The sequence below is a fragment of the Bombina bombina genome, chromosome 1, assembly GCF_027579735.1.
Source record: "Bombina bombina isolate aBomBom1 chromosome 1, aBomBom1.pri, whole genome shotgun sequence".
NCBI classification, from domain to species: Eukaryota; Metazoa; Chordata; class Amphibia; order Anura; family Bombinatoridae; genus Bombina; species Bombina bombina.
In genome coordinates, this window is record NC_069499.1 from 424,154,959 (window position 1) to 424,648,312 (window position 493,354).

General features: G+C 37.9%; 1 protein-coding gene and 1 long non-coding RNA gene across 2 annotated transcripts; one reads left to right on the forward strand and one right to left on the reverse strand.

Annotated features, from left to right (window-relative positions):
* Window positions 1-26,688: 26,688 nt before the first annotated feature.
* LOC128645390 (uncharacterized) lies at window positions 26,689-30,202 on the reverse strand. The gene is made up of 2 exons (XR_008400109.1): window positions 30,071-30,202; window positions 26,689-27,455 (listed from the first exon to the last, which is right to left on the reverse strand). It is a non-coding gene; the product is annotated as an uncharacterized LOC128645390 (long non-coding RNA).
* Window positions 27,361-459,842, forward strand: SLC4A10 (solute carrier family 4 member 10). Its single transcript, XM_053698366.1, has 26 exons — window positions 27,361-27,550; window positions 113,551-113,632; window positions 197,724-197,873; window positions 203,231-203,369; window positions 203,506-203,666; window positions 269,518-269,706; window positions 293,133-293,224; window positions 301,144-301,301; window positions 305,443-305,530; window positions 313,143-313,289; window positions 324,193-324,293; window positions 326,743-326,917; window positions 327,045-327,178; window positions 352,622-352,867; window positions 370,175-370,280; window positions 391,392-391,553; window positions 391,760-391,873; window positions 395,579-395,740; window positions 396,561-396,812; window positions 431,172-431,240; window positions 432,565-432,738; window positions 437,091-437,213; window positions 439,316-439,383; window positions 441,150-441,266; window positions 454,126-454,163; window positions 459,136-459,842. The coding sequence occupies exons 1-25, from the start codon at window positions 27,506-27,508 to the stop codon at window positions 454,136-454,138; spliced, it is 3,267 nt and encodes a 1,088-aa protein (XP_053554341.1). The 5' UTR covers window positions 27,361-27,505; the 3' UTR covers window positions 454,139-454,163; window positions 459,136-459,842.
* Window positions 459,843-493,354: the final 33,512 nt, after the last annotated feature.

Genomic DNA, 493,354 nt, shown 5'->3' on the forward strand with positions numbered 1-493,354 from the left:
GCTCACTTTTCATCCGCGACTTTTCCATACCGCAGATCCCCTTACGTAAATTGCGTATCCTATCTTTTCAATGGGATCTTTCTAACTCCGGTATTTAGAGTCGTTTCTGAAGTGAGCGTTAGACATCTAACGACAAAACTCCAGCCGCAGGAAAAAAGTCAGTAGTTAAGAGCTTTCTGGGCTAACGCCGGTTTATAAAGCTCTTAACTACTGTGCTCTAAAGTACACTAACACCCATAAACTACCTATGTACCCCTAAACCGAGGTCCCCCCACATCGCCGACACTCGAATAAAATTTTTTAAACCCCTAATCTGCCGACCGCCACCTACGTTATCCTTATGTACCCCTAATCTGCTGCCCCTAACACCGCCGACCCCTATATTATATTTATTAACCCCTAATCTGCCGCCCACAACGTCGCCCCCACCTGCCTACACTTATTAACCCCTAATCTGCCGAGCGGACCGCACCGCTACTATAATAAAATTATTAACCCCTAATCCGCCTCACTAACCCTATAATAAATAGTATTAACCCCTAATCTGCCCTCCCTAACATCGCCAACACCTAACTTCAATTATTAACCCCTAATCTGACGACCGGAGCTCACCGCTATTCTAATAAATGTATTAACCCCTAAAGCTAAGTCTAACCCTAACACTAACACCCCCTAAGTTAAATATAATTTTAATCTAACAAAATAAATTAACTCTTATTAAATAAATTATTCCTATTTAAAGCTAAATACTTACCTGTAAAATAAATCCTAATATAGCTACAATATAAATTATAATTATATTATAGCTATTTTAGGATTAATATTTATTTTACAGGTAACTTTGTATTTATTTTAACCAGGTACAATAGCTATTAAATAGTTAAGAATTATTTAATAGCTAAAATAGTTAAAATAAATACAAATTTACCTGTAAAAGAAATCCTATCCTAAATTACAATTAAACCTAACACTACACTATCAATACATTAATTAAATAAACTACCTACAATTACCTACAATTAACCTAACACTACACTATCAATAAATTAATTAAATACAATTCCTACAAATAACAACAATTAAATAAACTAGCTAAAGTACAAAAAATAAAAAAGAACTAAGTTACAAAAAATAAAAAAATATTTACAAACATAAGAAAAATATTACAACAATTTTAAACTAATTACACCTACTCTAAGCCCCCTAATAAAATAACAAAGCCCCCCAAAATAAAAAAATGCCCTACCCTATTCTAAAATAACTAAAGTTCAAAGCTCTTTTACCTTACCAGCCCTGAACAGGGCCCTTTGCGGGGCATGCCCCAAGAAGTTCAGCTCTTTTGCCTGTAAAAAAAAAAACATACAATACCCAAGCCCCCCAACATTACAACCCACCACCCACATACCCCTAATCTAACCCAAACCCCCCTTAAATAAAGCTAACACTAAGCCCCTGAAGATCTTCCTACCTTGTCTTCACCTCACCGGGTTCAACGATCTGTCCAGAAGAGCTCCTCCGATGTCCTGATCCAAGCCCAAGCGGGGGGCTGAAGAGGTCCATGATCCGGCTGAAGTCTTCATCCAAGCGGGAGCTGAAGAGGTCCATGATCCGGCTGAAGTCTTCATCCAAGCGGGAGCTGAAGAGGTCCATGATCCGGATGAAGTCTTCTATCAACGGCATCTTCAATCTTCTTTCTTCCGGATCCATCTTGCAGACCTCCAACGCGGAACATCCTCTTCTCCCGACGCCTACTAGCCGAATGACGGTTCCTTTAAGGGACGTCATCCAGGATGGCGTCCCGCGAATTCCGATTGGCTGATAGGATTCTATCAGCCAATCGGAATTAAGGTAGGAATATTCTGATTGGCTGATGGAATCAGCCAATCAGAATCAAGTTCAATCCGATTGGCTGATCCAATCAGCCAATCAGATTGAGCTTGCATTCTATTGGCTGTTCCGATCAGCCAATAGAATGCGAGCTCAATCTGATTGGCTGATTGGATCAGCCAATCGGATTCAACTTGATTCTGATTGGCTGATTCCATCAGCCAATCAGAATATTCCTACCTTAATTCCGATTGGCTGATAGAATCCTATCAGCCAATCGGAATTCGAGGGATGCCATCTTGGATGACGTCCCTTAAAGGACCCGTCATTCGGCTAGTAGGCATCGGGAGAAGAGGATGTTCCGCGTCGGAGGTCTGCAAGATGGATCCGGAAGAAAGAAGATTGAAGATGCCGTTGATAGAAGACTTCATCCGGATCATGGACCTCTTCAGCTCCCGCTTGGATGAAGACTTCAGCCGGATCATGGACCTCTTCAGCTCCCGCTTGGATGAAGACTTCAGCCGGATCATGGACCTCTTCAGCCCCCCGCTTGGGCTTGGATCAGGACATCAGAGGAGCTCTTCAGGACGGATCGGTGAACCTGGCAGGGTGAAGATAAGGTAGGAAGATCTTCAGGGGCTTAGTGTTAGGTTTATTTAAGGGGGGTTTGGGTTAGATTAGGGGTATGTGGGTGGTGGGTTGTAATGTTGGGGGGGGGTATTGTATGTTTTTTTTTTACAGGCAAAAGAGCTGAACTTCTTTGGGGCATGCCCCGCAAAGGGCCCTGTTCAGGGCTGGTAAGGTAAAAGAGCGTTGAACTTTTGTAATTTAGAATAGGGTAGGGCATTTTTTTATTTGTGGGGGGCTTTGTTATTTTATTAGGGGGCTTAGAGTAGGTGTAATTAGTTTAAAATTGTTGTAATATTTTTCTTATGTTTGTAAATATTTTTTTATTTTTTGTAACTTAGTTCTTTTTTATTTTTTGTACTTTAGCTAGTTTATTTAATTGTATTTATTTGTAGGAATTGTATTTAATTAATTTATTGATAGTGTAGTGTTAGGTTAATTGTAGGTAATTGTAGGTAGTTTATTTAATTAATTTATTGATAGTGTAGTGTTAGGTTTAATTTTAACTTAGGTTAGGATTTATTTTACAGGTAAATTTGTAATTATTTTAACTATTTTAGCTATTAAATAGTTCTTAACTGTTTAATAGCTATTGTACCTGGTTAAAATAAATACAAAGTTACCTGTAAAATAAATATAAATCCTAAAATAGCTATAATATAATTATAATTTATATTGTAGCTATATTAGGATTTATTTTACAGGTAAGTATTTAGCTTTAAATAGGAATAATTTATTTAATAAGAGTTAATTAATTTCGTTAGATGTAAATTATATTTAAGTTAGGGGGGTGTTAGTGTTAGGGTTAGACTTAACTTTAGGGGTTAATACATTTATTAGAATAGCGGTGAGCTCCAGTCGGCAGATTAGGGGTTAATAATTGAAGTTAGGTGTCGGCGATGTTAGGGAGGGCAGATTAGGGGTTAATACTATTTATTATAGGGTTAGTGAGGCGGATTAGGGGTTAATAACTTTATTATAGTAGCGCTCAGGTCCGGTCGGCAGATTAGGGGTTAATAAGTGTAGGCAGGTGGAGGCGACGTTGTGGGGGGGCAGATTAGGGGTTAATAAATATAATATAGGGGTCGGCGATGTTAGGGCAGCAGATTAGGGGTACATAGGGATAATGTAAGTAGCGGCGGTTTACGGAGCGGCAGATAAGGGGTTAATAATAATATGCAGGGGTCAGCGATAGCGGGGGCGGCAGATCAGGGGTTAATAAGTGTAAGGTTAGGGGTGTTTAGACTCGGGGTACATGTTAGAGTGTTAGGTGCAGACTTAGGAAGTGTTACCGCATAGCAAACAATGGGGCTGCGTTAGGAGCTGAACGCGGCTTTTTTGCAGGTGTTAGGTTTTTTTTCAGCTCAAACAGCTCCATTGTTTCCTATGGGGGAATCGTGCACGAGCACATTTTTGAGGCTGGCTGCTTGCGTAAGCAACTCTGGTATCGAGAGTTGAAGCTGCGTTAAAAATGCTCTACGCTCCTTTTTTGGAGCCTAACGCAGCCTTTATGTGGACTCTCAATACCAAAGTTATTTTTATGGTGCGGCCAGAAAAAAGCCGGCGTTAGTTTTTCGGGTCGTTACCGACAAAACTCCAAATCTAGCCGATAGGTTTTCCCATATTGTATAAGCAGAGATGTGTGTTAATTTGGAACACATGATTCATTTACCAGTATATGAAAGAAACTGCTGAGATGATACATTTCCTTTTAATACAACATACAATGGTTTTAATTAAAAACTACTGCCCCCATCTTTAAACATGAAAAGGAACATATTACATAAGTCTTGTTGTCTTGGTAACCTTTCAAGTAGCAATAGCTTAAAATGGATTACATATTCTAAAGTTAGCATAGCTCATTTAATCACATTTGTCACATTTCTATCTCTTTCCTTCCTCAATTTCATGCATCTACAGTGTCTAATTCAGAATTGTTTTAGATAATTAGCACATGTTTTTTTTTTTTAACACATTAAAATATTTATTTATTTTTGCCTTTAGATGTTCAATTAAATAACCTTTAGACGTTCAATTAACCCCTTAATGACCACAATGTACCCTGTATGTCACTGGTCGTTAAGGGTTTTTTCAGGACATAATAGCACAAGTCTAGCAAGAACACGCTATTAATGCCCTCCCTCCAGCAGGCTTTGTGGAATAGAGCAGTCTCAACGCTGGTGGCAAGACTGCGCTATAAAAAAGCCACGTCCCAAAAAAAGGCCAGCGACATACAGGGTACGTCGCTGTTCCTTAAGGGGTTAAATAATGGTCTGAAATGGTAAATGTATGTTTTAGTCAAGCAACTAATAATGGCTTCTTGGTAAATATGGTTAAGTGGACATTGTGATGTAGAAATAAAATAGAGTATTTTAGTTTTAAAGAAAATCCTTCTTTTACTGCATATTTTATCACACAAAAAAGGTTAAATACATTACCCTAGTTGTGCACGTGTGCCCTTGTACTAGTCCAAAAAAGGTTCTAACACTATGGAGTATTAACGTATACTATGCATCCCTGTAATCTATGTTACCATAGTGATAACATGCAGATTTTAGCAGTATGTGACACTTCATTCAATGGAGGGGGGTTCCTTCTTTCTATGAGGGCCTCATTCCCCTTTATCTAAATGAGAGGAGGGATATGGGCTCTGTAATAGCCCCGCTATTCCTCCAAAAAAAATATCTTGAGGCCATTAGGGCAGGAAATCAACTGGAATCTAGGTGGACACATCTTCTTATTTGAAAGAGGAGCTTCATTAATAAATACACAAAACTAAATATACATTTAGCAGTCATACAAACTGGTGGTGCATTTTTTTGCAATGTGATTCATGCACCCTAGTCCTTTTTTTAAATGTTGTTACACATATTATTCTTTAAAGCTTCTTTTTTGAGGAAAGTGGTTTAACATTTTGTGCTCTATCTGAATTCTGAAAGTTTAATTTTGACTTTTAGTCTCCCTTTAAAAATATATTCATGCTTTTTTTCAATGCATTCCATGCACTGGAGATGGCTGCTGGCAGTTGCATAATGATTTACTGTTTTTACAGATTGCAATATATCAAGTTGGTTGCAAAGAAAAAAAAAAGAAAAAACTGCTTAAGTTAGAGTCCATTGCCACATTTAGGGGCCAAATTTTCAAGCTCCGAACGAATTTATTAATGTGTCTGCTCGCACATTAATAAATTGGCCCCTTAGACTCATGTTGACTCCATTGGGCTATGAGTGAGTTTATATAGATAATGGAATGGCAATGTGCTTGTGTATTGGCTACCATATAGATTAGGATTCCTTTTCCACAGAGAATGGTTAAGGAAATTGTATTATTGAGTGAGTATGTGTGCTGTTCAAAAAGTATTAATTTATCAACAAATTGACGTCAGTCCTTTTGCCTTATTTGACATGTCTTTAAAGTGAAGGTCCATTTTGATGAATTAGTGCCCGGTTTTTAATAAACCTATTAAAAACAAGGGCACTTTAATTCATCAAAATTGACATTTAACTGTTTTCTTCAAAAACGTACCTTTTAATCCTGAATGCCGCTCCAGCGATTCCCCTGGCCGTCGGAAGCCTCTGCAGACATCAGAAATGATGAATCAGGCTTCCTCCAATCACAGCTCCCCCCCCCCCCCCGGGGGATTCTTGGCCTGATGCAATGCTGTGATTGGAGGAAGCCGGATTCGTCATTTTGGACCAGGGAAGACGGCTTGCGATGGGCGGAGGAAGTGCTGGAGCGGCTACCAGGATTAAAAGATAAGTTTTTGAAGAAAACAGTGAAATGTCAATTTTGATGAATTAAAGTGCCCTTGTTTTTAATTGGTTTATTAAAAAACGGGCACTAATTTATCAAAATGGACCTTCACTTTAAAAGAGCACTGTTTCTTGGGTACTGACAAAGGGTTAGTTGGAATGCCAACTGCTACAAGACACCAGGGTACTTTTTTCTAACTTCCCCAAGAGCGTGTTGTTGTAATGATAAACTGTATTGACATCAAAATGTTGTGTGTGCTCTGACATTCTGACAGGAATGTGTGAAGTAAGCATATACTATACCATATTTATCAATATATTTACATCAATCCCTGTTTCTTATGTGAGATGTATTTAAAGGATGAACATGGGAGTATGTTGGAATGCCAACTACTACGAGAGGGGCTCAAGGTACTTTTTGCTAACTTCCCCAAGAGTGTGTTGTTGTAATGATCATTCTTGTGTTGTTCTTCTGACAGGAATGTGTGGAGTGAGCATATACAATACTACACCTTGACATTAATTGGTTTCCTGTACATATTGTGGTTTATTGAGATATTTTCAAAATATTATCATTATATTTTATTTGTAGAGTACCAACAGATTCTGCAGCACTATAAACATGGATCTAATATGCAAGGTGACAATCATGGGAGACAAAGGTATAGAGGGCCCTGTCAAGAGTTGCACTGTTGTAGATCAGCTCTCATGAAGGTGATCTACAAAGCAGCTGGGCTTATAGGATAACATGCTAAAGGGTTCAATGGGATGACAAAAAGAGGAAAGGAACTAAGATAATAAATGTTAGTGTATATAGTATGTATACCTGAACAGTCTTTGAAAACTAGAGGAGAGTCTTGTGGAGCGAGGCAGAGAGTTCCACAAGATAGGGGCCTATCTGGAGAAGTTTTGTAGATGGGAATGTGAGGAGGTAACAGAGGAGGAGAGAAGGAGGTCATGAGCAGAGCGAAGGAGACGAGAGGGAGAGTATCTGGAGATGAGGTCGGACATATGGGGGAGCAGTGTTTCTAAGAGCCTTGAATTTCAGTGTCAGGATTTTGTGTTTTATTCTTGAGGTTAGAAAAAGCCAATGATGGGATTGGCAGAGAGGTACAGCAAATGAGGTGCGACGTGTAAGGAAGATCGGCCTGGCAGAGGCATTTATTATGGATTGTAAGGGAAATAGTTAGCAGCTTGGGAGGCCAGAGAGGATGGAGTTGCAATAATCAAGGTGTGAAATGATTATAGAGTGGATTAAAGTCTTAGTTGTATCTTATGTAAGGATGTGGCAAATTTCGGAGATGATTTTAAGGTGGCGGCAGCAAGAATTGGCCTGTTTTTAGGATTTCTATTCACCTTTCATTTGTACTTGAGCAAATAACAAAAGACATTCACTATTGAATCTATTTAAAATAAGCAATTTTTTCATACATGAGCAGTAATGGCATTGATTTTATTGTCTTTACGTCAGTCAGTATTTGAAGGTTGCCTTGTAGTATTGCAGCGTCTATGAATTTCTTGGAATGTCTTATTCGTTAAATAAGAAACCAAGACTTTTTAACTACATACAAGATGAGTAAAACCTTGAGCCAAGGAAAATAACCAAGACTGCTGACAATGAGATTACTATTTTGTGAATAATAATTGCCTCTTTAAGTCATGTTTAAAATTAAGTGTTTAAAAAAGATATTGTCTGAGTTAAAGGGTCATTTAATACCAGTGCAATTAGGTTCTTTTAAACCGTACTAAAATGTATTTTTGCATAAAAGATTATGCATCTATAATAATCTTTTTATACTACAGCTCAAGTCTATGATTGCAATGTGATGTGTGTTGCTATATTTCCTGAGTAAATGAACAAAATGTATCAATGTTAAAGGAAAAGTGATGTTAAATGTAAGCAGATTTGATAGATTTTTTTAAAAACATGTTTATTCATAAACATAGACTAGTTTGCAGTTTTATACCAATACGCATGCCCTGTTAAATAATTTTTTCCATGTCCACTTAGATTTAAATATAAGTATACACTTATATGAGGTGTTTTTAAATCATACTGATTAAAAAAAAAAAAAAAAAGTGCAACTTAAAGGGACACTGAACCCAAATTTTTTCTTTTGTGTATCAGATAGAGTATACCATTTTAAGCAGCTTTCTTATTTACTCATATCATCAATTTTTATTTGTTCTCTTGCTATCTTTATTTTAAAAAGAAGGCATCTAAGCTATTTTTTTTGGGTTTAGTACTCTGGACAGCACTTTTTTTATTGGTAGATGAATTTATCCACCAGTCAGCAAGAACAACCCAGGTTGTTCACCAAAAATGGGCCGGCATCTAAACTTACATTCTAGCATTCCAAATAAAGATACCAAGAGAATAAAGAACATTTGATAATAGGAGTAAATTAGAAAGTTTCTTAAAAGTTCATGCTCTATCTGAATCACAAAAGAAAAAAATTGGGTTCAGTGTCCCTTTAACAAATTTCTTACTTGAAGTTTCACAAGATTTCTACTCAGTGCTCTAGATTCTATATAACCTGTATTAATATTTAATGGAAAAACATGCCCCAACATTGTAACTTGAATTTTGCAGAATTTATAGCATTTAATCACAGCTATGAGTTGTTAGTTAAGCTCCATTAAAATCAATGGAGAGCCATATATTTTGTATCTAGGATGGCAACCCCTAATTGTAACCTGGTTCACTAGAAGTTAGGCTGACCATATGCCGCTTAAAAAGGGACACATATGAAAAATACTATGTCAGGCTGTTTTCAGGGCTGTTTAAAGAAATGTTTTGTATAAGAACCTGACATATGTATTTTTCATATGTGTTCTTTCTTAAAACCGGCAATATGGTCAGCCTAACTAGAAGGTGCATAGAAAGAGTTCTACTATAAAGCACACCGGCATCACAAAGACAAATTCAAAACACTACAGAACAATCTAATTTAAAAATAAAAAAAACCAGTCGGACCTAAAAAACAGTTTAAAGAGAAATAATACAGGGAGTGCAGAATTATTAGGCAAATGAGTAATTTGACCACATCAATCCTCTTTATGCATGTTGTCTTACTCCAAGCTGTATAGGCTCGAAAGCCTACTACCTAATTAAAACATATTAGGTGATGGGCATCTCTGTAATGAGAAGGGGTGTGGTCTAATGACATCAACACCCTATATCAGGTGTGCATAATTATTAGGCAACTTCCTTTCCTTTGGCAAAATGGGTCAAAAGAAGGACTTGACAGGCTCAGAAAAGTCAAAAAATAGTGAGATATCTTGCAGAGGGATGCAGCACTCTTAAAATTGCAAAGCTTCTGAAGCATGATCATCGAACAATCAAGCGTTTCATTTCAAAATAGTCAACAGGGTCGCAAGAAGCGTGTGGAAAAACCAAGGCGCAAAATAACTGCCCATGAACTGAGAAAAGTCAAGCGTGCAGCTACCAAGATGCCACTTGCCACCAGTTTGGCCATACTTCAGAGCTGCAACATCACTGGAGTGCCCAAAGCACAAGGTGTGCAATAATCAGAGACTGGCCAAGGTAAGAAAGGCTGAAAGACGACCACCACTGAACAAGACACACAAGCTGAAATGTCAAGACTGGGCCAAGAAATATCTCAAGACTGATTTTTCTAAGGTTTTATGGACTGATGAAATGAGAGTGAGTCTTGATGGGCCAGATGGATGGGCCCGTGGCTGGATTGGTAAAGGGCAGAGAGCTCCAGTCCGACTCAGACGCCAGCAAGGTGGAGGTGGAGTACTGGTTTGGGCTGGTATCATCAAAGGCCTTTTCGGGTTGAGGATGGAGTCAAGCTCAACTCCCAGTCCTACTGCCAGTTTCTGGAAGGACACCTTCTTCAAGCAGTGGTACAGGAAGAAGTCTGCATCCTTCAAGAAAAACATGATTTTATAGCAGGACAATGCTCCATCACACGCGTCCAAGTACTCCACAGCGGTGGCTGGCAAGAAAGGGTATAAAAGAAGAAAATCTAATGACATGGCCTCCCTTGTTCACCTGATCTGAACCCCATTGAGAACCTGTGGTCCATCATCAAATGTGAGATTTACAAGGAGTGGAAACAGTACACCTCTCTGAACAGTGTCCCTGGGAGGCTGTGGTTGCTGCTGCACCGCAATGTTGATGGTGAACAGATCAAAACACTGACAGAATCCATGGATGGCAGGCTTTTGAGTGTCCCTTGCAAAGAAAGGTGGCTATATTGGTCACTGATTTGTTTTTGTTTTGTTTTTGAATGTCAGAAAATGTATATTTGTGAATGTTGAGATGTTATATTGGTTTCACTGGTAAAAATAAATAATTGAAATGGGTATATATTTGTTTTTTGTTAAGTTGCCTAATAATTATGCACAGTAATAGTCACCTGCACACACAGATATCCCCCTAAAATAGCTATAACTAAAAACAAACTAAAAACTACTTCCAAAACTATTCAGCTTTGATATTAATGAGTTTTTTGGGTTCATTGAGAATATGGTTGTTGTTCAATAATACAATTAATCCTCAAAAATACAACTTGCCTAATAATTCTGCACTCCCTGTACAATCGAGACAACTTCATCAGCTTTGAAATAGACGCCCTCGAGACTGGATACTTTACAGGTGCAATTAAGGTTGTCAGGTGTCCAGTACCAGTATTTAACTGGACAGTCCAGTATTTAAGCAGGTTGTTGAGTAAAATCTTCACAAAAAATACTGGACAAGAGTGGGGGCAACGGTATATATTTTGTTTTTTTGCAGGGGCATTGTGACCCCACCTCCAATCATGCCCTGTGACCTAAAGGTTGTCCAATATTTGTGTGGAGGACAGAAGTGATTTCATTATGCATGGCCAGTTATTCTCTATATGAAGAGATAAAAGCTAATTAGGCATGGTGTTTATTATTTTATAATTAAAGGGGCAGTGTACTGTAAAATTGGTGTTCCCTTAATGTGTTTCCAATAAACTGTTATACCAGTTGTAGAATATAAAATAGCTATATATGAACAATTTAATACAGTCCAGCAGGTAAAATAGATCATAAAGCATACCCTTAACGAGGATACATTTTTAAAGTGCACTATATCTTTAAATAATAGAATGATTTTAGAGGCATTGCTGGGTTAAAAAGAGAATGGGGTTTCAGGTCATGTTTGAAATTAATGGTCCGAACCCCAAATTCTCCACAGGCCCCACAATTTTTTTTTCTCTCACAAATTAACAATTAACACTATATAACTAGGGTTGCAACCTGTCCGGTAATTTACTGGACAGCTCGGGTTTCCATTTGTGTGTCCGGGTTAGAAGCTGAATCAGGGTTTGGAGGGAAACAGCCACAGTCAAAAAGGTGACAATTTGCATTTGCAACATATTGCCCATGCCTACAGTTATTTCTCTTGTGAGTGTGGGAGTGTTTTTGTGTGTGAGTCTGTGTGCGTGAGAGTGTTTCTGTGTGCGGGAGAGAATGTGTGGGAGAGTGTGTTTGTTAATGTGTTAGAGAGTGTTAGTGTCTGAGTGTGTTAGTGTGTGAGAGTGTGGTGGGTAAGAGAGTGTGTCTGTGAGATAGAAAGTATGTGAGAGTGGGAATATCTGTGTGCGAGTTTGTGTTTATGTGCTATTATATATAGCGTGTATTCTGTAATTTTTTTGTTTATTTTCTGTGCACAGCACAAGGGTGTTTGTGTTTGCCTGAACTAAATGTGGTAAACCTTACTATAACATAGAGTGCTTAGTAAGGTCTATCTATCTATCTATCTATCTATCTATCTATAATCTATCTGTCCGTTCAACCACCCAACTATTAGTAGTAACAAACCAAGAAAAATGATCTAACCCTTTTGTTTGTTTGTAGCACACTGCAATAATTTAACCTCTTAGCTGCTAGCAACACAATTGCAGCAGTTAGACACTTTGGTTACTACTAACAGAAAATTAAATAATCTTTTATTTTCCAAACACAAACTCAAAACAGTAATGTAAACCCTCTATTGCCTAATACACATACGCCTAGATTATGAGTTTTGCGCTAAACAGGGTGCGAAACTAACACCAAAAAAAGTTGCGTTATTTAACTCTCCATAGCGCTGCCATTACGAGTTACTGAAAAGACTCATTGTGCGTGTGATATGGTGGCGCTAAGCTCCATACCACACAAAATCCAAGGACTGATTTGACGTGCTCGTGCACTCTTTCCCCTATAGACATCAATGGGGAGAGAGTGAGAGAAAAAAAACTAACACCTGAAGTGCGGAATGAAAAATCTCCATAATGCAACCCCATTGATGTTTATGAGGGGAAAAAAGTTACCTTTAAGCCTAACACCCTAACATAAACCCCTAGTCTAAACACCCCCGTCATCACCGACACCTAAGTAAAGTTATTAGCCCCTAATCTGCCGTTCCTGACATCGCCGACACAAATCAAAGCTTTTAACCCCTAATCTGCCGCTCCCCAACATCGCCATCACTAAATAAAATGATTAACCCCTAAACCTCCGTCCTCCCATATTGCCGCTACTAAATGTTCAAATCCTATTGACTGATTTGAATTTTAAGAATAAAATCAGCCAATAGGAATGCAAGGTACGCCATTTTGAAACAGCTACCTTGCATTCAACTTCAGTGTACGGCAGTGACCGTATGAAGAGGATACTCTGCGCAGGATGGGATCCACTTCCAAGATAGCTCCGCTCCGCCGGAAAGATAGAAGACGTCCCCGAGATGGATGAAGGTGTCGCCGCCTGGATGAGGACTTCTCGCCACCTGGATGGAGTTGGATGTCCGGACTTCAGGAACTGTGAGTAGATATTCTGGGGGTAGTGTTAGTTTTTTTTTTCCATTTTTTTGGGTGTGTTTTTTTTTTTTTAGATTAGGGACCAGCAATTGTATAAGAGCTGAATGCTCTTTTAAGGGCAGTGAAAAAGAGCTGAACGCTCTTTTAAGGGCAATGTCCATGCAAATGCCCCTTTAGATGCAATGGGTAGATTTTTTTAGGGTTAGGTTTTTTTTTATTTTGGGGAGTTGGTTGGGTGGTGGATTTTACTGTTGGGAGACTTGGTATTTTTTTTTACAGGTAAAAGAGTTGTTTAACTTAGGGCAATTCCCTACAAAAGGCCATTTTAAGGCCTATTGGTAGTTTATTGTAGGTTAGGGGGTGTTTTTATTTTGGGCGGCTTTTTTTTTTATAGGACTATTAGATTAGGAGTAATTGTTGTTTTGTTTTTTTTGATAATTTCATTTATTAGGGTTTTTTATTTTTTTAATTTAGGTTTTTAATTGGTAGTATTTTTTTTATTTTATTAGAATAGTTATGTTAGGCTAATTTATAGTTTAATGTTAGGTTTATTTTTATTTCACACGTAAGTTTTTATTTATTTAAAGATAGTTATATTGTAATTTTAATTTAAAGTTAGGGGGTGTTAGGTTTAGGGGTTAAAAGTTTAATTTAGTGTTTTGCGATGTGGGGGGGCGGTGGTCTAGGGGTTAATAGGTTTAGTTTAGTAGTTATGATGTTGGGGCTGGAGGTTTAGGGGTTAATACTTTATTATAGTTTTGGCAATGTGGGGGGGCAGGCGGTTTATGGGTTAATAGGTTTACTTAGGTGTCGGCGATGTCGGGGAGTGGCGGATTAGGGGTTAATAACTTTATTATAGTGGTGGCGATGTCGTGGAGCGGCGTTTTAGGGGTTAATATATTTAAATAGTGTTGGCTATGTGGGTGGCAGATTAGGGGTTAATACATTTATTTAATAGTCGCTATGTGGGTGGGTGGCAGATTAGTGGTTTACAGGTTTAATATAGTGTATGCAATGTGGGAGGGCGATGGTTTAGGGGTTAATAGGTAGTTTATGGGTGTTAGTGTACCTTGTAACACTTTAGTTATAAGTTTTGTGAAAATTTTTTGTTACACAAAGTCCATAACTACTGGTCTCAGATACGAACAACTTGCAATACCGGCGCTATGAAAATCCCACACAACAACGTCATTTTTTGAATGCGGAATGGACGTTGCATTACATGCTTAAATGCTTGTATTACAGCTATACCGACACGACTCGTAATATGCGTTCCTGGCCATTCCAGCATAATGGCCAATTTCTTGCGTTAAAAGCCGTAACGCACCGTAACGCAAAACTCGTAATCTAGGTGATAGTTATTTAACCCTTTTATTATAAGTTTTACAAATGCAGTATTTGCCTGTTACAGCTGGGCAGCAGTAAATCACCCCATTCATTTGTAGAACATTTATGGGGATGAATAGATTAACAAAAAGTGAAATGATACCCACATTTTTTTTATTTCATGATTGAGAGAGTGCATGGGATTTTAAAGTAATTTGTTTTGTTGTCTTGGCATCCTTTGTTGAAAAGGATACCAAGATAGACTCAGAGCTGCTGATTGGTGGCTACACATCTATGCTTCATGTTATTGGCTCACCTGATGTGTTTAGTAATCTCCCAGTAGTGCATTGCTGCTTTTTCAACAAATGATACCAAGAGAGTAAAAAATATATAATAGAAGTACATTGGTAAGTTGTTAAAAATTGTATTCTCTATCTGAATCATAAAAGAAAATGTTTGGGTTTCATGTCCCTTTAATACCTATATAACATAGGCAAAATTAAATAAACAACTTTTATTATCAAGAGCATAGGCAATCAGGGGGTTAAAATGCTTACAACAGTGAATTTTCCTATGATTGTCCAGAATGGATACAGCAGTGCCCCCTTGCCTGCATGGTATGCTGCATGTAATGGGGAGTTGAAGGGTGGGGGATCTTGCATGCATTTTGTTTGTGTAACAGCCAGCAGAAGTGGTCTATGCTTCCATTCCTATTGTATAACTTAATAGTCATTCTACAAGGGCACATTAAAAAGTGGTTGCCCCACATAGTTGATGAACTATTTTGGCTGCATCACACATATCAGTAAGTAACACCCTTGGTTGCCAAACTTAAACAATTGGCTACCAAACACACCTTATATTGATTATTTCTTGTGCTGCTAGCTACCTTTGGAAGGCAGTAACTAACAGTAATTAACCCACTTACTATCAATTACTTATACATAAGTGATTAATCCCTTTACTGTTAGTTATACACAAAATAATGATGAGCCTTTTGGCTACTTGTAAAACACAGAACAGTGATTAACCCCTTGTAACTCATATATCAGTCCCATAGTGTCAGTAGCATAGTGCAGTGATTATCCCCTTGAAAGTAAATCACTATTTATTAGCAGAGGAATAATTACTCTTGTTTGGAACCATAATACTACGGATTTGGACCCTTGGGAAAGGGTCAGGCATTGCATTTTGAAAAGAAAATTGCTTTACTCCAATATTTGGGAAGTGCATATTGACTGCATTATATTAAGTAACTTGCGGTCAGATGCAAACCCCTTCACTCCCTTATCTTTTTGCTGACCAGCAAATGAGTTAAACACATAGATAAGGTTATGATTGCTTGGGAGCTGCAGAGCAAAGTTGGTCTCATGCAAAAAAAAACACTAATCACCAGCGGTGTTCTGCTTTGGACCAGCAGTGCTCTACAGCTTTCAAGCAGGACTTTATCTATGTGTTTAATACCACACATGATACCACAACAACCCTTACATGAGCAAACCTCAAAGAATGATCTAAGAAAAGTGTCTGAAACCTTAATAGAAAGTAATGAAGAGTGCTAGAATCCATATTCTTACAGGGGACAGCAAAGGTGACAGGTTCACCCAGCACTGATAGCGCATACAAATCGAATTATAGACTATTTTCAGAGTCATTTTCCTTATGTTCATTTCTAGGTTTACAGACATATTCACTTCACTTTAATAAGCAAGATGTATATTTTAAAGCAAGCTCAGCAGCCTACAGTATGCAAAATGCAACTGCAAAAGCCAAACACAATATGCATAGCAGTCCCACACCAGTTGCAAAGAAACTTGATATACTTCCAAGGAAAGCCCCTGTTCAGCCCACTCACCCATGCTGTAAGACCCGTTTCATAGAAATATTATAGAATCCTTTGTATCTTGACTTGCATTGTACTTTAAATATGAGTTTATATGGAATACTGTACATTTGCATTTTGTCTGCTTTTAACACCTATTTGGATCTGTACTGTGCATACGATTTATATGTGATGTGTAATACAAGTCTGATTTTTGCATTTTAGATTCAGTTCCCATTTGCTGATTTTATTGAGCACTACATGTATCTGTTCATCACTTAGACAAAAGTAGGTTACGCCCCTTAGCGAGATACAAAGCTAACAGTATAAAATGTGCCTGTAGATCACCATTCATCGCTGATTAAGTAGCACTGACAGATAGTTTCAGATTATTTTGTTTGAGCCAAAGCTTTAGCTCATCAGGCCCATAGAGTTCTACATGAGTAATGAAAAAATGACAGGCTCTGACAAATGTCATTCGGCAAGATTACAAGTTATACGCTAAACCGAGAGTGTAAATAATGCAAAAAAAAATTTGCAGTATCGCACTCTCCATAGCGCTGCCATTAAAAATTACTGAAAAACCTCCTTGTGCTGTGCGTTATGGTGCATTAAGCTCCATACCGCACAAAACCCAAGGCCTGATTTGATGTGCTCGTGCAAGTTTTCTGCCATTGACATCAATGGAGAGAAAGTGTTAGAAAAAAAACTAACACCTGCTATCGCGGAATGGCGATCGCAATAATGCAATCCCCATTGATGTCTATTTGTAAAAGAAAGTTATGTAAAAACCTAACACCCTAACATAAACCCCTAGTCTAAGTACCCTTAATCCGCCACCCCTAAATAAAGTGATTAACCCCTAAACCACTACCCCCGCATTACCGACACTAAATAAAGTTATTAACCCCTAAATCGCTGCCTCCGACATTGCCAACACTAAATAAACCTATTAATCCCTAAACTGCCGACCCCCCACATCGCCAACACTAAATAAACATATTAACCCCTAAAACCGCCGGCCCCCCACATCACAAATCACTAAATTAAACAATTAAAACCTAAACCTAACTATCCCCTGTACTTTAAATTAAAATTACAATATAACTATCTTAAAATAATTAAAACCTTACCTGTGAAATATAAAAAACCTAAGATTAAACTATAAATAAACCTAACATAATTATTTTAAGAAAATAAAATTTAAGCAGCTCTCATTCTATTGGCTGATTTCAAATTTTCAGCCAATAGGAATGCAACCGTACCCCAATAGAAAAGGGGTACCTTGCATTCAATCCTCAGTGAGCGGCGACGATCATACGAAGAGGATCTTAGACGCTGGATGGCTCGGTCGCCGGTCCTGTTGCGCGGTCACCTCCGCTCTGCACCGCCTTTGCCCTGGATGAAGATAGAAGAGGTCCCCGCGCTGGATGAAGATGTCGCCGCCTGGAAGAAGACCTTCATTGCGTGGAAGAAGACCTTCTCCGCCGGACTTCAGGAATTGTGAGTACCTATTTGGGGGTTAGACTTTTTTTTGTTTTTTTTGGGTGGGTTTTTTTTTTAGATTAGGGCTTTTTTATTTTTATGAGTGAAATAGAGCTGAATGCCCTTTTAAGGGCAATGCCCATACAAATGCAATGGGTAGCTTAGGTTTTTTTTAGACTTAGGTTTTTATTTTGGGGCGTTGGTTGGGTGGGGGGTGTACTTTTACTTTGTAATTATTTTAGGTAAAAGAGCTGTTTAACTTAGGGCAATGCCCTACAAAATGCCCTTTTAAGGGCTATTAGTAGTTTATTGATAGGTTAGGGGGTGTTTTTATTTTGGGGGAGCTTTTCTGTTTTTATAGGGCTATTAGATTAGGTTTTATTTTTTTGATAATTTTGTTTATTATTTTTTGTAATTATAGTGTTTTTTTATTTTTTGTCATTTTAGTGTTTGTTTTTTGGTAATGTTGATTTTTTTTAATTTTTTCGTAGTGTTAGGTTTTTTAATTTTGTAATTTAGTTTTTTTTTATTTTTAGTTTTTCTTATCTTAAAATAGTAATGTTAGGTTTATTTATATTTTAATCTTAGTTTTATTTTATTTCACAGGTAAGTTTTTATTTATTTTAAGATAGTTATATTGTAATTTTAATTTAAAGTACAGGGGATAGTTAGTTTTAGGGGTTAATAGTTTAATTTAGTTATTTGCGATGTGGGGGGCCGATGTTTTGGGGTAATTAGTTTATTTTAGTGTTGGCAATGTGGGGGGCAGGCGATTTAAGGGTTAATAGTTTTATTTAGTGTCGGCGTGTGGGGGGCGACGGTTTAGGGGTTAATAAGTTTATTATAGTTTGTAGCGATGTGGGGGGCTGGGGTTATTAGGTTTATTATAGTAGTAGCAATGTGGGGGGGGGCGGTGGTTTAGGGGTTAATAGTTTTATTTAGTGTTGGCGATGTGGGGGGCAGTGGTTTAGGGGTTAATAGTTTTATTTTGTGTTGGCGATGTGGGGTGCTGGTGGTTTAAGGGTTAATAGGTTTATTATAGTAGTAGCGATGTAGGGGCAGTGGTTTAGGGGTTAATAGTTTTATTTAGTGTTGGCGATGTGGAGGGGTCCGGCAGTTTAGGTGGTTAATAGGTTTATTTAGTGTTGGTGATGTGGGTGGGTGACGGATTAGGGGTTAATAGATAAATATAGTATTTGCCATGTGGGGGGATGGCGGTTTAGGGGTTAATAGGTAGGTTATGGGTGTTAGTGTACTTTGTAACATTTTAGTTATTAGTTTTGTGAAACACTTTTGTGTCACAAAATCCATAACTACTGGTCTCAGATAGCGAAATGGATGGCGTCAGTATAGACAATAATGCAAGCATTTTAGCCGGACCGCACAACCTGTTATACGGGCGCTATGAAAATCCTGCACGTAAAAGTAATTTTTTGAGTGTGGAATGGGGAGTTGCGTAAAGGCTAAAACGCTTGCGGTATAGCTGCACCGCAGCGATTTGTAATTCGGGAGACCTGCAAATTCTGCGCGCAAAGGTCAATTTTTCAGCGGTATAGCCGTACCGCACCATACTGCAAAATTTGTAATCTAGGTCATTGTCTCTTTAACTTCTGTATAACTAGTTATACATTGGTTTGTCTTGTTACTTAAGGCTATTTATGTTAGACAGTCACATTATTCATTTATTTGTCTTTTAGTTTCTGATGACATTTTGCAATGTATTTCTGTGTGTAAACTAACCTTGCATATGGATTTGTTTTGTAGATTTAGCATAACCACAATCAAAAATCAAAATCAGAAATGGAAAACAATATCATGGTTCAAGGCTACACTTCACCAGCCTTCATCACATTCAGTTTAAGATTATGACATGAAATTGGATTAACTTTGAAATCTGCCAGAATTCTTTTACTGCACATTTTGAATTAAAAGTGCTATTGCATCTATTTCATTGTCTTTATTTAATTCTACTGTTTTAAGTGGTGATTTAAGACACAAATCTAGTCTCTTAAATATATAGGAGTAAAAAGATTACATATTTAACTTGCAGGTCCTGTAAATTAATAGAAAGTAGTAACATTGAATTAACTATTTTGTAAAAGTAGACCATACAATTTTAAACAACTTTACAATTGACTTCTATTATCTAATGTTTTTCATTCACTTGGTATCCTAGGTTAAAAAGCATATCTAGGTAGGGACAGGAACAGCACTGTACAAGGGGGATTTAGCTGCTGATTGGTGACTGCACATATATGCCTCTTGTCATTGGCTCAGCTAGCTCCCAACAGTGCATCGCTGCTCCTTCAACAAAGGGCACAAAGAGGATGAAGGAAATAGATGTAAAGTGGAAATTTGTTTCAATTGTATGTTATATCTGAAAGGGACATTAAACCCAACATTTTTTTTTCATGATTCAGATAGAGAATACAATTTTAAACAACATTCCAATTTACTTATATTATCTAATTTGATTAATTCTATTGGTAACCTTTGTTGAAGAAATAGCAATGTACATGGGTGAGCCAATAACACAAGGCATCTATGTGCAGCCACCAATCAGCAGCTCCAAGCCTATTTAGATCAACAAAGGATATCAAGAGAATAAAGCAAATTAGATATTAAAGGGACACGAAACCCCAATTTTTTTTTTTCATGGTTTAGAAAAAGCATGCAATTTTAAACAACTTTATAATTTATTTCTATTAACTAATTGCTTAAAGGGACACTGAACACAATTTTTTTTCTTTTGTGATTCAGATAAAGCATGCAATTTTAAGCAACTGTCTAATTTACTCCTATTATCAATTTTCCTTCGTTCTCTTGGTATCTGTATTTGAAAAAGAAAGCATCTAAAGCTTTTTTTGGGGGTTCAGACTCTGGACAGCACTTTTTTATTGGTGGATGAATTTATCCACCAATCAGCAAGAACAACCCAGTTTGTTCACCCAAAATGGGCCGGCATCTATACTTACATTCTTGCATTTCAAATAAAGATACAAGAGAATGAAAAAAAAAATTGATAATAGGAGTAAATTACAAAGTTGCTTAAAATGCCATGCTCTATCTGAATCACGGAAGAAAAAAAATTGGGTTCAGTGTCCCTTTAATTCTCTTGATATCCTTTGCTAAAAAACATATCTAGATAGGCTCAGTAGCTGCTGATTGGTGGCTGCACATAGATGCCTTGTGTGATTGGCTCACCATGTGTATTGCTATTTCTTTACCAAAGAATATCGAAAGAATTAAGCAAATTATATAATAGAAGTAAATTGGGATGTTGTTTAAAATTGTATTCTCTATCTGAATCATGAAATAAATATTTTGGTTTTATTGTCCCTTTTAAAAGTAAATAGGAAAGTTATTATATTAGTTGTTATAAAAAGTTTGTTCTTTCTAAATCATGAAAGAAAAAAATTGGGTTTCTGTCCCTTTAAAAGAAATGTTTTGGCCTTTAAAGCTACAGTGTACACCTTGGGATTTGTATATAAAATGTTTAACTATGCATAATGAAGCTACTTTGCAAAATATTTTCACTTTTTTATTTTGCACCTTTTTCATGTAATTTAGCTCTGAAATGGAACAATTTCTAATTCTCAGACCTTGAAATACAATGTGTTGACTTCTCAAATCTATATCTGCTAGATATCTGTCCCTAGTTGGTTTTAACTGATAACAACTGCAAATAGATACATTTTATACTAACATTATGACCGTGGCTAGCATGGTAGTCGGCTGACTAAAGCCCAGATTGACTCCTCCAAATAAGGCAAATGGTGGGTGGATTTTGGCTATTTAAAAATAATTGCAGAAAAGAGGATGTTAATTTGTTTTAAAAATATTAAAAGGACACTCCAGTCAAAATAAACTTTCATGATTCAGAAAGCGCATGCGGTTTTAAGACACTTTCCAATTTACTTCCCTTATCTTTTTATATACACACATTCTGGGGTACAAGATCCTACTGAGCATGTGCACAAGCTCACAGGGTATACGTATACTACTCTGTAATTGGCTGATGTCTGTCACATGATACAGGGGGCTGACAAATGGGGAAAAAATAAATTTGCCAAAAATATTTTTTACTGCTTATTTGAAATTCAGAGTTGGGGGCCTATGTATCAAAGGTCTTGCGGACCTGATCTGACAGTGTGGATCAGGTCCGCAAGACCTCACTGAATGCGGAGAGCAATACGCTCTCCATATTCAGCATTGCACCAGCAGCTCCCAAGAGCTGCTGGTGCAACGCTGCCCCCTGCAGACTCGCAGCCAATGGGTCACCAGCAGGGAGGTGTCAATCAACCCGATCGTACTCGATTGGGTTGAATTGAGGCGATTCCTGTCCACCTTCATAACTGCTGTTTCTAGCGAGTCTTCAGACTCGCCAGAAACACGGGCCCTCAAGCTACATACGGAGCTTGATAAATGGGCCTGTAAGTGTTAAAGCTTTGTCTAATTATACAATTCTACTGCATTTAGCGATCCTTTAAGACTTGGCTGATATGTGTTAAGCAACACAACAGAAATGTATTGCAGTTATCTGGTATTTACTGTCCCTTTAAGTTTCAACAAAACATACAAAGAGAAAGGGGTAATATGATAACAGAAGTCAGTTATAAACTTTTATTAATTAAATTGTATAATCTGAATCAAAGTTGAATTTTTAAATTTACCTGCTAGTGTCTCTTTAATAAGACATTATTTCAAATGTTCTCAATCTAAAAAATATCCTATTAGACCTTAACATGACTTTTCAATTTCAACCTTTTACTTGCCTTACCCTTTTCCATTTACCTTAAAGGGATAGTCTACTCCAGAATTTGTATTGTTTAAAAAGATAATCCCTTTATTACCCATTCCTCAGTTTTGCATAACCAACATTGTTATATTAATAAAATTTTTACCTCAGTGCCTTTACAGACTGCCCCCTTATCTCAGTTCTTTTTTTTTTTTACAAACTTTAGCCAGTTAGTGCTGGTTCCTGCATAACTCCACAGGAGTGAGCACAATGTTATCTATGTGGCGCACATAAACCAGCACTGTCTGGCTGTAAAAAGCTAATAAAATGCACTGACATAAGAGGCAGCCTGCAGGGGATTAGAAGCAGAAATGTAGAGGTTTAGAGGTTATAAGTATAACAATGTTGGTTGTGCAAAGCTGAGGAATAAGTATGAACATTTTGACAAGTGGCCCTTTAAAGCAGTGAAGAAGCAGATATATATTAGATATTTTTGTCTTTAACAAAAACATTTTAAAGGGATAGTCTAACTTGAAAATGTTTATTGTTTAAAAAAATAGATAATCCCTTTATAACTCATTACCCAGTTCTGCAACACTGTTATATTAATACACTTTTTACCTCTGTAACTATTACCCTTGTATCTAACCCTCTTCAGACTCCCCCTCTTATAGCAATTCTTTTAACAGACTTGCATTTTAGCCAATCAGTGCTGACTTTTATGTAATTCCAAGGGAGTAAGCACAATATTATCTATATGGCACACTTGAATAGCACTATCTAGCTGTGGAAAAACTGTCAAAATGCACTGAAATAAGAGTTGGGTATTAAGGGGCTTAGAAATTGGCATTTGAGCCTACTACATAGGTTTAGCTTTCAACAAAAGAATACCAAGAGAAAAAAAAACAAATTTGATAATAAAAAATAAATTGGAAAGTTGTTGAAAATTGCATGTCCTATCTTGCTTTTAGAGTAATGTCCCTTTATGTTTAATAGAAACTAGAATGTTATTTTAATGACCAAATTCTAATCGTTGTTTTGAAGTTTCATGGCAATTCCAGTTCAGTTGTTTTGTGGTTTTCAGTGACTTGATTTCCCCAGTAATTAAAGGGTTATTGTACTGGAAACATTTTAGTTTTTGTTATTTACTTAATTTTTTTCTTTTGCCTGAAAAATATAAAGTTAAAACAGTTTAAATCTAACTGGAACTAATACAGCAGTATCAGTTCTGTACATCCCATTAATGTGTATTGCCTTCCATAGGCTCTAATGGGAGCCTCGTTCTCATGTTGTGAGCCAAAAGCAACAAACCTAGCACAGAGCAGCGGGGTAAGTAACGTTGCATTGGGCAGCAAATTAAAAATATATATGTATACGGAAGGGAAGGAGCCCTGAACGTTTGCCTCAAATAAAAGGTATAGCCTTTATACCGTGTGCCACTTTGTGTTTGTATTCCTATGTATACAAATATATACATGTATATGTATGTGTTTAAATGTCTATATACACCATATTAACACATAAATTATATATGTATATAAGCATATACATATATATTTCAAGTAAAAACACAATCCCCATTGACCTTCAATGTAAAGGCACTTTTTTTTTTTTTCAAAGACCCGACATCCCATTTCTTTAACCTTCTTATAACTGCTTTGTGCATTTTTTTTCTAAAAAATAAAGATGCTAATTTTTTTTTTAATAAAAGGAACTGTACACTTTATTTTGGCAGCAATTGGGGCACATTTTTTTAATTAACCAGAGGTACTGATGAGCTGCGAGACGCGCAACTCGCTACGCTATTTGCGCAACAGAAACAGTTTCTGTTGCGCAAATAGCATAGCAAAAACTGCGTGCGCAGTTTGTCTTGCAGACTGAGTTACAAGTACGGGAGCGTGCTGTGATTAATTTGCATGGGGCGCATGGTGAGGCTCTGATTGGCTGAAAGACCTGCCAGGCAAATAAGCCTAAGAGAAAATCGTTAAGAGGGGGGTGCTTTTAAATCAGGTAATGGAGCCTGACAAAAATGTTCATTATTTAAAAGTAGATTTGACTTTGGAATGTAAAAAACATATCGATATGCTAGTTAGGACAAGAGCTTTCAGAATATGTGATCTGCTGGTGAATTAACTATCACTTTAAATCACTATTGATTACATTTTAATACTCATGTTCCATGTTTTCTTTCACTGTGTTTGCTTAAACCTCCCTAAATTTAACTAGATTCTCCTGATATGTCACATATGACAATTAACTAATTGGAATGGGCGACAAAAAGAAGCAAGAAATAGCTGTTTGCATGCAATGGAGATTGGAATGGAGGCCTATGTACTATATACTCTAAAAAGCCTTCCATTAAAAGGGCATTGAAGATGGAAAATTATTTGCTGCAATTCATTAGAACATGTCATTTTTTTCAGTACTCACCCTGAAACTGTATGGAAATCTTTAAAAAGGGTTAAACACATAGATAAAGTACTGCTCAGGGGTCATAGAGAAATGCTTGCCCCAAGCAGGAAATAACTGCAAAGCCAATCAGCAGGCTTTGGTCGTATAACCCCACCAATCACCTGCTATGTTACTCTCAAGAGCTGCAATGTTTGAATGTATTAGAGCATGTCATTTCCCCACTACAATGTGCTTTTATATATTCCTAAGTGGTTATATATGAAGGATAGCACCTGCAGGCTTATCTGGTAAATATTGTATATGTAAGCATTCTTGTTCCAAGTGGAATGCTACATTTAGCTTATTAGTCTGTTTTGACATAGATTTGTGCCCTATTCTTGCAGCATCTAACATTTACTGTGCACGAGCGGTTACACATTATGGGTGGGGGCCTATCTATCAAGCTCAGAATGGAGCTTGATTCCCCGTGTTTCTGCAGACTCGCCAGAAACAGCAGTTAAGCAGGCGGACAGACATCGCCGGAATTCAACCCGATCGAGTACGACATTGTTAGAATGGAATATGTGTATATGGTTGTGTGAATATGCCCTTTTTAGGTAGGACAAAGTTGATATACTGCAGGGAAGTTCTTTTCTGTGAAAGAGGCTGCTCCTGGGGTGGTGACTTGCAATAGAACAAGCCATGATGCTGTTGTTTTTTCCTGGTTCAGTACTTTTCTCTCTATTTTTCTCTCTCAATATATCTCTATCTTGCTCTCTCATTCAATCCCTTTCTCTCAAGACATTAAACTGTTGTTGTTACTACTTTGACAGCAGCTCACTTCAAAGGCGTTCTCTTGTTTTAACCCATTAAAGGTCTAGTTGATGAAGCCCCACCTCTTCATAATGAGTTCCACCATTTCGGAGCATATTGTTCTTTCCTTTGACAGAAATGGCGCCCATTTATAGAACAGGGGCATTGTTGGCTTTTTGACAGTTATAACTTGCACTTCAGTTTAGCTTACAATAGAGAGTGGAAGTTTTATATTTTTGCATTTTTTCTTTTATGCATTTTAAAAATGACTAAACAAATATAAAAAGCTCTCAGTAATAACTGAGCAATATAGCCACTGAAGAAAATGTACAGATACTACTACTCTGTATTTTGAACTAAAATGCATGATATAGCTTGTCAAAAACTGGTCTATGACTATGCAACACTTCTGTCACAGGATGTGAGAATACTAAAGATCATGGCTGTGTCCAGTGTGAAGATGCAGAGTTTCACTAACCAGCACTTGTAAGGAGTTAAAATAAGAGAACTGCCTTTAAATAGAACTGTATGCATAGGCTAAAAATCAATGTAGTAACCATTCTATTGTAGTGGTTTATATATCTTTAAATAAATAAACAAACACAAGTGCATGTATATGTATATACATTTGGTGGCATTATGAAGTAGTTGTGTTGGACAGTGTAATACTTTTGTGCTATCCAAAGCACAAATTATTTGCGTAATTTAACATAAATGTATTTAATTAATTGTAATACAGTATTAGCTAATTTTAGCTTAAAGGGCCACTGTAAGTAAATATTTTCTATGCCTGTTACTAACTAACTACCCCAAATACGCTTTTTATCAATAGCATTTCATTAACATATCTCTACCGTATATCAGAAATCTTGTCTGCAAATTTAATTGTTTTCCAAACCCACTCCGTGGGTATCCTTTGCTCTGTACCAATCCGTTTACAATACCTAGGTTTCAAAATGGCGCTTTAAACACAAAGTTATTGGTTTAAGTATTTTGAACATGCAGTGCTGAAAATAGTGGGCAGGATAACATGACATCATCGGCGAATAAAAGATATAACTTTTAGAACGTTATGAAACTTCGTTTTGGAGAAAATATAGGTCAGTAGGCTTTAATTAATTTTTATTAACTTTAATATGTTAATTGTTTCGCTTAAAAATTATAACAGAAAGTAATCCTTTAATATTGGCTTAAATGTTAGCCGGGTGGTCAGTAAAATCAGCTGGGTAATGACCTTATTATTAGCTAGGTCCTTGGGAGAACACTGTATATACATACACCTACATTCTGTTCTTGCTCATAATCATAGTAGTGACACATGCTGTAGTCATTGGAGTGACAGCACAGAGAGCAAAGCACACAGGGGGAGGGGCCATGTTATACAGATAGCATCTGCCACACATATAAAATATAAATATTCACCAATCAGCACAGTGAGTGGTTTCAGCACACACATGGATGTAGGGCATTTGGCACTGTGAGCTTTAAATTTATCATATTTTCCTAGACAGACTGTTCCTTCCCATAATTTAAGCTACAAATCCTCTATGCAATGATACTTGCTTTGTAGATTTGATCAGCTGACCAGTGAATCTTGCCTTCTCTTGGTTGGTTTGCGAAATGAAGCAAATCCATGACAGCAGGATAGATTTTCCTGTGACAGTGATGAGTTGAAGGATGCGACATGCTTTTTTTTTTCTTTTGATGATGCAGAATAGCTTTGGGCAGTAAGCCTTGCTTGTTCAGAAAGCATTAGTGCTGAAGAAACGCAGATCTGTGGGATTCCACAATGTAGGTCTTCTAAAGCTGTTCACTAGAAATAACCTGTTTTAATTGGTGTGTAGTGAATGAAAGAGATAGATGGGTATCCGGACATTCTGTCAGGAAAATAAATACAGTCTGAGTTATTTCTGTGAATAGTGGAGTCATGCTGTCTGGAAGCAGTGAAATATTCCAATCTCTTTGTCACCAGGTAAGGCCTGATGGCTTTTTTAATACTTTATCATAAACATTGTAAAAACAGCATTAATGGCCTGCAGTAATTGTTCTGTGAAATGCCCAGTTCCAATGAAAAATAAATAAATATTAATATTAACAAGTATAGAAAACATCGCATAGTCATAATCTTAGTCTTAAACTCTAGTATTATGGCTATGTAGGTTGTGACTGTGATTTAGAAAAAATATATCATTGTGAAAACCCAATGGGGAAATTCTATGTTTGCCATTTTTCACATGTAGCCTTGTAGTGTATATTCATCAAATACATATATGTAAGTTAGTGATGTTTGCCTATGTTTAGCATGATATTTTTTTTAACTTGAGTTCTCAGCTTACCTATATTTCAGATGCTAGCCACTGAGCCAAATTGGGCACCATACCTAGCAATATGTATTCTAAATGACTGACAGACTTAGAAAGCAGTAATGGATAGTATGTGCGTAGCTATGATGTATTTGAAGCAGGGGTCATATATATATAGATCAAGTCCTTTCCTAAAAGGGCTTCAAGGCTTGTTTTATAGATTCTATTTGAAATGTAGGATTTAAAAAAAAGACAAATGTGTTATATTTTGCTAAGCAAAGTAAATTAGGAAAGCTGAATGACTGGCGTAAATACACTTGGAGTAAAATAACCTTCTTGTTTTATTTATATTTTTGCTTTCATACGTGATACAGATATTTGATCAAAAATAACCACACTTTTCAGTCAAAGGATAAACCCTCTGGCTGCCTATGGATGAATGCATTGTTATTGGATTTATGTCTACCCCTTTAAAGAACATAATTAATTTGGTGAAGCATCAAACAGGAATACCCTATATGTGTTCAGAAAAAAAACGTACAAACATCTATGTACATGTGCCATGGATTTTATATATTGCATTTCTTTACTCATAAATTCCTTTGAATTGCATATAAATCTATCATTTCAATTATGATAAAGAAAAATATTTAACTAATACGTCTTTCAATATATATAATAATATATATATATATATAAATATATATATATAATATATATATATATATACTATGTTCAACAGTACTGTATATGTTTACAACTGATTCTCTACAATGTAGCTAATCCTATTTTATTTAAGTAACTATTGTCCTATATTACTTAAAATATTGTTAATGTGTGTTTTAAATGTATACTGTATTTCTTTTATTTACACAGTACATGTGTTCATAGAAGATTAGTCTAAAATAAATATGTTTATCATTTCTAAAAGGTAGGCATGTAAGTGGTAAAAATGTGTTGAAAGCTATTGATACTTGTTGCATATTGTTCAGCAGGAAAGGAATTATAGTTATTAAGACACTACATATATCCTTAACACACTTGTCTTTTGGGTTCCTAGGAGGGCCGGACTGGGAATTAAAAGCAGCCCTGGAAAAATCTGAAGACCAGCTCTATTTTCTGTTGAGTCTGTAGAATGCACATGTCCCATTTTTCTCAAAGGGGATTACTGGGATACTCATTCCCCCAATATTTTTTTAAGAATTAAATGATATTACTTTTTATTAAATGAAAGTGCCAGATTGTTAAATAAGCACCCTACAACCAAACTGCATTTATTAATCACCCCTTTAAATTGTAGCTTTCCAGCCCCAGCTGCTGTAGCCCAACAGGAAAACTCCTGGTAGGCTAATGCGGCCTTGGTTCCTAGTGTCCAACTTTTAGAGTTCTCAGTCCATATAAACCTCTACAGTTATTGGATCATCCAGATGCCCATTCCAGTTGACACTTTCATTGCCATTCTCTCTTAGTGACATTAGAACCAACCAGAAAATTAAAGGCACAATTAAGTCAAAATGAAACTTCCATAATTCAGATAGAGCATGCAATTTTAAACAACTTTCTAATTTATTTCTATTTAAAGGGACAGTCTACCATAGAATTGTTATTGTTTTAAAAGATAGGTAATCCCTTTATTACCCATTGCCCAGTTTTGCATAACCAACACAGTTATTTTAATATACTTTTTACCTCTGTGATTACCTTGTATCTAGGAACCTTCTTCCAGCCCCCTGATCACATGACTGTGACTGTTTATTATCTATTGTCTTAAATTTAGCATTGTATTGTGCTAAATCTTAAATAACCCCCTGTGCCTGAACACAGTGTTATCTATATAGCCCACGTGTACTTTCTGTCTCTTTGTGTTGAAAAGAGATTTAAAAAGCATGTGATAAGAGGCAGCCCTCAAAGGCTTAGAAATTAGCATATGAGCCTACTTATGTTTAGTTTAAACTAAGAATACCAAGAGAAAAAAGCAAATTTGATGATAAAAGTAAATTGGAAAGTTGATTAAAATTAAAAATCCTATCTGAATAATGAAAGTTTAATTTATACTAGACTGTCCCTTTAATATTCTTCTTTCTCTTGGTTTTCATTGTTAACAAGCATACCTAGGTAGTGTCAAATATTTTTCTCTGCCCCTTTAACGTCCACTATTCCTCTGCCCCTTTAACCTGGATTCAACTTACCTTTTTGTACACCACCTCTCAATCAATAAATAGCAGCTGCACCATTCCTCATTGCTTGGTTATTGAATAGCTCTCTGACATTCCTTTAGGATCTCTCTGATCAAGCGTCAGATGCCACTTCCATGCTGGAAGTATCACTGTGCAAGAACTAAATGTTCTCTAAAGTGTTTGTGCAAACTCTCAAAGATTTATCATGACTTGTTTACTCCGGATTGTGTCTCTCTCTTTTGCCTGTGCTCACATCGTATCAGCTGTTCATCTCCTGTATGCACTCAGTGTGTACTCCTACTTAATCCGCTGGTAACTTTTTACAGAATATATACTAAGGCATTACTTATTGACTGTTTGTATCATATCCTGCAATTGCTATGTTGTCATACAAGCTTTGCAAACCTCTGTGCTGTGCAGCTGTTAAAACAAATAGTAATCATGTCTCCTAGTAAACTCTAACTAAATCCTGCAATATTACTGTTTACAACTAGGGACATTAATCCTACTCTGTGAATACCTAACCTTACCTCTTTGGTGTATATATGTAAACTATTTTGTTTTGGAAATAACATGTTAAGAAGTTTTTGCTTCATTTCACCTTTGATGTATATTAACTCAGCTAAGTTTTATATAGAAGGTATTTACAACTATGGGCGCGATCAAATATACGGCGCAGGTTTCGGCGCAAGCGTGGGAACCTGCGCCATCCATAACTTCACCTCACACATCGGGGTATTACATAAACCCAGCCGGCAGTTGCCGTAAGTCTGATAAACTAGCGATGTCCAGAAATGAGCGTAACTACAAATTTCTGGAGTCGCTAGTGACTTACGGCACTTTAGAAACTGCCGGCGCCTAAAAAAAGTAAATAAAATAACAAATCTCCCGTAAAAGTCTAACACTCATAAAAAGTAAGCCCGACATGTAAAACCCCTATATCCACAATCTCCCCCTCTCATTACTAATATTAACTGTATTAACCCTAGACCGACAACCCCCCACAACGCAATATGCCTATTTAAACTATTAACCCCTAATATTACCTCAATTTTACATGGCGAAAATGGAGAAATCTTACTCCATTTTTACCTCGCCATAAAAGGCAGCCGTAGCAGGCCTTGCGCTGAGTATGGGAGCACCGTAACTCCAGAAAATGCATGCAAAAATAAACTAACACCTAACGCATGCGCAATATCAATCTACCTGTCAACCGCAATCTCCCACCGCAATAACTAATAAAGTCTATTAACCCCTATATCCGCCATCAAACCCACACCGCAAGTAATAACTAGCGCCTAGATTTAGAGTTCTGCGGCCAAAGAGGTGCGTTAGCTATGCGTGCTATTTTCCCCCCGCACCTTTTAAACAAGGCTGGTATTGAGAGTACTCAGAAGGGCTGCGTTCAGCTCCAAAAAGGGAGCGTACAGGCATATTTACCGCCACTGCAACTCTCAATACCAGCGGCGCTTACGGACGCGGCCAGCTTAAAAAACGTGCTCGTGCACGATTCCCCCATAGGAAACAATAGGGCAGTTTGATCTGAAAAAAACCTAACACCTGCAAAAAAGCAGCGTTCAGCTCCTAACGCAGCCCCATTGTTTCCTATGGGGAAACACTTCCTAAGTCTGCACCTAACACCCTAACATGTACCCCGAGTCTAAACACCCCTAGCCTTACACTTATTAACCCCTAATCTGCCAACCCCGCTATCGCTGACCCCTGCATATTTTTTTAACCCCTAATCTGCCGCTCCGTACACCGCCGCAACCTACGTTATCCCTATGTACCCCTAATTTGCTGCCCCTAATACCGCCGACCCCTAAATTATATTTATTAACCCCTAATCTGCCGCCCCCAACGTCGTCGCTACCTACCTACACTTATTAACCCCTAATCTGCCGACCGGACCTCACCGCTACTATAATAAATGTATTAACCCCTAATCCGCATCACTCCCGCCTCGCAAACCCTATAATAAATAGTATTAACCCCTAATCTGCCCTCCCTAACATCTTAGACACCTAACTTCAAGTATTAACCCCTAATCTGCCGACCGGACCGCTACTCTAATAAATGTATTAACCCCTAAAGCTAAGTCTAACCATAACACCCCCCTAAGTTAAATATAATTTAATTCTAACAAAATAAAATAATTCTTATTAAATAAATTATTCCTATTTAAATCTAAATACTTACCTGTAAAATAAACCCTAATATAGCTACAATATAATTATTAATTATATTGTAGCTATTTTAGGATTAATATTTATTTTACAGGCAACTTTGTATTTATTTTAACCAGGTACAATAGCTATTAAATAGTTATTTACTATTTAATAGCTACCTAGTTAAAATAATTACAAAATTACCTGTAAAATAAATCCTAACCTAAGTTAAAATTAAACCTAACACTACACTATCAATAAATTAATTAAATAAACTATCTACAATTATCTACAATTAAATCAACTAAACTAAATTACAAAACAAAAACAAAAAAAAATAAATTATAAAAAATAAAAAAAGATTGCAAGAATTTTAAACTAATTACACCTACTCTAAGCCCCCTAAAAAAATAACAAAGCCCCCAAAATAAAAAAATGCCCTACCCTATTCTAAAATAAAAATTGTAAAGCTCTTTTACCTTACCAGCCCTTAAAAGGGCCTTTTGCGGGGCATGCCCCAAAGAAAACAGCTCTTTTGCATTTAAATAAACATACAATCCCCCCCAAAAAATTACAACCCACCACCCACATACCCCTAATCTAACCCAAACCCCCCTTAAAAAACCTAACACTAAGCCCCTGAAGATCTTCCTACCTTGTCTTCACCACGCCGGTATCACCGATCCGTCCAGAAGAGGGTCCAAAGTCTTCCTCCTATCCAGCAAAAAGAGGTTCAGAAGAGGCTCCGAAGTCTTCATCCTATCCGACAAGAAGAGGAGATCCGGACCGGCAAACACCTTCATCCAAGCGGCATCTTCTATCTTCTTCCATCTTGAAGCAGCCGACGCGGATCCATCCTCTTCCAATGACGTCCTAAGTCCGAATGAAGGTTCCTTTAAGGGACGTCATCCAAGATGGCGTCCCTCGAATTCCGATTGGCTGATAGGATTCTATCAGCCAATCGGAATTAAGGTAGGAAAAATCTGATTGGCTGATTGAATCAGCCAATCAGATTCAAGTTCAATCGGATTGGCTGATCCAATCAGCCAATCAGATTGAGCTCGCATTCTATTGGCTGTTCCGATAAGCCAATAGAATGCGAGCTCAATCTGATTGACTGATTGGATCAGCCAATCGGATTGAACTTGAATCTGATTGGCTGATTCAATCGGCCAATCAGATTTTTCCTACCTTAATTCCGATTGGCTGATAGAATCCTATCAGACAATCGGAATTCGAGGGACGCCATCTTGGATGACGTCATTTAAAGGAACCTTCATTCGGACTTAGGACGTCGTTGGAAGAGGATGGATCCGCGTTGGCTGCTTCAAGATGGTCCCGCTCCGCGCCGGATGGAAGAAGATAGAAGATGCCGCTTGGATGAAGATGTTTGCTGGTCCGGATCTCCTCTTCTTGCCGGATAGGATGAAGACTTTGGAGCCTCTTCTGGACCTCTTCTTGCCGGATAGGAGGAAGACTTCGACCCTCTTCTGGACGGATCGGTGATACCCGGTGTGGTGAAGACAAGGTAGGAAGATCTTCAGGGGCTTAGTGTTAGGTTTTTTAAGGGGGTTTGGGTTAGATTAGGGGTATGTGGGTGGTGGGTTGTAATGTTGGGGGGGTATTGTATGTTTAATTAAATGCAAAAGAGCTGTTTTCTTTGGGGCATGCCCCGCAAAAGGCCCTTTTATGGGCTGGTAAGGTAAAAGAGCTTTACAATTTTTATTTTAGACTAGGGTAGGGCATTTTTTTATTTTGGGGGGCTTTTTTATTTTTTTAGGGGGCTTAGAGTAGGTGTTATTAGTTTAAAATTCTTGTAATCTTTTTTTATTTTTTGTAATTTAGTGTTTTGGTTTTTTTTGTAATTTTATGTTTGTTTTTTAATTTAGTTTAGTTGATTTAATTGTAGATAATTGTAGATAGTTTATTTATTAATTAATTTATTGATAGTGTAGTGTTAGGTTTAATTTTAACTTAGGTTAGGATTTATTTTACAGGCAATTTTTTAATTATTTTAACTAGGTAGCTATTAAATAGTAAATAACTATTTAATAGCTATTGTACCTGGTTAAAATAAATACAAAGTTGCCTGTAAAATAAATATTAATCCTAAAATAGCTACAATATAATTATTAGTTATATTGTAGCTATATTAGGGTTTATTTTACAGGTAAGTATTTAGATTTAAATAGGAATAATTTATTTAATAAGAATTATTTTATTTCGTTAGAATAAAATTATATTTAACTTAGGGGGGTGTTAGGATTAGACTTAGCTTTAGGGGTTAATACATTTATTAGAGTAGCGGCAAGGTCCGGTCGGCAGATTAGGGGTTAATACTTGAAGTTAAGTGTCGGCGATGTTAGGGGGAGGGCAGATTAGGGGTTAATAATATTTATTATAGGGTTTGCGAGGCGGGAGTGAGGCGGATTAGGGGTTAATAAATTTATTATAGTAGCAGTGAGGTCCAGTCGGCAGATTAGGGGTTAATAAGTGTAGGTAGGTAGCGGCGACGTTGGGGGGGGGCAGATTAGGGGGTAATAAATATTATGTAGGGGTCGGCGATGTTAGGGGCAGCAGATTAGGGGTACATAGGGATAATGTAGGCTGCAGCGGTGTGCTGTCGGCAGATTAGGGGTTAAAAAAATTAAATAGAGTGGTGGCGATGTGGGGGGGCCTCGGTTTAGGGGTACATAGGTAGTTTATGGGTGTTAGTGTACTTTAGAGCACAGTAGTTAAGAGCTTTATGAACCGGCGTTAGCCCAGAAAGCTCTTAACTCCTGGCTTTTTTCTGCAGCTGGAGTCTTGTCGTTAGATTTCTAACGCTCACTTCAGCCAAGACTCTAAATACCAGCGTTAGAAAGATCCCATTGAAAATATAGGATACACAAATGGCGTAAGGGGATCTGCGGTATGGAAAAGTCGCGGCTGGAAAGTGAGTGTTAGACCCTTTCCTGACTGACTCTAAATACCAGCGTGCGGCCAAAACCAGCGTTAGGACCCCCTAACGCTGGTTTTGACAGCTAACGCAGAACTCTAAATCTAGGCGTAAATTATTAACCCCTAAATCCGCCAACCCCAACATCGCAAACTACCTTTTAAAACTATTAACCCTTAATCCGCCATTAACCCACAACGCAATAAACCTATTCAAGTATTAACCCCTACACCGCCATAGCCCACATAGCCTATTAAATGTATTAACCCCTAATCTGCCGCCGCCAACATCGCCGCCACTATCATAAAGTTATTAACCCCTAAACCTAAGTCTAACCCTAACACCCCCCTAACTTAAATATTATTTAAATAAATCTAAATATAATTACTATTATTAACTAAATTATTCCTATTTAAAACTAAATACTTACCTATAAAATAAACCCTAAGATAGCTACAATATAATTAATAATTACATTGTAGCTATTTTAGGATTTATTTTTATTTTACAATAGTTATTAAATAGTTATTAACTATTTAATAGCTACCTAGTTAAAATAAATACAAATATACTAGACATGTGCGGTTCGATTCGGAACAAATTGAATTCGGATGAATTTGTTAAATTCAGAGATTCTGATCGATTTGAATTTCCGAATTACGGTAGTACCGAATCTACCGAATAAATCCGAATTAGTTCGGATTTATTTGTTACATACGGATGGCCATGGATTACAATAGTATTGTACAGTATATTAGGTTATATCACTCTGCTATGGGTTACACCTAATATACAGTACATAATATTAGTCTTATACACAGCACATCCCACCTAACACATACCGAAATTCCAAATTTCCGAATCGAATCGAATCCAGCCGAATTTATTCGAATCCGAATGAATCCAAAACGAATACGAAATGAATTCATTAGAATTTTGCCGAATTCGAAACGATCCGAACTGAAATTCGAAAACATCTGAATCGATCCAAACCGAACCGAAACAAATGTTTCGGCCGTGCACAAGTCTAAAATATACCTGAAAAATAAATCCTAACCTAAGTTACAATTACACCTAACGCTACACTATCATTAAATAAATTAAATTAATTAACTACAATTACCTAAAATTAAATACAATTAAATAAAATAATCTAAAGTACAAAAAAAAACAAACACTAAATTACAGAAAATAAAAAAAAAAAAAAATTACAAGAAGTTTAAACTAATTACACCTAATCTAAGCCCCCTAATAAAATTAAAAAGCTCACCAAAATAATAAAATTCCCTACCCTATACTAAATTACAAATAGCCCTTAAAAGCCTGTAAAAAAAACACTAACCCCTTGAAGATCACCGTACCTTGAGCCGTCTTCACCCAGCCGGGCAGAAGTCTTCATCTGATCCGGGCAGAAGAGGTCCTCCAGCCGGGCAGAAGTCTTCATCCAAGCAACATCTTCTATCTTCTTCCATCCGATGAGCTACAATGTAATTATTAATTATATTGTAGCTATCTTAGGGTTTATTTTATAGGTAAGTATTTAGTTTTAAATAAGAATAATTTAGTTAATAATAGTAATTATATTTAGATTTATTTAAATAATATTTAAGTTATATTAAATAATATTTAAGTTATATTAAATAATATTTAAGTTAGGGGGGTTTTAGGGTTAGGGTTAGACTTAGGTTTAAGGGTTAATAGCTTTATTATAGTGGCGGCGACGTTGGCGGCGGCAGATTAGGGGTTAATACATTTAATAGGCTATGTGGGCTATGGCGGTGTAGGGTTTAATACTTGAATAGGTTTATTGCGTTGTGGGTTAATGGCGGATTAAGGGTTAATAGTTTTAAGAGGTAGTTTGCGATGTTGGGGTTGGCGGATTTAGGGGTTAATAATTTAGTTATTACTTGCGGTGTGGGTTTGATGGCGGATATAGGGGTTAATAGACTTTATTAGTTATTGCGGTGGGAGATTGAGGTTGACAGGTAGATTGACATTGCGCATGCGTTAGGTGTTAGTTTATTTTTGCAGGCATTTTCTGGAGTTACGGTGCTCCCATACTCAGCGCAAGACCTGCTACGGCTGCCTTTTATGACGAGGTAAAAATGGAGTAAGATTTCTCCATTTTCACATGTAAGGCCTTGCACTGGATATTGGATACTGATTTACGACGCGGTCCCATGTTAGCCTATGGGAGTAATAATTGCGAGCGACGGGTGAAATATACGCGCGTAACTTGTATGCTACGCCGTTTATGTAATACCAAAATCGCATAAAATCTGGCGTTGCCGGCTCTTGCGGGCGACGCTGCATATGTAATGGAGGCCTATATGTTCCTTTCTCTAAATCTCTGCTTACAAAAACCACATTATATACATAAATATTTGTTATTTAAACAAACAATCTCAGCAGTTGTGTTCCACAACCTTAATTAAAAGCTAGAGAGTGACAGGATAACCAAGCCCAAAAATGGAACCGGATAAGATGGTTTCCAATATAATGAATATGTCTCAAATAATTGATTTTCTCTCTCAGGGTTTTCAGGACTTACATAATGAAAACCAAAATTTAAAGGGACAGTCTACCATAGAATTGTTATTGTTTTAAAAGATAGATAATCCCTTTATTACTCATTCCCCAGTTTTGCATAACCAACACAGTTAGATTAATTTACTTTTAGCTCTGTGATTACCTTGTATCTAAGAACCTTCTGACAGCCCCCTGATCACATGACTGTGACTATTTACTATCTATTGACTAGAATTTAGCATTGTGTTGTGCTAAATCTTAAATAACTTTCTGTGCCTGAACACAGTGTTATCTATATGGCTCACGTGAACTATCAAGTGTTTTGTTGTGAAAAACAATTTAAAAAGCATGTGGTTAGAGGCAGCCCTCAAGGGCTTATAAATTAGCATATGAGCCTACCTAGGTTTAGTTTAAACTAAGAATACCAAGCTAAAAAAGGAAATTTGATGATAAAAGTAAATTTGAATGTTGATTAAAATGACATGTCCTATATGAATAATGAAAGTTTTATTTTGACTAGACTGTCCCTTTAAAGGCTGTAATAGCAAAACAAACTACTAGTACACTGGTGTCACATGACACTCCTGAGCCAATTTTTAGTCCTCCTGAAAAAAAAAATTGATTTGGTGATCTATCACCGTGATAGATATCTTTACAGGGAATTTAAAAATGCATGTTATTTAATGTTTACTTTGAAACCAAAGACTTATAATTGTGACAGAATTAAAGTATGTACTGTTATTTCCTATCTCTGCGGAGAACCTAGAATTTGGGCTAATACTTTTCTAGTGTACTGAATTATCTTGATGAATTTTGTTTTCACTATGTCATCTCTTTATGCTGACACTAACACCCAGCTGACTGCAGAAAATGCATTAAGGAGTATCAGACAAGGGAAAATACCTGTTGAAGACTTTATAGTAGAGTTTAAAAGGTGGTCATTAGACTCTCAGTGGAATGATATCAGTCTCAGAAACCAATTTCGCCTAGGATTATCTGAAGCTCTAAAAGATGAGTCATCGCATATAGAGTTACCTGCTACATTGGAACTATTAATGAAGCTTAGTATCTCTATAGACAGAAGGTTAAGGGAAAGAAGAGCAGAGAATGCTCACCCTGAAATTCCTTTCAAGAAATAAAAGAAGAACTTTAAACTGATGTTTATAATGCGCTGGTAAAGTTCATGCTAGGAAAAATTGCCCTTCCTTAAAGAAACCTGCTTCTGGTAAGGTTTATCCTTCAACAGATTGTTTATCTCTTCAAATTAAATCTTCTTCTTATTGCATCTTATCTCTAACTCTACAGTGGGATCAAGTTCACCTACAAGCTGATGCCATTATAGACTCTGGTGCTTGCGGTAACTTCATTGACTCCTCTTTGGTCCTAGTCATAGATGGAACCCTTATTACTTCAGAACCTATTACTCACCAAACTATACCTATACAAATCTCTACACATGAAGGACATACTGAATTTGTTTCTTTTGAGGTTATACCCTCACCATTATTCCCAATTGTTTTGGGTATTTCGTGGTTACAATTACATTCACCTACTATTTCTTGGAGTGATATGCATCTGGAATTTAAATCCAACTACTGTTCTAACACGTGTTTTCAACACAATATAGTATTACAGCTCAGTACTCCTGCAATTCCACCCCAGTATAATGAATTCCAAGTTGTCTTTAGCAAAAAAGAAGCAGAGACTTTACCTCCGCACAGACCCTATGATTGTCCTATTGATCTTCTACCTGGAGCCACAGTACCATTTGGACATATTTAACCACTTTTTGAACCAGAACTACTCCATCTTAAGAACTACATTGAAGAGAATCTTACAATATGCTTCATCAGACCCTCTACATCTCCAGCTGCTGCTGGAATGTTTTTTTGTACAGAATAAAAACAACTCACTGCGTCCTATAATTGATTACTGCCAACTGAATAAAATTACTATAAAAAATTGCTATCCTCTTCCACTAATACCTGAATTAGTGGAAAGGTTACAAAAAGCTACTATATTCACAAAACTGGATCTCAGAGGTGCATATAACCTTGTGCATATAAAGCATGGTGATGAATGGAAGACTGCTTTCCGTACTAAGTATGATTTATACGAATATTTGGTTATGCATTTCAGCCTGTCTAATGCGACAGCTACTTTTCAGTTTTTTATCAATGATATTTTTGAGATTTATGCAATATATTCTGGAAGTTGATGCCTCAGACTTTGCCCTTGGAGCAGTTCTTTCCCAAAGAAAATATTTGAATGATCCTATACATCATGTCGCTTACCATTCCAGGGTACTTACTTTAGCAGAGACTCACTAACCAGTTGGTGAAAAGAAACTTTTAGCAATAAAAGTAGCTTTTGAAACTTGGAGACATTTATTGGAATCAACGTCACTACTTATTATTATTATTATTATTATTATTATTATTATTTATTCTGATCATCGAAATTTTGTAATATCTGAAAACCAATAAAACTCTATCTGCCAGACAAGTATGTTGGAGTCTATATTTTGAAAGATTTAATTACACTATTGTCTACCGAGCAGGTTAAAGGAATGGAAAAGCCGATTCTCTTTCCAGGATGTTCCCATCACCTGCACCACAAGCTCCCAGTACCATTATACCTTCTGAGCGTTTAATTAGTATTCTTGACAACTTCAGCTCTACTAAATGACGTTTCAATTTCTCATAATTTGTTACATACAGAGAGCAATGGACTACTATACAAATAAGAAAAATTATATATTCCCACTTCTTTACGAACCTTTGTTTTAAAACATGTTCATGGCACTCTCCTGACAGGGCACCTGGGTATACCGAAGACCCCAGAACTACTACAACAACATTTTTGGTGGCATAAGATGCAACAGTCTACCATATCTTTTGTCACCACTTGTACCACTTGTGCTCGCTGCAAATCAGAAGACCTTCCTATGGATTACTCACATCATTACACATTCATGAGAAACCTTGGCAATTCCTTTCTATAGATTTTATAGTTGAACTCCCTTCTTCACAGCAACATGATACCATCTTGGTGGTTGTCGATCAACTAACCAAGATGGCACACTTTATCCCTACAAAAGGGACTCCATCTGCCCCTAAGACAGCTGAGTTGTTTATAAAGAACATTGTCAGACTACATGGCCTACATACCAGTCTCACAACTGATAGAGGAGTACAGTTTACTTCCAACTTCTGGAGAGAATTGTGCAAAACCCTTTCTGTTGAAATGAAGTTTAGCAGTGCTTGTCACCCACAAACCAATGGATTATCAGAAAGAACATCATCTACAGGATAACTGATTAAACCTTTTACCACTCGCAGAATTTGCCTTCAACAACACCATCAGTTTGACAACTAAAAGAACCCCATTTTATGCCAACTATGGATTTCATCCAACTTTCCAATTTCTTTCTCCCTCCTTCTCCAACTGTCAAGCTGTTACCGATACATTGGCTACTATTCAAGATAGTTCTAATATCAAAGCAGCTCAGCAACAGCAAAAACATTACTATGATTTACGCAAACGTGCTCCACCTAACTACATGGTTGGGGATCAATTATGGCTTTCCACAAATAACTTAACATTGAATACACCCTCAAAGAAATTAAGTTCTGTATACATTGGACCTTTCAAGAATGTAAAGATTATTAATGCTAATGCCATTAAACTCCAGCTGCCGCCAACTTATTGTATACATGCTACCTTTCATGTCTCGTTGCTTAAGTCATTCAAAGAAAATCCTTTCCCGGATTGTGTATCTCCACCTCCTCCGGTACTTATTGATGGACAGGAACAATTTGAAGTAGCACAGATTCTCTATTCCAGAATTCGCTGTTGTCAACTCCAATACCTTGTCAGATGGAAGGGTTATGAGGAAGACAATGACTCTTGGATTGCTTTTACAGATCTCAATGCTCCTCGTTTGTTAAAGAAGTTTTATTTGACTCATCCTAGTAAGCCCGGAGGACCCGGGGGTGGGGGGGGGGGTAATGTCATATATTTTCCTCTGCCCCTTTAACATCCACGATTCATCTGCCCCTTTAACCTGTATTCAGTTTACCTTTTGCAAACCACCTCTCAATAAATAAATAAGCAGCTGCACCATTCCTCATTGATTGGTTATGGAATAGCTCTCTGACACTCCTTCAGGATCTCTCTGACTGTGATTTCTCTGATCAAGCTTCAGATGCCACTTCCATGTTGGAAGTATCCCTGTGCAAGTACTAAATGTTCTCTAAAGTGTTTGTGCAAACTCTCAAGGTATTATAATTACTTGTTTACTCCGGATTGTGTCTCTCTCTTTTGCCTGTGCTCACATCTTATCTGTTGTTCATCTCCTGTATGCACTCAATGTGTACTCCTACTTAATCCACTGGTAACTTTTTACAGAAGATATACTAAGGCATTACTTACTGACTGTTTGTATCATATCCTGCAATGTGCAGCTGCTAAAACAATTAGTAATCATGTCTCCTAGCAAACTCTCACCTAGATAACGAGTTTTGAGCGCTATAGGAAAAGTAAAGAACGCCACAAAGTGGCGTTATTTAATTCCCTATAGCACTGCTATTACAAGTTTAAAAAAACACTGCTTGTGCAGGCGATATGGAGATTTTAAGCTCCATACTGCTCCCAAAACAAGCGCTGTGTTTGACATGCTCGTGCATGCTTTCCCCATAGACATCAATGGGGAGAGCCTGCAAAAAACACCTGTGATTGCGGAAAGAAAAGCTCCGTAATGCAGCCTCATTGATGTCTGTGAGGAAAATAAAATAAAGTTTAAACCTAACACCCTAACACAAACCCCGAGTCTAAACACCCCTAATCTGCTACCCCTGACATCGCCATCGCCTGCCTACAGTTATTAACCCCTAATCTGCTGCTCCCGATATCGCTGCCACCTAAATAAAGCTATTAACCCCTAAACCTCTGGCTTCCCACATCACTGCCACTAAATGAAACCATTAACCCCTAAACTGCATCGCCGTCACCTGTCTACAGTTATTAACCCCTAAACCGCCAGCCCCCCACATCACAACTACCTAAATCAAACTATTAACCCCTAACCCTAACGTAACCCTAACACCCCCTAACTTTAACATAATTAAAATAGATCTAAATTAAACTTACAATTATTAACTAAATAATACCTATTAACCCCTAAACTGAAAGCCCCCACATCTCAACAACCTAAATTAAACTATTAACCCCTAATGTAACCCTAAACCTAACCCTAACCCTTAACACCCCCTAACATTAACCTAATGAAATTAGATCAAAATTAAAGGTTCTATTATTAACTAAACTAAATACTTACCTGTGAAATAAATCCTAAACTACCCTACACTAAAACCTAACATTACAAAAAATAAAAAAACACTATAATCACAAAAAAAAAAAAAACCTACCATTACAAAAAATAAAAAAACCTACCATTACAAAAAATAAAAAAATGAAATTGTCCAAAAAATAAAGATTCTTTCTATTCTAATACCTTTTTTTTTTAAAAAAAAAAAAAACACCCCAAAATAAAAAAGCCTAATCTAGAATAAACTACCAAGGGCCTTTTGGGGGGCCCTTCAAAAGGGCCTTTTGTAGGGCATTGCCCTGAGATAAACAGCTCTTTTGCTCCAAAAAAAAAAGACAAACACCCCCTAACACTATACAAACCCCCACCCCCCAAACTACCAAGGGCCCTTAAAAGGTCCTTTTGGGGGGCATTGCCCTGAGATAAACAGCTCTTTTGCTAAAAAAAAACACCCCCTAAAAATATACATTACACAAAATAACAAACAAATTATCAAAAATAAAAAAAATATTCCTATTCTAATACCCATAAAAAAAAACATCCCAAAATAAAAAACCTAAGCTACCCATTGCCCATAAAAGGGTATTTGTATGGGCATTGCCCTTAAAAGGACATTTAGCTCTTTTACTGCCCAGACCCTAAACTACAAAAGAAAGCCCAACCAATAAGCCCTTAAAAAAAACCCTGACGATCCACTTACAGTTTTTGAAGTCCCGCTTGAACGATCTTCATTCCAGACGGCCTCTTCAATCTTCATCCCGGCAGCGATGTCCTGATCCAGGTGGCGAGAAGTCTTCATCCAGGCAGCCTCTTCAATCTTCATCCAGGCGGTATCTTCTATCTTGATCCTGGAGGAGCGGATCCATCCTGAAGACATCCAGAGCATCCTCTTCATACGCTCACCGTCATACACTGGATCTTTAATGCAAGGGACGTGATTCAAGATGGCTTCCCTTGCATTCCTATTGGCTTAAAAATTTGAATCAGCCAATAGGAATTAGGGCTGCTAAAATCCTATTAGCTATTCAAAGCAGCCAATAGGATTTAAGCATCTCATTCTATTGGCTAATTCGAATTTGCTAATAGAATGAGAGCTTCTTAAATCCTATTGGCTGCTTTGAATAGCCAATAGGATTTTAGCAGCCCTAATTCCTATTGGCTGAGTAAAATTTTTCAGCCAGTAAGAATGCAAGGGACGGCATCTTGAATCGCGTCCCTTGCATTGAAGATTCAGTGTACGGCGGCGACTGTATGAAGAGGATGCTCCATGCCGGAAGTCTTCAGGATGGACCCACTCTACGCGCCGGCTGGATGAAGATCGAAGAGGCCGCCTGGATGAAGACTTCTTGCTGCCAGGATGAGGACTTCGCCGGCTGGATGAAGATAGAAGAGGCTGCCTAGATGAAGACTTCTTGCCGCATGGATGATGACTTCGCTAGCTGGATGAAGATCCTTCAAGCAGGACTTCAACAACTGTAGGTGGATTGTCGGGGTTAGTGTTAGGTTTTTTGGGTGTTTTTTTTTTTTTAGTTTAGGGTCTGGCAGTGGGCAGAAAAAGAGCTAAATGCCCTTAGCTTAGGTTAGGTTATTTTAGATAGATATTTTTTTAATTGTTTTTATAATTTGGGGGGGGGGGTTGGTTGGGTGGTGGGTTTTACTGTTGGGGGGGGGGTGTTTGTATTTTTTTTACAGGTAAAAGAGCTGATATCTTTGGGGCAATGCCCCACAAAGGCCCTTTTACTTTTTGTAATTTTTAGAGTAGTGTTAGGATTTTTTATTGGTAGTTTAGTTTTATTTAATTGGTAGTTAGTTTAATTTTAGTTTAATAATTATAATAGTTTAATTATTTAAAATTATTTTTTTTAATTTGACAGGTAAGTTTTAATTTAAGCTAGGGAAATTGTAATTTTAATATAAAGTTAGGGGGTCGTTAGGTTTAGGGGTTATGAGATTAAATTAGTTTATTTCATTGTGGGGGCTTTTGGTTTAGGGGTTAATAGTTTATTTTAGTATATTTCGATGTGGGGGGCTTGCGGTTTAGGGGTTAATAGGTTTATTATAGTGGCGGTGCGGGCGGACGGCAGACTAGGGTTAATAATATTCAAATAGTGTAAGCGATGTGGGAGGGCGGCGGTTTAGTTAATAAGTTTATTATAGTGGCGGAATAGGGGTTAATAAATATTTTTAGTGGTGGCGATGTCGGGAGCGGCAGATTAGGGGTTAATAAATTTATTATAATGTTTGCGATAGGGGTTAATAGGTAGTTTTTTGGGTGTTTAGTGTACTTTGTAGCAGTTAAGTTATGAGTTTTATGTTACAGATTTGTAGCATAAAACTCATAACTACTGACTTTAGATGGCGGAACGGATCTTGTCGTTTTAGGCTGTATCGCTCAATTTTTAGCCAGAACGCAAAACTCGTAATACAAGCACTATGGGAATCCCATTGAAAAACATAATTGTTATGTGTGCGGGACTGACGTTGCGTTACAGGCTAAAAGGTGTGCGGTACACCTACTTGTAATCACTGCGGTACACCACACTTGTAATCGTTGCGGTGCTGTTTTAATGCTAAAAATGCCATATTTTCAGCGTTACAAGCCGCAACGCAAAACTTGTAATCTAGGTGTCTGTCTAACTAAATCCTGCAATATTACTGTTCACCACTTGGGGCATTAATCCTACTCTGTGAATACTTAACCTAACCTCTTTGGTGTATATATGTAAACTATTTTGTTTTGTGCATAGCATGTTAAGGTATTTTTGCTTTATTTCATCTTTGATGTATATTAACTGAGCGGAGGTTTATATAAAAGGTATTTACAACTATATATTCCTTTCTCTAAACCACATTATATACATAAATATATTTGTTATTTAAACAAACAATCTCAGCAGTTGTGTTCCACAACTTTAATTGAAAGCTAGAGAGTGACAGGTAGGCTCAAAAGCAGCAATGCACTACTGGGAGCTATTTGTTGATTGGTGGTTGCACATATATGTCTCTTGTCATTGGCATGCCTGAGGTGTTCATCTCGCAAACAGTTGTTTATTGATGCCCCTTCAACGAAATGTTGTCTAAAATTTTATATGCTCTTTTTAAATTGTGAAAGAAAAAAATGTGGGTTTCATTTTTTTGAACGGTAGATATGCTCATGAAATATCTAGTGATCTGTGAATATAGGCTTTGAACTGGCAATGCTTTCAACATCCTTGTTTCAAATAAAGGGTCTTACATATTTTTAAGTGAAAGCTTTTAAAATACAAATTTAAATTAAAATTGTTAGACACAACATGTATTGATACAAACTTGTTGATCTCATATAACACAGCATTGTGTTAGGGAGATGTAGAATGTTTTTTCTTAAAATTCATGGGCCTACATGTTCAAGCTTAAAGGGACAGTCAACACCAGAATTTTTGTTGTTTTAAAAGATAGATAATTCCTTTATTACCCATTTCCCAGTTTTGCATAACCAACACAATTATAATAATACACTTTTTACCTCTGTGATTAACTTGTATCTAAACATCTTCTGACAGCCCCTGGTCACATGACATTTTATTTATTATCTTTTGACTTTCATTTTAGCCAATTAGTGCAGTGTCTGCCACAATCCACGGGCGTGCTCACAATGTTATCTATAGGGTTTACCTGAACTAGCTCCCCCCCGCTGTGAAAAGCAAATACAGAAGCATGTGATTAGAGGCGGCCTTCAAGGGCTTAGAAATTATCATATGAGCCTTTCTAGGTCTAGCTTTCAACTAAGAATACCAAAAGAACAAAGCAAAATTGGTGATAAAAGTAAATTGGAAAGTTGTTTAAAATTGCATGCCCTATTTGAAACATGAAAGTTTTTTTTGGACTTGACTGTCCCTTTAAGATATAACTAGAATACTAATACTATAGCTGCTGGTAACACACAGACATTAAAGGGACACTAAATAATAAAACATTTTATGCACCCCCCTATAGTCATGGATGCTACCATTTTAGAACCTAGATTACACTGCAAGTATCTGAAGGAGAGTTGCTGCACATGTCCAAACTGGTAAGCACTGGAATGTAGTGAAAGAGATTTCAACATGGTGGCACACATGACCAGAGAGAGGTGGGGAATAACCTCAATAGTATGCTTATAAAATGTATGTCCCATTAAATACTACATTTAGAACAGTGCATGTTTTTGAAAATAGTAATGTCCTCTGGACTGGATTGATTTACAGTTTTTTTTTCACAAAGGACATTTTTAAAAATGATTGTACTTTTTATTTTAAGTCCATAGCATGTTCAATTCATAGAGAGATGGATGGATAACTGTGCTTGAATTTATTAACCTCAACAAAAAATAGGAAGATCACATTGTTCGTAGTGCTGTTAATTTTTTTTTCTGCTATGCTTGGACTTCTATGCTTGGACTTTAAGCTTAATAGTGGTCACCCAGTCCAAAGCTGTTACATAAAAGTATACATTATGCTTGATCTATGCTTACTAACTTAATAGGTCACCCAGTCCAAAGCTGTTACATAAAAGTATACATTTATCAAAACTAGACAATCCAGGTTATATACCTAAAGGCATTTTGACAACTCTAATTTAACACTTATTTTCACCACTAGCAGAAAATAAAACTGAAGGATAAAAAAAATACGCTTTAATTAAATAAATAAAATTACTTTAATAAAATGAATTCACAAACAGTGGCTTCTCATTTATGACATGTAATCAATGTGACTGGCTGTCACAACAATCACGACCATGGTGGCATTTTATTGGGCATCACTGGACTGATCACTCCTGGGGCATCACTGGATAGCTCACTGAACCTAATACTAACATGCATTGCAGCACACCAGTATCTAGGCTCCATTAGAGATTGGGTATCAGTGTGATTTTATTCACAATAGCAGTCATACTTGACTGTTACTGTACTGCAGTGTGTGATTTCAGTATGAAATAGAGGCACCCCACTGACATGCATGCGATTACTGGGACCCCTGTCTTTATGATCGCCTGTCTTGGGCAGCACTATTTATTATTTGCATCACTGATGAGACATCAAGAAATATAATGGTCAGGAAGACCTCTGCTATTAGAGCTGCGGTTGTCATTAAAAGAGTATAGTTTTGGAGGTGTTTTATCGGCCAATAGCTATACATTGTCAATAAACATGTACTACCTGTTAGTATATCTAGATTATCTAAAGTTTAGCAAAGTATTTGCTACTGTCCCATAATATGTCATCAACTGCATTGACTGGTACTGGACTCAATAATAGTTGAGTGGGTAGATTTTTGGCTATAGGATAGGCAGCAGATTGCATTAATTAATGTAGCACATGTAAAGGAGGGGAAGGAGGCGAGTGCATCAGGGTTCAGTTGAGGGATCTGTTTTTCTTAATATATTCATTTGTTATATTAATGAAAGGCTTCGAGGAAATGTTGGACTTTGATTATGATGTTAATTTATGTAAGAGAATTGACTGGAATACTGGAACTGGAATAGCCAGCAATGAATAAGCTAGTGAGTGAAATCTAAGAAAAGCCCCAAAAAGTTGGATAATATATTTAATAGGACTAACCAAAACACTATATAGACCTCTTTTTACCATTACATAATTTTCTGAAGACCAGAAGATTTACTTCAGTTAAATGTAAATAAGCATGAAACAGCTAAAAAGGATTAGTAGTGTGATGTGGATTTATAAAACTCATAAGGAAAAACATTATGGACCAGATTACAAGTAAAGCGCTAATTAATGCTCCCACTTGAGCATTAACTGTGCTAGAAGTTCAGCATTTTGCGTTTATCGGGTTGCGCTCGTATGAGTAAACAGTTTTCACTTGCACGCCAGCCCAACGAGCGCAAAAAGCCGAACTTAGAATATTGTGTTCAAGTTTTTCCCCAATAGAAATCAATGGAGCAAAGAAAGTGGGGGAAAAAACACCCTACTTGCGAGCAAACCCAATTGCATATTCTCAAGTGTGCTAACCCGACATGAAAATATGAATATTTCACATTCCAATGTTCTTTTGGATATTTCACCTTCTACAGTGGACAATATAATTAAAAGATTCAAGGAATCTCATCAAATCTCGTTTCGTAAAGGGCAAGGCCTAAAACCACTTCTGAATGCGTATTATCTCTAATCCCTCAGACGTCACTGTCTCAAAAACCGTCATGAGTCTGTAATGGATATCCTGACATGGGTTCTGGAATACTTTGGTAAACCTTTGTCAGTCAACACCATTTGCCACTGCATTCACAGATGCAAGTTAAGGCTTTACTATGCAAAGCAGAAGCCATACATCAACAATGTCCAGAAGCCCCACCAACTTCTCTGGGCTCAGTCTCATCTCAAATGGACAGTAGCACAGTGGAATCGTGTTTTGTGGACCAATGAGTCAATATTTTAAATAGTGTTTTTTACAAAACAGCCGTCGTGTTCTCCACGCCAAAAAGGAAATAGACCATCCAAGCTGTTATCATCATTAGGTCCAAAAGCCAGCATCTGTCATGGTATGGGGGTGTGTCAGTGCCCATGGCATGGGTAACTTGCACATCTGTGAGGCCACCATTAATGCAGAAAGACATGTATACATTTTGGAGCAACATATGCTGCCATCTAGATGTTTTCTTTTTTCCAGGGACATCCCTACATTTTCCAGCAGGACAACGCCAAACTACATTCTGTCCGGATTACAAGCCCATAGTTGCATAAACAGAGAGTGTGGGTGCTAGCATGGCCTGCCTGCAGTCCTGACTTGTCTCCTATTGAGAATGTGTGACTCATTATGAAGCACAAAATAAGGCAACAAATGTCCTGTACAGTTGAGCTGCTGAATACATACATAATGGATGAATGGGGGGGCTTGATAAACTGAAACAACTAGTGGTTGTCTAGTGCCCAAACGTTTAATAAGTGTTATTAAAAGAAAAGGTGATGTAACACAGTTGTAAACAGTCAACAGTCCCAACTTTTTTGGAGTGTTTTGTAGTCATCAGATTTGAAATGAGTGTATATTTTTAAAAATACATTAAAATCACAAAGTAAAACATCAAATAATGTGTTTTCAATATAGGGCAGGGTGAATTGAATTTTCAAATTACTCTTTTTGTTTGTTTTTTTGCATTTTCCATACTATCCAAACTTTTTCGGAATTGGGGTTGTACATGATTATATATAGATATAGATATATACAGATATATATATATAAGAATATCTATTTAGAAATACTTAGAACATATTCTGCAATGTGCAGAACATTGAAATTTGAAATATTTACAGTAAATACACAGTATAACACTTTATTAAATATGAATATTGCATAAATATGCTTTTACATGTTTTTATCTACTTGACAGCAAGGGGCTCCAATGCACATATATATATAAATACATATATACAAATATAAATATATAAATACATATGTACACACATATAAGTGTGTGTATATGTGTATGTGTGTGTGTATATGTATGTATGTATGTGTATATATATATATATATATATATATATATATATATGTGTGTGTGTGTGTGTGTATTTATCTCTATGTTAAAGTCCTTTGCCTGCCTTTTTTTTCTAACACCTGAGACCTCATATCTTTGCACCCTTTTCATTTTTTCTGCAATATTTTTTTTTAATCATTTTTTATTAGATAGTGTTATTATGAGTGTAACTGTACTTTTCAATGTATTTTTGATGTGTTTTCTGACACTTTTGTTTCGCGAAACAGTTAAACAGAGCTCCTGGGACATGCTATAATGATGAGCGGTAATTTAAATTGCGCTCAAGTGATCACATTTACTTTCAACTTGTAATAAGAGCGCTAAGCCTGACCCACGCAAACAGCCGCGATAAACCCCTTTTTGTTTGCACGGAACTATTAGCCTGCCACTTGTAATCTGGCCCTCAAAGTTTTATCCAAATCATGAATTCAATATTTGGGGTTTCCTGTCCCTTTAAGTTAATACATTATGACTTTAATTTAAAGAGGGGTACTTTTACAGAATATATATCATCTATCTATCTATTTATCTATTATATCTCTTAGTAGCATCACTGGCATCCCTGGATTCCCTAGTCGATGTAAGCCCACTTGGCCACCTCGTATGTGGGGTTATGTATGTGAGGGTGTATGATTAGCTTTGAAAGTGCCCCTCTCCCCTAAAGAAATAGTGTGGATGATGACTATGTGTTGTCAACCACCCTTAAAGGGTTAAAGACTATTTTGATTTTTGTAGATAATGCTCATTTAAAGGATTGTGGTCAACCCCCAAATGTTGAATGTTTGCTATTTTTTGTAAATGGATGTTACATTTCATTGTATCTCATTTATATTTTGATTAACAAATATTCATGCATTTGGAATATTTAAATTGGAATTCATTATTTTTAAATTGTTACATTGAATATTCAGATATCATGTTCTATAAACGCAATGTTTATTTTTGAAGAAATTTAACATTTGTTGTAATCCTGATATTAAGGTGGTAGAATTTTAGTCAATACACATCTTTGTTCTTCCATTCAAATGTGCATCCTATATATAAAGTGTATATTATCGAGGCATACATATATAAATCGACTAGGCTTAGTTTCCCTGGACCCAGGAAAAATGGTACAGTTCCTTTTTTATGATTTGGACAATGTGATAGTATAATTAAGGTAGATACAATTTGTTATATGTATACAGGTAAGAAAATTAGTGGTTACCTGTGACATCACTAATATAGTGTATGTCTTCAAGTGGCCATGTAGGCTCTTATACATTGGCAAATGACTCAACTGGTTAAGGACAGGATGGATCGACATAAGTATAATATAAGAAATTCATTGTTACAAAACCTTGCCATGCCATTACATTTTGCATAAATTGGCTAATCATCTGAGGTTTATGAAGGTCCTTTAAAAATAAGGGATCACCCATGATGGTATTAAATATTAACAGTTATTATACAGGGCAGATGGATCAGAAAAAGACATTAAATCATATTCTTCATTAAGTCCATTGAGATATAAAGTGTGAGACACTTTATATCTCAATGGACTTAATAAAGAATATGATTTATTGTCTTTTTCTGATATTGATATTTTAATGGGATATGAAACCCAAAAACAATATTTTGTGATTCAGACAGAGATACCATTTGAAAAAGTTTCCAATTTACTTCTGTTTTCAAATTAGCTTTGTGCTCATGATATTCTGTGTTGAAGAGATACCTAAGTAGGCATCTGGAGCACTACATGGCAGGAAATAGTGCGGCTCTTGCAAATAGATAACTTGCAAAACTGTTGTCATATAGTGCTCCAGAAAATGGCTGGTTCCTAAGCATATGTCCCTGCTTTGCAACAAAATATACAAGGTAACACAGAAAATTGATAATAAAGTGCATTTAACAGTTGTTTAAAACCACATGCTCTATACGAATCGTAAAAGAAAAAAAATTGGGTTTCATATCCCTTTAATTACTTACCCAAATTTAATTTGGTTAATTTTTATTTATTTTTTTTTGCTGTTTTTTTTGTGGCTTGGCAATGCCCATTTACTGTCCAAAACAGAGTTGTCTTTCTGTTTACATTTTTGAAAGAAACCATCACTACTACCTGATGCTGACATCTGCAGCCAGGTATTTAGGGAGTTACAACATTTCAGTGCACCTGTAAACTATCTTTCTTTTTTTCTCTTTCTTTGTAGTTATAAATTTACAAAGCTTTGTCCGCAGAAAATAAATTAGCGTTATCTAATTGATGAAACTCTTATGGGCATGCATATACTAATGTATTTATATCTTATAACTGTGCCAGTTGATAGTACAGGGTCCAGCAGAATTACCTGACTGTCTTCTGTCAGTAAACACACAGACACAGTTTTCATGTTTTAAAATGTTTATTTAACATCATGAAAGAGCAGTAACTACCATTTTAGTGGTATCTTAGTTTTATAGCTGAACTGCAGCTAAACTAAACCAGAAGCAAAAGAAAAAAAGTTATGTTTTAAAAATTACATTGTCCAGTAGATTCCCGTAATTTCGAACACATTCATGCAGAAGTGCTCTGAAGCTTCTCATTGCTCGGTGGATAATTTCAGGTATCCCCAGAGGAAGAAATCACACACCGCGAGGTCAGGTGAGCTCGCTGGCCAGGCAACATCCCCACGGAGAGAAATAAGGTGCCCGGGGAACATCTGATATTCCTAATGTAAGGGCATGCTTCCGAGCTGACCGACATGGAGACTGCACAAATGCTTGTCTGTGTCCTGACCCCACGCACTCTGCCTGAGTTTTTTTTTTTTAATGTAGACCCTGTTTGGCGGAAATTTTTTACCCACAGCATAATTGTGTTCCTGCTTGGAACACTTCCATTTCGATCGATCTTAAAAAATGGGTTTGGAAAAGACTCTGTGGTTTTGTTTACAGAGTCATTATGCTGGAAAAAGCTTTCTATCACAAAAGCATGGTGCTCTCCAGTCCACAACACGCTTGCAACGCAAATCCTATAGACAGTATAACATATTAAAATTACCAGCACCCGCCCTACACCAATAGTGTGGGATTATCTGACGCCACAAAATCATCAGGTTATTCTGCTGGACCTTGTATATTTATTTAGTTAATTGTAACGTTGACCCAATAAATGAATAATTAAATCATTAATGGATTTATACAGAGTATATTAATGTGTGCATTGCTTGGTCAAGTTGTTGAAGAGCTGCTCTAAACCAGTTTTCTCAACTCCAGTTCTCAAGTTCCACCAACAGGCTGGATTTCAATGATAGCTGAACTAGTGCACAGGTGAAATAATCAACTGATCAGTACCCATGGTTAGCCTCGCTCTTCAGCTGATTATTTCACCTGTGTTCTAGTTAAGATATCATGAAAATCTGGCCTGTTAAGGGTACTTGAGGACTGGAGTTAAACACTGCTCTAAACCATTCAAAACTACTTCATACATTTTTTTCCAATTAAAACCCTATTTTAAAACAATATCTACTTACAAAACATTTTTGTAATTTAGACTCTCTCCCATATGCTTATCTAGATTACGTTTTTTTTGTTTTTTGTTTTTCATGGGAAACTGAGATATTCTTAAGCTTGATTAGTTTTGAAACCTTTTATTTGCCACAGAAACCTGCCTAATCTGCTGGAATGTATTTCCAGTATTTTGGTGTATTAGTCTCCATGAGTACATTCTGTTTCTTGGCTTTCTTGTAGCATTCCTGCGTGTATTGGTTTCATTGTGACACTCTCTGATACATGGTATATTAGACATTACAATATTGTTTTAAGGCAGATAATGTTATATACATTCTTAGATCTCACAGAAATAAGAAATGAATAACTAGACGTTTGCGTGAGTGGAATTAAAAAGAATATAGCAGAGAAAAATCTTCTTTGCAGTGTCGTCACTAGGGGGGTGCGGGCCGAAACCGGGGGACACCCTCCAGGAGGTGACACCACCAGAATTTTTTCTTTTTAATTTTATTGAAATTCAAAGAAATACAATGTAGAGATGCATAGATTTTTTTTTATTAAAGGAACCAGCATTTGTGAACATTAGTGGGACTGGGGAAGTTGTAGACACTTAATTTATTTGCCCCTTGAGCCAACACTGCAATTTCCACAGTTTTCCTGGCTGTTTTTGCTTGTTTGTACTTTGCTCCTCCATTGTCCAATTTCACTATGAATGTTGTGGGCGTGCCGTTGGGCTTGCAAAAGTTGCGCTGTTAGCCTAAACCTGCCTGCCTATGTGTGCTCACTGCTCAGTGACTTGTGGAGCAGTGTAGTCACTCACTGCTGTGCTGTCTCTCTAAACGGGAACCTGGAAATCATGAGGGGGGTGCCTGGCACCTGACCGTATGACTGTCTGACACTGTCTCTAAAGTGAAGGAGCCACGTATGATGCCCACTAGACCGGTACGGTTACAGTACACTAAGTGCACACTGAAGAGGTTGGAGGGGAGGGTGGGCGGGGGTCTAGGGGTGGGCAGAGTTAAGAGGTGATTGGCCATAAGAAGCGGTAGGCACGCGGCCTGGGTCTGTGCACTGACAGACTTAGAACAGAGTAAGAAAGTAGTCTCCAGCTGTGATGAAAAATTGACCTTTATTTTACATACAAGAACCAGTGAAGCAACGTTTCGGGCTAACAATAAGCCCTTTCTCAAGCCTGACATTTAGTGATTGAAACAGTGTTTAAATAGCCATAATGGCGCCAAGTGATTGTGTTAATTGGATTAGTATCGCCATCTAGTGGTTAAAAATACAAATTGCTTGTAAAAAATCTTTCTCCAACAATTTGTTACAATTTATGTGCTACAAAATTAACAATGTATATACTAAAAAATACAATACCTTGCAATTACATTAAAATGTGACATCATAAGACTTTAAACATAATGTGAGTACAATTTCTAACAAAAAATAATTCATATTCTACCAAAATTTGTGCCATTCATAAATATTCATTATGTTACAAATTTAATCTATAAAGATCCCATCCATAAAAACACAATCAATACATTTATTAAAAATTAGTATGTGTAAAAAAATCCTAAAAGAAAATTCCCACATACTCTAATATGTCAAAATAAAAAACAACTCATTAAACATTCAGCTTATTCATGGGTTGATTTCCAATGCATACATCATGCAAATGCATTAATAGATGTATTATATATGACCTATAGAGGAATAAAAAAAGAAAAACACAAAAAAAAAAAAAAAAAAAAAAAAAAAAAAAAAGCTTAAACACATAGGTAAAATGGATCAAAGGAGCCATATGTAAATTTTGAGATTCCAAGTTTGTCTACAATCAACTAAATTTGAAACTTTAAAAGTTGTCCAATTGCATTCTCTTTTAAGTCCTTTAGGCCATAAAGTATTCAATTCGTTAATCCAAAAGGCCTCTCTTTTATTTAAAAGAGCCTCTCTATCACCACCTCTTCTGGGCATACGAATTTGCTCAATAATTTGAAAACGAAGCTGGCTAATATTGTGCCCAGCCTGCAAGAAATGTGAGGAAACCGGAGCATCCTTTCCACACCTAATATTTGACTTGTGTTCAGAGATTCTTTCTCTTGACTCTCTGGTCGATTGTCCAATGTATAATAAAGAACATGGACACTTAATGGCATAAATAATAAACTCCGATCTGCAAGTCAAATATTCCTTAATTGTGTATTTTTTACCCGTATAGGGGTGAGAAACTCTATCTCCCTTAATCATTGAATTGCAATTGATACATGAAAGACAGGGGAAACATCCTGTGCGTCGCTTCCCAGTAATAGTTCTCTGAGTACATTTATTACTACCAACATCTGCTCTTACTAACTGATCTTTTATGTTAGGACTTCTTTTGTAAGCTGGCATAGGTACCTCAGAAAATGCTTTAATATCTGGGTGGCATTTTTGTAAAATATGCCAATATTTGCATATGATTTTATTTATTTTACTACTCCTAGTGTTGTACTGTGATACAAAAATTAACCTATCCTTTTTGTTTCTTTCTCCTTTTACTGTGTTAGGCATGGTACTTTCAGATCTTAAAATAATGTTTTGTTTCTCCTTGTATACCAGATCAACAAGATAACCCCTCCGTATAAATTTCTGTGACATTTGTTCTAATCGTGTCATTTTTAAATCAGAATCAGATACAATACGGTCTACTCGCAACAACTGACTTTTCGGTATAGCTTTAAAGGTAGACGGTGGATGGAAGCTGTTAAATAACAAAGTGTTATTTTTATCTGTAGGTTTATAATAAATATCAGCCTTCAAACCATGTTCACCTTTATAGATACATGTGTCCAAAAATTGAATAGATTGTTCATTCCATGTTAAATTAAATTTGATGCCATTTACCGATCTATTAAGATCATCAATGAACAAAAATAGGGATCCAATGTCGCCATACAATATGCCAAACACATCGTCAATGAACCACCACCATGTGGCTCCAAATTTTTTAAACAATAAATGTTCATATACAAACAGCTCTTCAAAATTGTTCATGAAGATGTTGGCATAGGTAGGGGCGACATTGGATCCCATTGCAGTACCCTTTCTTTGGAAAAAAAATTCATCCCTAAAAAGGAAATAATTCATATAAAGTATGATCTACAGTAGTCTAAGGAAAAATTGTATTTGAGCCAAATTTTACCTTTTGTCACACTTCAAAACTTTAGCTACTGACTCAATCCCACTTGTATGCTTAATAGAAGTGTATAAACTTGATACATCAAGTGTGAATAAAATTACTTTGTTGCTTTGTAAATTAAGCTGCTCAAGTTTTTTCAAAAAATCATAAGTATCCTGTATATAAGACGAAGATTTGACCACATACGGTTGCAGAATTTTATCTAAGAAAACCGAAATATTCGTAAAAATAGACCCTGAACCTACCACTATCGGTCTACCCGGTGGTTTAAATTAATTCTTATGAATTTTCGGCAAACAGTATATTACCTGTCTTACAGGATGTTTAATATTCAAAAATTCATTCAAATCATTTGAAAGGGCTTATTGTTAGCCCGAAACGTTGCTTCACTGGTTCTTAATGTAAAATAAAGGTCAATTTTTCATCACAGCTGGAGACTACTTTCTTACTTGGATCTATACAGGCTTGGTAAGCCTCCTCCGTGCTCCTGTGAATAGTGGGTGCTGTATTCAATTTGTTTGTTCTAGACTTAGAACAGAGTCAGAGAGCAGAATTTTCATAGTTTGCGCCTAAACCTTTTCTTTAGTGAATTATTTTTAGAGTGCTCTGTTTATCTTTCATTTGATGCTCTGCTGAGCCAGGGAGCAGCTCTAGGCATGAGCTTTATAATTAATGCAGTGCAGTTTACATATTTTGTATGTGTGTGTGTCTGAGTTTTTGTGTGTGTGTCTGTGTTTTTGTGTGTATGTCTGAGTGTTTTTGTATGTCTGAGTGTTTTTGTGTGTGTGTGTCTGAGTGTTTTTGTGTGTGTGCCTGAGTGTTTTTGTGTGTGTGTCTGAGTGTTTTTGTGTGTGTGCCTGAGTGTTTTTGTGTGTGTGCCTGAGTGTTTTTGTGTGTGTGTCTGAGTGTTTTTGTGTGTGTGCCTGAGTGTTTTTGTGTGTGTGTCTGAGTATTTTTTTTGTGTGTGTGCCTGAGTGTTTTTGTGTGTGTGTCTGAGTGTGTTTCCACATGTTTGTGTGTTTTTAAGTGTGTCTGAGTGTTTGTATGTGTGTGTGCCTGTGTTTGTGTGTGTCTGCTTTCTGGGGGGGTGACACCATAACTTACCGCACAGGGTGACACCAACCCTAGTGACGCCACTGCTTCTTTGTGCACTAAAAACGTTGAAAAGGTCTATAATCTGTCTGGTTAGCTGTCTATCTATCTATCTTCTATCTATAATCTATCTATTTATCATTTTTCTTTCATTCTATGTATCATCTATCATCTACCTCTGTCTGTTTATAAATATTTTTTTTTTATGTAAAATTCTACAAACTATAGGTTCATTTCAACTTAGTTGTTAAAAAATGAAGCCGTAAGCTATAAAAGTTCCCAACATCTAAAAGTAGTTTATGGCTCCAATTTAGTATTAGGTTTCCATTGAAATAATTTGTGCAGTGCATGCAGTTGCTCTTTTTGTGTAAGCTAATGTAAGTTAATGTTGTGTTAACTATTCCATCCAACATTATATTTTTTCGAAAATTGCGCCATAACAAGTTTGTTGCTATGGAAACCTGACCTTACACTATAAAATTTACATTTAACATCTGCACTCCTTACCTGTAATTGTCTCTAGACTTTAACAAAACAAAGATAAATTGAATTAATTAAAAAATAAAATGAAAAATGTTTTATTTATTGAAAAAAAAACGTTTTGGGGGTTTTATTAAATTTTTAAATTTATTGATATATGTAATATTTAGTGCTGGACTAGGCATAGGCATAGTTGGAATTTTAGAGATAATTGCTTGATTATGTTTTCTGTAAATACATATTGATAATTTAAATATGACCATAACTCCAACTAGTCCTATACCTGGGCCATCAATGAACATTACATAATGATACATTTATAAAGTGAAACACCTGTATTGTTTGAAAAAAAAATGATATTTTAATGGAATAGAAGCTTCAAAAAGCTTATTTTTCCTCTTTGTTTTAAATTTAATCTTTTAATGAGGTTTGTAAAGATTACAACAAAAAGAAATATATATCTGATCACAGTTACAGCAGGATTATGTACAAAAAAATCAACTCAAAAAGGTACACTGTAGAGCAAGTGTTGGACACACATCTAGATATCTATTAACAGGTAATAGGGCAGCTATTTGGGCTCTAAAAAATTAGGAATACTTCTAATTTGGAAAGGAAATCCAATTTGTAATAATATAAGATGGGTTATGTACTGTAAGAGAGGTTAACGCAATGGATTTCAATGAATAAAATCGGATACAATGAAAAAAATTATAATATTGGGGGGGCGGAGCCAGCGCTCGATGGAGGTAGCTGCACTGTAAGTGAGCTCCTGCTCCTACGCCATGCAAAAGCGGTAAAATAATGATAATAGCCGACAGTGTTCAACATTAAAGAACAGCAGAGCACTCCCTGCATAATCTGGCAGCAGAATCTGACAGTCAACGAGTTCCCAAAAGCGGAAGAAGGTCTGAACTAAAAACACTGCTGAGACAGACCGGAGCCCAGCGCCATCTTGGGCCATAAGGCAGTGCAAAGATCACTAGGGAAGTGAAAGGCAGCTCACCTCAGCCCATAGTGGAAAGGAGATCACAGCACCGCTAAATACTCATGACCCAACACCAGTAAGCAGAGACACACTGACAAGTTAACGAAACAGTGAGGATATACAGCAAGGGTGAGACAGGCCAGACTCATGCATCAGCTTGCCTCGAGGTGATCCATAGGCACTTCATAATGCAGCAACGGTTATGTAACGGAGCAAGAAGAAGCCATCCAGAGGGCTCATCAGTAATTTAAGGTATAAAAACACACACATAGCCCACGTTGGCCCATATATTCCTGAAAAGGCAAGGCCTATAGCACAATAGTAGGCCTACATGGCAGGGGTTTTGCTGCCATATCACTAACGAAATAGCCGGATCTGCAGTTGCCACCCAGAGGTGGCTCTTTCAGGACTGATATTGCTCAACGATTGCTTATCACTGTAACAACTACTTACCACTGTGACTTTTGTAATTTTGGGAAGATAAATCCTACTGTCTACAAATAGCACCATTAGGAGCTGAAACTGTAGGATTGTCTTTACATTTTTGTATCTATTTAACCCCTAGCCACACGCACTCTTTGCAGCATTCTGAGTTTGGGAAGCTCCAGTCTGCAAAAGGGATTCTTATTGATCCTATACTCTTAATATAGCTCACACTCAACCCAATCACACCTAAGGGATATAGGCAAAATGTCTCCCCAAAAAGCACATAAGAAGGGAGGCCCAGGTGAAGGAAACACTTTCCTCTACACCTTCAGTGAACAGTTACTTCAAAACCCTGGACCCCTCTAAGGAGCCCAACACAACATTACAAAGCAATATACCCTCCTTAGACTCAGAGGAAGATTCGGCAGCAGAGAGGATTACAGTTCCTAAAGCTTTGTTCAATTCTTTTCCCTAAAAAAAGACTTCTCAACCTTAATCTCACAGGTAAAGCAGTGTATAAGAGAAGAAATATCTGAAATATTAACTGATTTGGGTCCACAGAAAGTGGAAAATGAAGATGAATCACACTCAACTGCAAAGTATATAACCGAATACATCAGCAAGATGAAACAATTCAGGAAATGGAGGATAAGCTTGATGATGTCTAGAACAGGAGTAGAAAACATAACATCCAGATAAGGGGCATCCAGGAAAAAATAGAGGCTCTGGATTTGGACCAATATCTACAGGGACTGTTTAAATATCTCAAAGGAGAGGATGATATGGAGCATATCTAAATAGACAGAGTGCACAGGGCTCTATGCCCTAAGCCCCTGGAATCTCAACCCTCTAGAGATGTCATAGCCAAGATAACTAATTATACTGAAAAAGAGGAAATTATGAACAAGGTGAGACAAAAAAGATCCATAGCCCTTGACAATGTGGAGCTACAAATTTACTCTGATCTCTCTATCAGAACTCTCAAAAAAAGAAAAGAATTGGGTCCCCTTACTACACTCTTAAGAAACATAAACATCCTATACAGGTGGGCTTCCCTTTCCTTCTCCTTATCACCTGGAAAAGTAGGAGAATAATCTGCAGATCTCCAGAAGACATCCCAGATACCTGCAAAAAATTAAATATCCCAGAACCAGAGCCTGAGGACTCTCAACCCAGACTAAAAAATTCCTTGGTGCAAGACAAGCTCCCTCCACTTCCTCAGAGATCGGATTGGCAGAAAGCTCAAACCAGAAGATCCAGGAAACAAGTGGACTAATTTGCCTTCCCAAAGGAGGCAACCTGATAGGTGCATGGTCACCATAATTTTTTCTAAATCTTTATATCCGATGTCCAACACAGTTGGAGGACACTGTTAGATCTAATGGGACTTTAGGCTTTCCAACACCTGTACACAATAATAGCACATGGTCTTTGGAAAGCTACCATTTAATCTCCCAAATTAGGTAATGTCTGAGGTTTATAAAGTTAGTTGAGTTATGCTGTTCTAAATTCTATAATGTTTAGTCCTTTCTTACACTGAAATATTTACTTGTTTCGGTATAATACATTTGTTCACTATCATGGTGAGGATCTTGAGTATCCTCGGTTAATATTACTAATGTTTCAAACTTTAATTGTTTCATTCTTTCTTTTTATAGTTATGTTTTTTCTTGTAAGGTTCCCTAACCTTCCTAGGTCGCAGCTGGGTATCTGAGGTGTCTGGAACATGAGGTGCCTGTCATACAATCACTACTCCCCTAACTCAGCGATACACTTCTCCCATAAAATTAAATGATATCTAACAAGTGTTACACTCTTAATATCATCTCACAAAATGTGAAAGGGATGAACTGCCCCTCAAAACAAAGAATGGCATTACACAACATCAAACAAAGGAGTAGAGATATAATACTATTACAAGAAACACATTTTAGATACAGGAACATACCTAAATACTTCTCTTCCATGTACACACAACATTTCCACAGTACCAATCCAGTAAAAAAAAACAACGGGGTTAGCATCCTTATCAACAAAGCTATTCCTTTCTCACTCATCCATCTTGACAGAGACAAAGAAGGGAGATACTTGAGTATTACTGGCCTTATACATGGAAAGCCAATAACAATAGTAAATTTATATGCACCAAACAAAAAACAAGATGTTTTTATCAAAAAAATAACAAACACACTTATCTCCCTAATTAAAGGTCCGCTGCTGGTAGCGGGAGATTTAAACGTCACATTAAACGTATTAGTAGATTGCTCGACATCTTCTTCAAGGGTCCCTTTTGAGTGCTTTGCAGTCAATATGGGAGAACTTGAAACTACTCACCCTACATGACTCCTGGAGATTTTTGCATCCATATAAGAGAGATTACACTTTCTTCTCCAATCCTCAAAAAATATACTCTATTCTAGATTACATTTTAGTGGATCACCTGGCCTTAGCTTATGTTGCCAAAGTTAATATCTCACACACAACTTGGACAGACCATTCAATGGTTAACTGCCAACTAAACTGGCCTTCAATCCCTGTAAGACCTTACCACTGGAAAAAAGATGAATCCATCCTCCTAGATTCTGATTTAAAAACCCAACTGGAGAAGCACTTAGAGGTATTTTTCAACATTAACTCCACACATGACATAAACCCGGGGACGGTCTGGGAAACACATAAGTATTATCTCAGAGGAGAACTCATTAAAATAAAAGCTCAAATAAATAGGATAAATAGAGAGGAATACACTAACCTTGCTAAAAAAAATTGCTGAATTAGACTTCCTCCACAAAAAATCCCCTTCAGATACTAATATCGCGGAAAAATTGAATAGTTACAGGTCAGATATGAATAAGCTCCTCCAAATTAAAACCCAAAAACAACAACTTTCGTTGCAACAATGTTTTTACTGCGAAGGTAATAAAGCAGGAAAACTTTTAGCAAGAGCCCTTAAAAAGCGCCAACACAAATCTTATGTTCACTCTCTCAACAATAACAAAGGACACACTATAGAGGACACAATTAAAATAGCAGAAGAATTTAAAAACTTCTATCACAGACTATACAATCTGACACCAGACAGGCAGGAAGAAACCCATAAAAGCAAATGCGCAATATCTATGAGATATCCCAGTCCCTACCATCCCCCAGGCTCTAAGAGATAACCTAGTTACACTAATTCAAGAGGAGGAGGTACGGGCAGTCATAAAAAATCTCAAATCTAGTAAGGCACCGGGCCCAGATGGGTTTTCTGGGCTTTACTATAAATCTTTCCAATCTCTCCTGGTCCCACATCTCACCAATTTATTTAACCAAATTCCAGAGCAACTACAATTCCCAGATACTATGCTTCAGGTACACGCATCGGTTCTGTCCAAACCTGGCAAACCCCTGATTCTCCAGCCAACTTTAGACCGATATCTCTTCTCAATGTCAATCTGAAGATATACGCCAAAATTATTGCCAACAGACTGAGTCCGATTTTGCCGCATATAATTCATCATGATCAGGTAGGTTTTGTCCCACAAAGGAGGCAAAAGATAATACTATTAAAGTCCTAGATCTCTTAGACTCACTCAAAGTGAACAAAACCCCAGCAATATTCCTTTCCATAGACACAGAGAAAGCTTTGATCGTTTAGATTGGACCTTTCTACTTGCTACCTTGTTTCATTTTGGCTTTCCCTCTGCTTTTATAAAAAAAAAAATTGCCGGCTTATGTTAAGGTCTGTCCCCTCTTGCCTCTTCTATTTATCCTTGCTCTGGAACCCCTTGCAATTAAACTTAGATTAAACCCTAAGATTTATGGAATACAAATCAATCAATAGACATATAAATTGGCAATATTTGCCGATGACATTTTGTTAACGCTCACAAACCCATGTGTATCCCTTCCTTCAAATCAGGAGGAACTCACAACATATGGTTCAGTATCCAACTTTATGGTGAACTTTTCTAAGTCAGAAATCCTGCCAATTAACATCCCCACTACACTCATTAAAATATCTCAGCCTTCATATTTCCCCTGACCCTAAGATATTATGAAAATATAATTATGGAAAATGAATAGAGGAATTCCATCACATAGTAAATACGTGGCTACCAAAAAATGTTTCTTGGTTGGGAGGATACATGCGGTGAAAATTATGTTTTTGCCTAAAGCACTTTACCTTTTTCAAACACTCCCAAATTTGGATGTGTCCAGGGACATTTTGTCATTACAGAGGATAACGACTATATTTGGAGGCATAGGCCCCCTAGACAATCGAAACAGACATTGACACAATTGGTTGAGGAGGGAGGTCTGGGTGTCCCCAACTTATGGACCTATAAGCAAGCAATATTCTTGCAGAGAATAGTGGAATGGTCCAGACATAATGAAGAGACAGGCAAACGATGGGTACAATTAGAAACTCATATATCAGGCACACCACACCTAGGGATAACAATCTGGATTCCAAACCCAGATTCCAATCTAATAATGTCCAACCCTTCCTCAGTTATTCGCTGATTGGGTTAAGATAAGTTACAAATACCCACACATCACAACCAAATACTCCCCATTATGTCCATTGATAAATAACAATGAATTTCCGGCAGGTGAAAAATTCCTCTCGGGAAACATAACTGATTTTCAACAAGCTCTCCCAATCTACCAATTAACCCGCAATTGGGAAAATGCTACCTAAGAGCCAACTGGACACAGTCGGTGGTGGTACCCTAAAACCATGGCTGCATTGTCACCAAACAACACACTATATTTATACACATAAGTTCAAAAACTACCTTATTAGGTCACAAACGACCTATGAATCTCTGTGCACAAACACTGAACCACCCAAAAAATTGATCTCGGTTCTTTACAAATTGATTTTAAAACGCCAAATGCCACCTCTTCCTTGGCTTATGTTGGAAGCTGGGAGAAGGAATTAGGAAGAACAGCAACAACAAAAGTTTGGATTCCTAGATTCAAAGCCTTAGCCAAATCAGCACATTCAGCCAGGGCCCTAGAAACCAACATAAAAGTGATGACTAGATGGTACTTAACACCAACCGGAGTAAAACACTTTTTTCCATCGGCCAACGATAGATGTTGGAGAGGATGCGGACACAGAGGAGACATGCTACATATCTGGTGGGATTGTGAAGGCATTAGGTCATTCTGGAGCCAAATGTCCTTAGAAATTGAAGCAATCCTAAAAGCCCAGATAACACTGACTCCGGAATTGGTACTTCTACACAATAACCCCAAAATCGCATGTAAAATTAAAAAAACCCTTTTCCTCCTCATCCTCAATGCAGCAAAACAATTAATACAGAGGAAATGGAAAACTCCAATAATCCCAAACTTGAAAGAATGAAAATCTGAGGTTGAGACTAATATTATCTTAGAGAGGTTTCACTATTGGAGACTGGGGAAGCTAGATCTATATAGGGACATGGTATTGTATTGGGGAACATACATACAAACAATAGTGATGTGACTTAGTGATTAGGGTGCCTCTTGATGCCTTGGATGTTCTAGTTCTTACTCCTTAGATGATGCTCTCAGTATAGTGACTAGGGAACAACTATTCTTTATGTTTATTTTTAATTTTGTTTAAGTTTAACCAGGTTTGTTTTGATGTGTTTAGTAACATATTACAGCTAATGTGAAACTAATATGCAAAGCTGTTAGAACTCATAGCATAATTGAGACAATACTATCCAGATAATTAATTTTTACCCACCAGTTCATCCCTGATATAAAGACTTTTATCTATTGAAAACTGAATATATAAATCTGTAACAATGATATGACATAAGAGTATAAATTCACTTTATGTATCAGTGTTGTTTCAATGTATAATGGAACATTTCAATAAAGAATAATAAATATAAAAAAATATATAATATTGGATCTGGATCCCCAGTTTAGGGGTATATTTAAACAGGTTTACTAGGGTCTTTAATGAAGAAAGTAATAGATAGCAATGAGAACTAAACTAAGATCAAGGGGGACACTAGAACTCTCGTAAATTGCAGGAGTAAATGTTGTTAAATAGCACATGGTCCTATGATACCCTGTGTGAGGTATATGTTTAATAGGAACATGCTAGGGGTAGCAGGGAACACAGATGGACAAGAGTAAATAAGCAGTGCATACAATCAACTAGAAAAAGTGTATTAAACAGGCACACTATAGTACGCAGCATAAATGAGCAGATATTAGAGAACTGTGCTTACAAGCATACTATAGAACTGCCTGGAGTAGACATAATGAAGTGCAAAACACAAATGGGACTATGCTAGGGACCATTGCTCATATGCATAGAATAGTACTTCCCTAAGAAGGGCAAAAACAGACAAATTGGTTTAAAGCATATTCGGCTAGATTTATTAGAGTTTTGCTGTAAGAGGGGTGCGGTGCTAACTTCCCTACAGCGCTGGTATTACAGGTTTACATATACCTGGCATTAAAAGGAAAGAAGTGAGCGTAGCGCAAAATTGTGCTCCATACCGCACTCCAATACCAGCACTGCTTAAGTCAGCGGTGAGCTGGTTGTACATGCTCATGCACGATTTCCCCATAGACATAAATGGGGAGAGCCAGCTGAAAAAAAGCCGGCTGAAAAAAAAGCCTAACACCTGCAAAAAACCAGCGTAAAGCTCCGTTACGCAGCCCCATTAATTCCTATAGGGAAGCGAAATTTATACTTATACCTAACACCCTAACATGAACCCTGAGTCTAAACACCCCTAATCTTACACTTATTAACCCCTAATCTGCCACCCTCGAAATCGCAGACACCTACATTATACTTATTAACCCCTAATCTGCCACTCCGGACATCACCGCCACCTACATTATACTTATTAACCCCTAATCTGCTGCCCCCAACATCGCCGACACCTACATTATATTTATTAACCCCTAATCTCCCACCCCCAATTTCGCCACAACCTTACCTACACTTATTAACCCCTAATCTGCCGCCCCCAACGTCACCGCCACTATTATAAACATATTAACCCCTAAACCGCCGCACTCCCGCCTCGCAAACACTAGTTAAATATTATTAACCCCTAATCTGACGCCCCTAACATCACCGCAACCTACATTACAGATATTAACCCTTAATCTGCTGCCCCCAACGTCACCGCCACTATACTAAATTTATTAACCCCTAAACCTAAGTCTAACCCTAACCCTAACACCCCCTAACTTAAATATAATTAAAATAAATCTAAAGAAAACCTACTATTAATAACTAAATAATTCCTATTTAAAACTAAATACCTGTAAAATAAACCCTAAGCTAGCTGCAATATAACTAATAGTTACTAATAGTTACATTATATCTATCAGGCAAGTTTGTATTTATTTTAACTAGGTAGAATAGTTACTAAATAGTTATTAACTATTTACTAACTACCTAGCTAAAATAAATACAAATTTACCTGTAAAATAAAACCTAACCTGAGTTACACTAACACCTAACCTTACACTACAATTAAATAAATTACCTAAATTAAATAAATTACCTAAATTAAATACTATTACCTAAATTAAATACAATTAACTAAATTAAATACAAATACCTAAATCACAAAAAACAAACAAACAAACACTAAATTACACAAAATAAAACAAATTACAAGATATTTAAACTAATTAAACCTATTCTAATAGCCTAACAAAATAAAAAAGCCCCTCCAAAATAAAAAAAAACCCTAGCCTAAACTGAACTGCCAATAGCCCTTAAAAGGGCCTTTTGCGGGGCATTGCCCCAAAGAAATCAGCTCTTTTACCTGTAAAAAAAATACAAACAACCCCCCAACAGTAAAACCCACCACCCAAACAACCAACCCCCCAAATAAAACCCTAACTAAAAAAAAAATAAGCTCCTCATTGCCCTGAAAAGGGCATTTGGATGGGCATTTCCCTTAAAAGGGCATTTTGCTCTATTGCTGCCCAAACCCTAATCTAAAAACCACCCAATAAACCCTTAAAAAAACCTAACACTAAACCCCGAAGATCCACTTACAGTTTTGAAGACCCGACATCCATCATCAATGAAGCCGGGAGAAGTCCTCAATGAAGCGGCAAGAAGTCATCAATGAATCCGGGAGAAGTCTTCATCCAAGTTGGGAGAAGTGGTCCTCCAGACGGGCAGAAGTCTTCAACCAGACGGCATCTTCTATCTTCATCCATCCGGGGAGGAGCGGGTCCATCTTCAAGACATCCGGCGCGGAGCATCCTCTTCTTCCGATGACTCCCGACGATTGAAGGTTCCTTTAAGTGACATCATCCAAGATGGTGTCCCTTAGATTCCGATGCAATCAGCCAATAGGATTGAACTTCAATCCTATTGGCTGATCCAATCAGCCAATAGGATTGAGCTCACATTCTATTGGCTGATTGGAACAGCCAATAGAATGCAAGCTCAATCCTATTGGCTGATTGGATCAGACAATAGGATTTTTTCAACCTTAATAGTGACACAGACTCTTCCCATCTGTGTACCGCATCCATGGTAAAGTTGGAGCTTTTACCACGCTTAGTTTATCTCCACCACTTCAGAAATTGCTATAAATCTAGGATATGGCGAGGGTCCAGATTAATCCTAATGAACTAGGTAGTTTAGGGAGACAGCGTAGAAAGCTGTTATAGCCAGATCACCGGGGGGGGGGGTAGATGACGGTCCAGCCTTATTTTAGGCCGCCATTGTGTACCTCGCCGTTCCAGTACTACAGGGTTGAAGTTGACTCCACTATTTAGGTTGTGTAGTTAAAATAAATAGCACTCTCGACCCTGGATGGTGCCGCAGTCAGGTGATATGCAGTAGATAAATTGGTCTGACTCTTCAGCCTCTGAAGTAAGCGACCATAATGGCCGCCCCCAGAAAGCATCCCCAATATTTTTCCTCTTTTATACATAGTTGTGCATGCTCTAATGTTTGAGACCTTATCGACAACTTCTGACAAAGTTTTAATTGTTTTCACGTTGAGTAGGTGTAAATTTGCACTTTACAGCTTCTCTTATTTTCTATGGGAGACCATTTCAATCCATTTTTGAGCTGGCAATGTTTTATTAGAATCCCCTTTTTCCCCCAGTAATAAAGTGTTTCACGTAGGCATACTCATCATTTATCTATTTTTTAGCCTCAGCAGAGGAAGAACATGAAGCTCTCTCAATTTCTTTCCATGAAGCCGTTTTGTTTAAGGTTACCCAGCTTTAGAATTCTTGGCTCTGAAAACTTTTTTCAGTACATTTATTAAAGTAACTCAGTGCAGTTTCATAGAATAAGAGCACAGTGGCACAAAATCTTTCATAGAATAAGAGCACAGTGGCTCGAAACCTCCTTTTAACCTCTACTTGTGCTAATCCTTACTCTTTTTCCAGTTTCTCAATGATTGTCATAACAGCTAAGGGAAGGAAACAGTTTTAAATTTTTGACATCAAGGTTGTTTTCAAACTATTAATACTGTCACTTCAAATACAGTGACTGTCTGTCCCTCTACTTTTTTGACTGCTTTATTGAAAAATGAAGCCTGACTATGAAAAAAGAACAGCCATACTTCACTCAAAGGGTTATTAAAAAAATTCTACAGAAAAAATGGACATTTGTCCTATGACTGGAAATATGATTTAGGGTCATGAGCATTTTAAATATATAGAAAAATGGAGTCCTGAGCACTCAGAGGGGAAAATAAAATAACTATCTTCATTAATTAAAGATTAAAATGCATACTACATGCCATATACATGCAGGGGTCAAGGGAATGGACTGTCCTGATGCGTTTCATGCCCCTAGTGGTGCTTAGTTATAGGATACACAGTAAACAAGCCAACTTACATTTAAGGGGGAACCAGCCAATCAGGTACCGGAATCCGGACCAATATTGGATACGCCCATCCAAAAGCATAAGGTGGTATTGCATAATAAAAGATAAAAACATTGATTATTGATAAAACCAATAGTACAAGATAATTGAAAGTTGATTATAGGTTTTAAGGAAAATACAGTGATCTTTTTATCGTTTTTTTTTTTTTTAAACTTAATTTTTTATTTTAGTTCAAGAAAAAATAGTTATATTCCTAAAAATAGGAGAGGAAACAGAAAAGTGTTTATAAAGATCAAGAATTCACCTATAATTTCTAAAGCTTCTGAAAAATTTGATAAAGGAGGGACCAAACAGAAGAGCTAGGATTAGAAAATGCAAGATAAAAGTTTATAATAAATGCAAAATTTAGAAAATAAGGAAAATTAATTTGTAAAATACGAGACATCCCAATCTAGGTTCATACCTTTAGGGTGTCTTGTATCTAATTTAAAGATCCAAAATAGCTTTCTTTTGGTTAGGAAATTATGTCTGTCGCCCCCCCCCCCAGGGTGTTTTTTTTTACTATTTCTATGATCTGCACCCCAAAATCTGGAATACTGGTGAGGTGCAGGCCATTGAAATGTTTGGTTATGGCAGAGTCTTTGTTGAAGTTTTTTTACATCCCTGATGTGTGCCAAGCCATTATCATTATTAGCCCTATTAAGGAGCCTGCTCTTTAGTACCTCAGATTGCTGATTATAAATTTGGTCACAATTAGTGTTCCTTCTTAGTCTGAGGAATTGACTCTTAGGTATAGAGTTCAGTAAGTGAGGTGGATGTGCAGATTGAGCATGCAGGATGGTGTTGCCTGCTGTGGGTTACTGGACACGTCACCAGAATCCATCATACTCTCAAGTGTGAGATCTAAAAAATTAATTTTGATAGGATTTGTTTCACCGGTGAATCGTAATTTAACATCATTATCATTAAGATCATTTAGAAATTCTGTGATGGTGAAATCTCCATCATCTTTGGTGTCTATTATGAATATCATATCATCGATGAACCAGTTATAAAAAACAATATCATCAATATACAAATTACTGTCAAAAAAAATGTGATGGAGTTCCCACAAATAAATTAGCAAAGTTGAACATAGAAAGTCTGATCATACAAAAAATAATTGTGGGTTAGCAGGAAATCCAAACATTCACACCGGAATACTTTTTCTTCCTCCTGATAGAAAATAGAATCCATATCCAAAAAACAACTTAACTGCTCTTATCACTAAGTTGTGAGAGATACAGGAATATAGAGACTCTATGTCAATAACCTCCAACAAAAGGTGTCTTTCCATTTAATTTTCTTTAGATTATCCAGTAAATAGCTGGAGTCCCTCAAGTAACTGTATACGCTAGTAACTAGAGGCTGAAGAATGGAGTCCATCCACTCAGACACATGCTCCAAAAGGGAGCCTATGCCCAAGACGATGGGCCTACCCGGGGGGGAACTTAAATCCTTGTGGATCTTGGGTACATGATGGAAGATGGCGGTTACTGGTGATTTGGGAACTAAAAGTTCTGCCTCTCTTTTTTGTAAGATACCCAAAGCTATTCCATCATCCAGCAAAGTAGCAAGATCCTTTTTAAATTTTTTAGTAGGGTCAATAGGAAGGATTCGATAGATTACATTTTCTGTCTGTCTATTAGCTTCTGCAACATAACTTGTTTTATTTAAAGGACCAGTCAACACAGTAGATTTGCATTATCAACAAATGCAAGATAACAAGACAATGCAATAGCACTTAGTCTGAACTTCAAATGAGTAGTAGATTTTTTTTCTGACAATTTTAAAAGTTATGTCTTTTTCCACCCCCCTTTACCATGTGACAGCCATCAGCCAATCACAAATGCATACACGTACCATGTAACAGCCTTCAGCCATTCACAAATGCATACACACTTATTCTTGCACATGCTCAGTGGGAGCTGGTGACTCAAAAAGTTTAAATATAAAACGACTGTGAACATTTTGATAACGGAAGTAAATTGGAAAGTTGTTTAAAATAGCATGCTCTATCTGAATAATGAAAGTTAAATTTTGATTGAGTGTCCCTTTAAAAGTACAATTGAACCTCCCTTATCAGCATTTCTGATGACAAGAATGTTATTACCTTTTAGTTTAGTTAGGGCAGTTAATTCCCTATGTGATAAGTTTCCTTTAGTGTAAGAATATGGGTATTTAACAATATCTGAAGCTAGTTTAATTAAATCTTTTTCAACACTACTCTGAAAGGCATTGATATATGGCCCTCTGATTTGTATGGGATAAAAATCCCTATTTTTTATTATAGGAGGAATGACAAACTGCATTCTGAGACCATTGTTTGGGTCCCCACTGCCAGAGAGTTCTCTCATAACCTCCAGAGCACAATCGTCCTTGAATTCTTTCAGGTTTTCTTGATCAGTCCTTTTGGTCAGTCTCTGTGGAATATATGTCTTCATTAACATCCTGTTGTTCCATGGATAGCTGGTCACATCTATAATGGTTTCAAACACTGAGAACTTGTTGGTTGGAGCGAAGCCTAGTCCTCTAGATAGACTTGAAATTTTTCTTTTTTCCCCTTTGGGACCTCCTCATCCTATGCCTAAAGGGACACACAATTGAGGTGTAGTGGAAGTAGTATTTGAGCATTTTAAGTACTCTTTCAATGGAAGACAGCAGTGCTAGCCACGTCGTTTGAGCATAACCCACCATCATCTGAAACTATGTTTCTATATAGTCATACAACTCTTTTTAGAGTTTCAACTCTGATTGCATAAGATTTGAAATATAAAAATATTTTTGAGATGATCATCTGTACATCAACAGGCAAATTATCAGTGGCTGCTCAAGCAGTATTGTGGATGATGTGGCCTTCATACCCAACTCCTATCAGAGCATGCCTAAAGTTAATCTACATTTTGGTAAACACTTTGTTTTGGCTTTTTCTTTCTGCACCTCCAAAAATAGAATTGGTGTTATCGGCACTTAGTTCAACAACTTTTTCTATTAGACTATTTTTGGTTAGGCAGTCACTTAGTCACTCACAATAGTAGATGTTTCAGCAGGCAATGCTTTTAGTCTAATATTTTAACTTTCACTCCAGTTTTGTAATCAAAATACCTGACAAGAACAGGAATATATCTCTTTATGAGTGGATGTGTCAGTCAACACTTAAAGAAATGTAGCCTTTTCTAAATCATAAAGCATGAGGTGTAAACACATGCACGATTAAAGCTTCTGTTTTGGTATGTGCACATGCAAATTTGAGCTCCAATGTTACCTGGAGTAGCTTTGATTTACACTCCATGGACCTAAAACTATGACAGTGTGAAAGTATGTGATATGCAACAGCACACTCAGTTGCAGATAACTGCTCTTCCTTTTCACCAAATGTATCCTGTATAAAAAAAAAGTTGTTAAAGGGAATGGAAAGTCAAAATTAAACTTGTATGATTCAGGTAGAGCATGACATTTTAAGACTCTTGAAGCAAATTTGATAATAGAAGTAAATTTGGAATGTTCTATCCAAATCATGAAATAAAATTTTGGGGTTTCCCGACCCTTTAATGACGAGTTAGATGCTGCTGCAGAAATTGCTCTTTTGTGTTTATCACTGCTTACAATCACCACGTCCACCATGGTTGATGGGAAAAACTAGACGCACGTGTGCTTCCTCTTACATTAGAGTCTGATACACAGATCTTTGTGATGAATGGAAATTGCTTTTGTATTCGTTCATTAAAGGTGCACGTACGCTTCTTTGATGCCATTTCTATATATAAATATGAAATGACTGGGGGTTTTTTACTATTAAAGAATATGGTAGGAATTGCTGACAAATGTTTTTAAAGAATGAGAAATGTAAAATGACTAGATATTTTTTTATTAAATGCTAAGGTAGGAACAGGAAGGCACACATATCCTTTTAAAAACAGACAAATATTAAATACATTTTATATATAATTATTAAACCACAAATATTTTTAAGAAATATTTTTTAAAAAGAAAACCCCTATAAGGAGTAAAAAATATAAAGTTCTACAATTAACCTATATGGTAAGGAGTCACACATATTTTTATGCCCTATGATAAGGAGTAAAGTTGTACTGTTAACCCCTTATGGCAAGGAGTCTTAAATATAAACCAAACCCCTATAATAAGGAGAATACATTATAAAGTTGTACAGTTAAGCTCTATGATAAGCAGCCACAAATATTTTTAAAAAGAAAACCCCTATGATAAGGAGTAAAGTTGTACTGTTAACCCCTTATGGCAAGGAGCATTAAAGGGACATTAAATCCATTTTTTTTTTTCATTCATGATTTAGATAGAGAATACCATTTTAAACAACTTTGTAAATTACATCTGTTATCTAATTTCCTTTAGTCTCTTGATATTCCTTCCTGAAAAGCATATCTAGATAGGCTCAGTAGCTTCTGATTGGTGGCTGCACATATTTGCCTCATGTGATTGGCTCACCCATGTGCATTGCTATGTCTTTAACAAAGGATATCTAAAAAAATGAAGCAAATTAGATAATAGAAGTGAATTGGAATATTGTTTAAAGTTGTATTATCTGTCTGAATTATGAAAGAATTGTTTTGGGTTTAATGTCCTTTTAAATATAAACAAAACCCTTATGATAAGGAGAATAAATTATAAAGTTGTACAGTTAAGCTCTATGGTAATTAAATGTGAAAAAAAACCAGTGCGCCAAATACCTGTGTATAAAAAGTAAAAATATCAACATATAGTGCAATGTAATAGTGAAATACCCCTATATGTGTATACAGGGGTAAATATTGCAAAATATCTATGGTAAGGAGCCACAAATATTTTTAAGAAGAAAACCCCAATAATAAGGGATAAAAATGATAAAGTTGTAAATACTGCTGAAATATGACCATGGCTACAGCGGTGATTGACAGGTGTGAGTGCACCTTGCTAGACTAGACTGTATAGAATTAGCGCTGTGTAGTCATTTGATGTGGCCAAATTTCAGGACATTTAGTGTGTCCCACATGGTCTTGTTGAAATTTGGGACATAGGAACAAAACCTGTGACTGTCCCAGAAAATTTAGGAGAGATGGTCACCATAATAATTGGCAGGTCTGCCAATTTAATACCATATAGTGACAGCAAAGTTTAGAAAAGAAAGACACTGATATATTTCCTATGGTGCAATTGTTCTAGCTCTGTGGATTTCTGCCAGGGAATGTCTGCTGAAACCATATGCTGCAGAAAAAGTGCAGAAATTGATCTTTAGATGCATAGATCACAAAAGCCTAAAACTGATAATGAAAAATGGCCAGCAGTTGAGGATTTTACAGCTTCAGCACAGGTAGTTGACAGTATCATCCATCTAGTTGAATTGTTTTTACTTATGCACAAATCCTGAAAATCAATTTTAGATAGAACCGGTGTAAACACACACTGCTACAGATAATAAATATAGGAAAAAGGCTTTAGATGGTTTTTAACAATAATTAAACTGTTATGAAAATCAATAGGTTAGGTGAAAGAATTCAGGTGCTAATGATGTATCATTTCAGGGGAGGACCAGGGCTACTTGGTGACTCCCCCAAAACAAAATTTAATAGAAACTTTTAAATGCTTTTATAATTTAAGCGCCCTTCCTTATATGTCATCTGTCATTTTTATTCCATTCATACCTCCTCAATATATTTCATATCTGTAACTGCACACATGCACCGTCAGTCACACATACGCACAATCACATACACAATCATACAAGTGACAGTGCACGTAAACACTTTCCCGCTGCATATGAAAGAACAGTAATTTAACATGTTAAAATATGTTTGCATGAAAAAGAAGGGGACTTCAGCAAAATTTGTAACCTACGTTTCCAAAATGCTGCCAAATGTTTACTGTCTGGTTTGTAGCATTTACAGCTTACAGAATTTGCTTTTTTCCCTTTGGGACATGAAAGCAAGCAATTGTTACCCAAAATATATTTAATGTTCCTTTAAGATAAATTGAAATAGTCCAAATATAGTATGAAAAGTGCACATTTTCTCAAAAATGTCTGTGAAAATGTTAAGATTTTTTCACTTTATTCCTGAAGCAGCAATTAAGGATTTATAATCTCTAAATAAACAGTAAACAATGAACAATGGCATTTTTGTTGTTTATTCACAGCGGTGAACAAGTTTATTGATGTTTTTCTAATAAGCTACTACGCTGTGCCTGCAGTTTTATTGTTTGAATGATATTATTTTATACAGCTATTTCTATTTGTACTGATATTAGAATCCAGTGGGGTCCCATGTAATCATTGATGTGTGTATGTTACCACAATCTCATGAAAAATACTTAGAAATGTATGGCTGTTCTTATTACACAGGACCATAAAATATATTGGCCAGTCATATCTACAGGTATATTAAATCCCATCTTATATTTACTTGCGTCTCATAGCATGGAACATTGTCTGCCCTATGTGTTTCCATTTCTTTGATGGTTCCTCAACAATGAAGAACTTCAAATTGTATCTTACAAATGTCTTGTAGCTGTGGCAGGAGTGGGTAACCTTTTTGAGGGAGTGTACCCAAAGTGGCAGTAAACTTCTTAAATAGTTGATATATATCATGGGTTCATTAGACAAATAAATAATTAAGAAATATGCAACCAATGAAACCAAACAGTAAAGCGATATCTTAGGGGTGGAGAGCTAGTATTTTTTTTTTTTTCCAACATATTACTACTCCTAGACTAGTGTAAGACAGTCCGTATTTAACTCTTATTATTATTATTATTATTATTGGTTACATTATAAAATTACATTACAGATATCACATGTTCTTGAAAGTCATGAGGATATGAGGATATTTTTCAAAACAGAGTTTATAATATAAAGGAAATAATTACCTGGGCAGTAAATTAGAAGAAGAGGAAGAACTTGAGTTGTAGACAGTGTGTGTGGTTTTAATAGGGAAGATTTGTAAAACTATAAACCTCAGCATAACAAGTTAATGGAGGAATGATAATCAATATGCTGAACAAATTGTTTTGTTTTAAGTCTTGTAGGATATTGGGATGGATATAGAGATCTGTGAATGTGTAAAGCATTAGATATGTCTTATATGCTTCAGACAAAATAGTTTATAAGAGGAGGCATGAGGAATTGATTGATAAAAGTGTGTGTAAAGCATTAGATATGTCTTATATGCTTCAGACAAAAGAGTTTATAAGAGGAGGCATGAGGAATTGATTGATAAAAGGGTGGGGTCATCAGATGGGATGAATATGGAGAACTAAAAGGGTAGCAGTATATCTAAAATGAGAATGTGTAATTATAATCTCACTCCAGATGTGTGTAGAAGCAAAAACAGGAATATAGAAAGAGGGGCAACAGATAATGAATACTAGATGGGAAAAATGTGGTGGGCAGCTTTGTCTAGGATGGATTGCACTGGGAAGAGATGTATTTTGAAGAAGATGCCTGATGGCAATATCTCAGCTGTAATGTTACCTTTTTAACATATAGCTGCAACAATTTGCCTCTGAAGCAATTAGTTGAAGCCCTCTTTGAATTCTAAGAGATTACTCCTAACCATAATCCTAACCCTATTTGTATTACTACTTCTTATTCTAATCCAACCCCTAATCTTAACCCTATTTTTAAAACTAGTGTCTCTTAACACAGGCAAGTCTGTTGTTTTAAATATTAACCATACTCAGGAAATCAGCAACTATATTAAGACCAATTATTTTATTTGAGTGTATACCTCACCCTGATTTTGTTAGACCTATTTACCCTTTTTTATAAGAAATTATATTCAAACATCAGAGCGGTATTATTGGCTTGGCACTTTTAAGGGCTTCTCTCTTTTCAATGTAAAAATCGCTAGACTACCCAAAATATTGGATATTTTTTTAAATACTACCCACAGTTTTATCTGAAAAAAATATTTCTATCTCTGCAATCTGCTTTTAGGCTATACTATAAAATGATAAGGGATCAGAGCTCAAATGCTCTTCCCTCATATATTACATAATAGGAAAGGGAACTATTGGAATATATCCATGAAGCTGAATGGGGAAATTCTTTTAAAAGTTTCCTCTTCCATAGTCAAAACCATTTATAAGCTCCTTGCCCAATGGTACCTAACTCTTTTGCATTGACATAAAGTACCCAAAAGCAGGCTAAATTACAAGTGCCACACTAACTGTTGTACGCGAGCAATATCGAGTTTTTGCATGTGTCGGAAATAGCATGCATATTACAAGTTGTAAACATTAGTCGTATAAATAATAATAAAATGTTATAAGGGTTAAAAAGTGTGTAGTATATGACAAGGTGCTTGATTACAAATGGCAATGTTGCATGTATAGCTATGTCTAAATGTGTGTGTGTGTGTATGTATGTATGTATGTATGTATATATATATATATATATATAACACAGGAATGGACCGCACTCACAGACTGGACTGGGTACACATCCTAAGCCACAGCAAACTCCACAGCCCTGAACACTGACAGACAGCTGCAAAGTTCCCAGCAACCCAGGCAGTTAACCCCAGAACAGCCTGGGTGACAGGTCTGCAGGGAAGCATTACAAACACAGCAAACTCCACAGCCCTGAACACTGACAGATAGCTAAAAAATTCCCAGCAACCAAGGCAGTTAACCCCAGAACAGCCTGGGTGACAGGTCTGCAGGGAAGCATTACAAACATTATCAACACAACAGACAGAAAACCCGGCACTCGCCAGCAGATTCACATCAATGTTTAAAAGCAAAACTGGGGGAAGTCAGTTACATTTGGCGCCAAAGGATCAAGCCCAGGACCACAACAAGGTCTCCCCCTTCCTGGGAACCTAAACCAGCACCCACACAGTGCATACTTCCAAACAAACCAACTAGGAACCTCCCAGGGTGACACAGGCTTTTGTAACCTCCTCTATGTAAAACAAAACACAGAAATGGACCGCACTCAAAGACTGGACTGGGTACACATCCTAAGCCACAGCAAACTCCACAGCCCTGAACACCAACAGACAGCTGCAAAGTTCCCAGCAACCCAGGCAGTTATTCCTAGAGCAGCCTGGGTGCTGGGTGACAGGTCCGCAGGGAAGCATTACAAACATTATCAACACAATGTAACTTTTATTGTAAATACATATATATATATATATATATATATATATTGAGATATATATATATATATATATATGTATATTCCTAAATCTTTTATTTATATATATATATATATAAATATATATATATATATTTTACATTGATATTATAATATATATATATATATATATATATATATATATATATATATATATATATATATTTAATAATAAAATTAAAACATTTTCCATGTAAAGAACATAGGAATGTAAAACATGTGAAACGTGCTTCACGCTATTACAATTATTATTTATATATATATACACATACTGTGTGCATGTGTGTGTATGTGTGTATATATATATATATATATATAATATTCATTCTATAGATTATTTAGAATATTTTACAGTATGTATTATAATTTTTAATAATTATTAATATTTTTTATTATTTCATATTTTAAAAGAGCACATTAAGATTAGTAACTTTTCATGTGCGCTAATACGACACTGCATTAGTCCTAAATCGCAAATCCAGAAACGCATTACTCATATTTTACATTCCTATGTTCATATAGAAAAAATATATTTTTATTATTCTATATATATCTGATAGTGTTAATGTAAAATAGAGATCTATACCTATATATCTATAGGAATAGATATACAGGTATACGTATATACAGATATATTTAGAAATATGTATTTACAATAAAAATTGCATTATTATGTATGTGAAAAATATTGGAATGTTAAATATTAATAATTCCAGTCCGATTAGTGCACGAGCAATAGGTGTTTTCTTTTGTGCTCTCCATTGAATTCTATAGGGAGAATTTGTTAACGTGGACGTGATATTCTTTTTTTCTGAAGTCTTTTGGATAGCGTGTGTAGGGTTTTTTTCATGTGCAAACTTTTTACTTTCAAATTATAATGCTCGTGCTACCAGCTGCGCAGAAAAGCTTAGTTATAACGAAGTTTACACTTGAGCAAAAGCACTAATTAGCACACCACTTGTAGTCTGGCCCAGTATCTAAATTTTTTTTTTGCAGCACCTTTTCACATTCTTGGAGGGGCTGCCCTGCTATCAGATCCTACTGGAGTCAAATCTCAAGTTACTTAGAAAGGATACTGGAAATATTGAAAACTGTACGAGAAGACTAGTTCCCAGACAGTGAAAAACATGCAAGTTTTACCCAATGGATTGGATTTGCATTTTCTTCAGAGGGCATGTCACATTGCTATAATGGAAATGTTATTTTATATATATATACAGTGGATATAAAAAGTCTACACACCCCTGTTAAAATGGCAGGTTTCTGTGATGTAAAAAAATGAGACAAAGATAAATCATTTCAGAACTTTTTCCACCTTTAATGTGACCTATAAACTATGCAACTCAATTGAAAAACAAACTGAAATCTTTTAGGTGAAGGGAAGTAAAAATAATAAAATAAAATAATATGGTTGCATAAGTGCACACACCCTTAAACTAATACTTTGTTGAAGCAACTTTTGATTTTATTACAGCACTCAGTCTTTTTGGGTATGAGTCTATCAGCATGGCACATCTTGACTTGGCAAGATTTGCCCACTATTCTTTGCAAAAACACTCCAAATCTGTAAGATTGCGAGGGCATCTCTTGTGCACAGCCCTCTTCAGATCACCCCACAGATTTTTGGATTGGAAATTGGATTCAGGTCTGGGCTCTGGCTGGGCCATTACAAAACTTTAATCTTCTTCTGGTGAAGCCATTCCTTTGTTGATTTGGATGTATGGTTGTTGTCATGCTGAAAGATGAAGTTCCTCTTCTTGTTCAGCTTTCTAGCAGACGCCTGAAGGTTTTTTGCCAATATTGTCTGGTATTTGGAACTGTTGATTATGGGTATGGTGTGATCTTCACTATGGGTATGGTGTTCTTTTGGTGATGTGCAGTGTTGTTTTTGCGCCAAACATATCTTTTGGAATTATTGCCAAAAAGTTCAACCTTGGTTTCATCAGACCATAACACCTTTTCTCACATGCTTTTGGGAGACTTCAGATGTGTTTTTGCTAAATTTAGCTGGGCTTGGATGTTTTTCTACGTAAGAAAAGGCTTCCGTCTTGCCATCTACCCCAAAGCCCAAACATATGAAGAATACGTGCGATTGTTGTCACATGTACTACACAGCCAGTACTTGCCAGATATTCCTGCAGCTCCTTTAATGTTGCTGTAGGCCTCTTGGTAGCCTCCCAGACCAGTTTTCTTCTCATCTTTTCATCAATTTTGGAGGGACATCCAGTTCTTGGTAATGTCACTGTTGTGCCATATGTTCTCTACTTGATGATGACTGTCTTCACTGTGTTCCATGGTATATCTAATGCCTTGGAAATTCTTTTGTACCCCTCTCCTGACTGATACCTTTTAACAATGAGATCCCTCTGATGCTTTGGAAGCTCTCTGCGGACCATGGCTTTTGTGTAGGACGTGACTAAGAAAATGTCAAGAAAGACCTACTAGAACAGCTGAACTTTATTCAGGGTTAATCAGAGGCAATTTAAATTATGGCAGGTATGTGATGACTCTTATTTAACATGGTTTTGAATGTGATTGTTTAATTCTGAACACAGCTACATCCCCAGTTATAAGAGGGTGTGCACACTTATGCAACTACATTATTTTAGTTTGTTTTGTTTACTTCCCTCCACCTTGTTTTTCAATTGAGTTGTGTAGTTTATAGGTCACATTAAAAATGGTGGAAAAAGTTCTGAAATGATTTATCTTTGTCTCATTTTTTTACATCATAGAAACCTGACATTTTAACAGGGGTGTGTACACTTTTTATATCCACTGTATATGTGTGTGTGTGTATATATATATATATATATATATATATACATACACACAGAGAAGCACACTCACAGCACAACCGGCTCAATACTATTGTTAGCCTGTTCTATGGCGATTTACTCCCTGGGTGCAGCTTCTTTTAGCCCAGTAATGCTTTTCACAGAGAATAACTTTCCTGTAGTATATTAGTCTGATCCCGCCTAGTACGGTCAGTCCAGCGCCAAAATACCAGGCAATTCCTCTCTGAGCAAGGAACACAGCAACCCCAGACGATCGTTTTGGCCTTCATTGGGCATTGTCAGTGAGGTGTAGCCATATTCCTCTAAGCACACTGAGCAAGGAGTCCATGTCTGGTTTCCCCTTTTTCCCATAGGGAGACTAAATACACACAGAGAGAAGTGCACTCACAGGAACGAACAACTGGCTCAATACTATTGTTAGCCTGTTCTATGGCGATTTACCACCTGGGTGCAGCTTCTTTTATCCCAGTAATGCTTTTCACAGAGAATAACTTTCCTGTAGTATATCAGTCTGATCCCGCCTATTACAGTCAGTCCAGCGCTGAAATACCAGGCAATTCCTATCTGAACAAGGAACACAGCAACCCCAGACCATCGTTTTGGCCTTCATTGGGCCTAGTCAGTGAGGTGTAACCATATTCCTCTAAGCACACTGAGCAAGGAGTCCAAGTCTGGTTTCCCCTTTACTCGTGCTACCTGTTGCGCAGAAAAGCTTAGTTCTAACGAAGTTTACAGTCGAGCAAGAGCACTAATTAGCACACCACTTGTAGTCTGGACCAGTATCTAACTTTTTTTTTTTTGCAGCACCTTTTCACATTTTTGGAGGGGCTGCCCTGCTATCAGATCCTACTGGAGTCAAATCTCAAGTTACTTATAAAGGATACTGGAAATATTGGGCAGATCTATTAAATTACCCTTGAAAACTGTGAGAGAAGACTAGTTCTCAGACAGTGAAAAACATGCAAGTTTTACCCAATGGATTGGATTGGATTTGCATTTTCTTCAGAGGGCATGTCACATTGCTATAATGGAAATATTATTTTTATTTAAAATATATATTTCTATACACAGGTATATCTGATAATTGTTTTGTAATACACAAATATGTGTGTATATATATATATATATATATATATATATATATATACATATGTGTGTGTGTAAAATATATATATATATATATATATATATATATACACACACACACTACTTGGGAGCCATTTCCAGTCAAACTCTTAGCCATATACAAAATTCCTTTCTCTCTCAAAAATGAGGCACAGTGCCACTGTATATAGTTTGTATTACAGGGGAAAAAAACATTCAGTATACTCTATATTAAATGGCATTTTGATACAGGATGTAGTTTTTACACTAGCAAACCTGCAACTTTATATGTTTAAATATAGAGGGGAAAACTCCAAAACTCAGCACTTCTGTTATTTTAATTCTACAGGGAGTGCAGAATTATTAGGCAAGTTGTATTTTTGAGGATTAATTTTATTATTGAACAACAACCATGTTCTCAATGAACCCAAAAAACTCATTAATATCAAAGCTGAATAGTTTTGGAAGTAGTTTTTAGTTTGTTTTTAGTTATAGCTATTTTAGGGGGATATCTGTGTGTGCAGGTGACTATTACTGTGCATAATTATTAGGCAACTTAAAAAAACAAATATATACCCATTTCAATTATTTATTTTTACCAGTGAAACCAATATAACATCTCAACATTCACAAATATACATTTCTGACATTCAAAAATAAAACAAAAACAAATCAGTGACCAATATAGCCACCTTTCTTTGTAAGGACACTTAAAAGCCTGCCATCCATGGATTCTGTCAGTGTTTTGATCTGTTCACCATCAACATTGCGTGCAGCAGCAACCACAGCCTCCCAGACACTGTTCAGAGAGGTTTACTGTTTTCCCTCCTTGTAAATCTCACATTTGATGATGGACCACAGGTTCTCAATGGGGTTCAGATCAGGTGAACAAGGAGGCCATGTCATTAGATTTTCTTCTTTTATACCCTTTCTTGCCAGCCACGCTGTGGAGTACTTGGACGCGTGTGATGGAGCATTGTCCTGCATGAAAATCATGTTTTTCTTGAAGGATGCAGACTTCTTCCTGTACCACTGCTTGAAGAAGGTGTCTTCCAGAAACTGGCAGTAGGACTGGGAGTTGAGCTTGACTCCATCCTCAACCCGAAAAGGCCCCACAAGCTCATCTTTGATGATACCAGCCCAAACCAGTACTCCACCTCCACCTTGCTGGCGTCTGAGTCGGACTGGAGCTCTCTGCCCTTTACCAATCCAGCCACGGGCCCATCCATCTGGCCCATCAAGACTCACTCTCATTTCATCAGTCCATAAAACCTTAGAAAAATCAGTCTTGAGATATTTCTTGGCCCAGTCTTGACGTTTCAGCTTGTGTGTCTTGTTCAGTGGTGGTCGTCTTTCAGCCTTTCTTACCTTGGCCATGTCTCTGAGTATTGCACACCTTGTGCTTTTGGGCACTCCAGTGATGTTGCAGCTCTGAAATATGGCCAAACTGGTGGCAAGTGGCATCTTGGCAGCTGCACGCTTGACTTTTCTCAGTTCATGGGCAGTTATTTTGCGCCTTGGTTTTTCCACACGCTTCTTGCGACCCTGTTGACTATTTTGAATGAAACGCTTGATTGTTCGATGATCACGCTTCAGAAGCTTTGCAATTTTAAGAGTGCTGCATCCCTCTGCAAGGTATCTTACTATTTTTGACTTTTCTGAGCCTGTCAAGTCCTTCTTTTGACCCATTTTGCCAAAGGAAAGGAAGTTGCCTAATAATTATGCACATGATATAGGGTGTTGATGTCATTAGACCACACCCCTTCTCATTACAGAGATGCACATCCCCTAATATGCTTAATTGGTAGTAGGCTTTCGAGCCTATACAGCTTGGAGTAAGACAATATGCATAAAGAGGATGATGTGGTCAAAATACTCATTTGCCTAATAATTCTGCACTCCCTGTATTCATTTAGCACCTAGCTGTTAGTCTCTGTCCACAAGACAGTGTAAATGACATTTCTGAGAAACACACATATTTGCATACATTTACATTATTGTATTGTTTATTTTTTTGGAAAGATTCCTGAAGATGCCCATGCCTATCCCTAATCCTAACAAATCAAAGAAGCAGGCATGGATGAAAGAAAAAAGGTTCACTTTATTAGGGTAAAAGGAACCATCACACAACAGTAGAAGCACTAAAAAAGCCAGTAATGGGAAGACTAGATCTTACGTGTTTCGGCTAAAAGCTGCCTTAGTCATAGATCTAATCCTAACCCTAATCCTAACTCTATCCCTAATCCTCATCCAAACCTATCACTAATCCTACTCTAGCCTTAATCCTAACACTAATACAAACCTATTACTAATCCTAACCATAACACTAGCTCTAAGGCAACAAAACGTAAAGCAAATATTGCACTGAAGTGCAAAGGGAGTACTAAAAGAAACCTCAATTATAGCCAATGTGCACATCACTGTACAGTACAATATATCAGGGTGTACTGTATGTCTGTCTATTCTCAGAAAGTATTTTGTCCCTTTCAGGTAATCCTAGTTTCGGTAATTTGTAGTGATTTCACCTACTCTAGAGGTGGAGTTTGTGGAAGCTGGTGGAAAGGGATGATATCTGGGAGCTACCTTCATATAAAAGGACACGGTTCTTTCTAAGGACATACTGAACATAGAGTTTGTACAAACAATTCTCTCTTGTATCAACTTACTTTATTGTATTAATTTTTTTATAATTATTTATTCTATTCTGCTTATTTTTTACTTTGTATTTAACTTTTGAAGTGTTTGGTGTTCATCAGTATTTTCTGGGTTTAGCGCTTCTGGCCAGGTGGAAAGAAAGCTATACCTGTATTTTTTTTTTTTAAATAACCCTTAGACTAACCCTAATTTTAACACCTTCCTAGAAATTTACATACAAAGTACATTAATATAGCTTCAAGTGACTTTCAAAAACTTTTCTACACCACCCTAAAACTTTACCTTTTATGTTAATAAACTTAAATTGCATAGAGAAATAAATTACTATATCCTATTTATATAAAAGTTGCACTGGTATTGCAAGTTGAAAGTAAAAATGTTGTGCTCTCATGAAACCCAATGTGCACAAAAAATTAATCAGAGGATATTGCGTTTGCGATATGTATCTCCACTGAAATAAATGGAGCCGCTATGTTAAAAAAAATAACTAACACTTACACTCGCACGTTAACCCCCATCGCGAAAAGCCCCCTATTCTAATAATCCCTAAACTGTCACAACCCACACTGCAATAAACTGCCTACACTATTAACCCCTAAAACACCACATTCCCCTGCAATAAACTTCTTACACTATTAACCCCTAAACATCCACATTCCCCATCGCAATAAACTGCCTACACAATTAATCCATAACTGCCTCACCCCATCACAATATACCCTCTTATCTATTAACCCCCCTAACTGCCACAACCCACCATAGCAAACAACCCCCTAACCTCTTAACAGCAAACCCCACAAGACCCCTAACCTAAGACACCCTAAGTTAAAAAAAAAATATAACAAAAAATAAAAACCTCAACCAGTATAAGCCTTATCCTAAAACTTAATTCCCCTTTAAAAAAGCCCCCCCTCCCTAAAAACTTCTGTATTACAACTAAAACATACTCTAAAAATTGCCTTGTTGGGCAGTGCCCTAGTTGAAGTGATCAGCTCTTTTGCATTGAAAAAAAAAAGAAGTTTAATAAAACCAAAGAACCCCCCCCCCCCCCAAAAAAAAGAACCCAACCTATCCTAAGAAAAGTCCTGAAAAGTTTGCAATGGGGGGGTGGTGGTTTAGGGGTAAATAGGGTAGGGGTGGGAAAAAATATTTATTTATTTAGTGCTTAGTGCAACTTTTTTCTCAAACTCTTTACATGAGCTTCATGTGAAAGTTTGAGCGTATAATGTAATTGCGTTAGAGCAATCTCATTTACTTTAAATGTGTAATACGAGCGCACATTGACGCTCTACGCTGCCCATAGTAAATTACCATGAGTTTACTCAAATTAATTTACAGTAATTTAAACACAGCACCACTGAATCAGAGCACAAAACCCCCCACAAAGTTAGCCAACTACTTAGTTACGACATATATATTATAGCCCATTGCAGTAAAAAACATTTGGCTAGATTACGAGTTGTGCGTTATGGTAAAAAAGCAGCATTTACGAGTCTTGCAGGTACAGGTGTACCGCACACTTTTTGGCCTTACTGCAAACCTACTTATGTAAATTTCGTAAAGGCTTTTTTCTATGGGACTTCCATGGCGCTGGTATTACGAGTTTGTCTTGGGAGGCCATAAAGTGATGGGTACACCTCTACTGCCAAGATTCCTAACGCATTTTAAAGTCAGTAGTTATGAATTTTACACTACAAAGCCGTAGCATAAAACTCATAACTAAAGTGCTAAAAAGTACACTAACACCCATAAATTACTGAGTAACCCTAAACCGAGGCCTCCTGCATCGCAAACACTAAAATGAAAATATTAACCCTAATCTGCCGCTCCGGACATCGCCGCCACTATAATAAATATATTAACCCCTAAACCGCCGCACTCCCGCCTCGCAAACATTAGTTAAATATTATTAACCCCTAATCTACTGCCCCTAACATCGCCACCACCTACATTATATTATTAACCCCTAATATGCTGTCCCCAATGTCGCCGCCACTATTCTAAATTTATTAACCCTTTAAAACCTAAGTCTAACCCTAACACCCCTAACTTAAATATAATTTAAATAAATCTAAATAAAATTCTATCATTAACTAAATTATTCCTATTTAAAACTAAATACCTATAAAATAAACCGTAAGCTAGCTACTATATAACTAATAGTTACATTGTAGCTAGCTTAGGGTTTATTTTTATTTTACAGGCAAGTTTGTATTTATTTTACTAGGTAGAATAGTTACTAAATAGTTATTAACTATTTAATAACTACCTAGCTAAAAAAATACAAATTTACCTGTAAAATAAAACCTAACCTAAGTTACACTAACACCTAACACTACACTACAATTAAATAACTTACCTAAATTAAATAAAATATTAACCTAATCTGTCGCTCCGGACATCACCGCCACTATAATAAATATATTAACCCCTAAACCGCAACATCCCGCCTCGCAAACATTAGTTAAATATTATAACCCCTAATCTGCCGCCCCTAACATCGCCACCACCTACATTATACTTATTAACCCCTAATCTGCCTTCCCCAACGTCACCGCCACTATTCTAAATTTATTAACCCTTTAAACCTAAGTCTCACCCTAACCCCCCTAACTTAAATATAATTTAAATAAATCTAAATAAAATTCCTATCATTAACTAAATTATTCCTATTTAAAACTAAATACCTACCTATAAAATAAACCGTAAACTAGCTACTATATAACTAATAGTTACATTGTAGCTATCTTAGGGTTTATTTTTTATTTTACAGGCAAGTTTCTATTTATTTTAACTAGGTAGAGGTAGAATAGTTACTAAATAGTTATTAACTATTTAATAACTACCTAGCTAAAATAGATAAGAATTTACCTGTAAAATAAAACCTAACCTAAGTTATACTAACACCTAACTACACTACAATTAAATAACTTACCTAAATTAAATACAATTAAATAAATTAAATACAATTAGCTAAATTTACAAGAAAAACGACTAAATTACAGAAAATAAAAAAACAAGATATTTAAACTAATTACACCTAATCTAGGAGCCCTATCAAATAAAAAAAGATCCCCAAAATAAAAAAAAAAACACTAGCCTAAACTAAACCAAAGAAATCAGCTCTTTTACTTGTAAAAAAAATACAAACATACAAAACATACAAAAATACAAACAACCCCCAACAATAAAACCCACCACCCACACAACAAACCCCCAATCAGCCAATAGGATTGAGCTGGCATTCTATTGGCTGTTCCAATCAGTCAATAGAATGCCAGCTCAATCCTATTGGCTGATTGCATCAGCCAATAGGATTTTTTCTACCTTTATTACGATTGGCTGATAGAATTCTATCAGCCAATCAGAATCTAAGGGACGCCATCTTGGATGACGTCATTTAAAGGTACATTCATTCCGAAGAAGCTGTTGATTTAAGAGGATGCTCTGCGCCGGATGTCTTGAAGCTGGAGCCGCTCCGCATCGGAAGGATGAAGGTAGAAGATGCCGTCTGGATGAAGACTTTTGCCCGTCTGGAGGACCACTTCTGCCCGTCTGGAGGACCACTTCTGCTGGCTTCGTTGAGGACATCTTGCCGCATGGATGAAGACTTCTCCCGGTAAGTGAATCTTCGGAAGTTAGTGTTATGCTTTTTTAAGGGTGTATTGGGTGGGTTTTTCTTTTAGGTTAGGGGCTTTGGGTAGCAATAGAGCTAAATGCCCTTTTAAGGGCAATGCCTATCCAAATGCCCTTTTCAGGGCAATGGGGAGCTTAGGTTTTTTTAGTTAGGGTTTTATTTGGGGGGTTGGTTGTGTGGGTGGTGGTTTTTACTGTTGGGGGGTTGGTTGTATTTTTTTTCAGTGGCGTCTCTAGGGTTGGTGTCACCCGGTGCGGTAAGTCATGGTGTCACCCCCCCCCCAGAAAGCAGACACACACAAAAACAAAGGCAAACACACATACCAACACTCAGACACACTTAAAAACATACTCAGATACACACACAAACACTCGGAAACACACTCAGACACACACACAAAAACACACACAAAAACACTGAGACACACAAAAACTCAGACACACACATACAAAATATGTAAACTGCACTGCATTAATTATAAAGCTCATGCCTAGAGTGCTCCTGGCTCAGCAGAGCATCAAATGAAAGATAAACAGAGCACTCTAAGATAAATCACTGAAGAAAAGGTTTAGGCGCGCCAAACTATGAAAATTCTGCTCTCTGACTCTGTTCTAAGTCTGTTAGTGCACAGCCCTGGGCCGCATGTCACTGAGCAGTGAGCACAGATAGGCATGTAGGTTTAGGCTAGCATTGCAACTTTGCAAGCCCCACTGCACACCCACAACATTCATAGTGAAATTGGGCAGGGGAGGAGCAAAGTACAAACATCAGTATAAAGTGGGAGTGCGCATATCCTTGAGCTTAGTGGAAAGCTCCAACAAATGTGAGTAGTCATTTGTTACAAAACAACTACTTCTCAAAGTGCCATTACAGATTCACACTATGTTGCAATTTTCTGTTTCCTTTTTTATGGGATCTCACTGAGGAATGCTAACAAGCTGAAAAACTCATCCAGAGGACACAGACATCTTGATTCAGAACTTTATTTGGTTTTCCTTTTATGATTTTTGTTATCACTTTATTTCACAAACAAGCAAAAGCAGCCGGGAAAACTATTTGTTGAAATTGCAGCACTTACTCAAGGGGCAAAAAAATTGTGTGTCTGCAACTTCCCAGTCCCACTAATGTTCACAAATGCCAGCCTCTAATAAAATAATCTATGCATCTCAACATTGTATTTCTTTGAATTACAATAAAATGTAAAAAAAAAAAAATATTTTTTTTGTGTCACCCCTGGAGGGTGTCACCCAGGTGCTGCCCGCCCCCCCCCCCCCCCCCCCCCCCCCCCCCCCCCCCCCCCCCCCCCCCCCCCCCCCCCCCCCCCCCCCCCCCCCCCCCCCCCCCCCCCCCCCCCCCCCCCCCCTAGTGACGCCACTGTTTTTTTACAGGTAAAAGAGCTGATTTCTTTGGGGCAATGCCCTGCAAAATTTTTTTTTTTTTTTTTGGGGGGCTTTTTATTTTGATAGGGCTATTAGATTAGGTGTAATTAGTTTAAATATCTTGTAATTTGTATTTTCTGTAATTTAGTGTTTTTTTTGTAATTTAGCTAATTGTATTTAATTTATTTAATTGTATTTAATTTAGGTAAGTTATCTAATTGTAGTGTAGTGTTAGGTGTTAGTGTAACTTAGGTTAGGTTTTATTTTACAGGTAAATTTGTATTTATTTTAGCTAGGTAGTTAGTAAATAGTTAATAACTATTTAGTAACTATTCTACCTAGTAAAAATAAATACAAACTTGCCTGTAAAATAAAAATAAACCCTAAGCTAGCTACAATATACAGTGGGGCAAAAAAGTATTTAGTCAGCCACCAATTGTGCAAGTTCTCCACTTAAGAAGATGAGAGAGGCCTGTAATTTTCATCATAAGTATACCTCAACTATGAGAGACAAAATGTGGAAACAAATCCAGACAATCACATTGTCTGATTTGGAAAGAATTTATTTGCATATTATGGTGGAAAATAAGTATTTGGCCACCTACAAACAAGAAAGATTTCTGGCTCTCACAGACCTGTATCTTCTTCTTTAAGAGGCTCCTCTGTCCTCCACTCATTACCTGTATTAATGTCCCCTGTTTGAACTTGTTATCAGTATAAAAGACACCTGTCCACAACCTCAAACAGTCACACTCCAAACTCCACTATGGTGAAGACCAAAGAGCTGTCGAAGGACACCAGAAACAAAATTGTAGACCTGTACCAGGCTGGGAAGACTGAATCTGCAATAGACAAGCAGCTTGGAGTGAGGAAATCAACTGTGGGAGCAATAATTAGAAAATGGAAGACATACAAGACCACTGATAATCTCCCTCATCTTGGGCTCCAAGCAAGATCTCACCCCGTGGGGTCAAAATGATCACAAGAATGGTGAGCAAACATCCCAGAACCACACGGGGGGACCTAGTGAATGACCTGCAGAGAGCTGGGACCAACGTAACAGAGGCTACCATCAGTAACACAGTACGCCACCAGGGACTCAGATCCTGCAGTGCCAGATGTGTCCCCCTGCTTAAGCCAGTACATGTCCGGGCCTGTCTGAAGTATGCTAGAGAGCATTTGGATGATCCAGAAGTGGATTGGCAGAATGTCATATGGTCAGTTGAAACCAAAGTAGAACTGTTTGGTAGAAACACAACTCATCGTGTTTGGAGGAGAGAGAATGCTGAGTTGCAACCAAAGAACACCATACCTACTGTGAAGCATGGGGGTGGCAACATCATGCTTTGGGGCTGTTTCTCTGCAAAGGGAACAGGACAAATGTTCCGTGTACATGAAAGAATGAATGGGGCCATGTATCGTGAGATTTTGAGTGCAAACCTCCTTCCATCAGCAAGGGCATTGAAGATGAAACATGGCTGGGTCTTTCAGCATGACAATGATCCCGCCCGGGCAACGAAAGAGTGGCTTCGTAAGAAGCCTTTCAAGGTCCTCGAGTGGCCTAGCCAGTCTCCAGATCTCAACCCCATAGAAAACCTTTGGAGGGAGGTTGAAAGTCCGTGTTGCCCAGCGACAGCCCCAAAACATCACTGCTCTAGAGGAGATCTGCATGCAGGAATGGGCCAACATACCAGCAACAGTGTGTGACAACCTTGTGAAGACTTACAGAAAATGTTTGACCTCTGTCATTGCCAACAAAGGATATATAACAAAGTAATGAGATCAACTTTTGATATTGACCAAATACTTATTTTCCACCATAATTTGCAAATACATTTTTTCCAAATCAGACAATGTGATTGTCTGGATTTGTTTCCACATTTTGTCTCTCATAGTTGAGGTATACCTATGATGAAAATTACAGGCCTCTCTCATCTTCTTAAGTGGGAGAACTTGCACAATTGGTGGCTGACTAAATACTTTTTGCCCCACTGTAACTAATAGTTACATTGTAGCTAGCTTTGGGTTTATTTTTATTTTACAGGCAAGTTTGTATCTATTTTTACTAGGTAGAATAGTTAAATAGGAATAATTTAGTTAATGATATTAATTTTATTTAGATTTATTTAAATTATATTTAAGTTAGGGGTGTTAGGGTTAGACTTAGGGTTTAGTGGTTAATAAATTTAGAATAGTGCAGGTAATGTTGTGGGCGGCAGATTAGGGGTTAATAAATGTAGGTAGGTTGTGGTGATGTTAGGGGCAGCAGATTAGGGGTTAATAAATATAATGTAGGTGGCGGCGATGTTCGGAGTGGCAGATTAGGGGTTAATAAGTATAATGTAGATGTTGGCGATGTCGGGGGTGGCAGATTAGTGGTTAATAAGTGTAAGATTAGGGGTGTTTAGACTCGGGGTTCATGTTAGGGTGTTAGGTGTAAACATAAAATGTGTTTTCCCATAGGAATCAATGGGGCTGCGTTATTGAGTTTTACGCTGCTTTTTGGCAGGTGTTAGACTTTTTCTCAGCCGGCTCTCCCCATTGATGTCTATGGGGAAATCGTGCACAAGCACGTATAACCAGCTCACCGCTGACTTAAGCAGCGCTGGTATTGGAGTGCGGTGTGGATCTCAATTTTGCTCTACGCTTACTTATTGCCTTTTAACGGCGGGTTTAGAAAAACATGTAATACCAGCGCTGCAGGAAAGTGAGCAGTGACAATAACGTGCAAGTTAACACTGCACCCCTCATAATGCAAAACTCGTAATCTAGTCGATAGTAATTTACCATATACCTTTTAATCCTTATAAAAATTATTCACATACAAATTATTAAAAAGTTATCAGTGTATATATGAATGTTATACTTTATTTTGATGTATTTTTACTGTGTTTAATGCAGCTTTTTATTTAGCCCTAACCCTTTACACAAGGTCTTAAGTTGTGCTTACCCGACGAGTGCAAAATACACGCGCAAATTAATGTAAGCGCAATATTTTAATATTGCACACGTGATAATGTTAGCACACCACTTGTAATGTAGCCTTAAACCTTTTAATACACTGTATTAAATGCTTGTCAAGTAATTTTACTAGCCTGGGGATAGGGGGGTAATAATAAGATAATTTTTTCTCTTGTGAGAATCATAGCTGTTACTAATTAATCACTAATTGATAAAAGTATCCTACAGAGAGGAGCAAGACACATCAAACGTATACTTATCTGAGCTATCAAGTTAAATTTACTTCATTACCCCATTCAGGTTGGGTAGACAGTTAGACATTTAACTGACAATGGCATTTTAAAGGGCCATAGTTTAAAATTTACATGCTCTGATTTTTTTAGAGCATGTAATTTTAAGACAATCAACCCTGCAGTACTGTGTGTTTAACCCCGCAAACACTTTCCCCAAAAAAACCTTGAGTGAATTCTATTGCAACCAACTAATTTCTATTTTTGAAAGCAATCTTACTTTACAGCATTTTTTCACACCCACCTAAAACTTTTGCACATTAATGTATATCTATCTATCATCTATCTATCTATCTATCTATCTATCTATCTATCTATCTATCTATCTCTATCTACCAATCTATCCCTGGTCCTGAAATATAAATATTAGGCATTATGGGAAAGCGTAGATTCAAGTTTTCCATTTCGTATCTACATCTTGTTTCCATGCAATCAAACTTTTGTGCTAAGTTTAATTTTATCATTACCAACATATTTTTCTTTTAATTTTACCTTGAAACTGTTATTTTCTCAGATATGGAGATGCAAGTTATTTGCACTGATTGCCTTAAGATAACATAGTACTGTACAAATTTAAGCTCTGATAAGATCTGATATCTCAAATTGTTCTATAATTTCCTTTGTTATTTTTTTTATTTACATGGTTGTTTTTTCCACTTCCGCAATCAGTAACTGCTAAATGCTGGACACAGATTGCTTTTGACTATTCTTTTTTTTAATTAGTTTTTCCCCACTGTGGTTTGTTGTCAGATAAGACAGTGAGGATAAACAATGTTTCCAGGCAGGGAACTTGTCCACCTGTGTCTCCAGCAAGCAAGTTAACATCCACTGACAAAATGTATGACTGCATAAGCAAATGCTAGTGCAACCATGCTCTTATTCAACCAAGCATCCAAGAGCAGAAAACATTAGTCTGGGTTAATTTAACTCTGCTACAGCCAAGGTGATGGAAAGGTTGTGGAACAGTGACCTCAAATCTACAGCTTCATAAAGAGAGCCCAAAAATTACAACTCACACATTGACATCCATGCCGTTTTTCAGAACTCCTTTGCAATGTGCAGCACGTGCTTGTAAAGTGAAATCTTCATGCCAGACAGATAAGATTTCTCAGCCTTCAGAAATTTGTACAATGTTCTTGTTTTAAGGTCTATGGTACCCAGATACTAAAGCATCCCTTCCTGCTCTTAGGTAACCAATCACGTGAGAGCAGGGCATGTCAATCTTCATGAACGAATGAAGTGGCAGAGTGGCTAAGAAGCAGCAGTCGTATGAGCGAGTCTTCACAGCAAGGGCTCCAAAGCAGCATTTGCTGCTTCGTTCATTACGCCTGCTGTACATGATCTGCTGTTCATCCTTTCTCTGTTGAACTCGAATTTATGTTCTGCTTTCTATCACAAAAATATGGAACTGTCCAGGTTCCCACCCAGGTGTTCAAGCCCACCCAAGCAACCGTGTCCCAATATATATATATATATATATATATATATATATTATATACATAAAGAGAGAAATGCACTCACAGGATGAACAACAAGCTCAATACCATTGTTAGCCTGTTCTATTGCAATTTACCACCTGGGTGCAACTTCTTTTAGCCCAGCAATGCTTTTCACAGAGTAGAACTTTCCTGTAGTATATCAGTCTGATCCCGCCTATTACGGTCAGTCCAGCGCCAAAATACCAGGCAATTCATCTCTGAACAAGGAACACAGCAACCCCAGACAATCATTTCGGCCTTCATTGGGCTTCGTCAGTGAGGTGTAGCCATATTCCTCTAAGCACACTGAGCAAGGAGTCCACGTCAGGTTGCCCCTTTTTTCCCTTAGGGAGACTAAATACATATAGAGAGAAATGCACTCAGAGGAACGAACAACAAGCTCAATACCATTGTTAGCCTGTTCTATGGTGATTTACCACCTGGGTGCAACTTCTTTTAGCCCAGCAATGCTTTTCACAGAGTATAACTTTCCTGTAGTATATCAGTCTGATCCCGCAGTTATTCTCTGTGAAAAGCATTACTGGGCTAAAAGAAGCTGCACCCAGGTGCTAAATCACCATAGAACAGGCTAACAATAGTATTGAGCCAGTTGTTGGTTCCTGTGAGTGTACTTCTCTCTGTGTGTATTTAGTCTCCCTATGGGATAAAGGGGAAACCAGACGTGGACTCCTTGCTCAGTGTGCTTAGAGGAACATGACTACACCTCACTGACGAGGCCCAATGAAGGCCGAAACGATCGTCTGGGTTGCTGTGTTCCTTGTTCAGAGAGGAATTGCCTGGTATTTTGGCGCTGGACTGACCGTAATAGGAGGGATCAGACTGATATACTACAGGAAAGTTCTCTGTGAAAAGCATTACTGTGCTAAAAGTAGCTGCACCCAGGTGGTAAATCACCATAGAACAGGCTAACAATAGTACTGAGCCAGTTGTTCGTCCCTGTGAATGTGCTTCTCTCTGTGTGTGTATATATATATACACACACAGCGGACTAATGTTGTGCATGCATTTGTGCCATTTCATGGAGTGTTTTTATCCTATATTTCAATAAAGACTATTTGCTTTTAAGACCGCTGCTTGCAACTTTTTTCTACTTTACTACAATTACTCCGGGCAGCAGCAGCAGGTCTGGGACTTTAAGCTCCGAAGCCGGTTCATGGGAACTCTGTTTTCGATAGCCGATTAGGATCAGCGTATGGATTCGAAACGCTGAAGCACGCACGACACGCCCCCTCCTGCATAGTAGGACGCCTCTTTGAAGTTTTGCCGAGGAGACCATCGAGTGCACACATGTGAATTCCGGAGGTAAACTAGAGACTGAGCTATTTTTGGGGTCAGCGGTCCAGAGGAGCGGTGAGTAAAGGCGCTTATGCCGTCTGGGATAACTGGTCCTGGTCTTCACTTTTTATGTTCGGAATTTGAAGGTACCGCATACTCTGCTTCTGACCGCTTTCTTGTACCCCCTAAGCCTCCGGTTTTCTGAAGCACACTCTGTCTCTGATATGTCTATTGATATCTACATAGGCGTTTATAGGGGGCCAGCCGGGCTGTTTTAAGAGGTTCAAAGCAATTTATATACACATATATTCTCTAAAGGTTTATTGCTTTGATACAGAGAACGTATATTTACCGGACTTTGTTTTTGTCTGCAAGACAACTAATTTGGAAAGGGCAGTAACAGTGACTTTTACCTTTGGCTTATATATATATATATATATATATATATATGTGTGTGTATATGTGTGTGTGTGTAGGTATAAATATATTTAGGCAAACAATCTAACAATTAATTACAACTGAATCTAAAACCTACATGATTTATTTGTTTCAAATGGTTTAATATGCACAAACATTATCCTGATTATGTGTCCTCTGTGTCTCTAACTCATGCATATAAATTGTTCTACTATAAATAAATAACTAGCTCATATGTCACTGCTAAATTGAGACATTTGGCTACATTTGTGAATCTTTGTATGCAGCGTCTGGGATCTTGGGTGCTTGCTGGCTCACGTGAGCTTGCAACCACCAGATATAAAGCATCAGTCTTAAGAAGACTTCCTCCAAAGTTAAATAATAGTAGACTGATTTGTCTTGAATAATTGACCAGTCCTGCTTTTGTGCAATTATTAAGCAAGAGTAGAGGGAGGGGCTACACACGTTCCATGAACCTTGTCCTTTTGCTTTTTGATAAAGAGGCCACTGAATTTTAAACTGTTTTTATAGCTGGTGTATTATTGGTTTTATTCAGTATATTTTAACATTATGATTTTAAGATATATTTGAGTTTATATTTGAAATAGTTAAATAAACATTCTAGTTTAAAAACAAAATGCTATATTTTGTTTTAGCATTTTATAAAAATTATATATATATATTTTTTTCTTTCTTAATATGGGGTTTATCCCAGTCTGTTTGTTTTCTCTTTTCTAATAATTTTTAAATATTGGCTAATACAACCAAGTTCAAATGGTTTTCTCTTGTTAAAATTATACACAATAGTTAGCTAAATAAATTGCATTGAGAGACTTCACCAGTGTTATTCCATTCCTTTAAATTCCAAAATGCTTTTGCACCTGCTTTCCTTTTATTTCACCTAGTTAAGGGCAATTTTATTAAATCTGAATATTGCATTAATACGATTTTACATGTTTTCATCTACTCAACTATAAAGGGCTCCAATGCACTAATATATATGTCTATATATCTATTTATGTGTATGTATGTAAATATATATATATATATATATATATATATGTCTGTAAATACAGATATACACATATAAATACATATGTACACACACATAAACATATATACAGTCATGTGAAAAAAGTACACCCTCTTTTAATTATATGGTTTTATGGTCCTTAGCAGGTCTTAAAATGAGGTAAATACAACCGCAGATGAACAGCAACACATGAACAGATTACACTGTGTCATGATTTATTTTATTAATCAAAATAAAGACAACATGGAGAAGCCATGTGTAAAAAAATAAGTACACCCTTACTGCTTCCACACGAATTAAGAGGCTAAGTAGCAGCCAAATGGTGCTAATTAAATGTCCTTGATTAATTAACCATCACCTAGTGTGACCACCTCTATAAAAGCCTTAGCAGCTAAAAGTTTTAGCAGTTTGCTGGTCTGGAGCATTCAGGTGTGTGTTAACACAATGCCAAGGAGGAAAGACATCAGCAATGATCTTAGAGAAGCAATTATTGCTGCCCATCTGGAAAGGGTTATAAGGCGATTTCCAAACAATTTAAAGTCAATCATTCTACAGTGAGAAAGATTATTCACAAGTGGAAAACTCAAGAGAGTTGCTAATTTTCCCAGTAGTGGACAACCAAGCAAATTCACCCCTAGGTCAGACTGTGCAGTGCTCAGAGAAATTGCAAAAAAAACCAAGAGTTACATCTCAGACTCTACAGGTCTCAGTTAAATGTTAAAGTTCATGACAGTACAATTAAAGAAACACTAAACAAGTATGTTTTTTCTCTCTAAAAAGAACATGGCAGCATGGCTTAGGTTTGCAAAGTTACATCTGAACACACCACAAGACTTCTGGAACAATGTCCTTTGGACAGACAAGACCAAAGTGGAGATGTTTGGCCATAATGCACAGCGTCGTGTTTGTTGAAAACCAAACACAGCATATCAGCACAAACACCGCATGGTGGTGGAGGGGTGATGATTTGAGCTGGTTTTGCAGCCACAGGACCTGGGCACCTTGATGTAATTCACTTGACCATGAACTCCTCTGTGTACCAAAATATTCTAGAGTCAAATGTGAGGCCATATGTCCGATAGCTAAAGCTTGGCCAAATTGGATCATGCAGGGGGTCAATTATCCCAAGCACACCAGCAAATCTACAACAGAATGGCTGAAAAAGAAAATAATTAAGGTGTTGCAATTGACCAGTCCAGCCCTCAACTGATTAAAATGCTATGGCAGTACCTTATTTATTTATAATTTATTTATTTATAAAATATTTTACCAGGAAGAATACATTGAGATTTCTCTCGTTTTCAAGTATGTCCTGGGATCACAAAACATTGCATTGATACAATAGGGTACAATAAAATACAAAAACAATAATAATACACAATATATGCAAACATTTAACATAAAGCAGGTACGAAATATTTAATCAACCATGACAGGAGCATTCTGTTTTGAGATATGTATAGGGATCTCTTAAAGGATTTTAGGCTTGGGGAAGTTTTTAAAGTGTGAGGGAGGTCATTCCATAATTGTGGTGCTCTGTAGGAAAAGGAGGATCGAGCTGCTTTTTTTTTGTATTGAGGCAAGCTAAATAATGTGCTGTTATTGGATCAGAGGTTATAGGAGGTGGGAATAGCAGGGGAGAGCATTCTGCTCAGGTAGGATGGGAGCTTCCCAGAAAGGCTCTTAAAGACAAGGCAGGAAAGATGGAGGGTGCGTCTCGATTCAAGCGACAGCCAGTTTAGTTCTTTTAGCATGTCACAATGGTGGTTCCTGTAGTTACATTGTAGCACAAAGCGGCAGAACGAGTTATATAACGTATTTAGTTTATTAAGGTGAGTTTGCGGAGCAGGTGCATATACTATGTCCTCATAATCCAAGATAGACATCAGCATTTGCTGTACAATCTTTTCCTTTACTGTAGGGCTGAGGCAAGTTTTGTTTCTGTACAGGGCACCTAGTTTTGGATAAAGTTTAGAGGCAAGTTTTTCTATGTGGAGTCCAAAAGATAGGTTGGGGTCTAACAACATACCTAAGTATTTAAAAGAGTGGACTGCGGTCAGCGTGCAATTGGATTTTGTTTTTATGCAAAGATGGGAATTTTGTAATTTTTGTATTTTAGGTCCCGTTCCAAAGATCATTGTGACCGTTTTGTCAGTGTTTAGGAAGAGTTTGTTTTTCGAGATCCACTTTTCTACCTCTGTGAACTGGTCTTGGAGCACTGCTTCAAGCTGCGGCAGATCAGATTTGTTTGCATAGATTATCGTGTCGTCTGCGTACATGTGTACAGTTGAGGATTTGCAGACATTATTCAAATCATTTATAAATACTGTGAATAGTAGGGGGCCGAGAATGGAACCTTGGGGAACACCACACGTGACTGGGAGAGGGAGGGTGTCACTGTTAGAGACAGAGACATATTGTGATTGATCCGATACATATGATTTAAACCAGGTTAACGGGCGATCAGCAATACCAGAGTTTTTTAGTTTGAGAAGTAGTATGTCATGGTCCACTGTGTCAAAAGCCTTTGCAAAATCAAGGAAAATAGCTCCAGTTAGGTCCTTAAAAGACCTTAAAAGAGCTGTGCATAAAAGAATGCCTTCAAACCTCAATTAACTGAAGCAACGTTGTAAAGAAGAATGGGCCAAAATTCCTCCACAACAATGTGAGAGACTGATAAAGTCATACAGAAAACGATTACAAGTTATTGCTGCTAAAGGTGGTTCTACAAGCTATTGAATGATAAGGTGTAATTAGTTTTTCACACATGGCTTCTCCATCTTTTGACTTTATTTTTGTTAAATAAATCATGACAAAGTGTAATATGTCATGTGTTGTTCATCTGAGGTTGTTATTTATTTTAAGCCCTGCTAAGCACCATATGATTATTATGTCCTGATACATGAAACCATAGAATTCAAAGAGGGTGTACTTTCTTTTTCACATGACTGTAAGCATATGCATATATATTTATTTATTGCTGCCCAACACTGCACAATTTGCTCCCGGCGCTGCACTAGGTGGTTTGCTGTGGCTGCTGGCATTAAAAGGAGGCTCCTATTAGAGCCTATGGAAGCACGCTCTCTGAACGATTGGCTTTTGGCAGTGCGATTGCTAAGTCAGGTTCACATAGCGCTGCACCTGTAATACCACCGCACATTTATGTGCATTGGTATTACTGAGTGGAACTCAAATATCAAGCTTTTGTAATCGCAATATTGCACTCCATTCTAATCTAGCCCTTAGTTAACAGATTCATAGGGCACATTTCCAGGGCCATAAGTGTATGTCTGTTTGGCAGGGTAACCATACCATTTGCAATCAGGTTGTGTCCTATATATTTGATTATGTGTTGAAGTTCTGCTTGAAAATGATGGTCCTATATAGATGCAGAAAAAAATTCTGTCTTTTATGGGCAGCTATGACTAGTTAAATTAATACATCTAATTACTGAATTGAAAATGTTCTAAATATCAACCACTCTGAGAGCCCAGTGATCTAAAGCTCTCCACTCTGGCAAGATTCTCTGTAAAGTCTTTTCAGTATTGCAAGGCTCATAAAATAATTTTCGGAAGGCAACTGTTGGCTTGAGAACTGCTTGTCTCACTGTGCAGCGTTTTGTAAGTGAAGCAGAGACACCTATATTACAATATAATGCATTTAAAAAAATGTTTTGATCCTTGTTTTATTATTGTAATTTATTTGTATAGCGCCGCCAAATTCCGTAACGCTGGGTACAATGATAGTGGTATACAATGAAAAAGATTTTTGATAAAATACAAAACATAACAAAACTAAACAAATCTAGTACAGGAGGAAGAGGGCCCTGCTCCGGAGAGCTCACAGTCTACAGGTTTAGGGTGCAGAGACATAAGGTTGGGGTAGCTTGTTACATCGGTTGTAGTTGCAGCAGTGAGTCAGGCAGGTTATGTATTAGTTTGGTTCGGATGAGGGATGGAGGAGAGATGGTATGCCTCTCTGAATAGGTGGGTTTTCAAGGAGCATCTGAAGCTATACAAGGTTGGAGACAGTCTTATGGAGCTGGGTAGAAAGTTCCAGAGGACAGGAGCAGCAAGTGCAAAGTTTTGGAGGCGGGAGTGGGACGTAGAGATAACAGGAGTGGAGAGACGTAGGTCAGAGGTTGACCGTTGAGAACGGGATGGGGAATATTTCACAATGAGAGGAAATATAGTTAGGAGCTAGACTGTTTAGTGCTTTGTAAGTTAGGGTTAATATTTTAAATTGTATTCTGGAGTGTATGGGGAGTCAGTGTAGAGACTTTGCAGAGCGGAGTAGCTGATGTGGATGAGTCTAGCAGAAGCATTCATAATAGATTGGAGGGAGGAGAGGCTGTGTTTTGGAAGGCCATTTAGGAGTAGATTGCAATAATCAATGCATGACAAAATGAGGGAATAATTAAGTATTTTTGTAGTTTTTTTGAGTAAGGAATGGACGAATTCTGGAAATGTTGCATAGGTGTGAACAGCAGGATTTGGTAAGTGCTTGTATATGTGGGTTGAATGTGAGCTCTGAGTCTAGTGTGACCCCAAGACAGCAGACCAGGGATGAGGTGTTGAGAATAGAGTCTCCAACCGTCAGAGAAATGTCAGGTGTTGGATGCCTCGAAGGGAGGGGGGGGGATAAGAAGCAGCTCAGTTTTGGACAGATTGATTTGGAGGTAGTGTGAAGACATCCAAGAGTAAATTGCTGAGAAACAGTTGGAAATATGGTTGAGTAAAGAGGGAGAGATATCAGGAGAGGAAAGATAGATTTGGGTATCATCAGCATATAAGTGGTGCTGGAATCCAAAGGAGACTATAAGTTTTCCAAGGGAGGATGTATAGAGAGAGAGAAAAGCAAGGGGCCCAAGACAGAGCCTTGCGGTACTCCAACTGAGAGAGGCATAGGATCGCAAGATATGTTGTTAAAGGAAACTGAAAAAGAGCGGTTTGAGAGATATGAGGCAAGCCAGGAGAGGGCTGTGTCTCAGAAGCCAAATAAATGTAGTATTTTTAGAAGGAGAGGATGGTTGACTGTGTCAAAAGCAGTGGATAGGTCAAGAAGAATTAGTAAGGAGTAGTGGCCTTTTGCTTTAGCTGTTAACATGTAATTTGTTACTTTAGCAAGAGCAGTTTCTGTTGAGTGTTTAGAGCGGGAACCAGATTGTAGTGGATCAAGTAAGGAGTTAGTTGTGAGAAATTGAGTTAGCCGATAGTAGACCAGTCGTTCCAATAATTTTGAAGCAAAGGGAAGTAAGGAGACCGATCGATAGTTTGAAGGCGTGGAGGGGTCAAGCGAGGGCTTTTATAGGATTGGTATCATTGACGAATGCTTGAATATATCCGGAAATGTGCCAGCGGTGAGAGATTGGTTAAAGAGATGATATAGGGTAGGGGTTAGTGAAGCAGAGAGAGAGGGAAGAAGTTGTGAAGGAATAGGGTCAATTGGGCAGGTTGTGAGATGAGTCAAGGATAGGAGTACAGAGACTTCTTCCTCTGTTACAGGAGGGAAGTAGCATAGAGTTTTGTTAATAGAAGGGGTGGGTAGGATTGCTGTGTTTGAAGGATGTGAGTTGCATATATCTTTTCAAATGGTGTCAGTTTTATTTTGGAAGTGATCAGCAATAATCTGAGCTGTGAGGTTGGTAGTGGGTGCAAGCGGACGTAGAGGGGAGTTAAAGGTTGAGAACAGCTTTCTGGGGTTGGATGCATGAGATGACACAAGAGAGGAAAAATAGACTTGTTTGGCTAGGCTGAGCGCAGAGTTGTAGGACTTAAGGATGAATTTATAATGCCGGAAATCATCACAGGTGCGTGATTTCCGCCACTGACATTTAGCAGCCCGTGAACATCGCTTAAGATATCTGGTTTGTTTGGTGTGCCATGGTTGCCGTTGTTCCTTAGTGAGATTTATTTTCCTTCATATACCTTGAGCAGAAATAATCATATTGTTCTATACTGTTCTTTTAATGACATTATTTAAAAAACACTATATTGCCAAAAGTATGTTAAAACCCCAGACTATCACACTGCTGGTTGGACATCCCATTCCAAGAACATGGATAGGCCATTTTCTATCTATGGAGATTTTGTGGATATATCCTGAATTGTATCACCTGTTAGAAATAGGTGTGGCTGAAACACCTGAACTCAGTAATTAGTAGGGGTGCCCACCTTCTTTTGGCCAAAAAGTGTATATGTGTGTGTATATGTAGAAAAAGTTGGTAGGTGCCTTGACATTTTTTTTTTTTACATTAAATGATACTATACTATACTTTTTATTTTATGACATTCTATATGTAATGCATTTTCTATTCAGCATCTCTGTGTATATTTCATTCTCAAGGCTGCTGAAGGTCCCATATTTTCATAAGCAGTAAAATTGTGTCCATGTATTACTTTTTACCTAAAGTTCCTTGTGTCATGTGGGTCAGCAGATGAGCAGTTCAATATTAAAATATACTATTATTGTACCTAAGTGACCTATGTAGTTTGTAGGTACTTTTATTTAATGAGTTACTATCTAAGGCCTGGATTCCCAACCTTTTGCAAAATATCCAATAAATATCAGAAAAGCTCAGATTTGTGTTTTTACCCCTCAAAACTATTTGGATCAATTAGAAACAAAACAAAACCGTTGTTACATTTTGATATTTTCATGTTTTTATTTATTTATTCATTTATTTGCTCCCAAGCACATAAAAAACAAACAATAAATTAAAACTTGTAAGAATCAAGGGTTTTATATGATTTATAGGTTCTTACAAGGATTTTTCAAAGATGTTAAAAAAAAAAAGGAAAATGTATGCAGCCAAATAGAAAGCAATAATAAATACAATATTTTTAAAGACTCCCAAATTGACATGCACAGACAAAAAAAATGTTTATCAGGGAAAAAAAATATTCTTGCATTTTGTCCAAGATTAGTTCTGGGGGTTGTTTGGTTCAGCTGAATTTTAACAACATTAAATGTATCTACCCCTTGTTTCATATTATGTAATAATGACAACAAAGGAACAGCTGGATAGTAGCTTAAAGGGATAGTGAAGTCTAAATGAAACTTTAAGGGATTGGATAGAGCATAACACTTTCCAAATCGCTTTATTATCAATTGTGCTTAGTTCTTTTGGTATATTTGTTAAATTGTAATCCTAGGTGAGATCAGGAACATCCATGTGTCTTTAGCCATCTGGCAGCAGTGTTTTCAACAATTTTATTCATAGTTACAAACACTGATGTCATAGAATTCTAAAGACATTCACACTCCTAAGCTCCGATCAGCCTACCTAGCTTTATTCTTCAACAAAGAATACCAAAATAGCAAAGGAAATTTGATAACAGATGGAGACTGGAGAGTTGTTTAAAAATTGCATGCTCTATTTGAATCATGAAAGTTTAATTTTGACTTTACTGTGTCTTTAAACTTAAATAAAGTTAAAGTAGTAGCTAATGCTATTGCTACAAGCCATCAGCTGCACAAAAGTTCTTGTGTTTTTTAATGTTTTTTTTTTAATTAAGATTGTGAAGATCAGTGTACGTACTTCTTGACCGACACAAGACTGACAAGTACATTGCTGGAACTCTATTAAGTAGAATGAAACTGTACATTTGAAGCCTTCCCAGCCTGCAGAAAAGCCTTTCCTACTTTTAGACTATTTGTTTTAACTGCATGCACAACTGAGCTAAATGTTTGTGTTACATGGACTCATTAGTTTGTTTATTTGTTAAAAGGGGCTACTCGGTTTGGGTCTTCAAACAAAAAAAAAGAAGAAAGCAAAATAAGTGATCTTTAGCATTCAGTTTGGTTTGAATGCACACATCAACTGCCGAATATATTTCAATGCAGTTATTTTACTTAAATATTAATTGATGAAATGTACCATTAATCATTTTATTTAATTTTGATAAATTTGATAATTAAAGGTTTTAATTTATATTTAATTAGCATACAAGTTTCATAGGTTAATTGTATGATTTGAACTATATTTTTTACTTTTTATGAAATAAAAAACAAAGGCCTAGATTACAATTACGTATTTGATTACGAAGTGCAAATAAAATATATTAGAGCTTTTGAATGCCTTCCTGTCTTTGCGTTCATATTACAAGTTGAAACGAAAAGGTTTACGCATGAGTGAAAGACTGATGTGCGCTAATATCTGGAAGTCAGTGCGACCGCGCTAATTCCCTCTCTATTGCTCTTTCTCCCTCCTCTCTTTTGCTCTCTCTCCAATCCTCTCTTTTTCTCTCTCTTACCTCTATTTTGCTCTTTCCCCTCTTTTTTTGCTCTTTCCCCTCTATTTTGCTCTCTCTCCCCCCTCTCTTCTGCTTCCCCCCCCTCTCTTTAGCTCTTTCCTATCTCTTTTTGTCTCTCCCCCTCTTTCTATTTCTCTTCCCTATCTCGCCACAAACAGCACAGCATGTCAGATAAGGCCAGGTGTGTTTGTGCTCGTGCTGTCTCTACTGCGCATGACAGCTTTGGACAAACACACTTGTCCTTTTATATTATAGGATATATATATATATATATATATATACTCATGTGTATGTTTGTCTGTGTGTGTATATATATATATATATATGTGTGTGTGTATATATATATATATATATATATATATATATATATATATATATATATAGTTAAATGTAGAAAATAGAAAAAGACTATCCTATCCAGCACTCACTAGTCCCTGCCTAATTGCCTGTATATAATTTAAAAACAGGGAATTGTACTAACCCTTCATGGGAAATACTGGAGAATGCTGACAAAATAACCTTTTCTCATATATATATATATATATATATATATATATATATATATATATATATATATGTATGTATGTATGTATGTATGTGTATATGTATGTATGTATGTAGTGTGTATATGTATGTATGTACAGTGGGGCAAAAAAGTATTTAGTCAGTCACCAATTGTGCAAGTTCTCCCAAATAGGAAGATGAGAGAGGCCTGTAATTTTCATCATAGGTATACCTCAACTATGAGAGACAAAATGTGGAAACAAATCGAGACAATCACATTGTCTGATTTGGAAAGAATTTATTTGCATATTATGGTGGAAAATAAGTATGTGGTCACCTACAAACAAGCAAGATTATTGGCTCTCACTGACCTGTATCTTCTTCTTTAAGAGGCTCCTCTGTCCTCCACTCATTACCTGTATTAATGGCACCTGTTTGAACTTTTTATCAGTATAAAAGACACCTGTCCACAACCTCAAACAGTCACACTCCAAACTCCACTATGGTGAAGACCAAAGAGCTGTGGAAGGACACCAGAAACAAAATTGTAGACCTGCACCAGACTGGGAAGACTGAACCTGCAATAGGCAAGCAACTTGGTGTGAAGAAATCAACTGTGGGAGCAATAATTAGAAAATGGAAGACATACAAGACCACTGATAATCTCCCTCGATCTGGGGCTCCACGCAAGATCTCACCCCGTGGGGTCAAAATGATCACAAAAACGGTGAGCAAACATCCCAAAACCACACTGGGGGGACCTAGTGAATGACCTGCAGAGAGCTGGGACCAACGTAACAAAGGCTACCATCAGTAACACACTACGCCGCCAGGGACACAGATCCTTCAGTGCCAGAGGTGTCCCCCTGCTTAAGCAAGTACATGTCCGGGCCCGTCTGAAGTATGCTAGAGAGCATTTGGATGATCCAGAAGCGGATTGGGAGAATGTCATATGGTCAGATGAAACCAAAGTAGAACTGTTTGGTAGAAACACAACTCGTGGTGTTTGGAGGAGAGAGAATGCTGAGTTGCAACCAAAGAACACCATAACTACTGTGAAGCATGGGGGTGGCAACATCATGCTTTGGGGCTGTTTCTCTGCAAAGGGAACAGGACGACTGATTCGTGTACATGAAAAAATGAATGGGGCCATGTATCGTGAGATTTTGAGTGCAAACCTCCTTCCATCAGCAAGGGCATTGAAGATGAAACGTGGCTGGGTCTTTCAGCCTGACAATGATCCCAAACACACCGCCTGGGCAACGAAGGAGTGGCTTCATACAAAGCATATCAAGGTCCTGGAGTGGCCTAGCCGGTCTCCAGATCTCAACCCCATAGAAAACCTTTGGAGGGAGTTGAAAGTCCATGTTGCCCAGCGACAGCCCCAAAACATCACTGCTCTAGAGGAGATCTGCATGCAGGAATGGACCAACATACCAGCAACAGTGTGTTACAAACTTGTGAAGACTTACAGAAAACGTTTGACCTCTGTCATTGCCAACAAAGGATATATAACAAAGTATTGAGATGAACTTTTGATATTGACCAAATACTTATTTTCCACCATAATTTGCAAATAAATTCTTTCCAAATCAGACAATGTGATTGTCTGGATTTGTTTCCACATTCTGTCTCTCATAGTTGAGGTATGCCTATGATGAAAATTACAGGCCTCTCTCATCTTCTTAAGTGGGAGAACTTGCACAATTGGTGGCTGACTAAATACTTTTTTGCCCCACTGTATGTAGTGTGTATATATATATATGTATATGTATATGTATATATATATATATATATATATACTTACACACATAAAATGTATACATGCATACATACATACATACAGAGAGAAGTGCAGTCACAGGAACGACCAACTAGCTCAATACCATTGTTAGCCTGTTCTATGGCGATTTACAACCTGGTTGTATATATATATATATATATATATATATATATATATATATATATATACAACCCTAATCCAAAAATGTTGGGACAGTACAGAAAATGCAAAAAAAACAAACAGGGTCATTTCAAAATTCAATTTACTCTGTACTATATTGAAAACACATTATTTGAATATACACATTTCAAATTTGATTACTGCAACACATTCCCAAAAAGCTGGGACAGGGCCAATTTAGTATTAATAGCTATGTAACAAGTTGAAATAAGAAGGTGATGTGAAACAGGTGAGGCAAATGTATAATCATATTATATAAGGAGCCTCCAAAAAAGGCCTAGTCCTTCAAGAGCAAGGATGGGTTGAGGCTTGCCAATCTGCCAACAGGTGTGTCTGTGAATAATCCAACACTTTGAGAACAACATTCCCAAAAGACAAATCAGTAGGATTTTGGGCATTTCACCTTCTACAGTGCACAATATAATTTAAAGTTTTAAGGAATACTGTCAAATCTCGGTGCATAAAGGGCAAGGCCGAAAATCACTTCTGAATGTGTGTGATCTCCAATCCCTCAGACCATCATGAGTCTGTGATGGATATCCTGACATGTGCTTGGTAATACTTTGGTAAACCTTTGTCAGTCAACACTATTCACCGCTGCATCCACAGATGCAAGTTAAGGCTTTTCTGTGGAAAGCAGAAACTATACATCAACACTGTCCAGAAGTGCCCCGACTTCTCTGGGCTCGGTCTCATCTGAGATGGACAGTAGCACTGTGGAATCGTGTTTTGTGGTCCGACAACTCAACATTTCGAATAGTTTTTGGAAAAAATAGCTGATGTGTTCTCCGGGCCAAAAAGGAAAAGGGCCATCCAAGCTGTTATCAGCTTCAGGTCCAAAAGCCAGCGTTTATCATGGTATGGGGAGTGTGTCAGTGCCCATGGCATGGGTAACTTGCACATCTGTGAGGGCTCCATTAATGCAGAAAGATATGTATACATTTGGAGCAATATATGCTGCATTCCAGACGTTGTCTTTTTCAAGTATGTTGGCATATTCCAGCAGGACAACGCCAAACCACATTCTGCCCGGGTTACAAGCACATGGTTGCATAAGCAGAGAGTGCGGATGCTAGCATGGCCTGCCTGCAGTCCTGACCTGTTTCTGATTGAGAATGTGTGGCGCATTATGAAGTGCAAAATAATGCAATGAAGGCCTTGTACAGTTGTGCAGCTGAAGACATGCATAATGGATGAATAGGGGAAAATTCTGCTTGCTAAATTTAATCTCAGTGCCCAAACACTTAATAAGTGTTATTTAAAGAAAAGGTGATGTTACACAGTGGTTAACAGTCGACTGTCCCAACTTTTTTTAGAGTGTGTTGCAGTCCTCAGATTTGAAGTGAGTTTATATTTTGAAAAATACATTAAATTCACAAAGTAAAACATCAAATATTTGAATTTTCAAATTATTATTTTTGTTAGTTTTTTTTTGTTGCATTTTTCATACTGTCCTAACTTTTTCATAATTGGGGTGTTAAATAAGATATGTATGAGTTTAATATGTTTTACTTGTATTTTGTTATACTTTTCTTGTAGCCCTAACACTTTACTTATGAGCAATGTTTAGCACGGTCACAATATCCACTGAAAAAAGGGTTTGCTATACGGTGTTGGCCGCGCTAAACATTCTCTGGTAATTGCATGCTAACCTTAGAGCAGTTCAGCAATCGATAGCACACACTGCTCTATCAGTACCGCTCCACTTGTAATCTAGGCTAATGTTTTTTTAACATTCATAAAACAAGGGAATAAAATCTTAGTTTATTCATTCATTAAAACATGCATGGAAAAATAGGTGCAGAAAATAGAAATGCAGATTGGGCAAACAGCTTTATCGGCTTTAATGATAGACCTTTAACACCAGCTATAGCCTGGGCTTATGGGTTGTTTCATAACATATGTGCTCTTCAGTAGAGGACCTACACAACTGAAGGCCCTGGTGCAGAACTGTGTATAGGCTTCCTTAAGGTAACTCAGTAATAAGCAATAGTAATAATATACATGCTTCTCTACATAATGCTAGATATATACTGGATGCAATGCAACCCCAGCACTTGGGCCCTGGTGCAGAACTGTGTATAGGCTTCCTTAAGGTAACCCAGTAATAAGCAATAGTAATAATATACATGCTTCTCTACATAATGCTAGATATAGACTGGATGCAATGCAACCCCAGCACTTGGGCCCTGGTGCCACTGCACCTGCTGCACCAATGGTAGTTCCTTTACTTACCTTATTATCTGATGTCTGAAAGGGACATAAAACAGTGGTTTACATAAAAATTGCATGAGAGCAAAGAATACATAAAATAAATTATATGTATATAAAAAAATATTTCACATGTACATTTAAAGGGGCAGTCTTCACCAACATTTTTATTGTTTTAAAATATAGATTATCCCTTTATTACCTATTTCCCAGTTTTGCATAACCAACACTGTTATAGAAATATACTTTTTCCCTCTGTGATTACCTTGTAACTAAGCCTTTGCAGACTGCCTCCTGCAGTCTTTTGACAGACTTGCATTTAGCCAATCAGTGCCCTCTCATTTGTAACTCCATGGGAGTGGTCACAGTGTTATCTGTATGGCACACATGAACTAACACCCTCTAGCTGGGAAAACTGCCAAATGCATTGAAATAAGGGGAGGCCTCAAGGGCTTAGAAATTAGCATATGAGCCTACCTAGGTTTAGCTTTCAACAAAGAATACCAAGAGAACAAAGCAAATTTGATGATAAAAGTCAATTGGAAAGTTGTTTAATATTGCATTCCCTATCTGATTCATGAAAGTTTAATTTTGACTAGACTGTCCCTTTAAGTTCCCTGCTAAGTCCCTGCCTGCAGGATGCAAAGGGAGCTACCATATTAAAATATGTTAAAACCTAGGGGTTCTCTGTGGATCCAGGTGACCTTCTTAGAGAAGCCCTTTAGAGGTCATGCGTAAACCAGTGATTTCCTCTGCTGATGCACTGTAGAAGAGTTTGCATGTTGCTTTTTTTATGAAAATGTGGTTTAAAGCAGTAAATATCAATTAAATATCTAAATCCAAAAAGATAAAGATAATTAATATGATGTTTGTATTTGCTTTCAACTGCTTTTCAGCAGAGATGGTATTTGCAATATATATTTATTTTAGAGTGTGTGGCGGTCATGCAAACACAAACTTAGGGGTCAGGTCCGCCTAAAGTGAAAGTTAAGAAGCAGCAAGTTAAGAAGCAGCGGTCCTAAGGCCGGATACGATCGGGTTGATTGACACCCCCTGCTAGCGGCCGATTGGCCACGAATCTGCAGGGGGCGGCATTGCACCAGCAGTTCACCAGAACTGCTGGTGCAATGATAAATGCCGACAGCGTATGCTGTCTGCATTTATCGATGTGCGGCGGACATGATACGATACAGTGTATTATGTCCGGCCGCAATTTAATAAATTGACCCCTTATACTTTATGTATGTGCACACACAAATTAAAAGCCAATTTAACTTTTCATTTGTTAGTCATTGGTTTGCACTACCTTCTGGTGCACACACATTATTGTAAGTCAATAAGTATATTTCTAATGTAAAGCTGATTAATATTTAATGTATACTTGCTTTTAAAATTAAAGTACTTTTTAAATTAGATCAAATTGAAAATTGATAAATATGTTACTTGAGTGGATACCAATTCACTGTGCACTTGTTAGCACACACCAACTTCCTGTATAGACCCCAGCCCGTTTGCAAGGCTGTTACCAGAGGTTATGGAGCCTGCTGCCAAATAGGTAATACACTTAATAAAGTGCCTATATATTGATGTAGTCTGTATTTTAACATGCTGTGCAGCATGAGAAAGAGAGTTCTAGAATTAAAAAATAATCCTTGATTTGTGTTAGTGAAAAACCAGCTTAAGCAACCTCACAGCTCCACCAAAAGAGAGAGACAAGTACTAAAATGACATAATGGACATTTATTTTAATTGTCAACTAGGGATGAGAACAGAAACTTATGCATAGAAGGGAGTTACTAAAGAGATGCTTAAATGTAATATACCATAACAGAACTATAGGACTGTGCTACAGAGAATATAATATATACTGTAGTCTAAGTAGATCAAATTTTCTCCTTTATAGGGAAGAGAGAGAGATTTGCATTACAGTAGGGCTGAGCTCGCAAACAATGATTATGTTTATGAGTTCAGTCATCTCAGAGAGGACTGGGTTTAGCATGGGTGGAATAAACTCAGTTCTATACAACATCAATCGAACAGTAGCATAGAAAAATCATAAGTCTTTGTAAACCAAAGTGAGTTTAAGGCATACAAATAAAATATGTATAATGTTGCTTTAATGGAGTTTTTGTACGTTATAAATGATTGCTCTGCCATTGTTTTGTTTCACTGTGGTGAGGACTATATAATCCACAGTAAAGGTTGTTCAGTCTGAATTTGCAGTTTGATTACTGTGACATTTGAGCTTGTCTCTGCATGATTTTAAGTTAAATGCTTTGCAAGAGAAAGGACAATAAAGAAACTGTGTTAATATATTGGAATTAGCATCTCAGTGGCTTGTTCTCAACTTCTTGGAAATGTCAAAGTAAAAGCTGTTTTTTTTATGTTGCAGAGAAATGATGAGGAAGCTGTGGTGGATAGGGGTGGGACTAGATCTCTCCTAAAAACTAATTTTGAAAAAGAAGATTTGGAAGGTAAGTCAAACCTTTTTATATTTTATACAGTTGATACATCTTGTCACTTTACAAACAATTATTACTAAATGGAGTACACTTAGGGGTCAATTTATCAACCTGTCAAGTATCTGTTTCCGCACGAGGCTTGAGGCTCCCCATATACAGGAGTTAAGAAGCAGCAGTCTTAAGACTTCTGCTACTTAACTCATCCACCACCTCTTAGGCGGAATACAGCAATCAGCCTGATCAGATATGATTTGGTTGATTGACACCCCCTACTAGCAGTCAAAGCTGCAGGGGGCGGCATTGCACAAGCATTTCACTAGAAATGCTTGTGCAATGATAAATGCCAACAGCATATATCGATGTGCGGCAGACATGATCCGCTAAAGCGTTATTAATCGGCCCCTTAGGACCCAATGATTGAAAGCCTTCTGCTCTGGCAAAATTATCTAAGATGTTTTATCAGTACTGCGAGGTCTCTCAAAGAATTTTAGAAAGTCAAAATTTCAGCTTGAGTTCTGGGTGTGAAGAAGAGATAGATAGCAATATCATACCCAAAGATTTTGCGTGATTCCTCTCTATGCCTGTGATGATCCTTAGGCCCTTAAGGTGGAAATAAGTTCAAAACAAATGGGCTTGAACTGGGACTATGGCCTATTGTTACCTCACATATCTTGGTGTGGCTAACTTTTCATACAGTTTTATAGTGGCACAAACTATAAAAATGTGTCCATTTGTTTAATAAATAAGATGAAACAATAGCTTTTAGAATGCAACAAACAATGTTTAGTGGAGACAAGGAAACAGTATATCGCCATACAAAAATATATACACACATTCCCAGGAGATTAAGGGGATTTCAACCATAATTTTATTCAACAGAAACCAAGTGTTCTTACACAACCTGAAATGCATGTTCGTGGATGTTTTAAACATTTCTATATAAGCAGTGACTCCTGCCTATTAAGAATAAGAGGCTAGGATCCAGAGGCTCCTAATATAATATATACAATAAGCTTGATATATAATCCTTGGACAGTCAATACTATTATTTACTATGTGTATACCCTTCGTAAACCTTCAGCACTACATTCTGAGAAGAATTTTTGCAGCTGGCGTAATATTGAAGGCAGAAAGTTAGTCTGTTTGGATAACTATCAGAGAAGGGCCTAACTGAAGTCGCCCGCGATTTCCCCCCCCGGATTCCCCGGGTAAAAAAAGGAATACATCTATACAGCCTCAGTATGGAAGAAAACTACTCAGATCTCTTTACTCTCTTGGCGGAGCTAGAGGATAAGGCAGAAAGGGGTTTTCGCGACCTCATGGTAACTATCAAAGATGGCGTTTCAGAAGTCAGTACTGATAACCTGTGTGCTCAAGAATCTCTACCCTCAACGCGGCCAGCGGACTCTCCGGATACTAGCCTGATCACAACGCTTCCCCCTGAGATCACACACAAGTCCCTGGCATTAACAGAGAAAAATTTTTTGGATGTCACTCCTAAGGCGCTCACCCAGATCAACCTCCGTATTCCTGAAAGCATGGCAGATCAAGATTTTGGGTCATTATCGACCAACCTCGCACACATCACTCCTGGCTGCGGTAGTGCGGCCGGCTCCTGTGGTTTGGATGCGCAGTATTCATACATATGTCATCTGCCGGAGGATAAGTCTTGGACGGTGCGGAGGTCTTGGCTACTCTCGGTTATTTTGAATACTATGCCTTGGTTTCTCCTCATCTATAGCAGCGGCAGTGTGACAGGCTAGACAGATTCAGGGATAGGATAGAGGTGAGATGTCTACACACCTAGTAAAGGAGACTGGATATACACTGCAGTTAATAAGTTCACTCCTAGTCCTCCTTTCAGAACCCTTTATGAACAGTGCTTAAGAAGTCCGGTCTAACTGAGCATACACAAAATACGAACAAAAAGCAAGGCTCACATTTAAAATATATGTCAATGTTGGACTCCATTAATCCTAAATGCTTATGTTGATTAGATATCTGTTATGCACTATTATGCAAGTTATGTATGTCCTGATGCATTATTATACTTAGAAATAGTTTAACACTTGCTTAACAACGTCAAGATCTGATAAGGCTTGAGTTTCCATATTTAGCTGAATTTAAGCTGCGTAGGTTATTTACTGGGATAATTTTTATCTCCCCTAAGGCATCATTTCTATAGTGCCAAGATGAGAATATTGAGTACATGTGCCTGTGGAATATGGTAGAACTTTAGTCATCTTGTTTATAAGCTAGATGAAATTCTTGCTTTAAAGTTATAAATATATATTTAAACATTTTTTTTTTTCTATACATATATGCCTGCTCAGACGCTATTAAGCACCAAGTTCAGTGACATAGAGAAGTGCTTTGCTAATTATCTTAGGTGTATAAAGAATTAACATTATAAGTGCTAGCGTAGTTAGGGGCGCAACATCTGTTATTAAGTTACTGAGTGAGCTGACATATTGCTTAATATCACTTTGACTCAACAGATTTTCGCTAACCATTTTAAGCAGTGAGGCCTGTAATGTTATGGTTACACTATCCTCCATTAGTGCTATGTCTACTTATGCTAATTCTTACTCCTGAGTCAGAGGCCGAATCTGTAGAATGGTAGGAGACATTGTGATTCTAGGCACACAATCATTTGCTTATTCTCAATGGTACATTGTCTAGCTAATATATCCCTAAACCTTAGGTTTTCCGCCTTACCTCTAAAGTACCTACCTACACATGCCATGGTTGTCCCCCCCCCCCCCCCCCCCCAGGCTATCATGATAATGCTTACTGTACTACTTTGATGTTCACGGTCCATATGATTTATTCATTTATTCCTCTTATGTCCTACAGTACTATATCATTATGCTTCCACATGGTCTTAAATCAAGGGCCCATATCATTAAATCCTCTCTGAATAATAGTTAGGAAACTGGGCCAACAGAGATTGTACAAACCCATAACAAATGACAAAATGTGATACTAGAATATATTTTGCCACTAGGCCTTCTTAATCTCTATTGTCTATCTTGATTAGATTGCTGTTTTCCATAATTGAGCATTGTAAACCTGTTTTGATGCACTGTTATGTTTGTGTACCTGCAAAAAGCTCAATATTCTCCTAACAATTTCATACCTCGATATAGGTTACACTCTCACATCTAACCATTTTAAGCTCGCATAGAATATCTTCTAGGATAATATATCTGATATCTCCCCAGTCCACCTACTAAGGGAGTGGTACAACGTTAGGAGACCTGGGTTTGTTGCAGCTCCTTACTACTTGCTTTTATTGACATCCTCCTTACTCTCATATTCCATATAGCTCTGCAGAACTGAAACTTTTATATATTTTTGATGTCATTTCATACAGTCTACATATATGAGGAAATATAGGGTTACTATTTCAGAGAGGTCCTTGCTTGAAGAATACGCTAGGGTATTTACCCCATATAGTTCTTTTACGACTAGATTATAACTTACTCCACTTCTACGCCTTAATTTATCTTTACCTATTTAACTTACACCTCAGCTAGCAATTTAATTTAATAATTATTTGCCCTAATATTATAAGGTACTATATCCCATTCATATTATGCTCTATCAGCGACTGTATATATAGCCAATCCTTAGCTTAGTAGCTCATTATCTGGTCACGAGATGTTTGTATTAATGCTCCTAGGTTTCAATACTGTTTATTCATCTTTATCTAACTCTTGAGTACATTTTACATGGTTACCTTATCCTCATCTACTCTGTTTCTAAGTCAGATGTGATCTGAGAAAGCCCTTAGATGATTTAGGAGAAAGACCCCATGCGGAATATTGCAAAATTGAGGGTCAGGTAGCCACCCTACTATACATTATATTGCTATTTAAGTTTTTAGTTGTAATGCGGCACGCCCCCCCCCCTTTTTTCTATTAGCGGTGCTTAGCCGCTGAATATCCCCCACCCCTTCATATCTTAAAGCTCATAAAAAAACTATGTATCTGTCCACCAGTTTCTCTCTATGTCTAGAGGCCGTATGGCCTAAGAGTCGGTTTCTAACTGGTCAGTAATATACGCTACCTATTATAAAATCGAGGTTTCATTAGCCTACTTATCATATATGTTATAATTCTTGGAATGATTTACGCAAATTTAATTGTACTTTTCATCAATATTGTTAACAGGCGATTCCTGTCATATGTTTGTTATGTAAAACCTCAATAAAAAAAGAATAAAAAAAAAAAAAAAAAAAAAGAATAAGAGGCTAGATTACAAGTGGAGCGCAAATGATTTTGCAAAGGTTTTCATGATCGTTTGCGCTCCTTTTTAATTGCGCTGATATTACAAGCTGAGCGAAATTGAGATTGCGCTAAAATTTATTTTAATTTATTTAAAATACAGCTCAACGTTCCAGAAATTGTTTTAACTTTATGCTCTTGATAAAGGCTTCTTTTAGCCAAAACGCGTTGAGCTGTATTTTAAATAAAATCTGAAGCTGCACCTGAAGACACCTTTGTGATGATTTTAATAAAAGGCTTATTTTAACTGCAATCTCATGAGTATAACAAGTTTGTGCACCTACCACATTGTCTGAAATCTGCTACACTATTGGAAGCTCTTTTATTTTGGAGGTGAAAGCAACAAGGTTGACTCAGAGGATGTATTGGTTGTATTAAGATTGCCCTTCTAACAATACAAAAGCCAGACCTCTACATTTTGTTTAAGGTGCACTTAGTTAGAAAATATAAATAGCTTTATGTTTAACCCTTTCAGTGGTAGGGTTTTCATGTGTTTTCCTTAAAGGGACAGTAAAGTCCAAATTAAATTTTCATGATTCAGATAGAGCATTAAATTTTAATCAACTTTCCAATTTACTTCTGTTATCAAATTTGCTTTATTCTCTTGGTATCTCTTATTGAACAGTAAAACTATGTAGGCTCATAAAAGTTTAATTTTGACTTTACTGTCTCTTTAAGCAGGAGGTCAGAAAGATATTGATTATTTTGATGCATAAAAATGTGGGCTTTATTCCAAAGTGACACATACATAGGAAAACTATATGTTATTAGCTCTAAAACAAATGTGATGTCTTTTTAACGTTATATATTTTTGGATATTTTTTTTACACTAAAATAAACCTGTTTATTAAAGCCATGAAAACCTAAATATCCCATTACAAATTTAATATAAATATTCTTAATTGTTTTATGATTTGTTGAGAGTTTGACACTAATTTGGAGCACATTAAGATTTCCTTTATGCTAAACATAAAGGTCTACAAGTGGAGCAATAATTTATCGCAATAAATAACCAACCATTGCAAGTGGACGGTTATTGCTACCGCAAGCTTGCGGTACAATTAGCTAATCTCTTGTTAATTTTATAAATGTGCCCCAAATGCCCCCAAAATACAGTGCAGTGTATTTTATTAAAAAATAATAATTGTAGCATTTTTATTTTCAAATAAAATAACTGCCTTTACATTGCGGTCTATGGGAATTGTTTGTTCCCAGTAAATATACATGTATATGCTTATATACATATGTGTATATACACATATTAACACATAAATATACTGTATATGTATATATTCATATACATATATATTTACAATTATCTGCCATCGTTGCGCGACTTACCCCCTTCGCTGCGCTAGTTCTCATGCCATGTCTCACTGAAACCTATGGAAGCGTGCTCTCGTTAGCGCAATGCTTCCCAGCTCGCGTTCGCATTGCTGTCAACTTGTAATTCCAGCACACATTAGCGATACTCACGAAAGCGATATTTAGCACTCCACTTGTAATCTGACCCAAATCACCATATTTTAATTTTCAGGGTCAGACTAATTAAAGGGATAGAAAGGTCAAAAATTAAAAGTACAGAGGTGCATTTCCATTTGAAATAGAAGCAGTTTTGCAATATATATTCTTTTTCAACAATGGATACCAAGATAACAAACTATATTTGAAAATATAAGTGAATTTAAAAGTGTTTTAAAATAACATTCTCTTTCTGAATCATGCAAGTTCAATTTTGACTTCCCTATCCCTTTAAACCCATTTTTATAAAAGGGATATGAAGGTAAAAAATTAGATGTGCATGGGGGGCGGAGCTTGGCCACGCTTGTAGATGGCCGCACATTGATTTAGCTCTGAAGCCCCAAGACTCTTGACACAGGTTAAAAGTAACTCATAGCAAGTTGGAACTAATTAAAAGCTTAGATTCACAACCTGAAACAGACCGGACACTTATGATCACTGCTTTTGGGAGCTGAGCGGTCACGGAGACTCCAGTTTGAATAGCTGCGCAGTGAGGCCTATGTGAGCTGGGATCCAGCTATAGCGGTAAGAACTCTGGCCGCGCAAAGTGAGGACTAACGTATAGCGCCTCTGGACTACAATAATTAGCCTTCAACAGTAAGGTCAAGATTGGTTGGAAGTCGGGGAGCCTGTGACCCAGCAGCGCTGACAAGTAAGCAGTAGCAGATCGCCGCACCGGAGAGAAAGGTCATCAAACAGTAGCAGGCCCCCTACCTGATCGATCACTACCGGGACCAGACACAAGCAATCAGGTACCTTCAAAGCTGTTGAGGGGGGGACAGTAAGACATACGCTACAGGTTGGGCTCCTGCAACGGAGCATTCCGGTGCTATAAGAGACTGACATAAGCCCGGCTAGGATAAAGAGCCGGCACTGAGAAAATAGAAATAAGCCCAAAGTAGCAAGCCCTTTGACTTTAATATACGCTTCACTGGAAGTACATTGATTTACATAGGCCTTTTGTTGTATGCACAAATATTCTGGACACTATTGCTGACTAAGCCTGATAGATTTGAAGGAGAATCCTGCACAGTTTTTATTTAAAGCAACACTGCTGATTCACACAGAACTGTCAGATCTGAGCTGGCTCCCCTTACAGGGATATAACTTTTTGCTGACATCTATCCTACCCCTAGATTTGGGAGAAACCCACCTGCTCTATATGGTCACTCAGTGTACAAATATGGCAAACAGACGCATATCCAAACCGGCAAAGGGGTCTCAATCCACCAATATGGAAAGCTATTTAATTCCTACCGAAAATGTACCAAGCACCAACAGAGAAATGCCAGATTGTAGTAAACAAACTGCTGCTGTGCAGACATCTAACCTAGACCCACCGCTGCCCTGTTATCTCACTAGAGATGACATTAAACATTTATCATCTAAAAGAGATATACATGAAGCTATGACAGATGTCAAAATTATGTTTGGGGATTTGAAGAAAGATATAGTGGCAGTAGATCACAGAGTCTCTCAGATTGAAGAAATGCAAGAAACAATACGCTCAGACCTTCAGCACCAGGCCAGCTGCATGCAATCCCAGGATGCTACAGTACAGTCTCTGACAGATAGAATTGAGGACCTGGAAAACAGGAGCAGGCGCAACAACCTGAGGTTGCGTGGCGTTCCTGAAACAGTGAATCCCCCTGAGATAGGGCAATATATACAGGACTTCTTTAAATTTCTTAAAAACGCACCAAACGCGGCGGAGATACAGGTTGAAAGAGCGCATAGGGCACTCAGACCCAGGCCGCCGGCCAGGGCCCCCCCCAAGGGATATCATCATCCGACTTCTCTCCTATAAGGATAAAGAAGAAATTCTTCGGCTGGCTAGAAACAAGCACCCCCTTACATATGAAGGCACTGATATCCAGGTTTTTACGGATTTATGCCCTACAACCTTACAGAAGCGAAGAGACCTGCGCTACATTACCTCCAGCCTCAAAGAACAACAAATCCAATACAGGTGGGGATTCCCCACCTGCATCATTGCTTCTAAGAACGGCTCCACTGCAATCTACAAGTCACCGGATGATCTTCACGCTCTTAATCAAACATTTGGTTTACAGATCAGACCACCAAATGTGCCTGTGGCTCCTGCGCAGCCAGGCCCTGAAGCGAACCGTGGAATAGCGGACCGTGGCCCTGATTAGGCTATTGGAGGCCTTGTCAATATGCATTACTGTGTTATACTTGACCCCCTTATTGAGCCGGACCTTTTTTGAAACACCCTGCCTGGATCTGAAAGGCCGCCACCCTCTGAAACAGATAAGTTTATGAATAATTGTTCCAATTAGAGACACATGTTGTATTTATAATTTTCTATTTCAGCTGTCCATATATGGAATTATTATTATGCATTTCTAACGCCTCACTCAAGATTCTTGATCGCTGAGAGACATTGGCAGGCTTAGTAGCTGAAATATCATATGGGAATGTGCCCCTCACTTGCTCTATTTTGTTTATCTAAATGTCCATAGCAGCTATTTTTATACTGTTGCATGTTTATTCATTTTGTTACATGTTTATCCAATTTTTTACATACAAGAACATGTTTCATCTACAAATAAGATTAGTAGTAGGCACTAGCACATATTTTCTTGCTCTTCTTAGGCCTAAAGAAACATATATATCATTACAATTAAAGAATAAATAAATAAAAGAAAATAGCTAATAAAAAAAAAAACAAAAAAAAAACAAAAAAACAAAAACAATAATATTATAAAAAAATAAATAAAAAATTTAGCTATCATAATCATAAGAATAAAGAAGTTCTAGGGGGTGGGTGAATCAGATTTCACGCTGGCTCTAAATTAAACAAACTGAGTGAGCGTTAAACAGATACTCCTTAGAGAATATGGGACTCAGGCAGGGACCTATCTAGGCAGTTATCAGGGGTGTCCGTTTCTAATTTATATTTTAGTTCTAACGATGGTTATTGATATGTATTGAGTTACTTTACCTACAAAGTTTGAATATCTGTTAATATATCTCTGCAAGAGTTTTGGGGTTACTACCTCCTATTGGTGTACCTATTGAATAAGTAGACTTTTACCCCCTTTCTTTTTACTCTTCACTCTTAAATTTCTTTGTAATACTGGTGGGGATCCGGCCTTTTGTTGCCTGATTCTCTCTGGATTCTCTCTCTTCTCTTTCCCTTACTCTCCTCTCCTATAGTTCTTATCCCACTGCACAGCAACTTCAAAATCACCCCTCTCTCCTACTCTTCCCCCTGTACGCATTCACCCCGCTCCTTTTAAACTCTCCCCCTCTTCTTCCGTGACTTTCCCTCCTCTGTCCCTCCCTTACCTCCTTCTCCTGGTCTCCTCCTCCCCTCTAACCCCCCCCCCTTTCACTTTTTTTTTTTTTTTTTTTTTTCCTTCCCTCCCCCTCCTCTCTCACCTCATCAATGGCGCACCCACGAGCACTAAAAAGAATCCACAACTTGGATCTTCTCACTGTTAATGTTAAGGGTTTTAATAGCCCAGAGAAACGTTCGATTGTCACGAGAGATTTACATAGGATGGGTGGTGACATAATTTTCATTCAAGAAACACACTACTCCAAACACAGGGAACCCAAATGGTTTAGCAGATATTATCCACAGGCTTATTTTGCGTCTGGGCCCTCCAAGAAGAACGGAGTCGGCATTTTGTTTCGCCACGGTGTCCCATTCCAGTTGGAACAAACTATTAAGGATCCCAATGGGAGATATATAATTCTGATAGGCAAATTATATGATAGACCCATGACCCTGGCCAACCTTTACTTCCCACATAAGGCACAAGACGTTTTTTTCAAGAAAATCTCACAGCTGATCTTGGAATCACAGAAAGGTGTCCTCTTCCTGGGAGGGGATTTTAATGTTTCCCTGAATCCGAGTTTAGACACCTCGGACGGCCTTTCCAGTACTCCACATAAAGTAACTAAACATCTAATTAAATCTATTAGAGACTTGATCTTGCACGATATCTGGCGTACCTTCCACCCAACAGACAAAAATTTCACTTTCTATTCGCACCCCCATAGGAAGTACACCAGAATCGACTACCTCTTTACGGATTCCGCAGGTCTTACGGTCACAACGGGATGCAATATCCAAACGATCACTTGGTCGGATCATGCTCCTGTAAAATGCACTATTAACTGGCCAAATACCCCAGTGACCCCTCACGTATGGAGACTCGATGAATATCTCCTTGACGATAAACTCTTAACATTGAAGCTACAAAAAAACATTGAGGAATATTTCCTCCTAAATGCAGATGAGGTTATGGCCGGATCCACTGTGTGGGAAGCTCACAAGAGTGTGATCAGAGGTTGTTTGATCGGACACAGCGCAGCATTGCGCAGGTCCAAAAGAGAAATTTACAGCACGTTGTTAGCACAGGTAACACAAAAAGAACTGGCACACAAAGAACATCCTGCTGATCAGGCTCTACAAACAGAACTGGCCTCCGCCAGGGCGGCTTTACTACGCCATTTACAAGAAGAACAACACAAAAAAGCCCTTATCATGCGTCAAACTTTTTTTGAACATGGTAATAAAGCAGGAAAGATACTGGCCCGAGCACTAGCTCGGAAAAGATTACGCTCATACATCTATGAAATAACAGATAAACAAGGGTTGACACATAGAGATGGTCAAGCCATAGCGAATGCCTTTGGTAATTTCTATAAAACTCTCTATAATATACATCCAGCAGCAAACCCGCAGGAGGGCTCCCGCAACAGACTGATCTTTGAGCAGGAGATATCTGAATATGTTGAAAAAGCAGGAGTACCATCTTTAACTGCTGAACAAGCGGGCCAACTAGATGCCCCTTTCACTGCAGAAGAGATTCTAGCAGCCATCAAAAGCCTTCCAGCTGGCAAAAGCCCGGGCCCAGATGGGTTTGGCATGCGCTACTACAAAAAATTTGCGGGCATCTTAATACCCCATATGCTCAAGGTGTTCAACCGGCTTTCGGAGGCACCTGTCCTACCGAATTCGATGTTGGAAGCATACATCTCGGTTATCCCTAAACCGGATAAACCAGAAAATCTGCCTGGCAGTTATAGACCGATATCACTGCTTAACTCTGACGTCAAGATTTTGGCCAAAGTTATTGCAAATCGCCTCAAAATATTTTTGCCACAATTGGTCTCCACGGACCAAACAGGATTTATCCCAGCAAGAGAGGCACGGGATAACACTCTCAGAGTGATCCAGTTGATCTCACATGCGCAGGCTACTTCCGCTCCGTTGGTACTTGTGTCAACGGATGCGGAAAAGGCCTTTGACCGAGTAAATTGGACCTTTATGCGTATCACCCTGGAAAAGATGGGTTTTGGAGCACATTTCATAAATTATGTGCTCTCGCTATACTCCAACCCAAACGCTAAGGTCCGTGTGAATGGATTGTTCTCTGAAACTTTTCAGATCTCAAATGGAACGAGACAGGGGTGTCCCCTCTCACCCCTGCTCTTTGCTCTGGTTATGGAGGTTCTAGCATGTAAGATACGTGGAAACACTGAGATAATAGGATTTAAAACAGGGGGAATTGAGCACAGATTGGCAATGTACGCTGACGATGTGCTGTTGACCCTTGCAGACAATGGAAAATCCCTGCGGGAATCGCTAACCGAATTGGAGATATTTGGGCGGATGTCGAATTTCTCACTCAACCTTTCCAAATCGGAAATCTTGAATATTTCCATGCCTGGAGAGGTATTTGAATCGTACAGTGAGGGCTGCCCCCTGAGGGTTGCTATAAAGCATCTTAAATACTTAGGTATTACTCTAGCATCATCAGTTGGGGAAATGGTTTCTGTAAACTATAAGCGCATAAGGGATGAAGCCTCAAAGGACTTTGCGGCATGGAAAAATAAGACCATCTCTTGGATGGGTAGAATCCAAGTGGCTAAAATGAACATCCTGCCCAGAGTACTATATATTATGCAGGCTATTCCCTTGACATCAGCAGACCACTTAATACATCAAATTCAGTCGGCACTTGAATCATACATCTGGAGTGATCTGAGACCACGGATCAACCAAAAAACGATGTACTTGCCCAGATACCGAGGAGGGGCTGGTGTCCCCCGACTGAGCGAATACCTTAAGGCTATTCAACTACAACGACTGGTTGAATGGTGCCATGGATCGCCCAACAAAGCCTGGATAGGCCTGGATAGGGAGATCCTCCGTAGGGGCAACGTGGGATCTCTTGCGTGGATCAGCCCTGCGCGGCGCCCTGCTTGGCTCTCACAGTATCCCCTGATTGAGGATATATTGGTTAGATGGGATAGACTGATCAAGGTGAAACCGTATATCTCTACCTCTTTCTCACCTGTGACACCCGTTCGAGAAAACCCGGACAACGGAATGGTTAACAAAACCTATTCTCCGGGATCTTGTTATACTCTTGCTGAGACCGCAATCTCAGGCATCCTATCGGAGGGTAGAATCAAACCACAAATGGAACTGGCTGAATGGGATTGTGATTTATTCTCCTCGTGGTTCAGAGTAACGCAGTTCCATCATTACTACAGCACCCTACGTGACAAAGATTCACTAAAAAGACAGAAAACATCATTCGAAGTGCTTTGCACCTCGTCAACTCTGCCACGTCATCTCATTTCAATCTTGTATAAGCTACTGGTGGAGGGGGGTACTGATGTGCTTCCCTCTTATATAGTAGCTTGGCAACAAGAATTAGGCCTTGAACCTGACTCCAAAGCATGGTTATCTATATTTCGCAAAGCGAAGCACGTGTCGGTGTCGATGAAAACCCAGGAGATGCATTTTAAGTTTCTGAGTCGCTGGTACCTCACCCCACAGAGGTTAAAAAAAATATACCCGCACACAGGCGGGGAGTGCTGGAGGGGATGCGGTGAGGAAGGATCCATGCTGCATGTCTGGTGGCATTGTCCCCATATACAACCCTTCTGGGGTGAGATATTTCGGGAGTGTAGCAGGATACTGGAAATCATCCTGCCCCCGGACCCTAAGTATCTCATTTTCCATGAGCTACCTAAAATCATCATGGAAGCAAAACGCCACTTATTTCTCCTGATGTTGAATTGCGCAAAAGGACTCATACCAAAGCATTGGAAATCTATACACACACCAAACCTAGAGGAGTGGAGGGCCAGGGTCTGGGACCTTTTGAGCCTTGAGAGGTTCCATTACCTAAAAACTGGGAGACTTGAAACCCATGAATATATGACTCTGATTTGGGAGGGTAGGGGTTTATGAATACCAAGGCAAATCTTGAAATTTGGGCGGGCAGCCGTGGTGAAACCTATGAAACATCTAGCTTACTTGGATTGAAGTTATTGTGACCATTTAGATCTGTCTCTCCCTCCTTCTCCCTCCCCCCCCCCCCCGGTGTTTTTTTTTTTTTTTTTTTTTTTTCTCTTCTCGTCTCTTTCTCTCTTTCTCTCCTGTTCCTATTCTTTCTATTACCCTCTTCTTACACTGCAATCTTCAAAGACTGCATTGGGCTGACACTGCTGGACCTACCCACATCTAGCATCAGAGTGGCATTTTCTCTGAATTATTGCTACCCGACTTGTGGGTCCGGTACTGTTGGCCTCAGGGAATTGTATTTATTATTGGCATTTTGCAAAATAGAATGTATAATAATGAACATACCAAATGTAATATTATAATTATTTATCAGTCTTTTATAAGAGCTTGTTTATGTTTATAAGATAAGAATATCTTGATCACTACGATGTTATTTATCATCTTGAATGTAAGAAATGTAACCCTATATGTGTTCATTCAATAAAGCTTACTTTGAAACAAAAAAAAAAAAAAACAAAAAAAATTAGATGTGCATGGATGCAATTCAGTTTGAAATATAAACATTTTTGCAATATACTTTCATTAGTAAAAATGCTTCTAGTAAAAATTATTACTGTTTTAAGTGACATATGCACATATCCTGTGAGGGCTTGTGCACTAGTATTCAAAGCACCTCATCTTCTCAGAGAGTCAGCAGTGGCTTGTGTGACACAAATTAAAGGGACAGTCTACACCAGAATTTTTATTGTTTTAAAAGATAGATAATCCCTTTAACCAACACAGTTATATTTATATACTTTTTACCTCTGTGATTATCTTGTATCTATCTGTCTGCAAACTGCCCCCTTATTTCAGTTCTTTTGACAGACTTGCATTTTAGCCAATCAGTGCTGGTTCCCAGGTAACGCCACATGCGTGAGCACAGTGTTATCTATATGACACAAATTAACTAACACCCTTTAGTGTATAAAAACTGTTAAAATGCATTCTGAAAGCAGGTGGCCTTCAAGGTATAAGAAATTAGCATCTGAACCTCCTAGGTTTAGCTTTCAACTAAGAATACCAAGAGAACAAAGCAAAACTGGTGATAATAGTAAATTGGAAAATTGTTTAAAATGACATCTTTATCATGAAAGTTTATTTTGCACTAGACTGTCCCTTTAAGTCTACAGAAGCAATACACAACACCACCAGCTCTCTGAGCAGACATGGTGTTTGAATACAGGTGCACGATCCCTCACAGGATATGTGTGTATGCCGCAGAAAAGCAGTAATAACGTTTTCTAGAAGCATTTTTGCTAATGAAAGTGTATTGCAAAAATTTTTATATTTCAAATTGAATTGCACCCATGAACATTTAATTTTTGACCTTCCTATCCCTTTTATAAAAATGGTTTTAAAGGGATAGGAATGTCAAAATTGAACTTGCATGATTCCGAAAGAGAATGTTATTTTAAGACACTTTTAAATTAACTTCTATTTTCAAATGTTGTCTGTTCTCTTGGTATCCATTGTTAATAAATAATATAATCATATCCAACACTAGTGGGAGCTAGCTGGTGGTTGGTATCTGCACACATTTGTCTCTTGTGATTGGCTGAATAAATGTGCTAAGCTAGCTCTCATTTCTGCATTGCTGCTCCTTCAGCAAAGGATATCAAGTAACTGAAGCAGATTTGATAATAGAAATAAATTGGAAAGTTGTTTAAAATGGTATGTCCTATCTGAATCCTGAAAGAACAAAAAATGGGTTTCATGTTCTTTTTATATGATGGTTATCTAAAAGTACACACCTGGACCAATATAACAATCCAAAACAGGTCTCCATCCATTGATAATAGGAAGCCCTGAAATGTTGCTCCTTACTTCAATTCATGTTGTTTATAAAATAAGAACTTGCATAGGTTTTGAAGAGCAGTTCTTATATTTTAACATATGCATTCATGTAAATATGTGTGCGGCTTTAAGCCCTTATAACATTTTTATGCAATATTTTATTTAAATCATTTTTATCAGACAGTGTTATTATGATTGTAACTGTACCTTTAAATGTATTTTTGGGGCTCCATGTACAAAGCATATGCGAGCCTGCTTCCCACAATGTAAGAAGCAGCAGTCATTAGACCACTGCTTCTTACATCCTACTCCACCTTTGAGGTGGCAAGGGAAAATCACTGAGAGCTCGCTCGCTCTCGATGATTGACAGCCCCTTCATTTGCGTGATTGGTCGTGCGAATGAAGGGGTGGGCATTACACACTCTGATGAGTGTGTAATGATACATAGGGGTCAGTGGATCTGTTGATCCGCTGCCTGTGTGTAGAGAATGCAGGCGGACAGCTTCACAAGTTGAGAAGCTGTCTGCCCGCTGGTTAGTACATGGAGCACCAAGGGGTTATTTTTCCACTTTTTCGTCAAGCGTAACAGTTAACCAGAGCTCTAAAGTTGCGATAAACCAATGTGTGTTAAATTCAATTGCGCTCAAGCAAATGCATTTACTTTCAACTTGTAATACATTTGCTACTTCCGACATGAGCAAAGAGCTGCGATATACCCCTTTTCGCTTACGTGCAACAGTTAGTGCACCAATTGTAATCTAGTCCATAGCTGGCTCTAGGCAGACAGAGCTACATCTTATTTTTCAACAAATTTAAATTCTGTCTGGAATGCCTGTTATGGAATACCTATATACATATGCTGTCCTGTCACAAAGTATGTAATATTGTTAGCATGGTCATATGGGTAAGTGAGCTTCAGTTCTGCGGCCATGTATAGCTAGAACACAAGCTGATCAACACAGAGAACACTGTTGGGAAGTGACATGAAATTAAAAAAATGCTAAAAATGTCAATGCGCAAAATCAATTATAAAATCACTAGCATCATCTGACTTCACTACAAGCAGAAATGCTCTCAAGCTTACTATGTCACAAGAAATACCCTCAATCCTATAAGGTAAGTAAACTGCATGAAGGGTAGAATCTCCACAGCGGCTTCTCTGTATGGTTATCTCTTAATATTCAATGTCGTATCTGCAGAGGATCCCCAACTGGTAGAAAAGGAGATATTTCCTCACAAAAAATGACAAGAAGAAACCCACATAGTGTATACTGTTTAATACCAGAAGTAGGTTAAAACAAGGTGGCCAATGCACTCACATTTAAAATCCTTATACATATGAGGTATACATAGAGACATTTGGTAAAACTTTGCACATTGATCCCTGTCAATATGAAGCAAACAACAAAAGTCCAAAAACATTTTTTTCTATGTGAAGAACATTGGAACGTAAAATATTTACAATAAATACTAAGTAAAACACATGATAAACTATTACAATTAAATCATTATTTTTCAAGTTTTTAAGTATTTGAGTTGAAGTGTTCCAAAGTGTGTGTGTATATATATATAAATAGGCATCTGTGGCAAAAAAAAACTTTATTACATGTGATGTTTCGTATATAATGCCTTGCAAAATTATTCACCCCCTCGACTTTTTATCTATTTTGTTACATTACAGCCTTAAGTTCAATGTTTTATTAATCTGAATTTTATGTGATGGATCAGAACACAATAGTCTAAGTTGGTGAAGTGAAATGAGAAAAATATATACATAAAAGATTTTTTAGAAATAGAAAACAGAAAATTGGCATGTGCGTATGTATTCACCCCCTTTGTTATGAAGCCCATAAAAAGCTCTGGTGCAACCAATTACCTTCAGAAGTCACATAATTAGTGAAATGATGTCCACCTGTGTGCAATGTGTGCAATCGAAGTGTCACATGATCTGTCATTACATTTACACACCTTTTTTGAAAGGCCCCAGAGGTTGCAACACCTAAGCAAGAGACACCACTAACCAAACACTGCCATGAAGACCAAGGAACTCTCCAAACAAGTAAGGAACAATGTTGTTGAGAAGTACAAGTCAGGGTTAGGTTATAAAAAAATATCCAAATCTTGGATGATCCCCAGGAGCACCATCAAATCTATCATAACCAAATGGAAAGAACATGGCACAACAGCAAACCTCCCAAGAGACAGCCGCCCACCAAAACTCACGGACCGGGCAAGAAGGGCATTAATCAGAGAGGCAGTACAGAGACCTAGGGTAACCCTGGATGAGCTGCAGAGTTCCACAGCAGAGAATGGAGCATCTGTACATAGGACAACAATAAGCCGTACACTCCATAGAGTTGGGCTTTATGGCAGAGTGACCAGAAGAAAGCCATTACTTTCAGCAAAAAACAAAATGGCACGTTTTGAGTTTGCAAAAAGGCATGTGGGAGACTCCCAAAATGTATGGAAGAAGGTGCTCTGGTCTGATGAGACTAAAATTTAACTTTTCGGTCATCAAAGAAAACGCTATGTCTGGCCAAACCCAGCACATCAAATCACCCAAAGAACACCATCCCCACAGTGAAACATGGTGGTGGCAGCATCATGCTGTGGGGATGTTTTTCAGCAGCCGGGACTGGGAAACTGGTCAGAGTTGAGGGAAAGATGGATGGTGCTAAATACAGGGATATTCTTGAGCAAAACCTGTACCACCCTGTGCGTGATTTGAGGCTAGGATGGAGGTTCATCTTCCAGCAGGACAATGACCCCAAACACACTGCTAAAGCAACACTTGAGTGGTTTAAGGGGAAACATGTAAATGTGTTGGAATGGCCTAGTCAAAGCCCAGACCTCAATCCAATAGAAAATCTGTGGTCAGACTTAAAGATTGCTGTTCACAAGCGCAAACCATCCAACTTGAAGGAGCTGGTGCAGTTTTGCAAGGAGGAATGGGCAAAAATCCCAGTGGTAAGATGTGGCAAGCTCATAGAGACTTATCCAAAGCGACTTGGAGGTGTGATTGCCGCAAAAGGTGGCTCTACAAAGTATTGACTTTAGGGGGGTGAATAGTTATGCATATTAACTTTTTCTGTTATTTTGTCCTATTTGTTGTTTGCTTCACAATAAAAAAAAAACATCTTCAAAGTTGTGGGCATGTTCTGTAAATTAAATGATGCAAATCCTCAAACAATCAATGTTAATTCCAGGTTGTGAGGCAACAAAACACGAAAAATGCCAAGGGGGGTGAATACTTTTGCAAGGCATTGTATATATATGTATATAGAATACATATATAAATAAATAAATACTCATGTATCTACAAATATATATTTAAATATATATATATATATATACACACACACACACACACAATATAGCTGTTTCAATTCAAGCACCTTGTCCTATACCATTTACATTTTAACCCTTATAAACATTTTGGATTAATATTTATATGCCATAGTCATCATTCAATAGTAATAGAGAAATAGTCTGGGCAAAAGATTCTTAAACATTTCAAAAGTTCAACATTTTATTGAGTATTGTTTAAATCCAACATCACCATTTCAGCAAACATACAGCTGCTGATATAACGTGTTTCCTGCCTATAGGGCACTTTTTTCAGGAAATTATTTGAATAATTTTTATCAGATAGTGCATATATTAGTGTAACACTTTATTTTTATGTATTTTTGTTGGGTTCAGTCAAAAAATTTTCTAACTCTTACACTTTAAATTTTCAAATTGTAATACGCTTGCAAGATAGCGCAGGTGCAATTTTGCTTATCGTGATCCACACTAATAATAGCGCACCACTGGCAATCTAGCTCTTATAGATTATCCAGAACTGCCACTGATTGTTAAAGTCATGTAGTAGCAGAATAAAGTATGGAAAGATTTATAGTTAAAAGGACAGTGTACTTAGACTCAGCCCATTTCAAGGGGCATTTTCTTGATGTTAATGGTTGGTGGTTTTAATGAGTAAAAGCAGCTATTTCAATTACAAAAATTAATTCAAGGGCCAATTGTCAGGGTGCCAGGGATCAGACTGAGAAGAGAAGTGCAAAAATAATCACACCTTTATTAATAGCAAAAAATAATAAAAAGTCCACAAGTCAAATAACAAGCCAGGAGTCAAAACCAGAGCTGGTAGTCAGACGAGCCAAGTCAGGAGCCAAAGTGAATAGTCAGGCGAGCCGGAATCAGGAACAAGGAAAACAGCAGAGTCAGGAACAAGCCAGGGATCAGGAACCAGGAAGGACGTCAGGCAGACAGGTAATACACAGGAGCTCTCACAAACAGAGACAACGCAAAGGCAAAGCATACTGAACAGAGGCCCTTTAAATAATAAATGATGACATCACAATTCTGAGACTGCATCTTGTTTCACACGGATGATGCACACCAGTTTGGCCATAAAAGGAAGTGCAGGAAATGAGCAGCATCCCCCACAATGCACCATAGTCAGGAAGAGAGGTGAGTAAAATGGCTGTCAGCAGCACATGGCAAACAAAACAGGGAAAAACCCTGACAGTACCCTCCCCTCAAAGACCCCTCCCCCATGGGAGGACAAAAAGCTTATTGGGGAAATGGGCATGGAAGGCACGGAGGGCGGCGGGAGCATGAACATCAGAGGATGGAACCCAAGAACACTCCTCCGGACCGTAGCCCCTCCAGTGAACCAAATACTGTACATGGCCCCTGGACATATGCTGACCTCATACTCATGGTTGTCAACAAAGATAGGACGGCGATGAGGCAACACAGTGATAAACCAATTACAAACCAATGGTTTCAAGAGGGAGACATGAAAAACATTGGAGATGCGCATAGCAGGAGGAAGTGGAATGGAGTGCTTTGATACAAAATCACTGTCAATGAAATAGCCTGCAGCACCGGCGTCAACAAGAGCCTGAGTGACTATGGAGGAGTCCACCCAGGAAAGGACAACCGTGACCAAAGGTTTCTCCTTAAGCGGTTCCGGAGACGAGGATAAACCACCCAAGGACAGGACCTTAGGTGTGAGCATTTCCCGGCCATGTAAGACAAGACTTCAAAAGGTGGCCCTGTAACCCACAATAAAGGCAGAGCCCCTCCCTCCTCCTAAAGGCCCTCTCTCCGCTGTGGAGAGATGCATGAATCCCAACTGCATCTGCTCAGCAGTACCTGGTGACTCGGGACCAGGAGGCATGGGAGGAGAGGGAGGCATGGGTGGGAATGAACACGTAGGAGACAACAGAACAGGAGGCTTCCGCAAGCGATCCTTGAAAGAGGGCCTCTCTCTGAGTCTGATGTCAATTAGGAAAAAAAAAGACACCAATGCCTCGAGATCCTCTGGTAAATCTCTGGCAGCAACTTTGTCTTTAATCGCATCAGAGAGCCCATGAAAGAAGGAGGCAACAAGGGCTTCATTGTTCCAACCTACCTCTGCGGCAAGCGTACGGAACTCAATAGCATACTGAGCAACAGATCTTGTACCTTGCTGAATGGACATGAGTCGTTTAGCAGCAGAGGAGGAGCGAGCCAGAACATCAAATACCCTTCGAAAGGAGGCCACAAATTCAGGGTAATTTGAAATCACAGGTTTATTAGTCTCCCACAAGGGATTAGCCCAGGCAAGAGCTGTGTCAGAGAGAAATGAAATGAGAAATCCCACCTTAGCTCTGTCAGAGGGAAACGCCTGAGGTAACATCTCAAAGTAAATGCCCACCTGGTTCAAAAACCCTCTGCACTGAATAGGATCACCTCCATATCGCTGAAGTAGAGGTGCAGAACCAGACATGCTCCTGGTAGGCAAAGGTGCAGCAGCGGAAACAGGAGCAGCCATAACTTGCGGGACACTTTGGTCCAAATGTGCAGTGCGAGTCAGCAGGGTTTGCAGGGATAGTGCAAATTGATCCAAGTGGCGATCCTGTACATCCATCCTGGAACCAGAGCTGGTAGTCAGACGAGCCGAGTCAGGAGCCAAAGCGAATAGTCAGACGAGCCAGAATCAGGAACAATGAAAACAGCAGAGTCAGGAACAAGCCAGGGATCAGGAACCAGGAAGGACGTTAGGCAGCCAGGTAATACACAGGAGCTCTCACAAACAGAGACAACGCAAAGGCAAAGCATACTGAACTGAGGCCCTTTAAATAATAAATGATGACATCACAATTCTGAGACTGCATCTTGTCTCACACGGATGATGCACACCAGTCTGGCCATAAAAGGAAGTGCAGGAAATGAGCAGCATCCCCCACAATGCACCATAGTCATGAAGAGAGGTGAGCACATGGCAAACAAAACAGGGAAAAACCCTGACACCAATTTCCAATACAAACCTAAAAGAGGAAGAACTGAGTGTATGCAGTGAGAAAACAAGGCTAAACAATATGTGCAACAGTAGAATGTTTGCAATAAGGAAATAGGTTTTTGTGGTGTTGTGGCATTAGTGGTGGCTTTCTGTTTCTCATGGAAAAAGTTTTAAAGTAACATTGGATACATTTATGTATATGAGGAGGTTTAGAGCATAATAACTGGAGTAATAATTAAAGGGACATTAAACCCAACATTTTTCTTTCATGATTTAGATAGAGAATATATTTTTTAAAAAGCTTCCAATTTACTTCTATTATAAAATTTGCTTAATTCTCTTGTTATTCTTTGTTGAAGAGATATCTAGACAGGTAGCGTGTACACGTCTGGGCCACTACATAACAGGAAATAGTGCTGCCATCTAGTGCTCTTGCTAATGTATAACATTGTTGTAAAACTGCTGCCATATAGTACTGCAGACACGTGCACACTCCTTAACTTACCTTCTTGCTTTTCAACAAAGGATAACAAAAAACTAAGAAAATTTGATAATAGAATAGAAATTGGAAAGTTGTTTAACATTGTATGCTCTATCTGAATCATAAAAGAAAATTATGGGTTTTATGTCACCTTTAAGCATAACATGGGATGAGATAGATAAAGCCTGTATGATCATTTATAAGTTATAAATAAAATAATGGATAATAAGTTGAGGGATGGAGCATGTTGGAAGCATAACCTTTGAGTAGAAGTCATATTTGGGCATGCAAATAAAAGACAGATGGTATCAAATAAAAGAGTAGGAAAAGAAAAGTGACAGTGACTTTGGAATATAACTTATGTATGAAGCAAAGAGACGCAGGACATGGGTATGGTAAATTACTGAGAGCAAAGGGTTCATGGCATGGACAAGAGATAGATACATTTGGAGATGAAGAGGTCAAGTAGAGGACAGAGGTTGTTAGGAATCATGGAGAATTATTCAATAGGCAGATTGTATTATAAGAGAATCTAAATCTCGAAAATTTACCAAATTGACCATCCATTAATATTTGTTTATTGTTCCCTAAGTGATCACGACACATGCTTTTATCGCCCCTCTTAGCTGATGTTTATGTGATTAGTGACAGCATTAAGGAGCCATTATAGGATAATGGACAGTTATGCTATCTTATCTTTACTGGCAAAAGCAATCACATTTTTAGAGGGGTCATCATAGTAACAATTAATCTGACTAGATTTTTAATTTACAGTGAAACTAGGGCATGTATTTCCAGATGGTTGTGGTTTACTAATTACTTACAGTATATCCTGTCTACCTTTTCTAAAAAGACATATATGTCTGAGGTTCTAGCTTTTGTTTAAGTGTTTTACTGAGCTCCAGCGCATCCTTCTATTTAAAACAAAATTGATGTATTTTATGTAGATTGACAGACACAGTTTTAAGGTAAATACAAGACCAACAGAACTCATGCAGTTGTAACAGTTAATATCTGATCAACATGAGATCATATGTACACTTCCCAGTTTAATCATCTAACTATTATAGACCTTGGACATCTTTTGTACAGTTTATCAAATCCATATGATTTTTTTTCAGTAGCAAATCATTTCATTAATATGAATAAATCTTTAGGTTCTTGTTAAAATAGACCAAGCTAGGGAATATGTAGGTTTATAATTATTTTTTAATGAAAGTCCAAAAATGGATCTCAATTCTCACAATATTTTTTGCATAAATGTATTCAATCTGTAGATCCTAAATGAAGAAGTCATGGGTAAAGAGGTCATTTCAGTATTACGTTCTCATGGGCATTCAAAATTGTTTTCCCCTGCATTTAACTAAGAACCTTAAATTCTAGATTTGGAAACATTTTTCTTGTAATTGACTTTTTCTTTTACGATTTGTAATAAGTTATAATATATCCTAATCTGATTAATTAAGGGACCTTGAACATCTTTTGTATAGTTTGTCAAAACCATATGAAATGTTATCAGTAAAAAGTAATTTCATTAATATGAATAAATCGTTAAGTTGTTCATATAGATCAAGCTAGGGAATATATAGGTGTATATCTTTTTTAATGGAAGTCCCAAAATAAAACTCAGTTCTAACAAAAAGCTCCATTTAACAAGCAGCGATAGCTGCTTCAGAGCCCCAGCATTTCAGTCTTGCTCAGAGCGAGCCTGAAACGCTAGTTAAGTAGCAGCAGTCGTAACGCGGCTATTACAAGTTAAAAGTTATTGCGCAATAGAAATTTAATGCGCACTAACTTCAGGACTTCAGATATCGTAAACGCATTAACTTCTCCCGTGTTAAACTCAAAGAATATTTTAGATTTGAATGTTCTTCATATAGAAGAAAATATTTTTTTTATTATATATATATATATATATATATATATATATTTGTTTTTTGTAAAATATATAGCATACCTATATGAATGTATAGGTATAGATAATACATATATATATATACAGATATATATACAAATATATATTTAAAAATACTAAGAACATTTTCTTCTAAGTTAAGAATATTGGAACATTAAATACTTATATTAAATACATAGTAAAACACATTTTAAAGTATTATAATTGATTTTTCAAATTTTGAGGTATACATTTTTTTTTCCAAACTGTATATACAGTGTATATATTAGCGTGAAGCTTTTTTAAAAAAATATTTTTGTTTGGTTTAAATTTTTTGTAACCCTTACATTTTAATGGAGGTCTTCACTTGTGCTAACCTGAAGAGTGCAAACAAAATTTGTGCTTGAGCGCACACGTTTACCTTTAACTTAAATATTTGCATTAAATACATAGCAAAATACATTATAAACTATTACAATTCATTTTTTATACATACATATATATATATTTCTATATTTGATTATACATGTGTATATATATGTATATATGTATGCACATTTTTTAACCCTTACAATTTTTACGTGGTCATCAGATGTGCTAACCCGATGAGCGCAAACAAAATTTGCGCTTGAGCACACCTTTAACTTGTAATACTGCACAAGTTAGCACAGTCTCGATATTGCTTATCGCATCCTGCACTAACAATAGTACACCACTTGTAATCTAGCCATAAATCTGTAGATCCTAAATGAAGAAGTCATGGGTAAGGAGGTAATTTCACTATTATGTTGTCAAGCGCATTCTAGATTTCTTTCTGCATTTGGCTGCTAAAGGGATACTAAATCCAAAATGTTTCGATAGAGCATGCAATTTTAAGCAACTTTCTAATTTACTCCTATTATGAATTTTCCTTCGTTCTCTTGATATCTTTATTTTAAAAGCAGGAATGTAAAGCTTAGGAGCCAGCTCATTTTTGGTTCTACAAAGAAGTGAATATCCCCTTAATAGCCTTTACAAAACAGCAGTTACCCACTTCCAGGTCTTTTATACAAAGAGCAGTGATTAATCATAAGGGTTCAGTGAATGATTACGTGAAAAGTGTAAAATTTACAAAAAAAATTATCCACATTAAATATTACAACATAGTTAATTCTCTTTTAAAATACATAGGGGAATCATAAAGTTCTTATGATTTTTTCATCATACAGATTTATTGTGGTTATCAGCTCTACAGTTAAACACAGTTGTAAATTAGAATCACAAAATAGATTAGTACTTTACTTCATCCACATAAGTTGTGTTTCAATATGTGTTGGCTGCTTCTATATGTAATGCAGTGCTAATTATTTACACATATATTTATTTTTAGAGGGATGGTATAGAACTAAATCTGAGGGACATTGGATCATGTTTGTTTTGCAGAATTTACAAGTAGAATGTAATCATTTTCAAGCTTACTTTCTCGTTTTAACTAGAATGACTGCATTATAACGTTTTGAAAGTATGTTATTACTCATTTAGAATAAAAGTAACACTTTACTAGTAGCAGCTTGTTGTAATTATCTGGAAAATAGGGTTTAGTCACTTTGTGCTGCCTCTGCTTAAAGTCTATTGTGGTGTTCTGTTTTATAATGTTACAAAATGTGCCCAACAAAAGTTAATTGCCTATAATGTTGCACGGCATATGGTTCCCACTCCACAAACCCGAAAGAGAAAATATATTTAATTAGGACAGCCCACACTGTAGCTTTACATAAGGGTTCAATGGCTTAAATATCTCATATTTCAGCTGTAGAATTATTTTATATGACCTTTATAAAGGTCTAATATAAATTTGCTTCTATTGGTCACATGTCATAATATGATACTGAAACAAAGACTTAATGGCAGTGATTTAAAGAGTAACTGACTTGCTTAAAGGGATATGAAACCCATTTTTTTTTATTTCATGATTCAGATAGAGCATGCAATATTAAACAACTGTTCAATTGACTTCTATTTTCAAATTTGATTTGTTCTCTTCATATTGTTTAAGGAGCAACAATGCGCAACTGAAAGTTAGCTGAACACATCAGGTGAGCCAATGAAAAGAGGCATATACTGTATGTGCAGCCACAAATCAGCAGCTAGCTCCCAGTAGTGCACTGCTGCTCCTGAGCTTACCTAGGTGTTCTTTTCAACTAAGCATACCAAGAGAATGAAGTAAATTAGTTAATAGAAGTAAACTGGAAAGTTGTTTAAAATTGCTGCTCTAACTGAGTCATAAGAGAAAATAAAATTGGGTTCTGTGTCCCTTTAATTTCTTTTTACATGTATCCTAAAACTAGAAAAAAATGACAACTTACACAGAAAGCTAAATCCAATGCTATCTGCTCATTTAGAGACATAATGGCTGAAATGACAACGTGTATCAATTTCAAAATAATACTTTTTGCACTGAATTTCTCTTTGTTTCTGCTAAATGCTATTGTTATTTCAGTGGCATACTTAAATACTCTGTGCAGTGCGCACAAGCATTCAAACTCATGCTGGTCCAATAAGGGTGCACATGGAGCATATGTGTGTATGCTCATGAAAGAGATAGTTGTTACTAGATGTGTTTGTGCTAATACAAATATGTTGCAAAAATGCTTCTATTCAAACATAAAATGTACTTCTGCTCATTCCAGATTTAAGCATTATGTCCCTTTAACCAGCAAAAAAGCTTGTGAACTATCAAACTTTTAACAGCTTCATGTTACCCCAGACCCACTATGTCTGACTTTACAATACTGACGTTAATCTTTTTTTGGCCAGTCAATAGCTGTTAAAGGGACATTAAACACCTTTTCTTTGTAAAAATTGTCCTTTGTCCTACGCTCTCAAGAGAGGCAAAAAAGCAAACTCTGTAACGCAGGTGTTTTAAAAGGTGCAAAATGACCATACCAGCTATTTCATTTGTAGCATTTCAGGTTACAGAATAATCTTTTTGGCCTCTCCTAGGTGCGTGGGGCAAGCATAATATTTTCACAAAATCAAGAGGTTTTTAATGTCCTGTTATACCGTCAGCCAAAAAGATACCGCCATGTGGCAAAGCTGTCAGGTTTAGTACTAAATGAAAACCATGGTTGTTTTCTGCTCCTGTTGAAGTCACCGCAAAATAAAAAACAATAAACTGTGCTCAGCTTACATTGAGCCAATTGAATGTATAGTGAACAACTTATAATTACAAGATTTTTCTGCAGTGTAATAAGTTTACATAGGTTAATTGTTTTTTGTAATGATGCATTAACACATTATTAGCTGTAATTGTTTTAAAATAGTAACCATTCAAACTTTTTACTAGAGGAGACAAGGCTTGCTACTGTCAGTTTGTTAGCAAAATATCTATAATGTTTTGCAGTTCATTACTTTATCATCTCTGTAATTAGGGACAGGTGTGTGGCATTAAAATCTGTTCTGCATGTCTCATAAACACAGCTAGGTTGTGCGACTAGCGCTGCTGATTGGATTTTGGTGGTTTCTGCTCAGGACCACCAGTGCTTTGTAGATTTCCAGTTTGCCTTTCAGTATGTGTTTAACCCCTTGCGGGGGTTAAACACGTAGCATTACATGATCGCTAGTTTTAAAATTACAAGCTCTAATGGATTAGGGCACTTATATTTAACACTAAAATGGCCCTTTAAATTACAGGAAAAGGGGGAAAATAATTAATGAGAGTATATTGTAAAGCTGTTTTACTGTGCATTATAAAAAAAACTTTTATTTTACATTCTTAATTTGTTTACTATGATGTATTTTACATTCTTAAAGGGACATGATACCCAAATGTTGAAGCATTTGAAAGTGATGCAGTGTAGCTTAAAAACACTGACTAGCAAATATCACCTGAACATCTCTATGCAAAAAAGTACACACCACTGTAAAGAAAGCTAGTCCCAGGACTTGCTAGGGAGTGTGCATCTGGCATATGCAGGCACAGTCATGTTATTTTCCTATTCAGTTTAAGGAAGTTTACTGTGAAATCTCATGAGATTTAAGTGAAATCTCATAAGATCACAGCAAAGCAATGCAAGACCTCAGCTCTGCTGATGCTGATTGGCTATTGTGTTTTTTTTTTTTTTTTTCTAACTTGCAGCTTTACAGCAGCTGGGGCTCCATTACATATGCAGCGTCATCCGCAAAATGCTTTGCCGCCGGATTTTATGCGATTTTGGTATTACATATACGGCGTAGCATACAAATTACTTGTGTATATTTCATCCTTTGGCCGTAATTTTTATCCCCATAGACTAACATAGAACAGCCGCACAATTTGGTATCCAATATACAGCGTAAGAACTTACACGCACATAATTCAGAAAAGCTACTCCATTCTCATTTCGCCACATATTGCAGGCGCAGCAACCCTTGCACTGACTACAAAAGCAACGTAACTCCCTGGAAGCCTTAACAAACACATACATTTAAGCAGCATCTCAAGGTTAAAGGGACAGTATACTATGATATTGGATTTTTTGATTTCAAAAACAAGCTTTATTGGAGAGTAGTTTGGAACAATTTTGATCAGTACATACATTTCTAGTTTTACAGATACATCATCATGAACAATCATAGTGAAGTGTCTAATACCAAGTGCTTATAGTCTTTTGGTAGTTCCAGAAGTGCATAGAGTTTGTTGCATAGTTTGTTTCTCCAATCTGTTTGACTTGTGTGGACGTAAGTCCTTGCTCTGCAGCTTGTTTTAACCATATAATTTGCTTATTAAGTATTAACATTTCTATCAACATCTAATCTTAAACTTTGAAGCTTAATCTCGGGATTACCACTGGTTTTGGTCAGTTCGGTTCTCGGAGTCCTGGTGCATCTCACCGAGTCTATATTGCTTCCCGAGATTATGGCCTTGCTCCTCATGTGCCAGGCGGAGCAAGTGCAGAAAAGAGAGATGGGGGTATGTAAGGTTAGAAGAGTAGTAAGAGGAGAAGGGAGAGTGAGAAAAGAGAGAAGGGGAAGAGAGAAAAAAAAATAATAATAAAAAAAAAAAAAGGAGGGGGGGGAAGGGGGGGGAAGGGGCAGGGGAGATATCTTTAGTAGATGATTTTAGGCGGTAGTCTTTCCGGGGTTCTGTCCTGTGTTTGTGGCTATTCCTGTTGATGTTTGATGTTATATCCCTCTACCCTCCCATCTCAGTGTCATCATTTCGTGTGTGCCTATTTTGCCTGTTTTGAGATAGTGGTATCTCTCTAATTTGAGTAAGTCCCCCACTCTGCGTCTCCATTCTTGGACGGTCGGGACCTGCGTTTTCTTGCAGTAAGTGGGTATTAGTCCCTTTGCTCCATTTAGCGTGAGCAAGAGGAGTAGATATTTGTCTTCCCCGACCATCTTGGGTAGGCCATGATAGATTAAATACGTGGGTTTGGGCGGGATCATCACACCTAGTTTATTGCTCATTTCCCCTAGTACTTCTTGCCAGTATGAACGTATGCTGGGGCATTCCCACCAGATATGTAGAAGTGTTCCCTCCCCCCCACACCCCCTCCAGCAGTCCCCGCTCACTTGTGGGTAAATTCTATGGAGGCGTTGGGGAGTCATGTACCATCTGCTTAACAGTTTGTAGTGTGATTCTTGTAGTTTCATTGATACTGAGGCCTTTTTTGCTTTTATAAAGATCTTAGCCCAGTCTTTTGCGTCTATGTCTTGACCTAAGTCTTTCTGCCATGCAGTTGTGTAAGACGGTAGTGTGCATCCCCCTTTTGTAAGTAATGCCTTGTATAATAGTGATATGAGATGTGTCGGTGGCTGAGTCATGATGCATAGTGTCTCGTAAAACGTTCTTTGTCTGGATAGAGCTGGTTTGTCCTTGTGCTTCTGTATGTAGTGTTGCATTTGCGCTGTTCTGAACCATGATTTAAAGACCTCAGGTGCCCAATCTGCCAGTTCGGCTTGTGTTTTAAGTTTACCCTGTTGTAGGATGTTGGCTATAGAAGTGTCCGCTAGTGTGTAAAATTCGCCCGTTGTGTGCGGTTTGTGTTCCATGCCTATGTCCGGGTTTTCTCGGATAGGGATGTTCGGTGAGTATAGTGTGGAGATGTGGGGTTCCTTAGCTATTATCCTATCCCATTCCTCAAACACTCCCCGAATCAGGGGGTATTGTGTGATGTTAGCTGGTCTGTTCCCAGAAGAGACCCAGGCCAGAGCTCCCACATTTCCACGTTTCAGTAGGTCATTGTCAATTTGAACCCAGGCTTTGTTACGCTTGTTTTGACTCCACTCAACTATTCTCTGCAATGTGATGGCTTTCTGGTATTCTTTTAATAGGGGCACGCCTAGACCGCCATCATTTCTAGGTATATATATGGTGCGTTTCTTTATTCTTGGTTTAATGCCATTCCATATATAGGTTTCTATGGCTTTCTGAATCTGCTGAATGTAAGGTGTAGCTGAGAGCGCCGGGATAGCCTGCATTATGTACAGTACCCTTGGTAGGATATTCATTTTGGTGACCCAGACGCGCCCCAGCCATGAAATGGTCTTATTTTTCCAATTAGTTAAATCTGTTGTTATCTCGTCCCTAATGTTTTTATAGTTGATTTCTATTGTTTCCTTAATATCAGTGGTGATTCTTATCCCTAGATATTTTATGGAATGCCGTGCTAGTTTAATTGGGCAGTTGGACTGTAGGGTGTTGATGTGCTCTGGTCGTTAATTGACTATCAATATTTCTGATTTTTGTGGATTTAGTAAAAAATTAGACATGTTCCCGAAAGTCGAGAACTCTGCCAAGGCCTCCCTTAAGGAGTTTGGTGAGTCTGAGACCGACAGCAAAACATCGTCAGCATACATTGAAAGTTTTTGTTCTTTGCCACCTATCAGGAACCCTCTGATAAGGGGGTTATTCCTGATCTTGCTCGCCAACACTTCGATCGTAAGGGCGAATAGGATCGGCGACAGAGGGCAGCCCTGTCTAGTGCCGTTGTTGATTTTGAATGTGTTGGAGAGTGTACCGTTTAGTCTGACTCTTGCATTTGGTGAGGAGTAGAGGGACATTATCATATTTGTGATTTTGTCTCCAAAGCCAAACCGATGTAACACCAGTTTCATGAACGACCATCTCACCCGGTCAAATGCTTTCTCTGCATCAGTAGTGACCAGGGAGAGTGGTGTTCCGTGTATTTGAGGGTGTGTGATCATCTGCAGCACCTTCAAGGTGTTGTCTCGTGCCTCACGAGCAGGAACAAATCCTACTTGGTCTGTGGACACCAGATCTGGCAGCAGTCTATTAACCCTGTTGGCCAATACTTTTGCGAGAATCTTGATGTCCGAATTCAGGAGGGATATTGGTCTAAAGTTTCCCGGCGTATCGTGTTGTTTTCCGGGCTTGGGGATCACCGTGATGTATGCCTCTAGCTAGCAGTTTACCTGCTTTGTCGCCCTGCTCAAAAAACAGTTGTCTCATCATTAGTGCCTTTTTTTGATAATCCTCCTGTAAGTACTGCAAGAGGTTTCTCCTGGCTGTTTCTAAAGCCTCAGTTTTGGCAGTGTCCCTAGGCTGTAATTTGTGTTGCTGTTCCGCTTGCGCTACCTGTGTTAGTAAGTTTCTGTAGCGCTCTCTTTTAATTTTATTAAGGTTGGCTTTTCTTTTAATCAACAGCCCTCTAATGGTACATTTATGTGCCTCCCATACCGTAGTGTTCTCTATGTGTCTGTTGGTATTCGTTTGAAAGAAGGTTGTTATTTCTTTATGGATTTCCGCTTTGAATAACGGATCTTCCAGTAGAGTGTCGTCCAGCCGCCACACATAAGGTGTGACTGGAACGTTTGGCCAAAGGATAGAGCAGCTGACCGGGGCATGGTCGGACCAGGTGATCGTATTGATGTTACTGCTTTGAGTGATTGTGAGCCCGGTTGTGTCCGTAAATAGGTAATCTATCCTGGAGTATTTCCTGTGTGGGTGTGAGTAAAATGTGTAGTTTTTGCCCCTCGGGTGGTGTACTCGCCAGATGTCATGAACTGTCAGATCTGTCAACATTGTCACCACACGTTTAAGTGTCCTGTTGGGGGTGCTGGAGATGCCGTCTGAGGTGTCTAGGGCAGGATCTAAAGGAGTGTTAAAGTCCCCCCCTAGAAAAAGCATGCCAATTCTCATTTCTAGGATCTTTCGAATGACTTTATTGAGAAAAATGTGTTGTGAGTGATGTGGGCAGTATACATTGACCAGTGTAATAGGCCTGCCGTAAAGAGAGCCGGTCACAATTATGAATCTGCCCTCCGCGTCTTTGTGTATTTGTGCTAATTGAAATGGTAGTTTTGCGTGTAGAATGATTCCTACTCAATTTTTCTTTTTGGGACCTGACACAAAGAATGCAGTTGGGTAGTGGCGGCTGAGTCACTTGAAGATATACTATATCTCCACCCAACCTTTGCAGATCTCTTTGTGCTATGGAGCGTTTATTGGGGCTGTTAAGACCTTTTACATTTATAGAGATCAATTCTATTGGGTGTGTGCGTAAAGGTCCCTGCCTGATTGCCATGTTGTGATTGCGCTCGGGAAGAGTGAGGTGTTATATGTAGGGGGGAGGAGGGGAGAGAGAGAAAAAAAAAAAAAAGGGGGGGGAGAGGGTAAGGAGGAGGGAGAGGGGAGATTAAGAGAGGGTAAGGATAAAGCTGGTGATGGCGGTGAAGGTGTGCGGACGGGTGATAAGGTGGGAGAGGTGTAGCAGGTGAGGACAGATGCCTCTACAGAGATGGGGGAAGAGGTGAAAAGAGAGAGAGAGGAAGGAATGAACAGAGAAGGAGTATGGAGTAAAGTAGAAGGTCAGCTACTCAAAGGTGTAGTGGAGCAGTAATACAGATTCAGTACTATACCCTCCACCTGGCTAATATCTAAAACAAAGTTTACTATAAATTGGGGGTAGTTATCCCCTTGCTCTCAATTGAAATATAAACATATAACATTATAACATTAAATCAACGTTTTCCATTCTGAACTATAGTAGCTCAACTTTGAATTTTTGTCTGATATGCAGAAGTCGTCCTATGTTTCCAGGTCATCAGAGTGCTTAGGTGTCTGTCTAATTTCGAGGCTTGTCCGTGTATATTGGTGTAGAGGGAATTTTCCCTCTTAGTAAGGCTGTCTCTTGTGGTTGTGGGTGGTTGTTGTGGTCTTGTAGTGTATGTGTATAGTTATGAGTGGAGTAGGTAACGTATGTCCTCAGTCATGCCTTATTATGTATCGGTCAGACGTGTGATTCTAGGTGAGTGTGGCTATTGGTTGAGGTGAGGTTGAGTTGTAGTTGTGTGTCAGTCCCATCTGCTTACCCGCAGCGCCAGGTGTGGTTATCGTCAGTGTGCGCGTTGCATTTCTAGAGTCAGTGTATGGTAGCGATCACAGTGCTAGTTTACAATATACAGTTATAATTACAACTCTATAATGGGCCCATTAGGCAGCTACCATAACATTTATACCCAACCCTGACAAGATCTTAATTAAAAGTTCACTTTTCATAGTCTGATAACCTAGACTTAAGTGTCTGAGTCTTTAAGGAGACATACGACCTGTACAGATCTTAGGGGTCACATCTTCAGATTCACTAGGGAGTGTCCACAGTGTCCCACTCCACAGTGAGAGATGCAGTTGTGGTGAGCAGGCTTGGTGTTGTCCCATTAGGCCGGGTGCTGTTGGTTCAGTCCTTGGTTGTGTCCAGGGTGGCCCCGTTGGGCCTCATCTGCTTCTTGTGGTGGGTGTATGTTGATACCCAGGGCTTGGTTGAAGTTTGGAAGGTCGTCAAGCGACCTCAGGACGTGAGAGGTGTTATTTTTTGTAACTATCAGGCATGTGGGGAACCCCCACCTATATTGCAGTCTTTTTTCTTTGAGAACTGCTGTGACATATCTTAAGTCTCTTCTTTTCTGAAGTGTTGCGGGACACAGGTCAGAATACACTTGGATCTCTGCGCCTTTGAAGTTAAGCGGGTGTTGTGATCTGGCGAGTCGCAGGATCTCCTCCTTATCTTTAAAAGACAAAAATTTCATGATGACGCCCCTGGGGGGCGCCCTATTTGGTGGTTTGGGGCGTAAGGCTCTATGTGCTCTTTCAATAGCTATATTTGGTGCTGCGTCATTATTTTTGAGGTGTTTGATAAAGTCTTGTATGTATGTTTGTAGGGCAGGAGGGTCCACTGCTTCAGGTATCCCACGCAGTCTGAGGTTATTCCTCCTGCTCCTATTTTCTAAGTCCTCTATGCGGTCCATCAGTGTTTGGACTGTGCCCTCTTGAGCTTGCATTTGACTGGTCTGATGTTGCAGGTCAGAGCTCAAGGTTTCTTGTCTTTCCTCCATCTGTGTGACACGTCGGTCTACCACCATAATGTCCCTTTTCAGTTCTCCAAACATTGTCTTGAAGTCCTGCATTGCCTCCTTAATATCTTCTTTTGAGGATAAATGTTTTATATCTTCTCTTGTTAAGTAGGCATGCGACCTAGATTGTGGGTCAGCTTCGTGTAATTGTGCAGCTGCTGTTGGCTTGGGTATGCTGTGCTCAGTGTCTATGGAGGCTGCCACTGGTTCAGCTGGGATCAGGTAATTATCTAGCGCTGTGGATTGTGTGGCCTTGAGTGGCTTGTTATTTCTTTTGGAGGTCATGGCTGTCTGTGATGTGCTATTCAGTACGCCTATGTATCACCTTTATTTGATTTGAGTTGGTCTCAGGCCTAGCAGGGGACGTGCGCACTTCTGGAGCTGACTCTTTAATAATTAATATTCGTCTTGGTCGTTATATGTTAACTTTGTCTGCTTATAGTGTCCCCTTCTTATGTGGATTCTGTCTTTGGGTCACTCTTTATGGGGGATACCCCTGCTTTTTATGGGTATGGTAGTTGTGTGCTGTTAGCGCTTATGCCTGTTATGATTGTTTCAATAACTGCGTCAGCGTCCTTTGTTTCAAGGATATATTTATTCAGTACCGGTTAAAGTTATAAAATTGTCAGTGTTAAGGCTCTCAGGGCCTATGCTGTAAATTGTTAGCCTTGATATTGCTGCTCCTTTACAAGTTTATTAAATTCTGCAAAGTGTCCTTAGCAGTGGGAGACAGGCCCCTGCTCTCAGATTGTGTACGGCCTGTTTACTGGGGTTCTTGATGTGAGCCCTTTAGTAATGCTGCGATATGAAACAGATGCTGCTAATATTGCCTGTCTTAGTTTTTCAGAGTGAGGGGGTAAGTTTTTGTGTGGTATGGTAAGTACCTATCTTACCGGTATCTTGTGCCAGTGTTTGCAATGCAGGGCCGATGGAGTGTAGCTGCTCCCCGGCTCCGGTCCCCAGGGCCCTGTTGTGATCGCGTGTTCCATGTGATCTGAGTCCTTGCGTGGCTCTGCCGGGTCTAGCTGATGATCCCGGTGCCTAGAGAGCCTGTTGTCCGGTGTTCCGGTCGGACTGAAACTGGAGGTGAGCTCTAACCCCCTCTCCACCTCGTTTATAGGGTAGTCTACTTGCTTCTGCAATTGCGCTGACTCACGCCAAAAAGTCTCCTCTCAGCAGCCTCTGCCTCCTATGCGGGTATAAACACTCGTGTCTTTGCAGCGGCACCTGATATGTCGTTTATACTGTACCCTGGCGACTCCTGCAGCTTTAATAGGAGTTTGATGGCTTTTAATGTGTGTCAGGAAAACGTTAATTTTATTTGAGAGTCAAGGGGACCACAGAGCTCTTAGATTAGGCAGCCATTCAGGTCCGTGGCTAGGCTCCGCCCCCCCTATGATATTGGATTTTTAAGGTTTATTTGTGTATTTGAAATAGCTGATTTTGTTGTTTGAAGCTACAACCTAATCAAATGGATTGAGCTTGTAGTTAGAATCAGATCTCATCACTTTATCACATTGTGGACATATACTTGCTTATTTACTTTAAATTTGTTCTCAAAACAATCAACAATACTTGGAGGAGAGAACAATGGGAAATCATAATTGCATTACCTTCATCTCTTTAGAACCCACTGGAGTGTAATTTATTCTAATGTTAATTAACACAGCTTGGCATTGATACCAAAATATATAAAGGGATAGTCAAGTCCAAAGAAAACCTTCTTGTTTCAAATAGGGCATGTTATTTCAAACTACTTTCAGATTTAATTCTAACACTTGCTTTGTTCTCTTGGTATTCTTAGTTGAAAGCTAAACGTAGGATGGCTCATATGATAATTTCTAAGACCTTCTTGAAGGCTGCCTCTTTGCAATTGTGTCAAACCAATCACAGACAACACAACCTATAACCTGCAGCCTTAAAACACCTGATAATGCACACCCTATCAGTAACATCACTATTATATATACCCATGTGTCAATTTTTATTGGATGTGAGATACATTGATTTACATCTTAGAAGTGAATATTACTATATGTACCCTTCATAAACAACTATTGTGGATGTGAGTTAAAGTACAAGAATATGTAATAAACATGATAATATTACCTTTTTTTATTGCCATTTCCACACAGGTCATATTATATGTTTTAACAATATTAGTGTACTAAAACACACCTCACATGGATGTGGATGACAATTATATGGTAAATAACAGAGGACAAGATTTATGGTGAACTATAAGAATATTTATTTCTTTTTTGACTTCTTGGATGAGGGAGCTGAGGTGACTGTAGTGGATTTCCTTGTTCTCTTGGTTTGAGAAGATTCTGCTGGTGTGCTGGCCACAGATGATAGGCTGGAGGCAGTGTCCTGCTGGTGTGTAAAGTGCTCAACCAACACAACCCATTGATTTTGTTCTCTCCATCTATTGTCCGTTTGCATCTGCATATCAGACAAAATTTGCATAATCTGTGACTGGTTCTGAACACTTGCACTTAACGATGCTGCCATGTCCCTCTGCAGCCCTATGCTTCATTGTTGTATCCTCTCTTGCCTCCTGAAGAACCTCTCTTGGCCTCTTTGTATGCTCTCAGTGCTTATTATGAGCCTCCTCTGGAGTGCAATGTATTCCTCACCCAGTGGAGAATACAATGCATTCACAGGCTCTTGAGCAGCAGGGCTTCTAGGTGCTTGTGGGGCAGGGTCACCTGCATCTGCTGTTGCTTGAGGTGCAGAGTCAGCTTCAACTGCTGGTTCATGTGGGGCAGGGGCAGCTTCAACTTATGAGATATCTACTTGGTGCAAAGCTATATTTGAAAATCCTACTCCAATGACATGTCACCCAGGTTAGGCTCTTTAAAATGTATCCTATTAGCTCTCCAATTATATAATTAACAAAACGTGAAACTAAAAACAAAAACAAAAAAAAACAAATATTATGACCTCAACAAACCCAAAGTGTTGTTACTCAAAGGATGCCCTTACTATAACCCTGCTGTAAAAAAGGCTTAACTTTGTAGATATTTTATGTACGTTTAAATTTACTTGGGGATTCTATTAAGACACGTTCTTCAAGACTTAGAAATTATAAATGGAATAAGTAATTTGGTTGCAATCTGAGTTTATTTTGGTTTGGAAATCTTTACAACACCTTCATTTATTTTGTAGTACTTTAGTTAATTTTTTTTTTTTTTTTCACTTTTAACATGAGAAAAAATAGCAGTATGGATATAAGAGAATTCTAACACAAGCTTTTACCGTTTTCAGCTATTTTGAGTAGAATAGTTGGAAAAAATTAATAACACTATTATTATTATATTTCTAGAAAATATGTGACTTACACAGGCTGCAGGAAGGTACAAGAACCAATTTTAAGTCATAGCAATTCTCAAGAAACATGACAAACATTTATTAAAATTGTATTCAGCATTCACTTATAGGGACATAATACTCATGCTAAATCACTTGAAAGTGATGCAGCATAACTGTAAAAAGCTGACAGGAAAATATCACTTGAGCATCTCTATGTAAAAAGTAAGGTATTTTACCTCAACATTTCCGCAGCTCACCAGAGCTGTGTAAACAGTTATACTTCATCTGATGTCCAGCTGCAGGTCAAAGGAAGAAATGAACAGCATCCAATCTGCATCAGCAGTGCTGAGGTCATTAACTGTATTACTTTGATCTCATGCTTATGAGATTGCATAGTAAACTTCCTTAAACTGAATAGAAAAATAACATACTGATTGACTGCTTAAAGTCCTTTAAATGGGGTATGAATACTTAGGACATTTTGAGGTAAAATATCTTTCTTTTTTACATAGTGATGATCATGTTATATTTTCTAGTCAGCTTTTTACAGCTATGCTGCATCACTTTCAAGTGTTTCAACATTTGGGTATCATGTCCCTTTAATATTACATAAAACAATTATGGAAAGAGCAAGGCAAATAGTAAGATACAATAATTCAAAATTGTACCATAATCACTTTAGTTTAATATGTCACTTTACTGTGCAAATAAAAATCTTAGTGCCGAAGGATCTTGTTCCAATGACCCTGTTTTTTTATACAATGCTTAAATAAGCTTTAAACCTATACGTGCATTACATACTATTACCGATGTTAGAAAACTCCATAACCAATCAATGCATACTGAGAATACCCAATCAATTCCTGCTAACACAACTAAAAAACAATTCCTGGAATAAGAATACATGACCTATAAAGACAAGGCTATAGACAAAACTGTTTCACTGTGGAAACATAGATTTTGAAACAGATAAGAACTAAAGGCCCAACATGTCTGCCCATATCTCCTGTCTTTCCATTTTTGGTTCAGCACCTGGGTTGCGCTTGCTGATTGGTGGCTAAATGTAGCCACAAATCAGCAAGCACTATTCAGGGTGCTAAACCAAATATGGCCAGTCTCCTTACCTTAGATTCCTGCTTTTTCAAATAAAGGTAGTAAGAGAATGAAGAAAATTTGATAATAGGAGTAAATAAGAAAGTTGCTTAAAATGACATGCTCTATCTGAACTATGAAAGAAAATAATTGGAATTAGTATCCCTTTTAAGGCACAGTCAAGTCATGATTCAAACATGATTCAAATAGAGCATGTAATTTTAAACAACTTTCCAATTTACTTTTATTACCAATTTTGCTTTGTTCTCTTGGTATTCTTAGTTGAAAGCTAAACCTAGGAGGTTTGTATGCTAATTTCTTAGACCTTGAAGGCCGCCTCTAATCTGAAAGCATTTTGACAGTTTTTCATCACTAGAGGGCATTAGTTCATGTGTTTCATATAGATAATATTGAGCTCACGCAAGTGAATTTACTGAGTAGTGAGCACTGATTGGCTAAAATGCAAGTCTGTCAAATGAACTGAAACAAGGGGGCAGTCTGCAGAGGCTTAGATACAAGGTAATTACAGAGGTAAAACATGTATTATTATAATTGTGTTGGTTATGCAAAACTGTGGAATGGGTAATAAAGGGATTATCTTTCTTTTTAAACAACAAAAATGCTGGTGTTGACTGTCCCTTTAAGTGTAAACTTAACTTGTTAGACTTGTGCTTATCCCAGGCATTCCTAAAGTCCCCACAGTGTTTGTTTTTACCAATATTTCTGTAAATTGACAAAGCTATAGATTGCAAAGATGATGAAAGTTTTTCAAGATTTGTGAAATGCTTTTGAGATATAGAGGCCCATTTATCAAGCTCCGAATGGAGCTTGAAGGGCCGTGTTTCTGGTGAGTCTTCAGACTCGCCAGGAACAGCCGTTATGAAGCAGTGGTCTAAAGACTGCTGCTCCATAACCCTGTCCGCCTGCTCTGATGAGGTGGACAGGAATCGCTGAAATTCAACCCGATCGAGTACGATCGGGTTGATTGACACCCCCCTGCTGATTGGCCGCGAGTCTGCAGGGGGCGGCATTGCATGAGCTGCTGGTGCAATGATAAATACGGAGAGCGTATTGCTGTCCGCATTCAGCGAGATCTTGCGGACCTGATTCGCACTGTCGGATCAGGTCCGCAAGACCTATGATAAATAGGCCTCATAAACTTATTCTCTAATGGTTTTACTTACTTATACATAACAAAAGGGAATAGCACATCTCTTTATTGCAAGCATGCAGTGATTGATTTTTTAACACTGGTTCCTTATAAGATTAAATTTAACCCCTTAATGACTGGACCATTTTTCAATTTTCTTACCCTTAATGACAATGGCTATTTTTACATTTCTGCAGTGTTTGCGTTTAGCTGTAATTTTCCTCTTACTCGTTTACTGTACCCACACATATTATATACCGTTTTTCTCGTCATTAAATGGACTTTCTAAAGATACCATTATTTTCATCATATTTTATAATTTACTAAAAAAAAATCATAAAATATGAGGAAAAAATGGAAAAAAACACACTTTTTCTAACTTTGACCAACAAAATCTGTTACACATCTACAATCACCAAAAAACACCCATGCTAAATAGCTTATAAATTTTGTCCTGAGTTTAGAAATACCCAATGTTTACATGTTCTTTGCTTTTTTTGCAATTTATGGGGCAATAAATACAAGTAGCACTTTGCTATTTCCAAACCACTTTTTTTCAAAATTAGCGCTAGTTACTTTGGAACCCTGATATCTGTCAGGAATACCTGAATATCCCTTGACATGTATATATTTTGTTTTAGAAGACATCCCAAAGTATTGATCTAGGCCCATTTTGGTATATTTCATGCCACCATTTCACCGCCAAATACGATAAAAAAAAAAAAAGTTCACTTTTTCACAAATTTTGTCACAAACTTTAGGTTTCCCACTGAAATTATTTACAAACAGCTTCTGCAATTATGGCACAAATGGTTGTAAATGCTTCTCTGGGATCCCCTTTTTCAGAAATAACAGACTTATATGGCTTTGGGGTTACTTTTTGGTAATTAGAAGGCCGCTAAATGCCGCTGCGCACCACACATGTTTTATGCCCAGGAGTGAAGGGGTTAATTAGGGAGCTTGTAGGGAGCTTGTAGGGTTAATTTTAGCTTTAGTGTAGTGTAGTAGACAACCCCAAGTATTGATCTAGGCCCATTTTGGTATTTTGGTATATTTTATGCCACCATTTCACCGCCAAATGCGAGCAAATAAAAAAAAAAACTTTACATTTTTCACAATTTTAGGTTTCTCACTGAAATTATTTACAAACAGCTTGTGCTATTATGGCAGAAATTGTTGTAAAAGCTTCTCTGGGATCCCCTTTGTTCAGAAATAGCAGACTTATATGGCTTTGGCGTTGCTTTTTGGTAATTAGAAGGCCGCTAAATGCTGCTGCGCACCACACGTGAATTATGCCCAGCAGTGAAGGGGTTAAATTAGGTAGCTTGTAGGGAGCTTGCAGGGTTAATTTTAGAGATCAGCCTCCCACCTGACACATCCCACCCCCTGATCCCTCCCAAAGAGCTCTCTTCCCTCCCCCACTCCACAATTGTTACCGCCATCTTAAGTACTGGCAGAAAGTCTGCCAGTACTAAATAAAAGAGTTTTTTTGTTTTTGTTTTAAATAAAAATTATAAAATATTTTAGTTGTGATGGACCCCTGCCTTAGCACCAACCTCCCTGATCCCCCCTCCAGCTCTCTAACCCTCTCCCCTACCTAATTACCGCCATCTTGGGTACTGGCAGCTGTCTGCCAGTACCCAGTTTGACCCCACAAACCAAACTATTTTAATTTTATTTATAACTTTTTTTGTATTTTTAAATATATCTGTAGTGTAGCAGCCCCCCCCCCCACAATACCCCCACCCCCTCCCCCTCCCAGATCCTTTTATATGTAAAAAAAAAAAATGAACTTTTTTCCCCTTCTTTCCCTTCATTGGTGTCAGTGTGGCTAATGTGCGCACGTGCACGCGTGTCCACGTGCACACGCGCGTCCATGTGCACACGCGCACCCGTGCATGTGCGCACGCAGGGTTAATTTTAGAGATCAGCCTCCCACCTGACACATCCCACCCCCTGATCCCTCCCAAACAGCTCTCTTCCCTCCCCCACCCCACAATTGTTACCGCCATCTTAAGTACTGGCAGAAAGTCTGCCAGTACTAAATAAAAGAGTTTTTTTTTTAAATAAAAATTATAAAATATTTTAGTTGTGATGGACCCCTGCCTTAGCACCAACCTCCCTGATCCCCCCCTCCAGCTCTCTAACCCTCTCCCCTACCTAATTACCGCCATCTTGGGTACTGGCAGCTGTCTGCCAGTACCCAGTTTGGCCCCACAAACCAAACTATTTTAATTTTATTTATAACTTTTATTTGTATGTTTAATTATTTCTGTAGTGTAGCAGCCCCCCCACAATACCCCCACCCCCTCCCCCTTCCAGATCCTTTTAAATGTAAAAAAAAATAACTTTTTTTCCCCTTCCTTCTTCATTGGTGTCAGTGTGGCTAATGCGCATCGTGCACGTGCGCACACGCTCCCTCCTCCCACCGGACAAAGGCACCATCGGCACCATCACTACCGGTGCAGAGAGGGCCACAGAGTGGCTCTCTCTGCATCGGAGGCTTGTAAAGGGGTATTGCAGGATGCCTCCATATCGAGGCATCACTGCAATACCCTCAGAGCTGCTGGAAGCGATTGTGATCACTTCCAGCACTCTGTTAGACAACTGACGTACCAGGTACGTCTATTGTCATTAACAGTTCGTTTTTGCATGACGTACCTGGTACGTCAGTTGTCATTAAGGGGTTAATAGTTTACTAATGCAGTGAGTAAGGCCAGTAGACTGCTTGGATGTATTGGTAGAGGTATTTGCAGCAGAAATAGTAAGGTTCTTATGTTATAGATTATTAGTTAGGCCTCATCTTGGGTATTGCCTGCAGTTCTGGAGGCCATATCTCCGGAAGTATATAAAAAAACGGAAATGTGTGCAAAGGAGGACTTTTAAAATGGTACATGGTCTAAAAAATAAAACTTACCAGGAGAGGTTTAATGACCTAAATACGTATAGCTTAGAAGAGAGAAGGGGAAAGGTGATTTGATTGTAAATGTCAAGCATATTAATTGGTTAAGTAAAGCTGAGGCTGTGAGTCTTTTTCATAAAAAGAAAAATTCAAGAACAAAGGGTCATAATCTCAAGCTGAACGGTAGTAGATTCAGAGGAAATTTTAAAAAGCACTTTTTTACTTCTTTACAGAAAGGGTGATTGATTCATGGAATAAACTTCCAAAAGAGGTGACAATGACAAACATTGTGCAGGACTTTAAGAATGTCTGGGATAAGCACAAGGCTATCCTACAAAATAGATAAGTTTATACTTTTAGGAAATATTGGACAGACTTGTTGGGTCTATGGCTCTTATCTACCATCAAAATCTAACGACCCCCGTAGCTAACACTGGCTTTTTTCTGGCCGCACCTTTTAAATAACTCTGGTATTGAGAGTTCACAGAATGGCTGCGTTAGGCTCCAAAAAGGGAGCGTACAGGCATATTTAACGCCACTGCAACTCTCAATACCAGAGTTGCTTACGGACGCGTCCAGCTTCAAAAACATGCTCGTGCACGATTCCCCCATAGAAAACAATGGGGCTGTTTGAGCTGAAAAAAAACCTAACACCTGCAAAAAAGTCGCGTTCAGCTCCTAACGCAGCCCCATTGTTTCCTATGGGGAAACACTTCCTACGTCTGCACCTAACACTCTAACATGTACCCCGAGTCTAAACACCCCTAACCTTACACTTATTAACCCCTATTCTGCCGCCCCCGCTATCGCTGACCCCTGCATATTTTTTTTAACCCCTAATCTGCCGCTCCGTATACCGCCGCTACTTACATTATCCCTATGTACCCCTAATCTGCTGCCCCTAACACCGCCGACCCCTATATTATATTTATTAACCCCTAATGTGCTCCCCACAACGTCGCCTCCACCTGCCTACACTTATTAACCCCTAATCTGCCGAGCGGACCGCACTGCTATTATAATAAAGTTATTAACCCCTAATCCGCCTCACTAACCCTATAATAAATAGTATTAACCCCTAATCTGCCCTCCCTAACATCGCCGACACCTAACTTCAAACATTAACCCCTAATCTGCCGACTGGAGCTCACCGCTATTCTAATAAATGTATTAACCCCTAAAGCTAAGTCTAACCCTAACACTAACACCCCCCTAAGTTAAATATAATTTAAATCTAACGAAATTAATTAACTCTTATTAAATAAATTATTCCTATTTAAAGCTAAATACTTACCTGTAAAATAAATCCTAATATAGCTACAATATAAATTATATTTATATTATAGCTATTTTAGGATTTATATTTATTTTACAGGTAACTTTGTATTTATTGTAACCAGGTACAATAGCTATTAAATAGTTAAGAACTATTTCATAGCTAAAATAGTTAACATAATTACAAAATTACCTGTAAAATAAATCCTAACCTAAGTTACAATTAAACCTAACACTACACTATCAATAAATTAATTAAATAAAATACCTACAATAACCTACAATTAAACCTAACACTACACTATCAATAAATTAATTAAATACAATATCTACAAATAAATACAATGAAATAAACTAACTAAAGTACAAAAAATAAAAAAGAACTAAGTTACAAAAAATAAAAAAATATTTACAAACATCAGAAAAATATTACAACAATTTTAAACTAATTACACCTACTCTAAGCCCCCTAATAAAATAACAAAGCCCCCCAAAATAAAAAAATGCCCTACCCTATTCTAAATTACTAAAGTTCAAAGCTCTTTTACCTTACCAGCCCTGAACAGGGCCCTTTGCGGGGCATGCCCCAAAGAATTTAGCTCTTTTTTCTGTAAAAAAACCACATACAATACCACCCCCCCAACATTACAACCCACCACCCACATACCCCTAATCTAACCCAAACCCCCCTTAAATAAACCTAACACTAAGCCCCTGAAGATCTTCCTACCTTATCTTCACCATACCAGGTTCACCGATTGATCCAGAAGAGCTCCTCCGATGTCTTGATCCAAGCCCAAGCGGGGGGCTGAAGATGTCCATGATCCGGCTGAAGTCTTCATCCAAGCGGGAGCTGAAGAGGTCCATGATCCGGATGAAGTCTTCTATCAATGGCATCTTCAATCTTCTTTCTTCCGGATCCATCTTGCAGACCTCCGACGCGGAACATCCTGCTGGCCCGACGGACTACCGACGAATGAATGCTCCTTTAAGGGACGTCATCCAAGATGGCATCCCTCGAATTCCGATTGGCTGATAGGATTCTATCAGCCAATCGGAATTAAGGTAGGAATATTCTGATTGGCTGATGGAATCAGCCAATCAGAATCAAGTTCAATCCGATTGGCTGATCCAATCAGCCAATCAGATTGAGCTCGCATTCTATTTGCTGTTCCGATCAGCCAATAGAATGTGAGCTCAATCTGATTGGCTGATCGGATCGGCCAATCGGATTGAACTTGATTCTGATTGGCTGATTCCATCAGCCAATCAGAATATTCCTACCTTAATTCCGACTGGCTGATAGAATCCTATAAGCCAATCGGAATTCGAGGGACGCCATCTTGGATGACGTCCCTTAAAGGAGCCTTCATTCGTCGGTAGTCCGTCGGGCCAGCAGGATGTTCCGCGTCGGAGGTCTGCAAGATGGATCCGGAAGAAAGAAGATTGAAGATGCCGTTGATAGAAGACTTCAGCCGGATCATGGACCTCTTCAGCTCCCGCTTGGATGAAGACTTCATCCGGATCATGGACATCTTCAGCCCCCCGCTTGGGCTTGGATCAAGACATTGGAGGAGCTCTTCTGGATCGATCGGTGAACCTGGTATGGTGAAGATAAGGTAGGAAGATCTTCAGGGGCTTAGTGTTAGGTTTATTTAAGGGGGGTTTGGGTTAGATTAGGGGTATGTGGGTTGTAATGTTGGGGGGGGGTATTGTATGTGGTTTTTTTTACAGGAAAAAGAGCTGAATTCTTTGGGGCATGCCCCGCAAAGGGCCCTGTTAAGGGCTGGTAAGGTAAAAGAGCTTTGAACTTTAGTAATTTAGAATAGGGTAGGGCATTTTTTTTATTTTGGGGGGCTTTGTTATTTTATTAGGGGGCTTAGAGTAGGTGTAATTAGTTTAAAATTGTTATAATATTTTTCTGATGTTTGTAAATATTTTTTTATTTTTTGTAACTTAGTTCTTTTTTATTTTTTGTACTTTAGTTAGTTTATTTCATTGTAGTTATTTGTAGATATTGTATTTAATTAATTTATTGATAGTGTAGTGTTAGGTTTAATTGTAACTTAGGTTAGGATTTATTTTACAGGTAATTTTGTAATTATTTTAACTATTTTAGCTATTAAATAGTTCCTAACTATTTAATAGCTATTGTACCTGGTTAAAATAAATACAAAGTTACCTGTAAAATAAATATAAATCCTAAAATAGCTATAATATAAATATAATTTATATTGCAGCTATATAAGGATTTATTTTACAGGTAAGTATTTAGCTTTAAATAGGAATAATTTATTTAATAAGAGTTAATTAATTTTATTAGATTTAAATTATATTTAACTTAGGGGGGTGTTAGTGTTAGGGTTAGACTTAGCTTTAGGGGTTAATACATTTATTAGAATAGCGGTGAGCTCCAGTCGGCAGATTAGGGGTTAATGTTTGAAGTTAGGTGTCGGCGATGTTAGGGAGGGCAGATTAGGGGTTAATACTATTTATTATAGGGTTAGTGAGGCGGATTAGGGGTTAATAACTTTATTATAATAGCGGTGCGATCCGCTCGGCAGATTAGGGGTTAATAAGTGTAGGCAGGTGGAGGCGACGTTGAGGGGTTCAGATTAGGGGTTAATAAATATAATATAGGGGTCGGTGGTGTTAGGGGCAGCAGATTAGGGGTACATAAGTATAACGTAGGTGGCGGTCGGCAGATTAGGGGTTAAAAAAATTTAATCGAGTGGCGGCGATGTGGGGGGACCTCGGTTTAGGGGTACATAGGTAGTTTATGGGTGTTAGTGTACTTTAGAGTACAGTAGTTAAGAGCTTTATGAACCGGCGTTAGCCCAGAAAGCTCTTAACTACTGACTTTTTTCTGCAGCTGGAGTTTTGTCGTTAGATTTCTAACGCTCACTTCAGACAAGACTCTAAATACCAGAGTTAGAAAGATCCCATTGAAAAGATAGGATACGCAATTGACGTAAGGGGATCTGCGGTATGGAAAAGTCGCGGCTGAAAAGTGAACGTTAGACCCTTTCCTGACTGACTCCAAATACCAGCGGTAGCCTAAAACCAGCGTTAGGAGCCTCTAACGCTGGTTTTCACGGCTACCGCCAAACTCTAAATCTAGGCCTATATTTCTACGTTTCTATTTTCAGACTAGAGGCTTGATGATCTAAAGGTCTTGGTGCTTGCAGAATTTATTAAAAAAATCACGCCAGTAAAATGAAGCCCCTCTTTCCTATTCTCCAATGGAGTGTTTAACTTGTGAACAGTGTTTACCTTAAGAACAGTGTTTCTCATAAAGTTTTTTATTTTTTTCCTGCATTTAAATATGTGAAGGCAAAGAGGCCGAATTATCATGTGTCTGTTGGACCTGATCCGACAGTGCGGATCAGGTTCGACACACATCGCTGAATGCGGAGAGCAATATGCTCTCTGTAATCAGCATTGCACCAGCAGCTCACAAGAGCTGCTGATGCAACACCGCCCCCTGCAGATTCGCGGCCAGCAGGAAGGTGTCAATCAACCCGATCGTACTCGATCGGGTTGAATTGTGGTGATTCCTGTCCACCTCATCAGAGCAGGTAGACAGGGTTATGGAGCACCGGTCTTTAGACTCGCCAGAAACACGGGCCCTCAAGCTCCGTACGGAGCTTTATAAATGGGCCTCAATGCATGCATTACAATAGGACTCACAAAAAATTGTATAAAACAAATAAATAAAACATTGAAACAAAAAAAATTAGTACATTTTTTAAATTTTATATTGCAAAAATTACAAAAATCATAATGAAATTATTCTGCAAAAAATTTATGGAAAAATTTAAAATTCATATTTAAATAACACACAAAAAAATGAAGGCACATGGTAGAAATCATAATACAACTATACTGTACATGCAAAACCCTGCAGTGAAATTTGTATTTATAGGTACAATATTAATTAATTGTGAAACCACAACCCAATACAGGGCTAGATTACAAGTGGTGCACTGCTTTTGTTTGCGTTGTATATAGTGCGCATATTACAAGTTTAAAGTAAATATGATCACAAGAGTGCAGTCGCATTTTACGCTCGTCTGGTTAGCATGGCTGAAACCCTCGCGTAAAAAGTTGCACTAAATGCAACATAAATACATAAAAAATTACATTTACACTCCTTTAAACAATATCTGATAAAAAATATTCACATAAATATTTTTTAAAGACTTATATGGGTTTAAAGGTGTATAGTATATGACAAGGTTTTTGACTGCAATGGGCTACTGCTAATGCAGTGAAATCATCTTTGGAGAGAAAAACAGCAGATAAAACACTAACAGTCATGGACTGGCCTCCACAGAGTCCAGACCTGAATATTATAACAGCAGTATTTGATCACCTGGACAGAGAAAGAAATAAAAGACAACCTAAATCTAAAGAACTATGGGAAGTGCTGAAAGAAGCCTGGTATAATATACCAGAAGAACTTCAGGACAGTCTCCCCAAAAGAGTTCAAGATTTAGATTCAGATTTTCAACATTATTTTAATATTCTTGTATCATAGCTTATCCTGAAATGTCTTAAACCTACCAATAGATGCACAGATCATGTAGCTAAATCATACTTCCAAACATTTCCACATTTAAAAAGAGGGACCCCCCCATAAATATATATTTAAAAACTCTCAGCAATTTAACACTCACTGAGACTGCAAGCTCGATGTCTGTCCACAAATCCTGACACATTTACTGCAGAGCATACAAATAAACATGCACATACTCAGCAACACATACTAGCATGCACTTATAGGTGCAGACACACATCACATACACCGCATACACATACATGCAGACACACAACATACACACATCATATACACTTACATGCAGACACGCAACATATACACAGCACATACATGCAGACACACACACATACAGTCACACAACATACACACAGCACATACATGCAGACACACACACACAACATACACATAGCACATACATGCAGACACACAACAAAATAATATATATAAGTAATCCCTTAAAAGGAAAAACCTGAGAGGATGCGCTTGGAACACAGGTTAACAAAGTAAGACCTATTACTTTAAAATTGGGTTCGACCCATATACCTCAATAGATACAAACAACGCAGTGATTGGTATATGTGAAGAGTAATAACAAAAGTAAATTGTGAATAAGATGAACGCAAACAACAAATTGTGTATAAAATCAGTGATGCGTTAAAATAATCAAATAATCACAGAAAAAACAAAACAATAATAATATTGTTGGAGAAAGGTAAAATAAAAATACTTGCTAATGTCCAAAAACTTCTATGGTGTAAAAAATGTCCAATCCTAATATGTGGATGATAATGTGCTCAGGTGTTTGGCGTGCTCCTCTTGTATCCCGCGGTGTATCAAGGTGTCTAGAATGGAAAATAAACAAGGGGCGCCAACATAGTGTAAATCGTTTAAACAACAAATATAAGAGTGGTGTGCAAAAAACTGCTCACAAGGAAAGTGGCACCTTAAATGAATAAGGTGCGAGAAAGCAGACTGACATTCAAAATCCAGCAGTCAGTACGCTGGAGGTCTCACCCAGAGGACCTGTGGAATCCGGATAGGCGTCTGGAAAGTGGCACCCACGTTCTTTATTGCCAATGGCCGGACAAGGTGAGCTGCAAGCTGATAGATGTTCTCCTGCTGCACTCACACAGCCAAGACTCGTCTCCAAACCTGACAATGTCAGTATGTAAAAGGTTCCGTGGCAAATGTTTTGTTAATGTCCAAAAACTTCTATGGTGTAAAAAATGTCCAATCCTAATATGTGGATGGTAATGTGCTCAGGTGTTTGGCGTGCTCCTCTTGTATCCCGCGGTGCGATGGGTCAAGGTGTCCAGTAACAGCTGCACAGGACAGACACACAACAAACACACAGACATTACATACATGCCAACTAGGGGTGGGCGATTGTGTAAATTTCCGAATTCAAATGTTAGAACGAATGTTATTACCGAAATTCAAATTATAAATCTGAATGTTGATAAGAATGAATATTCTTAAAAATTCTATAATCGAATGCTATTTACAGTTTTTGAATGTCACTTTCGAACTCGAATGTTTATAATTATATCGAATGTCCACAAACGAAAATTCCAATTTAACATTCTATTTAACAAATACTATTCAGAAGTTCAATAGTTCATGTGGTACAGAGGGAATCTAGTAAATTGATACATAATAGATACAAATATATCATTTTGAATGTTTCTATATAGAATATTGCATAATTCGAATATTACATTTAAAGAAAGCATTAGAAATACTATTACAAACATATAAATTCAAATGTTTCGAATTCGAATATTGCATAATTTGAATATTACATTTAAAGAAAGCATTTGAAATACTATTACAAATATGAACTCAAATTTTTCGAAATTAATATTTTCGAATGTAATCGTAAAATTCGAAACCGAACATTCGAAAATCAAATGTTAGAATGTTATGTAAACTTTCGAAATTCGATTCGAACGAACGTGTTAAGATTCGTTTCATTTTTCGAATGTTGCGAAACGTTCGCCCATCCCTAATGCCGACACACAACATATGCACACCACATACGTACAGACACACAAGATACACACATTACATACATGCAGACACACAACACAAACAGAGAACATGCACATTCAAGTACTTCTAGGCATAACATAGACATTTGTTTAATACCGAAGGGAAAACTAAGTTGTTTTTAAAGTCACAGACATTAAGAGCCAGCCCTCAAATTTAAATTCAGATTATGGGTCAACTCACAGATGCTGCAGTTATGCATCAGGCAGGTTACTATATGTAAAACAACCTCACACAGAAGAATTAACATGAATAATTGTGTTCTAGGGAACCTGGAATGCACAGCAATTTGCAAACATTTGTGTTATCACTGCATGTGGCTCTCCAGCTCGTCCATACCCTCATCCCAGAGCAGTTAGGCAGCACAGCACTCAATCTCATGCCGCAAGGACTCTCCTTTGTACCACCTGATCCTGTGCTATAATTTAATTCTACTTTATTTTCCCCGACAACTGCTGCCACCATTAGCGCTACTAGTTAGGAATAGACTGAGTAAGCTGGGTTACACACTTAAATAATTTATGAATCTTGAGTGAGTGAGCCACACCGCTACCACTAATCAGACAGAACTGTCTTTAACATTTAACACCCACCTGAGCTCTCAGAGTAGAGAGAGTTCCAGTTCCCGCTGCATGCACACTTAGCACATCGGCCATGTGATCAAATGTTACTTGAGCCATATGCAAACTGCAGGAATGTCATTCGATGAAAGCATCACATGACCATGCGGGTAAGCGGTAAGCAGGAACAGTGCAGTGGGCATGAGGCAATGAAGACAGACAGCAATCTCACCGGGACAGACATCTCAATTCGGGACTGTCCCGTGAAAATTGGGACAGGTGGGAAGTATGAAAGTTCTTTGTTCATTGCAGCCAAAATACTAAGGCATTATGAATCATATAGCTTTAAAAAATATGGTATTTAAACTGAAGTTCTCACTCAAGTAAAATAATGGAAATTCCTTGTTTCAGTACTCTACTTGATGGTGGTGGTGGTAGGGAGCAGTGTTTGTTTCCATGAAGCGATAAGAAAGACTAGGAAATCTGCTTTTTCTTATTGGAGTGTGAGCTCTGGCACTAACAATAGGTTTTTGACATTTAATCTTTAGCACATATATATTTGACAAACTAAATCCCCTCTGTCATCTTTATACCACATTTGCATTCAAATAAGTTAAAATCTCTCCTATTATATAGCGGCTCTATGTTTAGTTCTGAATATATATTTGACAGCTATGTTTTACAGCTATTTTAATTATAAAATGATTTCTTGTCTGGTATATTACTTTTACAATACTTTTAATAACTCCTTTTTGGGGACAAGGAATTAAAATAGAATTCCAATTTTGTTAAGAAAGATATCTGTGAATTGTTTCATTATCATAAGAAGAAAAAAACATGCGACTAGATTACGAGTTTTGCGGTAAGGTAAAAAAGCAGGTCCTAACGCTGCTTTTTCACTACCGCTGCTATTACGAGTCTTGCAGGTTTAGGGGCCCGCACACTTTTTTGGCTTTACCCCAAACCGACTTATGTAAATTTCGTAAACCCTTTTTTCTATGGGACTTCCATAGCGCGGGTATTACGAGTCTGTCCTGGGAGGCCAAAAAGTGAGCGGTACACCCTATACCGACAAGATTCCTAACGCATTCTAAAGTCAGTAGTTATAAGTTTTACACTACAACGCGGTATTATAAAACTCATAACTAAAAATGCTAAAATGTACACTAACACCCATAAACTACCTGTTAACCTCTAAACCGAGGCCCTCCCGCATCGCAAACACTAAAATAAAAATATTAACCCCTAATCTGCCACTCCGGACATTGCTGCCACTATAATAAACATATTAACCCCTAAACCGCCGCATTCCCGCCTCGCAAACACTAATGAAATATTATTAACCCCTAATCTGCCGCCCCTAACATCTCCGCCACCTTCATTATACTTATTAACCTCTAAATTTCCGCTCCGGACATCGCCGCAACCTACATTATATTTATTAACCCCTGATCTGCCGCCCCCAACGTCGCCACCACTATATTAAATTTATTAACCCCTAAACCTAAGTCTAACCCTAACCATAACACCCCCTAACTTAAATATAATTTAAATAAATCTAAATAAAATTAATATCATTAACTAAATTATTCCTATTTAAAACTAAATTCTTACCTGTAAAATAAACCCTAAGCTAGCTACAATATAATTAATAGTTACATTGTAGCTAGCTTAGGGTTTATTTTTATTTTACAGGCAAGTTTGTATTTATTTTAGCTAGGTAGAATAGTTATTAAATAGTTATTAACTATTTAATAACTACCTAGCTAAAATAAATAAAAATATACCTGTAAAATAAAACCTAACCTAAGTTACACTAACACCTAACACTACACTACAATTAAATAAATTACCTACATTAAATAAATTAAATTAAATTAGCTAAATCACAAAAACAAACACTAAATTACAGAAAATAAAAAATAAATTACAGATATTTAAACTAATTACACCTAATCTAATAGCCCTATCAAAATTAAAAAAGCCCCCCCAAAATAAAAAAAACCCTAGCCTAAACTAAACTACCAATAGACCTTAAAAGGGCCTTTTGCGAGGCATTGCCCCAAAGTAATCAGCTCTTTTTCCTGTAAAAAAAAAATACAAACAACCCCCCAACAGTAAAACCCACCACCCACACAACCAACCCCCCAAATAAAATACTAACTAAAAAAACCTAAGCTCCCCATTGTCCTGAAAAGGGCATTTGGATGGACATTGCCCTTAAAAGGGCATTTAGCTCTATTGCAGGCCCAAACCCTAATCTATCTAAGTATTTGCGCTCAACTTAGTAATACCAGCACACGCAAATTTGCATTGGTATTACAAATGAGGTGCAGTGCATTCGCATTGCACGAAAGCATTGCGCTCACAAGAGCATGCTTCCATAGGCTCCAATGGGAGCCTCGTTCTCATGCCGTGAGACATGACATGAGAACTAGCGCAGTGAATGGGGTAAGTCGTTCAGTGATGGGCAGCAAATATAAATATATACAGTGGGGCAAAAAAATATTTAGTCAGCCACCAATTGTGCAAGTTCTCCCACTTAAGAAGATGAGAAAGGCCTGTAATTTTCATCATAGATATACCTCAACTATGACAGACAAAATGTGGAAACAAATCCAGACAATCACATTGTCTGATTTGGAAAGAATTTATTTGCATATTATGGTGGAAAATAAGTATTTGATCACCTACAAACAAGCAAGATTTCTGGCTCTCACAGACCTGTATCTACTTCTTTAAGATGCTCCTCTGTCCTCCACTCATTACCTGTATTAATGGCACCTGTTTGAACTTGTTATCAGTATAAAAGACACCTGTCCACAACCTCAAACAGTCACACTCCAAACTCCACTATGGTGAAGACCAAAGAGCTGTCGAAGGACACCAGAAACAAAATTGTAGACCTGCACCAGGCTGGGAAGACTGAATCTGCAATAGGCAAGCAGCTTGGTGTGAAGAAATCAACTGTGGGAGCAATAGTTAGAAAATGGAAGACATACAAGACCACTGATAATCTCCCTTGATCTGGGGCTCCACGCAAGATCTCACCATGTGGGTCAAAATGATCACAAGAATGGTGAGCAAACATCCGAGAACCACATGGGGGGACCTAGTGAATGACCTGCAGAGAGCTGGGACCAATGTAACAAAGGCTACCATCAGTAACACACTACGCCGCCAGACGTGTCCCCCTGCTTAAGCCAGTACATGTCCCGGCCCATCTGAAGTATGCTAGAGAGCATTTGGATGATCCAGAAGTGGATTGGGAGAATGTCATATGGTCAGATGAAACCAAAGTAGAACTGTTTGGTAGAAACACAACTCGTCGTGTTTGGATGAGAGAGAATGCTGAGTTGCACCATACCTACTGTGAAGCAAGGGGGTGGCAACATCATGTTTTGGGGCTGTTTCTCTGCAAAGGGAACAGGACGACTCATCCGTGTAAATTAAAGAATGAATGGGGTCATGTATCGTGAGATTTTGAGTGCAAACCTCCTTCCATCCGCAAGGGCATTGAAGATGAAACGTGGCAGGGTCTTTCAGCATGACAATGATCCCAAACACACCGCATGGGCAACGAAGGAGTGGCTTCGTAAGAATCATTTCAAAGTCCTGGAGTGGCCTAGCCAGTCTCCAGATCTCAACCCCTTAGAAAACCTTTGGAGGGAGTTGAAAATCCATGTTGCCCAGCGACAGCCCCAAAACATCACTGCTCTAGAGGAGATCTGCATGCAGGAATGGGCCAACATACCAGCAACAGTGTGTGACAACCTTGTGAAGACTTACAGAAAACGTTTGACCTCTGTCATTGCCAACAAAGGATATATAACAAAGTATTGAGATGAACTTTTGATATTGACCAAATACTTATTTTCCACAATAATTTGCAAATATATTCTTTCCAAATCAGACAATGTGATTGTCTGGATTTGTTTCCACATTTTGTCTCTCATAGTTGAGGTATACCTATGCTGAAAATTACAGGCCTCTCTCATCTTCTTAAGTGGGAGAACTTGCACAATTGGTGGCTGACTACATACTTTTTTGCCCCACTGTATGTAAGTGAATATATACATAAATATTTATGTGTGTGTATATACATAGATAGATATGTATGTAAGCAAAAATAAGAAAATATTTTGCTGCATGCTAACAGACATCATCCACAAGCGTTAAAGGATGGCATTCCTATGGGACAGTTCCTGAGACTCAAAAGGAACTGTTCCACCAAGGCATCTTGTGAGTGGCAAGCTGAGGGGATGGCATATAGATTCAAAGCAAGGGGATACTCGAATAGGCAGATTAAACGAGCATGGATAATAGCCAGGAAAAGCTCTAGGCAGGATCTCCTGTCTAAAGGAAAACAAAAGGTAGAAGAAAGTCCAGTAAGGATTATTACTAAATATAATAGCCATTGGGGCAAGAACAGATCTATCCTCCAGAAAAAATGTCATATATTTTAGGCAGATAGCTCTCTTGATGGAATCATCCCAGACTACCCGCTCCTTACAGCAAAAAGGGCATTAAGCCTAAGGGATAGCCTGGTTCATAGTGAATATGAAAAGGGAACCCCTGCAAAGAATTGGTTAACAGTTGCACAGCCTAGAGTGGGAAGCCACCGCTGTGGGAAATGTGGGTATTGCAGTAATCAGAAGAAAACTAAAAAAAATCACGGATGCAAATCATGTCTTTAAAATCAAACAGTGGGTTACCTGCAATACCACAGGGGTAATCTATCTCTTTTACTGCTCGTAGGTTTAGGGCTGAAACATGTCAACCAATTGGTGCTGCACCCTCTCATGCACTTTGTATCTGTGATTGCACTGTTCCAGATATATTTTTTATCCTCGTGATGCTTATTAAAGATACTTTTATTCAAGCGAGACTTCCTCCATATTGTTTCTACTGTAAATACATAAATACACATATAAATACATAAATACATATGTATACATTTATAGACATATACATAAAAATCCATCTTTAGACATCTATGTATATATATGTATCTTAATGTTTTTTGTGTGAAAAGTATTTTTTTTAATAATTTTTATTAGATTGTTTTATGAGTGTAACTATACTTTGTAATGTATTTTTGATTTGTTTTGTGCAACTTTTATGTTTCTCAAATCAGTTAATCAGATCTCTAAAGTTGTGCTAATCGTTCTAGCATAAATTGCGATTGAGCTCATGCGATCATGTTTACTTTCAACTCTTAATACGAGCAGTAAGTCCGATGAACGCAAACCCTTACGATAAACCCCTTATCGTTCGGATTTTCAGATCTCAAAATTAGAATGAAAAGGGCTCCACATTTGTGTTTCATAATTTAAACTGTGTGGAACATTTGCTATAGAACAAATGAACTAGTGACTTATAAATTCACATGCTGACAAAAAAATAGTTCATCATGAAAGAATATGCTGCATTCACTCAATAGGATTGGCATTTTAAGCATGTTTGTCACTTTTGTCTGATATCCTGATATTAAATTCTTGGCTGAGATTCTGAAGTTGCTCCTTTCATTTATTTGTCTCAGAAAGGTTGTATATCATAGTAGTGCTGCAAATTGTGATTGTTTTAGTGTTTCTGGTATAGAATTGATATTAGTGTGTACAAAGCTGACTTGTGTAATAAATGTGGAATTGCAATTGTGTCTTTTGATTTCTCATCTTGGTGATGTGAGCTATAAGTAGCAAATATTTTCAATCAGTTGAATTTGTGAAATTACATTGGATTAGCTGTCCCTTGTATCATCAAACATGTCAATTTTTGTAAAGATTTTTTTTTTTAATTAAGTTTATTTTATTGAGATTGACAGGCATGTTAGTATATGAATTATAAATCTGAAGTTCCTGAATGACAACTGAAAGGCCCTGTTCAGCCCAAAACAACAAAATTCATAGACGAGGTTGCTAATGTAACTATGGCAAGATCAATTAGTTAGATTAATCAATTTGTGGACAGACAAAGAGCATTTGTTCCCATTATTTATATTTGCTTGTGCAATGCCACCTATTGCTAGGACGCAATAGAAAGCGCAAGAGCAGTAATCTAAATGAATGAGTCCTGCCTGATTTTAACCCACCAACTCTAAGTTGGCGGAGAGGGATCTCCGACGTACATTATAAAATAGCCGGTTTACCTGGTGAAATCTAAGTCAGAGATTGAAATTGGTGGACCATTGACCACATTGAGGATGGGACTGTTTTGGGCATTTCTTTAATGAAGACATTGAGAATGCTGAGATTTACTCTGTGTGCATATTTTGTACATAGGGTTATATATTTGCCTTTATCATGTACCCTGGTGACATCTATAGTCTGATGTACAGTATAAGTCCATTTTTTATATATTGTTCTATATTTCTTACCAGAATCCAGTGGTGTTCCTTATATCTGAGGGGCTATGTACCAGTTGCTGATTTAAGGAGCGCTAAATTATAGCTCCCCAAAGTGTGAGTACCACTAACCTGTTGGAAATAACAGCCACTTCTCTAAAATGTTTCATTATTCTGTTCCCAATTCTTTTTGAAAATATCACTGACTGATAAGAAGAGGAAATGTTTAATATAGTATTAAATAAAGTATTTGTAAACAAATTAACATACTTTAGAATGGTAAAACAGTACAATATCTCTTTAAGTCCCACCACCTTAAACTTCCCTAGGCACTTGGTTTATTGTTTGAAATGGGTTAGATTACTAGTGGAGTGCAAAACTGCACTTTCACAAGCACGATATTTGCGCTCAACTCCGTAATACTGGCTCACGTAAATGTGCGTTGGTATTACAAGTTGAGCGCAATGTGAATGTGATCTAGTGTTCACTTTGCCAGAAAACTTTTTACTTATGAGAGCGAGCTTACATAGGCTCCAATGGGAGCCTTGTTCTGATGCCGTAAGACATGGCACAGAACCTAGCACAGCACAGGGGGTAAGTCGCGCAGCATTGGGCAGCACATGTAAAATATATATGTATATGAATATATACATATATAGAAATGATGAAAAGACTGCAGCACTCCTGGATTGCATTCAGTGATTTAATACAAGCTCACAAACATAGGTGACGTTTCGGGCAGTGCCCTTTCTTAAGCCAAGTATATTTATATTTATATTCACTTATTAACACATAAATATATATGTATACTAGACGATAAGCCTGCCCAGAGGGCAATCTATGTTTAAAAAATACAAACCGCCAAGCTAAAGTTACTAAAAAATCCCGCCAAAATAAAAACACCCCCTAATCTAATACTAAACTACCCATAGCCTTTAAAAGGGCCTTTTGTAGGGCATTGTCCTAAGTTAAACAGCACTTTTACTTCTATAAAAAACTAAGTCCCCCCCCCAAACAGTAAAAACACCCCACCCACCAAACCCCCAAAATAAAAAAACCTAACACAAAAAAAAAATAAACTACCCATTGCCCCTAAAGGAGCATTTGTATGGGCGTTGCCCTTAAAAGGGCATTAAGCTCTTTTACTGCCCTTTAAAGGGCAATCCACTCTTTTTCAAGTTAATAAAAACCCTAATCTAAAAAAAACACCCCAAAAATTTAAATAAAAAAGCCTAAGACTAAGTCCCAAATAGATACTCACCATTCCTGAAGTCCGGCGGAGAAGATCTTCTTCCAGGTGGTTCCATCATCTCCTATCTTCATCTGTTACGAAGGCGGCGCAGAGCGGAGGTGCGGAGCTGTCTTCCCCAATGCGTGGATCTTCAGTGGCGGTCCTCAACGGCGGCGGTCCTCGGCGGTGGTGGTCCTCGGCGGCATGGAGGCTCCTCTTCATCTGATGTCCATCGTACACTGAAGATTGAATGCAAGGTACCGCAATCAGTTTGGGGTACCTTGCATTCCTATTGACTGAAATTTTGAAATCAGCCAATAGGATTGGAGTTACTGAAATCCTATTGGCTGTTTAAATCAGCCAATAAGATTTCAGTAGCTCTTATCCTATTGACTGATTTCAAAATTTCAGCCAATAGGAATGCCAGGTACCTCAATAAATATGGGGTAACTTGCATTCAATCTTAAGTGTGCGACGGATGATCGCATGAAGAGGACCCACCACGCATCTGAAGACCACCTCTGCTGAGGACCGCCACCGTTGAGGACCGGCGCTGAGGATCCACGCATCGGTGAAGCCAGCTTCGCACCTCCGCTCCGCACAGCCTTCACTCCGGATGAAGATAGAAGATGATGGAGCCGCCTGGAAAAAGACCTTCTATGCCTGACGTCAGGAACGGTGAGTACCTATTTGGGGCTTAGTGTAAGGATTTTTTTTTTTTTTAAGATTAGGCATTTAATGGGCTGGAAAAGAGCTGAATGCCCTTTCTAGGGCAATACCCATACAAATGCCCCTAAATGGCTAGTTTAGTTTTTTTTAGTGTTAGTTTTTTTTTATTTTGGGAGGTTTGGGGGGTGGGGTGTTTTGACTGCTAGGGGGATTTAGCTATTTTCAAATGTAAAAGCTGTTTAACTTAGGCCAATGCCCTACAAAAGGCCCTTTTAAGGACTGTTGGTAGTTTAAATTAGGGGTGTTTTATTTTGGGGGGCTTTTTTCTTTTCATATGGATTAAGTATAATTTTATTTATTTTTGATAATTTTGTTTATTTTTTCTGTAATTTTAGAGTTTTTTATTTTTTGTAATTTAATGTTAGATATTGTTATTTTAATTGTAATTTAGTAGTAATTTGGGTTAATTAAGGGGGTGTTAGGTTAGGGGGCATAGTAATTAAATTAGTTATTTGCATTGTGGGGGGGGTTTGGTGGTATAGGGGTTAATAGGTTAATTAGGTTTATTGCGATGTGGGGGTTTACTCTGTTTAGGGGTTATAGTGTAAATAGGTTTATTGCAATGTTTTTTTTTTAGGCTTCGGGTTTGCCTACACTCCATCCAGGTGGATTCCAAAAATGGCAGGGTGGTGAAAGAAGATTCTTCAGCTTTGCTGCATCCAGGTGGATTCTTTTGGCTGCACATGCAGCTAACATTCTTTTGGCTGCCACGCACAGCCAACATTCCTTTGAGGATGCGTGTGCACAACTGGCGACATCGAAGGGCGTGTTACAAACGCGATTATAGTATAGATAAGCATAAACATATATATTTCAAGTAAAAACACAGTCCCTATAGGCTTCAATGTAATGTCACTCAATGCCGTTTTTTTTCTAACACCCTCACTTTAACATCCCTCAATTTTGTACACTTTATTTGAGGGGGCAATTGGTAAACATTTTTTAAATCAACCAGAGGTCTCAGGTTAATTGTACTTAGCGCAAAGTGCTACCACAAGCTTGCAGTAGCATTAACCTGCCACTTGTAATGGCTGGTTATTTAATGTGCGCACGTAAATGGGCAACTTTGCCCCTTTACGGCTGCACGTTGAATTAGCGGTTCACTTGTAATCTAGCCCAATGATTGGTGGATAGATGCATGAGGATAGGACCCTAATCTATTTAATGTAATCATTAAAGATTAACAAAACATTGAAATGCCTTTCTGGCTATATCATAACATGCACAAATCACATATATATCAAGATTTATGACTTAAAAGGGACAGTCAACACTCGAGGTAACATGCGATATTGAAAAATAAAAAACGAAGATCCGCCTGCACCATACCCCTTTTGCCTTGCCTACTTGCTTCTTGTAGTAATCACCGTCGATAACTTCTCTAATACGAGGTAAATATGACAGCCCAACTCCCCCCACCGTTACGTAGCGACCTTCTTCTTCAAATGATCAGCCAATCAGAATTCAATCCTCGGTCACAAATTGCAAGCACGTGCAATTTCTGACCGAGGATTGGATTCTGATTGACTGATCTTAGGCTGTTAGGCTGCCATATTTACCTCGTATTAGAGAAGGTAATACATGTTTTACCTTTGTGTCTTGTATCTAAGCCTCTGCAAACTGCCCCCTTATTTCAGTTCTTTTGAAAGACTTGCACTTTAGCCAATCAGTGTTCACTCCTAGGTAACTTCACGTATGTGAGCTCAATGTTATCTATATGAAACACATGAACTAATGCCCTCTTGGGGTGAACAACTGTCAAAATGCATTCAGATTAGAGGCGGCCTTCAATGTCTAAGAAATTAACATATAAACCTCCCAGGTTTAGCTTTCAACTAAGAATACCAAGAAAACAAAGCAAAATTAGTGATAAAAGTAAATTGAAAAGTTTTTTAAGATTGCATGCCCTATTTGAATCATGAAAGTTTTTCTGTACTTGAATGTCCCTTTAACTTATACAGATAATTATTATTATTTCCCTGTTAACAAAGATTTAGTAGATCTTGCAAACAATATAATCCTGTGAAAATAAAAAAAGGAATTTGATTACAAGTTGTTTTTTTTTATCCTTGCAAGATTATGATTTTGCGTTTAAAAACTGTTGTAATACCTCAAGTGGTTTAAAGCTGCTTATTGTTTATTGTGTGTAGATTTAAATTAACAATATACTTTTGTTTCCAGTATCCCAGAAATTCATTACTTCATCTAATCTGCTCCATTTTAATTACTTAGTATATTACTTAGCAGATTTAGTAGCAAGTGTTCAAGGTGACATTGCAGAATCACAAAAATAATCTGCTTGAATAATCTTGCATAACAATATTTTAATAATTTCCTAATTGGTATTCAACTGTACTTCACATATGTTTTAAGACTTTTTTTCTTAAACACTAGAGATGAGATTAACTGCATACATTGTTAAGTAGGTATGTACAAAATGCTTTTCGAATGCGGCATGCTTGAACGTTTTTTCAAGCTTTATTTGCACACATGCTATAACAAACATCTGCTGCTGAAACAAATATTATTGAAAGCACGTTAAAATAAACAGGTAGTTTTCTTAAATTAGCCATTGAATAATGTACGTAATTGTTTTTTTATTTGTGTGCTACAGGGAACACAACTTATATGAGTAATTACAATCCTTCACAAAAGTTTATCTAATTAATTTTTTTTTTTTTTTTTTTTTACAAATTTCACCATTAAAGTCTAGGAGGGATTTTGTAGTTAAAGGTACATTCTACTTGTGAATTTTTATTGTTTATAAAGATAGACAATCCCTTTATTACCTATTCCCCATTTTTACATAACCAACACTGTTATATGAATACACTTTAACCTCTGTGATTACCTTGCATCTAAGCCTCTGCATACTGCTACCTTATCTAAGTTCTTTTGACAGACTTGCATATTAGCCAATCAGTGCTGACTCATAAATAACTCCATAGGAGTTAGCATAATGTTATCTTTATTACACGTGAACTAGCACTGTCTATTTGTGAAAAACTGTCAAAATAAAATTCACTGATATAAAAGACACGTTTCAAGGGCTTAGAAATCAGTTTATGAGCCTACCTAGGTTTAGCTTTAAACAAAGAATACCAAAAGAGCAAAGCTACTTTGATGAAAAAAGTACACTGGAAAGTCATTTAAAATTGCATGCCCTATCTGAATAATGAAAGTTTAATTTTGACTTGACTGCCCCTTTAAATCATTTCTCTTCTAAAGAAACATGATCTACCTTATAACTCACTATTTATTTTTGTAGCCTACCTTGGCCTCACTGGACCTCCTAACTTTGTGATTTGCATTTTACCTTTTTTAGTCAAAGTGACTGAAAATGGTTTCCTCTCATCTCCCACCCCCCTATGACAGGTTAAAGCTTAAAGGGAAGTCATAATTAGACATTCATGATTTAGACAGAGCATACAATTTTTAACAATTTTCCATCGTACTTCTATTATTTAATTTGCTTCCTTCTCTTGTTATCCTTTGCTGAAAGGTTTATCTAGGAAAGCTCAGGAGCAGCAAATAACCTAGATTCTAGCTTCTGATTGGTGGCTGCATATATATATATATATATATATATATATATATATATATACCGATGGGCATTGGTTCACCCATGTTTTCAGTTTGAAACCAGTAGTGCATTGCTGTTTCTTCAACAAATGATACCATGAGATTAAAGCAAATTGGATAATAGAAGTAAACTGGAAAGTTGTTTAAAATTGTATATTCTACCTAAATCATGAGAGAAAATTGTGGGTTTCATGTCCCTTTAATTGGGCAAGCCTGTATGAATAAAACAACATTTCTGGTCTGACTGACTGTCCTAAATATTAATAATTAGTAATACTGTGGCAGGAATGGGCAGGGGATATGGACATATGAATGTTCAGACCCCATGTACATCATTATAAACTAAGAAACTCATTCGCTCCTTTTCCACTTTCCTTCCCCTCCCTCCACATTTTTTGGTGGCAAATGATAGAAATAAATGTACAAATCGATTTAGTCAAGCAATCGTTCGTTCGTTGTCCATTTCGTGCTAAAATGTAATAGTCTGTTTGTATAGAGGGAGAATCGCCACATTAGCATAAAATTCATCTGAAGCCCGAATGCACATCTCTAATTGTCTTCACAAAAACAGATCAGCTTATTCTACTGCATAATACCAAATAAAGCTACACTTTAGCCACACATTAACATATTCCAAAGCCTATTTCTCAAAAAAAAAAAATGCCATTAAAACCTCTCAGGCAGTCTCTTTTATTACCTTTAATAATCACAAAAGGGTTCAAGTACTGCTTGGCAGACAAAGAGACTGCTGGTTCTGAATGGAAACTGACATTGACCCAGTCAGCAGGTCTAGTCGCACAACTGGGTAGTGCAACTAGCTCTGTTGATTGGGTTAAACCCATAGCATTATAGGGTCACTTTTTAAAAAAATGACATGCTGTATTGAATTAGAGCTAGTGTATATTTTTGACTATAATGGCCCTTGCACATAGGAAAACAAACAAATCGGTCTAAAATATATAGAAAAAAACAGAGCATTTTATTTTTAAACTGTGATTCCCTGTAAGGTTGTATGAATTTAGTGTGATTAATGTTATGTGTAATTTAATTATACAGTAAATACACTGTAATACTCGTGTGCAAAACCTCAACTATATGACAGTTATAGTGATAATTATTCTTTTGGTTAAAAAAATTAATTACAGATAATTGTTGTGTCTTTGGTGTGTAATTAGTAAAAATACTATTGATTAAACCTATGTTTTGATACACTCATGGTTTTATTGTGCAGGTGATACCAGTGAATGTAATTGCAGTGCAATGATTATATTAATGCTTAATTAGTAAATGCTTTGTAAACAATAATTAGTTTACTGATAATTTTTATATTTCCAATCAGTGATTTTTAGGGGAATGTTTTGGTTTGTAAAAGGCTTAAAGGGATATTCCAGTCAAAATTGAAAACCACATGGGTGCATTTCTGTATTGAACCTAAGAAATTTTGTAATATACATCTAGATTGTAAGTAAGATCTAGATTGCAAGTTCCCACGGGAACAGGGCCCTCAACTCCCCCTGTATTTGTCTGTAAAATGTTGCGTCTTATCGTATTGTTTCTCCACTGTACTGTTATCCTTGTACCCATGGGCAGCGCTGCGGAATCTGTTGGCGCTTTATAAATAAAGAATAATAATAATATACATGCGTTCGCAAAAATGCTTCTAATAAAAGCTATAGCTGTTTCAAAAGTGTATTTAAGTATGCACCGTGCACCAGCATTTTAAGCACAACACTTGTTCGGAGAGCCTATGGTGCTTGTACCATCTGGTAATGACTCAATTTGTTAATTGCTGACATGCTACAAGCCAGACTGATGATCTGAGCAGCTGCATTATTTAAAATGTGGGTGCAGTGAAAATATCTAGCTATGCTTCACATGCACGTGCAGAGAAAAATGTTAACACTAAAACAGTGATAACTCTTAGTAGAAGCATTTTTGCCAATACATGTATATTGAAAATATGTTTCTATTCAAAGATGCAATAAATTTATATGCATTTATATTTTGACTGGAATGTCACTTTAAATGTTCTTTATTTTTTTTAATGGTATAGGATACTAATGATAACTGATTTTCTGCATTGTTATATTATTTTTCATGGAGTAAAGAAAAATTATCAGACCATGGGGTAGATTTATCATACCCCGGGCGGACATGTTTTGCTATAGTGAATCATTTCCGCCCTGCATTGCTAAATGCCGACAGCGTATTTAACATTGCATAAGCAGTTCTGGTGAACTGCTTGTGCAATGCCGCCCCTTGTACATTCGCGGCCAATCGACCGCTATCAATCAACCTGATCCAATAGGGCATCTATAAAAGTTATGATGCATCCATATTTAAAATATGCAAATCAGAATATCTTTTTCTGAGTTGATAAATGTGGCGTAAGTAGTCATGTGCAATGGTATATTAAACTTTAATAATTTGGGATGCAGTTATAACTTATTTTTCTTTCATAAGTGGTGAGAGTCTACAAGCCATCACATATGGAATTAAAGTCCAGTCCTACAGGAGGAGGCAAAATACCCCACACAACAGAGCTTTAATCCCTCCTACTTTACCACGATTCCTCAGTCATTTTTTGCCTCCATCAAGGAGGATGGTGAAACCTGAAGTAGGGCTTTGAGTGTAATTTTCCTGGGGGAATTTATCACTTGTCTGCCACAGGTTTAAGGAGTACTCCACCTGTCTGCCACAGGTGTCACTGTGACTATTCCTGCAGCCTCCTTCTGTTGGCCTTGTTGGAGTACTCCTTAGATTCAGTGGCAGTGCATACTACACAAGATGAGCTCTTCTACTGGAAGTAGGTCTCCTGCTACTTGGCAAGCACTGTAGAGTGCTGACAGGTAAGTAGGTATTTGTTCTTACATAGTCCACAGGCTAATAGTATTAACATGCGCACATAGCCTAGGGATATAACTACTACATACACCAGATAACACTACATACAGTTTTAGGCAATATTGGGCAGGTTTACAGTAAAATGGATGTACTTTATCTTTTAATTTATTTCTGGTATTTAGTACATACCAGAGTTCTGTTTCTTATTCCCAGAAAGCTTTCAGATGATCAGGAACATTTATAAAGCTGAGTAGCTCATTTTTAGAAGTTTCTGAGCAGAAGATATTTCCTTTAATATTAAATTAGACGGCATACATGCTCTATTGCAGAAAGTTTTTACTTTCCTTGCAGATTGAGGACACTCCACCTGCAGACAAACAATCTGTGAAAAAAGATTGATACATTTTTTAAGGCAACCTCAAAAAAAGTAATCTACATTCCTGGTTCATGTTGCAGTTCCTGAGCTAATTAGCAAGGAATGGAACAGACCAGATATTTATTTTGTTCCATTTATCAAATTAAAATACACGTTTCATTTACCTTCTGAAAAACTGGAGGTATAAGAAACTATTCCAAAAATGAACAGTGCTATTTCCAGTTTAAATAGGCGGACAACCAGTACCACCCTTAAGGATCCGATGGATAGAAAACTTTAAGGTTTCCTCAGGAGATCCATTTATCTGGCAGGCTATATGTTTCCTCCAGCTGATAGTTTAGCATATCTTAAGCTACTGCAGTATAGTGTGACAAAATATCTGACCTTATTTACCAAAAACCTTCTCTTAATAATATTCAGGATTGCTTAAGGTTAGTCAATTTGAGTCATTTGAGAGGCAGCTGCTAAAATAACTTACCTTAATGCAAACTTGTAGGGAAAGATATTATTTGGACCTGTACTGGATGCTATAGTTGCTACAGTCACTGGAGGTAAATTAGCTTTTCTGCTGCAAGACAAAAAAGCTAAGGGTAGGGTTAAGTCTTCTAGATGATTTCAGTCCTTTTGTCATTCCAAGATGCAAATATCCTTCTCTTCACTGTCTCAAATGTCAGACACCTCAAAGTCCATGCGGAAGCCTGGTTCCTCTTGGTTTAACTCCAAGCAAAAAAAAAAAAATCCTGTCCCTTCCTCCAAATCAGCATGAAGGTGACTCACTTCTGGTTGGGGCAAACTGAACTTTTTTTCTGAAGGCTTTGAGAAAATTATGTTCAAGTTTGTTTGGTACTAAACATAATTTCATAGGCTTTTGATCTTGCCTTCCTCAAGGAAGATTCCTCCTGTCTCATGTTCCAAAAGATCATTTAAAGGCCAGAGCTTTATTGGCATGTGTAACAGACCTAGAAGCCATGAAAGTGATTTCTCTGGTCCCCGTTGGGGAACAGATTCAGGGGTTCTATTTAAGCCTTACAGGCTTACAGACCAATCTTGGATCTTTAAAGCTTTGAACAAATTTCTGAAAGCTCTATCAATAAAATGGAGATCTTGCACACTATATTACATTTAGTGCAGGAGGGTCAATTTATGTTTACTTGAAAAATGCCTATTTCCATATCCCTGTTCCCACATGATGGTTCAGAAACATGCAAACACAGTTTCTTTAGTTCTTTCATTCCCCTGGTTTGAAAATCAACCTCCCAAAAAGATCTCTACTATCACATACCAGAGTTGCCTTTCTGCTCGTCCCCATCAAACTCTTCCTCCTACACTGCTTTAATACATGGAAGTTATTGGTCTAATTATAGCTGCTTCAAATGTCATTCCTTTTGCCAGATTCCACTTTTGTTCTTTGCAGCTTTAAATGTTGCAATACTAGAATGGAGACTTCAGCAGTCTGTCTCAGATTTCTATAGACTTCGGGAGGTGATGTTTTAACATCTTAGAGCACTTTGCAATCTTTAGGTCTCTCCAGAGTCTTCCTCTGTTCTTTCTGAGATTCCAGTTAGACAATTTCACAGTAGACAATAGTGATTAACATCAATCACCAAGGTGGTACTCACATTGCCTTAGCAATGAACAAGGTAGCTCGCATTCTGACTTAAGTCATCATTGCATGATTTCTGCTATTCACATTCTGAGAATTGCATATTTTTTGCATGACCTCATAGGACTTGGTATGCAGATCTTGTACAATTTTCCTTAAGCCACCAACCTTGGTGTCTTCCTCTCAGAAAGGACCTTCTCTCTCAACGTCCCTTCTTGCATCAAGATCTCAAATCTTTCAATTTCGGCATGGCAATTGAGCATCTGATTGTGTATCATAGAGGATTTTTTTAAGATCAAATGATAGACTCAGGCCAGTAAGCCTGTTACAAAACAAATGTTTTACAAATTCTGGAAAGTTTTCCATTCCTGATGTAAGTCTAAGAATTCCCATTAGAAGTTTGTCAGATTTCATAAATTCTTTTACATGTTTTTTTTTCAGGATGGTCTGGATAAGAGCTTATCAACCGGTTCTCTTAAAGACCAAATTTCTGCCCTTTCAAGACTTCCTAACATTTAGCCCTTTGTTCAAGATTTGTTCAGGAAAAAAACAGTTATCAGGCCTGCTTCCCCTTTGTGGAACCTTAATTTGGTTGAGAGTATGCATAGACTGGACATTCAACTTGTGTCTTGAAAGTTTTTTTTTTTGTTTAGTCAATTCTTCTCACAGAAAAGCATCTGAGCCTTCAACTCTTTCTTGTGATTCTCCTTATCTAATTTGTTTTTAAGAATAAAGCAGTTTTAAGAATTAACTACTCTCTCCTTCCTAAATTTATTTAGTCTACAAACATTAATTATGATATTTTAGTCCCATCTCTCTGTCCAGCACCAAAAAACCTGCTAAAGAAACATCACTTCATAACTTAGATGTTGTATGGGTTTTGAAACTTTATCTTCAAGTCACTAAAGAATTTATAATTTCTTCCTTGTCAGGGTGGCCTAAATCTTTGGTTTGTGTAAGGTACCTAATAGTGAAGTCTCCCCCTGAATGAATTACTTTTCATTCTACCAGAGTAATTGCCACTTCTTAAGCTTTTAGAAGTGAAGCTTCCATTGAAGAGATGTGAAAGGCAGCTATTTGGTCATCTTTTCATACCTTTACTAAATTCTACAATTTTGACACGTTTACCATTTCTGAGGTAGCTCTTGGTAGGAAAGTTCTGAAGGTTGCAGTGCTTGTTTAGTATCTCTACCTGTCTTAAAAAAATCTCCATCCCTATTTCATGGTGATCTAATGGACTTTACAGCTTAAGTATAGGATCCCACATGTAATGACTCATGTACTCTCACCATCTTATGAAAGAAAACAAAATGTATGCTTGCCTGATATATTAATTTATTTAATTATGGTTAGAGTCCATGAGACCCATCCCTTTTTTTTTCCAGGTGGCAGGAGTATCAGTTTGCACTTCTTTTACCCTACTTTTCCTTACCTACTTTCTTATTTTCTCCTTTCTATTGGCCATATGTATGAGTAAGGAATCAAGGGAAAGTGGAAGGGCTTAAAGCTCTGTTTTAATTCCACATTTGATGGCTCGTAAACTCTCACTATCATAAAAGAAATATATTTATCAGGTAAGCATAAATTATGTTTTTTCCAAAACGGCATGAAGAATAGATTTTTTTCCCCCAATAGGCATGTAGAATAGGTTGAAATTGTTGCCATTTGTCGCATTGTCTTTGGCATATAAAAATGAGTGAACCAGCAAGAAACACATAATATAGATCTATTATTATCTTGCTAATGCCTAGGATAATACAGGGACGGTGCTCCTGCTAGGCAAGCTTGGCAGCCACCTAGGGCGCACTGCCAACTAGGGCGCAGCTGGCAATGACCCAGTGTCACGCTGCTCTAGCTGTTGCTAGGGACGCAGCATCTCCTTCTCTGCTCGTTGCCAGGGGCTGTGTTGGGTTCAGATGTGTGCAGCCCTGACATCATCTCCGCACGCTCCTCTCTCTCAGATGCCGGTTCCAGATTCCTGTGGCGCCAATCCTGCACCTATGTAAGTCCCTCTATAATGATCTAGTACTGCCCAAGTATAGGTGTTACTTTGTGTGCTCCTGGGTGTGATAGATTGTTACTTCAGTACTGCCTTAATGTGTTTAAACCCTGCATGTCTTACTACTTTGCCTGCTATACCCCTGAATTGCTGGATTGATATACTGCTGCTGAACTCTGCCTGTCTGACTACTCTGCCTGTTTAACCCCTTAATGACCGGACCATTTTTCAGTTTTCTTACCCTTAATGACAATGGCTATTTTTACATTTCTGCAGTGTTTGTGTTTAGCTGTAATTTTCCTCTTACTCATTTACTGTACCCACACATATTATATACCGTTTTTCTCGCCATTAAATGGACTTTCTAAAGATACCATTTTTTTCATCACATCTTATTATTTACTAAAAAAAAATAATAAAATATGAGGAAAAAATGGAAAAAAACACACTTTTTCTAACTTTGACCTCCAAAATATGTTACACATCTACAACCACCAAAAAACACCCATGCTAAATAGTTTCTAAATTTTGTCCTGAGTTTAGAAATACCCAATGGTTACATGTTGTTTGCTTTTTTTGCAAGTTATAGGGCAATAAGTACAAGTAGAACTTTGCTATTTCTAAACCACTTTTTTTCAAAATTAGCGCTAGTTACATTGGAACACTGATATCTGTCCGGAATCCCTGAATATCCCTTGACATGTATATATTTTTTTTTAGAAGACAACCCAAAGTATTGATTTATGCCCATTTTGGTATATTTCATGCCACCATTTCACTGCCAAATGCAAGCAAATAAAAAAAATTGTTCACTTTTTCACAAATTTTGTCACAAACTTTAGGTTTCTCACTGAAATTATTTACAAACAGTTTGTGCAATTATGGCACAAATGGTTGTAAATGCTTCTCTGGGATCCCCTTTGTTCAGAAATAGCAGACATATATGGCTTTGGCGTTGCTTTTTGGTAATTAGAAGGCCGCTAAATGCAGCTGCGCACCACACGTGTATTATGCCCAGCAGTGAAGGGGTTAATTAGGGATCTTGTAGGGACCTTGAAGGGTTAATTTTAGCTTTAGTGTAGTGTAGTAGACAACCCAAACTATTGATCTAGGCCCATTTTGGTATATTTCATGCCACCATTTCACCGCCAAATGCGAGCAAATAAAAAAAAAAGTGACATTTTTCACAATTTTAGGTTTCTCACTTAAATTATTTACAAACAGCTTGTGCAATTATGGCACAAATGGTTGTAAATGCTTCTCTGGGATCTCCTTTGTTCATAAATAGCAGACATATATGGCTTTGGCGTTGCTTTTTGGCAATTTGGAGGCCGCTAAATGCTGCTGCGCACCACACTTGTATTAAGCCCAGCAGTGAAGGGGTTAATTAGGTAGCTTGTAGAGAGCTTGCAGGGTTAATTTTAGCTTTAGTGTAGAGATCAACCTCCCACCTGACACATCCCACCCCCTGATCCCTCCCAGACAGCTCTCTTCCCTCCCCCACCCCACAATTGTCCCCGCCATCTTAAGTACTGGCAGAAAGTCTGCCAGTACTAAAATAAAAGGTGTTTTTTTTTTTTTTAAATTATTCAGCTGTGATGGACCCCTGCCTTAACCCCCAACCTCCCTGATCCCCCCCAAACACCTCTCTAACCCTCCCCACCTACCTAATTGCCACCATCTTGGGTACTGGCAGCTGTCTGCCAGTACCCAGTTTTCCCCCCCAAAAAAAGTGTTTTGTTTTGTGACATGTTTTATTTTTTCTGTAGTGTAGCTGCCCCAACCACCCCCCCCCCACCCCCCCCCACCCCCCCCAGATCCAGATCGTGATCAAAATTCTGCCCCCCTCCCTCTTACCTAAATTCATTGGTGGCAGTGCCAGTGATTGCTGCGCGCGCGCGCACGCGCACACACACGCGCGCGCGCGTGCACGCAGCCCCCGCACGCTCCCGGCATCCGGCGTGCACAATACACTTGAAGGAACCGGATGCCGGGTAGCGATGGGCCGCCCACCCTCCTCCCTGTAAGCTCCCACCCACCAACGAACGGCCGCATCGCTACCGGTGCAGAGAGGGCCACAGAGTGGCTCTCTCTGCATCGGATGCTTTCTAAAGGGTATTGCAGGATGCCTCAATATCGAGGCATCACTGCAATACCCTGAGAGCTGCTGGAAGCGATTGCGATCGCTTCCAGCACTCTCTTAGACAAGTGACGTACCAGGTACGTCCATTGTCACTAACTGCAAGTTTTTGCAGGACGTACCTGGTACGTCACTTGTCATTAAGGGGTTAACCCCTAAATTGCTGGACTGATATACTGCTGCTGATCCCTGCCTGTCTGACTACTCTGCTTATTAACCCCTGTTGTTCTGGATTGCCTCTTTGTTGCCCAATCCTGCCTGCATGACCATTCTAGTGGTGTGCCCTTGGACTGCTTTACTGTTGCCGAACCCTGGCTGCCTGACCATTCTAGTGGTGTGCCCTTGGACTGCTTTACTGTTGCCAAATCCTGCCTGTCCGACTATTCTAGTGGTGTGTCCTTGGACTGCTTTACTGTTGCCGAACCCTGCCTGCCTGACCATTCTATTGGTGTGCCCTTGGACTGCTTTTTGTTGCTGAACCCTGCCTGCCGGACCATTCTAGTGGTGTGCTCTTGGACTGCTCTTCCGTTGCTGCTGGGTACTGTCCTGCATGTGGTGAGTGCCGCCCTCCTCATCTTACTAACTTTCTCTGCTCTGGGATATTCCCTATCATTCCGACTCGACGCCGGGATAACAAGACTACTGGCTGAGTTTGGTCTGATAGAGGAGTATTCCACGAGCATTACACCTGGGTTCCCTAGACTCCAGTACATCATCTGTCAGACTCATCACCAAAGTGCTTGATGTAGAGGCATTAGTCTTCCCTGTGAGTCAGCAGCTGCCGTAGCACTTTATAGCCGCTAGGTAGTGCATCGAGAGAGCAGGTTGCAAAGAAGCTGGGATCTAAGCAAGAAAGCACTGACTTCATAGCTGTAACTTGCTGCTCACTACCGGGAAACCATGAGAGAGATTATTCAAAGGGTCACTCAGGCCAGTGTCACCGGTAAGTGAGGAACAGTATGTGTATACTGACTGCAGTTGCAAATCCAGATACTGCAGTAGGTGGTCGGCAAACCAACAGCACGTTTGTGGATATGCAAACATGCAGTGTTTCAAGCACCGTGAGAGTTCACGGAGCGTGTGTGTACTTAGATAGCGCAGCTACTGTAGTCTTTACCTAGCTCTGTAAAGCAGAAAGTGGCTATTTAAAAGAAGTTCCTGTGCTAACAGTGTGCATCATCACCATGCCAATGCCCAGGCTGCGGCAAGCTATCAGGGCATGTAATACATTATTTTATAATAATATGCTCCATACGAATACATACAAAAATCTATTTCTCTTGTAAAGGTGTAACCAGTCCACGGGTTCATCCATTACTTGTGGGATATTCTCCTTCCCAACAGGAAGCTGCAAGAGGACACCCACAGCAGAGCTGTCTATATAGCTCCTCCCCTAACTGCCACCCCTAGTCATTCTCTTGCAGCTCTCGACAATAAATGAAGTATCAAGAGAGATGTGGTGACTTAGTGTAGTTTTTACCTTGAATCAAAAGTTTGTTATTTTTAAACTGTACCGGCGTTGTACTATTTTTAACTCTCAGGCAGAAATTGGAAGAAGAATTCTGCCTGGAGGTTTTGATGATCTTAGCGGTTTGTAACTAAGGTCCATTGCTGTTCTCACACATAACTGAAGAGTATGGAAAGAAAACTTCAGTTGGGGGGACGGTCTGCAGATTGCCTGCTTTGAGGTATGTTCAGTATATTTTTTTCTAGAGAGATGATAAGGTCTAGAAAATGCTGACAGTGCCTGGTATATTTAAGGTAAGCCTGATACAGTGATTTAACAACAACTGGGATCATGTTTGCAAATAAGGGTAATATTCATGTTAATACTTATATTACTTAGTGTAAAAACGTTTGCATGATTTATAAAAATAAAAACAGTTTTTCTCTGAGGGTGATAAATATTTATTTGGGGCCTAGTTTTCCACATGGCTTGTTAGATTACTCCTAGGAGTACTTTTTTAAGGCCCTCTGACTTTGAGTGCATGGTAGGGAGGGGCCTATTTTCAAGCACAGCACAGCTGTGGCAGTGTGTTTGACTGTTTGTTAGCAGTTTTAATGTTTTTCTAAATTCGTTTTTTGGGCCTGAGGGGTTAATCATCCATTTGCAAGTGGGTGCAATGCTGCTTTAGTCCCTTATACACACTGTAAAAATTTCATAGAGTTTACTACTTTTTATCACTGTTTTGCAGTTTATGTGGTAGTTTTTTTCTCTTAAAGGCACAGTACCGTTTTTATATTATTGCTTTTTTCACATTTATTAAAGTGTTTTCCAAGCTTGCTGGTCTCATTACTAGTCTGTTAAACATGTCCGACATAGAGGAAACTCCTTGTTCATTATGTTTAGAAGCCATTGTGGAACCCCCTCTTAGAATGTGTTACAAATGCAATGACCTTTCTATAAGTTATAAAGATCATATTATGGCTTTTAAAGATTTATCACCTGAGGTTTCTGAGACTGAGAAAAGGGAGGTTATGCCATCTAGCTCTCCCCACGTGTCAGAACCTATAACTCCTGCTCAAGGGACGCCAAGTACATCTAGCGCGCCCATAGCGTATACTTTGCAAGACATGGCGGCAGTTATGAATCATACCCTTACAGAAGTATTATCCAAACTGCCAGGGTTACAAGGAAAGCGAGACAGCTCTGGGGCTAGAACAAATACAGAGCTCTCTGACACTTTAGTAGCTATGTCTGATATACCCTCACAATGTGCAGAAGTTGAAGCAGGAGAGCTTCTATCTGTGGGTGACTTCTCTGATTCAGGGAAGGCGTTACTTCAGTCTGACTCTGAAATGACAGCATTTAAATTTAAGCTTGAACACCTCCTTGTGTTGCTCAGGGAGGTTTTAGCGACTCTGGATGACTGTGACACCATTGTAGTCCCAGAGAAATTGTGTAAAATGGACAAATACTTTGCGGTGCCTGTTTACACTGACGTTTTTCCAATCCCTAAGAGGTTTTCAGAAATTATTACTAAGGAATGGGATAGACCAGGTGTACCGTTCTCTCCCCCTCCTGCTTTTAAAAAGATGTTTCCTATAGATGCCACTACACGGGACTCGTGGCAGATGGTCCCTAAGGTGGAGGGAGCAGTCTCTACCCTAGCTAAGCGTACAACTATTCCTGTTGAGGACAGTTGTGCTTTCCTAGATCATATGGATAAAAAATTAGAGGGTTTCCTTAAGAAAATCTTTACACAAAAAGGTTTTATTCTCCAGCCTCTTGCATGCATTGCCCCAGTCACTGCTGCAGCGGCTTTCTGGTTCGAGTCTCTGGAGGAGGCTCTACAGGTAGAAACCCCATTGGATGATATCCTTGACAGGCTTAAAGCTCTTAAGTTAGCCAATTCATTTATTTCTGAAGCCGTTTTTCATTTAACCAAACTAACGGCTAAAAATTCAGGTTTTGCCAATCAGGCGCATAGGGCGCTATGGCTTAAATCCTGGTCAGCTGATGTCACTTCAAAGTCTAAACTTCTCAATATCCCCTTCAAAGGGCAGACCCTATTTGGGCCTGGACTGAAGGAGATCATTTTTGATATTACTGGAGGAAAAGGCCACGCCCTTCCCCAGGATAGGTCCAACAAGTTAAGGACCAAACAGACTAATTTTCGTTCCTTTCGAAACTTCAAGAGTGGTGCAGCTACATCTTCCTCTTCTACAAAACAAGAGGGAAATTTTGCCAAGTCCAAGCCAGTCTTGAGACCTAAACAGGCTTGGAACAAGGGGAAACAGGCCAAAAAGCCTGCTGCTGCCTCTAAGACAGCATGAAGGAGTAGCCCCCGATCCGGAACCGGATCTAGTGGGGAGCAGACTTTCTCTCTTCACCCAGGCTTGGGCAAGAGATTTCCAGGATCCCTGGGCTCTGGAGATTGTTTCCCAGGGATATCTTCTGGATTTCAAAGCTTCATCTCCAAAGGGGAGATTTCATCTCTCACAATTATCTGCAAACCAGATAAAGAGAGAGGCATTCTTACATTGCATTCAATACCTACTAGTTATGGGAGTGATCCACCCAGTTCCAAAGGAGGAACAGGGTCAGGGCTTCTAGTCAAATCTGTTTATAGTTCCCAAGAGGGAACTTTCAGACCAATCTTGGATCTCAAGATCCTAAACAAATTTCTCAGTGTCCCATCCTTCAAGATGGAGACTATTCGAACCATCCTACCTATGATCCAAGAGGGTCAATATAGGACTACCGTGGATTTAAAGGATGTTTATCTACACATTCCGATACACAGGGATCATCATCAGTTTCTCAGGTTCGCCTTCCTAGACAGGCATTACCAGTTTGTGGCTCTTCCCTTCAGGTTAGCCACAGCACCAAGAATCTTTACGAAGGTTCTAGTGTCCCTTCTGGCGGTTCTAAGGCCGCGGGGTATAGCAGTGGCCCCTTACCTAGACAACATCCTGATACAGGCGTCGACTTTTCAAATTGCCAGGTCCCATACGGACATTGTTTTGGCATTCCTGAGGTCTCACGGGTGGAAGGTGAACGAAGGAAAGAGTTCTCTCTCCCCTCTCACAAGAGTTTCCTTCCTAGGAACTCTGATAGACTCAGTAGAAATGAAGATTTATCTGAAAAGGTCAGGTTGTCAAAACTTCTAACTTCCTGCCATGCTCTTTATTCCACTTCCCATCTGTCAGTGGCTCAGTGTATGGAGGTAATCGGATTAATGGTAGCGGCAATGGACATAGTTCCGTTTGCCCGCCTACATCTCAGACCACTGCAACTTTGCATGCTCAATCAGTGGAATGGGGATTACACATATTTGTCCCCTCTACTAAATCTGGATCAAGAGACCAGGGATTCTCTTCTCTTGTGGCTATCTTGGGTCCATCTGTCCAAGGGAATGAGTTTCCGCAGGCCAGAATGGACTATAGTAACGACAGATGCCAGCCTTCTGGGCTGGGGTGCAGTCTGGAACTCCCTGAAGGCTCAGGGTTCGTGGACTCAGGAGGAGGCCCTCCTTTCGATAAACATTCTGGAACTAAGAGCGATATTCAATGCTCTTCAGGCTTGGCCTCAGCTAGCTGCGGTCAGGTTCATCAGATTTCTGTCGGACAACATCACGACTCTAGCCTATATCAACCATAAGGGGGGAACAAGGAGCCCCCTGGCAATGTTGGAGGTTTCAAAGATAATTCTATGGGCAGAGGTTCACTCTTGCCATCTCCCAGCTATCCATATCCCAGGAGTAGAGAACTGGGAGGTGGATTTTCTAAGTCGGCAGACTTTTCATCCGGGGGAGTGGGAGCTCCATCCGGAGGTATTTGCCCAGTTGATTCAACTATGGGGCAAACCAGAACTGGATCTCATGGCGTCTTGTCAGAACGCCAAGCTTCCTTGTTACGGGTCCAGTTCCAGGGATCCCAAGGCAACGCTGATAGATGCTCTAGCAGCACCCTGGTCCTTCAGCCTGGCTTATGTGTTTCCACCGTTTCCTCTGCTCCCTCGTCTGATTGCCAAGATCAAGCAGGAGAGAGCTTCGGTGATCTTGATAGCCCCTGCGTGGCCACGCAGGACTTGGTATGCAGATCTGGTGGACATGTCATCTTTTGCACCATGGACTCTGCCGCTAAGGCAGGACCTTCTACTTCAAGGTCCCTTCAAACATCCAAATCTAATTTCTCTACGTCTGACTGCTTGGATATTGAACGCTTGATTCTATCAAAGCATGGTTTTTCCGAATCGGTCATTGATACCTTAATTCAGGCTCGAAAGTCTGTCACCAGGAAGATCTATCATAAGATATGGTGTAAATATCTTCACTGGTGTGAATCCAAGGGTTACTCATGGAGTAAGGTCAGGATTCCTAGGATATTATCTTTTCTCCAAGAAGGATTGGAGAAGGGATTGTCAGCTAGTTCCTTAAAGGGACAGATTTCTGCTCCGTCTATTCTTTTGCACAAACGTCTGGCTGAGGTTCCAGACGTTCAGGCGTTTTGTCAGGCTTTAGTTAGAATCAAGCCTGTGTTTAAACCTGTTGCTCCGCCATGGAGTTTAAATTTAGTTCTTAAAGTTCTTCAAGGGGTTCCGTTTGAACCTTTGCATTCCATAGATATTAAGCTTTTATCTTGGAAAGTTCTGTTTTTAATAGCTATCTCCTCGGCTCGAAGAGTTTCGGAGTTATCTGCTTTACAATGTAATTCCCCTTATCTGATTTTCCATGCAGATAAGGTAGTGTTACGTACCAAACCTGGGTTTCTTCCTAAGGTGGTATCTAATAAGAATATCAATCAGGAGATTGTTGTTCCTTCACTATGTCCTAATCCTTCTTCAAAGAAGGAACGTCTATTACACAATCTTGATGTGGTTCGTGCTTTAAAGTTTTATTTACAAGCTACGAAGGATTTTCGTCAAACATCTGCTTTGTTTGTTGTCTACTTTGGACAGAGGAGAGGCCAAAAGGCTTCGGCAACTTCTCTTTCTTTTTGGCTAAGAAGTATAATACGCTTAGCTTATGAGATTGCTGGCCAGCAGCCTCCTGAAATAATTACAGCTCATTCTACTAGAGCAGTAGCTTCCTCAAGGGCTTTTAAACATGAGGCCTCTGTTGAACAGATTTGTAAGGCGGCGACTTGGTCTTCGCTTCATACCTTTTCGAAATTCTATAAATTTGATACTTTTGCTTCTTCGGAGGCTATTTTTGGGAGAAAGGTCTTACAGGCAGTGGTGCCTTCCATTTAAGTTCCTGCCTTGTCCCTCCCTTCATCCGTGTCCTAAAGCTTTAGTATTGGTATCCCACAAGTAATGGATGAACCTGTGGACTGGAAACACCTTTACAAGAGAAAATAAAATTTATACTTACCTGATAAATTTATTTCTCTTGTGGTGTTTCCAGTCCACGGCCCGCCCTGCCATTTTACGGCAGGTGTTTTTTATTTTTAAACTACAGTCACCACTGCACCCTATAGTTTCTCCTTTTTTTCTTGCTTGTCTTCGGTCGAATGACTGGGGGTGGCAGTTAGGGGAGGAGCTATATAGACAGCTCTGCTGTGGGTGTCCTCTTGCAGCTTCCTGTTGGGATGGAGAATATCCCACAAGTAATGGATGAACCTGTGGACTGGATACACCACAAGAGAAATAAATTTATCAGGTAAGCATAAATTTTGTTTTTTGTCCCATTAGAGTAACGTTTGGGTGTTTGCAATAGGACCTCTGTTTACATTATAGTGAAATTACAAAGTATTTTTGTGTGTGTTTTGCTTATGATCATTCACATCTGACTGCAGTAAATAACACAGTTTTCTTTTAGGTTCTATTTTAACTCACAGTAATAAAATAAAAATGAACATATTATGCAATGTGTTTCAATAATGGTGGCCTAGGCTTTAAATGTCCTCAACCACAAACCTAGATTCCACTATAAAAATGGCTAATTCAACATAAAAATTATTTCCTTCAGGCATGTGTGGCACTGGAAACCTTGAGTGCATACTGTAGTTGCCTAAGGTTGTCTACTTGTCTGTGGTATTGAGTTTAACATTTACCTTGCAACAGCCTGTGATTGGCCACATCACATAAGATCAAGATTATGGCCTCTATTTATCAAGCTGTCTACTTTCTAGCATTCACCGGCACCAATACGCTCGCCTAAGCTCGCCTAACATCGCCGCTGCGGACCTGAATACATTCGCCAAATTTATCAAGAAAGCTGTCAAAAAGCCGCGCACCAAGTACGGTGTGATGAACAGCGGACTGTTGTTAACTGACAGTCATCGATCTCGCTGCTCATCGGCTTATTTGCAGCTTTCTTGCTAGCCTGTCACTAAGCACCCACACTATACTATACTGTTTTACCCCCTATACCGCCTCTCTCGGAGCCCGCCGCAACTCTAATAAATATATTAACCCCTAAACCGCCGCTCCCAGACCCCGCCAAAACTCTAATAAATATATTAACCCCTAAACCGCCACTCCCGGACCCCGCCGCAACTATAATAAATATATTAACCCTAAATTGCCGCTCCCGGACCCAGCCGCCACCTACATTATATCTATTAACCCCAAATCTGCCGCCCCCTATACCGCCGCCACCTACATAAAGTTATTAACCCCTATCCTGCCAATCCCGGACCCCGCCACAACTAAATAAATTGTTTAACCTTTAAACCGCTGCACCCGGAGCCCGCCGCCACCTACATTACATTTATTAACCCCTATCCTGCCCCCCCTACACCGCCGCCACCTACATTACATTTATTAACCCCTAATCTGCCCCTCCAACACCGCCACCACTATATTAAATTAATTAACCCCTAAACCTAAGTCTAACCCTAACACCCCCCTAACTTAAATATAATTTAAATACATCTCAATAAATTTAATATTATTAACTTAATTATTCCTATTTAAAACTAAATACTTACCTATAAAATGAACCTTAAGATAGCTACAATATAACTTATAGTTACATTTGTATCTATCTTAGGGTTTATTTTTATTTTACAGGCAACTTTGTATTTATTTTAACTAGGTACAATAGTTATTAAATAGTTATTAACTATTTAATAGCTACCTAGCTAAAATAAATACAAAATTACCTGTAAAATAAATCCTAACCTAAGTTACAATTACACCTAACACTATACTATAATTAAATAAATTAAATTAATTAAATACAATTACCTACAATTAAATAAAATTACCTATAATTAACTAAAGTACAAAAACCCCCACTAAATTACAGAAAATAAAAAAATTACAAGAATTTTAAACTAATTACACCTAATCTAAGCCCCCTAATAAAATAAAAATGCCCCCCAAAATAATAAAATTCCCTATCCTATACTAAATTACAAATAGCCCTTAAAAGGGCCTTTTGCGGGGCATTGCCCCAAAGTAATCAGCTCTTTTACCTGAAAAAAAAAGAAATACAACCCCCCCAACATTAAAACCCACCACCCACACACCCAACCCTACTCTAAAACCCACCCAAACTCCCCTTAAAAAAAACCTATCACTACCCCCTTGAAAATCACCCTACCTTGAGCCGTCTTCACCCAGCCGGGCAGAAGTCTTCATCCAATCCGGCCAGAAGTGTTCATCGAATCCGGGAAGAAGAGGTCCTCCAAGCGGCAGAAGTCTTCATCCAAGCGGCATCTTCTATCTTCTTCCATCCGACGAGGAGCGGCACCATCTTGAAGACATCCAACGCGGAGCATCCATTGATCCCGACGACTAAACGACGAATGACGGTTCCTTTAAATGACGTCATCCAAGATGGCGTCCCTTGAATTCCGATTGGCTGATAGGATTCTATCAGCCAGTCGGAATTAAGGTAGGAAAAATCCGATTGGCTGATCCAATCAGCCAATAGGATTGACCTTGCATTCTATTGGCAATGCATCAGCCTATCGGATTTTTTATACCTTAATTCCGATTGGCTGATAGAATCCTATCAACCAATCGGAATTCAAGGGACGCCATCTTGGATGACATCATTTAAAGGAACTGTCATTCATCGTTTAGTCATCGGGATCGATGGATGCTCAGCGTCGGATGTCTTCAAGATGGTGTTGCTCCTCGTCGAATGGAAGAAGATAGAAGATGCCGCTTGGATGAAGATTTCTGCTGCTTGGAGGACCTCTTCTTCCCGGATTAAATGAAGACTTCTGGCCGGATCGGATGAAGACTTCTGCCTGGCTGGGTGAAGACGACTCAAGGTAGTTTGATCTTCAAGGGGGTATTGTTAGGTTTTTTTAAGGGGGGTTTGGGTGTGTGGGTGGTGGGTTTTAATGTTGGGGGGGTTGTATTTCTTTTTTTTTTCAGGTAAAAGAGCTGATTACTTTCGGGCAATGCCCCGCAAAAGGCCCTTTTAAGGGCTATTTGTAATTTAGTATAGGGTAGGGCATTTTATTATTTTGAGGGGATTTTTTATTTTATTAGGGGGCTTAGATTAGGTGTTATTAGTTTAAAATTCTTGTGATTTTTTTTATTTTCTGTAATTTAGTGTTTGTTTTTTTTGTACACACTCCCTCCTCCCACCGGACAAAGGCACCATCGGCACCATCACTACCGGTGCAGAGAGGGCCACAGAGTGGCTCTCTCTGCATTGGAGGCTTGTAAAGGGGTATTGCAGGATGCCTCCATATCGAGGATCACTTCCAGCACTCTGTTAGACAACTGACATACCAGGTACGTCTATTGTCATTAACGGTTAGTTTTTGCATGACGTACCTGGTACGTAATTTGTCATTAAGGGGTTAATGTAGGTGGTGGCGGTGTAGGGGGGCAGGATAGGTGTTAATATGTATAATGTAGGTGGCGGCGGGATCCATGAGCGGCGGTTTAGGGGTTAATACCTTTATTTAGTTGTGGCGGGGTCTGTGAGCGGCGGTTTATGGGTTTATACCTTTATTAGTTGCGGCGGGGTCCGGGAGCGGTGGTTTAAGGGGTAAAACAATGTATATAGTTGTGGCGGGGTCCGTGAGCGGCGGTTTAGGGGTTAATAATAATAATGTAGGTGGCGGCGGTGTGGGGGGGCAGATTAGGGGTGTTTAGATTCGGGGTACATGTTAGGGTGTTAGGTGGAGACATTTCCCATAGGAATCAATGGGATATCAGGCAGCAGCGAACATGAGCTTTCGCTGCTGTCAGACTCCCATTGATTCCTATGGGATCCGCCGCCTCCAGGGCGGCGGATTGAAAACCAGGTACGCTGGGCCGGAATACTGGTTGTTCTTTGATAACTTCCAAAAGTAGTCAGATTGTACCGAACTTGCATTCGGAACATCTGGAGTGACGTAAGCATCGATCTGTGTTGGACTGAGTCCGACAGACTAGATTCTACTTTTGCCGGTCTGTAGGGCTTGATAACTATGGCGAATCAGCCTCGCCACAAATACGCTGCAGAATTCCAGCGTATTTGCGGTTGACGGCTTGATAAATAGAGGCATATGAGTCTTTCTAGGTATTTCATCAGATTTTTTATTTTCTTTGTGGTGGGGGGGCGGGGGACGAAAGTAGCTGGTCTTGCCAATTGCGCAAAATAGTCTAGCACCGGCCCTGGGATTATGTTTTCTTTTGGTTTAACAGGGCCAATTCATCATCTCTCAAATAATTTTCTAAATAGATCTCTTGTGGCTTCTGTTATGCACACTGCATTATAATAGCCTATTCTAGATATGCTGTACCTTCAAACCGTCTATCTGTTTCAGCACATGTAATTCCCTTGCCTCTCTATCAGTTCCTTCCCCCATCTGAAGAATCTGTGGCACATTTTTTTTTTTCAAAGTATGTTATTTTCTTTAAGAAGCCAATTTTAAATCAGGCAGTGTCAGAACAGGAACATTGTGTTCAAAATCGAGTGGTATATTATTCTACAATTTTGCAAAGCTTACATTTGGCATTAACGTCACAGAAACAAAAAATCTTGTAGAAATTGCCACTGTTCATTAAATCATCATGCAGATTTTCATCATTATACTGTACCTTGGGGAGATTGAACAAAATGTAAATTACTTTGCTTGTAAATTCCCATCTAGTGCATAGAAAATGTTGTTTTTTGTTATATGCATCTCTACACTTCATTTAGATTAATTATATTGTATCCAGTTATGAATACAGTTCTCATATGACATATTCTTTATATTTCTTCCTTTAAATAAGCCATACAATTTGCAAGTGAGCAATAGATAATTAGTTTCCAAAAACAAAGGGTTCAGCATTCTAGAACAGTGGTATCTTCAATACCTATAGGGTTCTTTAACATTAAAAAAGCAAAAAATAAAATAGTGAAATAAATCATTAATTTTTCCCATGTCATTTTAAGTATTTATCAGTTGCCAGCCCCAAGCACTTGAATTGCCTTCAATTCACTGGAATAGGAAAAAACAAAACATAACAGACTGAATAAGTGTTTTTAATGACTGTATCTTTGTTGTTGCTTTTTGTTGTTGGATATTTACTTTGGTGTAATTTTTGGTTATATGAAAAACGTTGTTGCTTTATTAATATTACTATTCCATTGGACTTAATTTTCACATCTGCTGTAAATATGATACAGTTGTTTTTTTTTTTATAATGTCTGTATAATATGTCCCTTTATTTTCTGAGAAAATCTCTGGTGTTTTCAAGATTATGGAGCCATTATGAAGTACTGCTCTTTGTAACCTGCAGCAAAATAAAAATAAAAAAGTACATATTTAAATTGAGGGTGCACAGTGTACAAATCTTCTTACATTAATCTGTAATCATCTTATCAGGTAAACTGACATGTGAGACAGCAACTGCAGTGTTTGAGTGTTGCAACCTATTTTCCAGAATTTTTGTAGTTTTTTGCCATTGAATCAGGTTTACAAAATATTTGACTGTTGCACATTTAAATTGTAGCATGGATTTGCATATGCTTTTTTGAGTGTCATCTAAGCACTACAAAATAATTTTATTTTTTTAGGCCATCGAACACTGTTCATTGGAGTACATGTTCCTCTTGGTGGGAGGAAAAGTCATCGGCGTCACAGACATCGTGGTGGACACAAACACAGAAAGAGAGACAAAGAACGTGACTCTGGACTGGAAGATGGACGTGAATCACCTACATATGGTATGAGTTTTCCCCTCCTCAATAATGAATAGGAGCAGGTCCAACTCATGTATTCATCATGAGATGCATCTGTAACATTAGACTCAATTACAAAAAAATGCTAACTTACCCTGTCTAGACATTTTAAATACCAATAAGTTATGCTTCATCCATGTGGGCTGGCTATATTGCTATATGTTTTAGAATGACATCTCTGAAACACATAAAATACTGCAAGAGTCTCTAGGGGGCCAATATTCATCAATGCAGATTCACTATTGGAGTTTAGCACTTTTATCATACAGGTTTTTCAGAACATATATATATATATATATATATATATATATGTATATACTGTATGTATGTATATATATATATATATATATATATATATATATATGTGTGTGTGTATATATACTGTATGTATGTATGTATGTATATATATATATATATATATATATATATATATAAATTGGTTCGATGGGGAAGTTATTTCATGAATTGTAGCTGCTACCTAATACAGTAGTTATATAGAGCACAATTGTAATCCTATATTTGCAATTTAAAATCCCCAGTACCTGCAGAATATACACATAGCACTTTCTAAATGTAACTGGTTGCTTAATGAGGACAGCAGATAGGGATAAAGATAAAAAAAATGTTATTGATGTTTCAAGGAAGAGGATTAGAAAATGGAGACAACAATATAGTTTACTTTAAAGGGACCCCATTTTAGCAAATAAATAACTTTCTATAGCTAAATGACGTATGTGGGATTTTTTTTTTGTGTGGTTTATTTTATTTTTAAATTAAATACATTGGGTACTTTTAATTGACACCATTTTGTTTGTAAACTTCACCCAGGCACAAAATTGCCTGAGCGCGTACATCCAGGAGTCGTGCCTCCATTTTACTTTATTTTTAGAGTTAAAGGGATATGAAACCAAACATTGTTCTTTTATGACTAAGATACTGTATGTGATTTTAAACATCTTTCTAACTTACTTTTATTATCAATTTTGTTATACATTTGCAAGAGCATTAGATGGCAGCATTAGTTCCTGCCATGTAGTGCTTCAGACACCTACCTAGATATCTCTCCAATACAGAATATCATGGGAACAAAGCAAATTTGATCATAGAAATAAATTGGAACCTTTTTTTTTTATAAATGGTATGCTCTGAATCACAAAATAATTTTTTGGGTTTCTCTTTTACAGTGTAACCAGTAGGTGGTACTTTGCCGTTTATCTAACACAGTATTTCACACAAATGTTTTTGCTTCCTTTTTTTATTACATTAAAGCTGAATAACAAAATCCAAAATGTTCCTTCCTTTAATAAAAAGATGCCTTTCACCACAAAAACATTTATTACCCCCATCACCTCACAACTATCTTCAGCTATCCCTTATCTCCTCCCCAGTCTGAGTATATTTGCTTGCTTCCCTAACGTGTATGCAAGCTGTGTTTATGGATCTGCTTTGACAGACTTGATTACAAGGAGGCAGTGACCCATCTTCATTGCAAGTTGCTTATGTTAACCCATGTGTGTGACAGTTTATAAATAGGTAAGTGCTATGCATAAAAAATTCAGTGTACTACTTAATCAACCATCACAAGTTATTTGGTCAACCATAAATATAACATTCTCCAGCAAAAAAAAATATAGAGGAGTGGAAAAAACAACTGCTAAACACAATTAAACTTCATTACTTTTTTTTAATCTGCAGTATTTCCTCAGTTTGGTAGTCCATTTGAAAAAAAATCTACCCTAAACAAAGATTAAATATTGCCAACAGCATGCATTAGCAACAAACTAAAAATAAAATAAATTAGAATAGTGTTTTTCTATATTATACATATATTTTTTTTTAACAATTTCAATCTTCTCAAAGAAATAAAAACACTAGACCCCTTAATATTACTGCACATCTTCTAAGCACAGCCCACAATGTTGTAACATGGCTTGCACAAGCATGTACAGCAGTGGTGGAACTACGATTAAGGCCCATAGTAGCCAATACATAGGTGTGTACAGATCGTGTACAATCCTAAAGCAGTGTAGCCTTTTATTATTTCAGGTTGTATGTCCATCTATTTATCAATCTATCTATCCTCCAAATCATTATATAGAGCAGCATGCATATCATTAATATGGCTTACTACTTAATTACCTTTGTTTGTATTGGTATGACACAGAAAAGTGGAGAGAAAAAAGCCAAATCTGACACATTCCTCTCAAAACTCCAAAAATGGACTGGACAAAATTATTGGCACCCTCAATTTAATATTTGGTAGCACACCCTTTGGAATAAATAACTACAATCAGTCACTTCCTGTAACCATCAATGAGTTTCTTACACCTCTCTACTGGAATTTTGGACCACTCTTCTTTCGCCAACTGCTCCAGGTTGGAAGGGTTCCTTTTCCCAACTGCTGTTTTGAGATCTCTTAACAGGTGCTCTATGGTATTGCAATCTGGACTCATTGGCAATCTGGACTCATTGTTGGCCAGTTAAGTACTCTCCATCACTTTGTCTTAAACATTTCTGGATGCTTTTTGATGTGTGCTTTGGATCATTGTCCTGCTGTAAGACTCATGACCTCTGACAGAGACCCAACTTTCTGACACTGGGCCCTACATTGCACCACAGAATTCTTTGGTAGTCAAGACATCCAGTGCCTGAAGCTGCAAAGCAACCCCAAAACATCAGTGAACCTCCAACATGTTTGACTGTAGGGACTGTATTATTTTCTTTAAAAGCCTAATTTCTTTTTCTGAAAACAGTAGAATGATGGGCTTTACAAAAAAGCTATTATTTTTTTCGTCTGTCCACAGCACATTCTCCCAAAAAGGATTTTGGCTTCCTCAGGTAAGTTTTGGCAAACTCCAATGTGGCTTTTCTATGTTTCTGTGTCAGCAGTGGGGTCCTCCTGGGTTGATCGAGGTTCTTTATCCACCATTTGAACAATCCTTCATTGAAATCTTTGATCAATTTTTCTGTTTCGCCCACCTCCAGGGAGATTAGATACAGCGCCATCATTGCCATGGGCTATAAACATCTTGACAATGTTGCACACAGTAGACACGGGAATATTAAGATCTCTGAAGATGGACTTGTAACCTTGAGATTGTCCATGCTTTTCCACATGTTTTGTTCTCAAATCTTCAATTCTTTGCTGCTCTTTCTCTTCTCCGTGCTCAGTGTATAGTCAATTTTTCAACATTTTAACTGGTTGCCAGTGTGATTTCTATATTGTCAGCACCTGTTAATTGATACAGTGGAGTTTAATTACAAATTACAGGAGCATCACAAACTTGGAATGCAATTATTTCTTACAATTTTTAGAAGGTGCCAATAATTTTATCCAGTCCCTTTTCAGAGTTTGCGTGGAATGTGTAAGATTTGGCTTTTTTTTCTCCACTTTTTTGTGTCATACCAATACAAACAAAAGAAATAAACATAAGAGTGCCTAAACACTTATAATTGCAATAATTTTTTGGGCGAAGTAGTGCATTATCTGACAGAAATGCAGGGTTGCCAATATTTTTGGACATGACTGTATACTTGTGTATATATATATATATATATATATATATATATATATATATATATATATATTAACAGTATATATATATATATATATATATATGTATATATAAAAGAAAGACTGAAGCAATATACATTTAATAAATAATCTAACTGTAAAGCTGCAGGAGTTAGAATAACAAAAATTTACATGGAAATAAAGGACTACAGCTGGATACGTAAAGTGATTTGCAATAATATGCTTGCTCTGTATAGACCTGGTATACCATTCATTTCTATGTCACTTTGAAGGATTGATGATTAGTATCTAATAGGTTATGTTAAAAGAAATTTAAACAGGCATTATACTAAATAAAATAATTAACTTGTACACAACTTTTCCAATTTACATCTATTCGGAAATTTGCTTCATTTACTTGGTGTACTTTGATGAATAATAAACTTAGGTAGATACATAGATCATCAGAAGAGCATATGTATTAACCATCCCGCTTCCGGTGCTATTGTCACAGGTTGTGAGGTATGTCCCGCCACCCCACCCGCAGCCCCTCAGTGTCCCAAATTCTGACTAAGCCCAGGCCATGCACCGCCCGACATGCTTACGAACCTCCCAGACACATTCACAAACCACCCATATACCTTCCCGTCCACATGTAACCACGCCCCTCCGGCATAACCGGTGGACCACTAATCGCAAGCTGTTAATCACCCAATTTCCCAGAAATCATCTGGCAGATGTGCGTGTCTTCAGCACTTTATGGCAATTGTGTTTGTAACAGTATATAACATAGCTATAAACATTGTTGCAAACACTGCTGATAAAGATGTGAATAATTCTTAGGTCATATGAGCTTACGTTTACTGTTTAACAAAGGATACAGAGAATGAAGCAACTTTTATAATCAAAGTAACTTTATTGTCCCTTTAATAATGGATATAGATTTTTTTTTACGAATTACTTTTATTATTTATTTTGTCTGTTTTCCTATAATCTAACTCTGATAATTGAGGTACATATCAGATGATCCAGAAAAAACAACCACATCATCATCATTTTATATTTGTCACCAACAGACCAAATATAGTTAGAATTATATAACCAGATGCAGTATCAGTAGATTTTTGGCTTTGGAGTAATTTGGAGCCACTTATGCAGCCTGCAAATGCAAGTTGCGAAGCAGAGGCCATAAAACACTGTTTCTTAATCCATCTGTGTCTAATTTGTTTGGGATGATTGACAAGCCCTGCTTGTTTGTGCAGTAATAAATGCAGGCTGCTATACTGACCCTAAATGCTGGCGGACAGGTTCCCTGAGTGGGAACCTTGTCTGTCCCCAGCTTATTAAATAGACTGAGAAATAGGACTTCAAGACTTAGATACACAGTTTGATGCAACACTCTTTGGCAACTAATGGTTATAACTGGTAGGGAAGCAAAGTAAGAAAAATACTTATGTACCATATACATATTCGATATCATGTTTAGCTAATTCTGAAATAATCTATCACTCTGAGTACTTTCTCATACTTCTATTACAGTCCTGAGAGATGGGTTTACATTATATTCATTAGTTTTAATAAACTCACCTTGTTTTGATATATCAGACCAGTACATTTATTTTTATGTGGTACTGATCTGATATGATGAATTACCAAGTTATTCTTCAGGATCCTCTTGGCCTTTAAATAAGCCCATTCCTCGGCTCAGGGGCAGGTGTTAATTCTTCAAGTCATATATTGACTGCTTGTCCAGTCATGTTGCTTAGCATTTTAAGCAATATCACCATAGCCACATTTATTACTATTTTACAATGTGTTTTGTTTCTAGACACACCATCACAAAGGGTACAGTTTATTCTTGGAACAGAAGATGATGATGAAGAACACATTCCTCACGATTTATTCACAGAGCTGGATGAAATCTGCTTACGTGAAGGGGATGATGCTGAGTGGAGAGAGATGGCAAGGTGAATAAAGAAAAAAATCCATATGAAAATCTAAGCTGATTCAGAAGCCCAAAATAATAATTACTTATTGCCTTTAATTGCTTGAAATGTTCTTTTAAATGTTAGAATGTTGATTTATATTTGTTTTATTGGTTAGATGGCTTAAATTTGAAGAAGACGTAGAAGATGGAGGAGAAAGATGGAGCAAGCCATATGTCGCCACATTGTCACTTCATAGTTTGTTTGAGTTGAGAAGTTGTATTCTGCATGGTACGGTTCTACTAGACATGAGAGCTAGCACATTAGAGGAGATTGCAGGTACTTTATGAAAATGCATGTGTCTTGTAAATGTATGTGATTCATTTAATCTTTATTTTATATGCATCTCACACTCTTCTAAGGGCATATATTTAGATAATACTAGGGCATGCAACTTTATCATTTTTGGAGGTTGGTGGAGACCTAAGTGAAGTCTTCAGGGTAATAGTTTAGTTTTTCTCCTAGCCAAATTATGCAGCATTTGCTATGTGCTGTCATGTAACACATTATCACTATATTACTGTTTAGCTATCAATATCCTTTACATATACCCTTTGCTAAATGTGTCCCATTGGGCTAGATTTATGGGGTGTTGAGGAACCTTGTTAATAAGCCGATCATGTATGCAATTTATTAAAGGGATACTAAACACTAATCATTGGAACTTTCATTATAGAACCTAGGTTACACTGCAGGTGTCTAAAGGAAAGTTGCTGCACATGTGCAAATATGTCAGCACTGGAAGCTATAAAAAGATACATTTGAACATGGCAGCACTCATGATGACTAGAGGGAGATAACCTCAACACTATGCTTATAAATTGTGTTTAGTGTTAAATGTCCATTTAAGCCACTACACATATCCTTCTAGTGTATGGTTAATGGGCATTCCTGTCTTTAACATATATAGGGCCAGATTAGAAGTGGAGCAGTATTTAACACTCCCGCTCTTACTAGAAGTAAGCTTTTTGCACATGTTGTATAGAGCTCGTATTACAAGCTGAAAGTAAACTGTTTTTTACATGAGCACTAGCCCGATGAGCTCAAAAAATATTTTTTTAGAATATCGCGGGCATTAACATTGCATATTCTCAAGTGCGCTAACCCAACATGAAAATATTAATATTTCACATTCCAATGTTCTTTACATAGAATAATATGTTCTATTTATTAAAAAATACATATTTCTACATATATCTGATGGTATTTTGGTACAATATATATCTCTACCTACATATACTGTATATATATATATATAAATAAATGAATATCTATTTAGAAATATTTAGAAAATTTTTAGCTATGTGCAGAACATTGTAATGTGAGATATTTACAGTAAATGCACAGTGTAACACTTTATAAAAAAATTATATTGCATAAATATGCTTTTTCATCTACTTAAAGGGACACTGAACACAATTTTTTTTCTTTTGTAATTCAGAAAGAGCATGCAATTTTAAGCAACTTTCTAATTTACTCCTATTATCAATTTTTCTTTATTCTCTTGCTATCATTATTTGAAAAAGAAGGCATCTAATCTTTTTTTGGTTTCAGTACTCTGGACAGCACTTTTTTTTTTTTTTTTTTTTTTTTTAATAATTTTTTTATTGAGGTAAAATGGCATACAAACATAAAATTGCAGAGAAAAAAAAAAAAGAAAACATCATGGCAACATGCCAATTTGACATACATCTGGATTTACATGGGGAATTAAACAAGCATGTCTTCATATCTGTAGAGTCTAAGGATATCTATACCCAAAGGTACATTTTCTAGCCATGTATATTACCTCATTTTATCTAAGTGCATTGTCAAAAGGACAAATAACATAGAGTGAAACAACCAACTATATAAAAGCCTAATCTCAATAAACAATTTGCAACATATGCAGGCTTGTGCTTGTCCATGATATAGTCAACAGAACTTCTAATACTTACAGTTCAGTTTGGGCAACAGAATATGTGTTAGCAAAAAAGGAAAAAAAAGAATATATAGGTAATGGGTAGAGAATGGGAAAAACGTTAACAGGGCCACTCCTTGACCCAGTGCTAAAATAATGTTGTCTCTGCCTTAAACAGTTTGAGGGGGAATCATTATATAGCACCTGATATGTATTAGACCCTTACTTTAGAGGTACGCCATCAAATTACTCTATATGGTTCAATACACTGTAGTGGACAGCATGTCTAGAACAGGCTAAACTATGAATGTAGCCCAAAAATATATACATGAAACTACATACATTCAAACACACAGGACCACACAATGAAATAACCTAGCATACCAAGCATCACATCTGTACCCTAATATAATATTATGTGCAGTTTGCCACAGAGCCCCCCTAATATGAGCTAAACTAGGGATGAAGCCCACTTCAGCTGACCAGTAGTGGGCAATCTTAGCCCATGAGTATATCTAGTAAATGATAGGCGAAAGTAAGGGATTATAGCTATATGTGCCCCTTTTAAGATGAAGGGGTATTCTTCATTGTACTTTATGTAAATTATGCGAGTGTTATTTTCTTAAGGGCATAGTTTATCATATGAAATCTTATGGGGTCTAAGCTATTATTAGGAACCCCCTACCTCCATTAGCTAACATTGAATAACAGTATCATTCCTACATTAAAGCTATAATAACATGACACCCCATGAGTTTTTACATGTTATATGGGCCAGCATGAGCCCTCATTCAGGGATATCCTGAGTTAAATAAACTACCATTCTAAGATAAGACAAAGGAAATATAGCATAATATTTGTATAATGCCCCTGAATCGGTTGACCAAGTACTGCTTTACTCAGGGAACAGCAATGTCATCTTATACTCCCAATATAGCAGTACATAGCAATACTAAATATGGCAACATAAAGTACACTGGTAGGCAGTCTCTGGTTGTGAAAGGTAAACAGAATTGTATGGGGTTCAAAATATGATTCTTGTATTAAAGCTGTGATAACATGATACCCCATGAAAATTTGCATATTATATGAGCCAGCCTGAGCCCTCGTTCAGGGATATCCTAAGTGAAATAAACTACCATTTGGAGACGAGATAAAGGAAATATAGCATGTTATTTATATAATGTCCCTGTATCAGCTAACCATGTACTACCTTACTCAGGGAACAGCAATGGCATCTCATAGTTCCAATATAGCAGTACATTGCAATATTAAACATGTCAACATATATTACACTTGTGAGCAGATTCCGTGAAGGGAGTACGTGGCTCTTGTAAGCAAGGTGTCGTCCCCAGACCCAATAGCAGAAACAAAAGTCTCGGTGACCACAAAGGTACAGCTCCCGTTTGAGGCCCGACAAGTAGCCCAAAATCAACCGCTGCCCCATTGCGCTGACTGGGGCCACAGATCATTACCCAATGCCGGTCCGGAAGGCATAGCGCACAGGCACATCTTGACCTCGTGTGGACAGCCAGAAGAGATCTCTGTCAAACGGCATCAGCCCGACAGGCGATGAATACGGGGACCAGTCTACTTCTTTTTTCGGCAGCAAGGATCCTTTGACAGGTAAATATCTATGACCAGATGTCAGCAGTGCAGGCGGGATAAGGAGGTCTTCCCCTATCTTCCACTCATCTCGCATCTCGCCTCGATCCCGCCCCAGGGAGCCGGCCGCAACTCCCCGGTCAGGATCCAAAACAGGTAAGAGGCTCACAGAAAGTCCCGGCTGCACACAGGCATCTATGTCCAAAGTGACATGTGGATGCATGTCCTTTTTTGCACTGTCCCACCCCTGAGACTGCTTCGTGCTCCCTTCTCCTTCGCTCCCTGCTACTTTCATCTGAGTACGGGTAAATGCCATGCTGGATAGGAGGCTGTCGCATCTTGCCTGCATTAGGTTTTCAAAGTCTGTCATCCAGCCTTGTATGGCCCCAAGCAGGTCAACCATTTTCATATTTATAGATAGTGTGGAAGAAGATCTGAAAAGTGTCTTCGCATACCCGGTTCCCCGGGGGGGGGGGGGGGGTGCTGAGAAATTACCTCCGTAGAGGCCGCCAAAATTAAACTTCAGCGGTCCGGTCTGAGAGACCCTGAAAGTAGAAAGTAAAAATATTGCCTTGACCAGCAAACTGTTCCCTGCCAAATGAATCAGGATTCTATGCTGGATGGCGTCCAAATATATCAATTACATGGCGGAATGTAATTTACTCTGTCAGAGCTCACAGTTTTGCGGCCATCTTCAGCCAAAGCCCGGACACGCCCCCTGGACAGCACTTTTTTATTGGTGGATGAATTTATCCACCATTCAGCAAGGACAACCCAGGTTGTTCACCAAAAATGGGCCAGCATCTAAACTTACATTCTTGCATTTCAAATAAAGATACCAAGAGAATGAAGAAAATTTGGTAGTAGGAGTAAATTAGAAAGTTGTTTAAAATTTAAAAATTTCATGCTAAATCTGAATCAAGAATTTTTTTGGGTACAGTGTCCCTTTAACTCCAATGCACTTTATATATATATATATTATCGGTTATTTGTAGAGTGCCAACAGATTCTGCAGCGCTAGATATATATACACACACATATGTATTTATGTGTTTATATGTATTCTAGTCCTAAAGCCCGTGTACACGGGCCATTTTTTGCAGTACAGCGGTCCCACCCCTTGTTCTCCCCCCCCTCTATTTTGCTCTCTCTCTTCCCCTTCCCTTTTGCTCTCTCTCTCCCCCTCTATTTTGTACTGTCTCCCCTCTCTTTTGCGCTCTCTCTCTCTCCCCCTCTATTTTGCTCTCTCCCCCCTCTCTTTTGCTCTCTCTCTCCACCCTCTTTTTTGCTCTCTCTCTCTCTCTCTCTCTCTCTCTCTCTTTCTCCCTCTCTGTTGCTCTCTCTCTCACCCTCTCTTTTGCTCTCTCTCCCCTCTCTTTTGCTCTCTCTCTCCCCTTCTCTTTTGCGCTCTCTCTCTCTCCCCCTGTCTTGCTTTCTCTCTCTCCCCCTCTCTTTTGCTCTCTCTCTCTCCCCCCTCTCTTTTGCTCTCTCTCTCCCCCCTTTATTTTGCTCTCTCACTCTCCACCATCTTTTTTGCTCTCTCTCTCTCCCTCTCTGTTGCTCTCTCTCTCTCCCCCTCTCTTTTGCTCTCTCTCCCCCTCTCTTTTGCTCTCTCTCCCCCTCTCTTTTGCTCTATCTCCCCTTCTCTTTTGCTCTCTCTCTCCCACTCTCTTTTGCTCTCTCTCTCCCCTCCTTGTGTTTTGCACTCTTCCTCCTCTTTTTTGCTCTCTCCCATTTATTTTGCTCTCTCTCCCCCTTCTCTTTTGCTCTATCCCCCCTCTCTTTTGCTCTCTCTCCCCCCTCTCTTTTGCTCTCTCTCCCCGTCTCTTCTGCTCTTTCTCCCCCTCTCTTTTGCTCTCTACCCCCTCTCTTTTGCTCTCTCTCCCCCTCTCTTTTGCTCTTTCTCCCCCTCTCTTTTGCTCTCTCTCCCCCTCTCTTTTGCTCTCTCTCCCCCTCTCTTTTGCTCTCTCTCTCTCTCCCCCTCTCTTTTGCACTCTCTCTCACCTTCTCTTTTGCCCGCTCTCTCTCTCTCACCCTCTCTTTTGCTTGCTCTCTCTCTCTCCCCCCTCTCTTTTGCTCTCTCCCCCCTCTCTTTTGGTCTCTCTCCACCCTCTCTTTTGGTCTCTCTCCCTCCTCTCTTTGGCTCTCTCTCTCTCCTCCTCTCTCTTTTGCTCTCTCTCTCCCCCCTTTCTTTTTTGCTCTCTCTCCCCCTCTCTTTTGCTCTCTCTCTCCCCCTATCTTTTGCTCTCTCCCTCTCTCTTTGGCTCTCTCTCCCCCTCTCTTTTGCACTCTCTCCCCTCTCTTTTGCTCACTCTCTCTCCTCCTCTCTCTTTTGCTCTCTCTCTCCCCCCTTTCTTTTTTGCTCTCTCTCCCCCCTCTCTTTTGCTCTCTCTCTCCCCCTATCTTTTGCTCTCTCCCTCTCTCTTTTGCTCTCTCTCCCCCCTCTCTTTTGATCTCTCTCCCCCCTCTCTTTTGTACTCTCTCTCATCCTGTCTCTTTTGCTCTCCCTCCCATCTCTTTTACTCTCTCTCTCTCTGTCTCCCCCTCTCTTTTGCTCTCTCTCCCCCTATTTTGCTCTCTCTCCCCCTTCTCTTTTGCTCTCTCCCTCCCCTCTCTTTTGCTCTCTCTCTCCCCTCTCTTTTGCTTTCTCTCATCCCTATTTTTTGCCCTCTTTCACCCTTCTCTTTTACTCTCTTTCACCCCTCTCTTTTGCTCTCTCTCACCCCTCTCTTTTGCTCTCTCTCCCCCTCTTTTGCTCTATATCTCCCCTCTTGTGCTGCTCTCTCTCTCATGCAGACACTCAGACAGAAACAGCAGCTCCCGCCCGGCCCCAACCCCCTCACGCTCAGACTCCGCCCCTTCACACCCAGCTCCGCCCCTTCATGACACAACTCCACCCCTTCATGGCCGGCTGGCTCCACACCCTTCACAGATTAGTTGTTCCAGCAGCCAGCCCAGGTCAGTTTGTTGAAGGCCAGGTGTGTTTGTCCTTGTGCAGTCTGTACTGCGCATTACAGCTTTGGACAAACACACTTGGCCTTTTATATTATAGGACATATGCCTGTAAATATTTAAATACATACATAATCATATAAATACATATATTAACACATACAGTATCCCAAAAAAGTGAGTACACCCCTCACATTTTTGTAAATATTTATTATATTTATTATATTTTTTCATGTAACAACACTGAAGAAATTACATTTTGCTACAATGTAAAGTAGTGAGTGTACAGCCTGTATAACAGTGTAAATTTGCTGTCCCCTCAAAATATCTCAACACACAGCCATTAATGTCTAAACCGTTGGCAACAAAAGTGAGTACACCCCTAAATGAAAATGTCCAAATTGCGCCCAATTAGCCAATACTCGTTAGTATTACAAGGTCTCAGGTGTGAATGGGGAGCAGGTGTGTTAAATTTGGGGTTATCGCTCTCACACTCCCTCATACTGGTCACTAGAAGTTCAACATGGCACCTCATGGCAAAGAACTCTCTGAGGATCTGAAAAAAGAATTGTTGCTCTACATAAAGATGGCCTAGGCTATAAGACGATTGCCAAGACCCTGAAACTGAGCTGCAGCATGGTGGGCAAGACCATACAGCGGTTTCACAGGACAAGTTCCACTCAGAACAGGCCTCGCCATAGTTGACCAAGGAAGTTGAGTGCACGTGCTCAGCGTCATATCCAGAGGTTGTCTTTGGGAAATAGATGTGTGAGTGCTGCCAGCATTGCTGCAGAGGTTGAAGGGGTGGGGGGGTCAGCCTGTCAGTGCTCAGACCATATGCCGAACACTGCATGAAATTGGTCTGCATGGCTGTCGTCCCAGAAGAAAGCCTCTTCTAAAGATGATGCACAAGAAAGCCTGCAAACGGTTTGATGAAGACAAGCAGAATAAGGACATGGATTACTGGAACCATGTCCTGTGGTCCAATGAGACCAAGATAAACTTATTTGGTTCATATGGTGTCAAGCGTGTGTGGCAGCAACCAGATGAGGAGTACATCTGGAAGTGTGTCTTGCCTACAGTCAAGCATGGTGGTGGAAGTGTCATGGTCTGGGCCTGCATGAGCGCTGCCGGCACTGGAGAGCTACAGTCAAGCATGGTGGTGGAAGTGTCATGGTCTGGGCCTGCATGAGCGCTGCCAGCACTGGAGAGCTACAGTTCATTGAGGGAACCATGAATGCCAACATGTGCTATGACATACTGAAGCAGAGCATGATGCCCTCTTTCTGAGACTGGGCCGCAGGGCAGTATTCCAACATGATAACGACCCGAAACACACCTCCAAGATGACCACTGCCTTGCTAAAGAAACTGAGGGTAAAGGTGATGGACTGGCTAAGTATGTTTCCAGACCTAAACCCTATTGAGCATCTGTGGGGCATCTTCAAATGGAAGGTGGGGGAGTGCAAGGTCTCTAACATCCATCAGCTCCGTGATGTCATCATGAAGGAGTGAAAGAGGACTCCAGTGGCAACCTGTGACGCTCTGGTGAACTCCATGACCAAGAGGGTTAAGGCAGTACTGGAAAAAATTGGTGGCCACACAAAATATTGACACTTTGGTCCCAATTTGGACATTTCCACTCACTTTTGTTGGCAACGGTTTAGACATTAATGGCTGTGTGTTGTACAGGCTGTACACTCACTACTTTACATTGTAGCAAAGTGTAATTTCTTCAGTGTTGTCACATGAAAAGATATAATAAAATATTTACAAAAATGTGAGGGGTGTACTCACTTTTGTGGGATACTGTATGTATATATATATATATATATATATATATATATATATATATATATATATGTGTGCAATTTTTTTTAAAATAATTTTTATCAGACTGTATTATTATGATTTAACTGTACATTGTAATGTATTTTTGATGTGTTTTGTGATACTTTTTTGTTTAAAAAAAAAACAGTTAACCAGAGCTCTGAAGACACACTATCATAATGCGCGTTAATTTAATTTGTGCTCAAGCGATCGCGTTTACTTTCATCTTGTAATACCAGCCATAAACCCGATGCACACAATCATCCGTGATCAACCCCTTTTCGCTCACCTGTATATTATGTAGAATTATTTGGCCCTGAGTATTAGAACAATAATGTTATTATCGTATAGTTACTTAAAAAGTTGAAGAATGTATTCAAATCCTCATCTTTAGATATTCAGTGTGACTAATCATATTATGTAAAATTAAATTTCAATCCACATAAAAATATTACCAGCAAAACTACACCCGTTTAGTTAGATGCCTATAAAATTGAGCCTTGCAAATTCTCCACTATTCTAAGTATTGTATCGGTCAAATCCACAGCCTTTACAATGGTCCTTTCAATCCTCTCAGTATAAACTACAATTGGAAGACGCTACAAGTTTAAATGGCTGCCCCACAGAGTCCTCTTGCCACAAATTACAGCAGAATAAATATGCATCCTTAACTCTTTAGGTTCTTAATTCTTTATAATAAGAATGCTCTAGAGTGACCCCTATTGAATTTATGTAATTCCAATTTTAAAATATGCAATATACCTTCCATTTATAATTCAAAAAGAGTACCTGCATAGTGTATTGCCTTCAAAACGTTTAATTAGTGCATTCTAAAATTCAACCCCCTTCTCTTTCTATATAAGGGAACTGTTTCCTGCCTTTGCATTCAGTTGAATGCTTTACCGCTGCATATACACACACACTATCGGCTCCGCAGCCATTTTCACATGATGCATCAGCCACCTGTGCACTGCTTCGGAATGTCAACCAATGAAATAAATTTTTGTGCATGCCTACACAATTGTTTATTATAATTTAATAAAAATATAACATTGCCTTTTTAGATATACTCAATGAGCAGAGATTAAAAATAGTAAATACAAAGGATTCAGCTAATATCATACACATTAGTTTTTAATTACAAATTTCTATAATTGCATTGGCTAAAGTCTTATATCATACTATTTTAGGACCTTTAATAGAGTATATATAATGCATCCTATAATAGTATCTAAATTAATATAATATTGTGGCACCATTGTAGTAGTACATTGTTCATTTTGATTGGTCAATAATTTTGACTTTGTACCTTAAATTATTGGATAATATTGGTCAGCTCTGATGGTATCCAGCATGTTTGTCATGAACCTGGCCAGGACTACCACAGTGAATGCATAAATCCAACAGTGAAGCATAAAGGTGGGAGAGGGATAAAATGGGGCTGCATGAGTGCAAAAGATGTTGGGAGATGTCATTTATAGATGGTACCATGAATACCAAAATACTGGCTTACAAGTTGACTCCCAGGGGCATATTTATCAAGCTCCGTATGGAGCTTGAAGCCCCGTGTTTCTGGTGATCCTTCACCTGCTCTGAGGCGGCGGACAGAACTCGCAAGAAATCAACACGATCGAATACGATTGGGTTGATTGACACCCCCTGCTAGATTGGCCGCAAATCTGCAGTGGGGCTGCATTGCACCAGCAGTTCAGAAGAACTTCTGGTGCAATGATAAATGCCGACAGCGTACGCTGTCGGCATTTATCGATGTGCGGCAGACATGATCCGTAATATCGTCCATCCGCACCTTGTTAAATTGTTAAATAGGCCCCCCAGTCTCCAGAAGCTTGTGAGAAGAGGAATATTCCAGCATGGTAAAGATCCCAAGCAAACTGCCAAAATCACAAAAGAGTTTCTAAAAAATCAAATAGTGAAAACAATGACCTGGCCAAGTATGTTGCTTGACTTGAATCCAATAGAACAACCTTTGGGGTATTTCAAAAAGCAGCTGAAAAAAAATTGTCTCTGAAGAATGGCAGAACATCTCTCTATAAATATTTGCAACACTGGTATCTTCTATGCCGCGGATTAAGTCTGTCTTCAAAAATAAAGGTGGACATATGAAGTATTGAAAAAATTAAAGATTTGAATCTCAGTAATGAAAGGTGTACTGCATTTTGTTGCATTGAGGATCCTTTTTTAATATAGTAAATCTAAACTGTTCAACTTATATGTAATGCAATTACTGTAAGGTGATACAGTTTTGAATCATTTGACATTTACGTGATATTGCACAGTGGGGACTCACTTCTGTTGTATGCTAGTATCTTTAGATATTTGTCTAAATGAGTGTTTCTACAATTACTCACTTTCATGTTTTGTGATAAAATATATATTTAACTACATTTCAGAGGGACGCTCTACACCGGAATTTTTATTGTTTAAAAAAATAGATAACCCCTTTATTACCCATTCATCAGTTTTGCATAACCACAACTGTTATATTGATATATGTTTTACCTCTGTGATTACCTTGTATCTAAGTCTCTGCAGACTGCCCCCTATCTCAGTGCTGTTGACAGACATGCAGTTTAGCCAATCAGTGCAGACTCCTAAATAACTCCATTGGAGTAAGCACTATGTTATCTAAATGACACACATGAACTAGTACTGTCTAACTGTGAAAAACTTTCAAAATGCTCTGAGCTAGGAGGCAGTTTTCAGCGGTTTAGAAATCAGTTAGAGCCTACCTTAGCTTTAGCTTTTCAAAAATACCACAAAGGGAACAAAGCAAATTTAATGATATAAGTCAATTGGAAAGTTGTTTAAAAATGCATGCCCTATTTCAACCATGAAAGTTTAATTTTGACTAGACTGTCAAACAAAAGTTATATTTTATCTCGCTCATTTTGAATATGGCATTAGCTAAAAAGTAAATTTAGATATTTGTTTGAGTGCTTCTAGAATACTCTCTTTCATTTGTTTTGAAATTAAAAAACTAATTACCATATGATTATACATTGGGCTCTTAGAACTCAGCTAAAAGTTGTTATTTTATTTTCTAAAGCTACATATTCCATTTTATTATAGTTGATGTTGGAAGATATTTCAATGTATCACCTCTACATTATTTAAACTGCACCCTCCTAAGCCCAGCTCAATCCTATCTTAATAGTCCAACCCTGCTCTAGCTTATATTAGATTGTATGATTGTTTTACCATATATATGGGTCACTATTTCTGTATATACTTGCCATTATATGGTATATTTGCTGTTTCTGGTGATTGGTGGCTACACACATATGCTTCCTGTCATTGGCTCCCCAGATGTGTTCAGCTAGCTCCCAGTAGTGCTTGCTGTTCCTGAGCCTACCTATGTTTACTCTTCAGTAAAGGATACCAAGATAATAAGCACATTGTATAAGAGAAGTACATTGGAAACTTGTTGACAATTGCATGCTCTATCTGTGCCAGGTTATTTTTACTAGAAATCCACCAATCATAGCATGGGAAGAAGGAAACAATAGTGGTTTAACATAACATTATAAAACAATGCAATACATTCATTTTTTTTTTCAAAATGATAGCTCTATATACTGAATAAGAATAGGCTAAATTGCACTTTATTTACAATGCAACTCATCCATCAGACAGATGTTACCTGGCATCATTTTGCTTTTATTTTTGACTTTCCAGATTGCAATGTATAAATTACATAGATGCAGATTACTGAATTTCCAAAGGATCTAATTGTATGTTAAAAAAACTTACATTAATCTGCATTTATTGCTATTAAATGCTATACACGAACAGGTCTACAAACGATACATGCACACAGACTGTCACACACAGATGGTTTGGCATATTGAGCTGCAGAGTTAGATTCACAAGAGTTCTTTAAATAATTGATAATATTCAATATTCTGTAATAATGTGAAAAGGATATAATATAGCGTAAGATTTTATTTTCAATGCCTCATAATATAATAATTTCCATTAAATGCCTAAAATTAAAGGGGCATTGTACACCAACATTAATCTATGCTATTTAAATAAAGCATTAGATGTAGATAACATTTGCATTTGACATGCATTACCTATTTTGCAGCTAACTTTCCTAAAAATGGTAAAAACCATGCAGGATGTTTCACTGAATATGTATACCTAAGTACTATACACTTATATACTCTAATCACTGCCTACAGCCAAGAGGTTATTAACTGACATGCCTGACTGAAGCTGCAGCTGCACTAAGTTATATGAGGTCTGTAGAGAAACTGTTGTTTTATTTGTAAAATACACATAACTGCCTAATACTCTACAGCTTTGTCACTGTTGTTTTATTTGTAAAATACACATAACTGCCTAATACTCTACAGCTTTGTCACTGTTGTTTTATTTGTAAAATACACATAACTGCCTAATACTCTACAGCTTTGTCACTGTTGTTTTATTTGTAAAATACACATAACTGCCTAATACTCTACAGCTTTGTCACTGTTGTTTTATTTGTAAAATACACATAACTGCCTAATACTCTACAGCTTTGTCACTGTTGTTTTATTTGTAAAATACACAGAACTGCCTAATACTCTACAGCTTTGTCACTGTTGTTTTATTTGTAAAATACACAGAACTGCCTAATACTCTACAGCTTTGTCACTGTTGTTTTATTTGTAAAATACACATAACTGCCTAATACTCTACAGCTTTGTCACTGTTGTTTTATTTGTAAAATACACATAACTGCCTAATACTCTACAGCTTTGTCACTGTTGTTTTATTTGTAAAATACACATAACTGCCTAATACTCTACAGCTTTGTCACTGTTGTTTTATTTGTAAAATACACAGAACTGCCTAATACTCTACAGCTTTGTCACTGTTGTTTTATTTGTAAAATACACATAACTGCCTAATACTCTACAGCTTTGTCACTGTTGTTTTATTTGTAAAATACACATAACTGCCTAATACTCTACAGCTTTGTCACTGTTGTTTTATTTGTAAAATACACAGAACTGCCTAATACTCTACAGCTTTGTCTGTCTCCCACCTCCTCTGGTAACACTGTGCAGCTCCTCACCCCCTCTCCTCACTGGACTAAACTTCTCACAGACACTTCTCTCAGAAACCATCTCCTTCTAATCATATTTAAAGGGACCGTAAACACCAGAATTTTTGTTGTTTAAAAATGTAGATAATCCCTTTATTACCCATTCCCCAGTTTTGCATAACAAACACAGTCATAATAATATACTTTTTACCTCTGTGATTATCTTGTATCTAAGCCTCTGCAAACTGCCCCCTTATTTTAGTTCTTTTGACAGACTTGCATTTTTAGCCAATCAGTGCTGACTCCTAGGAGCTTCACGTGCCTGAGCTCAATGTTATCTATGTGAAACACATGAACTAACGCCCTCTAGAGGTGAAAAACTGTCAAAATGCTTTCAGATTAGAGGCGACCTTCAAGGTCTAAGAAATTAGCATATGAACCTCCAAGGTTTAGCTTTCAACTAATAATACCAAGAGAACAAAGCAAAATTGGTAATAAAAGTAAATTGGAAAGTTGCTTAAAATTACATGCCCTATTTAAATCATGAAAGTTTTTTTTATTTTTACTTGACTGTCCCTTTAACTGAGAAGAGTGTGATAAGTTTAGCTCCCTGTGTGTAAAATATAATAAGAAAATCAGGTAACACATTTGAAAGAAGCGTTTAACAGCCTTCCCAGAGGAAGCAAAAGTTAAGTGGGAATAGGAAAAGTAAAACATGATGGCTGATTGATTCATAATTAATAATGAGTGCCTAATATGTTGAAAAATATATTTTCCTATAAAGGCCTAAATTACAAGTGGAACATAAAAATGTCAGTGCTATTGTATGGTAACTTCATTGAGCATAATCAAAACCACTTCTATTTTTGCTCCAGATTTGTTTCTTATTGCTCAAGCAGCTATCTTGTGCGTGCTAACATCTGCATGTCAAATAGATTTCTATGGGGGTGCACAGTAACATTCGTCAGATAAAGCTCAAATGCTAATGGAGATCATAAAATAATCTCAAGTAGAGTTCTCATGTGCTATACTTTTTCAATAAAAACTTAGGGCTAGATTACAAGTGGATCGCTATTTATTTCTCATGGTCAAATGTTAACTCTGCTAGCAGTAAGCTTTTTGTGCACCTCGGGTTGCATGCGTATTGCAAGTTAAATGTAAAATGTTTTTGTAAGCGCACTGCTGGTTAGAATATTGTGACCGCGTTAAGGTATTCTCCCATAGGGGTCAATTTATTAATGTGTGAGCGGACATCATACGATGTAGCGTATCATGTCCGCTGCACATCGATAAATGCCGACAGCATACGCTGTTGGCATTTATCATTTATCATTGCACCCTGCAGATTCACGGCCAATCACAGGGGGTGTCAATCAGACCAGGCAGACAGGTGTACGGAGCTTGATAAATTGACCCCATAGACATCAATGGAGTGCAAAAGGGGAAAAAAAATCTGACACCCAACAAGTCGCGCAAACCCGATTGCGTTTAACCGAGTGCGCTAACCCAACATGAAATATTAATAGTTGTCATTCCAATCTTCTTCACATAGAAGAATATGTTATATTAATTCATAAATACATATATCTATATATATATCTGTTTTTTGTAAAAAATATATATAAATATATATAGCCAAAGCACAGGAAGGGGTATATGCACTCCTACCAGCTACCATCAGCTGCCAGGGTGCTCTGTAGAGAAATTAATCAGCAAAATAGGAGAAAGCACTTACTGGTCTTCAGACAACAAATCCAAGAAAATTATTTTATTAGTGACGTTTCGGGACAAAATAGCGTCCCTTCCTCTGACCACCAGAAGCTACAAACAAACTAAATGCCTGTTAAGCCCTCCCCTAAAGAGGCCACCAATGAAAGGAGGCCGTGTGCAAACATATTCAGACTTTACAAATTGACAGAATGTGTGATCACCTAAACCAATATAACATAACAAATATGTGACTAGTGTGTGTTAATAAATGAACAAGGTGTACTGAAATACATGAAGTGTACAAAAATACCTATGTGTCCCTCATCCGGAGTCACTGATAACAAACATCCCTGGCACAGTGGGAGCCCACATATGGAACATTCCAAATCCGATATCACCAAATATCATACGCCCCAATGGGAGTTACCAAAATCAAACATAAACAAATAAACAATATGCCCGATCTGAATCTTAAATCATCCAATTGAAGTAGTGTAAATAAACCCCAGAACATCAGCACGAGATATATGCTTAATGCATCCAAATAAAAAAACTCCGGGTCAATATAGCATATTTAAACCGATCATAGTGAAACCCAGCCACACCTACTATTGCCTGATTGGTCAAAGACAACGATACAACAGAACACTGATAGGCTCACTACGGCAATGTGTGCGCAGTAGTAAACAAACCTAACAGATCATCTGTTTAATTCCTCACGAGATATATGCTTAACGCTTGCGAATCAGAAACCTCCGTGTCACTTTAGCATATTAAAACCAATCGTAGTGAAAACCAGCCACACCTACTGTTGCCTGATTGGTCAAAGACCACGATTTAACAGACTGCTGATATGTTCACTACGGCAATGTGTGAGCAGTAGTAAACAAACCCAAAAAAATCATCTGTTTAATCCCTCATCATCCAAACCACTGCATCATACTGTCAGATCGCATCAGACAGCCATACAGTAAAAAACCCCTAAGCAGTCAAACACTTCAATTTACACAGCATATCATCTCATAAGATGCTGTGGGCATCAAAGACACACATATTAATGGCAATGAATGCCCCATAAGGTGACAACATGTTTAGCTCATTACACATAGAGTCCCCAGTATCGAGATAAGAATTCCAACATAACGCGATCAATAGTGTGTATCAAACAGACCGTAATCATAAAGGATTAATGGCAAATGGCCCCAGTGACAATCCAGCAGGCTGATACCTCCACATAAATAAAACTCCAATAGTCAGGGAAACGACCGCCCACGGTGCTGTATCGTAACCAATCACCACGCTACCTCTTGTAAAACACCGCATATAAACAAAACCTATCGTGATAATCACCACTGATAGGTCTAAAATAACCAACGTGTCCAGGTCCAGAGGACCTGAAAAACTATTTACTATAACCGATCCTTAAATAGAGCACCAATTTACAACCTAAAATGAAATAAAAAATAAACCAAACCTTAGACAGTGTAAGGAAAAAACAAAACAAAACCTTAGACAATGTAAGGAACCACTAACTCGGTCCAAAACATATATCACACAATTTAAAGCTAAAGAGCTCAGTGTATCAAAAACATAATAACAAATAAATATAAAACAATAAACTACCATCTATTGTGCGTACCAAAAAAGTCAAATATAACACAAAAAACAAACCGCAAGCCATACATCCCCTTATATGTCAGGCTAAAGGGGCACAAGGTCCCCCATAGAGGCTCAACCACCGCCAGGCGAGGTTAGAATCAGGACAAACCATAGAGATCAAAGACCTACAAGTTTATTAATAGTGATATGTGCACATAAAAAACAATATGCAAATAAAATCATATAACCCCAAAATAGGGCCAAAGCTAAAAACAATTGGTCTTATACATAAATCAAATATAATATAAATTACTATTGTAGTATATAACTATTCTGTAGAAATACAGTCCAAGGCAGGGTCAAAGCTAAATTACAAGCTGGACAATGGAGGATATTGCATGAAATACATTCAAATTTACAGCACAATCAGAGCACAGGAGAAATGTGCTGAAACCATAAAAAGAAGAAAAAAAGGAAGAAAAAAGAAAAGCTAAGAAGAAAGAGAAAAGGAAAAAAAGGAAAAAAGGAGGAAAAGAAGGAAAGAAAGGAAGGAAATGAAGAAAAGGAAGGGAAAAAAAAGGAAAAAAGAAGAAAAGAAAAAAAAAAGAAAAAAGAGAAAGAAACAAGAAGAAAAAGAAAAAGAAAGAAAAAGAACAAAGAAGAAAAACAAACAAAACAAGAAAAAGGACCAGAAAAAGAGGAGAAGAAAAGCAATAGAAGAATGGCGTCATGTACTCTCATCAAGGTAAGGACCATGAGCTCTCATGTTAGGCCAATCATAGGTCATCATAAGTTCCTCATAGAAAAGACTGCCAGCCTGATTGTGTATTCAGTCCTCTAGGAGCTAGAGTTCCAAGTTCATGGATCCATCTCGCTTCTTTCTGAAGAAGAATCTTTGCTCTGTTGCTCCCTCTGTTTGGGACTGGAACGTGATCGATTATACGGAACCACAGATCTGTGACAGTATGTTGATTTTTCAAAAAATGTCGTGCCACTGGTTGTTCTGCTTTCTTTTTGTTCAGGGCCGTCCTAATCGCTGACCGATGGTTCGCTATCCGGGTCCGGGCATCGTCAGTGGTCTTACCCACATAGAATAATCCACAAGGACAATTCAGAAGGAAGATAATGTGTGTAGTTGTACAGGTCAGGAAGTACTTGATATTGTATCTTTTTCGCCTCTCCGGATGTTGGAACGTGCTGCCTGCATGCATACTGTTACAGGTCACGCAACCCAAACATTTGAAACAGCCTTTCTTGCGTTTTAACCATGACTGTTTTTCAGTCGGTGAGTGGTAATCCGCTTTCATCAGATGGACCTTTAAGCTCCTCCCTCTTCTGTTGCCGTTTACACATTGGAATGCCCCACGATTAGCATACAGAAGAGGGAGGAGCTTAAAGGACCATCTGATGAAAGCGGATTACCACTCACTGACTGAAAAACAGTCATGGTTAAAAAAAAGAAAAAAAAAAAAGGCTGTTTCAAATGTTTGGGTTGCGTGACCTGTAACAGTATGCATGCAGGCAGCACGTTCCAACATCTGGAGAGGCGAAAAAGATACAATATCAAGTACTTCCTGACCTGTACAACTACACACATCATCTACCTTCTGAATTGTCCTTGTGGATTATTCTATGTGGGTAAGACCACTGACGATGCCCGGACCCGGATGGCCATCGGTCAGCGATTAGGACGGCCCTGAACAAAAAGAAAGCAGAACAACCAGTGGCACAACATTTTTTGAAAAATCAACATACTGTCACAGATCTGCGGTTCCGTATAATAGATCACGTTCCAGTCCCAAACAGAGGGGGCAAAAGAGCAAAGATTCTTCTTCAGAAAGAAGCGAGATGGATCCATGAACTTGGAACTCTAGCTCCTAGAGGACTGAATACACAATCAGGGTGGCAGTCTTTTCTATGAGGAACTTATGATGACCTATGATTGGCCTAACATGAGAGCTCATGGTCCTTACCTTGATGAGAGTACATGACGCCATTCTTCTATTGCTTTTCTTCTCCTCTTTTTCTGGTCCTTTTTTCTTGTTTTGTTTGTTTTTCTTCTTTGTTCTTTTTCTTTATTTTTCTTTTTCTTCTTGTTTCTTTCTCTTTTTTCTGCTTTTTTCTTTTCTTTTTTTGTTCTTCTTTTTTTTCCCTTCCTTTTCTTCATTTCCTTCCTTTCTTTCCTTCTTTTCCTCCTTTTTTTTCCTCCTTTTTTCTTTTTTTTCCTTTTTTCCTTTTCTCTTTCTTCTTAGCTTTTCTTTTTTCTTCCTTTTTTTTATGGTTTCAGCACATTTCTCCTGTGCTCTGATTGTGCTGTAAATTTGAATGTATTTCATGCAATATCCTCCATTGTCCAGCTTGTAATTTAGCTTTGACCCTGCCTTGGACTGTATTTCTACAGAATAGTTATATACTACAATAGTAATTTATATTATATTTGATTTATGTATAAGACCAATTGTTTTTAGCTTTAGCCCTATTTTGGGGTCATATGATTTTATTTGCATATTGTTTTTTATGTGCACATATCACTATTAATAAACTTGTAGGTCTTTGATCTCTATGGTTTGTCCTGATTCTAACCTCGCCTGGCGGTGGTTGAGCCTCTATGGGGGACCTTGTGCCCCTTTAGCCTGACATATAAGGGGATGTATGGCTTGCGGTTTGTTTTTTGTGTTATATTTGACGTTTTTGGTACGCACAATAGATGGTAGTTTATTGTTTTATATTTATTTGTTATTATGTTTTTGATACACTGAGCTCTTTAGCTTTAAATTGTGTGATATATGTTTTGGACCGAGTTAGTTCGTTACATTATCTAAGGTTTTGTTTTGTTTTTTCCTTACACTGTCTAAGGTTTGGTTTATTTTTTATTTCATTTTAGGTTGTAAATTGGTGCTCTATTTAAGGATCAGTTTATAGTAAATAGTTTTTCAGGTCCTCTGGACCTGGACACGTTGGTTATTTTCGACCTATCAGTAGTGATTATCACGATAGGTTTTGTTTATATGCGGTGTTACAAGAGGTAGCGTGGTGATTGGTTACGATACAGCACCGTGGGCGGTCGTTGCCCTGACTATTGGAGTTTTATTTATGTGGCGGTATCAGCCTGCTGGATTGTCACTGGGGCCATTTGCCATTAATCCTTTATGATTACGGTCTGTTTGATACACACTATTGATCGCGTTATGTTGGAATTCTTATCTCGATACTGGGGACTCTATGTGTAATGAGCTAAACATGTTGTCACCTTTTGGGGCATTCATTGCCATTAATATGTGTGTCTTTGATGCCCACAGCATCTTATGAGATGATATGCTGTGTAAATTGAAGTGTTTGACTGCTTAGGGGTTTTTTACTGTATGGCTGTCTGATGCGATCTGACAGTATGATGCAGTGGTTTGGATGATGAGGGATTAAACAGATGATTTTTTTGGGTTTGTTTACTACTGCTCACACATTGCCGTAGTGAACATATCAGCAGTCTGTTAAATCGTGGTCTTTGACCAATCAGGCAACAGTAGGTGTGGCTGGTTTTCACTACGATTGGTTTTAATATGCTAAAGTGACACGGAGGTTTCTGATTCGCAAGCGTTAAGCATATATCTCGTGAGGAATTAAACAGATGATCTGTTAGGTTTGTTTACTACTGCGCACACATTGCCGTAGTGAGCCTATCAGTGTTCTGTTGTATCGTTGTCTTTGACCAATCAGGCAATAGTAGGTGTGGCTGGGTTTCACTACGATCGGTTTAAATATGCTATATTGACCCGGAGTTTTTTTATTTGGATGCATTAAGCATATATCTTGTGCTGATGTTCTGGGGTTTATTTACACTACTTCAATTGGATGATTTAAGATTCAGATCGGGCATATTGTTTATTTGTTTATGTTTGATTTTGGTAACTCCCATTGGGGCGTATGATATTTGGTGATATCGGATTTGGAATGTTCCATATGTGGGCTCCCACTGTGCCAGGGATGTTTGTTATCAGTGACTCCGGATGAGGGACACATAGGTATTTTTGTACACTTCATGTATTTCAGTACACCTTGTTCATTTATTAACACACACTTGTCACATATTTTATGTATCAGACACTAAATATGTTTTGGTTTAGGTGATCACACATTCTGTCAATTGGTACAGTCTGAATATGTTTGCACACGGCCTCCTTTCATTGGTGGCCTCTTTAGGGGAGGGCTTAACAGGCCTTTATTAGTTTGTTTGTTTGTAGCTTCTGGTGGTCAGAGGAAGGGACGCTATTTTGTCCCGAAACGTCACTAATAAAATAATTTTCTTGGATTTGTTGTCTGAAGACCAGTGAGTGCTTTCTCTTATTTTGCTGATATATATATATATATATATATATATATATATATATATATATATATAATTTTATATAGGATAAATATATAGGAATATCTATTTAAAATACTTAAAACATATTCCCCCATGTAAAGGACATTTTAATGTGAAATATTTACAGAACATACACAGGCAAACACGTTATTGAATGAATATTGCATAAATATGTTTTTTCATGTTTTCAGCTGCAAAGGGCTCCAATGCCCTTACATATATAGATATATATATATATATATATATACACATATGTATATGTGTTTATATGTGTATATATGTGTATATATGTCTGTAAAGACATATATATATATACATATAAATACATAAATACATATGTATACACACATATATACAGTATATATATATATATATATATATATATATATACATTCATGCATACATAGATATACAATTGTAGACATGTATATAATTATATATATGTATCTCAGTGTTAAAGCCCTTTGCAACTTTTTTAGTTCCTGACACCGAAGACCTCATATCTTTGAGTCCTTATAACTTTTTATTGCAATTGCTTTTTTTTTTTTATTAGTTTTATTATGAGTGTAGCTGTATATTTAAAGGGACAGTCAACACCAGCATTTTCGTTGTTTAAAAAGATAGATAATCCCTTTATTACCCATTCCCCAGTTTTGCATAACAAACACAGTTATAATAATACACTTTTTACTTCTGTAATTACCTTGTATTTAAGCCTCTGCAGACTGCCCCCTTATTTCAATTCATTTAACAGACTTGCACTTTAGCCAATCAGTGCTCACTCCTCAGTAAATTCACGTGCGTGAGCTCAATGCTATCTATGATGACTCAGAAATATATCAGAGCGCCAACCGTAGAAGGCAGGGTCTCAAATAAACCAAAAACAACTTCACAGGTGTGTTTCCAGTGTGTTTATTACAACACAATCAGAACAATAATGGTTAACTTTCCAACTATGTTCGTTGTGTGTCTTGCGATACAATGAGAATAATTAGGTTAAAGCCCAATATTGTACTTAAACAGCATTGAATACCAAAATTAACAAACAGATGTCTAAATCAATTTATTAAAAAATCACAATCCTCAGGATGTTCAGGATATTAAAAACAGAATTATAGAATTAAAAAGTAAAAACAATCTTAATGTCCCTCATGGATCCATGTTAACAGTCTAGTGCTTGGTCCAACCATTCATTGGAGCAAATAAACTCAATTTTGGAGCTTTTTAACACCAATACCTGCCTGTATGCAGATTTGGAACTTCTAATGGTCTGTTAAAAACTCCCTTTATCAAAGCATTAAATGAGATAACCTGTACACCACAAACAATACCTTTTGCAGGTCAAAGCAAGTGGATGGAGAACGATATGTAATTAAACTCTCAATGGCAGCTTACACTCGTAATCAATCAGGGTTAACTGAGTAAAATCCCTGTTACGGTTACCCTTAGTCTCGCTGAGAGATGGACCGCTTAGTAGCCTGGATCCCTATTGCTAAAGAGGGGAGAAGCTGCTTTCCATAGTATTCTATATGAGTCTCGCAAATATAGAATAATCTCCCTTAGCTGCAGTACAGCTAGGATACCCTTCTGCCCACAAAAACGAGTCAACGCTGCGATTGAGGGTCAAACAAGAACTCAGGACTGGGATGCCCAGCCTGCTTTTTATTAAGGTTACATGCACACAGGGCACTCCCAGGGGGAGAGGGGGGGAAGCACAAAATCCCCCATCACACATTTAGATAGAGAGCACTGTCCTTTGACAGGCCACAATAGGATTACAGTACTTAAGATAACAAGTTTACAAGTTCATCTTATCAATTAGCAGTCTGGCTCCGGAGGTGATTAGACAATGGGATTGGTTATCTCTAAACTTAGAGCTGAAGCCAGCAAATGTGTATTTAGGCAATAGTTTCTAAAAGCTGAAAAAAGTTAACTCTTTATGAAATGATACTTGTTACGGTTTTCTTGGAGCCCTTCTTAGGCGCTGGCTTGCTGGTTCAGGCATTGCTGCTGGGAAATAAGCTCTTCACAACAAAATAACTAATGCTTCTGTAACAATCCCCTTAAAAGAGGATCCTAGAACCTTTTGCAGCGGTGTGAAACAAACAAATCAACAAATGAATGTAGAATAGCTACTCTGGTAGTGAATAAAATAGTTAGTGCCGTGTTTCAGTGATGCATATAATTGCAGTGCAAATTGAATAAGATAAGGAACCCAATTCACAATAAACAGTAATTCAGTGTCTCCTAAATAACAGTAATTCAGTGTCTCCTAAAAAACAATACACAAACTGATTTTGAAAATTCTTCAAAAACGTGATAAAAGAATAATTTTTCAAAAAGCGTGATAAAAGAATAAAGTCTGGTGGTATAGTGAAAAACTATTGCAGTAAAAAAACAGTCTGGTGATTAATCCTCAGCTCAGTGCTTAATCCAAAAAAATGATAAAATATATGATAAAAAACCTTTTGGAAATGAGTTTGTGCAATGCTTGACAATCTAAAATTCGAAGAGTTTATATGTTAAAAATCAATAAGTTAGGTGTTTAATTGTCCTCACGGTCCTATGTGTGCGAGATTTTTCAGTCAGCCCCGGGTCCTTTTGCTCTCAAGCGTGCGGTCCCTCAGCCCTTTCAAGCCTTTGTTCCCTCTGCTTGCTAGCTCACGGCCCCTCTTATACTAAGGATTTCTTAATTCCTGTGAGTAGGAGTTGCTGTGGAATTTGCATACACTGGAACTTTTGTTTGCGTTCTAACGGGGACGCTTTTCCAGCTGCACCCTCCAACAGGAACAGGCTCTCTTTGACGTGTGCACGCTGAAGAAAACGCTGCCGGATATACACGTGGTGCAGGTGAGCGCCGTGGATCTTTTGCTTGCTATGTTCGTTGTGTGTCGTTGCTGAAAGAGAACAAAGCAAAATTGGTGATAGAAGTAGATTGGAAAGTTGTTTAAAATTACAAGCCCTATTTGAACCCTGAAAGTTTTTTTTTGTTCTTGACTGTCCCTTTAAATGTATTTTTGATGTGTTTTGTGCAACTTTTTAGTTGAGTGTAACAGTTAACCAGAGCTCTGAAGTCATGGTATCCAGACATGCGTTAAATTCAATTGCGCTCGAGCAAATGCATTTACTATCAACTTGTAATACACTCGCTAATTCCAACGTGCGCAAACACCCATATAAACCCCTTTTCTCTATCGCACAAAACAGGTATACCGCCACTTGTAATCTAGCCCTAAATAGGCCACTAAAGTAAAAAGTTTAGTTTTTCAGACAAAAGGCAGAAGAAGTTCGCTATCATGAACCTCTTGTCTTTCGGCCTTGTGGCAAGTAGGCAGCACCTGCCTTTTATTTTGCACAAACTGCTGCTTATGCAATGCTGCTCCATACTTGTGTGCGGCCAATCATGTGCGAGCATGGGCTGTCAAACATCCCAATTGTATCAGGATTATTGAAATTCACCACACTTTAGGTGAAGAAGAGGTTAAAGGGACATTAAACACTAAATACATGCTAGATAGAATGATACATTCAAAGAAAAGATTAGTCCATGACCATGACTAACATGTAGATGTAGTTTTTAAAGTTTCATTAGTTGTTTAAAAAGTGACAAAATAAGTGTAAAGTTTTAGTGTCTATAAAACACTGGGAGCTGCCATGTTGTAACTTGTGTTACCTTCTCTGCTGTGGCCAATTAGAGACAGTTATAAATAGGTCACTAGAGTGTGCAGCCAATGGTTGTGCTGGATTTAGCAGAGTTCTGCACTTCCATTTCTAACAGGAACTGAAAAGCTCACAATTTCAGAATGCAATTACAGGCAAAGAGAACAAAATAAATAATGAAAGTATATTGCAGAGCTGTTTTATATATACAATTTATCATTTTATATTGCCATCTCAAAGTGTTTAATGTCCCTTTAAGTAGCAATAGTCTCCAAAGCTGCAGCTTAATAATGGGGCGCAAAGCATACAATAAAAACAAAACTTTCCAATATACTAGCATTATCAAGGCATAAACATTATTTGTATATGCACACTTTCTGTGGCTCCATCTCCTACTGAGCATGTGCAAAAGTGCACAGTATATACAGTACTTATATGCATTATGTGATTGGCTAATGGCTGTCACATAGTGCAGAGAGAGGAAAAATCAGATTAACTTTGAAATTTGCAAGAAAATATTCACTGCTAATTTCAAATTCAGAGTAAGTGCTATTGCATTGTCATTTTTATTGTGTATTTGTCAATTATTAAATTCTACTTTATTTAGTAATGCTTTAATCATAAAACTCGTCACACAGATGTACATATACACACACACATATACACATGCACTCACATACTCCTTTGATCCCTTCCCAGTTCTGAACTTTGTCATATACAATATCCAATCAATGCTGCCACAAAACCTTTTTTCATTAATAAACCTTTGTTTGCTAAATATTAAGTCTAATTATATGACCCCGTCCCAGTTCTGACCTTTGTCACATTTTTACTTTCAGGATTCACATAGAGCATGTGATTTAAAACAACTTTCCAATTTACTTGTCTTATCTAATTTGTTTTCTTTTCTACCTAGGTAGACTAAGGGACTTCTGATTGGTGACTGCACATATATGCCTCTTGTTATTGGCTTACCTGATGTGTTTAGCTAGCTCCCAGTAGTGCATTGCTGCTTCTTCAATAAAGGATAACAAGAGAATGAAGCTAATTCGATAATAGACGTAAAGATCTGAATCATGAAAGACATTTTTTTGAGTTTCATGTCCCTTTAAAAACCTTATGAAAAGCCATAAAAGACAATTGACACAGCCTTTCCAGAATGGCAATATTCAGTAATAAATAAATAAGTGTAAACACAAACAAACAAACAAGATACATAACATGAAATAAACTGCAGTATAATATAGTGCTCAATCTCATTATAAATTAAAGGGACATTAAACAGTTAGGTACCACACCAGTGGCATGCTTTGGCTACTACTCACCATGCTATCGCTTTCCTCCTGTAGCTCTCTTTAAAACTGTTCTCTTATTTTAACTCATCTGGTAAAGCTCATATATTTTATACTGGGAACCACTATCTTATAGCGAGCGTATTATTGTATCCCATGATAGAAATAGTGCTCTTTTTGACTTCTGCGCTTTTCACTTCAGTTTAGCACATATAGATCTAGATTACGAGTGTAGCGCAAATTAGCGCTATCGCTCACAAGTTAACTTCAGTAGAAGGAGTTTTTTTGTGTGTCTTGGGTTGCACTCGTATTGTGAGTTTAAAGTAAAAAGTGCTAAACCAACGCAAGCAAAAAGTGGAACTAAGAATATCACAACCACGTTAATGTATTCCCCCATAGACTTTAATGGAGCATAAAAAGGGGGGGGGGGGAAACACCGATACTTGCGTACAAACCCGTTTAACTAAGTCCGCTAACCCAACATGAAATAAGAATATTTCCCATTCCAATGTTCTTCACATAGCAGAATATGTTCTATTTATTCTTAAATAAATATATATATATATATATATATATATATATATATATATATATATATATATATATATATATTTATATATATAAATAATTTTCTTGGTAAAATATATTTATACATATATATATATATATATATATATATTTATATATATTTATATATATATGTGTGTGTGTATGTATAAATATATACAGATTTATATAGGAACATCTGATTAAAAATACTTAGAACATGTTCCCTTATGTGAAGAACATTGAAATGTGAAATATTTATAGTAAATACACAAACATTTTCTTAAATATGATTATTGCATAAATTATTTGTTACGTTTTCAGCTACTTTACTGCAAAGTCTACAATGTGCTTATTTATATGTCTATATATGTGAACATATGTTTCACATGTGTATATATTTCTGTAAATCCATATATACACATATAAATACATATGTACACACATATAAACATGTGTATACATATACATCTTAAGACATCTCAATGTAAAAGCCCTTTGCATGCCTTTTTTTCTAACACCTGAGATCTCATATCTTTGAGGCCTTATATAACTATTTATGCAATATATAATGCAATATATAATGCAACTGTACTGTACAGTGTATTTTTAACGTGTTTTCTGCAACTTTTTAGTCAAGCGTAAAAGTTAACCAGAGCTCTGAAGAAGCGATAACCTGGGACTCCATTACATATGCGGCGTCGCCCGCAAAATCCGTCGCCACCGGTTTTTACGTGATTTTGGAATTACATATACGGCATAGCATACAAGTTACGCGCGTATATTTCACTCGTCGGCCGTATTTTTTTCTCCCATAGACTAACATAGAACATCCGCGCAATTTGGTATCCAATATACAGCGTAAGGACTTCAGAAAATATACTCCATTCTTATCTCGCCACACATGGCAGGCGCAGTAACCCTTGCACTGACTACAAAAGCAACGTAACTCACTGGAAGGCCTAACAAATGCATGCGCAATCACATACATATCAGCCGCAAATCTCAAACAGTTAAACCTCTTCTAAGCATTTATTATTCCTGCCTCTGCAAGTGTGTCAAACCAATCACAAACAGCACAACCTCTCATCTGCAGCCTTAAAACACCTGTCAATGCACACCCTCATTAGCCACCATGTTTCCCCTGCTTTACCTATAGTCCGGCAGGGACTATAAGACATTGGCATCCGCAGAGGGGAAGAGCAAGGGCACCAAGGATCCACAGGGTTAGGGTCACCCTGTTTGGAATGACAGAAGTGGAGGTTAGGGAAAAGTATCGCTTGACTTCTTCAAGCCTCATTGACCTATATGAGGTCTTGAAGGACGATAATGACCCTCAAGCGAATAGGAGCCGAGCTCTGACTGGTTTGCAGAAGCTGTTGTGTGTTGTGCACTTCCTGGCATCCGGCTCATTCCAGTCAACAGAGGGCTTTGTGTCTGGCCTAGCGCAGTCCACCTTCTCCAGGCTCCTAGGGGAGGTTTTGACTGCTCTAGATAACCAAACACAGAGATACATTCATTTCCCCTGTACCCTCCAGGAATGGAACAGTCTTAAGCAAGGCTTCTATCGACTGGGGATATTCTCAATGTCAGTGGGGCAATTGATTGCACACATGTGTGTATCGTGGCCCCACATGAGGAGCCATTCCTCTATATCAACAGGAAAGGGTTTTACTCCTTGAATTGCCAGATGGTCTGTGATACCACTCTGAAATTCACACTAGTGTATGCAGGCTTTCCAGGGAGTGCCCATGATTCCTACATCCTGTGCCAGACCTCCTTATTCCAACTTTTTGATTCTGGAACACTCGCGGGAGGTTGGCTGCTTGGTGAGTATGCACTACCTTCATTCTGTCTGTATTTTTCTACTAAATGGACACTAAACACAAAATAATTATGTCATGTTTCATATAGAGAATACAATGTTAAACAACATTACAATTTACTTATAATTTGATTCATTCTTTAGATATCCTTTGTTGAAGAAATAGCAATGCACATAGATGAGCCAATCACATGAGGCATCTATGTGCAGCCACCAATCAGCAGCTACTGAGCATATTTAATATGCTTGTCAGCAAATGATATGGATCAAATTACATAATAGAAGTAAATTATAAAGTTGAATAAAATTGCAGGCTCTTTCTAACTCATGAAAGAAGAAATGTGTGTTTCATGTCCCTTTAAAGGGACAGTATACTATAAAATAGTTTTTCACTTAAAGGGACATTTTATTAAAATGGAATGTTCTATCTGAATCATGAAAATAGAATTTTGTCTAGACTAATCCTGGCATCAACGTATGTTGCTTACAATGTACCAATTTAATGTTCTTGAAAAATATATCTTTTAAATTAAATCCATGTTATGTCCCTTTAAGCACATGATGAACCTGTAGTAATCAGAATACATATATTACATGACAGGTGATGCAGGGTACTGCTGCAGACCATGGCTGTTAACCCCCTTGGCACACCCCATTACAGAGCCACAACTCAGGTACCAGGAGGCCCACATACGTACCCGAAATGTAATAGAAAGGAGCTTTGGCCTACTCAAAACCAGATTCAGGTGTCTGGATTTGACAGGCGGAACTTTACCGTATAACCCCAACAAAGTGTGTTCCATTGTCAATGCATGTTGTATTCTACATAACATTGCTGTGAACACACGTATATTTGGGGACATTGAACCAGAGCAAGATCAGCAGCTGGTTCCTATACCTGAGGGTGTGGACAGGGGGAAACTGAGGGGGAATGAAGTGAGGGACTTTGTCATCCGTGAATACTTCACCTGTAAGTTACGTGTTCATAAGTACAGTAAACTGTAACATTCACATGTATTATGATGTTTGACTGTACCTCACCAACCATTGCATGTCTATATATCATGTCTTGCAGAATTACATACTGTGGATTTCCACTGCATGTAAGTGAAACTACTACATCCCACCCCCCTTCCCTTAACCATCCTAATTACTGAAAATGTCTCATTGTTTAATTCATGTTTAGGTCACAATGATTTTTGGACTATCATTATTAAGAAGAATGAAAATGGATGTTTCTACCTTTAGTTCACACCTTCTGTAAATACATTATTATATATATATATATATATATATATATATATATAATATATATATATATATATATATATATATATATATATATATACCCATGTGTCAATTTATATTGGATGTGAGAAACCATGATTTACATCTTATAAGTGAATATTATTATCTGTAACCTTCATACACAACTATGTGATGTCGGTTATAGTACATGAATATGTCATAAACATGATAATCTCACCTATTTTGTTTGGCTATTTCAACACAGGTCATATTATTATGTTTTAACAATATAAGTGTAAAAAACACACAACACATTGATATATGTATGACAATTACATGGTAAATAGCAAAGGACAATGTTTATGGTGAACTAAAAAAATATTTATTTTTTCTTTGACTTTTTGGATGAGGGAACTGAAGTGCCTGTAGTGGATTGCCTTGTTCTCTTTGTTCTAGCAGATTCTGCTGTTTCTGCTGGTGTGCTGGCGACAGATGATAGGCTGGAGATAGTGTCCTGCTGGTGTGTAAAGTGCTCAGCCAACACATCCAAGAGTTGATTTTGTTCTCTCCATCTATTGTCCATCTGCATCTCCATATCTGACAGAATTCACATCATCTGTGACTGGTTTTCAACACTTGCACTTAGTGATGCTGCCATGTCCCTCTGCAGCTCTATGCTACGTTTGTGTAAACTCTCTTGGCTCCTGATTAACCATTCTTGGTTCCTGAAGAACCTCTATTGGCCTCTTTGTATGCTCTCGGTGCTTGTTATGAGCCTCCTCTGGAGTCTAATTTATTCCTTACCCAGGGGAGAATACAATGCATCCATAAGCTCTTGAGCATCAGGGCGTCTATTTTCTTGTGGGGCAGGGTCACCTGCATCTGCTGGTTCTTGTGGGGCAGGTTCAGCTGCATCTGCTGGTGCTTGTGGGGCAGGTTCAGCTGCATCTGATGGTGCTTGAGGGGCAGCTGTATTTTCTGCTATATTTCCATCTGCAGATGGTGGAGCTCATCCAAGTGATGAGGATGGTGGGGCTCGTCCAAGTGATGAGGATGGTGGCACTCGTCCAAGTGATTAGGATGGTGGAGCTCGTCCTAGTGATGAGGATGGTGGAGCTCTCATGGTTGGTTGATAGTCCCACTGATGATCACTCAGCCTGTCCAATTGGCACTTCTTGTGACATAGTCTGTGGTTAAAAGCCATGACTGCCATGAGATTGTGTTGTGCGGGGTAAATACATGGACCCTTTGTGGCTGTCTTGGCTCCCCTTCAAAGCCAAAAATAAGAATATTCTTCTGGCCAGGAATCTTGCCTGGGGTCATATGGCAATGGTGGTGGCATCACTTCAGGGTCCTTAACTGAAGCCATCCAACCATGCTCATGCCTGGGAGCATACTGTTCTTGTGGTTGCCTGAAGACTGATGGTTGTGGTGATGGTGGCATGGCTGTTTGTATCCTCGTGACAGGAGGTTCTGTGGAGGAGTCAAAGGAAGAGAGGGATTAGTACAGTCAGATATATGTCCATGTGGGCATACAATGTACATTGATACATGCTAGGGCCTATACTGATTCTCATGTCAAACTCTATAACATGCATGTGCACATTGTGAGTTGGTCTATGAGGGATTTGAATATGAGCAGTATACAGGGATGTGTTTCATACAATAGTTATGTGTACATGTCAATGATGAAATAATGTGTTCTTTAAGTGACACTATGGTCACACAATTTACTTTAGCCTGATCTAGGCGCAGAACCTGCTTTATTGAGCTAAAAGTATTGTGATGGCTATAGTGTCGATTTAATGAAAACTCTACATGTGGTTTGTGGTCTGTGTTACTCTGAGTCATGTTAGTATTGCACTATTCAACCTCATATCATGAATTGCATTGTGTTAAGTAGCAGTTATGTCAAGTATAATTGTAGATGTTTTTGTTAGTACACCAAATACCATGCTCCTCATTGTGTACATGAATGTGTGATATTAAAGGATGTTACATCTCAAATACATATAATACTGGTGTGTGGAATGTTACTCACCAGCATGATGTGCTGTGGTTGCAGCCCCTGAGTCACGAGTCCCTGGAAGTCCATGGACTGCTGTGATACTCAGGGACCTGCGTATCATCTCCTGCCAGGTGTTATACTCTATATCCAGGAATGGACCACCGCCTGTTGCCTTCTGGTGCATAGCTTCCTGTCCCATCTTTTCTTTGACCCGCCTCTTGCAGTCATTCCAGCGTTTTTTCAGGCCCTCAACAGTCCTCCTCTGCGGGACCACACTGTCGACGGCATTCTCTACCGCCAACCATGCCGTTTTTCTCTTTTTGGCAATGCCTTTGCCCTTCTCCTGCCCGAAGAGGTCACCGTAATTGTCCATGATGGCCTGGACAAGGGCAAAATTTTCATCAAATGAAAAGTTGGGACATCTCAGCCTCTCATCCACCATAGACACTTGGCTTCCTCCATTTGATGTCCCTGGTGTGGGTTTCTTCCTATCTTTTCCCTCCCCCCTTCTGTCACCATGTGCACCCTCTGTCCCTCTTCTAGATGTGCCTGCTCTCTGGGGCTCTCAAGAATCTCCCCTCCCATCATCCCTTCTGGCTCTCCCTCTCCCCACTCCACTTACTCCCTGACGGTGGGCCCACTGCTCCTCCTGTCCTCTCCTATACTCCTCTCCCTGCCACTTCTCACCCCTCCTCCCCTCTCCCCTCCTCCCTTCCTCCCTACCTCTCCCTGACATCCTCACACTAAATCACACTACACACACTCCCACTCAATCACACACAATCACAACCAAACACTTAGCCTATCACACTGTAAAAATAAAATTTGTGAGGTGTTAGAAAAAAAGTGTGGTGTATTTGTATATGTATGTATGTATGCAAAATGTGTGCAATATGTATAAATAAGTGTACAAGCTTAATCAAACAACAATGCGACCTAACTAACTCCTCTGTTTGCGCCTCTCTCTCTACTCTTACTAATCCTCCACTCCAGTGTAGTGTGTTATAGCTCAACGAACAATCCAAACACACTGAAGAAAATGGTGGCTGCGCATGGGTTTATATATGAATTAGGAATATCGTCATTACGTGTTGCATTTTTATTTGAAATTGGTTCATTTTTAAGGGTGTTAGCCTAATTTGCATAAAACCACTCTTTATTGACACTTTCCGTGGACAAAATACTGGCGTAAGTTACTTGCGACGACTAAAATGTGTATATGCGCACATTTCAGAAGATCGCTAGTTTGTCCTACTTACGCCAGTTTAGCATCTAACGGCGCAGTATATGTAATACCCCGATGTGTGAGGTGAAATTACGGGTGGCGCGGGTTTCCATGCTTGCTCCGAAGCCTGCGCCGTATATGTAATCGCACCACTGATGTGATCCAGCAAATGTGTTTACTTTCATCTCGTAATAAGCATGTTACTTCCGATGTGCGCCAAGAGCCGCTCTAAAAGATGGCGGTGCCCGGTGTGAAGATGCAGAGCTTCACTAACTAATATCACATCAAGGAAGGGAGCAACGCTAATTAAATTTAGGGTGTGTGGAAAGCAGGAACAGATACACAGAACAATGAAACTCTTTTAGAAAGCTTTACTAATTGATAAGCAAAAGAACACTTGGTAGTTCAGAAGATCACAGGAACAGCAAGTTTGAGAATAGGCCCAATGCAGAAGACTAAAGTCCAATACAAGTTCAGAATACTTGAAGTAGTTTGCAGTAACAAAGTCCAATATACACTGGTACTTAAAGGGCCATGATACCCACAGTTTTTCTTTCATGATTTAGAAAGATAATGCATTTTTAAACATCTTTCTAATTTACTTCTATTATCTAATTTGTTTTATTCTCTTGATATTCTTTGCTGAAAAGCATATCTAGATATGCTTAGTAGCTGCTGATTGGTTGCTGCACATAGAAGCCTCATGTGATTGGCTCACCCATGTGCATTGCTTTTTCTTCAAATAAGGATATCTAAAAAATTAATCAAAATAAATAATAGAAGTAAATTGTAATGTTGTTTAAATTTGTATGTTCTATCTGAATCATGAAAGAAAGATTTTGGGTTTAGTGGCCCTTTAAATTGAACTGTAAAGGATGAAGTAGTCACAGAATACCTGGTAGGTGCAGCAGGCACAGCTAGTGAGAGGAAAGCAGGCACAGAAAACCCAGCGGGTACTGTTGGTGAGATTGTCATGGGATACCAGATAGGTACAGCAGGCACAGCTGGTTTGAAGTAGGCTGTCACTGGTATGGTGTACTCAGGTTTCTCTGCAGGCACAGAATACCCAGTAGGTACTGTTGGTGAGACTGCCCCGGGATGCAAGATAAGTACAGCAGGCACAGCTGGTTTGAGAAAGGCTGTCACTGATAAAGTAGACACAAGTTTCTCAGCAGGCACAGGATAGGTACAGCAGACATTGCTGGTTTGAGGAACACTGTCTCTGGTATGGTAGACACAGTTTTCTCAGCAGGCACAGGATACCCAGCAGGTACTATTGGTTGAGATTGTCATGGGGTACCAGATAGGTACAGCTTCAGGAACAAGGTGAGCATACACAGGTATCAGGCAAGTCTGCTTGAGTTTCAGAAACCAGGTGAGGATATGCAGGTGCAAGCTAAGTATGCTTGGTCTCTGGAACAAAATCAGCATACACAGGTATCATATAAGTATGTAACAGTCTCTGGAACAAGGTGAGCATACACAGGTAGCAGGTAAGTATGCTTTTGCTTATCAGGAACCAATGTTGGAAAGCAATAATTCAGCCCAGAGTCTCGTCCTTGAAAAAGCTGCACTGCAAGCAGTAAAATGTTCTTTGGAGAATTTGGAGGTTGGAAAGGAATTGACTTCGGCACACTAAGAGGATTTTGTGATAGTGAGTTAATTCAGACTTGCCAAGTAACCTAATATCCTCTGCTCTTCTGTATTTTTGTGCTTATCCCTAAGTGTTAACTATCCCTTCTTCTAAATATTCTTCAATCAGCTCCTGTAGCCTGCCATAGGATTCATTTTCATGCTTGATTTTCTTAGAGGTGGAATGTAGCTCTGAAGAATGTGAGTATTCCTGCAACCAAGTCCTTAAACTGTTACCTACCATACTACCCTATGTGACCTATCTGCAGGCTTGCCAGAAACACCAGTTATGAAGCAGTGGTCTAAAGACCGCTGCTCCATAACCCTGTCCGCCTGCTCTGAGCAGGCAGACAGACATCGCCGGAATTCAACCCGGTCGAGTACGATCGGGTTGATTGACACTCCCTGCTGGCGGCCAATCTGGTGGCCGCGAGTCTGCAGGGGGCGGCGTTGCACCAGCAGCTCACAAGAGCTGCTGGTGCAATGCTGAATACGGAGAGCATTCAACGATGTCTGTCAGACCTGTTCCGCTCTGTCGGATCAGGTCCGACAGACATATGATAAATAGGCCTCAATGAGTCTTGCTATTTTTTCCTTTAGGAAATTGTGGAACCTACAAGGAATATAGATTATTGAAGATTTTAACATATGGACATGGGCCAACTCTAAATTTAAGTATTCTGTTTTTTAGTGATATATAGTGGTTCACTTTTTATACCATCCTTTCCAATGGCTGAGGTATTCCAGTCTTCCTCCGCGAAGTCTGGCATTCAGAATTTCTTCAACCTCATATTCTTCTAAATATGGTGCTGCAGGTTTGAGAAGAAAGACATGAAAAAATGCATGGATGCGATAAGAAGATGGCAACTGGAGACAAATTGCAATCTGAAATATAATTTTCTCAATGGTGACAGATCCAATAAAGCGGGGGCCTAATTTCTCGGAAGGATGAGTAATTTGAAGATGAGCAGTGGATAAATATACTTTGTCTCCAACTTGATAAGAATTAGGACGTCTCTTCTTGTCAGCATAATGTTTTTATTGTTGTTGGGCCACCAATAGTCGAATCTTTATTACACAGAAATATTGTAAGCCTCCTGTAGACGTTGATCAGCAGCAGCAAGAACTGAGCTTTGGAAAGGAGAGCCAGGTAACATGGTTGGATGGTACCCATATGTACACAGTAAAGAAGATATGGACATAAATGTATGAACTTGATTATTATAGGAAAATTTTAGCCAAAGCAAGTTTTTGAGCCCAGTCATCTTGTAATGTAGTAGTATAACATCTGAGGTACTGCTCCAGAGTTTGATTTGTGCATTCAGTTTGGCAATCTGTTTGGGGATGGAAAGCAGTAGATAGGGCCTGCTGAATGTGCAGTCCTTTGCAAAAGGCTGTCCAGAATTTTGACATGAACTGGGTACCCCTATTGGACACTATAGTCTCTGGTAAGCCATGCAGCCGAAAAAACTCTTGCACAAAAATGGTAGCTGTGTGATCTGCATAATGTACACCCTTGGTGGCAACAGAATGGGCAATTTTAGAAAACCAATCTACTACCACTAAAACTGAAGTGTAGCCCTGAGCAGAGGGTAAATCAATTATAAAAGCCATGGCAATTTCAGCCCACGTACTGCTTGGCACAGAAAGTGGTTGTAACAGACCTTAAGGAGGTTATTGAGAGTCTTTGTTAACTATACACACAGGACAAGATTTTTTTCTTTTTGCATGCCAGGCCACTAGAACTGTCGACTAATTAACTCTTGAGACATATGGATACCCCCATGTCCTCCCAGAGGGGTGTCATTGAAATAATGTAGGACCCAATGTATCTTCCAGTTGACTGACAGAGGTGTCAATAAGCTAAGAGGGACATTATTGCCACACACTGGATAGCAGGTTTTCCTACCACAGGAAAATTGGGTAACAGATAAACAAAGGAATTTTTTTCTCACTGCTCCATCACTTGCTCATTCCTTTATTAATACGGACTGTATGTTTTACATTTTCAAACAAATGAAAATAATACAGCAAAATAACAATTTTTTTTGCATTTAGAAATTAGCATATGAGTCTACCTAGGTTTAGCTTTCAACTAAGAATACCAAGAGCAAAGCAAATTTGATGATAAAAGTAAATTAGAAAGTTGCTACAAATTACATGCCCTATCTGAATCATGAAAGTTTAATTTGGACTTTACAATCCCTTTAAGTAATAGTTGGATAGCATCAACCACCAGACACTTCAGATTACTTTGTATTCCCCCTAGGTGGTATTGAAATAGTTTTTCTTCCACTGCTTGTAAACAATTATTGCTATTGTTATGACTGCACACTATGGGGGATATTTATCAAAGGTCTGGCAGACCTGATCCGAGCAATACACTCTCCGTATTCAGCATTGCATCCGCAGCTCTTGTGAGCTGCTGGTGCAACGCCGCCCCCCTGCAGATTCGCGGCCAATCTGTCGCCAGCAGGGAGGTGTCAATCAACCAAATCATACTCGATCGGGTTCATTTTCGGCGATGTCCGTCCGCCTGCTCAGAGCAGACAGACAGGTTATGGAGCAGTGGTCTTTAGACCGCTGCTTCATAACTGCTGTTTCTGGCGAGCCTGCAGGCTCGCCAGAAACACGGTTCCTCAAGCTCCATCCAGAGCTTGATAAATGGGCCCCTAAAACTGAAAGACATTGCCACCACTTGCAATTTTAAGTAAATTAAATTAAGATAGTTTGGACATTTTTAAAATACATTATAATGCTGAATATTGCTTTGGGTTCATGCGATCAGCCACTTACATTTAAATTTAACATGACAGGATTGGTTAAAATCTGTAGTAGAGATTACAATTTAAGGCTTAGAACTATAGAGAAATTTTTTTTTTATGTTTTTTAGGCTTTTATGGGGCATGCTACTTAAATACTTTTCTATCTACACTGTGTGCAGAATTATTAGGCAAATGAGTATTTTGACCACATCATCCTCTTTATGCATGTTGTCTTACTCCAAGCTGTATAGGCTCGAAAGCCTACTACCAATTAAGCATATTAGGTGATGTGCATCTCTGTAATGAGAAGGGGTGTGGTCTAATGACATCAACACCCTATATCAGGTGTGCATAATATTAAGCAACTTCCTTTCCTTTGGCAAAATGGGTCAAAAGAAGGACTTGACAGGCTCAGAAAAGTAAAAAATAGTGAGATATCTTGCAGAGGGATGCAGCACTCTTAAAATTGCAAAGCTTCTGAAGCGTGATCATCGAACAATCAAGTGTTTCATTCAAAATAGTCAACAGGGTCGCAAGAAGCGTGTGGAAAAACCAAGGCGCAAAATAACTGCCCATGAACTGAGAAAAGTCAAGCGTGCAGCTGCCAAGATGCCACTTGCCACCAGTTTGGCCATATTTCAGAGCTGCAACATCACTGGAGTTCCCAAAAGCACAAGGTGTGCAATACTCAGAGACATGGCCAAGGTAAGAAAGGCTGAAAGACGACCACCACTGAACAAGACACACAAGCTGAAAAGTCAAGGCTGGGCCAAGAAATATCTCAAGACTGATTTTTCTAAGGTTTTATGGACTGATGAAATGAGAGTGAGTCTTGATGGGCCAGATGGATGGGCCCGTGGCTGGATTGGTAAAGGGCAGAGAGCTCCAGTCCGACTCAGACGCCAGCAAGGTGGAGGTGGAGTGCTGGTTTGGGCTGGTATCATCAAAGATGAGCTTGTGGGGCCTTTTCGGGTTGAGGATGGAGTCAAGCTCAACTCCCAGTCCTACTGCCAGTTTCTGGAAGACACCTTCTTCAAGCAGTGGTACAGGAAGAAGTCTGCATCCTTCAAGAAAAACATGATTTTCATGCAGGACAATGCTCCATCACACGCGTCCAAGTACTCCACAGCGTGGCTGGCAAGAAAGGGTATAAAAGAAGAAAATCTAATGACATGGCCTCCTTGTTCACCTGATCTGAACCCCATTGAGAACCTGTGGTCCATCATCAAATGTGAGATTTACAAGGAGGGAAAACAGTACACCTCTCTGAACAGTGTCTGGGAGGCTGTGGTTGCTGCTGCACGCAATGTTGATGGTGAACAGATCAAAACACTGACAGAATCCATGGATGGCAGGCTTTTTGAGTGTCCTTGCAAAGAAAGGTGGCTATATTGGTCACTGATTTGTTTTTGTTTTGTTTTTGAATGTCAGAAATGTATATTTGTGAATGTTGAGATGTTATATTGGTTTCACTGGTAAAAAAAAATAATTGAAATCGGTATATATTTGTTTTTTGTTAAGTTGCCAAATAATTATGCACAGTAATAGTCACCTGCACACACAGATATCCCCCTAAAATAGCTATAACTAAAAACAAACTAAAAACTACTTCCAAAACTATTCAGCTTTGATATTAATGAGTTTTTTGGGTTCATTGAGAACATGGTTGTTGTTCAATAATAAAATTAATCCTCAAAAATACAACTTGCCTAATAATTCTGCACTCCCTGTATTGCTTGTGCGCTAACCCGTAGACCAACTGCCCTAAAGTCGACAATGCACTAGAAATACTTCATATTCTATATTATAATATCTATATACAGTATATCTGAATATTTTTTTGTAAAATATATATCTATACCTATGTATCGCTAGAAATATATACAGATCTATCTATATATAGTGCTCAAGAAGAAAGAAAGTTTATCATGAGGCAAAGTTAAAATCCAAATATTTTATTTGTCGTTCAAAGAAACCCATGTGGGTCCAGCACACAATAAAAGCACAGATATACTTAGGCTGACATGTTTTGGCCAACTGCCGTAATCATAGCTGATGCAATACACTTGTGCAGCTTATTTAAAAACAAACCTTCATTTTCATTCATTTAGATTACAAGTTTTGCGCTATAGAGGGTGTGAAACGAACGCAACAAAAGTTGTGTTATTTCCCCCTTCATAGTGCTGCCATTACGAGTTTTGATTTTTTTTTCTTGTGCATGCGATTGTGATGAGCTCCATATCGCACAAAATACAAGCGCTGCTTTGACGTGCTTGTGCACGCTTTCCCCATAGACATCAATGGGGAGAGAGTGTTAGAAAAAAAACTAACACCTGCGATCGCGGAATGAAAAGCTCTGTAACGCAACCCCATTGATGTCTATGGGGAAAAAAAAGTTACGTTTAAACCTAACACCCTAACATAAAGCCCACGTCTAAACACCCGTAATCTGCTGTCCCTGACATCGCCGACACCTACATAATGTTATTAACCCCTAATCTGCCACTCTTGACATCGCCGCCACAGAAATAAATCTAGTAACCCCTAATCTGCCGCTCCAGATATCACTGCCACTATAATAAAGTTATTAACCCCTATTCCCACGCACCCCAACATTGCCCACACTATAATAAAGATATTAACCCTTATTCTGCCGCTCCCCAACATTGCCGCCACTAAATAAAGTTATTAACCCCTAAACCTCTGGCCTTTCACATCACTGCCACTAAATAAACATATTAACCCCTAAACAGCCAGCCCCCCACATCGCCAAAAGCTAAATAAAACTATTAACCCCTAAACCTAACAACCCCCTAACTTTAAATTAAAATTACAAGATCCCTATCTTAAAATAAATAAAAACTTACCTGGGAAATTAAAAAAACCTACATTTAAACAATACAAATCAGCCAATAGAATTTCAGTAGCTTTCATCCTATTGGCTGATTTGAATTTCCAAAATCAAATCAGCCAATAGGAATGCAAGGGACACCATTTTGAAAAGGCTCCCTTGCATTGAAGAGTCAGTATACGGCGGCGACCATATGAAGAGGATGCTCCGTGCCAGATGTCTTCTGTATAGAGCTGCTCCACGCCGCCGGGATGAAGATAGAAGACGCTGCCTGGATGGATGAATACTTTGCCGTCTGGATGAAGACTTCGCAGCCTGGATGAGGATGGATGTCCGGACTTCAAAAACTGTAAGTGGATCGTCGGGGGTTAGTGTTAGGTTTTTTTAAAACTTTTTTTGGGTGGTTTTTTTTTTTAGATTAGGGTTTTGGGCATTCTTAAAAGAGCTAAATGCCCTTTTAAGGGGAATGAAAAAGATCTGAATGCCCTTTTAAGGGCAATGCCCATACAAATGCCCTTTTCAGGGCAATGGGTAGCTTAGAATTTTTTTAGAGTTAGGTTTTTAATTTTTGGGGGGTTGGTTGGGTGCTATAGGGCTATTAGATTAGGTGTAATTGTTTTATTTTGGATAATTTTGTTTGTTATTTTTCGTAATTTAGTGTTTGTTATTTTTTGTAATTTAGCATTTTTTATTTTTTGTAATTTAGTATTTTTTATTTTTTGTAATTGTAGATTTAATTTTTTTAGTAGGGTTAGGTTTTATAATGTGTAATTTAGTTTATTTAATTTGTAGTTATTTTAATTTTAGTGGCAACTAACATTAGCAAAAAAAGAAAAAACTGTATTTTTGGATTGCACCAGCTCAACACTCAATCAACAATATGTAATATAAGAGAAATAAATGAGCTACTTGCTATTGAAAGTTAGACATATGTATCTGGTGCGGCTTGGTTAATCAATTTAGCCAGCGTCTAGTAATACTGCATTACATTTTATTAAAATAATGCACTGCTTTTATCAATTGTTTTACATTTTTAATGTAGCCCACCACATTTTAGACCTCAGTTTCATTGATTTCAGTAGACCAAACATTTGTAGAAACTTTACTTTGCATAAAGGGGAAAAAAGACAACAGGAAAAATCCAAAAATGTTACATTTTTATGTGATTTCTTTTATGACATAAATAAAAAACAACAGCATGGGAGTAATTATTTACTAAACATTTTAAACATACACTGTGTGGTTGCACATTTAGGGCCAGATTACGACTTTGTATCCATTTTTTTATGTTTTATGTCCTTCACATAGAAAAATAAATAAAAAATTAATATATACAGGGAGTGCAGAATTATTAGGCAAATGAGTATTTTGACCACATCATCCTCTTTATGCATGTTGTCTTACTCCAAGCTGTATAGGCTTGAAAGCCTACTACCAATTAAGCATATTAGGTGATGTGCATCTCTGTAATGAGAAGGGGTGTGGTCTAATGACATCAACACCCTATATCAGGTGTGCATAATTATTAGGCAACTTCCTTTCCTTTGGCAAAATGGGTCAAAAGAAGGACTTGACAGGCTCAGAAAAGTCAAAAATAGTGAGATATCTTGCAGAGGGATGCAGCACTCTTAAAATTGCAAAGCTTCTGAAGCGTGATCATCGAACAATCAAGCGTTTCATTCAAAATAGTCAACAGGGTTGCAAGAAGCGTGTGGAAAAACCAAGGCGCAAAATAACTGCCCATGAACTGAGAAAAGTCAAGCGTGCAGCTGCCAAGATGCCACTTGCCACCAGTTTGGCCATATTTCAGAGCTGCAACATCACTGGAGTGCCCAAAAGCACAAGGTGTGCAATACTCAGAGACATGGCCAAGGTAAGAAAGGCTGAAAGACGACCACCACTGAACAAGACACACAAGCTGAAACGTCAAGACTGGGCCAAGAAATATCTCAAGACTGATTTTTCTAAGGTTTTATGGACTGATGAAATGAGAGTGAGTCTTGATGGGCCAGATGGATGGGCCCGTGGCTGGATTGGTAAAGGGCAGAGAGCTCCAGTCCGACTCAGACGCCAGCAAGGTGGAGGTGGAGTACTGGTTTGGGCTGGTATCATCAAAGATGAGCTTGTGGGGCCTTTTCGGGTTGAGGATGGAGTCAAGCTCAACTCCCAGTCCTACTGCCAGTTTCTGGAAGACACCTTCTTCAAGCAGTGGTACAGGAAGAAGTCTGCATCCTTCAAGAAAAACATGATTTTCATGCAGGACAATGCTCCATCACATGCGTCCAAGTACTCCACAGCGTGGCTGGCAAGAAAGGGTATAAAAGAAGAAAATCTAATGACATGGCCTCCTTGTTCACCTGATCTGAACCCCATTGAGAACCTGTGGTCCATCATCAAATGTGAGATTTACAAGGAGGGAAAACTGTACACCTCTCTGAACAGTGTCTGGGAGGCTGTGGTTGCTGCTGCACGCAATGTTGATGGTGAACAGATCAAAACACTGACAGAATCCATGGATGGCAGGCTTTTGAGTGTCCTTGCAAAGAAAGGTGGCTATATTGGTCACTGATTTGTTTTTGTTTTGTTTTTGAATGTCAGAAATGTATATTTGTGAATGTTGAGATGTTATATTGGTTTCACTGGTAAAAATAAATAATTGAAATGGGTATATATTTGTTTTTTGTTAAGTTGCCTAATAATTATGCACAGTAATAGTCACCTGCACACACAGATATCCCCCTAAAATAGCTATAACTAAAAACAAACTAAAAACTACTTCCAAAACTGTTCAGCTTTGATATTAATGAGTTTTTGGGGTTCATTGAGAACATGGTTGTTGTTCAATAATAAAATTAATCCTCAAAAATACAACTTGCCTAATAATTCTGCACTCCCTGTATATATATATATACAGTATTTACTTTGAGCACAGTTAGTGCGCAAGAGGAAAAAAAAATGTGTGTGCCACTTGTAATCTGGCCCTTAGCAATTTCACCTTCCCAAACACCATAATTGTGTGTTTTTAGTAGACGTGCATTTGAAACGAATATCCAAACATATGTAGAAACTAAATTTAAAGAAAACGAAGAACTACTGTGAAAAATTATCAGTGTGTATTTGCTTCTTTAAAATTACCATAGGGTTTTAAGTACTTACCTCTAGCATGCTGGAGAACCGCGCTAATGCTAACACTTCTGCACAGAGCCCCAGGCCGTGCTAATAGGAGGTTTAGCGCAGGCCCTGATAATCCTCCTATTAACACGACCCTGGGCTTTGTGTAGAAGTGTCGCCATTAGTGCGGTTCTCCAGCATGCTAGAGGTAATTATAACGCCACAGGTAAACTTTTTCACCTATAGCAAAAGAACATTCACATTTGTTTAACGAATATTCAGAAAACTCATGTTTCGCCCGTGCTTATGTCTAGTTTTTCGATAATATTTAAAATTGGAAGATAATTTATTTATGTATTGTATTTGATTACGTTTTACTATATTGCAGTTTGTATTTAAAATGAGTAGGAATCAAATATCTTACTGTATACACATAAAATATATTTTAAACTAACCACAATTCTAAACATCCAACTCATTTTGACAACATCTGTGTGTTGTTACCATGTATAAATTATTTTAGTGCAGTAAAAATCATTAAAACTGAAACATAAAATATTTGCACCTGAAATCTTGCTTTATAGAATTTCACACAGTGTTGTCTATTTTTATGCTCAGATAGTAATCCAATAATTTGGGTTTAACAAATTATTCTACCATGATATTCCACAGGACTAGGCTATCTTCCAATACTTCCTGGAGGCTTTCTCAGAGAGGTAGTCAGGCTGTAATGGGGAGGCAAACTAAAGGGCTTGTCATACTCATAGCGGATCGGGCATGTCATGAGCAGGACATGGTACACCCTGTCATAGGCAGAGCTGGGGCAATCCCTGGCTGGAAATACTGTGAGCAGGAAAATATTCACATTAAAGGGACATGCCACCCACATTTTTTCTTTTATGATTTAGAAAGAGAATGCCATTTTAAACATCTTTCTAATTTAATTAAATTATCCAATTTGTTTTATTCTCTTGATATTCTTTGATGAAAAGCATATCTAGATATGCTCACTAGCTGCTGATTGGTTGCTGCACATAGAAGCATCATGTGATTGGCTCACCATGTGCATTGCTTTTTCTTCAAATAAGGATATTTAAAAAATGAAGCAAAATAAATTATGGAAGTAAATTGTAATGTTTAAATTTCTATTCTCTATCTGAATCATGAAAGAAAGATTTTGGGTTTAGTGGCCCTTTAAGCTCATGGTAGTCACTAAAACAGAAGCTACTGCAATTCACTATATAGATTGTAAATTGTCATAGCAACACAACTTTATCAATATGTCTAATTATGTTGGTTTTACTCTCATTGTGTATTTATTATGGATGTGCACTGCACAGTGATTATGACAATGATTATGGCTGCCTATAAATAAAGAATAACTGTAAAAAAGAAAAATTATACTGTCTTTACTCTTAAACAGTATTACAATTTTGGACCAAAAGCTGGAAGAGAAGATTATATATAAAAATAAAGCATGAACTAATTTCACCCTTTAACCACTATAGGGTGACTATATTTTACTAACAACAGAGCTATGTGAAACCTTCTCTTGTCTGTAACTAACAATTTATTGTTAACATCTGGGAATCAGATTGACTTCTTTAAACAAAACAAGAGGACAGTTACATAACTTTAACATACTTTTGTTATTTAAAAACCAGTAAACTTGCAGTGCAATGCCATCTCACATTAAAATGTCTCATGTGAGGATTGCAAACTGAAATTCTTTCTCCACATAATAAGCACAGCTAATCTGCACCACTTTATATATTATTTTGTTAACATAGCAGGCTAGATTACAGGTGGAAAATTTGAGAGATGAGCAATGGCACCACTCTTGTTACTTTAAGGGAACACTATATTTCAATGTATGGAATATAATCTAATATATAGTTATACTATGTAATTGTGTATAGGTGCTGAGTATCAGAGAGAAACATATACAAGAACAATTCCAGCAAGAGAGCTGTACAAGATACTAACCGGAAAAGCACTCTACCCTCATACGTATGGGCTTAGTGTATATAGGTTTTAAAATATATCAACTTAATTAGTTTTCTATAAAAAGGGTTACACAGAATAAAAACTGTTGCAGCAAGTAAAAGTGTTTTTTAAACTAATGTAGTGAAAAGGGTGGATAGTTACAAATTCTTATCCTGAATTAATATCATGGATAGTAACTCCCACCTAAAGAGGATTTGTGGTAAATCTTAATGGTAAAGGTATGTTTGTAATCTGTTGTGGGCTAACATCCCTGCAAAATGGGGCCAAACCTATTAGGGACCACTATTCAGTCGAAGTGTGTACTAATATATTGTATACCTCACTGAGTATTATATGGATACTTATTCAAAAATAGGGAGAATGGGGGGAAAGACTGGACAAGAAGGGGTTATTTAGCACTCATTCCTATAGTATATTGTAATTAAGTTGATATATTCAACTAGACAAGAAAATTAATTTAGTTAAAACTAATTGTTTATTATTAAACCACTATAAAAGAGAGTGTAAGAAGATAAGCACTCTCACCATTTACAAAATTGCTCCACACTCACACTCCACACTCACGCTATTAATATCACACTGCAGTATACCCAGACAATGAAACACAGATTCAACCACCCCCCTGTATTCCTGGCCAGTAACAGGATACGCTGGCTTCAGGTGACAGGGATGGTTTATATACTGAGTGACACGTCCCTTGCAGCTATTAAGCTAAAGCGTGAGTAACAAAAAGTTAATTTAAAAACACTATGCTACATAAGCATACTGCTTTGCTGCGCACAAACGCGTTTCGGCCGAGTGGCGGCCTTTCTCAATGTGCAAATTCAGTTTGACAAGACGAGTGTCTCGCTGTGAGGGCCTGATATACCCCTCTCCTATGTCCTTTACCCAATCGTAGCGTGCATATCATTCACGCCCACCTCTTAGCCACTCACACGCGATTTGGTATTAGCGTGTCATAGGGTGAGAATCAGTTTGTGATTGGTTACTAGTAAAATCCTCTTAACCAATTGCTGATCCCTTTAGTTCTCTACAATGTTTACGAGGCTTGGATAATAGGATAACTGTAGCGGTGATCACTCTCAATAGTGCGATTCCATGTGCACCCAGAAAATATTAATCCAAGGGCCAATTATGTTGTAAGGGCAAGAGTGAGCTTATGCGGTGTACAAATAATATCTACACAGGGTGCCACTTGGTTCTTACATAACAATAATAGCTCATTGTTAGATTTGTGAAAATGATAGCGTACACGTTATAATACATAACATATTGGCTGCTTGGTAACTGCAAACGAATGAAACAGATATCTATAGTTTTTACTGTCTCATTGAAATAGATCATTTATTATTACGTAAAAAGTAGCATTTACCCAGATGATTGATGATTTTATGTAACCACACAATAATTATTTATTTAATCTTTGTACAAACTCAAAAAACAACAAGTCAAAAAGAACTAAATATAATTAATCTATCTGACAAAATTTTAACTGAGACTCAGATCTAAGTTTTAAAAAAAGGCCTGTCTTTTGTTCCCACAACCCAACTTGAGAAGTTTGAGACAATCAAAGATGTACATTTATTTGCAAGGAAAATACTACTTAAGAAATACTTCTCTTCTAGTTCAGACACAGAGGGTTTAGATAGTAATGATACAACAGCAATAAAAAATCTTATCTCCCTCCTAGAAGAATCAGAAAGGGATCCCAAAGAGACAATATACAGTGAGACAAAGTGGCGTGACATACTAAAGACCAAATCTCAATTCATACCTCCCACCAGCACCTCACATAACACTGTAACGTTTCTTGATTTAGTGTGCAAAGACATATTAGCAATTTCACCAGAAAAGGATTGACCAGCAAGACAATTTTTCTGAAGAAGAAAGATTGGCACTGAAATCTATGAAACAATGGACTGATGTCCAAATCAAACAGAGTGATAAGGGAGGTAATATTGTATTATGGCCCACTGAAATGTACACCACAGAGGTTAAAAAACAATTGAGTAACCCTAAAAATTATAAAAATCTTTTTGGAAACCCAACAGAAGATTTTCTTAAAAAGTATAAAAAATTGATCTTTTCAGCAGCTAATGAAGGCATTATTGACAAAAAAAGAGCTACAATATCTAGATGTCAAACACCCCACAACAGCAACACTATATTTATTACCTAAAATCCACAAAAATCTGGAATGCCCACCTGGGAGACATATTGTCTCTGGCATTGGGTCAAGGACTGAAAAAGCCAGTAGATATGTGGATGCCAGACTTAGGTACATAGTGGATGCTTTGCCCTCTCATACCAGAGATACTATGCACATACTGAACAAAATTGACAGTTTGACTGTAAGTTCGGAATCCATATTAGTAACTTGTGATGTGGAGTCTTTGTATACAAGTATAGATAAAAAGTGGGGCTGCACAGCAGTGTCCTATTTCTTATCCAAAAATAAAGACCTCACAGATGAAACTAAGCAATTCATCATTGACTTGTTAGAATTTTTGTTAGAACACAATTACTTCGTTTTTGATGGGAAGTTTTATCTCCAACTATGTGGAACCGCCATGGGGACATCTTGCGCCCCTACTTACGCCAATATATACCTGGGCTGGTGGGAAGAAACTGTAGTGTTTAATACCAATCTTCTACAATTTACTAAGCACATCACCCACTGGTCCAGGTATATAGATGACATTTTGTTTGTATGGGAGGGCTCTACAGAATTATTAAATGAGTTTATTTCGATCCTCAATGATAATCCCTTTGGATTACATCTTACCATGACATATGATGATAAAAAGGTAGAATTCCTAGATTTATCCATTTTAAAATGCAACAACAATCTAGAGACGGAAACCTTTAGAAAGCCTACGGCCACAAATAATATCCTTAACGCCAATAGTGCTCATCATCCAAACACCATTAGGGGTTTACCAATGGGGGAATATTTGAGGCTGCGTAGAAATTATTCATCATTAGAATCTTTGCAAAAGGCTGCTAATGAATTGAGGAATAGACTACTTTTGAGGGGGTATTCTAGAAAGTCTCTTAAGAGAGCCTATCAAAAAGCACTATACAAAAATAGGGAGGAACTTCTTAAACCCAAAAAGATAGAGGCAAATTCAAATCCGTTCAGATTCATTTCCACATACTGTAACCAAAGCCAACAGGTATCTAATATACTATCAAAACATTGGCATATTTTACAACTAGATGAACAGTTAAAATCCATTATCCCAGAGAATCCTATGTGTACTTATAGACGTGCAAAAAATGTAAGTGATCAATTAACCGCCAGCCATTTTGACAGAAATGCTAAAAAAGCTCCATTATACAAAGGATCCATAGCATGTGGTAATTGTAAAAATTGCACATATATGGTCAAAAAGAAATACATGATCGGTAGATTCAATAGAAAGTGGACAATTCATAATCACATCACTTGTAAAACCTCAAATGTGATCTATTGTCTGTCATGTAGCTGCAACTGTTTTTATGTAGGTATGACTACCAGACCAATGGGGGTTAGAATCACTGAGCACCTCAGTAATATAAGGAACGCAGCAAAGGATGTAGAAAAAGGCAAACAAATTACCAGTGTTGCCAGACATTTTCTAAACCATCATAAAGGAAAGATCAATACTTTTAAATTCTGGGGACTGGAAAGTATACGCCCTGGCATACGGGGTAGTGATATGGAACAAATCTTGCTCAAAAAAGAAGCGAGATGGATATTTAATCTGAATACTGTCATGCCCAATGGCATGAATGAGAATAACAATTTTTGGGCATTCCTCTGATTTCTAACTATACAGGGAGTGCAGAATTATTAGGCAAATTAGTATTTTGACCACATCATCCTCTTTATGCATGTTGTCTTACTCCAAGCTGTATAGGCTCGAAAGCCTACTACCAATTAAGCATATTAGGTGATGTGCATCTCTGTAATGAGAAGGGGTGTGGTCTAATGACATCAACACCCTATATCAGGTGTGCATAATTATTAGGAAACTTCCTTTCCTTTGGCAAAATGGGTCAAAAGAAGGACTTGACAGGCTCAGAAAAGTCAAAAATAGTGAGATATCTTGCAGAGGGATGCAGCACTCTTAAAATTGCAAAGCTTCTGAAGCGTGATCATCGAACAATCAAGCGTTTCATTCAAAATAGTCAACAGGGTCGCAAGAAGCGTGTGGAAAAACCAAGGCGCAAAATAACTGCCCATGAACTGAGAAAAGTCAAGCGTGCAGCTGCCATGATGCCACTTGCCACTAGTTTGGCCATATTTCAGAGCTGCAACATCACTGGAGTGCCCAAAAGCACAGGGTGTGCAATACTCAGAGACATGGCCAAGGTAAGAAAGGCTGAAAGACGACCACCACTGAACAAGACACACAAGCTGAAACATCAAGACTGGGCCAAGAAATATCTCAAGACTGATTTTTCTAAGGTTTTATGGACTGATGAAATGAGAGTGAGTCTTGATGGGCCAGATGGATGGGCCCGTGGCTGGATTGGTAAAGGGCAGAGAGCTCCAGTCCGACTCAGACGCCAGCAAGGTGGAGGTGGAGTACTGGTTTGGGCTGGTATCATCAAAGATGAGCTTGTGGGGCCTTTTCGGGTTGAGGATGGAGTCAAGCTCAACTCCCAGTCCTACTGCCAGTTTCTGGAAGACACCTTCTTCAAGCAGTGGTACAGGAAGAAGTCTGCATCCTTCAAGAAAAACATGATTTTCATGCAGGAAAATGCTCCATCACACGCGTCCAAGTACTCCACAGCGTGGCTGGCAAGAAAGGGTATAAAAGAAGAAAATCTAATGACATGGCCTCCTTGTTCACCTGATCTGAACCCCATTGAGAACCTGTGGTCCATCATCAAATGTGAGATTTACAAGGAGGGAAAACAGTACACCTCTCTGAACAGTGTCTGGGAGGCTGTGGTTGCTGCTGCACGCAATGTTGATGGTGAACAGATCAAAACACTGACAGAATCCATGGATGGCAGGCTTTTGAGTGTCCTTGCAAAGAAAGGTGGCTATATTGGTCACTGATTAGTTTTTGTTTTGTTTTTGAATGTCAGAAATGTATATTTGTGAATGTTGAGATGTTATATTGGTTTCACTGGTAAAAATAAATAATTGAAATGGGTATATATTTGTTTTTTGTTAAGTTGCCTAATAATTATGCACAGTAATAGTCACCTGCACACACAGATATCCCCCTAAAATAGCTATAACTAAAAACAAACTAAAAACTACTTCCAAAACTATTCAGCTTTGATATTAATGAGTTTTTTGGGTTCATTGAGAACATGGTTGTTGTTCAATAATAAAATGAATCCTCAAAAATACAACTTGCCTAATAATTCTGCACTCCCTGTATGCTTCAATTTTATTCCTTGCTTAAATATTAATATGATGTTCTCTAGTTAGCTGCATTTTCTTGTGCACCCAGAAATAATTCCTTAGATAACACTATGATATGCATAACGGCATCATGCTATCACTGCATCGGTTATATAGGTCTGTTTTTTATTTGTTTATAAATATGTTAAAATATTTGAATTCTTGTATGTTAAAAACCATAATGCATATAATAGACCCTACGTATAAAGAGTCAAGTATTACTCATTATCTTTTACATTAAATCATGTCTTCATAGTAATGCTATGTTTAAGTTGGAATTTCTTGCTGCATAGACATTGCTTTGTTTTTTGAGTTTGTACAAAGATTAAATAAATAATTATTGTGTGGTTACATAAAATCATCAATCATCTGGGTAAATGCTACTTTTTACGTAATAATAAATTATCTATTTCAATGAGACAGTAAAAACTATAGATATCTGTTTCATTCGTTTGCAGTTACCAAGCAGCCAATATGTTATGTATTATAACGTGTACGCTATCATTTTCACAAATCTAACAATGAGCTATTATTGTTATGCAAGAACCAAGTGGCACGCTGTGTAGATATTATTTGTACACCGCATAAGCTCACTCTTGCCCTTACAACATAATTGGCCCTTGGATTAATATTTTCTGGGTGCACATGGAATCGCACTATTGAGAGTGATCACCGCTACAGTTATCCTATTATCCAAGCCTCATAAACATTGTAGAGAACTAAAGGGATCAGCAATTGGTTAAGAGGATTTTACTAGTAACCAATCACAAACTGATTCTCACCCTATGACACGCTAATACCAAATCGCGTGTGAGTGGCTAAGAGGTGGGCGTGAATGATATGCACGCTACGATTGGGTAAAGGACATAGGAGAGGGGTATATCAGGCCCTCACAGCGAGACACTCGTCTTGTCAAACTGAATTTGCACATTGAGAAAGGCCGCCACTCGGCCGAATCGCGTTTCTGCGCAGCACAGCAGTATGCTTATGTAGCATAGTGTTTTTAAATTAACTTTTTGTTACTCACGCTTTAGCTTAATAGCTGCAAGGGACGTGTCACACAGTATAGAAACCATCCCTGTCACCTGAAGCCAGCGTATCCTGTTACTGGCCAGGAATACAGGGGGGTGGTTGAATCTGTGTTTCATTGTCTGGGTATATTGCAGTGTGATATTAATAGCGTGAGTGTGGAGTGTGAGTGTGGAGCAATTTTGTAAATGGTGAGAGTGCTTATCTTCTTACACTCTCTTTTATAGTGGTTTAATAATAAACAATTAATTTTAACTAAATTAATTTTCTTGTCTAGTTGAATATATCCACTTAATTACAATATACTATAGGAATGAGTGCTAAATAACCCCTTCTTGTCCAGTCTTTCCCCCCATTCTCCCTATTTTTGAATAATTAATATAAAGGGTTAGTACCAGGGAATACTATATCCCTTTTTCCTATATTAACACTTTCACAGTGCCAGACTTTTTCTTTCTTTTGTACATATTATATGGATACTAAAATAAATTGTACCCATATGATAGAGTATTGCAACAGTAGTAGTATGGCTAGGTATTGATACCTTGTAAGTTACGTGTAGTTTACACTTATATATACAAATTACTTGTTAGTGTGCCCGTAGGTCACAATGAGAATATTGGTTGCTCCACAGATTAGAGGTATATCCCAGCCGTCATTTGTACAGCCCAATATCCAAAATGGAGCATGTGTATATAAATGAAACCACAGGAGTTACCATGTATTCAAACATTAAGTTACAGTGTAACCAACGACTCACCACTAACTTTGTATCGGTTGCTATTGATTAATTATAAAGTTACATATTGTATACTTATGTTATAAGATTTTCAGCAACCTCTAAAGGAGTGTAATACTTAGCGAGGAGGCTTATACAGATTACTTGTTAGTGTGCCCATGGGTCACACTTAGAATATTCATTGCTCCACAGATTAGATTAGAGGTATATCTCCAGTCATATGTACAGCCCAATATCTAAAATGGAGCATATGTATATAAATACCACAGGAGTTACCGTGTATTCAAACGTTAAGTTACAGTGTAACCAACGACTCACCACTAACTTTGTATCGGTTGCTATTGATTAATTATAAAGTTACATATTGTATACTTATGTTATAAGATTTTCAGCAACCTCCAAAGAAATGTAATACTTAGCGAGGAGGTTTATACAGATTACTTGTTAGTGTGCCCATGGGTCACAGTTAGAATATTCATTGCTCCACAGATTAGATTAGAGTTATATCTCCAGTCATATGTAAAGCCCAATATCTAAAATGGAGCGTATGTATATAAATTAAACCAGTGTAATACTTAGCGAGGAGGCTTATACAGATTACTTGTTAGTGTGCCCATGGGTCACAGTTAGAATATTCATTGCTCCACAGATTAGAGGTATATCTCCGCCGTCATATGTACAGCCCAATATCTAAATTGGAGCATATGTATATAAATACCACAGGAGTTACCATGTATTCAAACGTTAAGTTACAGTGTAACCAACGACTCGCAACTAACTATGTATCGGTTGCTATTGATTAATTAAAAAGTTACATATCGTATACTTTCATTATAAGATTTTCAGCAACCTACAAAGGAGTGTAATACTTGGCGAGGAGGCTTAACACTAAAGCTTGCCACCAGGCAGGTATGTGCATGATATGCAATTTATTTATTACAGCAGTAACCTAAATCAGCTGGTTTTAGAAACGCCAAACAGCAAGACTCCTATAGAGAGGCCTCTCACCCCACTATGAATTGTATACGCTTAGTATTGAATGTGCAAATAAATAAGGAATATCTATATGCCCTAAGGTCACACTTAGATCGTGCAGTGTTCCACAAGTTAAGGAATACAGAGGCCACTATATATTGAGCTCAACGTTTAACCTGGGTATACGTAAATGAAACTTGTTTATATAGATTGTACTCAGGGCACTGCCGTGTGTCTAAGCACTATACGGTACAGTTTACCCCAGGTTTGTCAAGTGTTGCCACTAAAAATACTTATTGTTAGTTGTTAAATATCATAACATATGCTTGTAATTTGTACTGTGGGCAACCACCACAAGAGGTTAGTAAAAGAAATAGTATCGGATAAGCCCGAACAACAGATCTCCTAAGGAGATACCACTTTCCCCATAGTTGATTAATACATAAGAAATACCACTTAGACTAGTGCAAAATTAAAACTAAAGGACACCCAACAATCCTCTCATTCCTCCCTTAACATGTTTCGCTTACTGGCTTTGTCAGTTGATATATTTTAAAACCTATAGACACTAAGCCCATACGTATGAGGGTAGAGTGCTTTTCCGGTTAGTATCCTGTCCAGCTCTCTTGCTGGAATTGTTCTTGTATAGATTACAGGTGGAGTCAAAGTATTATCACAGCTTCAGACTTAGCATAAAGTGTAAGGGTTAAAAAATTTGCTCATAACCCATCACATTCTGATCATAAAAATATTAATAAAACATTTTCAAGAGCTAAAAGCGATATGGCATATGATAAGGTATTTGAATGGGAAGGGCTATTGTGTATATGCATACATGAGTATTTATGTGTTTATTTGTGCAGATATGTATATACATATATATATATATATATATATATATATATATATATATATATATATATATATATATATATATATATATATATAAAAGTATAAACTTGACTTTACTGTCCCTTACTGTTCTTTGAGAATAAAAATAAGATGAAGCCTGAAAAAATATATTAAAAAATAGGGGCAATTGATTTTTCTCTATAGATTTGACACATTTGAATGCATATCTGTTATCAGTTCTATAGTTAGTATAATAATATTTTTATGGTGCTTTGACTAGAATACATTACTTTTTGAATCTACTTTAAAAAATTGCAACTTCTGTAAAATGAAATGACTCAAAATAAATATAATATATATATAATATAATAGAGCTATTAAAAGACAAAGGAACAGCTGATGCTCATCTAGAAGCAATTGTACAAAATAGCGTATACCATGAATCCATCTTCATTCTGTTGTAGCATTTAGTAAAATGCTATTAGTACGAGGAAATGTGTATTCTTGACCAAGATGGGAAGTTATCACTAAGGATGAATTAAACAAAAGTTGTAAAGCAACAAGATCTTTCAGTAGCCCAGTTTGTTGTAATGGTTAACGCAGAGGCTATACTATGTAATACAAGATTATGAAATTATGATTATTGTAATACAAGATTATTAAATGATGATTATTATTACTTAGTGGCTCGGCACATAATGGTGCATATATAGGCTGACCATATTGCCGCTTTAAAAAGGGACACATATGAAAAATACATGTCAGGGTTCTCATAATGTAACATTATTCCAAACCATTTCTTTAAACAGCCCTGACATATGTATTTGTCATATACATATGTGTCCCTTTTTAAGCGGCAATATGGCAGCCTATGCATATATGTTATTTTACCTACATCTACATAATTATATACGCAAGAAAAAATAAAGAGGATTGAGCATTTAAGTTACTTTATTCTAAATTGAACGTGGGTTGCAATTCAAGCTATTAACTTCCTAAAGAGAAACATTGAAAAGCGAACTCTGAACTGATTCTTGATGGGAACATTAAAGAGATATGAAATCCAACATTTTTTTTTGCAATTCAGACAAAAAAAAAAACCTTTCCAATTTACTTCTATTAGAAAACTTGCTTTGTTTCCATGAGATTCTGTGCTGAAGAGCTACCCAGGCATCTGGGGCACTACATGACAGGAAATAGTGCTGCCATCTAGTGTTCTTGTAAATCGACAACATTGTTACAAAGTTGCTGCCATATAGTTCTCCAGAAGTGGGCCAGCTCCTAAGCATACATCCCTGCTTTTCAACAAACGATACCAAGTGAATGAAGTAAACTGATAATAGAATTAGAAAGTTGTTTAAAAGCACATGCTCTGTCTGGATCATGAAAAAGAAATGTTAGGTTTCACATCCCTTTAATAGGAGATTATTTTGGTTATTTTGAACTATCTTTGTATTTAAGTATATAACAAAATTACGTGTTGCATCAATTGCATTTTTATTCATATTGTGATACCAGGGCAATAATAGTTTGCAAAATCTTTGAATCCAGCTAAGCTGTTTTTTGACTTCCTTTTCATTGGAATTACAAACCTTTGATTTAGTTTAGCGACCCCAAATTCTAAATATGATCTAATCAGATATTCTTGTACTGAATAAACACACTAAACAGTAAGAAACCTGCTTCTCCCTAGGGGGTTTGCAGTAGAATGCGCAAACTTACACAGAAGCTAAATATGTGGGGCCGTTACAAAATGGTAACATGGTGGCTAATTGATTCAGTATTGATGATGGCTACCTAAGTAGTTTGAACAAGTTTGAATGTAGTTTTTTTCCCCACTGAACTAATAATATAAAGTCATTTTCTGCTTAACATTTTTTTAAACATCTAAACACTTATTTACAATCATAAATTAATATACTGAACATTCTGATGATTGTCATAAGCTATATTTTTAATATTTTAGCAAATCAGGAGATGATTTTGTCTATTAACATGTTAACTGAGCATGGGTATGTGAACAATAGCCCAAAAGTGGTTTTATGTGGTCCCCCAAACCATGTATCAATCAAATATTCTTAATGGCTGGAATTGCGTTGAATTTGAAAACCATGAGAGAACGTGCAAACCAAGTCACAGATCTTGTAATGGATTTCAGTAGCTACAATGGACCTTTATCATACTTTACTCTTGTAATTACCATCATTTTAGAACTTAATTTTTCTGCACTTATTCAAGGAGAGTTGCTGCACAGGTCAGCACTGGAAAGCAAAAAAATCTATAATTCAACATCGCAGCACCCATGACTATAGGCAGGTGGGGAATAACCTCAGTGGCCCCTTTAAATTTTCTGCCAAACACAGTGGTATTTGTTCTTGTTCATGTTTACCCTCCAAACACATATGTGCAACCACACAAACATGCACACACACACAGACATATATGATAAGGAATGCAATCACATCAAATGCAAACTTTTAATGCCGGTGCTTCACTCTTCAGGTGTCACTGAAGTCAGAAATCTTAGGAAAAAGCAAATCACAGATAGTGTATTATCCCTTAGACAATTTCCCACTAAATGGAAAGTACTTAAAGGGAAATGTGTTCCAAAAAAAGTTTATTAAATCTTTAACAGGACAGACTTTATCCAAAAGCAACGATTCATGGGCATCAACAGAAATGTTTTCATGGTGGGGAGTCAGAGTGACAAAAACAATAAAATTTCTCAAACATAATCATATTCCTGGCAACATACAGCAGGAGAGAGTTGCATGTTGTGTAAAATGGTAGCTCGTTGGGATCAAAAGAGTAACCGCTCCTGACTCTATGCTGTGAGTCTTTCATCATTTAGCTCACAGAACCAGAATGATCTATTTAACTTGTTGATGAAAGATCTTGTGCTTTTGGCAGTATCAGACTCTTAAATAATTTTGCAGCTGAAAAAATTTGGAACAATTATTCTTTTTAAAATGTGGGTTCTGATCAATTCTTCAAAACATTTAAAGGAACATGAAACCCAACATTTTTCTATCATGATTCAGATAAAATATAGAATTTCTTCTATAAGGTACGACGAGTCCACAGATTCATCCTTTACTTGTGGGATATTATCTCCTGCTAACAGGAAGTGGCAAAGAGCACCACAGCAGAGCTGTCTATATAGCTCCTCCCTTAGCTCCATCCTCCTGTCATTCTCTTTGCCTACTATAAGTACTAGGAAGGGTAAAGTTAAAAAAAGGTGATAAAATATTAGTTTTTTATTTCTTCAAGCAAGAGTTTTTTGTTTTAAATGGTACCGGTGTGTACTATTTACTCTCAGGCAGCGGATGGATGAAGACTTCTGCCTGGAGGATGATGATCTTAGCATTTGCAACTAAGATCCAGTGCTGTTCCCACAGAGGCTGAGGGGTACAAGAGACTTCAGTGTGAGGAACGTTTTCATGCTATATAGCGGTGAGGTATGTTCAGTCATTTTTTCTGGAGAGACTGTGTATTTCAGAAAGGCTGACAGTATCCCCATGAGGGTGAGGGTAAGCAGTAATCCTAAGCTATAGAATGGCATTACTAAGCTTGCATAAGGGGCTAATTACAAATTTGGTTGACACTGAGTTTTGAATGTTTGTGGGCAAACGTTTTTATGAACTGGGAGTGCTGTTAACGTTTTGTGGGCAATAACGTTTTTTGGGTAACTTTATTGAGGGTACACTTGGCTTAATTTTTGGGTCTCAGAACCCACATGGCTAGTTTTAAACCGCTCTGGTGCGGTTCCTTGAGGCTGTAGAGACATCGAGTGAGATGGGCGGGACCTATTTTTGCGCCTCAGATGCGCAGTTGTTTTCATTCAGCAAGCAGCAAGCTCCAACTCCTGAGGGCCCTTGTGAATGTTTTGGGCCAAATCGAAGCTTTAACCCCATATTTAATATCCCTGAGGGGCCACAGCAGGGCTGTGGCAAGGTGCTGGCGGTGTTTTTTCTGGATTTAGGCCTAATTTCAATCCGGTTTGCACATTAAAGGGTTAAATGTTAAATTTCCTTGTGGGGCAAACTTAACTACACATATTGCGTCTGCTTGCAAAAAGAACGTGTATGCTTTTTTTCTCTTAAAGGCGCAGTACCATTTTTTAAGATTGTTATTTTTTCACTAAATGTGTTTTCAAGCTTGTTTGTGTTCATTACTAGCCTGTACAACATGTCTGACATTGAGGATAGCCAATGTTCAATGTGTTTAGAAGCCATTGTAGAACCCCCACTTAAATTGTGTCCCTCATGCACTGAAAGGGCAATAAATTGCAAAGAACATATTTTAGCTAATAAAAGTATGTTGCAGGATGATTCTCAGTCAGAAGGGAATCAGGTTATGCCATCTAATTCTCCCCAAGTGTCACAACCATTAACGCCAGCACAAGTGACACCAAATACTTCTAGTGCGTCTAATTCTTTCACCCTGCAAGATATGGTAGTGGTTATGAATACTACCCTCACAGAGGTTTTATCTAAGCTGCCTGGGTTGCAGGGGAAGTGCAGTAGGTCTGGTGTGAGAGTAAATACTGAGCCCTCTGACGCTTTATTAGCCATATCCGATGTACCCTCACAATGTTCTGAGTTGGGGGTGAGGGATTTGCTGTCTGAGGGAGAGATTTCTGATTTAGGAAAGATGTTCCCTCAGACAGACTCAGATATGACAGCTTTTAAATTTAAACTAGAACACGTACGCTTATTGCTCAGGGAGTTTTTAGCGACTCTGGATGATTGTGACCCTATTGTAGTTCCAGAGAAATTGTGTAGAATGGACAGATAGCTAGAGGTTCCTACCTACACTGATGTTTTTCCGGTCCCTAAGAGGATTTCGGACATTGTTACTAAGGAATGGGATAGACCAGGTATTCCGTTCTCTCCCCGTCCTACTTTTAAGAAAATGTTTCCCATATCAGACACCATGCGGGATTCGTGGCAGACGGTCCCTAAGGTGGAGGGAGCTATTTCTACCCTGGCTAAGTGTACCACTATACCTATTGAAGACAGTTGTGCTTTCAAAGATCCTATAGATAAAAAATTAGAGGGTCTCCTAAAGAAAATATTTGTTCATCATGGTTTTCTTCTGCAACCTATAGCGTGCATTGTTCCTGTAACTACTGCAGCTGCTTTTTGGTTTGAGGCTCTGGAGGAGGCTCTTCAGGTTGAGACCCCATTAGATGATATTCTGGATAGAATTAGGGCTCTCAAGCTAGCTAATTCTTTCATTACAGATGCCGCTTTTCAACTGGCTAAATTAGCGGCAAAGGGAGGGGCGGAGCCAACACTGAAACAGAGAGGTCGCATGCCTACATAGCTATGCTAAATTTCTACTTTTAAACCTCATACTGACTGATCTGATCAACCTCAATTTTAAACATGACAATCAGAGTTCCAAGGAACCAGCATGGGAATCCTGGAGTCTAGAAAACCCCTTCAGCTAGCGAGATAACCTTTTTCAAATGAGGCCCTTTTTGCAGATACTCCAGGGAGCGGCCATTATCAGAATCCCGGCCAGATCTACTTTTTGAGAACAGCTTGCCACGATCACCGCTCTTATTTATTTAGACAGTGGGCTTCTATGGACTTTAGCGCAACAATAAATAAATATAATGGAGCTCTTAAGCTATGCTTTTGTGGAGTCGCTACAAGACCTGTTGTGCAATCATTTCTTGAGCCTTGAAAGAAGCATGATGGTGGCTTGGAGAGGAGCTGCAGACACAGATGCACAGAGCACTGAACCAACATCTTCAAGGACCACTCCTATTATGAAGCCTGAGGTCGGATGGTCGGACCGGGCGATATATGGAACTGCTCAGCTTGAACTCGGGCAAGGTCTGACTACAACGCAGGCACCAGCCCTTAACCCAGCTCAACAGCGAAAGGTGACTGCAACAGACGCAACTGCACCTGCTGGGCCACAAGATCATGGAGGGGAAGTATTGAGACCGGAGATGAAATACAATCTTTTATTAAGCAGTCGAAGTTCTACAACATTGAAGGTCTGGGCTGCTGTCATGAGCTCGCAAGAGATTTGCCCATATGTTGGTACGGACAGTCTTCAAGCATGGGACTCACTTTGCTGTGGCCTCCTACATTTGGTGTTGTCACTGCAGGTTGGCTTGCTTGGGGCCACTCAGCAATGCGGACTCTCCTTGATATCAGCACAAAATGTCGCTAAACTAGGCATTGGCTGAGTTTACTGTAGAAATTTGTCTTAGGGCAAGCTAGAGGCAAGTAAGGTATTGACTGAGCTGCCCATACCGAGCGCTCTCTAACTAGCTGATTATACACTGGGACACAAGGTTAGATCGCTATACGCATGTTAAATGTTAGTATCACTGACAAATTTTTCTTCTCTCACCTCAAAATTTGTTTATTAGCCTTATGTTAACCCTGTTTCACGCTGTTGATGTTTGTTATATATTTCACATGTTTTGATGCCTATATATATATATATATATATATATATATATATATATATATATATATATATATATACAGTCCATTGGTATGCCTTATTTGACTGTCTTTCAGCTTAAGTCTTCTTAACTCAGATTCCTCACTTAACACAATAGGCATTGAAAATGTTATATAGATAACTGAGGGAAAGTTGAGTGAATAACTAAGTGAACTGCACGCCTATTCATGCAGTTGTTCTGCTTGTTGTTTGGGCATAGGGCCCGTGTCTGGACAACAAGGTTTCTAAGTGTGTGGAAAAAACTAAATCTTACTCTTTGTTTATACTATAATGCCTAATTGATCATCATGCCTAAAATGCTGGAGTTATTTTTATCTCTCTATAACTAGGTAGGCATTTTAGCCTGTTAGTAGAGGATTTAATTGCTGTAGACATACATATATAGCTATATTGGTAAGTGAGGAAGGCATTACAATTAAACTTGCAGCTCCCAAATTATATCAAGAGGTAAGTAGTAGGTATCCCTTACTAGAGTCTAACAAGATCCTTAAGAGCCTAAAAATAACATATATGTATAGGAAGGCTGGGCAGCTTATACTTTCTAGCAATTTTTGGCTTAATATGTTCTATAGTTTAAACATAGCCATCTTATTGAGAGGCTAAATATTATTCCACTACTCTTTGTATCTCTGTTACTTGGCCTATTACTGCATGCTTGACTCCTTAATGCTAATATTTTATGTAACATGAGCAATCCTGTACGCCTTTTTCTATGAGCCACTACTCCTACACTTAAAGTAAAAAGCAGCAAATGGGAAGCCTATCTCTAACTTGGCATACATGACTGCAATGTAACTAATATGATAAGGTATGGTGGCAAAGTGACTAGAGTGTATTTACCGGTTAAGCTCTCTGCTCTCTGCATGTGATATTATATGCAAAACGTGCAACTTGTTGTTATGATCGTAGCCTGGTTGGCTTCTGCAGCCTTATCCCAAAGTCTGGAATATATGTATAGTGCAGGCTGGACCTGCACCTTTTGTCATATATGCTACCTCTCATATCTATATGCAACCTCCTCCCCCTCACCTCTCCACCCCCATAATGTACCTTCTAATTTAGGAGTGCTAACTAAGCGACTTCTATAACTTATGTTGCATTCTCATAATTTCTAATACTACCTACAAACTGAGTTAAAGCTTTTTTTTTTCAAGCCAAACCTACTACTTATCATCACACTCTCTCATTAATATAGCCACCCATAACCGATTAAAAAGAGGTTTGTTTTGAGGCCCAAAAGTGGTCTCTCATCCCATATTAACCTTCGCTAGTTGTTTTATTTTGCTTATGTTTGAGGTTCAAGAGAGGCCTCTAGAGCTTATTAGAAGGTTCACATTTAAATTGGCAGCTCACAATTGTAAAATAGAGTTATTTAATAATGCTTATTCTTCTTTTGGACTGTTTGTATACACCCAATATTGTAATGTATTTGACACTCTTTGCAATGACTAACTGTTCATACTGTTTTTTTTGTCTTGTTATTTTGTGAGTTGCTTCTCGAAACCTCAATAAAAATTCATATTAAATAAATTAGCGGCAAAGAATTCAGGTTTTGCCATTTTAGCGCGTAGAGTGTTATGGCTTAAGTCCTGGTCTGCTGATGTGTCATCAAAATCTAAGCTTTTAGCTATCCCTTTCAAAGGTAAGACCCTATTCGGGCCTGAACTGAAAGAGATCATTTCAGACATCACTGGAAGGAAAGGCCATGCCCTTCCTCAGGATAAAACAACTAAGATGAGGACCAAGCAAAATAATTTTCGTTCCTTTCGAAACTTCAAAGGTGGTCCCTCTTCCTCTTCCCCCGCTGCAAAACAAGAGGGGAAGTTTACTCAATCCAAGTCAGTCTGGAGACCTAACCAGGCTTGGAACAAAGGTAAACAGGCCAAGAAATCCGTTGCTGCCATCAAGTCAGCATGAAGGGGTAGCCCCGATCTGGGACCGGATCTAGTAGGGGGCAGGCTTTCTCTCTTTGCTCTGGCTTGGGCAAGAGACGTTCAGGACTCCTGGGCTTTAGAAATCGTAACCCAGGGGTATCTTCTAGATTTCAAAAATTCTCCTCCAAGGGGGAGATTCCATCTTTCTCAATTGTCTGTAAACCAGACAAAAAGAGAGGCGTTCTTACGCTGTGTAGAAGACCTATATACCATGGGAGTGATCTGCCCAGTTCCAGAAAAAGAACAGGGGCAGGGGTTTTACTCCAATCTGTTTGTGGTTCCCAAAAAAGAGGGAACTTTCAGACCAATTTTAGATCTCAAGATCCTAAACAAATTCCTCAGAGTCCCATCCTTCAAGATGGAGACCATTCGGACTATATTACCAATGATCCAGTAGGGTCAATATATGACCACCGTGGACTTAAAGGATGCATATCTACACATCCCTATCCACAAAGATCATCACCAGTTCCTCAGGTTCACCTTTCTGGACAAACATTACCAGTTTGTGGCTCTTCCCTTCGGGTTGGCCACAGCTCCCAGAATTTTCACAAAGGTGCTAGGGTCCCTTCTGGCGGTTCTAAGGCCGCGGGGCATAGCAGTGGCGCCTTATCTGGATGATATCTTAATCCAGGCGTCAACTTTCCAACTAGCCAAATCTCACATGGATATCGTGTTGGCTTTTCTAAGATCTCACGGGTGGAAGGTGAACGTAAAAAAGAGTTCGCTTCTTCCTCTCACAAGAGTTCCATTCCTGGGAACTCTGATAGATTCGGTGGACATAAAAAAATTTCTGACAGAGGTCAGGAAATCAAAGATTTTAACCACCTGCTGAGCTCTTCATTCCATTCCTCAGCCGTCAGTGGCTCAGTGTATGGAGGTAATTGGACTAATGGTAGCGGCAATGGACATAGTTCCGTTTGCTCGCTTACATCTCAGTCCACTGCAACTATGCATGCTCAATCAGTGGAATGGGGATTATGCAGATTTATCTCCTCAGATAAATCTGGATCAAGAGACCAGAGACTCTCTTCTTTGGTGGTTGTCACAGGATCATCTGTCCCATAGAATGTGTTTCCGCAGGCCAGCATGGGTCATAGTGACGATGGACGCCAGCCTATTGAGCTGGGGTGCAGTCTGTAATTCCCTGAAAGCACAGGGTTTGTGGACTCAGGAGGAGGCTCTCCTCCCGATAAATATTCTAGAACTGAGAGCAATATTCAACGTGCTTCAGGCGTGGCCTCAGCTGGCTTCGGCCAGATTCATAAGATTCTAGTCGGACAACATCACGACTGTAGCGTATATCAATCATCAGGGGGGAACAAAGAGTTCTCTAGCGATGATAGAGGTTACCAAAATAATTCGATGGGCAGAGACTCACTCTTGCCATCTATCAGCAATCTATATCCCAGGAGTGGAGAACTGGGAAGCGGATTTTCTAAGTCATCAGACTTTTCATCCGGGGGAGTGGGAACTCCATCCGGAGGTGTTTGGCCGCGCAGGACTTGGTATGCAGACCTGGTGGACATGTCATCTCTTCCACCATGGACGCTGCCACTGAGACAGGACCTTCTGATTCAAGGTCCGTTCCAGCATCCAAATCTAGTTTCTCTGCGGCTGACTGCCTGGAGATTGAATGCTTGATTTTATCCAAGCGGTATTCTCTGAGTCGGTCAAAGATACCTTGATTCAGGCTTGAAAGCCTGTCACTAGGAAAATTTATCATAAGATATGGCGTAAATATCTTTATTGGTGCGAATCCAAGGGCTACTCATGGAGTAAGATCAGGATTCCTAGGATTTTGTCCTTTCTCCAAGAAGGATTGGAGAAGGGGCTATCAGCTAGTTCCCTGAAGGGACAGAAATCTGCTTTATCAATTTTACTGCACAAGTGTTTGGCAGATGTGCCAGATGTTCAGTCATTCTGTCAGGCTTTAGTTAGAATCAAGCCTGTGTTTAAACCTGTTGCTCCACCATGGAGTTTGAATTTAGTTCTTAAAGTTCTTCAAGGGGTTCCGTTTGAACCTATGCATTCCATAGATATTAAACTTTTATCTTGGAAAGTTCTGTTTTTAGTTGCTATGTCTTCGACTCGAAGAGTTTCTGAGCTATCTGCATTGCAATGCGACTCGCCTTATCTGGTTTTCCATGCTGATAAGGTGGTTTTGCGTACCAAACCTGGATTCCTTCCTAAGGTTGTTACCAATTAGAATATTAATCAGGAAATTGTAGTTCCTTCTCTGTATCCTAATCCTTCCTCTAAGAAGGAGTGTCTGTTGCACCACCTGGATGTAGTTTGCGCTTTAAAATTTTACTTGCAAGCAACCAAGGATTTCCGTCAAACATCTTCATTGTTTGTTGTCTATTCTGGAAAACGTAGAGGTCAAAAAGCTACGGCTACCTCTCTTTCTTTTTGGCTGAAAAGCATCATACATTTGGCATACGATTCTGCTGGACAGAATTACAGCTCACTCTACTAGAGCAGTGGCTTCCACATGGGCTTTTAAAAATGACGCTTCTGTTGAACAGATTTGTAAGGCTGCGACGTGGTCTTCGCTTCATACCTTTTCCAAATTTTACAAATTTGATACTTTTGCTTCTTCGGAGGCTATTTTTGGGAGAAAAGTTCTTCAAGCAGTGGTGCCTTCTGTTTAGCCATCTGTCTTGTCCCTCCCGTTCATCCGTGTCGTGTAGCTTTGGTATTGTATCCCACAAGTAATGGATGAATCCGTGGACTCGTCGTACCTTATAGAAGAAAAGTAAATTTATGCTTACCTGATAAATTAATTTCTTCTATGGTACGACGAGTCCACGGCCCGCCCTGTCATTTTAAGACAGATTATATTTTTTTATTTCAAACTTCAGTCACCTCTGCACCTTTTAGTTTCTCCTTTTTCTTCCTGTACCTTCGGTCGAATGACTGGGGGGTGGAGCTAAGGGAGGAGCTATAGAGACAGCTCTGCTGTGGTGCTCTTTGCCACTTCCTGTTAGCAGGAGATAATATCCCACAAGTAATGGATGAACCCGTGGACTCGTCGTACAATAGAAGAAATGAATTTATCAGGTAAGCATAAATTTACTTTTTAAACAATATTCCATTTTTTTTCTATTATCTAATTTGCTTCACTCTTTAGATATCCTTGGTTGAAGAAATAGCAATGCACATGGGTGAGCCAATCACATGAGGCACCAATCAGCAGCTACTGAGCTTATTTAGATATGTTTTTCAACAAAAAATATCAAGAGAATGAAGACAATTTGTTCATAGAAGTAAATTGCAAAATTGTTTAAAATTGCATGTTCTTTCTAAATCATAAAAGAAAAAAAATGGGTTTCATGTCGTTAATGTTTTACTGTACATAGGGGATTTTGCAATTAGTACAGTTGATAACAAATATCTGGTCAATGAATTCATAAAATGTTGCTTAGTGATTTCAGTGCATTGTGTTAGCATTTCATTTTAATGGAATAACAGAACATGGAGACTATGTATTGACACTGCTTATTATGTTTTAACAGATATGATTCTAGATCAGCAAGTAGCCTCAGGACAACTGAGTGAGGATGTCCGCCAAAGGGTACATGACGCTTTGTTAAAACAACATCACCATCAAAATCAAAAGAAGCTGAGCAATAGAATCCCAATAGTGCGATCTTTTGCAGACATTGGCAAGAAACAATCGGAGCCACATTCTATGGATAAAAATGGTAAGTTTGATATCTTTTATTTTTAGAAGTTATTGTGAATTGTAAAATGAGTTTGTCTATTTATGATAGTACCGTGAATATATGTATGTATTATTGTCAAAATGTATTTATTGACTGATTTATGTGGAATGCAGAAAAAGGTTACAATAAATACACAAATTAAGGGTTTTATTTTATATTTTGATCAATATTACCATGATAGTGCACCAGGGAGAGCAACAATTATATATATTACAGCTGAAAAAGGGAGGAGAACACCGAAATGCTGTGTAATATTATCACTGTTTATTACGTATACTTAACACAGCAATACTTATACATTCAGCAATACTTAGCTTCGCCATAGAATGGTAGCAACAGTTACAAACTGAATGAGCCTCATCATTGGTTGCTCATCATTGGTTGTTTTTAACTTTTTTTTTCAGACCCCCAAGACTCACACTGTTGGAAAGTTTGGACGATTACCTTTCCAATGGTGGGTCTTGGGGTCTGTAGCTGCTTAGAGGCCTGAGATACAGGCTTCTATAATATAACCAACACAGTTATATTAATATATGTTTTACTTCTGTGATTACCTTGTATCTAAGCCTCTGCAGACTGCCCCCTTATCTTAGTGCTTTTGACAGACATGCAGTTTAGTCAAGCAGTCTAGACTTCTAAATAACTCCATGGGAGTGAGCACAATGTTATGTATATGAACTACTATATAAACTATATGAACTAGTACTGTCTAACTGTGAAAAACTTTCAAAATGCTCTGAGCTAAGAGGCGGTTTTCAACGTTTTACTAATCAGTTCAAGCCTAGGTTTAGCTTTTGGAAAATACAACCAAGGGAACAAAGCAAATTTAATGATAAAATCAATTGGAAAGTTGTTTAAAATGTCATGCCCTATCTGAATCATGAAAGTTTAATTTTGACCAGACTGTCCCTTTAATTTCCACAGAGACTGTGTGTACAAGTTGATGCTTAAAGGGACACTAAACCCAAATTTTTTTATTTCATGATTCAGATAGAGCATGCAATTTTAAGCAACTTTCTAATTTACTCCTATTATCAATGTTCTTTGTTCTCTTGCTTTATTTGAAAAGAAGGCATCAAAGCTTTTTTTTTGGGGTTCAGAACTCTGGATAGCACTTTTTTATTGGTGGATGAATTTATCCACCAATCAGCAAGAACAACCCTAGGTTGTTCACCAAAAATGGGCCGGCATCTAAACTTACATTCTTGCATTTCAAATAAAGATTCCAAGAGAATGAAGAAAATTTGATAATAGGAGTAAATTAGAAAGTTGCTTAAAATGTCATGCTCTATCTGAATCACAAAAGAAAAATTTTGGATTCAGTGTCCCTTTAATAAAGAAAAACTCCACACACAAACTCTGCTCACAGATTCCCAAAATCAACTCTTCTAAGAACATTTCTTCTAACTATTTAGAAAACTGTAAAGCACTGTTCCCCGTCAGCAGGAAGTCCTTCCCTCAAATTGTATTAAAACAAATAACAAAGGATTTTTTTCTCATAACTGATTATACTGTTAAAAATGTAATATTAATGTATTAAAACTATAATGCGCTGTGTATCATGTTCAAAGACAAGCTAAACTTCTCCCAACCTTTCGAAAAGCAGAGTTAGCCTGCACGAATAAGCAAGAAAATAGGCATTAATATTAATTTATGATCAACTCCTTCTAATTATTATTTGTGTTTGGAATCATAAATTCTCTGTCCATTACACTTGGTAAAAAACTCCAATTAAGAAGGGACTAACTCTAGCCATAGCTTGTTTCAAGTGATGACCTTTCAACGCTAACAAATGGTTTCTAGGTCATGACCTGGAGGAATGTTGAGTGAGTTGGTGTTCTAGCTAATTGTAGAACCCTTTTAAACACAATAACCAACATGTGTACAGCATTGCTTTCCAAAATATAGCTAGCACAACACAAAGTGACGGAAAATGAACTTGGCTTAAACAACTTGTACATTGAAATAACATGAAACATGCTCCCTGATATCTGGCACTTCTAAGGTTACAGAAACCATCAAAAAAGTGAACAGGCAAATACTGTAAAAAAAGTGTAGTGTTAATGCAGTGTTGTCATTGATTGAAAGTTGTAGTGTGTGTGTTTTTGTGTTTGTGTTCTAACTTAAAGGGACAGTAAGTTAACCAACACTGCTATATTAATATACTTTTTACCTCTATAATTACCTGTATCTAGGCCTGTGCAGACTGCCCCTTATCTCAGTGCTTTTTACAATCTTGTTTTTAGTGCTGGTTCTTGCATGACCATTATCATTCTCCATGGAGTGAGCACAATCATATCTATATGGCACACATGAACTCGCAGTGTCTAGCTGTTGTGCTATATTTAAAAAGTGCTAGAAAAGTGTAGACCTGCTGGGGCTTAGAAACAGGCAAACTTAACGGTTATAAAGTATGTAAATATAATAATGTTGGTTATTCAAAGCAGGGGGATGGGTAGTAAAGGCGTTATCTATTTTTTTAAGAATATAAAAATTCAATTAGACTGTCCCTTTAATAACTGTTGATACCATCAGCGTTTCAATTTCTTATAAACTCTAGTAGATTATTTGCATAACAAATCTGTTTTAATGATAATCTTACCTGTTTTTTTTTTGTTTTCTGAAAAAGGCTGCAGCTTCAATAATAGCCAAAAACTGGAGAAAGTCAAAAGAACCCATGAATGTTATTAAAGGGACATTAAACCCAACATTTTTCTTTCATGATTCAGATGAATTTTAAACAACTTTGCAATTAACTTGTATTATCATATTATCTTTGTTTTCTTTTTATACAGGGATGTAAGCTCAGGAGTGTGCATGTGTATGCAGCAACAGTTTTGCAACAATGTTATACATTAGCTAGATGGCAGCGCTATTTCCTGTCATGTAGTGATTCAGGCATGTGCACACTACCTATCTAGATAGCTATTCAATAAAGAATAACATGAGAACTAAGCAAATTTGATAATTGAAATACAGTGGAATCTTTTTTTTAAATCTAAATCATGACAGAAAAAAAGGGTTTTATATCCCTTTAAGGATTATATGTAACAACTGAGGAAAAGTGAAATAAAAAAAGTTTAGGAAGTACAAAGTAAATTTTATGTAATATTTACAATTTAGACTTAATTTCTTTTAAAGGGACAAAATTTTAATTCCACATACATTTTAATTATGTACAAATAAATGACTTTGCAATACACTTTTGTTATTTACTGTGCCTGCTTTTCCTTTAATTTAACGATTGTAGGTTTTCCACTCCTTAGAGAGACTGGAGTGCAGGCAGAACCCTGCCACTCCTACATTCTGCACAGAGATTGGCTAATATATATGGAGGAGCATGTTTATATAACTGGCCACAGCAAAGATAGTAATATAAATAGCATTCACGGCTATGTGTTTTGGACCTGCAAAACAATGCCTATTTTTCTAGCAAATTGGCAGGTTTTAAAAGCGTTTAACACATTTATTTTGCATGCAGATCTTTGTAATCCATAAATAAACATTTGATTTTAATATCCCTTTAATTTAAAATGTTTCAAAATCTGTATTAAAGGAAAATTAACAATTAAATGGATAGTAAAGTCAAAATTTTACTTACGCGTATTGGATAGGGCATGACAACTCCTTTTGCTTAGTTCTCTTAGTATCTGTTGTTAAAGAATAATCCTAGGTGAGCTCAGAAGTGTGCACATGTCTAGCCATTTGGCAGCAGTGTTTGCAACAATGTGTATAGTAATGTTATACATAACTGCAAAAATTGCTGCCATATACTGCTAAAGACACATGCATGCTCCTGAGCTTTTATCAGCCTACCTAAAATGAAATTTCAACAAAAGATACCAAGAGAACAAAACAAATTGATAATAGAAATAAATGAAAAAGCTGTATAAACTCACGTGCTCTATCTGAATAATAAATGTTTCATTTTGACTTTAGTGCCCTTTTAAGCAAAAGTAAATATTCTTTTATAGCTAACTGCAATTTTATTTCCTCTCAATATATCTCTTTGGAAACATATATACCTTTTTGGTTATTGTGTCAGTCTCTAATGTCTAACTCTATGACATACAGCACTAGTAAATTGTAACGTTTTAGCTGTTGAGATGGTAACTTACAACAATACCTAACCAAAATCTTCACCTTGAATTTATCTTTCAGTTTTTGAACACTCAGCATTTATTCTGTATAGTAGTGCAGTCTAAATCTATTCTCTCACACACAAGGACCACCATGACACTGAACATTGTGAAACTGACAATAGTGGGATAACTTGCAAGGCAACAAGTGAGCAGATGGCATTGTGGGTGGGGGATTCAGTTCTCTCCAGTCTCAATAGCTTTGCATGTGTCCTTGTAAAATAATAAAATAAAACATAACCAAACATGGAACTACTTTCTTTAAGATGTTATTGTGATGAGAGCAGGAAGTGATGTCACTAGTATGTGGGCGGGGCTTAGGTCCGGTAGTCTGTGTCGCAGTTAGTTAGTGAAATCAACCTGAATAGATGTATGTTTCCATGCTCTGTAATAAAATAGAGTTGTACCATCATTGCTGTGTCCTGCATCTCATGACATGGTGTCAGAAGTTCTTGCCTGCGCTTCTGTTCCTGATCGATGACAATGTCAAAGTTTACCCCACCTGAGCCTTTTGACTTCTCTCAGCCTGCAGCTTGGCCCACATGGCGTCAGCGGTTTCAGTGCTTCAGGATCGCTTCCAAGCTGGACAAGGAGAGTAGTGAAGTACAAGTTAATTCTCTTTTATACTCTATGGGGAAAGCTGTGGAGCCAGTGTTCAATGCTTTTACTTTCCAAGAAGGGGAAGAATTTAACTTTGATATAGTTATGGATAAACTCAGTGCCCACTTTGTGCCCAAAAGAAATGTGATTCATGAGAGAGCTTGTTTTCACAAACGTAATCAGCGTGTGGGAGAATCTGTGGAGTCATTTGTGCGCAGCCTGTATGAACTAGCTGAATTCTGTGAGTTTGGTGTTGCTAACGAAGAGCAAATCAGAGACAGGATAGTTATTGAAATTGCAGATGCTGAAGTCTCACTGAAGCTGCAGTTAGAGCCTGATTTAACATTAGATGGGGCTATTAGGATTGCCCGCCAAAGTGAACTGGTGAAAAAGCAAAGTGCTGATCTGAGGTCTGAGTATTGTGGATGAAGTGCAACAGTCTAGGAAAACTACTAGTGAAAGGCACAGTGTGAGCGGTAAATCTAAAATAATGGATAGACCTAGAAGTGGATGGGCGCAGCATGCCCGATGCACACGGTGCTACCGTGCCCATGATCAGAGTGTTATATGCCCGGCCAGAGATAAAAGATGCAGAAAATGTAACAGAATGGGCCATTTTGAAGTGGTGTGTAAAACTGAATACATTAAGGAGATGCAGGTGGACAGTGACCAGGAGGGTCAGGAAGTGTCTTTTGTGGGGTCTGTTGTGGAACGGCCAAGCTCAGAGGCAGATTGGAAGGTTACTTTTACTGTAATGGGAGCCAAAGTTGATTTTAAGATTGACACAGGAGCAGATATCACTGTAATGTCTCTCGCTGCATTTATGAAACTGCCTCGACAGCCCTAGCTGGCGAAGGTTACTGCAAATGTCCATAGTCCTGGTGGCCGCATTGATTGTGCGGGGAAATTTCTCGCCAGCTGTGAGTACAAGCAAATGAAATTCATCATGTGGGTGCATGTGATTCGAGGTCAGTGTGTTAGCAATTTATTGAGCAGAAAAGCAGCCTGTGACTTGGGCCTCGTGGCCAGAGTGAATGAGATCTCCGAAGATATGTTTGGCGAATTGGGCCTACTGAATTGCAAGCCAGTCCGTATAGCACTTAAAAGTGACGCAGTCCCATACAGTATTTCTACTCCCCGTAGAATTCCGTTCCCGCTCATGCCTCAAGTGGAGAAGGAGCTTATGCGCATGAAGTCTATGGGGGTTATTGAAAAGGTTGTTGAAGCGACTGATTGGTGTGCCCCCATTGTTCCTGTTGCTAAGAAAAACGGAAAGGTGTGCATCTGTGTGGACCTGAAAAGGTTGAATGAGGCTGTGAAGAGAGAAAGATTTGTGCTGCCGACATTAGAAGATATAGCTCCAAAGTTGGCTGGGGCGAAGTTCTTTTCTACATTGGACGCTTCTAGCGGCTTTTGGCAGATCCCCTTAGATCCAAAGTGCCGCAAACTGACTACCTTTATCACACCGGTAGGTCGGTTTTGCTTCTGCAGACTCCCCTTTGGGATATTCTCTGCTCCAGAAATCTTTCAAAGGGAAATTAGTTCTCTCCTGAGTGACCACATGGGCACGGCAGTCTTCATGGACGACATTCTAGTGTATGGGTCTACAGTGGAGGAGCATGATCAGCGTTTAAGTTGTGTGCTGCAGACTATCAAAGAGTCTGGGCTGAAGTTAAATTAAGAAAAATGTCATTTTATGAAAACTGAATTATGTTACTTTGGGCATATTATTAATGGGGATGGCATCAAACCAGACCCCGAGAAAATTCATGCTATTGAACAGATGAAAAGTCCTTCTGATGTACATGAGCTGAGAAGAATATTGGGCCTTGTAAATTATGTGGGCAAGTTTCTTCCAGATTTATTGACAGTTCTACACCCTATCACAGAGTTGCTAAAAAAAGATGTTGCCTGGGTCTGGGGAACTTCACAAGAAAAATCTTTTATGCAGGCCAAGTCCCTGCTGGGGTCTGCCCCAGTGCTGGGGTTCTACGACCCTTCTAAAAAGACTGTGGTTAGTGCTGATGCAAGCAGTTATGGGTTGGGGCTGCTCTCCTGCAGTTAAATGAAAATAAACTACAGCCCATTGCCTACTGTTCCCGCACACTGACGGCTGCTGAGTCAAAATACGCTCAAATTGAGAAAGAGTGCCTGGCTGCTGTTTGGGCCTGTGAGCACTTTCAGCGTTATCTAGTGGGTTTAGAGAAATTTAGTCTGGAGACTGACCATAAACTGCTAGTCCCTCTAATCAACTCTTATGATATCGATAAAACACCCTTAAGATGCCAGAGACTTTTAATGAGACTACTCAGGTTCAATGTTCAGGCAGTGCATGTGCCGGGGAAACAGATACAGATGTGGCAGATACACTATCCAGGCTCCCGCTGGCTGCTGCTGAAGAATCCTCAACCAAATCTGATGTGAAAGTGTATGTTGATTCGGTTCTGGCCTCAAAGTCTATTTCTTCAAGGAAACTGGAAGAAATAAAGAAAGAGACATACTTGGACACAGATCTGCAAGAGGTTATAAAGTACATAAAAGAAGGCTGGCCCGAAAGCCGGGCAGCCTGGATGTCTTTAAGCTCTTACCAGTCAGAGAGGTTGCAGCTCACAGAGCTGGAGGGGTTGGTGCTGTTCCAAGACCGCATCGTTATCCCTGTCAGCATGAGGAAGGAGATGTTAAACAGGATTCACAATGGCTACTTAGGCATTACAAAGTGCAGAGAAAGGGCAGCTACAGCTGTGTGGTGGCCTGGGATCAGCTCCGACATTGCAAATCACGTGTCTAAATGTGCCTTTTGCCAGGAACGCCGGCCTACTCAGAGAAGGGAGCCCTTGATTTCTACTCCGCTGCCTGTGGGGCCGTGGCAGAAAATAGCTGCTGATTTGTGTGAACTGCACGGGAAAAAGTTCCTTGTTGTGATCGAGAACTATTCCAGGTATTTGGAAATTGCACCTTTGAATGATATCACAAGTCAAGCCGTTATCATTCGTCTGAAGAGCTTGTTCGCCCGATGGGGCATTCCGATGGAGCTGGTGAGTGATAATGGCATGCAGTTCGCTTCTACAGAGTTCAGTGCTTTCAGCAGGGAATATGACTTTGTACATTCCACGTCAAGTCCACATTACCCGCAGAACAATGGCTGAAAGGGCAATTAAAACAACAAAGTTCATTTTAAAGCAATCTGAGCTGTACCTAGCCCTCTTGTCATACAGGGCGACGCCCATTCAAGCCACTGGGTTTAGCCCGGCACAGCTGATGCTAGGACGCCAGATTTGCACCACTTTACCCTCAGTGGGTGTCTTCAAGCCGACTGGCTCTGTTCCTTGGGACGAAGTCCTTAGGAGGGATGAAGAGGCCAAAAAGGGCTATTGTTTCTTCTACGACAGGAGACATTCTGTCAGGCCCTTACAGGAACTAAATGCAGGGCAAAGTGTCAGAATTAAACTGGATGATGAGAAGAAATGGAAGACGCCTGCTACAGTAATTGGACACTCTCCAGAACCAAGGTCTTATGCAGTCCTTACTGATGGAGGGATGGTTACACGCCATAACCGAAGACATCTTCAGCCTGTACCAGAGAGTCTGGAACTGGATGCCTCAGTACCACCGCAGGTGGGATCCCCTGTTCTAAGAGAGGTGCTTTCCCCTCAGCAAGATCACAGCGGGGATATGTCTTTGCCTCCAGCGGACTCTTATTCACCTCCTTCTGTATCAGAGGACAGTTCATGCAAAGTTACATCAAGCGGAAGAGTGATGAAACTTCCGGCCCGATATAGGGACTGACTTTAGCTAGAACAGAGACCGGAAGTATGGGCAGAATAATCCCATGGTCACTGTGGACTAGGGTAGTCTACCCCGATGTCCAAGTCAGGATGTAATTAATGTTGTTTATTTTTCTGTAACCAATTTGCTATATACTGTTCAAAAACGTTGTTGTATACTCTTTGTATACCCTGTTATTTGTTATATTTAAATGTATGCTTTGCCCTTTGAAAAGGGGAAGATGTGATGAGAGCCGGAAGTGATGTCACTAGTTTGGGGGCGGGGCTTAGGTCCGGTAGTCTGTGTCGCAGTTAGTTAGTGATGTATGTTTCCATGCTCTGCAATAAAATAGAGTTGCACCATCATTGCTGTGTCCTGCATATGTCCTGCATCTCATGACAGTTATCACAAGGTATTTAGAGCTGTAAATCATATATACAGAACAACTATTCACCTAACAACCAGAGAACCACAGGAACTATGTAGAAGGTCCTCTGAAATAGTGGCTAAATGATATGTTTGTTGGTGACAAACTCCCAGATGTACAGTAAGTGAACACTGATTTACTGCAGTTGCATCAGGTAAATAACAACAAAGAATTGACTGGGTTTTGGTTCCTTCTATTTTCATTTAAAGCCAGACCTCCCAACTGTCCCTATATGAGAAGGACATTCCCTGATTCTGAGCTCTGTCCCACTGTCCCTCTGAGACAGAACTTCCTTAGCCCTACTTGAGAGCACCCAGACATGCCCACAAACTGCCTGGGAACACCCACAGACCACCCAGACACGCCCACAAACTGCCTGGGAACAGCCAATGACCACCCAGACACGCCCACAAACTGACTGGGAACACTCAATGACCACCCAGACACACCCACAATCCCTCATACTAACTACACTTGATCCCACTCCTCCCAATACAGCTCCACCCACAAAAGAGTGACAGGCCACCATCAACCTCCTGAGTCCCTGATACACAGCCACAAATGTTAGAAGGTATTTATATAGCTGAGCTTTAATATCCAGCAACTCAAATCAAGAAAAAAACATTTTTGGGCTACATAGAAACCTATTAGAACATCTGCCCCTTTATTTTGTCATTTTATTTTAGATCATTCTTTTAAGTCAGTACATGTTTGCATTATCCATTAGCCATTTTTCCCACATCCTATAAAAGTTTTACTTTTTATTTATTTTTACTTTTGTTCTTCTTTTGTACTTTGAGCTTGGCTGGTGCCACTAAACCCTTTCCTGATGTTAGTCGTATGTTGGTTGTTGTAGGTGAGGAGTAAAAACTAAAATATATTTCTAGGTGACATGCTACACTTTACAAAATATTTATTTACAAATAATTTGGATTTGGAAAGTTTGATCCCTCACATATGAAGAACTTCAAGGTAACCCCTAGCTATAATGTGAAACAATATATTTTAGCATAAATGTTATGGGGTTGTATCATGTGTGCTTGTCATACAATGAAAACAATTGGCATTTCAGTAATATAGTAAAGGGGATTAACTGTTCCTATATTCTGTAGCATATAGTTCTTAATATTTCAAGACATGAGTAATTCATTAGCATTAAAGGCCACGTGTCAGAAACAACATCCAGCCTTGTTTATCCACGTTATACATTTGATGCAATAAAAAGTTGATAAATTCCATATTTCATATTCAGCAAATTTGACTGGATAATAAACTTTATAGTTTTTAAGGATAGTCCTCTGATTTACTTCTCTACAATGCATATTTCAATGGCTTAGATAATTGTGTATTGAGTTATTGAAGACCACACTTGGAGGAAGAAATAAACTACAGATTATACTGTTGTATCTATAAGAGTTAGTTCCCTGTGGATGTTGGCAGTGCACCTTTCTTATGCATTTGATTATGATGCATTGTTTACTCACCTGCTTTCCTCCATGACTGTCTTCATTTTATCCGCCTCTGTTTCATAAAGATTTGTGGAATTTTTTATTCTGTCTGTCTGTAGCCCTGTGTCTCCTTTTATTCAGTCACATTCTCAGCGCCACTTTAATATGCTATTAGAATGTATGAATTATAATTTCTTTTGCATCTTCGAACTGTATACTGTCTGGTAGTCAGCCTGGTTTTAGCTGTGGGCTTATACTCCATGTATTTTTTATATACTTATGGAATAAACTTCATGTTTTTAATATAGTGTACAGCAACTAATCTCTTTTTCTGTAGCCTGGTTTTATGCCCTGAATAAATGTATATTCTAGTCAGTTTACATATTCCTCAAATATCTTCAAGTAATATGAATTATTATTATAAAACAAAGCTTTATTATTATTACTATTAGTAGTATAATATTGTTATTATTGTTATTATTATTATTACTAGGCAATAAGGCTGCCCAGAGGGCATTCTATTTAAAAAAAAAATACAAACCCCAAAGCTAAAATTACACAAAATAAAAAATGTAAAATTACAGAGAAAAATAAACAAAGCTATCCAAAATAAAAAATTCAAACCTAAACTAATACCCCTATAAAAAATCCCCCCAAAAATAAAAACACCCTCTAATCTAATACTAAACTACCAATAGCCCTTAAAAGGGCTTTTGTAGGGCATTGCCTCAAGTTAAACAGCTATTTTACCTAAACAAATTACCAATGCCCCCTAACAGTAAAACCCCTCACCCACTAAACCCCCTAAATAAATAAAACCTAACACTAAAAAAACTCTAAACTACCCATTGCCCCTAAAGGGGCATTTGTATGGGCATTGCCCTTAAAAGGGCATTCAGCTCTTTTACTGCCCTTAAAAGGGCAATCAGCTTTTTTACAGCCCATTAAATCCCTAATCTTAAAAAAAAAAATCCTAACACTAAGCCCCAAATAGGTACTCACCGTTCCTGAAGTCCGGCGGAGAAGGTCTTCTTCAAGGCGGCTCCATCATCTTCTGTCTTCATCCAGAATGAAGGCGGCGCAGAGCGGAGGTGCGGAGCTGTCTCCCCCGATGCGTGGATCCTCAGTGGCAGTCCTCAACGGTGGCGTTCCTTGGCAACATGGAGGCTCTTCTTCATCTGTTGTCTGTTGTACGCTGAAAATTAAATGCAAGGTACCGCAATCAATTTGGGGTACCTTGCATTCCTATTGGCTGAAAAATTGAATTTTAAAATCAGCCAATAGGAATAGAGCTACTGAAATCCTCTTGGCTGTTCAAATCTGCCAATAAGATTTCAGTAGCTCTTATCCTATTGGCTGATTTTAAAATTTCAGCCAATAGGAATGCAAGGTACCCCAATAAATATGGGGTACCTTGCATTCAATCTTCAGTGTGCGACGGATGACAGCATGAAGAGGAGCCTCCACCGCCGAGGACCGCCACTGTTGAGGACCGCCGCTGAGGATCAAGGCTTTGGGGAAGTCAGCTCCGCACCTCAGCTCTGCACCTCCGCTCCATGCCGCCTTCGCTCCGGATGAAGATAGAAGATGATGGAGCCGCCTGGAAGAAGATCTTTTCCGCCGGACTTCAGGAACAGTGAGTACCTATTTGGGGCTTAGTGTAAGGATTTTTTTTTATTATTTTTAAGATTAGGGATTGAATGGGTAGTAAAATATCTGAATGCCCTTTTAAGGGCAATGCCCTTACAAATGCACCTTTAGGGGCAATGGGTAGTTTAGGTTTTTTTAGTATTAGGTTTTTTTATTTTGGGGGTTTGGTGGGTGGGAGTTTTTTATTGTTAGGGGGGATTTAGTAATTTTTAAATGTAAAAGAGCTGTTTAACTTAGGGCAATGCCCTAATAAGGTCAATTTTAAGGGATATTGGTAGTTTAGATAAGGGGTGTTTTTATTTTGGGGGGCTTTTATATTTTCATAGGGATTAGTTATATATATTTTTTATTTTTGATCATTTTGTTTATTTTTTTTGTAATGCTAGACTTTTTTATTTTTTGTAATTTAATGTTAGGATTCTTTCACCACCCTGCATCGCGCAGCCAACATTCCTTTGAGGATGCATGAACAATTGGCGATGGCGACGGACGCATAACAAACACGATTATAGTATAGATTAAGAGCGAACAAATGTATACTATGCTGCTTGCTTCACTTGTTTATTAACCAGCTGTGCAACATTTCTTATCTGCATGTTTCCTAACAAAGTAAGGTTATAAAATAAAAATTAGATTGCTTAAACAATAAGTGCAGTCTATACATTAATTTAAAACTTTCTTTTTTACATGATAGCTTTCCTTTTACACTGGAGATCTTATTGGTAGAGTTAAGATATTAGCACTTACATATTTTTAGCATGGTGCTAACTTTTCAAGTGAATTTTAATTTAGAAAAATTCATAAAGCACCAAAACGTGTGTTATTTGTTGCATTCATCTGAAAATGATAAAAACTCAGTGCCTAATGAAAAATTAATGAATGTATGTGACAATAAGTATGTAAATTTTACTTTTGTTAATTGCAAATCCTGACCCTGTTAAAAAAAGTTAAAATAAAAATGTTTTATTTTTGTGTCGGCCGCTGCTGGCTTGTTTCTGTAGCACTAGATAAAGCTTTCACTTTATTTTTGTTTAATCTGCTGTTCAGCTGACCCTCTGCAGCGCTATAGTATTCCCCATAAGAAACAACAGGTGAAAGGATTTTTACCAACAAATTCTGACCCTATGATTTTTTTTATTTTATTTTTGCTGGCTTGTAGCAGTCACTCTTGCTAATACTTTCACTTTATTTATGTTTAATCTGTTTTAGACATATACATATGGTTTTCAATTCATAATGGCTACCTTTAAAAGGCTTTCTGAGGTTAATACTAAGCAGTCTGTTCCAAACCTCTTATTTGCTTTAGTATTTAATCCTGCCATCTAGTGGGTGATTTAGATATTTACTCATAGGTGCAGAAAATAAAAATCTATGAGCAAGAAATAAAAATGTATTTATGACTATAAACTTTTTTTCAAATATAAGTTAAAATATTTGAAAATATTTATATATCACTTGCATAATAGAAATTACATATCAAGCAATTCTGAGACTAATTGCAATAACATATATTCAGTACAACATAATACCTGTTATTTAGCAAGGTCAGTTTATTTTGTGCTAGTGTTTTAGGTTCATTGCAACATTTAGAACAATGAGAGGTAACTATAATCTTCACTGTACGTTATTGTGACTAATCATTTTTTTACAGAGTGTTTGTATTTGTTTGCCTAATCAATTCCAATCATTTTCATACTGAATTTAATGTGCCTAACATATTCACAAAATCTGTTTCTTTTATAATATCTTAAAGGCATGGCATTAATTCCATTAGTGATCTGATCATCAGCAAATAAAATAAAAACTACATCACTTGTGGGGTTAACCTCTAGGTCCATATTTACTAAACCAGGGGCAGAAAGCTCAAGCATCAGTCATTTTCTGCATGTGCACAGGTGGTTAATTATTATTATTGTTATTACTTGACCCAAGTATGAATTCTAGGAATCAATCTTCCATCCTTTTGTTCATTGCAATAATAATTTACTATATTGCTTGACAAATCATTTGGGCTAATCTACAAATATCTATATACAAACACCTTTATCTGCATAGTACAAATATGTATTTGACTCCTCAGTATTTCTACATACCCTTCAAATTGAAGTAAATGTGAAAACCCCTGAGCTACTAAATATGGTTCATTCCTACTTAATGATTTAGTCATTATGGACTTTAATGTATTGTATTGTATGTTTTGTCATTCATCCTTATCTTTCTTTTATTTTACTCTGTCTTTGTTGTATGTGTCTCTAACAGGCTCATCTCATCTCTGTACTTCCCTCATCTCCTACCCCTTGGGCTCTCTAAAAGTCCGTTGAAGTTTTCGAGGTAGTGTAAAAATAATAATGATAACACTGTAGGTTAAATTAAATGTATGTCTGTATGATTATGCTCTTGCATGTAAATATGGCTGCAGCTCAAAAATAAGACACTTTATAATGTATAGATAATGCATATAGGTGTATTAGTTGATGTTTCAATTATTCATAATTCTCACATTTTATTCACATATAATTATATTTAACCACTTAGCTTGCACTGGATAGCAATTCACTGCAGCTCTCTCTAGCAGCCAATGGGTTAAAAGCAATATGAGGCGGTACAATATGACATAAACAGTCTTGCACTACTTAGTGACTATATAAATAATACAAATATGATATGTATATAAATGGAATATAATTTAACATTATTACATAGAAAGAAATACTGTCATCTGCAAACAGAGATTTGTTTTACCTGTATGTTTTCACTACTAGATCACCTTACCCCCATCAGCAGGTACATCCATTTCCTTTGCCATATATAAAAGACATTTTTAGTTGTAGCTCTGCATTTACCTATCTTCATTAATAATTGAAGATAAAAAACCTCTTGTGAGATTAAACTGTCTAATTCCTGCTAACCAGTAGAACTTAGAACTTATGTATCTGGCATGTGTGGGAGCTTTCCAAATAATCAAATAGTTGCAATCCGAGGTATTTGTCTTCATTGGAGAGTTCTCTGATAGGTTTAAAGATTCTTGTCCTGTGGTTCATTTCCTATTCAAATATTGTAACTTCTTAAAGGGGCAATTTGTTTAAAAAGGTGCATTTCAGGATTTTATTTTTCTTTGTTTCTGAATAAGCCAACATTTTCTTGCCCGGCATGCAGAGGGGTGTCCCTGAGGGAGTTGTCTTCATCAACCAGTGGGCATTTCCTTTCCCCAGACCAAATTACATTTTCAACATATAAGTGAGACTTTATTTTTGTTGCAAACATATAAAATGCTATTTTAAACATATCTAAATAGCGTTCTTTCATATGCATGAGTACAATATATCTTTATTTAAGAATTGAGTACAATATATCTTAAATCAAGTAATGAGTACAATATATCTTTAATCAAGTAAAACTGCCATTTTATTTGTGTTCAGTGCAAGCTCCGGACTTTCCTTAGGAGTGATGTGGAACCCATGTTTTACCATTTACACTGTCACTTCTTTAACTGTTCCATAGATTTTTTTTAGGTTGCATTTTTTCTATAGTGTTATCCAGATAATCCTGATTAGCTTGTTTTTTGTTTGTATGTACCTTGGTTTTAGTGAAGCACATTAAAATGATCAGTGGCTCATTATGGGAGAGGGAATCAAAATGGAGATATATTTGGGTCAAGGAAAAGGAAATCTCTGATGCCAGAGCTCCATGAGTTTATGTGCCCAATCCACACAAATCTATTGAAAATAAAACTTATGATATAGTTATTACAGATTTCAATATCACATATATGGGCTGCTTTGCTATTGGAGTTAAGTGCAGAGTTCTTTCCTATTATTCACAAGCACTATTTTCCCCCTGCAGCTTGGCTTTGCACATGTAAAACAGAGATGATGTGGGTGTGCTTTTAATTGCTATGGAAGTTTATTTCTTTTGTAAAATCTTAATCGAGTGCCATCTGTCACTGAAATACAATGAATTGTAACTAATTAGCAGAACGTTGTAATGAAATGTATCATTGATAATGACTTAGAACCAGAGAGGGTGGATTTATGTGTACAGATACCACAAATTAAACGTGCCCTAGAACATTATAATGTATTTTTGTTTTAATATTGTTTCTAGGATCAGTCAGCTGTATGGATTCTGTTTATCTTTACTTTTTTTTCTCTGTTTTCTTGTTAGCCGCATCCTTTACCATAATTCTGCATGCCACCCACCCCTATTTTCTGTCATTCTAGATTCCTTTTTGACCACCACTATTTTTATCTTTCACTTATTTCCTTATCAAACTTACTTACTTTGTCAGCATTCTACCACCATCAATTTAGGGCCAGATTACAAGTGGAGCGCTAACTAAAGCTCACACTCAAGCGTTAACTGTGATAAAAGTAAGCTTTTTGCCCTTGTCGGGTTGCGCTCGTATTATGAGTTGAAAGTAAACTGTTTTCGCTCTTGCACTAACCTGACAAGTGCAAAACAAGGAACTTAGAATATATTGCGTGTGTGTTCACGTATTCCCCATAGAAGTCAATAGAGCAAAAAAAGTGGAAAAAAACACCCAACTCGCTTGCAAACCTGATTGCATTTTCTCATATAAGCAAACCTGACATGAAAATATGAATATTTCACATTCCATAAAAGAAAATGTTCTGTTTAGGGCTCCAATGCACTTCTATATAAGTCTATATATGTGTACATAGGTATTTATATCTTTATATGTGTATATATGTCTGTAAATACATATATACACATATAAGTACATATGGGCATACACACATACATACATATATATCTCTATGTTAAAGCCCTTTGCCTGCCTGAGACCTCATATCTTTGAGCCCTTATAACTTTTGTGCACAATTTTTTTTTTTAAATAATATTTCTTCTTTGGTATTATTATGAGTGTAACTTCTTTGTAATGTAATTTTTATGTATTTTGTGACACTTTTTTGTTTTGCAAAACAGTTAACCAGAGCTCTGAGGATGCAGTAATCATTCTAGCATAAATTGGGATTGCACTCAAATGATCGTGTTTGCTTTCAACTTTTAACAGGAGTTGTAAACCTGACAAGCGCAAACACCCACGATAAACCCCTTATCGCTTGCGCGTAACTGTTAGTGCTCCACTCGTAGTATGGCCCTTAACTAGTTTGCACCATCAGTGCAGTGTTCACAATCACTTTAGATGTAGAATTCAAACAGTGGTATAAGCAATGTGGCGGAGTGGAAGATGAGAAGAAAAAAGAGAAGAGGGCAGAGAGGTGAAGGAAGAGTGAAACATAAAGCTATTTGATATTATATTATTTATATTTTTACTACAATAAGAAGCTACAGTTGATTTTAAATTAATCTCATAAAAAGGTGACCCATTCAACAACAGCAATCTTTTCTTTTTATGCTTTTATCAACCAGTGATCAATTTTTCTCCAAGGAGTTGTACATACTTTTTATGTTAGTTTTCAGAATATATATATTATGGCAGCACATTAGTTTGGTTGAGCCATTCAAGTTAAATGCTTTTTTATAAATGCTTAATGCTTTTAAAAAACAAGGGTGAGCCCAAACAATTTGAAGTAAATTGCTTGAAAACCCCACTATGGGCTCGATTTCTAAAGCACTTTGCCTCTCTGCGACTGCAGGTTTTCAGAAGAGAACCTGCAGTCACGATTTATCAAGCAGTGGTCATTAGACCCCTACTTCCTATCCTCTTCTCCACCTCTTATTTGGAGAATTTCAATCTCCCTGGTCTCGTCCCTGTCCATTGTTGCTTGATGAATCAAGCCCTATATGGTTATTATATGATATATTTTAGGCAAAGTTATAGCAAAAATTACTTGACCAATCTTCATGAAATTTGTCATGGGGATAGATTTCCTGGAGAAGCTTGATACTTTTTTAATGCATTTTAACTTGCAGTGGAGCAAACACCCAGAATTAATTTGGTAAGTATGCAGGATTGTCATTTATAAAAACCAGATCAGTATAGCTTTTTTTTTAATTTGTTTTCATCCCCAGATTGCAATGACTTTTATATTTACATGTTTTATTGTATCTGTTATATCTGGATTTTAGAAAGACACTTGAACTTTCATTAGGAAGAGGGGGACACTTTCACACATATGAAGGCTGTTTTTATGTGTGGGGAATGTTTATCTTTATAGGACAGATACCTTATATAAACTAGTGCCTAGTGATCATAATGTCCATTTAACTAAATGAGACAGGGTGATAGGGACTCCATTAAATCCACTCACTTCCATAAACCCCCTGGATTTTCCATTGGAATAGGTGTCATCATTTCTTATTGTGATCACATGCATCCAATAAGGGAAATGTGTCCTTCTAGATGATACAGATGAGGAGATAATAGCTATACCTGCTCCTTACTAACATGTCACTGTTTGTATCATAATCAGATACATCACAGAAAGACATGAGACTGTCAGGCTACCTGTGACTAGAGGTTTTCTCCCTAATTCTGTACCGCTAGTTTTGTCAGGTGGAGAGACACACCCATAAGCACCAGTGATAAGTTCAATAAACAGGCAAAGACAACATGAACGGCTGAGTTTAAATTAGCTAATGACAATTGCAAATGACCCACAGCTGCAGTTAGTTGAAGCCAGAGATAACACAAAACAAGAAACTAACAAGAAAATACTAGGTAGTAGCAAAAGTCCACAAGTGGCACAATAGCAAACTGAAGACCTTGGTTCAACTCCAGGCACAACAGAGACTCATTTTAAAGGGTGGATTTGCATGGGCCTTTTGCTGAGACAGCAGGCTGCCAAAATAACCCTTCCTCTGCACTGAAACAAGAAATGGACAAGGTAACAGCAAATGTCCACAAGTGGTCCAACACCTAGGCAACAAACCAGCAAGTTGAAGACCGCGTTTTGACTCCAGGCATGACAGAGACTCATGTTAAAGGGTGAATTTGCAGTGACCTTTTGCCTTTTTTTTCTTATGCTCCTAAGACAGCAGGCTGCCAGGATGATCTTTCCTTGGCACTTCAGAAGTTAAAAAATAGTGTGTTTCACAGTTAAAATATGCTGCCTCATAAGGATATATACATAAAATGCACTACAATGCACTTTTGTAGATATATTCAAAAAACATAATATAACAAAACTTATGAAAAGACTTCACTAAAAAAAAAAAAAGGTTTAAAACTCAAAAAGACAGTCAAGTAAAAATGAAACTTTCATGATTCAGACAGAGCACACATATTTTTAAACCTCTTTCCAATCAACTTCCATTATCTAAATGTGCACAAACGTTTTATATGCACACTTTTTGAGAGCACTAGCTCCTACTAAGCATGTGCAAGACTGAAAGAATATACATACCTGTACGTATATGCATTTTGTGATCATGTCACATGATGCATTAGTAAGAATAATATAACTACCTTTACCATTTATCAAAATAATGTACTACTTATTTGAAATTCAAACTAAGTGATTTTGCATTGTCTCTTTTTATTCATTTACTGATTATTATATTCTATTGTGTTTAGTGGTCCTTCAAGCTTTTTGGGGCTAAAATAAAAAATAATAAATAAACATCCAATTTCCCTTTTACCAATTTTCTTCATTAAATTTTCTTAAAAGCCAACAGAATTTAAAATTAGTGATAACTTTGCATAAATATTCACCAACAGTTTTATGTGTTGAAATATCCTAAATTTTACAAAACAGTGTAAATTAACATTGATACCTTTTACATGCCTCCAGGGGCCATATTTAAGATGATGATTAGTGTGTATATTACAGTGCTTTTTGTAAAAGAAAAGGTGCCAGTACTAAAAAAAAGATGCCTGTACTCATTAATTTTTTTCTTGATATTTTCTGCTTAGTAACTTTGAGTAAAGTAAAGGGACAAGATTATTTACAATGTTTGATGCATTTTGCAGCCCCTACTTGTAAAAACTAGAGTATTTACATGATGATTACAAATATTACCCCTTATGAGTTGGCTGAGGTGGGGGTACTCAGTACTGGTGAGTACCCCCACAAAAAAACCCTGGTATACTATGGTAAAAGGGTGTGGTTGGAGGACCAGAAAGCATGTGGTGTGCACACACCAATCAACATCTGTCTAGGCTTCAAAATTGGCACAAGGCACGTACACAAGATGCCAATTTTGAACTTAAAAAGGCAAAACATTGTATTGGTGCCAAGTGCATAGAGGAGACTTACCAGCCAGTGTCTGTAGTAGCATAAAGATTGGCACAATTTGCTTGCATGTGAAGTTGACCTCAAAATCAAAAAAGTCTAAAGCAGCATTTTTAATGCTACTTAGTGCCAGCAGCTCTACCGTCTTTAAATTGCAAAGCGAGTAATATTGGACCAGTTTAACCTCAGAATCCTACTGACATTTGCTCTTTTGATACACAATGAAACATTGGCATTTCATTAATATTTTTCAAGCAAAATCCTATGAGGTTTGACAAACCTTCCAAATTTCATCATCGTAAAATAGACTACGTTTGAGTTTTTTAAACAGAAAGGGCTACATTTGTGCATTGCAGTTTGCTGCTTCTTTCTAAAAAGCATTTTTTTATTGCCACATATTTTTTGAAGAGAATATTACTCCATCAAATTTTCTTCACCCATATCAGAGCCTACAAAGGAGACATTATCGACAAGACATATATTTTGTAGACAAATACCTTTGATTCTGATTTATCATAAGCATAAGTACTGTATCTTAAATGAACAATGTATTCCAAGAATAGACCGACTCAATAAGTAAAGAAGTTAATGTTCTTGTAAACAACCTACATAAACTGGTATTGCTAACTAGTTAAGAAATACAGTTATGGTTGGTGGTTTAAAACCTGATCGTATTACTTAACTAGTAAGCAAAGAATGATTCAATTAGTATATGAGGATATGAGGTGTGAGAATATGAGAGTGCTATGTACATCCTGTATTTATTATATGAAGATGTGTTTATGGTATCAGGAGGTATAATACCTCCTGATACCAAAAACAGGTAGGGGAATAAGGAGTTTGGGCTGAGGAACCCCACACATTTGTCTTGCTCAAAGCCTGCAAATGCTAAGGGTGGCCCTTTTCTGGAGTACAGTGTGTCTGTTCTTTCTTGGTTGCAAAGAATACTTTTAATTTCTGTTGATCCTGCAAGTGACAACCATTTTAATAAATACTTGCCTAACAATATCATTAAAAAAACAATATTCAACACTTCTTTGTTTAATTTAAGTGTACTTATCCTATGCTCCCTAGAGCCACCAACAAGCACATTCTGTAACCGGCAAATGCGGCAAATCAAACAGCCAATTTAGGCAATTTGCAGCATTTTAAAAACTAGAGTTACAGATTTTTTTGCCTATCTTAGGAGTGTGAAACAAATCATCAATTTTAAACAAAAACAAGTGGTGTTTAATCTTCCTTTCAACAATAAATCTGTTATGTAATGTTATTCTAAGGTAATCATAAAATTCCTCAGTAACATAAATTCTTTATCATGCTCTATAAAGTTATGTATAATACTATTATATAAAAGGCCAAGTGTGTTTGTCCGAAGCTGTCATGCGCAGTAGAAACTGCGCGAGGACAAACACACCTGGCCTTCAAGAAGACTGACCTGGCTGGCATCTGGGACGACCGTGTGTGATGGGGGCGGGGGCGGCAGGACGTGGGCATGACCTGGTCGGGGCTGGGCGGGGCCGCCCATTGCGTGGACAGTGCCGGGTGTGACGTTGGCGGGGCGTGGGCGGGGCCGGACAGATGTCAGAGAGAGAGAGAGCTCAAAAAAAGAGGGGGGAATGGGATAGAGAGAGAGCTCAAAAAAAGAGGGGGGTAGAGGGAGCAAAAGAGGGGGGATAGAGAGAGCAAAAGAGAGGGAGAGAGACATCAAATAGATAGGGGAGGGAGAGCAAAAGAAAGGGGAGAGAGCAAAAGAGGGGAGATAGAGAGAGCAAAAGAGAGACAGCAAAAGAGAGGGGGAGCGAGAGCAAAAGAGAGGGGAGAGAGAGCAAAAGAGGGGAGAGAAAGAGAAGGCAAAAGAGGGGGGGAGAGAGGGAGGAGAGACAGAGCAAAAGAGATGGGAGAGATAGAGAGCAAAAGAGAGGGGGGGAGAGCACAAAAGACAGGGGGGAAAGAGAGGAGAGAGATGGGGGGGAGAGAGAGAGCAAAAGAGAGGATGAGAGAGAGCATAAGATAGGGGAAGAGAGAGCAAAAAGGTTGGGGAGAGAGACAGCAAAAGATAGGGGGAAAGAGAGCAAAATAAAGGGGAGAGAGAGAAAGCAAAAGAGGGGGAGAAAGAGAGCAAAAGAAAGGGGGGAGAGGGAGAGAGAGAGAGCAAGAGAGGGGGGATAGAGAGAGCAAAAGAGGGGTGATAGAGAGAGCAAAAGACAGGGAAAGAGACAGCAAAATAGAGGGGGGAGGGCAAAAGAAAGAGAGAGAGACAGCAAAAAAGAAGGAGCGAGAGAGCAAAAGTGAGGGGGGGAGAGAGATCATACGAGAGGGGGTAGAGAAAGAGCAAAAGAGAGGGGGAGAAAAAGCAAAAGAGAGGGGGAGAGAAAGAGAAAAAGAGAGGGGGAAAGAGAGCAAAAGAAAGGGGAGAGAGAGAGAGCAAAAAAGGGGGGATAGAGAGAGCAAAAGAGAGGGGGGAGAGAGAGGGCAAAGAGAGGGGGGAGAGAGAGAGAGAGAGAGAGAGAGAGAGAGAGCAAAAGAGGGGGGATAGAGACAGCAAAAGACAGGGAGAGAGACAGCAAAAGAGAGGGGGGAGAGAACAAAAGAGAGGGGTGAGAGAACAAAAGAAAGGGGGAGAGAGCAAAAGAGAGGGAGAGAGAGAGCATAAGAGAGGGGGAGAGAGAGTGAGAGCAAAAGAGGGGGGATTGCACAAAAGAGAGTGGGAGAGAGAGCGCAAAAGGGAGGGAGGAAAAGAGAGGGGAGAGAGAGAGCGCAAAATAGAGAGGTGGGGAGATAGAGAGCAGAAGAGGGGGAGAGAGAGAGCAAAAGAGAGGGAGGAGAGAGAGAGAACAAGTGGTGGAACCGCCGTACTGCAAAAAATGGCCTGTGTGCACAGGCTTTAGGACTAGTAGTATTATATTTATATATCTCAGTAACAGCACATGCATAAATCTGTAAGTAGTTTGGTGAGCTATTTTTGTTTATAGGAGACTCAATTTATTTTATTATAATATTGTTTATACCACAACAGTGTGAACAATTCACCTGTCTAGAGAGCACAGTGAAATTTGTAATAAAACATCCAGATCCTCTGTTAGATATCAGAGATATTTTCTTCTATTTATTTATTTGTTTATTTATTTTAGCACACAGTAAAAGATAATTTTCTATACAGTTTGCAAATATAAAATTGCCTGTCATTATGAATTCTAAAGTAATATGTACTTTTTAGCAGGTCAGCTTATCTCTCCGCAGTCTGCTCCCTCCTGTATTGAACATAAAAATGATGTTAGCAGGGAAAACAGTACTCTTGATGTTACTAAGGTGAGTGGAATAATTTTCTTAGAAAAGTTTTCATATATTAAAAAAAATTGATATGAATACATTTTGGGCCAGATTACAAGTGATGCGCTATTTACTGCTTTCACTGCTGGAAGTAAACTTTTAATGCGAGCAGTTTAGCGCACGTATTACAATTTGAAAGAATGTTTGCACATAAGTGAAACCTGAAGCGCACTTACTTTAGCACTTTGAATATTGCATTAAACATATTTTACATTCCAATGTTCTTCACATAGAAGAAAATGTTTATATATATATATATATATACATGTTTATATATATATTTTATATTTAAATGTAATAACAAAAGTTTTCATTTTTAAGGTATTTGAGTGGAAAGGGAAGTATATGTTTGTTTGCACTCCAGCGGACGCATTTACTTTCAACCTTTAATATTCTTGCAGGTAAACTCAGATGCAATATTGTTTATCGTTGGGGAGCCTTATAATTTCACATCTATATTCCTTGTTTTCAGTTCTCATGAAAAGGGGAAGGTTTTATTTTCATGGTGTTATTGTTTCCTTATTTATACTAGAAGGGGGCAAAATGATAGTGATCAACTCCTAAACTTGTTGCAGTTTAAATGATTCATTCATCTCATTCCATGTTTTAAAATTTCCAGAAAAGGTTAAATTTGCATTATGTTATCAAGCCCTAATTTATACCAGAACTTATACAACTATGGACTAAAGGGGATGATAAATTCAGAATGATGGCCAATTGGCTGCTAGCAGGGGTGTCAATCATCCCGATCAGATCGGGATGATGGAGAAGTTACGGAGCAGCGGTTTTACGACCACTGCTTGTTAACTTCCGTTTCAGGCGAGCCAGAAACGCTGGACGTAGAAAGCAGCATCCGCTGCTTGTTAAATCCACCCCAACGACTCTTTCCACAACAGCAGAACTTGAGATGTTAAGGGTAGGTTTGCTCTTTTCAATTGAAATGACACTTATTTTTAATATAATTGTATAATGTGCCATTCAAATGCAAACAGATTTTATCTTCTGAAGCTTTTACTCACATCTCAAAAACTGTGGTGGATTTTACTATTTATTAATCATATTAGTTAATGATAACTTTTTAAAGTGTGGTAAATGGTTGAATTAAGCATTTGGCTGCACATTACAATTTCTTAGCAGAATGTGTATATTCATTACTCAAGCAAGAAGAAGCAGCGGCCATTCTTCATTTCATGAGGCCCATGTATCAAGCTCCGAATGGAGCTTGGGGGCCTGTGTTTCTGGCGAGCCTGCAGACTCACCAGAAACAGCAGTTATGAAGCAGCGGTCTAAAGAGCGCTGCTCCATAACCCTGTCCGCCTGCTCTGATGAGGCGGACAGGAATTGCCACAATTCAACCCGATCAAGTACGATCTGGTTAATTGACACTTCCCTGCTGGCGGCTGATTGGCCGCAAGTCTGCAGGGGGCGGCATTGCACCAGCAGCTCTTGTGAGCTGCTGGTGCAATGCTAAATACGGAGAGCGATCAGGTCCGACAGACATTTGATAATTCGGCCTCCATGTTATAACTTAATTTGATTCAAGCCATGTGGAAGAGCTAATGTTTTTCATTAAAAACAAAATCAAGTGTTGTGTACCATGCTCCACAGGAAAACCCCAACTTGTCCATGCACATCAAGTGGAAGCTTACATGTGACTATTTCTGCAAGCCAGGAAAAACTAGGTTCACAATATTTTATGCAATTGTATATTTCCTGAGACCCTCAGAGGTGTTCGTTAATGAAAAAACTTTGTATGACTTCACTTTCATCTCAGTATAACACTAGGTTCTAACTTTGCATTGTATCTCAGACCTGATCAAGTTTATAAGGGCTAGAAGATTTAAAAAGGAACACTTGCGCACCATGCTGCCAAACTAAGTCATGGTTTCTTTATATTTGCAAGATGTATCTTTACAAGAGCTTATTTGAAGTACCTAGGATTTTCTATGGAAAATATGGAAAAAATATTTCCAGGAATATGAAAATGTTTAACTTCCTTTACCTGTACTATGTTCTGTTGCTAACCCTTTCAGATCTGAAAGCACACAGAAACGAATGAATGGTTGAATGATCAGTTGAGAGAACAAATATCTTCAAGACAGATGAGGATTTTTTTGGTGAAACATTTAAGAAAGTTCTTTGTTTGTCTTCCTAAATCAATATGATCCCAGTAATACAGAAAAGAAAGAAGCACATTCTGCTTAGAAAAAAAAATCTTAGAAAAGGGTTTTTGTTAAAATAGTAACTGGTAATGATCTCTCTGAATTGCACTCACCTAGGTCGGGGATAATTTTTGAATCAAGGTTCAATTTAGGTCCTTGTCGGTTTGTAGTGTATAATCTTATTAAGCAAAAATTATTTAATTAGAATTCGTAATAACTAACTATCACAAATTAAATAAAGATTATCTAGACTCAAATGCTGCAATTGCTTCTTCAAACAAACACCTTTTACTCAAAATCAATTCTTATTTCCATTAATCATTCAGATCTCAAAACAAATGGGCAGCATGCTGGTGTGAAAATGAGATACAATTTTGTATTTCAGTTTATTAAAAACAGTAGAGAATCAAGACCACAGGGTTAATAAGAAGTCCTCAGATACTTGTAGATGTCCTCGAAACTCTGCTTAGAAAGACCAGAACAAAGACTATTTCATATTTCATTCAAACTGTTAGACAGATCATTTAGTATTTTTTTGTCAGTGGAATAGAATATGGACAGTGTCTGTGTTCCAAAGGATAGTCTTATTTTTAAAAAGGTTTTGATAGATTTTGGAAGTTGGAAAAAAAAAACATTTCTAATGACTCCTAAAAAGGATGTTTGTTTCATCTTTTCTTCTTACATTTCTGTTCTCATATCACTTTAGCAGGCCAGATTGTATTTCCTTTGTTTTGCTGTCTTGTTACTCAGGCATTGTGTTTAACTGACTTGTTCACCAGTAGGCAAATCCTAAATCTTTGGTATATAAGGGGTACTTCTGCACACTAGTTTCTTTTAAATCTTAATATTAGAATGATAATTATAAAAGCAAAGTATCCACTGATCATCCAGTTCTTGCAGGTGTTTATAAGGTTCAAACCCACTACCAGTTAACAACTGATGTACACCTTGGAATTTATCCTTGGTTCTGCATGTTTTAACTATTCTTCTTTTTGATCCTTTGAGAGGTGGCTCTCTCTGTAAATTGACTTAAAGGGACAGTTTACTCAAAAATTTTCTCCCCTTTAATTTGTTCCCAATGATCCACTTTACCTGCTGGAGTGTATTAAATTGTTTACAAGTAGCTCCTTTACCCTTATATTGGCATTTGAAATTGTTAATTTAGCATGTGGTATCCCCACCTATTCTGAAAGTTTGTGGCCGCGCGTACCAACTATAGATAAGCTTTGTAAACACAGCCAGCAGAAGAAATTACACTCCCAGTCGGATATAGCAGAGATAAGGTAATACAATGTTGATTTTCCATTGTTCTGGTGATTGTTTTAAGGACAGATATAAGATAAAGAAGCAGATATATGTGCACAATGTGATACAGTATTGAGATCTGATTATACCTACAAGCTCAACCCATTTTATTAGGTTGTGGCTTCAAAACACAAAATCAGAGCTTTAATATACACAAATAAGCCTTAAAAAGCTCATTTTCATTCTTTTTTTACTCTGCATTTGGTAAAAAAAGCAATTGTAAACACATTAAGAGAAAAACTATTTTACAGTATACTGTCCCTTTAATGTTATCAATAGAACCTTAATTATGGTACTAGGTTAAAGTGATTTTGAAATGAGCTTCAGCTTTGCTAACCAAGGCAGTCACTAAATTTTATTTTACAATATTAATTTCCTTATTTTTGTCCTATATCTTCTTTATCTTAAGGACGAAACTTTCATGGGTTGTGTGGCGGTATGATTACTTAGAGTAACACTTCTCATATTGAGCAGTTGAATATAGACTATGTGTTAACCCCAAGTCTTAAGAAACAAGTGTCTCCAACAAAAGCTACATGGGCAAGGTATTAAGTTAACTAAATCGTATAATGTATAGAGCAACCAGGTCCCCCAGGGGTTAATAACGCTCTACAAGCAGAAACTAATCCTTTGGCACTGCATACCTTTATAAAGCGCTACAGATTTGATGTCCAGACAAAACTTAAGATGCAAGCTTGTGGAATAAAACCTCTACATTCTATGTTGTATTGTGTTGAATATCATTTACTAATGAATATGGTTTTACTGTGAGTAAATAAAAATTAATTTCTTACCTTACATGCAGTAGATTCTGCTTTCTTACACAGAGTTAGAATGATCCTTTTAAAACATCTGTGGGTTTTTTTCCATTTTGTTTCCCATTTTAACCAAGTTTCCCAGTGCTTTTGGTGCTCAGTAGACTTGTGCAGCTTCGAAAAATATGTTTCGGTTCGGTTCGGATCGATTCGAATTTCGGTTCGGATCTATTCGAATTCAGAAAAATTCGCATGAATTCGTTTCGGATTCATTCGGATTCTTTGGGATTCGGAAAAAATTTGGTTTGATTCGAATCGATTCGGAAATTCGGAATTTCGGTAAGTGTTAGGTGGGATGTGCTGTGTATTACACTAGTATTATGTACTGTATATTAGGTTTAACCCATAGCAGAGTGATAAAACCTAATATACTGTACAATACTAGTGTAATACACGGCCATCCGAATCTACCGAATACATCCGAATCGATTCGGATGTATTCAAATCGATTCGAATGTATTCCATTCGATTCGGATTTATTCGGTAGATTCGGCAGTATTTTAATTCGGAAATTCAAATCGATCCGAATCTCCGAATTTTCCGAATTTTCCGAATTTCCGAATCGATCCGAAACGAATCGCACATGTCTAGTGCTCAGCATCTTTCTAGTAAATAGTTTTGTTTTAACTAATATGATAGGAGATGCATTTTTGCAGGAGCAGGATTTGTACAGTGAGATACAGTTTTGCTCATAATGAGGGGCTCATTATTAGTTTCAATGGTAGAAATTGCACTTTTTTTACAAATCACTTTTTACAGTGTGACAAATGTTTCAAAATAAATGTGACTGGGCACAGCCACTGGCATTTGTTATGTGCGATATTAATATCTCCTTCTGTTGATCGTTTTCTAAACCAAAACCGCACTAAATTAAAAACAACCTTAGAAAAAATGTATAATTTACAGTATAAGGCATTAACATTATACATCATAGACAGATCATTGTAATACCCATAATGCCCCAGCTCAAATGTATGACTAATTCATTTACAAATTGTGCTATTTTGTTGGAAGTGAAAGGGTTAATTTTACAGATGTTAATTGCTATTGCTCTTTCCCACTGTAAATACTTGTATTGTAAAGGATATTCATGCTGAATGGCCATTCTATTAGTGATTTGCATTTGAATAGGACATAACTGGTACGTTTCTGGTAACTTCATAATGGGAATCACAGTTTACTCCAGCTCTGGTAACTTGCGATTGAGTGATATTAACTCTTGAATGGGAAAACTTTATGATTAACTGGTAATACAAGCACACAGATGCTCTTGATAATACTTGTGGTTTCACCCAATCACAATTTATGCTAGAACTCTTCCTCAAAATACCGCTTCACTTGACATCCAGGCCTATTTGTTTTAAACTGTTTCATTTCAATTTTGCATCATCTAAAAATAAATCAGAGAAACTTAGGTTTGTATTTATTCAACTTCCTTTATATGTATTTTTATTTTTATTTTTGGAACATTAGATGTATAAATATTTGACTAAATACATAAATCTTTGGGACTACATTTGCAAACTCTGGTTAAATGCCAACAGAATTTGCATGAGTTATTTTGTAAATGTTAGCTGAGAATATGTGCTGGTATTGGAGACAGATGGCTTTGGAAATATTAAAAAAAAAAAGTCAATTTTAATAGTTTATGTTGTTACTTGGTCATTGCAATTTGTATTTAAGATCAATAAAAACATGATAATAACATCAAAATGTTTGTCATTCGTAGATGAATATTATTGTATTACAAATAATAAGATGCAATAAATTGTACTTATTTGTTTTATTAAGCAGTGGAAACAAAATAGAACAAAAACCCTAAGGGCTAAATTTCAAGTGGAACGCAAGAAGTGCGATATTTGTGCTCCACTCGTAATACCAGCGCGCGCAAATGTGCACTGCTATTAGAAGGGAAGCACAATGCGGTAGACACAGCATAGAACCTAGTGCAGCAAAGGGGGTAAGTCGTGCGGCATTGGGCAGCAAAGTTTAAATATATATGTATCTGAATAGATACATATATATTTATGTGTTAATATGTGTATACACGTTACCACATAAATATATACTTTATGTTTATAAGCATATACATATATATTAACAGTTTTAACACAGTCCCCATAGACAGCAATGTAAAGGCACTTTTCACACACCACATCCCCTCACTTTAACCCCTAATAACTGCTTTGTGCCGCTATTTAAAAAATAAAAAATAAAGATGCTACTATTTGTTTTATTTTTTATTAAAGTGAAGGTCCATTTTGATGAATTAGTGTCCGATTTTTAATAAACCTATTAAAAACAAGGGCATTTTAATTCATCAAAATTGACATTTCACTGTTTTCTTCAAAAACTTACCTCCAGCGATTCCCCCGGCCGTCGGAAGCCTCTGCAGACGTCAGAAATGATGAATTAGGCTTCCTCCAATCACAGCTTTACCCCTGGGGGAATCTTGGCCTGATGCAACGCCGTGTTTGGAGGAAGCCGGATTCGTCATTTTGGACCCACGAAGACGGCTTTTGACGGGCGGAGGAAGTGCTGGAGCGGCTGCCAGGATTAAAAGGTAAGTTTTGAAGAAAACAGTGAAATGTCAATTTTGATGAATTAAAGTGCCCTTGTTTTAAATAGGTTTTTTAAAACCCAGCACTAATTCATCAAAATAGACCTTCACTTTAAAGAACACTACACTTTATTTCGGAGCAAATTGGGAGACATTTTTTTCATTAACCAGAGATCTGATTGCTGGTTAATGAATGCTAGTGCCAAGTGCTACTGCGAGCTAGCGGTAGCATTAACCATCCACTCATAATGGCTGGTTATTTAGCATGCACCGTAAAAGGGCAAATTGAAAGGTACATTGAAGAAAATAAAACTGTGATTTACTGGAGAGAGACAGTTTCTTTATATGTGTATACTATTGCACGTGCTATTGTATTTAAAGAGTAATATGATGAATGAATATGCATATACCTGGAAATATATTTCATAGTTGTCTGCATTTGAAAAATAGTTGAGGGAGAATTAGACCTTTGTCTCCTTATACACAAGAACAGATTAAGTACTGTAGGAATAGCATCAGAATTTATTGAAGAACTTCAGACAAGAAATGGTGGAGTTCATTAGTAACAACAGCTTTACTTTAAGCTCTATTAACATTTCAACAGATAAACTGTCATTTTTAAGAGCAATAAAATATAATATGCAACAAAAGAACTATATTTCCTCAAGGTTTAGCATACATTATACAGGGGAAGCTGTGTATATAGTTTCCTGCTATATAATATTGTGCATTGGCTGAATAGCTGTGTATATCAGCTGGACCCTTTGATTTTGAATACTGCATCCTGATTTGTAGGCAAGTTTTGACACATATCATCAGGTTTGCTTGATTTAGAATAAGGTCCTATGTTCTACTTGTGTTAATGTTTGCGTCATTTTTAACTATCCCTTTAACTGCATATTCATTTATCTGTCAATTCTTAGAATTTTATAAAACCAGTGATAAAATAATAAATGGGTTTTTTTTATCTTATATATTAGGAGGTACCAATGTATTTATTCTGCATACTTGCAATTTTAGGGATATATGCCAATCTCATGTTTACTTTCATTTCAGTTTGACTTACATTTTATGAAAAAGATTCCTCCGGGAGCAGAAGCTTCTAACATTTTAGTTGGTGAACTGGAATTTTTAGATCGAGCAGTAGTTGCATTTGTTAGACTATCTCCAGCAGTCCTTCTTTCAGGGCTCACTGAAGTTCCCATTCCATCCAGGTATTTTTCATTTTTTTTTCTGTGTGAATGAAAATTAAAGGGACAGTCTACTCCAGAATATGTATTCATTAAAAAGATAGATAATCCCTTTATTACCCATTCCCCAGTTTTGCATAACCAGCATGGTTATATTAAACTGACATTAAACACTTTGAGATGGTAATATAAAATGATAAATTGTATATAATAAAACAACTCTGTAATATACTTTCATTATTTATTTTGTCCTCTTTGCCTGTAATTCCATTCTGAAATTGTGAGCTTTTCAGTTCCTGTTAGAAATGGAAGTGCAGAACACTGTTAAATCCAGCACAACCATTGGCTGCACACTCTAGTGACCTATTTATAACTGACCCTAATTGGCCACAGCAGAGAAGGTAACACAAGTACAACATGGCAGCTCCCAGTGTTTTATAGACACTAAAACTTTACACTTATTTTGTCACTTTTCAAACAACTAATGAAACTTTAAAAAATAAATCTACATTTTAGTCATGGACTAATCTTTTCTTTGAATGCATCATTCTATCTAGCATATATTTAGTGTTTAATGTCCCTTTAATATACATTTTACCTCTGTGATTGTATCTGAGCCTCTGCCGACTGCCCCCTTATTTCAGTTATTTTGATAGACTTGCATTTTAGCCAATCAGTGCCCTCTCATAAGTAACTCCACCGACGTGAACACAATGCTATCTATATGGCACACATGAACTAACGCCCTCTAGCTGTGTCAAATGCATTCAGATAAGAGGTGGCCTTTTAGGAGTTAGAAATGAGCATATGAGCCTACCAACGAAGAATACCAATAAATTTGATGATAAAATTAAATTAGCAAGTTGTTTAAAATTACATGCCCTATTTGGATCATGAAAGTTTAATTCTGTCTAGACCGTCCCTTTAAATGAAAATTTAAGTGAGAAGTAAACATTTTTAGTAAACATTCAGTTTAAAAATATAAAAAATAAATGATATATATATATATATATACACACACAGTATATATATATATATATATATATATATATATATATATATATATATATATATATAAAAATAACAAGAGTATTGCATTGAGCAATGATACTTTTTTATTGGACTAACTATACATTTATAAGTTGACACGCTTTCGGAAGAGTTCCTTCCTTTATCAAGTCGGAAGCAATACTGACCAATTCAATGGAATTTACAGATTATATTTTAAAACACAGAATAGCTAAGAAGACAGAAAGTGCAGGAAGAGGAGGAGGTGTCGTAAAAATCATGATGGGGGCTTAGGTAACAGGCAGACAGTGTCCAGTGTAGGAGAACAGACAGGGGAAATATATAGCTTTACATAGAGCATATACTGACATAAAGTTATATATCAACATTGAATCAATATCAATGTCAATATTGATTCAATGTTAATATATAACTTTATGTCAGTTTATGATCTATGTATAGCTATATATTTCCCCTGTCTGTTCTCCTACACTGGACACTGTCTGCCTGTTACCTAAACCCCCCTCATGATTTTTACGACACCTCCTCCTCTCCCTGCACTTTCTGTTTTCTTAGCTATTCTGTGTTTTAAGATATAATCTGTAAATTCCATTGAATTGGTCAGTATTGCTTCAGACTTGATAAGGGAAGGAACTCTTCCAAAAGCTTGTCATCTTATAAATGTATAGTTAGTCCAATAAAAAAGTATCATTGCTCAATGCAATACTCTTGTTATTTTGATATCTAAATCTCTGGACTAACACGGCTACTCCAATCAACGTATATATATATATATATATATATATATATATATAACACATAGAAACATCCAGCACTCACCAGCTAGCTCACAGCTAAGATAAAATCACAACTGGAAAGGTTAGTTACCGCATCTGGCCAAATGGGAAAGCTCAGGCACCACGTCAAGGTCCTTTCCACTGCCTGAGTCCCTAGCACAGCCACACCATCATGAGAGCTCACAAAGCCAAACAAACTGAGAACAAAGAAGGGGTGCACAGGTGGATGTAATCACCCAGAGAAAATACAAAACATGGAAGGGAACTGCACTCCAAGACCGGACCAGGTACACATCCTATGACTCAGCAACATCCAGCCCTGGGTGCTAAATAGCACTCCAAAAAGCTGTGAGGTCACCAGAGCCACAGGCAGTTAACCCCAGTCCGGAATGGGTGCAAGAAACAAGGGGGATTACAAACAAAAAGTAATACAACACATAGAAACACCCAGCACTCACCAGCTAGCTCACAGTTAAGATAAAATCACAACTGGAAAGGTTAGTTACCGCATCTGGCCAAATGGGAAAGCTCAGGCACCACGTCAAGGTCCTTTCCACTGCCTGAGTCCCTAACACAGCCACACCATCATGCGAGCTCACAAAGCCAAACAAACTAAGAACAAAGAAGGGGTGCACAGGTGGATGTAATCACCCAGAGAAAATACAAAACATGGAAGGGAACTGCACTCCAAGACCGGACCAGGTACACATCCTATGACTCAGCAACATCCAGCCCTGGGAGCTAAATAGCACTCCAAAAAAGCTGTGATGTCACCAGAGCCACAGGCAGTTAACCCCAGTCCGGAATGGGTGCAAGAAACAAGGGGGATTACAAACAAAAAGTAATATAACACATAGAAACACCCAGCACTCACTAGCTAGCTCACAGCTAAGATAAAATCACAACTGGAAAGGTTAGTTACCGCATCTGGCCAAATGGGAAAGCTCAGGCACCACGTCAAGGTCCTTTCCACTGCCTGAGTCCCTAACACAGCCATACCATCATGCAAGCTCACAAAGCCAAACAAACTGAGAACAAAGAAGGGGTGCACAGGTGGATGTAATCACCCAGAGAAAATACAAAACATGGAAGGGAACTGCACTCCAAGACCGGACCAGGTACACATCCTATGACTCAGCAACATCCAGCCCTGGGTGCTAAATAGCACTCCAAAAAAGCTGTGATGTCACCAGAGCCACAGGCAGTTAACACCAGTCTGGAATGGGTGCAAGAAACAAGGGGGATTACAAACAAAAAGTAATATAACACATAGAAACACCCAGCACTCACCAGCTAGCTCACAGCTAAGATAAAATCACAACTGGAAAGGTTAGTTACCGCATCTGGCCAAATGGGAAAGCTCAGGCACCACGTCAAGGTCCTTTCCACTGCCTGAGTCCCTAACACAGCCACACCATCATGCGAGCTCACAAAGCCAAACAAACTGAGAACAAAGAAGGGGTACACAGGTGGATGTAATCACCCAGAGAAAATACAAAACATGGAAGGGAACTGCACTCCAAGACTGGACCAGGTACACATCCTATGACTCAGCAACATCCAGCCCTGGGTGCTAAATAGCACTCCAAAAAAGCTGTGATGTCACCAGAGCCACAGGCAGTTACAGGCAATACTCTTGTTATTTTGATATCTAAATCTCTGGACTAACACAGCTACTCCAATCAACGTATATATATATATATATATATATATATATATATATATATATACATATATATTGCATTAAAAAGACCAACAAAAAAGGCAAAATATTTTCTTTTAAAAAAGGTGTCCCATTGATGAATCAGCCCACTTTTTCTTCTCAAGCTTGTGTAGCATGTCTCTATCTAACAACACCACTTACAGAGATCTCCATAACTTATCGTATGGGATTGTCTTACTTTAATTTGTGCACATAAAGTCTATGAATATATAGGTTGGGGCAAATAAATTATCCCCAACACCAAGCCAGCCCAGATTCTTTTATAATTGTCTACTTCATTTGATATTCTTATGTGTTTCACTTAGAGGTCAGTAATAACCATCATGCAATAATAATCATGGCATGAGTAATGCTCTTCAGTGGAAACATATTTTAAAATTAAATAATAATTTATAAAATTAAAAGTACAGTACTATACTTTTAAAGTTAACATATCATATATCTTGCTTTTAACATCTTAACATTTAAGATTTAATTATTTATTTTCACAATCCGTGTTACTATCACAGACATTGTGAAGTTTCAGTTGTAATTTCATTATATTTTATTTAATCTGTGTAACAAAATAACATATTTATTGATATATTTATTTATTTCCAGGCTGAATACAAAGTTTTAATGACTCTGTTTATTACAGATTTTTGTTCATACTTTTGGGACCACTTGGAAAGGGACAGCAATACCATGAGATTGGTCGATCAATTGCTACGCTAATGACCGATGAGGTGATTGGATTTTTTGAGCATTTGTGTGAAATGTTTAAATAATAAAAAACAACACTACTTGTGTTACAGTCCCATAAAGTATTCTAACCCAAATTATGATAATCCCGACCTATTAGATTACATGGGATCTACTAACATTTACTTTCATGAGAAATACATGTGTCTGGCATTTACAACAGTTTTTTTCAGAGATATGAACAGTGCTCAACAACCTAACTGTATTGAGGTTTAAAGGGACATTAAACACTGTGCAAAAATTGGCAATACAGGGGTATTGTAGGTCTCAATTGAGACTGGTCCTTCATCTCTAGGGTGCCCATCTGTCCCTGTAGTCAGTAGTGATGTAACTATATGGGTGTGTTGTGGGGCCTGGTCTCCACCTGTATCATATCTGCACTCTCCTGTGAAAAAAGGTGTGGTGGCAGGGTTTCCAATATGGCTGTCATAGTGTTGCTGTACAGACACAAATCTGTCACCATATTTTTAAGTATATCACTTCTTTAGTGGAGACTGGTCCATTTAAATGATAACATAAGGGGTTTTACCTATTGTGCATGCCGTTATTATTAAAGCTATATTAATTTATGACAACCATGTGCAAAGCAAATTTTGGTTTCAGTTTTATTCCTTTGATACTTATTTATGGGTCATAAGAGCAAGTTTCATTTTCTTACAAACAAAAGGCATTGGCTCAGGTGCTTTACATATAATATTTCAATATACTGAGAGAATATTCATTTCAACTACTGAATGCAAGATAATAAACTTTAACTATGTGGAAGATTAAACCAAATATTTCCAAGTAGGATCAATCAATGTAGAGCAGTATTGTCACGTGAAAGTCGAAATGCTAAATGAATCTTCTATGCTCTGCTATAAATTTTTCCTCTCTCTCGTGGTATTCTACCTTTATTAATATTTAGCTCCTTTCGATGACAGTATACTGAATCAGGCCCTGGGAGCGTGCCTGTATCTTGAATACTATATGGCAACCACTGTTGGCAGCAATGTTTTTAACAATAGTATACAAATATGCTCGGGAGCCTACCTCACTAAGCTCTCATTGAGTCAGTTAAGTATCAACAATGGATAACAAGGTAAATTTGATAGAAGTAAATTAGAGAGTTTTTTCTTTTTTGTTTTTGTTTTTGCAATTGCACTTTATGTCTGAATCATGAAAGTTAAATTTAGATCTCCCTACCTCTTTAAAACAAATCACAACCAGTCAACGAATTTATCACTTAACATATGAAAATATTTATGGATACATAAATATTAAACATCATTGATCCATTAAAAAAAAACTATGATTATCAAGTACTGAAGTTGCCAAATTTGATATGTTAGCCTGTGTGCATAATACATTTCCATCTTAATGGGAGGAGAGTCCACTGCTTCATTCATTATTTGTGGGAATTAAGAACATGGCCACAAGGAGGAGGCAAAGACACCCCAGCCAAAGGCTTAAATACCTCCCCTCATCCCCCAGTCATTCTTTGCCTTTCGTCACAGGAGGTTGGCAGAGAAGTGTTGGAAGATTTGGAGTAGTCTCTTATGGAGGGTAGTTTTAAGTAGTCCTGTCAGCCTCTCAGTGAGAGCATGGATGAATGTTAGAGTCCAGAGATGCAGGGATCGTCTTTCTGTAAAATCATCCTGACTCAGATTAACAGCTCTATAAGCAATCAGTGTTGACGAGTTTCGCTGCCTGCTTTTCTGCTCTCAAGTCCATGTTAGGAGCGATGCTACTACCATGTCACACTTGAAAGGCCGTGTTCTTGTTCCACGGAATAGATTCTGGTAACATTGTTTTATTTCTACATATATGATAACGTAAGAAAACAGGGTCACAGTGTGTCTCCTTTATCTGTATAGCATCAAGGGCAATACCCTCAGAAGGGGGGTTATTGAACAGGGGGGGGGGGGGATTTGTGCATAATATTATTTATTGTGTTTTAATGCTGTGACATGTGTGAGATGAGGCTCTGTCAGTGTGTGAACAGTCAGTTTCTTTGCGAGAGATCAATGCAGGTTTTTTTTTGGCGTGTTTTCTCTTTAGTGCAGGGGCAGTCCTGCATGGCACTCCATGTGACCGGGTGTGGCCTCTTTAACTTCCTCTTTCCTGACCAGCGGTTGTAGGAGACGAAGCAGTTTCTCTGTGGTCCGGGTCATAGGAGGTGGTGAGTGTCCTGGCCATTGGTGTATAAACGTGCCATTTAATTTCTATCTAGTCCGCAATAAAGGTGCAAGCTATGGAGGACTCTGATATGTTAGAGGGTACTCCCTCTTTAATTAAACCTAATATCTGTGTCTATTGTGAGGAGGTTCCGGTTGATCCGCCTGCTTAACTCTGTTCCACATGCTTTGACAAAATTGCAATATCTAAAAAGAATAAGATACTTAGTACAACTGAGCCATCCACCTCTAAAGTGTTCTCCATCCCGCGAGGTGCGTTCCCTACATTCATCTCCGATTGCACATGCAGCTCCCCAGGGAACTACTAATCCTCCCACAAAAGAGCACTTTGGCCGCCAAATTTCGCTGATCAGTTACAGTAACAGTGGTTTCTGCGGCCTTCAATGCCTTACCATGCCCTGCTAAGCGCAAGCAAAAGGTGAAACATAGCTATCCATCCCAGGGGTCATCTACTCCGCTGGATGTCTCTGACAGATTATCAGCTGATGAGGACGACTCTGACTCTTCAGGGGACCTTCTTTCTGGATCAGAATTGGCGACTTCTAGACCTCCGTCTGTGAAGGAGCCAGACTTTAAATTTAAGATGGAGCATTTGCCCTTTCTGCTGAAAGAGGTGCTTGCTACGTTAGAGGTTCCTGAACCGAAACTGCCGGAGGAATCTTTGATCCCTAAGCTAGATAAGGTTTACAAGGACAGGGTGGTTGCCTCAAGACTTTCCCGGTCCCCATTAAAATGGCTTTAGCAGAGATCCACAATTGTTCGCTCTCTGCGATCCACATTCCGGGTATGGACAACTGGGAAGCGGATTTTCTAAGCAGACAATCATTTCATCCAGGGGAATGGTCTCTCCATCTCAAGGTGTTCGTAGAGATCTGCAACAGATGGGGGACGCCGGAGATAGACCTCATGGCGTCCAGACTCAACTTCAAGCTACCCAGATATGTGTCACGGTCCAGGGATCCCCAGGCAGAGATGATAGATGCCTTAGCGGTGCCCTGGGAGTTCAACCTACTTTACATTTTTCCACCGTTGCCTCTTTTTCAAGCAGGAGCGAGCTTCGGCTATTCTGATTGCTCCGTCGTGGCCATGGAGGACTCCTGGTTCAGGGTCCTTTTCTACACCAACCTCGATTCTCTGAGGCTGACTGCATGGAGATTGAACGCCTAGTCTTAGCCAAGAGAGGATTTTCGGAGAGAGTGATTGATACTCTCATTCAGGCCAGGAAGTCGGTCACTTGGCACATCTATCATAAGGTGTGGAGGACCTACTTGTCCTGGTGTGAGGAACGTGGATATCCCTGGCACAAGGTTAGGGTATCCAGGATTTTGGCCTTTCTCCAGGATGGTCTGGATAAGGGTCTTGCCGCCAGTTCCTTAAAGGGACAGATTTAGGCTTTATCTGTACTGTTGCACAAGAAGCTAGCGGAGCTTCCTGATATTCAGTCCTTTGTTCAGGCTCTGTCTAGTATCAGACCTGTCTTTAGAACTTCTGCTCCTCCTTGGAGCTTAAACTTTGTTCTTAAGGTCTTGCAGAGGACTCCGTTTGAGCCTTATTATACGCTTGACATTAAAATTCTTTCCTGGAAGGTTCTATTTCTACTGGCGATTGTTTCGGCTCGCAGAGTCTCTGAGTTAGCAGTCTTGCAATGTGAGCCTCCTTAACTGGTCTTTCACGCTGAAAAGGCGGTTTTTCACACTGGATTGGGGTTTCTTCCCAATCCTGTGTCGAATCGTAACATCAATCAGGAAATAGTAGTTCCTTCTTTGTGTCCTAACCCTTCTTCGTCAAAGGAAAGGTTGCTTCATAATTATGGCTCACTCAACTAGGGCTGTGGCCTCTTATTGGGCTTTTAAGAATGAGGCTTCTACTGTATAGAGCAGATTTGTAAGGCGGCTACTTGGTCTTCTTTACATACTTTTGCAAAATTTTACAAATTTGATGGTTTTGCTTCGGCGGAAGCTGCTTTTGGGAGAAAGGTTCTGCAGGCTGTGGTGCCCTCAGTTTAGGGTCTGCCTCCTTTTGCCCTCCCGTTTTTTTTAATTCAGTGTCCTCTAGAGCTTGGGCATTTGTTCCCACAATTAATGAATGAAGCAGTGTACTCTCCTCCCAATAAGATGGAAAACTTAAATTATGCTTACCTGATAATTTAATTTCCATCTGTGGGAGGAGAGTCCACTGCTCCTGCCCGTTTCTCTGGTGGGCGGACCTAAATGTAATTTTTTCTTCTGGCACCATTTATACCCTGATATTTCTCCTACTGTTCCTTGTTCCCTTGGCAGAATGACTGGGGGATGAGGGGAGTGGAGAGGTATTTAAGGCTTTTGGCTGGGGTGTCTTTGCCTCCTCCTGGTGGCCAGGTTCTTAATTCCCACAAGTAATGAATGAAGCAGTTTGTGAAACGCTAGGATTTACGATTGGAACAAATAAAGGGGACTTTCAGTCATGAAGTATAAAATACTTCATGCTGAGAGTTCCTTTATTTGTTTGCAGCATTCACTGCACTGAGCAGCTAAGGCAGCCCATGGCAGACTTTCACGCTAAGTGGAAGCGTCACCTCTCAGCCATTAACCATGTGTGAAATCTGGCGAAAGTTGGCGCCAAGCTGGATTTTCCGCATGGCTATTGGCCAAATAGCTTTCTGCCGGGGGCTGCCTGAGCAGCTCAGTGCAGCGAACACTGCGAACAAATAAAGTAGCTTTCAGCATGAAGTATTTTATACTTCATGACTGAAAGTCCCCTTTATTTGTTCCAGTGGTAAATCCCAGCATTTCACAAACTCTAGGATTTACTATCATTTTAATAGATATTAAATTAAATATGTGATTGTTGTTTTATTTTGATGTTTATGGTAATTTTGACACATTTTGAAATATTTTCAACCATCTGATTATGTGAAACCAGGCTTTAAAAAATATTTCACAGCATGTCATGCAAGCTTGTAAAGCTTCTTAGCTCACAAAACAGTATTTAGCTTTGCTCTGTTGGAAAACTACCATAGGAATTTCTCATTTATGTCTGAGCTAAACAATATTTTGCCAGAAAAGTAGGTCAATATGGAAAAAAAAACAAAAAACATTTTCCTTGTTGAGACATAATGCATTTTTCTGGTTATAGATGTAAATATACAATATATAAATGCATACAAATCCAATTGACTCATAAATCAAACAAAACAAAAGCAGGAAAACAGAATCAAGAGTGTTATCTGTCGCTAACATAAATACTGCTGAGTGCTCCTGGCCAAAAAATCACAAGAATATGTTTTTTTTGCTTTTTTGTTTGTTTTTATAACAACTAAACATCTAGTTGTAAATATGTTCAAAAAGAAATCTAGTTAATGCACTGCAGAGCCATATTCACACAGCAATCCCTTAAACAGAGCTCCTCAAACAGATGATATATTTTATGATAAGATTAATTCTGTATTGATGTTCTGGCATAATGACATGCACTTTAGCTTACTAAGTCAAAAGTCATTTATGGGTTGCCATCTGCGATTGTTTATTGTATTTAAAGTGTTTAAAATAACATTTGAAAAATATACAAAAAAAAAGTGCTAAAAGTGTTCAGAAATGGGATTGCTAGAGGCTGATGACATATATTTAGAAAAGAGCAGCGGACCAGCCAGCTTTAAAGGGACATACTAGTCAAAATTAAACTTTCATGATTCAGACAGGGCATGCAATTTTAAACAACTTTCCAGTTTACTATTATCATCAAATGTGCTTTGTTCTCTTGGTATTCTTTGTTGAAAGTTAAACTAGGAGGTTCATATGCTAATTTCTAAGCCTTTGAAGGCTGCCTCTTATCTCAGTGCATTTTGACAGTTTTTCACAGCTAGAGGTTGTTAATTCATGTGTGCCATATAGATATCATTGTGCTCACAAATATGGAGTTACCTAGGAGTCAGCACTGTTTGGATAAAATGCAAGTCTGTCAAAAGAACTGAAATAAGGGGGCAGTCTGCAGAGTCTTAGATACAAGGTAATTACAGAGTTAAACGTGTATTAATATAACCGTGTGGGTTATGCAAAACTGGGGAATGGGTAATAAAGGGATTATTTATCTTTTTAAACAATAAAAAACGCCTGTGTTCATGGCGATGTTTCCCCATTAAAATACGGGTTATTCCCAAGGAACGCCCATGAAACTCCCATTGGCGTTCCATAGGAATATATTCATTATGTCTGCTATCTACCTTGTTAATAAGCATACAAAAAAAAACGTACTATTAAACCTATATGTGTATATAATGTTTTATTTATATGTATTATATTGTATAATGCTATAATATGTATTTAAAGTCTTGCAGTGATTTTAAAAATCATGTTTTTTTGCGTTTGGCTTGTTTTTTTTTTCTTATTTTAGGAATATAGTATTTGGGAAAGTAATATTTTGTAGAAGACAGTAACCAAGGCTTTCTAGGTTTAGCAAAGTGTTTTTTTTTACCTTGTGAAACATTAACAAACATGTTCTATATTAATAACATGTTTGTTACAGTAGGGTTGCAATATTATAAGTAAACCACATTCAGGACAGTGAGAACTTATATCGGCAATAAAAATAGAATATTTAAAAAACGCTGTCAATTGGGATCATTTACATTACACCTTCAATATAGATCGAGATGCTGCTTTTAATCAGAAAAGCATTGCCACCCACAGAGATGTACAGTAAAACTCCTCTTGGCGAGACTGCCTTCAAACACTGATTGGATCCCTTTTTTTAAAAAAGCCTTTACCACAATGCTTTTATCATTGGGCCCTACATTTCTGTTTCTTTATAATGTCATATGATTTAAAAATAGATAGTTATCTATCCATTAAATCAAAATGAATAAAGTATTCACATCTAATTTTATTACGTAATGTATTGTATTGTCAACAATACATTAAAACACAAACAGGTTTAGGGGCATATTTATCAAGCTCAGTATGCCCCGTGTTTCCGGCGAGCCTTCAGGCTCGCCAGAAACAGAAGTTATGAATCAGCGGTCTAAAGACCTCTGCTCTATAACCTGTCCGCCTGCTCTGAGGCAGCGTACAGAAATCAACCTGATTGAATACGATCGGGTTGATTGACACCCCCTGCTAGCGGCCGATTGGCCGCAAATCTGCAGAGGCGTTATTGCACCAGCAGTTCACAAGAAATGTTGGTGCAATGATAAATGCAGAGAGCGTATGCTGTCGGAATTTATCAATGTGCGGCAGACATGATTCGCTATATCGGATCATGTCCACTCGCACCATAATAAATATACCCCTTAATCTCTGCCACTGATAATAGTTATTTTCTGTTTCAAAGATTTAGAAAGCTACAATATATTGTTTGGAAAATCTGAAATATGGATTTAACTACTTGCAGTCCCAGCATAGCCTTTTCAAATTATTGCTAATAGATTACTTTTATGGCTAAACAGGTGTTCCATGATGTTGCTTACAAAGCTAAGGATCGAAATGATTTAGTTTCGGGAATTGATGAATTCCTTGATCAGGTCACAGTGCTTCCTCCAGGAGAGTGGGATCCCTCAATTCGTATTGAACCACCAAAAAATGTTCCATCACAGGTAAGTGACAGGCAAGCCTAGTCCATTCTGGTTACAATGGTGGATTAGGCAAATAAAATGTAAAAGTACTAAATAGTAAATTGTAATAGGTGGTGACTATTAATGAATCCCACATTTTTTTCAATTCTTCTACAGTGGTGTTTGTTAAAGCTTCTATGGTTCTTTTAGTTTGTCTTCTATAAAATATTATTCAGTATAGCCATTTTTATCTGCCCCACTCTTTCCTAAATTGAATAATGTATAGGCGTGAGCCACACAGGTATTTTGCTGTTTTTGTAAAGGGACTTAATGGCATCACAATCTTCATATGCATCAATGATAATTTTGATGAGCAGGAAATGGATCCCACAGCAAAGGCAGGGTACAAAACATAATAACTCTTCACCAGGAAACTGGTCGTGGATGGTATGACAAAGAAAAATTAAACTAGGAGATCACAGAGAGATAAGTGAGGAGATACAATTGTGCCAAAGATAAATAAGTTGGGGCACAAATAAAAGTCTGTGATTAGGATAAGGACACAGCTAGCACTTTGATGCAAACAGCATACAAGGCACATGAAAGAATCACAAGGCCACATTTTTGGAAAAAGGTATATTTACTGTTTGCTCATTTATGAATGCAGACACAGCCATATCCCCTAAAGGCAGAATACACTGTGTATGCATAGTACCACTCATATAACGTGATTCTTTAAAGTGGAGGGATTAAAGCTATAGAAATCCACTAGGTCACTAGGTCACTTTGGGGAATTCTGGATTATAAATACATTCTCCTATGTATGTCCAGTTTCCAGGTGTTTGCCATAGGTATTACAAATGCCTCAGACATTAGGCTTTTTATGGCCCCTATCTGCCATAACCAGATTAGAAGACCCTTTATTTGTAGCCATTACAATAGAAGCTTGCTTAGCAAAGATTATTAAAACCAGGGCCTATTTTTTAAGTATAATTTGCATTTGAGTAAGAAGAGATGGCCCCACTATATTTTGGGGGTAAAATACTGTGTTATAATTTTCTAAGGGGAAATATATTGCTGAAATAAAACCACTATGCTAAAAGGTAACAACAGCAGTTTTTACACAACAGTACCTCAATTAACATTAATCATGATTGGCTCCCAAGCTTCAAATATTTATAGTTCTCCAAACTAAACTAACCTGGCCCTAACCTATTAAGTTACCGACCAACAAAATACCCCTTAGCTCTCAATAGTCAGCCCTACTCAACCCCAGATCACTGATAGCAACCATACAGAACCAAATAAGCAACCATGTAAGATAATTCAATGATATGTTGAGGATTTAAAAAAAAAAAAAATAATCCCCTTTATATAAATAAGAGTAATGATGTTTATTTAATGATTATTAGATTATGACCTTAATAATACCCTTTTCAGACTCTATTAAAATCAAAAGTAAATTGATAGCATTATCAAATATGATCAAATTTTTATTTGGCAATATACATAGAAAAATGGGATTATATATCATGTACCTTCCAACCTTGCATCTTTCATTCCTCTTTTTATTAGGTAGGAAAGCTTATTAAATTTGACATGATGAATGATGACTCAGTACTACAAAGTTAAAAGTTTTTATTCAAAAAATATATATTTACAGAGAGAGAGAGAGAGAGAGAGAGAGAGAGAGAGAGAGAGAGAGAGAGAGAGAGAAAGTGATTGACAAAGATATGATTTGGGTTATTTTATGGCAGATATCCCAGGGGTTTATTGGACATAGCTAAGGAGACATGAGAACAGGCTACTTCAAATCATAGTGTAATTGAACTTATTAGTCAGATGCATGTGCATATGGTAACCATTAATCCTATAAGAAACATATGAAAAAGGCCCAAACAAGATCAAAAGAAAAGCTCCAATAAGAATGGTAGGGTGCGTGTGTTTCAGACAGGACAGAGTTTTAGTTTTGGTTCCCACTGTGGAAAACATATTCTTGCCAACTGGACCCTATGAAGTAATTAAAATGAAGTCAATTCTAAAGTATGGCAGCCATGTAGAAGAAATAATAAACATTTATGTTGTGTACATTTATTGAAGCCTCAGAAAGAAAGGGATGTCTAGTTCACTACAGAAGGGACGAGTCACTTACACTATTGAAGATAACAGTGATCCTGAAGTTAATATTTCAGAAACCTAGTCCGTACATCAGACAAGAAGTAAAATGACTTCTCATAATAAAGAGATAATTAATTTCCACACAGGTAGTCTACAGGGAGTGCAGAATTATTAGGCAAATTAGTATTTTGACCACATCATCCTCTTTATGCATGTTGTCTTACTCCAAGCTGTATAGGCTCGAAAGCCTACTACCAATTAAGCATATTAGGTGATGTGCATCTCTGTAATGAGAAGGGGTGTGGTCTAATGACATCAACACCCTATATCAGGTGTGCATAATTATTAGGCAACTTCCTTTCCTTTGGCAAAATGGGTCAAAAGAAGGACTTGACAGGCTCAGAAAAGTCAAAAATAGTGAGATATCTTGCAGAGGGATGCAGCACTCTTAAAATTGCAAAGCTTCTGAAGCGTGATCATCGAACAATCAAGCGTTTCATTCAAAATAGTCAACAGGGTCGCAAGAAGCGTGTGGAAAAACCAAGGCGCAAAATAACTGCCCATGAACTGAGAAAAGTCAAGCGTGCAGCTGCCAAGATGCCACTTGCCACCAGTTTGGCCATATTTCAGAGCTGCAACATCACTGGAGTGCCCAAAAGCACAAGGTGTGCAATACTCAGAGACATGGCCAAGGTAAGAAAGGCTGAAAGACGACCACCACTGAACAAGACACACAAGCTGAAACGTCAAGACTGGGCCAAGAAATATCTCAAGACTGATTTTTCTAAGGTTTTATGGACTGATGAAATGAGAGTGAGTCTTGATGGGCCAGATGGATGGGCCCGTGGCTGGATTGGTAAAGGGCAGAGAGCTCCAGTCCGACTCAGACGCCAGCAAGGTGGAGGTGGAGTACTGGTTTGGGCTGGTATCATCAAAGATGAGCTTGTGGGGCCTTTTCGGGTTGAGGATGGAGTCAAGCTCAACTCCCAGTCCTACTGCCAGTTTCTGGAAGACACCTTCTTCAAGCAGTGGTACAGGAAGAAGTCTGCATCCTTCAAGAAAAACATGATTTTCATGCAGGACAATGCTCCATCACACGCGTCCAAGTACTCCACAGCGTGGCTGGCAAGAAAGGGTATAAAAGAAGAAAATCTAATGACATGGCCTCCTTGTTCACCTGATCTGAACCCCATTGAGAACCTGTGGTCCATCATCAAATGTGAGATTTACAAGGAGGGAAAACAGTACACCTCTCTGAACAGTGTCTGGGAGGCTGTGGTTGCTGCTGCACGCAATGTTGATGGTGAACAGATCAAAACACTGACAGAATCCATGGATGGCAGGCTTTTGAGTGTCCTTGCAAAGAAAGGTGGCTATATTGGTCACTGATTTGTTTTTGTTTTGTTTTTGAATGTCAGAAATGTATATTTGTGTATGTTGAGATGTTATATTGGTTTCACTGGTAAAAATAAATAATTGAAATGGGTACATATTTGTTTTTTGTTAAGTTGCCTAATAATTATGCACAGTAATAGTCACCTGCACACACAGATATCCCCCTAAAATAGCTAAAACTAAAAACAAACTAAAAACTACTTCCAAAAATATTCAGCTTTGATATTAATGAGTTTTTTGGGTTCATTTAGAACATGGTTGTTGTTCAATAATAAAATTAATCCTCAAAAATACAACTTGCCTAATAATTCTGCACTCCCTGTAGTATTCTAAAGCATTATAACAGAACTTTGGAAAAAGGTTAACCTTAAAGAGATACTAAACCCATTTTTTATCTATTATGATTCAAGATAGAGCATGCAATTTTAACCAACTTGGCTAAATGTAGCCACCAATCTAGAAAGTGCTATCCAGGGTACTGAACCAAAAATGGGTCGGGTCCTAACCTTACATTTCTGCTTTTTCAAATAAAGATAGCAAGAGAATGAAGAAAAATTACTAATAGGAGTAAATTAGAAAGTTGCTTAAAATCGCATGGTCTATCTGAATCACAAAAGAAAAAAAATTAGGTTTGGTATCTCTTTAAGCCCTAGAGTCCAGAGTACCTCAAGCCCATAAGGAGGCTATTAGAACAGATGTCAAGAAGATGGTATATTTGGGTATAATCCCTAAGTGACTGGAGCAGACCTATTGTGCTTGTATGAAATACCAATGGCACAATAATATTTTCTAATGATTATCATGAACAAATTTTTTTTTCAAACTTTGAGGCAAGGAAAAGCAAAATCAGAACTCCTCTACACATAAATCTACTTTAGGCTACTATGCCGAGAATTGATGAGTTAGTGGAGAGACTTGGGAAAGCCCAGTATACTACCATAATATACCTAACTAATGGCTATTGGCAGGTGTTACTCACAGAGCAGGCAAAAGAGAAGACTGCATTTTCTACACTTTGTCTATTTCAATGCACAGTTTTATTTTTTGGCTTATATGGGGAACCTGTAACATTCAAAATAATAATGGACAGAATATTAAAGCCACATGCATGCTATGCAACTTTATACTTAGATAACATTGTGATAAACAGTGAGGATTGTGACTCTAACCTTCCAAAAGTACAAGCTGTCCTGAATTCAATATGAAATGCTAGTTTAGTGGCTAATCCTAGTAAATGCACTATTGGCCCACAAGAGGCTAAATATTTGTGCTATTTAATTGATAATGCATTGAAAAACCCTACTTTGTTAAAGTTGGTTTGACAGAGCTCAGGGAATTGTATATAATGGCATATACAGTATCTCACAAAAGTGAATACACCCCTCACATTTTTGTAAATATTTTATTATATCTTTTCATGTGAAAACACTGAAGAAATGACACTTTGCTACAATGTAAAGTAGTGAGTGTACAGCCTGTATAACAGTGTAAATTTGCTGTCCCCTCAAAATAACCCATCACACAGCCATTAATGTCTAAACCGTTGGCAACAAAAGTGAGTACACCCCTAAGTGGAAATGTTTAAATTGGGCCCAATTAGCCATTTTCCCTCCCCTGTGTTATGTAACTTGTTAGTGTTACAAGGTCTCAGGTGTAAATTGGGGAGCAGATGTGTTAAATTTGGTGTTATCGCTCTCACACTCTCTCATACTGTTCACTTGAAGTTCAACATGGCACCTCATGGAAAATTGGGCTAGTAATCATGTTGCTGCTGTTCAGAAAGAGTTTTGTGACCTAGGTAATCATTTAGAGACTGTGGCATCAACTCTATCATTTTCTGCTATTTTACCTGTGTATGACCAGGAAGCAGGAAAGATGGAGCGGATAACAACATTTAATTCTTGGTTAGATAAGTGGTGCAGGGAACGAGGATTTGGTTTTATTGGCCATTATAGCTCTGTTTGGAAAGATACTAGGTTATTTAGGAGAGATGGCTTGCATTTGGATGCTAAAGGAACAGAGTATCTGGGAGAGGAGTTCAAATACTTTATTAGAAATCATTTAAACTAATAAAGGGGGGTAGCATTAATATATCCACCTGCCCCCCACAGCATGCCAAAACTGTTAGTCCAAGTAACAATTCTAGAAATTCTAGTAGAAAAATTCTTCGTGCCATGAGCACAAATGCTCGCAGCTTAGAAAATAAATTACCTGAACTCATTTCAATAATGACTAGGGACAACTTGGATTTAGTAGCTATAACAGAAACATGGTACAATGATTTGCATGACTGGGACATAGTCATACCTGGATACAGGTTATTTAAAAAGAACAGAGTAGGAAAGAAAGGTGGAGGAGTTGCTTTGTATGTAAATGAAAATATAAAGGTTACTGAAATTGTAGGAACAAATGATGAGGTGGAAAGTATTTGGGTGACTTTGGAAATTGGAGATAAAAATGTTTTTAGAATAGGGGTTGTATATAGGCCTCCATTGCAGGATGAAAAACTGGACAATCTGTTATTAGATGAAATAACCAAAATGACCATGAAGGGTAAGGTTATAGTACTGGGGGACTTTAATTTGCCAGATATAGACTGGAAGATTCCTTCTGCTAGATCGGCTAGAAGCAGGTATATTCTTGAATCTCTGCTAGGGGAATCACTTGAACAATTAGTCAAGGAACCAACTCGTAAGGAAGCTATATTAGATCTAATACTTACAAACAGTGATACAGTTTCAGATGTGTCTGTAGGTGAGAACTTAGGATCCAGTGATCATCAATCTGTTTGGTTTAGTATTCATGTTCAGGAACTGTACACCCAGACTAAAACAAAAGTTTTAGACTTTAGGACGGCAGATTTTTCATTAATGGGAGAATACCTAAAAAACTATTTAAAGGGGAAAAATCTTATTACAGGGGTTCAAGAACAGTGGGAATTTGTGAAAGGTGCCATTTTAGATGCAACCGCACACTGTATTAGACATGTCTGTAAAAGTAAAAGAAAGCGGAAACCAATTTGGTTTTCCAAAGAAGTAGCACATGCTGTAAAGACAAAAAAGATAGCTTATAAAAATTACAGACACACACAAGCAGATGATGATATGAAAATATGGAGACTCCAACAAAAAAAGACTAAGCAGTTAATTAGGAAGGTTAAAGCTCATGCAGAAGAGAAGATAGCACAGTCAGTAAAACATGGGGACAAAACATTCTTTAGATATATCAGTGAAAGAAGAAAAAATAAGGTAGGAATAGTAAAATTGAAATCAGTTGATGGTAGAATAATAGAAGGAGATAAGCAGATTGCAGACTGTCTCAATGATTACTTCTGTTCTGTTTTCACTAAAGATTGTGAAGATACAATGTCTACATTAAGGGATGCTATGCAAAATAGAAACAAGCTTAACAGTAATCTTTTTACAGAGGATGAGGTTTTGTTAGCATTATCAAAAATAAATGTTACAAAGGCAGTGGGTCCTGATAATATTCATCCAAGGGTTTTAAAAGAACTTCGTTCAGTGCTAACTGTCCCATTAACTGATCTGTTTAATCAGTCACTATTAACAGGAGCTGTCCCAGATGATTGGAGAATAGCAAATGTAATACCTCTTCATAAAAAGGGCAGTAGAGAAGAATCTGGCAACTACAGGCCAGTTAGTTTAACTTCAGTAGTAGGGAAATTAATGGAAAGCCTCTTAAAGGAAAGAATTATGACTTACATAAAGACAAACAATTTAGAGGACCAAAATCAGCATGGTTTTACTTCAGGGAGATCATGTCAGACTAATCTAATTGACTTCTTTGATTATGTAACAAAAGTATTAGACAAGGGAGGAGCAGTTGATGTAGCATATCTAGATTTCAGCAAAGCATTTGACACCGTCCCACACAATAAACTTATTCACAAACTATATCTCCTTGGTCTAGATTCAAAAATTGTGAACTGGGTGGAATGCTGGCTTAAGGACAGAAAACAAAGTGTCTTAGTAAATGGAGTTCATTCAGCAGAGGGGGCTGTTACTAGTGGTGTTCCTCAGGGGTCAGTTCTGGGGCCTGTTTTGTTTAACATATTTATCTGCGATATCAGCAAAGGGCTACAGGGGAAAGTATGTCTCTTTGCAGATGATACAAAAATTTGCAACAGAGTGGATGTTCCAGGGGGGGTAGACAAAATGAGAAGTGATATACAACAATTGGAGGATTGGACAAACGACTGGGATCTAAAGTTTAACACAGCAAAGTGTAAAATAATGCATTTAGGGAAGAAAAATCCAAATGTTAATTACAGACTCAATGACACTTTACTGACTGTTACAGACGAGGAACAGGACTTGGGAATTATTATTTCAGATGATTTAAAACTTAGTAAACAATGTAGTAAGGCAGCGAGTAAGGCTAGCAGAATGCTTGGATGTATTGGTAGAGGTATTTGCAGCAGAAATAGTAAGGTTCTTATGCCACTTTATAGATCATTAGTTAGGCCTCATCTTGAGTATTGTGTGCAGTTCTGGAGGCCATATCTTCAGAAGGATATTAACAAACTTGAATCTGTGCAAAGGAGGGCTACCAAAATGGTACATGGTCTAAAAAATAAAACTTACCAGGATAGGCTCAATGACCTAAATATGTATAGCTTAGAGGAGAGAAGGGAAAGAGGTGATATGATAGCAACTTTCAAGTACATTAAAGGGTTTAGTAAAACTGAGGCTGTGGGTATTTTACATAAAATGGAAAATTCAAGAACAAGGGGTCATGAGCTCAAGCTAAAGGGTAGTAGATTCAGGAGTAATTTGAGGAAGCACTTCTTTACAGAAAGAGTGATTGATTTATGGAATAAACTTCCTCAAGAGGTAGTAGCAACAAACACTGTGGGGGACTTTAAAAATGCATGGGACAAGCATAGGGCTATCCTACGAACTAGATAAGTTTATACTGTTAGGTAAGGTGGGGCAGACTTGCTGGGCCTATGGCTCTTATCTGCCGTCAATATCTATGTTTCTATGTTTCTATGAAAAGAACTCTCTGAGGATCTGAAAAAAAGAATTGTTGCTCTACATAAAGATGGCCTAGGCTATAAGAAGATTGCCAAGACCCTGAAACTGAGCTGCAGAATGGTGGGCAAGAATATACAGCGGTTTCACAGCACAGGTTCCACTCAGAACAGGCGTCGCCATGGTCTACCAAAGAAGTTGAGTGCACGTGCTCAGTGTCATATCCAGAGGTTGTCTTTGGGAAACAGACATATGAGTGCTGCCAGCATTGCTGCAGAGGTTGAAGGGGTGGGGGGTCAGCTTGTCAGTGCTCAGACCATACACTGCACACTGCATCAAATTGGTCTGCATGGCTGTCGTCCCAGAAGAAAGCCTCTTCTAAAGATGATGCACAAGAAAGCCCGCAAACAGTTTGCTGAAGACAAGCAGACTAAGGACATGCATTACTGGAACCATGTCCTGTGGTCCAATGAGACCAACATAAACTTATTTGGTTCAGATGGTGTCAAGCGTGTGTAGCGGCAACCAGATGCGGAGTACAAAGACAAGTGTGTCTTGCCTACAGTCAAGCATGGTGGTGGGAGTGTCATGGTCTAGGCCTACGTGAGTGCTGCCAGCACTGGGGAGCTACAGTTCATTGAGGGAAATATGAATGCCAACATGTACTGTGACATACTGAAACAGAGCATGATCCCCTCCCTTCCGAGACTGGGCAGCAGGGCAGTATTCCAACATGATAATGACCCCAAAAACACCTCCAAGATGACCACTTCCTTGCTAAAGAAGCTTAGGGTAAAGGTGATGGACTGGCCAAGCATGTCTCCAGATCTAAATACTATTGAGCATCTGTGGGGCATCCTCAAATGGAAGGTGGGGGAGCGCAAGGTCTCTAACATCCACCAGCTCCGTGATGTTGTCATTGAGGAGTGGAATAGGACTCCAGTGGCAACCTGTGAAGCTCTGGTGAAGTCCATGCCCAAGAGGGTTAAGGCAGTGCTGGAAAATAATGGTGGCCACACAAAATATTGACACTTTGGGCCCAATTTGTACATTTCCACATAGGGGTGTACTTACTTTTGTTGCCAGCAGTTTAGACAGTAATGGCTGTGTGTTGAGTTATTTTGAGGGGACAGCAAATTTACACTGTTATACATGCTGTACACTCACTACTTTACATTCTAGCAAAGTGTCATTTCTTCATTGTTGTCACATGAAAAGATATAATAAAATATTTACAAAAATGTGAGGGGTGTACTCACTTTTGTGAGATACTGTATGTTTCTCCACAAATTATGGAATGTTCATGATTGTATTGAAATGTACTTTGATTGTTTATTACGGGATAGTAATCCACTCCACAGTTTGGATGTGGCAGAGAGTTGCAGGTGCGGAATCCAGTCCAGGTTTTCTCCACAATCTAGACTTCACTCACTGCACCTGATATTTGGCCATTATTACTTGTTAAATGGTGTGTGCTGCAACTAGGAGAAGAATCTGGGGCCCATTTATCAAAGGGCTTGCGGACCTGATCCAACACTGCGGATCAGGTCCGCAAGACCTCGCTAAATGCGGAGAGCAATACGCTCTCCACATTTAACATTGCACCAGCAGCTCACAAGAGCTGCTGGTGCAACGCCCCCCCCCCCCCTGCTGACTCGCAGGGAGCTGTCAATCAACCCGATCGTATTCGATCGGGTTGATTTCCGGCGATTCCTGTCCGCCTGCTCAGAGCAGGCGGACAGGGTTATGAAGCAGCGGTCTTTAGACTGCTGCTTCATAAGTTGTGTTTCTGGGGAGTCTGAAGACTCGCCAGAAACACGGCCCTTCAAGCTCCGTACGGAGCTTGATAAATGGGCCTGTCTGTGTGAGACAGAAATACATACTGTGATTTGGTTTTGAAGTTTTGTTTTTGGTGTGGATCAGACACCCAACTTTAGTTTGGATTATATTGTACTGTATAGTAAGCACTGTGGAGCAAAGTTTTTTTTTGTTTTGCTTTTTAAATTACTGCTGCAAATTGTCTAAAAAATAAATTGGTCAATGCTTTTACACCTAAACCAATATGTGGAGTACTTATCTGCTGTAAAAAGACTGTCTAAGCTTATCCTGGTACAAATTATCAGAGAGAGGGGTAATTTAAATATATTAACAAAATAGCAGATTATTATTTAATGAAATAATTTAAAGAAGGTTTTTAAATATACATAAGTTTATTTTTTATATCACTATGATTTATTTTATTTTTAGACAGCCTATGAAAGAGATACCTAGAAAGTTTCTTGGTCATGTGTTAAAATAGGTCCTGAACACTAATGATTTATCTATATAATTCACCATTAAAGTCTACTGCAATTTTTGTAGCTAAATCATTTGAAAATCATTTCTTAAGGATTGTTGTTATTTAATGTCTTAAAAATATCCAATTTCTACATTTTTAGGAGAAACGTAAAATTCCAGGAGTGCCAAATGGCACAGCAGCACTGGGTGAACTGGAGGAGCACGAGGGACATAGTGGGCCTGAGCTACAAAGGACTGGGAGGTCAGTTTTATTGTATAAAACCTGTTTATTTCACACAATGTTCCCTGAAATAACATGTGCATCAGTTAACATGGTTCACATAGTGACCAGACATACATTCATTTAATTTGGCTCCCATGACTAAAAGCTATAACTATTCTAAAGCATTTGAAAACATTTAAACAGAAAGCAAAAATTAAGGGCCAGATTATGAGTGGTGCGCTATGTTACGTGTGAGCGATAGGCAGGTTTATTGTGTTGGATGTAGCGCTAATAAAAATTATTTAAAAAAATTATTACACAAAAAAGTTATATGGGGAAGTCTCAGGTGTTAGAAAAAGAAAAAAGGCAGGCAAAGGGCTTTAACATAGAGATACATAGATACATATATCTAAATATGTTTATGTGTGTGTGTTCATATGTATTTATGTATTTATATGTGTATATGTGTTTACAGACATATTTACACATATAAACATATAAATACATATGTATATGAATAAATAGAACATTTTCTGCTATGTGAAGAGCATTGGAATGTGAAAGTAGTGAGTTAGGGTTTTTTCTACTTTTTTTGCTTCATTGGCTTCTATGGGGGAATACGTTAACAAGGTCCCGATATTCTAACTTCAGCATTTTGCGTGCATCAGAGCGAAAACATTTTGCTTTTAACACAAGCGCTACCCGTTTTGCGCAAATAGCTTACTTCTAGCGCAGTTATTGAGCGAGTGTTAAATACCGCTCCACTTGTAATCTGGCCCTTAATGTTCATGACTCAGAGGCCTGTATTTAACAAAGTCTGGTGGACCTGATCCGCCAGTGCGGATCAGGTCCGCCAGACCTCACTGAATACGGAGAGCAATACGCTCTCCGTATTCAGCATTGCACCAGCAGCTCACAAGAGCTGCTGGTGCAATGCCGCCCCCTGCAGACTCGCAGCCAATGGGCCGCCAGCAGGGGGGTGTCAATCAACCCGATCGGGTTGAATTGTGGCGATGTCTGTCCGCCTGCTCCGTGCAGGCGGACAGGTTATGGAGCAGCGGTCTTTGTGACCGCTGCTTCATAACTGCTGTTTCTGGCGAGCCTGCAGGCTAGCCAGAAACACGGGGCATCAAGCTCCATTAGGAGCTTGATAGATAGGCCCCAGAGTGTGTGATTTTAAACAACTTTCCTATATAATTCTACTATGAAATTTGCTTTGTACCTTCGGTGTACTTTGTTGAAGAGTAAATCTTGGCAGAACTGGATTAGAAAAAAAAAGAGCCCTGGAATTTTTTGAAGACCGTCCCAGAACCCCCACCCCATATATGGGTTGGTCAAATCCGCAATGTTTCATGCAAATCTTTAAAAAAAAAAAAAGAAATATGTGTGTGTATATATATATATATATATATATTGTTATGTCTGCTAATATTGCAACATAGGAAAGAGTGCAAGGACAGATCAATAAAAAAGCTACCTACCCCCAATGCTCTGCAACAGACACAGACACTCACATTCCATCCCCCTCCTCCCCGCTGTGCTATCTTGAAGCGGAGTGGCTGACTTGTGATATGCAAGTATACCGCTGTGCACTCAAAGCAGTAGCTCCCTTTCAGCTGCTCACTGCTGTGCTCTGCCACTATACTGATATAACCCAGCCAGGTGGCCCACAGGGAAAACTCTCAGTATTCCGGTAGGCCGATCCGGCCCTGAATCTAGGTAAACTGATATGAGCTCAGGAGTGTGGAGGTGTTTTTAGAATTCTATGTCAATTGTGTATAACATTGCTTTAGACATTGTTGCATACACTGCTGCCAGGTGGCTAAAGACACATGCATGCTTCTGTGCTCACCTAGGATTTCTCCTAGGATGTGAACTACTCAAATTTGATAATAAAATTAAATTAGAAAGTTGTTAAAAATGTACTGCTCTATCCAATCCATTTTTACATTATTGTACTGTCCCTTTAAGGTCAGACTTCTAGTTTTTTTAAACTAATAATTGCATTATGCAACTTAATATATAATATATAGATAATAATACATAACAAGGATGTCACAAATCATTAAGAAGCTATGTGATGGTAATACAAAATGGTCAAAATGAAGAAAACAAGGAATCAAACCTTTTTTTTTGTATTGCTTACATAAGATCACTGGTTTTCAAACCTGTCGTTAGGCCTCCCTAACGGGCCACATTTTGAGGACATCTGATCTGGAGCACAGGTGAAATAACCAGCTGAATAGTAAACATGGTTATTTTACCTGCTCTCATCCCAGCAATCTCAAAATATGAACAGAAAATACAGATTTTTACCAAACATTTTCAGCATTGATCACACAGTTCAATTCTGAACAATTCTGTAATCTAGAATTGGTACTATAATAAAGACAATAGGTCATCTAGTTTATATGTATATACAACTGCACAGTGTATTATTAATGTATCATAAGTGTAAGGAAAATAATATTTTTTTCTCTCTCCCTAGAATATTTGGTGGACTTGTACTAGATGTCAAGAGAAAGGCCCCATTTTTCTGGAGTGACTTCAGAGACGCATTTAGTTTGCAGTGCTTAGCTTCTTTTCTGTTTCTCTATTGTGCATGCATGTCTCCTGTAATCACCTTTGGAGGTCTTCTTGGTGAAGCAACTGAAGGTCGTATAGTAGGTGTTGTACCTTACCTTAAGCCTAAAATAACATATGATGCAGTTATTATTGTTATTTTGTTATTTTGATCCATGAATGCTTAGTATTTTTAAACCATTAAAATATATATTTCCTATTACCTAGAGTGCAATAGAATCTCTCTTTGGAGCCTCAATGACAGGCATAGCATTTTCTTTATTTGGTGGACAACCCCTGACCATCCTGGGGAGCACAGGACCAGTGCTTGTGTTTGAAAAGATACTGTTCAAATTTTGCAAGTAAGTTAAATTATTATTTTTTTATCAAAATACAAATATGTACACACAGTATAGTTTGTATTGTGTTTTGTTAGAAACATGGTACATAAATTATGTTCTAATGAATTGTGCATATTTATATAAACATAAAGGGACTGATGATCAAGATTGTTATGAATATTATGCTTTACTATTTCAGTGACGTACCCACTAAGGGCTAGATTATGAGTGGAACGGTACTTTGCGCTCCTGCTCGCACGTTAACTTTACTAGACAGAGGCTTTATGCACGCATCGGGTAAGGGAGCGTATAAGAGGTTGAAAGTAAAACGTTTTCACACAAGCTCTAACCCAATGCACACAAAAACCGAAAGTTCATTAACGTATTCCCTCATAGACTTCAATGAAGCACAAAAAATATAAAAAAGCCTAGCACCCTATCTCGTGTGCAAACATGATAGTGTTTTTTCAAGTGCACTAACCTGACTTGAAATATTAATATTTCACATTTGAATGTTCTTCACATAGAACTATTTATTTATAAATACATAATGTTACCACCATATACAGCAATGTGTAGAAATGTATGTCACAATGTTTTTGATGCGGTCATGCAAAGCACCTAGGCGGGGGCAGTTTAAGTTGGGAATTTCCTTGTTTTCTAAAGTTTCATTAAGAACTTAAACTCTAGGCATTAACATAAGTTTTTAAAAATTAATTTCCTTGTTTTTTTTTCTTTTTTTCTTGAATTCACACACATAAAAAATGCATATTTTTATACTAAAAATAATACACGGAGAGGATAACCAAAAAGATCAAACAGCAATTAGTAATTATTTATACAATGTACAATAAGTCTGACTCTGAGTTGTGCACATATACAAAATGATTGATTAATATACAACACTATACCATGGGGTCGATTTATGAAGCAGCAGATGCTGCTTCTGACCCACTCCGCTTCAGGTTCGTTTGAAGTGGAAGTTAAGAACGAGCGGTCGTAACTTGTCTGCCACCTCTGAGTAGGGATGGGCGAATGTGTTTATATTTAAATTAGAATGTTTGAACGAATGTTATTGTAGAAATTCGATTTACATAATAGATTGTTGATCAGAACCAATGTTCTTAAAAATTCTATTATCGAATGTTATTTACAGTTTTCGAATGTCACATTCGAATTTGAATATTACATTTAAAAAACACAGTATTAGACTAGAAATACTATTTCGAATTTGAATGTCACATTCAAATTTGAATATTACATTTCGAAATTGAATGAATACATAACTAAACATTCTATTATACAAACAAATATTTTCAAATTTTATTTAAAAATTCGAAAATGAAAATTCGAAAATAGAATGTAAGGATATTATATAAACATTCGAAATTCGATTTGAACGAACGAATGTTTTAAAATTCTTTTTTAATTTTGAATTTTTTAAAACATTCGCTCATCCCTACCTCTGAGGCGGTGGACAGCAATCAGCCTGATCAGATATGATCAGGTTGATTGACACCCCCTGCTAGCTGTCGATTGGGCCCAAATGTGCAGGGGGCGGCATTGCACAAGCATTTCACTAGAAATGCTTGTGCAATGATAAATGCCAACAGCATTTTAGTGTAAAATATCTCAAAAAACACTAATCAGACCAATTTTTAACCTAGGGTAACAGGAGATTCTCACAACAAAATCTATTCAAATACCAACTTTCAGGCAAATCCATGCAGCCAATTCTTAGATAAACACGTCCGTATCACCAATGTTAAGTCTATGGCATTTTCAACTCATACCCCTTTCAATATCAAATATCTCAAAAACTACTGAACGTAATCACTTCAAATTTTCCAGTTTTGTAGGGATTACAGATCTAACTAGCAAATGTCAACAAAATATGTAATTCCACTTCAAAGGTATGAGCATGAGAAATTTATAATGGAAAGCAGTTCTGAATTTAAACTATGGGACATGACCGTGTCCACATAATACACACACACGTACATATTTAGACGTGTATATATGTATCCTTATGATAAAGCCCTTTGCAGGCTTTTTTTCCCTAACAGCTGAGACCTCATATCTTTGAGCCCTTGTAACTTTTTAATGCAATATTGTTTTTTATATATTTGTTATTAGATAGTGTTTTTATGAACCAGAACCAGAGCTATCCCGACGCACTTAAGTGAATGTGTTTACTTTCAATTCGTAATACGCTTTTCTCGCATGCCACAGTTAGCGGGCCACTCATAATCTAGCCCAAAGTGTATTATGTTTTAAAACACACAAAAAAATATAACGGAACCTCTATATAATTGTATTAATGTAATTATATATATATATAAACTAGTGGTTGTCAACTTTGCAGATGCAGTGTCTGTAGTTTAATAACACTCTGTATTATATATTTAGCAAAGGATAATGTATATAAAACCTGAATCCTTTAAGTTCTGAAATGCCAATAAATTAAACCAATACCAGATCAATAAAAAAAAACATACACAGAGATTACGAGTTTTGCAGTAACAGGGGTGCGTTGCTAACAAGCATTTTTTTTTCCACCGCTCACTTAAGACAACGCTGGTATTACAGGTTCTTTTTAAACCCGGCGTTAGCCGCAAAAAGGTGAGCGTAGAGCAAAATTTAGCTCCACATCTCACCTCAATACCAGCGTTGCTTATGGTAGCGGTGAGCTGGCAAAACGTGCTTGTGCACAATTTCCCCATAGGAATCAATGGGGCAGAATTGGCTGGAAAAAAACTAACACCTGCAAAAAAGCAGCGTTCAGCTCCTAACGCAGCCCCATTGATTCCTATGGGAAAATAAAAGTTATGTCTACACCTAACACCCTAACATGAACCCCGAGTCTAAACAACCCTAATCTTACACTTATTAACCCCTAATCTGCCGGCCCCGACATCGCTGACACCTGCATAATATTATTAACCCCTAATTTGTCGCTCCGGACACCGCCGCCACCTACATTATCCCTATGAACCCCTAATCTGCTGCCCCCAACATCGCCTACGCCTACTTTTTATTTATTAACCCCTACTCTGCCGCCCCCAATGTCGCCGCCACCTAACTACAATTTTTAACCCCTAATCTGCCGCCGCCAACGTCGCCACCACTATAATAAAGTTATTAACCCCTAAATCTAAGTCTAACCCTAACCCTTACACCCCCTAATTTAAATAAATTATTCCTATTTAAAACTAAATATTTACCTATAAAATAAACCCTAAGCTAGCTACAATATAACTAATAGTTACATTTGTAGCTATCTTAGGATTTATTTTTATTTTACAGGCAACTTTGTATTTATTTTAACTAGGTAGAATAGTTATTAAATAGTTATTAACTATTTAATAGCTACCTAGTTAAAATAAGTACAAATTTACCTGTAAAATAAATCCTAACCTAAGTTACAATTACACCTAACACTACACTATCATTAAATAAATTAACTAAATTACCTACAATTAATTACAATTAAATTAAATAAACTAAAGTACGGAAAAAAAACCACTAAATTACATAAAACATAAAATAATTACAATAATTTTAAACTAATTACACCTAATCTATTCCCCCTAATAAAATCATAAAAGCCCCCCAAAATAATAAAAATCCCTACCCTATACTAAATTACAAATAGCCCTTGAAAGGGCCTTTTGCGGGGCATTGCCCCAAAGTAATCAGCTCTTTTACCTGTAAAAAAAATACAATACCCCCCAACATTAAAACCCACCACCCACACTGTCACCCAACCCTACTCTAAAACCCACCCAATCCCCCCTTAATACAACCTAACACTACCCCCTTGATGATCACCCTACCTTGAGCCGTCTTCACCCAGCCGGGCACAAGTGGTCCTCCAGAGGGGCAGAAGTCTTCATCAGATCCGGGCAGAAGAGGACCTCCAGAGGGGCAGAAGTCTTCATCCAGGCGGCATCTTCTATCTTCATCCATCCGGAGAGGAGCGGGTCCATCTTGAAGCCAGCCGGTGCGGAGCATCCATCCAGACCGACGACTACATAACGAATGACGGTTCCTTAAATGATGTCATCCAAGATGGCGTCCCTTGAATTCCAATTGGCTGATAGGATTCTATCAGCCAATCGGAATTAAGGTAGGAAAAATCCTATTTGCTGATGCAATCAGTCAATAGGATTGAAGTTCAATCCTATTGGCTGATCCAATCAGCCAATAGGAATGAGCTTGCATTCTATTGGCTGTTCCAATCAGCCAATAGAATGCGAGCTCAATCCTATTAAGGGGGGATTGGGTGGGTTTTAGAGTAGGGTTGGGTGTGTGGGCGGTGGGTTTTAATGTTGGGGGGGTATTGTATTTTTTTACAGGTAAAAGAGCTGATTACTTTGGGGCAATGCCCCGCAAAGGGCCCTTTTAAGGGCTACTTTAATTTAGTTTAGGGTAGGGATTTTTTATTATTTTTTGGGGGGGGGTTTATTTTATTCGGGGGATTAGATTAGGTGTAATTAGTTTTAAAAATAAAATAATTACAAGAATTTTAATGTAATTTAGTGGGTTTTTTTTCGTACTTTAGTTTATTTAATTGTAATTAATTGTAGGTAATTTAGTTAATTTATTTAATGATAGTGTAGTGTTAGGTGTAATTGTAACTTAGGTTAGGATTTATTTTACAGGTACTTTTGTCTTTATTTTAACTAGGTAGCTATTAAATAGTTAATAACTATTTAATAACTATTCTACCTAGTTAAAATAAATACAAAGTTGCCTGTAAAATAAAAATAAATCCTAAAATAGCTACAAATGTAACTATTAGTTATATTGTAGCTAGCTTAGGGTTTATTTTATAGGTAAGTATTTCATTTTAAATAGGAATAATTTAGTTAATGATAGTAATTTTATTTCGTTTTATTTAAATTATATTTAAATTAGGGGGTGTTAGATTTAGGGTTAGACTTAGGTTTAGGGGTTAATAAATTTACACTGTGTGCAGAATTATTAGGCAAATGAGTATTTTGACCACATCATCCTCTTTATGCATGTTGTCTTACTCCAAGCTGTATAGGCTTGAAAGCCTACTACCAATTAAGCATATTAGGTGATGTGCATCTCTGTCATGAGAAGGGGTGTGGTCTAATGACATCAACACCCTATATCAGGTGTGCATAATTATTAGGCAACTTCCTTTCCTTTGGCAACATGGGTCAAAAGAAGGACTTGACAGGCTCAGAAAAGTAAAAAATAGTGAGATATCTTGCAGAGGGAATTGCAAAGCTTCTGAAGCGTGATCATCGAACAATCAAGCGTTTCATTCAAAATAGTCAACAGGGTCGCAAGAAGCGTGTGGAAAAACCAAGGTGCAAAATAACTGCCCATGAACTGAGAAAAGTCAAGCGTGCAGCTGCCAAGATGCCACTTGCCACCAGTTTGGCCATATTTCAGAGCTGCAACATCACTGGAGTGCCCAAAAGCACAAGGTGTGCAATACTCAGAGACATGGCCAAGGTAAGAAAGGATGAAAGACGACCACCACTGAACAAGACACACAAGCTGAAACGTCAAGACTGGGCCAAGAAATATCTCAAGACTGATTTTTCTAAGGTTTTATGGACTGATGAAATGAGAGTGAGTCTTGATGGGCCAGATGGATGGGCCCGTGGCTGGATTGGTAAAGGGCAGAGAGCTCCAGTGCGACTCAGACGCCAGCAAGGTGGAGGTGGAGTACTGGTTTGGGCTGGTATCATCAAAGATGAGCTTGTGGGGCCTTTTCGGGTTGAGGATGGAGTCAAGCTCAACTCCCAGTCCTACTGCCAGTTTATGGAAGACACCTTCTTCAAGCAGTGGTACAGGAAGAAGTCTGCATCCTTCAAGAAAAACATGATTTTCATGCAGGACAATGCTCCATCACACGCGTCCAAGTACTCCACAGCGTGGCTGGCAAGAAAGGGTATAAAAGAAGAAAATCTAATGACATGGCCTCCTTGTTCACCTGATCTGAACCCCATTGAGAACCTGTGGTCCATCATCAAATGTGAGATTTACAAGGAGGGAAAACAGTACACCTCTCTGAACAGTGTCTGGGAGGCTGTGGTTGCTGCTGCACGCAATGTTGATGGTGAACAGATCAAAACACTGACAGAATCCATGGATGGCAGGCTTTTGAGTGTCCTTGCAAAGAAAGGTGGCTATATTGGTCACTGATTTGTTTTTGTTTTGTTTTTGAATGTCAGAAATGTATATTTGTGAATGTTGAGATGTTATATTGGTTTCACTGGTAAAAATAAATAATTGAAATGGGTATATATTTGTTTTTTGTTAAGTTGCCTAATAATTATGCACAGTAATAGTCACCTGCACACATAGATATCCCCCTAAAATAGCTATAACTAAAAACAAACTAAAAACTACTTCCAAAACTATTCAGCTTTGATATTAATGAGTTTTTTGGGTTCATTGAGAACATGGTTGTTGTTCAATAATAAAATTAATCCTCAAAAATACAACTTGCCTAATAATTCTGCACTCCCTGTAATATAGTAGCGGTGATGTTGGGGGCGGCAGATTAGGGGTTAATAAATGTAGGTAGGTGTCGGCGATGTTAGGGATGGCAGATTAGGGGTTAATAAAATTTAACTAGTGTTTGCGAGTGCTGTGGTTTAGGGGTTAATATATTTATTAAAGTGGCGGCGATGTCCGGTCGGCAGATTAGGGGTAAAAAACTTAATTTAAGTGTTTCCGATGTGGGGGGGGGGGTGCCTCGGTTTAGGGGTTAATAGGTAGTTTATGGGTGTTAGTGTACTTTTTAGCACTTTAGTTCAGAGTTTTATGTTACGGCGTTAGCCCATAACTACTGACTTTTAAATGCGGTAGGAGTCTTGATACTGGCGTTATGCAAGTTCCATTGAAAAGATAGGATACGCAATTGACGTAAGGGGATTTGCGGTAAGACTAGTAATAACAGCGGGCGTTAAAAAGCAGCGTTGGGACCTCTCAACGCTGCTTTTTAAGGCTAACGCAAGACTCGTAATCCAGCCGATAGTTTATTAAAATAATTATTGGAAATAATAAGCAATATTTGAAACAATATTAAAACAAATAAGCATGGGGGGTGTGGCTTAGAAGCGGCCATGAATGGTTGTAATTTATGAACCTCCCAGAGAATTTTTGATAATCTTCCGGTTATCCTGAACAACGTATTTTATCTCACAATTATAAGATTAATCTAACTTATAAGTTCTTGTTACAAATAATATTGAGATTGATCTTTCTATGTATTTTGGGACCCGATATAGCCTGTTGTGAGCTCAGGCAGCGGCCTACACATGCGTTCTCAACACACCCCTGGTCACCTGGGTCGAGCAGCTCTGGATCTGTTGATATTCATACAGACTTGCTATTGTAACTAGAAATAGATTGTTACAGTTCAAGCTCTACATTTACACCATCACACACAACATCCTTCATATATGGGCCATGGGGGACTTGTATTGCACCCTTCAAACTCTACTAGTGGACCTTGAGCGGAAGTTCTGTGATAACATGAGCAACTTGATCACATCTCTACAGACAGGGGACAAACCAGTAGATTAAACTTCACTGAGACCCAAGAATACAGATGTTCCTATATCCTCAAATGACCAGAAACAGCCAGAGTTCTCGCAATCACTTACCTTATTGGGGTTGGAGCGGCCCTTAGAATCGGACCTGGAAACTGCATGAATTCGGGGGATATCGTAGACCGGTCTTGCTGTGACTTTTGCACCACAGAATAATGCACAGGTACCTACACTGCACCTCGTAAACGACAGTGATCTCCCTTGTCTGACTCACGCTCCCAGGGATGCGGCCGGTTCACGGGAGCTGAGTATCAATCTGCTACGAGATCAGTTGGAAGTCTCTGAAGAGAATACTGCCATGTCTTCGAGTGATATACCCCCATCCCGCAGAACCCTATTTGATACATCAGCGCTTCAGCCCATTTGGAGGAAGCCAGAGGACAATCTAGTCTTAGGGCTATGTGGAGGCTCACAACAGTGGGATCTGGGAAATGAATATGCCAGCCCAACGCTACCTTCCAACTACATCCATGAGGAGACATTCTTTCCGCTAACATGCAACTGACCCAAAACCCTTAATGCTCTGTAGCAGAGATATGAAAACCCTACTAGAAGGAGAATAGGTTGATCACCATATATCAAGAATGACTTGCTCTCAGACTTACCCATGTAACTGGAGAGCAAAACAACTTACCCTACCTCCACTCTAAGTCTGGCTCGATCCAAAAGGATCATCATGAAGGCTGCACACCTGATAATTTAATGTCAGTGTTAAGATTTCTGTTTTATGTGTTCACTTTATTTTTTATTCTTCTTGGCAAGTTTGATGTTACCACTTCTTTATCAGTAGCAAGCCCTAGCTTCATATACCTGTCTTATACATCCACCCATTATCTCACTTTCTTACACACCTGAGCTTCACTGTTATCTAATGCGACGTGGGAAATTTAAGCTCTTTCCAAATCATAACACTCCACATAGTTTATGAGAATTAGCAGTAATCAGCTGAGAGCTTTGGATATCCATTATATCAAGTTTCTAGCTCTCCCATCTATTATCTCCTATTTTCCAGTAATCACCAGATATAGAGTTCCAGTAATCCGTGCAATTATTAATTATATTAACCTCCTATGACCCACTCTACTTCTCCCCTAACTGGTGGTGTATAATGTACAACACATAGCATATTGGCTAAACAGTTCCTACTTAACTGTACTTACCTGACTTCATCCATTCCCTTATGCTACATGTCTTATTAGCTTTAATTTGCATACAAATATATGTCACTCAGTTGCTCAAACTTCTGCAATACTATTTAAAGTGGGCTACTTTTAGAGCACACAGCTAGTAATTTATTTCATAGTATACTAATACTATTACAAACCTTAACCTACGTCATATTAGATTCCTATAGTGGCCCTTCCTACTTATCTCACAAACACTGTTATAATCCATATACAAAGGCCCAAGAGTGGCCAGCTGCATGGCAAATATAAGATATAACCATAAGAAAACTGAGTCTCTCGATATATATTTTATTGATCTGAACATATGCATAAGGGTTGTTAAGTATTGTTATTTTACTATAGCTTGTTAAACCTATTTACTAGCATTCCCATACTACATCTTGCAAATCATATGAGGATCCCTAAGTGCTAGTACTCTGTATTTTGTCACCTACTGCAGCAAATGTTTATTCTAATAATTTTCCTAGTGCTAGTGTTCCTTCATTAGTCTTAGCGAAAAGGCTTGGGGCCAAGAGTGGCCCTAGATTTTGGGGAGGATTCCTTATTGAAAAATAGAGGTTTCATTACAACTCTCTATCGCCAAATTTACAAGTTGTGCACTGAACCAGGTGCGTAAATAACGCAAAAAAATTAGATGTATCACACTCCCCATAGCACTGCCATTACAAGTTACACAACAACCTTCTTTTATTGCGCGGTATTGTGCGATAAGCTCCATACCGCACAAAACCCAAGGTTTGACTTGACGTACTCGTGCACGTTTTCCCCCATAGATATCAACTGAGAGAAAGTGTTAGAAAAAAATAACACCTGCGATCGCGGACTGGCGATCGCCGTAACGCAATCCCCATTGATGTCTATGGGGAAAAGAAAGTTATGTAAACACCTAACACCCTAACATAAACCCCTAGTCTAATTACCCCTAATCCACTGTTCCCCGACATCACCGACACTAAATAAAGTGATTAACCCCTAAACCTATTAACACCTAAACCGACGGCCCCCCACATCGCTACTACTATAATAAAACTATTAACCCCATAAACCGCCGCCCCTGCATCACTAACACTTAAATAAAGTAATTAACCCCATAACCGCCACCCCCCCCCACATCACTACTACTATAATAAACCTATTAACCCCTAAACCGCCGCCCCCCCACCGCTACTAATAAAATAAACGTATTAACCCCTAAACTGCTGCCCCCCACAGCGCTACTAATAAAATAAACCTATTGACCCCTAAACCGCCATCCCCCCACAACACAATAAACCTAATTAAACTATTAACCCCTAAACCGCCATCCCCCACAATGCAAATAACTAATTTAATCACTAAGCCCCCTAACCTAACACCCTCTAAATTAACCGCAATTACATAAAATAAAAAATACTAAGTTAAAATTAAAATAAAAAATCCTAACATTACTTTAAACAAAAAATCTAAGTGTTAAATTAAAATAAATAAATCTAAAATTACAGAAAAAATAAACCAAATTATCAAAAATATTTTTTTTTATCCTAATCTAATACCTCTATAAAAATAAAAAAAGCCCCCTCCCCCAAATAAAAACACCCCCTAATCTAACACTAAGGTACCAATAGCCCTCAAAAATACAAATTAACCCCTAACAGTAAACCCCCCAACCCACCTAACCCCCCAAAATAAAAATAACTAACACTACAAAAACCTAAGCTACCCATTGCCTTTAATGGGGGATTTGTATGGGCATTACCCTTAAAAGGGCAATCAGCTCTTTTGCAGCCTGTTAAAATAAAAAAAAATCCCTTATCTAAAAAAAAAAAAAAAAACACCCCAAAGAATAAAAAAAAAAAAACTAATTTAATCTTAGGTTTTTTGTTTTAACCCCTTAAGGACTGGGCACTTCAGACAAAAACTTCCTGAAAAGACCAGAGCATTTTTTAGCATTTTTGCCATCACTACATTTAAACAGAAATAGAGCCTTTATATATATATATATATATTTTTATATATTTGTTTTTAGTAGACAACACAAAGTATTGATTGAGGCCCATTTTTGTATATTTCATGCCACCATTTCACCGCCAAATTCTATCAAATAAAAAAAATTGTTAACTTTTTCAACAGCTTGTGCAATCATGGCACACATGGTTGTAAATGCTTCTCTGGGATCCCCTTTGTTCAGAAATAGCAGACATATATCGCTTTGGCATTGCTTTTAGGTAATTAGAAGGCAGCTAAATGCCGCTAAGCACCACAATTGTATTATGCCCAGCAGTGAATGAGTTAATTAGGTAGCTTGTAGGGTTCATTTTAGCTTTAGTGTAGAGATCAGCCTCCCACCTGACACATTCCACCCCCTGATCCCTCCCTGATCCCTCTTAAACAACTCTCTTCCCTCCTCACCCCCCAAAGGTACCCCCATCTTAAGTACTTTTTTTTTTTTACATTTTTTTTAAAATTATATATTTTCTGCATGGTAGTATCCCCCCTTACATCCCAACTTCCCTGATCCCCCCTTCTAAACAGCTCTCTCTATATGCGGCCATCTTAGATACTGGCTGACTGCCAGTACCCAGTTTGCTGCAAAATCTGCAATAAAAAAAAATAAAAAAAAAAATAAAAAAAATATATATATATATATATATATATATATATATATTACCCATTTTCTGTAGTGTAGCTGCCCCCCCCTAAATACCCAAACCCACCTCCCCCTCCCAGATCCCACATATGATCCCCATCATTGCCCCTTTTTTTCCCTGTAGCATGGCGTAGCTGTCCCACCCACTTCCGCCTCCTCCAGCAATGGGCTACTCACCCGCCGTCCTCCTTACGCTCCCACCAACCAACGATCAGTCCCTCCGATGCAGAGAGGGCCCTCTCTGCTTCGGTAACTCTGCAACTCTATTTCTGCAGTGGCAGATTGCGGCAGAGAGAAGCCCAGGACTGCAGCGACATACCCTGACCAGCAGCGTACAGGGTACGGCGCTGGTCGTTAAGTGGTTAAGTAATGTTAGGATTTTTTATTTTAATTTTAATGTATTTTTTTATTTTATGTAATTGGGGTTAATTTAGGGGGTGTTAGGTTAGGGGGCTTAGTGATTAAATTAGTTATTTAGTTTATTGCGTTGTGGGGGATGGTGGTTTAGGGGTTAATAGGTTTAATTTATTAGTAGCGATGTGGGAGCCGGCGGATTAGGGGTTAATAGGTTTATTTCATTAGTAGCGATGTGGGGGCCGGCGGTTTAGGGGTTAATAGGTTTATTATAGTAGTAGCGATGTGGGGGCTGGCGGTTTAGGGGTTAATAGGTTTATTATATTAGTTGCGATGTGGGGGGGTGGCGGTTTAGGGGTAAATAGGTTTATTATAGTAGTAGCGATGTGGGGGGCCGGCAGTTTAGGGGTTAATATAGGTTTATTTAGTGTTGGCTATATGGGGTGTCGGCGGACTAGAGGTTAATAGGTTTAATATAGTATTAGCAATGTGGGTGGCAGATTAGGGGTTAATAGTTTTTATATAGTATTTGCAATGCTGGGGATGGCGGTTTAGGGGTTAATAGGTCGTTTATGGATGTTAGTGTACTTTGTAACATTTTAGTTATGAGTTTTGTGAAACATATTTGTTTTGCAAAATCCATAACTACTGATCTCAGATATCGGAATGGATCGTGGCGGTATAAGCTATAACGCTAACGTCATAGCCGGACCGCACAATCTGTAATACAGGCGCAATGAAAATCCTGCACTCAAAAGTCATTTTTTGAGTGCGGAATGGAGAGTTGCGTAAAGGTAAAACGCTAACGGTATAGCCGTACCGCCGCGACTATTAATACGGGAGACCTCAATTAAAAAATTATGAACACAAAAAAAACAAAAAGAAAAAAAAACTAAACAAATAAGCATACATCATTACAATGATTTAATGATTATAGAGTTAAAGCTAATGTCAACAGTCCCTAAATTATTTTATTTGCAGTAGCTTGTGTTTTTAATAGAGGAACAGAAACATTTGTTATTTAAATTCTCAGCATAGCTGGTAAATATCAGATAAATAGATAGGACCAGGATAACAGGAATTACCTACTAAAATTATTTGTAAATATAAAAACTAGATCAGAATTGATAAACTTACCTAATTAAATAAGAAAGCTTTGAATATAAATGTAAACTTATATTAACAAAACTGTTTCATGTGGGCTAATTTCATATATTGTGGGATCCCTCAGTTTGTTTCAGTGTAAATAGACCCTGTTAAGTTACTCCTGGTTCCTCTCTCGCTATTTCCCTGACTTGTCTGTTTGGCCAGCTTTATCCTCCCATCTCCGCTGGACAGGGTGTAGTCACTGTGCATGCTCTGTATGACCCCTCTTGTGTCACCCGCTTGTGCCTCTTTTTCCCCCTTCTGTGGGTGAGTGTGTATTTTCTTGAAAACTTAATTCCACCACCGCTGATGAGAAAAGGTTCGCACCAATTACAGAATAATTTAGCAGTCAGAATATTTTCCCACAGAGAATGACACTCGTCACTAAGCTTTAATAATAAAAAGGTTGAACCCCACTAATGTATACACAGTAGATTAAGAGACTTACTGGGGCCATATATGAATAACATGGGGATATTTGTGGATATTTATAACAATAATATAATGATAGGAATCATGTAGCTATGTTAGGCACCTTGAATATCATAAAACCTAAATATGAATTATTTTGTTAAAGTACAAAAACTTCACTGTAAGCAAAAATATATTGACAAGCAACACTAACAAAGAAAGAGCAACACCAGAACAACGGGGCTATGGCCTTATCCTGAAAGGTAGAATGCTCAGAAGTAATTTAGAGAAGCGTTTTTTTACAGATGGGGTGGTTGATTCATGGGATAAATTTCTATTAAAGGTGGTAAAGAAAATCACTCTGGAAGACTTCAAGAATGCCTGGGATAAGCTTACACTTTATAGAAAATATATGCAGACTTGATGGAACTTTTTTTCTTATCTAGTGTCAAAATCTATGTTTCTATGTTTATGTTGAAATGATTTTTATTAAGTTTTACATAGTACAAACGAAGACAAAAAGACAAGAAAGAAAACAATAATTGTTAGAACAATCTGATATACAACATCAGTTTCTAAATGTGCCCATTGACAATGAAATAATCTTTAGACCTGTTAATACGTTTGTAAACTATATATTTTACTTTCTAAGATTCTGGGTATACAACGGTTAATATTTCAAAAATAAAAATATAAGAAACTGGTAGACCTGAGAGCAATGGGTAAAATGATAGCTTATCTATTGGGCACAGATCGTCGCCTGTCTTCAAAAGGGAAACAAGAAAAATACTAAGGAAAATAAAGAGAAGGGGAAAGAAAAAGGAAGAAGGTTAAATATGAGAAAAGAAAAAGGTGATATATAGAAAAGAAAGAAAAGAGAAAATTAAGAACTGTATCAGATGCTTTTTTAAATATCTTCTCCACACTGGGGACCCCCATCGAACCGCCAGGACCTGTGTATCTAATCATATACATAGGACTATCTTTTTGGTTTTATCATATATGACCTAAAAGTAGCGTGTGTCATTTCTCAGTTTTGTGCTTTATACATTATCCAATGGAACCATGTTTGTTGGAATGTCTGCTGGGTATCTTGTATGGAAGCTGCCTGTTCGTACATATTAAAGAAGTGTGTGATTTTTGCAATGATTTCATCACATGTTGGTGGGCCTATTTTCCAATGACGTGCAATGCATATCCTGGTGGCCGTGCATGTAATTTTAATAAACTGGTTTATATACTTGTTAAGTCTCTTGTTTTGTTCATGTAGTAGAGCCTGTGAGAGTGTCAAAGTTATTGGTTCATCTAAAATTGTGCTAAGAAGTTTAGACAGATCCTCCCAAGTCTCTCTCAATAGAGGACAGACCCACCACATATGTTTATAGGTCCCAACTATCCCACAACCCTTATAGCAAAGACTAGAACGCTCAGATGTCGTATGTGAAGTAATTGTCGGGGTCAAGTACCACCTCGATATTGTTTTATAGTAATTTTCTATCATATCAGCACTTAGTAGGCCCCTACAAGCATTTTGTATTAGTTGATTCCACTCCTCCTCATCCATATGTGTGTCTAGATCCTGTCTCCATTTGTGTCTTAGTGAGATATTTGGTGTCTGTGCCTTCTGTATGATCAAATATAACCGTGAGATTGCTTTTTTTGCCTCAATTTACATAGGAGCTCCAACTCTGTCGGGGCTTTCTCTATTGAGTTTGTTATAAATGCGCGAACCGTGGATGTGAGTTGCAGATATTGGTACCAGTGTAGTGTGTGGGGATAGATTATTTCCTTCAATGCATTGTAAGACATTACTTTTCCTACTCTCTAAAATATCCGCTATCCTATAAAGGCCCTTATTTTCCCATTTAGTTAGCATGGAGAATGGTAAGGTTGATATAACACACTTCAATGGTGTATAAATGGAATTAGGAGATAAAAGAGAGAGACCTCTCGTTAATTTATGCCAATGTATAATCATATGAGATGTAATCGGACAGATTTTATTTTGTTTAGAAAGAGGGCCCCAAATCATTCCCTCCGGTGAGGTGGATCCATTAATATCCATCTCCAGTTTGACCCATCTAACCCCCTCCTCTGTCCCTATCAACAGCAGCGTCTGAGCCAATCTAGCAGCTTGATAATAATTCTTTGTTAGGTATTCCCAAACCCCCCGCCTGCCTATGTCTGGTGAGTATACTACCCGCTACCCTAGCTTTTCGGTTGTCTCTCAAAAATTTATGGATCCCAGTCTGGAGCTCCGCTAGGTCTTTAGAGAGTATTTTGATTGGTAAAGCTTGGAACAGGTAAAGGATTCTGGGTAGGATCATCATTTTAATTGCTGAAATACGTCCGTACCACGAAAAGTGATACAGACTCCACTTCAGAAGGTCTTGTTTGATACTTTTGAACATTGGGATATAGTTGGCCTTATATAATTCCGATGAATGTTTTGTTATTTTGACCCCCAGATATGTAATCTATTTTTTGACCCATTTAAAATCATAATTCAATTCTAAAAGTTTCTGTGTGTGGCTTGGTAATTTAATGGCCATGGCTTCACACTTGTCACTGTTGAGTTTATAACCAGATATAGAAGAGAACTGCGAAAGGATCAGTTATAAATTTGGCAGGGATTTCATGGGTTTCGTTAAGGAGAGTAACACATCATCCGCAAATAGCGCTATCTTGTACTGGGGATTGTCTAATTCGCCTAGCCAGCGGCTCTATACATAAAGCGAACAGTAGTGGCGAGAGTTGGCACCCCTGCCTATTCCGAATGGGGAAACCCCTAGACTGATGGAGCATTGCCCTCACCCAAGCTGTTGGAGTGGAATAGATCTTCTGAAGAGCTATCATAAATTGATCCTTAAACCCCATTTCCCGCAACACTGCCCACATATATCCCCAATCCACTCTGTCGAACGCCTTCTCCGCGTCTAATGATAGCAGCAGAGAAGGCGCTCCCGTAGCATCTATATAATCTATCAAAGAAACCATCCGCCTAATGTTGTCAGGCGCCTCCCTATTTTTTACAAAACCAACTTGGTCCGGATGAACCAACCCAGGTAGAATATGTTTTAATCTAGAAGCCAGGATCTTAGTGAATATCTTAATATCTTGATTTATTAACGAAATTAGGCGGTAGTTTTTACATAAAGTCTTATCCTTTCCTGGTTTGGGGATCACTACTATTTTTGCGTGGAGAAGCTCTGTGGGTATATCATTCCCTTGTAGTATATCATTACAAAATTTCGCTAAATGGGGGGCTAAGGTTGTTTTAAATAATTTATAGTATTCCCCTGGGAGTCCATCTGGACCTGCTGCCTTCCCCCTTTTTAAATCCTTAATAACTATCAGGACTTCTGTATGTTTCTATGTTTAGAGGCCGATTTGTGACACTTTTTAATACTATATTACATTTGGGAGCTAATGTTGATTAAAACTGCTCATTGAAATCAGATTTTGTTAAAGGGACAGTCTACTCCATAATTTGTATTGTTTAAAAAGATAGATAATCCCTGTATTAGCCACTCCCAGTTTTGCACAGCCAACATGGTTATATTAATATACTTTTTACCTCTGTGATTCCCTTGTATCTAAGCCTCTGTTGACTGCCCCCCCCCCCCTTATTTCAGTTCTTTTGAAAGACTTGCATTGTAGCCAATCAGTGCTTACTCATAAATAACTCCACAGGAGTGACCACAATGTTATCGATATGGCACACATGAACTAGTGCTGTATAGCTTTGAAAAACGGTCAACATAAGATAAGAGTCAGCCTTTAAGGTCTTATAAATTAGCATATAAGCCTACCTAGGTTTAGCTTTCAACAAAGAATACCAACAAAAAGCAAAGCAAATTTGATGATAAAAGTAAATTGGAAAGTTGTTTAAAATTGCATACCCTATCTGAATCATGAATTTTGAAATATCTGTATGTTATAGACATTTAATAATGCACCGTATGCACAGATACTAATATAAACATCCAGTAAAAAAAACTTTTAAAAACTTACTTAGAAGGTTCCAGTTTAGCACTGTTGTTAAAGCTGGGGTGGGACACCCACTGAAATTGGCTCGGAAAGCAGGAACAGGCAGACCCCCCCCCAACCATATAAAAAGACCCATTACACAACCAGGAGTCTGTAGACATCAGTATACATCTAAAACGTTTGGGCTTGGTTAGGAGTCTGAAAATCAGCACACTGTTATTTAAAAGTAATCAAAACTATACATTTTTACAAAAACACTTCCGGGTGAGCTTTATAAATGGATCATCTACAAAATATTTATGCAAAGAAAAATCTAGTGTACAATTACCCTTTAATTTTGTCTAAACTGTCCCTTAAAATAAATAGTAAAACTCTTTTCAAAGTTTTACTTTCCACTATCTTATTTGTTCTTACTCCCATTGTCCATTTACCATTCATTTTCTTGTTGTATTATTATTAAAGGCACAGTCTAGTATAAATTAAACTTTCATTATTCAGATTGGACTTTTAATTTTTTTTTTTTAAATCATCTTTATTGAACTCCAACAGGTTTATACATTTTCAATGATTTCCAAAACAAAGAATAAACAGTCAAAAAACATCAACAAACAAAACGCAAAATATTATGAATTAAATTCCATTCTGTCATTCCTTAATGGTTATAATTTCTCTGTTGGAGTATATTTTATCCCCATTTTTTTTCCCCTTTCCCTCCCCTCCCCCCAAACAGAATCAACAACATCATAAACAATGACCAGGAACGGGGCCAAGAACAATCTTTCCCTCTCCCCCCTCCCCCTTCTCCTCTAAGCATATATTGTTAGCTCAGGGAATTTACATTATGACTCATATCTTGTTAGTGAGATCCTAGGCTATCTCAAGTCACGATAATATCAACGTGTTCAAGGTTAATCTTGCGAGAGAACAGAAAAAGAGGAGAAAAAAAAAAATAAATAATAAAAAATTTTGTAAAGAGGAAGGAAGATCCTCTAACACCATACCAAGGGAAGAGAGAGAGAAATTAGGATAAACCTCACTTTACCATATTCCCAGTAATACCATTTCTGAATTCTGGAAGGGAAATATTATTTGGTCAATCTCTGGCGCTGTAAGTGATTTGATAAATGGTGCCCACTTTTTAAGGAAGGATTGGATATCAAGTTCCTTATCAATGTTGGTTTCTCGCTGCTCTAAGATACATTGCTTTTTAAGAAAGTTTTTAATCTCTGGAACTGTTGGTAAATTTCTTGACTTCTATTTCTTAAAAATTAAATACCTGACTGCTAAAATAATCGAGGTAATTAACCTTCCATTGGGCATATGTTCTTCTTGGTTATTTAAACAGAATATAATCTGGATCAATGATAGACCCAGAGGGGAGATTCCAAGTGACGTTTTTACCCAGAATTCAACTTTAAACCAACACTGTCTAATCAATGGGCAGTCCCAGATCATGTGTCTCAAATCTGCAGCCTCCTTAGAGCATTTGGGACATTTATCAAAATTTAAATACTTAAACTTAAATGCTTTCTCAGGGGTATAATAATATCTGTGAATGAGTTTCAGATGAGCCTCTCTCCAGGTAGCTGAGATTGTAGCTTGAGATATTCTACAGATAGATATTTTTATGAATTGGCTGTCAATATGGTCCTGTACCAGGACTAGATTCCAGTCCTGGGTTAGTTTTTCAAGAAGATGCTTCCCTTTGCCTTCCCCTAGTAGATGGTAACATGGAGTGATTGACATCAACCCATTCCTTACCAGGGTCAGCCAGCCCTCCAAACTTCTTAGGTCCCAGCGCCAGTTAACTGCCCTCATGATATCTGTGATATAGTGCCTTGCCTGTAAATATGCAAAAAAATCTTTGTTGGAGAGGTTAAAGTTATTTTTAAGTTCATCAAATGTTTTAATACATTTTCTCTCTTAATCCACAAGTTGTATAAGTTTATCTAAACCTAAAGTGTGCCAGTGTTTAAACACAGCTGAGTCAAGGCCTGCCTGAAATTTAGGGTTGCCTATTAGAGGTAAATATTGAGATATCTGACAATTTAAATCCATAAACTTCCCTATTCTCCTCCAGGCCCTCAGGGGGTTTGAGAGCATTTTAAGTGCTCTAATGTTAGCTGGCCACTCTTTCGGTTCACAGTGTAAAAGAGCTATGGGTACATATGGATAACAGATTTTTCTTCAAGTTTATTGTTCAAGACATAATCTTTAGAGAAGATCCAGTCAGCTACAAATCGCGCTAGAAAAGCCAAATTATACAACCTGATATCTGGCAATGCAAAGCCTCCATAGGTTTTAGAAGATGACAATTTATTCAGTGAGATTCTCTGTCTGGCTTTTTGCCAGATAAACCTTCTGAGCAGGCTATTTATTATTCGTATATCCCTTTCTAGAAGCATTATCGCTGTGTTCTGTAGAACGTATAGCAACTTAGGAAAGAGGACCATCTTAAAAAGTGCTATCCGTCCAGAAATAGAGAGTGGTAAACCCACCCAATTTCTGAGCTTTTCTCTAAATGTTAATATGATTGGTAAAATATTAAGCTTGTATAGATCTTTTGGATCACTAGGAATGTTAATACCCAGATATTTGAATGAATCTTTAACTAGATGAAAGGGGATATTGCTAGGGGAGGAGTTGTTTTTCCTAAGCCAGAGTAATTCTGACTTTGTAGTATTTACTTTGTAGCCCGAAAAGGAGCCAAATTGGTCAATAATTTGTAGTAGTTTAGGAAGATTAATTTTACTGTTTGATAAATATATAAGAATATCATCTGCATACAAAGCTAACTTTATTTCGTAATTCTCAATTTTAATGCCTTCTAGTTGTTGCCTAATCGCGATTGCCAGAGGTTCAATGCAGAGATTGAAGAGGAGAGGGGAAAGGGGGCAGCCCTGGCGGGTTCCTCTATCCAATACAATTTGAGAGGATATTAAATTATTTACAGTTAACCTTGTGTAGGGCTGATTATATAAGTTTTTAATAAAGTCAAGAAAGCTTCCTGTAAATCCGAACTTTGCTAAAGAGACAAAAAGATGATTATAATGAACGGAATCGAAAGCCTTTTCAGCATCAAGTGAGATAACCGCCAGGTCTGGTAGGGTCCCTTCCCCCCTCCCCCCCCCCCCTCCCTTTTGTTAAAAAAGTATTCTGATGTTATCAGAATCTCTCTGATTTTTGCTGCAGAGTTTCGAGAGTTCAAGAACCCGGCTTGATCTTTATGGATGATATCACCTAGTATTTTTTGTAACCTCTGGGCAATAATTGATGTGAAGATCTTGTAATCAGAGTTTAGTAAAGCAATTGGTCTATATGACTCCCTTAAAGTTGGATCCTTTCCACTCTTGAGTATCAAAGTTGTATAGGAGGATGTGAAAAGTTTCGACATCTCTCCTCCATTTATGTAGATAGAATTATAGAACTCACAAAGATGGGCTGATATTTCAGAAGATAAAATTTTATATAGTTCATTAGGTAGCCCATCTGGCCCGGGGGTTTTATTCAGAGCAAGGTCAGAGATTGTTTTTTTAATTTCTTCCTCTGTGATTTGCGCATTGAGGGTACCAGCTAAATCAGTAGATATCTTAGGAACTGATATTTTGCTCCAGAAGTCCTCTGCTTGACCTGAGTCAGAGGGTCTGGAAAGATACAATTCTTGATAATATTTTTCCATTTCTTCCGCTATATCCTCATGTTTAAATACTTCTTTGTCCCCTAGCACCAGTTTCTCAATAATTGAGGATTTTTTTTCACTTTTGACCAATTTAGCTAGGAGTTTCCCAGACTTATTACCATACTTATATAGTTTAGACTGTAATTTTAACTCTTTCTGAGTTTCTCTGTATAACAAGAAATTGTCTTTGTTAGTTTTTGCTCTATTATACTTAGCCCAGTTGGCAGAGTTTTGGTCAAGAAGGAATCTATTATATGCGTTTATTACTGCATTTGTTAGTTCCTTTTCTCTTTGTTGCATTTTTTTATTCAGTATGGCCATATAGGCTATGATTTCACCTCGTATTACAGCCTTTGCTGCCTCCCAAAATATGGCAGGACGATCTCTATACTCTGAGTTACAGAGATCATAGTCAATAAACTTTGCTCTCAACCAGTTCTTAAATTTCGTATCTGATGCTAGGTGAGAAGGAAAAAAGAAACGATTTAGCTTAAACTTGGGCTGCTTATTCTGAAGATCTAGGGTAATTCGCCCATGATCAGAAATACTTATTGGAAGAATTTTTGCTTTAACCTCATATGTACACAGTCTATCGTCTATCAGGAAAAGATCGATTCTTGAGAGTGTTTTATGAGCTTTAGATAAGCAAGAGTATTCTCTAACATCGGGATTTTGCATCCTCCAGATATCCTTAATGCCCAGGTTTTGCATAAGCCTAGAAAAAAAATTTAGTTTCCAGATTATCTTTTTTATGCTTTTTTTGTTTTGTATTTAGTCTCAGCCTGTCAAGTGGGCACTGTGGGGCCATGTTGAAGTCTCCTGCAAGAATAAGGTTACCTTCCAATATAGAAAATATTTCAGTCTGCACTTGATTCCAGAACTCTGGGTCAAGGATATTAGGCGCATAAACATTACACATTGTAAACACACGATTATTAATTTTTATTTTTAAACTCACTGATCTCCTCCCTGGGTCCGTCACAACATGTAGTATCTCTGCATTAATCCTTTTTCCTACCAAAATGGCTACCCCTCTCTTCCTCCCCTGTCCTAGTGCAGCAAAAACTTCCTTAACCCACGATGTTTTTAATTTTAATACTTCTAAGTTAAGATGTGTCTCCTGGAGGAAAGCTATATCTGTATTTATTTTTCTTAGTTGGGTGATGATCGATTTCCTCTTTATAGGAGTGGTAATACCCCCTACATTCCACGATACTATTTTAAAGTTAACCATTTATTTTGATAGATAGATAGATGGAATTGATACTGAAAGAAAAAAAAAAAAAAAAGGGGGGAAGCCTCCCGCAAGACACCTTTATTACTTCGTACCATTTTCCCTGCCATCCCTAACTTAAGATGAGGTAACAACAAGGTCAGTGAATCACTGATATTTCTTCAGTTTACTCACTAGAGTTTAATTGGGTTAATAATTTTTCTGCCTCTTGTGCATTCTCAAAAAAATGGACTTCTCCTTTGGCAATAACCTTAAGTTTAGAGGGGTAATTAATTAGAGCCTGGTAACCCTGCTGAATAAATTTAGAGCAGATTGGAGCAAGATTTCTTCTCCTAGATGACGTCTCTGCCGAGTAGTCCTGAAATAGGAGAATCTTACTGTCTTTAAACATAATAGGCTGATTCTTGCGAAAATATTGGAGAAGAGTTACTTTATCACTGAAATTAAGCAATTTGGCTATTACTGGCCTAGGTCTGTTGTTACCCCTGTTATCGACCTGTAGCTTCCCTATTCTGTGAGCCCTTTCTACCACTATTTGAGGGTTACTGGGGGGGATCTTAAGTAGTTGTACCAACGTATTTGTAATAAACAAATTTAAATTCTCAGGTTGTCTCCCCTCCGGTAGCCCAATGATACGAATGTTGTTTCTTCTGGCCCTGTTTTCTAAATCTTCGATTTTAATTTGCATTTTAGATAGAGTAGCTGCAGTGGAGTCTATACTAGCACTATGTGTAAAGGTAAGGTCCTCAAGATCAGACACCCTTTGTTCCACTTCATTAATCCTACTAGTGAAATGTCTCAGTTCTTGGGACAACAGTGTGATTTCTTGTTTAATCTCTGCCCTAAGGGCTTCAAATTTGGGGTTTAAGGCTTCTGCAATATTTGTCACCAGGGCTTGCATATTAAAGGTTTCGTTGGTGACTGAAGGGTTAGTGGGGGTTGGCTGTACCTCCATAGATGTTTCTTTGCTATTTTTATTTCTTCTTTCTCTTGTTTTTGCTGCCATGGCTAGCGGGGGAGTCCGGGAGTGACTATGAAGAAATTTGTCCATATGACGTGGTAGTAATCTAAGTAGTGATCAATTAATATTGTGCTATAAAAACTTAGTGCTTTTATTGGGAAAGGGATATGGAAGTGGAGGGTGAGGGGGTGATGGAGTGAAGTAGGAAGGGGTGAGGAAGGTGAGGGAAAAAAAACAAGAAAAAAAACCTTATTTTATGGACTTTTAATTTTAATCAACTTTCCAATTTACTTTTATCATCAAACTTGCTTTTTTCTCTTGGTATTCTTAGTTTAAACTAAACATAGGTAGTCTCATATGCTAATTTCTAAGCCTTTGAGGGCTGCCTCTTTTTTTTTTTATATATTATTTCTTTATTGAATTTTTTCTTTGAAGAGGTACAACAGATGATACATAGTGAGAATACATTTAATATCATAATCCAAAGACTACAAATAATGCAAGATTTTTCCTAAGACCTCTATAACCAATCGCTAAAATTAACACTTAGCGAATAAAACTAACTAAACATAAACATTTTCAACAATTGCATCCTGCAGAGAATGACTACCCAGGTCTTATCGAGTTTGCGGCAAGTTCATATGTTTGTATGCACTGATTACATAGAATGTTGTAATTTCCAGACTCCACTCATTACCCCCTTACATGCTCATAGAAGCGTAAAATATCTCAAACTGAGTTAAGTTAAAGACCAGCATATGATTCCCAGAAGAATAACATGTCGGTGTACATTGTTAACCTGTTTGTCTTAAAATATGAATATCTCTCTAGCATCAGTGTTTCTTTTACTTTCTCCCTCCATCTACTTATTGTTGGGATTTTATCAGATCTCCATGAGGAGGCTATGAGCTGTTTGGCTACATTCAGCATGGTATGTCCCAGGTTTCTTTTAATGGTGCACTTAACATCATTCAACATATTAAACATGCATATTAGTGGATCCTGTGGGATATTGCAAGATAAAACTGTATTTATTTCTTTTATTATTTTCTTCCAAAATGGTTTGATTAACTCACAGGACCACCAAATGTGGCCCATGTTACCTACTGCCTGTCTGCATCTCCAGCATTTCTCAGTGGCCGAGGGGAATAAATACTTCAGTCTATTTGGTGTGAGATACCAACGAAACAATATTTTATAGTTAGTTTCCATTGCATGAGTCGTGTGAGCTGAATGAGCTATGTTGTAAAAGATCTTATTCCATGTTTTAGAATCCTGTGGCCCTGTAAGGTCTCTTTCCCACCCTTTTATATATCTATGGGGCTTGGGGGCTGTGGACTCAAGCAGTAGTTTGTATGTGGTTGAAATAATCTTTTTTTGTGCAGTGTTATTAAAGCACATCTGTTCAAACGTTGTCAATTTTCTCAGAAAATTGGCCCTTTCTCTATGCGTGTATATGTAATGGCTCGCCTGATGGTATCTTATCCATTGAGTGAAATACCCATTGCCTATGTCCAAAAGATCAGATCTTGGGGGTTAGTTTCCCCAAATTGGTCATTAATGATACTGGAACGTAGCCTTTTAGACTAATATTGTGACCTGGGCTATGTTCTAGACCCTCTATGAATTCGGGGTTTGCTAGAATTGGTGTCAGCGGGGAGTAAGCGCTAGAGATGCTTTTATATCTTTCCCGAATAAACTTCCAATCCCTGAGGGTGCTTAAGATAGTGGCAGTAAAGTTAGTATGAGGTTTGGACAGCAATTTAGGTAGCCAACATAACCCCCCTAGTTGTGATATTCCCGATATGTCATGTTCTATATGTATCCAGTGTTTAGGTTCTTCTACTGAGTGCTTGAGGGCTGCCTCTTATCACATGTTTTTTAAATCTCTTTTCAACACAAAGAGACAGAAAGTACACGTGGGCCATATAGATAACACTGTGTTCAGGCACAGAAAGTTATTTAAGATCTAGCACAAAACAATGCTAAATGCAAGACAATAGATAATAAACAGTCACAGTCATGTGATCAGGGGGCTGGAAGAAGGTTCCTAGATACAAGGTAATCATAGAGGTAAAAAGTGTATTAATATAACTGTGTTGGTTATGCAAAACTGGGGAATGGGTAATAAAGGGATTATCTATCTTTTAAAACAATAACAATTCTATGGTAGACTGTCCCTTTAACTTATGTTTTTCTCCTCTTCAGCTCTCGCTCTTTTTTTTTACTTCCATTCTATCCCTTTTACAAATTGTGTTTTGTTTTTACTTAGGGATTATGGGCTGTCGTACCTGTCTTTAAGAGCAAGCATAGGTCTCTGGACTTCCTTTTGGTGTATTCTATTGGTGGCCACTGATGCAAGTTCCCTGGTCTGTTATATAACCCGATTTACAGAAGAGGCATTTGCGGCTCTGATCTGCATCATTTTCATTTATGAGGCCTTAGAAAAGCTGTTTCATCTAGGTGAGACATATCCAATCAACATGCATAATAATTTGGAACTTCTAACACAGTATTCGTAAGTATAGCCTCATTTTCCTATAAGTTATACCTTCAGTTTAAAGGATGAACTATTATTATGTATATTCTTGATATCAATGTAACATACATGCATCAATTAGTGACCTATATAATATTTCTTATCTTTTAGCAGTCTCCCCTTAATATGTTCATGTTCTTTTGAGTTTATTTTTGTATTTGAAACAGTTTTTTTTCACATTAAAACATCACCTAGCACATACCAATAACACTAAGCTGAGCCTGCAAGTAAAGCAGACCTGCTAATATTATTTATGTTAGGTACTGAAATGCTAATTATGGCCGAGGGTGCTGAATAAGCACGCTGGGAGATTATTCAGTGCTATTGTCTCCTATTTACTTAGATTTTCTACAGAGAAAATGGTTGTTTTTTCTGTATAGGTGAGGATACAACAGGCAAAAGCATGTATTTCAAATAGCAAACAAATGTAGATGTTTGGCTCTGGACAGTATTTTATAGAGATGTGCATTCAGCTTTGGAAGAATACGAATTCAGTGAAATGTATACCAGTTCACTGATTCTTCCAATATACAAGTAACCAAATACAGTACGGGACGAAACAGATGAAGAATGAATGCTTGCTTGACCAAATTGATTTGTTCGTTGATGTGTACTGTTTGCTGCCAAGAAAGTGGACAGGAAAGAACAGGAAAGGAATTTGTTCATACAGACTTTTCCTATCAAAGATTAACCTATCACAGGGAGGTGGGAGACTAGGGGGCATTCAGCCATTTTCAATCACTTTGACTAAAAAGGCTTATAGGCAAATCACAAAGGCAGGAGGTCAGTTATAGGGTAGATCACAATCCTTTAGAAAAGCATTATAAAAATCGCCACAGACTTTAATGGTAATTTTGTAGAAAAAACATTAGATAAGCTTTTCAAAAGGATTGTAATTGACCCCTATATGTTCTGTTAGCATTGAAAGATAAGTTAGTTTAATTGTTCAAATAGTTTAATGTAAGATTTTTTATTAAAAAGAGCTGTAAGTTATGCTGATCCCATTGGAAATAATGGTAACAACTCCAAAACCAATATTCTGCTGAACTGAGCGCCCACATAAACGAAATTCAGCCAAACCAAAAGTTTTAAAAAATATGAAACAAATTTTTCGGACTAAATTAGTTTTTTCCCATCCACATGTTTAGTATTTTATTTAAGATTATTGTGTGGGTCAAGAAAAGTGTTGTTGGAACATTGGAATGATCTATTAAATGATTCTGAAAGCTCTTTGGCCTGACAATATTATCTAAGACACCTTGTCAGTACTATGAGATCCTTCTGAGAATTTTATAAAGGAGCATTTTAGCTTGAGAGCTGCTTGCTAATTCCTGTTCTAGATGCAAATGAGAGAGATTACAATATAATGTTCCAAAAAAAGAGAATGTTTTCACATGATTCCTGTCCATGCTGGAGAGTTTTTGGTAATCGGCCCTAAGTGTCTCTGTGTAATTCTTCTCACTTGTAATGTCCCATGCTGAATAGTCACATTTCCAAAATAATGTTCTATATTAAGATTGTTTCAAAATTCATCTTTACAATATTCAGTTTAAAAACCTATTTACAAGATAGCAAATTGTAGCATTGCATAACTCCATGATAGTGATATCCTGAGTTGCAGTTGTGCTTTATCTTCTTTATCTATGTTTTTACAGTCTGCACACTTGCATTGGGAAAACATAAGTTCTAACTGGAGTGGCAGTCTTCACTATTCACTAAGAGCAACATTGTATATTTATTAAATCTGTTTTAATGATAAGTTTTTATTAATTATAGATATTCTGGCTGATTTTGCCTTTCTAATGTCAAAGTGAGTCATATCAGGCTTTACATTTTAACTAACAGAAATAAATGTATAATATATGTTAAAAGGAATTAAAACATCCCAGATATCTAGATATTACAGTAAAGGGATAGAAAGGTCAAAAAAGATGTGCATGTGTGCATTTCAGTTTGAAATATAAGCATTTTTTCAATATGTTTCCTTTAGCAAAAATGATTCTAGTAAAAGGTATTACTGGTTTTCAGTGGCATACAGACATATTCTGTAAAGGCCTGTGCACCAGTATTCAAACACCACACCTTCTCAGTCAGCAGTGGCTTGTATGACACAAATGTATTTAGAAGCAATACACACCCCCTCTATCTCTCTGAGCAGGCATGGTGTTTGAATACAGGTGCAGGGGCCTTCCCAGGATATGTGTGTATGCCACAGAAAAACAGTAATTACTTTATCTAGAAGCATTTATGCTGATAAAAGTATATTGCAAAAATGCATGTTTAAAATTGAAATACACACTTGTATATTTCATTTTTAACTTATCTATCCCTTTAATATGTGTTTAAAATAAATGTTAGTATTTTGATATATTTTTTAACAAATATGTATTAAACTATTACCCCATCACTCGTATTTAACCATTACCTTTATGGTATTGAATACTACATATGGGATCCTGGTGATAAATAATTGCTTTAAAAAGCGCATACATATTTAAGCTAATTTTTTTTAAATGGATAGCTCTGTCCTGCTGCAGGTGTACATTCAGCGAACTGCAAATTTGGAGGAAACAGGTATTGACACATATTTTAATCTTGTGTACTTCTAATGACATTACATCCAGAGGGGAACTTTCCTCTTTAAAGTTTAACGTCCTTGGGGTCGATTTAACAAGCAGCGGATGCTAATTCTGACCTTGATCGTTTCTGGTCCGCCAGAAACGGAAGTTAAGAAGCTGCTCCTTAACTTCTCCACCACGTTTTAGGTGCCAGACTGAAATCATCCCGATCCGATACGATCAGAATGATTGACACCCCTTGCTAGCGGCCGATTGGCTGTGAGTGTGCAGGGGGCGGCATTGCACAAGCATTTCACAAGTAATGCTTGTGCAATTTTAAATGCAGACAGCAGGGTTGATGCAAAGTTGAGCGGACATGATTCGCTACAGCGAATCCTGTCTGCTCGACCCTACATAAATCCACCCCATGTCTGTACTTTGTGTGCAAACTATCTAAATGATTTCATGAATCTTAAAATATGCATCTGTTTGTAGTTTTTATTTGGACAAGGCTGTTTCTCTTGGAGCCCTGCTACTTTCTTTTTCTATTACTTATTGAGAGGTTTTCAGACAGATCTTTCTGACCCCTCTCTGTTCTTTCCATGTAACCTACAGAGGTTTTTGTTTTATCTTTCCTGCTGTCTCAGTGCTTACACATATATTCTAGCACATTCTACACACAGGGTCTCCCCTTCACTGCAGTAAAGGCCTAGATACTTGTGTACCATGGCCTCCTCATCTAAAGTAATTTAGTATAGTATAGTGTAGTATATTAGTCGGATTCCCTCTATTAAGATCAGTGCAGCACCAAAATATCAGATGATCATTTTGGTCTTCATTGGGCCTCATCAGTGAGGTGCAGCCAGAACCGGCCTTTGGGGTGTGCGAACTGTGCGGTCGCACAGGAAGCAACACCCCAGAGGGCACTGAAGGCGACTAATTTGCAGACAGAAGGCAGTTTAAAAAAAAATATTACTGAGGGTGGCGGGGGAAGGGGCGGGGCTCCGGCGGATGCACGCGTGATGGCCCTGTGTGGCACATCATACAATAAGTCACTATAGAAGAGTCTATAAACAGCTGGCTTAGCTCAATGCCTGACGAAGGTGCTGCAGTCTGAGGCATTAATACAAACCACCAACCTAAGAACTCTTTGCGCTTTTTGATTTTGTGGGAGACAATGTGCCAAGTCCGGAGGAGATGATGCTCAATTATACAATTTTCTCCGCTGTAGGATACAGTCTCTGAATTTGTCAGCTGCTATCTCCTAACAGGTGTCAGTTTTCAAACTTCATTTCTACTTCTTTCCGCAGGAATTTTCTAATACCATTTACCTCAGATAGCCTCTTTTATATTGTTGCCAATTGCAGCGGGGCACAAAAACAAAACCTGATTGGCCCTCTTAAGTTGTTTCCAGCCAATAGAAACTTTGTATTGTCCTGCCTAATATTGCAGACTTCAACCCAAGAGGGACAGCCATGATATCATCTGCCTAGATACAAAAGATTATTCTGGCAGGAATATGAATATCATTGCTTGAGTAAAGCTCAAATATAGTTGTAACCTTCCCTAAATAGTCATGCTTTGATTAAAAAAACACAAATAAGCATACAATAAATATTATACATAATTGTATTAATGCATTTTAATATACATTTTTTAATAAGTATTAGAGAGAACAGTCTTCCAGTGAGGTAAAAGATGTCTGTAACTATCATACATACAATTGGTTATAATACCGAGGTAACAATTTGCCTCGTACACTGCACAAAGTGGGCAATAGTCACCCCTCAGAGCTACCTTTCATTGCATGTTGTAATCACTTGAATCACTTGACTCTGACAGCTGTCAATACGATTATTTAATTACAAAATTAATTTATACATTAAAAAATTTAATCTGGTATTACAGCATTCAGTATGAAAATAGTCTATAAATAAAAAATAAATATAAAATTTCTGCTTCATTCTGCCATAAAACATTTCAGTTTAATACAATTTTAATTAATTTACATATATTTCAGAGAACTCTGGCTGATGGTGGTTACAGGAGGTGCCCTACGGCTGATGGTCGTTACAAGGGGGGTCCTGGGGATGATGAGGGTTACAGGGGGGGCTAATGGCGGTTACAGGGCAGGTCCTGGGGCTGATGGGGGTTACAGTTGGGGAGCTGTGGGTGATGGAGGTTACAGGGGGGGCTAGGGCTGATGGTGGTTACAGGGGGGTCCCTGGGGCTGATATGAGTTACAGGGGTCCCCCTGTAACCATAGTCAGCCTCAGCACCCACAGGAGTAGCCCGCAAAGGGTGCCTGAACACCTAAGGCCGGCCCTGGGTGCAGCCATATTCTTCTAAGCACAATGAGCAAGGAGAGTCATCTGGTTGTCATAGAAAAGAAGCTGCACCCAGATGGTGAATCGCCATAGAACAATCTAACAAGTTATTGAGCTGCCATCCTGATAGAGCGCTTCTCTAGTAAAATACAGAAATCAAGTTTTTTAATTTTACTGAAGATACAGTATAGGCCATTGCTTGTTGATGCTTTTTTTTTTTTTTTTTTTTTTTAAACTAGCATCTTTTATTAACTGTAAAATTGGACTAAATATATAAATGCAACTAGTACTTTGGCGTTATTTATTCAGCAAAATGAATGAATATAGATTGCAGGCCTTGCATTGGTGTTACTGCTCACATGAATACTGTGTAGACATGTATTAATGTAACCCACCTGAGAGCTAGATTACAAGTGAGGCGCAAACGGTTTTGTGCAAGTTATATCGTATTTTCGCAGGTCTTTTTAATTGCACTGCTATTACAAGTTGAGCGAAATGGCAATACACTTCAATCCTTACCGCGATCTCAGAGCTGTGGTTAACTGTTTCCCCAAAAAAAAAGTAGCTCAAATGCTTCAAAAATACATTACAAAGCACAGTTACACTCATATTAAAACTGTCTAATATTTGTTTTTGTTTTTTACATATTGCACAAAAAACTTATAAGGGCTCAAAGATATGAGATCTCGGGTGTTGGAAAAAAAAAAAGCTGCCAAAGTACTTTAATATTGAGACACATAAATATACATTGCTAAAGATGTATTTGTATGTATATTGCTATGTCTATATATGTGTACATATATATTAATGTATTTATTTGTGTATATATGTATTGAGAGACATATATACACATATAAACACATAATTTATCTATATACACACATATAGACATGTATATAAGTGCATTAGATCCAGGGTCAAGTCTAGCAGGAACCCATGGGAATGGAGTTCCTGCACTATTTTTGTAGGTGGGACTAAGTTCCCCCTGGACAGAGAACAGAAACACTTCAGTAAACACTGCTGCTGCTAGTGGCAGGATCTGGAGTACAGTCTGGTTAGAGGGATAGTGAGATCCTCTAGTAATGGACAGTAACACTTCCTACAATACTGTCAGGAACTGTACTATCTCTTTAATCCTCACCTACCCCTACAATATTTAAAGCTCCTCCTATCTCTACACCTTGCTGGTTTATTGAGGTTTGTTTGTCTAATCGCTGTCTCTTCTAGCCAAAGTTTGTGTTTACTTGTTCCTTGTAAAGCTCCAGATTTCAGAGTACTCCTCTCTGCTCAAGCTGATTGTATTACCTTGTCATCTTCTTTTCGAATTCCAATTGTCAGTCTGCAGCAGTGGAGACCTCACACAGTCAGACGCTGAAGTCTCTGACATCATCAGCTACAGCCCGGATCAGCTCTTCCACTCTCAGCGTGCAGAATCTCTCCATAGCCGGAACGCTGCTTCTGTTTATTCTACCAGGCTCCTGTGTGATAACCTTTTAACTTCTACTGGATTTCTGCTCCTATATCATACATCCAGACGCATCTGTAGCGGTCATCTCTGGTGAAGTTACTCTGTGCATTTAACCCCTGATAGAGCTGCTGAACTAAGGTATAGCCTTGTTACTTATCTAATCTGTGTAAGATATTTTTTTCTGCCCAAGTTTATACTTAACTCTATGCTAGGGGTATTTCACACTATATACCTTTGCTATTACTACTGGCTAAACTAAGGCAGTTGTGCAACCTTTACTGCTAGTGAATTATGGTTAGCCTAACTGTCACAAAACTTAACTAACTCTCTTTTTTGCATTAGGATATCAGTCTCATTGATCCATATACTTGTAAACAAGACTTACTTAATAAGTTACCTTAGAAAACCATTTAAGTTCTTCCATAATAAACCAGCCATAAGAAATTATGGATCCTGCTGATATTACTAATCAGGTTGTACACCTTACCCAAAGAATGGACAGCCTATCACAGGCATTTTGTGACCTCCAAGTGGAGAATCAAGCAGTTAATACTTGCCTCAGGGAGGTACTGTCAGCTAAAACAATCCGAACAGACCACTCACCTGAACCCCATGTTTCTCCTCCTGAGAAATTCTCAGGTAACCACAGTCATTACAGGGAATTTAGAAATGCCCTTTTGAGTTAAAACCTAAAACCTATGATACAGACAGAATAAAAGTTCTTACTATAATTTCCTATTTAAGAGCCAAACCTAGGGCTTGGGCAGACTCGTTTTATGAGTCTCACAATCCCATCCTCAACTCCCTAGACTCATTCTTAAATGCTATGACAGCATTATATGATAACCCATTCCAAGACTACATTGTGGTCTCTGAAACAGATGAAACAACTAGTTGAGGACTATATAGCCCAGTTCAAGAGCTCTGCTAAAGATTCTCTGTGGAAGAGGTTTCATTAAAGAACCAGTTTCAATTAGGACTTTCTGAGGAGATCAAAGATTAACTATATAAGCTCTCAATTAACATCAACAGGAGAAAACTCTATTAACTTCACTTCTGATTCAGAACAACCTATGGAGATAGGGTTCATCAGGGGACCACTCAGTTCATAAGAGAAGAATAGAAGGAGGTCAAAGAACCTTTGCATGTATAGCACCTCACGTGAACATGTGGTTAAAGAGTGTCCCATATTATCGAAACAAAAGACTGGTAAGATTGGTACTTTATATCCTTGTTTAACTATCAAATCCTTTACTTCCACTTACTCACATTACCTTTGACACTACAGTGGGATCAGCACGTCTTAAACTGTGATGCCATTGTAGACACCAGGGCCTGTGGCCACTTCATTGATGTCGACTTTGTAAACAATAATAAAATACCCTTTCTTTCCAAGCATAATTCAGTCTCTATTAAGGTTATTGATTATTTACAGCTATCATTTGGGCCTGTCTCTCATCATTACACTCCCTTATTAGTAACTACTGACACAGGACATAGGGAGGCACTCACTTTTTGACATTATACCATCTCCAATGTACACTATTGTTCTTGGTATTAACTGTCTTAGGTTACATCAACCCATTTTCGACTGGACAAACCTTAAGATTTCACTTACCCCTGACTACTGCAAAATACCTGTTTCTCTTTATCTACTATCTTACACCTTTCTACTCCATCCATCCCAGATCATTATCATGATTTTCTTGATGTTTTTGATAAGAAAGAGGCTGAATCTCTTCTGCCATACAGGTCTTATGACTGCCCCATTGATTTACTTCCAGGCATTACCATCCCAGTTGGTCATATTTGCCCATTATCCAAACCTGAACTTGACCATCCTAAAGCATACATTGACAAGACTCTTAAAAAGGGCTTCATAAGACAATCCACTTCTCAAGCTGGTGCTGGAATCTTTTTTTAAAGAATAAAGATGGTACCTTATGCCCTATCATTGACTACAGGGATTTAAACAAATGTACTAAGAAAAATAGATATCCCCTTCCCTTAATTCCCAAACTTATCGAACGGTTACGTGGTGCAAAGGTCTTCGCTAAATTGGATCTTAAAGGCGCCTATAACCTGATCAGAATAAGAACCAGAGAGGAATTGCTTACTGCTTTTAAGACTAGATATGGTCTATTTGAGTATACAGTAATGCCATTCAGTCTCTGTAATGCTCCGGCGACATTTCAGAATTTAATTATCGATATTTTCAGGGACATACTGGATGTATTTTTAGTTTTATATTTAGATGACATTCTGATTCACTCATGTAACATAACAGAACACTTGACCCATGTTAGGACTGTTCTATCCAGGTTAAGAGCACATATTCTTTATGCCAAAGTAGAAAAATGTATTTTTGATGCCGACAACATCTCCTTCCTAGGATACCATATCACCCAAACTGGCATAAGTATGGAGGATAGTAAAGTTCTTGCAATCAAGAATTGGCCAACACCAAAAACTAAGAAACAGGCCCAGCGATTCCTTGGCTTTGTGAACTTTTACAGAAAGTTAATTCATAAATTTGCTCATCTTGCTAAGCCATTAACCGACTTAACCAAAGCTCATGTCCCAATTAAATGGACTCCACAGACAGAAAATGTTTGCGTTCTTTTGAAGGAAAAATTCACCTCTGCACCTATCCTTCAGTTCCCTGATACCAGTCTACAATTTGTACTCGAGGTGGATGCTTCAGACTACGCTATAGGTGCAGTTCTTTCCCAGAGAAAGTCCTACAAGGAGCCATTAGATCCTGTAGCCCACTTCTCTAGAATTATGACCTCTGCCGAGATTAACCACCCTTTAGGTGAAAAGGAACTCCTAGCAATTAAAAGTTAATTTGATCATTGGCGACACCTACTTGAAGGAGCTTCAAATCCCATTATCATCTACTCCGACCACAAAAATCTCCACTATCTCCAGACTAACAGGACTCTATCTTCCAGACAACTCCAGTGGAGTCACTACTTCTCTCGTTTCCAGTATGTTATCACCTACCGTCCTGGGTCATATAACGGCAAAGCAGATGCTCTCTCTAGAATGGAGGACAAGCTTTATCAATCCAATACCCCATCTACTGTCATAGCTCAAGAAAACTTCTTTGGACTTCTCACTAATCTCCGTCATGACATAAAAAGTTCTCAAAGTGCTGATCAGTCAAAACCTACAAACTTACTGATTAAATATAAAGATGGAATCCTGTACCATAAGGATCAACTTTACGTTCCACCTGATCTCAGTCCACTCATATTACAGTCTATCCACAATTCAACTCTTGCTGGACATTTAGGAACACACAAAACATTCCACCTCTTAGAATGATCATTCTGGTGGCCTTCTATGTTTTGTACTGTGAAGGATTACATTACAAAGTGTTCCACTTGTGCTACAGCAAAATACCTGTTGGTTTGTTGCAGCCACTGCCTTTCCCTGACAAACCATGGTTTGACGTTTTAATGGATTTCATAGTGGATATTCCTAACTCCTCCAACTACACTACTATTCTTGTTGTAGTGGACATTTTCTCTAAAATGGCTCATTTTATTCCACTACATGCTATACCAACTTCTCAACAGACTTCGGAAGTGTTCATAAAGGACATTGTCTGACTCAAAGGTCTACCCTCATCAATAATCAGCGACAGAGGAATGCAGTTCACTTCTAGATTTTGGAGAAAATTGTGTAAGGCACTACACATTTATCAAAAACTCAGTACTTCCTACCATCCACAAATAAATGGTCTAACTGAACGGACAAACCAGTACTGAACGGACAAACCAGTGGTTGGAACAGTATTTACAGTGTTATTGTTCTCATTAACAGGACACTTGGGCCTCATATCTGCCCTTAGCAGAATTCCCTTATAATAACACAGTTAGTCTCTTCATTTTTAGCCAAAGGTTGTGTTTACTTGTTCCTTGTAAAGCTCCGGATTTCAGAGTACTCCTCTCTGCTTAAGTTGATTGTATTACCTTGTCAACTTCCTTTAGGATTCCGATTGTCAGTCTGCAGCAGTGGAGACCTCACACAGAGCAGACACTGCAGTCTCTGACGTCATCAGCTACAGCCCGGATCAGCTCTTCCACTCTCAGCGTGCAACATCTCTCCATAGCCGGAACTCTTCTTCTGTTTATTCTACCAGGCTCCTGTGTGATAACCTTTTAACTTCTACTGGATTCCTGCTCCTGTATAATACATCCAGATGCATCTGTAGTGGTCATCTCTGGTGAATTTACTCTGTGCATTTAACCCCTGACAGAGCTGCTGAACTAAGGTATAGCCTTGTTACTTATCTATGTGAGATATATATTTTCTTCTACCTATATACCTTTGATGGTTATTGTGCTATTACTACTAGCTAAACTAAGACAGTTGGGCTACTTTTACTGCTAGTGAATTAAGATTAGCCTAACTGTCACAAAACTTAACTAACTCTCTTTTTTGCATTAGGATATCAGTCTTATTGATCTATATACTTGTAAACAAGACTAACTTAATAAGTTACCTTTACCATTTAAGTTCTTACAAATACACTAAATGCAAGCCTGTCAGCGGTCCTGCTGTGTGATCACCCCACACTGTGTGGAACACATGGTGCTTACATTTCTGTGTGGCTTGCTCTGGGGTTATTTAGCTACACTCAGCAGAAATAGGACTATTGCACCTTAAGTGGGTGAGACTCTGTGACAGAGGAGGCATCTTAGGCCCAAAGCAACTATTCAACTCTTCACTGGTTTTAATTTGCTTTCAATAATGTAAAGATTATATACATATAATTACAGTGTGTGTGTATAAAACAGGGGGGGTGGAAGTTGCGAGGGGGTGGAAGTCTTGGTGAATTCCCACAATTATTTTTTTTAGGATTTGACCCCTGATTAGAGCCCTTTGCCATTAAGTAGATGAAAATATATATGCAATATTCATATTTAATAAAGATTTTAACTATGTATTTACTGTAAATATTTTATATTTGCTAATGCGAATATGCTGTTGTTTGCGTGATGGGTGTTTTCTTCAACTATTTTTTTCTCTCCATTGACTTCTATGGGGAATGCGAAAATGCAATCGAGTTTGCGCTATATCTAAAACATTGCAATTGTGGGGGGAAAAAATACTGTACCACTTGTATTCTAGCCCTGAGTGTTTTGCAAGCCCTAGTGAATTTTTACTTTGAAAATGCCTTGTAAAAAAATAAATCACTTTATACCCTGACCAAAACATATTCTGGCTAAAAAATGTCTAAAACTGTGTGTGTATGTGTGTGTGTGTTTGTGTGGGGGAGTTTGCAGCAGAATTTTGAGTGCCAAAATAAGGCTGCAAAACATTAACGCCTTAGTAAACAAAAAGTACCTATCTCCATGAATAAGCTTTGCATGCCCTCTGGTGGCTAAAAGGTTAAACATCCAAAATAAAAAATATTATTATAGTAAACATATACAATATCTCACAAAAGTAAGTACACCCCTCACATTTTTGTATTTTTTTTATTATATCTTTTCATGTGACAACACTGAAGAAATTACACTTTGCTACAATGTAAAGTAGTGAGTGTACAGCATGTATAACAGTGTACATTTGCTGTCCACTCTAAATAACTCAACACACAGCCATTAATGTCTAAACCGTTGGCAACAAAAGTGTCAATACTTTGTGTGGCCATCATTATTTTCAAGCACTGCCTTAACCCTCTTGGGCATGGAATTCATCAGAGCTTCACAGATTGCCACTGGAGTCCTCTTCCACTCCTCCATGACAACATCACGGAGCTGGTGGATGTTAGAGACCTTGTGCTCCCCCACCTTCTGTTTGAGGATGCCCCACAGATGCTCAATAGGGTTTAGGTCTGGAGACATGCTTGGCCAATCCATCAACTTTACCCTCAGCTTCTTTAGCAAGGCAGTGGTGGTCTTGGAGGTGTGTTTGGGGTCGTTATCATGTTGGAATACTCCCCTGCAGTCAATGAAGGGAGGGAATCATGCTCTGCTTCAGTATGTCACAGTAAATGTTGGCATTCATGGTTTCCTCAATGAACTGTAGCTCCCCAGTGCCGGCAGCACTCATGCAGGCCCAGAACATGACACTTCCACCACCATGCTTGACTGTAGGCAAGACACACTTGTCTTTGTACTCCTCACCTGGTTGCCGCCACACACGATTGACACCATCTGAACCAAATAAGTGTATCTTGGTCTCATCAGACCACAAGACATGGTTCCAGTAATCCATGTCCTTAGTCTGCTTGTCTTCAACAAAGTGTTTGCTGGTTTTCTTGTGCATCATCTTTAGATGAGCCTTCCTTCTGGGACAACAGCCATGCAGACCAATTTGATGCAGTGTGCGGCGTATGGTCTAAGCACTGACAGGATGACCCTCCACCCCTTCAACCTCTGCAGCAATGCTGGCAGCACTCATACGTCTATTTCCCAAAGATAAACTCTGGATATGACGTTGAGCATGTGCACTCAACTTCTTTGGTCGACCATGGTGAGGCCTGTTCTGAGTGGAACCTGTTCTGTGAAACCACAGTATGGTCTTGCCCACCGTGCTGCAACACAGTTTCAGAGTTTTGGCAATCTTCTTATAGCCTAGGCCATCTTTATGTCGCACAACAATTCTTTTTTTTCAGATCCTCAGAGAGTTCTTTGCCATGAGGTGCCATTTTGAACTTCCAGTGACCAGTATGAGAGAGTGTGAGAGCGATAACACCAAATTTAACACACCTGCTCCCCATTCAGACCTAACACTAACACTAACACTAACGAGTCACATAACACTGGGGAGGGAAAATGGCTAATTGGGCCCAATTTGGACATTTCCACTTAGGGGTGTACTCACTTTTGTTGCCAATGGCTTAGACAATAATGGCTGTGTGTTGAGTTATTTTGAGGGGACAGCAAATTTACACTGTTATACAGGCTGTACACTCACTACTTTACATTGTAGCAAAGTGTAATTTCTTCAGTGTTGTCACATGAAAATATATAATTAAATATTTACAAAAATGTAAGGGGTGTACTCACTTTTGTGAGATACTGTATATCACTACAGCTGTATCACTATACACCACCTCCAGTACCCATATAGAAAATCCTATACTATCATCACAAAAGAAAAATTATAGTAAATAAAGGAATAGTGATTAGTCTCTTTCATTCTTTATTATATTTGGTACTGAAGTGTTTAGATGGAAGATCCATAGGCTTCTCTTCTCATCAGTTTTGATTTCCCTATCTCTACTGAAGAGAAGCCTATTTGTATCTATGTATGTGTATATATATATATATATATATATATATATATATATATATATATATATACTATAATTGCATTTGTAACGCGTCCATCGACAGTTGCGCACGCATCCTCAAATGAATGTTCGCTGCACAATGCAGCCAAAAGAATGTTGGCTGCACGCGCAGCCAAAAGAATCCACCTGGATGCATCTAAGCAGGTGGATCCTTTCACCACTGTGCCATTTTCTGAATCCAAACAAAGCATTAAAAAAACAAACACGCAACCACCCGCACAAAATAACTAAAAAACACGTAACCGCCCGCAAGAAAAAATAAATAAATTAATGAAGAATTAAGAAAAAAAAATAACCGCCCGCACAAAGTATTAAAAAAAAATAACCACCAACACGAAGTATTAAGAAAAAAAATAAACATAACCGCCCGTACTAAGTATTAACAAAAAACTAACCCTTAAATCGCTAAACTCCCACAACAGAAACTACCTAACCCTTACACCGCCAACCCCCCACAACGCCAACTAAATAAATTACAATATTAACCCCTAAACTGCCAAACCTTACAACGCCAACTAATTATACTATTAACCCCCACATCGCAATAAACCTAATTAACCTATTAACCCCTAAATCGCCAACCCCCTACATTGCAATAAACCTAATTAACCTATTAACTCCTAAACCGCCAACCCCCCACATCGCAAATAACTAACGGCTAGATTACTAGTTTTGCGTTATGAGTGGTGCGGTACTAACTTGCAAGTTATTGTCACAGCTCACCTCCATACAGCGCTGCTATTACAGGTTTACAAAAACCCAGTGTTAGCCGGCAATAAGTAAGCGTAGAGCAAAATTGAGCTCCATACCGCACTCCAATACCAGCGCTGCGGTGAGCCTGGGTGAGCTGGTTTTATGTGCTCGTGCACGATGTCCCCATAGACATCAATGGGGAGAGCCGGCTGAAAAAAAGCCGAACACCTGCAATAAAGCAGCGTAAAGCTCCGTAACGCAGCCCTATTGATTCCTATGGGGAAAGAAAATTTATGTTTACACCTAACACCCTAACATAAACCCAGAGTCTAAACACCCCTAATCTTACACTTATTAACCCCTAATCTGCCACCCCCGGCATCGCCGACACCTACATTATACTTATTAACCCCTAATCTGCCGCCGCCAACATCACCAATACCTACATTATACTTATTAACCCCTAATCTGTTGCCCCCAACATTGCCGACACCTACATAATGTTATTAACCCCTAATCTCTCGCCCCCAATGTCGCCGCAACCTACCTACACTTATTAACCCCTAATCTGCCGCCCCATTGTCCCCGCCACTATACTAAATTTATTAACCCCTAAACCTAACCCTAAGTTTAACCCTAACACCCACTAACTTTAATGTAATTAAAATAAATCTAAATAAAACCTACTATTAATAACTAAATAATTCCTATTTACAACTCAATACTACCTGTAAAATAAACCCTAAAATAGCTACAAAATAACTAATAGTTACATTGTATCTATCTTATTTTTATTTTTATTTCACAGGCAAGTTTGTATTTATTTTAACTAGGTAAATTAGTTACTAAATAGTTATTAACTATTTACTAACTACCTAGCTAAAATAAATCTAAATGTACCTGTAAAATAAAACCTAACCTGTCTTACACTAACACCTAACCTTACACTACAATTAAATCAATTACATAAATTAAATACAATTAACTAAATTACAATACAAAAAAACACTAAATTGCACAAAATAAAAAAAGAAATTATCAGATATGTAAACTAATTACACCTAATCTAATAGCCCTATCAAAATAAAAAAGCCCCCCCAAAATAAAAAAAAACCCTAGCCTAAACTAAACTAACAATAGCCCTTAAAAGGGCCTTTTGCGGGGCATTGCCCCAAATCAGCAGTTTTACCTGTAAAAAAAATACAAACAACCCCACAAAAGTAAAACCCACAACCCACACAACAAACCCCCCAAATAAAATCCTAACTAAAAAACCTAAACTCCCCATAGCCCTGAAAAGGGCATTTGGATGGGCATTGCCCTTAAAAGGGCATTTAGCTCTTTTTCCGCCCAAACCCTAATCTAAAAATAAAACCAACCCAATAAACCCTTAAAAAAGCCTAACACTAACCCCCGAAGATCCACTTACAGTTTTTGAAGACCCGACATCCATCCTCAACGAAGCCTTCAGAAGTCCTCAACGAAGCTGCAGAAGTCTTCATCCAACCAGGCACAAGTCTTCATCCAAGCCGACAGAAGTCTTCATCCAGACGGCATCTTCTATCTTAATCCATCCGGCGCGGAGCGGCTCCATCTTCAAGACATCCGGCGCGGAGCATCCTCTTCAATCGACGTCTTCTTGAACAATGAATTCTCCTTTAAATGACGTCATCCAAGATGGCATCCCTTGAATTTCGATTGGCTGATAGAATTCTATCAGCCAATTGGAATTAAAGGTGAAAAAATCCTATTGGCTGATGCAATCAGCCAATAGGATTGAGCTTCAATCCTATTGGCTGATCCAATCAGCCAATAGGATTAAGCTCACATTCTATTGGCTGTTCCAATCAGCAAATACAATGCAAGCTCAATCCTATTGGCTGATTGCATCGGCCAATAGGATTTTTTCCCCTTTAATTACGATTAATGTTGTAATTTTAATGTAAAGTTAATTCCGATTAATGTTGTAATTTTAATGTAAAGTTAGCGGGTTGTTAGGTTAAGGGGTTAATAGCTTAATTTAGTTTATGGCGATGTGGGGAGCTGGCGGTTTAGGGGTTAATAGGTTTAGTATGTGGTAGTGATTTGGGAGGCCAGGGGTTTAGGGGTTAATACATTTATTTAGTTGCGGTGGGGTCCGGGAGCGGCGGGATATGGGTTAATACTTTTATTTAGTTGCGGTGGGGTCCGGGAGCGGCGGGATAGGGGTTAATACTTTTATTTAGTTGCGGCGGGGTCCGGGAGCGGCGGGATAGGGGTTAATAACATTATGTAGGTGGCGGCAATGTCGGGGTGGCAGATTAGGGTTGTTTAGACTCGGGGCTTATGTTAGGGTGTTAGGTGTAAACGTTACTGGTTTTCTACCATAGTAATCAATGGGATATCTGGCAGCATCGAACGTAAGCTTTCGCTGCTTTCAGACTCCCATTGATTCCTATGGCATCCACGGCCTCCAGGGTGGTGGATTGAAAACCAGGTATGCTGGACCGGAATAGCTGTGAGCGTACCTGTTAACTATTTGATAACTTTGAAAAAGTGTCAAATAGTGCCGAATGTGTATTCGGAACATCTGTAATGACATAAGCATCGATCTGTGTCGGATTGAGACTGGCGGATCATATATTATGTCACAAATTTCAACTTTTGCTGGTCTGTAGGCTTTGATAACTAATATACACAATAGTATTATAATTAGTATCCTAATTATATATTAGCCTGCATATCTATCCCTCTATCATCCATCCATCTATCTATCTGTCTGTCCGTACATCATCTGTCTGTCTGACTGTCTTCCAATCTATCTGTCTGTATATCTATCTACCTATATGTTTAATGATCTCTTATCAATCAGTTATTTATCTCTACCTTTCTGTCTACTTACAAAAATATGAACATAATTTCCCAGCAATCTTTTTGCTTTTGTAGGTGCAGTTGTGTAGAGCCCGTGAACCCAAGCAATAAAACATTAAACCTTTGGAATGAATATAATATGACTGCATCTGAAATATCCTGGAACAATCTCACCACAACGGTAAGCTGAAACTCTCCAAAGTAAAGTATCAAATATATAAATTTTTTCTATGGCTATGTGTTGTGTTCTTGTTGTAATGTAAACACTTACACCTAGATTACGAGTTTTGCGTTAGAGGCTGTGCGGTGCTAACGAGCAGTTTATGCTCACCACTCACTTACAGACAGCGCTGGTATTACGGGTTTTTACAAACTCGTCGTTAAAAGACAAGAAGTGAGCGTTGAGCAAAAGTTTGCTCATTACCGCACTCCATTACCAGCGGTGCTTAATTCAGCTGTGAGCTGGTGTAACCTGCTCGTGCATGATTTCCCCATAGGAATCAACGGGGAGAACCGGCTAAAAAAAAGGTACTTTTGTGTTTATTTTAGCTAGGTAGTTTATTAAATAGTTAATAAATATTTAGTAACTATTCTACCTAGTTAAAATAAATACAAACTTGCCTGTAAAATAAAAATAAACCCTAAGCTAGATACAATGTAACTATTAGTTATAATGTAGCTAGCTTAGGGTTTATTTTACAGGTAAGTATTTAGTTTGAAATAGGAATAATTTAGTTAATGATAGTAATTTTATTTCGATTTATTTAAATTATAATTAAGTTAGGAGGTGTTAGGTGTTAGGGTTAGACTTAGATTTAGGGGTTAATAACTTTAGTATAGTGACGGCGACGTTGGGGGCGGCAGATTGGGGGTTAATAAATGTAGGTAGGTGTTGGCGATGTTAGGGACAGCAGATTAGGGGTTAATAATATTTAACTAATGTTTGCAAGGCGGGAGTGCGGCGGTTTAGGGGTTTATATATTTATTATAGTGGCGGCGATGTCCGGTTCGGCAGATTAGGGGTTAAAAAATGTCTTTTAGTGTTTGCGATGTGGGAGGGCCTCGGTTTAGCGGTTAATAGGTAGTTTATGGGTGTTAGTGTACTTTTTAGCACTTTAGTTAAGAGTTTTATGCTACGGCGTTGTAGTGTAAAGCTCTTAACTACTGAATTTAAAATGCGGTACCAGTCTTGACAGGAGAGGGTCTACCGCTCACTTTTTGGCAGACTCGTTATACCAGCGCTATGCAAGTCCCATTGAAAAGAGAGGATACGCAATTTACGTAAGTGGATTTGCGGTATTTTCAAGTCTGGCCAAAAAAGTGAGCGGTACACCTGTACCTGCAAGACTCGTAATACCAGCGGGTGTTAAAAAGCAGCGTGAGGACCGGCCAACGCTGCTTTTTAAGCCTAACGCACAACTCGTAATCTAGCAGTTATTTTTTTTATATGCCACCTGTTATATATGCAAATCAAATTATTTCATGGGCTTCTTTTTGTGCAGCTGTAGTTTACACGTGTGGGACTATATATGATCTATTGTTTAATATTTTGCTTCTAGCTTCTTATGTAAGTCTTAAAAAATGTAGTAAAAGACAAGTATACTTAAATATATATATTACTTTTTTTCCAATATATTTTATTTTTATCAAGTTATACTGGAAACTTTGTCTCTAGCAGTACACTCTCTAATGTTCTAGGATTAAGCCTGAAAAAGTATTGGCTTTCAAGTCTTTTATGATTAAATACAATACTAGGTAATGTGAGGTTTGAAAGCCAAATGTTGAATTAACTTTGAATTTAAATCAGTTTTATCCTAAAAATATATGAGGGACTCATTACAATGAGAAATGCCTCTTCTTCGGGCCCAAGTGTCAAAACAAACAAAATGTACCACCACAAATTGTGCTGAATGATCTCTGTATAATTGTAGCGCACACACAGCTGCACAAACAGGAACTGTGTTTGCAAGAGCACTGGTTTTCAAACCACTCATTAGGCCTCCCTAACAGGTCAGATTTTGAGGATATCTGAACTAGAGCAAAGGTGAAATGATCAGATGATTAGTAAACATGCGCCTAGATTACGAGTTTTGCGTTAGAAGCTGTGCGGTGCTAACGAGCAGTTTATGCTCACCGCTCACTTACAGACAGCGCTGGTATTACGGGTTTTTACAAACCCGGCGTTAACCGCAAAAAAGTGAGCGAAGAGCAAAATTTAGCTCCACATCTCACCTCAATACCAGCACTGCTTGCGTTAGCGGTGAGCTGGCTAAAAGTGCCCGTGCACGATTTCCCCATAGGAATCAATGGGGGAGAACCGGCTGAAAAAAAGTCTAACACCTGCAAAAAAGCAGCGTAAAGCTCCTAACGCAGTCCCATTGATTCCTATGGGGAAATAAAAGTTATGTTTACACTTAACACCCTAACATGAACCCCGAGTCCAAACACCCCTAATCTTACACTTATTAACCCCTAGTCTGCCGCCCCCGACATCGCCGCCACCTACATTATTTTATTAACCCTTAATCTGCTGCTCCGGACACCGCCGCCACCTACATTATACTTATGAACCCCTAATCTGCTGCCCCCAACATCACCGACACCTACATTATATTTATTAACCCCTAATCTGCCGCCCCCAATATCGCCGCAACCTAACTACATTTATTAACCCCTAATCTGCCACCCCCAATGTCGCCACCACTATAATAAAGTTATTAACCCCTAAACCTAAGTATAACCCTAACCCCACCTAACTTAAATATAATTTAAATAAATCAAAATAACATTACTACAATTAACTAAATTATTCCTATTTAAAACTAAATACTTACCTATAAAATAAACCCTTACATAGATACAATGTAACTATTAGTTATATTGTAGCTATCTTAGGGTTTATTTTATTCTATTTACCTAGTTAAAATAAAGACAACTTTACCTGTAAAATAAAACCTAACCTAAGTTACAATTACACCTAACACCACACTACAATTAAATTAATTACCTAAATTAAATACAATTAATTACAATTAAATAAAATTATCTAAAGTACAAAAAAAACACACTAAATTACAGAAAATAATAAAGAAATTACAAGATTTTTAAACTAATTACACCTAATCTAATCCCCCTAACAAAATAAAAAAAAGCCCCCCCAAAATAAAAAAAACCCTACCCTACACTAAATTACAAAAAGCCCTTAAAAGGGCCTTTTGCGGGGCATTGTCCCAAAGTAATCAGCTCTTTTACCTGAAAAAAAATTACAATCCCCCCCCCAACATTATAACCCACCACCCACACAACCAACCCTACTCTAAAACCCACCCAATCCCCCCTTAGAAAAACCTAACACTAACCCCTTGAAGATCACCTTACCGGGAGACGTCTTCACCCAACCGGGCCGAAGTCCTCAACGAAGCCGGGAGAAGTCTTCATCCAATCCGGGCGAAGTGGTCCTCCAGACAGGTAGAAGTCTTCATCCAGACGGCATCTTCTATCTTCATCCATCCGGTGCAGAGCGGGTCCATCTTCAAGACATTTAAATTATATGTGTTAGGGGGTGTTAGGGTTAGGGTTAGACTTATGTTTAGGGGTTAATAACTTTATTATAGTGGTGGCGACGTTGGGGGCGGCAGTTTAGGGGTTAATAAATGTAGGTATTTGGCGGCGATGTTAGGGCTGGCAGATTAGGGGTTAATAATATTTAACTAATGTTTGCGATGCGGTAGTGTGCCGGTTTAGGGGTTAATATATTTATCATAGTGGCGGAGATGTCCGCTTTGGCAGATTAGGGGTTAAAAAATTTATTTTAGTGTTTGCGATGTGGGGGGGGCCTTGGTTTAGGGGTTAATAGGTAGTTTATGGGTGTTAGTGTACTTTTTAGCACTTTAGGTAAGAGTTTTATGCTACGGTGTTGTAGTGTAAAACTCTTAACTACTGACTTTAAAATGCGGTACCAGGCTTGACAGGAGAGGGTCTACCGCTCACTTTTTGTCAGACTCATAATACCGGCGCTAGGCAAGTCCCATTGAAAATATAGGATACGCAATTGACGTAAGTGGATTTGCGGTATTTCCGAGTCTGGCCAAGAAAGTGAGCGGTACACCTGTACCTGCAAGACTTGTAATACCAGTGGGTGTTAAAAAGCAGCGTTAGGACCTCTTAACACTGCTTTTTAAGGCTAACGCAAAACTCGTAATCTAGGCCATGTTTTTTTACCTGCTCTCATCCAAGGTAATCCTGAAAATCTGGCCTGTTAGGGTGGCTTGAGGACAGGTTTCAAAACCAGTGGTCTAGAGTAAGCAGAAGCAATTGAGCACCACTTAGACCATAACTATAGTAACCCAGCATTCACATTAGTCTAGGACAATAATGCTCTGCAGCTCTCTTTTTTCCATAAATACATTTTTTTTACTTTAAAATACAAGCCCATATGCACCTGTTTTTGGCCCTCTAGAGATTAAAGGGTTAACACTGAAGCCACTTTAAAAAATTTGACTGAATATTACAGGTCCATATGCACCAGACAAGAGAACACTGACGTAACCTAAAAAGTTTATTTCACAGAACCAGTTTCTTATAACATACGCAATGTAACAATAAAACTGCAAAAATCTGTTGAATTTTACAAGTTCATATACATTTTACATAGCTTTATAACTGGAGCGTTAACTGCGCTAGAAGTAAGCTTTTTGCACAAAACACCAAAGTTAGAATATCGTGTGCGCGTTCACGTATTCCCCCATAGAAGTCAACAGAGAAAAAAAAAAAAGTGGAAAAAACCCTACTTGCACGGAACACGATCGCATATTCTCAAGTGCGCTAACCCGACATGAAAATATTAATATTTCACATTCAAATGTTCTTCACATAGAAGAATATGTTCTATTTATCATAAATACATATTTAACTATATATATTTATATATGATGGTATTGTGATAGAATATATATCTATACCTATTTATATATATATATATATATATATATATATATATATATTAAAAAATTTTAATACACTTTTAGCATATTCTGCTATGTGCAAAACATTGGAATGTGAAATATTTACTGTAAATACATAGTTAAAACCTTTATTAAATATGCAATAGGCTTTTACATGTTTTTATCTACTTAACTATAAAAGGGCTCCAATGCAATTATATATATGTGTATACATGTCTGTAAATACATAAATACACATATAAATACATACATACATATGTATACACATATAGACCAACTATATTTATTTTACACATTAAATGCATAATATACTAAAGTAATAGTTGATAAATAAAATATTTTCAACCTCATGAATACAAACATGTTTTGTAAAAATCATGTCAAAAATATTGTGGTACAAAGAGGATTTCTATTGATGCGTGGCAGATGGCATAAATAAAGCAATGCACAAATATCCGTAAAGATACTACTTCCTCTGAAATGTTTCTCTCCAGCTGTTCGTGATATGTTTTAAAATAGTATCATTTTTATTAGTAGTTTGGCTCATCTTAAAGGGACATAAAACCCAATTTTTTTCTTTCATAATTTAGATAGAACATAACATTTTAAACAACTTTCTAATTTACTATTATCAATTTTTCTTAGTTTTATTGTTATCCTTTGTGGAAAAGCAGAAATGTAAGCTCAAGAGTGTGCACGTGTCTGCAGCACTATATAGCAGCAGTTTTGCAACAATGTTATACATAAGCAGGGGCACTAGATGGCAGCACTATTTCCTGTCGTGTAGTGCTTCAGGCATGTGCACACTACCTACCTGGTATCTCTTCAACAAAGAATAACATGAGAATGAAAAAATAATAATAATAGAAGTAAATTGGAAACTTTTTAAAAATGGTATCCTCTATCTGAATCATTAAATGATTTTTTGGAGGTTTAATGTCCCTTTAAGCTGTTTGGCATTTCATTGCAGCAATCCATCAGCTGACCATTTTTACTGGCCAATTGGTATAACATCTCAATTTTCATATTAGTTATGGTAAAATTGTTAATACAATTAATGTGTTTTAGAAGCTTAAATTCTCTCCACCTTTACCAACTTTCTTAAAGGGACATTGGAGTGCTGCAATCATGTTATCATTTCTCGATCCCAAACTGAAGTGCAAGTCTTATTCCTACATAATTTAATGGAACATTAATCTGGAAATGTATTTCCACATAAAGACCTAGATTATAAATCACAAAAATGTAAGCAGCATGGAATGTTAAGAATGCTTGTGCACAATCCATACTGTGTGTAGTTTTTGCATTAAAATCAGTCAGTGATTAATATTTATCATGCTTTAGTATTTATGTTTGGATAATGCACATGCCTAATTTACCTTTGGAAATATATTTCTTTGAGGACATGCATTAAAATCATTCATATGGGATAGGGCTTGAATACAAAACTGCTTAGTTTTTTTCTATCCACTTCATTGTTCTCCCTAGGACCTATTTATTGGGCACAGCACCCAGATGATTTTATTCACCACCCTGCTAAAATTTAAGCCAATATTAAGCTAAACAGGTAAACAGAAGTCGTTCAAAATTATGGCAATATGGGGAACAGAGCGGTGCGCTAAAGGATGTACACCCTAATAAGTGTGTGCATAGTGAAGGCAGGACAGAGGATTCCCAGATAGTTTAATAAGACAAAAGAATTAGGTAAACTTATATATATATATATATATATATATATATATATATATACAATACGCTAAGTGGCAACCCAATAATCAGAGAACAGCAACCAAAATAAATGAAGCTGCAGGATAGTGCTATATGTTATAAGTGTAGTCAATTACTCTAAAAAGACACACATATATCATAGTGTCAAAAAAGAAACCAATCTATATGTGAACAGTATCAATGGACCAATGGATCAATGGATCAACACCTAAGCACTTATAGTATTCAAGGTGCCTTCATTCCTATGGAAAAATAGAAACATTTTTGTTAATTGTCATTAGACATTTTCTTAATTTATTTGCGTTTTTTAACACAGTCCAAAGGATGGGATGCCCGTAAGGAATTCATTTGTAGCAACATCCAAAATCTATCATTGAGTTCAGGCCCTTGGGGGCCACGGTGTTAAGATCGAAAATCCATCTTGCTTCCAATTGTAATAAAGCCAATGCTCTGTCCCCACCTCGTCTTAATCGTGGAACATGGTCAATGAGTATTACTCTTAACGTAGTGAGTGACCTGCTTGTAAAAAATGTCTAGCGACTGGTTGCTCAGAGCTACCCGTTTTTATGGCCTGGCGTATAGCAGATTTGTGATTCGCTAGCCTTTCTCTGAAGGTAGTGACCATTTTCCCAATATAATATAAGGAACACGGACAGATGATGGCATAAATGACCGATGTGCACGTCAATCTATGTTGGATCTTGTACCGTTTATTAGTGTGTGGGTGATGGAAACTGTTACAGGTCACCATTTGATTACATGTGACACAGTTACCACATCTGTAACACCCCACTTTGGTCTTAGGTAACCAAGTCCGACGATCATAGCAGTGCACCGGGTCGTTCAAGACTAAAAGATCTCGCAGATTTTTAGATCTCTTATAGACCATCCTAGGTGGTGGAAGGTCATAAAAGGGCAGGCTTGTGTCTTTTGCCACTATTTTCCAATTGTCGTTAATAGTGTTAGATACCACTTCCGAAAACGGACTGTAGGTAGTCAATATTAGAGATAATCTCACAAAGCAAGAAAGAATGGCTATTAAAGCACTTTCTAAGGATCCCAGTATTGTCATAAGGCCGGCAGATAAGGGTGGGGCCATAGTCATTCTCGACTATGATATGTATAGGACAGAAGCACACAGACAACTTCACAATGGGGTTACATATAAAAAACTCTCAGGTAATCCTACTACAGGTTTCAAGAAAGAAGTTGATGATCTTTTAGGTTTAGCACACACTGCCAACATTATAGATGACGATACTTGGTTATTTTTTACTGTGGACAAACCCATCTGTCCGATTTTGTACTTGCTCCCCAAGGTTCATAAGACATTGGATAACCCCCCTGGCAGACCTATTGTTTCTGCCAGGGGTTCTCTGCTACAGCCTCTGGCTGAATACAAAGATTTTTATCTCCAGCCCATAGTACAAGCTACAGATTCCTACTTAAGAGACTCGTTTGAGCTCATCAACCTCCTAAAAACTTTTGAAGTTGATAATAGTTTGGACTTGCTTGTTACCATGGGCATAGTAAGTCTGTACACCATGATTCCCCATAACCATGGGATGCACATGATCAAGGAACATTTGATTAATAGTGCGCACTATACTGGCCCACCAATTGAATTTTTAATTGTAAACATTTTTTTTTTATTGTCAAAGAAGTCTCAACATTTGCCAAACAAAGCATTTGCAACAAATAGTTAGGTTACATCACATAATTGAGCAATACATATTAGCCGCCCACCACATAACAGACATGGAATGGTGGTACTGTATACAATATTATTGCTAAAAGACAATACATATTGGTCTTCTGGTTTTTTATGATAAGCATGAAAAGACCTCCCCAACAATCAATCGCGTTTATAATATAAAGGAGAAGAGACGTAGTGGTAAGAGGACCTCTAGAGAAGAGGAGGAAAGAAGAGAGAGAGAGAGGAGGAAAAGGGGTTTGAGCACCTGAGGGGTAGTTTACCTAGAGAGTCTGGTATTTTATAATACTAGGGATCTCCTGGTTTGCATTCTGACTGAGTCTTCCCATACTGTCCACTCCTCCCATATCTGCAGGAATTCCTGCCTTTTATCTAATAGATTAGATGCTATGCTTTCCATCTGATGGTAGAATCTGATTTTATTTAATATGATATCATAGTGGGGTACAGTTGTTTTCCAATATTTCGCTATTACCGTTCTAGCAGCCGTACATATAATATTCACTAATTTTAAGGAGTGTTTGTGTAATCCTGGAATAGGGGCATGTAAGAGAGCCTGCTCCATACTCAGTGTAATCTGCCTATTAAAAACCTTACTCAATAAATCTGAAGTCGCCTCCCAAATTTTAGCACTTTCAGGACACTCCCACCACATATGGGTATATGTGCCCTCTGATGGGCAGCCTCGGTAGCACCTAGGTATACTTTCTAGTTCTGTTGCCGATTGAAGATGATGTAATCTACCCGGGTAATTGTACCATCTGTATGTTACCTTAATATAGTTCTCCTTTAAGTTTGCGCTAATGGAGCAGGCTAAACCTTTTTGGATTATGCTTGCCCATTCTGTTAAGTCCCAAGAAAGGTTAGCTTCTTTTTCCCATTTTTTAATGTAGTAAGGTTTCTCTAACCTTTGTTTAGTGAATAAAAACTGATATAGTCTAGATATAGTACCTCTAGTCCTAGTGGTTGAACTGCAAAGTTTCTCATATAATGTAGTGCCGCTTGAGACTCGCAATCTATTTGCTTCTTCTATCTTAGCTCTTAATTGGAAATAGTGAAACCAGGAATGTGGTGTAGAGGGTGGAAGAGAGTTATATTGTTGGAACGAGATCGTCTCAGAGTTACAGGATGTGTCGGCTATCCTATATAGGCCTTTGTTAGCCCAAATCGTGTTAACTTTATCTTTGTTGTTATGTTTGTCTAGAGGTAGGGATAATGGCGTGAGAGGTGAACCCACGGGAATTAATTTATACTTATTTTGTGATCCATCCCAGATCTCTAACGTATGTGCAATTGAAATAAGTCTTTTCCATGAGTCTGGTCTGTCTTTTTTTGAGGTCCAGAAAATCTGATAAATCGGGTATAAATTTAACATGTCACTCTCTATCTGAACCCATGCTAAGTCGCTCTTAGAGTTGTGTAGGAGTGCTGTTTGGGCTAGTCTAGCGGCCTTAAAATAAATTTGTAAGTCAGGGACTCCCAATCCTCCTTCAGTTTTAGGCAACAATAAAGTCCTCCTATTTATTCTAGCTTTTTTGTTGGCCCATATAAACTCCAACATCTGTTTTTGGACTTTCTCAAGATCCTTTGAGGGGATAACTATAGGCAGAGATCTAAAGAGATATAATAATTTTGGGAGTATCACCATTTTACTAACTACCATCTTACCATAGAATGAAATTTTATATGTGCTCCATATCTTCATTTCTTTATGTAGGTATTTGTATAAAGGGGGGTAGTTGAGTTTGTATAAGTCATTAAGGTTATAAGGGATTAAGACTCCTAAATATTTAATTGCATTGGGGGCCCATTTGAAATCGAAGTTTATCTCTAATAACTTTTTAGTGTGGGGAGGGAGGTGCACTTCTATGGCTTCACATTTGTCATTATTAATTTTGTACCCAGACAAATTGCCAAAGTTAGTTAGGAGGTCGTATAGGATTGGGAGGGATAGCAGGGGTTTACTTATTGTTAATATAATGTCATCTGCAAACAGCGAGAGTTTGTGTTCTGTTTTGCCTACCATAATTCCAGCTATATTGCTCTGGTTTCTGATGCTTGCTGCTAAGGGCTCAATGCACATGGCAAAGAGCAAGGGCGACAGGGGGCAACCCTGTCTGGTGCCATTATGAATATGTATTCTTTTAGATTGGTATCCTGCTATCCTAAGATACGCCGTTGGGTTTGTGTATATGGCTTGAATTGCTTTAACAAAGGAGCCCGATATGCCGAACTGCGAAAGAGTCTCAAGCATATAGTCCCAATGGATCCTATCAAAGGCCTTCTCTGCATCTAAAGAGAGAAACAGAGAAGGCACTTTTTCGTTTGTTGCAAAACTGATAAGATCAATAACCTTCCGCACATTGTCAGGAGCCTCCCTCCCCATAATGAATCCCACTTGGTCGTTTACTATTAGTTTGGATATATGTGAGTTTAGTCTCGTGGCCATAATTTTAGTAAGGAGTTTGAGGTCTAAGTTTATGAGTGATATTGGTCTATAGTTTTTACAATGGAACTTGTCTTTCCCTGGTTTAGGGACCACGCAAATTCTAGCCGTTAATAAATCATTTGGGATTGTGCCTCCCTGCATTATATAGTTAAACATCTCCGCTAAGTGGGGGGCAAGATCCATTGAGAATTTTTTGTAGAAGCTACCTGAATATCCATCAGGCCCAGGAGCTTTGTTGCTTTTAAGTTGTTTGATAGCTATAAGAATTTCTTGGGTTGTAATGGGAGCATTCAACTGGTCTAAGGCTGTTGAGTCAAGGGTGGGTAAATGGCATTCTTTTAAAAACTCCCGTATTTTATTACTTCTAGATTCTGTATGGCTCTTTGGTAATTGGTATAGAGACTGGTAAAAGTCCGCAAAGGAGTTGGCGATGCGCTGGGGATCGTTAGTTATGGAACCTGATTTAGTCTGTATCTGAGGAATGGAAGACGCTCTAGTAATATTTCTGATTTTTCTGGCGAGCATTCGGTCAGGTTTATTTGCATATATAAAATACTGAGCATCAACCATCCTCAGATTTGCTATTGCTTCTTCATCAAGTAATTTATTTAATTCTGCCTTTTTGGATGCAATTAATTTAATTAAGTTGGGGTTTCTATCCGCTATTACTTGTGTATTGAGCTTCTCAAGCTCTTGTTTTCTCTCTATAATTATTTGTTTTTTCTGCTTATTTAGGTTAGCTTTCTCATGAATTAATACTCCTCTAAGGAAGGCCTTGAATGCACCCCAAATATACAGAGGGTTCGGGGTTGAATTTTTGTTGTCTGTCCAAAAGTGACTAATTTGTTGGGTGAGTTTTTGACCTATAATTTCATTCCTTAATAATGAGGGGTCCAAGGACCAAGATCTGTCTCTAGAGGGGTCGAACAGGCCTTTAATTGACATTTCCACAATAGAGTGGTCGGACCAGCTAGTTTGCGCTATATTTGCATTGGTTATTAGTGGACATAGGATCTGACTGGCAAAAATATAATCAATTCTGGAAAAAGAATTGTGGGCTGCAGAATAGTATGTGTAGTTCCTAACCCCTAGATTACGGATTCTCCAAGTATCTAACAAGTTGTGATCTAGGATAAAATCACTTAATATTTTTTTTGAAGATAGTCCAGTGGTAGGGGATCTGTCTAATCTGTCATTTAGAGTGAGATTAAAGTCCCCCCCAATAATAATTTTGTGTTTTTTCCATGAGGTTAAGAGTTTACTGATTTTAGCTAGGAAATGACCCTGGTTATCATTCGGGGCATATATATTTCCCAATACTATTGAGTTCCCATGAATTTTACCCCTGAGTATTATAAATCTACCCTCTGGATCTCTAATTACTTCTTCTTCCTGGAAGTTTAGGGATGCGTGCAGAATAATAGAGACTCCTCTTTTTTTCTGTTGACCAAAGGAATGGTATTGTATCGGAAAGGCCTTGTCCCAGTGTTTTGGGTTTTGTGTGGAAGTGAAGTGGGTTTCCTGTAATAGTATTATATGTGCCTGTTTGCTTTTGTATTCTGCAATAGCTTTTTTTCTTTTGACGTGTGAGTGGAGCCCTCGCACATTATGAGATAGTATGTTAATTGACATTATGTAGTAGGGTTGTTAAGCTAATATGTGATCTAATAGTGACCTGAAGAGACCAGAACAAATGCTGTTTATGAGACGTCTCAGTCCTACCTTGTAGTATCAGTGCGTTATACCACCACCTTTGTTTCGTAGATTTGATCCCCCAGATGCTCAAAGAAGGATAGAAAAGAACTGAAGAGAAGAGAAAAACATAAACTGTGAACAAAACATTGCGTATAAATATAAACATTAGTATCAGTGCGAGATACCTAGTTTCCCTATATATAGGAACATTGGCTACAAGGTGTATACATAATATCAGTAACAGCGACAGATAATTTAGTTCTATATGGAACAAGAACGACAAACCAGGATAATTTAGATAAAATCTATTAAAGTAAACAGGGGACAGTGTTTAGTCTATACTCGTCTTGGTTTTCAAACTAACTGCTCTATCAGCGGCTAATTGGATTAACTGATAACAAAAGAATGTGGCATGGATGTATTTTAGTGCGGCCAGGAGGGGCCGCCTATTACCAGTGATGAGAGTAATGTGCCACTTAACATTAAGCTGAGCTATTATAAATAGACTAGTGTGATTAAACTAAGCTAAATAGAACTATAACTCTAAGGAAGCTGCCTTACTGTTAGGCAACTATTTGTCCATGAGAACAGTAGTCATACAGTTTATATATAGAACCCGGACTTTCATAATTTAGATGTTTCTCATAAGTTCTGCCACTTGATGTGGAACACACGACACTCACTAGTGTCCAGCTTACAGTCTCTAAGGAGCACCTGAGGCAGGAACTTTTATCAGTTAGCCACAGCCTGCGATTGATGGGTTGGTTCTGTATTTACAGTATCATCAGGTCTGTTGTGTGGGTTGGAGCTTCTAGGAACTTTGTTCCACATTTGTTGTATCTGTTTCCTTGGTGTCCTAGGTGGTAATGGCATGGGAGAGTCCACATCTCTAAGTTGTAATCGTCGGAGCAGGTCTGTTCCCTCCTCAACGGAGGTGCAGGAGTAGGTTGATTTATTAAACAGAAACACAAGTCTGAATGGGAAAGACCACCTGTATCTAATTCTTGCTTTTGTGAGAGCCATGGTGATTGGCTTTAGTTCCCTTCTCTTGCGCAGTGTGATGGGGGATAAGTCGGCAAAAAATTGAAGGTGGTGCCCCTCAAATTCAATATGTTGTTGAGTTCTGGTGACCTGAAGGAGTTGCTCTTTGGTAGTATAGTAGTGGAACTTGAGGATCACATCCCTAGGTGTGTTTGGGATATTAGGTTTATTCAAGGCTCTATGAATTCTGTCAGTTATAAACATATTCTCTTCTACTTCTGGTAGCAGATGTCGTAAGATTCTAAGTAGAACCTCGTTGAGCTTATCGTATGTTTCAGGTAGGTTTCTGATTCTGACATTAGACCTCCTAGATCTATTTTCCAGGTCTTCGAGCTGGGATTCTATTTGCTCTATTTTATCATGTTGAGTCTGTACAGAATTCTGTATGATTGGGAGTTCTTCAATGATTTCTGTGACTTTGTCCTCCAACTCAGAGGTTCTCTGGCCAATTTCTTTTATATCGTTTCTGATGTCTAGTATTGCAGCTTTTAATTCTATCTGAAATACCTCTTTAATTTGCTGTACTAGGGAGTTATTTGAGGGTTGCTGCGGCTCTTCAGAACTGGTGTCTAGTGTATGATCCGACATTTCCCCCTCTTGAGTAATACTTTTGGTTTGACTTATAGACTTCTTTTTCGCTTGTGCCTTAGATAGACAATCTTTGACTGTGTTTTTCCTTTCATTGTATGCGAGGATATAGGTGCTAGTAGTGTCTCCTGTCTGAGTACCGGGTGATTCTAACATACCATTAGGACCGAAACTGGTGAGTCGTCAGTGAGTCGCTGTATTTTAAAGCATATTTAACACCTTGTGCACCAACATGTTTGACCTAAGTGAACATATTTCTAATTGGTACACCTACCCACCAGGCATTATTTCCTCTGGATTGTTTGATAATGGATAGGGCATACAGCTTGTGAAGGCCTGCTTGTATCTCAGAGCCTGTAGTTTACCATTTTGAATCTGAGACAGGAACCTTAGTTATTTCCTCTAATGTGGAGTAAAGCAGCCAAATCCTCTATTTAGCGGTGCAGACACCCTTTAAATCGCTACTTCCAGACGCGGGTACATGTCCTGGAAGTGCGCAGTACATACAGATAGTTATTATGTCTTTTACTGGGTGTAGTTGTTTCTGCTTCCCATACAAGATAAAATAAGTCTTTCTACCTCTCCCAGTAGGCTTATATTGTGGCCTTCCCCAGTGTGCTAAAGCTTTAGTGACCCTTTACAAAGTGCGGCTCATGCTGTCTCCTCTTGGGGCCTAGGGGGGTGACTTGTATAAGGGCCCACTGAGGAAGGGGCTGTGAATCCTGTTTGCCTTTGCAGACTATTTGTGTAGCTGAGTATTGCAGGGCTGTGGGTTACTACTAGGACTCGTAGATGTCAGCTGAGAACTTGCAGTGTGGATAGGGGTGTAAAGACACAATATGGCGTCTTTTCCCGCCAAGTGCTGTCCGCTACTGTGATGTAAGTTAGATGGTCCCCAAACCCTCTCCGGGCTCAATGATTGTAGGCTGTTATTTATTCTAATAAAGTCCCCAGCCTATCATATGTGTATCCGTGCCTTGGAGTGATAAGTTGTTACCTCCTTGCAGCGTTGGCACCCTTCGGCAACTTGCGTGGCTTTCTGTCCGACAGTGATGGCAGCCGCTTTCTGTGTTCGGCGATCCTGTTCACCTCTCCAGAGGAATATCAATTGCGGATGCCGCGTTATGTCTCGCCACCTTCTGTATCAATAATGTAGAGTTTGCGGCTCTGTTCAGCCGCCGGAGCGGAGCCCCGACCCTCCGGTAGCTGAAGTTGTAGGCAGTGTCAGCCGGGCTGTGAGTCCCTCCGGTTACGTTGGAAGAAAACGTTTTGCTGGACCAACAGATCAGTCTCCGGTCTTCTCACTATCTAATGAGATTGATTTCAGACAAAAGTTTTTCAATAATAGGGTATATTTTGTGCACAATCTTTTGGCTGCACAGGAGCTCCCTAAGAACACGTCTAGCTTCAATGGCTGCTGGCCACGCCTCCCACCAATTGAATTTTTAATGAATCTGATGGAGCTGTGCCTGGAAAAAAAACTTTTTTCGTTTTTAAAACAAATTTTTTCTGCAAACATTAGGTACGGCCATGGGGTCAAGCCCCTTCATATGCCAACCTATATATGGCACAATTTGAACAAAATCATGTTTTTAATCCACAGCACAGCTCCATCAGATTCTACCGTCGCTATATAGATGACGTATTCTTTATTTGGAGGGGCACGTCTGCATCTTTGATTGATTGGTTTAATGCCCTTAATGGATTAGATTCCACAATCAAGTTTAAAATTGAATGGAATCTAGAAAAAAATAATTTCCTTGATCTGGAGATATACAAAATAAAGACAATAGGCACAGATACTCTGTACACTACCTTATACCATAAGGACACAGATAAACATTCTATTCTACACTACAACAGTTTTCATCCTCACACACAAAAAAACGGTGTCAGTTCCTCGCAGCTCCTGAGAGTGGTCAGGAATAACACTGAGGATTCCCATAAGGATCTCCAATTAAAAGATATAGCTCAGAAGTTCCTACAACGAAGATATCCCCCACAACTCATCGAAAGACAGCTTCTGGTTGCGGAGCAACGAACCCAAGATGGCCTCACGGTAAGGAATAGTGAGAAAAAAGAAGATTCAAGACTGAAGTTTGTGACTACCTACACTCCGTTTTCGGAAGTGGTATCTAACACCATTGACGACAATTGGAAAATAGTGTCAAAAGACACAAGCCTGCCCTTTTATGACCTTCCACCACCTAGGATGGTCTATAAGAGATCTAAAAAGCTGCAAGATCTTTTAGTCTTGAACGACCCGGTGCACTGCTATGATCGTCGGCCTTGGTTACCTAAGACCAAAGTGGGGTGTTACAAATGTGGTAACTGTGTGACATGTTAACATATGGTGACCTGTAACAGTTTCCATCACCCACACACTAATAAACGGTACAAGATCCAACATTGATTGACGTGCACATCGGACTTTGTCATTTATGCCATCATCTGTCCGTGTTCCTTATATTATATTGGAAAAACGGTCAATACCTTCAGAGAAAGGCTAGCGAATCACAAATCTGCTATACGCCAGGCCATAAAAACGGGTAGCTCTGAGCAACCAATCGCTAGACATTTTTTACAAGCAGGTCACTCACTATCTACGTTAAGAGTAATACTCATTGACCATGTTCCATGATTAAGACGAGGTGGGGACAGAGTATTGGCTTTATTACGATTGGAAGCAAGATGGATTTTCGATCTAAACACCGTGGCCCCCAAGGCCCTGAACTCAATGATAGATTTGGATGTTGCTACAAATGAATTCCTTACGGGCATCCCCTCCTTTGGACTGTGTTAAAAAACGCAAATAAATTAAGAAAATGTCTAATGACAATTAACAAATATGTTGCTATTTTTCCATAGGCATGAAGGTACCTTGAATACTATAAGTGCTTAGGTGTAGTATTCCATTGATACTGTTCACTTATAGATTGATTTCTTTTTTGACACTATGATATATGTGTGTCTTTTTAGAGTAATTGACTACCCTTATAACATATAGCACTATCCTGCAGCTTCATTTATTTTGGTTGCTGTTCTCTGATTATTGGGTTGCCACTTAGCGTATTATATATATATATATATATATATATATATATATATATATATATAAGTTTACCTAATTCTTTTGTCTTATTACACTATCTGGGAATCCTCTGTCCTGCCTTCCCTATGCACACACTTATTAGGGTGTACATCCTTTAGTGCACCGCTCCGTTCCCCATATTGCTATAATTTTGAACGGCTTCTGTTTACCGTTGCCATGACACTATACACACGGCTTTACTCTGTTTGCCGTGACGTATTACGTCATCACGTATGCGTGCACACGCATGGGACTCCGACAGTGATGGGCGGTCGGCTATTGAGCGGCGAGGCAGGTATCAGGATTATTATGTTTCACTTACATTTGTAATTACACTGGGTATATAAGGTTTGTTCATTATGTGGTTCTATTATCTCTCACATGGGCTCCATTTGAAAAAGGTCTAAGTGTAGACCGAAACGTTATGGGTTAAGGCCCTCCTGTTTAACCTTTGTTGGATTAAAAGGCTTGCTGTTCAAACTTCCTGTGTTGCCTGCTTTCTTCCGGATACACCATATACACCGTGCTGGGTGTGTATTCTGGACTTTGCATGTATATGTATATATATATATATATATATATATATTTACACCTATATATATTCATGTAAATATATAGGTATAAATATATATTTGTGCTAAAAAACAGCAGATATATATAGAATTATTTATTTATGAATAAATATAACATATTCTGTTATGTGAAGAACATTGGAATGTAAAATATTAATATTTACTTGTCGAGTTAGCGCATTTGCGAATATGGTATCGAGTTTGCACACACATACATACAAGTATACATCCATACATACAAACATCCATACACTTACTCACAGAGGTGTAACTAGAAACCACAGGGCCCAGGTGCAAGAATCTAAGAAGCCCCCCCCCAACAAAAAAAGTGAATTTGATACATATCTTTTTTTATGAGATGATCTGAACCCATATTACTGTATATAGTGACACTGTTTAACCCACCAGTACGGTATATAGTGAGTCAGTGACACCGTCTGTAATCTACCGGTGAGATGACTGGCCTAACCCTACCAACCCCAGTACTTTATAAAGTGACCACAGTAGTCTGTGACATAGTCCAGCCCCCCATACACATGCATATACACACACGCACACATATCCTTATACACACACACACATATCCATACACCTACACACACACACATGCACACGTATACTTAAAGGGACAGTTTACTCAAAATTTTTCTCCCCTTTAATTTGTTCCCAATGATCCACTTTACCTGCTGGAGTGTATTAAATTGTTTACAGGTAGCTCCTTTACCCTTATATTGGCATTTGAAATTGTTAATTTAGCATGTGGTATCCCCACCTATTCTGAAAGTTTGTGGCCGCGCGTACCAGCTATAGATAAGCTTTGTAAACACAGCCAGCAGAAGAAATTACACTCCCAGTGTGATATAGCAGAGATAAGGTAATAAAATGTTGATTTTCCATTGTTCTCTCAAAGTATTGGTGATTGTTTTAAGGACAGATATAATATAAAGAAGCAGGTATATGTGCACAATGTGATACAGTAATGAGATCTGATTATACCTACAAGCTCAACCTATTTTATTAGGCTGTGGCTTCAAAACACAAAATCAGAGCTTTAATATACAGAAATAAACCTTAAAAAGCTAATTTTCATACATTTTTTACTCTGCAGTTGGTATAAAAAGCAATTGTAAACACATTAAGGGAAAAACTATTTTACAGTATACTGTCCCTTTAAATACCCACATACATTAGCTACACTCTTGCAATTCTGCTGCCATTTAGGGCTCCATTTATCAAGGGCTTGGCTGATCAGATTAATCAACCTTCATTTGTAGTGGGACAATGGCCATTTATTGTAATTAAAAAAGGACTCATGTCAAAAACACAGTTTCCTATTATAAAGCAGCTAGGTCTGATATTTCACAGAAATGGATCTAGCAGGTACGACATACCATTACCGCTAACAAAGAAAACCAAAACTGAAGCAACAAAGATGGTGTAAAACAATTATACTAAAAGTGACAGATGATTTCAAACTTGAATACATAAAATACTAGAATAATTCCAACACCGAGAAAACAGGACTGTCTTATCTTTTAGGTGCAGCACCCAGCCCACTGTTGAAATGAAAAGTAAAGGATATAAACTTGATAAAATGTTCACATAATGTACATTGTATTAGACCTGAAATCAGTGAAATTACATCACTAGGAGATTAACATAGAAAATGTACTATTGTGCTTTATTGCTCAGTTCTGAGTTGTCTGCATAATACTGTATAATTTTGTTGACTCATTTAGAAAATATAATAGAAATGTCAAATGATGCTGATGGCTTTTTTCTCTTTGGTACATTTGTCATATTTAATGAACTTCCATCTGCAATGCTGCATGTAATTATGCCATGTTTTGACACCATAAGAACACTTAGGAAAAATGTAATATTTTGAGTCAGGATTTTTACGAAATCCAAACATTATTTATATTAGTAATAGATTCAGTTTTGTTGGGCTTTTTATTCAGTGTTAGAGTATAAGTATATGGATAGAGAATTCTACAGAATTAATATACACCTAGATTTAGAGTTTTGCGTTAGAAGGGGTGCGTTAGCTACGAATGTTTTTTTTCCCCCGCACCTTTTAAACAACGCTGGTATTTAGAGTTCTCTGAAGGGCTGCGTTAGGCTCCAAAAAGGGAGCGTACAGGCATATTTACCGCCACTTCAACTCTCAATACCAGCGTTGCTTACGGACGCGGCCAGCTTCAAAAACGTGCTCGTGCACGATTCCCCCATAGGAAACAATGGGGCAGTTTGAGCTGAAAAAAAAACCTAACACCTGCAAAAAAGCAGCGTTCAGCTCCTAACGCAGCCCCAATGTTTCCTATGGTGAAACACTTCCTAAGTCTGTACCTAACACCATAACATGAACCCCGAGTATAAACACCCCTAACCTTACACTTATTAACCCCTAATCTGCCGCCCCCGCTATCGCTGACCCCTGCATTTTATTATTAACCCCTAATCTGCCGCTCCGTACACCGCCGCAACCTACATTATCCCTTTCTACCCCTAATCTGCTGCCCCTAACATCGCCGACCCCTATATTATATTTATTACCCCCTAATCGCCCCCCCCAACGTCGCCACTACCTAACTACACTTCTTAACCCCTAATCTGCCGACCGGACCTCGCCGCCACTATAATAAATGTATTAACCCCTAAACCGCCTCACTCCCGCCTCAAAAACCCTATAATAAATAGTATTAACCCCTAATCTGCCCTCCCTAACATCGCCGACACCTAACTTCAAGTATTAACCCCTAATCTGCCGACCGGACCTCGCCGCTACTCTAATAAATGTATTAACCCCTAAAGCTAAGTCTAACCCTAACACTAACACCCCCTAAGTTAAATATAATTTTTATCTTACGAAATAAATTAACTCTTATTAAATAAATTAATCCTATTTAAAGCTAAGTCACCTTTACTTGGTCTATAAGAATTGTTCTTCAAGCACTACATAGCGTAGAAGATTCTATACCAATGATAGTAAAAGAATAAAAAAAAAACAAGTCAAAGCATAATATTCACAAATAAAAAACACTTCCATTTAGCCATGAATCCTAGAATTTACTTATAGCTTTAAAGTTTTTGAATCACCCTAATTGTATTTTATTACTTTAACATGGTATGTCTGAGTCCTTCTTATTCTTGTTGCAGAAGTTTGGTAATAATGTATCAACCCCTGTACTATTCCGTTATATTAATCCATTGAATAAATAAAAGGAAATGCCAAAGACACAGAATTAACTGTTCCTTTGCCATTACAATGTTGGCATTGTGTACCAGCGATTTATCTTCAGTAATATTTTTGCTAAGGTGTTTGTTGTTTTTCTGCTTTGAGTGCACAGATATCTACTTGCATCTGTAACAATTGTAGCAGTTCATATATTAGGCTTCATTTTTACTTAGTTTTTTGTGTGTATGATTTTGTATATTTGTGCTCACCAGGTTTGCAATAATTTTCATGGAGAATATGTTGGTCGAGCCTGTGGACATGAAGGTCCATATGTTCCTGATGTCCTTTTCTGGTCAGTCATCTTATTTTTTTCAACTGTTGTGTTATCATCAACTCTGAAGCAATTCAAAACAAGCCGATATTTCCCAACAAAGGTACATTTGCATCAATTATTTTATCATTTTAAGATCAGAACTGTTAAGGTAAATTTGAAGATGATATTTTAGCAGATATTTATAAGTAGTGACAATTTACCACCTCTGATGATAACGATTTAATAGGAAATGTCTGTAGTCACAACTAGTTTAAAACTCTGTAAGTTTTGTTTAGTTTTACATGCTTTTTTTTATTTTTTTATTAGGTGCGCTCTATTATCAGTGACTTTGCTGTGTTCCTTACAATTATGACAATGGTTTTACTTGACTACGGTATTGGCGTTCCATCACCAAAGCTTCAGGTTCCCAACGCTTTCAAGGTAAAGGCCAATCTTTGTACAAATAGTTTTGTTTTAGAACACACTGACAATACACTAAACAACATGAACTAAAATTTGAAGAGTCATTGTTACCACCATTTAACACTTAACTACTCAACAAATCTGGAAAAAGGCCAGGGCTACCCCCAGTCTTTTTTATAACTGCTTGTGTGCAAACAGCAATTTATGCTCAAATCTTCTCAGGTATGACAATACAATATCATTCATCTTCATTTCTGATTCATGTACTTTTAAACAAGTAAAACTACCTAACAATTTTAGTGTACAGAAGAAAAAAATGGCTTACTCTGAGCCTAAAAATGTAGTTTTTTTAAGATATCTGTCAGTCTGTCTGTCTGTCTGTCAGTGAGTGGACATTGACAGAAGCAGCATTACCTTCAGCATTTTCACTATTCCAAATAATAGAAAATAATTTAAGATGCATAGAATAGACTAACTTTTTTTCTGGGTGAATTGTCCCTATTATCCAGTGAACTATATAAAATGTTTAGATATGCATAATGACAACAACTTTGCAATATATTTGTATTTATTTTGCCCCCTTTCATGTATTTTAGCTCTGAAAATAGAGGCTATAACCATGCTACGTATCTGTCCCTAATTTTAGCTGCTAATAACTGCAAGATGATTCAGTTTTTATCAACTTTAAGACAATGGCTAGCTTTGTTGTCTGCAAACTAAAGCTGATTGGTTTCTCCAAATAAAGCAAATGTGGGTGGGGTTTGGCTATTAAAAACTAATTGCAGTAAAAAGAATGCTAATTTTTATTAAAACATTAAGGGGCCTGCAGACTCGCCAGAAACAGCAGTTATGAAGCAGCGGTCACAACGATCGGGTTGATTGATACCTCCCTGCTGGTGGCCGATTGGCCGCGAGTCTGCAGGGGGCGGCGTTGCACCAGCAGCTCATTGCTGGTGCAATGCTGAATACGGAGAGCGTATTGCTCTCCGTATTCAGCGAGGTCTGGCAGACCTAATCCGCACTGTCGGATCAGGTCCGCCAGACTTTGTTAACCCCTTAATGACCACAGCACTTTTCCATTTTCTGTCCGTTTGGGACCAAGGCTATTTTTACATTTTTGCGGTGTTTGTGTTTAGCTGTAATTTTCCTCTTACTCATTTACTGTAACCACACATATTATATACCGTTTTTCTCGCCATTAAATGGACTTTCAAAATCTACAATTATTTTCATCATATCTTATAATTTGCTATAAAAAAATACAAAATATGATGAAAAAAAACAAAAAAAAAAACACTTTACAACCACCAAAAAACACCCATGCTAAATAGTTTCAAAATTTTGTCCTGAGTTTAGAAATACCAAATGTTTACATGTTATGTACTTTTTTTGCAAGTTATAGGGCAATAAATACAAGAAGCACTTTGCCATTTCCAAACCACTTTTTTTCAAAATTAGCGCTAGTTACATTGGGACACTGATATCTTTCAGGAATCTCTGAATATCCATTGACATGTATATATATTTTTTTTAGAAGACATCCCAAAGTATTGATCTAGGCCCATTTTGGTATATTTCATGCCACCATTTCACCGCCAAATGCGATCAAATAAAAAAAAATGTTCACTTTTTCACAAATTTTTTCACAAACTTTAGGTTTCTCACTGAAATTATTTACAAACAACTCATGAAATTATGGCATAAATGGTTGTAAATGCTTCTCTGGGATCCCCTTTGTTCATAAATAGCAGACATATATGGCTTTGGCTTTGCTTTTTGGTAATTAGAAGGCTGCTAAATGCCACTGCGCACCACACGTGTATTATGCCCAGCAGTGAATGGGTTAATTAGGGAGCATGTAGGGAGCTTCTATGGTTAATTTTAGCTCTAGTGTAGTGTAGTAGACAACCCCAAGTATTGATCTAGGCCCATTTTGGTATATTTCATGCCACCATTTCACCGCCAAAAGCAATCAAATAAAAAAAAATTGTTCACTTTTTCAAACTTTAGGTTTCTCACTAAAATTATTTACAAACAGCTTGTGCAATTATGGCACAAATGGTTGTAAATGCTTCTCTGGGATCCCCTTTGTTCAGAAATAGCAGACATATATGGCTTTGGCGTTGCTTTTTGGTAATTAGAAGGCCGCTAAATGCTGCTGCGCATCACATGTGTATTATGGCCAGCAGTGAAGGGGTTAATTAGGTAGTTTGTAGGGAGCTTGCAGGGTTAATTTTAGCTTTAGTGTAGAGATCAGACTCCCACCTGACACATCCCACCCCCTGATCCCTCCCAAACAGCTCTCTTCCCTCCCCCACCCCACAATTGTCCCCGCCATCTTAAGTACTGGCAGAAAGTCTGCCAGTACTAAAATAAAAGGTATTTTTACATATGCTGCTATGTAGGATCCCCCAACCTCCCTGATCCCCCCAAAATAGCTCCCTAACCCTCCCCCTCTGCCTTATTGGGGGCCATCTTGGGTACTGGCAGCTGTCTGCCAGTACCCAGTTTGCAAATAAAAATGTTTTTTTATTATTTTTTTTTATTTGTTTCTGTAGTGTAGCTTCCCCCCCACAGTCCAATATCCCCCCAGCCAAACCGATCACCAAATAAAATAAAATCCCCCCCTTGATCCCCACTTCTAGGTAAAAATATTCTGTAGCGTAGTGGTTCCCACCCGCTCCCTCCCCGTGCACGCGCCCGCCCGGCCTCCCCGTGCACGCGCGCGCGTCCGTGCGCGCCCCCCCGGTCGTCTCCGCCTCCGATCCCGCCCCCCTCCGCATCACAAAAGCCATCGATGGCCGCCACCCGCCTCCCACACCGGCTCCCACCCACCAACGAACTTAGCCGTTAATGTCCGGTGCAGAGAGGGCCACAGAGTGGCTCTCTCTGCATCGGATGGCTAAAAATGGTTATTGCAGGATGCCTCGATAGATGCCTCGATATCGAGGCATCACTGCAATAACCGGAAAGCAGCTGGAAGCGAGCAGGATCGCTTCCAGCTGCTTTCCACACCGAGGACGTGCAGGGTACGTCCTCAGGCGTTAACTGCCTTTTTTTTTGAGGACGTACCCTGCACGTCCTCGGTCGTTAAGGGGTTAAATAAAGGCCTAAGACTTAGCTGATATATAACTCTATTGCAGCACAACAGAATGGTCTTGTAATTGGAAGGTGTTTACTGTCCCTGAACTGTTCCTCTGTCTTAGATCACAAATAAAATGAGTGCCTATATTTTCAGTCTAGAACTAGTTTTGTAGGGGATTTTCTGAAAACCTTTCCTCATTAACATTTTTGTTGTTATTACAAAGCAAGAATTGATGAAAAGAAAGATGCCTCTAATCTTGATGTTTCCATTTTAGTGAGTTAGTGTACTAGAATCTCAGGACTGGCATGACTTGCCCTACCTTTTAAACAGCAAGTGTAACTTTTATTATAGTGTTCCTATTGCTTTATGTTTTAATTGTAATATGGTTTATGAGTGACCTGCTCTCTGCACACAGTAGACCTATGTCTGTATGTTTATCCAATCTGGCCACCACATGCATTGGACTTATCTGGGGTGCAGTTGGGTGATATAAACTAAAAAAGGTGGTTTCTGCAGTGTTGATGAATATGGAAATAGATGGCAACCTATAATAACTAAAATGATATTATATAATATAAAAAGTACAAAAAAGAACATATGCCATGCACTCTTATAGTATCAAATATGTTTTTTTTTAGCCCACAAGAGATGACCGAGGTTGGATTGTAAGTCCTTTGGGGCCAAATCCTTGGTGGACAATCGTTGCTGCTGTTATTCCATCTTTGCTCTGTACAATTTTGATCTTTATGGACCAGCAGATTACAGCTGTCATCATCAATAGAAAAGAGCACAAATTAAAGGTATTGGTACCTACAAAATCTTCACAACAGGATATAGTGTCTAATTATGCCAACTTTTCCTCCAAATACAAATTTTTAATTTTTACTTTTTGCATTAATTAATGTGATTTATATTTATTTTGGAAAGCTGGCTATTTTTGTGTCTGTATACATTAATTTTTACAATTATTTCTTAAAGAGACAGTCTACTCCAGAATTGTTATTGTTTAAAAGAGAGATAATCCCTTTATTACCCATTACCAAGTTTTGCATAACCAACACAGGTATATTAATAATACGTTTTAACTTGTATCTAAACCTCTGCAAACTGCCCCTTTATTTCAGTTCTTTTGACTTGCATTTTAGCCAATCAGTGCTGACTGATAAATAACTCCACAGGAATTATCTATATGGCACACTTGAATTAGCACTGTCTAGCTTTGCAAAACTATCAAAATGCACTGATATAAGAGGCAGCCTTTAAGGGCTTAGATATTAGCATCTGGGCCTACCTAGGTTTAGCTTTCAACAAATATGATGAGAAAAAAGCAAATTTGATGATAAAAGTAAATTGAAAAGTTGTCAAAAATTGCATGCCCTATCTGAATCATGAAAGTTTCATTTCGACTAGACTGCCCCTTTAACTGGCACAAGGTCTACAAACATCTTAATTACAAAAATTGATATTAAATATATTTATTATATGCAATAAGATAAAACGTATTACATAATTGCCATATAAAAAAGGACCATTTATATTAAAGGTTTTCTTTATTTCTGTATACTTCTGGCAGTTTTGTGCAGTATCCATAAATATGTAGTTGTATCTGTTTTGCTACAGAAAGGTTGCGGATACCATCTTGACCTGCTGATGGTTGGAGTCATGCTTGGCGTATGTTCTATCATGGGTCTACCCTGGTTTGTTGCTGCCACTGTGCTTTCTATTACTCATGTGAATAGTCTGAAACTGGAATCTGAATGTTCTGCTCCTGGAGAACAGCCAAAGTTTTTGGGAATTCGTGAACAACGGGTTACTGGACTGATGATTTTTGTCCTTATGGGATCATCTGTCTTTATGACAAGGATTCTTCAGGTAATTTGTGAAAGAAAGAATAGCAATACCTCTCACCACTGACCAATATTTACAACATTTATAGTGCACAAGATGTGAGTTGGTGGCTAACACATGCTTCTAAACATACAGTACATTATCAGCTTAAAGTAGTAACTAAAATTATATGTAAGACTAATTCTCTCAGGCTTTTATATGTTATTGAGTTAGATACAATGCAGTATCTTTATTGTTACATCATAGTATATCCATTGACTATCCTCCAGTTCTACGTACCTGAGGATGCAGCTTTGGGCTTCAGCGTTTCAGGCTTAAGCAAGCCTCTCCACCATCTAAATTGCACGTGGACAATTGACTTGTGCAATGTTAAATGTTGAAAGCAGATATTGCCTGCTTGCTGCGATGCCGGGCTGACAGGTTCATAGAAGAAAACCTTGTCTGTCCGGCAATTAATAAATGGGGCTCCTAGTCTTTACACTAGGATAAAATACATCAGCTAATAAGTAAGTATTTTTTTCTTTACAACCTTTGCAGCTTAAGCACATTTAATAAATCAAAAAAATAAAGTTTAGTTGATGGACCATGATGGTTGCACATATATTAAGGTGTGATGCATGTGGCTACAGGCTAGCAGTTAGATAGTAATGGACTATACAACTATATTAGAACCTCAAATTCTAATGCATTATTTTACTACCCATTCAAATTTTACTTGCAATCTCACTGGCACCTAACTGTAACAAACAGTAACAATTTTCCTTGCCAGGCACGCATTTTCACCAGTTTCATATGGAGTACTGTTGTTCTAGAATTAAACAAGCTGGAATCAATGGCTGAGAGGGCCAACTCTCAACAAACCCTTACTGGGACACTACAAGTTAAACACAGTAACCAAGCAGATGGTAGGGGTAAGAGATCAATAAGACTAAACCTAGTAACTGAACACTCTCTAGTACTTTAATCAGCACATACAAAGTAAAAGAACAAATAAGTAATAGAAAATAACTATAAATTAATAAATCTAATTGCTAAGGGGGAACATACCTTAGTAAAAGTTTAGTTTTACTATCCAGATGAAGACAAACTCACATAGGTGACTTAAATGCAGATCTCTTGTGAGCAGAGACATCCAAAGTAATTAGACACTGGTAAATCAGGTAAAAGCAGCAATAGTGCATGGTAAATAGGCAATTACAAAAACTACTGCAAGTTACTCTGCTAGGTGGGGGGGGGGGGGGTCCAAAAACAGGTTTAAATCAAATACAAGTCAGTCCAAACCAAGGGTTTAATATTCAGGGGAAGCCAAAAATACCAGAATATCCAAATAATACGAGAATATCCAAATAAAATTCTGCCAGAGTAAGAGGTAGTCAAACACTCAATAGACCAGAAACATCATGCTGCAAATTGATGTTCCTTAAATGTACAGCATAGCTTCCTGCAGCAAGAATAGAAATCACTAACTCCTGTTATGACACTAACATTATTAAACTAGGTAAGTCATAATAAAATGTCTGAGGCTGTGGTAAAGCATGTTTTATTATGCTAAATAGAAACTTGTTGACATTGCTGGATGGAGGTTACAAGGTGGTTTTGTTAGGTGTTGTGTGGCCCACAATATCCAGTATGCTTTCAAGACTGTGATCATTCGGTGTTTCTCAACTCCAGACCTCAAGTAACCCTAACAGGCCAGAATCAATTATTCCCCTGCTGAATACAACTGAGACAGTCACAGTGATTGAATTTAGAAATGTTTGAGATACTTGAAGAATGAAGTTGAGATTGATTGTGGCAACTTATTAGCAGTTCACCAGTCCTTTTATAAATAAAACAAGAACTTTCCCAAATTAGATTCAAATTTAGAGCCTAGCAAGTTGCAATGTGGTCAAGGTAGAATGAGCGATCACTTTAGTCTAATGTTTCTCAACCTTTTTATTTCCATACACCCTTATTGCTATACAATGTATCCTAAGTACCACTAACCACCACTTGTAATTATTAAACATTTAGAAAATGTGTGCAGTTTAATTTGTGAGAATTCAGTGCTGACAAATTTGATTTGTGTCTAATAATTAAAACATAAAACAAGAAAATAGAGAGACGCACTCAACTGAGACAGAACAAAAGCTAGAAAAACTTCTGTGCTTGTCCACAAGGCCAGTGCCACTCAGGGTGCAGTCTTTTTTTGCACACTATGCCTTTTCACAGAGAAATAATATCCTGTAGCATATCAGTCAGATCCTGCCCAATGACAGTCCAGCTCCGAAATACCAGGCAATTCTTCTCTGAACAAGAGAAAACAACAAACCTCAGACGTACGTTTCGGCCTCCCTTGGGCCTCGTCAGTGAGGTGCAGTTGCATCTCTCTAGGGCATATGTGCAAGGAGTACACGTCTGGTTTCCCCTTTTTACTTTTAGGGAGACCCAAGAGTAATTTGCATAAAACAAGAAAATAGAGAGACGCACTCAACTGAGACAGAACAAAAGCTAGAAACACTTCCGTTCGTGTCCACAAGGCCAGTTCCACTCACGGTGCAGTCTCTTTTAGCACATTATATCTTTCACAGAGAAAAAAATCCTGTAGCATATCAGTCTGATCCTGCCCAATGACAGTCCAGCGCCGAAATACCAGGCAACTCTTCTCTGAACAAGAGAAAACAACAAGCCCCAGATGTACGTTTCGGCCTCCCTTGGGCCTCATCAGTGAGGTGCAGTTGTATCTCTCTAGGGCATATGTGCAAGGAGTCCACGTCTGGTTTTCCCCTTTTTACTCTTAGGGAGACCCAAGAGTAATTTGCATAAAACAATTTAAACAAACATTTAAGAGTAAGACATTCTTCACTACTTTAAGGAATTCATTTAAAATTATTTATTCCTGGTTGCAAAAGGCAGAACATATTTAGATATGTTAAAATAACACATATAATTCAATACTATTACAAGGAAAACAGCCATATATAGACAGTTAGGGGCCTTTTTATTAAAGGTCTTGCAGACCTGATCCGACAGTGTGGATCAGGTCCGCAAGACCTTGCTGAATGCAGAGAGCAATACGCTCTCCGTATTCAGCATTGCACTAGCAGCTCACAAGAGCTGCTGGTGCAACGCCGCCCCCTGCAGACTCGTGGCCAATGGGCCGCCAGCAGGGAGGTTTCAATCCAGTGATTCCTGTCCGCCTCACCAGTGCAGGAGGAGAGGGTTATGGAGCAGCGGTCTTTGTGACCGCAGCTCCATAATTTGCGTTTCTGGCGAGTCTGAAGACTCGCCAGAAACACGGGCCCACAAGCTCCGTTCAGAGCTTGATAAATGGGCCCCAATGTCTTGTACTGTACATCTTAGCTAAACAAAAAAACCTGCATTTTAATAAAGGGTGAAGGAAATATTATCCATAAGCATGATACCACCTATCTGACTTTTTTTCAGATGCAGACAGGTGGTAACTGAAAATATATTTATTAAATCATTTGTATCTTGTATTGTATGTAAAGATTAGGTGAGAATTAAATATCCACACATACAAGTAGTAGATATATTTCAACGGTACATACAATTATCTCTCCCATTTGGAAAAAATCCCTGGTGCCTAGTGGGACAGATAACCATTAATATGTCCCTCTTTCAAATGAGAGGGAGATAGGATCTTTTGTTACTCTAGATAATCAAGTTTGAGTTAGGGGCTCTATTAGACCATTCTGAAGGAAAGCTGTTGAAAAAAATAAGTTACTTTAAACATAAATATGCAAAAAACAAGAATAATACAATACTCAAAGGGGCCTATTTATTAATGTGCGAGTGGGCATGATCCGATATTGCGGATCATGTCCGCTGCACATCGATAAATGCTGACAGCATACGCTCTCTGCATTTATCATTGCACCAGCAGTTCACCAGAACTGGTGAACTGCTGGTGCAATGCTGCCCCTGCAGATTCAAGGCCAATCAGCCGCTAGCAGGGGGTGTCGATCAACCCGACCGTATTCGACTGGGTTAATTTCTGTTCATCGCCTCAGAGCAGGCGGGCAGGTTATGAAGCAGCGGTCTTTAGAACGCTACTTCATAACTTCTGTTTCCGGTGAGCCTGAAGAAGCATACGGTGCTTGACAAATATGCCACAATATGTTTTTAGCTGTAGAATAATTTATTCTGAGTGACTTCACCTACAAAATGTATCAGTACTTATTGTCAATTTTTTCTATGTTGCATATAAAAGAGAAGTATTCTAAAATATATTTATTATTACATAATATTTATTTATTTTATCATTGGGTGTTCAGGTGCTTTTAAAAATAGCCTTTTCCATTCAAAAACCCCTCTCAGCGCCAAGTTTATTAAACATAAGATTGCAGAGATATTGTATTTCAAAATGCAATTTTACTGAACGCTGCTCCTGACTCTACTGAGCGGGTCTTAATTTGCATAAGCGCAAATTGGTCTGGTAGCGGGAGCAAGCTACATTCAGTTTAATGGCGTGATTGGGCTGGCTATGACTAGACAGTGTGCCTGTGATGCGCTTATTCTAATTAAGACCCGCTCAGTAGAGTCAGGAGCGGCAGTCAGTAAAATAAAATTTTGAAATTATTGGAATATTTTGAAATATAATATCTCTGCAATATTTTGTTTTATAAGCTTGGCGCTAAGCTAATGTTATATAATTCTGCACTATGTGCAGAATTATATTACATTAGTTTGTAGGTTTACTGTCCCTTTAAGTCCAAATATAATCTCATGTATCATACCTCCCAACATTTCATGTTCATGGTGGCTTGTAGGGCCAGTAGGTAATGGTCCACTGTTGTTTTTTTGTGCGGCTACAATAGAAAGAGGGGCTGTGTATGCTATGAATGGGGTTGGTGTGTCATGGGCGGGGTCCACTGTAGTATGAGCGTTTCATGGCCGGAGCTGGGGCATTCCCCGCTTTTGCTCCTGAAAGCGGTGCATTTGTCCAAAAGGTGTAGCAGTGATAGTGGCAGAGCTCCCAATCAGTGACTATCCTACAATATCTGGGACTGTTGGGAGCTCTGACTATAGGTTCTAAATTGGCTCATAGCATGCCTGTAGCCTATCCGGTAGTAGTTTGTGGGAGGGTGCAGTTGGAGGGCAATGGAAAGTGCTACATGCAATGGTTCACTACATTCAAAAAGAACAATGCTACAATTTTGACAGTAATAGAAGATAATTGTTTGCATAAAATGATTTTCTTTAAAAAGCTGCTTAATAATATTGTGGAACTAACACCTAGGAATCAAAATATCCCCCTAGGGGGCGCTAGTATCCAAACAAAAAGAATAAAAAACAATTGGAATTAAAATCACAAGTGTAAATATACAAACTTAGCTCTTATAAACAGAGCCCATAAGTGTCCATACAATATGGGTCAGTAAAAGTGGATCCAAATGAGAATAAGCAATGAAGGTAGAGATAATCTCGTGTATCCAGATAGCACAATTCCACAGCTGCTTCTCTTCAGAATTACCAATACGGTCCTCTTAAAGGGACAGTAAACACCATGTAATTATGAGACATTTCTGTTGTCTTGCTATAGAATAGCATATCAGCTGTAAACAGTTTTCAAACAAAATAACAGCATTTGTCAATAGCCACCCCCCTCCTATTTGCCTTATTTGAAGGAGCCAAAGTCTGCTGACTCTAAGCATGTTCACAGTCATTATCGGCTAGATTACCAGTGGAGCACTATTTTGCGCTACAGCTCGCATGTTAACTTCGCTAGATGGAGGGTTCTTGCATGCTTTGGGTTGTATTTGCATTACAAGATGAAAGTAAAATGTTTTTGCGTAAGCATAAATCCGAGCATAAAAAATTAACTTCTTCTTCCATAGACTTCAATGGATCATCCAAACGAAAAAAAAAAAACATACTCGCTTAAACGTGCTAAGCCCGACATGAAATATTAATATTTCACATTCCAATGTTCTTCACATAGAATATGTCCTTTTTTTCTTTAATACATGTTTCTCTCTCTCTATATATATATATATCTGTAAATGCCTATACCTATATATTAATTCCTATAGATATATAGGTATAGATATGTATTTTACATGAACAGGATCATATATATATATATATATATATATATATATATATATATATACAGTATATGCATCAAAAAAGGAAGGCACTCTCCGGATTTAAGAAGGGGTAATCTCTTTAATCCCTTGTGTGACGTTTCAGGGTTTTATCCCAGACCATTAACAATACCTAACCATACCACTCACCTCTTGTGCACGCATTGTTCTAAAAGCATTCATTTGTTTAGGTCTAAGCCTTACCTTTCTGTTTTAATTGCACAATGGTGTTATTCACAGATTTATAGAAATATTTTAAGCCGTATTTTAGTTTACACGATAGGTTGCCTAGCAACGAGCACACCTGGCGACATGCGCGCTGGGACGCGCGTCTGCCATGTCTCACAAGTGGGTAGCATGCACAAGAGGTGAGTGGTATTTAAGTTTTGTTTTGTGGTTAGGTATTGTTAATAGTCTGAAGACGGGGATAAAACCCTGAAACGTCACACAAGGGAGAAAATGGGTTAGCATGGCCGAGATCGTTCTAGCACAACATATACTTTCAATGAAGATTGAGACCATTCTAATAGCATTGGTAATATTGCTGGTATTAAGTTGAAAGTTAAAGGTTGTGCTCGAGTGCAAGCTGAAACTACGCTAGAATATTTAGGCTTGAGACCGAACTAAAGTGTAAGGGTTAAAAAATGTTTTCACGAAACACATCAAAAAACATACTACTATACTTATATATATATATATATATATATATATATATATATATATATACGATAATATAGCACACAGAAAAAGTCCAGCCACTCACTCACAAGCTCACAACTGAGATAAAAAGTAACAACGGAAGAGTTAGTTACCGCATCTGGCCAAATGGGACAAGCCCAGGTACCACGTCAAGGTCTCTTCCAAAACCTGGGTCCCTAAACAGCCACACAATTCAGGCTCACAGTCAAACAAACTGGGAAAAAATGAAGGGTGGGCGGGCTTATGTAATCTCCCCAGACATATACAAAACACGAAAGAGGACAGCACTCTCAGGCCGGACCGGGTACACATCCCATGACCCTGCAACATACACAGCCCTGGGTGCAAAAACAGCACTCTCAGGAAGCTGCACCGTCCACAGAGCCACAGGCAGTTAACCCCAGTCAGGTCTGGATGCACGTCCCAAATGCCTAAATTACAAAAAATATATACGATAATATAGCACACAGAAAAAGTCCAGCACTCACTCACAAGCTCACAACTAAGATAAAAAGTAACAATGGAAGAGTTAGTTACCGCATCTGGCCAAATGGGACAAGCCCAGGTACCACGTCAAGGTCTCTTCCAAAACCTTGGTCCCTAAACAGCCACACAATGCAGGCTCACAGTCAAACAAACTGGGAAAAAATGAAGGGTGCGCGGGTTTATGTAATTTCCCCAGACATATACAAAACACGAAAGGGGACAGCACTCTCAGGCCGGACCGGGTACACATCCCATGACCCTGCAACATGCACAGCCCTGGGTGCAAAAACAGCACTTTCAGGAAGCTGCACCGTCCACAGAGCCACAGGCAGTTAACCCCAGTCAGGTCTGGGTGCACGTCCCAAATGGGTAAATTACAAAAAATATATACGATAATATAGCACACAGAAAAAGTCCAGCACTCACTCACAAGCTCACAACTAAGATAAAAAGTAACAATGGAAGAGTTAGTTGCCGCATCTGGCCAAATGGGACAAGCCCAGGTAGCACGTCAAGGTCTCTTCCAAAACCTTGGTCCCTAAAGAGCCACACAATGCAGACTCACAGTCAAACAAACTGGGAAAAAATGAAGGGTGCGTGGGCTTATGTAATCTCCCCAGACATATACAAAACACGAAAGGGGACAGCACTCTCAGCCTGGACCGGGTACACATCCCATGACCCTGCAACATGCACAGCCCTGGGTGCAAAAACAGCACTCTCAGGAAGCTGCACCGTCCACAGAGCCACAGGCAGTTAACCCCAGTCAGGTCTGGGGTTCTGTGGACAGTGCAGCTTCCTGAGAGTGCTGTTTTTGCACCAAGGGCTGTGCATGTTGCAGGGTCATGGGATGTGTACCCAGTCCGGCCTGAGAGTGCTGTCCCCTTTCATGTTATGTATATGTCTGAGGAGATTACAAACACCCTTCATTTTTTCCCAGTTTGTTTGACTGTGAGCCTGCATTGTGTGGCTGTTTAGGGACCCAGGTTTTGGAAGAGACCTTGACGTGGTACCTGGGCTTGTCCCATTTGGCCAGATGCGGTAACTAACTCTGCCATTGTTACTTTTTATCTTAGTTGTGAGCTTGTAAGTGAGTGCTGGACTTTTTCTGTGTGCTATATTATCGTATATATTTTTTGTAATTTACCCATTTGGGACGTGCACCCAGACCTGACTGGGGTTAACTGCCTGTGGCTCTGTGGACGGTGCAGCTTCCTGAGAGTGCTGTTTTTGCACCCAGGGCTGTGTATGTTGCAGGGTCATGGGATGTGTACCGGTCCGGCCTGAGAGTGCTGTCCCCTTTCGTGTTTTGTGTATGTATGTATATATATATATATATATATATATATATATATATATATATATATGCTTTTTAATAAAATATTATATTATATATATATATATTAATATTATAGTGTTGTCACATGAAAAGATATAATATAATATTTACAAAACTTTGAGGGGTGTACTCACATTTGTGAGATACTGTATATATACACTGGCACTGGACCAGGGAGATGCATCAAGTATTGGAAGCTCATAAGGTACTCCCCAAATTGACCACAAATTATGCGGTTTCTCAGTAACACTAGAGGAAAGCTCATAATAGTGTAGTATGCCAGTGAAGAGAGTGATCAAAAAGGAAAGTACTCACAGGATATAAAGGTGATAATCGTCAATTTATTAAAGATTCAAAATTACAGCTCCTTCATGTAGATTATCAATATTTAAGTTTATTAAACCCAACACGTTTCAATGGTATTCCACCGCCTTTCTCAAGAGCTTAAAGTTTCAGCAAAATAGCTCTTTTGCTGAAACTATAAGCTCTTGAGAAAGGTGTTTTAGATTTTAATATGGTCGAGTTATCGCACATGAAAACTTAGTAATCTTAAGGCGCCTTATTGAAATATTACATATAAAATATTTTAAAAAAATTAATAAAACATTTCAATTATTAAACATACTGTAAATTATTCTAAATAATTCATAGAATATATCTATATATTTTACAGTATGTTTAATCATTTTTAATAATGTGAAAAGTGCACAGTAAATTCTTAATAATGTGAAATATGTACAGTATATATACAGTAGAACACATACACACACACATATACTTAGATATTTGAATGTATGTATCTCTAGGTTAACCCCTTAAGGACCAGGCCATTTTTCAATTTCTTACCCTTAAAGGGACATGAAACCCACATTTTCTCGTTCGTGATTTAGAAAGACAATGCATTTTTAAACATCTTTCTAATTTACTTATATTATCTAATTTGTTTTATTCTCTTGATATTCTTTGATGAAAAGCATATCTAGATATGCTCACTAGCTGCTGATTGGTTGCTGCACATAGAAGCCTCATGTGATTTGCTCACCCATGTGCATTGCTTTTTCTTCGAATAAGGATATCTAAAAAAATGAAGCAAAATAAATAGAAGTAAATTGTAATGTTGTTTAAATTTGTATGTTCTATCTGAATCATGAAAGAAAGATTTTGGGTTTAGTGGCCCTTTAAGGACCAGGGCTATTTTTACATTTCTGCGGCGTATGTGTTTAGCTAAAATTTTCCTCTTACTCATTTACTATACCCACACATATTATATAACGTTTTTCTCGCCATAAAATTGACTTTTTAAATATACCATTATTTTCATCATATCTTATAATTTACTATAAAACAATATATAAAATATGATGAAAAAATGAAAAAAAACACACTTTTTCTAACTTTGACCCGCACAATCTGTTACACATCTACAACCACCAAAAAACAATCATGCTAAATAGTTTCTAAATTTTGTCCTGAGTTTGCTTTTTTGCAAGTTATAGGGCAATAAATACAAGTAGCACTTTGCTATTTCCAAACCATTTTTTTTTTTCAAAATTAGGGATAGTTACGTTGTAACACTGATATCTGTCAGGAATCCCTAAATATCCCTTTACATCTATATATATATTTTTTTTAGTAGACAACCAAAAGTATTGATCTAGGCCCATTTTGGTATATTTCATGCCACCATTTCACTGCCAAATGCGATCAAATAAAAAAAAATTGCTAGCTTTTTCACAAACTTTTTCACAAACTTTAGGTTTCTCACTGAAATTATTTACAAACAGCTTGTGCAATTATGGCACAAATGGTTGTAAATGCTTACCCGGGATCCCCTTTCTTCAGAAATAGCAGACATAGATGGCTTTGGCGTTGCTTTTTGGTAATTACAAGGCCGCTAAATGCCACTGCGCACCACACTTGTATTATGCCCAGCAGTGAAGGAGTTAATTAGGGAGCTTGTAGGGAGCTTGCAGGGTTAATTTTAAATTTAGTGTAGTGTAATAGACAACCCAAATTATTGATCTAGGCTCATTTTGGTATATTTTATGCCACCATTTCACCGCAAAATGCGATCAAATAAAAAAATTGTTAACTTTTTACTAACTTTAGGTTTCTCACTGAAATTATTTACAATTAGCTTGTGCAATTATGGCACAAATGGTTGTAAATGCTTCTCTGGGATTCCCTTTGTTCAGAAATAGCAAACATATATGGCTTTGTTGTTGCTTTTTGATAATTAGAAGGCAGCTAAATGTTGCTGCGAACCACACTTGTATTATGCCCAGCAGCGAAGGGGTTAATTAGGTAGCTTGTAAGGAGCTTGTAGGGTTAATTTTAGCTTTAGTGTAGAGATCAGTCTCCCACCTGACACATCCCACCCCCTGAACCCTCCCTGAGAAAGTTTGCCAGTACTAAAATAAAGCATTTTTTTTAAAATATATAAATAGTTTCTGCAGTGTAGGTTCCCTCCTAACCCCCCTACCTCCACAATCCCCCAAATAGCTCTCTTAATTTCCCCCCTCTTCCTATTTCTGGCCATTTTAGGTACTGGCAGCTGCCTGCCAGTACCCAATTACTTAACAAATTTGCTCTTTTTATTTATTATTATTATTTTACCCTATTTTTCCTTAGTGTCGCTTCCCCCTCAATAACCTACCCCCTTCCCCTCCCAGATCCCATTCTAAACAATTATTTCCACTTTCCCCCCTCCCTTTCCCTCCCTCCTCCTCCCTCTCCCGGTTTCACGCACATGCCCTCTCTGCATCGGTGTGCAAAAAAAGGTATTGCAGTGATGCCTCAATATCGAGGCATCACAGCAATACCTTAAAAGCAGCTGGAAGCGATCAGGATCGCTTCCACCGCTTTAAACCCCTAACAACGTATAGGGTACGTCGTTGGTCGTTAACGACCAGTTTTTGCATGACGTTCCCTGTACGACGTTGGTCGTTAAGGGGTTAAAGCCCTTTGCATGCATTTTTATTAGACAGTTATTATGAGTGTAACTGTAATTTTAAAGGTATTTTTTTTCATACAGGTGGTGAGAGTCCATAATCCATTACTCCTGGGAATTACTCTTCCTTACCACTAAGAGGAATCAAAGATTCCCAAACCCCAAGAGCTCTATAAAAAAAAAAACTCCCACTTCACAGGTACCTCAGTTTTGTCTTTGCCTCCGCTGGAGGAATAGAAGGAAGATTTGCATATGATTCTTCAGTGAGAGGGGCTTTCAGTCTATTTTGAGACACTTTTTCCCTTCAGAGTACAGTGTTTGTCAGAGGAATGTTTTTGGGGTATGATTAGTTAATTTGGGGAAATTTTGTCACAAACCTTGCATAGTGGTCACGGGGACTTGCCACCCCCCGCCCCCTCCTTATTGATCCACAATATACTCCTATTCCATAACCTAATATATTTCAGTATTCTTTACTAGTAGATGAGTCTATGTTGGTAAGTATCATGTTTTTGTTTATATGACACTCTGTAGCCTAGTTTGGGCATTTATAATTATATATAGCCTAGAAACAGAATCTTTATATATTTTTATCTCCCTTTTCTTTTGCATGATGTACCGAGTCCACGGATTCATCCTTACTTGTGGGATATTATCCTTCCTAACAGGAAGTGGCAAAGAGAGCACCACAGCAGAGCTGTCTATATAGCTCCCCCCTTAACTCCACCCCCCAGTCATTCTCTTTGCCGGCTCTAAGCAGGAAGGGTAAAGTGAAAGAGGTGTTAAGCTGTTAGTTTATTTTTAACTACAATCAAGAGTTTGTTATTTTTAAATGGTGTTGTACTATTTACTCTCAGGCAGGGCATAGATGAAGAATTCTGCCTGGAGGATTATGATCTTAGCATTTGCAACTAAGGTCCACTGCTGTTCCCACAGAAGCTGCGGAGTACAGGAAAACTTCAGTGTGAGGAACGGTTTCCTGCTATGCAGCAATGAGGTATGTTCAGTCATATTTTCTGCAGAGACTGTGTTAACTCAGAAAGGCTGACAGTATCCCCATTAGGGGAAGGGTAAGCAGTAATCCTAGTATGAAAGAGGCTTTACTAGCTTGCATGAAGGGCTAAGTTTTTTGGGCACTTAGTTTGTTTATTAGAAAGTGACAAACGTTTGTGTGTTCTGGGAGTAACGTTTTTTATGTTTATGGGAACGTTTGCTTGAGGGGTCATTTGGCTTATTTAGGGTTGTTATAACCCACATGGTTTTCAAACATAGTTTGCTAGATTTGTGTAGGCCCCAGCAACATCGAGTGAGGTGGGCGGGGCCTATTTTCGCGCCTCAGTTGCGCACTTAGTCATTCAGACAAGCAGCAAGCAACTTCTCTTGAGGTCCTGATAGTCTATTCGAAGCTTTAACCCCAGATTATTGTTCCTAAGAGCAGGTAGGGCCACAGTAGAGCTGTGGCAAGGTGCTAATAGGGGTTTTAAACGGTTTTTAGACAAATTTCAATCCGGTTTTGTCATTTGTGGGGTTATTGTTTATTTACTTGTGTTGCAATCCTTCTAAGGCTTAGTGGGTACACTGTAAAAATTTCGGAAAATTTGAAGCAATTTTACCCTGTTTTGCAGTTTGTATATGCCTTTTTTTCTCTTAAAGGCACAGTACCGTTTTTGCAAATTGTGTTTTTTTCATTAAATAAAGTGTTTTCCAAGCTTGCTTGCTTTATTACTAGTCTGTTAAACATGTCTGACACTGAGGAAACTCATTGTTCAATTTGTTTAGAAGCCATTGTGGAACCCCCTCTTAGAATGTGTCCCACTTGTACTGATATGTCTATAAATTGCAAACAGCATATTTTGACTTATAAAAATTTGGCATTAGATGATTCTCAGACAGAGGGAAGTCAGGTTTTGCCATCTAGTTCTCCCCAAGTGTCACAACCGGTAACGCCCGCACAAGCGACGCCAAGTACTTCTAGTGCGTCTAATTCTTTCACCTTGCAAGATATGGCTTCAGTTATGAATACTACCCTTACAGAGGTTTTATCTAAACTGCCTGGGTTGCAAGGGAAGCGCAGTAGCTCTGGGTTAAGAACAAATGCTGAGCCTTCTGACGCTTTAGTAGCCGTATCCGATATTCCCTCACAATGTTCTGAGGTATTGATGAGGGATTTGCTGTCTGAGGGAGAGATTTCTGATTCAGGAAAGAAGTTCCCTCAGACAGATTCAGATATGACGGCATTTAAATTTAAGCTTGAGCACCTCCGTTTATTGCTCAGGGAGGTTTTAGCTACTCTGGATGATTGTGACCCTATTGTAGTTCCAGAGAAATTGTGTAAAATGGACAAATATTTAGAGGTTCCTGTTTACACTGATGTTTTTCTGGTCCCTAAGAGGATTTCGGACATTGTTACTAAGGAGTGGGATAGACCAGGTATTCCGTTCGCTCCCCCTCCTGTTTTTAAGAAAATGTTCCCTATTTCTGACACCATAAAGGACTCATGGCAGACGGTCCCTAAGGTGGAGGGAGCTATTTCTACTCTGGCTAAGCATACAACTATACCTATTGAAGACAGTTGTGCTTTCATTGATCCTATGGATAAAAAATTAGAGGGTCTCCTAAAGAAAATTTTTGTTCATCAAGGTTTTCTTCTTCAACCTATAGCATGCATTGTTCCTTTAACCACTGCAGCTGCCTTTTGGTTTGAGGCTCTAGAAGAGGCTCTTCAGATGGAGACCCCACTAGATGATATTTTGGACAGAATTAAAGCTCTTAAGTTGGCTAATTCTTTTATTACAGACGCCGCTTTCATCTTGCTAAGTTAGCAGCAAAGATCTCAGGTTTTGTCATTTTAGCACATAGAGCATTATGGCTTAAGTCCTGGTCAGCTGATGTGTCATCTAAATCTAAGCTTTTGTCCATCCCTTTCAAAGATAAGACCTTATTCGGGCCTGCACTGAAAGAGATCATTTCAGACATTACTGGAGGGAAGGGTCATACCCTCCCTCAGGATAAGTCAAATAAGACAAGGACCAAACAAAATAATTTTCGTTCCTTTCGAAACTTCAAGAGTGGTCCCACTTCCTCTTCCTCTGCTGCAAAGCAAGAAGGGAACTTTGCTCAATCCAAGCCAACCTGGAGACCTAATCAGGCTTGGAACAAGGGTAAACAGGCCAAAAAGCCTGCTGCTGCCACTAAGTCTGCATGAAGGGGTAGCCCCCGATCTGGGACCGGATCTAGTAGGGGGCAGACTTTCTCTCTTTGCTCAGGCCTGGGCAAGAGACATTCAGGATTCCTGGGCAGTAGAAATTGTAACCCAGGGATACCTTCTAGATTTCAAGGACTCCCCTCCAAGGGGGAGGTTCCATCTTTCTCAGTTGTCTGTAATCCCGACAAAAAGAGAGGCGTTCTTACGCTGTGTAGAAGACCTTTTTACCAAGGGAGTGATCTGCCCAGTTCCAAAAGCAGAACAAGGGCAGGGGTTCTACTCCAATCTGTTTATTGTTCCCAAAAAGGAGGGAACATTCAGACCAATTCTGGATCTCAAGATCCTAAACTAGTTCCTAAGAGTCCCATCCTTCAAGATGGAGACCATTCAGTCTATCTTACCATTGATCCAGGAGGGTCAATATATGACCACCGTGGATTTAAAGGATGCGTATCTACACATTCCTATCCACAAAGATCATCACCAGTTCCTCAGGTTCGCCTTTCTGGACCAGCATTGTCAGTTTGTGGCTCTTCCTTCCGGGTTGGCCACAGCGCCACGTATCTTCACGAAGGTGCTAGGGTCCCTTCTGGTGGTTTTAAGGCCACGGGGCATAGCAGTGGAGCCTTATCTAGATGACATTCTGATTCAAGCGTCGACCTTCCAACTAGCCAAGTCTCACACGGACTTAGTGTTGGATCTCACGGGTGGAAGGTGAACGTAAAAAAGAGTTCTCTTTCCCCCCTCACAAGAGTTTCATTTCTAGGGACTCTGATAGACTCAGTGGACATGAAAATATTTCTGGCGGAGGTCAGGAAATCAAAGATTTTGTCCACCTGCCGAGCTCTTCACTCCATTCCTCGGCCGTCAGTGGCTCAGTGTATGGAGGTAATCGGTCTAATGGTAGCGGCAATGGACATAGTTCCGTTTGCTCACTTGCATCTCAGACCACTGCAACTATGCATGCTCAATCAGTGGAATGGGGATTATGTGGATTTATCTCCTCAGATAAATCTGGATCAAGAGACCAGAGACTCTCTTCTTTGGTGGTTGTCACAGGATCATCTGTCCCAGGGAATGTATTTCCGCAGGCCAGAATGGGTTATAGTGACGACAGGCGCCAGCCTTCTGGGCTGGGGTGCAGTCTGGAATTCCCTAAAGGCTCAGGGTTTGTGGACTCGGGAGGAGGTTCTCCTACCGATAAATATTCTGGAATTAAGAGCGATATTCAATGCTCTCCAGGCATGGCCTCAGCTGGCTTCGGCCAGATTCATCAGGTTTCAGTCGGACAACATTACGACTGTGGCTTATATCAATCATCAGGGCGGAACAAGGAGTTCCTAAGCGATCATAGAGGTCTCAAGGATAATCCAATGGGCAGAGGCTCACTTTTGTCATCTATAAGAACAGGAGAAGTGGACCGAGCGCTACACCCAGGGCCTTAAGCTTACTAACTATATAGCCTCCTAGTAGGCTAACAATATAAAAGTTAAAATGGGGAGAGAGTAAGCGCTAAAAAGCTTAAAAGGCTAGTAAAAAGTACATTTTAATACATATAAAATTTTTACAAATGGCAATCAGACACATGGATCCATGTCTGACTTAACAAAAAAATATATAATAAACAAATCTAAAAATATCTAAAAATATCCAATGGAGTAAAGCATGTGACGCTGACTTAGTGAGCCAGTGATGAGGAGTTAGAAGAACATGTACATTCAATAATATAAACAACCTAAGTGAGTGATTGAGTGCACACAATAGCTGTCAATAAAGAAAAATAGCATTCACAAAAAAGAAAAATAGCATTCACAAAAAATAGTGTTCACAAAAATTGGCGTACATAAAAAATGTTCAAATGTTCAACCGGTTATATGTAAGTGAATCCAGTAGTGTTTCCTCCAAAGTGACGTGTAGAAATATAACGTGAAGTCAATAATAGTGGAATGTAAACGTTGAGTGGGTCAAATTATTGTGGTTCAGCTGCTAAATTAAAAAATTGTAAATCCGTGAGGTGTATAAAAATAAAAATAAAAATAACTTGTGAAAAAATCCACGTGGAAAACTTGAATTCAAATGATAAACAAAGGTCAAAAATCAAAAGACAAAAATCAAAAGACAAAAATAGAAAATCAGTGATAATATTAAAAAGCACTAACGATCTAGTGAAAACAAATCCTTAATTCAGATGTTAAAAATCCTTGGTAAAATCCATAACAAACAAATACATCGATAAAATACCTAAAAGGGAACAAAAGAGAAACAAATAGTGCAACACTGTATATGATATATAATATAGGTAATTGAAACCAAGCTCACCAGTATGCCAACGCCTTTCGGCCTAGACTAGGCCTTTCTCAAGACTATACTGTATCAGAAAATCTGGGAGCTTTAAGTAGGGTCAGTGTTGAAATGATTGGTGCTGTTTTGGCGCCATTTTTAGAGGCACCTCCCTTTCCTGTTTCACCCATTGCATCTCTGGGATATTTCCTATGTTATGTTTCCTGTTTCACCCATTGCATCTCTGGGATATTTCCTATGTTATGTTTCCTGTTTCACCCATTGCATCTCTGGGATATTTCCTATGTTATGTTTCCTGTTTCACCCATTGCATCTCTGGGATATTTCCTATGTTATGTTTATGTTTTCCCATCTTAAAGGTTAATTGGTTCCTATTATTGCCACAAATTCTAGTATAAATCTAGATTTTCCTATTTATTTGTTTTTTATTTTCATTATTAGGTAATAGTAGCGTTTTGTCAATGTTGTTATTATTATATTCTGTGTTAACTCAGTTAGTTTTCTGGGCGGGTTTCCCCTTTCTTTGGGCTCAAATTGCTTATTTATTTACATGGACTGGTTCTCATTTATGAATTGCCCCTGATGATGTCAAAAACTTAATTTCCAATGCGATCTTATTTTGAAAATTGCTATGACCGGAAGTGGCCTGGTATCGCGGCATCAACTTCCGTTTTAGCTTTTGGGAGACATAGTTTATTCGATTCACCGGTCTCTATCATGTGACCGGAAGTTCTTTGGTCCACCGGTCTGCATCATATGACCGGAAGGTGCAGCATCATATTCCCCATTGACTTATGGGATATGTAGTTCCCTCACTTATTAGGACTACAGATCTTTCTCAGATGTTCGGTATTACCCGATCTTACTATTGCTCATTGTCTCTATGTGTCTATAACATATAATGTCAGAGTCAATGTGCCAATATGTAATAGAATCGGTTACTGGGAATAGTCAATTCTTTGAATAATGTATGTAATTTCTTACGATGCTGATCTGTCACTGCTTATAGTAAAACTGCTTCTAATAAAACTCGCTATATTAATTCTAAGCACATTCTTGGATCCTAATAAAACTCACTTTCTTATTTCTAGGCACATTCTTGGATCCTAATATTGAATAGCTTTACAATTTACTTCTATTTGTTCATACTTTCGTAATGGATAGCCGTTTTACTGCTTCCTTCTAGTTCTTTTGAAAATAAAGCCTATGGGTATTCTCAAGGAGCCATTGAGTCATATATGACCTTGATAAAGTATAGACCTGCAATGTTTATCTAACTTAACATTGTGAGACGTTTATTGCATCCTAATGCTGTATCTCACCGCCGATGGTGGGATGACAAACTGTAATGTCTTAAGAGGGATCAAGGATCTTCCTATCTGTTCACAGTGAAGGTGTAAGCTCAAATCTAATTGGGAGGGTTTCATTACATTTGTATGTGTATATAAAGGACTTTAGGTGACCATTAACCAGAAATCAGCTGGTGTAAGATCAGACGTAAATACACTCAAAGTGATGGCTTCTGTTTGACTTTGGGGCAGACGTGGGGTAGAGGATACAAGATACAAAATCTTCAAATTATGATATTTCATTTCACACATTAAGTAGTCCTACATTGGATTGTTATGTATAGACCAGTGTATGAATACAGGGTTTTTTCTTTTCTATACTTTTTTAGTTCAATATGACAATTTTAAAGTTGTCATATTGAATGTGTTCAGTTTGACAAAGCTGGGTGTATTCAATACGACATTGTCGCAATTCTTTAGGTCTATTATTCCCGTGTATGGATCTGTTGCCAGGTGTTAATTACTTGACAAATGTACTTATGCTTGTATATTTACTCATTGGTGCTGATGTATCTTTGTGACCAAATTGTCCTATGCCTGATGTTATGTTTCTCTCTCTGATATGATTTTGTTCTTTAATGAGCGACTAACATTTTGTAATACAGAACAGGTATTATGCCCACTCTAAATTTTTACATTTCCCTTGGTTTTTATAGGAAACGGAGAGGGTTAGTATTTTCAATTTTCACTTCCACTCTAGTTTATAGCTTTCATGTATTCGATCTCCCTTTATAAGTACATAGAGAATAGTGATGAGAGCGGAGGTAAATATTTAGTTGGGATACTGTGTGGGGTAACCAACTTAGCGGTCGCATGTTGGGATCCTATCTCTCTAACTTAGGTCATATCATATTTGAGCACTTGGAGATGGATGGTGGTTGTTATTTAATAGATGTCATTTAATGGAGATCAGGTGTGCAAGGTCTTCTTTCTGATTTAAACCTCTAGGGTATAGACAGTCCATCATAAATATCCATCTTGACTCATTGAATAGTAGTTTTTGCTCATGGTTTCCTCCTCTCCAGTCTTTTTTGACCTTCTGTATCCCAAAATAACTAAAATCTTTCAGATTCCCCTTGTGGGTAGTTGCAAAATGCTTGTAGAGTGGGGTATCTATTCTGCCTTTCTCTATGCATAGGATGTGTTCCCTGATCCTATCTTTGAGGGTGTGTTTTTAGCGACAAAAATGTGATCTATCTAGTTTCCTGCTCCTGCGGATTACAATATATAGGGCAGACATCAAGGGCCCTCAAAGATAGGATCAGGGAACACATCCTATGCATAGAGAAAGGCAGAATAGATACCCCACTCTACAAGCATTTTGCAACTACCCACAAGGGGAATCTGAAAGATTTTAGTTATTTTGGGATACAGAAGGTCAAAAAAGACTGGAGAGGAGGAAACCATGAGCAAAAACTACTATTCAATGAGTCAAGATGGATATTTATGATGGACTGTCTATACCCTAGAGGTTTAAATCAGAAAGAAGACCTTGCACACCTGATCTCCATTAAATGACATCTATTAAATAACAACCACCATCCATCTCCGAGTGCTCAAATATGATATGACCTAAGTTAGAGAGATAGGATCCCAACATGCGACCGCTAAGTTGGTTACCCCACACAGTATCCCAACTAAATATTTACCTCCGCTCTCATCACTATTCTCTATGTACTTATAAAGGGAGATCAAATACATGAAAGCTATAAACTAGAGTGGAAGTGAAAATCGAAAATACTAACCCTCTCCGTTTCCTATAAAAACCAAGGGAAATGTAAAAATTTAGAGTGGGCATAATACTTGTTCTGTATTACAAAATGTTAGTCGCTCATTAAAGAACAAAATCATATCAGAGAGAGAAACATAACATCAGGCATAGGACAATTTGGTCACAAAGATACATCAGCACCAATGAGTAAATATACAAGCATAAGTACATTTGTCAAGTAATTAACACCTGGCAACAGATCCATACACGGGAATAATAGACCTAAAGAATTGCGACAATGTCGTATTGAATACACCCAGCTTTGTCAAACTGAACACATTCAATATGACAACTTTAAAATTGTCATATTGAACTAAAAAAGTATAGAAAAGAAAAAACCCTGTATTCATACACTGGTCTATACATAACAATCCAATGTAGGACTACTTAATGTGTGAAATGAAATATCATAATTTGAAGATTTTGTATCTTGTATCCTCTACCCCACGTCTGCCCCAAAGTCAAACAGAAGCCATCACTTTGAGTGTATTTACGTCTGATCTTACACCAGCTGATTTCTGGTTAATGGTCACCTAAAGTCCTTTATATACACATACAAATGTAATGAAACCCTCCCAATTAGATTTGAGCTTACACCTTCACTGTGAACAGATAGGAAGATCCTTGATCCCTCTTGAGACATTACAGTTTGTCATCCCACCATCGGCGGTGAGATACAGCATTAGGATGCAATAAACGTCTCACAATGTTAAGTTAGATAAACATTGCAGGTCTATACTTTATCAAGGTCATATATGACTCAATGGCTTCTTGAGAATACCCATAGGCTTTATTTTCAAAAGAACTAGAAGGAAGCAGTAAAACGGCTATCCATTACGAAAGTATGAACAAATAAAAGTAAATTGTAAAGCTATTCAATATTAGGATCCAAGAATGTGCCTAGAATTAAGAAAGTGAGTTTTATTAGGATCCAAGAATGTGCTTAGAATTAATATAGCGAGTTTTATTAGAAGCAGTTTTACTATAAGCAGTGACAGATCAGCATCGTAAGAAATTACATACATTATTCAAAGAATTGACTATTCCCAGTAACCGATTCTATTACATATTGGCACATTGACTCTGACATTATATGTTATAGACACATAGAGACAATGAGCAATAGTAAGATCGGGTAATACCGAACATCTGAGAAAGATCTGTAGTCCTAATAAGTGAGGGAACTACATATCCCATAAGTCAATGGGGAATATGATGCTGCACCTTCCGGTCATATGATGCAGACCGGTGGACCAAAGAACTTCCGGTCACATGATAGAGACCGGTGAATCGAATAAACTATGTCTCCCAAAAGCTAAAACGGAAGTTGATGCCACGATACCAGGCCACTTCCGGTCATAGCAATTTTCAAAATAAGATCGCATTGGAAATTACGTTTTTGACATCAACAGGGGCAATTCATAAATGAGAACCAGTCCATGTAAATAAATAAGCAATTTGAGCCCAAAGAAAGGGGAAACCCGCCCAGAAAACTAACTGAGTTAACACAGAATATAATAATAACAACATTGACAAAACGCTACTATTACCTAATAATGAAAATAAAAAACAAATAAATAGGAAAATCTAGATTTATACTAGAATTTGTGGCAATATTAGGAACCAATTAACCTTTAAGATGGGAAAACATAAACATAACATAGGAAATATCCCAGAGATGCAATGGGTGAAACAGGAAACATAACATAGGAAATATCCCAGAGATGCAATGGGTGAAACAGGAAACATAACATAGGAAATATCCCAGAGATGCAATGGGTGAAACAGGAAACATAACATAGGAAATATCCCAGAGATGCAATGGGTGAAACAGGAAAGGGAGGTGCCTCTAAAAATGGTGCCAAAACAGCACCAATCATTTCAACACTGACCCTACTTAAAGCTCCCAGATTTTCTGATACAGTATAGTCTTGAGAAAGGCCTAGTCTAGGCCGAAAGGCGTTGGCATACTGGTGAGCTTGGTTTTAATTACCTATATTATATATCATATACAGTGTTGCACTATTTGTTTCTCTTTTGTTCCCTTTTAGGTATTTTATCGATGTATTTGTTTGTTATGGATCTTACCAAGGATTTTTAACATCTGAATTAAGGATTTGTTTTCACTAGATCTTTAGTGCTTTTTAATATTATCACTGATTTTCTATTTTTGTCTTTTGATATTTTTGTCTTTTGATTTTTGTCTTTTGATTTTTGACCTTTGTTTATCATTTGAATTCAAGTTTTCCACGTGGATTTTTTCACAAGTTATTTTTATTTTTATTTTTATACACCTCACGGATTTACAATTTTTTAATTTAGCAGCTGAACCACAATAATTTGACCCACTCAACGTTTACATTCCACTATTATTGACTTCACGTTATATTTCTACACGTCACTTTGGAGGAAACACTACTGGATTCACTTACATATAACCGGTTGAACATTTGAACATTTTTTATGTACGCCAATTTTTGTGAACACCTTTTTTTGTGAATGCTATTTTTCTTTTTTGTGAATGCTATTTTTCTTTATTGACAGCTATTGTGTGCACTCAATCACTCACTTAGGTTGTTTATATTATTGAATGTACATGTCCTTCTAACTCCTCATCACTGGCTCACTAAGTCAGCATCACATGCTTTACTCCATTGGATATTTTTAGATATTTTTAGATTTGTTTATTATATATTTTTTTGTTAAGTCAGACATGGATCCATGCGTCTGATTGCCATTTGTAAAATTTTTATATGTATTAAAATGTACTTTTTACTAGCCTTTTTAGCGCTTACTCTCTCCCCATTTCACTTTTGTCATCTGTCAGCGATCTATATCCCAGGTGTAGAGAACTGGGAGGCAGATTTTCTAAGTCGTCAGACTTTTCATCCGGGGGAGTGGGAACTCCATCCGCAGGTGTTTGCTCAACTGGTTCTGGTATTGGGCACACCAGAATTGGAACTGATGGCGTCTCGTCAGAACGCCAAACTTCCTCATTACTGGTCCAGGACAAGGGATCCTCAGGCTGTACTGATAGATGCTCTAGCAGTACCCTGGTCGTTCAACCTGGCTTATGTGTTTCCACCTTTCCCTCTCCTTCCACGTCTGATTGCCAGAATCAAACAGGAGAGAGCATCGGTGATTTTGATAGCGCCTGTGTGGCCACGCAGGACTTGGTATGCAGACCTGGTGGACATGTCATCTCTTCCACCATGGTCTCTGCCGCTGAGACAGGACCTTCTGATTCAAGGTCCATTCAAGCATCCAAATCTAATTTCTCTGCAACTGACTGCTTGGAGATTGAACGCTTGATTCTATCAAAGCGGGGTTTCTCTGAGTCAGTCATAAATACCTTGATTCAGGCTCGAAAGCCTGTTACCAGGAAAATCTATCATAAGATATGGCGTAAATATCTTTTTTGGTGCAAATCCAAAGGCTTCTCCTGGAGTAAAATCAGGATTCCTATGATTTTGTGTTTTCTCCAAGAGGGATTGGAGAAAGGATTGTCAGCTAGTTCTCTAAAAGGACAGAAATCTGCTCTGCCTATTTTGTTGCACAAACGTCTGGCAGATGTTCCAGACATTCAGGCTTTTTGTCAGGCTTTAGCTAGAATTAAGCCTGTGTTTAAATCTGTTGCTCCGCCATGGAGTCTGAATTTAGTTCTTAGAGTTCTTCAGGGGGTTCCGTTTGAACCCATGCATTCCATAGATATTAAGCTTTTATCTTGGAAAGTTTTGTTCCTAGTTGCTATTTCTTCAGCTCGAAGAGTTTCTGAACTATCTGCATTACAATGTGACTCGCCTTATCTCGTGTTCAATACTGATAAGGTGGTTTTACGTGCGAAGCCTGGGTTCCTACCTAAGGTTGTTACTAACGGGAATATCAATCAGGAAATTGTTGTTCCTTCTCTGTGTCTTAATCCTTCTTGTAAGAAGGAACGTCTGTTGCACAACTTGGATGTGGTTTGTGCTTTGAAATTTTATTTGCAGGCAACCAAAGATTTTCGTCAAACATCTTTTTTGTTTGTTGTCTATTCTGGAAAGCGTAGGGGTCAAAAGGCTACGGCGACTTCTCTTTCCTTTTGGCTGAAAAGCATCATCCGTTTGGCTTATGAGACTGCTGGACTGCAGCCTCCTGAAAGGATTACAGCTCATTCTACTAGAGCGGTAGCTTCCACATGGGGTTTTAAAAATGATGCTTCTGTTGAACAGATTTGTAAGGCTGCGACTTGGTCTTCGCTTCATACCTTTTCCAAATTTTCCAAATTTGATACTTTTGCTTCTTCTGAGGCTATTTTTGGGAGAAAAGTTTGGCAAGCAGCGGTGCCTTCTGTTTAGGTTTCTGTCTTGTCCCTCCCTTCATCCGTGTCCTAAAGCTTTGGTATCGGTATCCCACAAGTAAGGATGAATCCGTGGACTCGGTACATCATGCAAAAGAAAACAAAATTTATGCTTACCTGATAAATTTCTTTCTTTTGCTATGTACTAAGTCCACGGCCCGCCCTGTCTATTCAAGACAGATGGTATTTTTGATTAAAAACTTCAGTCACCTCTGCACCTTATAGTTTCTCCTTTTTCTTCCTTGGCCTTCGGTCGAATGACTGGGGGGGTGGAGTTAAGGGGGGAGCTATATAGACAGCTCTGCTGTGGTGCTCTCTTTGCCACTTCCTGTTAGGAAGGATAATATCCCACAAGTAAGGATGAATCCGTAGACTTGGTACATCGCAAAAGAAAGAAATTTATCAGGTAAGCATAAATTTTGTTTTTTGCCAGCATCGTATTTTTTGGTGCGCATGGTTTAGTTTTTATTTTTTTAACGCGCATAGGCCTTTGGGTCTGCATGCGTAAGTTTAGCTCACATAAGCCCTCGGGTGTAATTGTTGTTCAAGTTCTCCTACTCTGCTAAGCACTATCCAGGCTTCAGGTGTGGAGTCTACTTACCTCCTACTTTATTTTATTTTTTCGGCTTAACCTGTAAGTTTTATAAAGCTTCTTTTGGAAGGGGGTACGTTTGCCATTACCTTTTTTTAAGTGGATATAATTATTTATGCTACTGTACTTCAATGCTATAATGGAGCCTTTTGATTCTCTCCCTTAACCTACCTTAGAAGCTGGGTCCTCTGAACACTTTCCTACCAATGTTGAAGGGATAGTAAACACCAAAAATGTTATTGTTTAAAAAGATAGATAATCTCTTTATTTACCATTCCCCGGTATTGCATAACCATTACTGTTATAAAAATATAATTTTTACCTCTGTAAGCTCATCTAAGTATCTAGGTTTCACAGTAGGGTTTTTGGTCCCATATTTTTACAATATTTGCGATTTTTATTCCCACAGGTAACCGCATATCTCAGATTATTTTTTGATTATTTTTGGATCACTTAAGGAGACCATTTTTCACTTTTTATTTTTACTATTTTATTTTTATATTTTTTTCCTTTTTGCACTTCTTCTGGGGACATTATCTCAGATCTTCTGGATACTATTCGTTTGGGAACTTTATCACTTTGGATATCATCATAGACAACTTTGCTACTATTATATGTCTCTCACCAGAGACGTACATTTACAGTTTGCACTGTTATATTTTTATATTTTCTGTATGTATTATATTAGCTGGTCTATTTTTGACCTTTATAGGGTACCCTATTTTTTGCTTTTTGTATTATAATAAATGTCATATTTTTCACGCCGCTCTAGCTGTTTCTAGGGACGTGGCGCCTGCTTCCCTGCTCATTGTCAGGGGCTGTGTCGGCTCCTATTGCGTGCTATGCAGACGTCATCACCGCATGCTTCTCTCTGATGTCGGTCGGGATCCCCTGCGGCGCGAATCCTGCGCCTATGTAAGTTGCTCTCTATCTATCACTGCCCAAGTATAGGTGTTACTTTGTGTGCTCCTGGGTGTGATAGATTGCTGTATTCTGGATTGCTATATCGTTGTATGACTACTCTGCTTGCTTAACCCCTAAAGTACTGAATTACATCACTGTTAATAAACTCTGCCTGTCTGACTACTCTGCTTGCTTAACCCCTCAAATACTGGATTGCCATACTGTTGCTGAACATTGCCTGTCTGACCACTCTACCTGTTTATCCCTTGAACCTTTGGACTGCCTTACTGTTGCCAAACCCTGCCTGCCTGACCATTCTAGTGGTTTACCTTTGAACTGCCTTACTGTTGCCAAACTCTGCCTGCCTGACCATTCTAGTGGTTTACCCTTGAACTGCCTTACCACTGGTTTCTCTACCTGTTGCTGTCAAAGGCTATCCTGTTTGTCTTCAGTCCTTCAAGTGGTCTACCCTTGAACTACCTAACCGCTGATTCCCTGCCTTTTGCCGCCAAAGATTATCCTGCCTATAGTGAGTACTGCTTACCTCATCTTGCAAACTTTCTCTGCTCTGGGATATTCCCTATCATTCCGGCTTGACGTCGGGATAAGAAGACTACTGGCTAAGTTTGGTCAGATAGTGGAATATCCCACGAGAATTACAATATTTTACTATAGATTGATGCTTTAGTCTATTTTTGCCACTCCCTGCCTCTGTATTATTCATCTAAGCTTCTGCACACTGCCTATTTATCTCAGGAACTTTTGACAGACTTACATTTCAGGCAATTAGTGTTGACTCTTAAATAACTTAATGTGCATGAGCACAATGTTATTTATATGAAACACTTGATCTAACACATTCAGATAAGAGGCGGCCTTCAAGGGCTTAGAAATTAGCATATGAACCTACCTAGGAGTAGCTTTTAACTAAGAATACCAAGCGAACAAAGCAAATTCGATGATAAAGGTAAATGAGTAAGCTGTCTAATTAAGCTCTGCAGAGTTTAAGTGTTTTTAAAGATATGAATGAGAATCTATTCTGTTAAATAAAATAATGTTATGAATGGCCATATTGTATCTATTTTTCTTATAATACTGCATCAAATACAATTGTTATCACACATATTCACAGAGGGGCATGCACTCTTTTCTATTGCCAATCTTGCAACTCATTTCCAAGAGAATCTCCTCAACAAGTGCTCAAAGTGATTCAAAAATTATTATAGCAAATCTTTTTATTTTGTACTTTCTTGTTAATCTCTTCAAGATAATCCTGTTGTGTTTTCAGAAGGAGAAGTTTCCTCTGATGATGAGGAATCTTCTTCTGATGTTGAACCTGATTCATCTTTTTTTATAATGAACATATTAATTCTCTTTTCAAACAGGTGTTTCTTACTTTAGAGGTTAAAGACGCTAAGGGTTCTGAGGATATGTATTTTAACCATTTAGATTCAGTCTTTAAAAAAGTTGCTAAAACCTCTGAGGTTTTTCCTATTCCAGATGCTGTCTCTAAAATAGTTTAAAAGGGAATGGTCTAAGCCAAGTAATTATTTTAATCCTCCTGCAAGGTTTAAGAAGTTATATCCCTTACCTGTCTTTAGTTGACCAAATTTGCAAGGCAGCTACTTGGTCTTCTTTGTATACTTTTACTAAATTCTGCCATTTTGATGGGTTTTTGTTTTATGTTTTTGCTTCTTCCGAGGTAGCCTTTGGTAGGAAAGTCTTTCATGCAGTTGTCTCATCTTAATATGTTTTACCTGTTGATTAATTTTAAGTGCATTAAAAAATGTAAAAGTGCATTAAAAAAATTTGGGTTCTAATGGGGTTGCGTAATTTGTTTTCCAGTGAAAAAATATGTTTTTAAATCCCACCCTTTGTGTCTCATTACTCGTGGACTCGTGGATTGTGGCCTCTCACCACTGGTATGAAAGAAAACAATTCTTACCTGAAAAATTAATTTCTTTCATGGTGGTAAGAGTCCATGGCCTAGATTTGGAGTTTGGCGTTAGCCATGAAAACCAGCGTTAGAGGCTCCTAACGCTGGTTTTAGGCTACCGCCGGTATTTGGAGTCACTCAAAATAGGGTCTAACGCTCACTTTTCATCCGCGACTTTTCCATACCGCAGATCCCCTTACGTAAATTGCGTATCCTATCTTTTCAATGGGATCTTTCTAACTCTGGTATTTAGAGTAGTTTCTGAAGTGAGCGTTAGACATTTAACGACAAAACTCCAGCCGCAGAAAAAAAGTCAGTAGTTAAGAGCTTTCTGGGCTAACGCCGGTTTATAAAGCTCTTAACTACTGTACTCTAAAGTACACTAACACCCATAAACTACCTATGTACCCCTAAACCGAGGTCCCCCCAAATCGCCGACACTCGAATACATTTTTTTAACCCCTAATCTGCCGACCGCCACCTACGTTATCCTTATGTACCCCTAATCTGCTGCCCCTAACACCGCCGACCCCTGTATTATACAGGGAGTGCAGAATTATTGGGCAAGTTGTATTTTTGAGGATTCATTTTATTATTGAACAACAACCATGTTCTCAATGAACCCAAAAAACTCATTAATATCAAAGCTGAATAGTTTTGGAAGTAGTTTGTAGTTTGTTTTTAGTTATAGCTATTTTAGGGGGATATCTGTGTGTGCAGGTGACTATTACTGTGCATAATTATTAGGCAACTTAACAAAAAACAAATATATACCCATTTCAATTATTTATTTTTACCAGTGAAACCAATATAACATCTCAACATTCACAAATATACATTTCTGACATTCAAAAACGAAACAAAAACAAATCAGTGACCAATATAGCCACCTTTCTTTGCAAGGACTCTCAAAAGCCTGCCATCCATGGATTCTGTCAGTGTTTTGATCTGTTCACCATCAACATTGCGTGCAGCAGCCTCCCAGACACTGTTCAGAGAGGTGTACTGTTTTCCCTCCTTGTAAATCTCACATTTGATGATGGACCACAGGTTCTCAATGGGGTTCAGATCAGGTGAACAAGGAGGCCATGTCATTAGATTTTCTTTTTTTATACCCTTTCTTGCCAGCCACGCTGTGGAGTACTTGGACGCATGTGATGGAGCATTGTCCTGCATGAAAATCATGTTTTTCTTGAAGGATGCAGACTTCTTCCTGTACCACTGCTTGAAGAAGGTGTCTTCCAGAAACTGGCAGTAGGACTGGGAGTTGAGCTTGACTCCATCCTCAACCCGAAAAGGCCCCACAAGCTCATCTTTGATGATACCAGCCCAAACCAGTACTCCACCTCCACCTTGCTGGCGTCTGAGTCGGACTGGAGCTCTCTGCCCTTTACCAATCCAGCCACGGGCCCATCCATCTGGCCCATCAAGACTCACTCTCATTTCATCAGTCCATAAAACCTTAGAAAAATCAGTCTTGAGATATTTCTTGGCCCAGTCTTGACGTTTCAGCTTGTGTGTCTTGTTCAGTGGTGGTCGTCTTTCAGCCTTTCTTACCTTGGCCATGTCTCTGAGTATTGCACACCTTGTGCTTTTGGGCACTCCAGTGATGTTGCAGCTCTGAAATATGGCCAAACTGGTGGCAAGTGGCATCTTGGCAGTTGCACGCTTGACTTTTCTCAGTTCATGGGCAGTTATTTTGCACCTTGGTTTTTCCACACGCTTCTTGCGACCCTGTTGACTATTTTGAATGAAACGCTTGATTGTTCGATGATCACGCTTCAGAAGCTTTGCAATTTTAAGAGTGCTGCATCCCTTTGCAAGATATCTCACTATTTTTGACTTTTCTGAGCCTGTCAAGTCCTTCTTTTGACCCATTTTGCCAAAGGAAAGCAAGTTGCCTAATAATTATGCACACCTGATATAGGGTGTTGATGTCATTAGACCACACCCCTTCTCATTACAGAGATGCACATAACCTAATATGCTTAATTGGTAGTAGGCTTTCGAGCCTATACAGCTTGGAGTAAGACAACATGCATAAAGAGGATGATGTGGTCAAAATACTCATTTGCCTAATAATTCTGCACTCCCTGTATTTATTAACCCCTAATCTGCCCCCCACAACGTCGCCTCCACCTACCTACACTTATTAACCCCTAATCTGCCGACCGCAAAGCGCCGCCACCTACGTTATCCTTATGTACCCCTAATCTGCTGCCCCTAACACCGCCGACCCCTATATTATATTTATTAACCCCTAATCTGCCCCCCACAACATCGCAGCCTGCTACCTACAATAATTAACCCCTAATCTGCCGACCGCAAAGCGCCGCCACCTACGTTATCCTTATGTACCCCTAATCTGCTGCCCCTAACACCGCCGACCCCTGTATTATATTTATTAACCCCTAATCTGCCCCCCACAACGTCGCCTCCACCTGCCTACACTTATTAACCCCTAAATCTACCGACCGGAGCTCACCGCTATTCTAATAAATGTATTAACCCCTAAAGCTAAGTCTAACCCTAACACTAACACCCCCCTAAGTTAAATATAATTTACATCTAACGAAATTAATTAACTCTTATTAAATAAATTATTCTTATTTAAAGCTAAATACTTACCTGTAAAATAAATCCTAATATAGCTACAATATAAATTATAATTATATTATAGCTATTTTAGGATTTATATTTATTTTACAGGTAACTTTGTATTTATTTTAACCAGGTACAATAGCTATTAAATAGTTAAGAACTATTTAATAGCTAAAATAGTTAAAATAATTACAAATTTACCTGTAAAATAAATCCTAACCTAAGTTACAATTCTAACACTACACTATCAATAAATAAATTAAATAAAATACCTACAATTACCTACAATTAAACCTAACACTACACTATCAATAAATTAATTAAATACAATTCCTACAAATAAATACAATTAAATAAACTAGCTAAAGTACAAAAAATAAAAAAGAACTAAGTTACAAAAAATTAAAAAATATTTACAAACATAAGAAAAATATTACAACAATTTTAAACTAATTACACCTACTCTAAGCACCCTAATAAAATAACAAAGCCCCCAAAAATAAAAAAAATGCCCTACCCTATTCTAAATTACAAAAGTTCAAAGCTCTTTTACCTTACCAGCCCTGAACAGGGCCCTTTGCGGGGCATGCCCCAAAGAATTCAGCTCTTTTGCCTGTAAAAAAAAACATACAATACCCCCCCCCCCAACATTACAACCCACCACCCACATACCCCTAATCTAACCCAAACCCCCCTTAAATAAACCTAACACTAAGCCCCTGAAAATCTTCCTACCTTATCTTCACCCTGCCAGGTTCACCGATCCGTCCTGAAGAGCTCCTCCGATGTCCTGATCCAAGCCCAAGCAGGGGGCTGAAGAGGTCCATGATCCGGCTGAAGTCTTCATCCAAGCGGGAGCTGAAGAGGTCCATGATCCGGCTGAAGTCTTCATCCAAGCGGGAGCTGAAGAGGTCCATGATCCGGATGAAGTCTTTATCAACGGCATCTTCAATCTTCTTTCTTCCGGATCCATCTTGCAGACCTCCGACGCGGAACATCCTCTTCTCCCGACGCCTACTAGCCGAATGACGGCTCCTTTAAGGGACGTCATCCAAGATGGCATCCCTCGAATTCCGATTGGCTGATAGGATTCTATCAGCCAATCGGAATTAAGGTAGGAATATTCTGATTGGCTGATGGAATCAGCCAATCAGAATCAAGTTCAATCCGATTGGCTGATCCAATCAGCCAATCAGATTGAGCTCGCATTCTATTGGCTGATCGGAACAGCCAATAGAATGTGAGCTCAATCTGATTGGCTGATTGGATCAGCCAATCGGATTGAACTTGATTCTGATTGTCTGATTCCATCAGCCAATCAGAATATTCCTACCTTAATTCCGATTGGCTGATAGAATCCTATCAGCCAATCGGAATTCGAGGGACGCCATCTTGGATGACGTCCCTTAAAGGAACCGTCATTCGGCTAGTAGGCGTCGGGAGAAGAGGATGTTCCACGTCGGAGGTCTGCAAGATGGATCCGGAAGAAAGAAGATTAAAGATGCCGTTGATAGAAGACTTCATCCGGATCATGGACCTCTTCAGCTCCCGCTTGGATGAAGACTTCAGCCGGATCATGGACCTCTTCAGCCCCCCGCTTGGGCTTGGATCAGGACATAGGAGGAGCTCTTCAGGACGGATCGGTGAACCTGGCAGGGTGAAGATAAGGTAGGAAGATCTTCAGGGGCTTAGTGTTAGGTTTATTTAAGGGGGGTTTGGGTTAGATTAGGGGTATTTGGGTGGTGGGTTGTAATATTTAATTGTATTTATTTGTAGGAATTGTATTTAATTAATTTATTGATAGTGTAGTGTTAGGTTAATTGTAGGTAATTGTAGGTAGTTTATTTAATTAATTTATTGATAGTGTAGTGTTAGGTTTAATTGTAACTTAGGTTAGGTTTTATTTTACAGGTAAATTTGTAATTATTTTAACTATTTTAGCTATTAAATAGTTCTTAACTATTTAATAGCTATTGTACCTGGTTAAATAAATACAAAGTTATCTGTAAAATAAATATAAATCCTAAAATAGCTATAATATAATTATAATTTATATTGTAGCTATATTAGGATTTATTTTACAGGTAAATATTTATCTTTAAATAGGAATAATTTATTTAATAAGAGTTAATTAATTTCGTTAGATGTAAATTATATTTAACTTAGGGGGGTGTTAGTGTTAGGGTTAGACTTAGCTTTAGGGGTTAATACATTTATTAGAATAGCGGTGAGCTCCAGTCGGCAGATTAGGGGTTAATAATTGAAGTTAGGTGTCGGCGATGTTAGGGAGGGCAGATTAGGGGTTAATACTATTTATTATAGGGTTAGTGAGGCGGATTAGGGGTTAATAACTTTATTATAGTAGCGCTCAGGTCCGGTCGGCAGATTAGGGGTTAATAAGTGTAGGCAGGTGGAGGCGACGTTGTGGGGGGCAGATTAGGGGTTAATAAATATAATATAGGGGTCGGCGATGTTAGGGCAGCAGATTAGGGGTACATAGGGATAATGTAAGTAGCGGCGGTTTACGGAGCGGCAGATTAGGGGTTAATAATAATATGCAGGGGTCAGCGATAGCGGGGGCGGCAGATCAGGGGTTAATAAGTGTAAGGTTAGGGGTGTTTAGACTCGGGGTACATGTTAGAGTGTTAGGTGCAGACGTAGGAAGTGTTACCGCATAGCAAACAATGGGGCTGCGTTAGGAGCTGAACGCGGCTTTTTTGCAGGTGTTAGGTTTTTTTTCAGCTCAAACAGCTCCATTGTTTCCTATAAGGGAATCGTGCACGAGCACGTTTTTGAGGCTGGCCGCTTGCGTAAGCAACTCTGGTATCGAGAGTTGAAGCTGCGTTAAAAATGCTCTACGCGCCTTTTTTGGAGCCTAACGCAGCCTTTATGTGGACTCTCAATACCAGAGTTATTTTTATGGTGCGGCCAGAAAAAAGCCGGCGTTAGTTTTTCGGGTCGTTACCGACAAAACTCCAAATCTAGCCGCATGAGACCCCAGCCTGTGTTTTTCTGGTAGTGTTTTTTTTTTTTTTTTCTTGTGCACATCTTTTTTTCCTGGTCCTTTTATTTTACTCTTGTTTCTTTTCCTACCTCATTTTGCTTGGATATACATTTTACTGAGGTACCTGTTAGGTGGGAGGGGTTTTATAAAGCTCTTGTGGTTTTGGAATGTTTGCCTCCCCCTAGTGGTAAGGAAGAGTAATTCCCAGGAGTAATGAATTTTAGACTTTTACCACTATGAAAAAAATTAATTTATCAGGTAAACATAAAATATTTTGTATGTGCTGTGTGCAACTTTTTGTCTTGCATAATCAGAGCTCTGGAGTCATGCTAACCCAAAGCCTGTTAATTTTGATTGTGCTCAGTCGAACTGGTTTACTTAAAACGTATAAAGCTGAGTTATCCTTGAAAAATGCTCAGGGTGCAGCTCCACTTGTAAGAATAAAAAATATCAGGGGCAAAATAAATAAGGAAAGTATATTGGATAGTTGTTTTGCTACACATAACTAAACATTTTACATTAAAAATATTTTCCTTTTGTCACAAATGACAGTAATTAGATTATTTTAACTGTATAAATAATTAAACATGAACAATCTATTTTCATGTAAGATCAGACTTGCAAAGTTGCACAACCAGACACTTATCAGCACAGAAGTTAGAACAGATTTGTTATTGCTGCAAACCTTGGAATTTTAACATGAGTTAATGCAATGTATTTGTATTACATTCATTGTATCCGACAAAATGTTGTTTATATGTTGATTTTTTTCTTTTCTGGATCTGACAATATTTTTTTCTTTTTACACTTTAAATTTAGTTTATTCCTATGCCTGTCCTTTATGGAGTGTTTCTTTACATGGGTGCTTCATCGCTAAAGGGAATTCAGGTAATGTATCCAAAATAAATTAGGATTATTGGGACTGGATGAGCTATGGTCCTAATGTAATGTAAATAAAACAAATATACAAAGTTTAGCTCATTGGGGAATCTAAAATACAGCTCATAATATACTAAACCTTAGAACACAGTAGAATTTCAAAGTAGAGAATTGGCACATAGAAAGTGTTCATAGAATACTGTTTATTAGGAAACGCTTAAAGGGACATGAAACCCAAAATTTCTCTTTAATAGTTCAGAGAATACAATTTATATAACGTTCCAATTTACTTCTTTTATATAATTTGCTTCATTATTTAAATATCCTTTGTTGCAGAAATAGCAATCTACTTGGGTGAGCCAATCACACAAGTTATCTATGTGCAACTACCAATCAACAGCTACTGAGCCTATTTAGATATGCTTCTCAACAAATTATATTAAGAGAATGAAGCAAATTAGATAATAGATGTAAATTGGAAAGTTGTTTAAAATTGCATGTTCCTTCTAAATTATGAAAGAAAAATTAGGGTTTTCATGTCCCTTTAACTTCCAATAGTTAACCCTTTAAGGACACAGCTTTCAGTTTGCTCAATTGTTTTATGACGGAAAAATTCTGTCATATGTCCTTAAGAGGTTAATTATCTGTCTTCCAGAGAGGACTTCTACACATTGGTATGCAAAGCATTAAAGGCCTATCTGTTGGACAAAATTTGAATGTTAACAAATATGTCTCTCTTTTGAGAAGACCAAGAACAGATCACGCACTGGAATTAAAGATAACCGAAGTCTAAACATTAATTTAAAAATGTAAACATTGTCTGGGCACTTTCCTGTGTTTAATAATAACTTATCTATATCAAAGTCTGGACATTTCTTAGCCTTGTCCTTTCTGCCACCCTTCTTTACCCTCCTTCAACATAATTATCTACAATACAGTATAAGCCTAGAGCTTTCACTAATTCACTTGTCACATTCTATACTGATGCTACGTACACCCGTGTAACAATCGCCAAAATTCACTAACCCTTCTGTGTCCCTTTAGGATTAGTCAACCATTTTTACACATGATGTCCAGTACAATTAGCCAGTTTAATTATCTATTAAAATCTTTTTATAGGATTAGGAAATACAGTTATCATTTTGAGTAAGCAAAGGTGTTGCCTGACATTTTGTCTTGAAACATTTAAAAGTATGATAAGCCATGATGATAAAGAATGAAGCCATTTATAATGGGGGCAAGCCATGTTTTTGTTTTTTATTACAGAAAAATGAATGTAATACTTTTTATAAAGAAATATGGAAACCAATCTCAAACATGTTTGTTTACTCAGTTCTTTGATAGGCTATTGCTCTTCTTCATGCCACCGAAGCACCAGCCAGACTTTATCTACCTACGGCATGTTCCTCTCCGCAAGGTTCATCTCTTCACTGTCATCCAGTTAAGCTGCCTTGTGTTGTTGTGGGTGATTAAAGCATCCCGGGCTGCCATTGTGTTTCCTATGATGGTAAGATTTGAGTGGCTCTCTACTTAAAACAAGAATATACAGATCTAGTGTATACATATTTATTAATTGTTCAGAAGAATACAAAACGGGAGGGAGGTGAGCAGGGGTAGTTGCATAGATACAAAAGGAGAAGTACAAACATAAGGTAAGGACAAATACACAGGGGCGAAACTACAGGGGGTGCAGAGGTCGCAATTGGGTGGGGGCCCAGCTTAAAAAAAAAAGATTCTTGCACCTGGGCCCTGTGGTTTCTAGTTACGCCTCTGGAAATACACTTAGAAAATAATGAAGAAACATCACAGTGATGATATACCTGAGTTGAGAGAAGTCTCACAGAGACTTACAAGAGAGGGGATACATGGCATCAGAGTAGAAAGAAGGGATGCTACTTGAATATTCATAGGACATTAAAGTAATTTTTATATATGTATACTAAATGTTAGGAATTCAATTCTGCCTTGCAAAATATGTTGTTATATCAGGTTATTATACCCCTTCTAGACTCTTTAATATGTAAGCAGTGACTGTTGTAGATTCAGAAACAGCACAGTACCAAAGTATGGTGAATATTCCAACTTCTGGGGGAGTAGGAAAAAAAAATCAGTTGTCAGAGATAAAAGAAAAAAGCAGGCAAAATAAATATTGTATGTTGTAAATGTTTTTTTGCTTTTTTCATATGCTTAATTAAACATTTTGGGCTAGATTACAAATGGAGCACAACATTGTTAGCATTATTGAGCACTAACACCTCTCAAGTTCAATCAATAGCACTATTATTCTTGCGTTAATTTTATAAGTTGTTTTGTAATACTTTTATTCTAACCCTAACACTTTACTTCTTGTCTCAAGTCAAGCTAACTTTATTAGTGCTGTTATATGTTGTGTTCGCTCACAACTTTTAATATAAGAATTGTTTAGTGCGGCCATGCTATCCATTAAAAGATTAGGGTGCGCTAAAGGGATGTAAGCCGGGCTAAACATTCTCTTGTTATTCTGGTTTACCATGTACTTGTAATACCAGATTGTGCGCTAATCATAGCATCCTGCACTATCTAGGCCTTTATGCATTAACTTATTTGTAAAACTAATCTGTACATATAATTTAGTCATTATTAAGACCTTATTTCTTAGGATAGCCTTATGAGTGTCCCAGGCATTTTCAAATTTTTTTTTACAGTCCTTTTGTTTACCACCTCTATTGGAAGTTTATTCCATGAATTCACCGCAGTTTCTGTAAAAAAAAACTGCTCCTTCATATATTTGAAGTTTTCTATCATGTCACCCCTTTCCATTCTCTCCTCTAAACTATACATTATATAATCATAGAGTCTTTCTTTGTACATTTTATATTTTAGACCATGTATCATTTTATTTGCACTCCTTTGGATAGATTATTTCTAGATTATAAATATATTTATAAATTATTTATATCCTTCTGGTCAATAATCAAGATGAGGCCTAACTAGGGATCTTTAAAAAAAAGATCTATCTATCTAGAGAAATGTGCTATTCTTCTGGGAAGACTTTCCACTCTTCAGGCAGGTCTTCACTTGCCCTAACCTATTTACTTTCAATTTGTTATATGCTCACTAGTTAGCGTGGTCATGATATTTCTTCCATGCTAATAATCCCTTAGTGTGGTATTGTTGGCCACTGTGGATAAGGCCGTAGAGGTTTACCTGTTCAATTCTATATTGCAACTACCATTTACTTAGGATAACCATTACAATGTTCTAATACTTTACTATACTTCTAGTGGAGTTAGCGTGCGAGCAGGAGCATTAAAGAACGCTCCACTTTTAATCTGGCCCTATTTGTAGTTTTGAAACCTTGCACTTATTTCAGCGGTTCATCACAATCTTGCAGTTGTTTTCTTCAGATATTGATTTCTGAACTTGTATTGTCAGTATGTTTTTTTCCAGTAATCACAATCCTAAAATCGATGTGCCGTTAATACCCTTAAAGCTGGAGATTTTTAGCTCCCAAAATTACTGCTCACACGCTAACTCCGCTCGACTTCTGCTCTTTGTGCATGTTGGGTAATCACGCGCTAACCAGACATGCGCAAAGTGCAGAAGTTAGAATATCGTGAACATATTAACGTGCTCCCCCATAGACTTCAATGGAGCGAGAAAAATAGAATAAAACTAGCACCCATACTGGAGTGCAAAACCTAATCTCTATAGGCCCTCTACTCTAATAACCCCTGAACCGCCACAAAGCCCTCCGCAAAGTACCCCACTACACTATTAACTTTTAAACCACCATACCCCACATAGTTTAGCACCCCTGTTTTCTGTAACCAAACCTGAAAAGTTGCGTAAAAAGTTTGAGCAATCGTATTTACTTTCAACTTGTAATACGAGCGGACATTGCCGTACGACCCCACCCATAGAAATTATGGGGAGCGTAAATTACCACGAATTTGCGTAAATTTAAGTAAGCTGTGCACCACATGTAATATGGATTTGAGGGTAAATAACAACGCTCCTCGCAGTAACGATATTACTCCACTCATAATCTAGCCCAAGATGTGCAGGATTAAGGACAAACAAAATGAAAATAAGGGCATGTATGTTGATTGATCCCTTTTGATAGTGTGTAGTGATGTAACCTGTTCAGCTCCAAAACTAGATATCTGTGTTTGTCTCTCTATGCAGTTTGAGCAGTGGTATTATCATTAAAGGGAATGAGCAAGTTCCTTTTCTATCTGTTTAGTGATGTTGCTTCCTAACGTCATTGAGTAATGTCAGAGTGTTTTGCTCTTGTGCAAAACCAATGTTAGATTTGAAAATGTTTTGGAGCACTCTGTAATTATTTAAAAGGTGTTGACTGGGGTTTTATTTAGCCCTTTTAGTTGCAGAATTTAATAAGTGAATATTTCCCTTACAAAAGTGTCAGAATTCGAATTGTGATAAACCAACTCTGACTAGCACATGTTAAAGGGACAGTCTACCATAGAATTGTTATTGTTTTAAAAGATAGATAATCCCTTTATTACCCATTCCCCAGTTTTGCATAACCAACACAGTTATATTAATACAGTTTTTACCTCGGTAATTACATTGTATCTAGGAACCTTCTTCCAGCCCCCTGATCACATGACTGTGATTGTTTATTATCTATTGTCTTAAATTTAGCATTGTTTTGTGCTAGATCTTAAATAACCCCCTGTGCCTGAACACAGTGTTATCTATATGGCCCACGTGTACTTTCTGTCTCTTTGTGTTGAAAAGAGATTTAAAAAGCATGTGATAAGAGGCAGCCCTCAAAGGCTTAGAAATTAGCATATGAGCCTACCTATGTTTAGTTTAAACTAAGAATACCAAGAGAACAAAGCAAATTTGATGATAAAAGTAAATTGGAAAGTTGATTAAAATTAAAAGTCCTATCTGAATAATGAAAGTTTAATTTATACTAGACTGTGCCTTTAAGTATGGGGCCATTTTTCACCAAACTGATAATATCAAATGTGCTGCCAATAAACAATAAAAATGTCTGATTGTGATCACATAGAAAAGTGTGCCGATAATTCACAAATAATTGTGATCAACCCCTTAGTGTAAATAAGACAGTTAAGGCTTTTTACCTATTGAAGAATATAAATGAATGGGCAGCTGTTAGTTAATTACAAAATGTTAAGGGTTTTTACTTATGAAATATTAGATTAGTTGTGTTTCTTGAAAACAAAAAGAATAATTGTAATTCTTTATAAACATACAATAATACTTCAGATCAGGAAGGACGGATGGTAGGCTGACTAAGAAAACTTACTGATATCTCTTATTATCTGTTTATGTATGACATTAATGTATAGCTTATAGGGACATTCCAGTCAAAATTGACATGCACATAGGTAAATTACATCTTTGGATAGACACATATTTCCATTATACATGTATTGGCAAAAATGCTTCTAGTAAAATGTATAACTGTTTTAGTTTTTTCTCTTCACATGCATGTGAAATATAGCTAGATAGTCTCAGTGCACCAGCATTTTAAATATTGCAATTGCTCAGGGCAACAGTGGGGATAGCATTGTGTCAGCAATTTACAAATTGAGTCATTACCAAATGGTACAAGTACTGTACCTTAGGCTCTCTGAGCAAGTGCTGTGTTTAAAATGCTGATGCACTGTGCATACTTAAATAAACTTTTAAAACAGCTAAAGCTTTTATTAGAAGCATTTTCGCTAATACATTTATTTAGATTACAAAAATGTTTCTATGCAAAACTTAAATGCATCCATGTGGATTCCAATTTTGGCAGGAATATCCCTTTAATGGTTCAGGTTTTTTACACTTCATATACATTTTAAAACAATTGTTGCATTTTTCTTTTTCTTATTTCAGGTCTTAGCATTGGTATTTATAAGGAAACTAATGGACTTTTTTTTCAATAAACGAGATCTGAGCTGGTTGGACGATTTAATGCCAGAGAGTAAAAAAAAGAAATTGGAAGATGCTGAAAAAGAGGTAATGTAATCTTAGTAGATTTATATATATATTGAACTAAACTATACACACAACTATACATGCAGAATATCTGTAACAACGCTAAGAAAAAGTAATTATCTATATTTGTTAAAGACATTTAACATGTAAGTAAAAAAAGAGGCCTTTCTTAACATTAGCTTCATGTTTAATTAGATGAAATATTTTATTTAGTATTAGTTTGATACTCTTGACCATTGACTAAAGCAAGGTTGCAGAACTTTCTTCCATCAAGCACTGCTGGCCAATACAAAAACAAAACAAAAAAACAATCTTTGCAGACAAATACCGCTTACCTCATTGTTCTATTCCTTTCCATAGACCATTATGCATCTGGCTCATTACCAAATCTCACCCATTTTCCATCATTCTCTCCTCTTTGCATCCAGTTTTTTTAATTATTTATCTCATGATCCCCAATCATTATTTTTATCTCTTTTCTCAATATCTCTTTCTCTCCGGTTGTTTTGTAAGATTTTAATGAGTATACAAATGGTGTCCTTATTGTTACAGAGAAGGTTAGTGTGTCCTTATGACTATTTTAACATCAGGCATGATGTAATGCTGAGGTGGTAAATTACGCATACTAAGGGTTGAGATCATATATGGGTAGAAAGGATTGCTGTGAGTTGCAAAAGCTTACAATATTTCAGATCACCTTATTTGGAACATGGCCAAAAGTATATTGTCAGTGATCTTAAAGGGTATTTAAGAGGCATGAAAGATGTCAGTATTTAGAGTGCCTCTCTGGAAGGGAAAACATCAAGTTACACTCCATAACTTAAAGGCCTCCCACAGAAGCAAACGGGGTAATATCATTTTATGTACTATTTCTCTGTTGAATTGTTTTTCTGTGTTTAACCTTGTAAACAATAACAGGTAATCTTGTTATTTATTTGTTCTTTAATAAATGTGTGATTGTTTATTCAGTTGAAGGGAGTATTGTTGTCTGTGTCTGGAGAGTTTAATAGATATACAGAAGATTGTATATGAATTTGTTTGCACAGGGCCCATTATTGATATATGTATATATTAATTTTGCGACGTGAACAGCTTTTAATATAAGATCCTCTTTTGTTTAAAGGGCCATAATACCCAAATGTTTAAACACTTGAAAGTGATGCAGTATAGCTGTAAAAAGCTGACTAGAAAATATCTCCTGAACATCTCTATATAAAAAAGAAAGATATTTTACCTCAAAAGTTCCTCAGTAGCCACCACCCATTGTAAAGGATTTCTAAGCAGCATATTAGTGTGTCTGTCCTGGAACAGCTTAGGGGATGAGCCTCATGCACTCTCATATTATTTCCCTATTCAGCTTACTATGAAATCTCATGAGAGTTAAGTGAAATCTCATGAGATCACAGTAAGAGTTCATGACCTCAGCACTGCTGATGCTGATTGGCTGCTGTTCATTTCTTCATTTTTTTATTTTTACCTGCAGCTGGGAGCAGCTGAGTATAACTTTTTACACAGAACTTACTCTGCTGAGCTGAGGAGATTGTGAGGTAAAATATCTTCTTTTTTTACATAGAGATGCTCAGGTGATATTTTCCTGTCAGCTTTTTACAGTTATACTGCATCAGTTTCAAGTGATTTAGCATATGAGTATTATGTCCCTTTAAGTGTAAATTCTTACAGTGTGTACCCCTTTTTTTCCCTATGCTCATTCCATTACTTATTATTATTATATTTATCGGTTATTTGTAGAGCGCCAACAGATTCCACAGCGCTAACTTGTCTTTTTCCAGTTTCTATATAGCCTACCTTTTAATCTTAGCAGTTTCTATGTAATTCTGTGGAGGCTATTCACTAATCTTCTCTAACCTTTCCATCCTTTAGTAAATAGACTTTTTATGGAGCTTATTTGCTGACATTTACAGAGCTCTTACATTATCAGTGAACTGAATCTATCCATAAAATGGTACCTCTGTATATTATGTATGATTTTTACTGAGTATTTAATCGAGACCATTATCTTTATGTAACTTGTATTTAAAAGCAATAAGGATAAAGATTTGTTTGAGCTGCATGCATTTATGTATTAGCATGTTTATTTCTTGTTCATTATTGTGCCTTTATAGGAAGAACAAAGCATTTTGGTGTTAGAAGATGAAGGAACAGTTCAACTACCTATGGAAGGGAACTGCAGGTAAAGCGCAAATATACATAATACAGTAACACTTTTGGTGGATTTAGTCCAAAGCATTTTACTGTAAATGCAGACTAGATCCTTTCAACGAGTGTAAATACACAGATAAAGACATGTAGATGCATATTTCAGTCTATTAGAAGATTCACTGTTCAAATAAGTGAAATTGCTCAATTAATGTAAAATAAAATTTGACATCTATTTAATTATTTTAGCCTAATGCAAATTTTAAATCGTAAAGAGATACTAAACCCATTTTTTTTCTTTAATTATTAAGATAGAGCATGCAATTTTATTCAACTTGACATAATAATGAGGTAGAGACACAAAGAAATCTGCTTTTAGTTTTAATGGAATATATGTTTTACTAGAAAATGAAATTGTTTAAAGCTGATATTAAAAAATCGAATCAAATAAATAAATAAATAAATAAATGTCCCTTTATAAGGGAATTAGAGCTTACACCCTAGCAGTATATTATTCTAAATATCATTTTTATTGTGTGCCATGGGTGAATGCAGCGCAATGCTATGGGTAAATACTATATTTAACTTACCTTTATTATTTGGAAATGGTCCTGTCTTTTTAAATGAGATTTTTGTGATTAGAGACATTTGTTAAAAGTGTACAATGTTCTATTTTTAGATGCACAGACTTTAAAAGGAAAACTATGTACAGTTGAGCAAATAGAAGGAATACCCATTAGATGTGCCCCCATGTTGCATGAATAATAAGTATTATTATCAAAAACAGACACAGAAAATACATTTTATTTATTCCTATGTTCATCCTTAATTTGTGTTTAAAGGGACACTGTACCCAAAATGTTTCTATTGTGATTCAGATTGAGCATGACATTTTAAGCAACTTTCTAATTTACTCCTATTATCAAATTTTCTTCATTCTCTTGGTATCTTTATTTGAAATGCAAGAATGTAAGTTTAGATGCCGGCCCATTTTTGGTGAACAACCTGGGTTGTCCTTGCTGATTGGTGGATAAATTCATCCACCAATAAAAAAATGCTGTCCAGAGTACTGAAAACAAAAAAAAAAGCTTAGATGCCTTCTTTTTCAAATAATGATAGCAAGAGAACGAAGAAAAATTGATAATAGGAGTAAATTAGAAAGTTGCTTAAAATTGCATGTTCTTTCTGAATTACGAAAGAAAAAATTTGGGTTCAGTGACCCTTTAAGGAGATCTTAAAGGGATATAATAGTTAAAACTGAAATGTGCATGATTGTTTTTCAGGTTTTAATACAATTATTAAAATATACTATTAGCAAAAAAGTGCTTCTAGTAACAGTTCTCACTTTTTCAGGGACATATGTAAATGTAAACACTGCGCCTGTTCAGATTGCCTAAGGTGGAATGTATCATGTTCATACATTTGTATGTTCTCTGAACAAGAGTTAAGTTTGAATGCAGGTGCATGGGCCATGCACAGCATATTTCCCCTGAAACAATTATAGATTTTATAGAAGCATTTTTGCCAGTATATTATTGCCATCACCATGCACATTTCAGTTATGACAATTATGTCCCTTTAACTTGAAGATATAGTATAAAGATGTCACTTGTTGATATATTTTACAAATACTAGTTACTTCCACATGGAACTAAAACACTGGAATTGTGGAGGTTTCTTTTGTAGCTGTGTTCTTATTGGTTTTCATGTAACAAGGTCAGCTGGCTGCTTCTGAGAGCTGCAGCATAACAGAACAACATTAACATTCATTGTATGTATTATTGTGTTAATTCTGTCTAGAGAGGATCCTTCTGTAATAAACATTTCAGATGAAATGGCAAAAACCTCTGTGTGGAAGACTTTGCTAATAACCTCAGAGAATTCAAAGACTAAGGAACCAAGCTTATCTTCTAAAAGGTTTTAATTTTTTTTTTTTTTTAGTCATTTCTTGTATTTTTTTTAGTATAACAACTGCTTATTTGTATTAGACCTAAATATTTTTTTGTAATTCTTTTCTGTGTCTTTTGACATAAACTAACTAAAACATATCAAATTAAATATGCACAGATAAATTCATTTAAATGCAAATTGCGTGTATGTAGATTTAAAAGACCAAGTATAAAACCAACTGCTTCAAATTTTATTTCTTTGATTTAGCTTCAGTTGGAATTATTTGATTTCACATATACAGGTATACCCCGCTCATACAGCGGGTTAGGGACCGGAGCCCCGCTGTAAAGTGAAAACCGCCTTAAAGTGAAACAAGGCAGTTATAGCTTTCTTTTCAGTGTTTAAAATCTTGAAAACATGTTTGAACTAACATAAATTAGGGGTGCAATAGTGCTACGTTTAATTTAACACTAGCACAGCACAGTATTCAATAAATACTGTACCTGTAAAATATTGTCAATTACTGTAGTAAAATTTGCCAGACTATGACACTGAGACACAGATTGCACTGTAAAGCAGTAAGAGAAGTGAACTGCGCATAACAAAATGGTGCCAGTCACTTTTCTCGCAATCTCACGATAATTACAGCACTGTTTCAAAATCCTTGGAGGTTGAACTTCAGCTCCACAAAGCGCTGTATTAGCGAATCGCTGTAAAGTGACGTATACCTGTACACAAAGAACTAGAAAGAAGTTAAATGATAACTTTTGCCGTTATGCTATTTATTGTCAATAAAATCTTGCAAGTATGTATTGCCTATATTAAGTTTTTCTGTTAAACGTCTTGTTTTTGTGTAACAATTATGCTTTATACCACACTCCCTACTAGAGAGGCCTAAAAGCAAAATCTGTAACCTAGGTGTTCAAAATGCTGCAAGTTTCCTAAACCAGTTATTTGATTTGCAGCATTTTTAGGTTACAAGATTTGCTTTTTGGTTTCTCTAGGGAGTATTAGAAAAGCACAATTTTACAAAAAAGCAAAAGTTTTTTTTATATACTTTTTAAAACTATTTTGCTGACCCAAAGAAAATGTTATATATATATATATATATACACAGTATATTACATTTTAAGGAACATTAAACACTAAATATATTTTATAGGCATAGTATTGAGGATTTTCCCTTTCTCCCACTATTCATGGGTGCCACCATTTTGAAATCTAGCTTTCACTGCATTCCAGTGCAGATTTGTTTGCACATGTGCAGCCACTCTCCTTTAGATTCTTGCAGTGAGACCTATGTTCTAAAATGGCAGCACCCATAATTAGAGGGAGGCATTTAGTGTTTAATGTCCTTTTAAGAGTATCTTGATGCTAAATTGCAAATAAATATGGTAGCTCAGATAAAGATTATTTGCATTTTAATCAAAGTATGTGTAAATTAAGCATTTAAATAAAGCAAACTACAATTTTATGAAACATTTTGTGTACGTTAAATAAACATCTGTCACTGTTGCTTTTAAAAATACACTTTATTTACAGCATAATATTTTGCTCACAAATGAAGCAAACCAAACACTTTTTGCAAAAAAAAAAATATATAGCAAAAATAAATAAATAAATATTGGATTGTAATTCCAAATAGATTATAGATTTTCCATGGGTGGTATTAAATTTGAGACACAAAGCAATAAACCTTTTGGCCGATAAAAAAAAAAGTAATTCAGAGTTAGTTTATACAATTCTTTATTCTGTTTTACAACTGTGTGACAATTTGGTGAGGTGTAAAAAGCACACCCAACCCCATTGTAATTGCACTTCTATCAACCTGGTCATTTTTAGAGGTTTCTAACAATTTCTTCACCTGTGATTTACTCAGCTGACTCAATAGACACACATATATTTTTAATATTGTATTATACTAATTAATTTAAATCTATGAAAGCCTCCTATGCTTAGTTAATATATTATCTTCATGGTTTTAAACATTTGTATTTTTAATTTATAATATTTTAGTATTTAATATATTAAATATACATATTTAGTTGAAATAATTTTTATTGTCATGGATCACATCAAATAAAACATAATAAAACAGTGTGCTGGGTTACAATGTCCTAGTATTCTTAAAACAATTAAAGTTTTCAGCACCCTGTTTATATCATTTTCATCAATTTTTCTCCCCCCTTCCCTAACTCCCTCTCCACCCCCTCCCCCCTCTTATCCCATTTCCCTAAACCTAAACTTCATAACTGTATACAAAGAAAAACCTTTAACTTTAAACTTTTCCCGTCGAGCAGTGACAATGTTGTAGATTTCTTTAGAACGCTATATCTATATTTAAGAAAGTTCCTATTCTCTCCAATTTAATTGCCCTAAAAAAGCCTTATTGGTTACTTAGTGTTGATCTGTATGTACCTACATATTTCTGTTTATTTAAAATCCAGTGTATCCACATGTTTTGGAATCTCTCAGATGTCCCCTGTATCCATGCAGCTGATTCTAGCATATTATAAACATCTTCAATTTTGATCATTACCTCACCCCATTCTGGAGCCCCCACTTTCCATTTTCTAGCTATACATATTCTGGTTGCTGTACATATAATATTAACCCATCTATTAGTAATTGAGTTCATTGACTCCTGGGGGATATGTAGTAAGGCCTGTGAGGCTGATAATGTAAAGGAGTCGTCTAGAATCACCTTAAATAGTTGAGAAAGCTTGTCCCATGTAGGTTGTATCTTTGGACACTCCCACCACATGTGAAAATAGGTCCCTATCCCATTACATCCCCAATAACATAATCTACTACCCTGTGTGGTGTAATGTGAGGATTTCAGTGGTGTAAGGTACCATCTATATGAGGTTTTTATTGAGTTTTCGATAAGGTCTGCCCCTATTAAGCTTCTCCTCATTGAGGAGAAAATCTGGCTCCAATCTTCTCTATCATAGGTTATAGCTAAATCTTGTTCCCATTTGTCATAAATTACCAATTTTGCTGAACTATTTGCTTCTTGAATGGCTAAGTATAAGCGTGTAATCATTTTTTTATTTCTACCGGGTGTCATTATCATTTGTTCCAGAGCAGTTTTTGGGCAGGCTGGGATGCTGCCTAGTCTATATGTATTTATAGCATGGGAAATTTGGAGATATAAAAACCAGTGCAATGTATTTGGGTGTATTTTATCTCTTAATTGTGTAAATGTCAACAACTTCCCATTGTCTAGGAAATCAGCTACCCTATAGAGGCCTTTATTTCCCCACTTATCTATTTGTTTTTGAAATTCTTTTGGGAGTAGTGTACTTAGAGGTATTATAATAGTGTGTGGCGAGAGTAATTTCATTGTATGTGTTAGTGACCTCCACATAAGCTTAGAATCTTCTGTAGTTTTTAGTTTAATTATCCTCTGGTCTTTTGGATCTGAGGGTTTCCATAATATATCTCCCGGAGTGCTTAGTCTTCCAATATCTGCTTCAATACCTGGCCATGTCATCCCCTGGCAATCTTTACATAAAAGAGCATTTTGTGCCAGTCTGGCAGCATGATAATAATCTCTAAGATTAGGGACTCCTACACCTCCCAATAGCTTGTGTTGTTTTAAAATATGAGCAGCTATTCTAGCTGTTTTATGTCCTCTTATAAATTTAATAATTTCAGATTGTAGTTCTTCAAGCTCTTTTATTGGGATTTTAATAGGTAAAGCTCTAAATAGATATAACAGTCTTGGTAGGACATTCATTTTAATGGCCGATAATCTGCCATACCAAGAAAAGTTCCCTTTCTTCCATTTCAATATATCTCTTCTTATAGTTTTGTAAATTGGGATGTAGTTTGCTTTATACAATGTTTCTATGGTGTCTGTGATTTGTATGCCTAGATATTTTAGGGAATGATTAACCCATTTAAAATCAAAGTTCGCTTCTATCAACTTTTGTGTGTGTGTTGGTAATGATAGAGGGAGTGCTTCGCATTTATCCGAATTTATTTTGAAACCCGAAACATTGGAAAAATCTTCTAATAATTGGTACAACCTAGGGAGGGAAAGCATTGGTTTTGTAATTGTAAGCAAGATATCGTCTGCAAATAAAGTTAGTGTTTGTTCCCCTTTATTTAATTTAACCCCATGGATATCCTTAGAGTTGCGAATACAAGACGCCAAAGGTTCTATGCACAACGCAAATAAAAGTGGAGACAACGGACATCCCTGACGAGTTCCATTCAATATATTGATAGGTCGAGACTGATATCCCGCTGCCCTAATTGTTGCTACTGGATTTGTGTATATATTTTTGATTGCCCCCCTAAATTTACTACCGAATCCCATATATTCGAGAACTGCCATCATATATTGCCAATCTACTCTGTCAAACGCCTTCTCCGCATCCAGAGAAAGGAGCAGAGAAGGCGTTTCTGTTCCCTTCAGATATTCTATCAGCGTCACTATGCGTCTTACATTATCAGGGGCCTCCCTATCTTTAATAAACCCTACCTGATCAGGATGGATCAATGAAGGTAAGTATTGTTTAAGCCTGTTTGCTAGGATTTTGGTGAGAATCTTGAGATCTTGGTTAATTAAGGAAATTGGCCTATAATTTTGTACTATTTTGGGGTTTTTCCCTGGCTTAGGGATTACTACTATCTTGGCCTGTAAAAGTTCAGAGGGAACCGGCGTGCCTGACATGACATCTTTACAAAATTTATGTAGGTGGGAAGTCAAATTGGTTCTAAATAGCTTGTAGTAATCTCCTGAAAATCCATCGGGACCTGCTGCCTTTCCTATTTTAAGATCTTTAATAGCTGCAGACACCTCAGTAGCAGAGATCTCTGCATCCAGTGCCTCTGCGTCCGCTTTGTCTAATTTTGGCAGATTCGCTAACATTAGTAGTTTATTTCTTAGGGTCTCTATCTGGGGGGATTGACCCACCTTCTTCCCATCATACAGAGATTCATAATATTTGGCAAAACATTCTGTAATTTCTTGCGGATGAGATGTCATAGTACCATCTGGTTTTTGAATTTGTGCTATTGTGAAAGATGTTGTTCTTTCTCTTAGCTTATGGGCCAGATATCTATCTGGCTTGTTTGCATATAGGAAATAGTATGTTTTTAATTTATTAATGGACCTCACTGAATTATCAGATAACATTTTAGCCAGTTCTTTTCTTTTATTTGTCAATGTGTCTAGTGATAGTTGGGATAGTGTATTTTGATGTGCCTTTTCCAAGAGTTCAATCTCTTGTTGCAAGGTAGCTACCGCAAACCTACTCTGTTTTATATATAAAGCTTTTTCCTTTATAAGTAACCCTCTAATATATGGCTTATGTGCAGCCCATATGATTACTGGGTTGATTGCAGGGTCTACGTTTAATTTCCAGTACTCTTCCAGACTCTTCAATATTTTAGTTTGTATACCTGGTTGCTTTAGTATTGTAGGGTCGTATGTCCAGGATCTTTGTCTTTCTACATTAATAAGACCTTTTAGTTGTATCTGTATTATGGAATGGTCTGACCATACTGAGGCGTGAATGGATGAAGAGATTAGGTTTGGTAATAGAATTTGGCTAATAAATATATAGTCGAGTTTGGTATATGTTTTATGTGCAGGTGAGTAGTATGTGTGGTCATTTGTTTGTCCATATAATGTCGTCCAAGTGTCATATATATTATGATTCTCTAAAGATCCCCTAATGGATTTGGTAATAGAGTTAAGTCTTAATTGTTTATTTGTAAGTTTAGATGTATTAGTATCCCTTAAAATCTTTAAGTTTACATTAAAATCCCCAGCCAATATTATCAAGGTTTGAGACCATTGGGTCAGTAAATGCGAAAGATTATCAAAAAATTTGTGTTGTTGCTCATTAGGTGCATATATGTTGCAGAGTGTGACTTGTTTGTCTTGCACAGTCCCCCTCACTATAAGATATCTGCCTTCCTTATCCCTTATCACCTCTTCTTTTATAAATTGAATGGAATTATGAATAAGTATTGATACTCCTCTTTTCTTTTTATCGGTTGTGGAGTGAAAGTGTTGCGTGTATTGTTTGTCCCAATATTTAGGGATTTGATGGTGTGTAAAATGTGTCTCCTGTAGGAAAATGATTTTAGCCTTCATATTGTTATATTGGGTAAGTGCAGTTTTCCTTTTAATATTGGTATTCAAACCTCTTACATTATGGGAGATTATCTTCCATCTAGAATCCATAATTGAGCATTTTACCTCTCCCCTCCTCATACCTGAACATCAATGCCTCTATTTTCTGACTAACAACTGCTCTCTTAGTGTCCATCCTGTTATGGAGAAACTTTCCTGACCACTGCTCGACGGTACTTGAAACAAAAAAACAACAAAAACATAAAAAACATAGCTCAACATTAAACAACAACAAACTATTAAACAATCTGTAATCCTTCAAGTTATTCTTGTTTGTCTGCAACATCAAATCTATCTAAGTGGGTGTGCAGCTAAATATTACATAGTGTATCTTATATAATAATGAATTGAAAAAGTGGATCTTTTATTCCTAGAGGGAACATATAATAATAACTAATGTCATGGATAGTGTAATTTAGTCATATCTTATCAATCTCCAGTTCTTTATAATTTACTTAATGTTCTTTTTACTGACATAAATAAATATACTTTATGCTCGTGCCATTATTTACTACTAGGAGATTGATATTCAAGTCTTTTACCACAACATGAGCTGTGACAATAACTCCTCCACATGGAGTAAGGCAAAGAAAGATTATACTTGTTAAAGAACATCAGTCAGTTCTCTCAGTCTCTTTAATCCTTCAGGGCCTTTGTTTCCTTTTAGAGACCTTTGTCCAACGTTCACTTTGAGCTGTTCCTCTTAATGGCTGTGTGGGTCTTTTGGTATTGTCTTGAGAGTTATCTGGAATCTCTGGACAATCCAGCTTAAGCAGTTGGCAGAGACCTGGTATGTCTTGTTTCTCCTTGATAGTGATTGTTCTGCCCTCATGGTGTATGTGAAGTGCGAAAGGGAATCCCCATCTGTATAATATCTGATTTTTTCGCAGTAGTTGTGTCAGCGGACGGAGAGCAGAACGCTTCTGCAGTGTTTTGATACAAAGGTCCTGGTAAAATTGTATGACTGAGCCCTGAAATTTAAAGGTTGGATTTTTTCTAGCTGCAGTCATGATTTCTTCTTTTTCTTGGAAGCGTAATAGTTTAATTATGACGTCCCTTGGTGGTTCTGTGTCCTTTGGTTTTGCTCTTAGAGCTCTATGTGCCCTTTCCATTTGGAATTTTCCATCCTCAGCAGAGCTTGTGATAGCCTGGAATAGTTGTAGAAGATAATTGCTTAATTCTGTTGTAACTATAGTTTCAGGGATACCCTTTAGACGTATATTACACCTCCTGCTCCTATTTTCCAGGTCTTCCAGCTTGTCATTAATGTCTGCCAATTCCTGTTGTTGATCAGCCATTTGTTGAGTTATGGTTGTAATGTCTTCTTCCAGTGTTTCTTCTTTTTCTTCCAAGGATTCTAACCTGGATCCCAGTTCCGAAATATCCTGTTTGATTTCAGTGAGACTGTTTGTAACAGTGTTCTGGAGGGTGTCCAGCTTTTCCCACATTTTGTCAAATATTGTGGATATGTCTTGTTTGGAGACAAGGTTCCTTATGTCACTTCTGGTAATGGGTATATTATTACCTGCTGGCGAAGTTGGTTCTAGAACTTCTTCCATTTCTTCCTCAGTTACAACAATTTCTTTATCATGAGCCTTTTCTCCTTTCTGGGGTTTAAAAAATATATTGGCTGCTGCAGGTTTATTTGTAGCATTTAGTTTACTTTGTCTTCTGACTGACATGATATAGCTCATATAATAAAATGGAGGAACACTTGAAATGATCTAGCTGTTGAACAAAGGATAGCAAGACCCCTGTTTATGTCCTGAAGTGGGAGAAAGTCTGCTGCAGCACTAGTGTTTTAATAGCACTTTGGAGTCACATGCAAAGCCGGAGTGGTTTACAGGAGAAAAATAAATTGCGGGGAGTGATTTATATAGGGTGAATGTTCTGTGTCAAAGTTATTTTCCTTCCATCCAAAGTTTCTGAGTAGTTTTGGTGATATGCTGTGTACTATAGATAGGTACAATCTGTGCTATATCACCATACAATGCTATTTCTTTTTATGTATTATTTTGTGATCCAGCTTTCACATTTTAATGCTTTATTTACTTATGCTTCCTCTGCAGCCCGATTCATTAACATCATGTAGGGTTAAAAGTCTTTATTAAATAGTAGGCATGTTGCTGTTCAAGTCTCTCTGGCTGTTTATAATCACTTTATTAACATGCTGCCTCCCACGTGGCTGATTCCCTGCTATGGCGTCTTAAAATTGTCTTTCTTCCTCAATCACCCTGTAGATTAATTGCTTGCCATATTCCCCTCTGAACTCCTTACCCTGTGATGTGGCAGCTTCCTTGCAGTTTTATCCTCTGTTTTCTCTCCAGCTTATCTGATTCTTAGGAGACCGGCATTTTGGTTCTTGTACTCCTCAGCTTGCAAGACGTCAAAGACTGCATGTTAGCTTTTACACTGAGCAAACTGAGTGGTCATAAAACACAGAGGATTGATGTATAAACACTCCGGTGGTGTTTTAGTGACCCTCTGGGAGCTTATGATAACCTTTTCTCCACTTTTCTTATTCACTGCACCTGGAGCTCACATATCACACGTCCTCCATTATGCCTGCCTTGGCTCCACCCTAAATATACATATTTATAGGTACATTTTATGTGGGACAGAATACTGTAAAATTGGTTTACACTTAGTGGGCCAGATTACAAGTGGAACTCTATTTAGCGCTTTTGCTAGAGTGCTAATTACATTAGAAGTAAACTTTTTGCGTGCATTGGGTTGCGCTCGTATTTTGAGTTGAAAGTAAAAAGTTATTACTCTCGGGCTAACTCAACACGAGCAAAAAGCAGAACTTAGAATATTGCGTGCGCGTGATAACCTATTTCCCCATAGATGTCAATGGAGAAAAAAAAGTGGCTGCCAGTAACAAACATGGCGTTGGAAAGTGGGAGGGGGAAGGGTAAGAGAGCTGTTAAGTTGGGATCAGGGAGGTCGGAGGGTGAAAGAGGACCCCTACACTACAGAAATAAATAAATATATTGAAAAAAAATCCCTAAACTGCATTCTGGCAGTCTGGCAGACTGTCTGCCAGTACCTAAGATGGTAGTGACCAGCAGAGGGGGAGGGAAGAAAACTGTTTGGAAGGGATCAGGTAGGTATCACAGGGTCTGAAATGTCAGGTGGGAGGGTAATTCATACAGTAGAGCACATATTAACCATGCAAGCTTACTGATTAAACCTTTCACTCTGGGAAATTCAGAAGTGTGGTGCACAGCTGCAATTAGCGGCCTTCTAATTGCCAAAAACCAATGACAAAGCCATGGAGGCCTGCTATTTCTGAACAAAAAGGATCTCAGAGAAGCTTTTAAAAACCATTTGCCTGATGACTGCAGTAGTTGTGTGTAAATAATTTCAGTGAGAAACCCAAAGTTTTTAAAAAAAAGTTAACGATTTTGATTATATGATCATATTTGGCGGCCAAATAGTGACAAAAATTATACCAAAATGGGCTTTTGTTCACACATGTCAAATGCATTACACACAGTCCAAAGGAATCATTTACTCATGAGAGCGCGCTTCCAAAGGCTCAAATGGGACACTCATTCTCATGGCATGAGAACCTCGCACACAGAAGGGAGTAAGTAGTGCAGCAATAGCAGCAAATTGTAAATATATATGTGTATAATTGTATACATATATATTTGTCTTAATATGTGTATATACACATATTAACAAATAAATATATATGTATATAAGCATATACATATATATGTACTGGGAACAAACAGTTCCCATAGACCACAATATAAAGGCACTTTTCAGTGCTGTTTTTTTTTCTAACACCCGCCAACTTTAGCCCCAAAAACTTTCTGGTGCAGTTTTTTTTATTAAAAAATAAAAATGTTACAATTTTTATTTTTTAATAATATACACATCACTGTATTTGGGGCACATTTATAAAATTAACCAGAGATCTGATTTCTGGTTAATTTTATAAGCGCTAATTGCTACTGCAAGCTAAAGCAATAACCAGCCACATTTGAAGGTGTACGATAAATTAGTGCTCCACTTGTAATCTATCCCATAATAAGAAATTTTACAGTATAATGCATACAAATAACATGCCATCTACACATGCACAGTGTACCCATAATGTCCCCGCTCAAATAGATTTACCATTCTTTTATAAGTTTAACTATTGTTTTGAACTAAATAGAATTATGTTCACACATGTAAATTGTGTCATTACACACAGTCCAAAGGGATGCACTGTGACTAAACATTTACACTGGTGGAAGAAAACCCTTTACACATAATTGGAAACATATTAAAGGGGTGAAAAAAACACAGTATATTGTCCCTTTAATATTCATATGATTTGTATTGAATATGTGTGTGTTTTACATGTTTTAAATGTGTTTCACACTATTCAATATCAGTGATAAAGGGCATTTAGCCCATTTATAACAATTAGACTAAGGTGTAAAGTTGATTCAATTAGCATCTGCATTCGACAAGACAAAAATGATCATACTTCAGCTTCATTTGATTTGAATGGTAGCTAAAAACAGACTTCAGCTGCCATCATCTGAAAATCACAAAATGATTAAATTTTAAGTGCCGTATTGTTACATTTTTATAGCTGGATAGCTGCACAAAATTAGTAAAACCACCAATGGAAAATCAGTCCATGTATTTGAGACACCAATTACTATTAATTATACCTGAATAAATAATTTGTTGTGAGAAGAGATAACTAAACAGAATTTAGTAATGCATCGGTAAACTGGGGGATGATGTGAAGAATCAAATGTGGGCCTTTGATCAATAAAACTCACTGCTCTTCTAACTTTACAGGCAACTAAAGATAAGTGGTGATGAAAATAGTGAGTCTATTTAAACAGAATTTCTACCAAAAGTTTCTACTAGTCCACTCAGTGTTAAATACAGGAAAGACTTATTTCATACTCATTTGCTAAAATGTATTGCTCCTACAGGACCAGTGTACTAGCATAGTTCCAAACATCCCATCGACTATCTGTAATGGTGGTTTACTCAGGGAGATCTGGGGGGAAGAGTATAGCTGGCCAAGGAGTGGGGAGATCAGTGGTATAGCTAGGTAAGTGTAGTGCCAGGGGACAGAGCTACCACTTTATGACAATGCCTCAAAATGCTAGACAGTTGGGAGGGCAGGACTAGTGGAATTAATCATCTCTCTATTTAGATGATGGATAGCAGAGGGTTAAAAAGATGTTTTAGGAACCTGATTCTTTAAATGTTCTCATTATCTGAATTTACTATTCTGCAGAATAAAGCTATTTTAAATAAACAACTCTTGTAGCACAAATCACCCATATTTCAAAATTCGATGGATATACATTGGGGCATATTCACAGCATTTGCAACATCGCTGAAGTACATGTATTTAACATTACTGATAAGCCAGAAATTGAACGTCCTTATACATAATGTTTTGTAATGCTCCATTTACATTGCCTTATAGTTTAATCCATTGGCTACCTTAAAAGGTTAATATTGGGCCACGTTTTCCCTTGGATTTAGATTTACTTTACTATTAATTAGTTTATATTTTTATAACATTTTTAGTCAGTTTATATTTTGCGTTCATCTTGATACTGTTACTCAAGTGTACTTGAATACAAAGTACCCCATATTTTAGGAATTTTTGTGCAATTTAAAACAACATATTAATTTTAAATGACCATATAATATACACATTATAAAATTAATACTTATATTACAATATTAAAGGCATTTTTTTCCCACATTCAATGTTTCATCAAGCATATTAAAATATTTATTGTACATTCATTTTAACCTTTTTCTGCAATCTGTCTTAGGAAATTCTGTTTTGGGGGTTTCTTACTCTCCACAAAAAGGTTCCAAACTTGACTCTGCAATACAGTGATTGTTTAGATCAGTGCAGGAGCTCACTTACATATGGCTACAATTGACCAAAGCAGCGAGGATAGCATAAACATACTCCATAGGCTTCATCACTGGGTGTACAGATGTTTAACAGGGATATATTTGATATTTTCTCTTACAAAAACTGTAAAATATATTGGCTTTCCTTGCACCCATTGTGCATTTAAACACATTTACAGTGTTACAAGTGATTTTAAGGAGCAGTTTCAAATCATCAAGACCAAGTTATAACACAGTCACGTATACTCAAAAAGACTAGAACAGCATGAATATTCTCTCCAGTCTTTCCAGTTCCTGTGTTATCACATACAATAAATACAATAGTGCATTAAATAACATATTCTATTTGAGTACTGGATAGACTCTTTAGGGTCTGATGATTTAAAGCTCACTGCTTTGGTGAGCTTATCTAGGAAATCTTGTCAGTACTGTGAGGTCCCCAAAACAATTTTATAAAGGGACTTTTTATATTCAAAGCTGTTGATCTCACTATGCAGGTTCTGGACTGGAAGGAGAGACACATATATTTTAATAAAATGCTAAAAAAAAATATGAGTGTGATTTTTCTCAGTGCCTGCAAGCTATTGATCATTGGGCCCCAAGTCTTATTGCGTTTAAGTCTACAGATGTCGCTTTTGCAAGAGCTTCCATGGCTTAATATTATTTATTTAGTTTTCACTAAATTATATATTTATACATATTTATTAGTTATACACCTAGATCAAATTAGAGACACTTGTATGTATTCAGCAGTAATTAAAGTTTTTTAAATTCTTTTAAACTGATTCTATTGTACTTAATTATTTTATATTACATTTCTATCATAAGCTCCCCTTCCTAATCACTGTAGAAGCTGATCCCTAAAGGTAAGATTCTAGGCCTGCAAGTTATGCCTTGACTGCAGTTTTATATATTTTGTCTGCTAATTAAACCTTTGGTGAATGGAAGAGTCTGAAACGAGCAGCCTGGCTGTGGGTTACAGGCAGTTCTATCAGCAATGGGGCTAAACTAACCATCTTTCTTTCTTTCTTTCTTTCTTTCTTTCTTTCTTTCTTTTTTTTTTTCTTTTTTTTTGGGAAAACAAAAGAAAATTGATATTACACTTTACCCAAAAATGTATTTACTGAAACATTTTCTGTATTCCTATGTTTGGATTTTGTGATAAAGCACCATTTTGACTAGAGAATGCAGAAGGAACCCAATAATAATTATACTATACTGTTGTTTGGAACCCTAACTGATTGCTGGACATATATTTATTGGTGCCTATTTTCTAATCTAAGATTTGGGGTCTGCCATGTAAATTGCACATTCTGTATAGCCTAAAGGAACATTAAACTCAAAATGTAATATTTCATAGCATGTTTAGACAATGGCGATAAAGCAACCATGCTATATACATTCATTATTTGTTGCTTATACAGCCCAGGAAACCTAATCTGATGCTTTAACATTCACCACAGTGATTGCTTAGATGGGAGGAAAAGCTGATTTACAGCTGTCCTATATTGGCAACAGGAATGTAATCCTACTGGTCTTTTCGAGGGCTGCATCCTTGGGGACTGCTCTTTATTTGCAAATCCTTGGTAGATGGTAGTGGAAATTTTTTTAAGCATTTTTTTTTATATACACAGATTTTGCAATTCAGTACTTAATCACTAATATATACCATGAATGTATAAAAAGTGTCCCTTTAACTCAGAGGTCCAAAATCACTCCATAATTTTGTAAGAAAAAGTCTGCATCTTTAAAGCAGGTTACAGAACCAACATTGCCTTATAATTACTGATGCATACAGGTCTCCCTCTTCAGCTACGGATCCTGAGTAGCGTCATAATGCAGTTTAAAGCTAGATTGAATATTTAATTATATCCCCATCAAGAAAAAAATAATTTGTGTATGGTCATCTAGATTAAGTGATATATAACGATAATTATATCCTAAACAGATAAATGTTTCAATCTGATAGTTTGAGGACAATGGCATACTGTGTCTCTGCCAATCTTTTGCAAAAGTGCAGAGACAGGCGTCAAATGTTTCATAAATACCTGTTCCCCCTTAGTTACTGCATGATTTAGCTAGATTGTATCATTCACAAGAAAATCCATTGCACTTCTGTCATCAAAGTGAACTTTTCTCCTTGTAATCTTTGTTGAAATTAAAGGGGTAGTAAAGCCAAATTTAATATTTCATGATTCAGACAGAGCATGCAATTTTAAGCTACTTTTCTATAATATAATTAGCTTAATTCTCTTGTTATCTTTTGTTAAAAATTATACCAAGATAGGCTCATTGGCTGATTGGTGGCTGCACATATATGCCTCTTCTCATTGGTTCACAGGATGTGTGCAGCTAGCTCCCCGTAGTGCATTGCTGTCCCTTCAACAAAGAATATCAAGAGAATGAAGCACATTTTATAAAATAGGTAAAGTGGAAAGTTGTTTAAAACGTTATGCTCTATCTGACTGATGAAAGAAACATTTTGGGTTTCATTTCCCTTTAAACTCCTTTCCATTTCAGCATATCTATATAGGCTCAGGAGCGTGTTGTGAGCACTATGAAACTTCAAAAATGTTTGTAAGAATGTTATACACACAATTCTAACATATGCACATTTTTGAGGCTAAATCGATATGCCCTCATGAAAAGCAGTCTATTTCAACAAAAGAACCAAGAAAAAGAGGTAGACTTAATGGAAGTCATTTAGAAAGTTTTGTAAGCTGCATACTCTATGTCAATCATGAAAGTTACATTTTTTACCTTTATTCATAGTAAATTGAAGTGAGAAATGTAAAAACCTCAGCTACGGAGCAAATAATCTTTTTCATTGGACCAAAAACAACAAGTCTGATTCCAGTCCTGAAGTGGTATCATAAATCAATACATATATAATTGTAATAGTACTACAGAGTAATATAAAAATGACTGGTGCTCTATAACATTATTTATTTACAATAATACTTCTGAAATGCAAAAAAAAAAAGTTCTTTTAGTTTCCCAAAAAAATAGCATGTGCCTATTCAGATTAATATTTTGTGTGTGTGAAAACATTTTAATGAAAACAAGCAGTTGGTGATCTAAGAGGAAATAACAAGCTTTAAAATGAAATTTTAATGAAAATGTTGATCCTGTTTGTGGTTAATTAGACCTCAGAGTCAAAATTAAAAAGGGATATCTAATAGAAAAAGATAAGCAACATAAATTGCTGAATTCTCTATGGATATCTTTGCAAGTATTATAACAATATGAACAAAGGTCCATTGAGGGACATGTTACTTAAATTATGCTAAAAATGTGTCAATGTCATAAATATAAAGGTACATTTTCAACCTTTTCAGAACTTAGTATTTTGAAATGTTCTGTGATAGCCAAAACATATTTTTGGTGAGAGTTCTAATGCTTTATTTATATAATTGTAACATTATTACACATTTTGGGTTAAATTACTCTTTAATTTGCATAATCTATACATAAAGAGAGGTTGTGAGAAAAACAGTGAGCAGAGAGATTTGTGAAAGGTTGACCATAATGTTTTCCTCTTAATTGCTTGTACATTGAAACACTTCCATAAAAATTTGTGCTCTTATCCAATCTGTGAGACAACTAGATATCACATGCTCTGTATTCTTACCAATCATCTTCTCACAGACCACTGTCTAGCCTAACAGCAGGTCATTCTGTCTAAAATCTAATTATCTGTATCACAACCAAATTGAATACATCAATACATGTCTCTTACTGGACATTAGTTCATACTTGGTTGATGTTTTGATTAACTATCAGCAGTATTCAGAGGTTAATTGGCACAGAGTTTTCCACCTTTTCTGCCAGCATTTGCAAGACAAACTGGATTTTAGCATGCAAAAATAACTTACAATAATTTTTAATTTGTGTTTTTGTGAATGATATATTAAATTGATTTGCAAAACCTATACAGCTTTACTGGGAATTGCCTTTTAGGACATTGTTTAAAGTATATTTCTCATTAATCCTATTTAATGATAAGCTCTCCATAAATATACAAAGCAGCATACATAAAGTAGAAATATGTAACTATTATTAATAGTGTTCATTAGTAATCCGCTGTTTGAATTAGATTGTAATAACACAATCCACATAGAGAGAATGAGAAGGCAAAGTCAGAGGTTCTAGAACTTCAGTTTTTCATTAAAAAACTGTGTACAAGAAACGGGATTCAGATAAGACATATGTAAACTGTAACACATACCTCAGTTCTGATTCATATGAAATTGGTTTAGGTTGCTTAAATAAACTATTGGCATTAACTTTTACCTATTCTGAGCAACCAACAACTTATATAGGGCTAGATTACAAATGGTGTGCTAACCTTAACTTTTTGCAATCTCGTGCAAGCAGGTTCGCGAACGTATTACAGGATGAAAGTAAAAAGTTAACATGAGAGCGAAAGTCAGATGCACACTAACTTTAGGACTTCTTCTCCCATTGACTATAAAGGGGCACGCCGTTAAGAAAAAGAAAAAATGTTTGTTGCTTGCGCACTAACTCAACATCACATTAGACCAACAGCTTTAAAGCCGAAGATTGTTATCCATATTTTACATTCTAATGTTCTTCACTTAGAAGAAAATGTTCTTTTTATTTTTAAACATATGTTTCTATATATATATATGTATATATTTGTAAGCTATTTTTCTATACTTATACATCTATATGAATATATATATTTATATATACACATATATATTTAAAAATAAAATGATAATTTTCTTGTATGTGAAGAACATTTGAATGTGAATGTGTTTTATGGTATTTAACTGGAAAGGGCTCAAAAGTGTGTGTATATATATATATATATATATATATGTGTGTGTATACATTGTTATATATGTGTTTATATGTGTATATATGTATGTATTTACATATTTACACATATAAACACATAAATACACATGTATATACACATATTTAGACATATTCATACATTATAGCCCTTTCCAGTTATTTAGATTGCCATATACCCCATATCCTTTTAACCCTTATAAAAATATATTGATATTTATTTGAAATATTTATATCAGAAAGTGTAAATATGAGTGCAATAGTTTATTTCAATGTGTTTAGAGAACATTTATTTTAACCCTTACACTAGGTCTTCAGGCATGCTAATCAGTTGAGCGCAAATTTTGTATGCGCTTGAGTGCAACCAATTACTTTTGTGATTTTAGCGCACTACTTGTAATCTAGCCCATAATCGGATAACTTGGTGTCAACTTACATCAGCTGTATAACTGAAGCTAACAAGGGTATATTCAAACATTTTAGAAATGCATTCATATGGGACATTTTGTAGATACATTGTTTGATACATTAAATATCATTTTTTTAAGAAATATACTTCTATTATCTGTCAGTGCTGTTTATGCTTCTAACAGCAATCAGTAATTTTTTGATTGATTGACAATTAATTTATAGCTGTGCTTTCACAAAAGACTCTGCCAGTAGTTTGGAAGTTACTTCTGTTCAGATATTCTAATGTACAAACTTACATAATTTCTGTGATATCTATGTCTGCTTTACAATTAAAGTAAATTATCTTAGTTTGGAATTAATTTATGTAATCACTGTATATAACTAAACACTGGCTTGTGTTCTATGTGTGCACCTAAACGTTTTGGCTTGCATGCTCGCTGCAACGCTCTGTTAAAAAACCTGACTGTTGTTCGTACTTCTGCTGAAGTTTCTTCCTAGCACGATTGTTTTTTGTATACAGACGGTGCCATATAGCATGCTAAATATGGTGATATTCTGCAGGAAGGACATCTGCTTTACTAATTTTCTTTCTATCTTTATTTGTAGTTCTGAAAACAAGAAAGACCAGAAAGCCTCCTCAGGGAAAGGGATCGACAGGGAGACATGTCTCTGACTTTGTCTTCACTTTCTTTTTACACGCAGATGAGAAGAGTGCACCTGTTGATCTTATTTACACTGTATACTGTAAATTGTCACATCTGTTAGCAGTGCAATATATAAAATTTTTTTTTTTAAAAGAAAAGCATTATTCCCATCACTACAAGATAAGTCAACAATATAATGACATTTTAAACACCTATACAATTTTCTTCTATTATCAATTCTGCTTAGTTCTCTTAGCATCCTTTATTAAAGAGTAATCCGAGGTGATCTCAGGATTGTGCATGCGTTTTTAGCCATCTGGGAGCTGTGTTATAACAATGCTCATAGTGATGTTATACATAGTTGCAAACTGATGCCATATAATACTATATACATATGCATGTCACTAGGCTCCTATCACCCAACCTAAGTTTACTAGGATACTAAGAAATCATAGCAAATTTACTAATAGGAAAAAATTGTAAATTTGTTTAAAATTGCATACTCTATCTAAATCCTGAATGTTTAACTTTGGCTTTATTATCATTTTAAAACATTTTTTTAGCTTAATCATGTATGTTCTACACAGTTACTCATTTGTATTTTTTCACTTACATATATTTATACCATTCATATCAAGAACAATTCTGGAGGTATGCTGGCATATTTAATACTAGGGTCTAATTAGTCTTTTCTCCAACATTGGTGTGTCCGGTCCACGGCGTCATCCATAACTTGTGGGAATATTCTCTTCCCCAACAGGAAATGGCAAAGAGCACAGCAAAAGCTGTCCATATAGTCCCTCCTAGGCTCCGCCCACCCCAGTCATTCTCTTTGCCGTTGCACAGGCAACATCTCCACGGAGATGGTGAAGAGTATGTGGTGATTAGTTGTAGTTTTTTATTCTACTATCAAGAGTTTGTTATTTTAAAATAGTGCTGGTATGTACTATTTACTCTGAAACAGAAAAAGATGAAGAGTTCTGTTTGTGAGAGGAATATGATTTTAGCAGCAGTAACTAAAATCGTTTGCTGTTTCCACATAGGACTGTTGAGATGAAATAACTTCAGTTGGGGGAAACAGCAGACTTTTCTGCTTAAGGTATGACTAGCCATTTTTCTAACAAGACTGTGTAATGCTGGAAGGCTGTCATTCCCCTCATGGGGACCGGTAAGCCATTTTCTTAATCAAACAGAATAAAGGGCTTAATGTGGGCTATAAAACTGGTAGACATTTTTATGGGCAAGATCGATTGCTTTATTTGGGCTTTTTATAAAGATTGATGTTGATATTCACACTTATAAAATTTGGGGAACGTTTTTTTTAACGTCAGGCACTGGTTTAGACACCTTTTCAGTCAGGAAGGGCCTTCCCTGTAGTAGGCTTAGCCTCATTTTCGCGCCATTACTGCGCAGTTTCTTTTGAGAGCAGGACATGCAGCTGCATGTGTGTGGGTCTAAAAATATTTGAAAAGGTTCCTAGAAGGCTTCATTTGGTATCGTATACCCCCTGGGTTTGGTAAAGTCGCAGCAAAGGCTGTAACTGGGACTGTAGAGGGGTTAAAACTTTAACCGGCTCTGGTTTCTTCATTTTAAGGGTTAAAGGTCTCAAATTTGGGGTGCAATGCTTTGAATGCTTTAAGACACTGGTTAAATTTGAACAATTCCTTCATAGTTTTTCACATATTCAGTAATAAAGTGTGCACTGTTTAAAATTTAAAGAGACAGTAACGGTTTTGTTTAAAAACGGTTTTTGTACTTTATTGACAAGTTTAAGCCTGTTTAACATGTCTGTGCCTTCAGATAAGCTATGTTCTGTATGTATGGAAGCCAATGTGTCTCCCCCTTCAAAATTGTGTGATAATTGTGCCATAGCGTCCAAACAAAGTAAGGACAGTACTTCCACAGATAGTAAAGTTGCCCAAGATGATTCATCAGATGAAGGGAGTAGACATAGTTCTACATCATCTCCTTCTGTGTCTACACCAGTTTTGCCCACGCAGGAGGCCCCTAGTACTTCTAGCGCGCCAATGCTTATTACTATGCAACAATTGACGGCAGTAATGGATAACTCCATAGCAAATATTTTATCCAAAATGCCTGCATATCAGAGAAAGCACGATTGCTCTGTTTTAAACACTGTAGAGTAGGAGGGCGCTGATGATAATTGCTCTGTCATACCCTCACACCAATCTGAAGGGGCCGTGAGGGAGGTTTTGTCAGATGGGGAAATTTCAGATTCAGGTAGAATTTCTCAACAGGCAGAACCTGATGTTGTGACATTTAAATTTAAATTAGAGCATCTCCACGCACTGCTTAAGGAGGTGCTATCTACTCTGGATGATTGTGACAACCTGGTCATTCCAGAAAAATTGTGCAAGATGGACAAGTTCCTAGAGGTTCCGGTGCACCCCGACGCTTTTCCTATACGCAAGCGGGTGGCGGACATAGTGAATAAGGAGTGGGAGAAGCCTGGCATACCTTTTGTTCCCCCTCCTATATTTAAGAAATTATTTCCTATGGTCGACCCCAGAAAGGACTTATGGCAGACAGTCCCTAAGGTCGAGGGTGCAGTTTCTACACTAGCCAAGCGCACTACTATTCCTATCGAGGATAATTGTGCTTTCAAAGATCCTATGGATAAAAAATTGGAGGGTTTGCTTAAAAAGATTTTTGTACAGCAAGGTTACCTCCTGCAACCTATTTCGTGCATTATTCCTGTCACTACAGCAGCGTGGTTCTGGTTCGAAGAACTAGAAAAGTCGCTCAGTAGAGAGACTCCGTATGAGGAGGTTATGGACAGGGTTCACTCACTTAAGTTAGCTAATTCCTTTATTTTAGATGCCACTTTGAAGTTAGCTAGATTAGCGGCAAAAAATTCTGGGTTTGCAATTGTGGCGCGCAGAGCGCTCTGGCTAAAGTCTTGGTCAGCGGATGTATCTTCCAAGACAAAATTGCTTAATATCCCTTTCAAGGGTAAAACTCTTTTTGGGCCAGAATTGAAAGAGATTATATCAGACATCACTGGGGGTAAGGGCCACGCCCTCCCACAAGATAGGCCTTTCAAGGCCAAGAATAAGTCTAATTTTCGTTCCTTTCGCAATTTCAGGAACGGACCGGCCTCCAACTCTGCAGCCTCTAGACAAGAGGGTAATGCTTCGCAAACCAAACCAGCTTGGAAACCGATGCAAGGCTGGAACAAGGGTAAGCAGGCCAAGAAACCTGCTGCTGCTAACAAGACAGCATGAAGGAGTAGCCCCCGATCCGGGACCGGATCTAGTAGGGGGCAGACTCTCTCTCTTCGCTCAGGCTTGGGCAAGAGATGTTCAGGATCCCTGGGCACTAGAAATAGTTTCTCAGGGTTATCTTCTGGAATTTAAGGAACTACCCCCAAGGGGAAGGTTCCTCATGTCTCACTTATCCTCAAACCAAATAAAGAGACAGGCATTCTTACATTGTGTAGAAGACCTGTTAAAAATGGGAGTGATACACCCAGTTCCAACCATGGAACAAGGAAAGGGGTTTTACTCAAATCTGTTTGTGGTTCCAAAAAAAAAAGAGAGAACTTTCAGACCAATTCTGGATTTAAAGTTCCTAAACAAATTTCTCAGAGTGCCATCGTTCAAAATGGAAACCATTCGAACGATTTTACCTACAATCCAGGAGGGTCAATTTATGACTACCGTGGATCTAAAGGATGCGTATCTACATATTCCTATCCACAAAGATCATCATCAGTTCCTAAGGTTCGCCTTTCTGGACAAACATTACCAGTTTGTGTCTCTCCCATTCGGGCTAGCCACTGCTCCAAGGATTTTCATAATGGTACTCTGGTCCCTTCTAGCGGTTCTAAGACCAAGGGGCATTGCAGTGGCACCTTACTTGGACGACATTCTGATACAAGCGTCGTCTCTTTCAAAGGCAAAGGCTCACACAGACATCGTTCTGGCCTTTCTCAGATCTCACGGATGGAAAGTGAACATAGAAAAACGTTCCCTGTCTCCGTCGACAAGAGTTCCTTTCTTGGGGACAATAATAGATTCTTTAGAAATGAAGATTTTCCTGACAGATGTCAGAAAGTCGAAACTTCTAAACGCTTGTCAAGTTCTTCACTCTGTTCCACGACCTTCCATAGCTCAGTGCATGGAAGTAGTAGGGTTGATGGTTGCAGCAATGGACATAGTTCCTTTTGTGCGAATTCATCTAAGACCATTACAACTGTGCATGCTGAAACAGTGGAATGGGGACTATACAGACTTGTCTCCAGTGATTCAAGTAGATCAGAAGACCAGAGACTCCAGAGTGGGTCATCGTCACGACCGATGCCAGTCTAGTGGGCTGGGGCGCGGTCTGGGACTCCCTGAAAGCTCAGGGGCTATGCTCTCGGGAAGAGTCTCTTCTCCCGATAAACATTCTGGAACTGAGAGCGATATTCAATACTCTCAGGGCTTGGCCTCAACTAGCAAAGGCCAGATTCATAAGATTCCAATCAGACAACATGACGACTGTTGCTTACATTATCTGAGTCGTCAGACATTCCATCCGGGGGAGTGGGAACTCCACCCGGAGATATTTGCCCAGTTGACTCAATTATAGGGCATTCCAGACATGGATCTGATGGCGTCTCATCAGAACTTCAAGGTTCCTTGCTACGGGTCCAGATCCAGGGATCCCAAGGCGACTCTAGTGGATGCATTAGTAGCGCCTTGGACCTTCAACCTAGCTTATGTGTTTCCACCGTTTCCTCTCATTCCCAGGCTGGTAGCCAGGATCAAGCAGGAGAGGGCCTCGGTGATCTTGATAGCTCCTGCGTGGCCACGCAGGACTTGGTATGCGGACCTGGTGAATATGTCATCGGCTCCACCATGGAAGCTACCTTTGAGACAGGATCTTCTAGTACAGGGTCCATTCGAACATCCAAATCTAGTTTCTCTCCAGCTAACGGCTTGGAAATTGAACGCTTGATTTTATCTAAGCGTGAGTTTTCGGATTCTGTAATAGATACTCTGGTACAAGCCAGAAAACCTGTAACTAGAAAAATTTACCATAAAATATGGAAAAGATATATCTGTTGGTGTGAATCCAAGGGATTCTCATGGAGTAAGATCAAAATTCCTAGGATCCTTTCCTTTCTCCAAGAAGGTTTGGATAAAGGATTATCAGCGAGTTCTCTAAAGGGACACATTTCTGCTTTATCTGTCTTGTTACACAAACGACTGGCAGCTGTGCCTGATGTTCAAGCTTTTGTTCAGGCTTTGGTCAGGATCAAGCCTGTCTACAGACCTTTGACTCCTCCCTGGAGTCTGAATTTAGTTCTTTCAGTTCTTCAAGGGGTTCCGTTTGAACCTCTACATTCCATAGATATCAAGATGTTATCTTGGAAAGTTCTGTTTTTGGTTGCTATTTCTTCTGCTAGAAGAGTTTCTGAGTTATCTGCTTTGCAGTGTAATCCGCCCTATCTGGTGTTCCATTCAGATAAGGTTGTTTTGCGTACTAAACCTGGTTTCCTTCCAAAGGTTGTTTCCAACAAGAATATTAACCAGGAAATAGTTGTGCCTTCTTTGTGTCCGAATCCAGTTTCAAAGAAGGAACGTTTGTTACACAATATATGTAGTTCGTGCTTTAAAGTTCTATTTAGAAGCAACAAAGGATTTCAGACAAACGTCTTCTCTGTTTGTCATTTATTCTGGCAAGAGGAGAGGTCAAAAAGCTACTGCTACCTCTCTTTCCTTTTGGCTGAAAAGCATCATCCGATTGGCTTACGAGACTGCCGGACGGCAGCCTCCTGAACGCATCACAGCTCACTCTACTAGGGCTGTGGCTTCCACATGGGCCTTCAAGAATGAGGCTTCTGTTGATCAGATATGTAAGGCAGCGACTTGGTCTTCCCTGCACACTTTTGCCAAATTCTACAAATTTGATACTTTTGCTTCTTCGGAGGCTATTTTTGGGAGAAAGGTTTTGCAAGCCGTGGTGCCTTCTGTTTAGGTAACCTGATTGACTCCCTCCCTTCATCCGTGTCCTAAAGCTTTGGTATTGGTTCCCACAAGTTATGGATGACGCCGTGGACCGGACACACCAATGTTGGAGAAAACAGAATTTATGCTTACCTGATAAATTACTTTCTCCAACGGTGTGTCCGGTCCACGGCCCGCCCTGGTTTTTTAATCAGGTTTGATCAATTTCTTTCTTTAACTACAGTCACCATGGCACCTTATGGTTTCTCCTGTTTTTTCTCCTGTCCGTCGGTCGAATTACTGGGGTGGGCGGAGCCTAGGAGGGACTATATGGACAGCTTTTGCTGTGCTCTTTGCCATTTCCTGTTGGGGAAGAGAATATTCCCACAAGTTATGGATGACGCCGTGGACCGGACACACCGTTGGAGAAAGTAATTTATCAGGTAAGCATAAATTCTGTTTTTTCATTATTTACTAAATATACTTCTGTCAGTATTAATTGAAGCATTTCTCTTCACACTGGATTCCTTAAAATGTGCAAATAAGGATTTAGGAGGAATCTGTCTTCAATTTTTGAACGACTCGTTTTTATTTTTTTACACACTGCTTACTTTACACACGTCCTCTTTAAAAACAATGTAAAAGAGAAAACACTCAAATGTATGATTTTCTACATGTTTGTCATTCTAGTGCATCTTTTTTTGGGTTTCTTACACTTTTTGTATTGTGAAACAATGATTACTTTGTGTGTATCACCTGTTCTTGTATGTATACATTTATTTAAATGTTTATGTCAACATTATTTTAATCCCTAGTATAATATGTGTCTCTTTTTTGTGTTCCAAAGAAAATTTTAATTTATGTTAAACTGTTTGCTAAGTATTCAAAGAAATATTTTGGAGTAATCCATTATGTCTGAAAGGCACAAATAAGACGACTGTGTGTATTTAAAAAAAAAATATATATAGATTGACATCAAAATCATTAGACATAAGTTAAAGAACAGCTAATATTCTTTGTGCATTCTCTGTACAGGTTAGCAGTTTATGATGAGTTTTGTTGTGATGTTGCAGCTGTTTTTCTAAAGCTTGGGATTTTGTGAAAGGACTAACATCTGTAAACATTAAAAGCTCAAATGTACATCAATGAATGAGAACAAAAATAAATGTTATATTTAAGGAAGCTGTTAAATCCACATACCTCAATTTTATCACATAACTAACCCAATAACCGTGCTTAACAGGTAATTACCTCTATTAATACATTTTCTATTAAGTAGTTAATAAGTCGGAGAAAGGACTGGTATTGAAAAAAAATATCCATTATTAATTAACTAGATATACAATATTTACAAACACACACACACACACATATATATATAGAATACTTGAAAAAAGAAACGAGGAACCAGAAACTTGCAATGTCAAGTGGTTTATTCAATACACAGGGTGGGTAGCACTAACACAGGTGTGAAAGGGGTGCTAGAACTGACGCGTTTCGCGCATGCTCACATGCGCTTCATCAAAAAGTGAATCTGCCTTCTTTACTTTACTTATATACCACCATTCTGTTCAACTGTACTGTACAAAAAATATATTTGCAAACAAAAACCACAAAAAGAAGCACACTCAGGACAAACTGTGGTCAAATTTTAATTGAATTTTTTAAGAATAATGTAATTTTTTCTTCAAAAAAAAAATGCAAATTACAATTTGACCACAGTTTGTCTTAAGCATCCCAAGAGTGCTTCTTTCATGCTGTTTTTTTGTATGTTAATGAGTAGATATATATATCAGTTATTTGTAGAGCGCTGACAGATTGCAATAGCTAATAATAATATCATATATATATATATATATATATATATATATACAGTATATTATTATCATCATCAGCTAACGGAAACTGTTGCTGGGATACAAATAAATGATAACATATATATATATATATATTATCAGCTATCAGAATCTCTTTTCGGTCTAGAAATAACTGATAAAGGGCTAGATTACAAGTGGAGCAATAGTTTAACGTGCGCCACTAAACACTATTTTAACGTGCGCCACTGAATTTGCCCGTTTACGGACGCACGTTAAATAACCAGCCAAGATTGTAGTAGCACTTTGGGGACTGTGTTTTTTTAAGTACAGTGAGTGTGGATTCTACACTGTTTGGATTATATATATATATATATATATATATATATATATATATATAAAAGCAGAAAGGTAGAGACCGCACTCATAGGACTTATTTCACCACCACAGTGGACTTTTAATAAATCAGTAACGTTTTGGGGTTTCCCCCTTTATCAAACATAACATATAATACATAATAAACCCCTTATATATACAAATAATCTCTTACCCCAGGTGCACACATCCAGCTCTGCCTGCGTCGGGCTTCCGACAGCGTGTACCCAGTGCAACTGCGCCAGCGCGAGGCAGCGCTACGGAAAACCCAGCAGGCCAACTGCAAAGAAAAAGCAAAGTAAAAATTACCGTAACTTAGCAACGGTAATGCATTCTGACACATACAAGGAAACAGTACTGCAAGCATAGAATGTACAAAGCGCCCCGCTTGCATTTGTAACTTAACTTCATCTATATACAATTTATTAGATATCAAGACACTAATATATACCTTAGAATCATATTTGTCTTACATTGGCATTTTAGCCTGGTATCTGAGGAAAAGAGGGAGGGGGGCGGGGGACTTAATGACAGCAATGTGCTCACTACTGGTAAGTCTATATAGAGGGACTTAAGGTCATATGAATAAATCTCTGGATCAAGCATAGGACTGAGACTAATATCCTGGGACCAGTATAAATATCTAGCTCCTACTCAGTTATGGATGAGATTTAGATACAATAATAATTATAGATACACAACTGAAGGCATACTGGAGTGACATTGCTGTACAAGTTTTAAACATGTCAAGGTATGGTGTTAAGTCACTCCTCCTGAAAAAAAGAGATAGTAAAATTTTCATCATCATATTAGAGGAAACAATGTAAATCAAAATTTGTATACAGTCCCTTAGGGGTTAATGTGTCCAATGTGTGTATCCACCTGGACTCCTTTTGTAGCAATAGTTTTCCACTGTCACCTCCCCTAGGTAAGGGGGGGACATGGTCAATTATCACATATCTCAGGTCTTTGACAGTGTGTCCATGTTTGGCAAAGTGTCTGGCCACTGGTTGTTCAGAGTCCCCGTTCTTTATGGCTGTTCTGATGGTCGCCCTGCCTCGCGCATGCGCAGTTGCACTGGGTACACGCTGTTGGAAGCCCCTACGCAGGCAGAGCTGGATGTGTGCACCTGGGGTAAGAGATTATTTGTATATATAAGGGGTTTATTATGTATTATATATTATGTTTGATAAAGGGGGAAACCCTGAAACGTTACTGATTCATTAAAAGTCCACTGTGGTGGTGAAATAAGTCCTATGAGTGCGGTCTCTACCTTTCTGCTTGTAATACTTATATGTACTGCACCTAGGCAATTTATACATAACGTGAGTGCTTGGTGACCGGAATTTGCTTTTATATATATATATATATATATATATATATATACACTATTTATCTAGCTACCTATCTAGTGTCTTTTGTTAATTACAGTGGAATAGAAAGGTGGTGTATAAGTAAAATTTATCTTAATTGAAATCTGTACTTTTATTGTAAAAAGACAATTCATCATTTTGTGCTGAATCTGTTTATGTTTTAATCACTATCTTGCATAGCATATCACTGGAATCTGAGAGTCTATTCTCGCTCCAGAAAATTCAACTAAGTAAATGGGGCCTATTTATTAATAGTGCTAGCGGACATGATCCGATATTGCGAATCATGTCCGCTGCACATCGATAAATGCTGACATCATACGCTCTCAGTATTTATCACTGCACCAGCAGTTCTGGTGAACTGCTGGTGCAATACCGCCCCTTGCAGATTCACAGCTAATTGACCGCTAGCAGGGGGTGTCAATCAACCCGATCGTATTCAATCGGGTTGATTTCTGTCCGCCGCTTCAGAGCAGGCGGACAGGTTATGGAGCAGCGGTCTTTCAAGTTTCATACGGAGCTTGATAAATATGCCCCAATATATGCGAGATTGACAATTATTGTTTAGGAATTAAACAGATATCATTTTTATCATACACTTTACCCAGAATGTGTTCTATTATTCATTACCTTATTTTTGTGTCCCCTAGAATAATACTTTTTATATGATATGTGATGTCAAAGTATTGCATAAATGAGACTTCTAAAGCTGCTCCTTACATAGATCAAACATGCACTGCTGATCTAGACATTATTTAGAATTGGTTACTGCAAGACCAAGGGGCATATTTATCAAGCTCTGTATGGCGAGCCTGAAACAGAAGTTATAAAGCAGCGGTCCGCCTGCCCTGAGGTGGTAGACAGAAATCAACAGAAATCAACCCGATCGAATATGATTGGGTTGATTGACACCCCCTGCTAGTGGCCAACTGGCCATGAATCTGCAGGGGGCGGTATTGCACAAGTAGTTCACAAGAACTGCTGGTGCAATGATAAATGCCGCTAGCGTATGCTGTCTGCATTTATCGATGTGCAGCTGACACGATCCGCTATATCGGATCGTCTCTGCTCGCACAATCATAAATATGCCCCAAGAGTATAGGGTAAACATTATCTATTTTAATGTATAAACAATTCAAATGAGATATTTCTTGAAACTGAGATTTTTTAAACAAAAAAGACCATTTTTAATATTATTTTTTTAGTTACAAATAGATAAAAATATGTGTGTTTTACTTAAATTATAAATATTGTTACAATTCTGAAAACCAAATAAATTTAGTTCGATATTTAAAAATCTTCTCCACATTCTGTTAATGATGATCATTTTTGTAATTTATTAATTGTACACTTAGTCATGAAAAAAAACACTCATTTTATTGAATTTTTGTTGAATCAAAATTTTAAGGAATTTCTTCATACTTCTTTTCTTGGCATACATGTATTGTATTTTCTGGTACTAGATTGGACTGTTAGATTTAGAAAGGGAGACAATGTCATGCAATAAAGGACAATATATATTAACATTATATATCTTATAGAAAATGTACCATGGTAACAAAAAATATAAAGTGCATTTAACAATAGTAACTCCAGCATTTCCCAAAAAAATTAAATACTTTACTTTTGTGTAACTTAGATACTCGAAATCAAATTTTTTTGTAAAGGAAATATTTTATTTGTACTATCTACAAATCAAATCAATATTGATATATTTCTCTCTAAAATAATTGTATTTATTAATTGACTATTGTACGCAGTTAAAAATAAAAAAACTTTCTTGTCAGAGAGACTTGTTCCTCAGAATGGGAAGGGATATTTGTCATAGCAGATTTCTGTTAAGTTCTGAAGCTATTTTTTATTGTTATGTGAATTTTTATTAAGATTCTTCCATTCCCTTAACCATATGAAACTGCTTAAAAGAAAAAAAAAATGGTCTAATTGCGCAACAAGTGTCTATGTTTAATTTTCATTCTTATTTATGGTCAAAATCATGACGTTTTTGATGTTATTTATTACAAAAGTTTATGTAATGTGTGGTTCTGTATACACTGTGTTTTCACATTACTGTCGCGTGAAAATAAATATTTAGTATAGCTATATTTTATTTGTGTCATTAACTATTGTCTTTAATTCTGTGTTATAGTACATCCAAAAACATGTATGTTTATTGCAGGGTGTCAAAATATTTACTGATGCTACATGCAAACAGTATAGTATGAAACAGTTGTGTGTATAATGTGGGTTTATGTTTTATAATTAACACTTGTACTGACACCTTAGCAATGTTTTTTTAGTCTTTTTGATTGTTTCATTTAAAGGGACAGACAAGTAAAAAAAAAAATGTTCATGATTTTAATAGGGCATGTAATTTTAAACACCTTTCCAATTTACTTTTATTATCAATTTTGCTTTGTTCTCTTGGTATTCTTAGTTTAAGCTAAACCTAGGAGGTCCATATGCTAATTTCTTACGCCTAGATTTAGAGTTCTGCGGCCAAAGGGGTGCGTTAGCTACGCTGGCTTTTTTCTGGCCCTTTTAAATACCGCTGGTATTTAGAGTTCACAGAATGGCTGCGTTAGGCTCCAAAAAAGGAGCGTATATCATATTTACCGCAACTTCAACTCTCGATACCAGCGGTGCTTACGGACGCGGCCAGCTTCAAAAACGTGCTCGTGCACGATTCCCCCATAGAAAACAATGGGGCTGTTTGAGCTGAAAAAAAACCTAACACCTGCAAAAAAGCCGCGTTCAGCTCCTAACGCAGCCCCATTGTTTTCTATGTGGAAACACTTCCTACGTCTGCACCTAACACTCTAACATGTACCCCGAGTCTAAACACCCCTAACCTTACATTTATTAACCCCTATTCTGCCGCTATCGCTGACCCCTGCATATTATTTTTAACCCCTAATCTGTCCCTCCGTACACCCCCGCCACCTACATTATCCCTATGTACCCCTAATCTGCTGCCCTAACATCGCCGACCCCTATATTATATTTATTAACCCCTAATCCCCCCTAATGCCCCCAACGTCGCCTCCACCTAACTACACTTATTAACCCCTAATCTGCCGACCGGACCTGAGCGCTACTATAATAAATGTATTAACCCCTAATCTGCCTCACTCCCACCTCAATAACCCTATAATAAATAGTATTAACCCCTAATCTGCCCTCCCTAACATTGCCGACACCTATCTTCAAGTATTAACCCCTAATCTACCGACAGGAGCTCACCGCTACTCTAATAAATTTATTAACCCCTAAAGCTAAGTCTAACTTTAACCCTAACACCCCCCTAAATGAAATATAATTTAAATCTAACGAAATAAATTAACTCTTATTAAATAAATTATTCCTATTTAAAGCTAAATACTTACCTGTAAAATAAACCCTAATATAGCTACAATATAAATTATAATTATATTATAGCTATTTTAGGATTTATATTTATTTTACAGGCAACTTTGTATTTATTTTAACCAGGTACAATAGCTATTAAATAGTTAAGAACTATTTAATAGCTAAAATAGTTAAAATAATTACAAAATTACCTGTAAAATAAATCCTAACCTAAGTTACAATTAAACCTAACACTACACTATCAATAAATAAATTAAATAAAATACCTACAATTACCTACAATTAAACCTAACACTACACTATCAATACATTAATTAAATACAATACCTACAAATAACTACAATGAAATAAACTAACTAAAGTACAAAAAATAAAAAAGAACTAAGTTACAAAAAATAAAAAAATTAGAACATTCGAAAAAAATTACAACAATTTTAAACTAATTACACCTACTCTAAGCCCCCTAATAAAATAACAAAGACCCCAAAATAAAAAAATGCCCTACCCTATTCTAAATTACAAAAGTTCAAAGCTTTTTTACCTTACCAGCCCTTAAAAGGACCTTTTGTGGGGCATGCCCCAAAGAATTCAGCTCTTTTGCCTGTAAAAAAAACATACAATACCCCCCCAACATTACAACCCACCACCCACATACCCCTAATCTAACCCAAACCCCCCTTAAATAAACCTAACACTAAGCCCCTGAAGATCTTCCTACCTTATCTTCACCTCGCCGGGTATCACCGATCGGTCCTGGCTCCAAAATCTTCATCCAACCCAAGCGGGGGCTGACGATCCATAATCCTGCGGCTGAAGAGGTCCAGAAGAGGCTCCAAAGTCTTCATCCTATCCGGGAAGAAGAGGCGATCCAGACCGGCAACCATCTTGATCCAAGCGGCATCTTCTATCTTCATCCGATGAGGAACGGCTCCATCGTGAAGACCTCCAGCGTGGATCAATCTTCCGACGACGTCCAACTGAAGAATGACAGTTCCTTTAAGGGACGTCATCCAAGATGGCGTCCCTCGAATTCCGATTGGATGATAGGATTCTATCAGCCAATCGGAATTAAGGTAGGAAAATTCTGATTGGCTGATGGAATCAGCCAATCAGAATCAAGTTCAATCCGATTGGCTGATCCGATCAGCCAATCAGATTGAGCTCGCATTCTATTGGCTGTTCCGATCAGATGAAGATTTTGGAGCCAGGACCGATCGGTGATACCCGGCGAGGTGAAGATAAGGTAGGAAGATCTTCAGGGGTTTAATTTTAGGTTTATTTAAGGGGGGTTTGGGTTAGATTAGGGGTATGTGGGTGGTGGGTTGTAATGTTTGTGGGGGGTATTGTATGGTTTTTTTTTACAGGCAAAAGAGCTGAATTTCTTGGGGCATGCCCCGCAAAGGGCCCTGTTCAGGGCTGGTAAGGTAAAAGAGCTTTGAACTTTTTTAATTTAGAATAGGGTAGGGCATTTTTTTATTTTGGGGGGCTTTGTAATTTTATTAGGGGGCTTAGAGTAGGTGTAATTAGTTTAAAATTGTTGCAATATTTTTCTAATGTTTGTAAATATTTTTTTATTTTTTGTAACTTAGTTCTTTTTTATTTTTTGTACTTTAGTTAGTTTATTTAATTGTAGTTATTTGTAGGTATTGTATTTAATTAATGTATTGATAGTGTAGTGTTACGTTTAATTGTAGGTAATTGTAGGTATTTTATTTAATTTATTTATTGATAGTGTAGTGTTAGGTTTAATTGTAACTTAGGTTAGGATTTATTTTACAGGTAATTTTGTAATTATTTTAACTATTTTAGCTATTAAATAGTTCTTAACTATTTAATAGCTATTGTACCTGGTTAAAATAAATACAAAGTTACCTGTAAAATAAATATAAATCCTAAAATAGCTATAATATAATTAGAATTTATATTGTAGCTATATTAGGGTTTATTTTACAGGTAAGTATTTAGCTTTAAATAGGAATAATTTATTTAATAAGAGTTAATTTATTTTGTTAGATTTAAATTATATTTAACTTAGGGGGGGTGTTAGGGTTAGGGTTAGACTTAGCTTTAGGGGTTAATCCATTTATTACAGTAGCGGCGAGATTCGGTCGGCAGATTAGGGGTTAATAATTGAAGTTAGGTGTCGGCGATGTTAGGGAGGGCAGATTAGGGGTTAATACTATTTATTATAGGGTTATTGAGGCAGGAGTGAGGCGGATTAGGGGTTAATAACTTTATTATAGTAGTGGTGCGGTCCGCTCGGCAGATTAGGGGTTAATAAGTGTAGGCAGGTGGAGGCGACGTTGAGGGGGCAGATTAGGGGTTAATAAATATAATATAGGGGTCGGCGGTGTTAGGGGCAGCATATTAGGGGTACATAGGGATAATGTAGGTAGCAGCGGTTTACGGAGCGGCAGATTAGGGGTTAATTATTGTAGGTAGCTGGCGGCGACGTTGTGGGGGGCAGGTTAGGGGTTAATAAATATAATATAGGGGTCGGCGGTGTTAGGGGCAGCAGATTAGGGGTACATAAGTATAACGTAGGTGGCGGTCGGCAGATTAGGGGTTAAAAAATGTGGCGGCGATGTGGGGGGACCTCGGTTTATGGGTACATAGGTAGTTTATGGGTGTTAGTGTACTTTAGAGCACAGTAGTTAAGATCTTTATAAACCGGCGTTAGCCCAGAAAGCTCTTAACTACTGACTTTTTTCTGCGGCTGGAGTTTTGTCGTTAGAAATTCACTTCAGCCACGACTCTAAATACCGGCGTTAGAAAGATCCCATTGAAAAGATAGGATACGCAAATGACGTAAGGGGATCTGCGGTATGGAAAAGTTGCGGCTGAAAAGTGAGCGTTAAACCCTTTAATGACTGACTCCAAATACCAGAGGGCGGTAAAAACCAGCGTTAGGAGCCTCTAACGCTGGTTTTGACGGCTAACTTCAATTATTAACCCCTAATCTGCCGACCGGAGCTCACCGCTATTCTAATAAATGTATTAACCCCTAAAGCTAAGTCTAACCCTAACACTAACACCCCCCCTAAATTAAATATAATTTAAATCTAACTAAATTAATTAACTCTTAATAAATAAATTATTCCTATTTAAAGCTAAATACTTACCTGTAAAATAAATCCTAATATAGCTACAATATAAATTATAATGATATTATAGCTATTTTAGGATTAATATTTATTTTACAGGTAACTTTGTATTTATTTTAACCAGGTACAATAGCTATTAAATAGTTAAGAACTATTTAATAGCTAAAATAGTTAAAATAATTACAAAATTACCTGTAAAATAAATCCTAACCTAAGTTACAATTAAACCTAACACTATACTATCATTAAATTAATTAAATAAAATACCTACAATTACCTACAATTAAACCTAACACTACAATATCAATACATTAATTAAATACAATACCTACAAATAACTACAATGAAATAAACTAACTAAAGTACAAAAAATAAAAAAGAACTAAGTTACAAAAAATAAAAAAATATTTACAAACATAAGAAAAATATTACAACAATTTTAAACTAATTACAACTACTCTAAGCCCCCTAATAAAATAACAAAGCCCCCCAAAATAAAAAATGCCCTACCCTATTCTAAATTACTAAAGTTCAAAGCTCTTTTACCTTACCAGCCCTGAACAGGGCCCTTTGCGGGGCATGCCCCAAGAAGTTCTGCTCTTTTGCCTGTAAAAAAAAACATACAATACCCCCCCCAACATTACAACCCACCACCCACATACCCCTAATCTAACCCAAACCCCCCTTAAATAAACCTAACACTAAGCCCCTGAAGATCATCCTACCTTGTCTTCACCTTACCGGGTATCATCGATTGGTCCTGGCTCCAAAATCTTCATCCAACCCAAGCGGGGGCTGGCGATCCATCATCCGGTGGCTGAAGAGGTCCAGAAGATGCTCCAAAGTCTTCATCCTATCCGGGAAGAAGAGTAGATCCGGACCGGCAACCATCATCTTCCAAGCGGCATCTTCTATCTTCATCCGATGAGGACCGGCTCCATCCTGAAGACCTCCATCGCGGACCCATCTTCATCTGGCGACGTCCAACTGAAGAATGACGGTTCCTTTAAGGGATGTCATCCAAGATGGCGTCCCTCGAATTCCGATTGGCTGATAGGATTCTATCAGCCAATCGGAATTAAGGTAGGAATATTCTGATTGGCTGATGGAATCAGCCAATCAGAATCAAGATCAATCCGATTGGCTGATCCAATCAGCCAATCAGATTGAGCTCGCATTCTATTGGCTGATCGGAACAGCCAATAGAATGCGAGCTCAATCTGATTGGCTGAATTATTGTAGGTAGCTGGCTGCGACGTTGTGGGGGGCAGGTTAGGGGTTAATAAATATAATATAGGGGTCGGCGGTGTTAGGGGCAGCAGATTAGGGGTACATAAGGATAACGTAGGTGGCGGTCGGCAGATTAGGGGTTAAAAAAATGTAATCGAGTAGCGGCGATGTGGGGGGGCCTCGGTTTAGGGGTACATAGGTAGTTTATGGGTGTTAGTGTACTTTAGAGTACAGTAGTTAAGAGCTTTATGAACCGGCGTTAGCCCAGAAAGCTGTTAACTACTGACTTTTTTCTGCGGCTGGAGTTGAAATCATTGTAATTTCCCATGGTTTTAGGACCTGATTTTATCTCTCCTTTTTCAGGAAAAAATGTTGCTTGGACCTGGCCTAGACACTATAATTTCTTCTCTGACTGCAAAAAAACCCTCAACTTTCTCAAACTATTTTATTAGTTTTCTATGACACTTCCCTTAAGTTTGTGCATTCAAATGATCATCATTTCAATTTGCTTTTTTGTTCTTTAAAAGAGAGAATTCCTAATGTGTTGTGTATCTATGAAAAAAATTTTTTTAATATAGGTAACACAATTTAGGTCTCATTTTAAATATTGTTTATTCAGATTTTAACTTTTAAATTTTAAATTTTGTAATTATTACTATAAATCCTTCCTAGCAGAACTATAAAGTGCTAGACTGAGTTTCAAAAGCAAAAGGGAATAAAATAATCTCTAAGTGTAAGAATGCATTCCTATCAAGGCTGGATTAGTCATTCAGGAAAGTATTCACTATTCATCTTCAGGACAAAAGACTTCTTTGTCTAGTCAGGTGATTTGGTCTTGCAAATTACCTTTTATTGTACTCTTGGAAGATAATTAAAATAGAATATTAATATCTTTACTGTGGAAATTAGAACATTCTCATAATCATAAATGTGTGTTTGCACTGTCATTTATGATTCCTCATGCTATAGTAAACTATATGACACAATATATTAAAAGGTGAAAAGCCTAAAGGCTATGTAATAAATTTGTCCCTGGGTGTATCATATATACTAAGGAACTCGACTGACTTTATCTGGTTAAACCCTCTCTAGTGAGAGATATTTTACGGTATTCTCCATCCAGTCATTGCCAGATATATTGACTTTTTTTTTTTTTTTTTTGGGTTCAAAAGAGCTTTATTTAATTTTTAAAGATGGTACAGATAAAAAGTTAAACGTTCTTTGCACAAACATATGAAGTACCACCATATAACAGGAATAGTAGTAATAAAAAACAGTATACATATTCTATCATAAATGTACTTACTACATGTTAGTCCCCATTTTCCCTTTTCTAATTTATCTTGGTCACTCTTGGACCTTTGAGTTGCGTTCATTATGTTAAGTAAAGGGTTGTTATATAGCATAAGATAATAATAAGAAAAATAAACATAACAGATAACAAAAACACCGGATCCCACCACAATACTTGCAAAGTCCAAATGATCTAGTGATACCAAGTTTGTGAGTTATGCTCCTTATCAGAATGATCAAGTAGAACTAAGGCGTAAAACATTTATATAACTGTAGCAAATATAAAGCTGCAATAAAAATAAAAGAACAGAAAACAAGAATCTGACTTGATACTTATAATAAGTTTAAACACATTTTCGTATCACCAACAGATCTCTCCGTGTTGAGGTTATACCTGCTGACTGCAGGGATGTTTGAAAGATTATGAGTTAGTATGTTGTGTGGTTTTAGCTGATATGGCATGTAAAACAGCAGGGTGATAAAAGGATGAACCTTTTGGAAGTAGTGGTCCGAGTACAGAGAGAGCGTGAGGGCAAAATGGCAGTCTGTGTTTATGTTATTATCCTATGCCCTCTCTGCCAATTGTCAGTGCGATATAGCTTGCCAAAGTAGGGGCAATAAGCAGTGGTGTGTGGGGAGTGTCAAGTGCCTCAATCTCTCTACAGCTAAGTCCCGCAAGCAGATTGTCTATGTGACTGACATTGCTCTTGTGTGGCCCAATGTGTAATCTCACCATGATGTCGGCTGCCGCACTCACTTGCTGAAAATGCTTTCCCCTTACAGCTGTTGTGTTTTTGAAAGCGGTAAACAGTTCTGGTTCCAGTCGCCTCTCAGTGATATATATGCCTCTTGATGGGGGAGCGGCTGTGACAGGGAAGTCCAGCTGGTATTGTGTAGTGTTCCCTTCTGGGAATATTTGGTTGTATGCGTTAGTGAAGGGATTCAAGGGTTCTTCTCGCACGGAGGTTGTCAATAATCCTGGAGTAGCCTTGGTAACTTCGGGGTATGCTGTGTCAGTTGAGTAGTTAGGTACTAGCACAGCTTTATCCTCTGATGTGCCGCTGCTTCCTCCCAATGTAACCCGCGTCTCATTAGATTGTGATCTGCAGCTGAGCTGCTCCGCGACACCCAAAGGCAGGAGCCCCAAATAGTCAGAGGAACAAACAGCCAGATCCTCTTGAGTGCTTGTGACATAGTTCCAGGCCTCCGGTTCAATAGGTGGTGTATGTGGGGGAGGATGTGCATTCTGGTTATTCACATTTGGTTCGTCCGGCTCATTTTCCCCTTCAGGTATCTTTTGTAATAATAGTTCAGCGTTCTCCAGGAAGGCACTAGGTAGAGATTTTTGGTATAGATTGTATAGTAGGCGCTCTATTTTAGCAAACCGCTGATCCAATGCCAGCAGTGAGTTTGTCTCCCCTGCGGTCGCCATGTTGATACCTTCCGATATTGAGAAAGTTAAGAATTTCTTGGTTGTTGTTCTGTGGACTTAACAATATTAGATTGCTTTATCCGGTGTTGTGGGTGAATCATTCAGTAAGGCAGACGTTATCTGCCAGCACTGGTAACCCGGAGAGGCCGGGGGGGGGTTGTGGCTTAATAATGGGCCGCCGCCCTAGGCCCTATATTTCCGATCTGCAGCTCCAAGTTCATAAAAACAGTAGATCCCAGCTAATATATTACCTCTGAAGGTATAGCAGACATATCCTGCAATATAGAGATAAATGGGTCTCTGTAAAATCTCCAAAATCGGCGGAATAATGAAGATTCTGTCAGAGCTCACAGAATGTGCGTCCTATCATGGATGCTGTACGGACACGCCCCCCAGATATATTGACTTTTAATTGTTTTTTAAGGTAAACGTCCCTCATCCTTTTTTGCACATATTTATAATGTTTTAGATTGTGTTCTAATAAATTGACATAGATTTGCATCTCTATATACTCTTTTTTTTCCTGTGCATGCTTACTATTAGTCATTTGTGCTGGTATTTACATTTTTAATAGTACCCATATTCTTAAAATATTGCTCCTATTCTGCACATATCCTTGCTTATAGCACTGCCTCATACTTGTTACTACTTGACATTTTTTTGTTACATTTTGGAGGGGATTAACTGAGTTGCAGCTGGATATTAGATATCTTTTAGGGCTCTGTTCCTTGCTATTTTTGTTATCCTCTAGCTCTTAACCACAAGCCTGCTCCATTTTAGCTTACATCTACTGATATAGGAAAGTAAACATAAGTTGAATTATTAACATACCTCCAATATAAAATTAGATCAGAGAAACAAGGTTCTATGAGTACTGGCATCAACAAAAAAATGGTCTAGAGGTTGTTGCAAGGTGACTATTACTATGATGATTGCTTGACAGCTACAGTTGTATGCAAAAGTTTAGGCACCCCTGACAATTTCCATGATTTACATTTATAAATAATTGGGTGTTTGGATCAGCAATTTTATTTTGATCTATCAAATAACTGAAGGACACAGTAATATTTCAGTAGTGAAATTAGGTTTATTGGTTTAACAGAAAATGTACAATATGCATCAAAACAAAATTAGACAGGTGCATAAATTTGGGCACCCCAACAGAAATATTGCATCAATATTTAGTAGAGCCTCCTTTAACAGAAATAACAGCATCTAGACACTTCCTATAGCCTGTAATGAGTGTCTGGATTCTGGATGAAGGTATTTTGGACCATTCCTCCTTGCAAAACATCTCTAGTTCAGTTAGGTTTGATGGTTGCTGAGCATAGTCAGCACGCTTCAAATCACCCCACAGATTTTCAATGATATTCAGGTCTCGGGACTGGGATGGCCATTCCAGAACATTGTACTTGTTCCTCTGCATAAATGCCAGAGTAGATTTTGAGCAGTGTTTTGCTTTGTGACTGATTCCTCAACATTATTCTCAAGTATCTGCTGATATTGAGTGGAATCCATTCAACACTCAACTTTAACAAGATTCCCAGTACTGGCACTGGTCACACAGCCCCACAGCATGGAACATCCACCAAATTTTACTGTGGGTAGCAAGTGTTTGTCTTGGAACGCTGTGTTCTTTTGCGGCCATGCATAATGCCCCTTGTTATGACCAAATAACTCAATCTTTGTTTCATCAGTCCACAGCACCTTCTTCCAAAATGAAGCTGCCTTGTCCAAATATGCGTTTGCAATTGCATACCTCAAGTGACTCTGTTTGTGGTGTGTGTGCAGAAAAGGCTTCTTCCGCATCACTCTCCCTTACAGCTTCTCCTTGTTCAAAGTGCAATTAATTGTTGAACGATGCACAGTGACACCGTCTGTAGCAATATGATGTTGTAGGTCTTTGGAGGTGGTCTGTGGGCTGTTTTTGACCGTTCTCACTATCCTTTGCCTCTCCAATATTTTACTTGGCCTGCCACTTCTGGCCTTAACAAGAACTGTGCCTGTGGTCTTCCATTTCCTCACTATGTTCCTCACAGTGGACACTGACAGCTTATATCTCTGAAACAGCTTTTTGTAGCCTTCCCCTAAACCAAAATGTTGAACAATCTTTGTTTTCAAGTAATTTGAGAGTTGTTTTGAGGTACCCATGTTGCCACTCTTCAGAGGAGAGTCAAAGAGAACAACAACTTGCAATTGGCCACCTTAAATACCTTTTCTTATGATTGGATGCGCCTGTCTATGAAGTTCAAGGCATAATGGGCTCACCAAAACAATTGTGTGTTCCAATTAATCAGTGCTAGGTAGTTACAGGTATTCAAATAATCAAAATGACAAGGGTGCCCAAATTTATGCACCTATCTAATTTTGTTTTGATGCATATTGCACATTTTCTGTTAATCCAATAAACCTCATTTCACTACTGAAATATTACTGTGTCCTTCAGTTATTTGATAGATCAAAATGAAATTACTGATCCAAACACCCAATTATTTATAAATGAAAATCATGGACATTGTCAGGGATGCCTAAACTTTTGCATACAACTGTATATGGGTATAAAATTGAAGTTGAGCCTCTTTAGTATTCCTCAAACCTAAAAAATAGGACCAATGTTGTGAAGTATTTGTCACATGTAACACTATTGCCATGGAGATCACCTGAGGCAGGGTGTGCAAACTTTTCCAAAAGAGGGGCATCTACTCTTTTAAAAGTGGGTCAGTTGCCTTATTTTGGTGAACACCCAAAAAGTCACATAGTAAAAGAGGTGATTCTCACTCCTGTGATAATCTTCTGCTTCCTAAAGGGACTTTAGATTTCTAATTTCAAATACCTTTTAGAGCCCAGGACACCCAAAAAGTCACATAGTATGATTGGATATTGCTACTCCTATGGTAATCACCTGCTCCTTAAAGGGACATATAAAGGGCAATCCCTTCTTTCACATGAATTGCATTGTGCATGTTGTGTGCTATCATTGGAGGGTATGGGTTCCTTTGGAGCCACTATTTATTCCATACAAATTAGATAGGTGATTGCTATTTTATTGAAATCACTGACACATGACAGGGTATCCCTCTTTCCAAAATGAGATCCAATGAACCTCTGTGTTTTATGGTGAGTGGAATGAACTTTAAAAAATACACCTACCTCAAACACCATCCTGGTGCCCAGTTGAGGCAGGTGAAAACTCTATATTCATGGAGTTGAGGCACGTGAAAACTCTATATTCATGGAGTTGAGGCACGTGAAAACTCTATATTCATGGAGTTGAGGCACGTGAAAACTCTATATTCATGGAGTTAATAATGTTTGTGTATAGGGTACTAACAATACAGAACAGAGAACTAGTCCCTAAATTGCAAAGAGCAATAGAGAAAAATGTCAGATTATGATAAGAACAATCTGCTATGTGTTCACATAAGATATTGCATTATACAGTTTGTATAGTCCTTACTTCATGTTACATCCTTTTTTTATTGTTTTCTGCAACAATGTTTCTGACTTCATTTACTTTATTCCTACCCCAGCATCTTAGGTTGTATGTGAAACTGGGCCAGATGTATTCAAATTAATCTGACAAATTAGTTGCTAATGTTAAATTTGCTAAATTGAGAGGTAATTTCAGGGCATTCACAATTTTTCAACAGTAGATAATAATTACTAATGTAATTAGTATACATATATACATATATATATATTGAAATGTATTGTACATATAGATTCTATTAATGATGATTCATACCATACTGTGAAGAGAAACTTATTTTCATTTACAGTGGAGGAAATATCTGGATGATTTGCCAGAGGGCTTTTTAACTTCTTTAAAACTTTTAATGGATTTGCAAACTTTTTTGAAAGACTTGCGTGAGATACTTTTTATTCGTAAAATGCATATTAAATTCTATTATTTTTTTTTTAAATGTTAAAAGTGTTTTGGAACTTTTATGTTTTATGGTGTACATTGCTTCTATAGGATTGATTTGTGCACACAAATCTTTTTATCTTCATTTAGTTTTAGATATATTTAATATAATTAAAGTATGTTGATGAAAGATTAGAAATAGTGATTTAAATGCTTTAATTATTTTCAGAGTTTTAAATAAAATAATTTATTTTTAGCCTAAAAATATGTAATATATATATATATATAAACTTGAATCTGTGCAAAGGAGGGCTACCAAAATGGTACATGGTCTAAAAAATAAAACTTACCAGGATAGGCTCAATGACCTAAATATGTATAGCTTAGAGGAGAGAAGGGAAAGAGGTGATATGATAGCAACTTTCAAGTACATTAAAGGGTTTAGTAAAACTGAGGCTGTGGGTATTTTACATAAAATGGAAAATTCAAGAACAAGGGGTCATGAGCTCAAGCTAAAGGGTAGTAGATTCAGAAGTAATTTGAGGAAGCACTTCTTTACAGAAAGAGTGATTGATTTATGGAATAAACTTCCTCAAGAGGTAGTAGCAACAAACACTGTGGGGGACTTTAAAAATGCATGGGACAAGCATAGGGCTATCCTACGAACTAGATAAGTTTATACTGTTAGGTAAGGTCGGGCAGACTTGCTGGGCCTATGGCTCTTATCTGCCGTCAATATCTATGTTTCTATATATATATATATATATATATATATATATATATATATATATATATATATATATTTACTTGATATACCATATGTTAAATATCTGATGAGTTAAAGTGGTCCAAAGCCATCTGATTTAATTACTATATATGAATTTGAAAAGTACCTGTTCAGTTGGTTAGAAAAAACGCAAATGTTTCATGTTTTTGTAGTTTTCTATGCATTGTCTTTAATAGACTGAGATATCATATTTGGTACAACATATTGTAAAGCAGCTGTGTGTAATTGTGGGCATACTTGCTGCAGAATGGTGGTTAATGTAGTATTTCCAGTCAATAGCATAATCATATTGTTTTGATAAATTCTGTTCACTTGAGGTTGTTGAATTGTTTTCAGTGTCATTTTAGGATACTGGTTATGACAGAGAAATTTGAAAAAAAAGGTAATTGAGAAGCAGAGTTTCTTTATTAGTTACAAAAGGAGAATAGGTAGAGGATTAAAACCATTTTTAGGAAACCCTAGTAACCTAAAACTAAAATATTTAATGGCATCCAACATTTTATCTAATTTCATGTTTGAAAGTTAAAAAATCATATGTTGACAAAGGATTGGATTGGGGCAACAGGCACAGTATGTTAATGTAACAGAAGGAAAGCCAATGGCACTACTTAGATAAAATGATCGTTCCCATATAGTGGATTATAACGTATTAAATAAATCAAAAAAGGGGATGGTGCTTGTACTGGAAAATGGATTCAAAACTAATCAGTGAAAGAGTAAAAAAAGAGTACAAATATAGCACTCATAACGTTCTATTATAGTAGATACTGTGGACACAGGCAGAGAATGAAAATTAAAACTTAACTTTTACTATATAAGCTTAAAAAAGGGGACAAAACTAAATCATATTATTAAAATATGCAAATGCCTGATTGTGTTAATAAAGTTGAACAGAATAGAAAATCTGCTGCTCGAATACTCCCCAGAATGTAAGGTGGCTTGGGATTTCTTATCTGTGATTCAAAATATGGTTAATAGGTAAAGGTTTTTTTTAAACACAGGGAAGGTAAAAGAATTGGGAAAAGAAGGGGTTAATAATAATAAGCACTCATTCCTAATAATAAGTTACAACAGTGGTGTAAAATAACAGCTTACTGGTGATGTTGATTGTAACGTATGCTGAATGACTTCAGCTATGGACTCAGAGAGTATATTGGAAAGGGTGCTGTATAAGTATCAGCTGTAAACCATATATATATATCACTAATATTAAAAACATTTTTAATGATAAATATTAAAAAAGAAATGAATGGCGACATCTGCCCACAATGACCCCTATTATAATGTGTAACACCATACAAACAAACCCCCACACAGTGGTTAAAACTAGATTAGCTGAAAGCTGCTCCCCTGTATTCCTGGCCGATAACAGGAACCGTCGGCGTCAGGTTCCAGGAGCAGCCACAAACAGCTAACTAGATTAAAGAAAATGAAGGTAGTTTAAATAAAACTCCCTCCTGGATGTATAGAACACACACAGACACGTTTCAGCTCTGATATGAGAGCCTTTCTCAATGTGATACTAGGGTGTAAAGTTAGACAAGCCGAGTGTTACAACCCTTTTAAATTGTATGGTTACGATATTCAGCCAATCGGCTCATCCACACACGCCCCCTAGTGACCAGTCATGCATTATGTTTACGCATGACGTGAGGGAAATCACTGCCTGTATTGGTACTAACGTGTTGTTTTATTACAGGCAGTGTAATATCCATCTATTGATCTTGATGCAGAGGTAGTATGTGCGCTTTAGTAACCTTATATCTTAGTTCAAAGAACGGGAGTTATTTGTGGGTGCACAATTCAGAATTGTGTGCACTTAACAGAGTATTAAATTATTCTTAACCATATTGTCCTAATGTCTCACGGACTTGCATATTGGTAGAATAAAGCGGAACAGTTTAAAATGTCTCAGAAATTACAAATTGTATGCATTCAGCATTTCATTTTGTGAGCATCATTATACCCTATATATAAGATTCAAATTTGATTTTAATCATCCTATAACATGTGGTAGATTATTCCACTAACTCTGGGTGCACATATAACTTTAGGGTCACAGATTTATTATGTCTACATATGATTTATATTATGGATGTGAGGGGTATTCTGTGATTAAATAATCCGTCAAACCTGTGATGTCCCCACAATATCTCATAAGGGAGTTATACAAAGTTTCATGTTATTAATATTACCACATAAGGGAGTTATACAAAGTTTCATGTTATTAATATTACCACATAAGGGAGTTATACAAAGTTTCATGTTATTAATATTACCACATAAGAGACTTATACAAAGTTTCATGTTATTAATATTACCACATACTTTCCCATATTAACATCCACAATATATCTAATGCATAAAACAGTCAAGACTACTGTAATATCGATTTAATCAGAAATCTGAGCCATAATGTATATTAACTATTATTACATAATTATTGTAGAAATACCCAAAAGTTATTATTCTCATTCATGCCACTGGGCATGACCGTATTCAGATTAAAAATCCATCTTGCCTCTTTTTTCAATAACGCCTGTTCAATATTAGCTCCTCTGATACCTGGTCTTAAAGTCTCCAATCCCCAGCATTTAAAGGCATTTGTTTTACCATTATGGTAATGTAAAACATAATTAGCTACACTAGTGATTTTTTTTGCCATTTCTACATCCTTACTCGCTGTTCTTATGTTGCTTAAGTGTTCTGTCATTCTGCGCCCTAGGGTCCTGGTGGTCATACCTACATAAAGCAGGTCACAATTGCAAGATACACAGTAAATTACATTACTGCTTTGGCACGTTATGTGGTTCTTGATCATCTATTTACTATGGAATCTATCCACAACAAATGTTTTCTTGATCATGTATTGGCATATTTTACAGTTGCCACATGCAATTGAGCCATTATACAGATTGGGTTTTTTGGTGTTTCTGTCAAAATGACTGACAGACAGTCACTTATGTTTTTTGCTCTCCTATAAGTAAGGAGAGGTTTCACAGGGATTGTATGTTGTAATCCCTCATCAGCTTGTAGAATATGCCAATGCTGGTTAATTATTTTGGAGACCTGATCACTTTGATTAGTGAAAGTCGAGATGAATCTGAGGGGTTTAGTGCTTGATTTGCATTTGGACGTTAAGAGCTCCTGTCTGTCCCTGTTGAGAGCTTTGTTATATGCTCTCGCTAGGGATTTTTTGGAATATCCCCTCTGGAGAAGCCTTTTTTCTGAGATCACTAGCTGCTATATTGAAGGATTCCAGTGTGGAACTATTCCTTCGTATTCTTAAGTATTCCCCAATTGTTAAGCTCTTGATAGTATTAGGATGATGGAAACTTTCAGCATAGAGTATGTTATTGGTTGCTGTTGGTTTCCTGTAAGTGTCTGACTCTATTGAGTTATCGACTCTTAATAGTCAAATCCAAGAATTCTATCTGAGTTTTTTGAGCCATGGTTAAAAATAAACCAAAGGGGTTTGTATTGAGCATTGTGATAAACTATTGTAGGAGTTCATTAGGACCATCCCATATTAAAAATATGTCATCTATATACCTGGACCAGTGGGTTATGTGTTTAGTGTATGATTTCAATGTGTCATGGAATACTACATTTTCTTCCCACCAGCCCAGGTATATATTGGCATATGTTGGAGCACATGAAGTCCCCATAGCTGTTCTGCATGTCTGTAGATAAAATCCACCATCGAAAACAAAATAATTGATCTAATCTAATACAAATTCCAAAAGGTCCACAATGAACTCTTTGGTTTCATTAGACATGGAATTATTCTTTTGTAAAAAATAGGACACTGCTTTGCAACCCCATTGTTTGTCAATGCTGGTGTACAGCGACTCAACATCACAGGTCACCAAGATTGAGTTTGGGGTTAATTCGATGTTTTCAATTTTGTTTAATACATGCATGGTATCTTGTGTATGGGATGGTAGAGATTCAACAATATATCTTAGTCTAGCGTCCACATACTTGCTAGCTTTTTCTGTTAAAGAACCAATACCAGAGACTATTGGTCTTCCCGGTGGTTTGACCAGATTTTTATGTATTTTGGGTAGCAAGTATAGTGTCGCGACTTTAGGCTGTGTAATCTCCAAAAATTTGAACTCCTTTTTATCAATAAGGCCTCTAGTTAGGGCAGAGCTGATTAAAGTATTATATCTCTTCAGAAAAGTTTCAGTTGGATTACTGAACACTCTTTTGTAGTTTTTAATGTTATCCAGCTGTTTTTTGGCTTCCTCTATATACATAGGGGTAGACCAAATGACAATGTTACCACCTTTGTCACTCTGTTTAATTTGGACATCTGTCCACTGTGTAATTAAGATCTTTAAGGGCGTTTTTTTCATCATTGGACAGATTATTATAAATGAACTCTTTCTGTGTTGGTAAAGCTAGTATATCTTTACATAAGTCCAAAAAAGTGATAGTATTATGTGAGGTACTGTTAGGTGGTACAAAATGAGACTTTGTTTTCAAAATGTTACGCCAGCTGGTGTCTGAAATCAGATTTTCAGTATTATCCATGGTAGATTCTTCCAGTAAGGAAATTAATTAAATTAATAGCAGCTATATCAGTTCTATCTAAAGTGTCTGTTTCCCTATTGCTGGAGAAATATTTCTGGAGTAATACTTTACGAGTAAAAAGGTGGACATCTTTAATCGTGTCAAATTTGTCAAGTACGGGGGTAGGTACAAAAGAAAGACCTTTTTTAAGGACAGTAATCTGGGTATTTGTCAAAGTCCTGTCTGAGAGATTAATTATATTTAACTATGGCTGTTCTGATTCTTTTTGTTCAGGGGTTTTTAACCACTGTGTGGGGGTTTGTTTGTATGGTGTTACACATTATAATAGGGGTCATTGTGGGCAGATGTCGCCATTCATTTCTTTTTTAATATCTATCATTAAAAGTTGTTTTTAATATTAGTGATATATATATATGGTTTAGAGCTGATACTTATACAGCACCCTTTCCAATATACTCTCTGAGTCCATAGCTTGAGTCATTCAGCATACATTACAATCAACATCACCAGTAAGCTGTTATTAATCCCTTCTTTTCCCAATTATTTTACCTTCCCTGTGTTTAATGTATTATTAAAGGAATAGCACCAAGGGTAGCCCAACCCTTTATTTCCTGATTTACCATTTATCTCAGTGCCAATTTATCCTCTTTTTTGTTATTGTATAATAGGTAAAGGTGTAATGATAATTTATTGGTTGTGTTCAACAAAGCAGGAGTGTATCTCAATGGGTGCAAATATTGCAGATGGCTTCTCTGTGGATCCCAGAGTTGTTTACCAATTAATTACCGCTATACGTTTCCTCTGTATATGTCAGAGACTCATATCCATTGATTACAACTGTGAGTTGGTTTATAAATGGGTATTCAAAATAAAAGGACCCACGGTAAAAAAACAGAATTCCCTTTCAGATAAAGCCTTGTGATGATACCTTATAATTACCACTATTGTTAGTCTACAATCAACGGAACAACCACAATGGCTAACCTGTGTGTGTGGAGAAACTGTGATCTTAACACTTGGTTTCTCTGGAGATATCAGAGATTATTGCTAGCTGGTTACCACTGTAAGTGAATAATATCCTTCTCTGGAAATGACAGAGATCTATACCAGTTAGTTACTTTCAGTTATTGGTATGAATACAAAGGCGCTTCAATGTAGGAACCAGGTTATTAGAGGTATCCAATAAGCAAATTTTCTCTCTGGTAATGCCAAAGATTTATATGTAACTTAAATTTAAAGGTGCCTATTTGTTTCACCTGGTGAGAGACCTTGGGAAGGGTGCCAATTACCTGCTAATACCGGTTAATACCAGTAATTAATATTATTTCCTCTTTGGTAATACCAGAAACCTATACCTGTTAAATACCGTTGTGTAAAATATAAACTAAAAAAAGTGCCAGGTTGAGTCACCTGGTGAGCGGTCTTCAAACAAGTGCCTGTTACCTATTAATACCGATCGTTTGTTAATACCAATTATTAGACTCTATAAAATCAGGCATAGGGACTATACTGTGAATGGATAATGTCTTTCTCTGGAAATACCAGAGACCTATACCAGTGGTTACTACTTGGAGTTAATGGTATAAATATAAAGGTACTTGAATAAAGGTTGTTGGAACTGCTGATGAGGAAATTATCTGATAATACCTGAGACCTATACCTGTTAAATACCATTGTGAAAAATATATGGCCTCAAGTTAAAGGCACCTTTTTTAACCTCCTGATGGGAGACCTTCCAAAGAGCGCCAATTACCTACTAATACCGGTTACCTCTTAATATCATGGTTTAATACCATTGTTTTGCTTTCTGGTAATACCAGAGACCTATACCTGTTAAATACCGTAAGGAAAATATAGACTCAAGTTTAAGGTGCTTGGTTGTTGCACCCGATAAAGGATCTTCCAAAAAAGTGCCTGTTACCTATTAATACCATTACCTATTAATACCATTTGTTAAGCTCTATCAAATCAGACATTGCTTTTAAAAATTAAGGGGGAGATGGGGAACAGGGACGCCACTGACGCATTTTGCCGTTATGGCTGTATCAAAGGGCAGTATGTTAATGACCTACTGAACACAAGGCAACCAGCGTTTGATATTATTAACTAAAATCCTGAGATTTAATTAAACAACTAAGAAAATTTAATATTTTTGGGTTGGCTTATTGAAAGGAATTTATCGGCAAATGTAGTTGTTCTACCTCTTCATTCCCAAATTGAAACCCTTTATTTTGTGGAATGTATAATGTGTAAACAAAGCATTGGCAAAATTAAACAGCTCTGACAATAGAGGGCAGGTCCAAATATGAATTATAAATATTTACCAAAGTTATGTAAATTGAATTGATCAAATTTAAAAACTATAGACCAGAATACTGGAATGAAATCTATCGATAATAAGCTATCTTACATATTCTATCAACTAAATCACATTAGGATGACAATGATGTTAATTGAAGCTGACACATCAAAAACACAGTGGGTAGATTCCAATCCTGATACTAAAAACATTTAATTATTTTTTTTTAATTTTATTTGAGACTCTACTTTGCCCAATGTATGAAAATCAAATTGGTAAATTTTAGTCAGCTTACTGTAAGTGCATGGGTGATAAATTGTACAGCAATGGTATTTATATTAAATAGGTACCAGTATTATCCCCCAATTAGAATTGCCATGGTAACCAAACCATATACCCCTACTACTAATATTGACATGCAATCCTTTAGACTTTACATCATACTTCACACCCAGCATCTTAGTCTCCCACATTTAACCAGCTTGTGAAAATCACAACACCACTTTGCTAGTAACCTGTTGACCCACTATTAAAGCAAGCATCTTATTATCCTCCCCCTAGAATCCAACATTTAATACCCTCCATCGCCCACCACTAAACACAGCAACACCCAAGAGACCCATCATCCACAACCCCACCCTTAAAATCTTAAGACCCTTATTAAAGTAAAAAGTAACACCATGAAAATGTACTCTCTTTCCCCTGATATCACAGACTGTATCAAAACAAAAAATACATTGACTGACATGTAATACAAACCTTAAGGGCTAGATTACAAGTGGAGCGTTAAATTATTGTGCGCCTGCAAACAAGCTAATTTGCCCATTTGCGGGCATGCAATAATTAATCAGCCGTAAGCGATCTCTGGCTAATTTTCTGAATGTGCCCCAAATGCCCTCAAAATATAAGGCATTATAGTTTTTTATTAAAAAAGCATTTTTAAAGAAAAAAATAACTGCACTAGGAAGTTTTGGGGCTTTAAAGTTGGTAAAAAGTGCCTTTACATTGCGGTCTACGGGAACACACATACTGTATATACACATGTTAACACACAAATATATATTCATATCCTAAATAATAAAAGGCCAGGTATGTTTGTCAGATGCAGTCATGCGCAGTAGAGACTGCGTGAGGACAAACATACCTGGCCTTTAGGATCAACATCAGACAGCTCAGCAGAGCAGGGGAAGCGGCCGTTGTGGGGGGCGTGGCCATGCTTAGGGGGCGTGGCGATGGGGCGTGGTTGGCAGAAGTGCCGTGATGGGTGCGTTGCTGGTCCAGGAGTGGGCGTGACTTGATAGATAGAGAAGGGGTGAGAGAGCTAAAGAGAGGGAAGAGAGAGCAAAAGAGAGGGGGAGAGAGAGCAAAAGAGGGAGATGAGAGAGAGCAAAAGAGAGGGGGAGAGAGAACAAAAGAGAGGGGGAAAGAGAGAGAGAGAGAGCAAAAGAGGGAGTGGAGAGAGAGCAAAAGAGGGGGGAGAAAGAGCAAAAGAGGGAGGAGAGAGCAAAAGAGAGGGGGAGAGAGAGCAAAAAAGAGGGGAGAGAGAGAGCAAAAGAGGGGGGAGAGAGAGCAAAAGAGAGGAGGAGAGAGCAAAAGAGAGGGGGAGAGAGAGACCAAAAGAGAGGGGGGAGAGAGCGCAAAAGAAAGGGGGGGGAGAGAGAGCAAAAGAGAGGGGGGAGAGAGAGCAAAATAGGTAGGAGAGAGAAAGCAAAAGGGGTAGGAGAGAGAAAGCAAAAGGGGGGGGAGAGCAACAGAGGGGAAGAAAGAGCAAAAGAGGGAGGGAGAGAGAGCAAAAGAAGGGGGAGAGAGAGCAAAAAAGCGGGAGAGAGAGCAAAATAGGTAGGAGAGAGAAAGCAAAAGAGGGGGGAGAGAGAGCAAAAGAGAGCGGGAGAGAGAGATCAAAAGAGAGGGGGAGAGAGAGATCAAAAGAGAGGGGGAGAGTGAAAGAGAGCAAAAGAGAGGGGGAGAGAGAAAGAGAGGGGAGAGAAAGAGAGCAAAAGAGAGGGCGGAGAGAGAGCAAAGGAGAACGAGAGAGCGCAAAAGAGAGGGGGGAGAGAGAGAGCACAAAAGAGAGGGGGAGAGAGAGAGAGCACGCAAAAGAGAGGGGGAGAGAGAGCAAAAGAAAGGGGGGAGAGAGCAAAAGAGAGGTGGAGAGAGAGCAAAGGAGAGGGAGAGAGAGAGGGAGTTCAAAAGAGAGGGAGAGAAAGAGAGCATAAGAGGGGGGAGAGAGCAAAAGAGGGGGAGAGAGAGCAAAAGAAGAGGGGAGAGAGAGCAAAATAGGTAGGAGAGAGAAAGCAAACAAGGTAGGAGAGAGAAAGCAAATGAGGGGGAGCAAAAGAGGGGGGGGAAGCAAAAGAGGGAGGGAGAGAGAGCAAAAGAGTGGGGAGAGAGAGCAAAAGGGGGAGAGAGAACAAAATAGGTAGGAGAGAGAAAGCAAAAGAGGGGGGAGAGAGCAAAAGAGAGGGGGAGAGAGATCAAAAGAGAGGGGGAGAGTAAAGAGCAAAAGAGGGGGGGAGTGAAAGAGAGCAAAAGAGAGGGGGAGAGAGAAAGAGAGCAAAAGAGAGGGGGGAGAGAGCAAAGGAGAGCAAGAGAGTGCAAAAGAGAGGGGGGAGACAGCACAAGAGAGAGGGGTAGAGAGAGCAAAATAGAGGGGGAGAGAGAGCAAAAGAGAGGAGGAAGAGAGAGAGAGCAAGGGGTGGGACCGCTGTACTACAAAAATGGCCCGTGTAAACGGGCTTTAGGACTAGTAA

Excerpts from the sequence above, each read along its gene's own strand:
- SLC4A10 (XM_053698366.1), top strand. The coding sequence starts at position 27,506 with ATGCTGTCTGGAAGCAGTGAAATATTCCAATCTCTTTGTCACCAG. Across the intron at positions 269,707-293,132 it reads ACATTCTATGGATAAAAATG|CAGGTCAGCTTATCTCTCCG; the intron begins GTAAGTTTGATA and ends TGTACTTTTTAG. Across the intron at positions 396,813-431,171 it reads TTATGACAAGGATTCTTCAG|TTTATTCCTATGCCTGTCCT; the intron begins GTAATTTGTGAA and ends CTTTAAATTTAG.